This window comes from Podarcis gaigeae (assembly GCF_964106915.1).
Source record: "Podarcis gaigeae genome assembly, chromosome: 2".
Lineage (NCBI taxonomy): Eukaryota > Metazoa > Chordata > Lepidosauria > Squamata > Lacertidae > Podarcis > Podarcis gaigeae.
The window spans coordinates 28,215,111-28,791,826 of record NC_139679.1 but is presented as its reverse complement, the minus strand read 5'-3'; the positions used below and the strand labels follow the sequence as shown (position 1 = coordinate 28,791,826).

The 576,716-nt window shown below is 45.7% G+C and overlaps 6 protein-coding genes and 1 long non-coding RNA gene across 34 annotated transcripts; 3 read left to right on the top strand and 4 right to left on the bottom strand.

The window, feature by feature from the left end:
* Nucleotides 1-108,817: 108,817 nt before the first annotated feature.
* On the bottom strand, nt 108,818-111,234 carry LOC310839326. Its single transcript, XR_014561437.1, has 2 exons — nt 111,089-111,234; nt 108,818-109,288 (listed from the first exon to the last, which is right to left on the bottom strand). It is a non-coding gene; the product is annotated as an uncharacterized lncRNA (long non-coding RNA).
* Nucleotides 111,235-111,817: 583 nt separating this feature from the next.
* Nucleotides 111,818-443,470, top strand: SDK2 (sidekick cell adhesion molecule 2). 11 transcript variants are annotated; one of them, XM_083727349.1, is made up of 46 exons: nt 111,818-111,936; nt 295,556-295,715; nt 351,613-351,719; nt 359,201-359,348; nt 368,340-368,473; nt 374,488-374,599; nt 375,593-375,783; nt 377,183-377,266; nt 379,267-379,461; nt 380,448-380,564; nt 381,880-382,047; nt 383,220-383,322; nt 384,187-384,363; nt 385,741-385,877; nt 386,986-387,133; nt 388,305-388,445; nt 389,436-389,617; nt 390,613-390,728; nt 397,371-397,566; nt 397,948-398,046; nt 399,186-399,377; nt 401,992-402,113; nt 403,113-403,222; nt 403,810-403,960; nt 404,728-404,965; nt 405,141-405,256; nt 406,147-406,336; nt 407,173-407,271; nt 407,990-408,184; nt 411,185-411,386; nt 411,783-411,886; nt 413,017-413,087; nt 414,373-414,508; nt 415,285-415,341; nt 416,342-416,443; nt 418,177-418,292; nt 421,292-421,478; nt 426,947-427,084; nt 428,466-428,627; nt 429,021-429,146; nt 432,226-432,390; nt 432,528-432,668; nt 434,493-434,564; nt 434,991-435,129; nt 435,252-435,399; nt 441,005-443,470. In XM_083727349.1, exons 1-46 carry the CDS (start codon nt 111,855-111,857, stop codon nt 441,356-441,358), a joined length of 6,630 nt encoding a protein of 2,209 aa, XP_083583475.1. In that variant the 5' UTR covers nt 111,818-111,854; the 3' UTR covers nt 441,359-443,470. The 11 variants fall into 11 exon arrangements, with proteins under 11 accessions (XP_083583475.1, XP_083583476.1, XP_083583472.1 ...); XM_083727350.1 differs by having other exon boundaries at nt 380,448-380,570; nt 435,273-435,399; XM_083727346.1 differs by having other exon boundaries at nt 380,448-380,570.
* Nucleotides 443,471-446,428: 2,958 nt separating this feature from the next.
* Nucleotides 446,429-491,584, top strand: CDC42EP4 (CDC42 effector protein 4). 7 transcript variants are annotated; one of them, XM_083727736.1, is made up of 3 exons: nt 446,429-446,801; nt 458,078-458,212; nt 488,742-491,584. In XM_083727736.1, exon 3 carries the CDS (start codon nt 488,890-488,892, stop codon nt 489,913-489,915), a length of 1,026 nt encoding a protein of 341 aa, XP_083583862.1. In that variant the 5' UTR covers nt 446,429-446,801; nt 458,078-458,212; nt 488,742-488,889; the 3' UTR covers nt 489,916-491,584. The 7 variants fall into 7 exon arrangements, with proteins under 7 accessions (XP_083583862.1, XP_083583860.1, XP_083583858.1 ...); XM_083727734.1 differs by lacking the exons at nt 446,429-446,801; nt 458,078-458,212 and adding an exon at nt 463,441-463,561; XM_083727732.1 differs by lacking the exons at nt 446,429-446,801; nt 458,078-458,212 and adding an exon at nt 463,441-463,607.
* A 9,464-nt stretch (nt 491,585-501,048) lies between these two features.
* MTNAP1 (mitochondrial nucleoid associated protein 1) lies at nt 501,049-508,204 on the bottom strand. Of its 2 annotated transcripts, XM_083727613.1 has the most exons (4): nt 507,821-508,204; nt 507,540-507,657; nt 504,387-505,826; nt 501,049-502,167 (listed from the first exon to the last, which is right to left on the bottom strand). In XM_083727613.1, the coding sequence occupies exons 3-4, from the start codon at nt 505,816-505,818 to the stop codon at nt 502,025-502,027; spliced, it is 1,575 nt and encodes a 524-aa protein (XP_083583739.1). In that variant the 5' UTR covers nt 505,819-505,826; nt 507,540-507,657; nt 507,821-508,204; the 3' UTR covers nt 501,049-502,024. The 2 variants fall into 2 exon arrangements, with proteins under 2 accessions (XP_083583739.1, XP_083583738.1); XM_083727612.1 differs by having other exon boundaries at nt 507,540-508,204.
* Nucleotides 508,205-509,523: 1,319 nt separating this feature from the next.
* Nucleotides 509,524-517,584, top strand: VCF1 (VCP nuclear cofactor family member 1). Its single transcript, XM_083727876.1, has 3 exons — nt 509,524-509,760; nt 512,467-512,563; nt 516,916-517,584. Exons 1-3 carry the CDS (start codon nt 509,714-509,716, stop codon nt 517,156-517,158), a joined length of 387 nt encoding a protein of 128 aa, XP_083584002.1. The 5' UTR covers nt 509,524-509,713; the 3' UTR covers nt 517,159-517,584.
* A 333-nt stretch (nt 517,585-517,917) lies between these two features.
* Nucleotides 517,918-536,018, bottom strand: COG1 (component of oligomeric golgi complex 1). Of its 4 annotated transcripts, none has more exons than XM_083727450.1 (15): nt 535,475-535,990; nt 533,575-533,819; nt 531,378-531,559; nt 528,092-528,262; nt 527,836-527,992; nt 526,408-526,618; nt 524,958-525,746; nt 523,894-524,040; nt 523,028-523,189; nt 521,427-521,554; nt 520,392-520,500; nt 519,458-519,567; nt 519,289-519,367; nt 518,888-518,928; nt 517,918-518,079 (listed from the first exon to the last, which is right to left on the bottom strand). In XM_083727450.1, exons 1-15 carry the CDS (start codon nt 535,820-535,822, stop codon nt 518,058-518,060), a joined length of 2,901 nt encoding a protein of 966 aa, XP_083583576.1. In that variant the 5' UTR covers nt 535,823-535,990; the 3' UTR covers nt 517,918-518,057. The 4 variants fall into 4 exon arrangements, with proteins under 4 accessions (XP_083583576.1, XP_083583578.1, XP_083583575.1 ...); XM_083727452.1 differs by having other exon boundaries at nt 535,370-535,528; XM_083727449.1 differs by lacking the exon at nt 518,888-518,928 and having other exon boundaries at nt 535,475-536,018.
* A 6,949-nt stretch (nt 536,019-542,967) lies between these two features.
* SSTR2 (somatostatin receptor 2) lies at nt 542,968-576,515 on the bottom strand. 8 transcript variants are annotated; one of them, XM_083727706.1, is made up of 4 exons: nt 576,218-576,515; nt 573,763-573,918; nt 568,145-568,286; nt 542,968-557,199 (listed from the first exon to the last, which is right to left on the bottom strand). In XM_083727706.1, exon 4 carries the CDS (start codon nt 557,103-557,105, stop codon nt 555,987-555,989), a length of 1,119 nt encoding a protein of 372 aa, XP_083583832.1. In that variant the 5' UTR covers nt 557,106-557,199; nt 568,145-568,286; nt 573,763-573,918; nt 576,218-576,515; the 3' UTR covers nt 542,968-555,986. The 8 variants fall into 8 exon arrangements, with proteins under 8 accessions (XP_083583832.1, XP_083583834.1, XP_083583835.1 ...); XM_083727708.1 differs by having other exon boundaries at nt 568,145-568,210; XM_083727709.1 differs by lacking the exon at nt 576,218-576,515 and adding an exon at nt 574,263-574,397.
* Between the last annotated feature and the right edge of the window lie 201 nt (nt 576,516-576,716).

The following is a 576,716-nucleotide window of genomic DNA, read 5'->3' as shown; positions in this document are numbered from 1 at the left end:
TCAAGAGGCCGGGAGCCGGCGCCATCCGAAGACACTTCCGGATCACATGGCCAGCGTGACGAAGCTGCAACTGGCAAGCCAGCACCAGTGCCGCACATGGAAACGCCATTTACCTTCCCGCTATAAAGCGGTACCTATTTATCTACTTGCACGTAGGGGTGCTTTCGAACTGCTAGGTGGGCAGGAGCTGGGACCAAATGACGGGTGCTCACCCTGCCACAGGGATTCGAACCGCCGACCTCACAATCAGCAAGTCCTAGGCACTGAGGTTTTACCCACAGCGCCACCCGCGTCCCCACAATACTGAGCTAGATAGACCAATAATCTGAGTAAAAGGGCTGTCACGTGAAAGATAGAGATAGCTTGTTTTTGGCCTGCTCTGGAGGGTAAGACCTGAACCAATGGGTTCAAGTTACAAGAAAGGAGATTCCAACTAAGCATCAGGAAGAACTTTCTGGTGGTAAGAGTGTAGACATGCAGAGGGCTAGGAGGCCAGCTGATAAGCCCCAGCTGTGCCGTCTCCTTCCATCGGCCCATGCTCCGACGTAAATCAGTGGCCCGGACTTCAAAAGCCAGGGCACGCTATTAGCAGAGTGTACTGTGGGAGAAAAGCAATGACAAACCTAGACAGCATCCTAAAAAGCAGAGACATCACCTTGCCAACAAAGATCCGTAGAGTCAAAGCTATGGTTTTCCCAGTAGTGATGTATGGAAGTGAGAGCTGACCATAAATAAGGCTGATCACCGAAGAATTGATGCTTTTGAATTATGGTGCTGGAGGAGACTCTTGAGAGTCCCATGGACTGCAAGAAGATCAAACCATTCTTAAGGAAATCAGCCCTGAGTGCTCACTGGAAGGACAGATCGTGAAGCTGAGGCTCCAATACTTTGGCCACCTCATGAGAAGAGAAGACTCCCTGGAAAAGACCCTGATGTTGGGAAAGATGGAGGGCACAAAGAGAAGGGGACGACAGAAAACGAGATGGTTGGACAGTGTTCTCAAAGCTACCAGTATGAGTTTGACCAAACTGCAGGAGGCAGTGGAAGACAGGAGTGCCTGGCATGCTCTGGTCCATGAGGTTACAAAGAGTCGGACACGACTAAACGACTAAACAACAACAACTACACCATGCACACAAAATAGGCATGAGGCTTGTGAAGTCATACTATTAGTACAGATTTATTAAACATAAATCAGAACGAAGAAACAAGTTCACAGCATACTGTGCTGGAATGTAAACAGGCATGTGACATGCAACAGTTCCACATGCCTGTTTCTTAAGGTGGAATGGAAATGTCAACAAAGAGGTGTTCAGCAGTGGAATGGACTCCCTCAGGAGGCTTTAAGCAGAGGTTGGATGGCCACCTGTATGATCTAGTTGAGATTCCTGCACAGGAACCAACTTGACAAACCTTTCTTTCTTTCGTTCGTTCGTTCTTTCTTTCTTTCAAAAAATGTCTTGCTGTCACTTCAAGCGCAGCAATTGACTGCCCACAACAGCCTAGTCACATACCTGGGGAAAGAATGATGCTATATCATGACAGCATTTCCAAGGCAAAAAGATGCTTGCTCCAAAAGCTCAGGATCTCAAATGGCAACACCAGTGGGTTGCTGCAGGCAGCCAGGGCTCTATCGAACCTATAGGAAAGCCGCTGAGACTGAGGAGAGAAGGAAAACAAAGTACCTTGTCCCTGGGTCTCAGAGTCCCTGATTAGTCTCAAGTAGAGAGGATTCAGCATCACTGTTTCCATGCTGTGGAGCAGATTTCCAGCAGAGATCCAACAGGCACCCTCACTGCCATCCTTCAGACCTCTCTTGCATACTTTTCTTTGCTGACAGGCCTTCAGCAAAGGCCTTCAGCTGACAGGCCTACAGTTGTTCAATTGTCTTCTTGTAGTTTTAGCCCATTATTCTTTGAGTTACTTTGTACTTATATGACGTTTCACGTTATATATCTTGATAGCTTTATGTGGGTGGGCGGTTTATAAATACCTTTAGAGATATATAATTGAAAGTGACAACATCACCACCCTGGAAAATTCTTCCCCACTGTTTCAATATTTAGGAGATATTTCCACCTCACACACCCACAGCTCCAAAATAATGAAATGCTGAGGAGAGTGGAATGAAATACTTTGACCCAGGTTTGGTATAAGGCACCACCTCCCTATATTTCTAGGTCAGGGAGACAAGCACAGAGCAACGACTACAGAAGCGGTGGCAGCTCCCAGGTGATTCTCATGGTTAGATGTAGACCCTCCATGCTGAACTGCGATGACCCCTGATGCCAGCCCTGGAATTAACCTGCCAGAGAGCACAGCCTTGCTTAGCAATGAATTGTAAAATATCATTTAATACAAGAAAGACTCTGCAGGCAGTTCAAAGCTGGGGGGGGGGGGAATTAATAAGGAAGCTTAAAAGAAAATTATTGCAAACCTCTTACGCCAGGGATCAGCAAACTTTTTCAGCAGGGGGCCGGTCCACTGTTCCTCAGACCTTGGGGGGGGCGGGCTATATTCTGAAAAAGAAAGAAAGAAAGAACGAATTCCTATGGCCCACAAATAACCCAGAGACGCATTTTAAATAAAAGCACACATTCTACTCATGTAAAAACACCAGGCAGGCCCCACAAATAACCCAGAGATGCATTTTAAATAAAAGCACACATTCTACTCATGTAAAAACACGCTGATGGCTGGATTTAGAAGGCGATTGGGCTAGATCCGCCCCTCGGACCTTAGTTTGCCTATCCATGTATTACGCGTTTAACTTAAGGTGGATCTAGCGAAACAGATACCCAAATTTTCACTTGCAGGAAAATATTGTTGCACTCACCCCATTCTCTGAGTGTGCAAGAGATTCTGGTACTCGCCCAAGGTAGGGTTTCCTTGGACTGAAAGTCAATGAAGATGGCGGTATCTTTTGGCTATAGGGCTTTATTTACACATATATACTACTACAGCATCAGAGGGAAGGGCTGATAACATCAACACTCCAACAAATCTTTCTTTCATGTTAGCCTCCACCCCAAAGTCATAGCTTTGTGTTTCAGCCCACAGAGGAAAAAAGCTTCTCCATGTCTCCATTCAGCTCCCAGCATCAGCCAAAAACTCATCAGCCCCTATGCCCATTAGGATAGCATGGTATGCAGGCAGATTTGCCCGGGGGGGGGGGGTGCAGAATACCTTCTCCCTTCCTGGAGAACACCACCACTTAGTTGTCGCTATGGCAACATGGCCTACTTTTTAAAAAGGTTTTTTAGTTTTATTTTACAATTTAATCAGCATAATCTATAAACATAAATCACGTAAGAAAGTAAGCATACATCCCCTTTCTCCCCACCCCTCCCCCCCACCCATAGACTTCCCTCAACTTCCCCTTCCGGTTCTTTCTAGTATTTTCTCATTCTGCATATTCTCCTCTAATCTTAATACCATTCCTCTTTACCTAAAAACTCTATTTTCTTCCAAAATCTTTTATATCAAACTGTTTAAATCCCATATTCTACTTGTTTATTTCCACATCATTTTTCAACATCTACCACATCCTTTTTTGTTACCGTAATTATAAGTGTTTACTCAAAACCTGCTAGTGAGTCTAGTGCTTTACAATATTTCTGTATATATAAAATAAATACATTCCAATCTTTTTTAAAGTCTTTGTTGTCCTTCTCTTTTAATCTTGCTGTAAGTTTCACCACCTCTGCATATTCCATCAATTTGAGTTGCCAGTCTTCTTTCATTGGCATCTTGTCATCCTTCCATCTTAGGGCTAGCAGCCGTTGTAGCATACATAAATAAATTATTGAGTTCTTTTGGAATTTCTTGTCCTGTAATGCCTAATAAAAAAGCTTCTGGCTTTTTGTTAAATGTTAACTTAAACATTTTTTTCATCTCATTATAAATCTCCTCCCAGTACCTTTGATTATTTTACAATTCACAACATGGCCCTCGTTTTTAAGTGGAGCAAAATCCAGTGCTTAGCTGAGTGGCTAAGGCCATTCGCCTAACAAAGAAACTAGTCTGACCAGTTTTGTGGCTTCTTGTACTGTATTCTGACCTCACAGATGCAGAAACAGAGGCATGGAGGCAACCCATGGATATAATTCAGAATAACCCCCAATTCTTATAGCAATTTAGTTTAAAATTCGGGGGGGACGGGACAAAGAAGGTGAAATCCATATGATGTGCACACAAACATGTCTGCCTCTACCTTAACCTATGAAGACAGAGCAGAGTTTCAAAATGTGTGCTCGTTCCACCTCTCTTTCTAAAATGAATAGATTTCCTATTTCAGACCAGACAGAAACCTCCTGTCTCCATTGGTTGGGCAGAAAAGGCTTATCAGCAATGGGGGAAGATTGATAAACTGGACCAATAGGAACAAAAGACAAACCTTCTCCAATCATTGATGAGGAAATTACCACCTTCTGTGTTAGACCTATTGCCTCATTTTGTGTGCCTTTTCCAGACTTTTGGCAGGAAGCCTCTGATATTATAGCAAGTGTAACTCAGCAGGTCAGTGTGGAATCGGGACTTGGTTTGCTGTCCTTATTTCAGGAGCGGAGTAAATCACTGGTGCACAGGGATCTAATAACTCATCTCATAATGGCGGCTCGCATGGAAATTGCACATTACTGGGAAAGTGAGGAGGGTTTTGTATTGAAGAGATGGTATGATAGAGTACGGCAGTTAGCCTGGCCAATAAACTCACACAGCAATGCAGGCTTGCTAAGGGGAGATAGGGAGGGATATTTTCCTTGAAAACTGAGCTGCCTTTTCTTTCATTTATTAACGCTCCCCCTGGGGAGCCAAAGCTCCCTGCTTCTCAGAAATCATTTTGGAGAGATTAACTAACCAGAGCTTGGATCTACGCAGCTTATGGAAGGCATATGTATATATGCAGACAATGTGATATTGTAAGAACAGTTCAAGGAATGTACACACTCCGCGGCACAGATTACTGCATATCCGTTTGAACAATTATTATTTTTTATGTTGCTATTAAAAACTAATGATGATTCTCTTCAAAAGCAGAAGGAAGACCTCCTGTTAAGTAGTTTAGCCCATTCACACTTGTTGATGCAACAGAATGAAAGGACAGAAAGTGACAGACAACCACTTATACAGGGGGATTGCATTTCTGAAACATGCACAGAGTCCTAAGGTAGTGGCGTCTTTAGAATGGAGCATCTGAGACCTTCCAAAATGGAAGGCAGTTAACCAAGCTCTTAAAAACACATTATATGAGGTATAATGTCCAGTACCTACCTTATGGAATCTTTCACCTCTTTTCAATGTCCGATTAGGACTTTTTAATAATTTGGACAGTTTTGTTTTCCCCTCTAATGATGGGTATTTTAGATGGTTTTACACGGGTTCTGAGCACTGCTTGTATGATACTTCTTGTGCTAGTTAGAGTTTGATTTGGCTTTATTCTGTAATTACTATATGTTTTAATCATGGTTTTGTTTTAACATCACTTGGGATAATTCCCACCCACCCCCTCTAAAAATTGCCTGTAAGTACACATTTTTCCTGGTGTCCTCATTTGCTGAGAGGATGGGACAAAATGTAGTGATTGACCAAAATAGAATAAAGATATGTGTGGTTTATAGCAAAAATAGGATGATCAATTGTGATTACTACAATAGCGTTCAGCTTCTGCCAGCAATGTGGGGGTTAATTCTGTAGGTGTCCATAGCATTAGCAAAAACCATGATCCATACATTATACCTTATTGATCTTTGCCCAGGTTCTATATACCTCTGCTTCATTCCCCTTCCACCAAACAAAGTAGAGATTTGAGAGTGGAGGCACTTAGAGTGACATTTGAAATGGCAGCAAAGCTGATCTCTTCGTAGCAAATACAAGCAGAGAGTTTGAAAGGCATGTGATGGAGGCCAGCTATCAAAGTAGCAGCACTTTACCAGTGTGGTTTGGGCTTTCCTGAGGCCAAAATGTCTCATGAGACATTTCCATGCAATTGAATGCTAACAGTCCTGGCTAAGCCAAGGAACCAAGCCAATGATGGTGTGTAACAGGGCATCATGCACAGGGGCCAAAGCTCATAGCATCCATGTCATTACAGGCCTGTGAGCTTTTCGTAAGCGATAAGACTTAGACGGACTTTCACATGGCCATTTCCAAGCTGGGCAGGTACAGTTCTGAGTGCAGTTTGGAAGAATGCTGTCTTGCCCAAGGCAAGGTGGTTCTTTCAGAATGAGATCCAGAAGCAATACAAAATACACATGTGAGTAAGAAGATTAAAGATTTAATTTCAAAAGAGCAAGCAGTGTATACATACCAAGCAAGCACTTCCATCTGTCACTGGAAGCCCTCAAGAAGCGGCAGAGCGACTCCCCCAAGTAGCCTCGGTTTCCATGGCCCTGCGGTCAATCAGTCCATGCACAAGCATCAAAGAAACTCTGCCCAAACTGTCCAATTTTATAGATAGCTTGTGTGGCTTCCAAGCTGGCTATGTGCAGATCATCCATTAGACACCCCCCCCCAATTCCTCACTTTCTCAAAACAATGTCCAACATCAAAGAAAGTACCCAGCACTATCCTCCACAACTGATTAAAGCAGCTGCGTGTGGGACTTCACCTCCTCCCAACATTCCCAGGACATTAAAGACTGTTCTCACACCATCCAAAAACTTAAGAAGAGTGAGGGAGGGTCAAGGAACAGAGGCAGGAAAGGTAACCGTGTCAGATCACTAACTCCTTGATACACTTGGTCTTCCAGATGCATTTCCCATACAAATGTGCAAGCAAAGTAGCAACAGAGATGAGAATATGTTTCAGATTGGTAAAATGAGAGATGTCAGTGTTTGTGATTTTAAAGGTAAAAGTCCTAATTGATATTAGAGAACACTGGATGGATCAAGAAGGTGAAATGAAACCTAGCAGAAAAGGTATCTCTCTAATTCCAGAACAGTGGAGCCAGCTGAAGGAACAGCTTACTGATATTGATGAAGCAGTAAGAAAACTGTAAAGGTGAACCATGCAGAAACTCCACTGTTATAGGTTTAAGTAGTCTTTTTACACTGGCATTCATTTTCTAAACTATTTGTTTTCCAAGCTATTGTATATTTGGATTGCAAAACAATTTGTAAGATGAGTGCTTTTTAAAATGTGCATTAAAAGTGTATTCTGGGTGAAGTTACAAATGTGTATACTTTTATTAAACAGGCGTTATGTTCTCACATCATGGTGTAAAATAAAACACATTCAATTAAAATGAAAAAGAAAGTGCACCCCTCATCCCGAAAGCCAGCAAAAGGGCTAAAGAGATGCTTAAAGTTGTAGGCTAAGTGATGGGACGTGGGTGGCACTGTGGTCTAAATCACTGAGCCTCTTGGGGTTGCCGATCGGAAGATGGCGGTTCGAATCCCTTCGGTGGGGTGAGCTCCCGTTGCTCGGTCCCAGCTCCTGTGAACTTAGCAGTTTGAAAGCATGCCAAAAAGTGCAAGTAGATAAATAGGTACCACTCTGGCAGGAAGGTAAATGGTGTTTCCATGCACTGCTCTGGTTTTGGTGTTCCATTGCGCCAATAGCGGCTTAGTCATGCTGGCCACATGAACCAGAAAAACTGTCTGCGGACAAACGCCGGCTCCCTCGGCCTGTAAAGCGAGATGAGCCCTGCAACCCCAGAGTCATCTGCAACTGGACTTAACTGTCAGGGGTCCTTTACCTTTACCTTTAAGGGACGGGAGCTGGATGACCAGAGAGAGATGGGAGAATGCGAAGCAAGAAACGGCAGCGGCCACCCACTCCTTATTTTTATTTATTTGTTTTTCATCAGTTTAGTGAGAGCCAAACAATCAAAGCAGCAAAGAAGGGAACACGCAGCAGCCCCAACACAGGCCTTGCAGGGAGGGAGGGAGGGCACCCGCTAAACAAAGCTGGGGAGATGCATTTCCTATTTCCTTGGTGCGCTAATCGCTTTTGTTCAGCTTGGTGCGTTTGTGCTGTGGGAGGGAGAGGCGTGGAGTAATGTCGCTTGAGTCTTTAATCTTTTGACAATGGCTGTCACAAAGGAATGTGTAATTAGGACATGCTGTACCTTCCTAGGCTGCCTGGTCCCCCTCCGCCCACCTCCCCCTCAGTTTTTAAGGCGCGCAGTGCCTGCGTCTTGGAGAAATGCAGGGCTGGGCTCATCTGATGTTTCCCTATAATTGGTTTATTTGCTTTCCTTTGTAGCTTGTCTTGTCAGAACAAGGATTGCTTTACTACCAGGCATGGTGTATAATATCTTGGCACCATTTGCATTTGGCATTGATGGGGGAGTGGAACAAAACGGCAGTGGATATCTGAAGGCAATGAATGGAGGGTGGCACCTTTGGGTCGCCACAAGCGAAGAGATCTTTACTTATTGGGATGGATGGTGCCTCATGCTCCCAGTCCAGGATATTTTGGAGGAAACAATGTTCAATCTTCCATACTTCCAAATCGAGTGGTAACCTTTGTTCTCTGAATACTGCTGAATTACAACTCCCATCAGCCTTGGCAAGCATGGCCAATGGCTAGGAATAATGGGAGAACAGCAACAATTGGAGGGACAGAAGTTCCCCGTCCGTATTTTAAATAAATAGTTTGTGCACTTTATATATGGGCCAGATGCTGCCCCAACCCGCATATGCACACATACTCCATGGTGCTTCCAAAAGAATGACTGTAGAATAAGCTTTGGAGGTGAGGGCTATTTCTGAATGTCAGGTGACTCGTACTCAGGCACTTGAAGAAATGCATAGGCTCATTCACAAAATAAAACTACTACGTGCAGAATTTGTGCACAGAGAACCCCCATGTTCCAGCTGCCTGGCTGCAGAGGTTGCAAAACAGGCACCCCCTCAACCATCCTACCACCTAGTTGTGTTGGTAATGGTGTTTATGTGAAGGAGGCTATAGTGGTCTTGTACAATGTGGGTAAGATGGGGCAGGTGGGAAGCCTATGCACATGCATTAGAACATTTGTAAGGAGCCCACAGATTTGTGCATGTGGAGACCCTGTCTTTATGGACATTCTAATGAACATGCATTTGTCAGGGGGCAGAGCCTGTGCACACAAATCTCATGTGTTCTGTGCACCCATATTAAAAGTCTGAAAGGGTTGGTGTTGTGTTTGGGGAGAGCAAGAACAGTGGTACCTCAGGTTAAGTACTTAATTCGTTCCGGAGGTCCGTTCTTAACCTGAAACTGTTCTTAACCTGAAGCACCACTTTAGCTAATGGGGCCTCCTGTTGCTGCCACACCAATGGAGCACGATTTCTGTTCTCATCCTGAAGCAAAGTTCTTAACCTGAGGTAATATTTCTGGGTTAGCGGAGTCTGTAACCTGAAGCGTATGTAACCTGAAGCGTATGTAACCCGAGGTACCACTGTAAAGGCAAGCACATTTCCTCTGCTCTGATAGATGCAAGGTCACAAACCAGAGATCATTAATCAATTTGCAAAATATACATTAGCAGGGTTTTAAAATTACTTGTATTTTGTTATGAATGGATCATAGATAATACAAATAGGTTTTAAACTTAGCAACGGACATGTGGTACATTGAGAAATAATGGAACCAAGGAAGGGAGTCAATCTGTTCTGTTTTGTTTTGTTTTTGTATAGTTGTTGTTTTTATTTTTGTTATTTTTGGAAAATTAATAATATTATTTAAAAAAAAACAATTTGCAAAATATGGTGCTTGTTTGGTACTTGAGGCAAACATTGCCCAGCCACACCAGCTTTCATGCAACATATCTATGGCAGTGTGAACTAAGCTTCTCTAGTTACAAATGATAGTCAGAGGAGGAGAAGCTGGAGAACAGAAGGAAGATGGAGGATTGTGGAGAAGCAGAACCTGAATCTCTAAACAACATGTCAGAAGTGGGTACGACTGGAAGAGATGGGAGTCTAGGGAGAATAAGAGGAAAGAAAGAGTGCTGTGTGGCTGCGGTCTTTTGGCTACTATGTGGGTGGGGGTGGTGAATAAGTATTTCCCTTCTTTGGGAAGTACTGGAGAGGGGTTTGCTTTCCATACTGTGGCCAAAACAAAGCGACCCTGCTTAGCAGGTGATGGACAACTTCCAAGTCCCCACTGCTCTCCCATCTTGGGGTTCTTTTGTCTTTAAGACCTTCAGAATAGGAGACTACCGTAAAGTGAGGTCTGTCCTCTGAGAAGTTGGCTACATGGCCACCAAAGAACTCAGGTATCAAATTGCCCCTGTATTGGATTGTGTGGCCCACCCCCAGAGCTCACCAATGCAAAGCAACAGTCAATCTCATAAATAAATGAAGCAAAAGCAAACTGGCAGTTAATGGAATAATGACAAATGTGTAGAGAAACCGAAGGGAAAATGCAAGCAATTTAAGAAGCTTAATTATTTAGCGGGAGAAGCCTGTTCTTGTGTTTGTGCATGTAAAAGTGGGGAGGGGGTTGAATGCTGTCACACTGGATTACAGTGCCTGTCTCCAGAGAGAATGCCAGCTCTTCCTTCCATACCCAAGCAGGGTTTAAGGAGAGAATATGAAACCTGTTACTGAGAGAGGCACATAGTGGAGTTTAAGAGGATATTATTAGCTTGAGATCTATAAAGAGAGTCATTTTGAATTAAGAGAAATGAGCACGTCTAAAGCAATGATGGGAGCAATTTGGATCTAATGTTTGGTTTTGAAGGAGGGAGGCAAAGGCACAGGACAGAGAACAGCCCTCTCCCCTGACTCAAAGACCAAATGCCCAGCTCCAACAGAGGGGTGGTTTATACCTTGTGTCTGTTGATACCTGACTATGGAGTTCAGGCACTGTCAGCTCTTTCTATCTACGTAGTTCCATTCTCTGTAATGAATCTAGTTTTGTTGTTGTTGTTGTTGTTGTTGCTGCTGCTGCTGCTGCTACTTTATTGTTTATACCCTGCCCATCTGGCTGGATTTCCACAGCCACTCTGCGCGGCTTCCAGCAAAATATAAATAATAATACAATGTCAGACATTAAAAACTTCCCTGAACAGGGCTGCCTTCAGATGTTTTCTAAAAGTTGTGTACAGTGGTACCTCAGGTTACAGGCGCTTCATGTTACTGATGCTTCAGGTTACAGACTCCACTAATCCAGAAATAGTACCTCAGGTTAAGAACTTTGCTTCAGGATGAGAACAGAAATCGCGCAGCGGCAGCAGGAGGCCCCATTAGCTAAAGTGGTACTTCGGGTTAAGAACACCTCCAGAACGAATTAAGTTCTTAACCCAAGGTACTACTGTAATTATTTATCTCCATGACATCTGATGGGAGGGCATTCCACAGGGAGGGCACCATAGCGAAGAAGGTCCTCTGCCTCGGAAGTGGACCTCAGTATCTGGGCTGAAGGATGGAGGTGGAGACTCCTTCAGGTATTCTGGGCCAAGGCCATTTAGCGCTTTAAAGGTCAGCACCAACACTTTGACTTGTGCTCAGAAACATACTGGGAGCCAGTGAAGATCCTTTAGAACTGGTGTTATATGGTCTCGGTGGCCACTTCCAGTCCAGCTACCACATTCCGGATTAGTTGTAGTTTCTGAGTCACCTTCAAAGGTAGCCCTCTTTGCCGTCGCTTTGCAACTTGGTAGGCTCGACGTTGAGCTTTAACCCATGTTCAGTCCAATGCAGAATGAGTTTTCCACCACCGGCAATCTAGCCATTTCAGCAATTGTTTCAGCACCCTCAGCTCCGGGGAGAACCATGGGGCCGTCCAGGCTCCATGCAATCAGAGAGGGTGCTTCGGAGCCACAGTCAATAGCCCTGGGTTTCTAGAAGGGTTCATTCATAGTGCCTGAACAGAACACATTCTCTATGTGTTTCAGGAATGCAAAAATCCCTTACATCAGAAGGGGGGGGTGGACTTTTCAGCTTGAGAGCTGCATTCCCTCACAGGCTACCATCCAGAGGCTAGATGTGGCCAGAGACACACTTTGTGGGAGGCAAAAAGTGGGTGGAGCAATTAGCGTGACCCAGCACATTCCAGCTACAATAATGTCAGAGGTTTCTGCATACTACCATCTCTCCATCCTCCACACAGACAAGTCAGAGGTATTCTCACAGTTAAGGACACATTCCACCCAGGCAAAAGTGCTCAAGGAAGCAAGGCAGCTAGGGAAGAGGGTTGTGGCGGGGCCAGGGTCCGAAGGGCCAGATGGAGATACATGGAGGACTACATTCTGACCCTAGGCCTACGATTCTCTATCCTTACTTTGGTTCTGCTTTTTCTCTCCTGCATTTCTTCTTGCTGTGGGTGCCACAACAGAGAAGACCCTTTCTCTCATTCCCTAGAAGACACCTAGAAGGCATCTTCTACTGACCACAGTAGGTAGGAAAGATCATACTGGAAGAGATTGTCCTTTGGGTATACTAGTATTAAGTCAGATGGCCTGGGTAAAATAACAACAACAACAACCAACAACAACAACAACAACAACAATTGCAAACTTTATACCCAATAGCCTGCAATAGTGATGTTGTGAAATGAAGGACATAGCCTTAGAAATGAGATGTCACATTCAGAATAATATCCATCTGACTACCCTATGTTGTTTTTAAGTCAGCTATTCTTAAGAGTCAAGATTAGGTCTACTTCCCTGCAGGCTCATAAAAGTTCATCTGGGCTACATCGCATATGGGAAGGCAAACAAACATCAGTCAGTTACATGTTACAGGCCTTTGGAAAGATGCTAAGATTCAGTTCCTGGCTGGGAAGGCAACAAACAGCTTCTTCCAGTGTCTGAATTTGTGAAATATTTTAGGTAGTGATGAAGCGCATCAGATGGGCCTCCATGTGATGGACAGGCCAGAAGGAATTCATTTACACCTCCACTAGCATGCCAGCATGAAAGCAGCTTTGCGAGCAAGGTGCAAATGGCCTTGTCAAAAGTTTCACTGCCCTTTTGGAAATTTCCACTTCTTGCTAGGCTGATAGTTCAGAGTCTTATCCTGCACATGGCTGCCTGGGATGCAAATGCATTTTCAGGCTGAATGCACAGTAACTGAGGACCAAGTCCTCAGGATCTTGCAGGATAGGGTCATTACCAGGGAGCAGAGAACAACCTTTTCCACTTGCGGTTGCAATCTCTGCCAGACAGGCTCTCTCAGCAGTGGGCTACAGAAGGCAAATCAAATATTTCCAGTTGTGTGCCTCTGAAGTCGTGATGGTTAAGTATGGCAGGTGTTCACCTACTCTAAATTCAGTGTTGACCAGTGTTAAAATGCAAAGTGATTTGGATTGCTTAAGCCCACCCCAACCCACAACATTGTTTTGAGATAGTGCCTGAGTTATTTGTTTTTGTGACCTTCTTCTGGCTTCTGTATGCAATCCTCCTAAAATGTGGTGACTGGCTCAACTGCATGAGCGTTGACTCTTGGTTTTGCAGGGTCTTTGGACAATACACCTTCCATGGACTCATCTCCATCAATGAGATGACCTCCTCACTGCAGCAAGTCCAGGAGGCTGGGACCCCTCCTGGGGTGTGTGCCCATAGCAGATTCCTGATCATGTTGACAACTGGCATTGACTCTGATAACAAAAGAAAGACAACCTCATCAGGATGTCCCTGAATTTGGCCACCCTATGGCATAAAGCCCACCCTAATTTGCAAAGTGTAATGCATCTTACCCTGTATCTTGATGTCATTAAGAGCATCCCAATGTGGTGTAGTGGTTAAGAGTGGTGGACTCATAATCTGGTGAACTGGGTTTGATTCCCCGCTCCTCCGTATGCAGCTGCTGGGTGACTTTGGGCTAGTCACACTTCTCTGAAGTCTCTCAACCCCACTCACCTCACAGAGTGTTTATTGTGGGGGAGGAAGGGAAAGGAGAATGTTAGCCGCTTTGAGACTCCTTCGGGTAGTGATAAAGCGGGATATCAAATCCAAACTCTTCTTCTTGGGAAAGAGGGTGGGCAGATGCTGGCCATAATGATCTCAGTCCCCCTTTCTAGAGAGGGAGGTGAAAGCCTAACATGGGCATGCCATTTTCAACAGCAGCACTGCATTATAAAAAATATATAATTTGATCCACAGCGAGAAAAATCCGAACGTCAAAATAAATTGCCAACATTTTTAGGGGCTTTAAGAAACCTACTGAGAAGAAAATGGCAGAAGAGAAAATTACAACAGGCTCTGGCAGAACAGGCTTCTGCTAATGTACACACCACAGGTCTGTAACGCACACTTAGAAAGCCACTCCAGGGCAACAAGTCATGGGGAAGTGTGCTATCAAGGCACAGTTTATAATTTTTTGCTGGAAACAGAACTGTTGCATTAGTTCTGTCCTAATACAGAATTGTTTCTCTAACAACTGCCTGTCTTGCAGGCTCAGCCCTCATAGCAATTTCTGGAGAAACAGTTGCCTAAATTGGCCAGAACAAATCTTGACCTATACCAAGCTAGGACAGTGGCCTAAATAGTAGATAACGGTAAAAGTAAAGGTAAAGGACCTCTGGATGGTTAGGTCCAGTCGAATTCGACTATGGGGTGTGCTCACATGTCTGCTTTCAGGGCAAGGGAGCCGGCATTTGTCCACAGACAGCTTTGCTAGGTCATGTGGCCAGCATGACTAAACTGCTTCTGGTGCACAGAACACCGTGATGAATGTCGGAGCACACGGAAACACCATTTACCTTCCCGCTGCAGCAGTACTTATTTATCTACTTGCACTGGCGTGCTTTCAAACTGCTAGGTTGGCAGGAGCTGGGACAGAGCAACGGGAGCTCACTCCATTGCGAGGATTCGAACCACCGACCTTCTGATCGGCAAAACCAAGAGGCTCCGTGGTTTAGACCACAGTACCACCCATGTCCCTTATATAGTGGATGCCTAGAAGAAAAAGAATGTGTATAATCTCTGTGCTTCAGGTTCTGAGAATCATGTTGAATTCAGAATCTTGGTGTTCATTATAAAACAAATTCCTAGCCTTGTGGTGGGAAGAGACAGGAAATATGCAGAGGCCTGATGATGCACAGCTCTTAAGAAATATTATCAATAGCTCTCCTCAACATTAGACACGTTCCATTTTTACCATCCTCAAAGGTTCAGGAAGTTTGCATGCTTCCCATGTAAGGCTATGCCTTTGCATCAATTGGAAGTGGGAGCAATGGCCATACCACAAATGGTTCCTGCTTAAACCAGAAGCGGTGTAGCGCTTGGCTCTCCGCTGTCAACACACAGCTCTGCTCTCTGCTTCACCGAGTGCAGTGAGTGCAGCTCCCAGTGTTCTGATATGCTCTAAGGCACAATGGAAATGGTACCAACCTTCATGCCATAAAGGAAACGCTTAGCGGGGTCACGGTGCAGGAATTGTCAGTGCAGTGATCCTGTCATCTTTGTATTATCTTATCACTTGTTACAGCACCGTCCAAGACAGCTGCTCTGAAAGGTAGTGTTGCACATTCCTCTTGGAAGGTTGCAATCAGTCTAGCCACTTCGGTTTTCTTGATGTGTTGCTCCCAGCCATAACTTCTGTCTGTGCTCGTGGGCACTTGTGGAAGCCAGTTGCTTGGACACTGAATTGTGGAAGCCAGTGAAGGCACAGCGTGAGTTGTTAGGAGTTCAGCCTATACTCAAGTAGGACCCTGGCAGAGACACATGCCCGACTGGCATGTTCTCTCCCTCCTGGTCAATCGTTCGGGAGCTTCAAAAGTTTTCTTCTGCCCGAACATCACAGCAACCGATGCCAGCTTAGGGATCCGCAGAGTCTGCACAACTTGTGTGACAGACCTCAGCAACTCAGCATTTTTTCCTAATCTACTTTATTTACATATAAACACACATGGAGCATTGCAACATGGCTCCCTCTCTCTCTAGCATCAGACAGCAAAGAGAAAAAACAAAGGATAATAGTCCCACTTCATGGAACACAGTAAAACAAACAACCTGTCTTCATCACTTCACACTCTGTGGAGTCAAAACATATACTGTCATGTGAAAGATAACAATCCCATGACTGCAATCATGTCCAGGAATTCTAACATAAGTGTCTTGCCCAAGGCAAGGTGGTTCTTTTAAAATGAGTGAAACAAAATACACAAGTGAGTGAGAAGATTAAGGGTTTTATTCCAAAACAGCAAGCAAGGTATACATATCAAGCAAGCACTTCCATCTGCCACTTGGAAGCCCGCAAGAAGCGGCAAAGCGACTCCCCTAGGTAGCCTCAGTTTCCACGGCCCTGCGGCCAATCAGTCCATGCATGAGCTTCAAAGAAACTCTGCACAAACCTTCCAATTTTATAGATAGCCTGTGTGGCTTCCAAGACTGGCTACATGCAGATCATCCATTAGACACCCCCTCCCAGTGCCTCACTTTCTCAAAACAATATCCAACATCAAAGAAGGTACCCAGCACTATCCTCCACAACTGATTAAGGCAGCTGCGCATGGGACTTCACCTCCTCCCACGGTTCTCAGGATCTTAAAGACTGTTCTCACACCATCAAAAAATTAAGAAGAGTGAGGGAGGGGAAAGGAACAGAGGCAGGAAGGGTAACTGTGTCAGATCACTAACTCCTCGATACGTTTTTGTCTTCCACATGCATTTCCCATACAGTAAGTCAGCCAGGACTCCCTGGCATGGTAGCTCTTTTCTGGCTTAAGAATTGTACATTAAATAGCGTAGCCATATGTCCGGAATTTCCCGGACATATCTCCAGAATACTGCAGTCGGAAGCAGTGTCTGGGCAGAAATCAGTAAAAAAAATGTCTGGGAAATCTGGACGTATGGCAATCCATGTCGGCAGTGCCATCTTTTGGTGATTCTTCATTAAAAAAATCTAAAAAGCTTTTGTGAATTTGCCAAAAATGGCTCAACAACTTTTCTGTCCAGATTTCCACTGTTTTAAATTTGGCAACCCTATTTAAAATATATCCATTTCTTCAGCAGCCAGTCTGCCCCAAGCTCCAAGTTCTTTTCCCCCAGAAAGTGGGGTGGAGATCATTGCCGCCATGCTGCCATTGTTTGATTCACAACAAAACTGAACTATATAAGGACTTAATGCTACCCTATATCGTCACTTCTCCCATATCATCTAGATCAGAGCTTTCCAAACTGTGTGTCACGACACATTAATGTGTCGGCTGCAGTGTGTAGGTATGTCAAACGAACTCTCCCCGTGCTAGTAAAATTGAATTACTGTGTCACGAAATGATGTGTGTCTAAAAAGCATGTCACCAACATGAAAAGTTTGGAAAGCTCTGATCTAGATGTTTGGGCAAGCTGAGCTGAAGCACTAGAAGAAATACGCAGCATATTCCTTACTATTAACAAGATGATCACATCACTGCCATAACTCCTATTGGCCCCAGGCAACAAGAGGCTGATGAGAACTGTAGCTCAAAACACCTGGAAAGCACTAGGTTGGCAAAAGCTGGTACATGTACGCTTAACCTGTACCGTTCTCCATAGAATTTATTAGCCTTGCATTAGCATTCACAGTCAGGAGGAAAGAGACATCAATGTCTCTTTAAAAGTGAGGATTTCCAGTTAGGATAAGCAAGGATTCAGAGAGCTCCTGTGCAGGAATTCAAAGGCCACATGCGCACTGTATATTTAATGCTCTCTGACACCACTTTCAACATTTGGGGAGCTGTACTTTCTTAAAGGGTGGCGCTGTGGGTTAAACCACAGAGCCTAGGACTTGCCGATCAGAAGGTCAGCGGTTCGAATCCCCGCAATGGGGTGAGCTCCCGTTGCTCGGTCCCTGCTCATGCCAACCTAGCAGTTTGAAAGCACGTCAAAGTACAAGTAGACAAATAGGTATCACTCCGGTGGGAAGATAAACGGTGTTTCCGTGTGCTGCTCTGGTTCGCTAGAAGTGGCTTAGTCATGCTGGCCACATGACCCGGAAGTTGTACGCCGGCTCCCTCGGCCAATAAAGCAAGATGAGCGCCACAACCCCAGAGTCGGCCACGACTGGGCCTAATGGTCAGGGGTCCCTTTACCTTTACCTTACTTTCTTAAAAGTTCTGAGAGCTGTTAGGAGACCCCCATTCCCCACACAGAGCTACAGAGAGATTGAGGGTTAAACCACTCTGGGAAATGTAATGGCTCTAATGGAATAGGGTTTCTCTTCACAACTCTCAGCACCCTTAACAAACAACAGTTCCCAGAATTCTTTGGGGGACTGTTCTATGATTGTTTAAAGTGGTATCAAAGTGCTTTAAATGCATGGTGTGAATGTGGCTGAAGTGAATGCCTGACAAGGGCAGTATAGTCACAAGCCTCATCCACAACTGATGGAGGAATTTAGAGGGGTCACAAGGTAGGGGTCAGCTGTGGGCCCTGTCAGGGTAACTTGAACATAGACAACTTTTAAAGAATGCCAGTTACTGATGTCCTTCCCCCCCCCATACTTTTTTCTCCACTATGTCTCCACTAGGGGTGGATCTACATACAGTGGGGGAAAACACCATAAATAAGTCCTAAATTAAATTGTTATAACCAAAGAGGAAAAGACGCTATGTAAAATCACATAGAAAAGTTTTGTGCTCTACAGCACCATCTGGTGTTACGTGTTTATAACGCATTCAAAACGCTGCTTTTTGACTAATGTAGCTGAGTCCTGAGACACAGCTGAAATGTGTTTATGCATGGAAGTGGATATAGGCTGTAGGGTTAGAAGTAGAAGATAATGTATTTTAAAATAGTATTATATGTAAGGGATAAAATATGAAGTTTTTTATGGTAAAAGCAAGTGTGATAAAAAATGATTAAAAATTATGATATATGTAATCTGCTAAAGATGAGTTAAAATGAAAATCAGATAGGGGGACTTGGGGAAGCTCACCCAACAATGTTTAGAAAAAATAAGGATAAGAAAAGAATTGGTTTGTATTGTTTGTTTTTCTGTTTTTGTTGTTCATTTGTTTTACAAAATGAATAAAAAATTGGGGGGGGGATGAAATGTGTTTATGCATCTTATGCACACACTCTCTCACACGCACATGAAGACAAGCATGAACACACACACACACACACACACACAAGCCATAGCTCTTCGTGGTACACACATTACATTTCCATTCCCATCCAGGCAATGGCAGCATCTCATCTCACTGCCTATAATTCAGATGGGTTGACCTAGCTAGACTACATTATAAAGGAAGGAGCAGGCAGTGAGGAAGAAATCTGCCAAGCGCACAGAGTGCACACTGAAGCCACTGATATGTAGTCCCTGAGCCAAGTCAGCAAGACGAAAGCGTGGCAAAATCCCATATTTGCCAGCATGCCAACCTGAGACTCGAATTATCGGTGCCTCCGTGTGCCAGGCTTTCACTGGGCATGGATGGCTTCTCCTCGATGCCAGCTCAGTGCTCTTGGGGAATGTCAGTCAGGCTTAATGTGCCATTGTGTAACAATGAGGAATGAGCTGTTGCATAAATTAATTGTTACATTGTTTCAAGCAGATGAAGATCCACCGGGAAGGAGGTTTCTGTGCCAAGATTCTGTGATCTATGCCGTTGCTGGCTCAAAAGAAGATCTGGCAATTTGGCGGTCTCTCATCTTAGAGTGGTATTGATCAATGCAACATGGCTGCAGGACAGGCTGGTGGGTGATCCCTGGACCCAAACACACTTCTGGCCTTTTACTGCAGTCACAAGATCTCAGGCTAGTTCCATTCCCACAGCATCTTTCCAGCGGTTCCTTCTCCCAGCCTCTCAAGAACAGATGGGGAGCAGAACATTCCTCGGTTCCCACAATACTGGATGCTGTATTATGAGCTGGTCAGTGTGTGCTTGGTCTTTTGATGAGTCTCAAACTAAGACAGATTAGTGGAAAGGATGTAGCTCAGTGGTATAGCATACGCTTTGCATGCATGTAGAAGGTCGCAGGTGCAATTCCTGGTATCTCCAGGTACAACAATGAAAGACCCACGCCTGAAACCAGTCAGTGTAGACAGTCCTGGGCTAGATGAGCCAATGGTCTAAGTCAGTATAAGGCAGCTTCCTGTGTTCCTATGGGATGGTGGTCCCTAGTGGGTAGGACATAGGACAGAAGTGGAAAATCTGTGGCCCTCCAGATGTTGCTAGACTACAGCTCCTGTCATCCTCTACCATTGGCCATGCTGGCCAAGGCAGATAGGAGCCACAACACCGGAATGGTACCCCGGAATAAGACTTCTCCAGACACACAATTCATGTGCTGTTCATTCCTCTGAAAAGCAGGCAGGTAGGAAGTGGGAGATGCTTTTTTAAAAAATGCCTTCATCTAGTGGATTTAAGTTGCAACTGAAAAGCAGATTACATAGAGGATAAACAGTCATTCTTATGAGTAATTCAAAGAGGCCTCAGAGGCTGCCATTATTATGTCTTGGTTTGCCTGCGTCTTTCAGAGCACTGAGTATGGAGATGTAGGATGTAAATCGCAACCCTAATAAATATCCCCAGTCCCTATATATCTAAATAGTCCTGTTATCCCCAACACAATCATTAGGTATCTTCCAAAAAAGGAAAAGAAAAGTACTTATCTTTGTGTGCTTATTGGTCTGATCTAGGAGCAGCTGATTGAAGAAAGTGTCATTTAATTTCCATCAACTCCGCATCCTTTATCCTTTGTTTCAGGAACACATTGTCTACACTGAAATCCACATCTTGTCTACATTGAAATCTAAAGATAGATAGATGATAGATGATAACTACGGTAGATAGATAGAGATAGATAGATGATAGATAGATAGATGATAGATAGATAGATGATAGATGATAGATAGATAGATGATATAGATGATGTAGATGATGATAGATAGATGATAGATTAGATGATAGATAGATGATAGATAGATAGATGATAGATGATAGATAGATAGATAGATAGATAGATGATAGATAGATAGATAGATAGATAGATAGATAGATAGATAGATAGATAGATAGATGATAGATAGATAGATAGATAGATAGATGATAGATAGATAGATAGATAGATAGATAGATAGAGATAGATAGATAGATAGATAGATAGATAGATAGATAGATAGATACATAGATAGATAGATAGATAGATAGATAGATAGATAGATGATAGATAGATAGATAGATAGATATAGGTGATAGATAGAGAGATAGATAGATATAGGTGATAGATAGAGAGATAGATAGATGATAGATGATAGATAGATAGATAGATAGATGATAGATAGATAGATAGATGATAGATGATAGATAGATAGATAGATAGATAGATAGATAGATAGATAGATAGATATAGATAGATGATAGATATAGATGATAGATAGATAGATAGATAGATAGATAGATAGATAGATAGATAGATATAGATAGATGATAGATAGACAGACAGACAGACATGCTTGGCAACATTAGACAAAGGGAATAATAGATACCATAAATAAGTGTAGGTCCATGTCACTAAGGCAAAGAAATAACAAAGAAATGACACTTTGTGTCAAGAGGTCATCAGAGATCACTTCCCTTGATCTCCCGGAGATGTAACACAGATCCAGATTGTGAGATAACTAACCTCTTGGTCTGGGATTAACTTTATAGCCTCTTCAAACCCTTTTGGCTGGAGACAAGAAAGAGAAAAGTAGAATCAAGAAGCTGTATATCTAGGACAGGGCTTGTGTTTGGTCTTAAGTCACAGCTGCATAGGAAAATAAAAGAACATTGGGACCAGCACCCAAATATACTGTACTTTCACAGTCAACATATTTTGCAGGAGTTGGCACAGAAAGGAATTACAATTAGCCTCTGCTTACTTATGTGATCCTTCTTATCTGAGCACACGCCAAAGCATCCAGGGTCTTGGATAGCTTTAAAACAGGATCACACAAATTCATGGAGAAGAATATGGCTATCAATAGCTACTAGTCATGATGGCTAAGCTCTGCTTCCATGGCTGAAGGCAGCAATGCTTCTGAACACCAGGTGCTAGAAACTGTAGTAGGGGGGAGCGTTCTTGTGTTCAGGTCCTACAGGCATCCGTGAGAACAGGATGCTGGACTAGATGGATCTGTTAGAATTCCTGCTTCATGACTGCAGTCATGGGATTTTTGTCTTTCACATGACAGTATATGTTTTGACTCCACAGAGTGGGAAGTGACGGAGACAGGTTGTTTGTGTTACTGTGTTCTGTGAAGTGGGACTATTGTCCTTTGTTCTTTTTCTCTTTGCTGTCTGATGCTAGAGAGATAGGGAGCCATGTTGCAGTGCTCCATGTGTGTTTATATGTAAATAAAGTAGATTAGCCAAAATGCTGAGTTGCTGAGGTCTGTCATGCAAGTTGCGAAGACTCTGCAGATCCCTAAGTGTGCCGGTGTCAGTTGGCATCGGTCATTGTGATGTTCAGGCTGAAGAAAACTTTTGAAGCTCCCAAACGATTAACCAGGAGGGAGGGAACATGCCAGTCAAGCATGTGTCTCTACCAGGGTCCTACTTGAGTATAGGCTCAGCTCCTGACAGGATCATGGGGCTGATCCAGCAGGCTCTTTTTATGTTCTTATGTGATCACTGTAAGATTCCACAAGATCTAAAACCTATTGATACAGAATGCCCATGCAAATGAGCCTAGCATCTTACGATTCACCCTTACTTTGTACTCTCCTCTGATATTTTCCCAACTATCAGAGTTAGTCTCTGGAAGGCTACTTTATTCCACCCCTAACCCCAGCATGCAAAGTGCAATGGTACTGATTCGTTATGCTAGACCCACCCATTAATCTTAGGAAAGCCGAGCTTTGTTCCTCATTGTTGCCTTGCTTGTGTGGGCTGGGTCCTCTTTTGGAGGGACAAAAGAAAGAAAGAGCCCATAAGGCTACGCTGTCATGGCTCCAATCACAGGCGTTTAGCGCTAGCCGCCATCAGTATAATCGCTTCACACGCAGGCACAGCTTTCCCTGAATGGTGCTTATCTGTGAGAAAATGCAAAGCCAGCCACTGCCTAGGTAGGTAGAACCAGAACAATGTTTCTCTGAATCCTCCTGGCAGCTAAGCAGGACCAATTTGTGGGCCAATGATAGCGGTGAGGTTGCCTCAGCAGCTGGCTGTCAGAAACAAAAGGTTTCTGCTTCTGTGTGCAAAGGCTTGGCTCTTCTGACAGAGACCGTATGTTGCAATTCTTGGTTGATAGGAAAGTAGGAATCTGCCTTATACTGTGTCAGATTATTGGCGTACCTAGCCCAGTATTGTCTTTGTTGATTGGCAGGAGCTCTCCAGAGTTCCAGATGCTCTAGCACTGAGCTATGGGGCTTCCCTAGTTAAAAGCGGGAGAACAAAGAGAAAAAGAGGATGACAGAGACGGAGGAGGGCTGGTGATGTTGAAGTCGGGATAGTTACAAAGGCAGCATGAAAACAGCAGCCAAGCTGTCAGCAAAGTTGAATCAAGTCTGAGCTGGGGTTGCTAGGATAACTGAGCAAAACTAAATGCAGACGAAATGTATAAAAAAAATTGTCCAGTGGCACCTTAGAGACCAACTAAGTTTGTTCTTGATATAAGCTTTTGTGTGTATGCACACTTCTTCATATACACTGAAACAGAAGTCACCAGACCCTTATATATAGTGGGAAGGTGGGGTGGGATAAAAGCAAGGGATAATATGCAGATGATTAGCATATGTAATGAGACAGGAATCCTTCTTAATAGAGATATTGGATTCCTGTCTCATTACTTATGCTAATCATCTGCATACTATCCTTTGCTTTTTCCTGTAGGACTACCATATTTTTCACCCTATAGGATGCACCGGCCCATAGGACGCACCTAATTTTGGGGGGGGGGGGAATAAAGGGGGAAAAATTATTTTTCCCCCCCAGCTGCAGGGGAAGCCCGTTCTTTTAAAAACGCACCTAGCGTAGTTTTTAGAGGAGAAAAGGATATCTACCCGAAGCGCGGGGCGCTCTGCTTCAGAGCACCCTGCGCTCTGGGCAGCAGGCTGCTATCTGCAGCCTAGGGAGCCTTGCGGGAACTCCCGCAGGGCTCCCTAGGCTGCGGATATCTGCCCGAAGTGTGGGACGCTCTGCTTCAGCGCGCCCCGCGCTCCAGCGCACTCCCGCAGGCTCCCCAGGCTTGCTGATAGCTTCCTGAAGCCTGAAGAGTGAGAGGGATTGGTGCGCACCGCCCCCTCTTGCTCTCCAAGCTTCAGCGAAAGCCTGCATTCGCCCCATAGGATGCACACAGATTTCCCCTTCAATTTTGGAGGGGGGAAAGTGCGTCCTATAGGGCGAAAAATACGGTAATTGCAGTCGTTAACAGTTGTCAACAGGTTTACCATACCATTGAGTCAATCACCCATCTCCTGCTACCCTCCTGAGAAAACCCCTCTCCCACTATTTATAAGGGTCTGGTGACTTCTGTTTCAGTGAATCTGAAGAAGTGTGCATGCACACAAAGGCTTATACCAAGAACTTGCTGATCAGAAGGTCAGCTGTTCGACTCCCCGTGACGGGGTGAGCTCCCGTTGCTCAGTCCCTGCTCCTGCCAACCTAGCAGTTCGAAAGCACGTCAAAGTGCAAGTAGATAAATAGATATCTTCTCTGGCGGGAAGGTAAACAGCGTTTCCGTGAGCTGCTCTGGTTTGCCATAGGCAGCTTAGTCATGCTGGCCACATGACCCGGAAGCTGTACGCCGGCTCCCTTGACCAATAAAGCGAGATGAGCGCCACAACCTCAGAGTCGTCCACGACTGGACCTAGTGGTCAGGGGTCCCTTTACCTTTACCTTAAGGTACTACTGAACAATTTTTTATATTTTTATATATATTGACTGTGTCAGACCAACACGGCTACCTACCTGAATGGAGACAGAAATGGCGAGGCAGGCTGTGCATGTGTTGCAGACTCATGCTTGTGTAGTCTGCAGTACACATAGCCAATGATCAGCATACACAGGAAATACGTACTGTCTCAGACCCTCCAAGTGTCCCTATTTTCCAGGGATGTCCCTGATTTCGAGAAGCTGTCCCGGTTTCTAATTTGACTTGGAAATGACTGACTATTCTTTAGGATGTCCCTATTTTCATTGGAGAAATGTTGAAGGGTATGGAGTTATCCAACCCTTGAGCCATCTGAAGGCAATCCTGTATAGGGGAGGTTTTAAAAATGTTTAGTTATGTTTTTATATATGTTGGAAGCTTCCCAGAGTAGGTAGGGCAACCCAGTAAGATGTGAGGGGTATACATAGTAAAATTACCATTATGGAATGGGACATCCCTATTTTCATTGGAGAAATGTTGGAGGACATGCTGTCTGCAATCCTGCATGTGCTCACTTGGATCTTCACAGTGGGGCTTGCTCACCCTTGAGTGGCATAGGATTGCCGCTTGAGAGTTGTAACAAAGAAGGTTATGGGTGTTGCCAAAAGGCAAGAGGCAGGCTCCAGGCCTAAAATGAAAATTCTTTGTCAAGCAGATCTGGAAATTACCCTGAACAGTAATTTTCCTTTCCACTAATGTAGGGTTGGAGAACGTGTGGACGTTCAGATGTACCCATGAGCATAAGGGCTTTCCACTAATGCAAAGCATATTGGATAAAAACCCTTTTATTGTTTGGTCCCAATCCCACCTCCCATTTCAGTGCCCGTGGGTTCTGCCTCATTTGGAATTTCTTGAAAGAACTTCCAGAAATAGGAAGGACAAGCATGGAATGAAAGGGACATTTGGTGGATGGGAGTGGAAGAAAATGGAGTTGGGGCAGGGAATTCTGAGCTACTTAAAACTTCACTGTGTTGGCTATACAAAGGTCCCATCATTCTTATCCTACTGCAGAAATGCCCATCAGATTCCCCTCCCCTGCACTAAGAAAGACCAGGCGGGTGAGGAGGGAAGAACCACCCCACTAGATACAACATTATAATTGGAGGTTTTTCCAGATTCCACATTCTGCCTGTGTTCTGCTACAGTCCGCATTCAGGTGCACCAAACACACACAACCATCAAGCTAAATGGCAGAGCACTTTGACAAGCTGCAGACTAACCTGCTGAGACAGATTTGGGCAATGTTTTAAAATATTCATTTTATGCACACTGTGAAACTAAAACATTGGTGATGGAGTGCCGGTGTTTTGCCAAAATATAAAATAAAATCTGGCAGCTGGCACCGCTGTGCACTTCCCAGTTGGCCATTGCGCAGGTTGTTCCAGTTAATGCCACCCATAATGTTTATGGTAATCAGCATTGTTTAGGAAGGGGCACACCTGAGTGTGATCCCCCCTCACCTTCCCACCCCTCCTCCCTTGAGTGCCTGCGTCAGAACTGCAGGTGAAATACACAAACCGCTTTTGCTGCACAGCCGGGGCAGCTTTCCCTGCTCCACTTCTGCTGCACTTCAATCTTATTTAGTTCTCATTTGTAAATGGGCTGCAACCCAACACAAAGAATCAGGGAGAATATAAAGCTGCTCTCCCATCAGCTTTAATTGGTGCTGGGTTCTTCATTACCTGCACACCTGTTTCCCATGCACCATATGGTCAGAGGTAAATAGACTGTAATTGTTTATCCAGAGCTGAATTTCCTCCCTTCAGTTCAGTGCATCTTGCCACTTGGAGAGAGAGTCACCTTTTTGAAAAGATTCTGGTCTGAAGATCTCAAGGTCAGAGGCAAGGAGAGACTTGTTTGTGGCCTCCCCTGTTTCCCTCCAGGTCTAATCTCTTTGCTTTACCCCATTTCTGAAGCTCCCCTTAGTACCTTGAGCAACACACTCTTTGCCAAACTTTTACTTCTCTGCTTGGCATTGCCTGTGTCTCTCATACAGCAGCAAGTTTAACACAACAGTTTTCTGTTTTTAAGTCTTTTTTATTTTCTGGCGTTGGCAATGAGAGATGAGGGGCATGGCTCATTTTCCTTACCTGCAGCTGGAGGGCGAAGAGAGCGAACGCAAGTGGGGGACTTTTCTAATTAGAGAACCGCAGGAACAGGAGGCGTCTCAGAAAGCAATCTAGTCCATCACTGTGCCACGGTGACAGGAGTCTATATTGGTTTTAAAAAATAATCATAGTACTGAAGTGCAAAAAAAGGGACTTGAAGGTCATTGCCTGCGTCTCTGCATTGGGATAAGAATCCTCAGCCCTAGCATTCTCCTCTGGTTTATAATGTGCTATTTTTCAACCAGCCACTATTGCTTTGTCTTGAGCTGCAGGGCCATATGCAGATCTGAACGTGTGATATCTTCATGCTTCACCTGCTAATTTGTGTGCACTGAGCTCCTGTCAAAGAAGCAGAGCAGCCCAATCTTTGCTGGTTTACTGGCTATGAGCAAACTTGAGCCCGAGTCACCTTGCTGGTTGAGGGGTAGGTCAAGATGACACCTCCCTCCATTCCATGCATCGAAGGTAGCCAGTCTGGCAGCTGAACCATATTTTAAAACTGGTGGAGTTTTGTTTCTTATGCTTCAAATTTCAGTAGCCAATGTTTACTGTACACTCCAGCTGGGGAACTATGCTTTGTACGACTCGATATTGGTGTGTTATCATCTGGAGGGTAGGACTCAAACCAATGGCTTCAAGTTACGAAGGAAGGAGATTCTAACTAAACATCAGGAAGAACTTTCTGACAGTAAGAGCTGTTTGATGGTGGAACATCTCCCTCAGGAGGTTGTGGACTCGCCTTTCCTGGCGGTATTTAGCAGAGGTTGGGTGGCCTTCTGCCGTGGATGCTTTAGCTGAGATTCCTGCACTGCAGAAAGTTGAACTAGATGATCCGTGGGCTCCCTTCCAACTCTACAATTCTGTGATTCTATGACTTCTTCCACTTATTATTCCTTGTTTGACTGCTTTGTATATGGTATGTTGCAATACCCTACTACTGCATTTTTGGGTTATTAATAATGCATGTTGAGTTAAAATAAAAATTCAAAAAAACTGGGGGAAGAACAGTGCCTTCAGCCACCCTGAGCCTGGTCTTGGCTGGGGAGGGTGGGGTATAAATAAAAAATTATTGTTGTTGTTGTTGTTGTTGTTGCTCTGGAAGACAGTAAACTAGGGGGCATAGGCAGACTCCGCAGCATACATAGTTGAGTCCACTATCTGCCACTCAGCAGCTGCCACCTGAGGCAGCTGCCTAAGTCTGCCTAATGGAAGAGCTGGCCCTAAAAGTGACAGCATTCTTTTTGTCTGCATTTTATTTAGATATTAATATAATATAATATCTATTATATTTAAAATATTTTTAGGCTGCTCTTCAGCTGAACTATCAGGGTGGTGTACAATGAGGATGATAAAATGCTGGAGTAAATATGAAATCGCATATAAACAGAGCAGAGCAAAAGCATAAAAATTCAGCATAAAGCATCCACGCAGCGGATAAAAACATTGCACACCGAATAGATATTACCTCTGAAAAGCCTGCAAATAAAAATGTCTACCAGTGGCACAGGAATGACATTAAAGTTGGCTCCAGGCGAGCCTCCTGGGGCAGCAGGTATTCCATAGCCCATGGTCCTCTTTACAGTCGCCACTCATCTCCATTCTGATCTGGAGGACAGATGGCAAATGCAGGCTCCTGCGGTAAAAAGCAGCTCTTTGGGTACTTGGTACACACAGCTTAGCAGCCTGAATTGTGCTTGGAAATGGACAATGAGATCACATAAGAAATGTCGGGATTTGATACCTGTCCTGAGTTGTTTGGTACCTGTTGTTACTAAACACATGAAGAAGCTAACTAGCTGTCGGAACCCGCCTGGGGGCACACGCAGCCTCCAGAATGAGACAAAACTCTCCAGGCGTCTTCTTGATGCAGTGCAGCCTGGGACGTCCATTAAATACTAAGTCCTGGCATGCACCAGCGACACATATCAGAAGACTATGTGCACGCTCACTCAGCAGAGTATAGCAGAAACAAAGTGGAGCCTTGGTGTGTGCATTCTAAATATTTATTAGCAATATATACAGGACAAAGTAATCATGGCGTCCTCTCCCTTCTCCTCCAAGAGAGAGAGAGAATAAAATACGTTATGTACTGAAGTTCTCACCCTGGGCCAGCAGGGGGGTACTGTAGATAGTTTTCACTCAGGTCCACATATGCAAATAAGGGATTGAAAGTGAAGTTCAGTGATTGGATAGTTACAGAAAATGGTTACTGTTGCGTTCTAGTGGAGCTCTATATAAGCAGGCTGGCTGAACCCTTCAGTTCAGTTCTGTTCTTGCATGTGAATAAACAAGAGCTGTTTGAAGAATCGCTGTGTCGTCTGATATGTTCACCCACAACTTAACAAAATACAAAAGTACAGTAGAGCAGAAGAGATAAGACTGGCTTCCGTTCTCACACTTTCCAAGCCTGGTAAGTAAACACAAACATGTGATGTAACAATCACATATCCAGCAATGGAGGAGTGAAATGCTAACACTAGTCCTATCTTCTGGTCGCTAATGTGTGCAATGGGCACCACCACCATCCTGGCCAACACGCATTTGGCATCAGTCTGAAGGGCCCATATGCACTGCAGAGAGTTGGACTAGATGACCCCTGGGACCCTTCCAATTATACAATTGTATGATTCTGTGTCCTTATCTCCATGCATAGGCTTCAGCAATATGCTTTTCAATAGCCAAACAATGGTTGGGAACCATGATTGACCATCTGTCTGTTATTATTTATTTCATTTCTAAACCGCTTTATATTTTTAAGAAATGTGTTGGGTCCTGTTGCTGGTCACCCATTGGCCTAAGAATGTGGATGGCACATGCATTAGCAGCATCTAGTACATGGGTAGGCATACTAAGGCCCGGGGCCCAGATCTGGTCCAATCTCCTTCTCAATCCAGCCCGCGGACTGTCCGGGAATCAGCGTGTTTTTACATGAGTAAAATGTGCCCTTTTATTTAAAATGCATCTCTGGGTTATTTGTGGGGCATAGGAATTCATTCATTTTTATTTTTATTTTCAAAATATAGTCCGGCCCCCCAAAAGGCTGAGGGACAATGGACTGGCCCCCTGCTGAAAAAGTTTGCTGACCCCTGATCTAGGAAATGAGGCTAGCCAGCATGTTCTCAGAATCCCCTCCACACATTCATTCCTGAACACTCCTAGTAGAGTATTAACTCCACAGAATCAAGGCAAGAGAATCAAAGTAACCCATTCACTTAATACCACATGGGGCCATACGGGCTGTATACATACACCCCATAAAACCTGGTTCGTCCCAGCTCCACCCCTGCCCCCTTTGTCACTCCCTGTCCTACGACAGCCAGAACTCTGCTTTCTACAGTAGATCTGGCCTCATGTCAGCAGTAAAGGCTAAAAACAAGCCCAGTGCTTGTTGCAAAGTATCTCGCTTGATGTCACTAAACTCTTCCGGCCATTCAGTGAAAAGGAGCTGGACTGTTGTTAATTCACTCACCATTCAGGTTCTTGGGTAGTTCAAACAAGCTATTGTTTTCTTTCTTTCTTTCTTTCTTTCTTTCTTTCTTTCTTTCTTTCTTTCTTTCTTTCTTTCTTTCTTCTGTGTTGCTTTTGTAGCTGACTGTTGAGACGGTGGGTGGGTGGAAACTTCAGTTCCGTTTTTTGCACTTCTCAGGCTGTGGAGTGATTGAGCCAAATCCTGACAGGAGGAAACATTTCCTGTCACCTTAATCTGCAAGCAATTGGTCTTTAGTGTGACAGAAAGTCTCTGTTACTTTCAGAGATGATTAATCATCGGCCAAATAAAGGCATTAATTTTAGCCCAGAGTGTAGTGGGAAAAGATGAGAGCAACATGTAATACAATATGTATGATGTCTCCATGCTGTCATCATCATCTCTGTCTCTCTCACACACACTGCCCTGTGTTTCATACCTCTTCGCAGACATCCTCCGCATATGTCAATTTCTTTGTTGTTACTTTTTCTGTTAAAGTGCACTAATCCCTCCACCAGCACCAGAACCCCCCCTTCTCTGCCTCATCTATCCCCAGAGCCCTGGCACTTAGGTACCCAGGCGATCAGTGATTTACGGGAAGATGACATACGACCTGCTTGCTCATCGATGTTTGCAACTAATATTGGAGCTGAAATTTCTCTGCAGGAAAAATAAAACAGGGGGGGACTTTTCCTCACCACAATGCTGTCCTTTGATTGTCTGCTCTTCAAAAGGAAAGATGCAGTAATGATAAACTCTGGCTTGAAAGCCGGAGCGAGGCTTATATATATAAAAGAGGGGTTTTTACACAGGCTGGGAAACTGATCCCCAGCGGCCCAGCTTCCAGCTTCAGCCTCAGGTTGGCAGCAAACAAAAAGATTCCCTCATCTACCGTCAGACCCAAGGTTCTTCCCTTGGGCTGAAGTTAGAAGCTTGGGTAGAGAGGGCCCATGTTCCTGTTCCTGCATGCTGTCTGCTTATGGACCTCAGAGGCCTCACAGCAGCCTGCAGGGAGGCCCAAGACGCAGGCTCCAGCCGCCCCACCATCTGCTCCACCAACTCCCATGCCGTACTCAGTGTCCTTGAAGAAGTCAGGTCATCACATGTTTGGAGATATATGGTTGGTAGCATTATGTGCTGTTATTTCATATACCATCTGGGGAAGCAGCAATAACAAGCATGGGAGCACCGAGGATAAACAGCACCGAAGCACTGAGAGAAATAGCAAATGTTACAAGAACCTGCCCGTCAGTAAACTGGAGAGAATTGGCTCCTCTGCTTGGGTGAACGTCTAACAAGGCAGAACTCGGGGACACACAAAATACAATTGACATCACTTCCACTGACCTGTGTCCTCTCCTCCTGGGCCCAGCCCAGTGTTCTTTATTGCCTGAAGTGAAGAACAAAATGGTGCCCACACTGTTCAATGTACAGAAGCCAACAGGACTGCCAGTTGAATCTGATTTCAGTGTTGGCAAGAAGACAGTGTCTCACCACCACACCTAATAGCAGCAGGATAGTTATGGAGCTACAAGAAAAGTCACATGGCACACACTGCTCTGTCCTCCAATGGAAAGGTACAGTTGTTGTGCCTAATGATAGGGCCTGGCCTGCCTCCTTTTGCTACCTATAGTAAAGGTAAAGGGACCCCTGACCATTAGGTCCAGTCGTGGCCAACTCTGAGGTTGCGGCGCTCATCTCACTTTATTGGCCGAGGGAGCCGGCATACAGCTTCCGGGTCATGTGGCCAACATGACTAAGCTGCTTCTGGTGAACGAGAGCAGTGCATGGAAACGCTGTTTACCTTCCCGCTGGAGCGGTACCTATTTATCTACTTGCACTTTGACGTGCTTTCGAACTGCTAGGTTGGCAGGAGCAGGGACCGAGCAACGGGAGCTCACACCATCGTGGGGATTCAAACTGCCTAGGCTCTGTGGTTTAACCCACAGTGCCACCCGTGTCCCCATATGCATATATTATTATTATCATTGCTACTTTCCAGAAAAAGTGATGCCAGAACTCACCATGAACACCTACCTTGTTCTCTTATGGTGCCCACCTGAGAGGTGCCGGAACTGAGTTCTGGTGAGTTCCAGTTGATAAAAGTCATGATGGTGATGATGATGATGATGATGATGATGATGATGATGCATTTCTATCCTACCTTTTTCTCCAATGAGCTCAAGGTGGTGTACATGATTTTCCTCACCCAACTAATCCAAGCAACAATGCTGTGAGGTAAGTTAGACTGAGAGCTGGTGATTGGCCCAAGGTCACCCTGTGAGCTTCATGACTGAGTGGGCAATAGAACCCTGGCTTCCCCAAGTCCTGGTCCAACACTCTGACCACTACACCAGGCTTGATCTTTGATTTTTATCAACGTTTCTTGGATAAAGGAAACACAGGATGGTTCCCCCCCATCCCGTTCCATTTCACTGTCTGATGCTTGCAGGGGGAAGGGAGATGCTAAGCACGATCCCGTCTCATCAGACGCATTTCTTTTGCCAGGATGATGTATGAGGGAGTTGCATGTTGGTGGCAGCCACGAATCCCTCTTAATTAGTGAGGCCACCAGTCAAGGCAGCTCAGTGAAATAATGCAATATATGCACAAGAGCAAGAGTTATTGACTTTGGAAGAGTTCAGCCAACAGCCTAGGAAGTTAACAATGTTGCCGTTAGGAAGTGTGTACGCACATGCAGCATTCATGTTTGTAAATCAGTCAAATTTTGGGCTGTTGTAAAAAAAAATGTAGTAAAGGTGATAGATGCTTATGCTTGTAAGTGCTGCAGGTAGGCATAGTTTGGGCAGATATATATACAACCCTGGTTTGTAAATCGCCTTTCAGCTATGCTGAAAGGATAGTATATAAATCTTCTAAATAAGTAAACCACAGTGCCTAGAGAAAGTTAGTTCTACTTAAATCTCATTGAAATTAATGGGACTTTGAGTCAAGCAATTATTTGTCCCATTGATTTCAGTGGGGTTTCAGCATCACTTTTTCAAGATCAGGGCCCATGTTTACAAGTGTAATCACCGAAACAGTTCTTTATGCCTCCTTGGGCCTGTGAAATACTGGACACCAGGTGCAGATACAAGGACTAATGTGCACCAATAGACTGTTTATCTTTATGTTTGATTGATATGCGCATCTGATATCGTTCATGTATATGTGTGCATGTGTATGTATGGAATGACTCAAATAAAGAAGGCAATTGGATGTCAAACTGTATTTGAGTAAAGCATTTATACCCACCGGCTTTTATAGACTCCCCACTGATGGATTCCGAGCCCCATACAATTTCCCCCCAGCCGTGTGCATATCTTCCCACTCTTCTCCCTGTCTCCCAGGATGAACGCTCTATTGAATGTGAACTTGATTGACTCTTCGGTCTATAATGGAATTTTATCTGGGATTCCTGTTATGAGTAGCTTATTTTCGGCTTTCTGTCAGTGGCTCATTCCAGATAAAGAATGCAGAAGATGTGCTGGGGTGTCGGAAAATATATGCCGATCCCATCTATCATGCTGTCAAAGTATCAATCAGGACAGATGCTGCATAAAACAGACTCTGGTTGTTGGTATTCTGTGTTGTTTTTTCTCCCCTACCTGCAAGGTGATAGTATAAAGGCAAAACTTTTGGTCTGGAATCTTTCTTTCTTTGACCTGATTTGCCTCTGTCTGCAGATGAGAACATTGGATTCAGAGAACATAGGTACAAATCAAAGCCAGATACGTAAGCTCCTGCATCTCTTGACTGTTCAAGGTGTCTTAGGGTTTATTAGTAATATGTTGGGTACCACACTCCATCATACTGAAGCCACAGACTGTTGTACAATTTGGAAAGTCTGGTAATAAGAACGCTCAGGGGAGTTTTGACATTACCAGACACCTCTCTGTTTAATATTACAAACTTTTGCTAGTCACACTTTGGGCTCATCCACACTTTTGCTTGACCCATATATTGATTGCATTGTGTACCAATTAATTCTCCCAGGTCTGAGAGCTTTTCTCCTTGTTCCATGGCTATGCCTAGTGAAATTCCAATCTTTCCCACTGAATGGAAGCTCAGTTAAGCAAAATCCCACTTTGGGTTTTCTGCACATCTGATAACATCCAATTCAGCAGGTAAGATCAGATTTTCACAAGACACAGCCCCGGAACAATGAGAATAGCTCTCAGATATGTAGGAATTAATTGGTAAATGATGTGGTCAAAATACAAGTCAGGTGAAAGTATGGATGAGCCTTTTATTTTAGAATAAAATAACTTAGTGGCAATTGTTGCAATGCTTTTTAAATCCTACCCCATCCCCCCAATAATTTACTGGTGTGCCCTGTGCCAGCTTGTCTGCAAACCTATGAAAATACTGAGCAATGCTTGAGCTATGCTTGGCTGGAGTAGGGGTTCTCCAACATCAATCCACTGAGATCAGGACCCAGATAGAAGAGAGGTCACATTTTCAGGACCTGGGACACTTCCCAGTAAGAGCCATCAAGTGAGAGAGAAGTGGCTTCTGTATGGTTTATTTTTTTTTGTTTGATGTGTGCGGCATTTTAAAATTAAAAATGATAAATAAAACAGAGAGAGAGAAAGAGAAGTGGCTTCAATGGTAAATTGAACTATAAAGAGCCAAGCGTCACGATCCAGGACCTGCATTGGAAAAGGAGTCATGGGTTATGAAGCAGCTCAACAGCAAGGGATGTACTCTCCCTCAGCAATCTCAGGAAGAAGTCACTAAGGCAACTCCTTCTTGCAGAGATTAAACCTCACCAAAAAGGAAGAAGAATCCACAAGGGCTGGACTTTCTCTGTCCCCTGCTCCCAAGAGCATATTATTGCCAGCATCCTCATATATCAATCTTCTCCCAGGAAACTCCTGAGCTCTGGGTCAGAAAGCATGGATCAGAGAGGTTTTCCATTGCACGGGTCCGAGTAGTTTTGCCTTTGCCCCACTGCTTTCATCCAGAAAACCTGCTCTTTAGCACTAAATTGGAACAAACGGCGATCTGCAGAAAACCCGATTGCTGTATGTTCCGATTGATTCAGCACTAAAGATTCTGCAGGGGGAAGCAGCGGGGCGAAAAGAGGTGTGGATAAGCCTTCAGTTGCAACCTCGTTAGAGCGCACGCCTAATCAACAGAGCACTGCCCCTTTAACTAAGGCTTGTTCTCCCTGGGGGAGGAGGGACCTAGAATACACACAACCCTGCAGGAGCATTTCAGTCCTCAATAGGCTTTCATCATATCTGCTCCTGCCAATTAGCCATGCGTCACCTGTCCATGGTGCATTTGTCCTACTCTATATGGTATAAGCTAACTGGGAAGCCCAGTCTGGAAATGCTTCAGTGACAAACGCTAATATGGAACAGTAGCTAGATGAGACATGCACGACTTTTGACTCAAGGCCAACACAGTCCACCTGCCATGTATGGCGGTCTAACCTCCAGCTTTTCCTGCTTATCTAGAACTGGTGTGTGTGTTGCAAAGCTATTAACAGACTATGATAAGAAGCTGGACTATATTCAGCTTGGGAGAACTTGAGTTGCACAGCCCTGAGTTGAGGGTGTGATGATGTGGGAAACTCCAGGTCCAAATTCCTGCTAAAGTATGCAGCTCATTTGGTGGTCAGTGGCCACAGACAACTCGATGCACTTTTATCTAACCTACCTCACAGGATGGCTGCTAGACTAAAATAATGAGCTTCTTAGAGGAAGGACAGGATATAAGCGCCATTCAATAAATAAGACTCTCTCTCTCTCTCTCTCTCTCTCTCTCTCTCTCTCTCTCTCCCCCCCCCCCCCATCATCCTACCATCAAGGCCAACAAGAAGGAGGCCAGTGAAGCTATCACTGTGCAGTTTCGGCAACATGTCAGCCCTGATCACCTCAACTGTCACCCTCCAAAAGCTGTTTGGGAAAGGCATTAAATCTGCTCTTCAATGTGATTAATCATTGTCACTGGAGTTTGAGGCTGCCTCAAGTGAAGAATGGGTGCCACCTCCCATTGGAACAAAGGAAATGCATACGTGCCTTCACCACCATTTAATGTGAGGCATCTCTACAACTATTACCTGGGCCATCTCCACTGACCAGAAGGTAGCCATGGTTAGGGCAGAGCCCTAGTATGGAGAATTCCCATACACAGCACAGAAAACTTCAGTGTGTTGCTATAGCCAGGTTGGTAAGGAACAAGGCAATGCAACATTGGGACCACAAATTTTGGACATCCCACAAATGGGTCTATGTATGTGGTTGCAGGTGCACTGTTAGGTCATGACTGTGGGCATCTGTATGCAAACCTAGATCTGAAGTGTATATATTTCAATCCTGCAAAGTGGCAAAAGTCAGAGCCTGAAGGGCAGAACCTCCCAGCACTTGGCCTGGCCAACCCCAAGTTTCCATTTGGACAGTCAATCACAGAGACTGATTTTGTCTACCCCTATCCTCCATTGTGCTTGAAGAGGGCTCTGAGGTAACAGCAGCAGTTAGATCCCAACCTCAGGCTATGAACAGACATGCTAGCAAAGTTTCCCTAAGCCTTTCAAAAGACTGAGCTTGCATCAAAATGACAGTCCATTTTTCCAATTCTTCTCTGGCTTAGATTAACATCTGAGTCGGGGAAGAATTGCTCCACTCCAACTCCACCCTACTCATCTCCACCACCCTTCCCATCCCAAGACCTATCCCTGCCCCCCCAAAAAACCCAACATGTTCCCCCCACTTTCCTAAAATCATTGGCAGTGGCGGTGGGTACAATGAAGCTGCCTGGGGAGAACATAGGAAGGTGGACTTCTCTCTCTCTCTCTCTCTCTCTCTCTCTCTCTCTCTCTCTCTCTCTCTCTTTACTCTGTTGCCCGGTTGTGCAGCATAAAGGACTATGAGAGATGTAGTTCTTTCAAAAGCTTTGGTTGAGATACTGGAGCCACTGACTCGGTTGGCAGGAAGCTGAAGGGGTTGGCTCAAGAAGGCTAGTGCAGGGAGACAGGTTCTGAATTTCACATTCGATTAGAAATAACCAGCCAAGCCTTGGGCTGCTTATCTCCCATCTTTGCATTAGCAAGGAAATAAATCCATATTGAGAAAGTACTATTCAGATTAGTGTGGTTGTTGACAGCTGATGTGATATGGACAACATAGGTAATGACAGAGGGTCTCTCTCTCCCCCTCCACCTTCATTATTTAGCAAGTTAATTTTTCCCTACATCCAAAGGGTTCTGAACTCATTTTTGCCTGTTCCGACTCCTTTCTGCTCCATACAAACAACCCTATCACTCTTCTTGACTGTCAGCACCTCTGCTGAGAATGCAGGGAGAGGAAGCGATTCTTCTTCTTGTAAGGCTTATGCTCTCTGCCCACCCCCACCCCGCCTTGCCACCCCCACCTCCTATCTCCTGTGCAGCCCTGTTTCTCCCTCCTGCATCTGGCAGGATTAATATTTATAACTCAAGGTACCAGCTGTAGCACAGACTCCGACACAATCAGGCCACTTAAATTATTACACAGGGACTAATAGCGGTGGGCCCGGCACACCATGCCTGTCTCTCGATTGTGATGGCAAAGACAGAGCTGCTCGGTCAATCTAGAGAAGGCATAGGCAAACTCGGCCCTCCAGCTGTTTGGAGACTACAACTCCCATCATCCCTAGCTAACAGGACCAGTGGTCAGGGATGATGGGAATTGTAGTCTCAAAACATCTGGAGGGCCAAGTTTGCCTATGCCTGATCTAGAGGAAATGATGGAGTGGGAGGTGAGAGGCTGAGCCAGTAATGAAGGTATGAGGAATCAAATATTGTTGGGTTCCAGCTCCCACCATCCCCAACTAGCATGGGCAATGGTTGGAAATTATGGGAGTTGTAGCCTAGCAGCATTCAGAAGGCCCTAGGCTCCACATCCCTGCAATAACAGATACACTGACATCCATGCAGCTTGGTCACTCATGCCCTCTGCTTGTGGAACTCTGTTGGTTGGTTCACAAGGAAATCTGTTGGTGCTGGTTGGGTCCCACCATCGACAAGATCTGATAAGAAACCAGGAACTGAGAAGAAGCAGAGAATAGGACTATCTAAGGGGGAAAGGTGAGGCTAGACTGGTCCACTGAAGGCTTTGCTAAAGAAGTTGGTTGCAATGATGAAGATGAAAGCCAGTGAGGTGTAATAGTTAGAAGGTTGGACTAGGAAGACCTAGATTCAAATCCTTACTCAGATATAGGAAGCTGCCTTAGCAGTTGAGACCACTGGTTCACCTACCTCACCATTGTCTTTCTCAACTTCCAGATATTTTGGACTGCAACTCCCATCAGTCCTGTCTGTTGGCCATGTTGGCAGAGGTTGCTGGGAACTGTAGTCCAACAACGTTTGGAAGGCATCAGGTTGAAGAAGACTGGTCTGCTTTGATTGGGAGTGGCTTTCTAGTATTTCAGGCAAGGGTCTTTTCCAGTCTTACCTGAAGCTATCTGACATTTAAACCGCTGGTTTTTGCATGGAAGACATGTGCTCTGTGACTTGAGCTATGGCTGAAGCTCACAAGATGATCTTGAGCCAGGCATCATCTCTTACCCGAACCTAACATGCAGGTTTTGCTGTGAGGATAAAATTGGAGGTAAGTAACCCTGTACACGGGTGGCGCTGTGGGTTAAACCACAGAGCCTAGGACTTGCTGATCAGAAGGTTGGTGGTTCAAATCCCAGTAACGGGGTGAGCTCCCGTTTCTCGGTCCCTGCTCCTGCCAACCTAGCAGTTCAAAAGCACGTGAAAGTGCAAGTAGATAAATAGGTACCGCTCTGGCGGGAAGGTAAACGGCATTTCCGTGCACTGCTCTGGTTCGCCAGAAGCGGCTTAGTCATGCTGGCCACATGACCCGGAAGCTGCACGCAGGCTTCCTCGGCCAATAAAGCAAGATGAACTCCGCAACCCCAGAGTCGGCCATGACTGGACCTAATGATCAGGGGTCCCTTTACCTTTACTTTTAACCCAGTATACTTCCCTGACCTCTTTGGGGGAACAGTGGACTATAAATGCACTAGATGTAACAGAAAAGAGAGGTGAGATCTGGCAAATATAAACATTGCCCCCATAGCACCAGTGTGGTGTAGTGGTTAGAATGTCAGACTAGGACCAGGGAGACCAGGGTTTGAATCCCCACTAGGTCATGAAGATTACTGGGTGACCTTGGGCCAGTCACTGCCTCTCAGCCTAATCTACCCCACAGGATTAAATGTGGGAGAACCATGCAGAGCACCTTGAGCTCCTTGAGGGAAATGATGGGATATAAATGCACAACCGGACGCCTTCATCTGACCCAGCTGTAACAAAATTTGTCTCTCCCTGCCTCTCCACAGCAGACGCTGCAGCCTTCCCATAGCTTGACCTTACCCGCAAAGGCACACTTCTCCATTGTCTCCTGGTGCAGACGGATGCCAACCAACTTCAAAAACTGACTACTTATTTATATATATTTTCTGGGCCTGGCAGGAAAGGTGGATCAGAGGGAGGAAAGTGGCTGAGGGTAGCCTAAGTAAACAGCAGCTGAGGACCACTTGTAGAGCTGGCATATAGAACTAGGATGAGAGCAAGCTAATACTGAAAGCATCCAGAACATGGCAGCTCTCAACTTGTGCAGGATTCAAATATACCTTAGGACAGTGTTCCCCAACCTTGGGCCTCCAGCTGTTTTTGGACTACAACTCCCATCATCCCTTGCTAGCAAGACCAGTGGTCAAGGATGATGGGAATTGTAGTCCAAAAACAGCTGGAGGCCCAAGGTTGGGGAACACTGCCCTAGGACACCTGTGTAGAGGCTTGGCATGTGTGCTCAGACCTCCGCGTATAGGATGGTATCAGTGCCAGATTTACGTATAAGCTAAACAAGCTATAGCTTAGCACCCCACTCTCTTGGGGCCCCCCAAAAAAATTAAAGGGGGGGGAAAACCTGGATGTACATTTCCAAAATATAAGATAAAAAAAACAAATAAAATAAAAACCTACATACAGCAACAGTGTTTTGTGTTGTGTAGGCTCCTATGATGTAAGTAATGGGCCCCGCCTGCTAGCCTGCTCCCTAAAATATCTCTAGTTTGCTCATTTCTATATATATGGTGCCTACATTCTGCATGTGCAAATGGCTTTAGATACCTATTAGGTCCATAAATTACCATATAGCATATATTCAACACAAAAAACAGTGACAATTTGTTGTTGACAAAGGACAACTGGACATATAAAGGCCCCCATTACCTTCAGTAGCTTAGGGCCTCATCAAACCTAAATCCGGCCCTGGGCAGTATATAAATTCAATCATAATCATAATCTATGTGGGCAGTGGTGGCTCAGCATCTCTGGGAGCCTTTCTCAATCTTCAGGCCCAGTGAAATCATTTCAGATGTATCCCTATGGCTATGGTATATTGTTTCATACCACACCTAGCTTGCAGCTCAAGCCACACACATCACATTTCAGCGCAAACTCAACAGCTTTGTGATGAAGACGGTGCACACGCACGTTAAGTAGCAAGGTGGCATATGGTGAAGCAATCATCTTCACCACATGCTGAACACCGCATGGATCCACTCAGCCCACAATCTCAGCAAATCAGCTCTTCTCTAGAGTAAGTAGTCAGGATGGGGGGCAGGAGTCTCATTCTGAAATGAGGAGAAATCCTGGACACTTTCCTATCGTCTCGACCCATCTTGTCTGCTTTTTTTTTTGCATGAAACATACAGAAAACCAGACCCAGGAGCCCAGATTGGTCCTTTCTGCAATCGATTTTGCACTGTGTGAAATTGCTCAGAATCTCTGTGGAGTGAGAATGGGGTGCATACAGCTTCTCCACAAGCCATCACCACCCTGAGAGCAAATCGCCATTTCTTCCATAGGGAACTCCAATTTGAAGGGGGTTTAAAGGGGCAACATAAAGACAGGCAAAAGTGTTGTCATTTCAGGCACTTACTCACCATCATCTGTGGTGCCAGAGGAGCAACTTGCAAGAAATGGAACAGTGTCATTACACACAGCTTGGTGCCTGCCATTCATCCCCTGTCAGCAAAAGAAGACCACCCATACAGTCATTTCAATGCACACACACCATGGAGGAAGAAAATTTAAAAGATATTGGGCATGACCTGGCCTCTCCCACAGAAAACAATGGGACTTAAATGCATGCTTCACTTTGGCAGGATGGTACCATCTAAATAAGTCATGGCTTGAAAGCAGGATAGTTATTCCTGGTTAATGCTTATGTAATTTATCTTTTGAAATTCCCCACCAGGAAAATTTCAAATCTCTTCTTACAAGACATTTCTTTTCCGTAGTTAATTATAGTTTGTCTCTGATGATGTTAGCCCATCCCTCCCCCCACTGCCTTTCCTAGTCCCTAGAGCTCCTAGTTGAAGTTCTTCACACAATGCTTTCAAACCATCGATGGAATAGGCCTGTTTTATGCTGAGGGTTGAGTCATCGGTCTGGATGAGAGCAAAGGGTGCTTTCTTCAAACCATGCACAGCTCTCTAATTAGAGAGGGTGCAAAATTTCTCAGGTGTTGAATATTGAGGCTGATTCATTTCTCACCCAGAAATTGTTTTCCATTAAACATTCTTGCTTTTGAGGGCAGCCACAGATTATATGATGACGACGACGACGATGATGATGATGAAAACCAGCATCAACAGAAAACAAAGATGTATTCAGTGTAAATGTATGCTAATGGTATTGTTATTTAAGCAACAAAAACCACTCACACTTTTAATGCAATATCAGTGGTGTAGCATGGAGGGAGGCCCACGGGGTGGCTGCCTCAGGTGCAAAATTGTTAGGCGCACAAAAGACCTAGTGCTGCCTCAATACTCCATCAATTTCCCTCCCACCCCACTCCACACGGCCCTGGGCACCAGCAACCCATGGTACGCCACTGTGTTCTACTGCTGGGGAGCTCAGGAAGACTACATTTGAAATATGGGCACATGAGGTGGTAAGCACATCAGCAGCCCGACTCTCTTTGAAAATTTCAGCTGGGCAACTCTCGCTGCCAAAGAGGCAAGCTGCTCTTCGGTTCTTAAATGGAGACTTGTCTCTTCAGCAGTTCTGATGCTAGAGCAAAGATGTCAATGTAACTTTGGGCTGTTTGGTTGACTCCTTCCCACAAATGTGCATCGCATCTCCAGGTTGTAACCAAATACTAGTTTTTATAGCATCACTATCCCTTGTCGTCATAAAATCACTATTCTTCCCCTATCCTCCACTCTATATTTATGCATGTAGCGCTTGCAGTGTAGTTCACATTTATTTATTTTACCTTTATCATATATGTTTTATCCAAAAAGCCCTCCAAAGGGTTTAGATTTGTATATGGCAGGGACCAACTTCAGGCCCAGGGACCAAAAGCAACCCTCCGGCTCTCTCCAGGCCACACTCTTTGGCACTCTGGTTGCATTCCCCCCCCCCCAATCTGGCTGGGATGAGCCCTTGAACTCTGGCAATCTTTCTTGCTAGGATGGATGGAGGATAGAGAGAGGTGTGTGACATACCCTCCAACATCTCCTTGGCCCGGGGGTCTCCTGACTCCATGCCCTCCAACATTTCTCCAATGAAAACAGGGACATCCTAAGGAAAAGCGGGACATTCCAGAATCAAATCCAAAACCAGGACGGCTTCTGCAAATCTTTTCAACTGAAAGTGCTTCAGAAGGGCTGATGGACAGGTGATTAAGAAGAGTCCATTCTCGGGTCCATTTGGCAATGAAGGAGCTGCTTGTGGAGCCATTGTCACAAAGGTGGGTGTCTCTTCCACATTTGCTAATCTTGCCAAAGATTTGGAAATTGAAAAACATACTGTACTTTTCCGTGTATAAGACTAGGGCTTTTTACTTTAAAATAAGGTTAAAAATCTGGGGGCGTCTTATACGCGGATAGTGCATATGCCCATTTTCTAAATTTGAGGTCCCCAAAAGTACGGGTCATCTTATACATGGGGGCGTCTTATACATGGAAAAATATGATACGTTTGTTTTTTGTAAACCCACTGCTTCCTGTGTCAACTTTGAACTATATCAGACATGTTAATTGACTCAGGAACCATCAATGTGGAAAAATCTGTGAGGAAATTATAATTTCTAAAAAGGATTGTTTCGTAAAAAAAATAGCCATAACTTAATGAATGGATGCAATACCAGTCAAGCTTGACCATCTCAAGGGTATAATTAACTATTTCTATTCATAGGAATAGTGTTCTGTCACACACATAGAGAGAAAGCGCAGCCCGTTTATTTGTAAATATGGGTGAGTGGTGCGAGAGAAGGACCAGCCTATTTCCAATCCATATTAGATTCACATATGTTCAGTTGTAAGTCTGCTCTTTTCAGATTATTATTTCTTTAAGTGCAGAAAAGGTTACATTTTCCGCATCTTTCATGGACACATTTCCCACAAAGGTTCACTTTTTTAAAAAGCTGAGGACTTGCATTGTAAAACTCAGCTGCTGCATCAAGAAATGCCTGTATATATTAAAAGAATCCTGGTGAATATTCGCTAACAGAGCAATCCAAACTATAGGAAGGCAGCACAACTTTTGCTGGGTGTTACTTACCCTGTTCCAAACTCTATTCAGGAGTGCAGCTACTGCTACCTGAGGGCCTGGCAGAGGGAAAACAATCCTTTAAACTCCCCCAGAATGTGCATTGCGAGTGTAATTTACCACAAGTTTTGGCTGAGCTGGCTGAGTCAGGACATATGAATTTTGCAGGCATCTCATAGTCCTAACTGAGTCCAAGCTGAGCCAGCTCAGCCAAAATTCAGCCAATTCCAAACTCCCCTCATCCCAGGGAATCTTAGGTTTGAATTGCTTCCTGAACCTACAATTCTATACCCACTTACTTGGGAGTAAGCCCCATTGAACCGGGCTGCCTTCCAGGTATAGAATTGCAGAGGTGCATTTTCTTTCATGCAGGTAATTTTGAGCTATTTTTGTGGCAATTTTTGGTTCTGACTGAACATCGGTCAACTTTTTATGCAGCTGAATAAATAAACTGAGATTGTGAGAGGGTGGTGTTTGATAAGTAGGTGGAGATAAGTGATTGAGGGAAAGAGGGCAAATTTTGTCTCTCGTTTTTAACGCTTTTAATTGTAAATGTCTTTATGGGTTTTTTCCTCTGCTACTTTTATTGGTATAGTTTATGTATTTGGTTAATTTGTAAATGATTTACAGATTGAATAGGAGGAGAGCTATAATTGCTTTTTATTATCTATCTTTGATGACTTCTTTATGCTGAACATTCAGTCTTGTATAGTAGTAACATTTGTAGGGGGAGGGGAATATATATATATATATATATCCCCGGCTATGACATGTCATTAAATTCATTAAAACTTATCTGAAGATCCAGGATATATTAATTAAGGAAGATAAATTATTGCTAACGTAACACAGAAATGTTAAATGAAAGTCATCAAAGGAACCAGAATTTCCAGACAACTGAATATTTGTTATGGAAGATGGGATAACAGGTATGTATACGATGGCATTCCTATATTAAATGCAATAAATGAGGAAGGTCTTGTTGTAATGGTTTCAGGGAGCTTCCCCCCCCCTTTATTCTTCTTTTTTAAATACAAATTCATATCTGCTCTAAAAAAAAAAATAACAATCCCCAGACAGCTCATTAACAAGGCTTGAGCACAAGGAAGTCAGAGAAATCTGGCCTATTTCTTACAGAGGTAGGTGGTAAATATGTGTCTGGCTTTAGACTGCATGTGGAAACAAGGGATGTGTGCTGGCCGCAAGATTCAGTTCAGATTCAGCATTTCAGAAAACAGCTCAAGTTTTAATTGATTCAAAGACCATCCAATTCTGCTCAGGGTCCAATTCCAAAACCTTAGTTCCCATTCATTATTACAGAGAAACCAAAATAAAAATGGTGATATCTCCCGCACCCCCTTTTGACAGATATAGATGAAATTTGTAGGCATGGTAGATTATTTTGAGACTATAGATTATGCCAAATATCAGACAAATAGGACCAGGGGGTGTTGTTTGCTTGGTTGTTTTTTGTTGGGTTTTTTTGCTGGGTATAATGTTTTCTGAAGAAGAAGAAGAAGAAGAAGAAGAAACCATCTACAACTTTTGTTTGGCAGAATTGGATGGAATTTGCAGGTATGATACCCTGAGGGGATGAAGCATGTTAAGTTTTAGAAATTTTAGAATTAAATTTAGAATGCTGTGGCTCCCCCCCCCCCAAAAAAAAATAAGGACAGTATTTACAGTTTTAGGGTAGTTAGGAAAGGGATTGACTCAGTCTCTCCTATTGCTTTGTGGGGAATTTGTATGAAAACAGTGTGCATGAGAGATATACTCTGAGGTAAGAAGCCTGCCAAATTTCACAACAGGTGCAGGGAGGGGTTGTAGTAGGCACCTTTGCATTTGTGTTTTTGGGGAGGGAATTAGAGGGGATTCACTCCCCTCTCAGAAGTTTCGTGGCAATTTTTTTAATGTGAAAATGGCATGCACCAAGAGCTGCCACTAGGAAAAATGCCCTGCAGAAATTCAGAAGGATGGGCACAGTAGCTAAGGTGTTATGATTAATGGGGGTGGGACAGCTTCAGGCTTGTTTTCTGCTCAATTGACCCCCGAGGTCCCAAAAACTAAATGCAAAGCTAGTTTGACAGGAGTAGGTGTGTAAGTATGTGGTACAGAGATAGAAGCACTTGAGTGTCCAGTATTTGCAAGCACCACTAGCAGAACGAGACCAAAGTGCTACATTACTTCAGAATCCCTTCTCCTAAGCATTATGAGTAGAGATCCCTGATGCAATCATTTCTTCTTATTAGCAGTTTGACCTGTCAGTCAGAAAAGAGCTCTCCCTCCCCTTCATATTTTCCTTATGTGCCAAGTCTGAGGAGTAATCTTTCCTTCCTTCCTTCCTTCCTGCCTGCCTGCCTGCCTGCCTGCCTGCACTGTTTTTTCCTATGTGCACCGTTTTTTCCTATGTGCAGATCTCTGAAATACTCCAAATTGTTCCAGACGTTCCTCCTTCAGTTCAAGGTGCTTCAGAGAGATCCTACTTCAGTTAGCACAAGCCTCAAACCTTTCCAAACTGGCCCATTTCATCCAACGATTTAGGATTTATCTGAATTTGATGCATACCACAAAAGGAAATGCACATTATCAAATACTTCATAAATAGCACATTTAAAAAAAACTAGGTGTTAAGGAGAAAGTTAGGCAAAAGCCTTCTCCCTGACATCAACTGTCCTGTGTAGGTAATTTATTATTATTATTATTATTATTATTATTATTATTATTATTATTTTGAATGGAGAAATTTTTAATCATGTGAGGTGCCACTTACAGTGTAAAGCAAGGCTGGGCAGACATCAGGCTTGCAGGAAATATTTTTGTTCGCTTGTCTGTTTCCTGAAACCCTGAGATCTTCCAAACACCAACAGAGGCAAAAGACATACATTTAGAATTAAAGAATTCCAAGCCCAGGAACTGGTTTTGAAAACCAGAACCAAACTGAGCCCACTGTCCATTCCTGGTGACCACTTCCTAGCTTTCTTCATTTTGATAGTATACATTTGTAGAGGGGAGTCATTTTGTTATTGCCTGTCTTAAGCTTTCTGGGTCACATGGCCAGCAAGGACAAACCACTTCTGGCACAACGGGACACTGTGACAGAAACCAGAGTGCATGGAAACACTGTTTACCTTCCTGCCTTACCTATTTATCTACTTGCACTGGTGCACTTTCGAACTGCTAGGTTGACACTAACATGTACATCCACAGGAAAAAATATGAGCCATATTTTCCTCCTGTTGGGGGGGGAAACATTGTAAGGCATGCTTTTTAGCAGCAGAACAACAACTATTCATTGTTTGCATTTTGTGAAAAAAAGAAAACTTTTGACCATCATGTGAAGTTCTGGCCTCAGAATTAGGCCAAAGCAAGGGGAGGCAAGGGGTGCCCCTAGTTGCTGCTGAACTGCAATTCCCATTGTCTTCCATCATCAACCATGCTGGCTGGGGCTGATGGGATTTGTAGTTGCACAACATCCAGAGGATACCAGGTTGGCACTTGAGCTTTCCCTAAAACTTACTGAGCTGAAGAATTAACTTCATCAGCTAGTTCTATGCATCTTTAGCAGGCACCTAACATCTATGCAAAAAATTGGCAGAGACATGTGTCAGCTATCATCTTGCACTGAAATATTTAATTTGCTGAATGAAACTCTACATTTTAAACCATTAAAATGTCTACAGTCTAAGGCCTTTCACTAGAACTATATATATAGTTAAGTTCCTATACGCAAGAGTTTTGTGGTTGTTGTGGCCTAGAATCTATTAGATCTCCACTCAGGCCTGTCCCCTTTTCCTTGTGCCACCATTTATTTCTTTTTAGATTTATATCTCATTTCTCAGTTTAAAAAAAAATTAAGCCTGAAGGACGGCACACAATTACAGCAATAAACTTCTACAGATCAAAATCAATCAAAAGGAAAAACTGCAGACACATGAGGCAATGTGTACAGGCACATGGAGTCACTGTGTGGCCTTGGGCAAGTTGCTATCTGTCAGCCTCAATTCTTCATCTGTAAAAGGGGAATAATAGTTCTTAAAAGATAATCCCTTCTTAGAAAAGTTGAGAGACAGCCTTGAGCCAGATAGTGTGCACCCTGCTGTTCCTCAAGGAAAGGCTACAGTTTTTGTCCCTTTTCTGTTCTCTCCCATCTTCCCTATGAGGAAGAAGAAAACCTTTGGCTTCCCCTCACCTCAAAAATGCCCAGTGCATTGGTCTGCCTCTTGGGGCCCTCAGCTTCCAGCTATTATTGTCATAAGATTTTCTCTCTTCCTGGGAGTAGACTGAGACTGAGAATTATCATGCTTTGTGTCCTTCTAGAGTTTTCAGCTACCAGGTTTCACAGTCCTACATAAAGGATTCATGGATGCAATCACAAGAGCCAGTAAAAGTTGGTGGGGCAGCAGCATTTACCTGATCTCTGGCGGCTAACAGATTGGGGTTGAATCCTGACAAGACAGAAGTACTGTTTTGGGGGGCAGGAGGTGGGCAGGTGTGGAGGACTCTCTGGTCCTGAATGGGGTAACTGTGCCCCTGAAGGACCAGGTGCACAGCCTGGGAGTCATTTTGGACTCACTGCTGTCCATGGAGGCGCAGGTTAATTCTGTGGCCAGGGCAACTGTTTATCAGCTCCATCTGGTATGCAGGCTGAGACCCTACCTGCCCGCAGACTGTGGGCTGTGGGGGAGGAAGGGAAAGGAGAAGGTTAGCCGCTTTGAGACTCCTTCGGGTAGTGATAAATCAGGATATCAAATCCAAACTACTACTCCTACTACTACTCTTCTTCTTCTTCTTCTTCTTCTTCTTCTTCTTCTTCTTCTTCTTCTTCTTCCTGTTGTGACACTAGTTGCCCATGTTTCACATCTCTTTTGAAGGATAAAGCAGGTTGCTGGTGGAAAAGTGTGTGTGTGTGAGAGAGAGAGAGAGAGAGAGAGAGAGAGAGAGAGAGAGAGCGCGCTATGGAATCTGTTGCTAAAACTTAATTGTATGCACTTTTTTTGTTCCAGGCTGAACTTCTTCCGGGATGTGCCAGATTTCCGTATCCTGGTTTGCAGTGGTGATGACACAGTCAGATGGATCTTGGATGCCATTGGTAGGTCTTTGAGACACTTTAAAGGTTGCCGGCTACACAGAGAAGGGTGACAGAACTGGGCTCCTGAGCCTCACAGGTGTGCTGCAGAAAGAAGGTAATTGGTCAAGGGGACCCCAAGAGAGTGAAAACCTCTGATTTAAAGCATCTACAGAAACAGTGAAATGCAGGATAAAACTTCTCTCTCTCTCTCTCTCTCTCTCTGTGTGTGTGTGTGTGTGTGGTGGAGGGGAGAAACAAGATAAAACTCAGGTTATACAATGAGAGCTCGGGTTTCGTTTTTAAGGTCTCGGGTGTTGTTGTTTTTAGAAAGTCTGGGTAAATAACAAATTTCTTCACCTGACATTTGAGAAGCTATTGAGCAACAGCACCCTAGCCAGGAATCCCTACTGTATACTAGGGAATGGGAATGTGTGGGGCTATATCTTGCAACACCCCAGTCCATTGGCCAAGCTGGTCGTACAGAAGTCCCACACTATCTGGAGGGCAACAGGTTATCCACTCTTGCTGTATGTATACAATAACATCCATTTGCAGGGTACATACTTGGCCCACTGAAAAAGGAAGATGAAGTTGGAATTTGATGAGTCCAGTATCTTAGGCAGTGGAGGACAATTGCCTCAAAACCTTATTTTAAAGCAAGGATGTGGAAAAGAGGAGTTGCTTGAGTGTGACCCACACAGGCTGTAGAAGTCATGAACATTTTGGCTTCAGTGACAGAGGTAACCGATCACCTTGTTACTGTATTCTCTACACACACACACACACACACACACACAATGTTTTGTCCTTATATTGGTAGGGCATGGTGTTTTTTCCTCCAATGGCTTGTTTTTCCTTTTTTATTTCTGCTCTTGACAATGTCAAGAAAGAGGGCAGCATGGTATTGATTTAACATCCAGGGGTTTTTTTTTTGGTAGGTGTCCCAGACATCAGATCAATATGGCAGCTCCGCCTTCATTACAAGCCAACGCAAGTGCTAGGAATAATCCTAGCCTAGCACCCACAGGTCTGGAGGTCACTCTTCCAAAAAATGAACACAGCTATTACGCTGGGGTGGCGGTGGCAGAGGAGGAGGGCGTGTTGTCTTTTAAAGGTAGGAGGCTGTCAGGAAACGACAGAGTCAACAACCTCTTTCAAACCTCCAAGAAGATTGCAGCTTACCTCCAGAATGTGCAAAATCAGCTTTTCTTACCGAATGTGATTCCAATGGTAGAAGGAGCAGGGAGGTTGAACTGGCAACTCCCACTAGCCCCCTTCATTTCAGATTCTCCACTGAACCATGCCAAAATGTGCAGGGCTCCAGTGGAGCATGCTCCACTTCTTGACTTTCAATTTCAACAACAACAAAAATGGGGAAATGGGCAAGCGAGGCATGACACTTCAGGAATAAATGATGTGCCAGAAGGAGGTGTTGAGACCCGTGAACTGACCCAGCCCTGTGGCTGCAGAGATTAAAACCACAGTTCTGGAACAGCAGAGGTGCAAAGCATGTGCTCAGTTTTACCTGCTCAGTGGCCAGACCAACAGGGTTCATTTCACACAGAAGTAGAGCCACGAAAGGTTTCTAAATATATGCAGATAGCAGCACTGGGCATGTGACAGAAAATGTGATGCTATATCTACTTACACAGGGCAAAAGGGCATTCCAGGTAAAGAAATAATCGTAATTGTAATCTCTGGAACAGCTGACAGAATAGAAAGGGGAGTGGAATATATTAGGAGGAGTGTCGCTGAGCTAAATCCATGAAAGCTTCTGGGCACTGGTAAATACAGAAGTGGGATAGAGAATTCTTTATTCTTTGAGTCTCCACTAATTCTAAATTTATGCAAATACTTCTGGGGAGCTGGAGCTGCAGTTAGGCAGTATTTATGCTAAGCATTTTGCCACCATATGGAAAGAATGTGGAATCGCACATGTTGACATCACCATCACCATTGGTTTATTTATATGCCACTTTCCCACAACTGTGCCCAAAATGGCTCACACAAGAAGAAGAGTTTGGATTTGATATCCTGCTTTATCACTACCCAAAGGAGTCTCAAAGCGGCTAACATTCTCCTTTCCCTTCCTCCCCCACAACAAACACTCTGTGAGGTGAGTGGGGCTGAGAGACTTCAGAGAAGTGTGACTAACCCAAGGTCACCCAGCAGCTGCATGTGGAGGAGCGGAGACGCGAACACAGTTCCCCAGATTACGAGACTACCGCTCTTAACCACTACACCACAACACAAGTAAATGATAATGAAAACAACAGTAACCAAACATATTAAGACCAATTGAAAATAATCACAATGTCAATAAATACAGGAAACAAATTCATACATCATTATATTAACAATGCAAATAAGTTAATAGTTCAAAGCCTTTAAAGCCTTAAACGGCCTCAGCCCAGTATACCTGAAGGAGCGTCTCCAGCCCCATCGTTGAACCCGGACACTGAGATCCAACACCGAGGGCCTTCTGGAGGTTCCCTCACTGCAAAAAGTGAGGTTACAGGGAACCAGGCAGAGGGCCTTCTCAGTAGTGGCGCCTGCCCTGTGGAATGCCCTCCTATTAGATGTCAAAGTAATAAACAACTATCTGACGTTTAGAAGACACCTGAAGGCAGCCCTGCTTAGGGAAGTTTTTAATGACTGATGTTTTAATGTATTTTTAATCTTTTGTTGGAAGCCGCCCAGAGCGGCTGGGGAAACGCAGCCAGATGGGTGGGGTATAAATTATTATTATTATTATTATTATTATTATTATTATTATTACAGTTTAACAGTGAACAGGAGAGAGAATGATGTGCAACAAAGGAATAAAATGGCATACTCTCAACTGTCCCGATTAAATTGGGACATTCTGCTTTGGGGAGCCATGCTCTCACATGGCACCCAAAAAACACACATCTCATATGAGATTGCAGCACCCAAAAACCTAGAACCCTGATTGGGTATGTGTGCAGTAGTGGAGTTGGAGCCAGTATGTAGGGCCCTGCTGTCTGAAGCTGATTAGGTCTCTGTTCTGTAACATGGGGATAGCTGTTCTGTTGGTTCTCATTGAAAAACTTTCTGACTAAAACACTCAACCCTTAAGGTTATGAAGCCCCCTTACATGTTTGTGCTCTTTTGAATCTTCAAATGAATTCAGTCTTTGAAAACTAATGCCTTGCATCTTGAAGTGCTTTATGTTACATTGGGGAGAAGAAAAGAGTTTTGAGCAGTGTTTCTGGGAATGGCAGACTAGGTAACAATCATCACTAGCAATTTGCCTGCTGCAGTGTAAAACTAGACATGCCTGGTCAGGAATAAGTGCCACTGAATTCAGCGCAGCTTACTCATCCCAAGTGTGTGTGTGTGTGTGTGTGTGTGTGTGTGTAGGTTTGCAGCCTTGAACTACTATCTTAGAACATATAGGTTTGTGCATTATACTGTGTGACAATCAGTTTGCAAAAAGCACTAACTGGGCTTGGGTTCCATACAATAACAGGACAAACCAAATCAGCTTCTAGTCACATAGATCTCCCAAGCTTATTGGCACTCCAGCAAGTTTTCTACCCTAGAAACAGTTGAACTCAAAGGCAAGAAAGTCTTCTGGGGGAAGATTGAACCTCTACATGAAGGTAGTGGTTACTCAAAACTAATTGTTTTGTTCCTATGAAATGTGTTCAGTGGATTTGGTTGCATCTCCTGTGCTTTCTTTTTTAGAAGAGAACGTGTTTCAACAGTAAGCAAAGAGATTTGATATGATTAATTGCTCAGTTCTGATAGCCTTGGTCTGGCCAGCAAAAAAAGAAAATTATTCTTTTCTTATTTATAGGACATCCCTATTTTCACTGGAGAAATGTTGGAGGGTGTGCCATCTTAAAGTCTGAAGCAACAGCCACTCAAAATGGAGGGAAATAAATGGTTTCCAAGTGAGCTGCCTTCGAATAAAAGTTGAACATTGTGAAAACTACCTGGGTAGAGAAGATACAGTGGTACCTTGGGTTACATACACTTCAGGTTTCATACGCTTCAGGTTACAGACTCTGCTAACCCAGAAATATTACCTCGAGTTAAGAACATTCTTCAGAATGAGAACAGAAATCATGCTCTGGTGGCGCGGTGGCAGCAGGAGGCCCCATTAGCTAAAGTGGTGCTTCAGGTTAAGAACAGTTTCAGGTTAAGAATGGACCTCCAAAATGAATTAAGTTCTTAACCCGAGGTACCACTGTACAGGCAACTCTGCCACCTCAGGGATTGTCAGCCACTTTGTTTTTCTGTATGTGTTCGCCAGGCTGTGCTCAGGCTGCAGCTACCCAAAAAATTTAACAAGTTGTTGCTCTGTGCTGTGTCAAAGTCAGTCAGCTCACAAACTAATTTCTAGCATGCCCCAATTGCTTTTCCTATCCAGGAATCCAAGCTTTTTTGCCCTGTCCGGTCCTTTCTCCCTATCCCCCATTGGCCGAGTACTGTCTGTTCCTTCCCAAATGGCTAGGGTGGTGATTTACCACGTGTGGGACATTGTTTCTTCCTATCATATCTTCTAGCACAGCCCACCAGAAATATGGGTAAGGGTACACTTCACCTTACCCCATGTATGGATTGAAGATATACATTGCTTATCAAGTGGTTTTAGGCCAATGCTTTTATTTATTTATTTTGACATTTTATATGCCACTTAATTACAGTGATCTCTAAAAGGTGTGCAGGAAGCTCACCGTATACAATAAAGACCAAAATCAATTCAAAAGGATAAAATCTTATATATTTATATATTTATATACTGTGGTACCTCAGGTTACAGACGCTTCAGGTTACAGACTCTGCTAATCCAGAAATAGTACCTCAGGTTAAGAACTTTACCTCAGGATGAGAACAGAAATCATGCGGCAGCGGGAGGCCCCATTAGCTAAAATGGTACCTCAGGTTAAGAACAGTTTGAGGTGAAGAACGGACCTCCAGAACGAATTAAGTTCTTAACCCGAGGTACCACTGTATTTATATATACAGTGGTACCTCAGTTTTTTAACGTCTTGGAAGCCGAACGTTTCGATTTTCAAATGCTGAAAACCCAGAAGTAAATGCTTCCGTTTTCGAACATGCCTCAGAAGTTGAACAATTTCCACTGAGTCCCCCCCCCCCATTTTCTCCATTGAATTTGCAGACTGCCCTTTGCACCTCGGTTTTCAACGTTTTGGAAGTTGAACGGTCTTCCAGAACAGATTACATTCGAAAACCGAGGTACTGCTGTATTTGTTTGTTTTGTATACTGCTCTTCATCCACAGATCTCAGGGTGGTCAATAACATAACATTACAATATAAAAACCCATAAGAGTTCCAGCACCTCTCAGGTGGGCGCCATTGCCATTAGAAGAGAACAAGGGAGGCGTTCATGGTGAGTTCCGGCCCCTCTTTTTCTAGAAAAATGGCTTTGGGTACATGGTTGTATATGTTCTCAAAGCAGAGCTGATCCAAGCCAAAGCCATAGACTAGAATACCCAGCAAATCCTAAGCAGTGCTGCACAAAAGAAAATAAAATTCCATTAGTAAAGGGTTTTGGAAACCACTGGCTGAAGTGACTGAAGTAAGATCGTGTTTTTATGACCTTCTTCCCAGATTCCTTTTGACAAAGATGTTTTTGCCACCCACCCCCCTCTCTCTCTCACGTATTTATATAGTATATGGAAGCAACTTTCTGGTAATAAAGGATTTAATAACCCACTGTTCCATGTAGAAAGAAAGCTCATTTGTTTAATAGGCTGCTGTTTGGCTTTGTCATGTTCATTTAGTTTTTTAATGACGCGCAGTTGTGCCAATATTGATTTTAGCTTATAGGGAATTTACTATCTGGGATTATCTGAAATTTAACCATTTTATCTTCCGGGCAGGAAGATGGATTGCCTCCTGCTCATACTCTTGAGTTACAGGCTGTGCGCCATGCTTTATGATGGAGTCCGAATCACCCCCTTCCGCTGCTCGCCTAATTCGTTAAATATCACCCCATCAGGTACTGCTGAGGGTGGGGAGGGGTGGTAGTTGATGTGTTTTTCATCTGGCAAAGAATAATGGAATTCTGTCAAGAACAGAAGAAAGGAAAGTGAATTTCCTCTGTTCTCTCTCCTCCGCTGCGTGTGCTGTTTTAATCTCTCTCCCTATATATAATTCTCTTCACTTCTGTCTCTCAACGGGATGCTTCTTTCCCTTTATTGCTTTCTTGGTGGGTACACAGAACTCAGCTGCACCTGATGTTTTGGCTCTGAAGCCCCTAGCAACCCTCCGGCATGACTCAAAATCTCCATTCCATGTTAGGAGATACTCCTTTGAGTGGATGATCTGAAATATACATAGGAACTGGGAATAACCCTCAGGGCTATGCTGGCCTCTGATTCAGGCAGCGTAGCCAAAAAATATATATATATCTGCTAACAACAATAACCTTCACTCATCTTCCCCCCCCCCTTTCTTTCTTTTGTGTCAAAGTCCCACTGATAGAAAAGAAGACCGGTTCTGTCGGGCGTCGGAAGACACGGAATCACTTTTCCTGTTTTGTGTTGGAAGTAGCTGGACAAAACGGAGGCAAAACACGCACGTACACAGTGGAGCATCCTGATTCATAGCTGCAATCCAATTCTTGCACATGTTTGGTGCTAAAACAAGAGAGACGACTTCTTCAGAAGCTGGAAAGAGATGCCCTTTTTATTGTGCATCCTTGATGGTTTATGTTCACGACGGTATTGGGGCAGTGATACCTGTTCTTACTTTCAATACTATTTACGCCTGTGGACATACTGCATCATTTCCACTTGGTGCGTGTCCTATAGCTTCCTGCTGAAATCCTAAAACTTTTCATACTGCAAAAGTTCCTGTATAGGGAGCGGTGAGTGAGCGATCATCCTGCTTTTGTTATGCTTGGGGCGTTTTTTTGTTTTTGTGCCTGTACTCACAATGAAGTTGTTACAGTAAGTGCCACACTTTTAGCAGGTGTCCATGTGGTGCTGTGGTCTAAACCACTGAGCCTCTTAGGCTTGCTGATCAGAAGGTTGGTGGTTCGAATCCCTGCAATGGAGTGAGCTCCCGTTGCTCTGTCCCAGCTCCTGCCAACCTAGCAGCTTGAAAGTATACCAGTGCGAGTAGATAAATAGATATCAGCTAATCTTCCTCCTTGAGCTCAGTGGTGGCAGAAGCCGGGATGGCTTTTGTGATTCCAAGACTGTTCCTGGAAAATCGGGACCCTTGGAGGGTATGAGAGTGCAGAACGTGGCAACCGACTACAGATTCCTGGAACTCTATAAGGGCTCGGTCTCTTGTATGAACATACGAAGCAACTTTATGCTGAGTCATGGTAGTCCATATACCTTACCATTTCCTGCTTAAAATAGCTTGGTCTTCCCAGGCCTGCTACTACCCAAATCCCTTTCAAACAGGAGATGTGACTTCCTTATATATAAAGCATACATGGAGCCTTGGCCTCCCCTCTCTTTTACTCTGCAAGCTTTTCTTATTTTGCCCTTATAGCTTGCAAGCACATGCTGAAAAGTTGCATGTTGAACTGCAGACTGAAACCTCAGAATCCAGAGGCGTGATTTCTACCGGAGAGGAGGGAATTTGGTGCCCCATAGAGCTCCCCATGCCCTAGCAAAACACAAATAAATTATGCACAATAGTAAAAATTGCAGAATAACCTTTCAATCAATTTGCATAATTTATATAGGTCACAAAATCCAGCTTTTTTCTCTTCTCCATCTTTCCTCACTCTTAACGCAGTGTGCACACGCAACCAAGATTTACTGTGCGATCTGGCTGAATCTCACTGAGGTCTGTGCAATGCCTGACCAAATTGGTTCCAAATATTTCCGGTGCATTTGAGAGATGCACCAAAGAAAGCCCTATTCCTCCTCTAAGAAAGGAAATAAAGTCTGATTCAACAGTTGCAGCCCACAGGTGCTTAGCAGTCCTGACTGAATATTGCTCTCTGTTCTGAAATCTGTGTTGTTGTTTTTTTATAAAAGAGATACACAGATAATAAACAACATTACTTATATCATAACAAAATTTGATAACTTCTTTGGACTTCCTCACGTCTCCTGCTCCCACTTACATCGTTAAAAAGTTTTTTCAAACAAATTATCATCTTGTTTACAATCTTATATCCACTCATTTAAGTATAATCTAGCAATTCTCCAAAAGGTTTATGTTTTCCTTAATCTCACTTATCATCAAATTCCAGTCTAATTTGGTGGTGGCCAATTATTTATGATCAAGCATCCTTCTTAACATTCAACCAAATTACAATATTTTTGTAAATAAATCTTAAATTTCTTCCAATCTTCTTTAATCCTTTCTTCCCCCAGGTCTCGGATTCTGCCAGTCATCTCCGCCAATTGCATATAGTCCATCAGCTGCATCTGCCACTCTTCCAGTATGGGTAGATCTTGAGTTTTCCAGTTCTTAGCGATGAGTATCCTTGCTGCTCTGTTCTGAAATCTGAAGGGGGGTCATACTAAAATTCTCCTCATCTGAATTTCCACTTGGTTTTTAGACTTCCAAATTACAATCCTAATCTGAGATAGGGTGCAGAACTGCCGTTGACTAACACATGCCAGCCTTTTTGCTCATTCCATCAAAGTCAGAAGGTGTGTGTGTGTTGGGGGGTGTTGGTGATTTTTGCAGAAACAGCTCCAGGCTGACCCAGCTGAAGGGTCCAGCCTGGGACACTTCTGAGGGGGACACAGCAGATCTGGCTCCAGAAAATCTGCAGCTGACTCCTCTTTTCTCTGCTCTACCCCCATAGCACCGTGTTTTTGGACTTGCAACCTCTGATGGAAGCAGCTGCAGAAGTAGCTTCTCAACCACCCCAACTTTAAGCAAGCACAATGGGGCCTTTGCAGCTGCAGAGCCTCTCCCTATGCTAGCAGAGCCCAGTGGAATTTGGTCTGTAGACAACCTCTACCATACCTTTAGGCCATCCAGCAGTACAGATCAGGTGCTTAGGATTGCTCTGTTTGCCTTGTTCCTGAAAATGAGTCAATGCATTTGGGATTTCCCATTGTTCTGCTTTTTCAAATGTCTAAATTATAGCACAAACGCTTATCGCACCTTTCTGTTCCTTCACTACCGTTGCGCCTGTCTCTATACCATCCCATACATCACCAGTGTGTATGTTTGCACACACTGATATAACACTGCAGAAAGCAATCTCCATTGACAATAAAGCTGTCATGATGGGTATATCCTAATGAACCTCTTGGGCTTGCCGATTGGAAGATCAGAGGTTCAAATCCGCATGACGGGGTGAGCTCCCATTGCTCTGTTCCAGCTTCTGCCAAACCAGCAGTTCAAAAGCACTCTGGTGCAAGTAGATAAATAGGTACCGCTGCAGTGGGAAGGTAAATGGCATTTCTGTGAGCTCTGGTTTCATCACAGTGTTCCATTGTGCCAGAAACGGTTTAGTCATGCTGGCCACATGACCCAGAAAGCTCTCTGTGGACAAACACCGGCTCCCTCAGCCTGAAGTGATATGAGCACCGCACCCTATAGTCGCCTTTGTCTGGACTTAACCATCCAGGGATCCTCTACCTTTACCTTACCTATCAGAGGCAGTTGCTGGGGATCCTGAGCGGGGAAGTGTTGATGTTCCCATATCCTACTTGTGGGCTTCCCAAAGGAATCTAGTTGCCCACTGTGAGAACAGAACACTTAGTGGAAGAAACCTGGCAGGAATGGTAAGGTTTTACCTGTTGCTGGACAGATGTCAGCAGAGATGCCAGGCAGACCTCACTGGGGAGAGGCTTTCCACAAGTGGGGAGCCAAAAACTGAAAAAGGCCCTCTCCCTTGTCATCGTCCTCCTGGTGACAATAGCTTTCCTTCTTATTGAAGAAAATTGACCAATGCTGAGTGGTCCCCGTTTCCTACCACCCTGCTGGGTATTCCAGAGAATTAAACTAAAAGAAACAAAAGAGGCATTCAGCAAAATCATCAGGATGACAGGCTTGTTTGCAAACAGAATCTGTGATTCATACAAAGTGAGGTGGGCTCAATGCAAGAGACAATAGGGCCAGGATGATAGACATTGTGCCTGTTTCCCTGTTGAGGCGTTCAGAACATCCACAGCTTTGAAGGAGTTTAAGGATAAAGACTGACAAAACATGCTAAGAGTGGGGGAAGTGGCTTGATAGCATAATCACTGCTCACAATGCAATCATAAAATGTTCAGTTTGGTTGTGCAATTTCTCCATGTACTTCAGTCTGTACAGGAGAAAAACCTACCCAACTCCACATCTCAGAAGGTGGATTCAGCAGTTTTACATCTGCTCCCTGCAGACACCTATTGGCTCCATCCATTTTAATGGATAGATAGATGATAGATGATAAATAGATATAAATAGATGATAGATAGATAGATGATAGAATGATAGAAAGCCAACAAGGAGGTGAAAGATATCCAATGAAAGGAGGTGAAAATATTTCACACAATATGAATGACTTATTTGCCTTTGGGGCAGAAGTTGTAGGTGTGTGTTTGATGCAATGAGCTTCTGGATCTTAGGAGACAAACAATATTCCTTCACTCTAAGGCAGATTATCTGGATGAACTGAGAAAAGTAGAGAGAGATGTAGATTGCTAAGACCTTCAGGCAGTGAGGTCCCACTTGCATGTGGATGGTTCCTCAACTATTATTGCGAGAAAGAGCCTAAATTCTTGGGCTCTTATTCTTCAAGTAGGATGGTTTTATAATGAGGAATGGGAAATGATCCATTGAAAGGGCCCATTTGTCCTGTTCCCATCCAGCATATGCAGACCCTTACTTGTAAGGAAGAAGGTGATACTTATTCAGGCAAGTAATGGTACTGACTCAGCAGCAGACATAGAATAAGGCAAGAAGTTCAGCACTGGACAAAAATGATAAAGATGTTCCAATAAGTTTCCATACCCTACCCACCAAGGTTTTGAAGAAGAGGTGTTTCGTGCTCACTCCTGAGACTTGCTTGCCTTTCTGGGATTGCAAATGTGTGTCCTGTTGAGGTGGCTGGGTCTGTGCTCATCTGTGAAGGTGGTGCCTGTTTCTAGGCAACAAGACTATGTCCTCCTGTTCAGTCACTGCTGCCTCATGTGGTCTGCCTTCCTCCTTGGCTGCTCACAGCCCCATTACTGCAAATGAAATGTCAGAACAAACAAAAGAGGACACTTCTTCAATGGATAATTAACTTTTTCAATTCACTGCCATAATAAGATGTGATAGTGGATGCTGACTTAGATGATAGTAAAAGGACAAATTTATAGAGGAACCATCCGTCAATGGTTGATTGTCATGAAATTTATACAATATCTTTATGTTCAGAACCGTTATACCTCTGAATAATCGTTTTTGTTTTGTTTTTTATAAAATATTTATTAAGGTTTTTTTAGTTACAATATAAATAAGCAAACAAAGGTGTTACATGTCATAACATATTTTCTTATCTCCTTTGGACTTCCTCACATCTCCCGCTCCTGCGTTCCAAATTATGAAAATTAAACCAGCAATTTATCACCTTGTCTCCATCCTAACTGTCTATTTTTCCAATGTTATATCTCGAATTTTAGATACATTTATTTCACTCTTTAACAAATTAAACTTAGCCTAATAATTATCTAAAAAAAGATTGTTTTTTCTTAAATTTAACTTATCTTCATAATTCACTTCATCTGTTTTAATGGCGCCAAATTGTTTATAATCAAGCATCCTTCTTAACATTCATACAATTTACAATATTTTTGCAGGTAGATCTTGAATTTTTTCCAATCTTCTTCTACCGTCTCCTCTCCCAGATCTCGGACTGAATAATCGTTTTTGTTTGGGGGTGGGAGGGGGATGAAAAACAGTTTGCCTTCATACTTGTGGGCATCATTGAAGAATCTGGCCAGCCACTATTGTAAACAGGATACTGACCTAATTGGGACATTGGCATAATCCAGCAAGTTCTTCTTATGTTCTTCTCTTGTGATCTCACGAGAACCAAGTTCCTTTCCCATCACTGATGTAGCTTTGCAACTTTCAAAACACTTAAACATATTTTTAGTAAGGTGAAATATTAATATGTGGGGACATACATAATATTCAAATAATGCACAACAAGCTCTGCAAGGTTATCTACACAGCTATAATCAATACACACACACACCCTTAAATAACTAAAATTGTGAATTTTCATTTCCCAACATTAATGCTCACTTCTAATATTTACCAAAATGAACTTTAAAAAGAGCCAAACAGGTGTTTTCCTTCTGCAGAAACTCTACAACCTCCGTTCTCACCTCCTAAAATCTAGACTCACTCTCCTATATTCCCATTTATGGGTTATTCATCTTTTAAAGCCAGACTGAAGCTATGATAACAGTGCAGGAGAAATCACTCTAAATTGTTTTCTTTTGTACCTACCGTAAGTCACAGGTCTGTTACCCTATTCCTAACACAGTTGCACATGTTTTCTTAGGTCAAGTGGTACCTATAGTCAAATGCCTGGGGCTCCACTTGCCTCTTAAAGATCATTTAAAGACTGGCTTCTTTCCCTTCAGCATCTAACACAGAGGAGGACCCAGTGGCGCTGTAGCACAGTAGCCTTCAGGCTTTTCAACCTTTAATTCAAATATGCATTTCTTACATATTTCTACAGTGGTGGTGGTGCTGCTGCTGCTGCTTCAAACCCACCTTAGATCAGGTTGCAACCCAGTAGTGACTCCTCCTGACCCACCACCTGAAGACCAATGCAGTAGCTGTTGGTGGCATCAGTGCTGATGCATTCCCATCGTCTATCACTCTATTCCTATCCGCTAAATTCCTCATGTGCCCTTTTCCTCCATCTCTCCATCTCCTGCTGCATCAAAGAGGGTGATGCAAATGACTTAGAAAATGACCATGGTTAGGGAAGTTGTAGTAGGCTCTCCATCACTGAACATCTTTAAGAGTCGAAGCAGAACCCTGAGGGACAGGGAAGGCTTTTCGGTGTAGGATGTCTGGCCTCAAGGCAGACAACAGATTACATGTTTTGTTCAACTCTCTTTGTTATGGTGTTTGTTATCTACACTGGGTACACGTTTGGAAGATTACCTTTCCCCTTCTTTCCATCTTTATAATATTCTATAATGTTACTGAAGTTATCTATTATTCTTAGGAGTTTCTGCCTCTGTGGGCACGTCAAGAATGAAGCCGGATGACATCTTTTTCAGAATTCCACAGAATAAACTTTTCAGCAATGAACATGACAGAATGTGGGCCCTCCGGTGTTTTGCTTGCGACTTTGAACACTGGGACACATTCAAGTAGGGGTTATAAAACAAGGTGTAACTGCTCCTGCAGTAGATACACACATACTCAGATGCTTATACCCAGTCCTTTTTTTTTCCTGTAAAAAAATGTTTAGGGGTACTCTCATTTTGACTCACAAAAAAACACTATTTTATAGTTCAAATCGGGAAAAATAAATACAGTAAATGGGCAAAAGTATAAAGATTCACAAAATGTTTGGGGTATGTGTATCCCTCCATCCCCCCAGAGAAAAGCACTGCTTATACCATGATACTCTTCTACTTGTCAGCATCACTCCCACAGAAACATGCCCGATTACTAATAGCTATTAAGTCTTACATAACTACAGGACTGAAGTGGACCCCAAAATGGTGCCCTGCTCCCCATCAGGGAAGAAGAGGTGAGGGAAGACCTACATCAGGAACAAGGGGGGGGGCTGAGATTGATGTTGGGATCTGCTGCCCCAGTGAATCCTTCTACCTGTGTGGTGTAGTGGTTAATAGCGGTAGACTCGTAATCTGGTGAACCCGGTTCGCTTCCCCGCTCCTCCACATGCAGCTGCTGGGTGACCTTGGGCTAGTCACAACTTCTCTCAAGTCTCTCAGCCCCACTCACTTCACAGAGTGTTTGTTGTAGGGGAGGAAGGGAAAGGAGAATGTTAGCCGCTTTGAGACTCCTTCGAGTAGTGATAAAGCGGGATATCAAGTCCAAACTCTTCTTCTGTGTATGGAGGTTGCCTCACCTTGTAGGCCAAGGCATCGTGGTCCTCTGTCCCGAACTGTCCCCAACCCCCCAAGAGGATGAAGGATGACACAGACTGATTTTGGATTGAAACACGCCACAACTTTTTTGAATATAGATGAAAGAGGTTTGGCTTGAGCACGGGGCAATCAATTACCTCTGGCCTGTCTGCCGGAAGTGGCACCATAGGTCGATCTGGCAGTAGGAATTCCTAGGACTTACGTACATAAATAGGGTGACCCCTGTAGTGATCGCAATCTGGGGGAGTACCATCGGCCCTGGCCCCCAACTAGTCTTAAGGACATAGGCAACTCCCCCCCAGAACCCATTAATGGGATACCTCAACATTGGAGGGGCAGGTAGAGACTACAACCTCTCCTCCATCCAAAACTAAGATTCACCTTGCCTCATGTGCATGCTGGCCCTGTGTGACTGGCTCCAGAGTGTCAATGCAGGAAGCGTTGTGTCCAGTGCTTCCCCCCTCCCCCCCCAAAAAAACACATGTTTAAGGGTGCACTCATTTTCCTACTCGTATTGAAATACTGCCCCTCAATGCAGCCAAACTTAGATTCAGAAAATGTTTAGGTGTATGCGTACCCCTGCGTGTCCCCCCCCAAAAAAGCACTCTATATATTTTAATGTGCTTGCTTTGTCACGGGAATGCTTCCTGCACTTTTCCCTTATGAATGTAAAGATAGGAGAGCTGCCCTTCTGAAATGGAATGTAGATCGATATAGTCAGCATTCTGTTTTCAACAGTAGCCAATCAGATCCCCCCTGGGGTAGCCTACAAGTAGGGTGTGAAGCTAATAGCTGTCATAAGAATATCAGAGGAGCCCTGCTGAATCAGACCAAAGGCCTATCTAGTCTGGCATCTTGCTTCCCAGAGTGGCCAATCAGATGCCTGTGGGAAGCCCAAAAACAGGACATGAGGGCAATAACCTTCTCTTGCTGTTGTTCCTCAGCAGCTGGTATACTGATACTGGAGACGGTGCACAGTAGGGGTGGAGGGGAATTCATTCCCTTTGCGTTTTTAAATGAACTGACCTCATTCACAGCTCTTGGACTAACACACAGATTAGAATGTAACAATCCTTTGGATTTTACACTCTTCTGAATGTTGCAGTTCTTGGCCAAAAATGTACAAAAGTGCCCCAAAGTCCATATTTTAGGGTAAAATACATAAATAAATGTCCATTGAGATACAATGGTGGCTTGCCGGTTCCTGCTCCAGGTGGATCATGTTTGGTCAAAACTTTCCACTATGACCTGTCCATCTTGGGTGCCCTGCTCAGCATAGTTCATAGCTTCTCTGAGTTATTCAAGCTCCTTCACCACGGCAAGGCAGTGATCCATGAAGGGGATCCTGAAGGACAGATCGTGAAGCTGAGGCTCCAATACTTTGGCCACCTCATGAGAAGAGAAGACTCCCTGGAAAAGACCCTGATGTTGGGAAAGATGGAGGGCACAAGGAGAAGGGGACGACAGAGGATGAGATGGTTGGAGAGTGTTCTCGAAGCTACCAGCATGAGTTTGACCAAACTGCGGGAGACAGTGGAAGACAGGAGTGCCTGATGTGCAGATTCCAGTTTCCAGAGCAATTTGAACCAACAACTGAATCCACCTTTGCATCTGAAACCCTGCCAGCTCATGCCAGCCAGGGTGGAAGTTGGGGTGTGTTGCTTTTTGCTCTTTGGAGGATCCATGGGGCTTTGGATCCAGCAAGTTGGATCCACAGCGGGGACTTTCTGCTCTCTACTACCAGTGGGGGAACTGCCAGTAAGCACTTACCTCCTGTCTTGGCAAAGCTCAGCAGCTCCACCAGAGTGGAGCCCCCTCACCACCAATGATGTGCTTCTCCCCCAGTGTAGGCCAGCAGACAAGAATCTACACACCATTCTATTCTCCCCACCCAAGCCACCATTGACATGGGGAGAGGAAGCATTGTGCTCACTCTAAATTAACCACCATTGTCTACACTTTTTCAATGTTATTCTGCCATTCGTCACATAAAAAACATATACAGCGGTACCTCGATTTTCGAACATAATCTGTTCCGGAGGACTGTCTGAGTTCTGAAACATTCAAAAACCGAAGCATTTACTTCTGGAATCATTTATTGAAAACTCAATATGGAAGCTGTGTGGCATGTTCGAGTTCCGAAAAATGTTTACTTCCGGGTTTACAGCATTCGAAAACCGAAACGTTTGATAATGGACACATTCGAAAACCAAGGTACCACTGTATTGAAATACATTTTGAAAAGCATTTTTGAGAGAGAAAATCTATTTAGAAATGCATCTTTAAATACATATACAAATGTGATTGTGTGTGTGTGTGTGTGTGTGCACAGAGGTTGATTTATCTTTAAATGCAGATTAATGAGAATATATATGAGTGAACACAGGACAAAGCAACAAGGGGCTGGAAAGGGACTGATTCATCCATCACCAGCTGTAATTCTCTATGCACTGACTTGGGCGTAAGCCCTGTGGACACCAGTAAAATCAACTTCTGTGCATACATGAATAGGATTGGGCTATTAATGAAATGCTGGCTGTGCTACTGGAATATATCAAGAAATACTATGTGTGGAATTAACTACCGTGTTTTACAGATTGTAATATTTATCTTTTTGCACTTTTCCCTAATTAGCTGTATCCCTCTTCTGCATTATTGTTCCATTTGTAATCTGCACAGGTTTGTTGTGTAAAGGAATAACAGTATAAAAGGTAAGCAGGATTCAAAGGATACAAGATTCTAAGTTACACTTAATGGGAGAAGCCATAACTCTTTGGCAGAGTGAATGTGTTGTCTGCATAAAGTATAAAATTCAGTCCCTGCCATCTCCACTGAACATGAATCATAGGTAAGATAAAAAGGTAAAGGTAAAGGACATCTGGACGGTTAAGTCCAGTCAAAGGTGACTATGGGGTTGTGGTGCTCATCTCACTTTCAGGCTAAGGGAGCTGGCGTTTGTCCACAGACAGCTTTCCAGGTCACGTGGCCAGTATGACTAAACCCCTTCTGGCACAACAGGACACCGTGACGGAAACCAGAGCACATGGAAATGCTGTTTACCTTCCTGCCACAGTGGTACCTATTTATCTACTTGCATTGGCATGCTTTCGAACTGCTAGGTTGGCAGGAGCTGGGACAGAGCAACAGGAGCTCACTCCATCTCAGGGATTCGAACCACCAACCTTCCGATCAGCAAGCCCAAGAGGCTTAGTGGTTTAGACCACAGCACCACCCATGTGAATCATAGGTACAGTTCTAGAGTCAGGTGGAGTATACACAGTGCTATTTTTCTAGAAAAAGAGGTTCTGGAACTCACAATGAATGCCTCCTTTGATCTCTTATAACGGCAACGGAACCCACCCGAGAGGTAGCAGAACTGAATTTTGGTGAGTTCTGGCTGAAAAAAACAGTACTGCACATACAGCTCTGGGATAGACAGACTAACAGTGTCACTTGGGAACACACTAAAGAAATTGAAGGAGTACTATTTTATCTTAGGGTAAGTTGACCTAGGAAATGAGGTTTTTGTGCTCAGCTGAATATAGAATACTACTTAAGGTAAACAGAATTTCTCCTGTGATCTGTGTATCCAACCTACTGATGCTGAGTCCCAGTCAGCATGCTCTCAATCCCAGAGATTTGACAACTTCCCCAACTTGTGCCTTCATCATACACCATCATTCATTCATTCAATTTATATACCACCCTTTATCAGAAGATCCCAGGGTGGTGTGAAACATTAAAAACACATTACAGAACATTTCAGACTTTGTTGGGGAGTCAAGTTACACTGATGACTTTATATACCACAGAACTCAGTTTTCAACTGAGAGAATCTAAGTGCATTGGCAGTACATTTTTAAAAAATTAATATATTTATTGTGTTTTTAAAGAAAATGTGAAGAAAAACAATCTGTGCTATTACATGGCTATTTTAGGTTTGGGTTTTTTGTTTTGGAACCTGCTGTGTAACATTCAATTGAATTATGTTAAGCAGAACTTCCCAGAATCAAACTGGGTGATAAACAATTCTTGCGGTTCATTCTTTATCCTGCCCTTTCTTTCTGTGTATTTTTTTTAAAAAAATAAATCAGCAGTTTCCACATCAATCCATTCCCCACACCTGAACCTATTAGAGTTGATATTGTACAAAGTGACAGTTGACAGCAAATTCTATTGACAGAGTCTCATTGAACATAATTACTCAACAAGGACCATCCTGAATCCATTAGCCACAGTGTAAGTCAGCAGTAATTTTGTGACACCTTTGACGCTCAGACAATGAGCATAGGGTCATGGAACTGCAAACGCAGCCCCAACCCAAAAGGGCACTGGGTAAAAGTCACCTCAGTCCAATGGAATGGCCTATTTTGTGTGTCAGTTCATTGCCATTTAGGCCGAATTAATTTCACAGAGATGCATACACAGACACAGACACACTGTGTTAATCGTTGTTTTCCCCCTCTTGCCTTTGATACTGCCACATGCTGCTTTGGACATGAAGAAACAGAGGTTTAAAGCCCAGTATACCTGAAGGAGCGTCTCCACCTTTGTTGTTCAATCTAGATACTGAGGTCCAGTACTGAGGGCCTGCCCCTGCCCAATAGCTCAGAAGATATTGGAGAATTTTCCGTTCTGTACAAAAGAATCTATGGAAGTCCACAAAGAGAACAACAGCACTTTCCCAGAACTGATATTCAGAGACATACTATCCTTTTTTAAAAAAAATAATAATTTTTTATTAGATTTTCCACAGTGATAACACAAACCACAAAGCAAAATGATACACAAAAACAGAAAAAGAAAAAGAAAAAAGAAGAAAGAGGGGAAAAAAGAAAAAAGGAGGGAACAATAAACAGATAAACAATAACAACAAACTTAATTCTTCACCAATCCAACCTTTTAAACATCTTGGTTGACTTCCTCAAATCCCTCCCTTCTGAGTTTCCTTGTAATTAAAAGTAACAGCTTTCCAATATCATTATTAAACTAAAACAATTTCCAATTATAGTCCATCTTACGCACTTTTCTTAACATTCTAAATCCCATTTATTTAATTATAACTTAATTTAATCCTAGGCCTATTTGTTTCTTTCAAGTAATTTCTTATTTTTTATATTACAATATTTATTCAAATAGTCTGTGAATTTCCTCCAGTCCTCTTGAAACTCCTCTTCCTTCTGGTCACGGATTCTTCCAGTCAAGTCAGCTAGCTCCAAAAAGTCCATCATCTTCATCTGCCAATCTTCCACTGTTGGTAGTTCTTGTGTTTTCCAATTTTTAGCAAGTAATATTCAGGCGGCCGTTGTGGCATACTATCATGAAGTAGCACACAGCTATCAAGACTAGTACCATTGGGGGTCTTGCTTGCCATACATTTGTCTAATCCATTTTTACAGCCAGACGAGTTGGTCTCTATCACTGCATCCTTGGTGAACTACTGGCAAATGAGATTGTGCATCTCCAAATGGACTCCATGGCAGCTGTCAAACAGCCGTTGGGTTCCAAGCAATGAAATTACTACTGATAACATATGGCCTGGATTGAAAAGGGCACCTGGAGGGAAGGTTCTCCATTGCTGACAGCTATCCATTCTCATATAATATATTGTTTCACTTCACTTTGGACTATGTAGATTTTACTTCTCAGAAGATGTTGGAAAACTGAATGAAGTTTTGATAAGTGTTATGCAAGGAGAGGAGTTTCTGCAAATGAAGTGGGCATATTAATTCTGTTGAAAAAAGGACATTACGTTGCATGTAATCATTTTCAAATATTGAAGTGGTTCTAATAAAAAACCACCAGAGAACAGTTCATCTCCCTTGCCAGTGACAGAACATAATGGGGTTCAATTTGTGGAAATTTAATTTCAGTTGCAGGACCAACTCACTGGCAGGGGAATGAATTTTCCGGGGACACTAACTTGATCATTTTGAAACTAGTTTGAATGTTTTAACAGTTTGAATAAATGTCTCACAAATAATCAGTGTTTGAACAAATGATATATCCACTTTGAGGGACAGGCTGACTGAACTTTAGTCTGACCTGATGAGATGGTTCTTCTATGGGTAGATTTGAATGTTGTTAATTCTCCTCTTTCAGTAAGTATATTATTCTAGTAAATGTTGGCCTGGCAAAGGAAATTTAGCATTTGGAACAAAAAGAGGGGTGGGTGGGTGTATGGGTGTGTGTGTGTGTGTGTGTGTGTGTGAGAGAGAGAGAGAGAGAGAGAGAGAGAGAGAGAGAGAGTGTCAGAGTCCTGATGGGTGTCACACTGAATCAGTAAAATAGGTCTTGCTGATTACCTTCCTTCATTTCCTGGACAAATAACCATTTGAGACTGCTGAGAGCTGTTGGATGGAATAGCCGTCAGTGGTCATATCAGGGATTACTTAGAGCTCCTTCAGACAACCTGTTTCTTCTGCATTCATTCTAATTTGCTTGCTCAAAACTTAACGGTGGTTAAACGACGTCCTGTTTTTATTGAGCATTCATTCTAATTTGCTGACAGGGTGTTTACACATCTTCACATTAGCCATTCGCTCGTCCCACACTTTTCAATGACCTATCACTTTCCAAATTGCAAAATGTCTGGATTTTTTTAAAAAAAGAATGGATTTGTTGCACTAGGATAATAGAGCCCTTTCATCCACTTTAACAGTGAAATCTAAAGTTCCAGCATGTGATTGAGTCCCTTCCAGAAAATAGTGACTATCTGGAGGTTGCCCTGTGATGCTGCTGCTTGGTGAAATGGACATCAGTGGTCATATCAGGGATCACTCAAATTGTGGGAAATAAAACATGGCCTGGTCTTATGGTGCCATCAACCACAGAAACAGGTTACCCAAGGTAAACATGAAGCACTGATGAACATACATCCACTCTTTAGAAGGTAACACCTATAGGCCCCAACCTTTACTTTATCATTCCATCCTTGGGATCTTTGATCTTCACTCTTCCCAGTAGACAGCACCTGCTATCCCATCTCCACTCATGATCTGAAAGAGGTAGACCTTTAAAATTCTGCCTACATCCTCCCAGTGGCTATTAAATATTGTTGGAGGACAGAGCACTGGAGATATATAGCACCTTTATAATATTTTTTAATCTACTAATGTACAAATTGAGCAGATATTATATGGTGCAGAATGAAGCACACATGCAGCAGTAAATTTACAGCAACATTATTTATTTCTGTTTATTTATTTTTTAAAGATTTATATCCCATTTCTTGATGGCCAAATAGTTTTCCCAGTGAAGCTTTAATCCAGTTCCCTAAAATCTAAAATCCATCCTGTTGATTTCTAGCTCTCTTCGCAAAATACATCAGGTAACAGCAGTTACCTGCCACAGGCACATCAAGGTGACTCAAGGTGTGTTTCAATATTAAAGAGCTGCCCAACTGCCCTTTAATCAAGCTCTTATGATTCTCCATCAACTCCATTCCCTCCAACATTTCTCCGATGAAAATAGGGACATCCTAAGGAAAAGCGGGACATTCTAGGATCAAATCAGAAACCAGGATGGCTTCTGTAAATCTAGGACTGTCCCTGGAAAATAGAGACATTTGGAGGGTCTGCAACTATCAAACTAAATAGCAGAACAGCACAATTGTAGCAAAATTCAAGATCTGAGCTTCAGGTTCAAGGACTTTGGGGGAGAGAAAATCAGTTCTACCCTTCTAATATAATTTTTAACTTTACTTTTTACATTTGCTATGATGCTTCTATGTCTGAAGAGATATGTAAGCATAATATGACTGAACTAATTAGAAAAGCAATGACAAACCTAGACAGCATCTTAAAAAGCAGAGACATCACCTTGCCAATAAAGGTCCATATAGTTAAAGCTATGGTTTTCCCAGTAGTGATGTATGGAAGTGAGAGCCGGACCATAAAGAAGGCTGATCGCCGAAGAATTGATGCTTTTGAATTATGGTGCTGGAGGAGACTCTTGAGAATCCCATGGACTGCAAGAAGATCGAACCTATCCATTCTGAAGGAAATCAGCCCTGAGTGCTCACTGGAAGAACTGATCCTGAAGTTGAGGCTCCAATACTTTGGCCACCTCAAGAGAAGAGAAGACTCCCTGGAAAAGACCCTGAGGTTGGGAAAGATGGAGGGCACAAGGAGAAGGGGACGACAGAGGACGAGATGGTTGGATAGTGTTTTTGAAGCTACCAGCATGAGTTTGACCAAACTGCGAGAGGCAGTGGAAGACAGGAGTGCCTGGCGTGCTCTGGTCCATGGGGTCACGAAGAGTCGGACACGACTAAACGACTAAACAACAACAACACAAAGGTGTTGTTAACTCTGGAAAGAGCTCTAGATCTTTCCAGACTATTCATTTTTTAGTTCAGTAACTCGTGCACAATTCTTACACATTTGTTGCTCACAATCTAGATATCATCTGCTGCTGATTCACTTCTGTTGCCGGTATAGTTCATTTTCCCAGCACTGGGTGTGATTTATTTCGCACTTTACAAAATGGGATTCTTCTCCCAGATAGTGCAGTCATGGCTATTATTACCATGTTATGGGATGTGAAGCTGCCCAAAATTTACAGCAGACTATGGACGTTGCAAGAAGAAATGCAAGTGGCTCTGAGTCAAGCCCCACACAACTCATTCCCAGTGCTGTTTCTTTATGGAGAGTTTCTGCTCAAAAAAAACCCCTGGTTCTTGGAAGGTTGTACATTGGTCCACTCCAGTTCTTTATCTCCGGTCCAGTATTTGTTTTGTGTTTAACAGAACAGCCATTCTCCCTCCTATGTGAGATCCAGCTCCAAGGGCCTTCTGGTGGTTCCCTCACTGCAAAAAGTGAGGTTACGGGGAACCAGGCAGAGGGCCTTCTCGGTAGTGGTGCCCGCCCTGTGGAACGCCCTCCCATCAGATGTCAAGGAAATAAACAACTATCTGACTTTTAGAAGACATCTGAAGGAAGCCCTGCATTGGGAAATTTTTTATGTCTGATGGCTTGCATAGTTTTATATATGCTGTAAACCACCCAGAGTGGCTGGGGAAAACCAGCCAGATAAGCAGGGTATAAATAATAACATTATTATTATTATTATTATTATTATTATTATTATTATTATTGTGTGGCTTGGGTATTGTGCTACTGCCTTTGAGATTATGTAGTATTACTATCAAAAACTGGCTAAAACTAGAATCTATTTGGGGCATGTCTCCGCAGATAATCAAATAAGCCACTGGAGCTCATAGCTGGGCATGCTACAATTTTCACATGACGTGTGAAATATAGATATGAGTGCAATTCAAAAGCACGCCACCCCTTTTAAAAGGGAAAGATGAAAAGCACCAAAAAGAAGTGATCATAGACATTTTGCCATCCTTGCTAGGAAACGCCGACATTTTCGGCTCTTATAGGCCCTTCCTAGGGTCCATTCAGGCCTAAAAACAGATTAGGTACATCACAGTTTTGCAATGATAATTGTAATTCAGTTTGAATTGAATTGCCTGAACGCATGAAAGGTCTGCTCTCTTTTTATTAAGTCATGGCCACAGAAGACAAAGTAGGAAGCGCAAAGAGAGAAAGTGTGCAGCCAATGACTTTTAACATGAGTTTCCCTTTTTCGAAAAAAATACTATCTCAAGGTACAGAATGCTCCTGCTGCCACCACCCCATCTAGGCTGCCAACTTTACACTGCCCTCTGTTACTGTGCATTAAGCAAGAGCTTTTTCTGGCGGAAATGCCCATCCACATGCCAAGAAAAGCTTCTGGTTTTTTAATATATACCGGTATATATATAGTGTGGCACTATGTCAGCTTGCAAGGCAAGCTTGAGAAGTCTGACATGACCCCTTTGTGCTGTCAAACAAAGACTGCGATGAGCATGTCCAAAATGCTAAGGACAGCATGAACATCATGGGCAAGACAAGAAGAGCTGGGATATGGTGTGGCTGTCTTAGGATGCTGGAGAATGGCTGTGTGTTTAATGACTTGGTTAGCGTGAATAAATCTGGGAGATGGCATGGCTGTTCTGGGAGAGACATGGTGTTCCAGCCAAAACATGAGGATCCAAATGTCTCCAAGAACATTATTTCAAGGAAGACAGTGCTCACACTATTCTCTGAATTAACCTCCTCTTTCATACCATCCTCTAGGTACAGGAATTTGATAGGGCATGAGCTGAGCTCACCAGCTAAAATCCAGGAAAGGGTGTGAGGGATTTTCCATTTGCAACACTGGAAAATATTGCTTTATGTCCAGTTCCCTGAGAGTGTGCTAGTCCGTGTTCCACACCTGGGTGTGCCAACTCCTTGGCTGCCTCTCAGTTCCTTTCCTGCCTTACTCACTTAGCTAATGCCTACTGGAGGGGGCTGTTGCTAGAACAACCAAGTTATTATAAACAGCCAAGTCACTCCTGGAAAGAAAGTCTTTCCACTTCTGGCCCTGTGGGTTACTAAGTAGTCCATAGAAGTTGATGGGCCCTTGAAGGGTTTAACAGACGTGAACCACCGAGGTTCCAAACTCTGCTTCTCATATCAGGGTTTCCCATGGCTATCGCCACACACTCCTCCACCACTAACTATGGAGCATGAGACTCCAGTTCTCCACACCACAGATGTCTCAAGATGCTTTTCGGCTTCAGGTAACCTCTCTGCTTCTCTCTAATCTGTTTTGTTTTGTTTTGTTTTGTTTTGTTTTGAAGTACAGTGGTACCTCGGGTTACATACACTTCAGGTTACATACGCTTCAGGTTACAGACTCCGCTAACCCAGAAATAGTACCTCGGGTTTAGAACTTTGCTTCAGGATGAGAATAGAAATCGTGCTCCGGCGGTGTGGCGGCAGCGGGAGGCCCCATTAGCTAAAGTGGTGCTTTAGGTTAAGAACAGTTTCAGGTTAAGAACGGACCTCCAGAACGAATTAAGTACTTAACCCAAGGTACCACTGTAGTTACACGGTACCACTCCATGGAAAAGACCCTGATGTTGGGAAAGATGGAGGGCACAAGGAGAAGGGGACGACAGAGGACGAGATGGTTGGATAGTGTTTTTGAAGCTACCAGCATGAGTTTGACCAAACTGCGGGAGGCAGTGGAAGACAGGAGTGCCTGGCGTGCTCTGGTCCATGGGGTCACAAAGAGTCGGACATGACTAAACGACTAAACAACAACAACACTGTAGTTTCTCTTACACACGGACCTAAGTCCCCTCCCCTTAGTTGGGCATACATGTGAAGAAATGTGTCTCCTTCCCCAAGCTCTGATGGTTCTCTTCATTAAGAACCTTCTAGAAATCTCCTCCCTGCTTCTGAATCTCAGCTCCCACTGTAGGCCAAGAAGATTGAAGTCCCAAGCTCTGACCAGGTATTGCCTTCAGGCAAAACCATCAAGATTGTCTCACCCACAATAATTCGACAGTAGTCCCTAACTTTGTACTGGGAGTGAGGTATCTTGCTGTTACTCACACAAAAAGTAAATGTCTTTTGGAGATATAATAACTCTCACCACAAGAGAGAAGCTTTGCTTTCTTATGAAGCCTGGGTCCTGACCTTATTAGAGTCAATAAATTGCATTCCTAGCCCTATTCCCTAGCGAACAATCTTGGGCTACTTTCCCCTTTGCCCTCTGCCTTCCACCAGGGCTCGCTCATTTTTTGTTCTCCATCTTAGGGTCAGTTTCCATTTTTCAAAGCACACCTATAACAGGAAAACACACACACGCTTTTTAAAAAACAGTTCTCTTATGGATATGGCAACAGGAGTTTGACCTTTGTGTGTGTGGTTTCATGCTTTGCTCACCTACCTGGAAACAATTCATACCCTGAAATAAGCATCCGCCTTCCACTGTCTCCCATGCCGCTGAACAGGAATTATTGAAGGATCCCCCTGCTCAGCTTTCACAAAAACCAGTCAAATTCATGTAATATTCACAAAAATATTCACTCAACATTTTTGCTCAATATTCACAAAAGCCAGACAAATCTATGCAAAAAGGGTGTAACCAACTCAGAAAACACTTCCACCCATTGGAAACCCACAACAAAAACAATTAGGTCTCATTGCCTGCCAAAAGTCTGTCCATATCTCTTGCCTATTTCTTTAGGCCTTTGTGGACACTAAGGTCACATCACCGGCATATATTTTAAGCATGTGACTTTCCCCAAAGAATCCTTGGAACTGTTGCTTGAAAATAATTATTGAAATTGTAGCTCTTTGAGGGGTAAACTACAGTTCTTAGTGTAGGAAGTGGTTTGAACCACGGCAGTCGACTTAATTGAAATGTTTAGGCATCACCTGAGTGAGAAAGGATGGGAATGGCTGTTATTTTCACACACATTTCATTTATTCAGATCAGTGTGTGAGCAGGGGAAGAAAGTAGGGCTCCTTCCAGTAAGGAATTCTGGACTATCACCCACAAGGTTAATTTGTCCTTCCTGGACTGCAGTTCCCATCATCCCTCACCAGTGTCTATGCTGGCAGAGTCTAATAGGAACTGGGGTTCAACAACATCTGCAGGGCCATAGGTTCCCCCATGCTTTAGAGCAGGATTTCCCAGTTGTTTTTGGACCACAAGTCCCATCATCCCTAGCTAGCCAGGAGCAGTGGTCAGGGATGATGGGAATTGAGGTCCAAAACCGTCTGGAGACCCAAATTTGGGGAACGCTGATTTAGAGGAAGAGAAAGGATACAAATTTCAGTAGATAAAGAGTGGGGCAACTATTTGGGGCTAAAGAAGACCAAACTGCCATGCAAGAAGACAGTGTTTGAAAACTCCAGAGGCAACGCTGCATTTCCACAAAGCAAAAATTCCTTCTGTTTATAAATCTCCATGTCAGAACAAAATTCTATTTATCCTGTGTAATTGAGAAGGTGTTGAATTGGAGGCTCCCAGTTCTCAGGCTGGCATGGCAACTTTATGAGCAGTTGAAATAATTCGTCATTTTATTTATCTGGGTATGTGTTTTTAAGACTAATAAGAACTTGGCGTCAGATCTACAAAAGCACTTTCCTCCCCCTTAACTTTGCCGTGCTCTTTTAATCTTGCACAATTGTGGCTTTGGGCTTGTTTTTTTTTTTAATGATGACAACCCTTTTCTTCTCCCTCTATTTTGCAGGTGAACCTCTTAACAAGACGATAACAGCAGTTTGAAAGAAGGAGCTCTGGAAAAGGATTTCTGATGGGGAGAGCTTCCCCTAATTGTGGCGGGAGAATGACTGCACCAGCTGAAGGAAGTAATAGAATTTCATTTGAACGAATAATGCTTGCCTTGTCTCCAACACCTTTCATCCACCGTTCTCAAAGTGCCTCAAATGTGCTAATTCCCTGCATTGATGTACTGCTGTCATGCTAACTGTGGATTGCTGCAATGGCTCCCCACCTCCAATCTTCGCAGCCTGTAATAACATCTTGTGTGTACTTTTTTGAAATCTTCATGGGAGAGGCAAGCAAGCCCAGCCATTGACAAGAGGGATATTTCTGAGAGAGGAGGCAAAACACTTTTAGCCACCTTTTTGCAGTCCAGATTCTCCACCCACTCCAACTTTGCATGGCTAGACTCCACTCATAATAATGCCACTTCCAACCTTAGCTTGCCTTGACCATACTTGGTGTGAATGTGAATTTTTGTAGTGAATTTAAAGCACAGGGCAGAAGCCATTTGCTGAAAAGTGTGTGTGTGTGTGTGTGTGTGTGTGTGTGTGTGTGTGTAACAGCAGCTTGGGGAGGGACACATTTCATAAGACCCGGGTGTGGCTGCAGTACCAGTGCTGAATATCCCACCACCACCTATAACTAGGACTGGGCAATTTCTGCCTTTCAACATTGCAATATATCACCAACTAAACATCGTGATATACCAATATATCACAATGTCTGAAATAAGGATGGAGCTATACAGAGGCGTTGGCTGGCTTCACAGTTTTTCCCACATTGTGATTTTTGCATAGCGCACACACACCATGATTCTTGATATTTTGTCAAAATTATGAAATCCATAATATGGACTTCAAACCAGTTTTAAATAATACATCACCCAGCCCTACTTACAAACCATCTACCCCCAATAAACAGCTGCCTTTAAAAAATAAGGTAGACCCAATCAAAAAAATAAAATAAAAATACATTAATGTGTTGCCTAGGCTGGTGCTAAGTTTCTATATTGGGGCAGTGGGTACAACTGATGAATCAGCTGAAACTGGCCAAAGTACAGCATGCCGTGGCAGCTGTTGAGGACCCCAGAAGCAAAGCTGGGTCTAAGAGTGCCCCCCAACAGCAAACTGTCTCTTTCGGGGCAAATGTAATCCTAACCCAAAAGGTTGGGATTCAATCAGTTTGCTGAGTCTGCCACCATTAGCTTATCCAACTTGTCTGAATTTTGATTAAAATTATTCAGTTAGCTAGTTAGTTAATTAATAAGAGAAAAATATGCTAATACCAGGTAGTTAACGTTTAGTGCAGTGTTTCCCAAACTTGGGTCTCCAGCTGTTTTTGGACTATATTTCCCATCATCCCTGGCCACTGGTCCTGCTAACTATGGATGATGGGAGTTGTAGTCCAAAAAAAGCTGGAGACCCAAGTTTGGGAAACCCAGCTCTAGTAGAATCGCATAGGCTGGAATGTAGACTACTATGCGAAGGAAGGCTACATCTATTGCTCTGGCCAGGTTATTATTATGATTAAAGAACAAAGTAAACAAGTAAAAATATCACAGAACACATACATCATATAAAACTCCTTCCCCCAGATACTTATACTGTCCTCAGCAGTATATATGGTTGAATGTATTCCTGCTTCCTTTTCCACAAATAAATACCAAATAAACCCCATTTTTCACTATACAGCTTATTAAGTTGCCTCGTTCTCAATATATCAGCGAACTTGACCATGCATGCCAACTTCCTGGCCCTTAAAATGAAATTCTCTGAGGTACAGAGGCTCATTTCCACACACCCCTTGAGTTGTAGTCAATTTATATATTGGCTGCCCCCCCCCCCCGCTCTGTCCACTTCATTATTTATTTATTTATTTGTTTGTTTTATTTCATCTTACTATGAAGACCTATAAGAATCCACCCTTCACTATACAGTCCCAGGGTGGGGTTCATACCAAATAATCATAATAATCAGTACAGTGGTACCTCAGGTTACATACGCTTCAGGTTACAGACGCTTCAGGTTACAGACTCCGCTAACACAGAAATAGTGCTTCAGGTTAAGAACTTTGCTTCAGGATAAGAACAGAAATTGGGCTCCGGCGGCCCGGCGGCAGCAGGAGGCCCCATCAACTAAAGTGGTGCTTCAGGTTAAGAACAGTTTCAGGTTAAGAACAGACCTCCAGAACGAATTAAGTACTTAACCTGAAGTACCACTGTATAATAAATTTAAGCAGCATATAGCAATAACACTTCAATTAACTGTAAAACGGTAATGTAAGATCTCAACGTATTTGAAGCTCACTGGGTGACCTTGGGCCAGTCACTGCCTCTCAGCTTAACCTACCTCACAGGGCCGTTGTGGGAATTAGAGGAGGGTGGGGAGAACCACATACACAACCTTGAACTCCTTGGAGGTAAATGCAGTAAATGAATAAGTAAATAAATAAAATAAGAAATTTTCTGGACCATTTTATGAAATAAATGGATTTTGTTGTGTTGCATCTTGGAACAACATACCGTACTTTCAAGATACAACACTGCCATTTGGGTGTTATTTTCTTTATCGTGAAATATTGTGCGAGTTTCTTTGTTGGTTTGTTTGTTTTTAATCTAATTTGGAGAAATTGTTTTTTCATATTTGGTGGGTGCCTTGTTACTGCTGGATCGTTTAGCACTCTCAGTGTTTTGTAAAAATTATCTTGTTTTTTACATTTTCTAATTGCTGTTGTGTGTTGTTGTTTTTTTAACCCTTAGAAAGGCAACCTATATTTAAAATTAAAACGAATTAAGTTAAATTTAACTTTTTTTTAAAAAAAAAGAAATCAGCACTACATTAGGGGAGGGGAGACAATAATTTAATCTTTAACTTTCCACCCCCATAGTTTACATTTAAAATATTATAGGGGTGCAGCTAAACATGTAATGGGAGAAGAGGTTCTGTGACCCTTAAATTGCCTGACCTGTGAGAAACCCTTTTAAATCTGATTATTCTTTGTACCTAAGATGATTCTTCTCGCTGACTGCTAGCACACAGTCCTCAGTGTGTGTGTGTGTGTGTGTGCATGCAACTCTCTGTCTCTGGGGACTGAGTGCTGAATGCGCCGCAGGGAGTGTTTGTTGTGCTGCTAATACCCTTATTGTCTCCTGAATCCCCAGGGAAGAGATCACCATGCGACTTAATGCGTCTTCGCTCTCTCTTTCAATCAGCCGCTGCCTGAGCAATTTGCAGCCTGTTCTCCAGGAGTCTGGAATGCCATTTGCCTGTGTGTGGTCTGATTAAAGGTATTTCGCTTCTGGTGCATGGAGAATATCACCCATGTGAGGCATGATGTATATGCAGAGAGGATTAATTCCTGTCAAAACATTGGAATACATCCTAACATGGTAGTTCCCGGCACAGAATCTCCATCTCCTTTCTCCTCTAAGGCCTTGGCAAGAGAACACAGCTAGGCTATCCTGCCAGGAAGATTCCACTCAATGCAGACAGGATATCATTTTAGGGTCAAACTAGAAAAGGCACCAGGGATGCTAATGTTTTTATTATTATTCATTAGATATATAGACCGCCCTTCATCAGGAGATCTGAGGGTGGTTCACAAGATAAAAATACAAAGGAAAAACACAAATAAGTACAGTGGTACCTGGGGTTACATACGCTTCAGGTTACATACACTTCAGGTTACACCCTCCGCTAACCCAGAAATAGTGCTTCAGGTTAAGAACTTTGCTTCAGGATAAGAACAGAAATCGTGCTCCGGGGGCACGGCAGCAGGAGGAGGCCCCATTAGCTAAAGTGGTGCTTCAGGTTAAGAACAGTTTCAGGTTAAGAACGGACCTCTGGAACGAATTAAGTACTTAACCCAAGGTACCACTGTAGTTAAAACAAAAACAACAAAACAATAGCCCTCACACCAATCTATATCATATACAGTGGTATCTCAGGTTACATATGCTTCAGGTTACAGACGCTTCAGGTTACAGACTCCGCTAACCCAGAAATAGTGCTTCAGGTTAAGAACTTTGCTTCAGGATGAGAACAGAAATTGTGCTCCAGCGGTGCAGTGGCAGCAGGAGTCCCCATTAGCTAAAGTGGTGCTTCAGGTTAAGAACAGTTTCAGGTTAAGAACAGACCTCCGGAACAATTAAATACTTAACCCGAGGTATCACTGTATATCTATAGCTATAGCTCTCTCTCTTGGTTCCCCACTTTTTCCTCTGCCAAAGGCAGCTGTATTTAGGAACAGGGGTGGATCAGGACCTCAACACAGCGGAGTGAGACTTAACTCTTTCCCCCACGCTGCTTCTCTGATACAAATCCCACCAAGCTACTGTTACAGCAGAAGGGAAAACAGACAATCACCCATAATGTCACTTTATGTTTCCGCCTTTACAGCTGATAGCAGCCTGAGGGGGGGAAATGATTGGGGTCACAGCATGACAGAATGGTTGCAACACCCCTTCTTGAATTGTGGCCCTAATTGAAGTTGCCTCTGCCAACAGCCATTAGTATACATATAAAAAAGTCAAGAGACCAAGTCCTTTAAAGAAAGGTTGGAGGAGCTGAGTAGGCTGGAGAAGAGAGGATTAAGCCTCAATAGGAGAATGTCTTTAAATATCTGAAGGGCTGTCACACAGATGACGGAGCATATTTGGGTCCTGTTGCTGCAGAGAGAAGGACCCAGACCTGTGTGCTGAAATGAGAAGGGATTTTAGACTAAACTCTAGTTTCATTTTTAACGGAACAACCTCCTGTTGGTGCAACCTGTCTAGCAAAGCTGTATGAAGCGTCTGAAATATGCGTTGGCTAAGTCTGGCTGGAGAATACAGTATGTACTATACACAGGGATTTTTCTCAGGCGGAACTCACCGGAACTCAGTTCCGTCACCTCTCAGGTAGGCGCCATCGCCATTATAAGAGAACAAGGGAGTGAGTTCCAGCACCTCTTTTTCTAGAAAAACAGCGCTGCTCTAAAGCATTAAATCAATTAGCATTTTGAAACTTAAGTAATACAACTATGAGGTAAGAGAACCAAGTTTTATCATCAACACTGGGGGCGAATATCCAAAAAGGCGGCTGTTACTCTTGGAAAGACATGCCCAGGGATTGCAAGAAGAGCAGCAGTGATCTCTGGGGTATGAGGATTGCAGGTGCAAAAGCATATTACAGTGGTACCTCGGGTTAAGTACTTAATTCGTTCCGGAGGTCCGTTCTTAACCTGAAACTGTTCTTAACCTGAAACACCACTTTAGCTAATGGGGCTTCCTGCTGCTGCTGCTGCTGCTGCTGCACCGCCAGAGCCCGATTTCTGTTCTTATCCTGAAGCAAAGTTCTTAACCTGAAGCACTATTTCTGGGTTAGCGGAGTGTGTAACCTGAAGCGTATGTAACCCGAGGTACCACTGTACATATTATACCCCGAGCTAGGCAAATGCAATCTCCAACAGAGACACAATCCTGAGGGAAAACATCTATGGCAGAACCCAACAAACAGGTTGCAACTGAGGGGTTGTGGTGCAGAGAAACAAATAGTCTAGAAAGGCCCTAACTTTAAGCAGGAGGTCATTTTTTCCCCTCCGCTCCCCAATTCTTTCTAAATATACCCCGCCCTGCTTTTGGCTCATCCCTTGGCTATTTTTGGAGGAGGAAGCAGCAGTGAGGTCAGTAAGACATGCATTCCTGCAAATACGCTTGTCCTCTGAGAAGCCAATCAGGTTTCAGCAACAACACAGCCATCGATTTCCATTTTCAGCTCTTATCGAGATTTATTTATCATTCCCACAGGTAAAAATAGTGACCTTGGGCTGGCTTCATTTGATATTCACAGTGCGGGTCAGTGCATCTTCATACAGACCTCGGTGTTTGTCGATAACCAGCTTATTGTTGATCTCTCAAAGTCAATACGAGATCCTTCTGTGGTGGGGGAGGGGCCGGGGATGGAGAGAGATTGGAGGACGGAGGCCTATTTAGCGACACTAGATCTCCTTCTGCTGTGGAAAGAAAAGGCAATCCTTAACTCAAACAAAGCTTTAGCCTGAAAAACCACAGTTTAAAACCAACTAAGCTCCTAGCAAACAGAGAAAGATAACTGTATAACACAGCAAATTACACATAAAATGTAGCAGCTGGTTATTAAAGGGGGGGGTTGTAATGGAAGTTGTACACACACATACCTATGCTGAGCCAGTCTTTTAGAATATGTAGACTGCAAGAAGATCCAACCTCTCCATTCTGAAGGGAATCAGCCCTGAGTGCTCACTGGAAGGACAGATTGCGAAGCTGAGGCTCCAATACTTTGGCCACCTCATGAGAAGAAAAGACTCCCTGGAAAAGACCCTGATGCTGGGAAAGATGGAGGGCACAAGGAGAAGGGGATGACAGAGGACGAGATGTTTGGATAGTGTCTTCGAAGCTAGCAGCATGAGTTTGACCAAACTGCGGGAGGCAGTGGAAGACAGGAGTGCCTGGCGTGCTCTGGTCCATGGGGTCACAAAGAGTTGGACATGACTAAACAACTAAACAACAACAACAATTCTACAGCAGGTTGGCTTAGGTGCCTTTTCAGAACTCGCCTAGTAGGACAGACATTTCGACATTTTTGTTATATGTTGTGAGAGCTCTCCCTGGAAGATAGGGACACTTGGAGAGTCTGTGGGCTTTGCCTGTGCCACTCTAAGTGGGATTGGGTGCCTAGTTAGTCAGGGTCCTAAAAAGTGTTACCGGGCAGCAAGTGTTATGGGAAAAGGCAGAGAAAATTGGGGTTTTGTCTGAAATGGAGACTGGCTTGATTGCTGCTTTACACTTGCTTTTCAACCATGACCAGAATGTTTTCTGGTCAAAAGGGTGGTGGTCTTTTGAAGCAGTCTGTCTCAGCTACGACTTTGTTTCTTTATTCCAAAGAATCCTATGACATGGTGGATTTAACAACAGCGAGAGAGGCAAAGAACCATAAAGGGAGAATTAAGAATGCCAATAACTCTCCATATAAACTGTTCAGAAGAAGTCATTATCTATAATGGCACAGCCAACCAAATTGGAAAAGGACCCATTCACATCCACAGATGAGCAAAAATCCTAGACGCCCCTACATCCAGGAAAAAAAGCACAAAGGAGATGGAGATTACCTTGATGGCCATTTATTTATTTAAAGTTTCTGTATACTGTGCTCTTCAGCTGACAGAGGCACTTACGGAAGATCAATAAAAACAATAAGAATTCATTAAAGGGGCAAAAAAGTGTGTGTGGTGTTTTGAACAGCCTGTTCAAAAGGGGTAGAGACAATGACATTTCACTCCATGGGTGGTGGCTATTTCTCTACTTCACAAGGCCTAATCATCTCTGATTCTTCTAGCTTTTAGTGGGAATGGCTCATTCATCCATTTCATATTAGAACTTACTCATGAGCCAACAGCAGTTTCACTGGGGCAAGGATTGAGGTGGGGTGCGGGGAGAGAAGATTCATCATCCATTTCCCAAGTGTAACTTTAATCACACATTGTATGGTAAAATTTTATAGTGTTGATTTGCAGGTCACCGAGCTGTTACAATAAAATACCAAAAGCATACCAAAAGCTATTTCAAAAATAAATAGCAGTATGCAATGATGATAGGACTGTGTATAAACGTCCTTGCTAATGTCACCCAAATTTTGAATGACTGGATGCTGCTCCTTGTGTTAAGTTATGCAAATTGTACAAGATGGCGTGCTTTCTCTTTCTTCCCTTATTCTCTTCTGATTCTGCAACTCAAGGAAAGAGGTGAAGCTGTACAAGGAACCTTCTAATCCACTCCAAAATCTTATTTGGCAATTGCTCTCTGTCTTCCAAGGTTCCCTCAGCCGCTCTTCACAACCGTAAAGGTAGAAACCTTGCTATTTAAAATGGGAGCTGAGATTCAGGAGGCAGCAAATTCCGTGGACAGTGCCACATCCCACAAAACTGTGTCCTACACCCCGATGCAGCCTTGTTATAACACGGTGGCAAGATGTGACAGAGGACTAGACTTCTGACCAGATGTTTTCCCCACCCCTCATGTACAAGAAACTGTTTATACCTCGGGTTACATACGCTTCAGGTTACATAAGCTTCAGGTTACGTACGCTTCAGGTTACAGACTCCGCTAACCCAGAAATATTACCTTGGGTTAAGAACTTTGCTTCAGGATGAGAACATAAATCATGCTCCGGCAGCGTGGTGGCAGCAGGAGGCCCCATTAGCTAAAGTGGTGCTTCTGGTTAAGAACAGTTTCAGGGTAAGAACAGACCTCCAGAACGAATTAAGTTCTTAACCCAAGGTACCACTGTATGTACAAATTACACTTTCGGAAACCCAGTCTTCTTCTGCAAAATCACTGGAGGTCTAGGACCCTCCCCTGTCCTCTTTGTCAAAGGCAGAATTGATGTCCGGGGGGGGGGGGAGTCAACCGAAAAATCCTGGTTTTTACTTTTTGAAATACGGCAACCTACGCATGCTCCAAGATCCTACAGTTCTTTAAAGCGACGGCTGCCACTGTTGCTGTCATCACATTTCCCCCACACTGTTAGGTGAGACATATTAAACAGCCATCTGCCGAGTGCAGTAGGCTGCAGACTGGCCTTATTTCAGGGTTGAAGAGTAAAGCTTAATTGGCATAGAAGCTAGCAGGGATGAAGAGCTCTGATCTGGGTGGCAAAGAAAAAAGGCAGCTTCCAAGTGCTCCTGTTTATTTCACATGTCTTTTCAAACATGCTGCTGCCGCTGCCTTTTTTACCTTCCCCAACTCTCTCCACCCAACCCCCGCCTCCACCCCCACGGTCATATATTATTTTTTAAACGCCTTCAATTATTTAGCATAAGTGTCGGTTTTTGAAACAATTAGTTCAGTGGCTTGCCTTCAGGTGGAGTAAGGCTGCAGTCAAAGGCATTTCCTCATCTGATACAGCCATTTCCCCAGCTGGTTTTTATTCTCAATATCACACAACTGCAATTGCACTCTGTCTCATTAGTTACATTATCTTATGAGGATTCTCATATCCTGGGTATGTGTCAGGCACTGGCTGGATGCAGAGGAGTTGTGTGAGGCCCCAGGTGGGGGACCCCCAAGTGAACTCCCGGGGGAAGAAGGCTCAGAGCCAGGGGTGGGTGGTGGACGACGACGAATGGTCAGAGGAAGAAGAGGGAACAGACTGGGAGTTGTCAGAAGCTGAAGAGGCAACAGGGTTTAGTGAGCAGGAAGAGGCTGTGGCAGAGAGCAGTCCAGACTCAGAGACAGGAGTGGAGGGAGGACAGAAGACAGAGATGAGGCAGACTGCTGAAGAATCCTAGGAGCCTCCCTCTCTTTCTGCAACCAGCTTCCCTCTCCGCTGGTCTCCCAGAACATGCAGAGAAATGAAGAGAGTGGAGCAACGAGAGACAAGATGATGGAGTCTTAGGCTGCTGGGGAAGGATCCGGGGGAGGAGCCAAAGAGAGCAGTGGGAAGGTAGGTACCTTCATTCTTTGCAACTGCTTCATTGAGGCATGACCTACGGTGGCCACTAGCACCGAGCCATTTTGTTTCTTTGAATAAAGACTTAGCTTCACAGACACCAGGTGCTTTATTGTTTAATTGCTGGCATAGGCCTTGACCCCAGCTCCTGACGTGGTGAGAAGCCACACAAGATACAAATGTGAAGCAAAACAATGAAAGAGGCCTCCGTGAAGTGGCCTCAATGTGTTTATAAACTCTTCATTTTCCACAAGCTTATGAGGAGACTGACCATAGCTCAGTGGTCAGCTTTAAGCCCCAGCATTTCCAGGGGGAGGTGGGAGAGTCCTCTGGAGAGCTGCTGCCAGTCAATGTCAACAACAATGGGTTAGAATCAGGGGTCAGCAAAGTTTTTCAGCAAGGGGCCGGTCCACTGTCCCTCAGACCTTGTGGGGGGCCGGACTATATTTTTCTTTGGGGGGGGAATGAATTCCTATGCCCCACAAATAACCCAAGATGCATTTTAAATAAAAGTACATATTCTCCTCATGTAAAAACACCAGACAGACCCCACAAATAACCCAGAGATGCATTTTAAATAAAAGGACACAGTCTACTCATGTAAAAATATGCTGATTCCCAGATTGTCTGCGGGCCAGATTTAGAAGGCAGTTGGGCCAGATCTGGCCCCTAGTTTGCCTATCCATGGGTTAGATCAGTGTTTCTCAACCTGTGGGTCCCCAAATGTTGTTGGATTACAACTCCCATCATTCCTAGCCAGCATGACCAGTGGTCAGGGATGATGGGAGTTGTAGTCCAATAACATCTGGGGACCCACAGGTTGAGAATCCCTGGTTTAGATAAAGCAGCTTCCGGTGTTTCTATGACTTACTTCCAGTGAAGTGTTGGGGTGGAGAGCCTGTGGTCCTCCAGAAGTTGCCAGGCACCAACTCTCACCATCTCTGGCCACTGGCCAGGCTGGCTGGGGCTGTTGGGAGCTGGAGCCCAAACACCTCTTGGGGGCTGCCGATTCCCTATCCCTGTGGCCATCTTCTAAGATCTCATCTGTATCACTGCACCAGGTAGAGAGGCAGTGGTTCCTTATGATCTTGAGTCTCCTTTGGGAGCCATAAGTCATGCTGCGATTCACATGGCTTTGCTCCCAGTCTTGTTCGTTTGTGTGCCTTACCCTGTGCTCCAAATACAGAGAGAGGGCTGCCAGCTAAGCCATTTGCCTTTATTGCCAGGAAGGCCCTGATTTTGTTTTGTTTGATTTTACCTGGGAGTCTGGCTGGGAAGAAGCCTAAGCACCAATGTCTCAAAGCATTTAATTTATTAGAAGAGTAACTAAAAGAAGAGAAGACTTTATAACCTCCAATAACGTGGGTAATAATGCCTAATTATAGAAAGGAATTATTAACTTTGAGTTAGAAATAACTCAAAGTAATGTGAAGTGAAGTGAAATTCTTTACAAAGAGAGAGTGGTGATGAACATCAACTTTTAAAGCAATATTTGAGTGGTATATTAATGAGATTAATACTCTGAAGACTAAATGCTAGCCTCCTTTTGTCAGTTGTCTCAGATTGGCTTAGGTTTGAGAAGGAGTGATTGTGTATATGTGCATGCGTGCGCGACCATGTCCAAGGTGGGTCTAGAATGCTGGAGATGTTTTTATGCTTTTCTGGACCACGTATTGGTCCTCTCAGTGCTATTTTTCTAGAAAAAGAGGTGCCGGAACTCACCATGAATGCTGCCCTTGTTGTCTTATAATGGCAATGGCACTCAGCTGAGAAGTTCCGGAACTGAGTTCCGGTGAGTTGCGGCTGAAAAAAAGCCCTGGTCCTCTCCAACTGCATGGACTATCTTACCCTGAATCTGAGGAACCAAAAATCTCCTACATTGCCTCACCAGTTTGTGGAGCTATCCATGGTCCTGCAACTCCAGACCAGCCTTGCCACATGGGGTCCATCATCAGACCAGAACAGGACAGGGTGTTGCTTTTCCTCTGCCTCAAGCAGCAGCTTGTCTTGGGCTTGGTCCTGCTTCCTCAGCACAGCAAGAAGATGAGGATCACTTTGTCTCTAAGGCCCAAACACCAATATCAGGGACTAAAACCAGCTTGCTGAAGTCGTGGCCAATGAAAGAAGACGGAAGCACCAAACAGTGTAGAGCGAAAAGGGAGAGAGGTGAACCTCAAAACGATGCTCAAATACATCATGTAAGAAAAAATGTTGCCTGAAGCATTTCAGTAGGCAACTTCCTCAGGGACAGAAGAATATAATTCCTTAGAATACTCTAGCAAGGCAACATATCTCAAGACATTCTGCCCAATAAAGTCAGACACAGTCCACAGCCATGCCATGTGGCTTTTCAAGTGCTTGGCAGCCCTCTGGTTTCTTCAGCAAGGACAAAAGCTTCGCCAAGTCCCCAGTAGCTTGCATCCATTCCTATCTGGTGGCACTGTGTTTGACTGAGCGAGTTGCGCAGATCCCTGGAAGAAAGTGAGGTCACCAGAGGTCCTAGTTATCGGCTTCCTTCTGCTACAGTTATAGATGGTGTTTGCGCTCACTAAAATCTAGATATCACCCAAAGTAAGACAAGGGCACTGGTGGCATATGCTTGATTTATTCCATTGCTGCTTTTATTCTGATGTTGTGTTAACAGCTTTTGATTTTACGTTCGTGTTCTATTTTTATGCTTTGTGCCACAAACAAACAAATAAATAAAATCTGAGGGGTTTTTTGAGACACTGGAATGTGTTAGTTGTCACCTTCTTTATATGGCCAGGGCTGCAATCCCCACACTGCAAAAACTCTTACACACACACACACACACACACACACACACACTGTTATTTTATTGAACATACAGGAAGAGTTTTGTGAGCATCAAAGCTTGCATCCTGCATTTTAAAGATCAGTTGTTCTAAATAAAAGGTGTTCTCCCACTTACTTTGTTTTGTTTTGTTACATTTTGCTCTGTTCTGTGGGACTTTGATGAGCTGTGTGAAGGCCAGTAGAATTCTGAGAGTGTTGACTTTCATATATAAAACAAGCTTCCATCTGTCATGACTACAAAGAAAAGCTTAAGATGTGAAGATGTTGGTTGTAAATAACAGAAGCCAGTGGAGATCTGAGTGAGGTTTACAATGTCCATGATAAGCCTTTTTCATTGTCTGTCAGGTTATTTGTCCATCCCTATGAATTTTAGCCACTGCTCCAGGGTCATTTGCCCAGGAATACTCCACGAGCATCATTCTTCCTGTACTTTTCTTTATTTTCCGCTTGAGAACTTTCTTGAAATTCCGAAGAACATGCATAAAGTTTGTAACTCGACTAAAGCATTTAGAAAATGCATTTAAAGTGTGGGCTTTATGGCTGTAGAATGTGTAGATTTTGTAGGACAGAAATCTAGAGCCCTTGGGTTGATACAAGACAAATGAATGCCTATCAGCTATGTGAGTGTTGACTGTGACCATTGCCCCTTTTTGCCTGGGGGTAGGTCATTGTAGTGACCTGTCATGCAAGCACAACAGTTGCTACCACGGTTAATAACTACTGTGGTAGCTGGTCATGTAAACACTCCTGGCAGAAGTTAAGACCACAACTATTCTGGAAAAATGGGTGTGTACAGGGTGGGGAATGACTTTTGGCCAGAGGACCAGATCCAAAACAGGCAAAGGCCTGCACAGGCCACATTTGACAAGGTCATCTGCCTGTCGGTCATCTGAAAATGTATAATGTCAGATATGTCATATCAGGCATTTTCCATCAGACATGGAAGAAGAAGAAGAAGAAGAAGAAGAAGAAGAAGAAGAAGAAGAAGAAGAAGAAGAAGAAGAAGAGTTTGGATTTGATATCCTGCCTTTCACTCCCCTTCAGGAGTCTCAAAGCAGCTAACATTCTCCTTTCCCTTCCTCCCCCACAACAAACACTCTGTGAGGTGAGTGGGGCTGAGAGACTTCAAAGAAGTGTGACTGGTCCAAGGTCACCCAGCAGCTGCATGTGGAGGAGCGGAGATGCGAACCCGGTTCCCCAGATTACGAGACTACCGCTCTTAACCACTACACCACACTGGCTCCAACTTCAAGACATGGATGCACTGCAAAGTAAGACTTGGGAGCACATTCTATGCTATAGTATAGCTGTGGGAACCCTTGGCACTCCAGATGTTGCGGAACTACAATTCCTACCATCCTTAGCAATTGGCCAGGGTTGCAGGAGCTGATGGGAGTTGAAGTTCAGCAACATCTAGAGACTCAAAGGTTCCCCACATCTGCTGTTTCATATACAAGGTCTCACACCTTCTTGTGAATATACTGTAAATAATCAGATTTCTCTGTGTGGCCAATTTCCCCCATACCAATCCTAGTTCAGTTTAGCAACCTCTTCTACTACATGCTATACCTCTTGGAGCTAGGAAAATGTCAATCTTCTGGTTGCCAAGATTAGAAGTATGAGGTCATTGAGGGCACCTGAACTACTTCCTTTTCTCTAAGTTGGGCTGGCTGGCATCTAAAAATTTGATCCTCAGAAAAAATTGATCCCTCAGAAAAAAATAAATATTTTTTTTACTCATGCCTGGCTCCAGCCTACCTATTTCAGGCTACTTATACCAGCCCCTTTAGTGTTAAAAAAAAACAAAACAAAAAGGAAATGTAAAATGTCTTAGAACAAAGCCCAGACTTGTTACTGCAGAACCGTAGTCCCTGCTTTTGTCCCCTCATGATGCCAATATTAAGAGAGTGAATCAAAAAGTCTCCAATGTAACACAAATTCTCTCTCCCAAAGCAGTACTAACTGCACTGTGGCATGCTTACCTCTCTCTCTCTCTCTCTCTCTCTCTCTCTCTCTGTGTGTGTGTGTGTGTGTGTGTGACAAAGCCTCATTATTCCCCCACATCTCCCCAGCCATTTAATTTCATGCTGACTGCAAGAGAAGATTGAGCTCTGGAATGTTTTCTTTAAAAACAGAAAGAAAAAGTTGCACATGAGGGGGGGGGGAAACTAAGTGAGGGGAGATGGGAGGGTTGTTTGTGGGTTGATATACCCAAGTCCCCTGCCAAACTCATTTTCACCCTGATTTAACAAGTTGGAGATGTATCAAGTGGAGCTGTACCACTTGCTATCTGTACCACACAGCTAGACAGGCTTGCCAATTTTTATTTACAATTTCCTGGTGACTAGGTGGAGCCAAGGACAGGTCAAGGGCCGGGCTGCACAAGGATATGACTGTGAGAGTAATTGTCACAGCAGCCACAGCCACTATACCATGTTGCGCAGTTGTCACTCAACCACAAAGTTCAGTAGATGACCTTGGGACAGGCACTCCCTCATCCTTAAGTAGGGATGGGGGAGAAATTTGTTTCAATTCACATTTAAAGGCAAATCAGCTAATTTTTACTTTGCAAAGCCATGCCCAAACAAGAACACATCGATGCTTCCAAATTCGCAATACTCTGAATTTTGCAGAGCAGTTTTCCAGCCAAGCAAAAAAGTGCATATACTAGGGTAAAGTGTGCATATAAATGTGTATATTAGTAAAATACAAAAATTGCATCGTATTAAGGGAAATTGCTCTGCAAAATCTGTACATTAAGCAAAACTGCATATTAAAATGTTTTGTCACACAAAACTGCTGGCGAATTTTCATGAGGACTTTAAAATAAAAAAATTGCACGCTTATGTAGAAAGGCAGAGGGCTGGATTAAAGACTGGAGCAATGAGAACCTGGGGGGAACCAAAATGGACATTGCCCCCTAACTTTAAATTATGACAACAACCAGACAGAATTCCTGGCTTCTGAACAAATAAAAAAACTGGTAATTGCAGGCCCAGGTGGGGGGGAAATAGCTAGGCCACATCCCACCACCTTCATATTTGTTGGCAACCCAGACTTTCAAAAGCCAGATTTTTACATAACCAGGATTTACAGCCAGTATTCCTAATTTTTTTTTACCCTGAAAATAGCATTCCTTGTATGTGAGAACAGCATATCTCAGTGGGTTTTAGCCATACCTTCTCACCAAGTCCCCTCAGGTTGCAAGCTTTGAGGGCCTGCTGTGTTGCTCATGTTGTAAATAAAGCAATGACACCAAGGGCTGGATTTAAAGTGACTAAAAAAAATTGCACTTAGCAAAATGCTTCAGGTGGCTTCTTCTTTTTTTTTTTTTAAAAAAAAAGTATTTTAAATTTTTTATATGTTGGAAGCTGCTCATAGTGGCTAGGGCAACCCAGATGAGTGGGGTATTTTTTATTGTTGTTGTTGTTGTTGTTGTTGTTGTTATTGGATAGGTCATTCCTATTTTAATCGGAGAAATGTTGGGGGGTTTGCAGAATGGCATACATATGCTAAATTTGTGTAAAATCTCTTGTACCAGATGAAAATCAATCATTATTGGCTGAAAATAAAACAGGGATAAAAACGGGTTCAAACAATATAATAATGACAGATCTGGATAAATTCCAGCTTTATAGGGCTATACAACCAGTTCTGAAAAAGTCAGTGCTGCTTTGATGGACTGAGAGCTATGCCTTCTTTTCTATCCGTATGAACAGCAACTTCTATGGATGAAATCAGCAAAGTCGGGCCAGAGAACTTTGTACTACCAAGTTTGAGATTGTTTGTCATAGTTTTTCATACTACTCATGGTCTCGCTGTTTCGTCTTCTTTAAAATATCTAATTTAGGCTCCAAATTCCCACCTGTTAGATGTCCATGCATGTGTCACTTTGCATTTAAAATAATTCTCAGCAAAAATCTGTAGAGTTGAATTAGATCAGTGAGACTTCTTTCCGAGTACATATGTTCTAGGATTAGGAGGTTGCAATCTGTAAAACAGAGTGTTGGTTTATCAGGCGCTAGAGATCAAGAAAGAAAAAAAGAACAGTGTGCATTTTGTCCTATTACAATGTTTAAAATATTCTCACCTACTCTCAAGACTCTAGGGATAAAATGGGTTAATAACCTAAATAAATGCCTTTATTACAAAGGTGGTAAGATTTATGGGATAAGAAATTCAGGCTCACTCTTCCATTCCTTTATTTTAAAATGTGGATTGTTGGCTAAAGTAAATTGCTTGATAATTGCTGGATCTTACTCACTTCAATCCTTCACACTTATCTACAAGTCCCATTGTATTCTAAGGCATTTGATTTCTATGCATATTTTCTTGAAATGGGCTGCAGAAGTACATTTTGTCTTTAATGCTGTGGATGGTGGCCATGACACATGTCTTGTGAGTTGTCCAGTTGCTAAAGGGTGAGGGTGTGTCAGGAGTCTAGTCCCCAGCTTGATAACACAGTGAGTGCAGTTAATTAAAAAGGATGATTTGTTGTTAAAACAAACAGATAACTCCAGACGGCTTTAACACAGCCTCCGCCATCATCAATCAAGATGATCTTTCTGAAGCCTGCTTCCGGCGAGACCAGAAGCAACTGAACTTTTGCTTCATACGTCTTTGTTTTGCTTCCTCTCTTGCAGCCCTCCCATTCATCGAGACCTTGGAGTGAGTGGGTCAGCTCCCTCCTCTTCCCCATTCTCTGAGAGGCTGTCTCTTAACTCTTTTTTTTATATAGAATATTTATTAAGATTTTACAAAGACATAAATACAAAAATCCGTAAAAAAGAAAATTAAAAATACAAAATACAAAAGACGAAGAAATAAGAAAAAAAATTAAAAACAAATCCATTTTTTGTAACTTTAAACTCATTAGCTTGTTTCCTTGACCTCCTCACACCTCCCCTTTTTGTATTCCCATTTACATAATCAAGTCAGCAAATCCTTACCCTCTTTCATTTATCTTAACTCTTTATCTTAACATATTATAACTCTATATTTTCATCCATTATCAATTCATTTTTGCATATTCTTATTAACTTTGTTGCTAATGCCACTTATTTTCAATCCAACATCATTTTAACATTCATTAATTTTACAGTGTTTCTGCAGATAGTCTTTAACTTTCTTCCAATCTTCTTCCACCAACTCTTCTCCCAGGTCTCGGATTCTGCCAGTCATTTCCGCCAATTCCATATAGTCCATCACTTTCATCTGCCACTCTTCCAGGGTGGGTAGATCTTGTGTCTTCCAATACTTTGCAATAAGTATTCTTGCTGCTGTTGTTGCATACATGAAGAAAGCTCTATCCCTCTTTGACACCAATTGGCCGACTATGCCCAGGAGAAAGGCCTCTGGTTTCTTCAGAAAGGTATATTTAAATACCTTTTTCATTTCATTATAGATCATCTCCCAGGAAGCCTTAAAGGTGAAAGAATGTACCTTCATTTTCTTTACATTTCCAACATTTGTTATCGGGCAAATGATATATTTTTGCAAGCTTGACTGGTGTCATGTACTACCTGTATATCATTTTCATAATATTCTCTCTTAGGGCATTACATGCCGTAAATTTCATACCTGTGGTCCACAACTGCTCCCAGTCAGCAAACATTATGTTATGTCCATTATGTTAACTCTTTTCCACCAGTGGGTGCTTATGGTGAGCTTTGACTGTGTTCTCGCTTGCTCTCTGCCATTCCCTTATCAGCCGGCATTCCAAGGAGTGGGGGAGTTGGCACTAGCTGATGTTCATCCTGCATGGCAGTTAACCCTCTCTGTTCCTGACTGCTTTCTTCATTTGGCAGCAACCCTTCCCTGGGAGCTGGCTGCAAACCTTCCCTGGGCGCTGGTTCATTCATGACAGGGTGCAACTACTCTGGCTCCATCTATGGTTAGCTGCCTTGCCATCTGCTCCACCAGTTCCAATGGGCAACAGTCACCCATGGCGAACGGCCTCTCCCTCCCTAGTGAACCCCATCACTAACCTTGGCAGCCCCAACTGCAGGGGGTTATGACCCCAGACCAGAAGTCCAGTGATGACAGCACCTCTGAAAACAAGGTGGATCTGCTCCCTGGTACACTCCACATGGAGCTGCAAGCACCAGAGCTTGAATCTCCTCCACTGAACCCCAAGGAGATACCTCTGTCACTCCACTCCACGGATTCCTTGGAGAATTGGAGGAGCCATGGGGAGAAATCGCCACAGCTTGAAAAACCAGGGCCTACAATGTGCCAAGATCTGCAGAAGAAGCACTGGCCTTTTGACTGGCCAGATGCAGCAACCAAAAGTTGGGACCTATAACAACTAACCTGGGCTACAAAGATCTGATCCAGGACACTACTGAAACAACTTCTGTGCTCTGTCTCAGCTGCAGGATCACTAACCATGGCCATGAAATCCAGACCTCGACCCCTCTGCAAGGCACTGATCTTCCCTCACCTTCCTGTCTTCCAGAAACTGGATTTCCTCCTTGCTTGGGCCATCACCTCTCTAATGAAGCAATGATGCTGAACTGGACTCAAAGTTTCTCTTGGGTGTCTGTGGAGAGATGCATTTAAGGTTTCTGAGCAGACAAGAGTTAATCATCCACCTTACTATATTATCTGTTCTCCTTGGCTATTTCTAGTATGTGTGAAGTACTCCCTTTGTTCAAGGTGTCCTTGAACCAAACTCCCCACTTGCATGTTCCTAGTTCTTTAGAAATGGAAGCAAAGTGACATTGTCCCTTGCTCTGCATCTTCATATACGGTAGTTGATTTATATCCCTCCCTCCTTAGCCAAAGCTGGGCTCAGAGCAGCTAACAACAGTAAAAATAGCACAGTTTACCGGTACATAAAATCACAGTCAATTAATTGAAATACATTCTAAAATCAGTTCAAAATCAAATTAATGGCAACCATTGGGCTAGAGTTCTATGAGGTTTACAGAAGGAGGGGGTCAGACTGCGCCTTGGCCAAAGGCCTCGTGGAACAGCTTTGTCTTGCAGGCCCTGTGGAAAGATGTCAAGTCCTGCAGGGCCCTAGTCTCTTGTGACAGAGCATTCCACCAGATCGGGGCCATGGCCGAACAGATATTGCTGGTGTTATGACAGGGTTGATCCCTTAATTGATATTTTATTCTCCCATGGGGACTGAGGTGGGGTGGAAGCAGATAACCTCTCCTTTAATCCAACTGAAGTGTATTTACTTACAACTGTTTTGTTGTTGCAGATGGGCCTTCTGGCAGTTCCCTCATTGTGAGAAGCAAAGCTACAGGGAACCAGGCAGAGGGCCTTCTCGGTAGTGGCGCCCGCCCTGTGGAACGCCCTCCCATCAGATGGCAAAGAGATAAACAACTACCTGACATTTAGAAGGCATATGAAGGCAGCCCTGTTCAGGGAACTTTTTAATGTGTGACATTTTAACATATTTTTAATCTTTGTTGGAAGCCGCCCAGATGGGCTGGGTACAAATAAATTATTATTATTATTGTTGTTGTTATTATTATTATTATTATTATTATTATTATTATTATTATTATAATAATATCTGGTGGGAGATGTACCCCAGAGGAAGGGAAGATGTGCTAGCTCCTTCCCTGTTGCTCTCTCCAGTTCCAGCTCTCCCCTTCACATCTTTGTGCTTATGACAGCATAGTACTTATGCCAGGCGTGCGAAGCCTTTGATTCTTCCGTTGCTGTTGGGTCTCTAACACCCACCAGCCCCACCAGCATGACAAGTAGTCAGGGGTGATGGGAGTTGTAGTTCAACATGTTAAGAAGAAGAAGAAGAAGAGTTTGGATTTAATATCCCGCTTTATCACTACCCGAAGAAGTCTCAAAGCGGCTAACATTCTCCTTTCCCTTCCTCCCCCACAACAAACACTCTGTGAGGTGAGTGGGGCTGAGAGACTTCAGAGAAGTGTGACTGGCCCAAGGTCACCCAGCAGCTGCATGTGGAGGAGCAGAGACACGACCCCGGTTCCCCAGATTACGAGTCTACCGCTCTTAACCACTACACCACCTATGCTAACTAGGTTCCAATGACAACAGTGTAAGTTTATTGCACTGTCATAACTTGGGAGTTATGCTGGCATAGAAGATTGAGTCACAGTCTTGTCCTTGTCCAGCCAGTGTAAATAGAGGATAGGTTAGCTTTGCGCAACTCATAATGACAATATAGCATGTTTGGGCTTTTTAAAAGAATATTTTGTTGCTGGGTTTTATTTATTTTTTATTTGTTTTCCAAATTTTGTTGCTCCCCACTGCTTTTCCTTTTTCTTTTGGTCAAGAACTCAAATCTGATTTCTTTTTCTAATTGCTTGGTGGTCCCCCCCCCCCCATTTGTGCGTGTGTGTGTTTTAAGGCCTATGGTGAGAAGGAGCAAAGAAGTAAATTGTGATCTCCTTTGGTATTTGCTGCTTTGATCCACGAATGCTTTGTTGGAGTTGATAGTGAGTTTTCACAGAAACCTGACCATCGTTGGCTTTCTGGATTCTTATAGCTCTTGATCAGTGGAATGGGGGGCGGGGGTGGGAAGCAGAGACTTCTGTTGCTATTAGGCAGCTGAAATACACCTAGGATGTATAAAGGAATGAGGCTGGTAGTTGGCTGTGAAGATCACTAAACTGAAGGAATCTTTGCAAAATTCAAAAGCAGGTGACAGTCTTGGATATTAGAGAAGGGCTGCATTTGGGAGGTAAGAGTCATGGCACTAGTGAACATTCAAAGCCAGTGATTGTGCTGTAAAATATCCACTCTCTTTAGGTTTCTAGGAAACATTATGTTCTACTAAGTGAATTTCCAAAACTGACTTCAAACATTATAAATATAATGTTATATTATGTCTGCATTTTCACACTCACTAAACACCATTAATATTGCAGGACTTGAAACGGAAGCTATTTTTATCACAGTAAAGTTGATAATGCCTGCAGAGGTCTCCACTCTTATTTTAGACTTGAGGCTCCAAAAATAACAATAAAAGATGTCACTGTATTATCCAACTTAGTGTCTTCCAGAATTGCTGGACTAGAGTTCCCATCATTATTTCATTTTTTAACTTACAAAGTATATACCACCGATTCTCACAATATAACATGGCAGTACTGAATATTGGCCATGCTGGCTGGGGCTCGTGGAAGTTGAGGTTCAATAATAACACATGAAGGGAACCTGGCTGGGGAAGGCTGAATTGTGCATACACAAGAAATATATGATTAGGTAACCTTGTTATTAAGGGATGCAGGTGGTGCTGTGGATTAAATCACAGAGCCTAGGACTTGCCGATCAGGTCGGTGGTTTGAATCCCCGCAACGGAGTGAGCTCCTGTTGCTTGGTCCCTGCTCCTGCCAACTTAGCAGTTCAAAAGCATGTCAAAGTGCAAGTAGATAAATAGGTACCACTCTGGCGGGAAGGTAAACGGCGTTTCCGTGCGCTGCTCTGGTTCGCCAGAAGCGGCTTAGTCATGCTGGCCACATGACCCGGAAGCTGTATGCCGGCTCCCTCGGCCAATAAAGTGAGACGAGCGCCACAACCCCAGAGTCAGTCACAACTGGACCTAATGGTCAGGGGTCCCTTTACCTTTATCTTTAACCTTGTTATTGATTCAGTTACAGATAGGTAGCCGTGTTGGTCTGCCATAGTCAAAACATCTGAAGAAGTGTGCATGCACACGAAAGCTCATGCCAAGAACTGACTTAGTTGGTCTTTAAGGTGCTACTGGAAGGAATTTTCTTGTTATTGATTGAGTGATGGTGGTGAAGTTCTCCTGAGCCAGGCTCAGAATCAAAACGTGGAGGTTTGTGAAGCCTAATTAAAGGAAAGGTATTAGAAGCCCCCAGATTTTATTCTGTATTGGTTAAAAATCAGAACATGTATTATATAGTTCTCCTGCAACCTGCTGCCATTTTAGTTGGGGCACTGAAGAAAGCCCCTCTACACACCACTTTTGCTCCTGCTGCCTGCAAGTGAAGAGTTTGGGAAAATGTCTGGGCTAGTGGGGATAGAGAGTAGGGCTGTTTCTTGAACCTCCATTTTGAAGTTCTTCTTGGTGGGTGGGTGTTTTTTTTAAAAAAAATCTCTTTTCTGAAGCTCTTCGGTCAAGTCCAAATAAAAATTGGGAGTGCTCTGCAGAACTCATCCATGCCTACTTATTGCATGGGAGGTTTCTTGCATGGCCACAGGATTAGTGCAGGAGACCTTCCTTTACCACTTGTACATACAATGGTGCTTTTGCTCATCTGGGGTTGCCATGTGTCTTCTTTTTCTAGGACGTGTCCTCTTTTCCAGAGGTAAAACTTGAGACAAATCACATTTATTTGCTTTGAATGGCCGACATAGCGTCCTCTATTTTTGCTCTTCCTAATATGGCAACCCTAGCCTGAGACTCTGTTCTCCTGTCTTTCCCCTCATCAACTTCACAACTCTCTCTCTGCTTCTGCATGGATTAATCTTCCATCATAAGTTGCTTCCATGAATAGAACCTTTGGGGAACTGGCTAGGCTGTGCTCCTGACAATGACAGCTTTGCTCCTGTTTTCGATACAAAGCTACAATTACTCCTGTTGAGCCTTCCTGGTTATTTTTGCCTGTTTCTTTCCCACTGTGCTTTCTATAAAAAAACTTTCAGTGAGTTGAAAAAGAAGGAGAGGAGTAAACACAAACATATATTTATATAAAGATATAACAAAACCGGACTCACATTTTGGCATTCTATCTCTAGTACCCTTGGAGGGTCCAAAATAAAAGGGAACAGCATCTACTACAACAATAGAAAGTTCTTAATAACACTGCATTACACCACACTGCACCATCCCCGAAAAAAGGCTCTATAAACACGCATATAATTCATATACTTTATTAATAATGAGGTATCAATAAAATCCGTCTACAAACATTAAATCATTCCTGTATAGCTGGATGCATTTCAACTGTGCTGTCTTCCTCAGCAGTTTCTGCTTGCAAATAAATAATATGCCTGTATAACAACATTAAGAGCTTCATGGATCCTCTAGACACTTTGATTAATCTTCAAACTGTGACCATTAAGGTCAAAACAGGAAATGGATGATAATGATGATGATGATGATATTTATTTATACCCCAGCCACTCTGGGCGGCTCCCAACAGAATATTATAAACATGATAAAACATCAAACATTAACAACTTCCCTAAACAGGGCTGCCTTCAGATGTCTTCTGAAAGTCAGATAGTTGTTTATTTCCTTGACATCTGATGGGAGGGTGTTCCACAGGGTGAGTGCCACTACCAAGAAGGCCCTCTGCCTGGTTCCCTGTAGCTTCACTTCTCGCAGTGAGGGAACTGCCAGAAGGCCCTTGGCGCTGAACCTCAGTGTCCGGGCTGAATGATGCGGGTGGAGACACTCCTTCGGGGCTTTAAAGGTCAGCACCACCACTTTGAATTGTGCTCGGAAATGCACTGGGAGCCAATGTAGGTCTTTCAGGACCGGTGTTATATGGTCTCGGCGGCCGCTCCCAGTCACCAGTCTAGCTGCCACATTCAGGATTAGTTGTAGCTTCAGGGTCACCTTCAAAGGTAGCCCCACATAGAGGTCTGGGGACAGAGCTCCAGAATCCCCTGCCACAGAGGGAAAATGCTGTATGTCTGGGGCTGGTGGTTCCACCTACAATAAGACACTAGAGCAGAAGTTCATGCCCCCCCCCCCCCCGAGCAACATGGCCACCAAACACAGTGCAGCTGGCTATTTATATTTTGAAATAAATGAAGGAATATACATCACCATCTGCTGGAGTAGCAGATTGTAAATTTAAGTCAAGTTTAAAATTATCTAACTGCACCACATATCCAACATTTTTATAACAAAATAATAATAGGAACATCCTATTCAATAAATTGTTATTATCATCATCATCATTATTATTCCACCCTATACCACATGATTGTTTACAGAATAAAATCAAAATATAAAACCACAAAATCCATCATCAAAATAAAAACAACAACCCAATAACACCCCCAACCCCCCCCACTTTTTTGCTATTTATACCCCACTCATCCGACTGCACTCTGGGCAGCTTCCAACACATATAAAAACATAATAAAAATTAAACATTAAGAAACTTCCCTATACAGGGCTGCCTTCAGATGGCTTGGGGGCTGGATAACCCCATACCCTCCAACATTTCTCCAATGGAAATAGGGATGTCCTGAGGAAAAGCTGGACATTCTCGGATCAAATAAGAATCCAGGATGGCTTCTGCACATCTGGAACTGTCCCTGGAAAATAGGGACACTTGGAGGGTCTTGCGCCATGGCCTAAGGCAGGAATGGAAGATAATCGCCTCCCTGCACAATTAGGCCCAATTCCAGTATGATGCAACAGGTTAAATTAGATCGGTTTTTTAAGAGCAAAGCACAGATTCTCGTTTTAAGCAGAGCTTCCTGTACCTTCAGAGCATAGGGAGTCAGATGGGAAAGAGAAACGTTTGGACTGGAAAAGTCATAAAGTGGACACAGCGGATGCTAGCCGGCAATGCAGTTGCTTAATATACGGCACTACAGTGGTACCTTGGGTTACATACGCTTCAGGTTACGGTACATACGCTTCAGGTTACAGACTCCGCTAACCCAGAAATAGTGCTTCAGGTTAAGAACTTTGCTTCAGAATGAGAACAGAAATCGTGCTCCGGCGGCACGGAGGCAGTGGGAGGCCCCATTAGCTAAAGTGGTGCTTCAGGTTAAGAACAGTTTCAGGTTAAGAACGGACCTCCGGAACGAATTAAGTACTTAACCCGAGGCACCACTGTACTTAAAGAAGGGAAAGGAACCTCTAATTCATTATGTCCAGGAAGGGACTTGAGCAGCTTCCATGGCCAAATAATGGTTTTTGGAAATCTGCATTTTCACAAGAACAAAAATTCCTTCCAGTAGCACCTTAAAGACCAACTAAGTCAGTTCTTGGTATGAGCTTTCGTGTGCATGCACACTTCTTCAGATACCACTTCTTCAGTATCTTCAGTTGGTCTTTAAGGTGCTACTGGAAGGAATTTTTTTTGTTTTGACTATGACAGACCAACACGGCTACCTATCTGTAACAGCATTTTCACAGTTCTTGCATTATTTATTGCAAGAAAAATAGGCGATCTGAGGGGAAAGAGAGGGGAGGATATTTATTTATTTGTTTGTTTGTTTGTTTGTTTGTTTGTTTATTCATTCATTCATTTCAACTCTGACTTTCCTTCTTGCTAAGAGAAACAAATTATTAACAACATCAGAAGCAAAGTACGTCTCTGTCACAAGAGGGCATTACATCGGAGGACATTGATGAGTTTCACCAATAACTATTTCTGATCAGAATGACAGAAGTCGTTTTTCATCCCCACTCTCTCTTTAGCGCTGATTCTCCCAGGGGCTTCTTGGAACCTCCCAGGGTAATTAAATCAGATTTAACATGCAATTATCACTGGGGATGTGGCAGCTCCAGCTGCAATACAGTGGATGCTGGAAGGCGATTGCTAAAGCTGTTTCCTGAGCGAGGAGCTGGGGGGTTAATAGGGCAGCAGGAGGCTAGGGTGGGGAGGAGAATTCCTTGTTTGGAAATTCTCCTGCCTTCAAATACTCTCAAACTGCCAGGAGGACGAGTGTGTGGTTTTTGAGGAGAAGTGTCGCCTTTCCAAGTAAACTCTCTGTTCCCTTTCCTGTCCCTTGTATGTGGGTTTTGGGCAGAAATAAATGCAAACCCAAACCGAGTATTTTTGGGAGTAATTTGCGACACACCCTCAGAACAAAGATGCAAAATAACAGGCGAGGACATCTGCAAATAGCTCTGAATCAGCCCGTGCTCCACATGAGACAGAAGAGGGCTGTGGGTCAACGAAAAACCGAACTCTCATTATGAGTTTTCATGCTTTTCTCTTCTCATCTTTTCAAACAATTCCGCTCATTAACAGCTGGGTGCTAAAGAGAACTCTAACGAGGATCCAATGGAGCCACGTGTGTATATGTTCTGGAGCTACAGGGAGATCCCTTTTATATGCTGCTAATGTCCATGTCCGAGGATCACTTCAAACGTGAGGCAAAGATGTTCCTGGCATCACAGGGATAAAGGGATCCCTGACCATTAGGTCCAGGCGTGACTGACTCTGGGATTGTGGTCCTCATCTTGCTTTATTGGCCGAGGGAGCCGGCGTACAGCTTCCGGGTCATGTGGCCAGCGTGACTAAGCTGCTTCTGACAAACCAGAGCAGTGCATGGAAATGCTGTTTACCTTCCCGCCAGAGCGGTACCTATTTATCTACTTGCACTTTGATGTGCTTTCGAACTGCCAGGTTGGCAGGAGCAGGGACCGAGCAACAGGAGCTCACCCCATCACGGGGATTCGAACCGCGGACCTTCTGATCGTCAAGCCCAAGAGGCTCAGTGGTTTAACCCACAGCGCCACCCGCGTCCCTCATATCACCTGAAGCTTTTCCTTCTTCTTATCAGAGGGATAAGAAGAAGGAAAAGCTTCAGGTTGCTTGTAAAGGGAGAGAAGCAAGGCTATTGCAGGGGTGGGGGATAGATCCTGTCTCCTGATGTTTTCAGGTGCGGATTTGAAAGTGAAGCTGATTCAGTTTAATTGATATTGAATAATTACTTTGCACCTGATCACTCATTTGCTCCTGCATAATAAGTGGACATACCTCTATTCCACTATTGAACTGGCCTTCGTTGTGACATATCTCCACCCATCATTTGGCCACGTTCTCCTTCCTTTCCAAGGACTGAACAGTGTAAACTAGCAGGAATTTGCCAAACTTGTGACTGACAAAATAATAATAATGATCAAGACCTGGAAAATGCACAATTTCAGGCTTACCCTACACACAAAATACCTTTCAGTTTAAATCATCTTTGAAAAGATGATTATCGACCCCCCACCCACCCACCCAGCGAGAAGGTGCATTTGAAGCTGTTCGTCCCATGTATATCCTTTTCCAAGTGATTAAAGCTCAATCTCATCTGCCATTCTTCTTCCTAGTAACCCAGGAGAGATCTTTCTAAAGTTTTCTATGGTATGCTCCAGATTTTGTTGCCTTTAATGCTTCAATGCAGCAATGGTCCCTTGACCTGCTCTTTACACATGGTATGGGTCCTTTTTTAAAGCTAAGTGCATTTTCTTACGCTGCGGCCACCAGACGGGAAGGCTGCTTGAAAGGCTGTTTCAAATTAAAACTCATTTCCTTTTGCTCTCCTGTGCAGCTGTGCTGAAGGCATGGGATGGGGGAATAGAAATGGCTCCTAGTAGGCAAGTACTGTCGGTTGCTCAGAGACTACAGTGGTACCTCGGGTTACATACGCTTCAGGTTACAGACTCCACCAACCCAGAAATAGTGCTTCAGGATAAGAACAGAAATTGTGCTCCGGCGGCGCAGCAGCAGCAGGAGGCCCCATTAGCTAAAGTGGTGCTTCAGGTTAAGAACAGTTTCAGGTTAAGAACGGACCTCTGGAACGAATTAAGTACTTAACCCGAGGTACCACTGTATTTATGTTTCCAAGTGACCAATACATTGGAATAATACCAAGAATAATAATGCCTGTGTCGTGCACGTCACTGAGATATTCACAACTGCAGTGGTACCTCGGTTTACAGACGCTTCAGGTTGCAGATGCTTCAAGTTACAGACTCCGCTAACCCAGAAATAGTACCTCGGGTTAAGAACTTTGCTTCAGGATGAGAACAGAAATTGTGTGATGGTGGCGAGGCGGCAGCAGAAGGCCCCATTATAGCTAAAGTGGTGCTTCAGGTTAAGAACAGTTTCAGATTAAGAACGGACCTCCGGAACGAATTAAGTTCTTAACCCGAGGTACCACTGTACTGAATAAGCTTGATCCAAATGCACTAGGATGCAGAAGGAGCCAAGTCTGAATTCAGCCTTTGAAACCAACTTGTTCTACCAAATGCATCCATCCTCTTCTAAGGCACCCATTGTTGTCTCATAGCTTGATTCACAGAAGTGTCATGTTCGTTAACTGATTTTCGCAGCATGAAGTGATGAGCTGCAAGCTTGAGTGGATCATCGCAAATACAGAAGTTCCATCTCTGGTGCTTTTCAATAGACAGGTCATCGATTCAGCTGCCTGTTCCCATTGCAAAGGTTCTCGCTGTAAGGGTCGTAGGCGGATGTGTGAACGAGCCCTTTGAATAACTGCTATGCAGGCCCAACCCAATGAATATTGATTCAGAAGCCGAGTCCCAGTATGTGCAATGGAGTGGGGGAGTGGGGTGAGCTCGTATAGGATTGCAATGTACAAAGCCAGTCCTACGCATGTTTACTTGGAAGTTTGTCCCGCTTAGTTCAATGGAACTTACACTCAAGTACGGTAATTGTGTACACAGGGTGCAGCCTCATGTGTCATCTGCATGACTTGGCATTGCCACCAGAGGAAGATACAGTGGCACCTTGGGTTAAGTACTTAATTCGTTCTGGAGGTCCATTCTTAACCTGAAACTGTTCTTAACCTGAAGCACCACTTTAGCTAATGGGGCCTCCTGCTGCCACCATGCCGCCACCGTGCGATTTCTGTTCTCATCTTGAAGCAAAGTTCTTAACCTGAAGCACTATTTCTGGGTTAGCGGAGTCTGTAACCTGAAGCGTATGTAACCTGAAGTGTATGTAACCTGAGGTACCACTGTACGTTCAGAGAAACACATCTACAACACCTGTTCCTACTCAGATCCCTTTTTAGATCATGCATTACAATGCTGCACTGTGAAAACTGGTTCCTTTTGTTCTCCCCCTTTTGTTTCCTACATTTTTCCGCATTTACAATTCATAAAAAACACACACACCAAACTGTTCTCTTATCCTGCGATTACCAAGCTTATGTAGGGGGCTTTGAATAATTTTGAACATCCAAAGTAAGTTTTGTCCATCAGGTCATTCAAATCCATGCTCTTCTTGCCATCTGAGATATGTTTTGCTTTTACTTTTTACAGAAGTCACATGTTAACTTGGGGAGGGGGCATTCTAATTCCCTTGAGACCAGGGGTGCTAACTCCCAGGCTAAAGGACTACAGCCTTATTGTAACCATTCTAGCTTTGGCTGTTGCTCAGAGAGAACCCTACCTGTCATTTCTACTCACTTGAACACCCTATTATTCTGTTTGGATTGAGAGGAGGCCACCGGATATGAGAACAGCTTCCATCAAGTACAATTCTTCCATCAAGAAGAATTGGAACTGAGGAGGGAGTGCTGTTGCTCAATACTAAAAACACATTATCTGCATGCAGAAGGTCTTGGGTTCAATCCCTGTTTTCCATGCCTGAAATGTGGAGAGTTATTGCCAGTAAATAACAAGAAATAGACTCACCTATTCTTGTGCCTTCAGTCTTGTGTAAAAAGAAGGAGCTGAAGCTTTTCACAGCAAGGAAGGAAATGTTGTCACCTGGTAATCCTTGCACATCATCACTGCTGTTCAAACGAGGGCATTTTTTTCCAGGCAGAACTTGCTGGAACTCAGTTCCAGCCTTTCTCAGGTGGGTGCCATTGCCATTATAGGAGAAAAAGGGAGTTCCGGCACCTCTTTTTCTAGGAAAATAGCACTGGTTAAAACCCACAACTACTGTGGTTGGCTTAAAAGTTAGCAACCCTACAGAGGCTGGTTATTGCTTACAGAGATGTAAAGTGTAATGCAAGTCTTATGTGATAGATGGGTAATGCTACCCAAAATTTAGGAAGTGGAGTGAACCTGAATGGTATACAGACCCAGTGCTGGATTTACGTATAAGCTAAACAAGCTGTAGCTTAGGTGGGGCCCCCCAAAAAATTTAAAGGATAAAAACCCTGGATGTACATTCCCAAAATATAAGATAAAAACAAATCAAACAAAACCTACATACAGCAACAGTGTTTTGTGTTGTATAGGCTCCTATGATGTAAGTAATGGGCCCCGCCTGCTAGCCTGCTCCCTAAAATATCACTGGTTTGCTCATTTCTATATACAGTGGTACCTCGGGTTACATACGCTTCAGGTTACAAACGCTTCAGGTTACACACTCCGCTAACCCAGAAATAGTACCTTGGGTTAAGAACTTTGCTTCAGGATGAGAACAGAAATCGTGCTCCAGCGGCGCAGCAGCAGCAGGAGGCCCCATTAGCTAAAGTGGTGTTTCAGGTTAAGAACGGACCTCCGGAACGAATTTAGTACTTAACCCGAGGTACCACTGTATAGGGTGCCTACATTCTGGTTGCACGGCAACAAGTGCAAATGGCTTTAAGTCCATTTAAGTCCTATTAAGTCCATAAATTATCATATAGCATATATTCAACACAAAAAACAGCAACAATTTGTTGTTGACAAAGGACAGCTGGACATATAAAGAGCCCCATTACCTTCAGTTGGGACGCGGGTGGTGCTGTGGCCTAGGGCTTGCTAATCGGAAGGTCGGCAGTTCAAATCCCTGCAACGAGGTGAGCTCCCGTTGCTCAGTCCCTGCTCCTACCAACCTAGCAGTTCGAAAGCACATCAAAGTGCAAGTAGATAAATAGGTACTGCTCCGGCGGGAAGGTAAACGGTGTTTCCGTGTGCTGCTCTGGTTCGCCAGAAGCGGCTTAGTCATACTGGCCACATGACCTGGAAAAACTGTCTGCAGACAGACGTCGGCTCCCTTGGCCAGTAAAGCAAGATGAGTGCCGCAACCCCAGAGTCGTTCAAGACTGGACTTAACTGTCGGGGACCTTTACCTTTTAATGTTTGATTAATTACTATATTTTAATATTTTGTTGGAAGCTGCCCAGAGTGGCTGGGGAAGCCCAGTCAGATGGGTGGGGTATAAATAAATTATTTATTATTATTATTATTATTATTATTATTATTATTATTATTATTAACCTTTTACCTTCAGTAGCTTAGGGCCTCATCAAACCTAAATCCGGCCCTGCACAGACCTCTAGATTGCATAGGTGGAATAAAGCTTTATACTGGCTGCTCTTTTCATCACTTTTTTATGTTCCTTTAAAATGAACGGGGGACCCATGGCCCTCCAAGACATTGTTGGACTCCCGTAAGCATCAACCCCAGCCAGCATGGCCAATGGTCAAGGGTGATGGGAGCTGCGGAAGGTACCAGGCTGGCTGTCCCAGCTTTAAAACGATCTCAAATATGAAACAACAAATACAATGTTGATTTAAAATATCTTAGGAGTGCAATTAACATGGGATAATAATTCCCTGTTTCATTAGTCTTCCAGTGGGTTGGAATTCACAGTTAGGTTGCATCCCAATCTAGGGTGGGGTAACACAAACACACTGCTATCTTTTCCTGTCTCTTAAGTAAAACAGGCATAGCTGTCAACTTTTCCCTTTTCTTGCGAGGAATCCTATTTGGAATAAGGGAATTTCCCTTTTAAAAAAGGAAACGTTGACAGCTATGAAAACAGGAAGAAGAAGAGGAAGAGGGAGAGGAAGAAACAACCACTTGGGGAAGAGAAAGGAAGTGTAACCAGAAGTGTAAAAGAGGCCAGAGCTCTTTTATTTTTGATTATTGTATAATGGAAGAAACTGGTGGATCCATTTCTGTATCACAAAACACACCTGCCCAAACTCTCTCTCTTGGACCCGCCCCCCCCCCCCCTAAAAAGAGGAAAGAGTTGGAAACAACAAAAAGCAGGTCATATATTGCAGTTTTTGGTTAAAGTTGGAGGGGGTTTGAAAAGATTTCTGGTGTTTAAAAAAAGGAAGAAGAAAAGTGTTCAAAGACCTTACAGTCTTGTAGTATATGAGTAGATTTGATTAACTTATAATATATAACTTTGCTGTTTCCTATTCGAGTTAAGAACTTTCAGGGGAATGTGCCATCTGGCCCTGGCGATTTCTTACGATTTAGCTTGCAGATTAGTTCTAAAAATACTTTGTCATTTTTCTTTGACGCTGTTCTGATTTATTGCCTTTCCAAAAAAAAATAAGTTCAGGTGTAGATATCTCACCCAACATCTTCTGCAGTAAAGACAGATGTAAAGAATTCATTGACATGCCTTAGCAATTTCCCTGTCTTCCCTGAGTGCTCCTGTTACGTCTTTGTCATCTAGGAGCTCACTGCCTGTCTGGCTGGCTTCCTGCTCCTGATGTATTTAAAGAATTTTTGTATGATGAGGTGCAATACATATATATAGCAATTTGTTCTTCAAAAGCCTCCCTGATTGTAGCCTTGCATATAATTTATCCAAGTTTGCGCTATGCTCTTTACCTAGGCAAAACTTTCAGTTTTGAAAGGAATTCACTTTGACTTTATGACTCCCCCCCCCCCCATGTTGGCATTTTGGGGGCTACACTTGTTGGGTTTTTGAGCAATGATAGAGACAGGGCTATTTTCCCCAGCCAGAACTCACTGGAACTCAGTTCCAGCACCTCTCAGGTGGGCGACATTGCTATTATAAGAGAACAAGGGAGGCATTCATGGTGAGTTCTGGCACCTCTTTTCTCCAAAAAATAGAACTAGATAGAGAGAACGTGAAAAAATAGTCTATTTATACCATTATTTTTAATAACGTCCTTGCTGCCTTTAACTGCATTTTTCACTCTCAAGTAATTAAAAAAGCACACATAAGGGATGAGTAGATTTTCCATGTTCTGATTTAAGTAGGTTGACTCTGCAAATAGCTTTCCTTTGCGCCAGGGAAGGGAAGCCTGTAGCCTTGGGCTATAGCATTTGCTTGCATGCAGAAGATCCCAGATTGAATCTGCAGTCTCTTCAGATGTCCCTGAAACCTAAGAGACCTACGATTGGGATCTTGGTCTGACTTGGCATAAGGCTGGTTCCTATGCCCTTAAGGGCAGTCTCACTATCATTCAATCTGAAGGAAGGGCTGTAGCTCAGTTGTCTGACTCAATAGAAGTGCCCCATGCTCCTTTGACTACAACTCCCAAGATGGACAGAAAGCAGGGAAGCCAGTAGCTGGAGTCCAAGATAACTGGAGGACCACAGGTTCCTCTCCCTGCTGTAAAAAGATATGCAGACAATGAGGTTTGCTTTGCCGTTTCTGCTTCTTTTGAGGCCAGGCCAAGGTTCTAGGGGCTGAGGTTCCTTTAAAAAGGTAAAGGATCCCTGACTGTTAAGTAGAGTCGCAGATGACTCTGGGGTTGCGGCGCTCATCTCGCTTCAGGCCAAGGGAGCCGGCGTACAGCTTCCGAGTCATGTGGCCAGCATAACTAAGCCGCTTCTGGTGAACCAGAGCAGCGCACTGAAATGGCATTTACCTTCCCGACAGAGTGGTACCTATTTACCTACTTGCACTTTGACGTGCTTTCGAACTGCTAGGTTGGCAGGAGCAGGGACCGAACAACGGGAGCTCACCCCGTCACGGGGATTTGAACCGCCGACCTTCTGATCGTCAAGCCAAAGAGGCTCAGTGGTTTAGAGCACCACCCGCGTCCTTCACCCCCCAATGAAATATTTGATAAGGTTGCCCCCCCGCCAGGTGATGGGCATTGCCATTCAAATGATGTGTGTGTACCACATCTAACTTGGGACCCCCTATTTCAAGTTGTCACCCCTGTCTCCAGTTATGAGGGTTTGTGATTCCAGTACAATGGTCCCTCAGGTTGAGAACTTAATTTGTTCTGGAGGTCCGTTCTTAAGCTGAAACTGTTCTTAACCTGAAGCACCACTTTAGCTAATGGGGCCTCCCGCTGCCGCCGCGCCGCCACTGTGTGATTTCTGTTCTCATCCTGAAGCAAAGTTCTTGACCCGAGGTACTATTTCTGGGTTAGCGGAGTCTGTAACCTGAAGCATCTGTAACCTGAAGCGTATATAACCCGAAGTACCACTGTACTTAACTACATGCCCAAGGTCCATGTTGTAAAAGGCGTGTAAAACATTTGCAACAGCGTGTTCCCCTGAAAGAGTTTCTGGATCCATTTTGCGAAACTGAGGGAGGAGGGAGTGGGGTCAGGGAGAGACACAGACTGTCTACAAAAGACAGTAAATCCGGATTATTTTTTTGATCCGTGTTAAAACAAAACCAAAACAACACCTTAACCTACCCACCCCCGGAGGCAGGGATGCCGGCACAGCACATCTTCTGCGCGCATCCCTCTCAGGATCGCGCCCTTCCCGCGCACAGAAGTCGCGCCCGCGCCTGGGTCTTTTCAGAGGGGACGTCTCATATCCCCGAAGGCGGAGGAAAGGAAGGCTGTGGCCTCCGGTCCGCACAGAGCGGAGGCTTTTCGTGCCCAGCCTTCAACGCCGCCCTGTTGAGCTACGCTCAGCCAGCCGCCAGTCCTGCCTGGCTCGCACCGGGCGCTCTGGGAGCCGGCGTCGGTCACCAGGTGGCGCTGCCGGCCTCCCTCTTTCTCCGCCTACCCCGGGCTGAGACTGCCGCCGCCGCCGCCGCTACTGCTGGCGGCTCTACTGCTGCCAGATCTTTGGCTCACTCCGCTGCTGCCGAGCCGAGGAGCGGGAGGGCGGCAGCAGCAGCAGCAGAGCCGCTGGAGGAGCCGGCGTGCCCCCCGCAAGAGAGGCGCGTCGCGGCTGCCCTTGGGGACCCGTCGCCGCCAGCTCGCCTTCCGCCTTTCAGCCGGCGCTTGGGGTGGGTGCGGGTGCTGTGGGAGGAGGACACGTTCCGGAGAGAGAGACGCAAGCCGCTGCCTCCGGCCATGGAGAAGAAGACCGCTCGCCTGGAGAGCTGAGCGAGGGGAAAATCGGGGAGGAGAGAACCCCGGACCCCCACCCCGGTCCGGACCCTCCCCCTCCGCGAAACTTTTCCCCCCGTTTTGAAGCCCGCCGCAGTGCCTACCGAGAGAAAACTTCGCGCCGTCTGGGATTTGCGTGTCTGAGTCTAAGTCGATCCCTCCCCCTTTCTTCTCGTGACTCCACGAGTCGATCGTTGCCTTTGCAGGGATCGATCTCCGTAGCCTTGAAGTAATGTTTTGAGAAGCCCGGAGCTCGGAGCAGTTCCTGGAAACCTCCCCCCACCCCCATCTCTTCTCCCCCGTAAAGGTTTCCTCCTCCTTCCCCCCCCCCCACACCCTGTTGAGCTTCCACGAGATCCAGGGAGCCGAGCACCGTCCGCTCCTTCCGCGCTGCTGCTGCTGCGACCCCGGCGAAGAAGGGCAAGAATTTGCAACAGCTCCGAAGTCCGACGAGGCGCGCCAGTGGGCGCCTTGCCTGCCCAACTCTCTCTGTGCTTCCTCGCCCGCCGAACCCCCTGGAGGATGGAGGTGGTGGCTGCGTTGCAGCGGACTTCACAATTCCCCGTTCCCCCGTAGACTTTTTTTTAAAGAGTTGATCCTAGGGCGGGATGTTTCAAATGGATATAATTGCTGCCTCCCTGTTTGCTTTTTCAATGCGCCCTGGAGGACGAAGTGTCTTTCTCTAAGGTCTGGCTGAGAAGATCGTTATCAAAACGGAAGAAGAGCGGAGGGAATCCCCTCTCCCCTGCGCGGTTCTTCCTGGGAGGGATCCGGCAGCAGGCATAAGGGATATTAGATACAGTACAGAACAAACAAACAAAAACCCGCTCCAGCAGAAGTTCTCTTCCTTGCAAAGCTTCTCTGGTAACCATGGCTGGGATTGGCAAACGCTGGGAGATAATGTGCTGCGTGATCGTCGTGCTTCTGGGCAGCCCTGCAGCCACAGCCCAAGGTAAATCGAGGAGGGGGTTGCTTACGAAGCCCCCTGCCCGCCTTCAATGGCTTGTATGTGTGGTTTGGGCGGGGGCGCTGGACGGTGCAACGGAGATATAGGGGCGCGCGGCAAAATCTGGATATTTAGCTCCTAGTAGCTGCTGGATAGCAAGACCCGCACTTCGCGTTGAGGGTTGTGCATGACTTTTTGGGGCTGATGGAAGTTGAACAACTCAGCCGTAGGCTAAGGAGGGCCTGTTAAATGGAAAGAGGCGGCGGGGGGGGGGGTAAGAGATTGGCAGAGAGAAAGAGGGGGCGAAATCCTCTGCTTTTTTCTTCTTAGTTTCTTCAATTCGGTCCGATCTGTGCTTTGGTTAGTCAGGAGGAGGTTGACGGAGGGGGGGGGGGAGGTTGTTTTGTTGTGGATGCCGGGAGACACGGCTTTGGAGAAGTTTACGTCTGGTCGGTTTGCGGGACTGAAATGCCTGTTCAAAAGTAATCAAGAGATCAAAGCGGAGTGGGAAGGAGGGAGTCGGAGACGAGGAGAGGCAGGCAGGCGCTGGAGATTTGAGGGAGATAAAAAGAAAGGCTTTAAAGAGGAGGGGGGAAAGGAGGAGGGCCTCCTGTTGAAGGGCACTTTCTATATTCTCTGCTGGGGGCGGCGGCGGAATTAACAGCGCGATCCTAACTCGACCCTTCTCATTTAAGAAGTGGGGCTCGATCCCTAGCAAGTGGGAAAGAAACGAGCTTTCAGCCCCAAGACAAGTCCGGTGGGGCTTGCCTTCGAGCGCAGCCGTTTCTTTTAAAAACGCAAAGGATCGGAATGCGCGCCCGTCTGGGTTGCGCGCCCAGGAAGAAGCCTGCGGGGCGAGGTTTCCCCAAAGCACCGCCGGCCCCTCTCCAAGCGCGGACTGGCCGCCGGTGAAGCCGGCTTCTCCTTCGCGCGGCCAAAAGGCTTGAATGTTCCTTGGAGAGGGCTGCGTGTGTCTCCCTTTCTGCGTGCGTTTTGTGTGTGTGTGTGTCGTGCACAGCCCAGTGCAAAGCAGGCTGCCTGGGATACCCAGAGAACTTCCGGGGGAGAAGAATGCAACACGTGGGGCAGACCTAAAAGAAAAGAAAGAGAAGGAGAGAGAGAGAGCTCCCTCCTTCTCTCTCTGTCACCACAAAAGAAAATACTGCCTTGGGTGGTTTTTCCCCCCCAGAATAAACCTTCCCTCAAGCTGAGGGGGGGAAATGAATTGTGCGGCGACTCTGAGGAAATAATAACAATACGGCGACTTCTCCAGGCTCCCTCTCGCGCGCTAGCCTTTTATTTTTTAAAGGCTAGATGGAGAGGGTGACCTCTTTTCTTGCACAGCCTGTTGTCTCGCGATAAGGGCTTCTCTCTCCAAAGCTGCTTACAGGTGGGCAGGCTTTTCAAAGCGCGCAGAGGCGAAGCGGGGACCGTAGGGCAGCCGTCAAGTGTCGTCGGCGTCGTCCCGGCGCCAAAGCGCCTCATCCTCTCCTCTCAGCCCCCCCCCCCCGCGCCATTTTACGTCCAGCCTCGTTTGATGTGTGTGACTTCATTGGCCAGAGCAACCCGGCGTAGCGAAATTCCCGCGCGCCTGGCATTCCAACTGAGGCGGGGGGGGGGGGGAGAGAAGCGGGCAGAGTGAGGGACTGATTAAAGACAATGGCCGCCACATGCCATTCTTTTCCCATGCCTCAGGAAAGGGTTAATCCTCCTGCAACCCAGGAAAAGCTGGGTTGTCGTAGCAGCCGTTATTCTCGTTCTGCCTTGTTATAAAAGCACCAATTTGTCCAAAAAACTAAAACAAAATCCTTTAAACGCCCTGGTTCACAGATGGGGGGGGGGCGTTGATGAAAGAAAGCAGACGGTTTTTGGACGATTTGCAAAGAAGAAAAAAGCGAATGATGGGAGACCAACAGCAACAAGGAAAAGTTGCTGAGGGGATTAAAAACTAGGGTTGTTTGAGGAGGTGCTTTGTTGTGGTCTGGAGAATTCAATCAGTTGCCCTAGAATAGTGTTCCCACTTGGTCTACCTGTTGCCTGTAGCTGTGTGTTTTCTCTCCTTTCCTTCCCCCTCTTTTTTCTTTTTCTTTTACCACAGTCTCAGGACTCTTGAAAAAGTTTCAGAAGCTTCCCAAACTCCCCTTTCCCCTCCTCCATTCGTGGGCTGATCCAATATTTGGTTAGTTATCCAAACGGCAAATGACTGGCGCAGGTTTTACAGCCCGCCTGTATAATATCTCACCAGGCACCTTCTCCTCGCCTCCTTTTCTATCTCTTGACCTGTCAAGATAACAATACCAGCTAGGAGAGATTTATGGTCAAGAGGCAGGATGCAATGGCCGGCTGAACCCATGGAGGCTGGCGATAGCTCCTTGGGGCCGCCGAGGGAAATGAAGTGGGGGGGAGATGGGCGGCAGTTCCAGGGTCCAACTTGATTTATTTTCTCCCGAGGCTGGCAGTCGGGTGATGGCAAAGCCTTGCTCATAATGGAGAGCATCCACAGCAAAAGGATGTATTGTGGAAGCTAATGCAAAGGGCACATAACTGCTTCCCTGTGCTTCTGCTGAGCAAAAAAACCCCCCACACCTGGCTGTGTGGATCGGGGGGGGGGGGAGTGGCAGGAGTCTAAATGTGTATGATGAACTGGTGGGATTTGCAAATTGGATGCTGCGTAATCATCTCTGGGTGGAAGAGGCAAAACCCCCCACTGTATTTATTCCCTCAAACAGTACACTTAGATGTTTGCCCTCTTTGGGTTGAACTAGGGTATATCCTTCATCTAAACACACTTTTGACAGCTTCTGGGGCTTGGTTGGTTTGCTTCAGCCACCAGTTGCTAAAATCTTAACGTTCCCTCCCATCCACTGTTCTCAATTCCCTCCCGTCCAGTTTCCGCTCTCTGCAGAGCTGTTGGAACCTGGCTATGTAAAACCCACTTAGCGTGAATCAAATGAAAAGTTTGCCATTAGAAAAAAGGTTGTTGGCGAGTACCCTTTCATGACAGGCCATGGTCTGCGAGTGCCATAAGCCAGCACAGGACCATGCGATAAGCTAATTGCCTCCGGGATGCTTATGTGCTGTGCAGACTATTTTCAGCCACTTCTGTTATCTGAACGTGATACATAAATAGACTCCCTCTTTAGGCAGAGAGCATTGATCTGGATGCACCAGCCAATGTAGGCTCTAGGAAACTCTAAACTACCTGAAAGGGCAAGAGGAGGGATGTGTAATGATGCCAAGGAAGAGGGGAAAAGTGCTTTCTTTTTATAGTAGACTTTGGGGATGCAAAAGGGTTTCTTAATACCGCACATTAGGCTTGTGGTATTGGCATCTTCCATGATTACTGTGGGCTGAATGCAATATTTTTAAAAAATTACCCAAATTTATTAAACCGCTACTTGATACATTGTGCAAGCACAAGTACGGTGGGCAGGTTCTATATCTTCTGCATTTCTTCACCACCCCATTCCCTAGTGACCCTTAGGGATCATGTGCAGCTGTCAAAATGCATGGTGATGCTCGTCCAATCTTGCCTTTAAAAGTCTGGGGCACTTTGTGCTAAAGCAGGAACTAAAAGAATGTCAGTCTTAACAACTAACTTCAATGGGTGGATAACGCCACTGAAGCTCTATACGATGCTGTTATGTGACAATAGGGTTGCCAGCGTGTATACGTATATGTATATGTACTGAATATGTATATGTATGTGTGTGTGTGTGTGTGTGTGTGTGTGTGTGTCTTACTCCTATGAGCTGCAGTCATTGGCAGGTTGCAATGCTTATGTCATGGGAAGCTTGACTTGCTGACTCAACAGCCAGTTGACCTAAAGAAAAATCACAGGAGCACAACGTAAGTTTGCCCCATGTTTTTCTGGTCAGTTGGGAACCCTAAATCTCCAGTTTGTAAAGGACCAGGACGCAGATGATGGGAGAAGACCCTTTTCTGCCTGAGACCCTGGGGGAGCTGCTATCTGAGTAGACAGCATTGGGAAGATGGGAAATATAGTCTGACCTGATGTAAGGCAGCTTCTTATGTTCCCTGTTGCAAGGCCTAAACGAAATGCACATGTGGGTGTGGTCATTTGCACTACATTGCTTTCCGTGAAGTGCACACTGGCCTACTGTCAGGACTGGTTGGACGTAGAGGAATGGTAGGAGGAAGGAGTTGGGGAACCACTAAGGGAAGAGGGCTCAGAGCCTGGGGAGTGGTGGCGGGACAACGATGGGTGGTCAAGAGGGGGGAGAAGAAGAGAGAGAAGACTGGGAAGAGGATGTGTCAAAAGCTGAAGGGTTAACAGAGCTTAGTGAGCTGGGAAAGTGCTGCCAAGTGGGAGGAGGCAGAGATGAGTCAGGCTGATGAAGAGTTTTGAGTGTCTCTCTCTCCCCGGCTATGACAAGCTCCCCTCCCCTCTTTCTCCCAGAATCAAGAGAGGCATGAAGAGAGGTTGGAAATGCACAGACGCAGTCTCTGATTGCTTGGAAAAAGCCCTGGAGAGGAGGGGACTTAGATGGCTGTGGGGAGTCAGAGACTTCCAGTCTCACCAACTGGTTTTTCATGGAGCAAGACCACTAGGAATGAGCTGCTGTGCTCCTTAGGCTTGACTCTCTGTCAAGTATGTGGAGATCATGCTTTTGCTAATAAAGAGTTAACTCCAAGTTTGAACTATGTGATGACTGACCAGCAGGCTCTGTGACACCTACAGAGATAGAACGTAGGTTAGCGGTAGAGCATATTGTTTGCTTGCAAAAGGCGCTTGGGGACCAGGGCTGGGGAACTCTTTCTAGGTCTGAGGACGTGGAGTCACGTGATGATTAGCAAATGTCTAGTTGTGCTATTTAGGCACACGTAGCACCAGTTTGGTAGAAAGCTTAACAAAATCTTCAGGAGGCACACCAAATCTTCAAGAGGAGGAACAGTTCTTTGCCCAGTAGCTGTGTATGCTGCCCCCTTTGGGTTGCAGAGAAAGGCTATACAAGGGATATCTGTGTTCATAACGACAAAGAATTACAGCCACATTTAGTGACGCTGATGTTGAGGTCAAAACCTTTTTTGTCCCACATGTGTTTGCTGCACAGATGCACAGAGTGAAAGGCAGCCTTGCTTTGAAAGGGCTTGGCAGGCTAAGTGTGAGAGAGAGACTAGCTAGAGGTGAAAATAAAACTGCATCCACAGTTCAGTGGCAAATGTGGGAACCTAGTCCTGTTCCAGCGACATAGAATCGTAGAGGATCATCTAGTCAACAATGCAGGAACATGCAGCTTGTCCCACGTGGGGATTGAACCCGCAACCTTGGCATTATCAGCACCGTGGCCAATGAGTACCAGAAACCCTCTTAAAACATTGGGATGTCAGTAGGTCCATTCCAGGATGGGGAGTAAACCCCCCCCCCCCGGCATGGAGTAATGGTTCACATATTCCTGCATTCAAGTCAGGAAGGTTTCTAGCCTGACCCTTAACATCTGTCCCTTTGTAATAGGGGTGGCATTATGTCTTTGGAAACATTGCCCAGGCAGTGAGGCAGCATTTGTGACTGTGGAGGAGCCTGTGACTCTTTCCTTCAGGTACCTAATATCCAAGGTGCATATCACAATGTATTCTCTCTCTCTCTCTCCTCTGAATTTATAGCCATTGTTTCCAACAGCTGATGAAGCCAAAGCCTTCTCAGTGCCCCTGGCTCTTAATGCTGCCTCTTCTTTGCACCTAGCCTATAATTTCTCAGTAATTAAGTCCAGAACATAACAGATAAACTCGCAGTATATTATCCAGAAGGGCCCCTGTGTCAGAAACTGTGACGGTCTCTTTGATTGATTCACTTGCGCTCGCCGAGTTCCTCTTCTCCTTGTCTCCGAGTTTCTGTCTCCTGGGCTCCCTTGCATTGTGTTTGCTCTCAGGCATCAGAAGCTATTATGGCCTGCGTTATGAACTTTCCCCAATTTATTTCGTAAACTCCTGCCTCTGTTGTCTTTGTTTAAAAAACTGTAGTGTGTGTTTCACTGAAATACTGTGTGTGTGTCGGCCAAGGGAAGGAGAATTAGCACAAGGTTATCTACTTGAATTTCTTGTTGACTGATGAATGAATTGGGTTTCGTGACTATAATGCAGTACCATTTCATGGTATGTTTCCTGCAATTAAAAAAAACACACACTTAAAATATGCAGAAGAGATGGGCAAAAAAGGAGGCAGTAGTAAGGATAACCTAGTAAAAAAAAGCTGTGGTCTAAAATATTGTACTTTTACTATTAGATTCTTGAATTATTTGGAGACTTATGGTGCAATCTTATACACCAGCGATAGCCAACTTGGTACTACTTCGCTCATCTCTGATCATCGGATATTACTGGCTGGTGCTGAAGGAAGTTTGATGTCCAGTAATGTTTGGAGAGCACCACATTGGCTCACCCTGCTAGACACACTTACCTGGGAGAAAATTTCATTGAACTCATTGTACAGGATTGCAAACTAGACATTATGAGGCACCTCTGTCAACGTATGTCTTTCCCCATGGCCCATGCATTTAGCGAAACAGGTGACATAATATCAAGTCCAGTGTTTATTGGTTGCAAGGATAAAGGAAATACTGAATGCAAAGAAGTCACATTAATCATGCATTTCCTTTACTGGACCAGGGTTGTAAATAGCCAGTCGCCAGGCTATCAGCCAGGCTAGTTTCTCTGAACCAGAATAGAACTGAATTATCTGCCACCGCCTTGAACTTTAGTATGCCATCAATTGTGTTTCAGAAGGAGCAGTAAAATGCTTTTGGTTGGTAGTCTTTGTGGACTTCTATGCAAGGCTGCATTCGGCTTTCTTACCAGGAAACGAGGGAGATGCGAGCTGGCAGTAGCTAGGCATTTCTCATAATGTATTGTTAGGCTCTTATGTTCTCAAAGCAGATGTAAAAATTAGTGCTTTGGAAGCAATAGCCACTCCTTGTGTTATTGTCAATGTCCACACACCAGCCTGACTTCTGGATATAAGGGCGGCCATGCATTTCTGTAGTGCCCTCACTGGGGAGCTAGGACTGTAGCATCAAAAAAGCCACCCAAATCCAGCTAGTTAAGTTCTGCGCGCTTACCCATTCATGGTTGAGGAGCTATATATGCAAGCAGGTGTTCTGTTTGTGATTCCTGACTGAATCCAGCTGTATGGTTAGTCGGAAAACCTGCAACAGTGCTGATCAATTATTTCGGAGACACTCTCCCCTCCCCAAACAGCTAATTTGTGCAATGTGTGCACACCCAGATGGGGGTGATTAAATCTGGGATCATTTTGGAGTAAGTTGCTTGCTTCTCTGTTTCGTCTTCTTCCGGTTGCCACATGGAATTCTGCTGAACATTTTTGGATGGGCTGCAGGCAGAGGTGGTGACGCTGCTAGTTGTTTTATGTTTACATTTTGATTGTAACGAAGGAAGGTCATGTACTTTGTTCCTTGGGCAGAATAATTAAAGTCGATAACTTTTCCCGAAAGCTTGGTTTTGTTTTGTTTTTGTACATCCTGTTCTTCAAGAACGCATTTCTCCCTAACTATAATCTCAGGGTTTCACTGTAACAATTCCATTCATTTATGTGAGTTTAGGATCCTAGCCCACTGGTGGCCATGGAGACAGCTGCTCTTTATAATGGCCCTGTATGTAGTTGAGAAATGTTGCTATGCTTCCCATCCATCATCCCAAAGCTGAACGTGATCATTTCGTTCACATCTTGCTCAAGCCTTGCTTTGGACATTTTTATCTCTTCCTCTTCTCCATAAACTTGTTAATTCATCCACTTCACCACTGCATTCTTGGCCATGTGTCTGCTAGGTCTGTCAGTTTCCCAGGAAATATAAATTAAGTACCATGTTACACACTTTTGTGTGGGTGGGTGGGTGGGTGGTGGTGGCCTTTGACACGTGAGATATACCCACACAAATTTTGCATGTGAGAGAGGTACTTAATTAATTAATAATGATAATACATGTGGATGCAACAGACACGTATTTCATGAAGTGACACTTAACGGGGAGCTGCAATTGGCCACAGCTCCTTGTGGAGTGTGCACTTCGTGACAAACCCACATTTGCCTGTGTGTGGTGTAATGTGTAAAATAGCCCTCTGATGAACAGTTGGTAATACAAACTTAAACTGGCATTGATATTTAACATTGCCTCCCCCTTTTCTTAAATAACTTGAGAAATAAGGCAAATCTCCTATCTTGTGCCTGTAGTTCTGGGAACCTCAAATTATACTTGATAATTTGATTTGAGGGTAGCCGGTTCTTAAAACCACTTGTTTATCTAGGTAATGAAATGGCTAAGTTCAGAAGTTTGTATTTCTGAGTCAAACTCAGGCCACCTTTTAAACTCCCTGCACTTATCTCTTTTGTGTGGTCGCCTCTGCAATTGGAAGTCCACAAATACGCTGACTAGGAGCTCGAGGAAAATACAGCCAACGATGTGATCCAACCCATGTCTCTTTTTGATGGTGTGTTTGGGATGTGGAGGTAAGACGTTGGAAAGAATAGTCCATGGATGTGGTGCTTTATATAACCACTAATATCGACTAAATGTAAGCATGTTGTATTACAGGGTTTCCCAAACTTGGGTCTCCAGCTGTTTTTGGACTACAACTCCCATCATCCCTAGCTGGCAGGATCAGAGGTCGGGGATGATGGGAATTGTAGTCCAAAAAAACAGCTGGAGACCCAAGTTTGGGAAGCTCTGTTGTATAAGAATGTATAAACAGAAGAAGATGCTGCTGGATCAGGCCCCATCTTGCCCAGCAGCCCTGACAAATCAGATGCCTATAAGAAGCTTTCACATCGGGCATGAATGCAACATCTAATATATAAGGTAAAGGGACCCCTGACCATTAGGTCCAGTCGTGGCCGACTCTGGGGTTGCGGTGCTCATCTCGCTTTTTTGGCCGAGGGAGCCGGCGTTTGTCCGCAGACAGCTTCCGGGTCATATGGCCAGCATGACCAAGCCGCTTCTGGCGAACCAGAGCAGGGCACAGAAACGCTGTTTACCTTCCCGCTGGAGTGGTACCTATTTATCTACTTGCACTTTGTGCTTTCGAACTGCTAGGTTGGCAGGAGCAGGGACCGAGCAACGGGAGCTCACCCCGTCGCGGGGATTCAAACTGCTGACCTTCTGATTGGCAAGTCCTAGGCTCTGTGGTTTAACCCACAGCACCACTAGCATCCCTCACCAATATATACTGCTACTAATATATACTACTAATGTCGTAAAAGTATAGCTTTTTCTCATGATAAGAAAAAGTCGCATCAGGTCAATACACCACACTATCCTGTATAGCTGGTTCCGCTGTTTTCTCTTTGTCTGATTTGTATTGGCAGGTTCCAGTTGGGGGAGCTCTTTTCAGAAGCTTATGGGTCTGTGTTTTGGAAGCTGAGCGGGGGTACAATAGCTTGGCATCTTCCTACGAAGATCTGAGCTGACATCCGTCTTTTGTTGCATGATCGATTCAGCTAAAGAAAGGCTGGTCGATAAGAGCTTGAGAAGCAAAGGGGGGAGAAGAAGAATGAAAGAGAAACCAAACCAAAAAAATACTCAAAGCCAGAGAACCACTGCCCTAATGGCTCCACCTGTGTAGAAGTAAAAAAAAAAAAAAAAGTTTGATTACCCGCAGTTGTTATATACATGCCAGAATGCCAATCGTGGAAGGAACACCGAAAGTTTAATTATTGTCGAGGCAAGCCACGCCACGTAATTATTAATTACCTAGGGCAAAAATAACTTATTGATTAAAGCCGATTGCTAATTATCCACAGTGGAATGCAATGTTTATCAGGAGGATAATATGTCACGGAGCTGATGGCATTGCAGCTCAGAGGTGGGTCTCAGCTGGAGTGCCCTCAGTGGCTCAACCTCCACTGGGCGATTAAAGGCCACATTGTGATAGACTCCTCTTTTATTTCCTCCCACCAAATAAGTATTTCAAAGTATGGGATGAGCACAAACAGAATTTCCTGTTTCCGTCTCCCCTGCTTAAAAAAAGTCCTTGCATAGAAATCTGTCATGAGTATGTGCAGGAGCCAGGCCCTGTGACCAGTAGGGCTTTGCAGGACTGGGACTTTCCTAAGTTTGTTCTCAAGAGGCGAGGCAGCCAATTGGTAACTCACAGCACCTGGTAGCAAGAGCCGGGAAGGGATATAAGGTCAGCATTTCCCTTTGGCTCTTTGACACAGCAACACGCTTCTTGCCTTGCTGTGTTTGGCTTCTTGACTCCTTGCTTCCTGATCCTCAGACCCTTGGCTTCTTGACTTCCGACTCTCTGACCCTTGGCTTCCTGACTCCTGGCTTCCTGACTCTCGTTCCTGCTCCCACCCCTGGTCCCGACATCCTCCGCCAGGACTTCGCCGCTCATAAACCGGACCATGACAGAAATCGCTCTTACCCCCTCATCTTCCATTTTCCCAACACCAAATCCAGGACCCCATCCAAGGAAGTCGTGACTCAAGGAAGGAGCTGCTTAGTGCAGTTTTGGCCCTAGGAATGGCCACATCTCATTGGACGTCCTTCCCCAGCCTGGTGTCATCCACATATTGTTGGATTCCAGTACCCATCAGCCTCAGCCACTATGACCAGTGGTCATGGGAAATGGGAACTGTAGTTCATCTCGATGGCACCAAGTTGGAATAGACTTCCCTTAGGGATGCTAACCTACTTTGAGGACTGTGGTTTTGAGACAACCCTAACGTGGAATAAAGCTTCCTTGTTCAGCAGATGTTTCTTCTCTGGTGAAGCTTGATTGCTAATAATGCCCCACCTTAAAAATATTGTGATAGACAGAACTGGAAAAGGTGCAACGGATTAGAGCCTCTTGCCAGTGAGGAAAGTCTCAAGTTTAGAAGGGGGGGGGAGACAACCCAAGTGTTGATATGATAAGAGTTCTATCAATTTATTTGTGATGTTGAGAAGTAGCTTTCGTCTTACTTTCCACTACATTAGAACTTGGAGTCATGCAATGACATCAGTTGGCAACAGGATGACCAAGAGAAACAAATTCTTCACACAATTCACAGTTAACTTAATGGAATTTACTGTCACACCCTGTGTTAGAAACTCTCATATATATATATATATATATATATATATATATATATATATATATATAAAATGTGTGTGTGTGTGTGTATATATATATATATATATATATATATATATATATAATCATAATCTAATTGCCAAATGGCGCTTTAAGCCTGGCTTACAGCCGCCACAGTGGAATGTCTAGGCGCCATTTTTGTTTGTTCATGTTTTGCAGTGGACTTTATCATCATCATCATCATCATCATCATTATTTATTGTTGTCCATTTCATTTCTGTAGTGGTTTATAGTTTAAAGAACAAATCTCAATGTCGTTTACAACACATTAAAGCATCAAATAAAACAACAACAACAACAAAACAACTAATCATCATCATCATCATCATCATCATCATCTCCATGTGGTCACAGTTGGACCGGAGCCAGTCACGAAACGCACCTGGCGCCTGGCTAATTTTGAACGCTGCACATCACATAATGATGATCTCAGGCCAGATCCGTGGAGGAGGACTGGTCTTATCAATGGATCGGTCTGTTGACTATGATAGCTAAATGAAACTTCCATGTTCAGGGGCAGTGTATCTGTTGAGTTCCGGTTCCAGAGGTTGGGGAGAGAGACACGAACCCTACTAATTGGCCATCATACCCTGTTATGCATTTCATTCTGTTTGGCAGTATGTGATCTCCGCAACTCCTCTTCTACTTCCTGCATCTGGAGGTGAGGACTGCTTTGCTTCTTACTTAAGATTAGCCAGTGCATTAGTTACCAGCCTTATGTGAGCAGCTGAGGAAGGAGAGTCGTTTGTGGGTGAGCAGGTTGCCGAGGAGGAGGAGGAGGGAAGGAGGAGATTAAAATTTGATGCTTCTTAGGAAGCCATTAGTGGCCTGGTGCGGCCCTGAAATTTTGATGATACGATAATCGTAAAGGAAGGAAATATTATTTGCCGTAATGCGGGCTGTTAATGACTCTGCCGGGGAGCTGAGACCCGGCAACGCAGCTGGCCTCGGGGGCCGCTCATGTGTGTGGTAATGTACAACAATTGTCTGTGTAACCTTGAGAAGTAGCTCTGGGACCGGTGGCACTCTGATCTCTTTCTGTGTATTGGTTTGTGTTCTCCCAGCAGTAGCAGACACAAGAAAAAGAACATTAAACCTTTCTTTGGCTTGGAGCTGCTCTGAGTGGCAGCTCAGAGATTGCACTGGGCAAATAAGCAGACTTTGTTTACCCAAGCCTGCTTTTTACATCCAGGTCTCGAGAGGTAGGCAGAAGTCCGCAGGAAACCAGCGAGCCTGAGCACCTAGGTCAGGGATGGGGATGTCTTTCCCAGCTCGAGGGCTTCCAGGCAACTTCCCAAGGGCCACATACCAGTGCTGGACAGGGCCAGAGGCAAATGGGAAGCAATGATTTTGAACTTTGGCTTTGTACAGTACAGTGGTACCTCAGGTTACATACGCTTCAGGTTACAGACTCTGCTAACCCAGAAATAGTGCTTCAGGTTAAGAACTTTGCTTCAGGATGAGAACAGAAATTGTGGTGCGGCATTGCGGCGGCGGCAGGAGGCCCCATTAGCTAAAGTGGTGCTTCAGGTTAAGAACAGTTTCAGGTTAAGAACGGACCTCCGGAACGAATTAAGTACTTAACCTGAGGTACCACTGTAGACTAATTTCTGCACAGGCTCTCACATCTCTCTTTATCCTCTGTCCAGGCAAACTAGAAACATTATCAGTGTTCAAGGGCGCATTCCAAAGCAAAAACAATCCGGAAGGATGCAAAGGATAGCAAGTCTGTCAGGGGTGTGGCCCAGAGGGAGCAGGTGTGACCTGGAGACAGTCCTGAGGGGCCAGACAGAGAGGTCTGGGTCCCCACATTTGGCCCCTGGGCCTGGGTGGAACAGCAAGGGATTCAAAACAAAAACACCAAGGGAATGCATCTGTTAAATTCCATTTTCACTGCTGGCAGGGGAGGCTATTCCTAGGTTCAGTGTTTCTTGATGGGGAGGTTGCTTTTAGCTTTGATCTGCGTGGGGTTTTTCCCCTCTTCTTTCTTTCTTTTTTTTTTAATGGAAAGATGAAGGCGGCTGACACTGGAAACCCTTTGAAGAACTGAAGTGCCAGTTGAAAAGCGGAAAAAGTGCTTCTCGCTTTGCTTTTATTACCAGGATCCAACAGGAGAATCATGTCCTTTTCCAGAAGTCGTGCCGGCAAGCCGAGGGGTCGCCTGCTTCTTGCCGCCCCGCAAAGCATCACTCATTGCAGGCTCCAACAATCCTCTGATGGGTTTTGACCCACCTTGTCAAAACAGCTTTCCCCTCCTTGTTTCTTTTTTGTTTTTTTTACTGCCATATGAAATTTCGCTCCCGATTTTCCCCCCTCTCTTGCATCATAAAAACGGAATAGAGAAGAGTGAAGGAGGAATGCCAAAGTGGGGGGGGGGAGAAGCCAGAGAAACGACGTTTGAAATATTGGGCCCCCTCCTATGGTTGCAATCCTAGCAACAACCTTCTCTTATGATAGATTGACTTTCCATACACTGTTTGTTCAAATGGGGACAACGCGTTGGCTTCTGATGTTGGAAGTGTATGTGCTTCTGTCGAAATCTGCGACAACCTCAGCAAGTGACTGGTAGCAGGGTCAAAGCCAAACACTTCAACGTCTTTTGCTTTGACTCTGCCTGCACTCCATCCCTTGCAGCATGTACAGTGGTACCTCGGGTTAAGAACTTAATTTGTTCCGGAGGTCTGTTCTTAACCTGAAACTGTTCTTAACCTGAGATTAATTGTGTGGCGACAGCGCGGTGGTAACTTTAGCTAATGGGGCCTCCTGCTGCCATCACGCTGCCGCCACACAATTTCTGTTCTCATCCTGAAGCAAAGTTCTTAACCCAAGGTACTATTTCTGGGTTAGCGGAGTCTGTAACCTGAAGCGTCTGGAACCCGAGGTACCACTGTATATTGTCAGCAGAATCAAGTGGTAAAGCTTTTTCCTGGGCTGGCTTGTTTCATGTCCTATGATATATCTATCTCTAGTCACTGCTAACCACTAATGATGTCTGGGGCTGGGGACCAATGTGCTATTTCACCATCATTTCTAGCATCGCTCCCGCTTTGCAGTGGACTTGTTTGTTTGTTTATTATTTAAAACCTATAACCCACTCTTCCTCTGCAAAGGGAGCTCAGGGAAACTCATAACAATAAGATTACATTAAAAAATTTCATATAAACATGGCAGCACTTGCGTGGCGAGATCCCGCCTCCCACCAGTAGAAATAAAGACACAGGACACAGTAATTTAGGTTAATGGGCTAAAATTAGGCCACAACTTTATTGGTTACAGGTGATGAGCGGTATTGGCTTAGGCATTGGTCCTATCGACTATCCGGCTTCAGCCTGATTGCTTGAAGACCGGGAAGGGTTAACACCAGCAGGGGGAGCTCTGCTGATGCACCTCAACTAGGGACTCCCCCAGGGTCACCGCTCAGGGTGCGCTTTAGGTCCTGACCTCCATAGGCTTCGGACGAGGCAACGCCCCCTGGAATCCTTTACTGGACTACCCTTTAATATATTTGGGGGAGGTGATGGCGCTCCTCCCCCCCAATACATCTACATAACAATACCCATACCAATGCCTAACCGCCAAAGCTGAGAAAGTTGTGACGATTTGCTACGAGGTAGGCGAAAAACCAAATGGCTGGTGCCAGTTTGCCAAGTGGAAAAAAATCCTACCAGGCCAACCGGTGACCAACCGAGGTCCATAGCAAGGTCAAAAGAGGAACCTTGAAGGGCGGGTGGGTGGGAAACAAACGCAGCTGAGCGGCCAAAGAGGGAGATTCCTGGCCGCGCTTGCCTTAAATGAGGCAAGCCACACCCCCTGGGCCAGCCGATGACGCGGCTGAGGATTTCCCAGATTGCGCGGGGCTGGGAGCCAGCCTCCGTGCGCGTGTTGGGGCGTGATGCCCGCACCACACCTCCTCCCCGGGTCGGAAGTGGCTTTGGAACTAGCATAAAACTACCATCCGAAAGTCTGGATTAGACCCACCTCAGCTGGAGAATGTGCAGGAGGCCCAGGTACTTGCGGTTCCCTGGGCTCCTTGCTGCTTTGAAGCTGAGCTGGGGAACATGTGGTCTTCTAGAGGCTGGGCAGCAGTTCCCATCAGCCCCAACCAACATGGCAAATGATATGGGGTGAGGGGAGTTGTAGCCCAATAACATCTGGGGATCACAAGTTCTCCATCCCTGCCCTGAAGGGTTGCCATTTGGAATGTACAGCTCAGCTAGGAAACGAGGCTGATGAATGGTGTTCGAAATTCGCCAGGCGCATTTTGCACATGGCTATTGCCCACTTGCGACCAAGTGAAGATGCCCAGGCGCCAGGATGGCGCTTGACGTCTCCACCATCTGGAGGTGCATGCCTGGGGATTCTTGGATCTTGACTGTTTTCACACACTGGCAACACATCCGGTAGAATTCTGTCCGCCATTATTTTATCTGGACAGTCAGAGTTAATTCCAGGAACCAAAGTCGTATTGAAAAATATGATTTTCAAGCTGTCTGGCCCAAAAATGACAATTAGGTACAGTGGTACCTCAGGTTAAGTACTTAATTCATTCCGTTGGTCCATAGTTAACCTGAAACTGTTCTTAACCTGAAGCACCACTTTAGCTAATGGGGCCTCCTGCTGTTGCTGTGCCGCCGGAGCACAATTTCTGTTCTCATCCTGAAGCAAAGTTCTTAACCTGAAGCACTATTTTTGGGTTAGCGGAGTATGTAACCTGAAGCGTATGTAACCCGAGGTACCATTGTATTTTGTTTTGGTGACCCTGGTTTAAGAAGCCATTTGGCGCCTAGCTTAGATATCTGAGTTCCTGACACTGTTGGTAAAGTATCGGTCCTAGTGCTTTTCTCCAAGTCGCACTGACATTTGGTCTCACTCTCATGCTCCCACCCAATTGTGAAGACAGTGGTGGTGAATCTTAAGCAGCTGGAATGGATAGCTCAGGAAGAATGCAGCTGTAGTCAGAAGTGGTTCCTTTTACAGGGTGCCCCGAGACACCATTTTAAAGGGCGAAAAACACCCTAAAAATCAATGCACATTGATTTTACCAGGGATGGGGTTCAAATTAGCTGCTGGGTTGGCTTGGTGGAAAAGAGACTTGTAGAACATCTACTTACTGCAGCCCCAGCCATCACTAGCTGCATTGATTGTATTATTAGTTGCCCATTGATCCCCTGGGAGACAAGTTTAATCAGCTGGGTTTCCTGGGCAAACAAAATGGGACTTCATCAATGCCAGCTGTAGCCCTCGTGAGCTCAGCAACCCTGTAATTGATGTCCTGGCTGTGACATGTGCCTGCCTGCTAATGCCATCTGATTTCACTGCCCCAGATCACCCCTGGCAACAAATGGCTTCTCCCATTGTACACCAAGATTCTGTCTCATCTCAGCACAGCTGGAAAGGGCCTTTTAAAAGGGTCGGATATTTCCCCTTTAATTATAGGGATCAGGATGTTCTGGCAGCCTCTGCACAGCTGGAAGCAAGATGGTGCTGTTGTAGAAACTTGGTGGATTGGATACAGCAGAGGGACTACAAAGGGAAGGGTGCCCTTGCTTAGCAGATAGGCAGGAAAAGAGAGAGGTTTTTCAGTTCCTTTTGATCCTTAGAGGTGGAGAAAACTGAAAGCACCCTGTTCAAAATCGTAGAGGGAGTTTGGGAGAGAGGTGAGAACATAGCTCACATCTGGGTACAAGCTGCAAGGTCTGAACCCAATCTGAGTTTCGGAAGGGATATTGAGAGATCAGCCACTCAGCAAAGATGGCAATTTGATCCTATCAGCTGGCCTGGAGTCCCAGTAGTTTTTAGGACTCAGTGAGAACAATTGATTTTGCTCACCACAGATCTCTCTGACATTTCTAGCTCATGTCCCACTTCGTATATGTCTCACTATGCGTTAGAAATCAACGGTGATTTGTTTTGTTGAAGGAAAGAAGGAAGTATGAAAAATATTTGCCCGTGTTAACTGCTTCTATGAGAAGATACTGAAAGGCAAAAGAGGCATCGAGACCTTTTATGCCCATCCTAAGGTAAAGGTAAAGGTACCCCTGCCCGTACGGGCCAGTCTTGACAGACTCTGGGGTTGTGCGCCCATCTCACTTAAGAGGCCAGGGGCCAGCGCTGTCCGGAGACACTTCCGGGTCACGTGGCCAGCGTGACATCGCTGCTCTGGCGAGCCAGAGCCGCACATGGAAACACCGTTTACCTTCCCGCTAGTAAGCGGTCCCTATTTATCTACTTGCACCCGGAGGTGCTTTCGAACTGCTAGGTTGGCAGGCGCTGGGGCCGAGCAGCGGGAGCGCACCCCGCCGCAGGGATTCGAACCGCCAACCTTTCGATCGGCAAGTCCTAGGCGCTGAGGCTTTAACCCACAGCGCCACCTGCGTCTTTGTGTGCCATTTTGCATTTTTAACCATTTATTTGATATGTGTGTATCTTTCATCTGTCTGTCTGTCCGTCCATCCACCTATCATAGTGATGAAAATCATGTTCTTTCCCCCTCCACCCACCCACTTCTTCTTTTGCAATGTCTTACACCAGTCTTTGGATATATTCTTCTTCAAGTTCTCTGCAGCGTTCTCTGTTGTTTGCTTCTTTCATCCACATAAGACCTACTGCTAGTTTTACATCCTCCGCCCATCACACAGGTGGTTGTCCCATTAGTCTTTCGAAACTGTAGGGTCTCGATATGAACACTGTTTCAATTCCATCAACCTGAGTCGCCTCTTGCCCTACATACGTCCATTTTCACTTTGTGGCCTTTTCCACAACAGCCACAACTTTTCATCTTTGTCATATGGAATTATTAGGGTTTTTGTTTTTTTAATCTTTTAATGATATTCCTAGCATTGCACTTTCCATGGTATGTTGTGTTGTTTTTAAGCTGGTCAGACATAAACGCGCCGCCCCCCTCCCCCCCACGTTAGGGCTGAAACATTAGTTACAACCCATAAATACACTGATTGCAGATTACATGTATGCATCTCTCAGGATGCTGTCAGCAGCTCCTGGCTGGTTGCCCAGGAAAGTATAAAGATGAGGAAAAGTTTCTTACAGTCTTTTTTTATTTCAGTCTTTACAGAGAGAGGCTATAGAACCCAGCCTCTTGGATAATGGCATTGTCCCGAGTGAATCTCCACCCCAACTTTCTCACTTCCTCATTTTCATTGTCTCCTCTATGGGTGCTGCTACGTGCCCTCTGTCTTTGAGCTCTTTGCTCCTACTTTTAAGGCTCACTGGGTTCTAGGAGATGGAGGGTCTGGAATGCTCTCTAATGACAACGTGTCATCCGGGTGTTGCTCTGGCTCTCCCATGATTTCCCCGCTTTCCCCCTCATCTGCCCCTGAGCTTCTAACTCCCTCAAACCCCAGTTGTAAATCTACACTGCCTTCCTCTTCCCCATCCCTGGAAGGGTCAGGATGGGGAGGCGGTCTCCACCAGTCCTCTTCTTCCCAGTCCCTGACAGCACCTCTGGGACAGCTTCAGTCATAATCTGATTAAAAGGATGCTCTGCTAATAGTCCACGTGTATTCATACTTTGGCCTTGTCTAGAGAGCTGTGTATGCATGTGACCGCACCCCCCTGCTGATGGCTGTAGCTGATGGAGCTCTACAACAGCACTCTTTGCTCTTCCACAGCTAGCAATTGAGAAGCCTTGCTTTTGCAAAGGGGGCTGCATTGCAACCATGGCGTTAAGAGAGCTTTCAGACAAATAAAAAGAAGTTGTTTCCCAGTGTTTAGAGAGAAAAGGCACCATTAACTTGGTCAAAGGGTCTTTATATCAACTGGAATTAAATGTTATAGAATCTATTTCCATCTACTAATTAGTTAATTAGACTAATAGATGGCAATTCAATTAGATCAAGAGGTTGCCATTGAGACAGTCACATGACTAAATGGCTTTGGGCTGGCTGTGTGCCTCAAGTCCTAAGGAAATCTGACATTTTCAGGTATGACTGAAGGCTTATCCACAATTCCTCTTGTCCCCCAGGGAAAACTGCTCTTTAGCACTCAGTTGGAGCAAATGTTCTCTGGATCTGTGTTGGCTCTGATGTACAGCTACAGCAGGGGTCAGCAAACTTTTTCAGCAGAGGGCCAGTCCACTGTCCCTCAGACCTTGTGGGGGGGGGGCGGACTATATTTTTTTGGGGGGGGGGGGAATGAACGAATTCCTATGCCCCACAAATAACCCAGAGATGCATTTTAATTAAAAGCACACATTCTACTCATGTAAAAACATACTGATTCCTGGACCGCCCGCGGGCCGGATTTAGAAGGTGATTGGGCCAGATCCAGCCCCTGGGCCTTAGTTTGCCTACCTGTGAGCTAAAGGGGGGGGGGGTTCCTTGGGAAAGGAGCAGGGCAAAGGGAAAACTGAATGGACCCATGCCCAGGAAGTATGGCTCAAGCAAAATGCAACTCAGAGCTGTGATTTCTATGCATGGGAAAAGCATAAGTGTGGATGAGCCCTGACATAGTAACTTGGAGGAGGAGATTGCATGCTCATGTGCACATCCCCCCCCCCCCCTGTTTTTACAGTGCAAGCAGGGCAAAAAAAGAAACCTGGTCTCATTTTTCCGAGAATGTGTCTCGAAAACCCATTCCAGTTCAAGCAGCGGGGAGTGATGGCAGCCCCATCAGTGCTGGCGTGACCTCCTGAGTTAAGATTTAATAGGGGGTGCTGAGGGTTCTTTGGAGTGGAATTGTGTGGCTTTCAGCCATTTCCACCGCAGGCAGGGAGCCTTTTCAAGCTAAGTAGGGTCAGGCACAATCATGGCTTTTTGGACAGGGGACTTTTAAGGAAAACTCGGGAGTGCTGGAGGGGAAACAAGCGCCACTGACAGGCTGTGCTGTGTAGCTGGAGGGCAACGTCAGGCTTCAGATAAGAACAGAATCTAAACCTGGCACTCCTTCTCTGGCCAGTGGTAAGCTGGAGGTCAAACGAAATGTACGGTCTCTCTCTGTGTGTGTGATGTATTTAAAACTCCTTTGTCTTCCTTTGAAATGGTGCTTCCCATTCCGGCAGCAGGTGGCGGGAGACAGTGACAGAATTCTGGTACATTACACAGAAGCGGGAAGAATGGCTCGCACGGCTGATGGGTCTATGTGTTACCAGCTTTCAATTACCCAATTAAAACAAGCGTGGCATCCGGGAGCTTGTTCCTTCAGCCAGCTTTGGATGCTGTCCCTCCCGTATCCCAGCCCCTTTTCATTCTGCGTCATTCGCTGCGCGAGTGTTCTCTTTCTACCCATGTTTTGTGTCATGTTCGCTTTTTGTTGGGCACCGGCAAATGGCTCTCCAGAACACACGCTAATGCAGAGAGCAAGCTCTCTGTGCGTCTTAGTGCATGTGTGCTTGAGTAGCTTACTCCATCGCTAAAAGAAAGTCTGTGTGGTTCTGAAAGCACAAGGCAACTGAGGTCTCATCTACGCGGTTTCCGTTTGACAGTAGTTATAAGGCTGGCCATAACTTATAATCAACCTTTTTATACCTACTGCCCACTAATGCATCTTCAAAGGTAAAGGGACCCCTGATCATTAGGTCCAGTCGCAGACGACTCTGGGGTTGCGGCGCTCATCTCGCTTTATTGGCCGAGGGAGCCAGCGTACAGCTTCAGGGTCATGTGGCCAGCATGACAAAGCCACTTCTGGCGAACCAGAGCAGTGCACGGAAACACCGTTTACCTTCCTGCCGGAGTGGTACCTAATTATCTACTTGTACTTTGACGTGCTTTCGAACTGCTAGGTTGGCAGGAGCAGGGACCGAGCAACGGGAGCTCACCCGTCCACCAGTGCTCGATGGAAGTAGGATTCAGCTTGTGCCATAGAACCCCCTACCACCCACCTAGAATCCTGAAACGCCCTCTAGTGGGGGGTAGCGACCAGGTTGACAACTGCAACAATGACTAACGTCTGCAGAGCACAGGACAGAATAGATGTGGCCAATGTAGGAGAATGCCCCTGATGACCCTTTATTGCGTACAATGGGCAAGGGTTGCATTTCATAGTAACCTTCCATCAGCCTCAGCCGGTGGCCCAACCGGTCCCCTAACATCTGTTGTCTATGCTCTGGTAACCTCTAGGATGGATTACAATAATGTGTTATACGTGGGGCTGCCTCTGAGGATGGTTCACAAACTTCCGCTGGTCTGGTTGCTTACCGGGGCAAGATGGTTTGAGCGTGTAACACCAATCCTAGCCTGATCGTACTGGCTGCCAGTTGTTTTGTGGCATTTGGAAATATTCATATGGTCTGAAATCTGATTAATGTCCCAGATATAAGGCCATGCTGCCTGAGCAAGAGTCAGAATTCCTGGGTACCCCTCTTGTCTTTGACAGGACCACCTTAGCTCACTTGCAAGAAGTGCCCACTGGATCTAGAAGCATTTACTTTATTATTTTATTTATCTAGCAAAATTTATATACCACTTGATTGTAAGAGAACCTAAGTGGTTTACAAAAAGGAGTAGCCAGGGAAATTAGCCTTTCCTTTAAGCACTTCCTCCTTCCCAACTCGTTTTCCCCCCAGATCTGCTAAAATACAGAGTTTGTTTCAGTTTGCAATGGATTTTGCACGGCTAAAAGGAAAAAAAAAATACAGATTAATACAGATTGCTCAGTGGGAGCCTGTTTTTATATATATCCAGTGATGGGTAGGTGGTGACTGTTTATGATAGCACGAGGCACAGCATACACACTCCACAGATTGCGGAGCCAGAAATAATTGGAGAGAGCATGCAGTCTGACCTCCTGAATACTGGAGGCCTGCATGCCCTCCCCATTATTGCAACGACAAGACCAATAGCTCGTATATAGCTGGCATTTCGTAAAACAGTTTTTTTCCAGTAGTATTCTTTGGAAAGAATTCTTTAACCTTTGCAAGTCCATACCCCCCTTTAATTCACACTTCGTTTTCTAAGGCTTTAAAAAGAAATTGCCCCTATTTGATGTTCTTTCCTGCAACCAAAAGCACAAATCCTACTGCAGCATTATCACGTTCCGCAACAAAGCAGTGCAAAACTACATATTCCTCAGATCCCCTGCTTTGGGTTGGATAAACCTTCCTTTAACGCAAATGAACCTTGACCTGTGATGCTCCCTCTACACTATCAAACAAGAGGCTGGTGCAAAACCCTCAATAGGCGATAGTAAAAGTTTTGCTAGCTTCAGCCCCGGAGGGTGTTTTCATCCCACCTGATCCTTTCAATCCGGTGGATACTTGTGTTCTGGTGCCAGCTTCTCATTCAGATAAGTGGCTTTGGGAATGGAAGAAGTAAAACCTGCCATTAAGGTTGAGTAAGCCCAGCCAAGTTTGTTAATCGTCATGTTTGCCCAGATGGAACATGGGAGGAGGGAGGAAATAATCCCTCCTGATCGTTTGCCTCTTTCTCCTTGCATGGCTCCCCCAGCCAGGGAGGCAGGGAACTGGGGCGCAGAGGCACCGGAATGTGCCGCAAGAATAATGCCCTCCAACTCATTCCCAAGTTGCACAATCCTGGGTGAAAAATGGCCAGCGTTCGGTGCAGCCACGAATATGCCGCTGTCAGTCTTGATGTGATTGCGCTAATGACCAGAAACGAACTGCAAAACCCAGGCTGCTGAGCTGGTGCAAGTGTATACACGCTCTCCTCCAGCCTGCCTTCCCCCTGCTCCCCTCAAAAGTCACGTGAAGGGTGTGCAGCAAGAGCTGTGCTGGTGGTGATGGAGCAGGGCAAGAGGGCAGGGAGACAGAAGCCTGCACTTGACCCCCTGTGCTTTCTGCAGCTGATACAGACCGAGCTGTTGCTGGTACCCTCCCTGCTCTGTCGAGCAAGCTGCTAGAAGTGGCCCTACGGGCAAACACAGCTCAGCAGTGGTGCACTGAGCCGGGGCTGCGTGCTCTGCCTCGGGCGGTAGGATGTGCTGATCTGAGAAGAGTTGTAGGCCAGGGCAGCAGGGGTCAACGCTTGCTTTCCTCTCGGATTTCCGATTTTTAACGTGGGTGAGGTGGAGGCAGCAGAGGAAGCTGCAGTTGACTTCAGCATGGGGTGCTCCCCGCCTCACTTCCCCCAGCAAAGAATTCCCCACAAGGATAATTTGTCAGAAAAGTTGGGCTAAGACATTCTCTGCTGACATCCTTTGCCTCTCTGCTTCTGACCAGTGTCTGAAGGTTCACTCTGTGTCCTGAACTGACCTTGTGATCTCAGTAAGTCTTTCTTCATCATACATTACTACTTATGAGTAGTCCAAGGATAATTTTTTTTTTGCATTTTATTGAAAATGGCAGCAGAGTAGCAACCCTGGAGGTCACAGATTTGGCACACACACACAATCTTAATGGTTGAAGCCATTGGCTTTACTTGGCTATCCTCTGTTGAACCAAAATACACCTCCTGAATTACGGTATATGTCTTTCTTGCAAGAATTTACAATTAGTTCCACCCACCCCTGCATCACATACAACGTACCTCATATATAAATAGATAACTCTCTCTCTATAACTCTCTCTATATATAACAATATATAAACAATATAATTTGATCTATCTCTTTCTTAGTGTCCTTAGGCAACATTTTTGTTGGATCTGGCTGATGACTTCAATTTTCAACCCAGAACAAGAGTTTGGCACCAGGACAGCTCAGCCAAGCAGCAGTTGATGTCAGGAGCAAGTGTCAGGAATAAATAACACAGAGTAGGCGAAGTTAACGTTTTATTAGAAGAAACAAAGTCTGCTCAGGAGTGCCAGGCTTAATAAGCATAGCAACTCTTCCCTATGAGGCAATGGTGGAGGCCTTTCCACAGCTGCCTAAATATTCTCTTTCCCCAGGTGCTTCCCAAGCAATCTGAGACTATGCCATGTGTAGTCCTGCTCCTCCCTCTTCATGCCTCTTCTGATCTTGGGAGACCTACAGGGAGGGGAGCTTGTCGCAGCATGAATGGGAGACACCCTGGTTTCTTCACCAGCCTGCCTCATCACTGCCTCTTGGCTCCCGTCCTTTCCAGCCTCTGCTTCTGCCTCTGATTCTGGACTGCTCTCTGCCACAGCCCCTTCCTGCTCACTAAACCCTGTTACCTCTTCAGCTTCCGAGACCTTCTACTCCCAGTCTACTCCTTCTTCTCCCTCTGACCACTCATCATCATCCCACCACCAATCCCCTGGCTCTGAGCCTTCTTCCCTTGGGGGTTCCCCAGTTGATGCTTCCCACCATTCCTCTGTGTCTAGCCATTCCATGACATCTGAGTATCATGCATAGAGGATGTTAGATGAGGCTTACCAGTTTAATTTATATATTCTGCAACCTTTGGGCATCTCAGCTGAAGTTCAGTGATTAGAGCCTGCTCTGCACTTGACGGTTGCAGAACGAAGGAAATAATTCAAAACTAAGACTACCTCTGGCCTTTTCTGTAAACTGAGACTGTTGCTTCCAATGCTGATAGTCAAATCCAGGCACAGTAAGCTGAAGAGTAGGATGGAATATACTTTTTTATTTTCTGTTATCTGGTGTGTTGATAATCCTCTATACATCGAAGGAGAGGGATACTACTCCATCTGATATGTCCGTCTTTAGATAAGCAGTTTTAATCCAAACTTTAGCCAATATTGCTTTGGAAAACCAACCAACCAACCAACCAACCAAGGTAACAACCTGGGAACCCCATTCATGTAAAAACCAAAACTTGCAGGTAAAATTCTGAGCTCCCAACATAACTATAGTTTGCATGTCCAAAGTTGAAGAGCATTCGACTGCATAATAAAAGGTGGCAACACAAGCAAGCAGAGAGCGTTGGATTTAGCTTTTGAAATTCACCAGGCACATTTTGGACCTGGCTATCGGCCACTTGCGACCAAGTGAAGATGCTTGGGCGCCAGGGTGGTGCCTGACGTCTCCACCATCTGGAGGTGCATGCCTGCGGATCCTCAGATCTTGCCTGTCTTCACACACTAACAACACATCCTGTAGAATCCTTACCTCTCATATTTTATCTGCACAAACAGAAGGAATTTCAGGAACCCAAAAGCTGTTTCTAACCATGTTTGGATCGTCCATGGAGATTTCTCATTTCAGTCATGGGTTTACTGCAGATTATGTAAGCAAAGCATGACACTGAAGGAAGCTGGTGGCCCTGTCTCGTGGCTGTAGACCTCATTTGGATGGAAAAGAGCCTAGTACAGTCCATCATATCGGGACTCCTGATAGCAGAAGGGAAGTGAGGTGGGGAAGAGTTTGTCAGCTGGAGCCTGCCTTTCCAGGCAGAATGACTGATGACACCAGCGCACCTGCTTAGCTCCTGCTGACAGCCTGTCTGCAAAGGCCTCTAAGCAGGGAGGCGGTTTATTACTTAGCAGGTTTCTGTGAGCTGGTAATTAAGCTGTGCCCCCATGGAGCCTGCTCGCTGCCCTTTTATAGCCTTGTCTTCCATCACTGGGCGGGCATAGGGCTTTCATCAGCTGACTTTGTTGGCTAATTGGTCTCATCCTGTGGCTGCTGTTAGCCGGATAATTGTCAGCACGCACATGCACACACACACACACACACACACACTCTGCTTCTGGGTATTCAGCCCAGCCTGAACCGTGCCTTTCATTGGCCTCAGCCTACCTTGGTGTTTGAAAGGCACAGTGTCTTTCAGGACTGCCTGCGATGGCATCAGCCGAGAAAAGGCTTAGCCAGGAACTCGTGTTGATCTGCTACTGGCATGGGGATAGCAGAGCGTTCTGTGCTGCTTGGCCCCGTACTCTTTGGCAGAGATGGGTGTAATATTCTTGATTCTTTTAGCACTCTAGTTTTAAAGCAAATGAGAAAATCTTTTATGACGCAGCTTTACTGAGGCTCTCAAGGGCAGTCCAAGGACACAATTCATCCTGCTTTGTCAGGAAGACTGCATTGCCTCTCAGATGCTTGGGAAATGTTTCCTGATGTGCCCCCTTTAGCTCCTGCAGCTGCCAAAGGAATGCGGTTGGGGGAACATTCCCCCTCCTACAAGTTAAGCCAAGGCCTACTGGATTTTACCCCTTCCACCCCAGGGCCCTGTTGTGCTTGTGTCAGTGGAATGAAATTTTGTGATTTGATTGGGGGGGGGCATGTGAAATGGGATATCGAGACATATTTATCTTCTAACGCTGGCTGAGATGCCTGGGAGAATTGCTTATCTTCTCGGGAAATACTTCTGCGGCTTGATAAGAAACTACAATGTTATAGCTTTCACTTTGTCTTGATTGTGGATCTGAGAATACAATAAAAATTGATACCCCGTTGGTACCCCATAGTCGTGGTCTGTGCTTGTTTGTGATGGAGAAATGACTCACTTGAGATTTAGAGGAGGTCACTTAGTGTGGACAGATGGACATCCAGATCTCAGAGTTGGCCCCTGGTCCCAAGTTCCAGGATAATATAAAAGTATGTGGAGGTGAGCTGTGGTGCGTCTCCCCGCTCCCATTTGTCCAGAGATCTCCCCCTGTTCTCACTGCCACTTAACATATATAATATAGGCACTGGCTCATCCACTAAAATATGCTATCCCCCAAATGCCAGCACTCTCTGCCTGGCTTTCCCGCCTACCTCCCCACCCCTGGACCAGTGCAGACACATGAGACTTCTGCACTGCCCAGACAGCCCTTGGGAGGAGGACAGAGACCCTGTGTGTCCACCTCTCTAGTTTAGCTGCAGTCCAAACCACTTCAGCAGGCACCGTGGGAAACAGAAGAGTGGAGTCCCCATGATGCCTTGGACCAGAGAGAGATGCACTTTAGGCTGCTTTGGCCCTGCCCTGCTGCGGAATCATAGAATTGTAGAGTTGGAGGGCCTCGGTCCAGTATACCTGAGGTATACTTCAGTCTCCACCCCCGTCATTCTGCCTGGACACTGAGGTCCAGTTCTGAGGGCCTTCTGGCAGTTTCCTCACTGAAGGAAGCGAAGTTACAGGGAACCAGGCAGAGGGCCTTCTCGGTAGTGCACCTGCCCTGTGTAACGCCCTCCCACCAGATGTCAAGGAAATAAACAGCTCTATCTGACTTTTGGACGGCATCTGAAGGCAACCCTGTTTAGGGAAGTTTTTAATGTCTAATGTTTTATTGTATTTTTAATATTTTGTTGGAAGCCGCCCAGGGTGGCTGGGGAAACCCAGCCAGATGGGTGGGGAATGAATGAATGAATGAATGAATAACAATAATTTAGTCCACCCCCCCTGCAATGCATTTGTCCCATACCGGGGGGGGGGGGATTGAACCTTCAACTTTGGTATGAGCGACACCAATTGAGCTTGCATGACTGGTTGTCTCATCAGCTAGGGCAGGGTGACTGGAGCATGCAGAGCCCCAGATCTTAAGGAAGGAAGCAGCAGCAGCAGCTCACAGTGTTGGGTGGGATGGAAACAGACAGGCAGGGGATATAAGTGGCATCTAGGAAAACCCAACCTACCCACCCCTGCCATACTATTTCCAGCACAATCCAATAGCTGGCTCCTTTCCACCCTGTCAAATCCTTCTCCTGCCCTGCATTCCTTCCTGGGGTCTCTGTTTTCAGCCTCTGTTGTCTGCAACTTCCTGACACAGCCCACCTGTTCATCAGGAGGCGAGCATTCAGCCCCTTCCCTCCACCTGTTTCCCCCAGGAATGCTTTTGCCTGCAGTTCGGTTGCCTGGGAACACAGTAACCCGATGCTGAGAAGTGGGGTTTGCCTGTCAGGGAGGGGCCCATCTATGGTCACTGGTATGTTGCCCCCCTCCATCCACAACTTTGCCTTTTGTCTCCCACGAGCAAATAAAATTAGCCACAGGAGGCAGATAGGCTGCTTTCTGCTGACTTTGGGCACAATCCACGAGCTGTGTTCTTTTGTTCCAATATGGGGAAGGGGTGTGTGAGTATAGGAGGAAGAGGGAGGGATTGAAATTGCACAGTAAATGTTCCTTGATAGACTGGGTCTTCTGCTGGCTGGGATTTCTGTCAAGTTTATAGTGTGCTTCGAGGGAAGGAAACAAAGAAATATGCATGAACAAAACTTTGTGCATTCCACAGCACAGCATCCCTTCTCTGCCTTTGCAGCCCAGTGTTATATACTAAACCAGATGGCAGCCTGTCTTTGTTATATCAGGATCAGAGAGGCCTGGATTCAAATCTTCTCCACTTGTATTTTTAATCTTGGTTGGAAGCCGCCCAGAGTGGCTGGGGAAACCCAGCCAGATGGGCGGGGTACAAATAAATAATAATTATTATTATTATTATTATTATTATTATTATTATTATTATTATTATTATTATTATTATTATTATTATTATTATTATCCCTGAAGCTTCTTGGGTGACTGGGCAATCACTTTCTTAGCCTAACCTCCCTCACAGGATAAAATGGGCTCCGTGGGGGCAGCAGAGAGCTCTTTGGAGGAAGAAAGGGATGAAATTGTAATGGCTGAATGAATGCCAAATAAATCCATGCAGAGGTCACTTCCGCAAATCTCAGCAAGGCTGGACGTGTCTGTGTTCAGCTGCTGAACCCTTTTTGCCCCATCATAAACACCCTTAGATTACCCCAGCTCTGCCTCTTGGCGGTATCTTCATTCTCCCACCCCAACCTTCCTTAAACTTGTTGTTCCCCATCTGGATTTCCAGTTCCATCCATTCCATTCATATCCCTACTTCTGTGATGGAAAGAGAAACAGGAGGAGGAGGACTATGCATGGACTCCAGCAGATGCCATACCGGGCATGCCTCTTTGTACCTAATCATCAAAATCAAAAGCTGATCAACTTTTAATATAGCCGGAAATATCTCTCTCCAAAAAAAAAGAAAAAAGGAAAACCTTGTATGCTATGTAAAAATAGACACATGCATCAATTTCCCCATAACTGAATCATTGACAAGTTGTGACATTTACTATTTGGAACAACTCTCTGTCCATGAACAAACATTTCTCTGCTTCCTCCAGAACCAGCACTGAAAATAAATATTTGATCAGCATAAAACTATTTTCTTCCCACTTTTCAATGCATCTACTTGGTGGCAATTGTTGTGGATTTGAATGAAAGGTGCCCTTTAGATCTTGCGCTTTTACAGCAGCAGCAGTGTGGGAGCTGTTATTCCGGACCTTTCATCATGGAGCCCTGGCTACTCATGCCGTTCCTTGCCATGCAATTGTTGCCTGGCCGGGCTTTTAATGTTAACAGCATCACCATGGGGGGAGGCCGTAGAAAAGCATCTCCAAGCCCCACACCACTTTTGCAGTACCTGAAAGGCCCCTAAGTGCAACCCTGGACGCTTAAGAGCAGTTGTTTGAATATACCACATTTCACACAATAAAAAAAGACTTGTTATTTTGGAACTGATGACTGTGAACTTTAAATTGAAAGTTTGCAAGGGGATATTTGAATATTTGTACACCTGCGGCTGGTTGTCAGAGAGCTTGCTAAGCTAACTAAATCTGAACTTATTAAGCACCTGTGCTAGGTAGGACAAACTAAATCAAATAAGGATGGTTGAAAGCTTTGAATTTGACTAGCAGATTGGATAAACCTCATTCAGGTCAGCCTAAATTAAAAGTAAATGTAGTTAAACTTTATTCTGGTATCAGTCACCATGACTTCAGCAGGATTTTGACCATGCTTTAATTCCCATTGAATCATCAACAATCTACGGCCTATCCTACACAATGACAGGTAGGGCTGGGTGATCATTTGGTATTCAACATTGCAATATATCACTAGCTAAACACTGCGACCTACCGTTATAGCATGATGTTTGAAGGAAGGATGGAGCTATGTAGAGGCATTAGCTGGCTTCATGTTTCCCCCCGCATTGTGATTTTTGCATCTCTCTCTCTCTCTCTCTCTCTCTCTCTCTCTCTCTCTCTCTCTCACACACACACACACACACACCACAATTTTGCCAGGCCAAAAATTATGAAGCCAATATCATGATATGGACTTCAGACCAGTTTTGGACGATATATCGCCCAGCCCTAATGACAGGCCCATCTCACAGCAGTGACAGGACACCTGGCAGAGAGATGTGCACTCAGGGGACCAGACTCAGGTGCTAACTATGTCCCCATGTCTTCCCTGGCAGCCTCATTACAGGACCTAACAATTACATCCAGGATATCAAGGGTTTATTCGCTTCCTCCTCTTCCAGTGTCCTTTCCCCCATCAGCTGCCAGCAGTGCCCTCCTGCATTCTACACAGGACAAAACAAAGGCAGAAGGGTAAATTGACATAAATCTGAAATCAGAAATGGCAGCGCAGCGTAAGCCAGCGGGGGAACGCCACAACCTTCTAGGACACTGCAACTGACTTTAATGTGGCCATCCTGGAGCAAAGGGACTTTGAAGAGAGACGAACATGAAGCCACTGAATTTTGATGCTGTTGCTCTTGGATTGACCCAAGACCAAGGATATAATTTACACATCATATGTGTAAATTGACTTATACCATTGCAGGATAGTCTATGTCAGGCATGTCCAAAGTTTGTTTCGGGGGCAGTTTAGTTCCTGGGGTAAAATCCCAAGAAAACCTCAACAACTTCAATCCTAAAACTTTGGTTGGCCATTTGGTCGGCCCTCACGGCCCTTTACTTCATCAAATCTGGCCCTCTTTGAAAAAAGTTTGGGCAGCACTGCTATGCCATCAAGAACCGGTCTGTGAATTATTGGGCTAAGAACATCCTTATCACAGACTCTGCTTTTATTTCCCTTTGACCTTTTTACAACCCTCCCACTGCCCCCCCCCCACCTGCAGTTGTGTATAGATGTGCCTATAACTCAGGATAACACTTCAGGTGCCTGATGAAGTAGACTGTAGTCCACAAAAGCTTTATGACACAATAAATTTGTTAGTCTTTAAGGTATATCGAAGCTGTTGGTCTGTCACAGCTACTCCTCTGGGAATTGTTTAGGTGTGATTGCTTTAACCTCAATTTTCTACTCTGGAAAGGGGTTGTTTGTGAGGACGGCACTCTTGTGTGGCAGTGTGAGTTGTAATAGCAAGTTACACAGCTTTTCCGGAGACCCAAGAATCTCCTCTTTCAGGTTTCTAGTCCTTGTGACTGCGTAAGAAGAATGAAATTGAAAATTCTGCCACACAGTTTCTGTTCAAAGGTTAAACATCTGCTATGGACTGGAACGGTTTTGCAGTCAAGGAATAGGGTTGCTGTGCTCACTCTGCCTGTTTACTCCCCATTTTCAAGGCGCCTAGATGATGTTGTCTTGATGCGATACTGTCTTCCTTTTTTTGTCATCTCAGTCCCTCTGCAAACCCCTCAGAATTTTGCACTTCAAACGAAGCACTGAAATTAAAACAAATCTATGCAAATGTCTCTGTAATTGTTCATTTAAATGTGCTTTAAGATCTTTACCTCCTTCTGTGCAAACACTGAGAGACAGGCACTTACTACTTCTGTTTGATGGATGGAGCTACTGAAGCTGAAACGCATTGACTTTACCAGTTCTACTCAGTGTGCCAGCATTCGAACCCGAGGTTCCCAGCGCCTTTCTATTCACAGAGGCAGATTTTGCAGAATTGATTCCTGCTTACACGAATCTCAGGGCTTTTAAATATGTGATACTTACAGTCATCACTTCCTTGACAATTAAGCAATATATTACTGAGAACTTTTTTTTAAAAAAAAGTCTTCTGATCTAACCAACCCTTTTGAACTAAAGAAGCATTAGTTGTGTCACATTGATACTTTATAAATGGCTTTTAATGTCGCCATTAGGGTGATCACTGCAGCCTATATTTAAGCTCCTAAAAACCAAGGTGGGTGGGGGGAGATTTAATTCTCCTCACACCTTCCTCAGGCGAAAAGGCTTGGCAAGGCAGAGGCATGAGGACATTCTCATAAACTGAATTATGCCTTAATAGCATCAATAGAGCTTTTAAAGCGCTGAACGGGGCCAAAACTGTAGAGCAGCCTTTTGGCAGCAAGGCAAGAGACAGCATCAAGCATAAAGCTGCGGCTGGCTGAAGCTGCGAGGGGAGTAGCCAGAACAGAAGTAGGATGCTGGGTGGATCCTAGCCAGCCAATCTTTTTAAGTGCAGAAATACAGAGACATTTTCACAAGGCCTAAGGAGGGTTCTGAAGCCTCCTTGATGCTGAAGGTAGCCATGGGTTGCTTTCAGGTCATGCTGCGGGTTGAATTCTCTCATTCAAATAGAGAGCAGCAAATAATAATAATAATAATAATAATAATATGCTATTGTTTATACCCTGCCCATCTGGCTGGGTTGCCCTAGCCACTCTGGGTGTCTTCTGACACATATGAAAACATAATAAAATATCGAACGTTTAAAAACTTCCTGATACAAGGCTGCCTTCAGATGTCTTCCAAAAGTTGTATAGTTATTTATCTCCTTGACATCTGAAGGAGGCCCTCTTTCCTGGTTCTGTGTAACTTCAGTTCTCACAGTGAGGGACCTGCCAGAAGACCCTCGGAGCTGGACCTGAGTCTCTTATGCTGAACGACAGAGGTGGAGACGCTCCTTCAGGTATACTGGGCCGAGGCCGTTTAGAACTTTAAAAGTCAGCACCAACACTTTGAAATGTGCTCGGAAATGTACCGGGAGCCAGTGTAGATCCTTTAGGACCAGTGTTATATGGTCCTAGTGGCCACTCCCAGTCACCAGTCCAGCTGCCACATTTGGGATTAGTTGTTTCAGAGTCACCTTCAGAGGTAGCCCCACATAAGAAACATTGCAGTAGTCTAAGCGGGAGATAACCAGAGCATGTACCACTCTGGCAAGACGGTGATGTATTGGTGTCACTATTGGATGATCTTCCCTCAGTCCCAGTTTAATTTCTCCCAGTCTGTCCACTGTTCACAGTATCCTTGGCACCCCCCAGAACTTCAGCATTTAAATGTTTGGAGCGGTAAAATGTTGAATCCAAAAGGAAGTTGTGTATCCTGAACCAAGTAATGTGCATCAGGAAGCTAAAGCCCTCCACCATTCTTCACCAATGGCCCCTCACTTCAGGTCTCCAAACATTAAGGGGTGTGTAGTATACACAAAGCTGGGTATTAATTTTAGCCGGTGTACTAGGTAACCAATTAGCAGTCGTATTCAACTTAAGTTTCAATCAGAGTAGACCCACCAAAATCAACAGAGCCAAATTAGTCATTAGTTTCAATTGGTTTACTTGGAGTATGATTCATTTTGGACCTTACCCAAAGTCAATGGACGCTAAATTGGATAGCTTTGCCCAGCAGCTGAGGGTCTGTTTCCCTCAGAGTATTAAATGTCATCTTCTCCTTCTGGTTTAATGGCGCAGCAAGGGCAAGGAAAGGCCCTGCCGCCATCACCTACTGGCAACAGTATGCCAGGTGGTATAAGATTCCCCACCCCCCTACTTAGGATTCAGTTGTTGAATTCTTAAATTGACATTATTGTAAACATGGAGGAAGTCCTTCCATCTTGCCGCGGTGACCAAATGCAGACTCTATGGCTCCACCAGAACTCCCCTTTCTCCTCACCAACACCTGGTGAAGAGTTCTGGATAATTCAGCCCGGACATTGAGATCCAGTTCTGAGGGCTTTCTGAGAGAAGTGAGGTTACAGGGAACCAGGCAGAGGGCCTTCTTGGTAGTGGCACCCACCCTGTGGAATGCCTTCCCATTAGATGTCAAGGAAACAAACCAACTCTCTGACTTTTAGAAGATATCGAAGGCAGCCCCGTATAGGGAAGTATTTAATGTTTAATATGTTGGAAGCCACCCAGAGTGGCTGGGACAACCCAGTCAGATTAGCTTCTTATTCTTATTCTTGATTATGATTATGATTCACAGCAACAATAATGTGAAAGTTGCCACATTGACATTTTGGTTAGTCCAGTAAAGGTATTGTCCTAATATGTTTCTACCCCTTATGGACCAAATGGCTGCTTTAGCTTTTTGTATGAATTATGAAGCAACTCTTCCCTCAAGCCTAGGCTATCCCTACACACTGGTGTGTATGTGTGTTCATACATATTTTGTTCATCTTACACTATCCCTCGAATGAAAGAGCCTGTGCCTGCCCTCAGAGCCCTGGCGTGAGATGTCACCTTCGTGCTGTTCATAGAAGTAACGGGGGCTGAACAACACCACTCTGTTCTCTCATGCTCTCCTTTGTGCTTGTTCTCTGTCTGTTCCACAGGCTATAAACAACCTTACCTCTGCTTGACCCCTTCCTGCTTTAGTCTCTGCTGTCCTCCTTTTATTTGCTAAACCTCACACATCTCTCATAATCTCTCGCAGTAGAACTTAAAGGCGATGTGACTTTCAACAGACCACCTTAACTGTCATGGAGGCGAAGGCTCCCTTGGCATCCCTCTTGAGCTGAAAAAGAGAGCTAGCTCCATCACTTCAGCTACTCAGCAAGGACCCCTCGGAGCTTACAGGCCCAGAAAACTGCTTTCATTGCCAAGACATAGCTCTGGAACGTAGGGAGCCACCCTAATGAGGTGGCCCCTGCAGACCGCCTTTACCTCACCACAGAGTAAACACAAGTTGGAAACAACTTGCTAAGAAAGCCTAATATGCAGCCTTCAAATGCACTGGCTGTTGGATGGATGCTACGCGGGTGCTTTGAGAAAACAACAGCAATATGGATCTATTGCCCTAGATTGATTAAGCAGCAGTTCTGTGCTTGTCAGGGAGCTGCCTCTGAATGGCGGTGAGGCTACAGCCACTCACGGCAGGATGCTGGCTGATCTTGTCATGTGTAAAAACACCAGTCAACAGGCTTCTGAAAACGGGGCTGCCCAAATTCCCGACTCTCTATTCTGCCAGCTTCCTATCATCTGTTTGGTGTGCAGTGTTTGCTGACGGCAGACCTACTAGCTTTGTCTGTTTGGATGGTACCGCCCCCCAAAGAGCTAAAAATTAGTCTGTGTGTACGCCTTCACTTTCCCAAACAATGGAAAGAAAAACGAAAGTGTTACAAAACTTAGGACGTGAATCAAAACACAACTTCAGCTTCCCTAGAGACCAAGATAAATAAATTATATTAGATTTGCACAATGTATCCGGGTTCTGTTAACAAATTTAACAAATTGTGGGTTGTTGTTGTTTAAGTTTTGCCTTGAACATGCAATTAACACCAGTCATTTCTATGGTATTAGAAGGGGACAAATTATTTTAGAAACCTTCTATATCATTTCAGCAATGAGAGGCCACTATTGTTCCCATTTTGCAGTTCGTGAAACCCCATCTGAGCTGCTCATTATCCACCAGTCATCAAGGTGGGACTGTAGCTCAACGGTAGAGCATTTCTGTGTGCTCTGGTCATATGACTCAGAAAAGCTGTCTGTGGACAAATGCCAGCTCCCTTGGCCTGAAAGCAGAGATGAGTGCCACATCCCATAGTCAAATTTGACTGAATTTAACCATGCAGGGGTCCTTTACCTTTTACCTGGAGCACATGCTATATATACAGAAGATCTTGAGTTTGACCTCTGGTGTCCCCAGCTAAAAGGATCAAGTGGCAAAAGTTGTGTGTCCAAAACCCAGGAGAGCCAGTATGAGGCAGAGTTGCTAATGCTGGGCTTAGTGGACAACTTGGTATAAGGCATCTTCCTCCATTTGTAATAATAATAATAATAATAATAATAATAATAATAATAATAATAATATAATAATAATAATAATAATACCTTGCCCATCTGGCTGGGTTTCCCCAGCTACACTGGGCGGCTCCCAACAGAGTATTAAAAACACGATAAAACATCAAACATCAAAAACTTTCCTGAACAGGGTTGCCTTCAGATGTCTTCTAAAAGTCAGATAGTTGTGTATTTCCTTGACATCTGATGGGAAGGTGTTCCACAGGGCGGGCGACCTGCAGCCTCAGTTCTTGCAGTGAGGGAACCGCCACAAGGCCCTCGGAGCTGGACCTCAGTATCTGGGCTGAAGATGCGGGTGGAGACGCTTCTTCAGATATAATGGGCCGATGCCGTTTAGGGTGGAAATGGGATTTGATTCCAGTTCTCCTGCCTCCACGCCCACCATTTCATCAATTACTGTGTATCGCAGCGGGAACTAGTTGATGTAATCTTATAGGCTTGACATTCAGCATAGGTCAGAGGGAGAGCCATAAAGGTACCACTGGGATTTCTAGTGCGTTGACTGGTACGAGACAATGTTCTTCTGTAATCACAATGCAGATGTTTATGGAGGGTCTTCCGTAAGAAATGCCAGCTGGTTTTCGGTCTATGCTCCCCATAGCTTATTCTGCCTGTGCATGACACTTTTTGCCTCATAAATCATTGCCAGGCCTCGTGCGCAAGAATGCCAAGGTCCTCGCGGGGGGGGGGGGGTTGGGGGGAGGCGGCAGGGAAACGAAGCTGCGATGCTTTCGACCATTAACAGCAGGAAGTCATTGATCTAATTTTAGCTGCACTTGCTAATTGCCTTTTATGCAACCAGCTACCTGTAAAAACTCCCTCTGTCCTTTAACCTTGAATTCCTGCCTGGACTCGGGGGCTCAACACCCCAAAGTAGCCCAGGCAGTGATAGATTTTCATTATCAAAAAGTTTGCCGGTTTTCCCGCTCTCCGAGCCCGGGAGGCTCACGCGGAGAAAGGAGTTGAGTTGGTGACTGGAGATGAATGACTGCTTCCTACCCGTGGAGCAAAGGTGGCTAACATTGCAAATTGGTTCTGGAAAAAGCTTGGCTCTGGGATACACGGGAGGTCTTGGGGGGTTAAAAGCAAGCTGAGACAGCTGGCTGATGGTCCTTGCTGCAATTTGTTTACTCTGGATATTTGGCTACTTTCCTGAGTGTTTCCATCCAAATCAGGAGGCATCTTATGCAGCATCCCTCCTGAAATTGCCTGACATTTTAAGTACAGTCATCATCATTTCTCCATTATCACTTGTATATCAAGCCACTTCAGGAAAGCAGGGTCAGCCTAAGACATTTAACTGCCCAAATGGTGTCTCCTCCCATTCCGTATGGTGACCCGCTTTGCCCACTGTGCTGAGTCAAACCAGCAGATCCCTAGATAGGAATGTGCTGTTCCCCAGAGAGAAGCTCTGGTCCTCTTCCTGCTGCTGCTGCAAGCTAAGCCATGGCTTAGTGTGCCATCAGAACACAGGCTGATGGTTTATCTCACTCCAGGTATACCATGGTTGTAACCAAGGTTTGTTCTTGTGTTTGCTTTGATCAGTAAAGGCAAATGACAAGCCTGGGTTCCAACAACATGCTAAGTCAAACTATGGCTTAGCTTCTAGTAGCAGCAAGACTGGAGAAGGAGCAATATGGCCACAATCTCTCCCATGGGAACATGCATGCTCACACTTTTGTTGTTGTTAAGCCATGGGTTGGTTCAGTGTTAAATGCAAACTTAGCCCTAGAGTCTGCACTTGACTAACCCTGGTTTAGCGAGGGCATCCTCCACTACACCTGGGGAAAGCCAGCTACGTTAGAGACACAGGACAAACCAGTTTAGGAGAATCAGGAGGAAGAGTGGGAAGCTGCTCCCAGCATCTTTTGCCTGACATGACTGCCTCACTTTGCCTAATGGTAGGGCTGGCCGTGCAGGAAAGGACAATATGCACACACACTTCTATAGAATGTTCACTTCCAGCCATATCAGCCTTAATGTAAACTGTTGGCATCTTCTGCTGCAGTGATAACCCAACCATTCTCCATTTTCAGTATTGTGACAATTCTACCAAAAAATGTTGAATAGACAGGCATCAGACTTGTGACCTCCTCTGCCCATGAGGAAACTATCTATCTATCTATCTATCTATCTATCTATCTATCATCTATCTATCTATCATCTATCTTCTATCTATCATCTATCTATTTTCTATACCACTTTAGATTTTTAAGAAAAATCTCAAAGCGGTTTACAGCATATTAAATTAATAAAACATAAATAAAACAATCTGAAGAAAGTCAAATATAGAGTATACAGCCAAAGCAAATACTAAAATATTATCTTAAATATTTCAAAATAAAACATTACAAAGGAGGTCAACTACAGAATACATATTTGACATAGTAGGGCTGGGTGAGTTTGGGCCCCACCCCCTAGGCCAGGTGGAAAGGGCCTTGCAGGGAGCAGCCTTCATATATAGATGTGCAATGTGTAATTTATATGTGTGTAATATAATGCCATTGGGTGACTGTGATCTAAATCAGTCTTGCTGATCAGAAGGTCGACGGTTTGAATCCCCATGACGGGGTGAGCTCCCATTGCTTGGTCCCTGCTCCTGCCAACCTAGCAGTTCAAAAGCACATCAAAGTACAAGTAGATAAATAGGTACCGCTTCGGTGGGAAGGCAAACAGCGTTTCTGTGTGCAGCTCTGGTTCTCCAGAAGTGGCTTAGTCATGCTGGCCACATGACCTGGCAGCTGTACGCTGGCTCCCTCGGCCAGTAAAGCGAGATGAGCGCTACAACCCCAGAGTTGTCTGCGACTGGACCTAATGGTCAGGGGTCCCTTTACCTTTAATATAATGCTGCTTCTTCAGTACAGAAGGTTGTGGGTCCCTGCAGCCTGTTCTTTGTTAAGCAGTGAGGCAAACTGGTTGAGGAGCCTAGAGGACACCCCAGCACCATTGCTGTCTCTGCTCTTTGCAGGGTGGAAGCTGGTAGAGAGAGCTAGATTGCCGATGGTGCAAAGGCCTGGTTGCAAAACGTTGGCTCCCGTGTGTGCATCTATACATCTGACAGCTGCTGGTGCCGGTGTGGAGACATCCCATTTGACTGGCCAACTCGTTTGGCAAACGGCACACAAATATTATGAAGCCGCTGCCTTGTTGCGGCATTTTTCTGCCATAATCTTTTGAACGGGCCCGTAACAGCTTCAGCTACTATTTGCTCCGGCTTCCTGGCCCCAGCGGCTGCAGGTACTAATACCTGCAACACTAAACCATACTTGAAGCACAGTTAAGAGATGTCACTGTGTGGTTAAGAGATGCCACGTGATGTGCAAAAGGTATTTGATTTGTGAAGAGCTGGTGTTGGGGCTTTATAAATCCTAAGTATCTAGCTTCTGTGTAGTGGCAGCTGCACCAAGCTGGTGACCTGCAAATGTTTCGGACTACCACTCCCATCAGCCCAAGCCAGCGCTGGAGGGCACCAGGTGCATGAAAGTGGCTGTATTGAATAATAAAATCATAGATTTGTAGAGTTGGAAAGGACCCTGAGGATTATCTATGATGCAGGAATACGCAATGCAGGAATATACAGCTGCCCCATACGGGAATCAAACCTGCAACCTGGGCATTATCAGCACCAACTGAGCTATCAGGCCAGAGGCCTGTTAGAAATATTCCAAAGGTTGAATAAGGGATGCCTTTTTTGGATTACTTAAAGAAATTGTAGTATGATGAACCCGCCAGCGAGATTTGAGCTATGAGCAACAGAGAGCAACAGAAGTAAGTAGATTGGGGTATAGCGGTTATGATTTAGCAGACAGAAGATAGGGTGCAGCAGAAGGGGAGAAACAACTCCATGGGAAATGAGGCGGGAAGTCGACAAAATAAGAGAAGAAAATTCAAATGTGTATTGGATTGTATACGTTAAGAATGTTGAAACTCAATACAAATATAATTAAAAGAAAAAGAAATATGCCAGAGGCCAGGGCTAAAGTATTTAGACCTGTGCATTGCTGGTTTCCGGAAATCAATGCAGAGTCTTGAAACATGGGAATTATACAGTGGTACCTCGGGTTACAGACGCTTCAGGTTACAGACTCCGCTAACCCAGAAATAGTACCTCGGGTTAAGAACTTTGCTTCAGGATGAGAACACAAATCGTGTGGAGGCAGCGGGAGGCCCCATTAGCTAAAGTGGTACCTCAGGTTAAGAACAGTTTCAGGTTAAGAATGCACCTCCAGAACGAATTAAGTTCTTAACTCGAGGTACCACTGTACTAGCTTAGAGTATCAGACTAGGAGGACAAGGAAGACCCTAATTCAGATCCCCATTCTGTCAAGCTCATTGGGTGAATTTGGCACAGTTGCCACCATAGAGATGTTACAAGGGGAAACGAAAGGAGGAACAGGGCATGGCACCCAGAACATTTTGGTGCGATGAGCAAAACATTCCCAGCTCAAAGCCTTGATCCTGGCTTTTTTCAGATTATGAATATTTCTTTGACAGCTGTATGTTGTTTCCCAGCCTATGCAGTGTGTGTGGATTTGTGCTAGGCTGCCAGCAATAAGAATGTTGGCCACTTTTCTTCTCTATCGTTTCACAGGTATGTGGACTCCCACTGTAGAACCCACTTACACCTTGTTGGCAGAAGTAGAAATGCGGTTATGCATTCCTCTCTGTCTTTGGCCTGTCAGGCGCTTTGAGAAGAGGGAATCTTCTCTTTGTCCATACCAGAAGCAGAAGTGGTCTTCTTCACAGTGCAGTGAGTGATGCACAACAGACCATTCTAAACAACACCCACTGTTGTAGTAAAGAATGGGAAGTTGAAGGTCGATGTGCTGGGGAAACATGGAGATCTTTCTTTTGTTTTGGAACAGAAAAGTTTGGGAGCTACTGATGAAGAGAGCTACTCTTCCTATGTAATATTTCGCACCGTGCAGCACATCCCAAACAGTGTTAGAAACTCAGATATGTCAGCTAGGCACCAAATGGCTCATCCAGTTGCCAATACGGAATGCCATTTTGACGACTCAAAAGTCATATTTTCCAGTACTACGTTTTGGTTCCTGAATTTCATTCTGATTGTGCAGATAAAATATCACGGATGGAATTCTTCAGGGTGTGTTGCTGGTGTGAAAACAGTCAAGATCCAAGGATCCTCAGGCATGCATCTCCAGGTGGTGGGGATGTCAGGCCCCATCCTGCAGCCCGGGCATCTTCACTTGGTCACAAGTGAAGCAAAAGGCACCTTGTGCCTGGGGAATTTCAAATGCTGCTCCCAAGCCCAGGTTAACTGGCTGCAAGGCTGTCACCAGCCTGTATGGATGGTGGCAGTAGCAGTCCTTGGCAAGCTACATACCTCTGTTTGGGGACCATAGTCAACTACCCTCAGGGCAGTTTTGTTTGGCTGCAGGCTTCTTATTGAAATGAATGTTATTGTATGTGTGTGTACACCACGCTCCCACCCAAATTCCGCTGAAACAGTCTCAGCAACCTGAGGTTGGTATGCACATGCTGGATATAGGTGCCCTTTCGCAGGGGAGTGTTGAATCAATTGACCCCAACATTTGTCGGAAAGTCCTGAACGTCTCTGGAATATACGGATAAAATTGGGTGCTGCAAATGAAGTCCTTCGGTTGACATACACAACTCTCCAGAGAGCTCTGTGTTTGGGAGGAACGGCATTTTGAGACCAGATACGTACGTTGCTGTTAAATGGCAATTCCATGTTCAGAGGTAGTGCAAACGTTGCTGGTTATCAGATTCTGGAGGTAACCGTTTTTGTTGCATTGGGCTTCTTTTGCTAGCGGGCGCTGGATTCGGTCAGATTTCAATCTGATCCCGTAAAGTACCATATTTTTCGCTCCATAAGACGCAACCGACCATAAGACGCACCTAGTTTTTAGAGGAGGAAAGGGAGAAAGCCCTGTTTGGGGGGGGGATCACCTCACAGTTGTGCAGCTTCTTTTGCAAAAGGGAAGAGCCCCCTTTTTTGAGGATCAGCTCAAAGTTGTTGAGCTTACTTTGCAAATGGAAAAAATCCTGGTTTTATGGGGTTCAACTCACAGTTCTGCAGCTTCTTTAGGAAAGGAAAGGGAGCCATTTCTACAGTTTCCAGACAGATAATCTAATCAGCCAGTCACATGTCGCTGGGGAAACAAACAGCCTCCATCTGCAGAACCTTCAACAATGAAGGCCTGGCAAGGGGGCAGGGCCGGAAAGGGAGCCAGCGATTGACCACACATTCGCTCCATAAGACGCACAGACATTTCCCCTTACTTTTTAGGAGGAAAAAAGTGTGTCTTATGGAGCGAAAAATACGGTAGTTCTTGTGTCTTTATAGGGGATGTGGCACATGATTGGGGAGCTTGCAACCTCTGGTGGGCCACCATAAGACAAAGGTGAAGGTAGTGCTTTAAAAAAAAAAGTAGCAAGGAACATCAAGTCATGGCAGGCAGGATAAGAAAAGTACAGCGGCATCTATCTGTTCAGGTGAAACTTGCAATGCCCTCTGGGGACTTCTCTCCCTCCCTCTGCCCTCTACCACTCTGTATGTCCCACCTGCCCATTGTTGTGCAACATTAAATGTAAAGTGAGTCTTTGGAGATACCGCATTACTGTCAATAAGGGAGGCACGGAGTCGGAACTTGGGAATTGGAGAATGCGGGTGGTGATGGAATCTGCCTCGCCTGCTTTAGTTTGCTGTGTTTTGCACCACACACAAGAACATCTCCCATGCTAGCATAAGCTCTCCCTCCCAGCCTGGCTGAGGGCTTGAGGACAGAGAGGGCAGCTTCATGTAGACGAGCTATCCAGCCGTATTAGTTTATTCATGACTCATAATGAGTTGATGAAGTGCAGAGTTATTTTTAGAGCCTTTTAATTGATCACTTTTTTGTGCGCCTGTGTGTGCAAGTTTTCCTTTTAATGAGAGGGCATTTCCATGGGACGATTAGCTCAGGGGGAAAAAAGGAAACAGTTTTTAAAAAGACCAGGCACCGTTTTCTATGCTGCTCTCCCTAAATTTAGAAGCGGCTAATTGAGGCGCTTTGCAAAGCTGTTAGTCTTGTTTCCTCTTTCTTGGCTTCACAATTAGAAGCCCTGCTGTGAGCAAGATGGGTGAGAAAGGCCTTTTCCACAAGGAGAAATAAACTGCAGTAGCCCCACAAATGCAAGACTGGGGAACCTGTGGCCCTCCAGATGTTGTAGGACCACATCTTCCATCATCACTGGCTACTGGCCTCTGTGGCTGGGGATTGTGGGAATTGGAGTCCAGCAGCATCTTGGAGCATCAGTCTCTCATCCCTGCCATAGTGGAAGGTGTGTGGAGGAATAGTCGTGCAGATGTTTGAAGCTTATCTTTATTGTTCCCAGCAAGCATGCAAGTTAGTTAAAAATAAATCACGTGAATTATCTTGAAATGGTAAAACACAGGAAGGATGATCTTCCTACTTATCTACTACGTTGTTATTATTGTTTTGGATCTCGTGCTGGAAGAGGAGGTGCTGTAGTTGATTTTCATTGTGCCATGGCGACCTGATGAGCAAAACGTGATTGGACATTTATTTTTATTTTTTGTTTATGTTTTTCCTTTTCTTAAATAGGAAAACTGCCTGCAGTTCCCATTTGACCAAGGACCAGAACTTGTGCTGCATTTAGAAGTTTGATCGTTATTCATCCATGTATAATTTCTTTTCTTTTCTTTTGTAAAAGTTTTATTAAGTTTTAATTTTTCTACATATCAAATTAAACATTTTACAAACTTTGAAATATCTAATGACTTCCCTTCTTCTCCCTCCATGATTCATACTGCACATCATCGTTTCCTGCATATTTTACTATAACCATTCAAATCAATTTTCCACTGTTACATCAATCAAATATTATTTACTCTGTTGAATTTACTTTAATGCTGCCAGCGTTTTCAGCTGTGTACAATTATTTTTCATGTATTCGATAAATATTTTCAACTCTTCTTTAAATATACTTCTTGCTCTCTTATTCTGTGCACAAGTTCTGCATATTCTAGCATCTTAAAATGTCAGTCCTCTTTACAAGGAACCTCACTCACTTTCCATTTTTGGGCCAACAAAACATGGGCTGCTGTTGTTGCCTACATAAATAAACTTTTCTGGCACTTAGGAATTTCTGTCTGGGTTATTCCCAACAAAAAGGACTATGTTTTTTGGGGGGAGGGAAGGTAAATTTAAACATTTTTTCCCCAGCTCATTATAAATCATTTCCCAATATTCTTTCTACTAATTTCTGCTTGTTCCTGGTCCAGTGGCAGGGTTACTCAACAACAGGACCATCTATCTACCCCAGGGGTCAGCAAACGTTTTCAGCAAGGGGCTGGTCCACTGTCCCTCAGACCTTGTTGGGGGCCAGGCCAGACTATTTTTTTTGGGGGGGGTATGAACGAATTCCTATGCCCCACAAATAACCCAGAGATGCATTTTAAATAAAAGGACACATTCTTCTCATGTAAAAACACGCTGTCCGGATTTACAAGGCGATTGGGCCCGATCCGGTGCCTTAGTTTGCGTACCCATGATCTACCCCATCAATGACCTTTCTGTTGAATCAGACACAGTTTTGTCCTCAACTAATTTCTATGAGGAATTTCTGTTCAGTCCAAAATGGTTTGTTTGAAGGAGTTTTGTAATCCGATGAAGAGCAGTTCTTTTTGTGCTGTTTGCGAGCTTGCATTCGCCTTTGACGGAGACTCAGATCCACGTCCTTTGAAAAGTTCGGTTTTGGATATCCTTTTCATTTACCTGAAAAGCCTCGCTATCAGAAATCACTGCATTCTCCTTTCATAGGATAATAACCCTACACAACTAGTGCTTTGGACGAACCCAAAGCTTTGATGATCATTGCAAAGATGTGCAGGCAGATGACAGTAGACTGTGTTGCCCTCCTGTTAGGCTCGGGGTGGGGAATAAGGGCGGGCTGCAACAAACGCTCTAGTTCTGCAGAAGACTTTTAAGTGGCGTCAAAGGGCTGAAAGGAGAGGGAAAATGGAGTTGCTGCAGTAAGAACTTGTGTGGTGGAGTAAAGCTGCAGGCCGCTGGGGCCGTGGGGAGTCATATGACAGATGAATGTGTTGATATATATGTTTTAATTGTGTTTTATTGCTCTATTGCAGGCATGTCCAACTCCCAAGAGACTGTGATCTACTCCCTGTATTAAAAAAACTGGCAGTGATCTACCCAATGTCATTGGAGGGAGGAGGAACATGTGTGGGGTGGGTGGATTGCCCAGAGTTGTGGAGCTTTTATTAGGAGAGAAGTGCCCAGAGTGGTTGAGTTTTTTGGGGGAGGATTGCACAGAATTTTTAAGCTCCCCCCCCCGTAACTTTTTGTACACGATAAGGTTCCCAAAATCTACCAGGATCGCAATCTACTGGTTGGACATCCCTGCTCTATTGTACTTTATATTGTTGTGGCCTGGGATCGCTTGAGATGAGAAACCAGGTGTACAGTTAATACAGTGGTACCTTGGGTTAAGAACTTAATTCGTTCTGGAGGTCCGTTCTTAACCTGAAACTGTTCTTAACCTGAGGTACCACTTTAGCTTTTTTTTAAATATTTTTTTTATTAATTTCCACAAAAAGAATACATAACACATCACATTTTCAACTTTAACAAATTTTCCAATTTTGGACTTCCCTCAGCCTCTCTGACAATCATCCAAATTTGATTTTTAAATACACAGTTCTTAAATTCACTATTGCCTTTTGAAAACCATTTGAGATATTTTTCTTTTTTGCAATATTTCTTTAACTTTTACAGAGCTTCTTTAAATGCCACTAACGTTATTTCTCTATCACTTATACCTTCCCAATAGTCTACCAACTTTTTCCAGTCCTCGATAAACTTTTGGTCTCGTAGATATCTTATCTTCCCTGTCAATTTGTCCAGTTCTGCATAGTCCATCAACTTTATTCTCCACTCCTCTATTGTTGGTACTTGTTCTTGTTTCCAGTTCTGGGCCAGTAGTATTCTCGCCGCTGTTACTGCATATTGGAAAAGTTTACAATCCTTTCTATTTATTTCGTTTCCTATAATTCCTAAAAGAAAAGCCTCTGGTTTCTTGACAAATGTATATTTCAACATTTTCTTCAGTTCATTATAGATCAGTTCCCAGAAGCTCTTCACTTTTTTACATTCCCACCACATATGATAAAAAGTTCCATCCTTTTCTTTACATTTCCAACATTTCTGAGGAGCTATTTTAGCTAATGGAGCCTCCTCCTCCTGCTGCGCCGCCAGAGCACAATTTCTGTTCTCATCCTGAAGCAAAGTTCTTAACCCGGGGTACTATTTCTGGGTTAGTGGAGTCTGTAACCTGAAGCGCCTGTAACCTGAGGTACCACTGTAAATATTTAACCAAAAACCCATTACTTTGCTACCTTTAGTTTTCTGTTTTGTGTTGGCAGTGGCCAGGGTGGTGGGGCACAGCATGGAGGTACCCTCCCTACTGCAATGTTGCTGCAGCCTACCTGGGCATGGGGGGAGGGAGGACAAAGTGGTGGCAAGGCCAGGGTAGTGCAGATGCACCGGGGGGAGCACCCACTGGATTGGCTCTGCTGGGGCACCTTGACCTTGCCATCAACTTTCCTCGCCCCAAAGCATCCAGGTAAACAGGAGCAACATCAATGTTGAGAGAGAAGGCAGCTCTGCAGCACTGTCCCCAACCCATTGGTGGCTACCACATAGCAATGAAATAAAACTGGGCCAGAACACCTGACCCCCAAAGATACTGAATCTATGTGTCAACACCCATCTAAAGGGTGGCTCAGTAAATCAGTAATGAATAAAGTGGGTGGGGTAGGGTGGGAAAGTGGAATCTCTTAAGTGCAGGCCATTGTCTGGCAGTTTTATTGTTGTATTTATTCAACATCTTCCAGGAATATATGCCTCATTGATGCATAAGAATCAGCCGTTTGGGCCATATAGGGAACTAACCCTTTTCCTAGCAACTTATCCATTAATCATGAACTTTTACGGCAAGAATGGCCTAAGCAGCTATCGGAGGAGAAAAGAAAAAAAGAAAAACCCTGAGACGTTGATTTACTCCTTTATTAAGTCTGCCTGTAAGTTGCGACTGTGCTGCATGAAATTCATTTTTAACTCTGAATGTTTCGCTTGATGGAGAGAGGGGAAATTAATATATTGGAATTCAAAATTTTAAAAATTGAACTGAAACTGTCTCTCATGTTTAGCAGTGATAAGCAATTGATTTTTTCTTCTCTGGAGTTTCAAAGAGGGCTGGAGTGTGTTACCTTAGTTGGACCAAGACTCTGGACCAGGACACTGATGTTTTATGGAAGGGAAGAGATTCGGAGACGAGCGTCCTGTCATCCCTGGAGCCAAAACACTAGATTTGTTGAACACACTTATCTGACCTAAACCAGCATCAGAAATTCTGCAAAACATCTCTGCAGGTCTACAGAATAATTCATATTCAGCAAGCAAAGCACCACAGTCCCTTGGGAACATTGCGCCTCCACTGAAATGTCACAAGGTACCCGAAGTGGCTGGTTATTTTATGCACCTTTTCTACGCTTAAGCCATACCTTATTCATCTGGGGTACATAAATAGTGAAGTATTACACAGGATCCATTGTGCTCCCCCCTCACTTGCCACACCTGCTGGTAGTCAGGGTGCTTAGTATCATTTGTAGAAGCCGGGAGATGATAGATGATAGATGGATAGATAGATAGATAGATAGATAGATAGATAGATAGATAGATGATAGATAGATAGATAGATAGATAGATAGATAGATAGATAGATGATAGATGGATAGATAGATAGATAGATAGATAGATAGATAGATAGATGATAGATAGATAGATGATAGATAGATAGATAGATAGATAGATAGATAGATAGATAGATAGATGATAGATGCATTTTTGCACAGGGGTTCAAAAAATTGGACTGTCCTTTGTACCCAGACTCCACCAGAAGACACACTGACTTGCTCATGGTTCTGGGTGCTCTTCAGCCCACTGCAAAGAGAGTAGGCAGCTCTGGCTTTCCAGATGACTGTGAGAGAGCAAGGACCAGTTACTCCCCGCCAGGCTGGGAGATGGTTGCAAATGGCAAAAAAAAGAGAGGAAAGATGTTCTTACTATTTTGGAGATGCGTTCACACAGCATGGTGGGATCATCTTCTGATGCAGTGCATAGGGATCATTCGCTTCCATCAGCCTGCGGGGGGAGTCACAGAACTGGCAGGAAGAAACATTCCCACCGCTTCTGAGTCATTAATGCCTGTCACGACTGTCTACCACCTCCTATACTTCTCAAACTAGAAACAATATACCATACTTTTCTGTGTATAAGACTAGGTTTTTTTCTTTAAAAATCATGCTAAAAAATGGGGGTCGTCTTATGCATGAGCGGTGCATAGGGTGGACATTTGATTGGTTGCTGCCGCGGCTGTTAGCGGTTACTGTGTGTGTTATTGGTTGCTGCACCAACAGGTGGTGTTGATTGGCTGATAATGCGGCAATTGGGCGGGCGATTGGCAGCTTCTGCCATTGAGGGGACAGACGAGAGGCGGACTTCACGACGTGTGTGGTTGAGCAATTTTTGGCAATCCCCCCTCAACAACCCTGGCTAATCCCCACCAAAAGAAGCTCAAAAACTCTGTGCCATCTTCCCCCCTTTTTTAAAAAAATTGAGTCTTATACACGGAAAAATACGGTATGCTGGCTCTCACAAACTCTATGCTCACCCTGTTGTTACTGTTCTGCGCATGGCCATCTCTACAACTTCCTATGGTATACTGTTTAGGAGAGTTGACATGAGCTACAATGTAAGCAAAAGGCTCAGTGGATAGGATTTTCTTTGATGTTCACGCCATATTGAGTGGAGGCGATGAGTATTTCCAGGGTCCCTCCCTTCTGAATCTAGTGATCCAGAATTTTTGCTTGGCTTCATCATGGCATGATCTGTCTGGCCATTCTTTACTAAATGTGTTCCTTGGTTGTTGTTGTTTTTAGCAAAGTGAACCGCACTGCCATGGATCCCTTGGTTCTGTCAGGATCCGGCATAGTTTGGCATCCCCAGACGAAAGAAGAAGAGGAGGAGGAGAGACAAAGAACAGGGGGAAGCTAGAAGGTTGGCACCCAGGAAAGGAGGACAAAGTTTCTCCCGTCGCAAATCTAGATGCTAAAGAACGGGAAGCAGATCTGCAGACTCTCCTCACCACCCTACCTGTGGAGGGTACCTCCTTGGGGAGGTGGGAGGACCAGCCAGTGGGAGGAGTTGAGCAGGAGGAGATGGCAGCCAAGGTGGAGTCGGAGAACAAAGCATGGCTTTGTTGAAAAGAACCAGGCCCTGACCCCGTTGGTGGAATCGGGTGCACCAGCCCAGACAGAGCCCATGTTTGCCTGAAGAGCTGTCTTGTTAAGTGTGAGAGTCTCACCAGTAGGTTCACCCCACCTCTTGGGACATCTTTGTTCTGCATCTTTGGGCTTGTTCGTGCGCCTTAGAATCATGACTTTTGGACCCTGCACTTTCTGCTGAGCCTGTACTGCCTGAATAAATATCTCTCCCTTACTCTCAATTAAGACCTGCTGCTGTTGATTTTTGTGATGGGAGCGTGACACCTAGCTGTTTGGCCCTCGTGCTTGTGGCAGGCTCCGATAAGAGCTGACATGGACTTCTTGTTTGGGGTGGGGCATGTGTTTGCGGACAAAAGGCTAGATGTACTTTTCAGATCTGCCCAGCCCTTCTGTGATTTATTAATTCAGAGCCTGCTCTGCGCTCCTAGTATCTCAAGGTGTCTCCTCCAGCTGGGCTTGGCAGGATTTTGGCTTCCAGATCATGCAGGAAGAATGCCATAGGGGAGGGCAGGGGGGCACGCTGTTAGAAAGGACCATTCCCTGCTGGCATTGATGAATAGCCCACGGAATGACAGGGAGCTTCTCTGGGTGTGGGAAACAATAGATCCAATTTCACTTGGCCCTCCCCATCTCATTGCTGCCCAAATGCCTGAAAACAGCTGACAACCGTGAAAGGGGATGAAGTGAGATTAGCCCATCCCGGATGAAAGAAAGAATAGATAGCAGTGCATTACATTGTATCTGCTCCCCCAGTGGTTTCATGCTTCATGCTGCCAGGAGTGAGTCGGATCAGGATGTGCCCTGCTAGCAAGGGGGAAGGGTGCACATTATGGTCTACCCGAGAGACTCCTTAGCACAAACAGTTCCGTAACTCCAGAACCCAGAAAGGAATTCCCCATGCCTCGTTCTCCAATGACTTAACACCCAGCAGAACGACACAAACTAACATTGAAATCCTAGAGGTACAGTGGTACCTCGGGTTAAGTACTTAATTCGTTCCGGAGGTCCGTTCTTAACCTGAAACTGTTCTTAACCTGAAGCACCACTTTAGCTAATGGGGCCTCCTGCTGCCGCCGTGCCGCCGGAGCACGATTTCTGTTCTCATCCTGAAGCAAAGTTCTTAACCCGAGGTACTATTTCTGGGTTAGCGGAGTCTGTAACCTGAAGCGTATGTAACCAGAGGTACCACTGTATTTACTTGGAAGTAAGTCCTACAGTAGATGGAATTCAACAAAGCGTTAATTGTGGTATGTGTACATGGAAGAGGGACTTCTCCACCCCTCTCCCTGTCCCCTGAGCACCCCTAAACCTGTTCTGGATCCGTCCCCCCAGAGCAGACTTAGAGGACATAAGGGCAGGAAAGCTGGAAAGTCCTGTTGCACAAGTGGACCTCATTCTGTGCACACAACTTGGTTGAATCTTGCCCTGTGTGCACCATGCAGTGTTCCAAATTAGCCAGGCACATTTTCCACCTGGCTATCGGCCACTGGCGACCAAGTAACGGCCATCTGGAGGTACATGCCTAGGAATCATTGGATCGGCACTGTTTTCACACACTAATACCACATCCTGTAGAAATCTCTCTGTTATATTTTATCTGCACAATCAGCTTGAGCTGTGCAGTTTGAGCAGGATGAAGAATGTTAGAGTTAATTGTTGTAGCTTGTCTTCATTTACCCAGTCCCACTGCCCTGCCCACCGTTGCGAAGAATATTTCAACTTATGAATGGTCTGTGTCACAATTAAGAGAAAGAGGTAAGAGGCCAGTATCTATGTGGACTGTCATTGGATCAAGAGACTTTTCTTCTTTAAGTTCTCAAAGTTCTTAACCTAGCTCAAGGTTGTCATCTGAAGTAGCCAGATGCTTATCTGAGAATCAATCTCAGTCGTTCCTTCATTTGAAAAATAAGACTTGGGAGCCGTCTTGCCCCAAAATGGCCACCAAACATTCAGTTTAACCTTGGTTTAAGGAGCCATTTGGCGCCTAGCTTATATATTTTGAGTTTCTAACACTTACCTTTGTACACTAAATACCAGAGGATTCTATGTACATTGCACGCATCTCTCTTATCCCCATCTAAGCAATCACAGCTGGAGGACACATTCCAACCAAACAAAAGCATTCAAGGAAGGGGTGGAGCAGGGCTGGGGACAGGCGTTGTGGGGGTTCAGGGAGGGTATGTGGCTCAGATGACTAGATGAGAGTTCCAGAGGAATGATTGGAGCCCCATGGGTGCATAGCCAGGATTTTCACTGGGGCAGGACAGGCCTTTTGTCAAGGGGGAGGGCAGAACCTCAGTTTGCTATGTATTTTTATTAATTATTATTGACTTGGGGGAGGGCAGGGAGGCTGCCTTCCCCCTTCGTTACACCCACACCTAAGGTTCCCCATCCCTCATATAAAGGGGGAAGAAGACATGTACAGGGGGAGTACAGGATCAGGTTTAAGGTGCTGCTTTTAACCTTTAAAGCCCTATACAGCCTAGGACCCTTGTACCTACGGGACCATGTCTCCTGGTATGTCCCACAGAGGACCTTACGGTCTTCAATCGAAAACATCTTGGAGGTCCCGGGCCACAGAGAGGTTAGGCTGACCTCAACCAGAGCCAGGCTTTTTTGGCTGTGGCCCCGATCTGTCACAAGAGACTAGGGCACTGCAGGACTTGACATCTTTCCGCAGGGCCTGCAAGACAGAGCTTTTCCACCAGGCCTTTGGCCAAGGCACAGTCTGACCCCCTCCTTTGGTAATCCTCATAGAACCCTAGCCCAATGGTTGCCATTAATTTGATTTTGAATTGATTTTAGAATGAATTGATTTTAGAATGCTGTGTTACTTTTATTGTTGTTAGTTGCTCTGAGCCCGGCTTCAGATGGGGAGGGCAGGATATAAATAAAAATTTATTATTATTATTGTTGTTGTTGTTGTTGTTGTTATTATTATTATTATTATTATTATTGAAGCAGTAATGTTTCTGAATACCAGCCTCCGCAAACCACAGGAGAGGAGAGTGCTGCTGTGTTCAGGTCTTGATTCCTGGTTGCCCATAAGGCCACTTTGAGAGCAGGATGCTGAACTAGATTGGGACCACTGTCCTGGTTCAACAAGACTCTTTATTATGTTCTTATCAGAAGCTAGGCTAGATATCTCAGAAAGTTTGAAGCTGCCCATTCCACTCCCCTTTGTTTTTACCCCTATTTCCTTGCCCGGGCCAATGGGGCCGGCCGAGCTGGGAGAGCCCTTTCTGGGGCTGGATGGTGTGTCGAAGCCAGGAGTCCCAAGCATCCTTGAGCACTTGATTAATTCGACATAGGCCTTCTCCCTTGTGAGCAGCCGTTCTCTGCTTCAGAAAACACCATGTCTCCAAAAAGAGGAGAGGGGCGGAGCCTACCTTGCTGCTCCTTCGGGCCTCGGTTACTTTAGCAACACATTTGGCCAGCAGCTAAAATCCTCTGCGAAGAGAGGGCCGTGTTTTTGTCTCCTGTTGCCGCGTCATGCCTGACTCACTTTGCAGCTGTGATGCTGTTGGTATATCTGTGCCTGCCAGTGTGTGTGAGGGTGGGGGTGGGGGGGGGAGGGATCTTCAGCGGGCTAAGTGGATTGATGTTTATTTTGATAATGAGTTCTCGATGTGTTCACAAACTAATAAAATCAACTCATTAGGAGGAAGCATGTTTAATTCAGAACTTAGCTGCTAGGAGATTCCCCAGCAGTGGCTGATGGGTAATTTAAATTAGCACCCTCGCCAAAGAATATAGTGTCAATACAGACAGGCGGGCTGAGAATAATGGGGGCAGAAAATTCAATCTGAGCCCTTTGTCCGAATGCGAGAACTTCTGTCTCCAACTCTGGTCTCCTATGGGATAGTTCATGTGCGACGGAAGATGTCAGTGCCTTGCGTTTGCAACCTTTGTCTGACTTGCTTTATTGCAGGAGAGAATTCCAGACCAATTGAAGCTGAAATTGAGTGGTGAGACATTCATCCGAGCCTCATCTGGCCTGAAAGGGGGAAAAATCATATGGATGTTGTCAGCATTAAGGCATAACTTCTTTAACCCACTGTCTGGGATTCAAAGAAAAAGCAGAGACATCCCCACACTGGAGACTTCTCCCATTTGGAACTTAGCATAAAACTAGACCTACAGAAAATAGACTTCTACAGAGAGGATATTGTCAGAAGATGTGAAGCCAAGACTAGGAGCTTTTTGCTGCAAGGTTGGGGCTTGGTCCAATCAACCAGTGTTCGAAATTCCCATTGTTCCAAGCCCATTTTGCAACAGGGAATTTTATTCATGCAACAGGGAATTTCAACAAGCAGTTTTTGAGTTCTGGGCCCACTACTGCGCCCAAGATTTCAGATTAAAACTGCAGAGTGGAAGGAAAGGAGGACCTTTTTTCTGCCTCCCATTTCCGACTACTCTCTGAAGACCGGAGAAGATAATAATATTAGGGGGGTGGGCAGGGGAGGGACTAGACCATTTGAAAAATGAATGTAATATATTAGCTGCAGTTCATTCATTTTCAGCTTTGTATACTTGCTATAAAAAGTGCACCTAGACATTCCTTTGTTGCACCCATAACCTAGGATTAAGGTGTGCCATTTGCGTGTTCAGACTCAGAAACCTCCCCCCTAAATAAATTCACACAACTCAAAATTTTGGTTTGGTTTTTGGCAGAATTTACGCCACAACTTTACTGATTACAGAAAGTGACTGGTTGCACAGGCTCTGGTTCGACTAGCTCCCTGCCATGCAAGTAGCGCTGACCCAGGGTTCCAGCATAGGTCAGCCAAGGGTGAACACCTGGATAAGCGGAAAGCCGGGAATGGGCTAACTCCGTCACCCAAATGTCCCCCTGGACTCAGGCACGGGCACAACCCCCTCTCAGGGGTTGACCAAACCATCGAGTCCCTGGATTCCTTTAACAGAATACCCTTCACATAGGGATAGCGAGAGCGTTCTCCCAACCCTATCACCTGAACCAGAGCCTGTCCACAACCTTACAGGTTGTGACGATTTGCTACGTGGCAGGCAAACCCCAAATGGCAACAGCCAATCAGCCAAGTGGGGAAAATTCCTGCCATACCCCAATGACAGACGACACAGAACAGCATAGCAAGGTCAAGTGCAAAACCCTAAAAGTAGGGAGAGGTGGGCGGGTGTTCCGAATTCACACGCCTAGAGGAAGCTCTGGGTCATGTGCATGGGCATAAATAGGTCTCTTGAACCATTTAGATTGTGTCCCATTGGCCAGATTGCACCCAGTTTCGAGGGACCTACCAATCCGGTGTTGTGGCTGACCAATCGTACCCACCCACAACACAGGGTGTCGGTTTTCCAGGTCTCACCGCAATACATACCCTCTTTAAGGGAGGACCCAATTTAGCTCCTAGCTTTCATATCTCAATTTCTAACACTGCAATCAACTATACAGATAGATTTTATTGTCACCGTTGCAAGGGTTTGGGTGCATTAATCTGTACCCCGGAAACCTCATCCCCAGTATGGACCTGGTCTTAGCAATATTTCAACAGTACCGTTACAATAAAGTCATCAGTAGTGGCTAATAAATACAGTTTTGTTTGCGCATATGTATAACTAGTACTAAAGATACTAATCCAAAAGAGTCTGTGTGCAAGGCAAATCTGGCATAATATGGTTTCGCTTACCTGGGGCCAATAATGTCAAGGCTAATTCACCTGTTTAAAACTTGGCATTAGCACAGATGTGTCATAAAAATCAAGGCAGGCTTTGAAGAGAGTTGTAAGAAAAGCCACCAAGCTGTTATAGGCTAAGCCATCATCTTGTGTTCACTCAGAGCATGCAGCAGTCCCAGAGGTTACATAAGAGAGTTGTGATATGTGGCTTTCATTCCCCAGCAAACCGAGCTGAAAGCACTTGTTCCGTCTTCAGTAAAGTCTCATCATCCTTTTCTTCTCTTTTTTTTTTTGGGGGGGGGGCGCTGATGCGGTTATAAAATTTGACTTTCACGGTATCCCATGGCAACAAGTTCCAAAGAGCAATTGAGTGCCGTGCGAAACCCCCCCAAAAACTGCATTTTGTTTGCGCGGAACTCACCACTTCTTAATTTCTTCTAGGTGTCTGTTAATATTTGTATTGTAGGAAACGTTTTATCTTTAATTCACTTTCCTTTGCTCCTTTTGTGGTCTGAAAGCTTAATCAGCACAACTGCTACTTGGGGACGCGGAGGATAATAGCAGAAAGGGAAAAGACAGACATCTAGCGAAACAAAGATATTTCAAGGATGCAAATACTGAATATTGAATAATTGAGAAGGAAAGGGGATATAGCTGCCATGTGTTATGCATTTGTTCGAAAGCCAAGTGGAAATTGCTAAGTTACTCAACAGCTTAAGAGCAGTATTAACTTTGTGTACGGCAAGTAAATAAACTGCACAGTTGCTGTCACTTGCCTTACAAATTTCTGTCACTTTGCTGAGAGGGGTGGGTGGGTGCATTCATGGTTGAAAGCTGTTCTCCAGCAAGCTAATGGCATTTCAAAAGCCCAAGAACAGAAATCAAAAGTAAATTCCTACTCCTTTTGTTCCAATTTCAACTAAAAGGCTGAACCATGTGGCAGTAATGCTGACTGAAGCCACTAGTCAGCAGAGTAGGATCTTGGAGATTCAGCAGATCTCTTTGACTCCTAGTTCCTGAGTCGAGTAGCACCTCTCTAATGCACCTCCTTGCCTTTTTTGTAGCTAGAATGCCCCATTGTTTGTCCAAATGATGCAGAAAATCTGTGAAACCTCAAATACTGCATTAAATTTAAACAATGCAAGTTAACTCAACATACACGTCTGCGTATTTACCAAACCCGTGTAATAATATATTTTGAGTACAATTTTGTGCGTTAACACACCAAAACCTACCTAAGATCTGTCATAAGAGCAAAACAGTCGGGTTAGAATATCGAACACCCATTTTGTTGTTTTGATGCCCTCACTAGACTATTTGGAAATCACTCATTTATTCATGGGGGTGGGGAAACCCTGATATTGTTTAAGAGGCTAGACTAGAGGCTTAGCCACACTTGTCATGCTCCTTTCCCCTGGGGAAAGCCACTCTTTAGTGCTCAATTGGAGGAAATGGCAGTTCAGCTTTGGTCCCTGGGAAAGCAGGGGGGCAAGGGGAAAACTGCTCAGTGGGGACAAGCATAAGTCTGGGTGAACCCTAAGATGCTCAGTGCACTCCAAATTGCCACCACTGTTAGACACACGTGTGGCAGGATCATGTTTTGCAGTGTCATTTTAATTCATGCTTGAATATTGACTGTCACACTCCATTGTGGCTTTTTGTAGTCTTAAAGCTGCATAAAAATTCAGTTTCAGCTGTGCTTTTCTTTGAATGCCTGCTTAACTAACCTGTTTATACCTAGTCCTAAAGAAGACGCTTGAAACAGGAGATACAGTTGTGTGTGTGTGTGTGTGTGTGTGTGTGTGTGTGTGTGTGTGTTAGACCTATATCTGTTTCAGATGCTGGTATGCTGTGCTACATCTAAAGGAAAAGGGTGACTGATTTGGGGAAGTCTCCTGTCTACTAAAAGCTGGGAAATGGTTTGGAATCCCCCCCCCCCCCCAGCAATTCTCCTGTGGCAGAGCAATGCGATTCTTTCTCTTCATGTGGTTAAATATGTGGCAAAGAGGTACTATTTTTAGATGACGTGAAAATGGGTGAGCCTAATCCGCTTCTGAGCTGTGTGAAACATTGTCTAAGTGAAAAGAGATTGACTGTGTTTCTGTGGGCAGCCTACTCTGTGGAAATTGCTGTGTAGTTCAACGCTGAACTTGTTTGCTTGGATGTAAGGTTTTACTTCCATATTGCAGTCCTACAGGTTTACTCTACCTTTGTCATTTCTAGCAAAAAAAACTATTGCAAGATGTAGGGAAACTACATCTGAAGCTACAAGATGTAGTCAGACAATCAGTGACTAGCACTTCAGTGAAAGCAAATTATTGGTAGAAGATTGACAGTCATCATCACCACCACCACCACCATCATCATCATACAGTATTTACACCCTGACCAACTGGCTGGGTTTCCCCACTCTGGACGGCTCACAGCACATATAAAAACACAGTAAAACATCAAATATTAAAAACTTCTTGAAACAGGGCTGCTTTCAGATATCTTCTAAAAGTTGTGTAGTTCTTTATCTCCTTGACATCTGATGGGAGGGCGTTCCACAAGGAGGGTGCCACTGCCGGGAAGGCCCTCTCTGCCTGGTTCCCTGTAACTTCGCTTCTCGCAGTGAGGGAACTGCCAGAAGGCCTTTGAAGGCGGACCTCAGTGTCCGGACTGAGTGATGAGGGTGGAGACACTCTTTCGGGTATTCTGGGCTGAGGCCGTTTAGGGCTTTAAAGATCTGCACTAGCAATCTGAATCGTATTGCCAAACCTACAGCTTTGGCATCATTCACATAGCAGCACATTTACCAACACCTTATCATCCGGGCAATTGGACCCCTTGGTATCATATCCCATAGTTTGCAATCTGTGCGTAGCTATAGTGTGGCCCTTCCTCTATAACAGTTACCACTTGCAATCTTGCACACACCATACCTGTCAGCGGGAACAAAGGAAGCAGAGAGTGAAATAAAGCTTGAACAGGAAGCCTTTGTGTCTCTCCATTATTTTGACTTTCATTATTTTGAAAGTCTCTGTTGCAACCAAACCACAACAGAACTGCAGGGTACTGGCTCCTTGTTGCTGCAGTAGTTTATGGTCAAACAAGTATTTTATTGATTTGATGATGCACTTATTAGTCCCAACTAGAGTGAAGCCTTGAGGACATGAAACCAATATCACAGAAGACTTTACAGGTTTTGGTTCCTGCTTTCTGTATTCAACTGTCTTTGGGTGTTAGGGAGCAGAAAGTAAGGCAAAAATCTACTGTTTTGAAGCAGCACTGTAGAGCTCATTCTGGAGATTAACCACCTGGTGGAGGAAAGAGAGGAGGCCACAATCAATGTGTTTGTAGAATGACTGCCCCATGTTGTAGAATCCAGCCGGTCTTGACAATTGCGGTTGAAATCTTTTATTTCTAACCTTTTACTCGGGATTCGGCATGTACACTTAGCTGTTAAACATTGGTTCAGTTTTAATCAGGCACGGTGTTCCCAACCCTCTCTAAAGCATGTTTCCGAGGTCAGAAGTATGCTGCAAGTTGGTGCTCTCTGTCTTCTCCTCTGGTGCTTTGACTCCCTCGTCCCTTTCCTGGTTTGCAGCAACCATAGTATGCTATGAGTCCCCAAACTGGGCAAGCTATGATTACTGGCTGGGAAACCAAGTGTAAAGAATCAATTTCTGGGTTGCAGTAACAAGAGTTTGCGTGAGTAAGCCACCGGGCTTTGCATCGGTGCATCAGCTGGCGACGTGAACAGCCAGGTAACATACGCAGCTTGTTTAAGGTGCAATGTGGGCTTTCTCCCTCCATGGCTGGGCAGAGGACAATTTGCAATGGGAAATTATGGCCTGTGAGGAGGAGGAGGAGGAGAAGAAGAAGAGGAGGAGGAGGAGGAGAAGAAGAAGAGGAGGAGGAGTTTGGATTTGATGTCCTGTTTTATCACTACCCTAAGGAGTCTCAAAGCAGTTAACATTCTCCTTTCCCTTCCTCCCCCACAACAAACACTCTGTGAGGTGAGTGGGGCTGAGAGACGTCAGAGAAGTGTGACTGGCCCAAGGTCACCCAGCAGCTGCATGTGGAGGAGCAGACACGCGAACCCGGTTCACCAGATTACAAGTCTACTCCTCTTAACCACACCACTACACCACACTGGCCTAAAGTACGCCCCCCACCTCCCCATGACACAGCCCTTACCCAACGTCCACAGCTTATTCTTGGAGTGGTGGGAGTTTCAGACATAGAATTTCCTTATTACATCTAGTCTAGCATTGAGTAATGGGCAGGCTGCTTATGTTGCAGTTAGACCTGCAGAGTCCTAGTCAATGCAAAGGGCAGCTGCTCTGAAGCAGATAAATAGAATCAGAGAATCTGGTAAGCACGGGAGTGGATTGCTTCCAAGTAAGAATGGAAATGAATGTACTTTTATTTAAATTTTCAATGTCAAGTAATAAGCACAGACCAGCATAATGTTTACTCTAATTTCCCCTTCTTCTATTTTCCGTGCATATGATGAGCTATTCCGTTTAATGTTTCCCATCTACTGTTAAGATATGGATACCAGATCCAACCATTAACTGTCTCATCTTACATGCAATTCAGCAGTACTCCCTTCTTTCCCTGTGAACCAGAAGTGAACCTTCATTGTTCTAAACCAGGCTGAAATTGCAATAGCTACCGTTACAAGTGAAACAAAGCCAGAAAATGCAATGGGTTGCACCTTTTCATGCGAGATGCTGCGTTGCAATTTTTGCATAGGCCATAGAGTACACTTGAGCAGCAAGGAATGATATAGCCAGATCCCTCTAAATTCAATTTAACTGAAATATTATTCAGTCCCATATTACCCATGTTAATATGGATTAAGGAAAGGGTTGACCATTTCCTGCTCTGGTATCCTGGTTTTGGAACAGACTTCCAGAACGGATTAAGTTTGAGAACCAAGGTACCACTGTATAAAGCTAATATTAATATTAGTAATGAAATAGGGCGTCCCTATTTTTGTCAGAGAAATGTTGGAGGCTATAGCATGGCTATGGCTCATTGGCAGAACATTTGCTTTATGTGCAGGTTCATTCCTCAGCATCTCCAGGTAGAGCTTGGAGAGACCCCTGTCTGAAACCCTAGAGGACCACTGCTACTCAGGGAAGATGATACTGAGTTAAATGGACCAGTGATGTGATTCAATATAAGGCAATCTCCTATGTTCCTATTCCACTGCACTATGTGGCTTTCCTAAGCCGTTTTCCCTGCGCCCATTCTACCTTAAAAGGCAAGGGTCCTTTAAGATAAGAGACCAAGATGTGCAGCTTGCATGGAGGTGTGTTGTGTTTCCAGGTCTGTCCGTCTTGGTTATCTGAGGACAAGGGGTGCTCACCACTGGCAATCAGGTAACTGGCAAATGTCAAGGCTTCCCTCTGCGCATTTCACCACCGTCTTTCATTTGACCTTCTGTTCATCGGGATATTTTGATTCTCCCCCAGGCTATTAGGAGGCCCGACTCGTATTATTTTTAAAAATAAGGACATAAATATGGGGATACGGAGTCTGAATAAGAAGAGGAGATGGAAGCCCTTCCGTGGTTTCTTTCTGGGAGAAAAATATGCCTTTGATTTACATGTCAGAATGGATTCGCTCAGCATGAAGCAACATTTTCTTGTAATTTGGCAGCCAGGCAGAAATCATTTTTAGCTATAAAACAGGCTAATGTGAAAATGACAACTGGGCTGTTTTCAGTGCAAAATTTCAGCAAGCGTGTGGCGGAGACGAGTGGGAATCCCCTGCTTTAGGGATGGCTTGGGATGAAATGAAGAATGCAAAGACACATACTCTCACACTTCTCGACCCTATACGTCCAAACTTTTTACAGAGCTGAGTAGATAAGGGTCACCACCAGCCTATCCTTTTAGCTGTAGACTGAATAGCCTGCCAGATATCTCAGCACCTCTCTTGAGAGCGAGCAGTTAGGTAATTTTAGACCCTGGGCTTAATTGCCTTTACCATACTACCCCACCCGTCTCTGAAGATGAACTTTAATGTGTGACCCATCACTTCTTTCAGAATCTGGTAAGAAGCAAACCTTCCTGCTCATCCTGTGGAGCAAGACCCCAGACTTCTACCCCAGAGTCCTGCCTTGCTGGCATCATTGGCAAAGCCTTCTCTAGGCTCTGCACTGACCATCAGCCCATTATGCCTCAGTTTCTCAAATGGTACAGTGAAGTGGCATATCAACTTCAGAATCCTATGCCTATCTATCTCGTCTGTCTTACCGCTATTGTTGTTTTTATATGTTCAGTTGTACCTTGGGTTAAGTACTTAATTCGTTCCGGAGGTCCGTTCTTAACCTGAAACCGTTCTTAACCTGAAGCAGCACTTTAGCTAATGAGGTCCATTCTTAACCTGAAGAAAGTTCTTAACCTGAAGCACCACTTTAGCTAATGAGGTCCATTCTTAACCTGAAGAAAGTTCTTAACCTGAAGCACCACTTTAGCTAATGAGGCCTCCTGCTGCCACCATGATTTCTGTTCTCATCCTGAAGTAAAGTTCGTAACACGAGGTACTATTTCTGGGTTAGCGGAGTCTGTAACCTGAAGCGTCTGTAACCTGAGGTACCACTGTCTTTGTTAAATTTTGGCAGTTTGGGCAATTTTAATATTTCTTGTAAACTGCTTTTATTACAGTCAATGATGATGATGATGATGATGATGATGTAGTATTCCACCTTTCAACAAAAGCTACTCAAAGCAGTAAAGTGCAAAATGACAAATGGAAAATAAGAACAGGGAGGAAAAATATTACCGGCATAAGACAAGGGTCATAAAAAGGGTCCCTGCTCCCCAGCAGTTTGCAGCCTATGCACTGATGACATGGGGAGATGCATGGCCAAGAAAAAAATTGAATGGAAGAGGCAAGAGTAAAAATGTGTGGATAAGATTGAATGCAGTTACACACATGCAGACTTCGTTTCAGCCGAAGAGCTGGCCTGAAGCTTCATGATGGAGGCTTCGTGATGGTGGTGGGCTTTGAGAAGTGATCTGAATGATGAGAGTCTTCCTGGTGTAATCTCTAGGGCAACAGTCACTGCCATAAATACCCACTTCACTGTTGAGAAAGATAATTCTACGACCCCAATGAATCATGATTTAGAGAAGGGGACTTCAGTCTGTTTAGGACTTATGCAAGTTATAAGAAGCAGATCAGTGTATCAGAAGTTGCACGGTTAAACCCAGCTTACATGTGGGGCATCTCATCAAAGCGTGAATGTCCGTGGGACAAAAGCTCTTGGCAGGATTTGGAGTCTACAAATGACTGAAACCAGCCAAATATCTTCGTGCTATCAGGTCAGCTTTTGCCAAACTGGTTTCCTCTTGGGGTGGGGTATGCTGCTGATGGGAGTTGTAGTCAAAAACATTTAGATGGCAGCAGGTTGGCGAAGGCTGTGCTAAGTGAAGGGCATCGAAAGTTGCTCTTGTTCTTGGCCACTTTGGTCATTCCTGGGGAAGCTTATAGCTGTCGACATGACCTATCACTTTTAACAAGCATCACGTAGACTGTCACTCTTTTCTTACCCCTCTGGACAGGCAACAAAGAACTCAGACCAAGATAAATGGTAGCTCTTCTACTGAGGCCAAAGGCACCTTATCTCAGTTTGCCTGGATCTTTCCCAGGTGGGGCCTTGGGTATTTACACTTGTACTTTCTCTGTGGCATGGAGATGTGAGGAAGGGCCTAACCAACATACCACTCTCTAATGGGGATGTGTGATTCCCCCACAGCCTGGTAAAGTTGTGTCAGGATGCCACCAGCAGCTCCTGGCTGGTTGCCCAGGAAAGCATAAAGACAAGGAAAAGTTTCTTACAGTCCTTTTTTATTTCAATCTTTACAGAGACAGGCTATAGAACCCAGCCTCTTGGATAATGACGTTGTCCCGAGTGAATTTCCACCTCTGACTCTCCCACTTCCTCATTCATCATCATCATCATGGGTGCTGCTATGTGCCATCTGTCTTTGAGCTCTTTGGTCTCCTACTTTTAAGGCTCGCCGGGTTCTGGGAGATGTTGGGTCTGAAATGCTTTCTAATGACAGCTGGGTGTTGTTCTGGCTGTCCCATGACTTCCCAACTTTTTCCCTCATCTGCTTCTGAGCTGCTACCTCCCTCAACCCTCTGTGGGAAATTTATACTGTCTTCATCTTCCTCCTTCCTGGAAGGGGCAAGATGGCAAAACCTCCACTGGATGCTTATGAGGCTGTCTGTTAAAAAAATGCAAAATGGGAGCTGATCCAGGTGAGCACTTTCCTGCCCACCCTACAATTCACAGCTAATAATAATAATAATAATAATAATAATAATAATAATAATAATATTTATACCCCACCTATCTGGCTGGGCTTCCCCAGCTACAGGAAGAAGGGCTTGCTTAGCCAGTTTTGAAAAGTTGTGTTTGCAGTTTCCAATTGCAGTGGGGGGAAGTTCATCAGCGATCTTTGTCTGTCTATCGCATTTGTATCCCAACCTTCCTCCAAGTCTTTCAGGTTTGCATGTGTTTGGAGGGGGGTGGGATATCCTCAAAGCAACTCTTGAGAGGTAGGTTTAAGCTTAAAGTGGCTGATCCAAGGTTATCCAGTGGGCAGTGATTCTCACCAAAATTTCTCTGATCTTTCATACTATCCCTGCCACATTCTGACCACCACATCACACCTGCGGTTCCCATAATTCCTCTGCGCATCAGACGCGGAACATTGGTGCGGTATATGTTTTGCGACACACAAAAAATAGACTTCGTTATGAGCACATGGAAGCTAGGAATGCACAGTCCCTGTCTCCCTGCTACACTTGTTCATAATAATGCCTGATAGGAGCTTGACCTGTGCATCACACTTTGTATTTATATGAGTAGGTACCCAGACAAATTAACATAGCAGAGATGATTTCAGGTGACAAGACTGTTAACTCTGATTTCATGCCGAAAGGTGGCTGATCCTACAAAATGCAAGCCTGAGGGCTCGTCCACTTCCACTAGAAAAGTGCAGCTAAGTGGTTTTCTGTTTGTCCAGTGCTTTCTAATCACAGGTCCAAACAGTTTTCCCTTTGCCACGGAAAACCCACTGTGTAGTGCTAAATTGGAGCAAATGTCAATATGGAGAAAATCCGACTGATGTTTCCTCTGATCCAGTGGTAAACAACAGGTTTCCCCGGGAGAAAGCAGCAGGGCAAGTCGACCTGCAGATGAGCCCTTAATGTTCTGGAAAGGAATATATAATTTTGCCGAGAATCAGCTGATTTGAGATTGTGGGAAAGGTAGGTACACACACACACACACACAAACACACACACACACTTTTATATGTGAGTGGAGCTTACAAGCAAGGGTGTTACCTCTGTTGTAGATCATGGGTAGGCAAACTAAGGCCCCAGGGCTGGATTCGGCCCAATTGCCTTCTAAATCCGGCCCACAGACAGTCCGGGAATCAGCGTGTTTTTACATGAGTAGAATGTGTGCTTTTATTTAAAATACATCTCTGGGTTATTTGTGGGGCATAGGAATTCGTTCATATTTTTTCCCCAAAATATAGTCTGGCCCCCCACAAGTTCTGAGGGACAGTGGACCGGCCCCCTGCTGAAAAAGTTTGCTGACCACTGTTGTAGATCATCTACTTTAAAGGTAACGATAAAGGGACCCCTGACTGTTAGGTCCAGTCGCTGATGACTCTGGGGTTGCGGTGCTCATCTCGCTTTATTGGCTGAGGGATCCGGTGTACAGCTTCTGGATCATGTGGCCAGCATGACTACGCCGCGAACCAGAGCAGTGCACGGAAATACTGTTTACCTTCCTGCCGGAGCGGTTCCTATTTATCTACTTGCACTTTGACATGCTTTTGAACTGCTAGGTTCAGCGGCGTTTGATACCATCGACCATAACATCCTTCTGGACCGTCTTGAGGGGCTGGAAGCTGGGGGCACTGTCCTACAGTGGTTCCGCTCCTTCCTCCTGAGCCGTGTTCAGAAAGTGGTGATGGGGGATGAGTGTTCAGACCCCTGGGCTCTCACTTGTGGGGTGCCTCAGGGTTCTGTCCTCTCCCCCATGCTTTTCAACATTTACATGCAGCCGCTGGGAGAGATCATCAGGAGGTTTGGGCTGGGTGTTCATCAGTATGCGGATGATACCCAGCTCTACCTCTCTTTTAAATCAGAACCAGTGAGGGCAGTGAAGGTCCTGTGTGAGTGTCTGGAGGCGGTTGGAGGATGGATGGCGTCTAACAGATTGAGGTTGAATCCTGACAAGACAGAAGTACTGTTTCTGGGGGACAGGAGGCGGGCAGGTGTGGAGGATTCCCTGGTCCTGAATGGGGTAACTGTGCCCCTGAAGGACCAGGTGCGCAGCCTGGGAGTCATTTTGGACTCACAGCTGTCCATGGAGGCACAGGTCAAATCTGTGTCCAGGGCAGCTGTTTACCAGCTCCATCTGGTACGTAGGCTGAGACCCTATCTGCCTGCGGACTGTCTCGCCAGAGTGGTGCATGCTCTAGTTATCTCCCGCTTGGACTACTGCAATGCACTCTACGTGGGGCTACCTTTGAAGGTGACTCGGAAACTACAACTAATCCAGAATTCGGCAGCTAGACTGGTGACTGGGAGCGGCCGCCGAGACCATATAACACCGGTCTTGAAAGACCTACATTGGCTCCCAGTATGTTTCCGAGCACAATTCAAAGTGTTGGTGCTGACCTTTAAAGCCCTAAACGGCCTCGGTCCAGTATACCTGAAGGAGCGTCTCCACCCCCATCATTCTGCCCGGATGCTGAGGTCCAGCGCCGAGGGCCTTCTGGCGGTTCCCTCATTGCGAGAAGCAAAGCTACAGGGAACCAGGCAGAGGGCCTTCTCGGTAGTGGCGCCCGCCCTGTGGAACGCCCTTCCAGCAGATGTCAAAGCGATAAACAACTACCTGACATTCAGAAGACATCTTAAGGCAGCCCTGTTCAGGGAAGTTTTTAATGTGTGATATTTAACTGTATTTTTGGTTTTTATGGAAGCCGCCCAGAGTGGCTGGGGAGTCCCAGCCAGATGGGCGGGGTATAAATAATAAATTATTATTATTATTATTATTATTATTATTATTATTATTATTATTATTATAGGTTGGCAGGAGCAGGGACCGAGCAATGGGAGCTCACCCCGTCGCGGGGATTTGAACCACCGACCTTCTGATCGGCAAGCCCTAGTCTCTGTGCTTTAACCCACAGTGCCACCCGCATTCCCTATCATCTACTTTACAGATCCTCAATTTAGTCCCCACCATCTCCAGAATGAAATGTCCCTTCTAAAACCCTGGAGACCAGACATGGTCAACAATACTGGACTGGATGAACAAATGACCTGACTAGCAGCTTCTTCACTTCTTTTCCCAGTCTAATTCCTGTTTGCTCTCATATTTGTCCCCTGTTTTACTCTACACTACAGTAAAGCAAGACATGTTTAAAAAAAAAAAAAAAGGAGAAGGAGGAAGAGTAAGGAGACTTCAAGCCTCTCCCTGTCCCATGACTTCAAAGTCATGGCTTCAAAGATAACCACTAGATATCACGAGGCAAGATTGCAGACCCTCTGTCCCAGTTAGTCAGGCACAGTCCCGGATTTACAGAAGCCATCCCGGTTTCTGATTTGATCCCAGAATGTCCCTCTTTTCCTTAGGTCGGCCCTATTTTCATCGGATAAATGTTGGAGGGTGTGGAGACATGTGACCCACCGAGCCAAGGAGATAAGTAACTGTACAACCTTCAGAAGACATCTGAAGGCAGCCCTGTATAGGGAAGTTTTTAAGTGTTTAATGTTTTATTATGTTTCTATGTGTGTTGGAAGCCGCTCAGAGTGGCTGGGGCAACCCGGTCCAATCAGTGGGGTATAAATAATAAAATTATTATTAGGAAATAGGACGTCCCTGTTTTCGTCAGAGAAATATTTGGAGTGTATGAGATTATGTGCTCTGTTTCAGGCATGGAGGACTAGTCATAAGGGCTGTTTTGAGACTCACCTCTGGAATAGGAATAATGGCTATGAGAGAGTAGTTGAGACTACAGTGGTACCTCGGGTTACATATGCTTCAGGTTACATACGCTTCAGGTTACAGACTCCACTAAACCAGAAATAGTACCGCGGGTTAAGAACTTTGCTTCAGGATGAGAACAGAAATAGCATGGCAGTGGCATGGCAGCAGCGAGAGGCCCCATTAGCTAAAGTGGTACCTCAGGTTAAGAACAGTTTCAGGTTAAGAACGGACCTCTGGAACGAATTAAGTACTTAACCCGAGGTACCACTGCGTTAGGGACGCGGGTGGCGCTGTGGGTAAAACCTCAGCGCCTAGGACTTGCCGATCGTATGGTCGGCGGTTCGAATCCCCGCGGCGGGGTGCGCTTCCGTCGTTCGGTCCCAGTGCCTGCCAACCTAGCAGTTCGAAAGCACCCCCGGGTGCAAGTAGATAAATAGGGACCGCTTACTAGCGGGAAGGTAAACGGCGTTTCCGTGTGCTGCGCTGGCTCACCAGATGCAGCTTGTCACGCTGGCCACGTGACCCGGAAGTGTCTTCGGACAGCGCTGGCCCCCGGCCTCTTAAGTGAGATGGGTGCACAACCCCAGAGTCAGACACGACTGGCCCGTACGGGCAGGGGTACCTTTACCTTTACCTACCACTGCATTTAGCAGCGATGGGGAACCTGTGGCTCTCCCAGTGCTGTTGGACTACATCTCTCATCTCCCCTGACTGTGGCTGATGGGAGTTAGACTCCAGGAATATCTGGAGGACCATAGATTCTTCATCCCAGGTTAGAAGCAGTACCTGCCTCAGTACTGGAATGCTCAGAGCCATTCACTGCAACCCATATATTTGGGGGGGGGGGCATGTCAAAGCCATATGTCTTGTTGACGCATGCTGGAGTCCAGGACTTCTCTTTTTTTAGAAATCCGCTACTGACTAGGCAGCATTTGGAAATGCAGCAGCTGCCTTTTTGGCTTCTGCAGACCTCACCTGTTTGTGTGCACCTGGATCTCACCTTGGTCTCTCTTCTTACCTTGCAAGTCACCACCTAAAGTGCAATTCCTTCCCCTCGGGGTCCTTCCTTGCTGTTGGAACTGCTCCTGAAAGCTGTCTCCCTTCTGTCTCTCTCTCTCTCTGCTGGAGCGTTACTGACATTGAGTCACTCATCGGAGTGAGTCACAAGAGACCTAAGAGCGGCCCAGAGACCGAGGAGCCATAAGTATCTGTGTCTGGTCTGTCTGAGGGAATTTATAATCTTTTAAGAAGTTTAAGGCAGAAGGTGTCCAGGGCTGCTAGTTAGGACAATGTTATTGATTAATTGAGTGAGGTGTCCGTGTGCGTGCGAGCATGCATGGAAAGAGGTCAAGGATTAAACAAGGCCTGCAAGGGAGCAAAGTTTCTGAACACATTTTGACTGGCCAGGCTACTAATAGGTAGCAAAGGGCATTCATTAGAGGATGCTGGAATAACGTTGCAAGACAGTGTTAATTGCCGAGCTTGTGTGTCTTTTGAATAGCCGCTTCCTCGCTTCCCTGTGTTGTGGATATTTTATGTGGCAACATGAGTCTGTGTTGTCTGCATTTCCTCTGAGCATTTCCTGTGGCTGCATTTAGGTGTGCAGAGTATTTTTGTGTTTTATCAACAGCGTGTGTCATAATCTTGTGTGGGAGTCGAGGAATCATATGCCTTCTATTCTCAGTGTATCTTTGGCACTCTCTCTCTATGGCTCTGCCATGCAGCAGGGGCCAGCAGCTTCCCTAAAACTGCACCATTTATGGCTATCTTCTGAGTCCAGTGACAGAGGCAGTGTGTCTCTGAATACCAGTCCCAGGGCATCATAGGTGGGGAGAGCACTGATTTCTCGCGGGCTTCTGGTTGGCCACTGTGAGAACAGGATGTTGCTCAGGGGAACCCTTGGCCTGATCCAGAGGGTCTTTTCTTATGGTCTCTTCTGGAGGGAGCTGGGTATGTCTACCCTGAAGAAGAGAAGACCGAGAGGTGATATGATTGCCACCTTCAAATTTACGAAGGGCTGTCACATGCAAGATAGAACATGCTTGTTTTCTGCTGCTCTGGAGGGTACAACCCAAATCAATAAATTCAAATTAAAAGAAAGGAGATTCCTACTAAGCATTTGGGGAAAACTTTCTAATGGTAAGAGCTATTGTGACAGTGGAATAGACTACCGGTAGTTTAAGGATTTCTACTTACACAATGGAACTTCTCCTCCTCTCCTTACATGCCCTCTAAATCTGTTCTGGGGTTCCCCTAACCATCCAGAGCAGATTCGGGGTAAAGGTAAGGTGAAGGACCCCTGGATGGTTAAGTCCAGTAAAAGGCGACTATGGGGTGCCTCGCTTATCTCACTTTTCAGGCTGAGGGAGCCAGCATTTGTTCACAGACAGCTTTCCAGGTTATGTGGCCATAATGACTAGACTGCTTCTCGCGCAACGGGACACCGTGATGGAAGCCAGAGCGCATGGGGGAATAGGAGCACATGGACAGAGGCAAGGAAGTTCTATTGTACAAGCAGAAATCCCTGCAATATTGAATCTGTTCAGCTGGATACCACCCTCTGTGCTACTACAAAGGACTCCAAGATGAGTGTTTACATTGCAAGCTATCTCCTGCTTATTGCTGTTGTTGGCTTGGCTGATGGCACTTCCTTCATAGAGCTGAGGTGCTCACTTTGCCTTTACTTTGCATGGGGAATAAATACCTGCCAAGCCAAGTGTAGCCCACCAGACAGCTGGGCATCACCTCAAATTTAGTTAGATGCCCTGCTTGAAGTGAGCATGTTCTCTGGAGTCTGTTGCAACAGTGCAGGATCGCTCTGGGGCTCAAACTCACTTTGTAGAGTTTTCCTCCCTCTGAGCCCTAGGAACACGTGAACAGTTCTGCTGGAACAAGCCCAAATCCCATCTACTCCAGCATCCCTTTCCCAGGCTAACAACCAGATGCCTGTGGAAAACTCACCAACAGGACATAAGGCAATAGTCCTCTCCTGCACATGTTCCCCAGTGTGTGGTATTCAGAGGTGTCTCTGATCCTAGATGTAATATATCTCCATCATGACAAGTAGACATGGATAGCCTTATCCTTCATGAATTTGTCTCGCCACCCTTTAAAGCCATCTCAGCTGGCAGTCATCGCAATTCAAACTAGTGCAACTAACACAGAATGTGTGCATCCTTTTGACTTTCATCTTCCACCAGTCAATTTCAGCTGGTGACCCCAGGTTCTTACATTATGAAAAAAAGGAGAACTACACCTCCCTATTTGCTTTCTCCACTTGCTCTTTTTTCTTCCATAACCCAGTTGCTTCTTATAAATGGGGGAGAGCGAGCGTCTTAACGAGGAAAAAAACAAAACCATGAAGCAGGGCAGGGAGTCCAATGAATCCTTTTGAAGGGGGCGAGTTCAGCTCGCTTGCCAGTTGTTGTCAACATTGCACCTGGTACAAGAGCTGATTTGGGGCAGAGGGCAGCTGCCTGCTATCTTCTTTCCAAATAAATCCTCCCAGGGAGAATGTAAGGAGATAGCAGAAATCGGCCCGTGAGTAAGCCAAGCAACTTGCTGCTTTATCTTAACACACTGTGTTTGTGACACAGGGAACGATGCCAGGCAGCTGATGATGCTACCTCTTCTCTGAGTTTGTCAAGTCCTTCCCATAATTCAGCCCACTAGACTGTAACCTCCTGGAGCTCACTTTCCCATTATCCCTCCCACCCCCTGAAACCCAGTGGCAATTATAAATCTATTATTTATTGGCAGAGTCAGGCAGTAAGATATTTCCACTCTCGTTCCATTACTTCTTTCATTTCTGCGTTCGGTGGTGGTGGGGATTGCTGACATCCTGCTTGGGAGAGGAGACATTCCACCTGGGCTCCTTGGCTCTCACAGCAGAGGTGCCTTACCTTCTCTTTCAATGTGATTTGGCGGGGGGGGGAGATACAGACAGGTATGGGTAGGAACGGGAAGAGAAAATGTGAAGGTGTTGTTATTTTTGCTTCTGCTGAACTGGTCAGACCTGAGTGGGTTCACAGCCCTGATTGTAAACTCCTTGTAGCCCTCTGATTGTGCCTTTTAAATATGTGGAAATAGACTTTGCCGCACCTGGAGCCATGCAGGAGAGGCCTCCCGCAAACCTCCTGTTTTAAACTTTCATGATCCATCGGTTCTTCTGCTCCATCCTCCCCTCTCTCCCAGTCACCCCCAAGGTGCCTTATTAGCTCACTGAATATCCAAGATGACAACAGGTAAAGGGTGCTATTTTTAAACCGTCATCTTCTGGCAGGTGCGTTCACCACCGACCCGCTAACCTGAGCTGTGAATGCGTAGCTCCTGGCTCAGCAAGTGGGGAGGGGCAGCTCTAGGGCATTCAAAAACACTCCCTGAAACAGATCCACACACGGAGAATCAAGGTTAGGCTCCACACGTGGGTTGCACCAATCAACTGGCCAACCCACACCTCCGCCTCCCTCGCTACCCTCTGAACTCATTAATTCCAACAGTCTGGGTGTGAGGAGAGCTCCCAGAGCTCTCTGCCATATTCTTGCAGCAGCTGGCTTTCTCTCCTTGTATCAGCCAGGTGAATTTTAAAATCTAACTTTGCAGTTCTTCTGCTTTGGAGAGCACGGACTGTTTATGTCTCCAGGCAGCAAACTGTGATGCTCTTCCTAGGACTCTTCCCCACCTGCCCCCAGCACCACCACCTCTCCTTGTGACAGGTTTGACCGAGGGGTAGGTGAAAGGAGGTGTCTGCCGTAAAACACGTCTGCCCCATGGAGCTGCGAACACACAAACAGCAGCCTTGTTGCTTGTCTTTCCAAAAATGAGAGTAAGTCCAGCAGCTGGCAGGGGGGCTGGTTCAATACCCTTCGCACAGAGCTGGGAGCGCAAATGTTGTTGCTTATTACGCCAAGTAAGAAATGGTGAGTTCCCTTGGCCATGCTCATTTAGAGTTGCCATGCATCCCAAATGGAACCAGGCCTTCCTTGAATAGGCATGGCAGAGGGCATCATATAACCAAATTAGCATATGGTCGATAATACACACATATACACCTTTCCAACAAAATAAACCCTGTAATGAAATTCAAAATGTGTCATGAAAATGAGCATAATTTGCTCGTCTTGCCTCTTTTGTTCTTAAGAGTCCCCAGCTGCATGAGAAAATGGGTTGGGCATGTAACATTGAGTTCCCCACGCCTATCTCTCTGTGCAAGCCAACATCTGGGTAGTGTCCAGACCTTTTAGCTATCACCCCTGCATATCTCATCACCCTAGATTGTGTGTCCTGCTGTTTTTGTGACTCCAAATTCATAGTCCCGAGAGGAATTATTATTATTATTATTATTATTATTATTATTATTATTATTACTACTACTTATTTATTTATACCCCGGCCCCCCGCCCACCTGGCTGGGCTTCCCCAGCCACTCTGGGCAGCTTCCAACAAAATATTAAAATACAGTACAGTGGTGCCCCGCAAGACGAACGCCTCGCAAGACGAAAAACCCGCTAGACGAAAGGGTTTTTCTGTTTTGGAGGCACTTCGCAAAACGAATTTCCCTATGGGGTTGCTTCACAAGACGAAAAAATCTTGCCCCCCGGCGGTTTTTTTTTTTTGGTTTTTTTGCCCTTTTCCTAAGCCGCTAAGCCGCTTATCAGCTGTTCTGCTGATAAGCCGCTTAACAGCTGATCGCTGGAAGCCGCTTGACAGCTCTAGCACTAATCCGCTAAGTTGTCAATGGGCTTGCTTCGCAAGACGAAAAAACCGCTAGACGAAGAGAATCGCGGAACGGATTAATTTCGTCTAGCGAGGCACCACTGTAATGCATCAAACATTAAAAGCTTCAGATGTCCTCTAAAAGTCTGGTAGTTGTTGTTCTCTTTGACATCTAGAGGGAGGGCGTTCCACAGGGCAGGTGCCACTACCGAGAAGGCCCTCTGCCTGGTTCCCTGTAACTTCGCTTCTCGCAGTGAGGGAACCGCCTGAAGGCCCTTGGCGCTGGACCTCAGGGTATGATGGGGTCTTTGGCAACCTCAATGCACAGTACCATGAGTCAAATGTATTATTTGTATTAGGTACTGATTTCAGTACCCAGAGTTTGTTTTGGTATTTTGTCCTCTAATGGACCCAAAGCCTCTACGTTGCTTTTTAGTGCCAGCCTTTCAAGGACTTTTGTTCTGGTGGGGCTGATCCATGGAGTGTCTCATTCAACTCCCCCACTGGGCACCAGTTCTTCAGCACGCCTTACCACCAGCAAAGGGGTCACTCCTTTTTGGCAGCCCATGCTATGTGTTTTTTATAATCTCCTTTTCATGGCTACAGGGGGTGGGAATGGGGAATACCTGAATTCAGAAAGTCTGCACTGTGCTGAGGCTCCTCCCAGGATCATTCTCCATCATCCACTGCCCACCAGTGTCCTTCGCTTCTCTCAGTTTGGCTTCCACTCTGTCCTTCATTTGCTTCAAGAGAACTATTAACTGGAGACAAATGAGTTTGGAATGGCGTTATCCAGTGTACAGGCCTCCTATGATTATTATTTGTTTTATTATTATTACGAGAAGAGGAAAAGGGGTCATCTGGGCACTGAGATTAAGCATTCTGTCCAAAAGAAAGTGAAAGGTTCAGTGAAATTATACCCTGCTAAGTTCATAAGGACAGATCCTAAAGCTGAGGCTCCAATACTTTGGCCACCTCAAGAGAAGAGAAGACTCCCTGGAAAAGACCCTGATGTTGGGAAAGATGGAGGGCACAAGGAGAAGGGGACGACAGAGGATGAGATGGTTGGACAGTGTTCTTGAAGCTACAAACATGAGTTTGACCAAACTGCGGGAGGCAGTGGAAGACAGGAGTGCTTGGCGTGCTCTGGTCCATGGGCTCACGAAGAGTCGGACATGACTAAACGACTAAACAACAACAAGTTCATGTTTCCCAAAAAGGGAAGGGATGGTCAGTCTTGTAAGAACAACCTCAAATAACTCTCTCGTTCTCAAATGGACCATCCTGTTTATTAGAGAGAATTCTCTAATTCAAAAGAGGAAAAGTGGTTTTGCTCAGTGATACACCACTACTCTGCAGGGAAGTTGTACCTTTGCTCCAGTATGCTCCCATGTATTCTCCGAGAGGTGTTTAGTGGCTGCTTGGGTCTCAACTGCCTTGATTTCCTCCATGTGCAGCTGAGCATGAGACCCCTGCAGTTCTGGTTCCTATGGCTCTCCAATCCTTGCAGGAATACCTTTAACGAGCTCTTCTGGGAATCACCACCTGAAATGTTTTGTGGTGGACTTTGGGGGGGAAGGACTTGCGTCTGAAACCCTGGAGAGCTGCTGTCAGTCAGTACAGGGAATAATACTGAGCTAGATGGTCTGACTCTATATAAAGCAACTTCTTGTGAGGTGCTGCCTGACACGATTGTAGGGTCTGACAAGTATTTGCAAGATTGTGATTTCTTGCACTCCATCCTATTTTGAAGGACAGTCCTAATGTGATTTTCAGAGTGCTGTTTCTCTCTCCGTCCCCCCCCCCCCGCCCCACAAGACCTTTCTGTTTGGTATGATACATCATAGTGAGAGGTTGTTCCAATGTCAATGTTTTTCTAAATGGGTGCGCACACCTTAAATCTCCTGGGTACGGAAGGACACAGATTTAACCTGGACAAATAAAAATAGAGAATTTAGTCCATCCATCTCCCCAGTTGTCTGCCTTTGTGTTTGATTGTACCACTCCACTGTCCATCACTCCATGATGCCTGTGTGTGTGTGTTCAGAAAAGACCAGGCACACCAAACTTGAACACTGTGAGTTTTGAGAGATGCTGCCGCCCAACCTGCTAACCCCCTGTTTTCTGCAGTGACTGTGTTGACAAAGTGACTCTCCCTCTTCCTCCTCCCACCTCCCAACCCCAGTCGCCTTGTCCTCTTGTTTCGCTTCCACCTAGCTGCTGTTGGGACTGATTGATTAGGAAGGACGTCTGGTCGTGCTGAGGAACAGGCCAGTCCCCGTCATCCGTGTGCACTGATGTGGCCTGACAAGTGGGTTTGTGCTGAAAATGTGGATTTATAACATTGGCGGCATGCTGGGAGGTGGGGGGGGGGAGAGAGCACGGAGCGTTGGCGGGGGTGGCTGAGAAAAGACCACACGAGCTGACAAGCGGCAAATGAAGATGAAGCATCAGGCTGTGGCCTGCTGTCCCCTTGGGAACTTCTCATGTACACCTATCTACGGAGGGAAGCTACAAGGGAGCCAGCCCTCTTCAGACTAAGAGCTGGTACGTGCTCTGTAGTTTTGTTTTCCAAGGAAAGGTGGAAGAGGCACAACTTCCTGTGTCAAGCAAGAAGAAGAAGATGAGCCATGCTCATCCATCCATGCAGCTGTGTTTCTCTCTGGCAAATGACCCCTTTGCTCTTGGCTGCAAAGGCCCCAGAAAGCAGCTGTCAGCAGCTTCCCTTTACCTGATGGTAGTTCAAGGTATGACGATCCAAACCTTAGCTACAGAATCAGTCTTGCAGTGGGAGAATAGATGAATCGCTTTAAAGGAATGTTGTTGATAGGTTTGCCCCTCACCGAACGATGTTGGTGAACGAGCATGGAAGGTGCATGTTCCTAAGTTTCAGTGCTTTCTGAAATTTCAACTTGAAATGTTGTTTCTCACTTGTTCATTTTAAAAGTGTGGCTTGTGAAGCAGCTACTTTTTTTGTTTCGGACACAGCTTCATTACTTGTACGTGCATCTTCATTTGTTACCTGCTTGCTTGCTTGCTCGCCTGTGATTGGGTGATTGGCGCCGCACGATGCAGAGCATCGGGTTTGATTCGTAGGCGCTATTAAGCGCTGTTGACATTTTGAATAGTTCAGATGTCACTGCACACTAATCAGACACAAGCTACATACTTAATAAATAATTACGTGCGGGTTTTATATTTTTTAAAAAGGTGACTTCAAGTAGCATTTAATCAAGCTGAGGTTGGTATGATTTCAAACAGCTGGATCAGATGTGAAAAGATGTTATTAATGGAAATAAATCTTCAATGCAGTGTGTAAATCTCATAAACCGGGCTCATTTCAAAATTACCAGGAAGTCTTTACTGAGGAGCCTTGTCTTAATCCTTGGTTTGGAGTGCTAGCTGCCAAAAGTTAGTGAAATAACTGTTGTGGCTCAGAGAAGCTAGGTAGCTCTGAAGAGAGTGGCAAAACTGAAATAATACGATCTAAGGAATCGAAACTCTTCTCGCTCTGTTGGCACATGGTTATGTATGTGCATGAAGGTTTAGCTAGATGTGTTTGTGGATGTGGGCAGCACTGGTAGGGGTTGAATGAGCTGGCGGTGAAAGGACTGAAACTAGGAACATTATCCTCCTGTTCTTTTGGTATGTTTGTATTTAAATATGTTGATGGGGGAAAGGCTGAAAGTTTGTGATTCTTTTAAAAAATGCTTGGGCTGGCTCAAGACAATTTGCTGCCTTAGCCTAAGGACAACATGGCATCCCATCCCATTTCATATGCAGACTCCAACTGGACTGGCAGTCAAAGCTTACTTCAACACTAGCAATTTAGAAGGCGACTAGGCCGAATCCAGCCCCTGGGCCTTAGGTTGCCTACCCCTGATCTAGGATCATTATCTGTACATCCTTTCACTGGCTGTGGAAACAAAGGATCTATAAACTTCCCTTCTTATCATAATTTTAGGAATGTGTAGGCCAAGTTAACCTGACAGCAGAGCAGCAGTGGAACAATGATTGATTAGCTTTGTTGCTTCTGTTGTTCCTGTGTGTATACATGCACATTTAGAAGTTCTGGACTCTCTAGCCACACACACACACACACAAAGTCACAAAGCTGATTTAATATTTATAAAACAAAACAAAAAAACCTCCAGAGATATTCGAAGATAATCCGCATGAAGCTTATGAGGTGGTGAAAGCATGGGTTATTGCTATCCATAAGTATATGCAGGTAAAAAAAGGTAAAGGACCCATGGACAGTTAAGTCCAGTCAAAGGAGACCCTGGGCAGCTAACAACAACAACAACAACACATCAAGCATTCATCAAATCAGAAACCAGGATGTCTTCTGTAAATCCAGGACTATCCCTGGAAAATAGGGATACTTGGAGGGTCTGCAATCTAGGCAAAGCAGCTAGGAAAATGCCTTCACTACAAAGGCTTTTAAAGGTTTCCTTCTTTCTTCTTTAAAGCTTACGTCACAGTGGCAAATCATTGATGTCCCAGGCATTCCCCTGGCAGAAGGATGCCTTTGGCCCTTTCTCAGAGCTCAGGTGCCAGAGGTGGCGGAGAAACCACCAGCACTGCTGCTGCTATCTCAACAGCAAAGAAGGCCAGAGAGAGAGAGAGAGAGAGAGAGAGTGGGGGATTGTGAGGAAGGGAGGGGGGAGATGAGAATGTAGAAAAAGGTGTGGGTCCCAGTGGTGGTGGTGGAGCATGGTGAAGTTGGACGGCACTGTGCTAACATCCACAGAAGTCTGCTGCTGGTCCATTCGTTGTTATGAATTGGCAGGATGACGGGAAGAAGATACTGGCAAGGGGTGGAGCAGGGGACGGGAGAAGGAAGTACTCATAGGATGATATAGGATGACGAGGGGTAGGAACCAGAGCAGCAGGACCAGAGCCAGAGGGGCCCCGGTCTCCATGGATGGGCTCTGAGGCGTAGGGAGCTGCGGGAGTGACGCTCTAGGAGGCTGAGACAGGCAAGGGCCCACCGCCCAGCTCCCTAGCTGGCCATGTGGGGCTTACTAGCTCTGGGAAGAGATACACTCATACTGTACCTCATGTTATGTCCGCTTCATGTTATGTTCTTTTAGGTTACGTCCTGCGGCAACCCGGAAGTACCGGAAAGGGTTACTTCTGGGTTTCGCTGCATGCGCAGACGCACAAAATGACATCATGCGCAGAAGCGGCAAATCGCAACCCACACATGCGCAGATGCACCGCTGCGGGTTGCACTCTTCATGGTGCGAATGGGCCTCCGGAACAGATCCCGTTTGCAACCAGAGGTACCACTGTATGTGATTTCTCAGCTGGAGTCGACTCAGAACAGGTGAGGGTCACCTGCCTCATCAAGCCCAGAGGCTTCAATCAGCAGGCCAAGTACAAAAGGGAAGCAGAGCGGAGGTGCTGTGTCTGTTCAGCTGCCCAGGTTGATGGGCCTCAGCTTGGATGTTCCTGGACTTATATGGGCCTGTGCTTCGGGTTTGATTCTGGACTGTATCTTGACTGCTGGACTTCAGTACTTGGGCTGACCCTGGACTGTTGTTTCCTGACCTTTGGCTGCATAGATTGACCCCCCCAGTTTGAAGTGGGGTGCCCTCTGGAGTCTCTTGAGCTGTGCACCTGCCTGGCATGATTAAATGCAGGTCTCCCCCCCCCCCCTTGCATCCATCTTCGATTCTCGCTTCAACAGTCAGGTAAGGTCGAATTGGATTCCCGCCTTGTTTCTGAGGTAGAACTTCACTCTCTCTCCCTTGATCCCACTGTAGATCTTTGTCCCATCCTTGTTCCTGGTGTACATCTTCTCTCACTCCTCCTTCCCTGGAGGAGAGGGACGCCATTTTGTGGTCTGCCTCAGGTGTCAAAATGTCTTGGGCTGGCCCTGCATCCAGCCCTAGATAGATGAACACCAAAGAGGCCTGAATTCACCCCCTTGCTTAACCACAAAGCTTATTCATGTGACTTTGGGCCAGACACTTTTCTTTCAACCGAACTTCTCTCACACTGTTGTTGTATCGATAAAGAGGGGAAACCCTGTAGGCTACCCCTGAGCCCCTCAGAAGTAATCCGATATTTTTATTTTATTTTTTAAATCCAGTGCATCAAAAGACCCATTTTTAACATACCAAGTTGCCTGCGCTATCTGTAGTGACAGTGACTAGAAAGACTTGAAATGGAAGGTAAGGGGAATAAAAAAAAGTGATTTTCTGAGGCGATTTTCTGAAGAGGAAACCTTTCCTCTGCTTCCCTCAGCGGCTGGGTGAGAAGAAATGTTCTCCTCTCAGAGGGACAAGTTTGGCCGTTGGAACAGAACAAAAGTGCTGTGTGTTGGGGGGCTTCTTGAAAGGGGAAATATTGGCTTTTCCAATGTGGTGGGCTGGGCAAGGCTGGCATTTCTCTAGCAGAGCGAGGAGCTGCCTCAATAGGCTCTTCTATGCTTTCCCCAGCTCCTACAGACAGTGGCTCTTTCTCAGCTTGTGTCAACATCCCCAAGCGAGTGAATGGAACTCTGTTAGCAAGCTGGGATTAAGGCTGCTCCAGCAGCTATGGAGAAGATTGATTTGGGGCCAGGCCCAGAGATGTGAATGAACAAAATATGCCCGGGGGCCAAAGATTTTGCCGCCACAGAGGCTCCCTTTCCCTTTGACGTAGGAGGGCGGGGGGCTGGTGGAAGGAGATGGGAAGAGGCAGCTCTCAAGCTGGTGTTTGAAAGTCATCATCTGTTCTATGACCAACATGGCTTCATGCCAATCTCAAAAGCCATTCTGCGGTGAATCCCCTTGAAAACAATTATTTGCCTCATCCCCTTAGTCTCCCACAGAATGCTGTTGAAGGCCGGCAGAATCGCTGTCCTTCGAATGATTTTTTGTTTTTTGTTGTTGTTTTGAGAAGGGAGAAGGCTGGGTCATTGCAGACACTGTGTCACAGAGGCTCTAAAGGAATTGCCAATTTATTGGTTTTTAACTGGGCTTATTGCTTGGTTTTTGTCTTGGTGGTTGTTGCACCGTGTTGTTGTTTCACTGCTTCAGGACTTCCCAGAGGCATCTGGTCAGCCATGGTGGGAAACAGTATATTCGGGGGAAATACCCACAAGAAAAGATTGGCAAATTAAGTTAATGGAATATGCAGAAATGGCTAAACTAACAGAATTTAGAATTTAGAAACAGACCCAGAAATCAGGACAATAACAAATTTTAAAATGAATAGGAATTTTTTTATTGCAGATATATCAAAGCATTGTATACAAGTTGATACATCAGCAGGATTCTAAAAACATTTGCAGTATTATGATAACAGAATCAGATATGTATAGATGGAAAATAAGATACGGACATGTATGCATGAATAATAAATATAATGGAACCATGGAGAGGGTAGAGGAAAGTCAAGAGATTGGAGAAATCCCACATTGTGATATTGTATTGATGTTTATTTTATATTGTTTGTTATGAATAAAACCAATATTTATTTATTTTAAAGGAAACAGTATATTGAACAAAGATGGGTCTTTGGTCTGATCTAGTTGGGCTCTTCTTATCTTAGCCTTCTTATGACATACCAAACAAGAGAGGCAGTGTGGTGTAGTGGTTAGAGTGCTGGACTAGGACCTAGGAGACCAGGGTTCAATCTCCACTTGGCAGTGAACCCCACTGTGTGATCTTGAGCCAGTCACCATCTCTCAGTTGAAACCTACCTCACAGGGCTGTTGTGAGGACAAAATGGGGAGTAAATGAAGTGCATACAGTACCTTGAACTCCTTGGAGGAAATGTGGGAGATAAATGTAATAAATAATGGCGGGGTTTCCTTTCCCATCTTGTATTCAAGTTTCAACTTTCCTGTGGACTCTGCATGACTTTGCTGTATGGTCTGAGCATCATTTGGTGGGATATGTGCATTAATGATGACCAGATCCAGAGTACCACATCCAGGCAGCTAGTGCTGGAAGTGGAGAGGGCAACAAACAGTTGGGTTCATTTAGAGCTCCTTCAGACATTCCATAGTAGCAGCGAAAGGGAAAACGCTGCTGTCTCAGTGCTTCCTTTTCTCACACTTCTGGTTTCATCTTTTGTGGGGAGATCGCATTGCAGGAGCCTGGGATGTGGGGGGCACGTCTGCTTTGGACCTGAAAGGGAAAAGAGAGGATGCATAAGTCATTCATGCTTTGCTTCTCTTGCAAGCTGACTGTCTGAAGTTGCTTTCTGATGAAGCTGCATTTCCATGTCAGAAAACATGTAGAAAATGTAAGGCCTTCCTTACAAGCAGGATATGGAATAGCTGAGGAGGTGCTAGAATTAGAATTGTGCATCACCTGGCAGGAACCATCCTACACCTTTACTAGTAATAAACGCTCCTGAGCCTCAGCTGTTAAGAGAGATTTCAGGATCAGATTCTCTCTCCTTTGAAAAGGTCTTCAGCTCCTTTTTTGCTTCTCCAAACCCATCATGATCTTAACACGGTGGAGTGGGTGAGGAAAATGAGGCATAGCTCCAGTTGAATGAATAGAAGAGGTCTTAATGAATTGAGCACTGCATTGACTTTTTAGAGGATGTTAGAGACCAGAAAATAATGCACAGACGAGTGTAGTTCATGGGTGGAGTTTTGGCATCACTCTCCCCTTGGGACTTGGAAGGGAAGGACAAAGAAGAGCATGTCATTCAGACAACCTCTTTTGCATCTTCTGTTGGGTGTCCAAAGTGGCTTACCACCAAAACCATATATCCACCTTTCATTTACGCAAAGTGAAAAATTAAATTGCCTTACCTTGAGTTGCAGGCGCTCTCCCATTTACCTTGGGTTGCAATGCTAACAAATGGGCAGAACTTTCTTCCTTAAACTGGTTATGGTATTTCAACACTGTGTTGATCAGGTCCAGCTCTAGTCTGGTCTTAATGGAAGGTGAAATGTCTAAACCTCTGTGAGGTGCATGCGGGAATAAGTGAAAATGCATGTGATAAACAAAACAAAACAAAAAACAGCAATACCCTAATGCACTTTCACACCAACAGGGACTGTAACAGGTTGTTTTTACTTTTGGGGTATTTTATGTTTTAAAGGAAATCTGAATTAAATGCCTGAAAGAGCATAGGCTGGCCTTTTGATGTTGATGGCAGTGTTTGTCAGCTGCAAAAAACCATGTGTTTATAAACTCCTGTCTAGAAGCACCCCATGTTATAGGTAGTAGGCAAAATCCCCTCCCCCAAGTCTCTCAGCAGTAATAAATACTCAGGGATTGGCTGCTTGGTGTTCCCCACAGGCTCAGTACATGGGAGAGGAAATTCCCATCTGCTAAATGACCAGGACTGGCACTGGTGCAGAACCACCCAAGCTCCTATCTCTCCTGGATCTTAGCCAGGCTCCACTTTTGTTTGGACATAAATTTCATGCACCGCATGTTTGAAGGTATCTTGATTCCCTTCTTTCCATTGTGCCTCCTCCGAGAGGTGGGCTGTACTGCAGCAGCTTGCTACGAAGGCATCCTGCTTTTAATTAACAAATTAAAATCCTCGTTAACAATCCAGCCCCAGGGCTGTTGGGAGGCCTGCAGTAGCTGAGCATTTGTTCTGGAAACAGACATTAATTAGGGAAAATGTAATAAAATGGGTCCACAGACGTGCACACGTATATGTATGTGCATGGAGGACAAGGGAATGTGCCTGGTGCATCCAGCATCCCTTTGTAGCGAGCCAGGATCGAACCAGTGAGGAGAGTGAGGGCCATATCTCGCATGCTAGTAGGTGGGGACTTGGGGATGGCCAAGGCATCTAACCTCACACTGAGAATTTCCATAAATCAGGTATGGCAAACCCACAGCCCTCTTGGACTTCAGCTCCCATCATCCCTAAAAATTGGCTGGGCTGATGCAGTTGTACAACATCTGGAGGGCTGCAGCCTCCCTATCCTTGACCTAACCCTCTTATTGACACACATCATTGTGGGCTTTTCCCATTGTCTTATAAAGCAGTTAAGTGTTGACTAGCGGTTCCAAGGAGATGGGCTGCAGCACGGGCAGCCAACATGGTGTTCTCCAAACACTGTTGGACTCCAGATCCCATCAGCCTCAGCCAACATGGCCAGCAGGGACAGATGGTGGGAGTGGAGTCCACCAACGTCTGGAGGGAGCACCATGTTTGCTTCTCTTGAGCAATGCATTGTAACCCAAATTCTGAGTAGTGAATGCCCAAGCTGAGTCCGTGTGAGCCTCCAAGGTTACAAGCAAGGACCTGTTCTCTTTCCCCACCCCCCTCTTCTGGTGTTACATCCTCTGCTTCAGCCTTCTCCCGTCTGGTGCTTTTGGACTACAACACCCATAATCCCTGGCCATGCTGGTTGGAACTGATGGGAGTTGTAGTCCAAACTGATCTGGAAGGACACTCGATCAGGGAAGGCTGCTCTACCTGATAGCCTGTAGGTTGTGGAAGGGAGGACATACAGTGGCATATTCTACCTGGGTTTTGTAAACAATATGAGGATGTTCTAAGCTTAGGTAGATCAGAAAACCCTGTTTGACCTGTCCCTTGCTGTGAGTTGGGCTGGGTTGGCCTTCATCACTTGCAACTGAAATTGGGGTGGTTGTACTTGTTGCTTCCTAATGCAAGCAGGATGTGCCTCAGATCACCCATGGGAGCTGTCTAGGAATAAGAGCAAGGCAGTCAGGCTATGTTTTCCTTATCGTTATGGGTCCCTAACTCAGATCTAGATACCTATCTCATAGGAGATAGTTTGTTGTTTATAACCTGTCATTTACACTGTGGAGGCTGGTCTATCAGGGCAAGTGGGCACTGGCCCACCTACTTCAACCAGCCTCTACCTGCCTGCCTTCATAAATCCAAATGCAGCCCATCAGCTTCCTTCTCCTTAGTCTCCGTGTTGCCCATGTACAACTCGGCATGGAGGAGAATGGGAGCAAAAGGAGAATTAGTTGGCTCTGCCTATCATTGGCACTGGCTTCACCTCCTATTGGTCTCCTCACCTTCTGTCCTGCCAGTCTCAATTAGCTGCATTTTCAGGCTTTGGAATAAGGTGAGTTATTTATGTGCAAGACTTCTCCAGGAAGATGACCCCCCCCCCAAAAGAAGTCCCCCTTTGCAGACTGCACACGAGGCTTGTAATTGGCCAGCTGGAGAGTTGGAGAGCTCCTGGTGTTGTAAATGCCGCTGAGCCCCCATGGAACCTTGGGAAGGAGCAGAGGGAGCCAGCTTCACAATGGTATGGATTTTATCGGCTCATAAACAAGACCTGGGGATAAACAATTTAAAGCAGCTGACAAAGCATTGTGGGGCCCTGGAGTTGGCAGAAGGGAGGCATTCCATTACTGGGCAAGCTCTCTGCTCAGTGGCGGTGTATTTAAGGACAGGGGGTAAGCTGGGAAGCACTGGGAAGTACCTTATTGCGCTAAAACATGGCATAGGCTTTGCAAATTTATTTGTGAGGCTGGATTTCTATTCCTGCCTTATCCTGGAGGCTCAGAGCAGGTTACAGGAACTCCAAGATAAATTTTTGTGCACAGATGTTTTCGGTGCTGAGATGTATGTCAGAGGCTAGTTAGTTATGGAGTCTGCTTTGGTTTATTGTTTGTTTGTCACTAAAAGCACTGTGCTAAGAGCAACATGTGTTTGTGCTAATAGCACCGTGTAGGTGTATCCATCCCGTTAAGTGTGGGTTTCACTGGCAGTTGCCCAGAGCTGACAGCAGAGTGTTTATTTAAGGAACATCGGAAGCAAATTAACAGTAAACAGAAGTCTGGGATGAATGCAACTACTGGGATGATTGGAAACTACTAATCTCCTAACCAGGGGTAGGGAATTTGTTGGTCGCCAGACGTGGCCCTCCTACCCAGCACGGCCAGGGGTGGTCAAGGATGGGTGGAAGTTGTAGTCCAACAACATCTGGAGGGCCAGAGGTTAGCTACCACTCATCCCTACTCAGCCAATTTCTTCTACCTTCCACCTTCTTCCCTCTCTCAGCTGTCAACTGCTAAAATTCCCACAACTGTCAATCCATGCCCCTTTCAACTCCCACTTACTTTAATATTCCATACACCAAGTGATCCAAGTCACCCTCTGGAAACAAATCCCAAACATGGATTATTGCATACTGTGCCATTTATCCCATTTATGCTTAGCGATACTTCCCTTGCTTGGTTGCTGGTGTTCATGCAGAGCAGCCTTCTCCACTGTTCATTTTTCTTCTTATATATGTTAACCTATCTGAAAAATTAGGAACAGCATAAGAACGTTAGAAGGCCTCTCCTAGAACAGACCAAAGACCCTTCTAGTCCAGCATCCTGTTCACCAGATGCATATGGTGAAGCCCACGACCCGGACATGAGTACAACTGCACTCTCCCCACTTGCGATTTATAGAATTGTAGCTGGAAGGGACCCTGTGGATTATCTAGTCCAACCCCCTGCAATGCAGGAATATGCCATTGCCCCATATGGGGATTGAACCTGCAACCTCGGCATTATGGGCACCCATGCTCCAACCAGCTGAGCTATTCCCAGCAACAGATATTCAGAGGCAGTAGGCCTCTGATCACACATGATCATTGTGAATTTTCTTGTCACCGAGACAGGCAAGGGAGAATAGACATAAGCTGCAAGAAACAAGACTTACACTACTCAGACTTCGTAGGGCTGAAGGGGCAACCTTGGCAGTAGACCCACATGAACATGTTTCAGGAGCTACCCAAAATGGAAGGTGGGGTGGTGTGGTGTAGGCTAGTCAGACCTTCTGAGCATCCGAAGAAATAGACCATAGTCTACTTCAGCAAAAGCTTGCGCTATAATAAATCTGTTTGTCTTTAAGGTCCTTCTTTGCTGCTTTTGCCGCAGCAGACTAACATGGCTGCACTTCTGGAAGACACTTGCATCCTTCTGATTCTGTTGTTCAAGGCAAGAACTTGATGTGTGTGTGTGTGTTTACACAAGCACACACACTGTCTGCTCAGTAGATTGGACACCACCTCTGTAAAATTCCAGCACCATCCCTTAAAACCAGTTGAGGTCAATAGGACGAAAGTTGCCAGGGACCTTGTCAGTCTGCAGGTTGCCAAGTGCAAGGCAGTTGTAGAGCCGTGGTGGGAAGAGGCATCGAAACTTCTTGTCCTCCCTCCCGCGCCCCCACCACCCCTCATCCTCCATGACAAGGCTGTGGCGCTCTTTCCAAGCTCAGGCTGTCTCTGGACACTGTCAGGGGGCTCGTCAGTGCTGTAAAGCTGTCAGCATGTCTCGTTCCTGTCGTAAGTGCATATGCGAAGGGAGCAGACGGGCATTGCCCCCTCCCTCCATCACCGGCAGGGTCTTCTGGTGGCGGCGTGATCTTTGCACATAGTTATGCTGTGAGGGAGAGGCTGTCACGGTGCCAAATCTAACCAGTCGTGTGACTTGGCCAAACACTGAGGAGGTGCCGAGAGCAGAGTTATGTCAACTTCATTTCAGCTGCCTGGTCCTGAGCTGCTCTTTCACCTCGCAGCCCTATAGCTTACCCTTGTGGAGCCTCTACTCCACCCCTGCGAGGCAGTCTCCCCCTTTAAAATGCCCTCTCTTCTCTGCTGTCTTCGACACTGGCATATTTGCCATCCCGTTGCTGGATGTGACTCTCATTCTGAGAGACAATAGGTCTGTGACTACTAGGGCAAATGCAGCTTAGCTCAGAGCTAGAGTTAGCAACTTCGTCCACATTTTTGTCTTGCTTGTTTCTGGGCTGGAGCTAACATGTTCCTTATTTCCAGTTTGTCACATTGCGAAGCCCAGGCTAGAAGAAGTTTGGATTTGATATCCCGCTTTATCACTACCCTAAGGAGCCTCAAAGCGGCTAACATTCTCCTTTCCCTTCCTCCCCCACAACAAACACTCCGTGAGGTGAGTGGGGCTGAGAGACTTCAGAGAAGTGTGACTAGCCCAAGGTCACCCAGCAGCTGCATATGGAGGAGCAGGGAAGCGAACCCGGTTCACCAGATTATGAGTCCACCGCTCTTAACCACTACACCACACTGGCTACTTGAATATAGATTTACATAGATAATTATTCTTATCCCAAGAAGGGGGTAAAGTCCCAAATCTTTTGTGCTGGATCTCCTGTCCCTCCCTCCAATTATTATTATTATTATTATTATTATTATTATTATTATTATTATTATTTTCAGGGTGGCTGGGCATGCTGCAAAGCACTGTGCCCGTAACACCACAGATGCCTTCCGCCTTTTGTGTCATGGGCCCAAGCCCCAGAGTCCTCTTAAGTACCTAGCCGTACCCCTGGGATCATGAGCCCTGTTGCACTTTGAAGAAATGAAATGCGCTATAAGGGGAGACCGTGCAGCTCCTGCGACGGTCACGTGCAGTGGGCTTTACTATGTGCTGCTTAGCAGCTCCTCCCAAGCCTGCGCCTCTCTCACTTTGGAAACCTTCTGCCTAATCCAGTTACTGCCTTCGTGCAATCCGATTAGCCCATGTAAGAAATCCCAAATCTGATCAGGCACAGTCATATGAGTGCAAGCGAAGGGGTTTGTGGGTGGGAGGCATTTTGTGTAACCATATGTTCCTGCCAGGAGACCTGGCCACCATGTCTCACTGGGACAGGCTGCGCTTTTCAGCACACTCTTTTGTGCTTCTTCCCCCTCCCTCTTGTGTTTTCCTAGGGAGGTGAGAGGAGGTAAATTGGTCTAAGTCTAAGAGGCATAAAGTAGGGCCACATTCCTCCAAAGGTAGAAGTACCTGACACCTTCCTATTTCCAGGGAATGCATGAAAGTAGAGAAGCAGAAATAAGGGACGCGGGTGGCGCTGTGGGTTAAACCACAGAGCCTAGGACTTGCCGATCAGAAGGTCAGTGGTTCGAATCCCCGTGACGGGGTGAGCTCCCATTGCTCAGTCCCTGCTCCTGCCCACCTAGCAGTTCGAAAGCACGTCAAAGTGCAAGCAGATAAATAGGAACCGCTCTGGCAGGAAGGTAAAAGGCGTTTCCGTGCGCTGCTCTGGTTTGCCAGGAGCGGCATAGTCATGCTGGGCACATGACCCCGGAAGCTGTACACCAGCTCCCTTGGCCAATAAAGGGAGATGAGCACCGCAACCCCAGAGTCGGTCATGACTGGACCTAATGGTCAGGGATCCCTTTACCTTTACCTTAGAGAAGCAGAAAGGGAGGGGGGGAGAGACACTTCCCAGTGTAGAGAAGTGGCTAGAACAGGGATCAGCAAACTTTTCCAGCAGGGGGCCAGTCCACTGTCAGACCTTGTGGATGGCCGGACTATTATTTTTTTTGGTGGTGGGGGGGGGGGGAAATGAACGAATTCCTGTGCCCCACAAATAACCCAGAGATGCATTTTAAACAAAAGCACACATTCTGCTCATATAAAAACACGCTGATTCCAGGACCATCCGCGGGCCGGATTTAGAAGGCGATTGGGCCGGATCCGGCCCCCGGGCCTTAGTTTGCCTACCCATGGGCTAGAATGTCACTACATGCCCCTTAGGCCAATTGCAGTCCTTGGGACGGATCCACCTCACAGGGTTGTTGTGAAGAAAAGGAAAGGGAGATGGAGCATGTGTGCCACCTTGAGCTCCTTAGAGGAATTGCAGAATTCAGAAAAGGACAAAACATGTCCCTGCAGATACAGTACAGTACTCCGTTGAACAGGAGTGATCATAGAATTGTAGTTGGAAAGGGACCATGAGGGTTATTTAGTCCAGCCCTCAGCAATGCAGGAATCTTTTGCAAAACGTGGGGCTAGAATCCATGACCTTGAGATCAAGAGTCTCATGCTCTACAATAGAGCTGGGAATCCTAAAAGCTGCAGAGTCAAATGTTCACATGGCCCAAAGCGATCAGGCATCCTATATAGCTCTCTTTTCCTTCCTTCCTTCCTTCCTTCCTTCCTTCCTTCCTTCCTTCCTTCCTTCCTCAGAGTCTCTTGGTCAGGCACTGATGGGATCTGTAAGGAGCCAGTCCAGGGATTTGCCTGACAAGGTGCTCTCTGGAGGTCATTGGACTACAACTCCAAGCCATGCTGTCTTGGGTTGATTGCCACTGTAGTTCAGCAACATCTGGAGGACACCATGTTGACTGCACCTGAGCTAGTGCAGGGACACAAATGCTCTGTTCATAACATTACATATTGCTACTTATGCCTGTGGCCTCCACTCAAACAGATATGTTGTTGTTGTTTAGTCGTTTAGTGGTGTCCGACTCTTCGTGACCCCATGGACCAGAGCACGCCAGGCACTCCTGTCTTCCACTGCCTCCTGCAGTTTGGTCAAACTCATGCTGGTAGCTTCAAGAACAGTGTTCAACCATCTCGTCCTCTGAGATAGGCCTTGCCTTTTAACCACAGGTGCCAGAAACCCATGTATAGGTACCATGTACCACAACCACCCATTTTTTACATGGTAGCCATTGTCTTCCCTTATGTGCTCCCACATGAGTAGAGAGTTTGGCGAACCCATGGATGACCTATATCACCAGTTCTGATCCAAACAAACACCTAGCAATGGGGATGGAAGGGGAAGCGAAGCTGGGTGTCCTTGCTGCCAAATGAAGGCCTCAGCACTCGTAACCTTGACAGTGCATTGGACTTCCATACTGCGCTCTCCATTCGCTGCCTGATGGCTCTCAGCGTGAGCCTGTCAGCTTCTAGACGGATCCATTTCGGCAAGCAAGGTGAGCATGTTGTGCGCTGGGCCTAGCAGATGGCTGCACTGTGCATGGGGTCCTAGTGCCTAATGGCAGAATTTGCAGGAAGAAAATGCCGCGCAGGTTAGTTTGACGAGCGATAGCTTTCTAGCCAGACCCATCAATCACCTACGAATAGTATCTTGTGGAGGGATGGGTGACCTTGAGAGGAGGAGGATGCAGGAATGTCAAATAGAGATGTGGAATGCCATCTTAGCCGGTGTGTAAAATGTGATGCAAAGGCTGGGGACACTTCAGCCGCATAGCTACTTTGCTGGTGGCTGGACTACAACCTAAACTTTTGCCAACTTCTTACTCCTTCAGTTGTGTCCATATAAGGTGAGGACGGGGGTGAACAGCACAGGAGCGTCTATAGACCCTAGGGGGCTCAGCAAATGCAAATATCTTTTTAAACGAAGACATACATCAGATGGGTTTTCCAAAAACCATGGATGAGTTTGCTCATCTCAATTTTTTTTCATTTGCATTTAAGTTGAAAAGTTTTGGATTTTCTTTGAACCAAGTTTAAAGTTATTGATGTAATCATTGTAATGTTTTAATATAATTTACTCATGCCAATTAATATTACGTACAAAGATGGATCTGTAATTTTTATACAGTCTGAAGGTTCTTCATGTTTAATTGAATAACTTTTCATAATAATATTTCATCTCCAGTCAGGAGGAATATAATTGGAGACTTGCGTATAACCAAACTAAATTGGGAGGGAGCATCCAATAACCTATTTTGCACAAGGGCCCACAAAAAGAACATCCACTATTGCATTAATTGTATGTGATGCAAACATTAGACACAAACTTCCAGTGTACAGGGTGGTGAATTCAAACAGAGCCATCCCAGGCACAGGAAAGCACGAACCATGCTCGCACTTCTTCACTGCCTTGCATTTTGCAAACTCCATTTTTAAAAATATTTTGAAACTTCTTACTGAATTGCCAAGGTTTCAGCCATATGCTGCATGCTTTGGAGAGATTGAGCAAGAGCTTGGTTAGCTTCAATACCAAAATAACAGCTTGCAAATGGGCAAATTGCAAATCTATGAATTGCAAACAAAGCAAACCAGCTAACTGACTTTTGCCAATGTTCTGAAAAGGTGTGAAATCAAATTAAGAGGATAAGGAGACAAGACCATTCAACTGTGATTCAGGCACTGGAAACCTGTTTGTTGTCCTGGCGGTTTGCTGTTCTGGCAATTCTTTCAGCTCTGCTGCAGTCTGTCCAGTTACATTGCATCAGGCCCCTAAGTGTCCTTCGCTAAAATCCACCACCCAAACTCCCCACTGCTCCTCTGTTTTGCATTGTTATATAGGTACAGTGCAGGATTCCACCCCCACCCCCTTGTTCAGCCCTTGAAACAGCAATTCTTTGCTGCTAGAATTTTCTTTTTTCTTCCTAAAACTTAAAAAAAAAAAATTACAGTGCTGAATAATGTCTCTAATATAATAGCGATAACTGGCACAATTTTACTTTTTCCCTTCTCTATGCTCCATTTGTGGACTTCTTAATGGGGGGGGGGGGGGAATTTAGCTGGAGCTCGGCATCTACCACATGAAGCATTACAGCTTTTTAAATGGTCACGAGAGAGTGCTTTGTAGGCAACCCTGCTTGATATTAATAAGATTTACTTGGGACAAAGTCACGTTCATTTGAATGAGGACATACTTTCTTCAGTATGTTTGGAATTACAGCTACAGGAAGCAAGCCAAAGCTTGGTTCAGTTCATGTGGCAGAAGGGGTTCTGTCCAGGCTGTTTTTGCCCTTCCTATTACCACATATTGCCCACCTAGCAGTTCGAAAGCACGTCAAAATGCAAGTAGATAAATAGGTACCGCTCTGGCAGGAAGGTAAACAGCATTTCTGTGCACTGCTCTGGTTTGCCAAAAGCAGCTTAGTCATGCTGGCCACATGACCCGGAAGCTGTACGCCGGCTTCCTCGGCCAATAAAGCCAGATGAGCACCGCAACCCCAGAGTCGGCCACGACTGGACCTAATGGTCAGGGGTCCCTTTACCTTTTTATTACCACTTATGAAGTGAGGGTGTGTCTGTTCAGCACACTTTTGTAGCTGTACAAACTTGGACATGGTCAGCAATTATTTGTCCTTCAGAGAAGCATATCTGCCATTACTTTATTTCTGCATTGAGTGGCCCCTGATACAATCTCCCAGTTGACTGCAGCGATTGAAAGCCACAGCTTTATATTTATTGCTTTTGAAGGTACTCTAATTCTCGGCGCTATATGTTACTTTATAACTGCTTACCTTGGGGAACAGGTTGATAGCAGAAGATGCCCTGAGAATCTATCTGAAGTTGATTGGAACTTGATTTCATGCCCACCTTTCCATTGCGGTGGACTCAGAATGGTGATTTAATTTCTCATTCCCTTGTTTTCTCTTCTGCATAATGAGGCTCATATATTTCTTTCCCTGACTGTGGTATTTTCAATTAAGCTCTTCAGGGATGAAATGTATCCAAGTATAGGACACATTATGACCAGGCCCATTCCCATTTAAGGCAGTGCTTATTGAAGCAGCCCTGGTTTAAGTCAATGGAGTTCAGCCAATATCCATTGATAATAATAATAATAATAATAACAACAACGTTGATGCTGAGGAGTGAGAAAAATTATAATGCTTGAAGGGGCATCATCCATTCCAGTCCTGTGCGCGAGAAAAGAGATGTCAAACAGCCTGTGAGGTGTCAAGGTGTTTTGATAAATAATAGGCATAATTTCATAGGGCTGGACTGAAAGGTAGTCAGAGCTTTGGAGTCAGTGAATTCATCTGTTATGAAGGATGCAGGGTTGCAGCTGAAAGGTGACAACCTGTATTGAATTCCATGCAACTTACTCTGTGCCTCAAATGTCATGACACTGTATGGGTGGAACCCAACATAACACTATTGTGAATGTTTCATCAGTGCAAGAAATTTTGCTTATGCAACTGAACATTCTCCCCACTCCTCCTCTGTGCACCCACTATATCTGTTATAAGGGTTCCCCCAACCCTCCAGAGCAGATTTGGGGAGGGTGCAGGATTCAATAAGGGGGGAAAGTTCCTTTGCACAAATGGAAATCCTTTTGCTGATAGGACTAATGAGTGGAATGCCACCCAATGTGTGTGCCTCATCCCCATAGGAGCAACGAGCCATGGTTTGTGTACAAAGCATCTACCACCATTGTATATGAATATCACTACATGTACTTGCTTCATAGGCTAGAAAAATGCCAGAGCAGCAGCAGGATGGTTGTAAGAATCTGTGTGAAAGGGAGCGCTCTAAAATGCCAAAGTGACATGCCGTCTTTTGACAAGACATTGCATGCCTAGGGAGTGACCACTATTGGACAAGGCTGATGGGAAAGATGGCTATTCCAGAATAAGACTGAAACTTAAGTGTTCTAGAAGGAAACTGAGCCTACATTGGCCAGAGGCGACAGAGCTCAGAAGAAACTTTCATGGAATGAGAGAGTGACAAAGATGGTCCAAGGCCACATGTGTGGTTTTTGTGAGAGTGAGTTTGTGCGCTTGCATACGCGTATGTAGCAGAGGGATGCTAGTGTGCTCTGTCAAGTGGAGAGATTGCCACCTCTCCAGACTTCTGTGTAGCTTGATTTGTGATTGCACGCTTAGTGGCTTTGATTGCTTGTGGCAATACCAAAGGACTGGAATTTGCAGATTACACCTGTCAGCTGTGATTTTTGCCCCCATCTCGTTCTGCCTATGTTTCTCCTTTGTTATACTTCTCTTCAGTGGCTCCCATTTCCTTACCAGGAGAAAGAGAACTTTGAATTTGGTCTGTAAAAGAGGATGAACGAGCTCTGCAAGGAAATGACTTGTAGGAAGCTCTTGAGACCAGGGAACCTTCTGCAGCCCAAGAGCCGCATCCCCTTCCATGGCCTCATGATCTGGATAGCTCAGTTAGTGTGTGCTGCTGATAACACCAAGGCTGCAGGTTCAATCCCTGTATGGGACAATGGCATATCCCTGCATTACAGGGGTTGGTCAAGATGATCCTCAGGGTCCCTTCCAACTCTATGATCCTATGCCAGAGGCGGGTGGAGCCAGGGGCAGATGTGGGTGGAGCCATGGATGCAACACCTGCCTTTGTACAGTAGGCTGCATTCCAGCTGTGTGGAAGTCAGAGGTGCCTCCATCCAGGCAGACAAGAGTCACTGTTGCAGTTCAAGGGCACCTTCCAGCCAAGCAGAAACACTTGAGGGTGTGGAACAAGGCTGAGGAAGAATGTGGCTTGGAGAGAGGGGTGCATCGCCTAGGGCAGAGGTTTTCAACCTTTTTGAGTAGACGGCTCCCTTGAGCAACGACATTCTTTCTGTGGCTCCCCTGTGGAGAAACACGCTCCAAACCTCAGAAGCCCAGTTATGTCATGCCTTCAGAGCCGGCAGCCCCTCTCCTCTTTTTGAACCTTGTTTTGAACCTTTTTGAGCCTTGTGGAGTGTGCCCTCAGACTCGACTCCTCTCCCCTCTCCTTGGGAGTCCTCCAGGCAGCAGCTGCCACTGCCCCTGGTCTCTCAAGCACACACACCGCCACAAAGAGAGGTGCCTGCTCATGCCGCCCTACAGGGGCCTGATGGAAACTGGCGAACATGAGAGTCACCTTGGCCTACGTGGCAGAAAGGCTCCCCTTCAACAGACTGGCTGGCTGGGCTCCCTCACCCACTTACTTGCTTTCTCCGAGGCCGCCTCAGTTCCTGGCAGCTAGCACCCCTGGCCAGCCCCAGAGGCAACATTCACCTCAGGAGCTTGCAACAAACAGGTGCACAAGCTTTGGGAGGTGGAAACACGAGAGGGCATCAGAGGAGGGAGGGAAGGAAGGAAAGAAGGATGGGGGGGCATTTTTGCCTGCGGCACCCTTGAGCATTCAAGGCACCCCAGGGTGCCATGTCACACTGGTTGAAAACCACTGGCCTAGGGAGATTTCGGAGTGGACTGAAGGCTACCTACCCTTGCTCTAAGGACACGTGGTTGGTTTGGAAGGAACCGATTCTGCTCTAACAACTATCCCTGTCCATCTGGGTGGCTGCTTGCTTTCTCTTTGCCCATCTTGCAAATTCATAAATAGACAGACTCGGCACCAACGCAGTAAGTCTGCAGAGATTTCCGCAACAAGGGATGAACCTTACGAAAAGGGGTGCTCCTGTAACTTTTTTATCTCTCCTGGAAGCACATACGACAGTATATAGTATGTACAAATGTACATCACAAAGAGTAGGGCGCCTCTAGTGGTTCAGGCAGCTGTATGTTCAGTGGTTATCTGCTGTGTTCTCCTGACACTCGCATTTTCAGGGTTGTGTCTGTCCTACGCTGTCACACGCAGTCGCCTCTTGTCTGCTGCTGCTGCCACTTCACACCCACAGTTGTGGCAAAGCTTCTGTCGCTTGTCCCGACAGACAGCATGCAAGATGTGCTCTCACAATTATTATTGATTAGCCACTTTCCTGTCAGCGGGCAGCAGAGAGGCAGGCAGGCACAAATATTTAGTTCAGGGTCTCCTTGCTCATTCGTTTCCAAGCAGCCATCTGTACTGGGAGGGGATTGCAGAAGGAGATGGATGGTATGGGCCAGAATGAACTTGCTCACTTCCACAGCGAAGAGAAGAGGCAGGGGTTTTCAGATGGGATGCAAATGCACATTTCCTCATGGCCAGCACATGTTCCTCCCCACACATTCTCCCCCCACTCCCCATTCTGCTGTGTTTGAACTCTCTTCCGCACGGGTCTTCAGCAACTCAGATTCTTTCTCCCTCGCCTACCCATTTTACTTTCTTGGCCCCTTTCCTTCCCTGCCTTTGCTTGTGTTGTCCTGCTTCCGAAGAACACATGGTGCAGGCATTCCACCACTCTTGTTTTCTGCTGGGCAAGTCTATTTCACTACGTTTATTAAATCGCCTTCATCTCTCATTTCTCCACCTATCTTTTCATCCATGCCCCTCTTCTCATACCGTTCTTCAATCTATTTGCGGATAATGTTGCCGCTAATTATGCATGTTTCTTTAATTCTCTTCCTTCCTTTCCTACCTCGGATCACTGTCCTCTTTGCTATTCCCTCTCCCCTTTCCAGTTTTCTTCTCCATTTCTATTTATTTTGAAGGCCTTTCTTTATATTCCCCCGCCCTTCTAAAATGGGTGGAGAACTGGTGGTCCTCCACATGTGGCAATACTCCAACTCCCATCATCCCTGACCATTGGCCATGATGCCCGGGGCTGATGGGAGCTGCAGTCCAAGCACATCTGGGTATGGATGTGTCTCAGGTTTCCCACCTTTGTTCTAAACCAAGGACTCATGCACTTGATCCTTTTCTATCTCTTCTATGAAAATCTCTTGGGCTCACCATTCTTCCTTTACTATAGTTGTTTCATTTTTTTAACTCTCTTGTGGCATTTGCCCATCTTTCATGCTTTGGGTGGGGGGGAGCTTCTCTTGATCCTTCCTCCTCCTTTAATTATCATACTCCTTCTCTTTTGCCAATCACCTTGACAATTCTTAAGTGCTGCCTTTCTCAACTTCACCTCCTCTGTTCTCTTCTTAATTTTGCTGTCCATCTCCCCTGCCCTGTATCTCATTGTACTGGTGTTTCTGCTTTGTTACTCTCCCTTCGCTGGATCCTGTCTCCGCGTATAATCCAATATTAAGTTACTGCTTTTTATTTTGGTTTTTTGAATCTGTTCGCTCTTATCTATCAGCTCGATCTCTCATCTCTGTTTGTGTGCTTGTCACCTCTGCTCTCCTGATACTCTTCTCTTGTCTAAAGCTTGGGTTACTCTTTCTGTTTATGGTTTCACCCTTTCTCTCTCACTTCACCCCCTTCTTAAACTCTCTGCGCACCTCGCCTCCTGGCAGGAATTGAAAGCTAAAACAGCATCTGAAAAATGTATTTCTTGGAGCACTCAATGAATATGCTGTTTTGCTCTTAGGGACACAGGAAGGGCCATGTTGGAACATTTGCATATAAAAGGTGCCAAACTCAATCCCCAGCATCTCCAGGTAATCCTCAGAGACCCCGGGCTGAAAACCTGGAGAGCTGGTGCCAGTTTGTGTAGAAATGTAGATAGTATTGTGCTATGGACCAATGGGCTGATTTTGCTATAGGGCAGATTCTTGCTTTGCTTTTCTGAGCCCTCACTGGAACTAAGGGGATTCTGTTTTCAAAGGGCAGCAACAAAATAATAATAATTATAGAAATGTTCCTCTTCAGCCAGACCTTTGGCTGATTAATATTCTATCGGCTTTTGAATGCGTTTTTTGTTTAACTGTTTATTTTGTGTTTTCATCCTGTATTTTTATGCTGTGAACTGCCCTGAGATCTTCGGATGAAGGGCAGTATATAAATTTAATTACTACTACTACTACCACAGTGGTACCTCGGGTTACATACGCTTCAGGTTACATGCGCTTCAGGTTACAGACTCCGCTAACCCAGAAATAGTACCTTGGGTTAAGAACTTTGCTTCAGGATGAGAACATAAATCGTGCTCCGGCGGCGCAGCAGCAGCAGGAGGCCCCATTAGCTAAAGTGGTGCTTCAGGTTGAGAGCAGTTTCAGGTTAAGAACGGACCTCCGGAACGAATTAAGTACTTAACCCGAGGTACCACTGTACTACTACTAATATAAATAAAATAATTGCCTTACAGTGTGCAAAGCATATCACATATGTTACCTTAATAATCCTTACAACAACCATATGAACTAGATCAATATTATTTTACCCACATAGCAGAGAGAGACTTGAGGCTCATAGAATTTTAGAATTGGAAGGGACCCAAGGGTCATCTAGTCCAACCCCCTGCAATGCAAGAATCTCAGCTAAAGCATCCATGACAGATGGCCATCTCACCTCTGCTTAAAAACCTCCAAGGAAGGGAGAGTCCACAACCTCCTGAGGGAGACCGTTCCGATGTCGAACAGCTCTTACTGTCAGAAAGTTTTCCCTTCATGTTTAGTTGGAATCTCATTTTTTTTGTAACTCGAAGCCATTGGTTCAAGGCCTGCCCTCCAGAGCAGGAGAAAACAAGCTCTTCCATGTAATAGCCCTTGAGATTTGAAGATGGCATATCCTAAGATGGCTTAGACGGTGGCTTACCTGAGGCCACCTAATGATTTCAAACTGGAGGTGAGATTTATACCAGAAGCTTTCTGGCTCACAACTCGTGTCATGGGTCTCTATGCTACCTGAGAAGCCAAATATGCTGTAGCAGATGGGGACATGCACACTGAGGCTTAGAGATAGTGGCTTATTTAAGTCTAGCTATTGATTGCAGGTTTCCTTTGCACCAGGAACTTGCTGGCTCATAACTTCTGCTATCCAAGAAGTCAAATATGCAAAGCAGCAGAAGCCCATGGCAAGATCACAGTGGGGGTATGGGCAAATTGCCCTGTTTCCAGAGGTGAAGCCCATGGGTTTCTTGCAAGCGAGTGCATATGAACTCAGCATGCAGCAAGCACCGGTGATGTTAACATTCCCTTCTGCCCACAGAAGCTTACAGACCCGGGGGGCGGGGGTGAAGTTCTTGTAACTTACTGAAATCCACACGCAGGTTGGGAAATATAAACCCACTTGCTCGTTCTGTACTCTTTAAATAATGCAAAAATGTTAGGGCCGTCTGCCGAAGCTGTGTCTAAACGAGGTAAATGGCTGAGAAATGGAACACGTCTTTGGGGAGATGATTCTGGTGCTGTGTTTTGATCTTCTTTTTCTTCTTTCTTTTCCAAGGCTTTTGTCTGTGTCAGTTGAGTTCACATGAAACATAAACACAGTTGTCCAGATATGGGTTGGGATGTTTATTTCCTTCCTTCCTATTATCTGACCCAAATTGTGAGGAATTGGGGTAGGGGAAATTAAATTTCATGCCCTGGTGGACCAAGATACCAAACTCCCGCACCGTGCGTTCGGAGGAGATAAGATTTGATTAAGAAAGGCCGCTATTAATTTGTGGCAAGTACACTTACTATAACAGAGAGCTTGCTTTTAATTAATAGCCAGAAGGAATTTTAAACTCCTGGTCTCAGCGGGGGGACAGATAGAAGAAGGGGAAGACAAATGTGATCGGAACAAAGTGAGTTACAAAGATTAATAGACGTGCCCACAATTATCCGCTATAAACAAAAAATAAGGGAAGAGCACAAATTGGAACAGAAGGAGCAAGGGGGATGTTTGCCTATTGCTTTTTAATTGGCCTTTTTGTCCTGTTTTGCAGCGAGGTGGGGAGGATGAGTTGCTGATGGCAACTCCATCTGGGAGTGGATGTTGAGCCCATATGCTGCTGTGTCTTGGCCCATCCCTTTCCATGGGAAACTTCTGGTTGTGGGCAAGTCCTAACATCTGCGTGCAGTCCTTTTAAAACTGATGTTAGGCTGCTAAGTTTTCCAGGCAGCAGAGATCACCCAGGAGGCAAACGCTTTCGGTAAAGTTCTTCATTGCCTGTGCTAAATGTTAGGCTTCAGGGCTCCTTTAGTTACCTGGTTGTTGCTAAATATGTTGATATATAAATCTTAAGGCTGGAAGAATGCCAAACATTGAGGAGGCTCCGGCAGTCTAAATGCCACCCTGCTGTCAATTTCTTCTTCTCCTTCTCTGATCTTCGCAATTCCCAATTCTCTCTTTGGTCACCTCCTAGAAATCTTCCACAGCTACCATTCCAGCAGGCATATGTCCCAAGGTACTTCCTAGTCTTTAGGGAGTCTGTGTTCTTCATAGCTAATCCTTTTTTTTACTATGGGAGGTGGGTGGGGCTGTTGTTCCTTACCTACTCTCCACCCAAAGTTGTTCTTTGTTCTTTTTGCTGCCTTGCAATTTTATGTTTTGTTTTGTTTTTCATATGTGTGTAGGAGAGGGGGAGAGAGAGTGCAAATAAATAAAAAAAGGCCCCATTTTTAACTCTGCCTCTAGCTTTCACCAAACAATAAAATATGGCGGATGAACTGCCATCCTTCTTGCAGGGATGCGGGTGGCACGGTGGGTTAAACCACAGAGCCTAGGATTTGCCAGGTTGGCGGTACGAATCCCCGCGACGGGGTGAGCTCCCGTTGCTCAGTCCCAGCTCCTCCCAACCTAGCAGTTCAAAAGCATGCCAGTGCAAGTAGATAAATAGGTACCGCTCCGGCGGGAAGGTAAACGGCGTTTCCGTGCGCTGCTCTGGTTCGCCAGAAGCTGCTTAGTCATGCTGGCCACATGACCTGGAAGCTGTATGCCGGCTCCCTTGGCCAATAAAGCGAGATGAGCGTCGCAACCCCAGAGTCGACCACGACTGGACCTAATGGTCAGGGGTCCCTTTACCTTTACCTTTGACTAGCTTTCACCAAACAATAAAATATGGCAGATGAACTGCCATCCTTCTCACAGGCTATCTGTGTCTCCTCTCCTTTCTGTATGAGGAAAGGCTTTTAAAAAAAAAAAAAAAAACAACCAGGAAATTCAGGAGGAGATTCCTCTGTTAGGAGTGTAAGGACAAGAACTACTAGCCAGTTCTCAGCTGGTGACTAAATAGCCGCTATGTGGCAATCAGAACAGAAAGGTTAATTCACCAGCAGGCCCCTGTCTTGTAAATGCTTCTTTCTCCATTAGAGTCTCCCTGTTTTCCGATTTGTAGGCTTAATGGGATCATGTAGCTTTGGGCACCCTGACTGAACTGTAGATCTCGTGGATGTAGTACTCTTTCCTCCTCGTTATAAGCAGTAGAGGGCTTAAAGCTGCAGTCGTTGATATGATATGAGTGTTCATATCATATCTACCCAGCTGGGATTGTTGTGTTGAATTCCCTCACACACAAACACACATATAACGAGGGAGAAGTTTTTATATCTCAGCAATCGCAGAACACGTGCTTTGTGTTAACCACTGCATTTTGTGATTTATAGCTAAGGCTATGCATGTTTACTTAAGCAAATCCAGCTGTTTTCAGCAGCACTTACTCTCAAGGAATCGGGCAGCACAAGACTGCTTCCTCAGTCTATATTCTTGTGTTCTTTGCCACTGAATACCAGCTGATAGGGGCCCAAAGAGCAGGAGAGTGTTATTGTGCTTATGTCCTACTTGTGGGTTTACAGAGGCATCTCACAGGCTACTAGGAGCAGGATGCTTGACTCAATGGGCTTTTGATCAGGTTCAGCGTGGATCCTTTGTTGTTTTGTTTTGTTCTAATTATGTATGAAAAACCAGCTTAAAATGGGCCAGCCTGGGAATCATGCCCTTAAGCTTTCCCCCTGCTAATCCCAGGTTTGCGGGCAACAGATAAAGAATGCCATTAATGAAACACACTTTGCACATTCTAAGTATTCTGTGATTTGTGTGTGTGTGTGTAGACTGATGCCAGCACTGTAGAAGGCGGTTCTGGTTCTGCCTTGCCTGTTCCTCACACCCCAAAATCCTTTCCCCCCCCCCCCCCCGTATTTTGCAAACCCTTCAAGTGCCCCTATTTTCCAAGGACAGTCCTGGATTTACAGAAGCCATCCCAGTTTCTGATTTGATTGCAGAATGTCCTGCTTTTCCTTAGGACGCCCCTATTTTCATGGGAGAAATCTTGGCAGGTATGAATTTATGTGACACCCCCCCCCCCAAAGACAAGGAGATAAGTAACTATATAACCTTTAGAAGACACCTGAAGGCAGCCCTGAATAGGGAAGTTTTTTTTAATGTTTTATTATGTTTTTATACATGTTGAAAGCTTCTCAGAGTGGCTGGGGCAATCCAGTCAGATGGGTGGGGTATAAATAATACAATTAGTAGCAGCAGCAGCAGCAGCAGCAGCATTGAATAGAATGCCCCTGTTTTTGTTGGAGAAATGTTGGTGCTAATAGGTTAAACAGAACTTGTTTCTGTAGTAAAGTATGGGGCAGAGAGGGTTTTGTCCTTGAATGCTAATGGGCATTTGGCTATGAGATATACAGTAGGTGATGATGATGCCAGTGTCCTTCTTTTCAGAAAAATAGTAAGCAAAATAAGGCCTTGGAAGCATTTTTCAAAGCACAGCTAGGACCTTGTCCTCAAGCTGCCTCCTGCTACTACTGTCCAAGGTCAGTCATCTGTCTTCCCCTCCCTGCTAGTTATGGAGGTTTTTGGCACCTGCCTCCTAAGTCCTCCCAAGCCCTTGGAAGAGTGAGAGCCCATGGCCCCCTCCCAAAACTGCCTGTCATAAGTAGACCCTGACCTTTCTTCTGCCTTTCCCCCCATCACTGCTAGTAATTAGAGAGCTTTGTTCCCCTTAGTGCTTCAGGGAAAGTGTGTCACCTGATGAAAAGTCAAAATCTGCATCTCAATAGAGATTGCTTCCGAAGTGCTTCTGATAGCCACAAGTCTGTCATTGATTCCTGTGAGGAGGTCTAGTCTGAGAATGCAGCCATATCACCTTACAGGGAAAGAAAGATTCTTCATTGCTGCTCCATCCTAGCATTGGAAGGGAGGAAAGTGAGGAAATGATACCAAGATCTGCCCACACAATTCGCTTGACACAGTCTTGCTTCAAGGAAAACATAATTCCAAATATGAAAGGGTGTGCATTTGTGTGTTACAGGGTGAGGAAGGGAGAGCCTTTTTATTGTCATGCCATCACTGTACAGAGTGCTTTATGGAATGGCATAATCAAAACGAGGGTGGGTGTAGAAGGGGTAGAAAGCCCCATCGAGCTACCAGAATTCATTGTGCTGACTCTCAAGGGAGTTAGTTGAATCTGGCCGAGGTAATTGAGATCACTATTAGTATACTAAATCCAAGCTTTCACTGCTGGGCCATTGAATTCTTTCCCTTCCCTGAGAAAAAGATAAAACAGGGCGGCTCATGCCTTTGAACTCTTGTCCCAAGCTTTTTGCAGTTGACTTTAGGTAGCTCTCTCTGAGACTATCAGAAGGAATTAGCTGCCCCGCTGCATGGTAATCATCACTTGGGTAACTTTGAGTGGACAAGTTCATGAAGGTAAAGTCCATCAGCGACTCCTAGTTGTAAGGAACCAAACCCACCAATTTTCAGGCATCTGGTAGGCCACCGTCTCATTAGATGGTCTTGTTCAGCAATAATTCTACAGGTTACTGTTTCTTTTGCTAATATAAGCCAAGAGAATGGGCCCTCATTCTTGTGTATATGTTACAGCTACGCATTCCTATTGTCCATGGTGGAATTTCAGAAGCAGCTGAGAGAGGAAGGGAGGTCAATGACATGAAAGTAAAGCTGAGTTGGGGTGCAGGGTCTGCAAACATAAAGCATCTCCCATGCTTGTTACACCAGGGGTGGGTTTTGGTAATATTTCATAATATGGCACCCTGTGTGAGCCCAAAATTGGGCACCCCCCAAATGGATCATCTCAATTATGAATCTTCTCAATTTTTCACCCCCTTGGCTTGGTGCCCTGTGCAGAAGGAGCGCCCGCACTTCCCTGAATCCTGCGCTGGTTACACTCACCTCTTTTGTCCTCTCTCCCCATACCCTATTGCTCATACAGAAGAATGGAACTGGAATAAATTCAATAGGTTTTCACCCCAACCCCCCAACTTTGACAGGTGCTTGCATACCATCTCAGTACATTTGACTGCATGGATTTATTGAACGTGTTCATCTCCTAAATCAGAAGAGAACTACTACAGTGCATGTCAACCTGTTCATTTCAAGAAGATTTTTTCTTGTGTTGGTGACTTTCATCTTCACCTTTAGTGTATCTTCGACTCATGGCTCCCAATATATTTCAGGATTTAACTTCTTCACCCTTTCAGGCGCTATTCTTGTCCGGCACCAACCCAGAAACTCAGTGATTCCCCCTCTCCCAACCAGCAGAAAAAGGTCAGAAGGGAAAATTAGTTTGATAGCTAAAGAACTTGAACTGTAAGTACAAAACTGGGGTGGGTGTGGGGTGGAGAGTGGGTGTGTAACGGATCGGGGCTCTGGAAAACCTCATTTATTTACCTGGATAATTGATGACCTCATAATTCAGGAGTGTTGGAGTGGAGCGGTGCCCTGAGCAAGCTTTGAAAGGTCATCAATAATGTTGCAGCGATAAACGATGTCAGCCCCGTTGTGCCTTCCATTCTACGTAAGAGAGCAGGGTGATAAATGAGCTTTGCTGGGGAGGACAGGAAGGACGGGGCCAAGCCGGCCAAGATCAAAGTGAAGGGGAACGTTCTCACATGGCAGGCCTTAGTCTCTGTCTCCGGGGAAGGTCAGGGAACAGTTATTGGCTTGTAAAACATGCTGCTTTGGGCAGGAAAAGATAGGAAAATGTGAGCCGCAAAAGCAGGAGGCAGGAAGGGACCAGGAAGAACCTCCAACCAAAAGACAGCTTTGATCTGACTTGGCCAAAGGTGGAGCAACCAGGTCAAAGGCAGTATGGATTATCGTCTTCCAAGAGCAATGTGAGCAACTTTCTTCTTAAAGCTGCCATGCCGCTAGCCCTAACCTGCCACTACTAGCTTGATCAGCGTACAAATGTAACGGTGGTGGGTACAAAGGAAAGCTGTGGAGAGGAAAGCATGCTAATTCCTTTTCTCAGCCATTTGTTGTAGTCCCATAAAAGTACAGTGGTACCTTGGGTTACGTATGCTTCAGGTTACAGACTCCGCTAACCCAGAAATAGTGCTTCAGGTTAAGAACTTTGCTTCAGGATGAGAACAGAAATCGTGCTCCGGCGGCGCGGCAGCAGCAGGAGGCCCCATTAGCTAAAGTGGTGCTTCAGGTTAAGAACAGTTTCAGGTTAAGAACGGACCTCCAGAATGAATTAAGTACTTAACCCAAAGTACCACTGTAACCTGAAATCGATTGTGCCAGAATGCAGGGTGGTGGGGGGGCTCAGTGGGAAGGAAGAATGACCCTGGCACACAACACATAGCTAAGCCATAGAATCCAATTCCCCAAGGCATGAAGAAAGCCACCATCTTAAATAATTTTAAAATGAGGATTATTAGACTACTTCATAGAGGATAAGCCCACCAATGGCTACTAGTCATGATGGCTGTATATTACCTCCAGGACCAGTATGCCTCTGAATAACAGTGGCTGGGGAACAAGTCTGGGCATAGACTGTTGTCCACCTGCCCTGCTCATGGGCTACCACAGTGGAAAATAGAATGCTGGACCAAATAGGCTTGGGTTTGATCCAGCAGAGCTCTTACGTTCTCATGCAATGATATTTTCTCCCCCCCCCCCCCTTTTAAACAACCTCCTGTGGATAAATATTTGTTCTTTGTTTTTTTTAAGCTTTAAAATTTCTCTCGGCATTGCATGTTAGCACACACAACACGCACACTTGGAGATGTGGAAGCTCTCCATCTTGTTGGGCTATATAGCCTGTAGCTGCCAACGACAGTCAAAATACAAACAAATCTCTTGCAGGCAATACTGCATGTTTGGTTTGGCTGTGCTCAGGTACTGCTTTACCTCCCCTCCCCAAGCAAACTGAAAAATAGGTTTGGGCAGAGACCATGGAAATGACAGGCAAAAAGAAAGAGAGAAGGGAAAAATAATGTGTGTAAGGATCAGGCTGTAAGTGATGGTAAATACACTGGACTATATGGACAAATAGTCAAACATGATATAAACAGCAATGTGTAGCAGGATAGGCTATAACACTCCCAACAGCAGCTGTATCTGTAGGCCCCAGGAGTGAGTTTAGTAGACCTTCTGAATGTTTCAAATCTGAGGTGGCAAGCATATGGCCTGCAGGCTAAATCCAGCCCACGAAGCAACAGGAAATGGCCCCTGCAATTTCATCTCACAATCTGATTGGGAGATAAAATCTATTGTGAAATGGGTGATTTTGTTTTTATCTCTCATCACAGACCTAAAGCACCACAGCACTGAGATTGGAGATAAGCCCTCTGCCTGCTGCTTTAATCTTAAAGAGCAGGTAGAGGGCTTATCAGAGGTAAAATATCCCCCTATCTGCTTTTTAAAGATGGACAGTAAGAGATGGATAATTTATCTCCAGTTTTTAGCACTGTAAGATTAAAGATAAAGCTGTTTGCTGCTCTTTAAGACAAAAGGGTAGCATTTCCACCCCCAGCTCAGTGTTGCCTTTTAGCTCTTACTCTGGTTTTAGTGCTGTGGTGCTTGTGCTAAGATTGGTGATGAAATTCCTCTGCCTGTTCGTCAGGGCTCTTCTCTAAAGAGGAGGCAGAGGGTTTGGGTTTTTTAAAATCTTCAATCTCATTGCTGAGTTCCATGGGCCCACAGCACTACAATCAGAGAAACTGCCTGCAGTGCTGCCTTTTACTTTGCACAAAATATTTCCAGTCGTACCCCACTCCAGTACATGTTGGCGTATGTCGACATTTGCTTGTGTGTTTGTGTGCAACAGTGTATGGAATACTGTTGACTGCATTCAAGTGTTTGTGACAAAAAGGGAGCAAATCCCATACATCTGGGGAGTGGATATGCTATATGTATAATGAGTCTATGTGTGTGTGATCTCTAGGGGAGGTATGTGTACATGTGTTTGCATGCCTTCATGCCTGCATACATTGGCCTCCCCCATTGCTACACATGGCTCTTGGAGGAATGGCTATCAAGTGCAGCCCTCGGGGGGTGGCAAACATTAGCCACCCTTGATTTAAGGAGTCAGCCTTGCCCCACACAGTTGCAGCAGTTTCCTCCCCTAAAGTTTCAAGTCTCACCTGCGGGAAGCTACTTCCCTGTTCGAAATAATCAGAATCAGCTTGCTTCTTATCTCTAGCCACCAGTGAAGCACTTGCATACAATTCTATATTTAACTCTCTGGCACTATCCAAGCCATCCCTTTCAGTTTGCCACCAGAACCATTTGATAACTCCAGAACAGATTGGGGTGGGGAGAGAGAAATATCTTCTGAAAATTAGGAAGGAGACCTTTCTACCCTCTTAAACTGCTTGTGAAACTTCAGCAGCTTCTTGCTATTTTAGATTTGCTTCTTTGGACTCCCAGAGGCCTTTTTGCAATAGCAGATGCTGGCTCAGAAAACCAGCAAAACGAGGCCTGGTTGGCATCTGACCTGCGCTCTTACAGCTGTGCATGTGCACCATAGAATCAGCATTGTTTCTGATGTGGCACCACATTCCACTGGCTGATCGCTTTGAAAGACTTTCCCTCCATCTGTTCCTCAGATGGGAATAGAATGCCCTAGCGTATGTTGAGGGTCTGGCTGCCTCTCCCTGTTATGGTGGAGAGGGGATTCCCCTGACACTCAGAGAAGCTTCTAGCATTTCACCTAGCAATTCAAACGGATCTGGGGTGAGCCCTTGGCATCCTTGAGCAACTGCGAGACCCCAGAACCCTCCACCGTACTCAGCGATCCCTACACCAGGTGAAACTTAGGAAGCTGCCTTACATTGATTCAGACCATTGGCCAAGTTAACTCTGTATTGTCTATACCAGCCTTCACCAACCTGGTGCCCTCCAGATGCTTTAGATTGCAACTCCCATCATCCCTGCCAGGCTACTGCAGGTTCACCGTAGTTCTGCAGCCATCTCATGTCCTCCATGCTAGATGGACCAATGGGTCTGACTGCGTTTAAGACAAGCCTATGTTTGAGAAAGGGACGCAGGTGGCGCTGTGGGTTAAACCACAGAGCCTAGGGCTTGCCAGTCAGAAGGTCAGTGGTTCGAATCCCCGTGACGGGATGAGCTCCCGTTGCTCAGTCCCTACTCTTGCCAACCTAGCAGTTCGAAAGCACATCAAAAGTGCAAGTAGATAAATAGGTACCGCTCTGGCGGGAAGGTAAATGGCTTTTCCGTGCGCTGCTCTGGTTCGCCAGATGTGGCTTAGTCATGCTGGCCACATGACCCGGAAGCTGTACACCGGCTCCCTCGGCCAATAAAGCAAGATGAGCGTTGCAACCACAGAGTCGCTCACGACCGGACGTAATGGTCAGTGGTCCCTTTACCTTTATGTTTGAGAAACTGGGGAGGAGGGGAGAGGCTGAACTTCCACATTCCTCATGTCTACCATGCATTGGTTCTCTTCAGATTCTTTTTAAACCAACTTTTCCTCCGCCTCCTCCCTCCCATATTCTGCAACATAAGTACATTTCTGGTTTTCTTTCTTTTTATGCCATGTAAACTCAGTTTCCTTTAAGCAAATTCAATCTCACTCTTTTTAATTATAATCCTGTGCCTCGGGGCTATTCACACTCTGCCCACCCACGATTGCTCTTGCTATGCGCTACCCAAGTTTGACTAGACATTTCAAACTCTTTTATTTCCATTCTTAGAGGAGGGTTTGACTCAAGCATCTCTGGAGTCTAGGGCAGCCAGAGCAGAGGCATCTCTACTAAGGTTTTTATAAGTTGCGGCATCTCTGATGAACTGGGGAGACAACAACTAGAAGAGTGAGTTGTGAGTTCAGAATTAATTCTGTGCCCCCGACATCAGTGCTTCACTTTATGGTTAGACAAACCAAAACTTTTATGATACTTTAGTTGCTCCTAATAGAAGGTATTACACTACAGTGGTACCTTGGTACTCAAACGGCTTGGCTCCCGAACAAATCGGCTCCCGAATGCCACAAACCCAGAAGGAACTGTACGTTTGTGAACGTTTTTTGGAAGCCGAATGCCTGATGCTTCCGATTGAGTGCAGAAAGTTCCTGTCGCCAATCGGAGGCCGCGCCTTGGTTTTTGAGCAGTTCCGGGAGTCGAACAGACTCTTAAAATAGATTAAGTTCGACAGCCAAGTTACCACTGTACTGTCTCTCTTTGGTTTATAATAATTGTGTGGAGCCTTTGGCTCTCTAAATGTTGCTGAAATGCAGCTCCCATCAGCAAGCATGGACAATGGCCAGGGATCATGAGAGCTGTTGTTCAGCAACATCTGGAGGGTTCCCCACACCCAGATTACATATAATGTGATGATCACATGAATGCAAAACAAGAGGGTTTTTGATGGCAGAATGTTATGCTTTTTAGGCCTGAGGTATTGATTCCTCTATCTATGACCCCACACCAATGCTAGAATCCTTCCATGCCTCTCTAGTGCTTTGCCCTTTTCCAGTTGGCAGCAGCAGTCTTAAAAAAGCCTGCTTTCCATATCTGGCAACCTTTAGCCAGCAGAAAACAAATTTGCTTGATGAATATGAGTGGGGGACAAGAGATGAAGATGTGTCCTTCCTCCTTGATCAGCCCTTGTGCTTATATCCACTGAGTCACCTGTCATAGCATTCGGAGTCCATCCCCACTGCAAGCACCAGACTAAGAAGCTGGGCAAAGGGATGGAAGATAAGACGTTTTCTTCTTGTGAAAATTGCTTTCTGCAGCAGCTAGGCTCCCTGGTTCCAATGGGATCAATCAAGACAAAGTGAACTATGCTATGCAAATGCTTCCTGCGCGGTGTGATCTGAGCTGTAGGGAGCTGTGCGCTTGCTAGGAAGTGCTAATAAAGTCCCCTGGTGATGATGCTGGCAAGTGGAGGAGTTGATTATCTCCCATGGCAAAGAGGGAAAGCAGCCCAACCCAACCGGCGGGGGTGGTATTCCACCTCCTTTGGACATCCTCCTGGAGTGGAGATCACAGCGTTGCCAGCTACAACCAGCCAGGTTGGCGTTTATCCAGGAGGCGAGACCACTTCTATTAGGAGGCCTTTTCTGAGCAGTAGCTGCAGCGGCTGCTATTAAAGGTTTTATGGGCCACTTAAAATCTCCTCCCCAAACTGAGCTACGGTTTATGGGCTCTATGGATGACTTACTGGAACCACCCTCGCTGCAGAGAGAGAGAGAGGCCTTCTGAGGACTTTGTTTCCTGCTGGCAGCCTGATAGGAATACCTGGTAAAGCATCATCTGCCATTGCAGAGAGCAGCCTACCCACTCAATTCAATTTCTGAAGAAATCAGAGTGAATTCCCTGTCCAGCCGGCTGTAGGTTTTACATATATATAGTTATGAGTGGCAGCAGAAGGGTGACAAAATATTTGGGACTGTAAGAAGTTAGGAACATAGGAAGCTGCTTTGACAAACCTAGGATTTCCCAAATTTGGGTCTCCAACTGTTTTTGGACTATGGTTCCCACCATCCCTGACCACTGGTCCTGCTAGCTAGGGAGGATGGGAGTTGTAGTCCATAAACAGCTGGTCAAATCATTGGTCCCATCTTACTCAGTACTGCCTACAATGCCTTTCCTAGACAAACCTAGAGATACCTGAGATTGATCATGGGATCATCTGCACTGCTCTGAGACGTAGCCCTTCTTAATTCTGGCAAGACTTGCAGCAAGTGTGCTGTGGTCATTTATGGATTTCTACATTTCAGGACTTCTGGGCTGGAGAACACACATACGCTTCATGTCTGTGTCCAAGTGCAGATTCTCATAGTGTAAAATACTCGTTTCCTTATTAGAGCCAGGCAATATATTGATATATCATCCAAAACCAGTTTGAAGTCCATATTGTGATACCAGTTTCTTAGTTTTTGACCTGGCAATATATCGTGAATCATGATGTGTGTTAGGGCTGGGCGATATATCATCCAAAACCAGTTTCAAGTCCATATCATGATACTGATTTCATAATTTTTGTCCTTGTAATATATTGCAATTGATGTGTGTGCTTGCACGCTATTCAAAAATCACGATGTGGGGGAAACCGTGAAGCCAGCCAATGCCTCCACAATGTTTAGCTGGTGAAATATGCTGAAGTTGAAAACCAGATATCGCTCAGCCCTATTCCACACAAGCTGTCCTCTGTATTTAAAGGTAAAGGTACCCCTGCCCGTACGGGCCAGTCTTGACAGACTCTGGGGTTGTGCGCCCATCTCACTCAAGAGGCCAGGGGCCAGCGCTGTCCGGAGACACTTCCGGGTCACGTGGCCAGCGTGACATCGCTGCTCTGGCGAGCCAGAGCTGCACACGGAAACGCCGTTTACCTTCCCGCTGGTAAGCGGTCCCTATTTATCTACTTGCACCCAGAGGTGCTTTCGAACTGCTAGGTTGGCAGGCGCTGGGACCGAGCAGCGGGAGCGCACCCCGCCGCAGGGATTCGAACCGCCGACCTTTCGATCGGCAAGTCCTAGGCGCTGAGGCTTTAACCCACAGCGCCACCTGCGTCCCTCCTCTGTATTTAGTTAGGCACAAATTCATCACAGGAATATGTAACCCTTTTCACTGTATGCCAAAATGACAAGTAATATAAAGCACACGTGTTCCACTGCCCACCCATCCCTGCTTATAAAATGGAAGTTCCCTGCATAGTTCTTGCACTCCGCTCATTCCTGTTCCTGCCTGCCCATACTCTCTTGAGCCCAGTCTGCTGAAAAGGCAAAGGTGTATCACAGCTCTTCTGGGTGGCCTTGACTTAGTTGCTCTGATACCACTGAGCTTGGCAGCCTGGGGTTGTTCGGATTGCTCAGGTTGCATTACTGAAAGCCACTATTGCATGTGGTGTCAGGCTAGGACTTGGGAGACCAGGGTTCAAATCCCTAGTCAGCTATACAGTGGTACCTCGGGTTACATACCTCAGGTTAAGAACTTTGCTTCAGGATGAGAACAGAAATCGTGCTCTGTTGGCGCAGCGGCAGCAGGAGGCGCCATTAGCTAAAGTGGTGCTTCAGGTTAAGAACAGTTCCAGGTTAAAAACGGATCTCCGGAACGAATTAAGTACTTAACCTGAGGTACCACTGTGTAATAAAACTTATGTACAGTACTATATTACACTTGACAACGGTGGCTTATTCTAGGATTGTTTTGACTTGAGTGGTAATGAAACACAGCTAGGGTTTTATTAGGAGCATTCCTTGCTGATTTAAAGCTCCTGTTGGTTGTTTAGTATAGTATTGGTGTATGTCCACATTTGCAGGCCAGGCCAGGCTACTTTGACTAATCTTTGCTGCTGTTGCGGAGAAGCTGAGGCAATACAGCGGGGTAGGGAACCTGTGGTCCACCAGATGTGGTCAGAGCCCAATTCCCACCAGCCCTAAGGCCAGTGATATTTTTCTAGGAAAACAGGTGCCAGAACTCACCATGAATGCCCCCCTTGTTCTGTTATAATGGCAATGGCGCCCACCTGAGAGGTGCCAGAACTGAGTTCCAGTGAGTTCCGCCTGAACAATGCCTTCGTTTGAACAGCAGTGTGATGTGCAGACATTACCAGGCAACAGCATTTTCCTCCCCAAGAGGTGTTCTCTTATAATGGCAGTGGCACCACCTGAGAGCTGCCAGAACTGAGTTTTCAGTTCTGGCTGGGGAAAAATGCCCTGCCTAAAGCCAATAGGAATGATGGGAATTGGATTCTGACTACATCCTGAGGACCACAGGGCCAATAGGTATGATGGAAGTTGTGGTCCATGTACGTGCACATAAGAGGGGCAGAGGAGCCTCTGTTACTTTGACACCCCCCATGCTAACAGCATAATCCAGTTTTATTAGGCGGAAGACAGAGGAGCCAACTTGTTGTCCTTGCACAAAACTCGGCAGAAATCACCTCTAATTACCATTTCTTTTCAGCCAAACATATTTACATCTAAATATGTCACCTAATCAATGCAAAATGCAAATGATCAGATAATGTGTTTTATGGCAATCTAGTAGCTAGTTGCAATTGATTTTCTATTTCTGAAGAGCCAACTGTGTTCAGTTAAAAAGATACCCATGTATCACATGCCTGAGGTTACAGGGAAAACACTGGGTTGCTGGTGCCTTGGAGCTGACTATCCTTTTGTACCTCCTGCAATTGTAACTTATAATCGGACTGCTGTTGCTCAGGCTGCCACTTTGAAATCGCTTGCATTCCTTTTGCAGCTTCCTAAATCAAATGCATTTCTCTTTAGCAACAAATTAGCAGCTACTAGACGGAGTTTACAATCCCTGTGTCTACACAAGGACCATTCTGTGCCACTGAACTAGCTATGAGGGAAGAGTTTTCGATTCCCTCCTTCCAAAGTAAAAAAAGGGGGGGGGAGTGTTGCAAAGTACTTAAAAATATGAAGTGCTATGAGGGGGCCCAGCACTGCCACTTCTTGTGACATCATGCAGATCCCAGCAGTTCAGCTGGGGTGGGTTGCAGCAGTGCAGATGATACGCCTCATTGTACCCAGGTTGCATTCAGTGTGCGCTCCCCACAGGTTGCTCTGTGCACTAAAACATTGATGATAAACCGTATTATTGCAATTCATAGAATTGTTTGGCAATCATAAATATATAAGTGAGGCTTTCAGAGACAATGAAACCAAACGGCAACCTTCCATAATCCACTCCAGTCTTCCGTGTAATGAAACCATTGTTCTAATAGAAAATAATTGAAGAAGATATTAATGCCTTAAACTGGGACTAATTAATTGTTTCCCTGGGTGGTAAAAAAACCACTCAGGTAAATACAACGCTGCTGGCACTGAGCAATGTTGATCGGCTTACTGTTTTTCTAGGGTTGCAGTTGGGAGTGAATGGGGTGGGGAGAGAGATCACCCACTTTGCCTTTCCTCTCCCCTTTCTTGAAAGGGGGCACAGGAACATAAAAGTGCCTTGTGTTTTGTTGTTTGTGCGCAAGTCAGAATGGCCTGCAAGTGCCTGTGGTCCCTTTAATTGGCTCTCCTAACAGCTCTGTGTGGAGCGATATCTGTGTTAATGGCCTTGCCGGAGAGCACCCGTGAGGCATGTGCAGTGCTGCTCATCAGGTTGGAGTTTAAGGTCATGTGGAGGGTTTCTTAGCTCAACACTTAAAACCCAGTTCTGGGGAATCCTTCTCTATACAAGCCATTAAAACAGGGCAGCTTGCAGAGACAGCCCCCACTGGGCTGGGCCAGGAGACATCTCCACCCAACCCAACCCCCTGGCCCAGCATAAAGAGGTTGGGGTTGTGCCCTAAATTAGGAGGGGTGCGTTGGCAATATTTCAGGATGACAAATTTCCAACACGGCTCCAGTGTCGGAACTATTGTTTTGTTTGGGAGAGGGAAGCAGGATACAGTGGTACCTCAGGTTAAGTACTTACCGCTGCTGCTGCGCTGCCGGAGCACGATTTTTGTTCTCATCCTGAAGCAAAGTTCTTAACCTGAAGCACTATTTCTGGGTTAGTGGAGTCTGTAACCTGAAGCGTATGTAACCTGAGGTACCACTGTAAAAGTATTCTAAGAAGAATGAGGCACACACGCCTGTTTTCTAGGGAAGATGTGCATTCTCCAGAATGGGTGCTGGGGCCAGCTTTTTTCCACCATCCTTGATTATTTTTCTCATTAAAATATTTGAAGCAGCTTGCAGCAATACAACAAGCAACTAAAGTAAAATCGAAACCTGCCTTTCTAAGTCAAATTTGGCAAAAGGCACTTCAAAACCAAGGCCAAACTAGCACCATTGTGGGATGGCGATCCTGCCTCCCCTGGAGGTGAGGGATTTTCCTGGGCTTAGATGAACCCTTGTTGGATTCACCCAAGTCCAGGAAGTGGATCGCAGCTTGCCTGGCCATTTGCCTGCTTCTTTCTGTTTGTTTGCTTAAAGAAGGTAGATTTCCAGGGGAGCGCTGAGCAATGGGTTGTTGTTGTTGTTGTTGTTTTCTGAAAAGGGGGCAGTAAGCCAAATAAGTTTGGGTTAGAGCAAGTCACTGCGTCTCCAATACAGTGGTACCTCAGGTTACAGAAGCTTCCGGTTACACATGCTTCAGGTTACAGACTCCGCTAAACCAGAAATAGTATCTCGGGTTAAGAACTTTGCTTCAGGATGAGAACAGAAATCGCGCAGCAGCAGCAGGAGGCCCCATTAGCTAAAGTGGAGCTTCATGTTAAGAACAGTTTCAGGTTAAGAACGGACCTCCAGAACGAATTAAGTACTTAACCCGAGGTACCACTGTACGTGCATCATAAGATGTGCATTGTAAGTGCCTGCCCACATGGCCTTCTGTGGCATGGCCAGCGGAGGTTTCCCCACTTGTCACAGAGTTATATAAACTATGTCTGGACTGGATTTGAAAATTTAGTATAGAGTCTAAACCCATTTCTGAGAAAGAAACATCTTTCAGAACTGGACATGTGCAGTATCCTGCCTTACCCGCCGCCCCCCCGTATATTCATTCATTGATATCTCACAGGCATATATATGCCTTCAAAAAGGGCAGTTAACTAGAGCTGAAAAGTAGTATTCAAAGTGAATAGGAAATGAAAGGAATTTTATAAATGCCAATTGGAAAGAAAAAGAAGAGGATGTGTACACCAGCTTTTGCAGCAAGATTGGCAGGCATGTGTGGCTGTTAGGGTTAGTGCCCCTTTCATTGCTTCCTCGCATGTGTTTGTGACATAGTCATTTATCATTAACACATTGGCATTTCAATAGCAGAGATTTAATTTGAATATAGACAGGCAGACAGGCAGGCAGTGTAAATCCCTATCTGCTTTCACCCAACCTGCTACAAACAGCTGGCCAAGCAAAGGGACTATAGGCTTAACCTAACTGGTATTCAATTGCTTTTTACAGGTTGACTTGTTTTAAACTGTTTGGGTGGCTCTGATTTATGCAAGCTAGATGCATTAATTAAACAACGATTGATTCTGTGCGGACAGACCTTAGCAGTAAGAATTCAGAAGCTTGTGAGTGTTTATCTGCTTTTGATTCCTAAATGTTCATCACATCAGTGCATGCTGACAAGATTGACAGCTGTAATGACTCACGCATGGAGCTATCCTTGAAGATAACTTGGGAGCATCAGCCAGTTAAAAATTCAGGAGCAGCCAGGCTGCCAAATGTCACAGGTTATATGGATCGCATCTCAACGGTGTTGAAACAGGTGCCTTTAACCTTGTAATGACTTAGGAACACAAGAAACTGCCTTATACGAAGTTGTTCCATTAGTCCATCTGGTTCAAGCAGGAGTCTTTCCCAGCCTTTGTCAAGAGATGCTAGGAATTGAACAGAGGACCTTCCATGAAGTTCTGCATGACAATAAAATGCTCAACCACTCAGCTACTACACTGCTTGGCCAAGACCCCAGGGTATTTGAAGAGCTACCTGCTCCAAATTGAATCTTCCTCAGATCATCTAGTGAGGCTTAGGTTCCCCTGTCTATTCAGGTCAGGCGAATGGTGCCCCTTTTGCAGAATACCCTCCTTATTTCCACACCTCTGGTACCTAACCGTGCAACTTTTCAGCAGTGGGAAAATTATATTTTTTTATTAACCCAAGCACTTTAACACAGGATCTTGAGCTTTATCTGCTGCTGTTTCCAATGTTGTTTTGTTTTAGTTCTAATTTGTGAATTGTGTTAGTTTTGCATGGTGGTTTCTTGCTACTTGATGTTTGTTTGTTTTAACTGAAGAGGGCGAACAATCTGAAATGTAATTTGCACAATTCAGGGGTACTGGACACGGGGGAAACAGCTGATACGGATCAGGGAAGTCAGCTGTTGCTGAACAGGATTGCAGTCTCCCCCACCTTAAGAACTGTGTTCATATATTGAGAGGCCTTCTGGAAGTCGCTGGGAGCGCTTTTTTCCATCTTGTTTCAGTATGGTAGCTGTGATCGAATCTAGGAAGAGCAGACCTAGTCAGTTTTGTATGTAACAATTACATCAAGACTAGATGAAATGTGTGCTCCTTGGGGCTGCATTTGAAGATGACTCAGAAACTTCAGCTGGTACAGAATGATATTTTTTAAGTCTTTGTTGGGGATAGATGGTTAGATCATATCCCATTGTACTTTTTGCCGTTGTGTTTCTGGGTCCAATTCAAGGTGCCGGTTTTGACCTTTCAATGCAGCCCAGGTTCTCTGAAGGACTACCTGCACCCATATGAGGCTACCTTCAGAGATAGGGCCTCCCCTATCTTGTCCATTCTGAAGGCTATACAGACTTTTCTGCTTTCCCTGGCTTTTATTTGAAGGCTAATTACTTTACCACTAGAGTTTTTAATGGCATTTTAAAATGTATTATGCTCAATTTGGTTTCCTTTCATTTTCTTATTCCATTTTCTTATTCTGGCTGTATACCACCTTGATATCTTTTTATGAAGGTCCTTACCAAAATATTTTAAATAAATTTGTTTCAGCTTGTAAGTGACCTTGAACATTTGTAGAGAGGTGGAGGTAGATATTAAGTGCGTTAGGTTTTCTCCTCCCCTCATCTTGCCCCTGAGACAGCAGGGATATTGAACACATTTGGGGCGCATGCTGCCTTTCCTTGTGTGCTTTAAGCATAGGTCAAAAGCTCATTTTTGCTGTTACCTTGACTCTCTTTCATGCAACTGAGCTTCACCAATGGCTGGGGAGGGAAGCTAGTGGCAGCCTTCCCTATTATACTTATCCCCCTGGATAGAGAGAGGCATGTCTGATCTCAGGGGTTCTTGATGTTCCAGCCGCAGGAAATTCATTCCCAATTTCCTTTTGCAAATACAGAGAGTTAAACATGGGGGGGCTTCAGCTGCTGTCTTCTCTCATCCCAATTACTGAGCTGTCAGTCCATCTCGGTGTGCGGAGTTGCTTAGAGATCTGAGCCTGGCTGGGCTGGGATGTAGAGGCAGCATTTGATTGGCAGTGAAGACACTGTCTGTGACAAATCCTCTTTAGCATGTGCATTGGCCAGAGTAGTGACTGCTAGCCTGGGACTGAGGGAGCCCTGTTTGCTTGCTTGTCACCCTTGCGCCACAAAAGTGAGTGGCAGCCTGTGACAAAGACTGGAAAACAGCTTCTTCACTCTGTAGGGGTCAAGACTCCGATTGGCACAAAGGAAGTCAAAGAAGCAAGTGGGTTGCAGCATGCAGGGAGTTCAGAGGGAAGTGGAGACTTGGAAAGAATACTCCGTTTTGGGAGGGGAGTTGGCGCTGCAGAGTCAATACTGCTTTTGTCTCCTACAAGAAATGGACATTGGAGAGGTCAATGGCTGCACTGAACTCCCTTGGCGGGGTATAAATAAATTATTATTATTATTATTATTATTATTATTATTATTATTATTAGGGTGCTTTATACATTCACAGAATCAAAAGATCTACCGCTGTTGTCTCACATCTAGCTCTTCTTCAACAGGGTGAAGTTTGAGAAGCAAAAGCCTCTTACTCTTCCCTGCTATTGTAGCGGAAGAGAACCCTTTTCTCTGCTGTTTCCTTCCAACCAAGTTCTCAGTGGAAACCATCACAGGGCAAGGACATCAGTGGCAAATCACATGCTTAAATGCCAGGTTCAGTCCCCAACATCTCCATGCTCCTGGCACCTTATATTCTTTATGGTAACCATATGGCGGAGCCAGTAGACTTTTTGGGTCTTCCCCACAGATGTCCCCACATCATCACACCAGCTTTGCCTTAATGCTTGCAACCTAATCTATGCACCAACCTAGATGGGATTCAAGCCCGATGCCAGGTTGAATTCTGCAGCGTTGCTCCTGGAAATGAAGGTGGAAATGCATACAGGTTGCAGAATGCATGTGGAAGATTGGAGGTTCCTCATTTGGAATCTAAGGGACGGATGAGAAGTGTTGTCTGTGAGAGGTGGGTTTGCTGTCTGCTGGGAGGATGAATAGTGAGGGGAACTGCATGATCCTGGGATTCAGGAGAACCATGTCCAACTCCATCGCATAGTCTTTTCTAGTGGAGCCATTTTGATTCCATAACATAAAATGGGGGTCAGAGACTTGTCTCCTGGGTTTCTGCACTGCTGTAGTTGTGTAATGCGTGACAGAGATGCTCAGCCAGCATTCGCTTCTTCCTCTGGGCTGCGGCTGTAGGCCTGTGCGTTGGAAGTGCTGCCTGGTCCCTTGCCTCCTTCCCTTGCAAAGCGTCGGCTCTTGTATTTAATTACGCTAGCATGTAGTTATTGTTCCTGGGTAATTGTTTCCAGGCTGCCTTGGGACGAGGGGATGAGCTGAGCGATTAAAGCACAGGTGCCTGCGAACAGGAGAGAGAGAGCACAGATTTCGGTGCCTCTGAGGAGGAGCACAGTAGCCTACTTCTCAACATCTCAGCCTAGACACACACTCAATGTCTCCGTCCTCAAGCCCTTTACTCTGTGTGTGTGTACGCGCTCTCTCTCTCTCTCTCTCTCTCTCTCTCTCTCTCGTTCACAGATTGAATGGCACTCAGAATCCCAAATTGCCTCATCCAAAAACGCCCCTTTTTAGCCATTCGCAGATCCGGCCTCTTGGTCCCTAACCATTGCTTACCTGCTGGACTGGGCATGTCTGGCTTTGCATGTGTCAACAGATGTTTTCCATCCTGGGGCTTCCATGCCCCAACCCATAAAGGTAAAGGTACCCCTGCCCGTACGGGCCAGTCTTGACAGACTCTGGGGTTGTGCGCCCATCTCACTTAAGAGGCCAGGGGCCAGCGCTGTCCAGAGACACTTCCGGGTCACGTGGCCAGCGTGACATCGCTGCTCTGGCGAGCCAGAGCCGCACACGGAAACGCCGTTTACCTTCCTGCTGGTAAGCGGTCCCTATTTATCTACTTGCACCCGGAGGTGCTTTCGAACTGCTAGGTTGGCAGGCGCTGGGACCGAGCAGCGGGAGCGCACCCCGCCGCAGGGATTCGAACCGCCGACCTTTCGATCGGCAAGTCCTAGGCGCTGAGGCTTTAACCCACAGCACCACCTGCGTCCCATAAAGGAAGCTGCAATCACAGGGCGGAGTGATGTGTTCAGTTCCTTCCCCAATAAGCCTCAGATGGAGAGTTGCTTGCTTGAATTGCTTGCTTTGTTCATTTGCATGTCTGTGAAAGTGAAGACCTTGCTCAATGGTGCTTTATTGCCAAGACCCTTCTACCAGTGTTAGAAACCAGATATATAAGCTAATTGCCAAATGGCTCCTTAAACCTAGGTTAGGGAATGTCTAGGCATCTCCAGCACCAAGAGCCTTCTGGTGGTTTCCTCACTATGAGAAGCGAAGTTACAGGGAACCAAGCAGAGGGCCTTCTTGATAGTGGTGCCCGCCCTGTGGAATGCCCTCCCACCAGATGTCAAAGAAATAAACAACTATTTGATGAATTATTGTATTTTAATATTTTGCAGGAAGTCGCCCAGAGTGGCTGGGAAAACCCAGCCAAATGGGTGGGATAACAACAACAACAACAACAACCAAAATTGTTGTTGTTGTTCATTTCATTTATATACAGCTTTATATTTTAAAGAAAAAATATCAAAGTGGTTTTCAACGCTTTAAAACATCAAATCAAACAGTCCAGAATACTAATTCAAGCATTTGTATACAGCTTTATATTTTAAAGAAAAAATATCAAAGCGGTTTTAAACTCATTAAAACATCAAACCAAACAGTCTAGAATAATGCTAATTCAAGCTTCAAGGAAAATATTTCAGATCCTTTTCTAAGCGACATTTTGCTTTCCTCATATTTATTTACCTACTTAATTTATATAGGTGCCCCATAACAGAAGAACTCTAGGAAACCAGTGTAGTGTGGTGGAGTGAGTGTGTTGGACCTGGACCTGGGAGATCAGGGTTCAAATCTCCACTCAGTCATGAAGCTCACTGGGTGACCTTGGGCCAGTGATAGCCTCTTAACCTACCTCACAGCGTCATCGTAGGGATTAATTGAGAAGAGGGCTATACTCCTTGGAGAAAAAGGTGGGATATAAATGTAGTGAATTAGGTCTTCTGCTTCCCTCCTTAAGAAAGCTGGAGGGGCCAACCAGATGGAGATGTCAGTCGCTAACCTGGCATCCAGAGATCTCCACTTGGTCGCAGTTGTACCCATGTCAGTCGCAAAATGTGCCTGGCACCTGGTTAATTTCTAACACTGCCTTCTACCTATGCAAGCTGGGGTCTTTCTATGAGAGGGAGCTGGGATTACTTTGCATGAACAAGGTACTTTGGAAGGGTCATTTTTACATACCTGCCAACTTGGCCTCTTTGGGTCATTGACTTCTGAAATAATAATAATAATAATAATAATAATAATAATAATAATAATAATAATGCGTTCTTGTTTATGTTCCTTCTGCTGGTATGCCTCCTCTCAAGGTTCACTTATCTTGTTAATCTTTCCAATACAGTGGTACCCCGAGTTAAGTACTTAATTCGTTCCGGAGGTCCGTTCTTAACCTGAAACTGTTCTTAACCTGAAGCACCACTTTAGCTAATGGGACCTCCTGCTGCCGCCGCACCTCCAGAGCACGATTTCTGTTCTCATCCTGAAGCAAAGTACTTAACCTGAAGCACTATTTCTGGGTTAGCGGAGTCTGTAACCTGAAACGTATGTAACCTGAAGCGTATGTAACCCGAGGTACCACTGTACCTCTAAGCATGTGTTCTTGTGCATTGAGCCTTCTAGTGTTATTTAACAACTAAGCTTCTCAAGGTCTGGAATTGCTCCCATCAAGGCGGAGAGTCCCGGTCCAAGCTAAGCTTTGCAAGACACCAGCTGCAGGTCAACATTTGCAATTGTAGGAGTATTGCAAGAAGGCCCTATAAAGTAACTTTAGTGTGACATACATGATGCAGGTGGATTAGTCACTACACTGAACACACTTTACTTCCTTAAAGAGCTCAGAACAGCTTACACACAGTTCTCAGGCAGCTTATTATACAGTCAGACTGCTTAGCTTCAGCAGCAAGAATTGCACCGCATTGCTTCAGGCAATTTCCTGGTGTTATCTGAGTGAATGCAAACATCAAGATACTGAGCCCAGTTTTATTCTGATTGCTTTTGAAACGGGCCGGGTGGGGGGGGGTGATGAAAGTGGCAAGGCATGGTCAAGGCCATGAGCCCAGATTGGGGCTCGTGGAGATTTTTTTTCTCCAGATTCTAGTAGATTACTGCAACCCTAGGATCACTAGAAACAGGAACAGCTCTCTTCTTTGAACAGTTGTTAGGGATGCTTGAACAATTCCGTCTCTTCCAATTCTGATATGAGCTGACCTAATAGCTGGGATAGCTCAGATGGCAGAGCATGAGACTCTTAATTTGTCTCTGTCTTGGACTAGCATATGGGTGGGAACTTCTTCTTCTTCGTCTTCTTCTTCTTCTTCTTCTTCTTCTTCTTCTTCTTCTTCTTCTTCTTCTTATTATTATTATTAAATTTTATTTATACCCCACCCTCCCCAGCCAAGACCGGGCTCAGGGCGGCTAACACAGGTATAAAAACAATTGATTGAAATACAACTTAAAAACAAGATTAAAATGCAACATTAAAATGTAGCCTCGTTTCAGTAGGAACTCAAATCAACTTAAATATCCTCACTTATCCAGATGTTGTAAAACAGTTCTTAAAAGTTTTAAACCAATGAAAATTCTTTAAATAAATGTGGTGAGAGAAATTTATTCAGTAATGCATATATGCATTTAAACACATAATGCAGTGTGTGTGTGTGTGTGTGTGTGTGTGTGTGTGTGTGTGTTTTAAAAATGCAGTTTAATGCAGAGAGGTGTTCGGAATGGGCTTGCAAAAGTGAAAATGAGCAAATTGCCCACCCTTAGTAGTCTTCCTAGAGCTGGCCTTGGCAAGTGGCAAGTTCATCTGGGGCTATATCATGAGGGGAACAACAGTAACTAGGTAAGAGTGGAGCTTTTTCGACAATCTCAACTTTGAGCTGCAAGGGCCAGCAAGCATTCTGGATGACATATATCACCCAGCCCGCCCTGTTTTTTGTTGTGTTTTTTACGGCTCTAAAGTCACTCTTTTGGATTCATAAGCTTGGGTGACATGTCAGCCATCAAAGTATGGAAATGTGGTGTTTTTCGGTAGCCGTTCCGCTGTGGATTTACAGCAGCCGTTGGGTGTGGAGCAAAAAAGCACTTTATTTGCTGGGTGAGTTGTGGCTTGTGGGTGGCTTAGAAGCCTGGCAGCTTGTTATTCCGAGAGAAACAGGGTTGCAAGTACTTCTCGCAAGCCGCTTCCCAGCCCGTGACATTTAGTCTGCATTAAGTGGGCCCTGCTTGTCACATATATATATACATGGCTCTGGCTGTCCCTCCAAGGGTCAGGGAGGGGTGTTGAAGTGGTTTGAGTTGTGCATTTTTGTAAGGCCACTTTTGCATTAATTTAACTTCAAGAGGGCCATACTGCTCACATTAACGGCGAGAAAGTATTTTTGCCGCATGCTTAATCCAGTGTTTTCTTTTTAACCTATGATCCGCTCACCTCGTCCCTTTCTCTAGGCCCCTCCAGGCTGGTTGTGGGGCATATTCAGCACAATGTTCTTGACATGGTAGTAGTACGTTAGTGGTGGTTTTATTCTGCCTTTTCGGCTGTTCTGTGATGCTTCCCCGTTCAATCGCATTATTGCTGTCTGGAGGAGCTATAGTGCAATCAGAGCACACACACACGTATGAAAATTACACAAGTTCAGCAGGAAATCATAGGATATGTACTGTTTGAAAATGAAGCAGTATGACCACTGCAAAACTATTGGAGGTTCAAATAACACCAAGTGCAGGATTGCACAACTACTGCAGTAGCATGGTGAGCATAAATCGCCATGAATGCGCAATAGAAAGGTTATCTGGAGAGGCCCTCTCTCAAGCACATACATGTCCTTTCTTTGCTCAGCACTGCCCAGGGCTTCCTGTATCACTCTTTACTCACTGAAACCTTTAGCAAGCCTGTCAGGTGGTGAGGTGTTTGCTCACGAGTAACCAGGCAGGACTCCAACCTGTCTTTTGCAGGTTTTTATTTGTGCAAACTATTTACAGTGCAGAACCACAAACCTTCAGGTTTCTCCCCCAGCATAAGAACTTAGACACCCCAAATCTCCTCCTCCCCTCCTTACGTTTCACCTCCCTGCGTAAACTGGGCAACGGAAATGGCGTGTCTGTCTCCTGGCCAGCCGGGCTAGATGAGGTGCTTGGGCTCTCAGTAGCATCTTCAAGCCCTCCCCTCGCCTGGCTACCCCCTTCCTCCTCTGCTCCACTGGAGGCGATGGCAGTCCTCTGACAATGCCTCCCCATCTCCCCATTGCAAATATCTTTGCATCCTCATGTATATCATGTTGTTTTGCTCTGGTTTTCCCATCCAGTGGTGTTGTCCCCCCCCCCTTCCTGTGGTAAGAGCATACAAGGCTTTCACTCTCCCAGCAATTCACACGTCAAGGAAATCTCAGAGGGAGGCAGAGGAAAACAGGCCAGAACAATGACATCCACTCCACCTTTGCACCTCTGAAACCAGGAGGAGGACCGCCCACAGTACCCCAATCCCAGCTGTTGAAAAGCACTTGGGGCTACATAGGTGCTCACAAAGAGGAGAAAATGGGCCATGTAACAGCCGGAGGAGAGGTTGGGATTTCCCCCCGGGCCACAAGTAGTCAGGACAATGGTGCAATTGGCTTATGGGCGTAATATTGCATTGGCTTGAGCAGTGGGGTATCAGAGATGTCCCAAGCGTTATGCAGAATGAGGTAGTACACTGAGGTGGCAGAGTAGGGTGTGTGTCCGTGCGCACACGCACGCTCTCTCCAGATGTTCCCATCATCCCTGGGCATTCACAGATTTTCGCTGGGACTGATGGGATTTGGAGTACAACAACATCTGGGGAGTCGCAGGCTTCCCCATCCGTGTGTCAGAATGCTAGACTCTACTATTGTTTCTGTTCCCCCTATGTTTAGACCAGCCCTGTGCTCCACCCAATGTAAAAATATACAGTGGTACCTCTGGTTACGTACTTAATTCGTTCCGGAGGTCCGTTCTTAACCTGAAACTGTTCTTAACCTGAAGCTAATGGGGCCTCCCGCACGATTTCTGTTCTCATCCTGAAGCAAAGTTTTTAACCCGAGGTACTATTTCTGGGTTAGCGGAGTATGTAACCTGAAGCATATGTAACCTGAAGCGTATGTAACCTGAGGTACCACTGTACAGGGAGGTTTGTTTGTTTTAACAACAGCAGCAGCAGCAACATTCAGTATTCATTCAAAATTATCACACCCCTGTGGTCCACAATTCTGCTGCCGTTGTCTACCTCTTCATTCTGCATAATGTGTCGAACAGCTCTTGGACAGCAAGTGGGTCTGGTGGAGTGAATCATCATCATCTCTGCCCTCTCTCCCTGAGTCCTCATGAATCATGAGATGAACAGAAGGAGGGGAATTTGAACCAGTGACCTTGAAGACAAAGGTTTCCTAATTCATCGCCAGCAGAATAATTGTGAAGTTCAAATGTTGGAGGCATGCTTCCCACCTCCCGAATTCAAGGTCGCTGTGCCACCTGGCTGTGTTCTGGTGTTCGGCTTTGAATGTCAATATGCTGGCTAGTGTTTAGCCTGGGAAACGTGCATACATTTGATTTACTGACACCTGTACTATTCATTCTCTGTGGGTTGGGGAGAGGAGGGGGGAATTAAAACACCCAGCATAGTCATTTAATCCCTGGCACCTACCAAATCAATTGCCTCTTACTACCTCTCAGGGGCAGCCCATCCCATTTCACCACCTGAGATGAAACAGAAAGGTGCTAGCCTGCCGATGAAGCCTCCCTTATTTGGGCTGTGCAGCAATGCCTGCAAAATAGCAGTGGCAGGTTCCCACGAAGCCACTACTTCTCCACGAGCGGCAGAGGTGGGCAAGGTACCCACAGGGGCAACTACCTCTTGGGGTTCTCAGGCCCCTTCGCAGGCCAGACTGATGGACCGTGTGTTCTTAGAGAGCCACAGTTTGCCCAACTTTCTGTGCTGTATAGTTACTATGTTGGGTGTGCAGTAGGGGGAGATTTAACAGTAGAGGGAACATTTCTGGCTGTCTACCAGCTTTGGAGAGTGCTAATTGGGCCACAAGGGCTCTGATGTCCTCCTTACATAGACACCCCCTCAGGCTGTGAAATGAACTCAGGTGGCTGTTCGTTAGCTTGAGCAAGGGCTACCAGAACGCTAGCACTGCTGGAGATGGAGGAGGAGCGGAGCTGCCCATCTGGGTGACTTATCCAGGCAGGCAGTTCAAAGCATGCCCCTGCTGCACTTTAACCTTTGTGTAGGGCATGGGGAGGGAATAACCTTGCAATTCCTGTTTCAAAGGCAGCTTTACAAAATACAATCTATACATAATTGGGGGGGGGGGATAGCCTGGATGCATGTGGAAGGGAGAGTTGTGTAGTTGCCCCCTCCCCTTAAAAAAAAAGTTCCCTGTCCGCTTGAGTTTCTAAAAGGCAAAGTGCGCAGCCTGAGAAACTTGCATGAGAATTGAAACGATTGTTTTTCAAAGGGGAACTAGATGTGAAGTGCACTGCTATAACTTGCATAAATAAATAGCACGTGCAAGGGACATGCGTGCACGCGCACACACACAATTCTGATCAGGGTTACAGCAAGGTCATGGGTAACTCAGTTATGGCCATGATTGGAAGAGGAGGAGGATGGAGATGAAGTGGAAGTAGGGCTTGAAGACTAGAACCCAAGGATGTAGGATGACAGTTCTTCCATTGCAACTCCAGATGTCAGAGAAGGAGAGGCAGAGCCTCATTACAGTAGGGTAGGACTTTGACCAACTAGTGGAGGGAGGGGCTGAGCAAGCAGACGGTGCTGGAGCTGGTGTGAAAGTGGCAGGATGCAGTGTTGCCAAGAACCAGGTGCCACCTTCATAGGTGGTACCAGATGTGTCAGGCACGATGCAGCACACATATGCACGCATGGCAATCTCCTAAGGTGAGGCAGTCTTGCAACTGATACTAGGAGGCAAAATACTCCCTCTTCTTGTCCTTTTAGAGAACTTCACAAAAGGGGGGGGGGGGTTCTTCTGCTGCTGATAACAGTGCTAAGCACCACAGCACTGAGATGGGAGATAAAGCTCTCTGCCTGCTCCTTAAGAGTAAAAAAGATAGCATTTCTCCCCACCTATGTTCTAGTGTTCCTGTGTGCTTCATGTGTGGTAAATGTATGGGTCTGTGGTCTGTGTGGATATACGTGTGTGGATAAATGCTACTCCCATTGGTGGCATGTGGTTGCTGACAGTGAAGCTCTTGATTTGATAAAGGTTAGCCACACCTGGATTAGGTAAAGCAACATCTTGGTTGCAGGCTTGCCAGGGGCAAGATGGGATGGATGAGAAGAGAGGTCAATCTGCTGGCTCTTCACTTATTGGAGGAGCTGCCAGAGAATAAAGGACATGGGGCAGAGTTCAGCTAAGTTGTTGCATGCACAGAATGAGGCCTTCTTGGGCAATAGGGCTTCCCCCACTCCTATATGCTTCCCATGGCCCCTAAAACTGCTCTGGAGAGTTGAGGGGAAACCCAGAACAGGACTAGGGGAGCATGGGGGAGGAGAAAGGGGGAAGTCACATTTGACAGTAGATATTATTCTGTGCACACACTTAGTGTTATGTTGAATTCTACCCACAGTGGGTGGGCCAAGTGGGTGATGCAGATGGTATAGAGACCTGAAAGGCCTGTGGTGGTGGTGGTTGTTTAGTTGTGTCCAACGCTTCGTGACCCCATGGACCAGAGCACACCAGGCACTCCTGTCTTCTACTGCCTCCCGCAGTTTGGTCAAACTCATGCTGGTAGCTTCGAGAACACTGTCCAACCATCTCGTCCTCTGTCATCCCCTTCTCCTTGTGCCCTCAATCTTTCCCAACATCAGGGTCTTTTCAAAGAAGTCTTCTCTTCTCATGAAGAGAAGTGGTAGTGTAGCTATTTTGTCCTGTATCTGGACATCTGATTGGAAGCGGGGCTTGGTGCGAAAAGCATATCTTGCCCACAGAGTTTGGCCCAGGGGTTTGTGCAAGGCACACCGAAAGTTGCTGCATGCGGTACAGCTGCCACACGGAAGCTGCGCTGTTACAGCACTCCATGTGACAGCTGTCACCATGCGCTAAGCCATTCATGTGAAGTAGCTCGCCACACCATTTGCCTGCTTTTCCTCCGCAGCATCGCAGGCTTCTTCTTTGCTCCATTTTGGGTGGCGTCTGTCGAAATGGGAAGCTCTTTCATACAAAGAGATCAATCCGTGGCGGCAGCTGCCAGGTAGAAGTACTTAGAGTTGCAGTGCGTAGCTGAAGTAATAGGTTCAGCCAGCTCCAAGGGCCAGGTTAGTAGGAGAGATTCAGGCAAGCGCTCATTTCTGATCTGCCCTCTTTTGCTTCCGTCTCCCATGTCCACTTTAATGTCTTCTGCCATGGCACCTAGGTCATCTACCTGCCACCTACTTGCTCCCTCTTTGTAAAGCCACTTCCCTCATGCCCACTTCTTTAACAAATCATTTCATGGATGCTTTTAACCCATGCCTAACCAGCTGGCATCCACGCTCGCTCTTGCTCTCGCTCTCACACACGTGCATACCAGTTCATTTCCTTGACCCTACTTCGCTGCTTTGTCCGCCTGCAATGTATTAATGAGCCTTCCAGCCAGGAACTCTATTGTTTGTGCATTCTGTACAGCATCTCAAGCTCTGCAAATGTTCACTCATAACAGTGGGTTGGGGGCACACTAGAGTGACTGATGGTCAGGACTGGGATGTCTTGCTAACTCATTTGGGAAAACTTGCGCTGTGCCTCTTGCTTTAAATTCAACACACACACCCATTTTTCTCTGTGATAAAATGGGGCACACACACATGCACACACTTAAAAAAAGAACCTTAAAGAAATTTGCCTCTAAATAAAACCTTTCCCTGAAGCTGATCACCGGCTCTGGCTCTGTATGAAAAGCTCTTTCCCCAACGCCAACCGCTGCATCTGTGAGCCGCCCCACGCTTCTCCCTTTAATGTTCTCACTTTTAACAAATGCATAAAAATTAAACAACTTACTCCCCTCCGGCTTCTATTCCTGCTTTAGCAAATATTTACTGAGGTTATATTTTGCCTGTGGCGTTTGTGTGAGTGAGGGAGATTAGAGCGGTGAAAAAGGAGTGCTCTCTTTCCCCCCCACTTTTGCAATTTTTCCACTTTCCAACAAAGGAGCTGAGGGAAGGAACCCCTTTTGAAACGCTGAACCCCTCAGAAGCCTTTGTGTCCCTGCCAAGGCCAGCCTCTCCTACCACAGATGCGTGGCTGCAATTCAGTTTGAGTGCCTGGAATACCCTGTCCGCACAGGGGCAGGCACAAATGCAATAACAAAGCATGTACAGTATTTTTTAAATGAAAGGCAGCCTTGCCCAGAGAGAGGCAGGGAAGAGGGGGATGTGAAGGAAAGGGACTCCTTAACTCTTTCCCCATTTCCACGCAAAATCTCTCCTCTGCGTGCTGTCCTCCATGCAGAGTTCCATATCTTTGTTTACAATGCTAAACAGGGGTGTGTCAAAACACCCAACCCTGTTGCACCACCCTGTTCATGGGCTGCATGGTTGGCTTCCCCTTATAATGATTTTTTGAGGGGTGGGGGAGTGGGATGTCTGGACAGGGGCAAAGTACGTGTCCCACTTCTGGTGGCAATTGTCCTTCTGTGTTACCATTTCAGAGGATCCGAGGAAATTGCCTCATACCACGACAGACCAACAGTCCATTTAGCTCAGTATTCCCGGTTTTCAGACTGGGAGTCTTTTCCAGCTGTATCTGAATACACCATGGATTGAATCTGCATGCAAAGCAGATGCTCTACCACTGAGGTGTTCCCTTCCCCTTCCCCAATATTGTTACTTAGCTGATTCTCAGGGTCTCACTGATTATGAAACACCATCGGACTGTATGGGTGTGTGTGTGTGTGTGTGTGTGTGTGTGTGTGTGTGTGTGTGATTTGGCTTGGTGCTGATACCATGCAGGAAGTGCAGTTGGGCTACATGTTTCTTATCATTTATTAAATTTTTATACTGTATTTATGGCTGAAGTCAAATAAGCACAACTCTTTACAATGAGTTATCCCATACCTTGTTTTATTTCCTTTACTTAGAAGTTTGGGTGCTTGCTCTAAGTTGCTTACAATAAATCCATAAGAAAGAAATGTACTAATACATTCATCTGTCAGAGAAGGGACTAGACCTAGCAGTCAAAAAACCCCAGTGGGAAATGGGTGCCATTTGTGTAATTTCTGGTGGGGCTTAGGGGACTTCCAGTCTCATTCACTTCCCAGCAGAGAAACAAGCTTTGTGAGGCCGCTGGACCACCTATCGCCATTGTCTGCTTCCTTCCCTTAACTCGATTAAAGTAACTGAGCCTTTGAGGCAAGGGGCTTGGAGCAGCAGTACCTGGTGTCATCACCCATGACCTCAGTACCCCAAGTTATAATCAGAAGAGCTTGAAGTGCTGGCTGCTTCATCCAGGCAAGAGCTTTCAGTGCCTTCTCTCATTTGCTCCCTGTCAGAGGATGTGGCCTTACCTACATCCTTGGATGCCACCTTCCCAACCTCACAGAAAGCAATGGGTGCAAAAACAAACAAAGGCTCTTTAAAAAATACAATTAGGTCTTCCAGACAGGCAGGGCCAACTAGAGTGCATGCCTTATCGGCCTACAGAAGGCTTCAGCTTTCTGCTGAGACAACATACTTTGGTAGCTGCAATAGGAAGGGGAGCTCCAGCCTGCTGGTGCACTGGGAGCTGTCCATGGTTATGACTTCCCTGATTAGCCAAGTCCAGAAGAAACTCTGCCTGACTGTGTCTACTTTCACTGTGAGGCTCGGTAGCCATTGGATGGGATTCCTGCATATTTATGATATATAGAAAGGTGCCCTCTTAAATATCCCACACAATGTAAGGCTTTAAGAGTTAAAACTGGGAACATTACAAATGTGTAGCTAGTTTGTATGATTCTATGTGAAAGCTGATAGAGAATGGAGAGTAGAGCATCAGAGAAGATATAGGCTGCCATGAAATGCTCAGCATTGTCTATGTACTCTATACAGACAGATAGAAGCTTAGGCAGAGTTCTCTCTCAGCCTTACCTGGAGATGCTCCAACACTAAGCCATGACCCGTCAAAACTCAGTCTCTTGGCCATTACACTCTGGTGGCTGTGATGCGGTGATGGACTATCAGACCAGCCTCTGCAGTGACTACGTGACAGTGGCTCCTGTAACATGGCTCCCTGGTCCCAGAAGTATTTAAAGAAGTGTAAAAGGTAAAGGTAAAGGTACCCCTGCCCGTACGGGCCAGTCTTGACAGACTCTGGGGTTGTGCGCCCATCTCACTCAAGAGGCCAGGGGCCAGCGCTGTCCGGAGACACTTCCGGGTCACGTGGCCAGCGTGACATCGCTGCATCTGGCGAGCCAGAGCTGCACACGGAAACGCCGTTTACCTTCCCGCTGGTAAGCGGTCCCTATTTATCTACTTGCACCCGGAGGTGCTTTCGAACTGCTAGGTTGGCAGGCGCTGGGACCGAGCAGCGGGAGCGCGACCGAGCAGCGGGAAAAGTGTACTAAAGAAGTGTACTATCTTCAAATTGAGAGTTGGGAACCTTATCTATAAGGCAGAATGGCAAAGTGTAACCTGATGATCCATGTGGTGCACTAGGGAGCAACCGAACATAGGAGATGCCGTTTTGAATGTTACTGGGGAAATCAAAATTTAAGTAAATTTTGGAGGTACCTTTTTGCAAATGCCCTCATTTGGATATGAGATTCCTCCAGGAAGCACGGTAATGCGGATCCTCTAGGAAGCACATTAACAAGCTCCTCCACAATTCACATCAGCTGCACAGAATTCCTTGATAGTCTGGGAAAGGCAATTTGTATTTGGATCCTTGGGGCAAGGACCTGCTTTTGGTTTTGGTTTTTTATTGTTGCTCTTGCTGCTCTTTAAATTGGCCTTGTATATTAGCAGAGCTGTATTTAATAATAAATTTAAATATTGTAGGTGGCGGCGGCTTGTAATGTGTATTTGAACTTAAGGATGTGGTGCATGCATGTGAACTGCACATGAACCTTTTACAGGACAAAGCCAGTTTCTGAACGTGAATGGCATGTTTGGGCAACCGTGCCTCAATTCTTAGACCAGCCTATTTGCCCCTTCTTTTAATGTTGTATTTTAATATTGTTTTTTAAGTTGTATTTCAATCAATTGTTTTATATCTGGTGTTAGCCGCCCTAGGCCTGGTCTTGGCTGGGGAGGGCAGGGTATAAATAAAATTTATTATTATTATTACCGTATTTTTCGCCCTATAGGGCGCACCGGCCCATAGGGCGCACCTAGTTTTTTTGGGGGGGGAATAAAGGGGGGAAATATCCCCCCCAGCCACGGGGCTGGGGCGGGGGAAGCCCGAGCTTCCCCAGCCCCCAGAACAGGCTGCTATCCGCAAGCCTTCGTAGCCTGGCGGGAACTCCTGCCGGGCTCAGAAGGCTTGCAGATAGTTGCCCGAAGCCCAGCTCTGCGCTGCGGAGCGCTCCCCGGGTTTTGGGCTGCAGGCTGCTGTCCGCAAGCCTTGGGAGCCCGGCGGGAACTCCCACTGGGCTCCGAAGGCTTGTGGAGAGCTTCCTGAAGCCTGGAGAGCGAGAGGGGTCGGTGCACACCGACCCCTCTCGCTCTCCAGGCTTCAGCGAAAGCCTGCATTCGCCCCATAGGACGCACACACATTTCCCCTTCACTTTTTTTTGGGGGGGAGTGTGTCCTATAGGGCAAAAAATACGGTATTATTATTATTATTATTATTATTATTATTATTATTATTATTCTCAAAATGGTGGAGCCACCCCACCATTGAAGGAAGTTTTCCATGGTAACAAGGAAACCATGGCCTGCAACTCCTCTCTGCAAACAAGAACGATGGGATGCAATTTTGCCATTGCGCTGCTACCCATTCACGTAAGTGCATTCACACAATCGCATTATCTTGCACAGTGTGGAGTGTTGCACACCAATTGCATATTCACTATCAAACACACACGCACCTGCGTAGCCTCTTCTGTTTATGAATGGTCATGCAAAACGAACCCTCCTGTGCATGCTGTTTTGCATCTTTCTCGCACACGCACACAATCTCTGCCATTTAATCAGCACAACTACCTTCCCAACAGCTGATGAAACATTCATGTCTCCTAACCACATGCTGACATTTTACAAGCAGAAAATGTAGCGTACACAATACAAAGCTGCTCCAGCCCCAGAGTGAAGACAAGGCACAGCACGATCCCATCCTTGGCTTTTGTGTCCCAGCTTTGTCTCCTCACCTGGCTTTTCCTCTTGCAGAGCCTGAGCATCCGCTTGTTAAAGAGGAACCGTGGCCTGGTGTGCCTTTGTATTGGAGCACTGATCGGCGTGCCATGGAACAGAGGGCTAGTTAGACAGCAGAAGGGGGCGGCAGCCAACAGTGACTGTTTGGTGCTTCAGGTCTTTAACCCTGAAGCGTGTGAGATGGAGAATAAGGTCTGGAACATCTGGGGCTTTAGAAAGTCCAGAATTCACAGCTCACCTTCAATCAAAGTCCTAGTTTGCTTCCTTTTTTCCTTCCTTTTTGCCTCGTTATATTTTTCTCTCTTTTTTGCGGCTGTGTTGACTTCCAAAGTCATCCATTGTTATCCACAGTATTCTTTGACAGTGTGTTCCAAAATACAAAACTCTATTATTGATCAGAAGTTGCCCATAGCCAAGAGTGGGGCCAGTTCAGACACTTGAACATGGGGAAATCGTTCCCTCTCTCACTACATGCTAGAGATGCTGCTGAAGATGTCCTGATTAGTCTGGTCTTACTTGTTTTGTCACTTTTAGTCGTTTGGACCCAAACTGATTCTTTTGGAATGCATGTGCACACAATACTATATTTGTGCAAAGGAGGAAGTGGGAACCCCCTTTTTTGAATGGGTATGTGCATACGGTGATAAGAAATGAGCCTTGGGGTAGAAAGTAGGACCTTGTGCTTATGTGCCTTCATATGCATATTTGTTTTAAACATTTCTATTCTGCATGTCTGTCTGAAATGGGAAACTTGGCAGCTTACATTGTGTCCAAACTCGTGATCGCCCGCATCTGGTATTCAGTGGCATGCCACCTTCGATGCTGGAGATATGGGAGCCATCACAACTAGTAGCAATTAATACCCTGATCCTTATCCTCTGCGAGTGCATTGGATAGATTTTAAAGTTGCACAACGGGGCATGTTTATGCAGCCATGTGCTATCCACACTGATCCTCACCAGTACTGTTTCAGCAGTACAATCTGCCTCCCGGCCTCACATGTAGAATCATAGAATTGTAGAGTTGGAAGAAACCCTGAGGATCGTTTAGTCCAACCGCCTGCAATGCAGGAATATGCAGCTGTCCCATTCAAGGATCAAGCCTGCAACCTTGGCATGATGAGCACCATGCTTTAACCAGCTGAGCTATTCAGCTTGTCCACCTCCCCTCCCTGCAGCATTCTGTGATTCCTTCTCCAGTGTTCAACAAAGGACATGGCTTGGGCCTAGTTGATGAAAGCAGTGGGGAGGGTTTTTGGCAGCTTTGTGGGGGCCAGGGGTGTGTGTGTAGCTGTAAAGCTGGGAGCCTGGCCAAAGGAGGTTGTGTCTGGGAAGCCGGGCTCACACTTGCTCCAGCCAAATGAGCTATATTTAGCAGAGGGAAAATCTTGCTTCATCAGGCAAGATGAACGGCAGGCCAAGGAAGCAAATTCTGCAAGGGCTTGACAGCAAAGGCAGGGCTTTTGTGTGGCTGGTTTGAATGGCTGCTATCAACCGAACAACTTCTCAGGTTAAAAAAAAAAAAGTCTTTCAGATAATGGGATTGCTTCAACTATCAGTGCTGCCATTTCTGACTGCTGAAAATCTGGATTTCCCCCCATCATTGTGGCTGAGGGCCAAGAGGACAACAGGATTCTAGGTCTCAGAGTGATACTTGGTTGGAGGGTGGGGGGAACCTGTGAATATTTAGGCAGGAAGGAATTTAAGCGGTTGGGATTATCCTATAAAGTGATGGAATTTATGGAACGGAACACGCACGGACCTCTTTGTTCTCTTTTCCCACCCCTTCCCTGTCACAGAGTTTTTCACGTAATATACATAATGATTATATTAGCAACCCAATGCTTACTAGCCACCTGAAGTTACTCTACTGATCTCCACTACTCTGACCAGGAGAGAAAGGAGGGCCAGAACAGACAATTCACTTCATGCCGCCAAATGTCCCGGGTATAAGGAGACATTTGGCACCTATCTTATATGTTTGAGTTTCTAACACCATTTCCAGGAGCACTGGCACTCCGGGCAACTCACTGTTTCTTCACACGCACAGAGCACAGCTTTAAATATTTAATAACAACGCAAGCCACCCAGAATCTGGGCTCTGCATCTGAGGCCGTTCTCCGCTCCCTCTTGCTGTCAGAAACCAGGAAGGGGGCAAATAGGAAGTGGGATCCTGGTATACGTTACCCTGGGCTGCAGAAGCGATGATTAGGTTGTGGGAGAAACAGGGGAGGGAGAGGCAGCTTCACCCCTTTCTCCCTCCTGCCTTTTATCCATTTCAGATCACCCCCCTGCAAGCAGCTTTTAGCCTTGGAAGGCAAGGAGATCACCTGGGTGTGTATGGGGGCGGGGGGGGGGGGACAGGGAAGGATAAATTGAGTACAGAGAAAGGGTTAAGAGCCCCTCTCTGCCTGCCACTGTGCTCTAAATTCCTCCCCATCCCTCCCAATGCAACTTTTCATGTTTGGTTTTGTGTGCTTGTGTTAGCGTGAAGTGTCCACCAGGTCTGCTAAGAGCTGCAAGCTTGAAATAGACCTGCCTGGTTGGTCCAAGAATATATGAAGCCTCCTTCCCTCCCTCCCTCCCTCCCTCCCTCCCTTTGCTAGCCTATGCCCATGTTTCATCTAGATTAGCTGAAAGGCAGCGTCTGTTATACAAAGAGTGTGAAGTACATGCATATGGTTTTTTCCAGGACCACATGATATTTTGGCATCCATATACTGTACGCCTCTCTGCTCTGGTCTCCTCTGATGAATTTTAAGTACAGTGGTCCCTTGGTTCCCAAATGGCTTGGCTCCCAAACAAATCGGCTCCTGAATGCTGCAAACCCGGAAGGAAGTGTTCTGGTTTGCAAACGTTTTTCAGAAGCCGAATGTCTGACGCGGCTTCTGCTTGAGTACAGGAAGTTCCTGCAGCCAATCCAAAGCTGCACCTTGTTTTTTGAACGGTTTTGGGAGTTGAATGGACTTCCGGAACAGATTAAGTTCGAGAACCAAGGTACCACTGTACCTATATTGAATCTGCATTTTATCCCATTGAACTATAAAAAAGAAGAAGTAAATAATAGCTTTAGGGGGATTTATACTGGGGAATGGCTTTAAGAAGCTTTCTGTTGCTACCGCTGTTCCAATCAAAATCAGAGGCCACAGGCAAGAAACAAAACAAAGTTTGGCATCTATTTGTTCCTCCCTGGTCAGGATCTGCCATGTCCACTTTTGGTGTGGTTCTGAGTGCCAAGTCACACCCACCGATGAGATAGGGCAAGTTGCCTGCCTTGAGTGGCAGAAGCAGACAGAGAACTCACACCTTTCAGCAGCACCTGTTTCTGGTGAGATCTCGCAAGGTTTCACTGAAATCTCACGAGATCTCATGGAGCGCACAAGATCTCACCAGAAGTTGACATTGCAGGCAGCACCGCTGTGCAATTCAGGTGAGAGAGGCATGGTGGAGGCACAGCAATGGGGGGGGGGGGGAGAAGGCATATTTGTTTCATCTCGAGCAGTGAAATGAGCCGTGCTGCCCCTACTGAGTGCCCTGAAAGATGTAGCACTTGAAACATAGGCAATTCATTCAGCCCTTTGAAAGAAGTGAAGACCTACAAGGTGAAGATTCCCCACCAAAACTCCCAAGCTGCAGCAGCGCCTGGCTGTTTCCCCCTCTGATTTACTGAGGTTTTCGCTCTCAACACTCTAGTGCTGCAGGACACACCTCCCTTGCTGAAAGAATTCAGAAAGAAACTAACCCTTTGCAGCACAACTCTCCCCCACTTCCATCAAGCTGTAGGGACGCAGGTGGCGCTGTGGTCTAAACCACTGAGCCTCTTGGGCTTGCCAATCACTAGGTCAGCAGTTTGAATCCCTGGGACTGAGTGAGCTGCTGTTGCTCTGTCCCAGCTCCTGCCAACCTAGCAGTTCGAAAGCATACCAGTGCAAGTAGATAAATAGGTATCACTGTGGTAGGAAGGTAAACAGTGTTTCTGTGCACTCTGGTTTCTGTCACAGTGTTCCGTTACGCCAGAAGCGGTTTAATCGTGCTGGCCACGTGACCTGGAAAGCTGTCTGCGGACAAATGCCGGCTCCCTTGGCCTGAAAGCAGAGATGAACACCACACCCCATAGTCGAATTCAACTGGACTTAACCATCCAGAGGTCCTTTACCTTCACCTTACCAGCAAGTTGTCCCCCCTCTTTCTAACACTTGCTTAAGACAGAATATGATTGGGATATGGCTGGTGCTAGTGGTGGTAGCTTTCTGTTTCCCAAAAGGCATCTGGTTGGCCCCTGGGAGAACATGAGGACTGGATGGGTCATTGGCTAGCTCTAGTAGGCTCTTCCTTTGTTCTTTATACAACAGTATTACCCCCCAAGGCTTTTTTTCAGCCAGAACTTGCCAGAACTCAGTTCTAGAAAAATAGCACTGATTAGCCCCCCTGCCCAAAGATCCACAGTTTTGGGAACCACATTTATTTTTAAGTCATGTTCATATTACAACCTCCCACTCCCATGTTTCCCGCTATTGATTCCCGTAGCATGAATGGGAAAGTTCCTCTAATATACTTCCATAATTATGTGAATTATAATCTGCAAAGAACTCTGCAGTCGTCACTTTTTGCGGGGGTGGGGAAATTGCAGGAGGGGACGGGGTGATAAGCTGTGCACATACACACACAAAGCGCGAGAGGCAGTCCCAGCGTTCTCTTCCCAGGTCTTCACACTCTTAACTTCAGGCTGGTCTTACTTTCAGCCTGGCAGTACAGTCCCGTAGCTACACAGATCCCAATGTGTGCCGCACAGGTCAGAGGTCCTTTCCGAATTGGCAGGACCTCATAGCAAGCAGTCTTTGAAGCTGGGCTGTAAAATTTTAGGAGCTCCGATATGCCCAACGGGTGTGAAACTGTCAGAAATTTGGGGGCTCAACACTCAAACACGTACGTCTCTCTCCCTCTCTCTCGCTCTCTCTCTCTCTCCACACACACACACACACACACACAGAGAGAGAGAGAGAGAGAGAGAGAGAGAGAGAGAGAGAGAGAGAGAGAGCCTGTTTACCCAGATGTACAACCTCTTCCCTTCAGGGCTGGAGAATTATGCCTCAAATATGTTGCACAAATGAATAATAAAAACAAAAGAAAATGACCCTCTTTATGGAAACTCATTTTATGAATAAAACAATTATTCTGGTAATTGAAAAAATGTGTCGTTAAATTAAATGCAGTGGTTCCTATTAAAATTTTAGTGGGTTTCTTTTCTTTCTTCCCCACCCACCCCTACTCTCTCTCTCCCCCCCCCTTCCCTTTCTTTCCCCTCCCTGCCACTGCTGGCGGTGAAGGGTTGGCAATTAGAGCGGAGGGTTTCGTTTTTCTCTTTATTGTTTTTTAATCTCGCTTCGTGCCGTGCAGCTCCAATGATATTTTGATGTCAATGAGATTTAGAACAATATCCCTGGTGTTGGGAGGGGGAAGAGGCAAAGATGGGGAGGGAATGAGAAGAAAAACAGCTGCTCTTTTCCTGGGCCTGAGCATGCAGGGGCAATGCGTGACCATTGCCGCTTCTGCTCCTGGGCAGTAAGGCAGTCATATTCACATGGTCTGAACAAGCTCTGAGCCAAAGAAAACCCGTCTTGATTCAGTGGGTGAAGCGTATCACTCTGCCCCTTAGAAACCAAAGGGGCTCTGCAAAACATCTCCACTGCTGGCTGGAGAGCGTCCTTGGTTTCCCATTTCCATTTCAAAACAGGAAGTGCAGGAAGGGGCAGCACGAGTCTGCAAGCCCAATGGCTTTGACGTGGCAGGGCTGCCCGCTGCCATAGGGTAGCTCTCACTTTCTGATGGAAACCATATCTGAGTAGATGCAATAACGGAGGAGGATGGGAGATGGAGAGGTATGTTTATGAGGAATCACTGAGAGAAGAAGAAAGAATAGGGCAGACCCCTGTTTTGAGGGGCTGGCCATGCCAGACATTGGGAGGTTGGAAGAGTGGGAAGAACTGAGGTTAAAGGAACATAGGAAGCTGCCTTATACATTTGCCCATCTAGGTCAGTATTATGTATGTACAGACTGGCAAAGGCTCTCCAGGGTGTCTGACTGGTGACTTTCCCAGGCTTTACCTGGAGATGCTGAGTATCCAACCTGCGACCTTCTGCATGCAAAGCAGATGCTTCACCACTGAGCCGCAGCCCTTCCCCATGATAATGTGTTGGAGCATAAGAACATAAGAAGAGCTTGCTGGATCAGGCTAGTGGCCCACCAACATTTGGCTCTCACAGTGGCCAGCCAGATGTCTATAAGCAGGACCTGAGTGCTAAAGCACTCTCCCCTTCTGTGGTTTCAAGCAGCTTGTACACAGAAGCATTGCTGTCTCCCAACAGTCGAGGTAACCATCATAGCTAGTTGCCACCTTATCCTCCAGTCCTCTTTTGAAGCCATCCAAGTTGGCAACCACCAGCGCTTCTTGTGAGTCTGAATTCCATAGTTTAACTATGAGCTATGTGAATACATACTTTTCTTTGCAGAGTTGAAAGAGACCCTTAGGACTATCTAGTCCAACTCCCTGAAATGCAGGAATATGCCGCTGTCCCAGATCCCAGGGTCCCTGGCGTCATCAGCACCACGCTCTAACCAACTGAGCTATATTCCAACTCTCAGCTTCAGTGGATGTCCCAAAGTTTGTACTGTTAGGACTGAGCCCCTAAATTCAGCCCACCCATAAAAAAATAAAAAAATCTGAAGCAGCCACTGCATCTCATCCCATCTGTGTAGTACACAAGATTCTGATTTTACTTCCTTGCATGTCGATGACAAGGATGGGCAGAGCAGGAGAAGGGAGTGTTGAGGATGGAAGACACATCAGTAGTATCCTCTCCTGCTGCTTCAGGAATTTTAAAGCAGAGGGAGTGGGGGCCTCCAGGTGCTGTTGAGCTACAACTCCCATCATCCCCATCCAGCATAGCCAGTGCTTAAATATGCTATGAGTTCAGCAACATTGGGAAGGACAGAGGTTACTTGCCTGTGGTCTTTGTGCACGTTCACTAGACTGCATGTTTGCAAAGACCAAGGTGCCTGTCCCTTAACCCTGTCCGTGAGTACAATGGGCAGTAACTCAGTGTAGCTTTTGCAAAAGCTTGTGAACATCTTATTTTGCCAAGGAAGAAAAAGAATGCATGGTTCTTTGGAAGACGATTCCATGTCTACATGAGCCTCCAGATTCCATGACTACACTAGTCTCACAAAAGTGCCAACACAATCATTTCTTTAGGAGCATCTTTCCCCACAAGGCTTGGACACATACTTGACACTGGATATGTGTGGCTGCCGTGTCTTACATGTCAAGTTAAATGCTGGTGTTCCAGGGGCTGGAGTTGCAAATTGCTCAGGCACCTCGAAAAGCACCAAGGCACTTTGCCAAGCATTCAGAGCTGTGCAGGAGGCATGAGCATCAGCAAAAGTGCTCAAGGATATGTACAGAGGAGGTACCCAGGGGCTCCAAATGAATGGATTTCCCTTCCTTGGCTCCTAAAGCAAATTACGTGGCCTCCTTCCACCCCCCCATCGCACCCCTCACCATGTAGAATTGCAAACAAAATGTTCTGCTTAAGTGGGAGGCATCTCAGCTTTTAGCTGGTTCCTTGTGTGTGTGTTTAATGGTGTATAAATAGCACATAGGCTTTTAGGCAAGCACCAGGCCAGCTCTTCCTTTGGGGATCAACTTTTTAATCATAGCTGTTTGAGTTAGTTTTTTTCTTAATTCTTCTCCTCTCTCTCGATGCCCCTGGAATGCTCTCAGCTGATGGGAACTGGATTGACAATCCACCTGGTTCAGCATTGCTGGTGCATTTTTATTACAAATACTCAGGGTTTATGGCATGTGGACTCAGTCCAAAGGCAGCTTTTGTGTTTAAAACCAACTGCTCTGTCCACATACAGAAGGGCGCTTCAATAAGGAACTGTTGAGCATCTTCTTCTTATTCTGCAGTATGTCTCAAATGCTCTGCAGTGTGACTGGTTGTTGTCTTCAATGGAAAGCCCATTTGCACCTGCCATGGGAAAATTCAGTGGCCCTCCTTTTCTGCTGAATTGTATGCACAGTCTAATCATCCTTGGAGCAGGAGTAGTCTACGTCTTGGAGTCCTGGGGAGGAGTAGAGATACTGGATCTCTTTGTGGAAGGATCAATAGGATCTTCCCCTGGAAGCAATGGCCCAGTGAGAGGGGATCAAGAAACATTTTGCTCCGCCTAAAAAAAAACCCCATTCACATCAGAAAAAAACACCCTCAAAAATACAGCATAGCATTAATAGTAGCCCTTGGATTGGTATTTCTGGGTTAGAAATTGTGAAAAATAATGAGTGTGGAGATCTTCTAAGTTCATCCATGGGCTGTGGGGGGAAAGAGATGAATGTGGACATTTAGTCCTTCCCAAGTCATTGCTCTAGAGGATGGTTGGGGAGCCCTTTGAAGTCCATGGACCAGATCCATATAGGAACCTAGCTTCACAAGTTGAGTTTGACAACAGGGTGGGGCCACCCACCTGTCAATCACCTGGCATCACAATGACATCAGGTTATTGAGTGCTTTGATGTCCCAAAGTTCCGACCTTGGCCTGTCAAAGCACCACCCAGGGCTTGCAAAGACTTCACTGCCCAGCAGCTGAGGGATGGAAGAGACAAGGCCTAATAATGAAAGGTGCAGGGTTTCTTTAACTCAGTCAGTAGGGCATGAGACTAAATCTCAGGGTTGTAGGTTCAAGTCCCATGTTGGGCAAAATATTCCTGCATTGCAGGGGGCTGGACTATATTGTTTTCATGGTCCCTTCCAACTCTACAGTTCTGTGATTCTGTGATGTCACACATGACATAAAGTGAGTGCAGTTTGGAGGAAGGAGCCTCATGGACCAAATTTGAATCCTTAGTGGGCTGAGATTGGCCCACAGGCTGGAGGTTTGCCTCCGCCGTTCTAGAATGTTAAAGCCGCGCATGAGAATTGCTGTACAGGGCCAGATCAGTAGTCAAACAAGCCAGTGCTCTGTCCTTTCTGATGGGCAACTGTGTACAATACAGGAGAAACCAACATACAAAATTGTGCAGTAATCTGATCATGCAGAGAGGCTCTGGATATACCTTTAAAAAGGTGCATGCTCAGGAACATGCTGAAACACGTTGGTGAGATTACACCAATCTTTCTGAGGAACGGCTGCTCCCTGGCTCCCCTACATGTCTGCAGTTGAGCTCCCAGGAGGTCTGTGAATTAGGCACCACTGCAGCCTATTAATGTGTTTTTGGCGGGGAAGAGCTGGAGACTTTCCATGGGTCTTTAGCATCATTTTCCACTGTAATGTTTCCCAGCTGTTGCATTGCACTGCTTGGTTAAAGAGGTTTCAGGCCCGTGGCTCCAGTGCGCGGGCGGATGTTTTACAAGCTTTGCGCCACGCTCACCGAGAGCTGCTGGTCTAGTTGGCTGGCTGGGGACCCCCATCCTTTCCCCCACACCATGTGCATGGCGCACCGGCCCTTCTACGCACAGCATCTACTTGGATAGAGAGCTAATAGAGAAGGGAGCGAATCCAGGGCATCCCCCAGTTGGACCATTACTGGAAAGATGTCTGTTTAAAATAACCTAGTCTTGGCTGGCTGTGGGCCGGAACATAAATGAGAAATGCTGGAGGCAGCTTTGCAGGAAACAGAGTGTGTCTTGCGTGCCTGCGGCTGTGTTGGAGACACGAGCTTGGCTACACTGAGCCAGGACCTTGGCCTTTCCCCGCTCTCATGGAACAGAACAGTCCCCTGCTGCTACAAGCCGTATGCTCTTGCCTTGTTCTCCAGCAGAAGGTCTCCTGGTTTGCACTTAACTCTGATACACACAAACACACACACAAAACTTTCTTGCCAAGACTCTGTGCAGACTGCAGAGTTCTGCTCTGCCTCTGGGCTTTGCTTAGTTTTTCTTCGCTGCAACTCATTCCAAAGCCGGGATTTAAACCCCTTTCAGACAACTCTTTTGCACCTGGCGCATTGGGGAGCTCCCGTGCATTGCAGATGCTCCTGGGGCACATTTCTACGGTGCAAAGTGAGCAAGGGGTGCTGCGGGCCAGACCTGTCGGATCTCATTATTGCTCTGCGTGAGCAGAGACAGCGCTGTTGAACATGCGCAGCCAATTCTACCCCCATGGTTGTGCATCGCAGGGGACAGTCGTTAGTGCTGGGCAAGCTGTCTTTCAGCATGTGTGCTGCTGCTGGTTTTCCCGCTGATGAATGCCCCGTAAGGTTTAAGGATCCCCAGGGTTTCCTGGGAAACAGACTGAAAGCCACCGTTGTAGGAGAAACCAGGTTAAGTATGTTGCAATCGCAGAAAAACGGCTTCAGCACTTGGGGCAAGTGGAATTGTGGGCGCGCTGCTGAGCAACGTCTGATTCTGAAGAAAATTGAATGCAAACAATAAATCTGACTGCTCACATCTCTAAGGATTTATCTAAACTGCAGAATTCTGGACCTTCGTGTCTTAGAATCCTGTATCTCTGGGACATTTGTGCTTTTAGTAAATTTGGATCAGGTTTTCAATATTTATTTTCTATGACTTTCAAGGCTAGAAACTTGCTTTTTTAAAAAAGGAACCAAATCCCAGTGGGCACGGCACAGAGCCTTATTCATCTCTCTCACACTCCCACAGCTATGACCTGCCACTGTAACTTTGTTACTCTTTTGAAAGTGGTTTTTTAAGATCTTATTTTAGGACTTAAACAAGAAAAAACCTACAAGCTCTATTGGATTAAATCAATATCTCAAATATCTTAATGCACCTCTCTGAAGCATAGAGTGTCCACTGCATTAGACAATGAAGCAGGGGAAGTCTCGACCACATTTTGCTTCTTTTTAAAGGTGGTGTCTTACTTGTTAGAAACAGGGTAGTGGCTCTGGGAAGTGCAGCTGTGTGTATTAGAGAAAGTTCAGAAGAAGTGATGTTCTGAGCCTGCATCCAGCGTTGATTAACTTTATACCAGTCTCAAGAAATGCCCTTGTGGATAGCTTTCTCTTTTGCCACCCAGCATATAAGCAAATATGGAAAGCTCCCAAACCGAGTAGAAACCCAGAGTACATATATTCAGAGATGGGCAGTTCGAAAGCCTTTCCTGCTAGTAAGCCGTTTTTGGAAAGGACTGTGTGTGCCAGTTCTCCCCTGGTTTACCTGGAGAATGAAGACAGATGGCCGCTCATCTTGCCAAATTAGCACCTGACCTTTAAACTGCTTACTCGCCATTTTCATTCATCGCTTGTGCACCTGTGCCAGAGGTGGAGAAACTGGATTCCAACCCCTGATGGTCAGGAATGATGCAAGTTGTAGTCGCAACATCATCAAGAGGGCCACAGGTTCCCCATCCTTGGCCTCATTCCATACTGTTGCTCAGCTGTATGGCTCAGCTATTCTCTCCCACAACTGAGGCAGATAACATCTCCTCCTGAATATGAACAGTTTGCCAGACTCACTCTTGTGGCATATAGGTGTGTGCAGACTGGCAGCTTCTTTGTGTGTGCTGGATGGGGGGTGGTAAAGTATTTTATTTTATTTATTTATTTATTTATTTCCATATTATTATTTTTTGCACTTGTACATTTTCATCACAATCTTACAGATGTTTACTAAGAATCCAGTTCCGCTGTGTTCAGCAACATTTACTCTTTAGTAAGTGTGTCTCGGATTGCAGCCTGAATAGCTCACTAGGCTAGAGCTTGGTGCTGATAACTCCAAAGTTGCAGGTTCAATCCCTGTCTGGGACAGCTGCACATTCCTGCGTTGCAGGGGGTTGGTCTAGATGATCCTCAGGGCCCCTTCTAGTTATATGATTCTGTGTAATCTGACTGTGTATGCCTAAAAGGATAGTTTACAAGGTAGACTACAGGCAACAGGCAGCGTCACTGCCCTACTAATCTGCATTATGTCTGTATTTATTCATTTGTACTTCTGTTTGAAATATGTAGACCATAACTTTCCACCCTATTTAAAGGGCCTTCATTGTGACTACCATGTAATAAAAATCACAATTTGAAGTAATCTAGTAATGAAAGCAAAGCAGAAGTCATTGATTTTGATATTCCCATTCCGCTCCGCTTCAAAATAATGCAGGAAGCCACCGCAGCTTCTAGGTAGGTATACATAAAACTCTCTTTATACTGACGAGCATGTTTGCTGCAATCTCCAAGGTTATTGCTATTATTATATCATAATATCTTATTATATATTATTATATTTCCAAAAAAAAAGAGACTCAATGTGCTGACTGACAGCAGCTCTCCAGGGTTACCGATGAAGAGTCTCTCTACCTGGAGATATCAGGGAGTCAACCTGGAATCTGCAGTAAATCAGACAATTGTAGACTTGGAAGGGACCTTGAGGGTCATCTAGTCCAATCCCCTGCAATGCAGGGATGCATACAAGGCAGATACTGAGCTATGGCCCTTCTACCTATTATACATAATACCCAGTAAGGTAGCAGGATGCTGGACTGCAACACTTTAGAAGCTAAGTTACAGGGAACCAGGCAAAGGGCCTTCTCGGTAGTGGCACCCACCCTGTGCAACGCCCTCCCACCAGATGTCAAGGAGAAAAATAATTACCAAACTTTTAGAAGACATCTGAAGGCAGCCCTGTATCAGGAAGCTTTTAATGTTTAATAGGTTATTGTATTTTAGTGTTTTGTTGGAAACCGCCCAGAGTGGCTGGGGAAACCCAGCCAGATGGGCGGGGTAATAATGTAGCCGACCTTAAACCTTTCCCCTAGGTGTACTAGTTTACTCCATGCAGGCATCTTTTTACAGGTGGGTGATATCTTCTCCCTTATGACAACTAGAGTCCTCCTGCCTCCTTCTCAAAGCCTAGTTAGTACTTGAAAAGAAGGTGGGAGAGCTCTAGGACCCTGCCAGAGCCTTGTGCCTCCTTCCCAAAGCCTGGAGCCTCACTTACCCGCCTTTGGGAATGCAGCACAAGGGCTGGGGAGGGACGTCAAATTCTGGCCTCGCTCCCCACCCCACCCTGTGCATGACAAGGCTGTGTGCAGCCCCGGGTTCTGTGTCAAAGTAGCCTTGTGGCTCACTTGGCGTGAAAAGTTGAACCTCCCTGCTCTAGGGAATTGGATGACGAACTCTAAAACCTGTTAGCTGAAGGCAGACCATGCAGTTTGCTACATGGATCTTTAGGCTTGTGATGGAGTAAAAGGTAAAGGGACCCCTGACCATTAGGTCCAGTCGTGGCCAACTCTGGGGTTGCAGTGCTCATCTCGCTTTACTGGCCGAGGGAGCCGGCGTACAGCTTCCGGGTCATGTGGCCAGCATGAGTAAGCTGCTTCTGGCGAACCAGAGCAGCGCACGGAAACGCTGTTTACCTTCCCGCCGGAGCGTTACCTATTTATCTACTTGCACTTTGACGTGCTTTCGAACTGCTAGGTGGGCAGGAGTTGGGACCGAACAATGGGTGCTCAACCCCGTCACGGGGATTCGAACCACGACCTTCTGATTGGCAAGTCCTAGGCTCTGTGGTTTAACCCACAGCGCCACCAGTGTCCTGTGTGATGGAGATGGCATGCAAAAAAGGAGCAAACGAGAGCTGAACCATCAGCTCCTATGCACAATGTGGCCTGGACGCCCTTGGATAATAACAACTGCCGTGTGTGGAGTGCTGGGGGCGGGGAGTCCTGATTGTAAGGTCAGCTCTGCCAGAGATTAGATCTCAACTCTTCTTGCTGCTTTGATGGGTTCTCCCCACCCACCCATAGGACTTAAGCAGAGCAGAACTTTTTTGTAGGCAGCCACCAGAGGGTGCCTCGTTACCTAGTCCATGTCCAGAGAGAGTTCTGTGCAAAGCTTAGGTTCCCTCTGGGGGTTCATGAGACACCTGCAGGGGATTCATAAATGCTGAGGCCTTGGGAGTGATTCAGTGTTTCTGGAAAACAAGCAGCAGCTCCACCCTCTGCCTTTCCCAATTCACTGAAGGAGGAGGGTTCACATATTACATATTACATTGAATGGCTTCAAAAGAGGATTAGACAAATTCATGGAGGATAAAGCTATCAGGGGCTACCCACTATCAGTAATTTCCAGCAACAAATGCAGACACTTTTCTTTTGTTCCGCTGGGTATTTCCAGCTGGATTAATGGGGTCTCTGCCATGAGTGCCCTATTTATTGATTTACTTAACATCCCACCTTTCTCCCAGTGCTGAGATACAACTAAAAACATACAAATAAAAATATCAAATATTAGCTTTGTATTGTTTTTAAATGCCTCCACTGGTTTTTATGGTTTTTAACTGCTTTTGTTGTTGCCATGTTTATTGTACATTGCCTGGAGGCAGTTGTATTGGAAGCAATTCATAAAACAACCACCACACAACAACACACCGCACAACAACAATTTCTCCACTGTCAGAGGCAGTACAGTTGTACATTGGATCCCAAACGCCCTGGAACTCGGACGTTTTGGCTCCCGAACGCCGCAAACCCAGAAGTGATTGTTCCGGTTTCTGGCGTTCTTTTCGAACCCGAACATCCGACGGTGCTTCTGCGACTTCTGGTTGGCTGCAGGCGCTTCCTGCAGCCAATCAGAAGCTGCAATTTGGTTTTCAAATGTTTTGGAAGTTGAACGGACTTCCGAAGCGGATTCCGTTCGACTTCTAAGGTACGACTTGTATACCACTTGCTGGGGATCAGAACTGTTGCCCTGCAACGTTCAATGAGTGTGCAGTCCACGCACACAATGGTTGAGCCGAATGGTTAAACGAGTGTATCCTCTTTTACAATGAAACTTGGATATGTGCAGAGACAGCGTGCCCCTATGCTCAGTTTAATGTGCGAACAAGCGACGAGTGGAAGCTCTATGTGCAGCAGGAAGAGGGAAGAGCTTGGTTCATGCCTGGGATAACTCATTGATGGGCTATTGGGTGGGGATGGGGGTGTTGCAAGGTGAGGAGAAGTGAGTGGCATTCTTACTACAGCAATCTTCAGTATTTTAATATTCTGTTGGAAGCCGCCCAGAGTGGCTGGGGAAACCCAGCCAGATGGGTGGGGTATAAATAAATTATTATTATTATTATTATTATTATTATTATTATTATTATTATCATCATCATCTTTACAGTCTACAATTTCGTACTACAGGATGATGTGTGATGTAGGATACCAGACTGGTGCAGGTGAGGGCAAGGAACCTGAAGAGAGAGTAAAAACCCTTATAGTCCCTCTAAGCACTGTGAAGGTTTGTGTGAGCTCTTCTGCACCTGAGCAAACCTGCTTCTTGCACGCACATCCACGCAGAGACTCAAGCTAATGGATTCTGAACATATGAGAGCAGCTCTCCAGTTCCCTAGCACCAGCCCTGATTTAGTGTGGAAGCATGGCTTGTGTTTGCTCGGCAGCCCTGGGGTGGTCCCTTTGGCTGCCAGAGGATCCCTCAATTATCTCAAGCATATGGCACCCTAGTCCCTCAAATCTCCTCCAGCAAACAGTGCCTTGATGGATTTGCATTTGCAGCCAATGCACTCAGAGCAGCTTTAAATTCCCCTACTCCCTCCCTGGTCTCTGTCTTACCACGTGCCAGCTTGTGTTGAGTAGAGAGATTAATATTGAATGGGATGGGTGGCGGAGGGGATGCAGGGTCTGCTTGCTGCGTGAGGTCGAAGGGCACGGGCAGAGCTGTGTAAGCGGGGGAGGGGGTGTGTGAAAGCAAAGGTAAGAGCCTGAAAATGCATCACGACTCCCAAGGCTGGGCTAATGGGAGGCTGGTGCGGAGAACTTCAAGGGCGCCTTCATACCTTTGGACAAAGAGGCCTGAGGCAGGGGCAGTGAGACTACGGGCAGAAGGAGAGCTGCTGGAAAGCAGAGACTGCAAGAGTGTTGTGGGGTGTAAGGACAGTTGGGGGGCACCAGGGCAGAGGAAACAGGGAAGCTGCAATTGAAGCAAAGTAAACAGGGGCCAGGGCAGGAGTTCAGCCCCAGCTGCGTGCATTCAGGTATGCAGGCCTCAGTGTAAGTATTAGACACATATTTTCAAATTCACATTGAAATCAACCCCAATTTAATACTCACCAGGTTTGACCGAGTTGAACTTCCTTGCCACATTCGTGTTCAACCTGCTTTCCACGATTTCTCGAGGCCCATCAAGTTGCAATCTGGATAGTTGTCTAAATGGGAATAAGGCCAGTGTTTGTGGGTGGCATAATGAATAAATCTTGTCTGTGTGGTAGGGGGCACTCAGTGTGAGGTCAACGTGCAAGTAGTGGTTGAGTTGTCATCGTACCTTAAACCAGCTTTCCCCAACCTGCTGCAGTCCAGATGTTTCGTACTCCTGCTCCCCTTTCTCCTGACCACGCTGGCTGGGGATGATGGGAGTTAGAGTCCAACTGCAACCTGGGATGGCACCATGTTGGAGAAGGCTGATGTACACAATATTTCAGTGCACTGGGTTCTCAGTTTTGCATGCTGCCTTTTGACTTTCTCTCTGTGTATGCTCGTGTACACACACACACACACACACACACACACACATATGCATTGCTGTCGCAGGGCTTTGCCACTGTCTCCCACGAATTGTCCATTTGGCTCCCCATCTTTTGCCCACATTGCCCTATCATGTCCTTCTTTGGCCTCGCATCCATTCCTGATGTTGTTGGAGGTTTGCTCTTGCCAAGTTGTGGAAACTTTCCCCTTGGGTGTCTGTCTTGCCTCTTTTGAAAGGTAGCTGAGCTATGAGGACCCTTGCCATTGCAACAGGGTTGAACTACGTCAACCTTAAGGTCCTCCATAGTTCTTATACTCTTGGCTTTCAGCCCAGTACAGGCAGCTCGTGATGTTTCCTAGCAGCTGCTGTGAGGTGCCACCAGCTCAGTCAGCCAGCGAGGGATTGCTGCACACAGCTGTCAGCCACTGGAGCTACCCAGCTAACTTTCTCACCCAACAGCTGTGATGGGATTAAACAAACCACAGAGATATTGATACGGATTTAGCATATGTGGCAAAGGGAAGGAGTGGGAAGGGAGGGGCAAGTTCGTTTATGAAAATGTAGGGAGGGGCTGACTTGAAGAACAGAGAAGCCAAACTTCCCAAGTCTCCTAAGTTTTAACCTTTTATTTCGTTTCATTTTTAATTTCTTACAATTGCACCCCACCTTTCCATTCTGAACATGGAGCTATCGAGAGGGCTAATAACAAAGTAACAGCAGTCTAAAATAATAACCGAAACAGCAAAAGCAAGAAACAGAGATAGAGCAGTTTGAACCACCACAACAGGAAAGCAGCAGCAATTTTTAATAAAATACTCCAGAGGGGATAAAAGTCAAGACAAGGTCTTTTGGAAACATCATCTGATACTGGAAGACCAATAAACAATTGACAAGATGGAACTCCCAGGACCCAGGAATTCCACACCCTGACTTCCCATTCCCACCACCAGCACTTAAGGAGGGGATCAGAACACATGAAACAGCCTCTCCCACTGAGTGCAGTAGATGAGCAAAATTATTTGGGAGGAGATGGTTCTGCAAACTCCAGGGCTTGAAGGCTTTAAATATAATAACCAGTTCTTTGAGTTGTGCCTGGAAACAGAGTGACAGCCAGTGAAGCTGAGAGAAAACCTTTCTTTCCCCCAGTTTGCCTATTATTTGGCTGTTTTGTTCAATACAGTGCTTTTCAAAATATGCAACATTATTCACAGTTCTCACCTTGCTAATTTAATACATATGACACCTTGGCAAACAAACATGACTGTCTGTAATTATTATACCCCGGGGAAATAATCAGCGCAGCGGTAGCGACGGGGCATTTCCCGCAATTCAGCTGCTTGGTTTTTTCGTTTGGTTTGGTTTGCAGGAAAGGACCATCTAAGCTAGCTTTTGTCAACCTGGTTCCCTCCAGATATTTCGGACTATAGCTCCCATCAATGTCAGGCAGAATCCTAACCCCAAATGACCTTGACCACTTATTTGCCATGCACTGAGCCCAGGCTTGTATGCCACACTGCCTCCCCATCTTCCCTCTACCTCCTCACATTCTGTAAGCAGGCACCAGAAATGCTGAATCAATTTACACCAGAATCCATACAGTGTCCTGCATGGTTTGCACAGACGGCTTGCCTGCTAATGGATCTTTCTCTTTCTCTCCCTCCCTCCCTCTGCCTGCCGCCTTCCAACACACAGGAGGCGGCTGGAAATTATCCACCACTAACAAATCACCCCAAGGGTGTCTTTTTAAGGGTACACACAGCCAGATCGATACTCTTTGACATAAGCAAGAAGGGTAGCGTGAAACTGCATCAGGGTACATTAGTTGTGATTCACAGCAGAGAGGCTAGACCTAGTTGGATCAGGGCCAGTGATGGCTGCGGGATTGAATGGCGGAGGCACCGGTGTTGAGATAACACTTTAAAATGCACACACATGGAGCTCAGTGTAGTTCCAGCGCTGCTGTGCTGAAAATCACATCCGTCTGAATAGGAGTAAATTGCCTCGCTTCCATCTTATCCCTCCACAAACATACGAGCAGATGAAAAAGAATTCGTGTAACATCACAGCTGCCATTTGTAGGCAGAGCCTGTCATGCCCTTCTCTTCCTTTTGACTTTCCCCAGCTCAAAGATGAGATGTTAGCTGCAGGGGCGGGTACTGGTGGTGACCACGATTACTTGCAAGCAGGTTCGGGAGAAGATAGGAATGAGTTGGGCGAAGCGATTCTTAAAACGAATCAGAAACAAAGTGTTGCTGATGGGAGACCAAACCACAGTGCTGTCTGTATCTAGGGGAAAGCAACCTAGGAAAATCCCAACGTATGCAGCTTTTAGTACAGAAACACAGGAAGGATCGGGCGCAAATGGTGCCATGAGTCATGCCAGCCCCCTCCCCATTCAGTAGAAACAAGGAAGCTAAACGGTGGAAGTCTTCCTTCAAGCAGAAAGGAGGTAAGCAATGGCCACCAACCTCCATGGCTTTAAAAGAGGATTAGACAAATTCATGGAAGCAGAGGGCTATCGATGACTACTAGCCCTGATGGCTGTGCTCTGCTTCTACAGTTAGAGGCAATAATGCTTCCCGGTACCAGTTGCTGGAAACCACAGGAGGGGAGAGGGCTCTTGTGCTCAAATCCTGCTTAAGGGTATCCATCTGGCTGGCCACTGGGAGAACAGGATTCTGAACCACATGGGCCATTGGCATGGTCCAGCAGTCTCTTCTTAGGTTCTTATGTAACATAGAGTGCAGAAATATCCCATGTGTTAGGAGCCCAGGTTCCCAGCTTGATAACACAGTAAGGAGGATTTATTGCAAAAACAAACAGATAGCTCCGGCCAGCTCTGACAAAGCCTCCGGCATCATTATTCAAGATGACCCTTCTGAAGACTTCTTCCAGCATTGCCAGAAGATACTGAACTTTCGCCCCTTACATCTCTTGTTTTGCTTCTTATCTAGCAACCCTCTCATTCGTCGATTCCTTGGACTGATTGGATTAGTTCCCGCCTCTTCTTGCTCTGACGAACTGTCTCCCTTCCTGTTCGTGCCTGTCTGAACTTCCTGAGAGCTTTGGCTGGGTTCCAGCCCGCTCTCAGTCGTTTCCTCGGCAGCCAGCATTCCAAGGGGCGGGGGAGTTGCCCTGTGTACTGACTGCTGTTCCGCCTCTGTCAGATCTAACTCTCTCTTTTCCGCAGCAGGCTGTTGAGTTACACTAGGAGCAGGCTTATTCCTGACACCATGAGAGAGTTACCCATCTATCTGGCGTCCCTGTTTCTTAAGAGTTTCCTCCTCCCTCCAATCATTTCTTCCCTGAGATTCCATATAGGGGAAAGGGACGCAGCTGGGTGGTAGATAATCTGGCTTTGTGCACAGGAACTCTGCTGCATCTCCAGGCAGGAGCTCCCTGCCCAAACCCTCTGCTGTCATTTTGGACAATGCTGAGCCTGTGGTGTGACTTGGTGTAAGGAAACCTCCTGGGTTCCTCTATATCTGGTGTTCTCCTTCCACCATCTTTCTCTTACCCATTGTCTCATTCCTTCCGTGTCCAAACCGCTGCGAAACCCAAAGTTTCAGCAGCACTCATTCTCATTGGCCTCTCCTCCGTCCCACTGGCACGAATAGGGCCTAGCTTTAAATGTGACATCTTTCTAACATTGAGGCAGTTTTTTTTGGGGGGGGGAAAGGTATGTGACTGATGGGTATGTTTGGAACACGGTGGAACGTACGGATTTCTAATCCCCTTTTGATGGACTCCTGCATTATCTGCCTTGTTAGCAGCCTTGTCCATTTGGCTGCCTGGCGGGGAATCCGCGTCAATTTTGCAGGCTTAAGAAAAACCACTGTCCCTCTGTACAAAGGGATTTATTGGGAGCGGTGGAGACAGTCGCTCATGCTCGCTCGCTCCCTCCCCTGACTCATTATAGGTGGCATTAGGTTCCATTTACCCATTATAAGAGTCATCCTTGGGCTATCCCAATGCTCTCCTGCCCTATATAATGATTCACCGCCTGCCCCCTTTCCCTAATGCATGGGGCCTCACGCTGAATGTCCGTTATGTAAATAAAGTGGCAAAGAGTTTGATCCCATTAGGAGGGATTAGCCCCTTCTAGTATTAAAAGGCCAGCAGGGACAAGATAGGAGGGAGGTGATTATCTCAATTCTTCCTCCCCACCCACCACATTCTGTTTCCCCCACAATGCTCACCCACATCCAGTCCAAAATCCTCTTAGCATCTTCATGTCTCAGACAGTTTGATCTGGAGACGGCCTTCAAGCAGGGGAGTCTCGTCAAGGGTGGGGTTTTGTTTTGAACAGCATCCCCAGCAATGAACAAGCTGTCGGGGGGGGGGACGACAAGGGCAGAGAATGTTTTTCATACACCCGTCCTTTTGCAAACATGTGGACAGAGTTGAGACCAGAGTTTTGAAATGGGTGCATTCATCTTAAGTATTTCTAGCCTGCCCTCTTCTTGAAATCAGGGTAGTTTCCTGCAATTAAACAATAAGCATTTTTATTATGTTTTTTAAAAATCGTAATAAATGCTTGTAAACAGCCTCTTGCCTGACCCACAGGAAGACACATCTTATAAATCGGAAGGGAGCTGGTTTGCTTTGTCTTGTGAGTTATCAGTGTGCAAGAAGTGTTTTAAGTGGGCAGGTAGGCTATTAAACGTTTTTCTGGACTAGTGATTCCCATGGATTTATTTGCAGGGTTGACATCATAAATAAGCATAATGCCCAATAATAAATGGAATGTCATTCAGTCTTGTTGAGGACAGGCGGTGGCTACATTCATCGTTGGCCAATCCTTCAGTGTTCGCTTGTGTGTGGCCAAAAGTGATTGTGGCTCATTCTTGGATGCATGCAAATAGGCAGAAAGACAACGCCCCCACTTTTCCATGAAAATCTGCTGAAGATGGGCATTATTGACCCCTCTCCACTCAAATGATTGATACAGTGCTGGGGCCCCCCAGCACTGTGGCTACTTAAAAAAAAATCCTACTAATGTATTCCATCAGTACTGGACTTTCCATTTGTGCAATGGGACTTCTCCTCCGCCTGCTGTTCTCCCCAGATCTGCTCCAGGGGGTTGGGGGAACCCTAGAACAGATTCTGGGTGGGGGGCACAGTGGAAGGAAGTCCAGTTGCTCAAGCAGAAATCCTTGTGTTAATAAGATGGATTATTCAGCGCTACTTTGGATACACCCCGATAACTTTTTCTGCTGCTCTCAAAATTGGTGTGGTCCAAAAATGGTTATTTGTGTAAATGTGTGTTTATATGTATGTGTGTGTAACTGGTTATACCTGCTACAGTTCTGGACATACAAAGGGACTTACCCATAAATCTGAATTTTGTTGGGCCTCGGTGCTTTATTATAGTGGAAAAGTCAGCTTGGCTTTTCCGCCACAAGAAGGTTTGCGAGACACTTGAGGGGTTCTAGCTTGCCAAAGAAGATTTGGGCAGATTGAAGGATTGGGTTGAAGAGCCCAAGGTGTCTTGTTGGCAAAGAGCAGTCATCTTCCTGCAGCGTGTGAACTTCCTGTATGAATCATAAAAAATAAGGGTTCTGAATGGCGGCAGAAGGGTTGGGGAGCTTGGGTTGTAATACCAGGAGGGCTGTTGGACATGAGACTGAAAGGTGTCAAGGAAGCAACAGGACAGATAGGATTTAGGTGAATTAATGCGGAGTGGAATTCAAACCCAAGGCTGTGCAATCGGAGTTGTGTGGTGGTTGTGATCTGCATCACAGTTGTAGGTGAGTTGGAGTGGGAGGGAAATACTGGCAAATGTACCTAATTCACATTTCCTGAAACAATACATGCGCCAAAATGCATTTATCCTTTGAAACTCACACTACTCTGAATTTTTCAGTCAGTTCTCCACCAAGTAATGTGTACAGAAATGCCTATACGAGGCAAAGTGCACATAAAGATGCATTTATTAGATGAAACAGCATACGAAATATAGGGGAATTCCTTGCAAAAATGTGTGTATTGGGCAGCATATACAAAAAAAGAAAGAAAGAAAAGAAATTCACACCACAACACTTGATGAATTTTCATGAGGGCCTCTTTCAAAACACACACACACAAAAAAAAACAGAATTGGTGAATGGATGTTGGAGAAATGAACTTCATATCTGGAAAGAGTAGAAACCAAAATCGAGATATTTGCCCATCCCTAGTGACGAGTGCCCTTGAATGTTCGCTGTGCCTGGCCAAAAAAACTGGACACCGGCCTATCCTGGACGCATTTGCTGGACCACCCTGGCTGTAAGCTGCAGAACAGATGTTGCTGGCATTGCCGCTGGCTTCTCCCCACCACTATGTGTGTTTGGAAAGTGATGAATTTCTGCACTCACTAATTAGTCTCTAATTAGCAAGCAGAGTGTAAACAGCCACAGCAGATGGGCAAAGAAAGGATTTAGAATGAGCAACCTTTGATGGTGGGGGCCAGTCTGAGTCACCACCAATTGGAAAGCGTGGCAGAGATAGCGAGCTCCTGACACAGATGCATGCAGTGGTGAGAGCTGGGGTTCAGGCTTGGGTATAGACCCATGTGGGATGTGCCGGTGAGGGCAGGTGTATATTCCTGCTTGTGTTTGTGTTGTGCAAGGTAGAACACTTATTGAACTATGCTTGGATGCAGAGAGAATAATACAGAGGTGTGTATATCTGAATTTTTGTCGACACTGTGCTCACTTACAAGGCATGCTTGGTAGATCAGCGAGCATTTCAGGCAAAGGCACGAACACTAGGATGTGCGTGTCTGCACACTTGCATGCATTTCTGTCTCTGTGAGTTCCCTATGCTTTTTTTCATACACCGCATATTTTTTCTTCATTCTGGCATCTCGGTCCAACTTGGCACTGGCCATATACTTGGCATGAGCGGGTACAGTCCTTGCACAATCTGCTCCCAAGAGCAGCAGCCAAAGAATATTCAGGTCCTGGGAGAATTTGGAAAGATGAGGCTGACACATTTAGGGCACAACAAGACAAGTGTTCACATTCTGCAATAGGAAGGCACAAGTCAAATACAGTTGTATCTCAGGTTAAGAACTTAATTTGTTCTGGAGGTCCATTCCTAACCCGAAACTCTTCTTAACCTGAGGTACCACTTTAGCTAGTGGGGCCTCCCGCGCCGCCGCTGCACGATTTCTGTTCTCACCCTGAAGCAAAGTTTTTAACCCAAGGTACTATTTCTGGGTTAGTGGAGTCTGTAACTTGAAGCGTCTGTAACCCAAGGTACCACTGTACCAGGAATGTATGTGGACAATGAACACACAGTGTTGTTTTCAAGGATCCATATAAAAGCAAGATCAGCCTCCCACAACATAAAGCAATCATCAGACAATCCTGACATTAAATGGCTTGCAGCTACTTCCTATACTACAGAAAACCTTACTTTTGCTTCTGAGTCTGGGGAGTTCCTTTGGCGCATATAGAAAAGGTCTATGCCGAAGAAGAATAGCCAATGTAGTGTCCTCTTCCTACAGCTCCCACAACCCCATCCAGCAGGGCAAATGGTCATGGATGATGGGAGGTATGGTCCATCAAGATCCAAAGGGCACCACAATGGTCACCCTGATCTAAGACTTGGGTTGAACTCCAGCCAGCTGCATTTAACAATAACAAAAAGGGAAGTGTATCCCACCTATTGAGCAGAGAAGCAGGTGGTCAGTGGATTGTTTACTGCTCCATCACACCCTTCCTTACTGTAAACCACACATTGATGTGCCTTCACCTTGCTTTCAGCTTTGGCCAAGCTTCTGTTGATGTTTCAGCAACCAAGGAGTCCTTTCCTTTGTGAAAGGCATGGGATAGATAGCCTTTGCTGTTCATGCCGCCCTCCATTCTACGGTTTTGTGAATGGATTTGGAATGAGAAGGAGCCGAGGTTGGTGAGGTGGTGGCGGCGACAATGAATTGCAAAGTGGGAGGCCTGTGTGGCTGCTGCCACCCACAGGAAATGGAGGGATTGAACAGGCAGGTAGGTAGAGAAAAGCAGGAGATGTTGTGAAAACCTGGTGGTTAAATGGAATGATAGGTCAGGTTGTGAAGGGACAGGAGACTGGGGGTGGGAGAAGGAAGTTTCAAAAGGGAGTGGTGCTAGTTGAAGGGTAGGATGAGAGTTGGAGAGTAAAAGAAGAGAAGGAGAAAGGTTTGAAGGTTGGGCAAAATGCCATGGGAACGCATTTATTCCGCTCCACAACAAATTCAGGTTAGCGTATGTGAGTTAACAGACACACTGTATTTTGTCCTCCATAACCACCTTGTAGTGACGTGTGACTTGCCAGGGGCTATTCAGTGAGTTTTTTGGCTGAGCAGGGATTTGAATGTAGGTTCGCCATGTCCAAACCCAACACTTTGACCACAGCCTTAAACTGGTGGGGGGCGTGTCCTGCAGCTTGACCCAAAGATCACTTCCTGTACCTCCAGTTTGATACTGAAGTGCATGGCTGGGAAGGTAGGAAGCACCTTTTCACCTGGATGGCCACAATAGTCAGTCATGAGGACCATGAAGACCCTTCTGTGCCCATGACTGATCCCCATCACTTGCCAGACCAGGCTTGAAGCACTCCTCTGGTCTGAACAGAGTGTGGGTCTTCAGGAATTCTGTCTCCCCCAGTGAAAAGCATCTGAATGAGTTTTGGCTTGGACCTCAGGGCTGCCCTTTTGTGCCTGGACTTGAAGATGGAGTGTCTGTGCCTGGCATCCTAAGAGCATTTCCCCCAAAATGTGCTCTCAGGTGACTCCAATGCTCCAAGTGCCTATGGGAGCAACAGCATTCCGATCAACATTTCTACCCTCTCCGATGTGTGAGCCAGGAATGATTTGTAGGCGACAGTGTCTGTGTCACTTGGATATTTTCTGATGCTGGAAGGGAAGCGGCAGATTGTTGGGGAGGGGAGGGGGGGTTAGAGGGGAATGAATTACTCTTCTCCTGGGCAGCCGTTGATTGCAAGAAGTGAATTGGAAATGGCCTGTTGATACACCCAGCCCATCAATCACGGCCGAGTCACCCAAGTTCCCTCCTGACAAAATGTCAATCATCCTCCATCCCTTGCTCCAACTGAATAATGACATCGTCAGTTACCATTAAGGCTGCCAGCGAGGTGGACCCCATTCTGTACTCCACATGCAGTATCGCTGACCACTCAGATGTCTGGAGGACTTATTGGCTGGGGTGATAAGGGAACAGGCAGGTAAGCCTAGCACCAAATGTGAGCCTCTCGTGGACCTAATGTCCAGAAGGAGTCCAGAGCCAGAAGAGCTGGATGGGGACAAATGTGGCTAATAAGGAAACTGACTATTTTCCTTACCCCGACTACACCTCACTATTGTGTCTGCTTAACACCGAGGAGGGAGGAGCGCTTTTTATGTATGTAGCACTGTCAGTGAGAGGGGAAACGGGGGCTCTGCCCTGAAGAGAATGCAATCTGTAGGTTTTTGACAGAAGGGGGCAAAAGGAGAAGAGTTGGAAAGGCGACACAAGAAACTGATGTGCAACATGAGCATCCCTCTTAGCAGTGAGCACATGCCTGGGAGTGTGTGAGTTAGGCAACCTGTGCTTCCATAATAATAATATTTATTATTTGTACCCCGCTCATCTGCCTGAGTTTCCCCAGCCACTCTGGGCGGCTTCCAATCGAGTGTTAAAAACATTACAGCATTAAATATTAAAAACTTCCCTAAACAGGGCTGCCTTCAGATGTCTTTTAAAGATAAGGTAGCTGCTTATTTCCTTCACATTTGAAGGGAGGGCGTTCCACAGGGCGGGCGCCACCACCAAGGAGGCCCTCTGTCTGGTTCCCTGTAAGCTCACTTCTCACAGTGAGGGAACCGCCAGAAGGCCCTCTGCGCTGGATCTCAGTATTTGGGCTGGATGATGGGGGTGGAGGCGCTCCTTCAGGTATACAGGACCGAGGCCGTTTAGGGCTTTAAAGGTCAGCACCAATACTTTGAATTGTGCTCGGAAACGTAATGGAAATCATTCATTGTTTCACTTGTTTATTCAGCATGTCTCAGTCTGTTTCCCCTCTCTCAGGGCCAAACTGCACTTTTATTCATGCTTTTTAAAAAAAGTGTGCTTAAATTATGGTCAAGAAGCAGCTGTTAGTTCCCAATTTGGAACACAGGTACATACACATCTGGCTTCTGATCTGGATCAAGGGCCCCTGTGTCCTTTTGCTGCTGGAAAACAAATTCCCCTCTCTGGTTGCTGTCTTGCTTCTCTGTTGCAAGCAGCATCTGTGGAGGCAAAAAGCAGGTGTGGGCGAGTGGTTTTTGGTAGGAAGCTACAGTGATTTTTAGTGGCCCCAATCTGGATTGGGAGCACAATCCATCAGGCAGAATCCTTTAAATGCACGCAGTGGGATTTCTGCAAGCAGAAAAACGGGGCAAGCACGGGCTTGCATGGAAATGACCTATTGACAAATATAGTAGTACCTCAGGTTACAGACGCTTCAGGTTACAGTTGCTTCAGGTTACAGACTCCACTAACCCAGAAATAGTACCTCGGGTTAAGAACTTTGCTTCAGGATAAGAACAGAAATTGCACCGCCACAGTGTGGCAGCAGCAGGAATCCCCATTAGCTAAAGTGGTGCTTCAGGTTAAGAACAGTTTCAGGTTAAGAACGGACCTCCGGAATGAATTAAGTTCTTAACCAGAGGTACCACTGTACCACATTAATAGGGCTTCCATTTCCATCTATTACTTCAGTTCATCTTACATATCTTTCATACCTTGCATGCAAGTTTCCTTCTCTCCCAAACTGCCCCTGTTTTAAAACCCTCTATACCTTCTTCTCTAGTTGCTTTCTTCCCTGCCACTGTAGCTTTTGCCCTTTAAGACTATGCTCTTGCCCCCGCCCCCCAGCTGAAATGCAACCTGCCCAGGTTACATCTTCTACCTAGAAAACTCCCCCCCCCCCTTTCCACTCTCTCCTTAGCAGATTTTCTGGTTTGGTTTTCCCAAGCATGAGCAGAGTGGCTGCCTCCGGCAGCAGCCCTTGTTGTGCAAGTGAAGGGAACAGCTGTGAAGGGATAATGAGCCTTTACCGTTTAGCCTGTGTCTGTGCACTCAGCAGCGTGGCTGAAATGCAGCCAGTTCTGGGCTGGAGAGTGGCAGCTGACCATGCGAGGCATGCTGAGGTCACAGCTTCTGGCACCAACAAAGGTCGTCTGAATGATAGCCCGGCCTGTGCGTGTAGCAAAGGCCAGAATGCAGCTGGCCTTTCAAGAGTGTTTCCCAAAGGTAGCTGCCTGTCACTTCCCGGTGAGCCCTCATGTGTAAATAAAAAACTGTCACCTTGGTTGCGTTGTTGCATTGTCAAGAGACTGTGGCTGTCGGGAATTGCTGGGTCTACGTGTGGCTGCCCTGTGTGGTGAATCACTGAACTGCAGGTGGCAGCTTCTCAGTGAAGTACCTTCAGGTCCTAGACTGACTCCACCAACCCATAATGGTTGTTGGATTCCTCTGGGCAGGCAGAAGTATAGGGGGCTCTCTGTCTCAAGATAACATGGGTTATCTTGCTCCTGCTTCCCAGCTTGCCTTTCAGTTGTGACTTCTGGCTTGCTGCTTGCCTGTGCTTTGGTCCTGATTCCATACCTTAATAATGATAAGAATAATTTTATTATTTGTATGTCGGCCATCTGACTGGGCAGCTCCCAACAGAATACAGTGGTACCTCAGGTTAAGTACTTAATTCGTTCCGGAGGTCCGTACTTAACCTGAAACTGTTCTTAACCTGAAGCACCACTTTAGCTAATGGGGCCTCCTGCTGCCGCCGCACTGCCAGAACACGATTTCTCTTCTCATCCTGAAGCAAACCTGAGGTAATATTTCTGGGTTAGCAGAGTCTGTAACCTGAAGTGTATGTAACCTGAAGCGTATGTAACCCAAGGTACCACTGTATTAGAAACACGATAAAACGTCAAACATTAAAAACTTCCCTAAACAGGGCTGCCTCCACATGTCAGATAGATGTTTATTTCCTTGACATCTGATGGAGGGTGTTCCAAAGGGTGGGTACCACTACCGAGAAGACCTTTAAAGCACTATTACGTATACTCCTTTAACAGCAATGGCTTTCTCCAAAGAACCCTGGGAACTGTTAATTTGTAAGGGGTGCTGAAAGTTGTTAGGCAACCCCTATTCCCAGAATTCCCTGGGAAGAGGAGTTGACTGTAAAACCACTCTCAGAATCGTAGCTCTGTAAGGCATATCTGGGGAACTTGTGGCCTTCCAGAAGTTGTGGGATTACATCTCCCATCAGCCCCAGTCATCAGGGTCAATAGTTAGGGATAATAATAATAATAATAATAATAATAATAATAATAATAATAATAATTTATTTATACCCCGCCCTTCTTCCTGGTTCAGAAAACCGGGCTCAGGGCGGCTAACAACAAATTTCAAACACTTAATTGTAGAAGCAGTATAAAATACATTATATAAACATGAATAACAATAAAATTCAAAGTTCACAAATCAATTTGGGGGAAATCCATCTAATAAGCATTAGATAGTCACCAGGGCTAGCTGGCTGAATCATTCTTACTTGGGCTAGTGTGGAGGCCAGGGGATAATTAGTTGTGGGGTCTCAGAGTGGGTAATCTTCATAAAAGGGGAGGAGGAAGAAAGAGAAGCGAAATAAAAGATCAGGCTGAATTCAAATTAAAGGCCAGGCGGAATAGCTCTGTCTTACAGGCCCGACGGAAGGAGGCTAAATCCTGTAGGGCCCTAGTCTCATGGGACAGAGCATTCCACCAGGTGAGAGCCATCACTGAAAAGGCCCTGGCCTTGGTGGAGGATAGTCTGACTTCCTTAGGGCCCAGGACATCTAAACTATGGTTATTTATGGACCTAAAGGTCCTCTGCGGTGCGGTCCCATAAATACGAGGGCCCTAAGCCACAAGGGCTTTAAAGGTCAAAACCAGCACCTTGAACCTGACCCTATACTCCACCGGGTGACAGTGCAACTGGTAAAGCACTGGGTGAATATGCTCCCATGGCAGGCACCCTGTGAGGAGCCTCGCTGCAGCATTCTGCACCCACTGGAGTTTGTGGGACAGTTTCAAGGGCAGCCCCGCATAGAGCAAATTACAGTAGTTAAGCCTGGAGGTGACCGTCGCATGGATCACTGTGGCCAGATCAGGGTGGGAAAGGTAAGGGACCAACTGCTTAATGCGGCGAAGATGCAAAAATGTTGCCTTAGCTGTTGCTGTAACCTGTGCCTCCGTGGAAAGGGAGGCATCAAGGATTACACCCAAACTCTTAATGGATGCCACTGCCACTAATTGGGCCCCTGCAAGAGAAAGGAGTTGTAGTCCAGCAACAGCTGGAAAACCACCAGTTTCCTGCTGCTGTTGTGAGGAGAAGAAAGTCTCAGTGTGCAGGAGAGGTTTTCCAAACATTACAGAGGTCTCTGGCCTGAGGTTTGTTTTCTGGGATATAGCAGATGGCACTGAGGAGCAGGGAGCATTGAAACAGCTAACTCCAAAGGCTCTGCCGTGGCCTAACAATTGCATGATCAATAGAGAAATTAAGGAACACTTTTCTCCTACATCTGTGCTTCTTCTCTACCTTGAACACAGAGCAGATGGCACTGGCACTTCACAGAGACAAGAATAACCTTAGCTGTTCTAAAATCAAATTAGAAGTTGCACAAACCACATTACAAGCCATTTGGGAAGGTTCATACCATGGCAGCTCCTTCCCACCCCAGCTGGATCTCTCCCCACCAGGGATCAGAGCTCACACTGATGGAGCACAGCAGCACTAAATGCATCTGATGGGTCTTTCATCCTCTCAAGACGTTGTTTGTTCTGAACCAGTCCTAGCCACTGCTGATTGGAAAGCATCTTCATGAACCAATGCACCATGGAATTGTACCTATTATACCTTACCATCTGTGTGGGGGTTGATGGGACAAACCAAATGTGTTCCTAGTCATTCAACAAAGTCCGTAATCGCAGCCCCAACTAACTGAAATGCCTTTATTCATGCCTGCTGTGTCTTTTGAAGCATAACGTTGCCAGACTAGTATATAATTTGATCACTGAAGGGGAGCTACTTACTTATCCCAGTTAGTCACTTCTAAACCAAGAAGGAGAACCGTAGCCCAGTGGTTAGAACATCTGCTTTGTATGAAGAAGGTCCCAGGTTCAATGCCCAGCGGGGTGGGAATGCCTGAAACCCTGGTGAGTCATTGTTAATCAGAGTAAATATTGTGCTAGATGGACCAATGGTCAAGCCCATTTTAAGGCTGCTTCCTATATTCCTAAACTGCAAGGGATTAATAATCATGGCAGAATGGGGAACCTCTAAGTGTTGTGTAACCCCAACCATCATGACCAACAGTCAAGGATGATGGAAGCTAGAGGCCAGCAACACCTTAAGGGCTGCAGGTTCCCCATACCTGTTCTAAAAGTGCATGATGTGCTGAAGCAAATACCCTCCAATCCAACATTTCTCCAATGAAAATAGGGACATCCTGTTCTATTATTAGTATCATCATCACCATCATCCTGCCCATCTGACTGGGTCGCCCCAGCCACTCTGGTTGGCTTCCAACATATATAAAAACAAAATAAAGCATTAAAAAACTTCCGTATACAGGGCTGCCTTCAGATGTCTTCTAAAAGTTGCATAGTTACTTATCTCCTTGGCTCAGGGGGCACATAAGTGCATACCGTCCGATGAAAATAGAGACATCCTACCATACCCTCCAAAATTACGCTGATGAAAATAGGGACATTCTAATGAAAAATGGAACATTCTGGGAACAAATCAGAAAACTGGGGTGGCTTCTGTAAATCTGGGACTGTCCCTGGAGACACTTGGAGTCTGGCCCTGGCCCTGCAATACATCTGGGTGGGAGACTGCCAGGAGACCAGTCTGACCCACTTGAGCAGATCAGAGTATATAAACGTAGTAACTAAGTAAAATGTTCAGGTGGCAACCAGCGGGAGGGTTTGACATTGCCATTCCATGTTTGTAAACATGATGGTTTCTTGTCGGGCTGCTTACTTTCTCTTTGGACTTGTTGCTTTTCACCAGCCCAGATTCTAACATATCCGGTGGCCCAACAGTTACAGGAGCACTCTGTCCTGGGGACAATTTGAGCCAAAAAATAAACCTGCCTGAATAGGAAAGAAGTAACCAGCCAGTCAGACATATGCCCAAGGCATACATGAAGCTGTCTTCCCACTTTTTCACCATTTCCCTGTGCGGCTAACCCTGGTTGCTTATGTGTTTAAACATCTCCCACAACGTACCCAAGAAGTGACTCTATTTCATCACGTAGTGACTGTCTGGTACTCAAGTCAGTGTTGCTATGTATGTGTGTCGGAGAGTAGGTCGTGCCTCACTGAGAAGTGGCTCCATTACAGTGCTGGCTGCACCGCTAATTGGTGCATGTTTTATTTGCTCCCTTAATTACAGTGGGTTACTGCTGACAGAAATGATAGAAATTGCAGACTTAGCCAAAGAGAAAATATTGGGTAGGGGAAGAAAACAGAAAGAGTTATACTCTATCCCTCCCTCTTCTCCTACTGTCTTCGTGTTTCCATTTTTCAGGAACCACACACACACACACGCCCCCCAAAATTGGCTTAGATACCCCTCCATCATTTGAGCCCTTGCCTTTCGGCTCCAGATGCACCGCATGCTCTTTCTAGCGAGCCATCGCATTGAGTCAGAAGCCATTTGCCCTCTCTGCGGCCTTCATTTCATCCCTGCCCGGGGTTAATTAAAGGACCATGAAATCTGACTTCTCCTTTGCCAATTTTTCTGGGAGAAGCTAATGGAATCACTCTGGTGTGTCATTTGCAGCAACGAGGGCAGCAGTGTATGAGGGAGGAGGGGAGTGGTGGGTGGCACTGACAAACAGAGGCTGGAGCTCCCTAACAGGCTGAAGCGTAAGCCATGCCAGGCCTCAGAAACCCAGTGTGATGGCCTGGGAATTGGATACGGACGCTGAACCTGAGGAATCCCAGCCTGCACAGGATTCCCTGCCTCCAGAACCAGCTGAGCCGGGGCTGGGGCATGAGCCTGAAGGGTCCTCACTTGTGCTGGATCCTCAGGTGCAGGCACCAGCTGGGTCTGCTCTGGCTCCTGAGGTGATGGAGGACCCGTTGCCTGCAGGTGCTCCACTCTCAGCCCCGTCAGAGGAAGCTGAGGTTGCCTCTGGGTCCGGTAACCCTCCAGCCTTTCCTGAGCTGCAGAGGCTCAGGACAGAGAAGCGTAGGGAACTAAGTTCCTGCAGGAGGAGTGCTCGCCTCCAGGCCAGGAGAAGTGAATCACCTGAGGATCGGTGCTGCCCTATGCCTTGGGGGAAATAAAAGCCAGACTTCGGACTGGACTCAGACCTCACCTCTTGGTTAGCCCCCGGAACCAGCACACCAAGGTGGAGGGGCAGCGGATGCAAGTCATATCAACCAATGGCTAGAAGCAGGGAGGGAGCAGTGAGTTTGAGGCTGGAAACCAAGGCACAGTGTAGACAGGGGGAGGGAGGTGTGGTCCACATTTATCATCTGTACCAAGAATGTGAAATCGGATAACAGTTAGAGCAGCCAAGGGAATAGTTCAGCGGTCCCAGGACTTTATTGAGAAATAGAATTTGAACTCCACCAGACAATTGCTCTCCTTGAAAAAAGTGGGGATCTCTGCTGAATCCGGGGTTGGAGACCCTCAAGCATGGGGGCTAAATGTCTAGTTAAAAAAGCAGAGACATCACCTTGCCAACAAAGGCCCGTATAGTTAAAGCTGTGGTTTTCCCAGTAGTGATGTATGGAAGTGAGAGCTGGACCATAAAGAAGGCTGATTGCCGAAGAATTGATGCTTTTGAATTATGGTGCTGAAGGAGACTCTTGAGAGTCCCATGGACTGCAAGAAGATCAAACCGATCCATTCTTAAGGGTATCAGCCCTGAGTGCTCACTGGAAGGACAGATCCTGAAGCTGAGGCTCCAATACTCTGGCCACCTCGTGAGAAGAGAAGACTCCCTGGAAAAGACCCTGATGCTGGGAAAGATGGAGGGCACAAGGAGAAGGGGACGACAGAGGACGAGATGGTTGGATAGTGTTCTCGAAGCTACCAGCATGAGTTTGACCAAACTGCGGGAGGCAGTGGAAGACAGGAGTGCCTGGCATGCTCTGGTCCATGGGGTCACGAAGAGTCGGACATGACTAAACAACAACAAGGGAGAGACGTATTTTGTTGCAGCTGGGGCGGATGAAGGTGTCTGGTTGTGCTGCTGCAGATGCACCATGGTGTTTCTTCTCTCTTTGCACCTCCCAGTGGTCCTTCCTCCCACGGTCACTGTCGTGGATGCATGACCTGACTGATTGTTGCCAAGCGCTGCGGTCGTCTACAAGCATTCCCACATGGCGGGGTTAACACTGCCACCCTACATGTCACATTTCCAGATGTCTTTGCAGCTTCTCTGTATAGAAACACCCCCTCCTTCTCTCTTTTTTTGGTCAGGAATTGATGAGTTTATTTGCTATTGTTTACCATCTCTGGGATAGCAGAGATCTGGGGGCAGCACCAACCTACCGGTATGTTTGATCCTGTCTAGCTGACAAGTAGTTTTCCTCCCCAGTCCTGGTCCTAGGACTGCTACATTCAGATTAGCATTAATACAGATAAATTGGCAAGCTGCTCCGCTGGGATGGGTAGCTCGTGCTGTTGCCACATGGCAATTGATTATACCGTGCTTGCAGAATCGACCTTAAATGACAACACACATCCCACCGAAGGTGAAGGCCAAAGAGGTAAAATGGTGGAGGAGCTGATGAATCTTTACTAGCATAATGAAACAACTTGTGTGCTTGTGTCCACCTGTAACAGCTGGGAAGAGTCGCCTGCCACGTTGCTGCGCGCAGGGGGAGGGGAAGGGAGGACCGGGGCTGACATAAACCAGGACACAAGGAGGAATTCAGACATAAATTAGCAGGTCATCCTTGTGAGCACAACATAACCAGGGAAAGAGACGGGAGGGTAAGCCAGGAAGGCCCAAGGCCAGACCAGAATAATAATAATAAAAAGGGAAGTGTAACAATTGCTTTTGGGTTGTTGTTTTTTAGTAAAGCTGGCCTGAATCACATTGCACCCTGTAGAAAAACTCTAGGAGCTGGCTCCAGGATTGATTGATTTTTAAGTACAGTTGTACCTCGGGTTACAGGCGCTTCAGGTTACAGATGCTGCAGGTTACAGACTCCACTAACCCAGAAATAGTACCTCGGGTTAAGAACTTTGCAGCGGGAGGCCCCATTAGCTAAAGTGGTGCTTCGGGTTAAGAACAGTTTCAGGTTAAGAACGGACCTCCAGAATGAATTAAGTTCTTAACCTGAGGTACCACTGTATGAAGTCTCCTTAGATTTGGGAGAGTTGCTTGCTGAAGGCTTTCAACAGTAGTGCAGTTAGGTCGATGATCCTCAGGATTCCTTCCAATTCTGCGATTCTATGATCTTCTGTCCTGTGGACCATTGGGGCTCCAAACCAAGAAGCAAGGTTTTACAGTTTGGGGTATAAACAATAAAGCATGCCAGGCAGTCTGAAGCAGGGTGTTCTATTGTTGAACAAGGAGGCTGTTCATTATAATGCCCTGCTTGCATGAATTTTAGCTCTTTTAACCTTATTGGCACTGTCAGTTGTTCCAGGAGGGCAGAGAATCCTTTTCTGCCATCCACTAGCCATGGAGCTGCCAAAATAACCTGAACCTAAGAACTTCATTCTCAGTATTAATCTCCTTCCACTCCAAATCTCTGTCGTCCAGGATTGGGAAACCTGTGGCTCTCCAGATGCGGTTGGACTACACCTCCCCTCATCCCTGACCATTGGCTGTGCTGGCGGAGGCTGATGGGAGTTGTAGTCCAACCAAGTGCCTGATTCCCACCCAGATCTCTCTTTACCAGGGAATGCCTTTGTTCCCTCCTGTGCTCTTGGACTGTGGCTTTGCATGTTGACGCTCTGTGAACCAGGCATCTGTAGTTGCCACCCTTCTTTGTTTCCTCTACCTCTTCCTTCTGCTAGCGCTCTTGGTTGCAGCTTTTGCCACTGATACAGAAATGAAAGTGATGAATGACACGGGTCGTTTTCTTTCAAACCACCCTAAAGTTTCAAATTGTTCTTCAGCCATAGTTCAACTGCTCGAGCAGTTGAAACAAACAAAATCTCTGCATGGCATGTTCTCTCTGGTTCCCACACTGCCAAACAAGCAAGAACTAGAGAGGGTGATCTGCTCCCTTTTCCCCATTAGTGAGAAAAGCAATCCAAATATGCAGCATACCCTCTTTAGGGAGACACCCCGCCCCCCAAGCTTAAGAAGAAGAATTCTGACTTATGTCTAGTTCCGAGGCTTGAGATGCACTCTTGAGTCCTGAGAGCCTCTTACTGCATTTCGCAAGCAAGCAAACAAGGCAGCGAGGTTGTTTTATCCTGGGCAGCAGAGGTATAAAAACCCAGAAGCCTTTTGCCAGTGCAACTTTCCAAGGTGGAAAATTGAAGCTGGATGTGTTCCAGTCAGGAATGTTGAAGCAGAATGTTTACAACCATGGGACCTTGTCCAGACATTATGGATATTATGCGAACAAGTGTTGAGAGTAGTACACCAGTGGAAGTCTGAGAGGGGTGGGTTGGATTTCCAGTAATGTACATTTTTTCAAATAAAGACATGGTTAGATCGTAAGGCTGCAAACACACACCATACAATTTAAAGCACATGACTTTCCCCCAAGGAATCCTGGGAACTGTCATGACCCCCTCACCAACCTATAATTACTAGCACCCTTAACAAACAATAGTTCCCATAATTATTTGGGAAAAGTCATGTACTTTAAATGCATAATGTGTACACAGCCAACAAGTGTGATACAGGCATATTGTATTATTATTATTATTATTATTATTATTATTATTATTATTATTATTATTTTATTATTGCTTGTTAGCCGCCCTGAGCCCGGCCTTGGCTGGGGAGGGTGGGGTATAAATAAAAATTATTATTATTATTATTATTATTATTATTATTATTATTATTATTTTGTCCTCATCATGTGTGCGCACACTTCTTGTGTGTCGCTGTCAAGATTTTTTGAGAAAATCCAAAAACCTGCAAAACCTTTTTTCATGAGACATATTAGCGGGATGAGAGTACACACCAGAGGCAATGATGCCTCTATTATCATATCACTTTCGACTGTCTCCTGTCTGAATTTCTAAAACGCATGCTTTAGGCAAATTAAGATGAGGTCGGCTACACACAATACCTGCAAAATAGGTTAGTGGTTTACAGGTATTGTGCGTAATGGACCTCATCTTAATTAACCTGAAGCATGCATTTTAGAAATTAAACGAGAGACAGTTGAAATTGGTATGATAATAGAGGCATCCATTGCCTCCGATGTCATTTTATGTGGTTCTTGGGTTGCAGGTACAATTCTAAAACTCAGATTTATTTTTAAACATATGACAGTTTCTGGCCTTCATTGTACGAGATACCTATATAAAAATATAAAAATGCAGAAAAAATTCTAAGTGAGCAGAAAGAGAGTAGTAAGTAAAAACAACAAAAGGTCCATTTTCCATTTCCCTCCCTTTCTTTCTCTTGCTCCCAACTCTCATCTTCTCCAACTCATTATATGCTAAGAATTTTTAAGAGCTGAACTGCATCCTTCACATGAGAATATTGTACAATAAACAGAAGACTGCAGTTTAGCATATGCTCCGTTCATCTAAATGCTATGCAAATTCCGGCTAATTACATGGCAGGAAAGATGTAAATTAACTGCCGCCTTAACACTTATTACATATTTGCATACTTTAATTTATTTAAATGTATACAAATTTCAGAAGTCTCATTACCTAACACTGAGGATGAGAATCACACACACATATGGGGTGGGTGGGATAGATCATTTTAAAGCCAAGTATATGTAGTTCATGAAAGAACTTCCTATGGCCCTCCCACTCTGGGAAGGGATGGTCCCAGTTCTGTTGAATCAACTTTCAGTTAGCTCCTGAAGTTGCTCTTCACAGCCTTCCTGTTTGTACCCCATCCTTCCTCCTCTCTGCCACTAATTTTTAGCCAATCCATTTTCGCCTTGTTTATTTCCAGAGCCCACTCCCTTTCTTCTCTCTCCCCCCCCCCCAAATAATCTGCTAAACAGGCTTTCCCCAGCTGAAGAGCTGTTCCAATCTTCCTCCCTCTGATCTCACAATTACCCGACAGTTGTGCCCGGGAGGCTGGCAGCCATGGCTTTCTTCACTAATGGGGCCTGTGAATTGGCTTTGATTATCTGCTCAAGCTGCATGGCATAGCACAAGAAACAACATGGACATTCCGCTCACTCACACTAACTGCTTTCTAAAACAGGAGAAATCCTAATTGGGTGCTACTAAGTTTAGAAAGAAAGAAAAAATAGTAGTAGAAGAAAGAAGCCCAGAGGTCCCCTCCCTAGAAATCATGTGCTTCTCAGAATCTCTCTTACCCATGGGTTCTCTTCCAGAGTTGCAAGAGGACACACTTGCAAATTCTGTTCCTTGAACAGTAATAATGAGCCTCATAGTGCAGTCTTGCACATGTTTAACTCAGAAATAAATCCCACTGTGATCAATGGGCCCTGCTCCCTAGTAAGCACTTTAGCATTGCAGCCACAGAAATGCACCCAGTCGCTGCTGTAGCTAATCTGAAACTAGACAGCAATAATAATAATAATAATAATTTATTATTTATACCCCGTCCATCTGGCTGAGTTTCCCCAGCCACTCTGGGCGGCTCCCAATCAGTGTTAAAAACAGCACAGCATTACATATTAAAAACTTCCCTGAACATAAACAATGGATGCAAAATTCTGGACCAAATGAGAGCCAAAGGGCATCTCCCATGCCTTATCCTGAACATATACCTGGGTGGGGTTGCAACTTTTCTCCAAAAAAATGAGGGGTCAACAAGAGAGCAGTTTTCAGGAAAAGGAGGGGAAATTTTAAAGTAGTGGATTAAAGAGAAGCAGGTCAGTTTGAAACTATCCAGGTAGCAACTTTGTATGTATGCTTTGCACTTGGCTTCCTTATTATGTCAACAGGGTATCATTGTGTATGTTTCCTGCAGTCACAAAATGAGCCCCCCACTCGGTACGTGGAACTGTGTTGCACGTGATGTCTTAGAGCAGGGGTCTGCAACCTGAGGCTCCGGAGCCGCATGTGGCTCTTTTACACCTTTGCTGCGGCTCCGGGGCAGATACTAGCGAAGGGAGGAGGCGCATTGTGCGCCCCGACACTCCCCACTGTGGCGGGCGCTGTACTGGCTGTGACGTCGCATGTGGGCGGTGTGTGTGTTAGTTTTGCGGCTCCCAGGTTTTTTTTTCTTCGGAAACGGGTCCAAGTGGCTCTTTTTGTCTTAAAGGTTGCAGACCCCTGTCTTAGAGCATTTCCTATTTATTGCAATTCAGTTAATCCTGGGCATCTCTTCCGTATGTATACTTTCCCCCATAATTGTCCTGAGACCCTCAAGCAGCTTCATCCTGTATACAAAGAGCCAATTCAATCCAATTACTTTATCTATATCAGCTTTGACACATATCCTTTCATAGGAATCAATAAAATATAAAACACAGCCCTGCTATGAATGGCAATGAATAAAATATTTTTTTTTAAAAAAAAGAACACTACAATGTGGTAGAAATGTCTAGAACATCCTTTTTTTTTTAATGTCTTATGCCGTAATTTCTGTTGGCAGGTAACATTAACTAAATGAGCATATGTAGCAAATGAACTAATCTTATTTAAAAATCAGTAAAAAGGAAGCTTTTATGGCATGGATAAGTGATGAAAGCTTGGCTAAGAGCTGCTGAAAGGTGGGAGGGCTTGGGTGATTCTGCTCAAATGTTCATAGCACAGGCAACTCTCTTTGGCATGTCCCTAGCGATTCCTGTAAGGTAGCTCTCTGTGGAATGGGAGGAGTTGTTTTCATCACTAATTGCACCACAAACAATATTCAACAGGGACATCCCCACAACTGTTCCACATAGCACATGCATTGCTCTTGTGATTGCTGTCTCAGGAAAGTCAATTATTTCCCCCATCACTAAATGCTTGCATTGAAGTGCTTGGGAAACATGACATAGAAATACCACCTTCAGAATGTTGTGCACAATAAATGAGACATTTTGATTTTGTGAGATGTGCAAAACATCCTTCACATGCCCTAAACTTTCAGAATTGACAAATTGTTGGGGGGGGGGGAAGAATTGGGAGTATATATTTGAAAACTTTGCCTTGAATTGCATGCTGTTGCGTTTGGTGAAACAATGATCTTGGGAAAGCTCTTAAAAGTTTTGCTTTAAGAAACCCAGGTTCTACCACACATCTGCATTTAGAGTTCATCCACACTTCTGTTTTTTCTGTACCTAGAAAGCACAGGTCCGAGCGGGTTTTCAATTTTCCTCGCCATTTTCCTTGGGAAAACCCACTCTTTAGTGCTGAATCGGATTGAAACGTCAATCCATGGAAAACCCAGTGGACGTTTGCTCCGATTCAGCGGTAAAGATTGAGTTTTCCCAGGGGAAAGTGGCAGGTCAAATGAAAGTCTGGATAAGCTCTTAATATGGAGGGTGAACTTTCTTACCACTTGGCAGGATGATGCAGATGATTGAGCTGTGCTGGCATGAGAAAGAGCTCTTGCCATGTTAGCTTGATGGTCTGCATGGGTACAGAGTAGATGAAATGGCTGCCTTTAGAGCAACCTTCCCCAAGCTTGACTCGTCCTTTGTTGTTGGACTACAGCCTCCATTGTCTCCCCAGCCAGCCATCATAGCCAATGGTCAAGGATGATTGGGACTGTAGCCCAGCAATACCTGGAGACATAAATTTGGAGATGGATGCTTGAGACCGTGTGAAGTGAAAGTCAAGCTGAAAACCTTTCTAAGCAGGAGAACTATAACTGGAAAGCCCTTGAATCTTCAAGGAGGCCTTCCTGTTCTCTTTGCATTCCTCTCCCCAACAAAAAGTAACTAAATTTGGTGTTGATAATGGTTTTGCCTAGATTCCTTTCTCTTTCTTTCACTTTCTTCTCCTCCATCCCTGAATGGTATCCTGTGCCTCTTTCCAACAAGGAAGTGACTGCAAGTGATGTCACTTCAACTTTACTGGTTTCTGTGTTGCTCCAAGACTGCTGTCACCTCCCAGCCAATTGCTGATAATGACAGTGATAGGCAGCTTGCCCTGCCACACAAGTCACAGCCCTGTCTATCCTGAAGGCTGCCTCTTCTTGCTTGTTCTGCCACGGCCCTTCAGATCAGCTGGAGATGCCCTCCTGGAGGAATCTTTTGTGTGCCAAAGTCAGAACATCAAGGGCAGGCAAGGAGGCAATCTCAGCTGATGGAACTCCATTCTCCTTGGAGGCTAGTTGGAGCTCCAGAATGTCAGAGGCAATGCAAGACCTTTTAATACAGACTTGATTTTTTAGCAGCCTGCAATATGGTGAAGGCTGATTTTGTTGCCTCTTTTTATTAGTTTTGGGAAGTTGTATACTGATTTTATTGTGATATTTTATGGTGGTGTCTGCATAGAGTGCTTCCCACCCCACCTCCTTGTACACTGCTAAGTCATTGAACTGGTGGTATATAAAAAACAACAACGATCTCTCTGTAGTTGGTGTGTATGTGTAGCAGAATGAGGCAGAGAGAAATAAAGAGAAAAAAGATGACTCAAATTCTTTCTCAGTGCAGTATAAAGACTACGTACAGTGGAATAATGATGCAGATTTTCAGTTTTTGAATTGTGGGAGGATGAGTACTTAGTAACATATTTAGGTCTACCAAGTCGGTCACTGGTGTTTATAGACTGCAAAACCTTACTTACACACAGCCAAATTAATGTCACTTTCTCAATAAAGGAACTGATAGGATCAAGCCGTGAAGTACCTACTGAACTGGCACTGTCCCTTACAATCGGTAGCAGCTTAAGATTCCTCCCAACTATGCCTTCCTCCTGAACGGGAGCAAGTGCCAGGTTTAATCCCAGGCCACCGCTGTTGCCGTGCACAGGCTATGTTCCCTGCATGCGCTGAGAGCGATTGCTGCTGCTACTCTCCCATGAACAGGCCAGTGGGTGGACTTCCTTCCTTACCCTCACTCTTCCAGAGGTGATAGTCTCAAAACTTAGATTAAGGTCTCAGCCACACTTAGTGCTCTTTCTAGTCGCAAGTCTGCACTTAAAAGCTCAGTGTCCGAGTGAGTTTTTGGCTTTGCACCAGAGCTTTCCCCGCGAAAACCCTCTCCTTGGCGCTCAGTTGGAACAAATGTTTTCTGCAGTTTGCCATTTGGTCTGATTGAGATTTAAAGAACAGGTTTGTGGACCATAACTGGGAAAAGTGCAGAAAGGGTCAGTGTGCATAAGCCCCAAGGAGAGAGAAGTCTGTTCCTTTTTCAGTTGCGCATCAGCTGCTTTGTCCACCTTCTCTTCCCCCGTCCTCTTGTAGCTACCATTTTGGAAAAGGAACTAGAGCCTAGAGGCAGCTTGTGTATGTCTTGAGGAAAGAGGGAGCGATCCTTTTCTTGAGGCTTGCATTCACCAAAATGCCTCTGCAGAAAAGGGGCTAATTCATGGGCCAGGCTAGACTGGTGGCTGGTGGGAAATGACCTCTTTTCAGTTTTGACAGCATTATCATCATTCCGTGCTTCTCCAGCCAAGGGAGCAATATGAACGGACAATAGGTCTCTCCATTATGTTCATTTCCACTGCAGGAATGCATCAAGATGGGGGCGGCTCACACAGAAGACCTTTGTCCTGATTGGCATCACTTGTCCTTTCTTCTGACCTTCTTAAGACTTCAGAAGTTTTCTCAGTCTAAAGTGGCCGACTTTGTTCAGGGAACAAAGAGTTAAAGGGGGCGGCAGATATCCTCTCTTTGTCCCATCCCCCTCCCAATCCGTCCATTAAAAATGGAGAAAGAAAAGGGAGAGGAGGAAATGCAGTTCAGCGCTGCCATCATGGGGACCATTTTAGAGGCTGAATCTTTGGAGTCTGAAACGGATAAAATATGTGTTTAGTGGGTGAATTTTCAAGCCACAAGGGACGGCAGTCGGACAGAATGTGACAGAGATCAAAAGCTTGTGCTGCTACATGAGTGACTGGAAAGAGTCAAAAAAATGCCTTTAATTATTTTCCTTGGTTCTTCTGTGGTTTTTCTGCTGTGATAAAACTAGAAAGTTTAAGGCAGGAAAAAACCTCTACTGTAGATCTTCCCCATATAGACTTCTCCCTTGCTGGGGCTCCTTTCTTTTCTAAAAAGCAGTCTATGGTATCTTTTTCCTGCAGTCCTTGCCTTCTGGCCTCTTTTAATCACCCTCCTGCCTGCAAGCCAGGGAGGGCAAAAAGGATGCGACTCCCCTGACTGGTCATTTACATTAGATTTATTTGTATCAGTGCAGCTCCATAGGCAATGAGGCTTAATTGGAATGTCTGCGAGAGCTTTGACTTCATTTAGTTGGCGAAGATCACAAATTCCAAAATTATTCACAGGTTCAGTTAGGTTAACCTGCACAAACAATTTAATTGGCTTCTGTTTCATGTGGTGGTGGCTTGCAGCACTTTCCAGTACATTTGTGCTTGCTGATAATGTGCGTTGTGCTGTTCCCATAACAGAAGCTACATCTCATGTTCCTTTCAGCTGAGCTGGGCTGTGGCAACTGGGTTTCTTTCCTCCCGGACATCAGGAATTTCCCAAGATTTGAACAAGAACTCTGGCAAGCTTAGGTGGAATTAGGCTAGCAAATAACCCTAATTTCGCATATACATCACTAGGGCCTTTGAAATATACTCTGAGTCCTGTAGTGATTTCATGCTCTTTATTGCAGCTCGTAAAACAGTGATTAAATTGTCCCCCCAAACCTCAGGCTTTTATATACATTATTTACACAATGAGTCCTGTCTGATTGGCTGATTCTGCTTCCCTCCTGGAGCCTGATTGGTCTTTTCCTGCAGGCCAATCGGTTGTTGCATTCTACAATCCTACCAGCCTAATAGGCTGATTAACTTCCTCCTGGAGCCTGATTGGTCTTTTCCTGCAAGCCAATCAGTTGTTGCATTCTAGGATCCTACTTCCCTATTGTTCTAGGATCCATAACAGCCATAATTAGTGGTGAATGACCAGAAACGAGGTTGATGAAAATGTTGATCCAGTGAGCATTTCCACTTTGGGGATTCTGAGGGAAGGGTCACATGGGTCACATGGAGAAGCTTTTTTTCAGTGGAGCCCAGAGACGGAAGCATGCAGCTGTATTGAGGCAGTACTAGGTGTTGAAATTTTGCACCCCTAACAATTTTGAGCCTGGGGCAACTTGTGCCCCCCCCCAACTCTACACCACTGGTTAGGTCACCTGTGGGGGCAAGTTACCTCCAACAAAAAACACCTTGCTTGCAGGAGCTGCACTGACTGCCAATCTGATACAAGGCCAAGTACTAACAAACAAGGTCCTATGGAGCTCAGGGCCAGGTTACTTGAGAGACCTACTTATCCCTTATAAAACCAGTAGATTCCTGTGGTTTGTGGGGAAATTTCTCCTGCAAGTTCCAAAGACTTAGAAGGCTGCTCCACAGTAATTCAGAACAGGGCTTTTAGTGTGGCTGACTCTGCTCTGTGGCATGCCTGTGAAGATAAAACAGGAACCCACTACCAGCACTTTCTGGAAACAATAGAATACATTTTTTGTTCTGACAGACTTTCTCAGCTGGATAAACGAGTCTTTGCCACAAGTGCCTGCTTGGTTAGGGTTCTCGTTTTGTTTTAAATGGATTTGCTGTTTTTGTTTTTAACCGTTTTTAATAACCTTTTGTCTAAATCGCATCGGAACAGATGTTTAGAAGGTGACTACTTTATCAGCGATGACGAAATAAGTCACACAAAATTTTGTCTTTTATGTTTGCGACACAGAGTTTAGACAGGGCCTCTGACAGGGAGAGTTCTCACATGCATATGCCAGCTTCTGTGTTTTAAAATAATTTGATGACCATCAGCTGAACCTTTCCTCCTGGCACGGTGATGAAATTGTGGGAGCTTTGAATGCTGGTTTTCTGTGGGTCACGTAAAGGAACAGGAAAATGGAAGAAGAAAAAAAGCTCTATAGCCGTTAACAAAATGGTGGGTTGTAAGAACTTCATGGTTGTTAGCCCCATAACTTGCCAACACTATTAGGTGAGTTGACAAGGTGTGCCAAGGACAATTCAGCACAAAAGTCCAGCATTTATGTAGCCTCAATTCATACTGTGGTATGAAGTTATAAGAGACTTCTCTGTAAATTCTCCTTGTACTTCCCCTTAGAATACTGCCTTCTGCAGGAGCCTAGCAACGTATCGGCAAATGAAGATTACTCTGGCTCTATTTTATTTTCAGAAGATTGTCAGATCCCTAACCCTTGCATGAAACTGCGATACCTTTGGAGTAAAGTGTGTACTTCAAGCGTTTTACTGCCTTGAAGTTGACACTCTTTAGTTTGTTCAGCTCCCAAAAAGCCCCAGAGGACAAGAGAAGCAATAAAATATAAATGCATACCTCACAGCAGATTGCCCTGCGTGGGGGCCTGAAAAGCTTAAACCCTTTTAACATTGTGCTTTCTGCATGTGTGTGTGCTGTTTGTTGGTTGAAGTGGCTCTCCACTCCACCCCCCTCCATTTTTGAATTGGTCCCACATGAAAAGAGGAATTTAATCATACAGGTCCTGGAATGTTATTGTTTTATAACAAATTGATACCAGGAACTAAAGCTGAGGAGGGTGTTTGGATTTTTTTTCTCCCTTCTCTTTCTCTTTCTCTTTTCTTTTTTGTATGTGAAAAAAAATAAATGTGATTCAAAGTACACTTGAAAGCTGTTGGGAAATATGAATGTGCTTTTGAAGTAAAAAAGAATTCCATTTGTTAAACAGAAAATGAAGCTGTGCACTTCAGCTTTCAGTTTTACACCGCAAATAAAATGGCAGACTTTTGCTTTCTTGTTTCCCCTCTTCCTCAGACTCCCCCCAACCCCGTTCCGCCCTCTATCTTAAAAGCCCAGCATGGTGTTTAAAATGCTAAGAAGCCAGCTGGGAATAAAGGAAGCTAAAGCAGCTTAGAGAAATCCTAGATGGACTTTAAGCTCTTGTTGATATGGTTACTAAATGGCTCAGGTAGGAGCAGGGACGGCAGAGCGGTCAGAACTGTGTCACTGTGGACAATATGGCACAGAATGCCAGGTGTGGAAAGGAGCAAGGCCGGGTCAGCCTGGGAAATGTGAATTCAGCTCCCTGGTTCATGGGTGTGCACTCTGCACAGCCTCGAAATAATCTCCATTCCCTTCATACATAAAGAATCCAAAGGGAATATAGCATGAGGAACAGGTCACACAGTCGCTGGCATGTTCTTTGGTCTTGGAGGGATTGGGGACAGACTTTCGGTTTGCTTGTGGTAAACTGCTCTTGACCAATCTGAGGCTGTGCTGCAGGTTGGGCCCACCTCTGAAGAGTTGGAGTGCAACTTCTTGTTTTAATCTAAGTCCGTGATTAGGTGCCCTTGTGTTCTCCCCCCTCCCCCATGAAATGAATGAGTAACTGTGGACTCATTCAGCCTTCCTTTTTCTGCTGTACCTTCCAAGCACAGGCCTGCACTTTAAACCTCTTTGTCCAAGAGAGGTTGTGGTGTTGGTGTTTGTTTTGTCCCCCCTAGGAAAACCCACAATCCACAGAAAACCTGATTGCCATTTACTCCAGTTCAGCAGCAAAACTCTGGTTTTCCTGGAGAAAGCGCTGGGCCAAAAAAAAAGACCACTTGGACATTGGGCTTTAAAGCCCAGACCTGTACCTAGAAATATGGCACAAAAAGGCTGAGTGAGCCCTATGTTATTGGTGGCATTTTTGAAACAAACAAACAAAAAAGTGATAATATACTCCTTGTTATTTGCATTCGCCCTGACAATATTAACCTAGTTTGCTTATCAGGTTGTTGCAGTGCATGTAAATACCAGTAAGTTCCTAAAAATATGTACAAATGTGACATTTCGTTATCTGCATGTGCAGAATCTTCAGTTTCCAACATGGAACCTGGCAAAGGAATTGGATATTTAGGTTTTCTTGGTTTAGCAAAAATATTAGGAATATACAGTATTTGAAAACATGCATTCAAATGAATATGTTTGGGGGCAGCGGAGCAGTGAGAGGGGAAGCTTCCGGGTGTAGATAGCAATGTGTCTGGTTGCCTATGGTGAATAGAACCACCTCTAGGGGATCAGGCATGGGAAATGCATTTTGTGGAAGAGGATGAACGTGAGTTAGAAAGCCAACAGGTGGAGTTTTCAAAATATTGTGCACTGGTAGCTTTCAAGGACTTATTAATCGAGATTGGGGAAATATTTGTTGTTGTTTAGTCGTTTAGTCGTGTCCAACTCTTCGTGACCCCACGGACCAGAGCACGCCAGGCACTCCTGTCTTCCACTGCCTCCCGCAGTTTGGTCAGACTCATGCTGGTAGCTTCAAGAACACTGTCCAACCATCTCGTCCTCTGTCGTCCCCTTCTCCTTGTGCCCTCCATCTTTCCCAGCATCAGGGTCTTTTCCAGGGAGTCTTCTCTTCTCATGAGGTGGCCAAAGTATTGGAGCCTCAGCTTCACGATCTGTTCTTCCAGTGAGCACTCAGGGCTGATTTCCTTCAGAATGGAGAGGTTTGATCTTCTTGCAGTCCATGGGACTCTCAAGAGTCTCCTCCAGCACCAGAATTCAAAAGCATCAATTCTTAGCCGATCAGCCTTCTTTATGGTCCAGCTCTCACTTCCATACATCACTACTGGAAAAACCATAGCTTTACTCCTTGCCAAAATTTGGGGTGGCACATTCGTGTTCCTCCCCCTGCTGACATGTTTCACTTTGCTGCCATTGCTCTTTGAAACTGTGCCCCTTGCACTTTTGCAAAACATTGTGAAGCGTAACAGCTTGTGCAATAGGGGAAGGGTTGTAGCTCAGTGTTGGAGCACTGGCTTTGCATGCAAGAAGGTACCTGGTTCAATCCCCAGCCTCTCCAGGTAGAGCTGGGAGAGGTCCCTGCCTGAAACCATGGAGAGCAGCTGCCAGTCAGTGCAGACAGTACTGAGCTAGATGGACCAACGGCGTGGCTCTGAATAAGGCTGCTTCATCCTCTGTTACTAATAGTTCCATTTATTGGCTGTCCACCTTGTATTCAGAGCTTCTTTGTCCACAGCTGCTTACATTCACGGGAATGGTTGGCTTGAAATTCCTTCCGAAAACCATCAGGGAGAGTCAGCTGCTTGCTAACTACTGTATTTAACGCAATATGGTTTGTGCAGCCGAGCCAACTAGACAAAATAATAAAAGGCACCCAGCCCATTACTGCATCGCCCAGACCACAAACCAAGGAGTCGCCAGCTCACTTTCGCATTCCCAGGCCCTAAAATGTGTGCTAAAAATAGAGGACGGCTTTTCTGGTTAGGCTGCTCCTCCGTTCTCAGCTATTTCGGTGGAGAGAAGGATACAATGTGCTTGCCAGGGGGAGAGAGGGAAGCATTTCTGTGAAGCATTTATTGAGAGGAAATGTAAGTTTGGGGCAATGCCTGGTAGATTATGGGCACAAAGCTAATAATGGCAGAGGTGAATAACAGGAAGTGAGAAGGGGAATAAGAGAGGAAAGACTGCTTCCAGACAACAAGAAGACAGATAGGAAGTTGCTTTATGCAGAGACAGACTATTGCACCACCTCATGCCCCTCAACTGTCCCGGGAAAACCAGAGCATCCTGTATTTTCATGCAAGAGCACAGTGGCCATTTTTGGGTGCCATGAATCTCGCACCACAATCTCACCCCCCCCAAAAAAAGCGCTTTTTGGAGGGCTGCAATCTCACACAGGTCACGTGACACACGCAGGAGTGTGCCCCTGGAATATGGCGCCCCAGTTTTCCCCAGTATTATCTACACCAGAAGTAGCTAACCTTGTGCCAGCTGGACTACAATTCCCATCAGCATCAGCCCGCTAATGGATGATGGGAATTGGAGTCCAGCAACTACTGGAGGGCCACCACTTTGGCTATTCCTGGTCTACATTGACTTGCAGCCATTTTCCAGGATTTCAGACAGGGCGTCTTTTCTCAGCCTTACCTGGAGATGTCGGGTTGAACCTGATGCCTTCTGCATACAACACTCGTGGTCTACCCCTGAGCTTCAACCCTCCCTTCCAATGGTTTATCAGACATTTTAAAACCCTCCATACATTTGAATAAATATCCCCTCCTCTTGGGCAAAAGTAACCATCCTACTTCCCCCAACCACCTCCCCAGCTGGCTGCCTTTCTGCCCTAATTCCTGGACTTCCTTTTCGTCTCTCTCCACCAATCTTTTTCTTATCTGTATCTCTTCCCTGCTCTGTAGTTAAAGGGATGTGTTTTCCCTTCCTCCTACAGCAGGAGATTTGCCACCATGGCCAGATAGTGGTTTTGGCATTCTACCTTTGATTCGATGCTAGTAAATACGGCTTTTAAAAGTCTGCATGCACACAAATGAATTAATGTGTCTGAACTTTGCAGTCGCGCACCCCCCCCACCCCCCCAAAAAAGGTGGCAGCACTTTTCATGGCAGGTTGGGTACAAAGTTATCGGTTGTCTTTGCTCCCTCTGCTGGCAGGAAGTGAAACTTGTGACAATCCGAATGGTGCTCTTTCTGTAGGTATTGTGTTCATAGAAACCCTAGTTTCGAGCTCTTGGAAGTCTGAAATCAGGGGCAAAAGCTAGTAAGAAATACAGTAGATGTATGTTGGAACAGAAGGCGCAGCTGGACTCAAATGAGGGAGGTATTCAGCATTGTTCAGTTACCCCAACCCATCTCTCTACCCAGTTGGTGTTTGCTTTGTTGGTTTTTTTGCAAGCATCTCCTGTTTCTCATCCCCAGTGTGGGCAAGAGACCTCTGGACCAACTGGCTACGGACTTTGAGGCTAACGTTGTTTGATTTCGGAGTGATATTTTCTTAAAAGACAAAACAAAAAAACTATTTTTATTAAAGCTTGAGAGAGAGAGAGAGAGAGAGAGAGAGAGAGAGAGAGAAAGAGAGAGAGAAAGAAAGAAAGAAAGAAAGAAAGAGAAATATCAAGCTTTTTTTTTTTAAAGCAAGAAAACCAAAAGAAGAATTTTTTTTTAATAAGGAAAGACTTCCAATTCTCCATCTATCAGCTGTAAAAACGTATGGAAAACTTATTCCATAACATCCAATTCTTCTGCTTTCCATAAGGTATCCATCTCTGGCCTGTGAAAGTGTGGGGAGGTAGACTGTTATGATGATGATCATTTTACTACAGTGGTACCTTGGTTTAAGAACAGCTTAGTTTGTGAACAACTTGGATTAAGAACGCTGCAAACCCGGAAGTAGGTGTTTTGGTTTGTGAACTTTGCCTTGGAATAAGAACATGTTTCGCTTCCTGTTGAGTGCGTTCCATTTGTAAATTGAGTCCCCCACTGCTATGGGAAAGCACACCTTGGTTTAAGAATGCTTTGGTTTAAGAACAGACTTCTGGAACGGATGAAGTTCATAAACCAAGGCACCACTGTATTAGCTTCCTTCCATTATGTTTTTATCATTGGTGTTCCATAATGTGTTTCTAATGTTGTGCACTGCTCTGGGATCTTCAGATTAAGGGCGGTATATAAATTGAAATAATACCAATACATTACTACTAATAATAAGCCAGCCTTTTTTTTCAGTCTTCAGACCTAGATATCTAGAGCTCATTTTTCTTTTCGTGCAAAAAGTCCATAAGGGGTGGCTTTGGAGCAATCTTGACTCTGCACTGATTTCAGCTCCTCTTGTTTTTATGGACTGACTCCACATTCCTCCACAGCTACTGGCCTCATTAAATAATGTTTATGAATCTCCTATGTGTCATCTAGTGTGGACCTGCCCACATTAGGATTTTTTTTAATGTTGCATGCCATTCTGTATTCACTACCCTGGAAATCTTATAGTAAGTCAATGACCCAAGAGGGTCAGTGTCAGCAGCTACACTAAGGACTCATTCACACATCTGTTTGTCCCCCGAGGCATGGGCCTGGGAGGATTTCCTTTTGTCCTGCCACTTTCCCCAGGAAAACCCACGGTTTACTGCTGAATTGAAACCAATGTCCATCGGGATTCAGCACTAAACCACGGGTTCTCCCAGGGGGGAGTGGTGTGACAAAAGGGAAAACCAAAACAAAAACTCTTGGACCCGTGCCTAAAATCATGGGACAAGCAGAAGACATTGCAAGACACGTGGGTGGCGCTGTGGTCTAAACCACTGAGCCTCTTGGGCTTGCCGATCAGAAGGTTGGCGGTTCGAATCCCCGCAGCTGAGTGAGCTGCCATTGCTCTGTCCCAGCTCCTGCCAACCGAGCAGTTTAAAAGCACACCAGTGCAAATAGATAAATAAGTGCTGCTGTGGCAGGAAGGTAAACAGCGTTTCCGTGTGCTCTGGCTTCTGTCATGGTGTTCCGTTGCGCCAGAAGCGGTTTAGTCATGCTGGCCACATGACCCGGAAAGCTGTCTGCGGACAAATGCCAGCTCCCTCGGCCTGAAAGCGAGATGAGCGCCGCAACCCCATAGTCGCCTTTGACTAGATTTAACTGTCCAGGGGTCCTGTACCTTATTGCGAAACAAAGAGAAGGGTGGATGAGCCCTTACAGAAAATGCTGTTAGGAGGGAATGGTGATGAAAAACTTACAGGGGTTCCGGTTAAGAGAACTGCACTGCCATGCTTAATTTATAACCTTTTTGCTTATTGGTTTTTGCTCACCCAGTCAGAGCAATAGAAACCATTTATATAGGATGATCCAGAGACCTGGTATCAGGTTTGATATTTCTCTAAATTTCTGCCGTGAAGTAGGAGACAGGGAATGGCACAATAAAGGATAGATACACCCAGAATTGCCCTGTAGCAGCCTTAACCAGCCTGGTGTCGTCCGTCCCCCCCATATTTTGTACCATGGAACCCATCATCCCTGGGTGGCACAGTACATCCCTGAGATTTGCAGTACAAAACAACCCTGGAAAGCACCAAATTCATGAAGGCTTCTTTATTGCTTTCCATTCATTTATGTAGCTCAGAAGGACCCAATACCACAGCCAAAGATACTTTGGCTGGCTTGGGCTCTTGTGCCCTTTAAATTTGGCAGGATGCTTAGAAAGAACATACAGCTTGACCCTCTCTCTTTCCCCTCTTCTGTGTCCTTTGCAGATGACGTTTCTCCCTATTTCAAGACGGAGCCGGTGCGTACACAGGTTCACCTGGAGGGAAACCGCTTGGTCCTGACCTGCATGGCAGAAGGCAGCTGGCCTCTGGAGTTCAAATGGCTGCACGACAACAGGGAGCTGACCAAATTCTCTCTAGAGTACAGGTACGTCGCAGGTGGCCTTTCGCTCTTCGGGGCTCTGTGAAGTGGCAGCGAGCGTTCCTCCCTCCACCTGGAGCCTTGTCCCTGCAGGCTGCTTCCTGTCATTATCCCCATGGTAGCAGAAGCCCCTGGGGCATGTGTCATCTGCAGCTCTCAGCTGGTGCACAGGAACCATTCCGGTTCTTTAATCAATTTATTTTCTTTTATAGCAGCTTAAAAAAAAAATAGTGACTTTGGGGAGGGGGGTGGAGAGCGTTCAGTTGTTTGACGCATGCAAAAGGTCACACATGAAACGCTAGAAGTGTGAGATTTTCTATGAAGTTTGGCAAAGCTAGAAAGGTGGAGGGGGGGTGGCAGTGCCCAGAGCAAACAGGAACGCCATGAGGCAGGGCTTGTCCACACTTCCACTAGTGCGGTGCCTATAAAGTAGCCTTTCTCAACCTGTGGGTCCCCAGATGTTGTTGAACTACAACTCCCATCACCCCTAGCTAGCAAGGCCAGAGCTCAGGGATGATGGGAGTTGTAGTCCAACAACATCTGGGGACCCACAGGTTGAGAACCGCTGCAAGGATGGGTGCTAGTGGTTTTCTGCTTGACCCAGGCCTTTGCCCTCATCCTTTCCAAGGGAAAACCCGCTCTTTGCCAACAGATAGTAACAAATGGCTATCCAGGGGAAAGCTGAACTGTTTGCTTTGGTTGAGTGCTAAAGAATTGTTTTCCCTGGGGGGAAAGTAGCTAAAGTGTGGACTTAAGCAGTCAGTTAACTCTAACCAGAGTGTGATGGATCCCCCAGCTCATGAATCCTTAAAGCCAAAAACAGAAGGAACGTTTTCAGGGAAACTATATTTCGTCCTTATCTAAAAGGTAAAGGTAAAGGTACCCCTGCCCGTACGGGCCAGTCTTGACAGACTCTGGGGTTGTGCGCCCATCTCACTTAAGAGGCCAGGGGCCAGCGCTGTCCGGAGACACTTCCGGGTCACGTGGCCAGCGTGACAAAGCTGCATCTGGCGAGCCAGAGCCGCACACGGAAACGCCGTTTACCTTCCCGCTGCTAAGCGGTCCCTATTTATCTACTTGCACCTGGAGGTGCTTTCGAACTGCTAGGTTGGCAGGCGCTGGGACCGAGCAGCGGGAGCGCACCCCGCCGCAGGGATTCGAACCACCGACCTTTTGATCGGCAAGTCCTAGGCGCTGAGGCTTTAACCCACAGCGCCACCTGCGTCCTTATCTAACATCTCCTTAAAAAGACAAAACTGAAAAGAATTTGTCCACCAGTTGTCAGTCAAGCACCCCTCTCCCCGCAGGGCTGGCCGTTCCCAAATAATTCAAAACAAACTCCCTTGAAGATGCAAGCAGATGTAGCAGTTGCAACATCATGTTTATTGGGCCAGGTTTGCCCCACTGAAAAAAGTAGATTCCTTCTCTCTAGTGTCTCCTTTCTTATTACTGATTTGCAAACTAGCGCCCCAAATTCTGCCTCTGCCCAAGATGGAAACTTGCTGCTTAGATCAGGAGTAGGCACAGTACACATTTGCGGAATCTACTTTTGTTTGTACTAGAACTCCCAAGATCCGCCAACCAGAGCAAGTTTTTCTTGATTTTAATATTCTATCTTTTTTGTGGACATGGGTAGCGCTGTGGGTTAAACGAAAGAGCCTAGGACTTGCCGATCAGAAGGTTGGCTGTTCGAATCCCCGCGATAGGTTGAGCTCCCGTTGCTTGGTCCCCGCTCCTGCCAACCTAGCAGTTCGAAAGCACGTCAGAGTGCAAGTAGATAAATAGGTACGGCTCCGGCAGGAAGGTAAATGGTGTTTCCGTGCACTGCTCTGGTTTGCCCGAAGCAGCTTAGTCATGCTGGCCACATGACCTGTATGTAGGGAGCTGTATGCTGGCTCCCTCGGCCAATAAAGCGAGATGAGCGCCGCAACCCCAGAGTCGGCCATGACTGGACCTAATGGTCAGGGGTCCCTTTACCTTTACCTTTTTATAATAATAATAATAATAATAATAATAATAATAATAATAATAATAAAGCAGTGTGGTTTTTTAAATGAAATAAATAAATGGAGAGAGTTCAAAAGATGGGCTCCCTCTGCCCGAAACATCTGGCCCCTTGGTGAGCCAGTTCCAAACCCCCTTGAACTGGGTCAGATGTGAAAGGGGTTCCAACACACTACCCAGTTCACCCTGCTATTGCCCTGCCCCCATTCACCAGGGAAACAAAGAACATAAGAAGACCCTTATAAGATGAGACCAGGGGCCTATCAGTTCCAGCCTTCGCAGTGGACAACAATGCCTCTGCGTAACCCACAAGCAGGAGTGCAGCATCCCTCTCCTGCCCAAGCCTTGCCTTGGGAAAGCGGGAGGGTGCACCTATTGGGAGATGTTTGTAAGGAGGAAACTGGCAAGGAAGGCTGGAATGTTTCTTGCATTTGGGCATTTTGAGAGTTCCTACGGAACGCTCCAAAGGGGAGGGGGTTGGTGCATCGCTGCAAGCTACTAAGTGCCGATCAATGTAAAATTCGCTTCCCTAGAGTATGGCCTCGTTGGCCATATAACAAATTTCCTGGCTTTCATATCCCTCAGTTTCAGGAAGACCTATAAAAAAAAAAATCCTTGCTGACATGATGTCCTGCAAGCTTCAGATATGAGACTCGCCCTAGCCGAATTAATCCACCCCTAATAGGAAGACATCCTCTCTTGATTTAAAGACTTCAAGTGATTTGGGAGCTCTTCTCAGCCTCCTCTGGTGAGCAATTCCTGTGTTTTAATTACTGTCACAGCTAGGAAATGCACTTATTTTAAGCTTGTCCAATTACTTCTCCCAGGTACGGGAACATGTTAGCCCTCTGACTGCAAGATTGAACAGCGTGCTACGAAGCTGTGGCTTACCCGTGTTCAAATATTTATATACATTGATCACATCTCCCCTTCAGCCCTTCTCATGGTTAAGCCAGACAGATAAGGTTCTCAGTGAGAGAAAAATGGGGACGGGGTGTTCGTTCCAGCCATTTGGAAGTGTTAGCCTTTCCACAATGTATATATATATTCCCCCCCCCTTTTCTTGTATACAATTCATGCTTGCATAAAACCAGATAACTTGCTAAGCTGTCAGATGGCAAAGGTGGTTGCTCACGAGTAACCAGGCAGGACTCCGACCTGTCCTTTTCAGGGGTTTTTTAGGTGTAAAGCTATTTACAGTGCAGAACCTCAAAATTCATCTCTGCCTCAATCGCTAGCAGAATCTGGGAGTGCTTGTTTCCTGGACCTCCCCCAGCATAAAAGTCTCGTTACGCCCAGCCTTTTCCTTCCTTCCCTCTTTGCGCTTTAGACTTTTGTGCAGGGTGGGCGACAGAATGGGTGTGCTTCCCTCCTGGCCAGCTTTGGCAGGAGTGGTGTTGAGGCTCCTACTAGCATCCTCTGGTCTTTTCACCTCTTCCTCACTGGAGGTGGGGTTTTCCTCATCACCGGAAGAAGAACTGCTTCGCAAGATTTTCGGAGGCTCCCTGTAACACAACTGCTCCTCTGTTTCCCGCCCCTGTTTTGATGGCAGTTCCCTGACATAAGCGCTTCACTTTTCTGAGTTCAGAGCCATCTATAGTACCTGACGCACATTTGTTGACTACTGACAAGCCCAGTAGAACAGACCTTTGCTTATCATTGACTTCTGAGACTGTAACAGTGCAAATCTGTACTAGGAGGTAAGTTCCATTGTGTCCAATGGGATTTTTCTCTCATCTAAGTATGCATAGGGTTGCAGACTAATTCATGTTGCGGGTCCATGTTATATGCAGCTGCAGTGCTGCAGCTGCTGGGGCAGAGATGAGGAGGGGCAGTCAAGAGATTGGGGGAGCTTCGTGTTGGTAATGGCAGCATCCTGCAGGGATGCAAGATGTTGATGCCACCAACCCAAAGCTCCCCTTCCTGATGCTTCCATTTTGAGTTACTCAGCCTGAGCGCACATTGAACTGTTCATAGACTGAGTTGCACCTGATTATCTAGTGGCAGAAAAGCTCATGGCAAGAGGAGGAGGAGACAGCAAAAGTAAATTGTGATAGTCATTTCCGGCAGTGGTTGGTTCCTGGGCTTTAGACTTTAGCCGTCTTACGGTAACCTTGCATAATATAAATAGAATACACTGATGAGCATTGAGTGACTAATTCTAGATCACATCTTTTTATATATATAAAAAGTTAAAAGAAAAAAAATATTACAAACTGAACCTTAAGGCATAGTCCTGATGTAAAAATAATAATAATAGTAAAGTTTGCACAAGGACTGAAGTGGAGAGAGACTGCAAGTTGGTAGTATAAAAGTCTTTCATGGTTTTTTCCCTAGCCACACCAAATTTTTGCAATAGTTTCTCAGAAAGTGTGATGTCCCAACCCAAATTACGTTACACCGTTTCCCTACATTTAAACCCTTTCCTTCTTTCCAATTTCTAGCTGTCAATATTCCTGCTGCCATCACTTCTTAACATTGCCCCTTTGAATATTTATACTTCTGAGATTCTTACTTTATTTGCATTTTCAAACGGGAGACCTAAAACTGATAATAATAGCTGAGCTTTGTGTCTGAGCTAGCCTGTCTCTCAAGCAGATAGCACCTTGTGCATTGGCAAAATATACATCAGATATACCAGGTGCCGAAGAACAATTGTCAATCTGGCTTTCGCTGCTTATTAATTTGTGTAATACTTGTCCTTCTCTGTTAATTTGTTGCCATTTTGTCTGAGCACACGGAAGATGAAAAGCACCTCTAGTTGCTTTTGACGCTTTTGTAGAGTTGTTCCTTCTTCAAATAGCTTGTTAATTACCCTCCATTCTGATTGCTATCGTTTATCTGCCGTTTGCTGGTAACTCTGTGCCTCCTGGTTTTCAGCAGTCTCTCTCCATCCTGCCTTAGAAAACTGACAAAAATAATAATAATAATGAAAAGCTTCCTTCCATCTCTTTTGCTCACACTTGGGCCCTGCCGGTAATTTGAAAAGAAAGCGAGTGTCATGGAGTCACAGCCACTTGAGGCTTGTTTTTAAATCAAGCCTATGCTTCTCTGCATCTCCTCTGTGTATGAATGTGTGTGTCATCCTCCCCATTTTAATCAATAATTCAGCCCGAGACAAGCTATTTCCCCATTTAAAGGCATCAAACTTGAAGGCATCTTGCTGCCATGGCAACACCTCCTCACTCTAGGACCCCAGGAAGAAAGGCAGTTTCGCCAAGTGTGCAGTCCCTTCACTGACAGATGCTCAAAAAAGCTGCCTTCGATGCCAGGCCTACATCACACGCTGTGGACAGCAGCTTCAAGTCTTACCTCAGAGGAACAGAGGAAAAACTTCCTTTTTCAATGCAGCATCACACAGCTATGTCTTAACTGAGCTGAGGATCTGAGTATTTCTGTCATGTGAAACCACTTTGAATTGGGTTGTGGGTAGGAAAGCCAGTATTTGTTGCCAAGGTGAGCAGCTCAGACCAGGGACTGTGTGCATACCAGCCCTGGTCAGCCACAGCCAGCATGGTAAAATGAGATAATGGGACTTGTAGTCAGTCGTCACATTGGCGCCACATCGACTATCCCGGCTTCACAATCTCAGTAGCGTCCTGGTGGTTCCCTGCCTCACGAATAATTTGCTTGGCTAACACATCATGATCTGCTGTTAACCTTATTCCATTTGCATCAGGTCGTACACAGGAGCTGGTCACTCCAGAGTTAACTTCAGTTGCTGTTTCATACTCAGAATTGTAAGCATAAATTAAGCTAATTGAAAGGTTTATCCAGTGGCACAACTGTAGCTGCAAAAGTCGCTCCCTTGTGGTTCCGGGAACCACAGTTGTGGGGACATATTTATTCCAGTTCCTTTCAGTTGTATAAGGAAATGTTCACATTGAGGCCGCAGGTCTGGCGTAGGCACTTCTTCTGGGATCTAGCAAAGCCACGCGGGGAAGTGGATTCAAACATTTTCGCAGCCCTGCAGAGCCACACTGCTGAGCAAAGGATTTGCCTCAGGCCTGCCTGTGTCTCACCCCACTGACAGACATGCCTGAAAGAACAGGGGAAAGCCACTCTTTAGCTCACCTCTTAACAGGTTTTGAGGGTGTCAAAGTTTGCTGCAGGTTGCTCAAGTGCTGACGGGATCAAAGCTCCGGGGGTCCAGAGGGAGAAAGCCATCACCCAAAGGCAGCCGGAGTGGTGCAAGTCAGGAACCCAAAGTGGTGGCTTGGCCAGAGGCAGGTATTATATTTCCAAATCAGGTTCTCAGGGCAGCACCAACTGCAATGGAAACTGACCACCAGGAGGCCAGCTTGCCTTCTCTGCAAGAGACAAGTTTGCTCAAGCTTTGAGGCTTTATCAGTCCAGGTGGATCTTCCTTGGTCCCCTGGGTTATCTGACGAGGTGCCAAGTCAGCTGATGGGGCTTCTGATGCTGCATAAGTGATGCTTCTGTTCCTTGGTAACAGAGGTCAGCCTAAAATTTGGCTAGCAGCCATACTGCTTCAGTGGGGTAGTAGGTGACGTACTGGAGCCTGGCTACCAGGAGCGCAGGTTGAGACTACTGGTTCATTGCATTAGATTGAATTAGGTGGAATATTTGAGGCCCTCAATATGCTTTTGGGCTCCTCAGACCCAGCTGGCATGACCCCCTGTCAGGGATAGTGGGAATCCAGCATGATCTGGGGAGCCACAGCTAGAGTGGTATAGCAGTGAGAGCAGTGTTCCTCAAACATGGGTCCCCAGCTGTTGTTGGACTACACCTCCACACATCCCTAGCTAGCAAGACCAGGGGTCAAAGATGATGTGAGTTGTAGTTTCAACAGTAGCAAGTTCAAGTAACCCAAGTTCAAGAAACACTGAGTGTGTTGGACTAGGACCTGGGAGACCAGGGCTCAACCTCCCACTCAGCCAGGAAGCTCACTGGGTGACCTTGGGCCAGTCACTGCCTCTTAGCCTAACCTCCTTGAAAGGGTGGCTGTGGTGGTTCAGTGAGGAAGGGGAGAACGGCATAGGCCACTTTGGGCCCTCTGCAGAAGAAAGTGGGATACAATACATTCAATAAATATATAAGCCTGGATAGCTCAGTTGGACAGAGCATGGTGCTGATCATGCCAAGGTTGCAAGTTCAATCCCTGTATGGGACAGCTGCATATTCCTGCATTGCAGGGGGTTAGACGTGATGATCCTCAGGGTCCCTTCCAACTCTACAGATCTATGATTCTATGAAATACAGTGGTACTTTGGGTTACATACGCTTCAGGTTACAGACTCTGCTAACCCCGAAATAGTACCTCGCAAAGAACTTTGCTTCAGGATGAGAATAGAAATCGTGCTCCAGCGGCATGGCGGCAACAGGAGGCCCCATTAGCTAAAGTGGTACTTCAGGTTAAGGACAGTTTCAGGTTAAGAACGGACCTCCAGAACAAATTAAGTACGTAACCAGAGGTATCACTATACCTCAGTTAGGGCTAAACTACCCATGACGCTCAGGTTGGTTGGCTTCCACCCAAAGCAACTACAGTGAAAGCTGCCATTTCAAAAAGAAATTTGCATGTGGAATAGTAGGTGCTTATTCCATTGCCGCTAAGCTTTCATGTCCAATTCTGCATTATACCAACCCTTGAAAACTATATATGAGCACAGGGAACATTATGCATTACAAGAGCCTAGAGATATGTTCTCCCAGCCCTCACCCCATTCAGCCTTTGATCATTCATCCCAGACAGTGATAATACATCAAAGTTGATTGTTTGCTGGTAGAAGAGAGGAGAATATTCCTTTTTACTTTATTTGTTTTTCATTTGTTGTGGCACAATATAATCATGTGCCACTACAAATGAAGTGCAGTGACCTTAATGTTAAATAGCAAATGGCTGTGTAAACCAGTTTTGCTCAGCAGATGTTCCTAGACTATTTCTAACATGCACGGAGTGCCTGAAAAACAGCAGATGCATAAGACAAAATATTCAATCACTGTTGGGAGCTTCTGTGCTTTTTTGTTTTTTGCCATTGTTAAGATTAAAACCATTTTGTGCAATTTCACTAAGTGGTGTCATCATGGTGTTATAGGAATACACACAACCCACTTGACTTGTTGAATTTGCCATGCTGAAGTTATTTTTGACACTTTCTTTGACTGCAATTATGTATTAGAAAGTGGCAGACCGAATTTGGAAGTGTCCTTGGAAATTGTGGAAACCTGTGGCATTCCAGATGTTGGACTCACATTCCTATCAGCCCTAGCTAGCATGGTCAGTTATCACAGATGATGGGAGTTGTAGTTCAGTAACATCTGGAAGGCCACACTTTCCCTGTTCCTGTAGCAAACGTACAGAGGCACCAATATACTCCTTTCATGTGTACCATCCAACAGGATAGGATGTTGCAAACTTTTGCGATACCAAAATTAAACTCTACGAGAACTGTTTCCTGCTCAAATCTTCATTGTTGCCCGGTACCACTAGCAACAGTGACCAGTCTGGTTAATTGCCTTTGAAAACCTGAGCGAACCATTAGATGTAAACCCAAACTTATTTGAAATGCACATTTAATTGAATCATTTCTCCCATAGCTATTCCTTGTTAAGTAGATTCAAATGCTGAACTCAGATCTGCACATGTGGCAAACCATGCCCAGCCCACCCCCCTTGGCCATCTATGTACAGTGGTACCTTGGGTTACATACGCTTCAGGTTACATATGCTTCAGGTTACAGATTCCACTAACCCAGAAATAGTACCTCGGGTTAAGAACTTGTGCTCTGGCGGCGCGGCAGCAGTGGGAGGCCCCATTAGCTAAAGTGGTACCTCAGGTTAAGAACAGTTTCAGGTTAAGAACAGACCTCCGGAATGAATTAAGTACTTTACCCGAGGTACCACTGTATTTGTAGACTGGATGTTGTAAAACGGAACACCGGTCAGTGGTAGAATAACGAAGAGGGCGGCGGTGTATTAGCAGTCCTTGAAAACCTCACCTAGCTGTTGAGAGTTAAGAGTCCAAGCCTCCATTTCAGACAGCTCTGCCCACTGTGAAAGTTACCAGGGTTACACCTGTGTTCCTCACAGCAATCCCATAACATACATGCAACTTTTGAGCACCAGTGAGCATGGGCTATGCTGGGAAGGTAAGATACCTCCTTGTCTCACCAGAGTGGACTGTCTCGCCAGAGTGGTGCATGCTCTAGTTATCTCCTGCTTGGGCTACTGCAATCCACTCTACATGGGGCTACCTTTGAAGGTGACCCAGAAACTACAACTAATCCAGAATGTAGCAGCTAGGCTGGTGACTGGGAGCGGCCACCGAGACCACATAACACCGGTCTTGAAAGACCTACATTGGCTCCCAGTACGTTTCCAAGCACAATTCAAAGTGTTGGTGCTGACTTTTAAAGCTCTAAACAGCCTCAGTCCAGTATACCTGAAGGAGCGTCTCTTCCCCCACCGTTCAGCCCAGACACTGAAGTTTAGTGCCGAGGGCCTTCTGGCAGTTCCCTCACTGCGAGAAGCCACGTTACAGGGAAGCAGGCAGAGGGCCTTCTCAGTAGTGGCACCCGCCCTGTGGAACGCCCTCCCACCAGATATCAAAGAGAAGAACAACTACCAAACTTTTAGAAGACATCTGAAGGCAGCTTTAGGGAAGCTTTTAATGCTTAACAGACTACTGTATTTTAATACTTTGTTGGAAGCCATCCAGAGTGGCTGTGGAAACCTAGCCAGAAGGGCGGGGTATAAATAATAAAGCAGCAGCAGCAGCAGTAGTAGTAGTAGTAGTAGTAGTAGTAGTAGTAGTAGTAGTATTGTGTCAGGTTCCCCAGATACTTGTATACTAGTATTTAAAGATACAAATATAGGCATGTGTTATCTGCACATGTTGATGCTCTCGCTACAGCAATATGTAGAGCTGCCCTTTACAGCAGCAAAAGTGAGAATAAGTAAAACCTCTGTAGGGCAGACCGTCTCGAAATGGACCGGTCATCTCCATGAAGCTGATGAAGCCACAAGGACTCTGTGCAAACCACTCTCAAACCACCCATTTCTTCTCCTCCCGCTCAAAGTGCCACCTGCTGCCGTCTCCTTCATTCAGCCCTACAGATGAGAGAGAGAGAGAGAGAGAGATCCTCTCTTTGGAGATTTAATGCAGTGAGACGAGGTTTCGGACATCTTGTCTGGCAATTGAAGGCTGCGGGTGAGGAAGCTAGGGCGGCAGAATTAGTTATGATGGGCATAAATTGAATTTTAATAGAGATGTAGATGGCACTCAGCCAGCTTGCTCAGGCGGTAATTAAAAGTTAACGGGTTTAGAAACATATTAATCCTTTGGGGAAAGAGAGGGCTGTCTTTGATCGCAGGGGAGGGCCCTTTTCTGCACGGGGCAACGTGTCCTGAATTTGCCACTCATCTGGGCTATTTCAGGAACTATCTTGGTGATTGGGAGGCTGCTGCTAGGTTACTCAAATAAGGGATAGTGGACCAAGGATAATTCACAAGCGATTGTAAGAAGACTTTTACTGCCTAATTCACGGCTTCTGAAACTTGCTAATATGATACAGAATATGAAAGAAACCATTTTTCTGTAATTGCTCGAATGTGATAATCAACTTGGCTCTATTTTGACACAGGTTACAGATGCAGGAAATTCTAATACCATTCTAAGTCTACATTCAAACATGGGGTTTCTTGGGGTAGCTTTCTTGGTTATAATGTTGGCGCCTCTGTCCCAGTTTCTAATGTTCCTTTTATCCTGCAATTCCTGCTCCATTAGGGAGCCGTGGCTTTTGGGTCAATATATTGACATGTCATGCTACACTTTAAAAATCAAGAAAGAACTGCACGCCAGGATACCGCCACAAATTCCATCCCATGAAATTACAATGCAAAACTCCTAGAGTTTCAACAACTGGCATGGAACGATTGTTAAAGAAAAGGATGGAGAGGAAGCTGTAGAAGTAGAAGTTAGAAAAGAGGTAATACATTCTTGAGGTCTTCTAGGTATTTGCGAAGAAAGACACGGCTGATGCTTTTGCTTTATAATTTATTGTTAGCCAAACTCGGACATCTTTGGATGGAAACGCAAGGTAGAAAATGCTAACTTAAAGAAAATAAATGCTAGCGTTAAGTAGCAGGAGTCTCCCTTCCTTCAGAAATACCCCACTTGCCAGACCATTGGCTAGACAAGCTAGGGCCATATCCAAATCCTTGAGCACCTTGCAAGTCTCTCCACCACCACCACCCCGCCCCACCCATCACTCTCTGGGTGTGCAGTGCCTAATACTGTGCTGGGTGTGTGCAGGACTTGGTGTTGTACAAATTTGTGCTGCTTTGCAGCCCCGCATTCCCCAAAGGTCTCCTTGCAAGATGCAAGAACGTGACCTGAAATCCAACATGCCAGCCTCTCCTTTTCGTCCGAGCCAAGGCAGGTCTTGCTGCTGACTCTCTCTTCCTAGCGTTTTGCAATTCTTGCATTTATGAGGCACTTTGTGCAAATAAAGACAATCACTTGGGGTTGGGTTTAGGAAAAAAAATAAGGGGCGGGGAACTAGGATTTCCCCCCCCCACACACTTTTTTTTAAAACGGTGAAAGAGGGAATAACTGCACAAGTCAAAAATGTTTAGTGCTCCCGTTCTCCTGATTGTTCTGCACTCTGCAAAATTGCTCTGTAGTTGTCCCTTAGCAAAGGCACATTGCAATTAGCAGTGAATGGTGCTGCCGACGGCGAGATTCTTTTCACCTCGCACGTGCGTCAGACAGATGTAATTGCATTATAGATTTTCTTGGGCTATGGGTAAGGATGGGGAGGGGGATTGTTGGTTGTAGGTGCTGGGGGTTGGTTGCTATCTGAGCAAGGTCTTCTCATCTCTTTGTCCCCATGAGGCTGTCCACCTGTTAAGGACCCATTTGCAGCCCAGGGTGATGGCAGTATCTAAGGTGTGAGGAACAAACTGCGGTAGACAAGACAAGGATCTGGGATAAAATTGGCCACCACTTTATTGATTACAGATGTAGGTGAAATTTGGCTCAGGCTTTGGGTGTATGTCCATCTCGGATTCAGTGGCACAGAGATGACTTGATAACAGGAATAGCTTTCCAGATGTTGTCCAGCTCCCATCAAACCCAGCAAACATGGTCAGTGGTGATGGGATAGCAATTGGAGGGCCACAGGTCCCCCACCCCTGTTAGGACTGATTATCAGTTGTCTGACCGACTGATAGAAACAGATCTAAGGATGGTATTGAAGCTAAATGATGACTCAGATCAAAGACGATCCACTAGGACATTCCCAAGGTAGAAAGATGTGATTAGTGTAGCCAAGGAATCTAAAGCAGTGTTGGAATTGGAAGAAACATTAATCTCTATGGCAAAAGGGCAAGAGAGCCAAGGTTTCCCACAGGCATCAGGTTGGCTTCTGTGACAACAGGATACTGGACTAGATGGGCCATTGGCCTGATCCAGCAGGCACTTTTTATGTTCTGAACAGGCAGGAAAACACCAAAGCCCAGCAAGCAGTAAGTCACCAGAACGAAAACTTGGCATGGGATTTCCTAGAGGTACTAATTTATATAGTTACCCTTAGCCAGTGAGGCATCTAGACTGGAAACAAATCAGGATCCAAGGACTGCATGGTGAAAAGATGGAATATGGCGAGATATTATTTCTTCCCAGGCCTTACTAAGATGACTGAGAGATTGTGTAGTCTACACATTTGGTGGGGACGGGACGGAGGGGGTGAACTGTATTGCCATGGAACGCCAGCAATAATTTTGTGTCTAAATCCTGGCCCATATCAAAACTCTTCTCCCTGAAATGCTAGCTTCCACTAGGCAGTGAGATTTTGAAATCTCCCACCTGCATTTTGAAATGGTACAATCCCAGGATAGTTGTACCACATGCTTCCCCCCCCCCCGCCCTGAATTTGTAGATCAATCCTGATTCCTGAGTAGTAGAATTCCCCCGAGGAGTAATAATAACAATAACAACAACAACAACAACAACAACAACAACAACAACAACAATAATAATAATAATAATAATAATAATAATACCCCACCCTGCCCAGCCAAGAACGGGCTCAGGGCAGCTAACACCCGATATAAAACAAATTGATTGAAATGCAACTTAAAAAGAAGATTAAAATACAACATTAAAACATTAAAATACAGCCTCGTTTCAATGGAAACTCAAATCAAAAACTTTTGGGGGGATAAAAACGTCAAGTCTTCACCAAGGCTAACTTTCCAAACTGGTCCTACATGGGCCAGAAAAAAGCCAGGGAAGTCCCCAATAGGAGTTCTATCACAGGAGGTGAAAGGAGAAAAGAAGAGGGGGAGGGAATCGAATTGATTCCAAGCCGAAGGCCAGGCGGAACAACTTGGGTTGTGTTAAAAGAGGAGTAGAAAAGATGATAAAGTTATCATTGGCTACCAGCCACAATGGCTATGTTCTGCCTCCACGGTCAGAGGCAGTATGCTTCTGAATACCAGTTGCTGGAACTGCAGGTGGAGAGAGTGATGTTCTGCTTAGGTCCCGCTCGTGTGCTTCCTCTGGGCCAATGGGGAATGAGAAACAGTGTGGTGTAGTGGTTAAGAGTGGTAGTCTCGTAATCTGGTGAACTGGGTTCGCGCCTCCGCGCCTCCACATGCAGCTGCTGGGTGACCTTGGGCTAGTCACACTTCTCTGAAGTCTCTCAGCCCCACTCACCCCACAGAGTGTTTGTTGTGGGGGAGGAAGGGAAAGGAGAATGTTGGCCACTTTGAGACTCCTTCGGGTAGTGATAAAGCAGGATATCAAATCCAAACTCTTCTTCTTCTTCAATGGAGGCTGATCCATTTGTGCCAATGGGACACTGGCCCACCAATCTCAGCCTGTCCTCAGTCAGCCTCTATCTGCCTGCCTTCTTGACACTTATATCATCTTCCTCCTCCTTAGTCCCACCGTTGCCCATATACAACTCCTGAGGGAAAGGATGGGAACAAGCTAGAATTTAGTTGGTTCTGCCTACCACTGACTGTAGCTCTGGTTCTGCCTGCTGGGGGCTCTGGTCCCACCTACTTATGGTCTCCCTGCTTCACACCCTGCCAGTCCTAGTGGACATCACTGCCCTGGGCACCTGGTTGCCACTCTGAGAACAGGATGCTGGACTAGAAGGTCCACTGGCAAGATCCAGCGAGACTCTTCTTATGTTCTTATGTAATGCTATGCATGAATTGTCTTATCCTGGCATGCGATTCAGTGAAGCCGTTTCAAAGAGAGTGCTCTTGCATCCTCCCATAAAGTTTGGGACATTTTGTAACACAGGTGAAAAACATTACTGTTTTCCAATTCCGTGTGGATTTCAATTGTGAAAAATAACTGTTCGCATCAAGAGTGGAAGGCTTGGCGTGTGTGATTGCAGTGGCTTGCGTAGGCGTGCTTAACAAACAATTCCATGGAGTCTTGGGTTTGTTTTCTTTGCCCCCACAGTCGTTGGCCAAAACTCATTCAGCGCACTAATTATGGGCCTCAGGCAAACTCACAAACAGCTGTAACCTATGCCATTAATTCCAGCATAGTGCTGGATTCAGCACAAGGCTTCAGAAGGTGAGATTGTTTGAGTATTATGTCAGGATAGGGCAGTACACTTCCATCAGCTGTTTTTAGCTGTGGCAACCACAAATTGTTGGTTTGGAGCCGGTGCCCACTCTGGTCCCTCAACCCACCTTTTACTGGCGTCCCTCTTCCTACCTAACCCAGTACCCACACACCTTCCCAAGAATGCTGTGTGACCTCAATGCTGTGTGTGAACGAGCATGTAACCTGCAACCAATTATGTCACCATAATGGCTTTCCAAGCCACAACTGAGCAGTTTTCTTCACTTGGGGAATGTATGAGATGTATGGAAATTTTACTGCTAACTTTTTTCAGTGTAACTCTTTTCTTCCCTCCAAATTTGTCAGACGTTTTACTCAAGCAGGGGTTTGTTTGTTTGTTTGTTTGTTTGTTTGTTTGTTTGTTTGTGTTATACCACCCTTCCTCTGCAGATCCCAGGGCAGTTAACAACATAAAATTGCAATGTAAAAACCACAAAATACATAGTTAAAATAAGAACAAGCAATAATCTCCCCGCCCCCTCCACAACACATTTAAAAGGGCATCGGATGTCAATCAGCCCAAGGCTGAAGAGGAATGTTTTCCCCTGTCACCTAAAGGTGTATAATGAAGGTGCCAGCCAAACCTGGCTGGGGAGAGCATTCCACAAAAGGGGAGCGACTGCAGAAAAGGCCCGTTCTCGTGTTGCCACCCTTTGGACCTTGTGGAGGAGGCACATGATCTCAGGGTGTAGGTGATTCATATGGAGAGAGGCTGTCCTTGAGGTATTGTGGTCCTGAGCCATGTAAGGCTTTATAGGCCAAAACCAGCACTTTGAATTAGGCCCAGAAACTAATTGGCAGCCAGTGTAGTCAGGCCAGGACTTGTGTAATAGGCTCAAACTGTTTTGCCCCACCTGGCTGCTGAATTCTACACCAGCTGAAGTTTCCAAATAGTCTTCATAACATGTTGCAGTAGTTAACCAGAGAGCATGGAGAACAGTAGACTGTCCCTGCCCAGATAGGGGCACAGCTGGGCCACCAGCTGAACCTGATGGAAGGCACTCCATGCCACTGAGGCCTCCTGAGCCTCAAGTGACAGCAGTGGATCCGGAAGTATCAAGAGCAGGCAACCTCCCAGCTACCCGGTCTAGGGAACGACGCACTAACAGTGCCTCAGGTCTTATCTGGACTAAGATTCAGTTTGTTGCCTCTGATTCAGTCCATTACCAAGGCAAGACAACAGTTCAAGACTTCCACTGCTTCACCTGCAGATGTAAAGGAGAAGTAGAGCTGTGTGTCATCAGCATATTGTTGACAACATAACTCCATAGCTCCGGATAACCCCACAAGGTGGAGATGTGTAGATGAAATTCAGTGGTGATTCTCATCCAGATTGATTTAGGAGCGCAACACCACTATCTGCTGATGGATAGATAAATAGATGATAGATAGAACCTACTACTAAGAATTATCTTCTTGCCTCACACACACCCTACCCAGACTCACCCTTAGCTAGGTAATGTGATATATATTGACTGAGCTGAAGTTTTATAATCCAAAGATTATTACTTTACACAAGGAAAGGCTGCATATATGAATAGCAATGACTGCCAACGGTTCCCATTATTCAGTTCCATGGATGACCAGCATGAGGAAAAGAGGTGCATAGGTGATAAATGATGCAGTTGTATTACACTGAGGAAGGATTCCTTGGGGGTTGGGTGCTTCCAGGTCATTCTACCCCTTTGAGTAGGGAACCCCTCTGGGCAACACTTCCAGTTTCCACATGCCTCTGGCAGGTAGGCCCAGAGCCAAAATTTTGCTTTTGTACAATAGGACGTTTTCTGTCCTCCACCCAGACTGTCCGTAAATCTGGGGCTGTCCGTAGAAAATAGGGACACTTGGAGGGTCTGGAAGAGGCATTGTCGGATTTTGGTGTGTAGAGCTTTTGGCAGCCCTGTGTTTGTTCCTCTTTTGCTGGCACCCCAAAAGTTGCATGATAGACCAGTGTAGGCATTAAAGGGTCCTGCTGGGAAACAGGAAGCAGATTTTTGGCATAGGCTATTCATGGGTCCTTGTTCTTTACCTCTGTTCTGCCACCTCTTGGTTTGTCCTGCCATGATAAATCATTGTCTGCCAGCACAATTGTTCCGTGTCTGAATGAAACCCAGTTTGATGTCCCTGCTTTCAGTCGAAATCCTCAAATGAGTCCAGTTCTTGTTTTGATTCTTATCCTGTCTGCAGAAAGCTGTTCAAGATGGCGTGGTGGCAGTGGTCAAGTTGTGCTGCCAAATGCAGGAAGTTAGAGGTTGTATGTATGTATATAATTAAATTTAGACCCCACCCACCCTCCCAAAGGAGCCCAGAGCAGCAAGCACACAACTCGTAAAACAATTAAAACATCTAAAAACAATTCCAATACAGTAGTAGAATGGGAAATAGCTCCACTTTAAAGGTTTGTCAGAAGAGAGAGGTCTATAGTAGGCACTGAAAAAGCAACAGAGTCTGATATTTAACAGGAGAAAATTCAAAGAGGAATTTCACAACACCAAAGGCCCAATTTCTATATTGTGTGGGACAGACCTCCTGATAAGATGGTATCTGCAGAAAGCCATCTCTTGAAAAGTATGTGGGGTGAGACCATCTTTTAGGTTTCATTTCAATTACACTGACCCTTGTGGGATCGAAAGTGGGGTGTCTCAGAAAGAGAGTGGCCTGTGTTTCTTCCCAGCAGCCTACTAAATCCCACAATGCATATATCTCTGCTGCTGTCTCTTCAACCCAGATGAGATATTTGGCATCCCCTGTGTCAGTGCGGTATCTTCAATAATAGGGTATTTATTTGTATGTTGGTGGCAGTGCCAACCCCTAGATTGGCTAATAAAAATAAAAAAAAAGGTTAGAAAAGAAGCCAGCCCCATTTGGAGCATGGTGCAACATGAACCCTGTTGTCCCCCTGGATGTGGTCCCACCAGCCATCAGCAGCGTTCACCATCCTTTGATTCCATCTCTCCTTCGCCGTGGTGCTTTGGTTGCTGCTTGTTATTAAACAGCTGCCTCCTTTCACTCAACAGGTGGTTGCATCTCAGCGGTGGGAGCAGCTATTCTCATCCACCGTTTAATTCCGCAAAGCACGTAGGAACCCTTTGGGACAAAAGAGACGAGGCGAGATCTTTAACCCACGCTTTGCCACGTAAACTCAGATCTTTCGCATGCTAGATGTGTGCATAGTCCTTAAACCGGGGGGGGGGGGGGGCGGTGTGTGAATATCACAGCTTCCATTCATTAATCTAATGCCAGGGTGATGCTGGATTGCTGCCAAATATAATCTGGGAAGGTCTCCCCTAACCCCAGTGTGCTCTGTTTTTCTCCCTTGCTGCTTCCTCTTCCATATGCTACCTCTCCACCCCTGCAGGGAGGAGAGACAAAGGGAGGGAGGGCCAGGCAAAAAATTGTTGCATGGGAGGGAGACATACGGACAGATGAGGCCAGTAACACCCCTGCCATTCTTCTAACCAGTCAGGACGCGATGGGGTGAGCTCCCGTTGCTCTGTCCCAGCTCCTGCCAACCTAGCAGTTCGAAAGCATACCAGTGCAAGTAGATAAATAGGTACTGCTATGGCGGGAAGGTGCGCTCTGGCTTCCGTCATGGTGTTCTGTTGTAGAAGAAGTGGTTTAGTCATGCTGGCCCCATGGCCTGGAAATATGTCTGTGGACAAATGCTGGCTCACTCAGCCTGAAGCAAGGTGAGTGCCACACCTGGACTTAACCACCTAAGGGTCCTTTACCTTTACCCTTTTTTACACGACAGGGACAAAACTGACCTTCCTTGCCCCCTTAATGCTTCAAAAGAGGATATTTAGTTTGTCCGAGACTTAAACATTGGACTGTATTGAATGTAGAATAAGCTCTCACAATGATTAGCTGCTATCATGATTAGGTGGTCACTCATTCATCCAGGCATTGACCGGACTTAGCTTCAGCAAGGTGGTAGCCTCAGTGCGCCTTAATGCTGTACACTAGGATCCCTTGCACATGTAGCCAGGGCCCCCCGCTCACTCCAGAGTCCCTCCGCTGCAATAACGACAAGAAACAGAAGAAAGAGTCTTCAAGGCAGTCCCCCCAGGACTGAAGGATTCACTGTTAAGTAAGATAGATCCACTGGTGCCATCCCCTCAAAACTATCAGGAAGTAAAGCTCATTTATTATTATTGGGGAAACTAAAACACCACAGGCCATTTTGTGATGAAACTCTGCTTCTGGCAGTCGCATCTGTATTTTCAAATTTATGGTATTGCTTTTATTATATTTCTGCAATATAATAAATATATCCCCATATTGTGCAAGGTGCCTTGAGTGTAAGCAGTAGGTGAGGGAGAGATTTATATATAAATAAAATGTTTATGGGAAGATTCTCGCACAGTTATATTAATCTGTTGTTTTGCTCTAGATTAGTAACCAGGGACATTCTCCTGTCACCAAAACAGATTATGCTTGGGTCCTTTAAATGCGCTTTGGAAAAAAATGGGAAATATCCACAAGCATTCCCTACAGGGAATGGAGAGGTGATTAGAATATGCTTGCTCTGCTCCATCTTTCATCAATTCAGCCAGACATGTGTAATAAATAGCGGCCCTGACTAGGCATACACATCCTCATCCACATCAAAAGAGGCATGCAGCCAGTTCAATGAGGCTTGAATGAGCACTGCAGCATATAACATCTGCATCAGCTGTGGGTGCAGAAACCCTGCATGCTTGGACTGGGGTGACTCTGAAGCCTCCCATTCTTAAAAAGCATCTGAGGATGTGTGGAAGCAGTCCAGTTCGTCCTTCCCAGCTGTAAGGCTGCAACTGTCCAAGAAACAGACAAATGTTTTTTTTCCAAAGCTGCCTCTTTATATGTACTGAATTGGGGGGGGGGGGTTCTGTTATATCTAATGGGTTTTTGTGATGTACGGAAGTGAGAGCTGGACCATAAAGAAGGCTGATCGCCAAAGAATTGATGCTTTTGAATTATGGTGTTGGAGGAGACTCTTGAGAGTCCCATGGACTGCAAGAAGATCCAACCTCTCCATTCTGAAGGAAATCAGCCCTGAGTTCTCACTGGAAGGACAGATCCTGAAGCTGAGACTCCAGTACTTTGGCCACCTCATGAGAAGAGAAGACTCCTTGGAAAAGACCCTGATGTTGGGAAAGATGGAGGGCACAAGGAGAAGGGGACGACAGAGGATGAGATGGTTGGACAGTGTTCTCGAAGCTACCAGCATGAGTTTGACTAAACTGCGGGAGGCAGTGGAAGACAGAAGTGCCTGGCATGCTTTGGTCCATGGGGTCATGAAGAGTCGGACACAACTAAATGACTAAACAACAACAACAACATGGTTGCTGCCCACCTTGAGGTTCATTAGAAGAAAGGCTACATAAAATTATTTCCCTGTTTCCAAATGTAATGTGTGGAGTATACACCTATTTGCGGGGCTGACCACATGACATTGTTAACCCACCAGTAACCTCCAATAATGCCACTTAGGTCCTCTCCTCCAATTTGGTTTTATTTTGCCTGGCTGGTTTTTGGCTCTCAGGAAAGAAATGTTTTGTCATTTTGTAACACACACACACATACACATACACACACACACACACACACAGCATTGCATGCGTGAGATGAGCCAGCCTCTGCATTCTGCTTGACTTCTGCTGCTCTCCTGAACTGCAACGATGCCAAGGAGAAACCTGAGTGGTTTGTGCCTGGGCTGGAGTTGGAGATTATGCTCCCCCAACTCCCAGGCTCGCTAGCAGATGGAAAGGGATTGGAGTAAGGGATCAACTGGACCAAATCTGGGTTTGTAACTGGTTTTAGGACCAAATCAGTTTTGGTCCACTAATGAATGGCCTTTATCAGGAGCAGGAGACAGGTGCGTGAGAGACCCTGGTGTTCCTCCACCTGGATCTCTTCATGGCTTTTGGTACCATCTACCACAGCATCTTGCTGGATTGGTTCCATGGGTTAGGAATGGGAAGCACAGTGATACATGGTTCTGCGCCGAATTGCAGGGCTGTTTCCAGAAGGTGGCATTGAGAGAACCGCACCTCAGTCCCTTGCCCATTCGTTCTGCGGATTCCACGGGGATCCATTGTGTACCAGGGGCTATTCAACAGCTGCATCAAGTCCCTGAGAGCAGTCATTAGGGTATTTGAAGCAAAGTGTCACCAGTGTGCAGATGATATCCAGTTCTGCAGAACTCTTCAAATCCTGGATCAGGGTTTAGGTGCAGTGATGGTCTGAACAAGAGCCAATACATTGAGACTGAATCCTGACAAGTGATGGCTTATGAGTGGGTGGTTCCTAGGTTTAGGGATCAGACTGGCTACCTTATCTCGAAGGCGTTGCACTCCCTTTGAAGGAACAAATATTGGGGGGGGGCACAAATGGCCTCCACAACTAGGAGTACCTTTAGCTAGCTTTGACTGGTGTGCCAGCTATAGCTATTCCTGGACAGGGATAGCCAGGACTCTGTGAACCAAGTGTTCATAACCTTAGAGTAGGACTGCTGTTGTATGTTCTATGTGGGGCCATCCTTATAACTGGCTTAGAAGCTGCAGCTAGTGCAAAATGCTGCAGCCAGGTTGCTAAGTGGGGTATCCTGCCGTGTTTACAAAACACCCTTTGTGAAAGGATTTTGTATGTGGATGTATTGCTGGGTGGCTGGAAAAAATTAAGCACATTTGATAAACAGGTTTTTCTGGCTTAGTGCATTGTTTCCACCATTGCTCCCTGTTCTTGGACCTCAACAAGGTACTAGAAATTTGTATTTCAAGAGCTTGCAAGACGAGTGCAGCCCAATCCTATGCGTATTTGTCTGAAAGCAAGTCTCACTTACAAGAAAGTGTACACTGGATTCCCTCAGTCAATTGTGTTTCTTTCTGAAAAGTTTATAAAATATTGACAAAAGAAAGAAAGAAAGAAAGAAAGAAAGAAAGAAAGAAAGAAAGAAAGAAAAGGAGAATGTTTCTGACCTGAGAGAGTGGCATGCAGCTTTCAAAGACTTAACATCTTTTTAGAAATTTGGTGGTAGGGGGTGGAATCTTGAAATTCCCTCAGACTATTTCTTTTTTCTTTCTCAAGGCTATATGATAAAATTGTGGATGCACCCACACTCAAAACAAGTGGATATACAGTGGTACCTCGGGTTACATACGCTTCAGGTTACATACGCCTCAGGTTACAGACTCTGCTAACCCAGAAATAGTGCTTCAGGTTAAGAACTTTGCTTCAGGATGAGAACAGAAATCGTGCTCCGGAGGCGCAGCAGCAGCAGGAGGCCCCATTAGGTAAAGTGGTGCTTCAGGTTAAGAACAGTTTCAAGTTAAGTACGAACCTCCAGAACAAATTAAGTACTTAACCCGAGGTACCACTGTACGAACTTGTTTAGCTGTCCTTTAATGTGCACGCTCCCCCAAATAGACAAAACTTTTGAGAACTGGTCTAGGCAGTGGGAGAAATGTGAAATGTGACGCTTGGCGCCAATGATATCAAAGGCACTGTCCAATAGATATCAACGTCAATCACAAACCCACCTATATCAGAAGTTCTGGTGACACTGCCGGCAGCTGGTTTCAGCTCCCTACCCACCCCAATGTTTCATTATTATTTCATTTCGTTTAGCCATAGTCTCTGCCACAAACAGCACTCAGAGGAGACGTTACTACCAATATTGCTCAAAGTGCTTTGGAAACAGCACAGGCTTAAACACCAGATACCACGATGGCATAGAAAAATGAGAATATCTGCTGTGGGGAAACCATATCTTTTCTGTCGTACTCCACATCTTTGAAATTTGTCTTCTACCCAGGGTTGCAGCATCACCAGAAGAATCGCCATGTGACTGGTGGCTTCTTGTTTTTGAGTGTCAAGCCTTCGAAGTTTGCCATGCACCTCCTGCTTGCCAACATCCAATTTCCCCATGGCCACTTGTCCTTGTTGTTCCTTTACACCAGTATTTCCAAACTTTTTGGGTGGGGGCATGGCCCCTTATTTCCATCAACTCATCCCCAATGCTCCCTATCCTATGAACAAGCATTATTCAGAGTAGTGGTTTGTACAACTCTCTAAGGAATATAAGAACACCGTAAGATTCAAAATGCATTTGTTCAAAATGTAATTGAAACTATTTAGTTTTGATCAGTTCAGCAAAACTGATGAACTGTCATCTTCAAAGTCTGGTAGTCATTTAGACCTTCAGTCCCTCCTGCCCCCCATTTCCTTAGAGCATCCCCCTAGGTAACCCTCTCTCTTGGGTGGTGCCACCCATTTTAGATACCACTGCTTGACAGCATTTCAGTAGCACCTTCAGTGAGTTCCAGGTGTTGTATAAGGACCGGCTGTGTAGGGTTTTTTTAACGGGCAGTGAAGTAAAGAGGGTGAAAAAAGCAGAGCATCTTTGCGAGTTGATTAGCACAGCGTGAAGGCCAGCAGCCTCTGTGCAGAGCCACATTTTACTCATTATGTCATCCGAAGGCTAATAAGTTGGTTTCGTTCCCTTATTATTTCTTATTCTTCTTTTCTTTCAAGAAAGGAGCCCGTCTTCCAACATTTGCGTTGTTTCCATAGCAACTGCATCTTTCCTCTTCCTTTCATAACTTGTCTCCTGGACTACAAGAGAGGGGAGAGATGTGCTGAAAGCGGGGGGGGGGGGGCGTGTGGGCCAGCGGTGCTGTTCAGAAGTGTGTGTTGACTGTGAGAATAGATTTTCGGGCAGCTAGGCATTCAGGGAAGGCTTTGTATCTGTAGGGTTCCCTTCCTGCGGCCCACCTTCCCTTGCAAAGCAGCGCCTTTTGCCTTGTGGGAAAAGGAGACAAAAAAGGGACCCTGGTGAGGTTCCCTGGCGATACAATACGTGGGATGCTGCCAGGCTCTGCTCCTCGCAGGGGTTCTAATAAGCAGACTTGCTGGGATTTGTCAAGGTTAGGGTCTAACAAGGAACACTTTGATCTAATTTCGTATCCCACCTGTTGTGTTTGGCTGAGCTGTCCTCTGAAACAACACCCCTTTCCCTGGCTTATTCTTCCCCACCCCCTTGCCCAGTGCAGAGAGACTCATAGATTTCTGAGGTCAGGAGACTGTTGAGATGATCCAAGCTAAGCCACGATGAGACAGATCGCTTTGCTGCAGAGCGGGAGTTTCCTTCCCATCAAAGCCTGTGATGTTCCTCAAGGTCGGCAGAGTTTAAGCCCCTCCTCCCCTCTCGCTTCCCCTCCCTGTAGTCTTGCCTGGAGCTGCACTTTGCATCCTCATTTATGCTACCCACCTCTTTTCTTTTCTTCCAACATGCGCTTCGCCATCCCTAGGCTAATATAATTTCCAAGCTTTAATCTCTCCAGTGCATGGATCTCTTGTGGGTTTGGGGGGGGGGGTGTTCTTCTCTCCTGTGAGGAATCATGAGATGCAAATCAGGCCGTTTTTGATGTCTTTAATGAAATCCTCCCGATCCAGAGGAGATTCTCTAGCGATTTGAACATATTTACTTCTTGCACGAGGAATTTAACATGCAGATTGGTTAGGGCTGATAATTTATCACATGAGATTGTCCTATTAGGGGCCTGGAGCTTGAAATTACTGGAGGCGTGCATTACCGCGGCTTATATGGGCTTAGGGCCTAGAGATGAATGGGGCAGGTAAAGCAGTATTTCAATGCACATCTGTCCCTTCCAGAATGTTCCCTCCCTGCCTCCACATTTTGGCTCCACATCGCATCTGGTTCGAGAATCCAGAAGTCACCTAAAGGATTTCCCATTTCCCCCCAAGAGCCTCTGTCAGAGGCAAACTTAATTAGGTCTTTGACTCTCATATTAGCTCCAGCAGACACGCAGCTTACCCAGGAAAATAGAAATCCTTACATGAATAATTCTTCCCAAATGCTCTAGCTTGGGTTTCTAAAGATGCTGCTGCTGCTGCTGCTGCCACACCAGCCCAGAAGCCCCCTGCTTTTCTTAAAAAATAAAAATAAAATAAAGGAATGCTGCTTTCCATTATGATGTACTGTTATTTCCACCCCACCCCTCTCACTTGCACAAGGCTTGGTGTGATTTTTAGTGCTTTGAAATGATGTTTTTAAAAGGGTTGGGGAGGAACAGTGCTTTTCTGAGCAGGGAATATAGCAAACTGACTCTTGTGGTGCGCTTATTTAGCGAAACCCTCACCCCCATCAGCGGTACACTCAGAGCACGCAATGCAAGCTATGCAACACTCACATTTGTTTTTCTGTGTATACTTGGAACGCTGAAGTCACGCCCATGTGTTGCTGGTTTGAATTTTACAAAATGTGTCATTTATTTGCCATTTATTGAATTTATACCCCACCCTTCCTCTCCAAGGAGCCTGCACACTGTATTTTCTTTTCACCACACTTCAGTGACACATTTCACTTCGTCTTAATCATGCCAGTCAGAAATACAGTTCTGACGCGGCAAATTTTATGTGGCTCTCACACTTCCCAGGGAAGGGAAATTGGAAGCCTATGCAAACACATTTGTTGAAACATCTTTTTTTATTATCAATGAGGGAAGGAATAACTTTTCAACAATATATAATACCCCTACGACGGTACGTCTGTCCTTGTACAGTAAGCTAACGCTGCTACCTATTCCCCCAGCGGAGTCTCTTACGGTGCCATTGTTGCCCAGGGGTTCCCATGAGACAACGTTCTCATGGTCTTCCTTGATGTTGCTGTCCTGTTCCATCTGTTTCCACCACAGTCACTCCCAGAACTTGATCATAGTCTCCCCTTCCTTCTTTTCTCTCTCTCTCTGGCCTAACTACCCTAGTGGTCACTTGCCTCACTCTCCGAGTCCCTTGGGAACAGTTGCCAAGACAGCCCAGAACTGTCTCACCTGCCTCCCAACTAGTTACGATCTTATTTACCCCTCTTTTTATCAGGCAACCAGCTTTGTGAAATATACCAAAGCAGAAACATTAAACACACATTTCATCCCCTAAGCCCTGTGAATATACATACATCATCTGTCACATTGGATCACTGCCGGGTAGAGACCATATAAAACATTTTTTAAAAAAACAAAAACATACGACAGCGATAGCATTGACTTACTGCTCATACAGAGATGCCTGTATCTTAAATGTAGTGTATATATTTCCTTTTAAAAACTATGTGCGTATACCCAACCAGGAAGGACAGAGGCTACATGCAAATTTTCTCAGCCAATGCAAAATCAAAATGGAGACACATAATGATGTATAGAACATTCACAAATCCCTCAGGAAAGCCATATTTTACGCATTGGCAAAGCGATGGCATCCTGGAGGCTATTTGTATCCTGAAAGTAATGTGTTTATTTACAAAACCAATGTGGCAGAATTGTGGGAGTTGGCGGCTTTAATCTGATCTCCTTCAGCTCTATCGCTTCCAAGACAGTCTTGCAGAGCGTGGCCCATTTCTTGGTAGAGGTGGTTCCCCATCACTCCTGGTGCCTGGCTCACAGCCATAGCAGCATAGCAAGCACCTGCAGAGAGAGGAAGTGGCTTCCTTTCCATGCATTGCTGCTACAGGAGCAACAAACAAGCTGCACAAGTGAATGGGAAGGACGTTTGGAAGTGGGCTGGAAGGTCAGGGGGAGAGCATGAATTCTACGGCTTAGATTTTAAACCTAAGCTACAGAAGAACTTATGAAGGCCACGTCACATGGCTTGTATTTGAAGTTATAGATTCATATTTACAAATCAGGAAATAAGGAATTTTGTGACATCGACAAAGTTCTCGTTCTGATCGTAGTCATGATTCTGTCTGGTCAGAGCTCCCTCTCCCTATGCTTTCATAGGTCGCATCTGCTTAAAGCACATCCCCCCCCCCCCCGAATATTGGGAACTGTGGTTTGTCAATGGTGCTGGGAGTTGTTGCTGGGGGGAGGGCTAAACTACAGTGGTACCTCGGGTTAAGAACTTAATGCGTTCCGGAGGTCCATTCTTAAGCTGAAACTCTTCTTAACCTGAGGTACCACTTTAGCTAATGGGGCCTCCCGCTGCCACTGCGCCGCTGCCACGCGATTTCTGTTCTCATCCTGAGGTAAAGTTCTTAACCCAAGGTACTATTTCTGGGTTAGCGGAGTCTGTAACCTGAAGCATTTGTAACCCGAAGCTTCTGTAACCCGAGGTGCCACTGTATAGCTCCCAGGATTCCTTGGGTGGAAGCCATATGCTATATGGAAGCCATATGCTATATGGTGCAGATGTGGCCCATCCCATGATCCCCTCTGGCCTTTTCTTATTACAATGCTTCATTGCCAATCTGTCTGGTCTCCTGCAGTTCCCTCCTTTGGCCAAAACTGAATGGTTGTGAGCTGGAACTCACAGAAACTCAGTTCCGGCACCTCTCAGGTAGGCACCATGGCCATTATGAGAGATCAAGGAAGGTGTTCACTGTGAGTTTCTGGCATCTCCTTTTCTAGAAGAATATCACAGGTGGTGTATCAGCAGATCCCCACCTGACATCCCTCAGGTCCCAGGATCAGTTGCTGCCACAAGCTTAAGCTCTGACAGCTGGGCTGTGCATTTCACAGGACCGTATGATCCCAGCCTCAAGAGATCTTGGCGATCAGACGCACATAAGACACTTTTAAATGGGGATTTGGTACAACAGAGCATCTGGCTGCCAAGTTGTGTTCACGGCAATTTTTCTTAACTAAGTAAACTAATGCTCAGTCGTCTGTGTGTAGGACCCTCGGCCAGTAACTCTTCAATCTGTTATGATTCAGAAAGTTTGCGGCAGCCCTTTGTTTCTTTCTGGGCTTCCGTATAATTAAATTATGCCACACTTTCTTCTGCCATTGCATCATTAGCCCAGGAGCGGTAATATCCATGCAAGAGGCTTTGTGGTGTGCACAAAGGATGGGCCCTCAGCCCTTGACCTTGGCGGTGTTGTCTTTCAGCTCTGAAATGTGCGTCGCCGCTGCCTTGCCTTTGCCTCTCTCCTCCTCTTCCTGCTACTTCCCGCTTTCTGTTAATGTGCAAGCATAAATTATTAAATGGCTTGTTGTAGCGGGGCCAGTTGAGCCGGCGATTTACAAGGGCCTGGGATTCTTCCGGCCACTGCGGGAAGGAGGGGAAAGGGAAACGGTTTGATGGAAGCTCGGAGGCAGCAGCAACAGTTCTACCCGCATGTGTCAAAAAAAAGGGAGGGCAGCCTCCTGGAATCAGGATTCAATAATACAGTTAGCATGCACTGATTAAATACCAGGGGGATTGTTAAAAACATATTGATTGAAATTCCTGCTGTTGCATGCCAAGGACAGCTCTCCGTGTTTGAAGGTGTTGTGTATGAGGCTCAGGGAGCTGTTTAAGAACATACTTAGCAAAGGCTTAGGACTCACTTGACATTTCATTATTCTACAATAACTATTCAAATGCATGCCCCCCCCTAGAATTAATTAGTCCTTCCGCAGCATGTTAATGAGAGGGGCTGTGCCCAGGATTCTTCAGCCAAACCTGCTCCAACTCCTCATTGGCTTCCGTAAAGATAGCTTGGCAATATTTTATTTGAAGCACTCGCATGTGTGCAAGGAAAAAGCTTTTTATTTGTCTCTCCCTTCCCTTGAAAATAACGAATGAAGGTTGGGGCAAGCTAGGCTTTTTTATGGTTTGCAGGCTGAATTTCTATTAAAGGTTCAGTGTGGTGTAGTGGTTAAGAGCGGGAGACTCGTAATCTGGTGAACTGGGTTCGCGTCTCCGCTCCTCCACATGCAGCTGCTGGGTGACCTTGGGCTAGTCACACTTCTCTGAAGTCTCTCAGCCCCACTCACCTCACAGAGTGTTTGTTGTGGGGGAGGAAGGGAAAGGAGAATGTTAGCCGCTTTGAGACTCCTTAGGGTAGTGATAAAGCAGGATATCAAATCCAAACTCCTCCTCCTCCTCTCCTTCTTCTTCTTCTTCCTCCTCCTCCTCCTCCTCCTCCTCCTCCATTGAGTGAAGCTTACAGTCTCTTGTATTGGAATTGTGCAGGACATACCCCAAACCAGTCAGGTAAATAAATGAGGGGGAATTAATAATAATAATAATAATAATAATAATAATAATAATAATAATAATAAAATTTATATACCGCCTATACCTGGGGGTCTCAGGACGGTTCACAGAATAAAGTCATATCAAACGACAAAATACATAATAAAAAACAACAACCCAATAGCCCCCCCCAACCCAATTATGGTGGGAACATGAAATGAGTTTGATTACCCTCTGGTTCAAAACACAATATGAGTTATATTTACCCGAGACCAAACTTCCTGAATCCATTAGATTTTGTTCACCCAAATAATTTTACTTTAAACTACATGTAAAAAGAACAGACCAGCCAATACCTGGCCACCAACAGAGATTCAAGGAATGTTAAAAAAACTGACAGACATAAAGTCTTCAGAAAACAAGTCCACTGTTGCAGAAGTGGGTGGTGGTTATATTTATACACCTCATGATTTCTAACCCTAGAACCAAAATCTGAAGGCGTGGCTCATCATTTTGAATTTTGGGGCTCAACAGAAATAGACTTTTGGTCCACCTACCTCTTCTTTCCCTTAGGATTCCTGACAGCCCAGTTCTGTCCCCCTTTCCTGAAGTTATAACTTTTTTTAAGAAAAGAAAAGAAATCCACTGTAGGGGAAAGCTTCCCGCTTCCATTTTATTAAGCCCCAAGAGTGGAAGGTCAAAGTTTGACAACAGGAGCTGGGTTACGACGCTAATATTAGCTTCTCATATTCCCACCCAGCCTGCTCATGCCAGTTGTACATGCAGTAACTTTGTAAAGTTACCACTGCCTCTTGAGGAATTCTGCACTCGAGTTCGCAGCAGGATGTCGTCTTCCAGTGGAAAGGAAGTTGCAGCTCAGAACTTTGCAGGGGAGGTGACGGTTACTTCCCCGACGATGCTGCCTTAGAATGGAGGCAGGGACTTGCCTGTATCTCCTGACCTTCTTTTGAAGTGGTTGGCAGCTCAAAGGAAGACCCCTTTGCTTTAGCTTTCCTCCTTGCTCGCCTGGCTTGACGTTCTTCTCTCTGGCTTCAAAGGGAAGGCCCACCAGCCTGTGTCACTCCCGATTTACTGTTCAGCAAGTGAGATTGAAAACATGTCATTGAGCCCTGGGAACTAATGTGTCGTGGCAGTGCAGGGAGCTTCGAACGGCCCTGACCTTTTGGGCCGCTTAGTTTCCTCCCATGGGCCCAGGAGGGGAGCTTAATTAAGCTGTTACTCGTCAGGATGCCAATTAGCGTAGGATTTTGCCCAGTCATATATAAACTACAGGAGAGGGTTCACTGAAACACTGAGAGGGGAGGGTGTCTCAAAGCACCTCTGAAGCAAAGGGGTTTCACCAAGATGTCGCCATCCTGCATCGCCACAGCTTCCCCATCTCCTCTCTGCTCCGTTTTCGAGAAACCCATTTTGTGGTGTGGCGGAAAGGTGACGGAACACACAGCTACTGTACTTCACACATAGAAATACAGTTCTTGACTTGTTTGTAGCTTCCCTCAAGCACTGTGCTTTCTTCTTCTTCTTTTTTAATTGTCTCAGCCGCTGTATAGCCTAAACTGGAAGCAGAAAGTGGGGAGATATCTAGACTATTGTGTCCTTTCTTTCTCCCACTAACGTGAGCTTTTGACCCCTTTCTGCATAGTTATTGTCCTGTCACAGTACATCAGCAGAGCCCAATGTAATTGACATTTCAAAACTGGCCATCAGGCTGTAGGCCTGCGTGCAATATTAAATCACTCTTTGTTCGATTTCCCCCCCTCCTGATCCTCTCACACAGGCATATCCCGTCCCTCAAGCATGGCATTTCTTTGCCTACATAGCCCCTATAAACTGTTCGTCTTTATTTCTCTATAAATGCCCTCGCACCTCCCACTCCATTGCTTTGTTGTAGAGTCATAAATTCATGTAAATACAAACCTAGGGCAACTATTCTACAAGAAAACATAGCTCTGGGTGCAACACCACAACCTTTGTTCAGAGATTCAGTAACATAATATGGGCCCAGAGTTTGATCTGGTGTGAATCAGACCCCTGTCCCTGCCACACTTTCCCGTGCTCTAGGTTACCTAGACCATTCACAGTAGCAACTAGAGCCAACAAGAACCACAAACATGGAGATTCAAGCCCTCTCCATATCATCTGGAAGCAGCTAGGAAAACCTGGGGACTCACAGCCCTCCTGAATATAATAGTTTGGTAGTGTATATTAGGAAACACAAAGGCACATGCTGATATCCTCAGTATTTCTGATCTGGTCAGTGGCAGAGCCAAAAACAGAACACTCCATTGAAATGCAATTTCTTCCATGGATGGAAAAGCATTGCATCGGGACTGTATGATATAATTGTCTTGTCCCAAGGAGGAAACAGGACCCTATATGCCAATAGTATTGGCATATATGTACAGTGGTACCTCTAGGTTAAGTACTTAATTTGTTCTGGAGGTCTATTCTTAACCTGAAACTGTTCTTAACCTGAAGCACCACTTTAGCTAACGGGGCCTCCTGCTGCTGCCATGCTGCCGGAGCACGATTTCTGTTCTCATCCTGAAGCAAAGTTCTTAACCCAAGGTACTATTTCTGGGTTAGCGGAGTCTGTAACCTGAAGTGTATGTAACCCGAGGTACCACTGTATATAGTTTGACTTCCAAAATATTCGAAAACCAAGGAGCAATGGGCAGTTGACAAAATCCATTGAGAAAAAAAGAAAAACATGCAGCAGAAGCCATTCGACTTCCGAGGCACGTTTGAAAATGGAAGCAACTACTTCCGGGTTTTTGGTGCTCAGCTTCTGAAACATTCAGCTTCTGAAAAACTCGAAAACTGAGTTTCCACTGTGTGTGTGTGTGTGTGTACATGTCTATATTTTGTTGAGGAAGAGCAGAGACCTGAATTGCTTTGAGTGTCTTACAGATACGTACAATAGAAATACTAAAATTACAATGCAGCAGCAAAATAAAATGAGTGGTGCAGTAGTGCAAAACAAAATCTTAAGATTAGCCTCCCCAACTCACCCCAAACCTCAGTGAAATGTTTCAGCTGAGCTGATATTCTGAGCAAGATTCCAGATATTTATTACACCAGTAGTTAAAACGTCAAGCACTTTGATTCCAAATAAACAAGTTTGCAAAAATTAAAATGAAATAAAGTGTGATTCCATTTCTTCGATCCCACATCAGGACTGTGAATTAATACAACATGGGGAGGTTTATCACACTAGTTTGGCTTTTTTAAAGGGAAGTTTGCACTCGGTACTCAGGCCTAGTCACACACACACCCAAAAATGGGCTTGGTTTTATGTGAAAGAACGCCACACTTTCCCTGGGTGTTCCGGGCATTTTCTGAGAGATTGGCTCTTTCGTTATGAGAGTGACATGCTTAACCACAACACTGTGCTTCCCTCTCAGGATTAGAACTTAGAACACCTAGAGACGAAAGTCACGTGGGAAGGGCCACTTTTTATGCCCCAGGGTTCTCTAGAGGCATAGCCTCATTGGTGCAATACAGTGGTGAGGAACCTGTCATTCTCCAGAGGTTGCTCCCATCAGCCCTCAGCCAGTACTACCAATGGTCAGGAGCCACCGGAGTTTGGGGCTCCTCTATACATCCTTTTGCTCTGTGGCCACAGGTCTATCTGTCTGTCTGTCTCCACACAAATATATTGGCATAGTAACCTTTCGGGCCATGTCTCACATATTTCCATCCCCAATTAATTTCTCCCCATGCAGAAGGAGCTCTGGTACTGCCTTTTGTCAGGAATCATTGAAAAGCCTTTCGCTGAGGAAGATCAGAGAGAAAACAGGATTATACTTAACTTGACAAAGGCTTGCACGTACAACAAAGTCTTCTCACTCTTTATTTTGTTAATGACAGAAAAGGCGCACAATGCTGGGTAATTTCTTTTCTAAAAGCTATTTTCATGTATTGAGGTGTGCAGAGATGAGGGGGAGAAAAATACCACCCCTCTTTAATGGTCTCTTAACTTCTGGTGGTGAAGTGAAGAAGTCCATTAATTGGGCCTGCTGGGGTGGTTCACATCACAGACCTGGTGGGGGGGGTTAGGGGGGGAGCCTCATAATTCTCGCGTCAGAGGCCAAGGGAGATTTCACAGTATTGTCTGAAGCACTCTAGAGAGGCGAAGAATGAAAAGAAAGGCCAGCGGCCGAAGAGACCAAACAGTTTGACAGAATGCATGGAATAATCATTAGTGAAAAGTTGGATCCCACTGAATTTTGAGCCTTGTGCTGGCAGCATTTCCAAGGGATCTGGAAATGCCTGAATTGAGCAAGGGTGTGTAAGAGACGAGAGGTGGGTCTCACTCCAACGCAACACAAACACCTATATACTAAATACATTGATGTTCTAGGAAGGTATCTATATGCATGTGTTTGTGTGTGTGTTGCTTCCTACATTGTCCAAATTCCCTCTCATTGATTCCAGCAGGAGGGAATTAATGCAAGCTTCAGGGCTGATGTAGTTTAGATCCATTTAGCAACATGGTTAACATTGGGAATGGGTTTTTCTAATCTTGTTTTTAGTTGTGGCATCATAGCACTATAGGGAACAGGTGGCACTGTGGTCTAAACCACTGAGCCTCTTGGGCTTGCCAATCAGAAGGTCGGCAGTTCGAATCTGCATGATGGGGTGAGCTCCCGTTGCTCTGTCCCAGCTACTGCCAGCCTAGCAGTTCGAAAGCACACCAGTGCAAGTAGATAAATAGGTACCACTCCGACGGGAAGGTAAACAGCGTTTCCGCGCGCTCTGGCTTCTGTCATGGTGTTTCGTTGTGCCATAAGTGGTTTAGTGTCGTGCTTGCCACATGACCCAGAAAGCTGTCTGTGGACAAACGCTGAAAGTGGAGATGAGCGCCACACCCCACAGTCGCCTTTGACTGTACTTAGCTATCCAGGGGTCCTTTATCTTTTACCTTTACCTATAACACTATACTTCTATTTCAGATTGATGGTAGGTAGATACAGCCAAGAAAGTGTTTTAGTGATACAGTGGTACCTCGGTTTAAGAACTTACAGTGGTGCCCTGCAAGACGAATGCCTCGCAAAACGAAAAACGCGCAAATCGAAAGGGTTTTTCGGTTTTTGTGTCGCTTCGCTAGACGATTTTCCCTATGGGCTTGCTTCGCAAGACGAAACATCTTGCGAGATCTTGAGAGTTTGTTTCCTTTTTCTTTAAGCCGCTAAACTGCTAAGCCGTTAATAGCCCCTAAGCTGCTAAGCCGTTAATAGCCGCTAATAGCCACGAAAAACCGCAAGACGAAGAGACTCGCGGAACGGATTAATTTCGTCTTGCGAGGCACCACTGTAATTCATTCTGGAGGTCCATTCTTAACCTGAAACTGTTCTTAACCTGAAGCACCACTTTAGCTAATGGGGCCTCCCGCTGTGCCGCCACCATGCGATTTCTGTTCTCATCCTGAAGCAAAGTTCTTAACCCGAGGCACTATTTCTGGGTTAGCGGAGTCTGTTACCTGAAGTGTCTGTAACCCGAGGTACCACTATTTAAAATATCATTATTATTTTTTAAGACAGCTCATAAAATGGCACACACCATAAAGGTTATAATGAACGTGTGCTGAGCTACGATTGATCACTTAGCCAAAAGCTATGGAGAGGAGTACTGAAGGCATCTACATCTTTTTTTTTGGGGGGGGGGGGAATCAGTATTTCTGTCCTGTGACCCTCTGTTGGAAGAACCACAGGGAAAACGCAGCATGACGATAGCTGGATGACAGCGTCATGTGGCATCCCTGTAAAAAGTGAGTGAATGAAGCATGACAATTCTGCACTAAACACTTAGTGCGGAAGCACCTCTAGATTGAGTGTCCTTTGTAACCCTCATCCCCAAACCGGTTTTCTGTCATCCTTTTTGTGTGCAGCCGCCATGCTTATAAAGTCAGCCCAAACTGACTCCTGTCTGCAAGAGCTATGCGCTCAACAGTGTCTGTGAATGCTTGTGCTTTCTACAGGAGTGGACATTGGGGTCTTGGTGCACCATATCAAATACTCAAAAATCAGCATTGGCATACTGAAAACTGATTTGCACTGACTTCTGCATGGACCACCGGCATCCACACGACGACAGTGCACAGCGGCTGTGGCAGCCAAGTCGCCACAGATTGCCTGGAAATAGAGCCTGCCATAAACTGGGAGCCCTGTAGGAATAAGCCTATTCAAATAGCACTCATATTGATCCAGACTTCCTATTATACAAATGTTTTGAATGCGTACCACCCTCCTTGTGCTATTCAAGAGGCATTACTGTCTTTGTCTGACATGTCTCTCTAGTTATTTGTCTATCGATTGTGTGTATTACTGGCTTATGGGGGGGACACCATAAATAGTACCCAGAAGATGAACAAGGCACTATGACTCAGCACTTCTCATAATCCCAGAGCCGCCTAATTAAATTTGCAGGCTGAATCTTTTAAAAATAAAACAACAATAGATGACAATGAGAAATGGGTTTTGCCTTATTGCCCTTTGGAACTCCATGCTCCAAGACATTTGCATGGCCACTGCTGTTATAAATACAGTGGTACCTCTGGTTAAGAACTTAATTCATTCTGGAGGTCCATTCTTAACCTGAAACTGTTCTTACCCTGAGGCACAACTTTAGCTAATGAGGCCTCCCGCTGCCACCGCACGATTTCTGTTCTCATCCTGAAGCAAAGTTCTTAACCCGAGGTACTATTTCTGGGTTAGCAGAGTCTGTAACCTGAAGCGTCTGTAACCTGAGATACCACTGTATTGGGTTCAAAGAGATCTACACTGCAAGAGCACTACGCTTCCAGAGATGGCTGCCAGCCCAGGGATAAGAGTACATCTCTAGCTGTACAGCCTGAAGGCTAATGGAACCTAGACCTGGCAGGGTCCCTAGGAGGTCATGTGGGTGATGCCTAGGTCTCCATCCTCCTCCCTTGGAAAGGAAACAGTGGGCACTTCAGCAGTACAGTTGTAGCAAGTACTTAGCCCCGAATGTGAGTTACCTTGCTTCAGAAAGTGTCCCTGCTGTCAATTACTTTTCTGCTGGGATGGGCCGTGCTTGGCCCCAGCCTCTTCTGTTCATCTCCCTATCCCCCTCCCTTGGAGAGCCAGTGTGATGTAGTGGTTAAGAGCGGTAGACTCATAATCTGGGGAACCAGGTTCGCGTCTCTGCTCCTCCACATGCAGCTGCTGGGTGACCTTGGGCTAGTCACACTTCTCTGAAGTCTCTCAGCCCCACTCACCCCACAGAGTGTTTGTTGTGGGGGAGGAAGGGAAAGGAGAATGTTAGCTGCTTTGAGACTCCTTAGGGTAATGATAAAGCAGGATATCAAAATCCAAACCCTTCTTCTTCTTGTGAAGAATTGGAGGAGACCATTAAGCGGTGCAGTAGGACAACTGCTTGCCATCGGAAGCGACTGAAAAGTGCCTTAACTTAGGTTCAGAAGGGATCCTGCTGTCACAGCTGCTCCTCTGCTGGAGGAAACAGTGTGTGGTCCTCCCCATCTCTCCTTACAGCCACTCCTTCCCTCACTTATTTGATGCATTGGTTCAGAATGTGTACAGGCGATCATACTTGGTTATTTATCTATCTATCTATCTATCTATCTATCTATCTATCTATCTATATCTAATCTATCATATTTATATACTGATTAAGTGGTATATGAAATAACAGATGCAGCATATATAACAACTAAACTCAGAAACCACAATATGGGCTCCTTCGGGAGGAAGGGCAGGATATAAATCAACCAAATAATAACTATGCAATAAAATATTAAACAAAACTACACTAACACCCCCCAAAAAAACCCCCATAGCATATTTAGAAAAAGTGTGTGGCCTCCATCACCTCCTACAGCAAATCCATCCTTCCATTTCTTCAGCTGCCTTCTCATGGTGTCATCTTTTATACAGTGGTACCTCGGTTTACAAACTTAATCCGTTCTTAAACCAAAACCGTTGTTAAACCGTTGCGCTTTCCCTAATGAGGCCTCCTGCCGCTTGTGCCCTTCCACTGTTCGGATTCCGTTCTTAGACCAAGGTAAAGTTCAGAAACCGGGACACTACTTCCGGTTTTGCAGAGTTCGTAAACCAAATCATTCGTAAACAGGACTGTTCTTAAACTGAGGTACCACTGTATAAAGTTTACACAATGCTCTTTCTGTGTCGCAAAAATAGTTCAGTGGTCTTTATGACTGAAGTCCGGTGTTTCATTGATCATTCATTTCTTAGTTGACAGCATTGCCAGAGACTTGAGTTTCTCATCTCAAAACATGAAAGTTTAAATCCTCTTCAGAGCTGAGAACGTTCTCTCTGCCTCTGCTGTTGTCATAGGTGCAGTGACGAGGAGTCTGAGCATTTTCAGCATTTTGCTCTAATTGTTTTCGGAGATTCTTTCTCCAAAAGAATCCTGGGAATTGTTGTTTGTTATCCGTGGTGGCTTAGAGGTGGATGGGGACTACCAGGCTCAGGGATCAAATTCAGCCCTCCAGGCCTCTCTGTTGGGGCTCAGGCCACCCTCTCTCCAGTCCTCTGAGTATTTTTGACTAACTGAAAAAATATCTTTGGATGGAAAGTAAGTAAGAGAGCTCTCATCTCACCAGCCTTTTCTTACCCCACCAAAAAAAACCCCCCACAACTCTTTCTATGTGGCCGATCTAACTCTCTAGCAACTTTTCACTATGCCTTACTTGCTGGAGAGTTAAGATGCTCTCTTGCAAAGCTGGGTATTTCTTGTAAAGTGCGGTATTTGAGTGGGACTGTGGGCTAGTGGTTTGATAGAGGTAAGGGAAAGAAGAGCATATCTACACTTAAATTTCCTCTGCTTTTTCCAGGCAAGGTCCATGCTTTAAAGCTCTGTGTTCAAACACTTCTTTTCTTTTCTTTGCCCCAGAGCTTTTCTCGCAAAAACCCGCTCTTTAAAGCTCAACTGCAGCAAACAGCAATTTGCAGAAAACCCATATTGACATTTGCTGTGACTGAGCAATAAGGAGCAGGTTTTCATGGGGAAAGGGTGGGAGCTTTTAAGCACAGACCTGTTCCTGGAGAGGTTGGGTCAAAAGTTAAGTGTGGGTAAGCTCTAAGGTGTTGTGGAATGGGGAGGAGAAATGCTGTGGTGAAGCAAGGAGGGAGTGAAATGGAGAAGGATTATTATTATTATTATTATTATTATTATTATTATTATTATTGGATAAGAATTGGATGAAATTTGCATGCAAACTTATCTCTTCTAAGGACATGAGTCCTGCCAAGTTTGGGAAGGTGAGAGGCAGTTGTTTTCATGCTAGGGCAGCCTTTGCAGTTTTGAGGTGAGTAAAAAAAGGAATCGCTTAATCTTCCTTAGTGTTTTGTTGGCAATCGGTCTGAAAATTGGAAAGTTGAGAAAGGTTACTGCGCTTAAGAAACCTGCCAAATTGCAAACAAATAGACTTTTGTGTCAGGCACTTTTAAAGGTGATTTGGGGGGCGGGGAGACAACGGAAAGGGATTTGCTTTCCAGGTTATAGTATTCTCTCTGATGGCACATTTCACCTGTCAGCCACAACACAGCTCTCCTTCTGCCCTCTCTCAACTCTGGTGTTTGCTTCTCTTCTCCCATCACCTCACCTCGGTGATGTCTTTTATAGGATCAGGTTACAGATGCTTTTACTTTTAGCAGACACTTATCTGCAGCATTTTTTTTAGATGCCTGGCTCACTGAGGTGTCATGAACTGCTTCAGGGGTCCCTCACTTCAATTAATGGTGCCTCATACAGGCCCCACTTTGCTTCTGGCAAGCGCAAGATCCCTCCAAGGTACTGTGCCTGTGCTTGGGATCCTTTCAAATTAGATGCTGTTAGAATCACAGACCAGTAGAGTTGGAAGTGACCACAAAGGCCACCTAGTTCAACCCCCTGCAATGCAGGAATTCTTCTGCCCAAGACTGAGATTTCTGGGGTGGCAACAATTAGCCCTAACAAACCAGACACCACTGCATGTACCTGTAAAGGAATCTGGTCAGCCTGAACGCTGACTATGGGTATATAGAAGCTTTTCTTTCACTCTGAGGTAAAAGTACAAATTGCATTCGATTTGCAACCCATCTGATTTTTTCGAGCTTTGCAAATCCATTCTAAGCCAAGCAAAACCACGAATTTCTGCAAAAACGTAAGCAAAGGCCTGTTTGTTCAGTAACGGCACCTCAGTCACAAGGATGTTGCTTACATATACATATGAGTAAGTTCACCTGTTTTTTGTGATGCCTGCCAGGGTGTCACAAAGCTTGCACAGGCTACAGAGAGTGGAGTGTTTTGCAGATGAAAGGTACTAGAATTCCACATTAAGCGCACTTACTTGCCTCTTTATGTGGAAAGGTCTTTACCTTCAAGCTGTACATATCACAAATATTAGTCATCGGCACACAGAAGGGGAGATGACTCAGTCTGGAGAACAAAGGTGATGCACATAAGTTCTGAACAACCAGTTGCATGGCTTACATCAGCACAGTAGTGATTTGCAGCATAGGGTGGGGGTGCTCAGCTGTCCTCCTGTCACCCACATTTCTGCTGCTTACCAGGAAGTAGAGAGGGAGGTGGTAGCAAGGTTAAGTGTGGCGGCAGAACCAGTCCACTGCTTCCACCAGGGGAGTTTGCACCTCAACCCACAACACCACCATCTTGCGCCTCTTGTTCTCAGGAAGTAGCTGCAACATAGGCAATGGCAGTGACATAGCATGGGTTGCCAGTGCCCAGGGCTGGACAATACACATTCAGTTGCCCAATGGCGTCTGCATCACCCAGCCACAGAGATAAGAAAAGAAGAGCCTTTCCGTTGTCTGGAGAGATCACTTCCTGGTTGGCATGGAGAATCTGTTTTCAGAGGAGCCCAGCGACGGAAGCGTGCAGCTGAATTGAGGCAGCACCAGGTATTGAAATTTTGCGCCCCTAATCATTTTGTGCTTGGGGCAAGCGCCCCTGTGGCCCCCCACCCCTCATACTACGCCACTGAGCAATGGGAAAGCAGGTGAACCCACCACCGACTGTTTACTAGATCAGTTAGTAATTCTGACTCCCAATTGTTTAACAACGTCAGCAACAAAATGACAACCTTAAAAAAAATGCATACTGCCGAAAAGAAGGAAGTTTTTTTGGGGGGGCAGGGTAGAGATGAGGAGTTTCTGTGTGACAGGACTGTGAACTCAGTTCAGTTCTGGTACCCTGCACAAATTCCTGAGATCTTTTCTTCTACATGTATAGCATTTGCGCTTGGCTCTGGTTGGTGGATCTCAGGGTAAGAATAATAGTAGCAGTAGTAATTTGATGGTAAATCCTACATGCGTCAATTCTTCCTACCCTTAGTTTAACAGACCCAAGCTCTACAATCGCTACATCAGCACCCCAACCTTGAAGTGCATTCCATGCATGCAGTCTTGTGCTTGCATGATCAGGGCAGAGGAATTTCTGCATCAGCAACCCAAAGAAGTAACATCTTGGAGAGCTGTGACCTAAGCCAAATTCACACACTGTATCTCAGCGCTCAAGGGCTGGCGGAGGCAGGCTCTATCAGCCTGCCTGGAATGGTTGCTGTGCCCCAGTGATCATTGCTTTCTGGCTGACGGCGGAGGAAGTTTCTGAATGGCTGATCAATCCCATATGGACAATGTTCACTCACAAAACAGAGCTCGATGGGGAGACGAGGGTGGGAGTCTGTGCGCAATGGAAAGCACCATGTTTTGTTGGCTGCCGCTCAGGCATGGGGTGAACAGAAGCATAGATTCTGGGGGGGAATCCTTTGCATTATTTGAAATAAGGATTGCTGGGTGGCACAAACATGCGGTCCACTGTTTACATACAATTGTGAGTGCCTAGAAAGGATGCCGGATCAGGGGGTAGCAGGTGTGGTCCTATAAAGCTGTGCTCTGCTGGCAGTACATGTGATCTGTGCTTTGCTATGAATTGTATAGATTGGAGTGGGTCTGCAGTAGATCTTCCAGGATTTTTAACTCCCAGAATTTGAGCAATAGTAACTTACGTACTATGATAGAATACAAGTCTCTGGGATGGCTGACCTTTAGTTAATCACTTACCGGTACTTCTCTGCCTAGTGTTCCTCACCTGTAAAACAGGGGTATTAATTGGGACATTTGGACCCAGACTTGGAGCAGCTCTGCTGGGGATTTTGGGTTGTTTTTTTTAGAGTTTTATGTTAGAATTCCTGGTCCGTAATAACTCAAATGTAGATATGTACTTATCCCAATGTGTGGCTTAAGAAGTGCAGGAGGTAAGTCCCCCTTCCAACAGCATCATTTACATCAGGATCCAACCCCCATGGCCACTGTTTTGTGCCTGGCAAATAAAGTAGAACTTAAACAAGTATGTGAAGTCTGGCCGGATAGGCTGATGATTCTTCTCCAGTTGATGTTTTTAATCCGAGCAGGAGAAGAATTTTGAAGTTTGTAAACCTTGCCTTTTCTTTTGAAGAAAGGCCTTTACAATCCCCCAAAGCTCATATCTGAGCCTTAGCTTGGAGAGCTTCACTGGCATCTCTAGTAATTTTCTGAATTCTGAGAAATAACTCAGATACTATAAAAACCCCTGGGTTGTAAAAATAGCAGGGCTGTAATCCAATGTTTGATTTCTGTTCATAGCGCACAAGTGAGATGCTTTAAGACCTTTTCAAAATGAGGAGTTGGAAGGGAAACCTCCAGTATATGACTGGATGAGCAGAGAGTGGTTGTTCTTCACTGTTGAGGGCCGGCCCCTGAAACTGGCAGAGAGCCATTACAAATAATCTTCCCTCGGGACAAACTGCAGTTGTGACCTAGAAGCAGGGAGCTGCGCGTACGTCATATTTTATTGAACACCCAGACTTTGATTCTGACCTGGATTTACACATCTACATTGCAACCAGAGTCATCTGCTCTCGATGTCCTCTCCGAATCCACACTTAGTCTCACTGTCCCAACCTCCATGGGATAGTTGCCAAGGGGGAAGGTTAGGCCTAGCCCACATAGGCAGAAGCGGCCCAAGCCTTGTGCTTGACTGCTTTGACTAAGAGTTGTTTCACGCCAGCATTTCCTGTGGACGCTCGGGTTGCGAACGTGATCTGTGTGGGTTGCATGTTCGCAACCCGCAGCTGCACGCCTGCGCACGTGCGGGTTGCGATTCAGCGCTCATGCGCAAAGCGCGATTTAGCGCTTTTGCACATGTGCGACCGCCGGAAGTAACCCGTTCCGGTACTTCTGGGTTTCTGCGGTCCGTAACCCAAAAAAATGCAACCTAAAGCGTCTGTAACCCGAGTTATGACTGTACTAATGAGCTGTGTTTGCATCTTGCTCTTAGGAATAGAAGGGAGATGGATGGTGGTATTCCTGTTGGAATGGGAAAGGGAGAGGTTAAGTGGGTGCCTCTGTTGTCACCCTCAGCTTGCCTAGGTATGTGGGGATGGTACCCTGTGCTTCGTCCTTGTTAGAGTCTAAAATTATGTTTCTAGGTCGGTGTGCATTTCAGGATTTGTGTTACTGTTTGCATCTCTGAATGGTTGGTGTGCCTGTTTGAGGGGGTGAGAGGGAGAGAAAGATTCTATCCCTGCCTTTGTCTGCGTTCGTGTTGTGGCTGATTTATTAACTAGGACAATACAAGGAGACTCTGCCCATTATTCCCAGTGTCCGCCTCAGCTCCTGACAGCTTGGTGGAATTGAAATATCTTATTTAAAGCAAGTGAGGATCATTTTGAATATCAGCAGTGACACTCAAGGACTCACAGCTGAAAGGGTGCAAAACAACAGCTGGGAGGGGGGTGTAGATGTTCCCACCACCTTTGCCACTGCTTTCCATTGGGCTGTTTTGCTCCCTTAATGCCTTTGCCTTTAGAATCCAGGCAGTCTGCCTCATCACTGCTCACATTTCTGTCAAGCCAGCTGCCAGAAATATTTTGCCCCGGTCCTTCAAGCAGGTGGCACAAGGAGTCTTGACGCTGGTTATCTGAGACAGCACACAGTGTCAGGTATATGGGGAAGTGGCACATCTCGAAACTGAGACTCTGGTAGAAGGACAGTAGCTCAGAGCATCTGCTCTGCATGCAGAAGGTCCCAGGTTTGATCCCCAGTATCTCCAGGGACATGGGCAGAGACACCTGCCTGAGACCCTGGAGAGTCATTGGCAGCCAGAGTAGACAATACTAGACAAGATGGACTAAGCGTCTCTCACCCAATGGTTCCTTCAGTCTCCATACTTTTGTACTAGGAGGGAGCTATTTGCTTGAGAGTTGCTCGCCTGCTTCCTGTCGGCCAACCCATTTGAATTCTCAGATGGCCCATCCTTGCAAATTCAGGTGCCTGCTTCCTTGCTTGCTTCTAGACTGCCAATGCTGGCATGTGTGCGCACTGTTAGCCAGTGGATGCTAAACGTTTGGATTCAGTTCAGAGGCAGATGGCGGGATCCTTGTGAGCTTTTGGCATTTTGTATTCAGGGGAAACACAGAGCTAACAGTTGAGGACGTAGTGAGGTTTGAGGTTGGGATGGTACTCACAGGTAGGTCTTGAGTGCAGCCTAGATATTTATTTAGATAATCAACCCACCATTTCTCACAGGTCCCAAGAACTCAAGGCAGCCACTGGAATCACGCACACACACACACGTAGCTATTAAATCTAAAATGGTTGCCCCCACAGAGCCACATTTTCCAGAATTCCCTGGGAATTAGAATCAAATGTTAAATCACCTAGCATTGTAGATCTGAGGAATACATAAGGTTCTCCTAACAGCATCCGTAACAAACTGCAGTCCCCGGGTTTCTTTGGGAGACTGTTCAAAGTGGTATGATGATGCTTTCAATGTATAGTGCATGTGGGGCCGTAGTTGGAGGGCTGTGAAAGAGCCACTGAGAATGCCTCTCGTTCTACACTTATAATGTACACTTGTCATATGGCTGGTATTGTGCATGTAGAGAACCATCTTGGTTGATCTTCGAGAGCAGAAGTCTGTAAGATGCACCAAGGCTTTGTTTTAAGGGAGCAAGCCATAGGTCGTCTTAGTGTGGTGTGAGTAGGTCATCACAGCTTGAAATTTGAGAGTCACCAATATAAAGCAAATCCTATCAATTTTAGTAGCTGAGCTTCTACCCACAGCTTCTTAGACAATATTTTGTGTTGAGCCAATATTCACAGCACCCCACATTTTGCTGTCCCTTTCTCTGTGGCAGTTAGGTGTGTGTGTGTGTGTGTGTGTGTGTTTGGTGATTGAAGAATAATTTGGGGGTGGGGGAGCCCCAACCCATTGCTGCTGCTGTCATTCTCGGTCATCATCAGCTGGCGGCCACCCTTCTGCCACCAACCTACACCCCCTGGAGCAGTTATATGATGAGATGGTGCTGCTCTGATGAAGGAAATGACAATCTCTGCTTGTGGCTGACACATTTTACATCAGAGCAACCACTATATCATAATGTAATGTCAATCCAGGCAGCTTTTGGGACCCCCCCCCCGCAAAAAAAGAAGGCTGGTAGTCACTGGGGGGAGCTCTGATGGTAGCAAGGCCCCCCTCCCAATTTTAATCCATCCTTTGAATTTCCTGGATCTTGCCCCTGTTCCTTCTCCAACTATCGCCAAAAATCTGAGGAAGAACTTTTTTCTGACTACTGTATCCGACCTTGCATTTCCATATTTTAAAATGCATCCTGCAAGGAAGTGGAGGTTGTTGATTTTGCCATCTGTTAAAAGTACAGGATTTTGATTTAATGACTAAGCTAACACACTTTATTTGATTCAGTGAAAGAAAGAAAAAAGGACATGATACTTTGTAAAATGGATTAATTTTATTCAATACAGCAAAAGGGGGGATTTATTGTCAAATAAAGGTTATGAATTCACTTAGTTAATAGTAACTTAGATTTAAAAAAAAACAAAAACAACCAAGCTGATAGTTACATCTGGACATTACACAGAGAGACAGAATGCTATTAGTTATAAATGTGACACCCATTAGCATACTTCTATAGAATTATAAATATTTATGCCCTTGTATTTTCATTCTATGTGCTGGTGCTTTGCGTTTTTTGTTGAATGAGGTATTATATTCTACGTCTGGTTGTACTGACAAAGTCCTGTTAGTCCAAGCACTTCTTCCTGCGCAGCACAACTTCCTCTCCCTTTCCTCTTACGTTCAGAAGGTCCCAGGAGAAACCCTGGAGAACCACCGACTAGCAGTATAGACAATACGGTGTTGATAAGGGAGTGCGTGGCGCTGTGGTCTAAACCACTGAGCCTCTTGGGCTTGCTGATCGGATGGTCAGCAGTTCAAATCCGTGTAACAGAGCGAGCTCCCGTTGCTCTGTCCCAGCTCCTGCCAACCTAGCAGTTTGAAAGCACACCAGTATAGGTAGATAAATAGGTACCACTGCGGCAGGAAGCTTAACAGCATTTCCATGCGCTCTGCCTTCCGTCACGGTGTCCTGTTGCGCCAGAAGTGGTTAAGTTATGCTGGCCACATGACCTGGAAAGTTGTCTTTGTACAAACGCTGGCTCCCTCGGCCTGAAGCGAGATGAGCGCCGCACCCCTTAGTCGCCTTTGACTGGACTTAACCATCCAGGGGTAAGGACCTTTACTTTACTTTACTTTACTTTACTTTACTTTACTTTACTTTACTTTACTTTACTTTACTTTACTTTACTTTACCTTACCTTACCTTACCTTACCTTACCTTACCTTACTTTACCTTACCTTACTGTGTTGACAAACCAGTACAGTGTAACTGAACCAATAGTTTGACTCTTTCTCTTGATTTAGTACTTCCTAGTGTGGTCCACTTCCTTCCTAGTGTGGTCCACTTCCTTCCTTGACCATTTGCCCACTTTCCTGCATACAAACATGACTCTGGGACTAGCAAGACATGCCTTAGTTCCTGCTCCTTGCAGTGCGACAACATAGTCCCTTGTCCCTTGGACTGTTGTTCCAGAGACAGCCCTGGCTTACACCATGCCTGTGTGGCAGTAGCAAACAGCAGGGTAGGGCAGCAGGATTCACCTGATCTCCAGTCACCAGCGTGTCAAGGGTGCTCCCCAGCCAAACCAATGCACACAGTGGATAGTTAATTGCTTCTCGGCCTTTTGGCTAAGATCAAGTGTGTAGTGGATAGTTAACTCTTCATTGTCAGAGCTGACACTTACAGTAGTTTCCACAGCTCCGAATACCCACACACACAAGCCTAGCATATAGGCAGCTATTCCCAGGTCTGCTCTCTATGGAGCAGCTGCAGCGAGAGGGGGCCACACGCCCTCCTCCATCCTACGTAAATTCCCCCAACGAGCAGCACACATGCAGTCAGAGACTATGCCTACCTGGAAGCCGTCTCTGCTCTTCTCACTTCAGTTCTCTGCTGGTTCTGGGAGACAGTGGTGCAGGAGTGGGTGGGGAAGCACCTTCGCTTGCCTGACCTGCCTTTTTTCCCTCTTCTTCCCACCCATCTTTTGCTCTATTCTGCAGCTCTGAAGCTTCCCCTGTTTCTGGCACTTGCCTTCCGGCTGTTACAGGTCCCCACAAACCACGAGAGTCAGATACTAGCCCCATCTTCCCCCGATGCACCTTTATCAGCGTCCTGCCAGTCCCTGACACTGTGCCACTTCTAAATACCAGGACAGAAAAGGGGATGGGGGAGGTTGCTGTGGTGCAAAAGCACCAGCGAAGCCTATCTGGTGCCTCCTGCCAGTGCCTCTGAACCACACTCACCTGCCGCTGCCTTGCCTTTCCCCTTCTCCCTCCCAGTATGCAGCAACAACACAGGTGACTTCAGATCAAGTGTTTTAATGACTGAGCTAACACTCTTTCTTAGATTCAAGGAAGGAAAACAAAGGCACAGTACTTGACGATAAGATAGATGAATGTTATTGAATGCAGCAAAGAAAAAGGGGAGAGAGAAACCAGCCACTATCTGCTAGTGCTGTGTGGTCTTCTTTGTCTAGATTGCCTGCTGGCTTGGATTCAGGAGTGTTTAAAGTGTCTTTCTGAATGGCTGAGTTCCAGCAGTTGTACCCAGCATGTAAAAATGTTTTCTCTATATATATCTTGTGAAAACAACAGCTTCAATTGCTTAACCTAAAAAGGTAGACTAGGTGATTGAAGCAGTTAAGAGCAGGGCAGGCGTCAGCACTCAGCATTCGTAGGCCCCAGAATGCTGGCGAAGCCCACCATTTAAATTTCCTACAATGCCCCCGATGATGTGTCACACTTTGGTATTGTGGGTTAAAATGGCAGCCCTGGAAAAGGATGAAGGTGATGTTGGAGGGGACCCACCAATGGAGGAAGGATTGCACCAAAGGGACTTTCCCCAGTGCTCTCTCAGATCTAGAGCCCTCCTGTGTAAGATGTCCTTGTAGACTCCTTGGGCGCAGAAGGGGACCATGTTTAGGGAAGCTTTTAATGTTTAATGCTGTATTGTGGTTTTAATATTCGATTGGGAGCTACCCAGATTGGCTGGGGAAACCCAGCCAGATGGGCTGGGTATAAATTATTATTATTATTATTATTATTATTATTATTATTATTATTACTCCCAGTTCATGTAGTTAAAACCTACAACAGGGCTAAAACATAGGAACCACTGCGGGGCAGGCAGCAGGGAGCACACATGGGGGCATTGTATAACAGTGATTTCTCTCTTATGGAGGCTACTTTGGATGAAGACAGACAGAACCTTTTTAAGAATGGCAGAGGAAGTCTGATAGTGCCTCCATTGATGTGTAGACAAATGTACTTTCTCTCCCAAAGAAAACTTGAGGGGGATGGGGATGGACTATTGCAGGCTTTCAGATTGGTTCAAATTGAATGGGATGCCGATTGGCTAGCACCTGTGACATCATTTGTACATTCAGATTCATCTTAAAACATCAAGAAACATTTAAAAAGTAGTAATAAATACTCCAGGATTTGGGGAGTGTCTGCTTTTAGAACATTTCATTTAAAAAAATAAAAAGGGTATTAATGTCTATATGCCATTAAGTAAAGTAAAATGTTAAAAAGGCAGGAAATTCACCTGATGCACAAGAAGAGGAGAAAGACCCGAGGGCTGGTATACATTTTCGTAATGCAGTCTGTACAGCCAGTGAGCAAAGGGTCAATTCTGCCTACCATTGAAATCCACATTTGTCTTTATCCAATGATGCCATGGAGCCTTGTTCATTTTATTTATATATTTAACAACTTCTTTTACTTATCAAAACGTTTATACCTCTTGACAGCAGTTTACAAAACCTTCGCCTTTTGTTGCAAGGAAGACCCCCAATATTAAAATGTCACAGCAGTACCAAAGGACCCTAATGCAATATGCACACCTCAATTCCTTCTGTCCATGCCTTTTATGGTTCATTTCAATCCTTCCTTTTCTTCCACTTTATTTGTGTTTGAGCCAAGAGATATGAGAGACAAGAGGGAGCACGCACTGAGAGGGAGCAGTAGCAACCAAGCTTGCAGGCTGTATTTTTAATTATTTCTCTTTTCCTTTTTTTCATAGCCTAGGGACGCGGGTGGTGCTGTGGGTAAAAGCCTCAGCACCTAGGACTTGCCGATCGAAAGGTCGGCGGTTCGAATCCCTGCAGCGGGGTGCGCTCCCGTTGCTTGGTCCCAGCGCCTGCCAACCTAGCAGTTCGAAAGCACACTAGTGCAAGTAGATAAATAGGGACCGCTTACTAGCGGGAAGGTAAACGGCGTTCCGTGTGCTGCGCTGGCTCGCCAGATGCAGCTTGTCACGCTGGCCACATGACCCGGAAGTGTCTGCGGACAGCGCTGGCTCCCGGCCTCTTGAGTGAGATGAGCGCACAACCCTAGAGTCTGTCAAGACTGGCCCGTACGGGCAGGGGTACCTTTACCTTTTAAAGGAGTTCCCTAGAACAACATTTGGAGGGAAAACCCCCCACTTTTCATAGAGATTGGATTTCCCCTCATTAAAAGCCATCAAGCTCAGTCCCATTTCTAAGCATCACTAACACCTTTTGGGGAATCTGCCTGTTGACATAGTGCCCAAAGGTGACCCAAAGTGATGGTCCCTGCCAGTTTATATCCCGGCTCATTTCTGCTAATCACAGATGAATTCCACAATGTCCCCCGTTGGTGTAAAAGGAAGGATTGCTGATAGTATATGGCATGCCTTCCTCAAGCTCATCCAGTGCCCTTTCACTCCTCCAATAAGGCACCAACATCAAGGCCTTGAGAAAAGAGGTTGGGTAATGCAAACTCCCTAAGAAAACTCCTATGGACATCAACCTCATTTAACCTGATTGGTGGTTTCCAAGTAGGGCGTCCTATGCTGCCACCTACGGGCTCAATCGAGATATTCACCTTTTCAGTAGTATAGCCAAACTCTTGAGTCCCAGTACAGGGTTGAATAGAGCAGTGTGTTGAACTGGAGCAAACCCAATTCCCATTTCACCTGTCAGGCCTTTAATGCAGGAGATGGTAAATATGAGGCGTTTGTGATGACCACAAACACTGCTGTCTTCATGGCCTAATGAGTCTGTCCGCATTATACACAGGATGCTGAAAGTTGCACGTGGTACTTGCCCTTGGATAAAATGCAGGTTGGCATTCCAGCCAGTTGGCAAAGGACTTCATAGCTATAAGAAGCAAAGAGGCAGAGAGAGAGAGAGAGAGAGAGAGGGGACAGGAGCTGGCAAACAGCCCTGTCAAGCCCAGATAGCCCTCAGGTCCTTGTTTAGCCTGCCAACATCCCAGAGCTTTGGCATGGAGTTTTGTCCAAACATCACATGGAGTCTTTGGACAGCTGTGCTGGAATTTGTAGCCTTCCCTTGCACGAAACGTGGGTTTGGAGCACCACCGCTAGGAATTAACAACTCCCTCCAATAGGCTGGCAGAATTAAGAAGTTTGGAGCTAGCCTGTCAAAAGGAGAGAAAGGTGGATTGAAGAATGAGTTGAGGATTATGGTCAGAGCTCTTGTGTGATAAGCTAAGTCAAGTCCTGAAACAGCAGAGATAGAGGCAGTTACTGCTGAAAGGTTGGTGAGCCATTGGAGAGGGGATTAAGACTGACGGAGCAATCCGCTGCGTGCTTACTTAGAAGTAAGCCCCGCTGTATAAAATGGATTTTACTCCCGTGCAAGTGGGGGGGGGGTTGCTGCCTAAGAACTGGTATGCAGGCCAACTGAGGCCAAAAGACTCATCAGTGGATTAAACCAGGCCTGTGTTTACACCCCCAATACCATCCTTCGCAAATCTTCCCCCTCAGCACAGCATTTTGCAGTGTTGAACACTTTTGGTGTAGGTGTGGGGTTTTTGTTGTTGTTTTTCCAGGACCACATTAATACAGGAATGAAAGAGGGTGTGAAAATCGAAGGGCACATCACTGTTGAAAGAAATGAAAAAACCAAGAAGAAGCCAGGCGATGCTCAAGGGTTCTCAGGAGCCTGTGTCAGCATGCAGACTGGTGATTAATTCGCAGCAGCCTGCTAGGATGAAGATCTTAACATTCATTGGGGCATTTTATTATTTACTTATTTGTCTCGCCAATTTGTATAATGCTTACTTAAATTTTGTCTCTAAGGGGTGTACAGGTAACTCAATACAACAAAGCTAAAAATCAGTTAAAACAATTAAATCAGAATTCAGTTAAATGCCTGGTGGAATAGGAAGGGGGGGTGGAGAGAGCCTGCTGCAGAATTTCAGCAGAGAGAGGGGGGCTGTGTGCCCTTAACTGGAAGGGATTCCATAAAACTGAGTCCACAATATTGAACACACTGCTGCTGGTGGATGAGAGTTCTGCATCTGAGCCATGGGATATAATGAATCAGGCATTGCCTGAGTTATCCTGGACCCAAGCTGTTAAATATCTTGTAAATTAATACAGTGGTACCTCGGGTTAAGTACTTAATTTGTTCCAGAGGTCTGTTCTTAACCTGAAACTGGTCTTAACCTGAGGTACCACTTTAGCTAATGGGGCCTCCCGCTGCCTCCGTGCCACCGGAGCGCAATTTCTGTTCTCATCCTGAAGCAAAGTTCTTAACCTGAAGCACTATTTCTGGGTTAGCGGAGTCTGTAACCTGAAGCGTATGTAACCTGAAGTGTATGTAACCCGAGGTACCAATGTACAAGAACCTTTAACCTGGCCTGGTAGCATATGGAAGCTTTTGAACACAAGAGTGGTAGCAATAATATGACCCCTATCAACAGTCTAGCCGGCATGTTTTGCACCAAGGATAGCCACACAAAGAGCTTGCTGCAATAATTGAGGCTTGGCTCAGTGCAGCAGAACAACCGTGGAGAAGCAAGTGGGGCTGCAATCTCCTCTCCAAGAGCCTTGCCCTTTGCTCATTGACCTGCCAATCAGGACAGTGGATGAAGAATTGTGAAGGACTCTTGTGTTTATGCATATGGTAGGCCCAGGGCTGCTAGAATGGGGAACTTGCATGGAAGATAAGTTGCTTTTTCTGTTAAGTAATCTCCATATATCCCTGGACTGGCCATATCATAATAAGGGTGATAGCAATGGTGATAAGCAGCCAGAGACTTTAAATGAACCATTGTCCTCTAATTCTAATGGATTCAGAGGCTTTCCCTGACATTTCAAGTATTCTGGAAAAGCACAGTAGCTGTCTATTCCTCCCATGCCCTATTGGCCTTAGCACTTAGGTCTCCTTGTTGTCTTGAAACATCCTCTGTACTTCAAAGCCTTCCGCCTTGTAACTACTACATGGGCAGCCACTCCGCCAACATCAGGAGGGCAGGCACTCAGCTCTCCTGCTCTGTCTGATGGGGGTCTCTTGCCCTCTTTATCCACAGGTAGAGATGAATTTTTCTGCACGCCGCAGGCAAACAGCAGTGTGTCTGCACTGGGGGAGAAGTGTCTCCAGACTTCAAGGCAACCATTAGATGATCACCTCTCATTATTAAAGTTTAATTTAAACTGTGTATCGAAAAGAAAAATACAAACAAACTCGTATCAAAGGAGCCTCCGGCACTTTTAATACTTGATTAAATTTTAGGATGTGGGGGCTGGAAGCAGTCTGAATTCCTTCACTTATTTCCTTTGAGTTTCCATCCTCTGGTTTCTTTCATTGCTGCAGAGAAACTACATAAATGAATGCCTGAGATTAATTCACTCTTTCCAGGTTTTCTGCAGCCTAAAGGGAAAGCTTTTCCTGCTAGCCCCATAACATGTTCCTCTTCAGTTTTTCCATGATCTTTTCCTCCTTCATTTCCCAGGCTTTCACACTCCCATGTCCTCAAACTCGTTTCACCATAGCATCCCCATCCGGCTGCCATGCTTAGAAAAACCCACATATTTCAGCAAGTCCCCCTAGTTTTCACAGTCTCTCGAAGTTACCATCAGTGGTAAGGATGCTTCAAACCTGTTTGAACATAGATCCATTTCCCCCCCTCCAATGACATGTAATTACAGCTGCATTGATGATGACACATAGCAAAGTTCCATGCGCATTTTATGGGGTGGGGTGGGGTGGAGCAATGCTATACTGCACAGTGCTGACGAAATAATCTGTGTACATAAAAAAATAAGAAGAGCTTGTTGGATGAAACCAGTGTCCCATCTGGTCCAGCATTTTGTTCTCATGGCGGCCAAACAGATGCCTGTGGTTTCCAGCAACTGACATTCAGAAGGATTACTGTTTCCAACTGCGAAAGCAGAGCATTGCCACCATGCCTAGAAACCATTGGTAGTCTTTATCCTCCATGAATTGGTGTAATCCTCTTTAAAGCCACCCAGTTTGCTGGCCACCACTGCCTCCTATGGGAAGAAGTGTCATAGTTTACGTGCCCATAGTTTAGCTGTCCCAAATCTTCCAACATTCAGCTTCATAGCTTCATCAGATGACTGGGAGTGGCCACCGAGAACATATAGTCCTGAAAGACCTACATTGGCTCCCATTACATTTCCAAGCACAATTCAAAGTGCTGGTACTGACCTTTGAAGCCCTAAACGGCCTCAGCCCAGTACAGTGGTACCTCTGATTGCGAACGGGATCCATTTCAGAGGCCCGTTCGCAACATGACAAGAGTGTAACCCGCAGAGATGCGTCTGCGCACACGTGGGTTGCGATTTGCCGCTTCTGCGCATGCGCCTTGATGTGATTTTGCGCTTCTGTGCATGCACGAGCGGCAAAACCCGGAAGTAACCCTTTCCGGTACTTCCAGGTCGCCGCGGGACATAACCTGAAAGAACGTAACATGAAGCAAATGTAACATGAGGTATGACTGTATACCCGAAGGAGTGTCTCCACCCACATCGTTCAACCCGGACACTGAGGTCCAGCTCCGAGGGCCTTCTGGCAGTTCCCTCACTGAGAGAACTGAGGTTGCAGGGAACCAGGCAGAGGGCCTTCTCGGTAGTGGTGCCCGCCCTGTGGAACGCCTTCCCATCAGATGTCAAGGAAATAAACAACTATCTGACTTTTAGAAGACATCTGAAAGGAACCCTGTTTAAGGAAGTTTTTAATGTTTGATGTTTTATCATGTTTTTAATATTCTATTGGGAGCTGCCCAGAGTGGCTGCCCAGCCTATTATCATCATTATCATCAGATGTCCATGAATTCTTGAGTTGTGGCAGAGGGAGAAAAACTTTTCTCCAGCCCCCTTTCCCATGCCATGCATGAAGTTATATACTTCTGTCATGTCACCTCTTAGTCACCTTTTCTCTAAATGAAAAAAAAAGTCCCAAATGCTGCTACCTTTCCTCGCTTGATCATTTTGGTTTTGCCCTTTTCTGAACTTCTTCCAGCTCTAGAATATCCACATTGGGGATTGCTGGAAATGGAGAGAGAATGGGCAGAAAAGATGATAACAGAGGCTTTCATTTTCACAAGCTATGGGGTAGCCCACATTCCCTCTTTCATTTAAAAAAAAAAAATTCTAAGCAGGACCAAGGAATATGAATACCTCTGAACCTGAAATAGTGGAAGCTCAAGAACTCTGGCCTTTTCTCTTATTTGCTTCATTTTCACGTTTTGTGATGTTCATTTGAAGCCCAGAGTCTGAAAGAAGAAGTCAGGAGTTCAGACGCCCAACAACTTTCAGAAAAATCACATGTTGGATATTACTTACTGTTCTTTTTTATAGGTCAGCTTTGTCCTTTATATACCGTATTTTTCGCTCTATAACACGCACCCGACCATAACACGCATGTAGTTTTTAGAGGAGGAAAATCCGTAAGCATGCCACCCGTAGGCATTCCCTCCATAACACGCACCGACATTTCCCCTTACTTTTTAGGAGGAAAAAAGTGAGTGTTATGGTGCAAAAAATACGGTAATTTCCCAGTTTTTATTTCAACCTATCTGTTGTACTGAGAAATACATAATCTTGCACCAATCAACAAGCAAGTTTAATCAAGCAAACCTATCCAAACCTGTAGAAAGTTACATGTGTTTTGTCTCTTTTTAGCTACTGTTGGTTTTAAGCATCATTTGAATGTTTTAATTGTTTCTTAATGAGAATTTTAATGTTCTGTTTTATATTTTTGTCAATGGCTTAGAGGGTTGTTGTTTTTACAATCGGTTTATAAACGTTAAGGGAAAAATAGAAGCAAATGCTGCCTATGACCTCCGCTATTTTTAAGCAACATTTGAACACGGTTTGGCATGGAGTCTACTAGTTTTGAACAGTCACTGTTGATTTTCGGATCCCTTGAGTGAGCTTCTCCATAGTTGTACAGTCTACAGCACAGAGGTGACTTTTGCATAAAGCCCACAAATTCTCAATGGGATTTACGTCCGAAGAATTCCCTGGCCAATCAAGTACCTGTATTTGCTGCTCTGTCGTGAATTTCTTCAGCACTTTCAATGTGTGACAGGGGGTTAGGTCCTGCTGCAATATCCCAGTACTGTCAAGATACCTCTTTTCCAGCTCTGGAATAACTCTCTTTTGTAGAACCTCAATATATTGTGGCGAGCGCATCATTCCTTCTATTTGCTGCAGGCTTCCGACACCATAATGATCAACTCACTTTTCGTGTTTGTTTTGAGTACAGGATTACGAGTAAGATAGAAAACATGCTTTGTTTCAATTACTTTGCACAAGGATGTACCATAAGGGCACAGGATGTACCAGCACTGACATACTTGATCTTTGCAGAGCAAGAGAGTGTGACCACACAATCAACTGGCCAAGGTAGTTATATGGCTTCTCAGATTCAGAGATGCAGCAGCATGCAAATTCCATGCTCATATTTTGCCATGAAACTACTTCTCCAAGATGCACCAGTGCATGTATGCTTTAAAAAGCAGTACAGCAATACCATGCAGAGTTCAAGGCAGCAACCAAAGGAACGCCATATTCCCAACAGGAAATTTTGCGGCTCCCATACTTAGTGGTCCTGATACCAAACCTGAATTTATGGCTCTCTAGCTCTGTGATGCGGGTGGCTCTGTGGTCTAAACCACTGAGCCTAGGGCTTGCCAATAGGAAGGTTGGCGGTTTGAATCCCCACAACGGGGTGAGCTCCGGTTGTTCGGTCCCAGCTCCTGCCAACCTAGCAGTTCAAAAGCACGTCAAAGTGCAAGTAGATAAATAGGTACCACTCCAGCGGGAAGGTAAACAGCGTTTCCGTACGCTGCTCTAGTTCGCCAGAAGCAGCTTAGTCATGCTGGCCACATGACCCGGAAGCTCCCTCGGCCAGTAAAGCGAGATGAGCGCCGCAACCCCAGAGTCGTCCGCAACTGGACCTAATGGTCAGGGGTCCCTTTACCTTTACCTTTAGCTCTGCTTAGCCTGCTTAGTTTAGTCAGGCAGCCATCCTTGGGAGCAATGATTCTCAGCTTCCTTCCCTCCCCACCCAAATATGAGCACTGCACGTTCATTTAATCCAAAACAATGTGGTCAGTTTCCCATATAGGTTTAAAATATTTTTTTAAAACCACAAAATTGTAGGGCTAGAACAGAAGGGACATCTTCCGGTCCAAGCAGATACCTAACCAAACTGGAGTGTGCCTGTGGGAATGAATCCCGAATAAAAAATGCTTGTTTTCCAAAAGTTCAGCATCATGTAAGACCAGTTGCTTTCTTCAACCCTTCTCTCCTAGTTTTATTCCAACAACAGATTTAAAATTTTTTTTTGCTTTTATTTACTTTTTCTTTTTTCATTTTTTTGTCCACGAAAATGGAGTGTAAAGTCCACCACATAATCAATCGGCAAGTAAATAATGAAAGTTTGTGTTGATATAGGCCATGTCGCCACAGTGTACACAACAGTAATTCACTTTAGCCTATCAGGAGATGTATGGGATTACAGTTGCCCTTACTATCTACCTCATTGATTGTGTATTGCATTGATCTGTTTAGTCATCTCCCCCTCCTTTCTCTCTCTTTTTTTCAAGGTACATGATCACCTCCCTGGACCGTACGCATGCTGGCTTCTACCGCTGCATTGTGCGCAATCGCATGGGAGCCCTTCTGCAAAGGCAGACTGAAGTGCAGGTGGCATGTAAGTGGTGGCGCAAGTCGTGCTCGAAAAGTTTATAAATATATATATACAGGGAAATAATCTATGAAGTGAGCTACAGAGCAAGAGGGCAAAGGATGATGGCAAAAGAGGTTGACCATTCCCACCACCTCTGGAGTGCTGGGGAGGCCCCAAGACCCCATGAGATTCCAGGGCCACCTGGAGGAACAAGAGCAACAACCTGGGGAATAATTTCCTTGAGTAGGAGCTGTTCCCCTGCTCTGCCAGGATGCCCCAGGCATGCCCATGCTCCCTACTCCGAATGAAGGGACTTGCCTGTTGGATGATAGGGCTTTAACAAAATGACTGGAGGACCAATAAACTATTTGAATATGTGTCCTTCCTGAACAATGATAGGTCTACACTCTAAACCAATAGCAGTTTAATGCCAGTTTTACTGTCATGCCTTTGCCCCAAAGAAACCTGGTGATGGTAGGTTGGCAAAGCCATGACAGTAAAACGGGCATTAAACTGCTATTGGTTTAGAGTGTAGACCTATCATGTGCCTTCTCACAGAATCCCAGTCATGTCATATTCCTTCATTCAAACATTTTCACAATAACCTTCATATCGAACACATTGTTTCATAAGTTGACTCAGACCTTTTCTACTGCATTATATCTTTAGCTATTACAAAACGTTTCTCTATTACTAGTATTTTCTCATTTTTCTTTCACTGCTTTTATCTCAAATCCTGCCCTGAATTTCGTTTGACTGTAATATTGTTTTTTAATAGTCCACAAAAGGCCTCCATTCTTATATGAAAAGTTTGTCATTTCGGTATCTTAATTTTGCTGCCAGCTTTGCCATTTCTGCATAGTCCCCATTACTTTCAAAAGCTACTCCTCCCTCGTTGGAACCTTCTCTTCTTTCCATTTCTGTGCATATAATATTCTAGCTGCTGCTGTTGACACTTACATTAATAATTCGGTCATCATCTTTGGAACATCCTTCCCTATTATACCTATAAGAAAAGCTTCTGGTCTTTTGGGAATAGCCATTTTAAACATTTTCTTCATTTCATTATATATCATTTCCCAAAACCCTAAAAGACTGTCTGAAAGAATTCATGGGAAGAGGGAATGACTGTAATGCTAGTTCATTTCTAATGCTGATGTGCCCTTCAACTCCCCTTCCTGCTCTGAGCACCTCCTGTCCTACTTTTCTAAACTTGTCTGAAATACCCCTTTCCCCATCACAATCAGGAAATGCTCTTTTCAGAGGTTTGTTAGTTGTGGCCTTATTATCACGTGTGATTTCTCTTTCACACGCACAGAGAGAGAAATGTTTCAGTTGCAGCATATCTTTATGACAAGTAGTCAAGGTCATCAGGCAGCAAGATCTGGGCTGCTCTTGGTGAGCAAAATGTTAGGTGAGAAATTATTGGGTGCTAAAGGGCTCTTCAGTTGAGCAGTGCAAAGTGGATTTGGAATCAACAGCTGGAAGGTGGAGGTGGAGGAATGCAAATTAAAAGAAAGGCACAGTCTCTTTACAGGGTGAGTGATGAACCGCAGGGACAGAACACCAAACCAGGGCCTCTTTCACCTTCTTCTGATCAAGATTAGAGGACTTTGTAAAGGACACCACTCAGACGGCTGCAGAATTTTTGATACAGCAATAATGAAAGGGTATTCTGTAGCCATGTTCTGTCCATGAGAGGTCACCTTCCAATTTTATCACACTTTATTAATCCTCTGACAACAATGAAGTGACCTTTTGTAGCAGTGCCAAATGGCAGAACCTCCAAAGCGATGCCCCTTTCCTCCAAGCTGACAGATCTTAAAAGGTCTCTTTTTTCTTTCTTTGTTGGTCTATTTGCTTTCTTCTTTTTTTAAAAAAAAGGGGGGAAACCTTTCTGATTTCTCCCACTCCCTGTCATCCCTATTTGCAAATCTCCTATGGCAAGCGGAGCTGGGAACTTGTGAAAGCTTTATCTTCAGTCCCTTGTAATGGAGCTGCAGGAAGAAAACAGAGCAGGACTGAGGGGCATTGGGAGATTGGGAGGCAGGTTGCAAGGGGACCGTGCGTGCCCCCCCCCCCAATGCTAACAGAGCCATGAGGAAACAGGAGAGTAGAAGTGGCAAATAAGCATGGAGGGACATTAACGGGACTGCATGTGATTCTCACCCCAAGGAAGAGGAGGAGTCTGTTTGCCTGAAGTGTTAAATCCCTAAGATGGCTTATAACAAAAGCAAGCAGTTCTTCTCAGCAGCACCCTCTGGAAGGCAGGGAAAGCAAACAACGTTTATAACAATTACAGCACCATTGCCTGACGCAGGGACAAGCCGCCCATATAAATCAGCCCTGGTCTCTCCGACGTGCGGGGAGGTGGGGTGGAAGAGGCCGGGGTGTAGATGACAAATCTTCTGCTGGTGACTGGAGATTGTGGCTCAGTTGGCTGCCTCCTGCGGCACTTAGCTAGAGAGCTTCACGCTTCAGCACAGCTGGTGGGCGGGTGGGTGTCTGGGAAGGGGCTTTTCTGTGGGGATGAATCAGACATTTTACAGTTAGGAAAGTGATGGGGAAATGCATTTGCAGTGGAGCCCTTTGAAGAAGAAGAAGAAGAAGAAGAAGAAGAAGAAGAAGAAGAGGAGTTTGGATTTGATATCCCGCCTTTCACTCCCTTTTAAGGAGTCTCAAAGCGGCTAACATTCTCCTTTCCCTTCCTCCCCCACAACAAACACTCTGTGGGGTGAGTGAGGCTGAGAGACTTCAGAGAAGTGTGACTGGCCCAAGGTCACCCAGCAGCTGCATGTGGAGGAGCGGAGATGTGAATCCGGTTCCCCAGATTACGAGTCCACCACTCTTAACCACTACACCACACTGGCTCTCACTTGATCAACTTTAACTGCACAAACGTAAATGGAATCAATGAACTACTAATGGGAAGGTGTATAAACATCCCACAAGCAAATCAGGATGAATGCAGGACAAACGCACATTTTCATATAGCCACGCTGCAGACAACTGCATGATAAAGACCGAGTATAATCCGACCTCCATAGAAGCTTTGTGAAACAAAATCTGGATGAATGCTCAGCCCTCAAGTCATCTGGAGCAGCTGGAAATGGCAAGCAGGCCTTGATTTTTCTCATTTTTCTAATTTGTTTCTCTTCTGAGATTTGCTAGGTTCTTCCAGGTTAGCATCCGGCTGCACGGGCAGCAGATCCCAAACACCAAAAGGCTAGGTCTGACAACGGATTCTGCATGCCAGATCAGTGCATGCTGTGAGGACTTCAAAAGCCCGGAGAGGAAGAGAAATAACTTGCCGAGCCAAGAGCTGGAGAAGAAAGCAGAGAAAAGCGCCGTGACCACCAACCAGAGGAAAGGAGCAGCAGGAGCAGGGTGTGTGTGTTAATTCAGGCCTCAGGCAAGGTTGACAAGGTCCCTGCAAGGCTTCCTGTGCTGTCACTACACAGACTATAGAAGCACCGCCTGGGAAAGGGAGATGCCATTTAATTAATCCTAATAAAAGAGATGCTTTGGAGGAGCGTCGTCTACAAGCGTGGAGGGGTGGGTGGGTATCAGATGCAAGAGAGCATCTCAGCTGGTGAAAGAACAACTCAGAAAGTCCCGGCATTGGTCTCAGCACTGGACCACAATAGTTGATTGCACTCTTCCAAGCCTTTATTCCCTCTTCTCTTCCTTTGATGTTGCTCTTCCGTATCCTTTGCCCACAACTGCGGGAGCCACCATTTTTAAAAATTCACAACCTGCAGTCAGGCTTCAAATAATGCACAAGCACCTTCAAAGATACTTTGAGGTTTCTGGGTTTGTTGGGTTGTGTGTTGTTGTTTTTTTTAATTAAGAAAAAAGAAATACATAGGGACACCCATTAAGCGGCTCCACTATCCAGAAGCTGAAGAACTAAAACCCACCCTTTTCTAATTGTGTATTCCTTCACCGCTGCGCATTGCTGCTACAAAGTTAATGCTGCAAAGACTGTGCCAGAACCAATTTCTGTATTGTGGCAGTTACTCTCCGTTGTGCACTTAGCTATCTCCCCGCACTTAAGAGAACCAGGAATCGCTTGAAGAAAAACCGAAAACGTTCACGACTCTTGCAGCTTTCGTTTTTTTAAGGGATCTTCCTCCACGGTTACAAGATTCATGATGAAATTACAGGTGCAGGAAGCCCTGAGGCCAACATCTCCAACGATGGGGGCTTAACCTGCCTCTGACGCTCCTTGTTAGAAGCACTTTCCATCAGGAATAATCTTAAGTGGACTTGGTGCCTCATCAGCATTCTCGGGAATGAAGATCTACGAGCCGAAGCAGGGAAAGAAAATTAAAATCCAGACAGCCACTCGAACGTCTTGGCGAGGGGTAGGGAGGGAAGGAGCACCTTGTTGCTTGCAGCCTACAGGAGTGCTGTGGGGAGGGGACACCCCCCAAGATTTAGTACGCTGAGTTTCACGGCTCTCTGCCAGGAAGAAAAATAACCACTGAAAATTGGGGAAAGAAAATAATCACCATCAAAAATGGGGGAAAGGAGAGATCTGTGAACATCTCCTAACTTTGAATTTGTAAATCATATTGCATCTACAGGATGAAAACCTCCTGGTCACAGCCATGCCATATATTTAAAGCACTTTAAACATCATGGCTCTCACTCCCCGAAGAATCCTGAAAGCTGTAGTTCGTTAAGGGTTTCCTAATGACTCTCAACAAAAGACAGTTCCCAGGATTCTTTGGGGTGGTGGGGAGCCATGGCGGTTAGAGTGACATAGTAGTTCTTTAAATAAGGTAAAGTAAAAGTAAAGGACCCCCGACCGGTTAAGTCCAGTCAAATGTGACTATGGGGTTGTGGCGCTCATCTTGCTTTCAGGCCGAGGGAGCCGGTGTTTGTCCACAGACAGCTTTCCGGGTCATGTGGCCAGCATGACTAAATCTCTTCTGGTGCAACGGAACACAGTGATGGAAGCCAGAGTGCATGGAAACACTGTTTACTTTCCTGCCACAGCAGTACCTATTTATCTACTTGCACTGGTGTGCTTTCAAACTGCTGGGTTGGCAGGAACTGGGACGGGACAGAGCAACGGGAGCTCACTCCATTGCACAGATTCGAACCGCCAACCTTCTGATCGGCAAACCCAAGAGGCTCAGAGATTTAGACCACATTGCCACCCATGCCCCTTTAAATGTATATTGTGGGTGAAAGTAGCTAAGAGAACTGGAAGAGGGTGTCTGCTTTCCCCCTTGGTGAGCAGGGCTCTCAGGGGCAGCTCTTTATCCCATAAAAAGTGAGTAAATATTGACATAGTAGAAGGGGAGGGTGGTGTACCTGTTGAAATGTGGAAAGTTGTATAGCCTACACAGGAGAACAATGAGCGGACAGTGCTTTTAAAAAGAAAAACCACACACCCCTCTGCCTGGAAGCACCCAAAGACAGAGATGGGGTGCAACAGGTACTCCTGAAAGAAGCATGAAGCAGCTGCCCCAAACTCTGAGGGGTTTCGGCCCCCTGAAGGTGTGGCACATTCCAAATGCGACAGACACCGTCCACCGTTTTCAAGTAGCACTTCCAGGTGTGCAGTTTACCTCAGCATTTAACCAGTATAAGGCCTATGTTATTACCCAAGCCCTACAGATCACACCTAAGAGATCTGAACACCCCTAATTCACTCCATCATCACCTTCTCCCCCCCCCCCCACTTTCCCCAAAGCAGCCCCCCCTCTAAAGGTTGGTGGCAAATCAGGCAGCTAATGGGAAATTAATCAGGCAGCTGTGCTAACGCTAATGGCCAAGTCATTAAAAAGAGATTCTTTACACGTTTTTAATTACAGCAATTAAAGCAAGTCAATAAAATGTCTCCCCACACCCCCCCCCCAATTTTGTCATTAGTACTATTATTATTAAAGGTTCTATAAATTTTCAAGCACACAAGCAGCTGTGCTGCACGAGGAGGCACTGACCTCCATCCCAGCAGCATCAAGGTAACTGTTGATCAAATGGTGTGAGGAGGGGAAAGGGGAAAGGCACCTCTGAATGTAGATTATATGAGTGTTGGAGGGGGGGGGCAGGCCTGGGAACTGTAAGTGGAGGGTTGTGAGTGTGGGCGTTTGGAAGGGGAGGTGCACAGATGAACGTGCATAGGCAGAGTGTATAAGCAGAGGAGATTGCATCGAGCGTGGGAGAACAAGACATTTGCTTTTTAGCATGGGTCATTGCCAATTTAAAGCACATGAAACATTAATTTAATGCCGTCTATGTTCTAAAGAAACCTGCACGGGCTCAATAATGCCTCGCTGAAAAGCCATACCTGTTTGCAGAAGAGCCACGCTTCTCCACTGCAACTTGTGCCCACTTCTGGTGATTTGCTTGTGCTCGGGGAACCGATTTGCAAGTACAAAACGCGTATCGTATCATGTCAGCCGAGAAGGGTGCTCACTCACACGATATAAATTGCCACCTTTCGAAGTGCACATGGGCGGTGACTGAGAATGGGCCAGGTACTCTTTCCCATCTATTTTTGCAAGGAAAAACCAGCGATTTATACATAAAGATAGCAGCATTTCATGAATAGCATGATATAAGTGTGTGTTTTGCACTTAGCAATTCATGCCCAAAACAAAACTAGCACCGCATGAGAGCTGACTTGCTGCGTAGCCAAGTAAAGGTTGAGGAAATCTATCAAATTTCCAGGTGTCAAGATGACAGCTGCGAACCAACACAGGAATCCTGTAATGAAGTTAGATTATGGCATTTTGATGACACTGGGCTGGATTGCACTGCACTGCTGGCTTGTTCAACTGGGACCCATGGATACAAATGCAGCCCATGAGCACTGCATTGTGGCATGCAGCATACTTGATAGCCACTGCCTCCACCACCACCACCGCGTGTTTATAGTTATAGGCAGAGAACAAGCACAGGAGGGTTATCAGGCCCATACCATGCATATCTGGCAAGCTGTGTTCAGATTGGTGACCCATAAGTTGCATACATTCCAAGTGCCCCAGAAAAAAAGGGACATCCCATTTTGTCTCACGAGATCTTGGCGGCCATTATGTGTCCCGCCATCTCGCATACTCTTTCCCTGAAAAAAAAATGCTTTTTCAGGGTGAGAGCGAGGCGTGAGTCATGTGACTTGCTCAGGAGTATGTCCTGGAAGACATATATCCTGGTTTTGCATCAGAAAAAGTTGGAAGGTATGAAGGAGCCTAGCTGCCTTTTCTAATAAACTCTGCCTTAACATGTGGCATCTTAAGTTTTTATTGGGACTCCCCTACCACCCTGGTCTCATAATCTTCTTCATCCACTTGCATAGGACCTCCATGTATAAATTGGGGATTAGAAAAACTCTGGGTTCTTGGGAACATGTTTAAACATAGTGGTAGTGGAGGACATAGGAGCCTACAACTTACCTGCTGTACAGCCAGGCTCTAAGAATGCCAGGTATTTGGTTTCTCTGCCCTTGCACCTAACCTGTTTGCTGCTCTTTCTTCCTTTCTCCTCCCTAGATATGGGAAGCTTTGAGGAGACTGAGAAGCAACAGAGTGTGTCTCACGGGGAAGCCGCCGTCATCCGCGCTCCCCGCATCGCCAGCTTCCCTCGCCCGCAGGTCACATGGTTCCGTGACGGACGCAAGATCCCTCCCAGCAGCCGCATGTGAGTACAACTGGCCTTTAGAAGAACCACCGGAGTTTAAAAGAATGCTGGAAGGTGTTTGGGAAAAGCAGCACCCACACACTTTGGATAATGGAACCATGTGCCTTCTTATTATCCTCCTCAAAGGCCTGCTATTTCACCTGCATGTTTGGCTTGATAAACATAGAGGGGAGGACTGCAAGTTCACATTTGGATGAGCTGGAGAAGCACGAGGGACAAAAAGCACAATTACCGTATTTTTCGCTCTATGAGATGCACTTTTCCCCTCCTAAAAAGTAAGGGGAAATGTGTGTGCATCTTATGGGGTGAACACAGGCTCCATGGCTTCGCATTGCTTTCGCTGAAGCCAGGAGAACAAGAGGGGTCGGTGCGCACTGACCCCTCTTGCTCTCCTGGCTTTGCTTCACTGCAGAGGTGCTGCGCAGCTTTCCCTCTCTGCGCAGCGCCCCTTCAGCGAAGTGGGAGGAGAAATGGAAGGGGCTCCGTTTCTCCTGCCGCTTCGCTGAAGGGGCGCTGCGCAGAGAGGGAGAGAACTGTTTTCCCCTTGTTCTCCCCCTCTAAAACTTGGTGCATCTTAAGGTCGGGTGTGTTACTATAAAGAAGCAATGCGGCAGCAAGAAGCAGCTAAGTCAGCTGCTGCTGGCTGGAAAGCTAGACAGGATGTTTGTGACTGTTGCCATGGAAACAAAGGGGCAGTCCATTCTCCTTATTGAGCACCGGATGTGAGCTCAGTGTGAGTCATATGACCTGTACAGGATGTACATGGGTGGAGTGAGATTCTCTCTGTTGTTCAAAGAGTGCAGACATCTTTATCTGTATGGCTGCGAAAGACAGAAATAAAGACATGTAGATACGTTTCTGTCTGAGTCTGATTCCCCTCCCTGGGGAGCAGGGAGGAGGAGAAGCAGTGGTGTGTTTTTCTCACAGCCTGGGAAAAATCGCCAGAACGGACCTTTCTGTTTTCCTGCCGGGAGTCGCAGGAGGGAGGTCAGAAAGGAATTCAGCCAGTGCCTGGAAGACTGGCACATCCCTCTGACCGAGGCAGAATTTCAACAGGGTGCGTCTTACAGAGCGAAAAATATGGTAGGTTGTGTTCCCTCTCCTTTCCATCGTGATGGCGGCATCCAAAGCAGCCCACTCACAGATTAACTGGGGCACTAACCCCTAGAGCAGTGGTTTTCAACCAGTGTGCCGTGACACCCTGGGGTGCCTTGAATGATGGCAACACTGGCCTCTGTCCCTTTTTCCTTCCCTCCATCATCTAATGCCCTCTCGTGTCTCTGCCTCCCAAGGGCTTGCCCAGTTGTTGCAGCAGCCCTGGCTACAAGCTCCCCAGGCGAGTGGTGGCTCTGGGGCTGGCCAGGGGGTGCTGGTTGCCAGGAGTTCAGGCCGTCTCAGAGTACGCAAGCAAGTCTGCCACCCCTTGCTGTTGGGAATGGACAGACAGGTTCCAGGCCCCTGTGGTGCCCCACATGAAGAGGCACCTCTTTTTGGGGCATGGAACAGCATCTCAGAGACCTGGGGCAGCAGCAATGGCTGCTAAGAGGACTCCCAAGGAGAGGGGAGAGGAGAGGAGAGAAGGCTGAGGGAACACTCCAGAAGGGAGGGTGTTTGAAAAAGGGTGAGGGGCTGCCAGCTGTGCAGGCAAGGGTGACACAACTGGGCTCCTGAGCCCCACAGGGGTGCCACAGAAAGATTGCAGTTGGTCAAGGGAGCCGTGGACTCAGAAAGGTTGAAAACCTCTGCCCTAGAGCAAAACCCACAAACCCACATTAGGTTCTTTACCATTACTCTCCACATACATAAAAGCACTATCAAAGCAACGAGATTGTCCATGCATCCAGACACATAAACCTTTCCTCTGTTTTAAGCAAAAAAATATGACCAATAGTGGAAATTGCTTTCATTCTCTCAGAAATCCCTGCTTTGTCTCCCTGTTCATCTCAAGGGGTATGTGCCAGCTTTTTTCAGCGTTCACGTGACATTGGCATCAAAATGCCAGCCCTTTTGCCAACCCCAATTTAATCATTTCCAGGGAAAATTTGATAAGTTTTTTTAAAATGCCTATTGCCAGTTACTTGCTTGCAATACCTTAACAACCAATTTACAGTTTTAAGCCCCCCCCCCCCATATTAGAAGCACCCAGAGAAGCTTTCCCGCTCCCCTGACAGGAGGCATGCCATTCCCATCTAAGGTGGCCAGCATTTCATCACACTTTGCCAGCTAAGTGTCCCCTCGGGAGCCACTTGCGTAACGGCCCGTATTCCCACCCTGCCTCAGTGACACCGCAGAGTAATGCTTGCATGCCAATTGCCTTCCATTCTGGCTCCATCAACCATATCACAGCAATTACAGCTGATTAATATTCATAAGAGAGTTCAAGGAGGTCCTTCCTTGAAAAGTGGATCCAGCAGTGGCATCTCGTGAGCGAGAAATCCCCAGCCGGTGAATGCTGTTGGCTTGGCAGACGGAGCTGTGGATTCCTGCTGTCTTCGAACAAACTGGATGCTCATCAAACATTTACCTTTGCTCCCATTTCTAGACACAGGTCCGGGCTTTCCAAGTCTGCGTCCAGGAAAGCGTGGCTTAACTGTGCCTAGAAAGCGTGGGGCAAAAGGTCGGTTTGGATGAGCGCTCCTTAGTTTGTACTCCCTGTTTTTTGTTGGCGATAAGCAACAGTTCCTTTCTACGCATCCCATTGAGCTGAATTGTGGCCTGGAGCCAGGACTGTGTTATTCAGTTTGTTAATGGGCTCACTCTGCTCCATCATTAGCACTTGACTTCAGGTCCCGAGTTCCTGGTGCATCCCTCCCTCCCCCCCCCCCAAAAAAAAAAAGAATAAAGCAAATGAATCTTTACAGAGCGGCAAATGTGAACATTCGCAGATGCGTTAGAAAGAAAGAGCAGAGGTTCTTACACGCACATACACACATTCTTTTTTTAACCTTAACTCAGACATCAATCGCCATATTATCTTCAGTACCCTTGCTTTGATGATCTGGGAGGTGGGGTTTCTCTGTGTCTTTCCCTTCTCTCCTTGACGGCAATGCTCTCAGCTGTTGTCTACTTCCAAGAGTCATCATGGATGCTGAAGAGGCGTAACAACTTTCCCAACACCTACAGGGATGTGGGAATTGTTGCAGTCAGCTTGTTACATGGCATGCCAGGGTAGGCGTCTGAGTAGGTTGCCTATAGATAAAAATATGGTTTGGCAACATGCACAGCATTATGAATATTGATAGGCCAGGATGCTTTCTACTCTGAGAGAGGGAGAGATGCACCCTGGAAGAGGCACAAAGCACATCCTGCAAGAAAACCCGCCACAACCTCCTCTCCTCAACCTTCTCCCCCATTGGAAAGGCACGAGGCAGACACATTAGCCTGGCTGTTTGTCAGAGAGAACCCTGCCACGTTCCCCTCTTAATGGGAGAAAGTGTGAGGGAATGCGGCAGAATGTGTCCTTGTTAAACTAACATTAAGGATGTTTAACAGATGTCTCAGGCGCATCACATTAAAATCCGGAGATAGACTTGATAAACTAATGGCTTTGTTTATCATGGAGAAAATGAATTTGGGAGAGAAGGGGGCGGAGAGGGAGAGAGACGTAAGGAAGGGCGTTCGCTCTTTCTTAAGGGTTGTAATACTCTGTTCAGGAAAGAGGGCGAAAAATTGCCATGTCTCCTCATACAGACAGACACATTCATAGTGCGATACAGCATTTCCCCTCTGGCAAAGGGTAATTTTTCACGAGCCGAAGCTTTCCTAGCAGCCAACTCTCTGCTTGTTTGCTCCCAGGCACAGCTCACTCAAAAGGGTACAAAGTTGGGGGCTGTGGAGCCCGGCGCACAGAATTAGCATATAGAAAGTGTGTGAAGTCCGACAAATGTTGCATACGTGTGTTCATGCGGTAGTGCATGTGGGGCCCACAATCCAATGAATGGGGCAGCTAGCCCCAGAGTCCCCATAAGGACTTTGCACTTATGCTCCTTAAGCAGCATTCTTCACTCTTCATCTCCTACTGTGTGTTCCTGAGTCTGCCTGTTAACTCTTGCTTCATTCATTTCTCCAGTGTGGTGTAGTGGTTAAGAGCGGTGGACTCGTAATCTGGTGAACTGGGTTCGCTTCCCCGCTCCTCCACATGCAGCTGCTGGGTGACCTTGGGCTAGTCACACTTCTCTGAAGTCTCTCAGCCTCACTCACCTCACAGAGTGTTTGGTGTGGGGGAGGAAAGGAAAGGAGATTATTAGCCACTTTGAGATGCCTTAAAAAGGTAAAGGGACCCCTAACCATTAGGTCCAGTTGTGACCGACTCTGGGGTTGCAGCGCTCATCTTGCTTTATTGGCCGAGGGAGCCGGCATACAGCTTCCAAGTCATGTGGTCAGCATGACAAAGCCACTTCTGGCGAACCAGAGCAGTGCACGGAAACGCTGTTTACCTTCCCGCCAGAGCGGTACCTATTTATCTACTTGCACTTTGATGTGCTTTCGAACTGCTAGGTTGGCAGGAGCAGGGACCGAGCAACGGGAGCTCACCCAGTAGCGGGGATTCAAACCACCGACCTTCTGATCGGCAAGTCCTAAGCTCTGTGGTTTAACCCACAGTGCCACCCGTGTCCCTTTTGAGACTCCTTAGGGTAGTGATAAAGCAGGATATCAAATCCAAACTACAACTCTTCTTCTTCTTCTTCTTCTTCTTCTTCTTCTTCTTCTTCTTCTTCTTCTTCTTCTTCTTCTTCTTTGCTGTTTCTGGCCTTGTTTTCTACTCCTAGGTTCCCTCCTTTGTGCTTATCCGTGTGCCTCTCTTCCGACCCATCCTGCTTCCCTTAGGCACAAGGCTATTAAAATGTAGCCTCCCAGTGCCTGATATAAGTAATGCCACTCCTGTTCTGCTTTCAGTTGTGTGCCCTCTGCTAACACCAAGGGTAATAAGAGCTACTTAGGGGTTTATCCACACTAACGTTTCCTCTGCACTTTCCAGCACAAGTCCGTGTTTTAAAGCTCCTGTGTCTGAGCACTCTCTTTTTTGCACCCCAGAACTTTCCCTGTGTGAAGTTGCAGGCCCTCCAAGTGCCCCTATTTTCAAGGGACAGTCCTGAATTTACAGAAGCTGTCCTGATTTCTTATTTGATCTCAGAATGTCCTGCTTTCCCCTAGGACGTCCCTATTTTCATTGGAGAAATATTGGAGTGTATGAAAGCTGTTCTTTACTGCCAAACCAGAGCAAATGTTTGTTAGCAAATCAGTGGAAAGCGGACCTGCAGTAGCCAGATCTATTTTTTAAGGGAGATTCAACGTTGCGAGCTGGTTGACCAATGCAGGCCCCTCTAGAAGAAGCCAGGTAGAAAGGAGGTGACATTTTCCTGCAACTAAAGGAGGAAGGGAGAAGAGGGGTCACCCGAAGAAGCAGCCAGCCTGCCTTCCATCCTAGCAGGGAAATACTGTTTTCTAAGCTGTGTACAACGGTGCTGGAGGGCGAGACTGAAGCTGCTTTGGAAAAAGGATCAGATTAAAGGAGGAATGGATGCCTCGATGCCTAAGAAAACAATGCAGTGTGGACCATGGACACGAGTTCCGGGCAGAATAGGGTCAGACATCTCATACTGTGCTGAAGCACCAGTTTTTCTCGCAGGAGACAAGCTGGATGGGCTCCTTCCCCAATGTTCCTAAAAAAGCCACAGAAAGGCTGTTGTTCTTCAGCTTTAAAGAGTGGGTTTTTGCAAGGAAGGCTGGGCGGGGGGGAGCGCTTGGACACAGCTTCAAAGCACAAACGTGTGCCTGGAAAGCATGGGGCCAAAGGTCAATGTGGATAAGCCCTAAGTTAGGTAATATAACTCAAATACTAGCACTAAAGCAATGGTCTACCAGCCTCAGAGGTTGGCCTACCAGGCTGTTTTGGGTGAACCACACCCACCTTTCCCCAGCCTGGTAAATGACATCAAGCATGGGAAAGTTGGCACCATGACTTGGGAGTCCAAAGGCACCTCTATTCTTTCCTTCGCATTTCAGGTTTAAATTCATGCGCTCTTGATTCTTTCATTTGAAGCTGGGTCACCAAATGCCATGGTGATGCCTGGTGATTGACAGGGGGGTGGCTCTGCCATCGAGATGCTGTTCCGCACCCCTATACCAAGAGATGTTATAAGGCTCTTCTACACCCCTATCACATGTTTAGACAGACTCCTGGAGATGACACAGCTCAGCTCAGTCCGCTGCGTTAGCTAATGTCTAACGTCAGTGCATAGATAACAGTGAACCATGGTCAAACTAGACAAAGGAAATCTGTGCCTAGATGGAGATGACATCTGTCATTTTCTGGGCTGTGTGATCCTGTAACCTTTTCTCAGTCCCCTAACTCTGATTAAGGCTGATGTCTGCAAAGGCCTGTTGAGTTGACTACACAAAGCACCTTAACAGGGAAGCCAGCCAAGTTGTTCTCACCTTCCCGAATCAACTCCACCTCCAATTTGGAATGCAGCCGAGGAGCCCAAATTTGATTGGAAAAACAGCCCAAAGGCTAGAGGAATCACCCACTGCTCTCAAGTTCAATTTGCAGCACCGCCTCCCCAAAGCTGTGTTTCAGTGTTTGTGTGTGTATATATATGTGTGTGTTTCAGTGTGTGTGTGTGTGTATTCCAGGGGGGCTGATCATGCATCTCCCGAGTATCTCATCTAATTTGACCCCTCGAGACACATTTACCCCTTATTACGTGATGTTTTATTACACACGTTGTGCACCCGTATAACACACTTCTGCCAAAACCTCCTTCGATTAGTAAGCACACAAAAAAACACACACGCGTTCTTTAAAGAATAAAAGTACACATGGCGTCCTAGATTCAACACCGAACGGCTATGTTTCTCTCCCGTATACAGACATTGTGGTGCAATTGAATATGTAACCTCCATTATGCGGGAAGTGAACTGGTTGCCTTTCCATTTGTGAAGGCGGTTTGAGAAGATAAAGCTCCTTTATCACAAATTTGATGGTAAAATATAGTTCCCCTCCCCCAGCCATTTTATGTCTCCAGCAGATTAGATCATTCTGTAAAAAGGAAAACTATTAATCTAGGAACATCCAACTTGTTCTCCCTCCTGAGCAATTCGTCACTGGGGTAATTTAAAGGCCGGCACCAGGAGATGGGGAAGAATTTTATTTTATTTTTTGCCTTTTGTTTGAGGTGAAAGTAGCTTCAACATGTTTGGCTGAGGATTGCAGCTGGCTTGTCTTCTGGAGTCACCTGCATGTATTACATGTGTGTATGCAGAATTGCACACACTCCCAAATTTTCTAGACATACCTGGAATACTGCAGCCGAAAGCTGTTCAGATTTTCACTTTTTTAAATACAGCAACCCTAGTTTATGTACATTAATGCATATATAGATCTATGTGAAAAACACCATATACACAACTACCTAAACCTAACATGCACCCCCCCCCCATTGCCACCAGTCAAGGAGCACACATGCAGGTACTGGTTGTGGTTCCATTTTTAAAGGAAAGCAGGTGAAGCCTTGGCCAGAACCTGGATAGAAAACTACCTGGAAATCCCATGTTGACTGCTTTGAGCTCCTTGAAGGAAAGGCAGTATGCTTTTTTAGCTGCCAAAAGAAAAGATACTTGCACACAAGGCATCCAGGAAATGAGAGGGTGGTAGGTTTGCATTTATGTGCTTTTACATGCATTCTGTGTTTAAATATACACTTGGCAATTAGATTATGTGTGCTCAGTCTGCATACCTGCCAGTGCCCAATCCCAGGCATACACCAAATGAAATCATGACCACACTGATGGTCTTTTCCCAAAAAGGCAGCACTAAAAATACCTGAGTGGAAGCATGCACTTTCAGATGTTTATGCAAGTAGGTGTAGAGTGTGTTTATTATTTGTCTGTATATCTCTCTCTGTCCTGGGAGCTCAGGCCAAACAGCAGTCCTGCGTGATAGAAAAAGACTTGCTGCTGTGCAAGTGGTGTGGCTTAGTTTCAGAAGTGCCCCCTTGTCCATTTTTTTCAGGCAAGAACCCAACACACTCCCCTAAACATTGCTCTAATACATCTACGGTAACTGCAGACATGACAGGGCTCCTGAACCTTTAAGCAGAAGTGGGCCTTTCAGCAACAAGCTACACCTGCTGAAATTCCCGTTTCTACACAACTATTAAAGGTGCAAGAAAACCCAACCGTGTCCTCTTTTGCAGCTGGCTACCCTAAGTCTAAGGGACACAGGTGGCGCTGTGGGTTAAACCACAGAGCCTAGGGCTTGCCGATCAGAAGGTCGGCGGTTCGAATCCCCACGACGGGGTGAGCTCCCGTTGCTTGGTCCCTGCTCCTGCCAACCTAGCAGTTCGGAAGCACGTCAGAGTGCAAGTAGATAAATAGGTACCACTCCAGTGGGAAGGCAAATGGCATTTCTATGCACTAATCTGGTTTGCCAGAAGCGGCTTAGTCATGCTGGCCACATGACCCGGAAGCTGTATGCCGGCTCCCTCGGCCAATAAAGCGAGATGAGCGCTGCAACCCCAGAGTCGTCCGCGACTGGACCTAATGGTCAGGGGTCCCTTTACCTTTACCTTACCCTAAGTATGTAAAAAAAGAGAGAGGTAAAAAACATTCGGTTTTTACAGCTCTGACCCAGACAATACGCTTCCTCCGCACTGTCAACCCAAAAAAGTTTTTGGCTGCCTATACTTGATTTGTCCCAGATGCCAGAGTTAAGGAATCATTTCCTGGGGGGGGGATGGTGAAAGACTGTAGACATACAGCCCATAGTGTGTGTGTTTGAAGTGTGGAATGCCAAAAGCCTCCTTGGGGAACACAGTGTTCCATATCGGTCCCCACAAAGCAAGAGAGCTCATAATCCATGCTGGATTATTTGTGGCAAAGTTTGGGTGGAGTCAGCGAGCTAGCTAGCAAAGCTTGTGCACCTCTCCTATCAACCTCTTTTAAAGTGAGACACTCTTCTCTAAAGCCATTTCCTCCCTTTTCCTTCAGAGCCATCACGCTGGAGAACACCCTGGTCATCCTATCGACAGTGGCACCTGATGCTGGAAGGTACTATGTGCAGGCCGTGAATGACAAGAACGGAGACAATAAAACCAGCCAGCCCATCACCCTCACTGTGGAGAGTAAGTGACCCATGGGGCCGAGGTGGGAGAGACCTCTGAGTGGGAGTTCACAGCTTTTGTAGCAAGGCATCTATACCTTTAGCGTGGTAGGCAAAATCCTGCGGGAACCAGGAGAAGGATGAAGCACCCGGTTCTGCTTGCCATTTCTTGCTCGCAACAGCAACGGGGTGGAGCGCTAGGAAACTAAGCTGCTTGCCAGGAACTTTTGGAAGTAACCATTGGATGGGATGTCCACATATTTAGCACTGTGTGTGCATATGCATGCTTTTTATGTACACATGTGCATGCTTCTCCATGTCTGGACTTTTCATTGCTATGACTGCAATTCTAAAGACACTGACTTGGGAATAGCTCCAACTGAACTCAGTGGGATTTGCTTTCGAGTAAACTTGCATGCGCTGGGGGATGCCTGTCACATTTCTTCTCCTATTTATTATAGTCTAGACGCGGGTGGTGCTGTGGGTTAAACCACAGAGCCTAGGACTTGTCGATAAGAAGGTCGGCGGTTCGAATCCCCGCTACGGGGTGAGCTCTCCTTGCTCTGTCCCTGCTCCTGCCAACCTAGCAGTTCGAAAGCATGTCAAAGTGCAAGTAAATAAATAGGTGCCGCTCGGGCGGGAAGGTAAACGGCGTTTCCGTGCGCTGCTCTGGTTCCTCAGAAGTGCCTTGGTCATGCTGGCCACATGACTCGGAAGCTGTACACCGACTCCCTCGGCCAGTAAAGCAAGATGAGCACCACAACCCCAGTGTCGGCTACGACTGGACCTAATGGTCAGGGGTCCCGTTACCTTTACCTTTAGGGGCTGACAATCCTGGCTTACTTTACTCACCAAGCCCACTACACCCACCAACCTGCTCTCCTCTTCCCCTTACTCCCTCCTTGAGCCCCCCTCCCTTACTTCCTCATCTCAGTGAGAACCTTGTCACTTCCAAAGCCAAGGGACAGCTAGGTGGGCAAGGCCTGTGCTCATTCTAAAGTAAGTTGGCTAACCTGTGCCACATTGGATGTTGTTGGACTACAACTTCCATCATCCCTGACAATTGCCCATGCCAGCCATGTTGTTTGGGGAGTTGCAGTCCAACAACACCTAGAGAGCCACAGCTCCCTTGCCCTGTTCTAGATGGTTTGAACCACTGCCTGTTTGTATGACTTGGGCAAATCACTTGCGGCGTGTTGACCCACACACTCCATCCCGTGGGGCTTGGCCCCAAGTAAGCCTCGCTGGCCCATTCTTGAGGACAACAGCCGCATATAGTCTAGTTGGTGAGGACTATGCAAATAAATAAGGCACAGGCCACAAGGTTCTGAAATGCTGATATAATAAATAATGTTAGCCCAAAGAGCCACAACCAAGTGCGAGAGGGGCTGAGGATGTAGTTTATGTCTTGCCTGTTGTTTTTTCCCCCCTGCAGACCAACAGGTCCCTAAAGCGCAGCCTGTCGCCCGCATCTCTTTGCATCTGGCTTCTCCGTCGCTTCTGCTGGCTCGGGCCCAAATTTAATTTGCAGTAAATCTCTGGCGAAGCTCCGGCTGGTGCTGACTAAACATTTCTGCCGGCTCCAAATTTATTTAGACACTTTGGGCCTCAGCTACAAAAGCTAGGAGGCTCTAATTACATCATGGGCTTAGGCCCCCCATCCCTGCTCCCTGCACCACCCAGACAATATCCCTGCTTTACCAAGATGCCTGTAGCACAGAGAACAGAAAGCTATATGGATGTCACATCAGTGATATGCTGTTCTTCACTCCAAGGCAGCCTTAGCCAACCTGGTGCCCTCCACATGTTATGACACTCACCTTTGAGTCACAAGCCCCTGTTGTTGTTACCTATGTATACCTTCAGTATACCTGAAGGAGCGTCTCCACCTCCATCATTCTGCCTGGACACTGAGGTCCAGTGCCGAGGGCCTTCTGGTGGTTCCCCTGCTGCGAGAAGCAAAGCTACAGGGAACCAGGCAGAGGGCCTTCTCAGTAGTGGCACCCACCCTGTGGAACACCCTCCCACCAGATGTCAAAGAGAAAAATAACTATCAAACTTTTAGAAGACATTTGAAGGCAGCCCTGTTTAGGGAAGCTTTTAATGTTTGATGCACTGTTGTATTTTAATATTCTGTTGGAAGCCGCCCAGAGTGGCTGGGGAAACCCAGCCAGATGGGCGGGGTATCAATAATTTTATTATTATTATTATTATTATTACTACTACTACTACTACTACTACTACTACTACTATGTATTCTGCCTTTCCTCCAAGTAGCTCAAGATCCTGTGCAGGGTTGTTCCCTCTCCATTTTATCCTCAAAACAACCCTGTGAGGTAGGTTGTGCTGAAATGTGGACAATGACTGCCTCAAGGTCACCCAGTGAGCTTCATGGCTGAGTGAGGATCTAATCATAGAATTAAGGAACAAAGCTGATACTGGGGATACCATAGAATCGTAGAGTTGGAAGGGACCCCGAGGATCATCTAGTCCAGCCTTTTTCAATGTGTGTGTCCCCAGATGTTGTTGAACTACAACTCCCAGCACCCCTAGCTAGCAAGGCCAGAGCTCAGGGATGATGGGAGTTGTAGTCTAACAACATCTGGGGACCCACAGGTTGAGAACCGCTGATCTAGTCCAACTCCCTGCAATGCAGGAATATGCAGCTATCCCATGCAGGGATCGAACCTGCAGCCTTAGCGTAATCAGCACCACACTGATTATCCAGGCGCTAAGAATGAACCACCCCTCCCCACATTAGCATTATCAAAGTCTATCAAGCACAACACATAAGTGCCTACTCCTTCCCCCCGTTCTTTGCTGCCCCCATATCTATCACTCCCCTTGAATCCTGGTGGGAAGCTGCATCTTGCAAAAATCTCAGCTTCACCTGACATTCATCCTTTTCCCACACCTGTTATGGGATCGCCTCCCCCTTCTCCAAAGTTTTGTCAGTTCACCCGCAGAGAGGTAGACCTGAAGCACAAAATCCAAATGCCATCCTTCCCAGCAGTAAAAGATAATACAGTCATACCTCATGTTGCACCTACTTCAGGTTACGTGTTTTCGTGTTGCATCCCGCAGACGCGGCACTTTGGCTTGCGTCAGTTCTGTGTTACGGACGGGCCTCTGGAACGGATCCCGTCCATAACACGAGGTTCCACTGTAATAAACTAAATAATGGTTATCCCCAAAATCTGTGGCCTGAGGCATGCATCCTCACCCTCCCGAACGGCAGGCCCAGCCCTGATTCTAACACAATCTTAATCCCACAATCTTCCTCTCTGCCCCTGGTTTGAGATTGATAAAAGACTTGTCCAAATCCCTCCATCTGGGCCCTGTAGCTGTTAACCTTTCTCTTTCATTAAGCATTGCCAACTTTGCTTTCCCCCATAACTCCCAGCACTTTGGGAATGGCCTTGATTTCTGCCTCCCGGCAAAGCTGTGAAATCCACGTGAATCGGCCTTACGATTCCTCCATCCCTCCAGATGATGTTTACTTCGCAGCTGTTTTATGTCTCCCGGACTTGGCTTTATGTCCCCCCCTCCCCTTCCTTTGCCTCATTAATCTGGAGTGCTGTACCTCAGTGTGTAATAAACACCATAGCACCCGCCTTTATGGATTCCGCTATATCAGCAACCTTGCGATCCCAACCAACACGTCAGGGGAAGGGGGGTTTATCATAGCCATTATTTTGCTTTATGCGCTTATCCTGTTGCTTGCTGCTGCTCCCGCTTTTCCTTTCCTCTCTGAAGCCCACCTGGTCCAGAATCCTTTCCCCCTCCAGTGGCCAACCTAGAGCCTTTGAAAAGCCCATATATGATCTTCAGCCCATGTCCCTCACCAACTGGTATTTGGAGGCCTACTGACTTCAACACTGGAGGGAATATAAAGCCACCGTTATTAGTAGCTTTTCATATGGCCTTATCTTCTAACGAATACTGCCTGCTGCTACCCAGCTAGGGGCCAGGAGAGCACGTGGCAGAGCTCGGCGAAATCTAATGATTGAAGGGGATCTTAAACCTTAATAATAGTGATCTCGGTTCTACAAATGCCAGTCCTTAGGCAATCAAACTGGCACCATTGAAACGTAAGCGGGAGGTATCAGAAGGTGCAGGGAGATTCCCAAGGCAAACTTAAATATCTATCATCTATCATCTATCTATCTATCTATCTATCATCTATCTATCTATCTATCTATCTATCTATCTATCTATCTATCTATCTGTCTATCTATCTATCATCTATATCTATCTATCTATCTGTCTATCTATCTATCATCGATCGATCTAGGCAGGACTCTATGGCGGGGGAAATTCCCCAAACTGTCCAGGGGGGACTGAGGGTCCCTCTAGACTTAAGGGGTTTATTGCAAGTACAGTGGTACCTCGGGTTACAGGCGCTTCAGGTTACAGACTCCACTAACCCAGAAACAGTACCTCAGGTTAAGAACTTTGCTTCAGGATGAGAACAGAAATCGTGCTCCGGCGGCAGCGGGAGGCCCCATTAGCTAAAGTGGTACCTCAGGTTAAGAACAGTTTCAGGTTAAGAACGGACCTCCAGAACGAATTAAGTTCTTAACCCGAGGTACCACTGTATATTATTCTGCAACATGCCATAATAACAGAGTAGCACGCAACCCCCAAACATTTGACATTAATGGTAGGAAGGGCCCCTCTGGACATATTTTCTGTTGTACATTCACAATCATTTGTGCTCGTGACAGTATCAGGGCAGTTAGTCACGGTAATGCTTTCACTATATTTTGCACCTGAAGAAGTTTCGGGGGGGGGAGGCAGGGGTAGGAAGCAGTGGTGTAGTGTGGGTTGCTGGAGGCCCGGGGCAAGCCCACCTCCTGACAGGCCCCTTGCCCGCTGCCTCCATCAACCTGCCCACTAGACCAACCTGCCTGCTGCCACGCCTCAGCTGCCAGGGCTCTGTAAATGTCTTGGGAGCACCTGATTGCACTCCCTCAAAAATGTGCTCCCATAGCTATGGCTCCCCTGCCCCCCCCCCAAGCTAGAACTCTGGAAGGGAGGATCTCCCAGGGTGGGAGACCGGGAGAATAAAGGGGAGCTTCCAGGTAAGAACTGGGAGGGTTCACCTCTTTCTGTGTGGGACAAGAGTTAAGATCGAGCTGTGAGAGAGGACTTTGTATTCTTCTTTTTTCTTTCTTTTTAGATTTTTGTTTAGATTAGTTTGTTTTTTTATTGTAATGTATTATGAAAAAATCTAAATAAAACCTTATTTTAAAGAAGACGTTGTTTCAGGGTGGACATACTGCTTCTAATCAGTGTGTGTCCCATAGCTTTCTGCTGAACTCCTGGAACTTTTCACGCCACAAATTTTCTAAAGGTTTTGTCTTAGTTTTCATTTCGCTTTGTTACAGGATTTCTGCAGGAAGCTACGGGACAAGGGAATTCATTAGATGTACTTATAGAGTTAAAAGAAATTGTTTGATCAGGGAGTGAAAGGCATTTTTAATTTTCTAGTATCTGGGAAAAGGACTGATAAATAATTTGGGGGTTTTTAAAGCATCCGCTTACTATTTATTTATATGTGCATCATATGAATAATTATTTCTATATTTGCTTCATCAACATACGAAACTGTACCAGTTAGTCCTAAATGGTAATTTTGTATGCTATGTTTTTCAATTTTTATTATGATATATTTATAACGTGTAGGGTATTAATTTGCATGTTTGTTTGTTTTAAAAAAAGATGTTCAGGGATTTGTAAGACTTAATAACACCATGGCACTGATTCTAGAAGGTTGTGGGAGGAGAGGTTTGATTTTGTGTGCTGGGACTGCTCAGGATAAATATTGAGACTTGGCAAAATATGCTTATTGAGCAGTCTGCTGCTTGCTCCAGGTGCCATCCCATTGTTAAGGGCAGCCTGTGGCTTCTCGATAGTCCTTTGCTTGCATTCTGAAAGTGCCAGTGCGCTGTCTTTGTGCGTTAGAGCCTGTGAGTGTTTCTGTCTGGTGCATGAACCCGTGTTTGCTGTCAACACCACTTCATCCCTCCTCAGATGTAGGCGGCCCAGCTGACCCCATTGCACCAACCATCATAATTCCGCCACGCAACACCAGCGTCGTCTCTGGCACCTCAGAAGTGACCCTGGAGTGTGTGGCCAATGCCAGGTAAGTCTCCACTAGGCTGCAAGGCTCCGCAAACGGTGTCTTGTGTATGTGAAGCATAGTTGTCCCGGTTGCTGGGATGTTGAAGGTGATGGTATGAGCCCATCTTTCACATGGAGCCTCAGACGCCCGACTTGTGCAGGCCTGACCCCCCCAGCTGAAGTTCTGGTTCATAGGTGCAAAGCTGGGAAGTGGCCTTTTTTTTTGTCCACCTGATGGTCTCTGCTGACAACTGGGCCGCTGCCTTCACCCAGTGCAATCTACCTGCGAAGCGGAAACCCACCCACGTATGTGAGAAATACTTTTCTTCAGCAGAGCTCTTCTCCAGGATCCCCTCGTTCCTGGCAGTTTGCATCCGTAAAAGCAGCCCAATCTCCCTGAACGCATGTTTACACTCATACCTGCAAACCTGAACCAGAATGCTAGGCAGGGCCGGATTTAGGTTTGATGAGGCCCTAAGCTACTGAAGGTAATGGGGCCCTTTATATGTCCAGCTGTCCCTTGTCAACAACAATTGTTGCTGTTTTTTGCGTTGAATATCTGCTATATGGTGATTTATGGACCTAATAGGTATCTAAAGCCGTTTGCACATAACAAAATATCCAGAATGTAGGCTATATATAGAAATGATCAAACCAGTGATATTTTAGGGAGCAGGCTAGCAGGCGGGCCCCATTACTTACATCATAGCAGCCTACACAACACAAAACACTGTTGTTGTATGTAGGTTTTATATTATTTGTTTTTTATCTTATATTTTGGAAATGTACATCCAGGTTTTTTTCCCTTTTATTTTTGGGGGGCCTCCAAAGAGAGTGGGGCCCTAAGCTATGGCTTGTTTAGCTTATACATAAATCTGGCACTGACGCTATGTGTGCGTTTCCTTGGACTGCAGAGATACTTGGGGTCCTGGGTTTGTTTGTTGGTTTGTTTTTAATCTGGTGACACTGGCCCCATTAGAAGGGGTCCCCCCTCACAGGCTTCTCTGCTAACCAGGCCACTCATCAAGCTGCACATCATCTGGAAGAAGGGCGGGGTGCCAGTGTCCGGCGGCATCAGCGACTATAACCGGCGCCTGACCATACTCAACCCCTCACTGAGCGACAGCGGCTACTACGAGTGTGAAGCTGTTCTGCGAAGTAGCAGTGTACCCTCCGTGGTCCGGGGAGCCTATCTCTCTGTGCTGGGTAAGGATGGGTGGAGGAAAGTGGAGAGTGGATGGAACAGGGCTGCCAACAAGTCTGGGAATGTTTGCTCAAGTTCTGGGGGCTATTATATGCCCAGGAGCAAAGTTAGTTTTTAAACTTGAGAAGTATCAGCCAACTCCACATGTAAATAGGGATGCGGGTGGTGCTGTGGGTTAAACCACAGATCCTAGGACTTGCTGATCAGAAGGTCGGCAGTTCGAATCCCCGCAACAGGGTGAGCTCCCGTTGCTCAGTCCCTGCTCCTGCCAACCTAGCAGTTGGAAAGCACATCAAAGTGCAAGTAGGTAAATAGGTACCGCTCCGGCAGGAAGGGAAACGGCGTTTCCATGCGCTGCTCTGGTTCATCAGAAGCGGCTTAGTCATGCTGGCCACATGACCCGGAAGCTATACGCCGGCTCCCTCGGCCAATAAAGCGAGATGAGCGGCGCAACCCCAGAGTCGGTCACAACTGGACCTAATGGTCAGGGGTCCCTTTACCTTTACACATGTAAATGTTTGGGGTTTTCTTTCTTTCTTTCTTAATATTTATACTCAGCCCTTCGTTGTAAGACCTCAGGGCGGTTCACAGAGTAAAAATTCAGGATAAAATGAGGGTGGTGAATACAGCACAAGATATTATGGGCTGTCCCGTGAATCTGCCAGATGAAATAGCGGAAGAACGTTGCCTCAGGAGAGTGAGGAAAATTCTCAGGGATGATTCACACCCTGACCGACACTTTCTTGATCTCCTGCCCTCAGGCAGAAGATATAGAAGCATGATTAGTCGCACCAACAGGGTAAAGAACAGCTTCTATCCATGGGCTGTTAGGCTACTGAATGAAAAGATAACAACAGGGCAACTGACTTTTGGGTTTGGTGGGTGTGCGTCAGTAAACAAGGGGAATTAAGACTAAGAGAGCTGAGTGGGGGGGCGCTTGTGTAATCTCACTGTATACAAGTTGTACAAGTGACAATAAAGTATTTCAATTTCAATAAAAACATGAAAATAGGTAAAACGAAACAGCAAAACAATAACCTCCCCCTTACCACAGACACATTTAAAAGGCTGTGGAGTATTAATCAGCCCAAGGCCTGGTTGCAGAGGAACATTTTCTACTGGCGTCATTTTTCTCCGGACCTCAGGTAGAGGAGGCACGTGAGAAAGGGCCTCGGGTGATGAACGCAGAGTCCAGGACCATTTATATGGGGATGTTTAGTGCTGTCAGTAAAAACACTGAGCTGTGGGTCCATCTAGCCCAGTATTGTCTACTGTGATAGACAGCAGGGGTAATTTCACAACGCCTGGCTGGACATGCCTAGGACTGAACCTTAAACATTGATCACCTTCCCATACAAGTGAGAATTCCGGCCAGTCCCATGTCCATGTTCTGTCTTGCAGAGCCACCTCAGTTCACCAAGGAACCAGAGAGGCACATCACAGCTGAGATGGAGAAGGTGGTTCAGATTCCATGCCAGGCCAAAGGTAATTTTCTTCTGGCTCTTTGGTATTCTTCCTAACCAGTTTGGAAGCTTTGGAACTTGGTTAGAAACTTGGGTATTCAAACAAGCCGTCTCCCAGAAAGAACTAAATTTGGAAGATTTCCCACACGGAGGTGGGGGTTAGGGAGAGATTATAGAGCGCCCACCATTCTTATGCTGCTTTCCCTTCTTCTACATTTTTAAAACTTTTAAATAAAGAGAAGCACATTTTCTATGCATCGCGTCAAGCTGCAGGGATAACCTTGAAAAGACGATCTGAACAAAACAAGGGTGACACAGTGACATCTGCCTGAGCCTTCAGACAGCCTAAGACAGGAACCCAGTGCTAGATGGCAACTTCATTCGCAGATGATATGATGTCAGTGTCTATGCTCTCTCCATGAAAGGAGCGGAGAGTATCTCAAGACAGTTCCAAAGACGGTGAAGAGGCAGCCGCAAACTTAAATTGCAAGATGCACGCCTGAGCTTAAAACCTAGCAGACGTTGCTTAAGAATAGTCTGTCCAAGTTTGTTGAGTTCCCAGAGGATATAGCGGAGGCGCTGAATTTATTTATTTATTTACATACATACATACATACATACATACATACATACATACACTGACCTTCAGTGGTTGTGATTTGCAGGGTGGTTCACAATAGAAAAAGATCATAAAAGTACAGTGGAAGAAGAACGGTTAATCAAAACAGCAGGGTAAAAGAAGCAATAAAAGAGATATTAAGAGAAAGCTCCCTAAATGTTAAAAGCCTGGGGAAATGAAAAGGTACTCCCTTAGCACCAAAGTGGCATAAAAATAAATGTTGAATGAGCTGCTTTGGGGTGGGGTGGGGGACAGTTCCTTAAGCAGGGGCGGTTCAACAGAGAGGGACCTTTCCCCAGTTTGCCACTTGCCTAACCTCCAATAGCAGAGTCTTCTGGAGATGGGCCTCTGAAGATGATCTTATTAATGCATGGGCAAGTTCATTCAGAAACAGATGTTCAGTAATAGCAGTGCAATCCTATACATGTCTACTCAGAAAATGAAGTCTCTTTGAGTTCAGTGGGGCTTGCTCCCAAGGGTACAGTACAGCATAGGTGAGGAACCTGTGATCATCCAGACACTCTGCTGGACTACAAGTCCCATTGACCCTGACAGCTGGCCAAGTTGGCTGAAACTTATGGGAGTTTTAATCCAGCAACACCTGAAGAGTCACAGTTTCCCCACCCCTGGCTTAAGTGATCTTAAAAAATAGGATGCTAAACAGCTCTAAGGGGGTAGCTTTGGTGCAACTGTTCCTTTTATACTGGAACATAGGTCAGGATATTCTGGTTTTACCATTGATTCATTACAAGATTCTCATTTCACTTGGCATTGTCAAATAAAAGTTGTTGTGTCATTTGGAAGAAATATGAAATCTTCTTATAACATTAACCAGAGACTTAGAGGAGGAGGAAGCAGAGGATAATCTTCCACGTGGTTTGATCACCCACAGATATCCGTTGCCCCTTGGCTTTTCGGATGTTAGTGCCGTACCACTGGGATTTGCAATAAATGCCAGGATATGTGTCTTCTGAGAGTTACTCTTGGTCTAAGAAGTTGGGGGTGGGGGATAATAGGCTTGGAAGGGAAGCATTATGGGTTGGGCGTTAAGGAACTAAGGCCAATGTAAAAAGAAAAATCTACTAGGAAGATACATTGAGGAAGGAGGGCAATGGATGAAAAAGTTTGTTTTCATTTCCTCATCCCTGTCTAAAGTAGAGTTTCCCAAACTTGGGTCTCCAGTTGTTTATGGACCACAACTCCCACCATCCCTAGCTAGCAGGAACAGTGGTCAGGGATGATGGGAACTGTAGTCCAAAAATAGCTAGAGACCCAAGTTTGGGAAACTGGTCTAATGGCACTGTCTGTGGCCAGGTTCTTCTCTTCTCTTTGAACTATTTGAAGAAATTCAAATCAATTCACACCCTGAAAAAATACCGCCGTGGGCATGTTTTGTTTTACAGGTGTGCCTACACCCAGTATGTTCTGGTACAAGGATGCCGTGCTGCTCGGAGTGGAGAAGCTTGCTCGTTTCCAGCTCCTCGCCAACGGGAGCCTGCAGATCAGCGGGCTGATGCCAGATGACACGGGCATGTTCCAGTGCTTTGCCCGCAATGCCGCTGGCGAGGTGCAGACCTCCACGTACCTGGCCGTCACCAGTAGGTGTCAGCAAGTGCTTTTCTTGCCAGTTGCTTCAAAGGTGCTCTTTGTGGGGCAGGGCTGAGAGAAGCAGGACTTTTAGTAGCTCTGCTGCAGGAAGCACAGACAGGTTCATGGGGAGATGGGTGGTAGTGCAGAAATACAGGACGAGCTTCCGCAAGGTCCTGTAGGAAGTGGGTGTTGTTTGGATAGAGGAACTCCAGAATAGGAAGAGGACCATGTCAATCTTTCGGGAGCACAGTAGGGAAAGCTGGCCCACCCATGAAACAGGGTGAAGCAGCCACCTCCAGTGACGCCCCAGCCACCCTCTGCCAGCAGAGGAGAAGTGGCACCAGCATCAATTCCGGTTGCCGGCAAGAATTCGCAAAACCTTGAGAGATCTCATGAGATTTTTGCAGGCTCTCATGGGACCTTGCTGCGAACCGGCGCCAATGCCAGCATTGCTTCTCCACCAGTGACAGAGGTGGGTGGTGTGGCAGCAGGTCGAGCGTCACAGCAGAGTAGGGCTCCCCTTCCTGTTTCGCCTCAGGCGGCAAAACGGGATGCGCTGGTCCTGACAGTGGGTGTTCCCTAGACAGTAGGTTGTTCCTGTTTCAGGCACCAACAGGGGTTGTCCTAAGAGATGGTTTTCCTCCAGACTCAGTTGAGATTTGCGTGGAGGTGGCTTGTGTGATGGAAAGTCAATGCACATAAAAAATACCCATCATAAGCAGAGAATCAGATGAGAGTTTAAGGGGTCCTTCCTAATGATTCCTTTTATCATCTATTCAGCAATGCGGGTTCAGACAGTTGGGGAAGGATAATAATAATAATAATATTTGTATCCCACCCATCTGACTGGGTTGCCACAGCCACTCTGGGTGGCTTCCAACGTATATAAAGCATAATAAAACATTACACATTAAAGTAACATTGTATTTGTGCTGACAGCTTGGCAATCTGTAACCCTTCCCATCTTCTTCCCTGTCCTCCATCTTCACCTCAGGCATTGCTCCCAACATAACCAAAGGGCCCCTGGACAGCACAGTAATTGATGGGATGGCTGTGGTACTCAGTTGTGAGACTTCAGGGGCTCCCAGGCCAGCTATCACGTGGCAGAAAGGTAATGGTGAGTTGAGAAACTTTTCACTTCTTTTACAAAACTGTTCATTGGATCCAGGCATGGAAGTGAAATATCTTCAAAGAGGGGGGGCATAGCTCAGAGGTGGGACACATGCTTTGCTTCCAGAAGGCCCAAGGTTCTACTCCCAGCATCTCCTGGATTTTGGAGGTGGTTTTTTTTTTTTTTTTTTTTAAGAAAATGGCTCAGGTGGCAGCTGGTGGGAAGGAAAATTGCCCTGCCAGACAGAGTAGTCAGTAGTGGACTGAAAGGACCAATTTCATATGCTTCCTTGTACCTTTGAAGCTGTGGATTTGAGCCACTTACTATGGAACTCATATTAATATGCTTAATCAGGCACACTATGGACAAGCCCAGTGTTTGGAATGAACTAGTTCAGCTTAATGAATTAGTTCAAAAATATCTGAAATGAAGCTGAAAGCAGTTCCCCTAACTGCCAGGTGAGCGAATAAATTAAACAATTCATATTCCACTATGTTTGTGTTTTGATGTTTTCAAAAGTATATTTGACACAGCAGCTTGTGACATTTTGAAGGCTAGAAGAAGAAAAAATCCAAGGATAATTTGGGTGAACTTGAATTGAACTGTGACGTGAACATGGGCTCTCTAAATCCCTAAAAATCATGGTCCACAGCTGCATTCACAAACAAGTCATATAAAGAAAGAAGCTTTTCTTACACCTGCAGTTCCTTTCTCTTTTTGACTGGGAAAAGCTGAGGCAAAGCCATTGGAAGCAAGTAATCAGGGGTGGAGTTTGGTACTATGGCACCCTAAGCTAGGCCAGAATTTGGCGCACACACACCCCAACCAGGCCTTGCAGGTCCTGGGCTGTGGGAAGGAGGCATGAAGGCTCTGGTGGGGTCCTAGAGCTTTCCCATCTCCTCCCCCAAACTGGGCAGGTGCTAAATAGGCTTTAGGAAGGAGGTGGGAGGACTCTAAGACCCTGTCAGAGCCCTAACACCTCCTACCCTGTAACTGGGCAAGTGCTTACTGGGTGCCTTGTCCTCTTGGTGCTCAGTGCCCTAAACCACCTCTGCAAGTAATTGCAAGACGTACTCAAAGTATGGTGGCCAAACCACTTTATTTAGAACAAACGCATGCATTCGGTATTAGAAAAGCCCACCAGAAATCTTATCTCCTCAGCAGCCTCAGGTTATATTATCTCTGGATTTCCTGAACTGGAACTGCTCCATAATCCAATGAATTGGATCTCATAACACATGGACGGGATTATCTTAACATTATGGTTAACCTGCTGTTGTGGACCAGACAACAAACTCCGCTCTTTCCCATGCAGGCGAACGAATCCTGGCCAGCGGCTCCGTGCAACTTCCTCGTTTCACTCTGCTGGAGTCAGGAAGCCTCTTGATCAGTCCTACACGGATCTCAGATGCTGGGAACTACATTTGCCTGGCCACCAACTCCCGGGGAGTCGATGAAGCATCAGCTGAGCTCGTCGTCTGGGGTAAGGTGCCTGCTGCCTCCGTCAGCCTCCTGGCACGGGACCAGTCCGTGATCTTTCACATTGTGTGCAGTTTACATCTCGGTCGCATGTATTTGGGGTCTGTTGGTGCAATCAGACAAGTGTTTCATTTTGTTAAGAAATGAAAAGGGGGGGGTGAAGCTTCATCTCACAATCCGAGGCACATGGACATGCATGGAAAACATATAGACTTTATTTTCCAGGGCAGTCTGCAGTGCAGCCAGGCAAGAGACTGGTGCAGTCTAAAATCAGTGGCATATGTGGCCTGTGGGCGTCAAATTGGTTTTGAGCACATATCCATCCCCCTTTAAAGCAGCTCTAACTTTGTGGAATAGAGAGATAGAAATAACGTCCACCGTGCTCCAGGTTGAAGTGAATCAGCGCCCCCTGCTGGCCCTATAGTAAATAATACCCTGTCAGCGTCCAAACGCGTACGCTCTGGGAATCTTTGAGTGGGTATATTTATCTATGTGTATGTGTGAGTGGGTGTTTATTTTTATCCTGCCTCCTGACCTAAAAATAGACCTTTATATGAAAGACGGTTTTACCTAGGCTGGTTCTCATGGTGATTGTCACATGAATTCTGCCATATATTAGCCTCTCCGCACTTCCTCTTTGCAGGTTCCCTAAATGTACACAGATAGTCAGGTATGTAGCTTGTGTCTGATGAAAAGGCCCTCTCTGTGGTAACTGACTAGCAATGGAGGTTTCGGACTGACCCTGGACGGGGGAGCGAATATGCATGGGAACCAGCAATCTCTCCAGCGTGGGAGTGGGAGGAGGGGAACACTTGAATTTGGAGCTGCAAAACACCGCTTCTTCTAGTTTTACTCACCAAAGTCTGGTCTGTACCACATGATATATGAGGAGCAGGAAGTGGGGTCTCCTGCCATACAGCAAAGGGGTTGAACTAGATGGCATTTAGCCCCCTTTCAAATCCGTCATGTTTTGAGTCCGTTATTAGATGATCTCACACTCTTATGATAATTGCAGTTGACGCACGTGATTCTGCGGCTTCCTGCTGGTCTCATGAACAAGGAAGCTTTTATCTGTTGAAGTTAGCAGGCCCAAGCGTTGACCTCTGGCATGGTACAGCAATGGCTGGTTCAGTTTCTGATTATGTCTGAGTGCCTCCTGTCTCTCTGCATCTACAGCCCGGACTCGCATCACCAGTCCTCCTCAGGATCAAAGTGTCATCAAAGGCACCAAGGCTTCCATGACTTGTGGAGTGACCCATGACCCCAGAGTGGTAGTCAGGTATGTGGCGGCACCTATCCAATCTAGGGTGAAACAAATGGGAGAGCTAACCATCTTTGGAGTACAACTTGGGGAAGTAGAGCTGGAGAGGGAAAGTCAAGGCAGTCCGGTTAGAGATGGGTCGCATGGACTAAAAATGCCTTTGTTGGAGTATTTCCTGCTAGAGATGAATAATCTGCTAAGCATGGATTTGCACAAGTTTCAGCCGCTTTGTATGTTTTAAACTCTTAGGAAGTGGCCAGCATCATTGTAACCTGAGAGCACCCAGGTTTTCATTCAACTGAAAAGCATGTCTGAAATGCACGCTCGAGTATGACAGTGTTGCAAAGCCAGCAGTCTTCCAGCCACTTCCGTCTATGTGTCTCAAAAACACTTACAGGGAAAGGTAATGCGAGGAAAACCTGTGCAAAATCGTGGGCCCACATTGCCACCTGGTGCCTGGCTTAGTGACGGTGCTGAGATTAAAACTGCTGTGATCCCTCTTTGGTGTGAAGGAAGACAGCCGTGGCAAACATTTGTCTTGGACTCCAACCGTGTTATAATGGCAGAGGTGTTGGTGCTGAAAAAGCCAGCTGTCCGTAAGGCAGGACCTTGTGTGTGCCCTGCATCATTAAAAAGTAATAGCTATTCTGTGCTGAGGAAAACTGAATTCTGCAACCAGTATCCATGATGCACATATTTGCTTTAGAAGCAAGAAATAACTGTTTCAGTTCCAGTCAGCTCTGAAGCAGAAGTGGCTTATAGTCCTGCGGTGTGTAGCTTCGGTGAGCTGGGACTCATGGGTACTATTACCAGTCTTGGGTATTGGTTTTTGGTGAGAGGTAGAATAACCTGGGTCACCCTGGCCCTGCCTTTTCTCCCTAGATACATGTGGGAAAAGGATGGTGCAGCACTGAACGTGGAGAACGTAGCACGCATGAGGCTGGACAGCACAGGCACCCTCCATATTGCCCAGACCTGGTCAGGTGACATTGGCACCTACACTTGCCGCGTGGTTTCTGCTGGGGGCAACGATTCTCGGAGTGCTCACCTGCGAGTCCGGTAAGGGTCAACCGTTGAAGGCAGGCATTGGGAACTACTTAAGACCAGGGAGGACGGACCGCATAGCATGGTGCATGAATAAGAAGGAGGGTGTGAAGTGTCACCCAACAGGTGACAACAGGTTCTCACAAGACCACAGTGAATGATGCACTCGTAGTGATCTAAATGTTACAGGAATCCTCCATGCACAAACTGAGCACAGGTGAACTGTTCTCCCAACTTCTTGGGCTCTCCAGAAGGTCTCTTTTACTCTCTCTCTTGCTTAGGATCCACTCTATTAAACCCCAGGTAAACCCAAACTCCAAGTTCCTCCCAAGCCCTGAAAACCATTTGTACATTCAAGTATCCCTCACTTGAATGCCCAGCAACACAGGAGTAGCTTTAGTGTAGCGTAGTCCCTTACCGCAGGCATGCACGTGCAAATAACTTGATTGTGCGAGTCTTTACAGCCATGGGACCACCTATTCCCATGCACCCTTGAAGTGTGGGATCACACACAACATTGAAGCAGATCCCACACAACTTGGTGTGCATGTGTGTATCAAAGAGGAAGTGAATGTGTGAGTGTGACCTGGAAACTGGGATATTACTCCCCCCCCCCCCAGGTGCTATTATGGAAAAAACATGGCACTATGGCTGAAATTCCCAACTTACTTCCCACAATGCCACTTTGAACCACTGGATTATTTTGTGTGTGTATCTGCTGTCCATCCACACCATAGCAAGATGCCTGCAACCGGCTCCTAGGGAGTCCTGAGCTGCTGCCTGCAATATGCAGAAATTAGTCACAGGGCCCAGCACGGTTAATGCACAAAGCGGCTTGGTGTCCCTGGGACGACGTGGTGCACCACCATGCCATCCTCTTGGCTGCAGCAGCCCTGCTGCTTGCCAGAATGAGGTGTTGCTGTGAGGCAACAAGGATGGGAGAGCACAGCATTGGGGGTGACCAGGCATATGCATGCTTATGGCCATCATCAACGCAGTGCCAACTAAGGGCTCGTCCGCAGTATGGGTCCAAGAGCTTTTCCACATGCCCTGTGCTTTCTAGGCACGGATCCAAGTGGATTTTTGTTTGTCCCGCCGCTTTCCCCAGGAAAACTTGCTGTTTATCTGCGGAAAAGCCAACTGGCATTTATTCCGATTCAGCTGTAAACAGCAGGCTTTCCCAGGGGAAAGCGGCAGGATGAGCCACCACTGTTTCTCTTACCCATCCTAGCGAGCAGGGTGGGTGGCAGGGGACAGCCCATGCCATGCCCTGTGACTGCCTGAGACTCTCTCCAAACAGCTTCTCTTTCTGAAGGGGTGACATTCTGTCCTTGGGTCTCTCCGGTTGTGACAGCATCTAAAATAGGCTTCTTCTGTCATTATCCTCATCAGACAGCTCCCGCACGCACCAGAAAACCCCATTGCCATGCTGAGCACTGCAGAGAAGCGAGCGATCAACCTGACATGGACCAAACCCTTTGATGGGAACAGCCCGCTGCTTCGTTACATTCTCGAGGTCTCCGAGAACAGTAAGGCACTGCATATTCCTAACTATATTGAGATCTTGGGGGCAGCCAGAGAAGCCAGCCCCAAGGCCTTGGGGCTGAGGCTGATGTACATTCACAAAAAGGGATGCAGGTGGCGCTGTGGTCTAAACCACTAAGCCTCTTGGGCTTGCCAATCAGAAGTTCAGTGGTTTGAATCCCCACGACGGGGTGAGCTCCCATTGCTCTGTTCCAGCTCTGCCAACCTAGCAGTTCGAAAGCACACCAGTGCAAGTAGATAAACAGGTACTTCTGCGGCGGGAAGGTAAACTGCGTTTCCGTGTGCTCTGGTTTCTGTCATGGTGTTCCGTTGCGCCAGAAGCGGTTTAGTCATGCTGGCCACGTGACCTGGAAAGTCCTCTGTGGACAAACACCGTCTCCTTCTGCCTGAAAGCGAGATGGGCGCCGCACCCCATAGTTACCTTTGTCTGGACTTAATCGGCCAGGGGTCCTTTACCTGAACCTTTTTTACATTCACAATGTGGTCTGAGGGAGACTGGATGGAGCGGGAGGCAAATGCAGTAGGAGATGCAGAGCATCGTTGTTCTGCGGTGGCTCTTATGAAGACTTAATTCCAAGGACTTTCCCACAATGCAATTTATCACACCTCATCTATTTGTGGCGTTACGTTGTCAGGGCTTATATACCGCATTTGTTTCAGATTGCTGCTGAATTGCAAGTGAGCTTGTGTATCCTCAGCAGTAGGGGTTGATCCAGTGCCTTTCCTTCATCCTGCCCCATTGCTGCCAAACTCTGACAATGCCATTTCATTCCTCGACAAACCAAAACTGCCTAGTTTTGTAAATCATTTTGAGGTTGTTGGGTGGTGGGTTGTTGCAGCAATGTCCTTTGGGAGCAGCTGGAAGCAGAATAGGTTCCTGGCTTCCAATTTAGTGGGACATCAGGTTTGGGGTCTTCCTCCTCAAATTCTGTGTTGCTCTGGGCAAAACCCAGGCCATGAGACTCCTTCCTGCATAGAGGAACTTGCATAGAGACGAGGAAGTGAATAGTAAGAATAGGTAGACTCCAACCCTCATCACTTTCTCCCGTATTGCTCCTTTACCTCCCTGCTGCTTTCCTCTGTGCCTGGCAGATGCTCCCTGGACAGTGCTCATGGCCAGCGTGGACCCTGAAGTGACCTCAGTGCTGGTGAGAGGGTTGGTCCCTGCCCGCTCATACCAGTTCCGGCTATGCGCTGTCAATGATGTGGGCAAAGGCCAGTTCAGCAAGGACACCGAGAGGTGAGGTGGGCACATCTTAGATGGGGGACGGACCGACCAGGGTTTGGTTTAATTGCAGGGGTTGGGTGATGGTGGGGTTGGGAAGGGGAATGGAGCTGAAGATGATCTGGTGTGTCTGTGCTGAGCCTTAGTTTTTGGAGAGAGCCAAACATAATTTGGGTAGGTGGGCATTGGGGGGTAGTGTCCTGTTTCCCGCCACCACAAACCTGGGTCTATCATCTTGGGGTCAAGAGGTCACCACCATTCCTCCTCATTTAGCCAGTCCTTGACAGGTGGGGAGAGAGATTATTGGGTCGTAATTTTTTTTATTAAGCATTTTAAGTTTTATTGTGCATTTTGAGTTTTATTATATTGTGATATTATGTTGTCAACCACCCTGAGATGTCCAGGTATAGGGTGGTATAATAATCATAATAATCATAATAATCATAATAATATGTTTCAGCTGTGGGTTAAACCACAGAGCCTAGGGCTTGCCGATCAGAAGGTCGGCGGTTCAAATCCCTGCAACAGGGTGAGCTCCGGTTGCTCGGTCCCAGCTCCTGCCAACCTAGCAGTTCGAAAGCACGTCAAAGTGCAAGTAGATAAATAGGTACCGCTCCGGCGGGAAGGTAAACGGCGTTTCCGTGCTCTGCTCTGGTTTGCCAGAAGCGGCTTAGTCATGCTGACCACATGACCTGGAAGCTGTACGCCAGCTCCCTCGGCCAATAAAGCGATATGAGCGCCACAACCCGAGAGTTGGCCACAACTGGACCTAATGGTCAGGGGTCCCCTTACCTTTACCTTATGTAGCGAATGGGTAAATGTGGCTGGAAAAGGGACCATCTGAGTAAAGTGTGGCCTCAGAGCTTGGTGGTTTGTGCACAAAGGAGTGGTCTGGCAAGATGGTGGAACTTAGCTTGTAATCATCTATTCATCCAGTATACAAAGAGCTTAGCATGACCGATTATCTGCTTTCTTCGGTGTTTAAAAGAGGGTTTGATGCAAACCAATGTGCACATAGTGAGAAGTGGCTATTTGAGAAGCGGCACCAGGCATTGTCTTGGCACATGCCGTGGCATGGCTGGGTTGGGCATTGTTTGGCAAGGACAAGCTGACATAGCTTTGAGAGTCTTGCCTACCTTCCAACCATCCCTGAAACATGCCTCCGTTGTTACCTTTGCTTTGCCAGGGTTTCCCTCCCAGAGGAACCACCCACCGCTCCCCCTCAGAACGTCATTGCCAGTGGCCGAACCAACCAGTCCATCATGATCCAGTGGCAGCCGCCGCCTGAAAACCACCAAAATGGCATTCTCAAGGGCTACATCATCAGGTGGGTGAGCACAGCATCCAGGTTTCCACCCTACATCTCTAGGTGGATAGACCTCGGACAATGGAATTGCTGGTGATCCTATTGGAATGTGTCAGACTTCAGGGAACTGGCTTCCTCACCCTCTGGCAGTAGATAAACAGAACAAAGGAAAAGAAGTCTTCTTACCAGTTAGAAACTTTAATAATCACAGCGAGAGAACAAAGGAAAAGAAGTCTTCTTACCAGTTAGAAACTTTAATAATCACAGCGAGAGAACAAAGAACCCATCTCCTAGAAATGGCAGTGCTCCCACAGTTAAGAATCCCACCCCCTTACGTCCCTATTAATCCATGTCACTTCTACCTCTTGTAATCTGTGCTTGTCCCCTCTGTGCTTTGTGTGCTTTCTGTTCTGCCACTTTCTCAGCTCTTCTTGACCTTGGGCTGAGTGGATGAATTCTTTCGAGACAGTGAATCTGTTAACCCTCTCTTTCCCAGTGTTTCTTCTCCTAGCTGTTCCCCATCCAGTATTTCCCAGCTTCTGCCTTCTGAACTATGTCCCTCTGCAAACCACTGTTCCAAATCTATACTGTCCTCCTGCTCCTGGGAAGATGCAGGAGCAGGAGGAGGGGGAGGTTTCCACCATTCCTCCTCAGGAATGGTTTTTAACACAGTGTAAGGTTTTAAACGCAGTGTAAGGAGTCTCTGTGGGAGTTTATAGTATTTAAAAATGGGGTATCAGAGTTTTTAGGGGGCTAACCAGGTTGGGATAGCTGGGATAGCAGGCTTGTTGGGTTTTGAATGTTTTATGTAGATTTTTCAATTTCATTGTTCTGTATGGGACAATGACAATAAAGATTATCGTATCGTATCGTCAGTTCAGCACAGTCCCCGACAGAATGTTTCACTGCCAGGTCTGATACTGGAAAAGCAGGAAGTTTTTGCCATATGGTTTGAAAGATCTCTGATGATGACGTTGTTGGTTCTGACCTGACCTCTTGTCCCTTCCTCAGATTTTGCCTGGCTGGCCTGCCCGTCGGCTATCAGTTCAGAAACATCACCAACGCTGACGTCAACAACCTGCTGCTTGAGGACCTGATCATTTGGACCAACTATGAGATTGAGGTGGCTGCATACAACAGCGCTGGGCTGGGTGTCTACAGTGCCAAAGTCACAGAGTGGACCCTCCAGGGTGGTAAGTTGCAGTACTAGGAAATGGGAGGCGGGGCAGGGAAGATGAGAACACAGATTAATGTGGCCCCAGAGTGGCTCCATAGACCCAAGATGATTAGAAAGGGAGGTATACTGGACCTAAATATATATATACTCCCATTGTAGGGGCTGAATCTTAGTATGTTTTTAAGAGTTCAGGACACCGCTGGTAGCAGGCTCAACCAAGAGTTCAGGTTATTTTTATTTATTGACTCTGGGTGGGATTCACCTTACAAGCTTGTGCAATAGGGTTCCCCCCTCTCTTCCTACCCCATACCCCTCCAAATTGGCTCTGGGGGTGGCCAGGAGAACCCACAGAAGAACATGGAGAGGGAGGGGTGAAAAATTCCATCTGGCAAGCTGATATCCTTGCACAGACGGAAAGCTTGTCATAGAATGACATTGAATTCCACCATATATTTTATCCTGATTTCCCCCAACTCTTGTCTCCCCAAAAGGATCACATCAGTAAGAGAGGGGGTGGGGAGGCAGAGTCCTTGCCATCAAATTGGAAAGACAAGATGCAGAAAGGAAGGGGAGTAGACAATGAAGGGTTGGGGGGGTCAGTTCTCTTAAAGCCAGGGGAAATTGCTGAGAAGCCACCAATTTTTTATTATTATTATTATTATTATTATTATTATTAGTTTATACCCCACCTTTTTCCCTGATGGGACCCAAGGCAGCTTACAGATTTTTTAAAAAAATCACTAAAAACACAAAAACAATCATTTATTATTATTATTAAACATGGATGGGTTTAAAACCTATATAAAATCTACTGAAACCACACAAATAATTCCAATAAAACCACCAGGGCACCATTCCTTTGGCCAGCGGATGGGGCCAGAGCATCCCTTCCCCTTCCTTCTCCATTAGATTAGCATCACAGGTAGAACGAGGGCAGGTGGTGTCAGCAGCGCTTTCCATGCTTCCACCTGTTCATACTGAGGCACCTCCTTTGAACTTGCCCTCCCACAGTGCCCACCGTATCCCCGGGCAACGTGCAGGCCGAAGCCACCAATTCCACCACCATCCGCTTCACCTGGAACCCACCCAGTCCCCAGTTCGTCAACGGCATCAACCAAGGCTACAAGGTAAGAAGGGTTGGGAGGAGTAGGAGAAGCCGCTTCTCCTCTAAGCCTAGGGCTGTAGCAAGCTGCCCAAATGCTCCTTAGGTGCTTAGGAAGCAGAGGTGTGGCTGTTTTATCCGTAGGTCCTTTGATTAAGCAATGTATGGAGGTAAGTGGCGATGTGGACGAGCTGTGTGCCCTTTCCAACATCAGCAAGCAGGTAGTTCTTTTGTCTCAGCGAGGCTAAATAGGTCCAAATTGGTGTGAGACGTTACAGGCATCGCCATCGCGGGCCCCATGTGGCTCTCTTCCCTCCACAAGCAGCATTTAAACAAGAAAGGAATCTGTACTCCTCATTCCCTCTTTGCCTTGAAGCTCTGTAGTTCCACGGCCTCCCATCAGGAAGGGCTGAGTGCTCCCGCTGTTTCCTGTCTGCACTTCGCTTTGCCTCTTTTCATTACCTAGTTTGGGGCCGTTAATCATTGCACGGGGTTGTTCCTGGGCCAGCCAATTACTGTGGCCATGTCCGTAAATCTCCCATGCAGAGGCCTTCCGAGGCTTTCCTACCTTGCTTGTCACGGCACAGATTAACAGGGGGTACGGGACTTGGCTAACACAAAGTATGAAATCACGTAGCCCCTCCTCTCCCTAAACAACCATATCTGTATCAGGTCCAGTCCCCCGCAAGCAGCCAGGAAGCAGGCCTGCAAAAAACGTATAGTTGCTCCCACTCTGTTTTCTGTCATCGCTTAGCTGGCTGTAAAACACCAATTAAATGATGTAATTCCATAGTTAGCAGCTATAATGAACTGGTATCCTTTATATGAACCAATTATCTGTGGGGCCGCCGTTTCAGCGTTAATGCATTGCAGGAAGCTACTGCACCCAAGTGCTCCAAACTGAAATGGCAACTTGATTTGCAAAGCAAGAGAGTTTATGCCACTGCCTTCCTTGATGAAGCATCGCTATATTTGATTTGATCAGTGCAGTCAATTGTATTTAAGCCCCCAGTTCCATATTTCCATGCATTTTGGATGATCCTCTTAGCTCACTGTTATTTCATAATCAGTCCATTTAAAACAAGATTCTACTTAATTCTTTTTCTATTAGAATGGTTATTATCATTGCTTCAAGCTTGTCTATTAAAATATATTTACTAAGATATTATACTTATAAGGGAGCCTCGCCTTGTTCGCTCAGTTCCGAATTGTAATTAATTCAAATTTGCATTAATTAAATTGAATTAAAACTTGTTTCTTAATCCACTCCAAAGAAGTTCGGGAATTTAATTGCTGCCAAACGAGATAACCAACGTTAAGAAGGATACTTAACATACTTATTAAATGCCACTTAGTATTTTTGATTAGTATTTTTGGAGGCCTAATTAGTATCTAATTAACTTGCTATAGGCTATCTCGCACTGTGCCAATTAAACACCCAAACATCCTTGAATGTAACACCACGACAAAGTAGCTGATTATGCATTGTTATCAGTGTCAGTTAATCAGCCAGCTTGTGTTGAATATTGTTTTGGATGCATAAGTACATACACTTATTAAAACTCAGCTATTCCTTTCTCCTCCCCCCCCCCACCCCCCATTAACTGATACTTAATCAACACCAAATAAAAGAGGGTATGAATGGAGCAATTTAAGCACTAGCTGTTACACCTAAACGCTCTCAGATTTATTTATTTTTCACAAATTGGTCTTACCTTTAACCCTTTATAGAGTAGCCCTCTTATCAGCCCTGTGCTTGATAGTCTTTATGTCATCCATCTGAGACAAAGGCCGCTGTTTTCATTTTAAAAATTAGCAACCACTTCTGGGCTGTGTAGTAAGGTTACCAGATTTTTTTCCAATTTATCCGGGGACACTTCAACTTCCTACTAAACAGGGGACTTATTTGTAAATAAGGAAACGGGGACGTCTGGTAACCTTACTGTGTAGGGCTCCCTTTAACGTCAAAGGAGAACACTCTAATTTCTTGATGGTCAAGGAGCTGTAGGACCCAAGCTGCTCTTGGACAGGGCGAAAGGTAGGGATGCAAATCTCAGCCCTGCCTTCAGAATGCCCCATATCTTGACATCCCACAAGCTGCCACATCCTTCAGGCTGCAATTTGACTTGGCCACTGTTTTGACAGGTGAAACAGGCAGGGCTGGCTGAAGACTTTTTGGCAGCTGAGGTGAACCACAAAATGGTGCCAACTCCTTTAAGGGAAGAAGGAGTGACTGAAGATCTACATCAGGAGCAGGGAGAATAAAGATCTACATTGGGATCTTTTCACCCCATGGATCGTGCCACCCAAGGCAGGCACCGCATCTTGCCTCCTGGGTGGGCCGGCCCAGGAACAGCGAGTGTTGCACCAGCAGACTGACTCCTCACAGGCAAACAGGTGCAGGGACACCTCCACCCAGTGCAACCCTCCCGCAGCAAAGTGTAAAAGGGGTTCAGATTGCAGCCTCAGCTTTACAAACAGTGGCTGCATTTTCCTGAGAAAGGGAAGGTAAAGCACACGCCTCAGTATCGGTTTATTCTTCGAGTATTTTGTTGTCCTGAGCAATTTGGAGGAAGATGGATATATGCAATGAAAAGAAAGTGCAGCACATGGTTTTTCTCTCACAGCCTCTCACTTTTGTGAGAGAGAAAACAGGTTCTGCTTCCAAACACCAAAAGTGAAAAATGACTGCTGGCAGAACTGGACAGCGTTTAAGCTGCTTTTTAAAAATCCTGGCTCCTTCCTCTTCTCCTTTAATTGGTTACCCACGTAGGCCAGCCTTTCAAATTCAGTCCCTTCCAGGTCTCCGAGGAAAGAAATCACTCTCTGTGCATGGCCGACCCCCTAACCCTTCAGCACACACCTGTGCTTCAGAGAAACAATCAGCTGCCTTTAATCCCAGCAAGTTTCCCCCTTTATGTCTTTGAAGCAGCACAGCCAAAGGCAAAAAAAAGATCAGAGGAGCTGAAAGCCATAGAAGAGGATGGTTAAAACCCCATGTGGCTCCCATGCTGCCCTTTTGAGTAATAGTGCAGTAGGGATTAAGGTCAGGATTGTTAAACATGCGTAGACAACTCTAGGTCCAGCCAAAGCCACATGGGCACTACATGTATGTTCTTCCGTCACCTGCCAGGGTGCTAATGTCTGTCAGGGATGAAGGGAGATGTCTTGGCCTCAAGAACCAAGTGCTTTCAGCCTACAAATCCTCCATTTACAATATAGTGGAATGGAGCTAATCAGACCTTGGTCAGCTATAAGGCCATACGTTTACAGGTGCCCATACATTTTCACCTCACTGTTTCAGCTTCAGTCAGGATCACCCCAAGATGCTACTTAGAAGAACCTACTTTTTTGGCAGCGCCTACTCTGCCCGGTGAACAACAGAGGAGTGAAGGGAGGCAGACAGGTCTGGTATGCCCTGCCTGCTGCAGCTGGGCACCCTCTCTGGTGGGTGCCATTACAGGCTGGCATTACCCAGAGGTGGGAAGTCCCAGGGACTGTTTCCCAGGCAGAAAAGGAAGCCTCTGGGCGGAGCTTGCTGCCTGGGCAATTGGTCCCACCCACTCGCTTCATCAGCGAATCACAAGTGGACATGGGCTCCCCACGCCTCCAGTATAGGCACTGTGGCTTGCTCTGCAAACACTTTTTGTTGGATCTTTGCCTTTTGCTTTGCAGCATGTGGCTCACCATGTAACCAAGCCCAGAATACTTGCTGTAGGGGGAAAGTAGGGAGGCTGAGCAAGACCATCCGTGCCTCGGAGGTGCGAATAGGTCCCTTAAGTTATACAGTGGTACCTCGGGTTACAGACGCTTCAGGTTACAGGTGCTTTAGGTTACAGACTCCGCTAACCCAGAAATAGTACCTCGGGTTAAGAACTTTGCTTCAGGATGAGAACAAAAATTGCGTGGCGGCAGCAGCAGGAGGCCCCATTAGCTAAAGTGGTACCTCAGGTTAAGAACCATTTCAGGTTAAGAACGGACCTCCAGAACGAATTAAGTTCTTAACCCAAGGTACCACTGTATTAAGAATGGTGTGTCCTCAAAATCCTTACTCTGCACTGCATCCCACAAAAAAATAAAAATGAAAAGCATGGCATAGCAGGTGACTGGAAGGACTTTAGTTGTTTAAAATATCTGTTCAGGACTAGAGACTAACATGGTTTTAGCGCTCGTTTTGCTGTTGGGCTATGCCGTACTGCTGGTACTAGACAACAAAATTATTGTCGGCAAATGAAAAGCAGCAGCTATTATGTACACAATTTATTAAACGCCTCGACAATGACACTGATTGTTGAGATGAATGCACCAACACTTGTGTTTACACCTTAGGGCTGCAGCACCAAGAAGAGCAACTTGGATTACTGAACGCAAAACGTCTATAAGAATCAATAGCTTCTTTCTTTCTTACTTGCACCCGCACCCCCAACCTATAATTTTATTTTATTTTGGTTTTTTATCCCTGAACTCGGGTAAAAAGAATGAGTGGGTCAGTTTCGCTTGGCAATTTCTTCCAAGCATTTGCTATAATGAGTATGTTGCTGGGGACATTTCAAAAACAAAGGATATAATAGCTCTTTGTCTTTCTTCCTTCAAGGGGAAAAAAGGAACCAACCAAAAGAAGAAAAAAACCACCTTGCAGAAATAATATTTCTGTTTACAGAACTTGCAATTTCATCCACATACCCTGTAGTTTTGCCTACCAGATACTACCCAGGGCAGAGCAATTCTGTACCCTGGTTGTGCAGGGGACGAGAATATGCCACTCGGGGGGAAATCCCAAAATGGTGGAAAAGAGCAAATACATCTCCCACCTAGAAGGGGGGGGGGTGTCAGTGATGACACCCACACCCAGAAGGTGCAAGTGAACACAGAGCACCCACATGTCTCTGCATCACCACATGCACAAAACAAAGCAACGGCATCCTAACACCAGAGGCATAGGCAGCAACAATTCCACTACTCCGGTCCCTGGGCAGTCGACCACACCGTTCCTTTCTGCCCAGTTTGCAAAAGGGAAGAAGCAGAGTCTATGCAACACAGCACCCCTATGGCTTCCCGTGCAGAATGTTTGCAGGCAGCACATAGAGTCCTCTGCAGTTATGGGTGCTTCCAGACTGTCACTGCTTTGGGGTGGGATTCAGTCTCATCACGGCAAGTTCCGGCTGCATGGTTAAAGGATGTGAGGTGGTGGTGAATTGGCTCTCCTCTTGGGGAGGAAGGAAAGGTGGTTTCACCAGTATAATTGAGACGGTTTTCACATAAAGCAGTGGGAGAGGGAATATGAGAGACGGCTGCAGCAGTTGCACCTTGTGGCATGGTTAGGGTTGCCACATTTTGAAGAGCAAAAAAGAGGACACATTTTCAGACTTCTACTTTTAATTGTGGATAGCTATGACGACACTTATTTTACATACCCGTGAAAAAGAGGACATGTCCGGGTAAAAGAGGACATATGGCAACCCTAGATTGGCCTCTTTTCTTGCTTTCCTGTTTGAAGTGCTCTGTCCCAGACCAGAATGGAGTGGGGTTGGGGGAGTCCTGTATGTTTATGTCTGGAGTCCTGAGGCCAGAGTACCCCTTAGGATTCTAGAAAGAGAAGTGTTAGCAGTGTGCCCAAGTTCTGCCCTGCTTGTGCAAAGTGCCCTTTCTCCCCCTCCCCGTTCACCAGAGCTCCCCTTGTTTTTGAGCACCCATCCATCCTAATTTGGTTGCACAAAATTTGCAGGGAAATTACTCACTTTTTATCAAGCACCCCCTTTGATTGGTTTGCGTAGATTTTACACAGCATCTCCCAATGTTGCTATTACCCCACACTTTCCAGTGCGTTTTCTCGATACTTTTCTTAACTCAAAAATTCCTCCCCCCACCCACCCCTACTACTTTCTCCACCCCTCTCACCCATTTTTTGGAAGCAGGTTTGTTGTATAAGAGAATGCCAAATTGTGGAGATCACACAGAGTCCCCGGACGTTTAACGGTCTATTGATCCCTGTGCCCCCACTGTACTTGCTGCCCCGCTGCCACCAACCCGTTACTCTCTGGTAAAACACTGAGTCCAGACAGTTGTTAAAATTGAACCAAAAAAACCAAGTTTATTTTACAAACATTAACAAGTTTATGGTTTCTCAGATAATATTCCTGCCAGGTTCTTAGCTTTAGTTTCTTTACCGGCCTATACCTTCCTAATACCTTCTGACTGATTATCTCAACTGTTTGACTGACTCCTCTTAACAAATTCTCTCACTCTCTCATACCAGACTAGCCCAGCCCACAGACTTATCTTCTCTGTCTCTTCTAACTCCAGACTGTCTTCTCAACCACCCTAACTCTAACTCTGTCAAAAAAAAATCTCTGTGCTTAATCCTTATACACAGTTAACTCTGCCTCTTGGGTTCCCATTGGTTAGTAATTTTACAATTAGTTAACCCTTTCCTTATGAACCCAGTATGATGTCACATACCTAGGAGGGCAAACACCACACAAATCTACTTTTAATTGCGCAACATAAATTTGCTGTTGCCCAAGTGAATCACACCAGCAAAAGAGTGCTAATCTGGAGCTGGCCCCTGTGCACAATATGGGGCCAGAATGATAAAGCCCCATGCTGTGTGGTCTGCCTTCACTTCCTCCTTTCTGAGCAACCATAATGTCGTTCATTTATTCCTCAGCTGATTGCCTGGGAACCAGGACAGGAAGAAGATATGACTGTAGTGACAGTGCGCCCTAACTTCCAAGACAATATCCATGTGGGATATATCCCAGGCCTCAAGAAGTTTACAGAGTATTTCACCTCGGTGCTGTGTTTCACCACACCAGGCGACGGACCCCGCAGCCCCCCGCAGCTGCTGCGCACCCATGAGGACGGTACGGCCTTTCCCTTTGGAGCTGGGCACAGGCACAGCTCTTGGGTTCCTGTATGCACATGACTATGGGTCCACACACCCCTAACCTTCCGGTCAACATGAGTTTAGAACGTCACCTTCCACTGTGGAAGTCTTGAGTATGACACTGCCCTCAGTTGTAGAGCCCGACACTTCGTTGCTGAGACTGCAGTGACACCCTTGAAGGCCCCGGGCTCCATCTTGACTGTGTCCACTGCAGTTATCCTTTCACCCAAACCCCAGAGGGCCTTGGGAAGAGTCAAGTGACCAGCAGCTTCCCTTTTTTGATTTCCTTGAGGAATTCCTATATGAAGCGTTTGTCCTGTTGTAACTTTCTGGGTGGTGGGGTTGTTTGTTTGGCTAGTTCCGGGTCCAGTGGGACACCTCAGCTTCAACGAGATCCTCGACACATCCCTGAAGGTCAGCTGGCAAGAGCCCCTGGAAAAGAATGGCATTCTGACAGGTAATAAATCTCTCCAGGTGGGGAGGAGATGGCTGAGGGAGGGGAAGGGTGATTAACTGGACCAGGAAATCGGGAGCCCATTTCTTCCTTGGTGCCAATGGAAAGAAAACAGGGCTTATACAAAATTCCTCTTGTCCCACTGCTTTGCCCTGGGGGAAATTCAGGTTTTCTCTGGAATGACGTTTGATCCAGTTTAGAGCTATAGAGTGAGTTTTCCCTGGGAAGGAGTGGGGCAAGGGGGGAAACCACTTCATATCTCTAAACTGGAGCAAACATCAATCCGGAGAAAACCCGAATTGCCTAGAAATTGTGGATCAAGTGGAAAACCACTCAGACCCATTCTTTCTACTACCTAAGAAACCTTCTGTAGAGGAGATATGTATCTTGATAGTCCGTGCTATCATATCCACTAGCCCTGTGAACTAACAGCCTGGAAGCCATCTTGATTTCAGCACGAGGAATAGTTTGGGAATTGGAACCAAGCATCACATCTGTTTGCTTCAGGCCCCATGGAGCTTCCCTGGTGATAGATTTCGAAAAGATTTTGAAGGATCCAACTCCATGTTAAGCATAAGACATAGGGAGCAGGTTATCCTGATAACAGTGCATTGGGAATTTAGGTTCATATCTTCCATTTCCAAACATGATCGGGATGGAAATCACATCCTGATTGCTCTCCTCTTTCCACCCACCCCCCACACCCGAATGTGCCCATGAAGCTTAGGTAAACCTCATTTTAGCATTAGTGAGAACTTTTCCTTTTTACTGAGCCCTGTTGCCACATGGGCATGTATGTATGATTTCAACCTTGACTGGCTGGGGAGAGAAGGCATCGTGCTCTCTTATGCTGTGATCAGAACAACAGTTCCCTCTCCACCTGATGCCTCTAATTAAGAAAGAAGAGAAGACAGAATAGCATGTTATGCGTTAGCCATAATGTGTCATTCAGCCTCAGGAAGCTTAATGAACTAGTGGAAGCACTAAAGCAATATAAATTAGAATCCCCAAAGAACTGTTGGTGAGGCCTAAGTCTCCGGCTTAAGGCCACCAGATTTATTGGACATGTTCTGTTTGTGCCTTGGGTTTTAAATGAACGTTGTGCAGTTCTACACATCTGTGTGTGTTTTGGGCTCCTTCAGGCTACCGGATCTCCTGGGAAGAATACAACCGCACCAACACCCGTGTAACGCACTACCTGCCCAACGTCACACTGGAATACCGCGTCACTGGCCTCACGGCCCTCACGACATACACCATTGAAGTGGCAGCCATGACCTCGAAAGGCCAGGGACAAGTTTCTTCCTCCACCATCTCCTCAGGAGTTCCTCCAGGTAAGTTTGATTTATGGACCCTGCCTTCAGCAGAGCACAAGGGTGGCAAGAACCACCACAGCCTTGGTCCCTGCAGAATGCTTCAGTTAGTAGTGGAAGCCCCAGATACAGATGATTTTTCTTTCTTTTTTTACATCAGATGTACTGATACCCAGCTGAACCCTCTTTGAGACACTGATAAAGTGAAAATAGGTTATCTGGGCAGAGAGCGCTATATAGTTGGACGTATGCATGATCATATTGCAAGCCCACTAATAATAAGAACAGACAGGAATCTATTGAATAACCCAGTGTCTTCCCAGCTTTAGAAACACTACATCAAAGGGCAACTGGATTCACATAATAATGTTTCATATTCAGAAATGCAGTGGCACACACTTTCCTGTGATTATGTGAATATTTGTGGGGAAGAGAGGTTGATTTATTGATCTGTTGTTGTTGTTGTTGTTGTTGTTGTTGTTGTTTTCTCGGCATGAATGCCTCCCTTGTTCTGTTATAATGGCAATGGTGCCCACCTGAGAGGTGCCAGAATGCTGGAACTGAGTTCCGGCAAGTTCCAGCTGCAAAAATGCACTGCAAGATTATTCTTGTGCTTTCCATAAACTGCGGCTGGAATGTACTTCTTGTGCAGAAAGACTTGTCCTAAATCAGTACTCCTGTCTTTGCTTTGTTTACCTGTGCTGCGAACCCCGGCATCTCACAGCCACATTTCATGTTTCATTGGCTAGCAGCACCTGCTATGTGGGGGGCGGGAAGTCTCTCTGAGATTTTGACATCTTGCAAGGCCAATTTGCCCCTTAAACATGGAATCAGACTTGAAGGATGAAGCAACAGAAGGAGCTGTTGACTTGGGATAAGTGACCATTATGCCTGTTTTCATGAAGAATTTCCATCTATACCCCATGTAAGCTCTTAGCCCGGCCTTTGAGGGACTGCAGGTTGAGACACTGAGCAACAGACCGTTCGCTGCGGTGATCCTTCAAGACTGAGGATGCAACTACAGGCACCAGCCCAAACCTTATAATTCTGTCTCTGTATATTTCTGCCGCTTTCCTAACCTTCAGGCAGCAAGCCATATCTAAGGTATTAGGAGCATTTATAGAGAGGGACTGCCTTTTACTAAGGATGAATCTACATCTAGTTGTTTCAAGCCCTCATGAGCAGAATTTTAAAAACGCGCTTCCGTGAAGAGATAAGTTGTCCGTATTTGATTTAATTCAGTTTGTCTGTGCGAACTTTGACTTTGCCAATCCCAATTAGCTTCAATATTTGTTCTTTTGAGTAATTCAATTAATTCAAGTGTGGGCCTCCTTCATGCGGGCAGATAGCATGGCCCCCACAATCTGACAACAACCAACCACTCACAAGCTTCAGAGTTATTAAATTAACAAACATCGGAGTAATGAATATGAAATTACAGAAAGCGCTGACAGCTCCCCTTGTGACCTTCATGAGATGGGAGTTTTAAATTTGATGAATATTTGAATCACTTCAAATATTTGTTTGAGGCCTGCACTTTTGTCAGACCTAATCCAAGGATGCCACAGTCTTTTAATGCATCATAATAAGGCACCATGTTGGCCACCAATGAGCCTCTTCTTCTTCAGTTCCTTTTCTTTAATGTGAATTTTGGATGGGCATGGCATTATTTAGTTTATCCCATGTAACAATTAGTTGTCATTTAGACCTTTGTGCCTAGGAAAGAAGAACAATACCTTTAGAAGCACACAGTGTAACAAAACCACAATGGTTGCTTCTGCCAGTGCAAAGCATTTTCAGCAATACAGGCTGGAAAGAGAAAGATTCTTAGCCTTGACCTTCCCCTCTCCTCCTGGTTGGATTGCCACACTTGACGTTGTTGAGGGTAAACGCTCCTGGGGAGACGGCAGACCCCCGGTACCTCCGAGTGTCTCCCAGTAGGCACATCTCTGGAATATCATGTCCCTTCACTCCAGAGTGCCCCTCTGTGACACTTCTCACATGAAAAGTGGGCACAAGTCTTCTGGCATCACACAGCAAGAAGATAGAAACATCCGTAGATCTAAACTACGTTTTATTCACAATATATACAGAGAATCCATAATCATGTCTGTGCCCTCCAAACTCTGGCAGGAAAAAAAGCATACAGCAAAAGCGAAAGTACAGTCCAATAACACTCTCAGACAGAAGAGATAAGACAGTCTTCCGTTCCCACACTCTTCTCAGACATCTCATGTGACTTATACTAATCACACTAGCCAGCATTGGCTTACGTAAAATCCTAACAGACGTTGATGGATATTTGCCCTTCAACTATAGTGTTTGGCACATGTAGCTTCTTTAATCTGTATTGGCTGCCTTTTTTCCATCCTAAAGACCTTTTTGGTTCACTGCATCTCAGTGCCCATCACCACTGCCACCAGCAGCTCATAGCATACTACAGTTTCGACTTTGCATAATCAAGTGGTGCTTTCTCCTGCTCTGGCTTGTTAGATGGAGAGTTCTTCTTCAGTGCAGGATTTGGCCACTGTGTGCTGCCGTCATCCTGAGAAGGACAAAGAATGGCTGAGCCAATGCCTCTAATCCATGGGCTGTAGATATTCAAGTTCCATCTTTGCTTTCTCTTTGCCTGCAGAGCTCCCTGGAGCCCCATCGAACCTGGGCATCTCCAACATTGGTCCCCGCTCAGTCACACTTCAGTTCCGTCCTGGTTACGATGGCAAGACATCCATTTCCAGGTGGCAAGTGGAGGCTCAGGTATGCCATTGGAAAGGGACACATCTGATGGTAGGAGAAGCCAGCAGCAGAGGAAGCTCTCTCATTCCTTTTCTTCTTCTTTTTAGCACTTAGGATAGCAACTGTCGTATTAAAGTTAAAGAAGCATCTCTGCCATCAGGAGACACGTAAACTCAGTGGCAGGGAGCCAACATCCTCCACTGAGAATACAATTAAAATTTTAATTTTGCATGCATTGACTTTGCTTAATTTCAGGCATCTGTGGGGCAGGCGGAATTGCAGTAGCAGAAGGCAAGGAGGAAGGGAGGAACCTGGCAGTTTGGATATAGAGAGAACAGTGTGTCGAATAACAGGAAATATGAGCTATAAGCAGGACTGTGTATTGTGCGTAATTCACAATCTTATTTGAGAAGCACATCATTTGATACTTAAATATATTTGATATCCTGAAAATTTCTCCTGTTTTCTTTAAATAGTTTATAATCCTTGCTGCAAAAAGAGCTTTGCAGCAAGTATATGAGCAATGTCTAGTGAAATCTCACAAACTAAGAGAAGGCAGAGGTTCAGGGCCGGCCCATCCATGAAGTAGACTGAGGCAACCACCTCAGGTGGCAAAATCCAAGAGGCATCTCTATGTGCACCCCCTCTACTGCCATCAGAGAAGTGGCTGCATCGACTTCTGGGTTCTGGCAAGATCTTGCGAGAGCCTCGCATGATCTTCCCGAGACCCTGGTAAACAAGGCTTCAGCAGGTGTGGGTGATGAGCTGGCTGGGCAGCCCCTTCCCATTTCACCTCAGATGGCAAAATAGGATGGGCTGCCCCTGTGGAGGTTATTTTTACTAATGGTGTAAACACATCAGGCAAAAAGTGTCCTGCTCTTCGGTCTCTGACAACACAAACCAAACTCTACAGCTTTAGCTAATACATTTTACACTGTCAGGGAGCAGAGAAACTGGCCGTACTATATGCAACTGATGCTGGCCCAGTCCTGCTCATTATCTTGTTTGCCCTTTCCCTAGGTGGGTCAGATTGGTGAGAGTGAGGAGTGGACCCTCATCCACCAGCTGTCTAATGAGCCAGATGCCCGCTCCATGGAGGTGCCCAACCTCAATCCCTACACATACTACAGGTGAGTGCTGCTTTTTGGGGAGATTGAAAGGATGGTGTTGGGTTGAGCATGCATAAAAACATAAGGGCCCTGCTGGAACAGAGTAAAGATCCATCTAGTTCGGCATCCTCCTTTCCGTAATGTCCAACCAAGTGCTTCCAGGAAGCCCAGAAAAGGGTCTGGGCAAAGGGGAACCAGGCCCTAAATCTCTTGTGACACTCTCATCTCCTAGTATTAGAAAGCTACAGCCAGGAGGGTTGTGGTCTGGCTAAAACTGGGGAATGAGAAGGGATGAGGCTTGTGGGTGTCATTAAGGACCTTCTACCGTTTCCCTCAAAATTAATGCATTAGCTAATAGGATAAAGGAATGGTGTGTAATGCCGGCCTAATTAAGCCATGTTTGCATGTCAACAGAGATTGTGACAACACACCCAGTAGCTCTCCTGTTGGCAGTGCAAGGAAGGGAAAGGAGCCAATGGAGGCCTCTCAGGGCATGCAAATGGGGGTGTTCAAAGTCCTATTTGTGTGTGTGTATTAGGCAGGGTGGGTGATTCCTATGCCACCTTGCAGTTCCTTCCAACACTAATCCATTTCCCCTCTCCTCCCAGCTTCCGCATGCGACAAGTGAACATAGTTGGCACCAGCCCACCCAGCCTGCCTTCCCGCAGGATCCAGACATTGCAGGCCCCACCTGATGTATCTCCTGCCAATATTACACTTCGGACAGCCAGTGAAACCAGTCTCTGGCTGAGATGGATGGTGAGCAGTAGCTCAGAAAGGCACTAGGCCTCATCATTGTTTCGGGGGGGGGGGGGGACAGGGTTAATGAACCAGCACTGGGGCTGCTCATTGTTTACTAGGCAAGTCAAAATTATGTAGGACAGATCTGAAATTAACTGGAAGATAGATGGGGTGAACAACTCCAGTTGAGGCTGGATTCGATGGTGGCAGGTATAAAACGACTAGGCCAGGGATGTACCTATCCATCTTTAACGATAAAGACCTACAGGTCAATTCTACCTCTAACTGCCCTACTGGAAATAAGAAGACCTATGTAACACCAATTGTCTCATGGTGGGCACCATTTTGAATCAATACAGTCTACTCAGTACTTGTTTCCTTAACGCAAATGACAACTGTCTTTTGCCCAGCAGCAACAGAAGAATCCCTAAGTACTTGTCCCAGATAGAGATGCCACCAAATTCTGTGCTAAGCCAAACTTTAGTGGTGGAATTCTGCTCCAATCTGTGGTGCAATCACCTCAAATCAGAACTGAAGTTTGCTTTAAAAGAGTTTTCAGGAGTTCTAGCCCATGCCTTTTAGATGCATGTTATTTGTGCACAGAGGGCAAGGAGATAGGAATTGGGTGTTGGGAGGGTACCACCTACAAGGTCCAGTATGGTCTCTGTCCCATATCCATTGAGGCGAAGAAATTCACTCAAACAGTATGGGATTTGTTTTTTTCATGCGAGGATTCTGGAAAGGACTCAGCTGCAGGCCAACAACGAGGCTCCCTTTCTTTCCAGCCTCTGCCAGAGACGGAGTACAACGGCAGCCCTGAGTCAGTGGGCTACCGGTTGCGCTACTCACGCCTAGACGGGCGTGGCCGCACACTGGCCAACACCATCCATGACCGTGTAGAGCGTGAGTTCACCATTGAAGACCTGGAAGAATGGACGGAGTACCGTGTGCAGGTGCAGGCTTTCAATGCCATCGGGCCCGGGCCATGGAGCCAGACCGTGGTGGGAAGAACCCGAGAGTCAGGTATCTTCTCCACCAGGCCCTTGAGACAGTCTGGGCAGGCCTCCCGTGGTCGGCCTGGAACTCTGAACATGAGGCTCGAGTCTCTGCTGAGGTGACCTACCTCTCACAGAGCCATCTCAGAGAAACTCATTGGTGAAGCGCTGACTCCCCTCGGTTCTTCTCTTTGTGCACGCAGTGCCTTCGTCTGGACCCACCAACATATCAGCTTTGGCAACCACCTCTACCTCTATGTTGGTGCGATGGAATGACATCCCAGAGGCTGACCGAAACGGGCTGGTTCTGGGCTACAAGGTGGGTGTGGGGAATGCAGTGAAATGCTGACTTTTCTCTTGCCCCACCTTCCCGCTCCCTAAAATCTGCCGGTCCCTCATCAGCCCCAGCCTGAAGCCCCCTTATCATTCCAGAGCTATTCTCCTTGTCTTCCTCAGCGGCCTGGCCCATTGGTCAGGCCCCCACTGTCACAGGCCTCAGCTAGGCCCTTCTGTCCCAGCCCACAGCTTACTATGATCCTGTGAACCTGTTCACCAACTGCCTCTACCATTGTAACTCAGTCTCTCGACTGGTGTTGGGCTGAGGTATTTGGCCCAGATTTTCTCAACATTTTGAGGGTGGGGCAAGCTTCTTTGGGGAGGGAGCTACCTGTGTTAACTGCCATGCCAAGCAATATCTGGTACTTCTAATATAGGTAAAGGTAAAGGGACCCCTGACCGTTAGGTCCAGTCACGGACGACTCTGGGGTTGCGGCTCTCATCTCGCTTTATTGGCCAAGGGAGCCGGCATACAGCTTCCGGGTCATGTGACCAACATGACTAAGCCGCTTCCGACAAACCAGAGCAGCGCACGGAAACACCGTTTACCTTCCTGCAGGAGCAGTACTTATTTATCTATTTGCACTTTGACGTGCATTCGAACTGCTAGGTTGGCAGGAGCAGGGACCGAGCAACAGGAGCTCACCCCGTCGCGGGGATTCGAACCGCTGACCTTCTGATTGGCAAGCCCTAGACTCTGTGGCTTCTAATATACAGCAGCCCAATGCTGGTCATCCAAGCTACGTGCTCTGTGTATATATGTCTGCAACATGGCAGCACAATGCAACTTTTTTCCGCTCGTTGAAGGCCGCAGTGTTAATTTGAGCCGCTGTCTCTTCCTTCCCTCCACGGTTTGTCCCTGTTCTCTTCTAGGTCATGTATAAAGAGAAGGACTCGGACACAAGGGCTCAGTTCTGGTTGGTGGAGGGCAACGCTTCACGGAGTGCCCAGCTCACAGCTTTGGGCAAGTATGTTCTGTATGAGATCCGAGTGCTGGCTTTCACCCGCATCGGTGATGGTGTGCCCAGCAATCCGCCCATCCTGGAACGGACACTCGATGACGGTAGGTGTCCCAACAGCGGAAGGAAAGCTTAACTCTGGGAGAGAAGGGATGGGGGGAAAAGGGTGGTCTGTGAGATATCCAGAGTCCTTGGAAAGCAAATGAAAAAGAAAGGCTAAGCCTTATAGCACATACCATTTGAGGACAAACTCAATCCCATACATCATGAAAAGCCAGTGGCACAATGGGTCAGTGCGTCTGGCTGTTAACCAGAACGTTGGTGGTTTGAGCCCACCCAGGGATGGCTGTGGGCAGAATTCCTGCATTGGTGGGGGGTTGGTCTAGTTGACCCTCAGGGTCCCTTCCAGCTGTATGATTCTATGATTGTATGGAGTTCTAATAGCAGTTGCTGAAATAATAATAATACTTGGCATTTGTAGACTGCTTTCAGGTGCTTAGAGTACGTTGTGTACTTAATTTTTGTTTCAGTCATTACAATGAACTTGTACATTAGATTAGCATTACTGCCCTCATATTGCAGGGAGGGTGTTGAGGCTTCATGGAAAAGGCAAGATTTGAACCAATGACTTCCTCAATCGGTAGTGCTATGTTTTAGCCATGATGCTAGATATGTACACCGCAGTGGTTATTGCTTTAAAGTCATGACATTGCAAGATTAGCAGCTCCATGTCCCTAAACACAGTCCCAGGCTTCAAAAAATAGACCAGGGAGTGTCACCTTAAGCGTAGCATATTTTTTTTTTGTGTGTGTGTGTGTTTGCACCCTGTGGCTATGTATGTATTTGCATTAAAAGTCTGTTCTCTAGCTAGGTGCACAGAAATGTATGTGTTTCTTCTAAACTTCATCTGTGCACCCCTCTCTGTCTTCCTGTGTTCCAGTACCTGGGCCTCCAGTGGGCATTCTCTTCCCTGAAGTAAGAACAACTTCTGTACGGCTAATCTGGCAGCCACCTGCTGCTCCCAATGGCATCATTCTGGGTAAGCAGGCAACCCCTACGTACCATGGAGATTGTAGACCAGAGTGGCTCCCCACCCAACTTTTGTCTACAATTCTCAATGTCAGTTCAGTGCCACAAGAGCAAGCATGGCCAAACTTGGCCCTCCAGATGTTTTGGGACTACAACTCCCATCATCCCTAGCTAAAAGGACCAGTGGTCAGGGATGATGGAAATTGTAGTCCCAAAACATATGGAAGGCCAAGTTTGGCCATGCCTGCACTAGAGGAATTATGGGAGGCAGAGCCGGTCCACCCATTAGGCGGGATGAAGCAGCTGCCTCAGCTGACAGAAACACAGGAGAGAGACCCTTAAGCAGAAGCCCTTGCAAAGCCTCGCCGCTGAGTGGGAAGGGACATTTGGCAAGAGGAGAGGCCCTTGCCAAATCTCCCACAGATACCCAGCAGGGTGGTGAGGCTTTGCAAGGGCTTTTCCTTGGAGGGAAGCCCTTGCAGAGCCTAGCACACGCCCTGTTATTGGGGCAACTACAGGACCTTTTTGCCTCCAGTGCTTGAAACATCTTGGGCCAACCTTGAACGGAGGATAAAGGAAACCAGCCCACCTCACAAGCCATGTTTAACCTCTCCTAAAACCACTTCCATGGTTCTGATCTACTTCCTCCTGGACTAAAGTCGGGATATGAGGATTGTGTCCTCTCCCCAATCATTTCCTGTTTGGGTTTGTCTTCCTCTTGCATGCAGCCTACCAGATCACTCACCGCCTCAACACCACCACCGCCAATTCTGCCAGCGTGGAAGTTCTCAACCCCAGCGCGAGGCAGTTTACTGCTACTGGTCTCAGACCCGAGTCGACCTACCTTTTCCGTATCACAGCACAGACCCGGAAGGGCTGGGGTGAGGCAGCAGAAGCGTTGGTGGTGACTACAGAGAAGAGAGGTAATTTTTTTCCAGGAAGGGACACAATGCCTGGAATTGGGAGGAAAGCTCTAAAATGCATGCTATGCATCAAAGCCAGTGTGGTTGAGCACACAAAATTGCAGACACTGAATGCCGATAGAAAAAGTAGAATTCTATACGGCCTATATGGCCTAGGACCCTCGTACCTACACGACCGCCTCTCCTGTTATGTCCCACAGAGGACCTTACGGTCTTCAGATAAAAACATCTTGGAGATCCCAGGCCACAGGGAGGTTAGGCTGGCCTCAACCAGAGCCAGGGCTTTTTCAGCCGTGGCCCCGATCTGGTGGAACGCTCTGTCACAAGAGACTAGGACCCTGCAGGACTTAACATCTTTCTGCAGGGTCTGCAAGACAGAGCTGTTCCACCAGGCCTTTGGCCAAGGCACAGTCTGACCCCCTCCTTCGGTAATCCACACAGAACTCTAGCCCAAAGGTTGCCATTAATTTGATTTTGAATTGATTTTAGAATGCATTTCAATTAATTGATTGTGATTTTATGTAAACTGTGTTACTTTTATTGTTGTTAGCCGCTCTGAGCCCGGCTTTGGTTGGGGAGAGCGGGATATAAATAAATTAAACAAAATAATAATAATAATAATAATTCTGGACTCTTCCACTTCACATGTTAGGTGGCGGTGCCATATTTTTAGTACTTATCCATATGACTTTTAAAAAAAGCTTCCTGCATGGTTACCTAGCACACCACACTGATGCACTAGTTTTCTAGATGCAGAGCAGTTATTTTATGATGGAGCATAAAAAATATGGCACGCGCACTCATAGTATGAAGTAGTTCTGTCAGAATTGTACCCCCTCAGGCCTTTACTGTTTGCGATATGCAGTCATGTGCGTCTTTCCTCTAGTTGGTTTTTTTTTGGGGGGGAGGGGGAGTCTTAATCTTTTGATGCTGCCAGTTTTGAGTAGAGGAATGGCAGATATCACCTCCTTTCGGCCAGTTTCCACTCAAAATTGCTCTGCCCCCACCCCACAGCTCCTTTTCTTCCCGAGATAAAGCTACATTCACCACCACCGCCCCTGCACCTCAGTGAGTGGGAAGATAAGTTGCGGGGGGGGGGATTTTGAATGAAAGAACAGCTGGACAGAAATAGTTAAGCAAACAGCTGTTCATCTGCTTCGACTTGCAGACTTCCGAAGCTGCTTTTAGATTAAATAAGTCCCGTGTCACACCTGGTTTGGGCCTCAGGCTTCTAACTCATTCGGCGAAATATGTTGGCCTTAAGCTAATGCACTGATATAAAAAGGAGGTTGGTCTGTAGTGAATCTACATGGATTTTAAATTCTCAAGCTACAGCTGGATGGTAAAGCCTTTTTGTTTGCTGCAGACTTGGATTTCACAAAACTGGAAAAGCAATGTTCTGTAGGTTCACCAGAGATCCACAATGCACATCATCTGGTGTTTGTTTGTTTTTAATTGGAAGTGTCATTTGTGTATAAATAATTGAATGGTTCATTAGGGCATTCCTGACAATTTTTTATAATATAGAGAAAATAGGGAGGCTCCTCCCAGAGGCGCCAACTTGCGCTGAAGATTGAGGGGGGGTCGTGTTTCAGGAGGAGGAGGGGCGGAGCTAAATACAGTGACTGTGGCTCCTCCTCTCTTGTGCTCGGCCCCCTTCCATGGCAGCAGGAGGAGAAACAGGCCACTGAAGCAGTTCTCAGCTCTGCACTCTGCCTCCTCCGTCCCCTGACGATAAGGAACATTGGGGAGCCAAAAGAGCTTGGCCCTCTGGAGTTAGTGCCCATCACTCTCCCTTTGCACTCATCTAGTATGATTATGAGTGCTGCATAGAATGTGATGGTTCATGTGTCAAAAAGGCACCCATTGGCTAGAGTCCATAATACAACCCTCCACCAACCCCATGCTGTTTGGTGATTTTTTAAAAAAGTTTTTTATTTTATTTTATACACCTCTGCTTTTTACTACTTGAGTCACTATATCTCTCAGGCACAGGATTTTAAGGCCTCTGTTAAAAACACTATTTAAAGGCAATGGTACCCATGACCGTTAGGTTCAGTCACGGACAACTCTGGGGTTGCGCACTCATATCGCTCTATAGGCCGAGGGAGCTGGCGTTTGTCTGCAGACAGCTTCCGGGTCATGTGGCCAGCATGACTAAGCCGCTTCTGGCAAACCAGAGCAGCGCACGGAAACGCCATTTACCTTCCCGCCGGAGTGGTACCTATTTATTTGCTTGCACTTTGACGTGCTTTTGAACTGCTAGGTGGGCAGGAGCTTGGACCGAACAACACGCACTCACCCTGTTGCGGGGATTCGAACTGCCGACCTTCCAATCGGCAAGCCCTAGGCTCTGTGGTTTAGACCACAGCACCACCCACAAAAACACTGTACCAAATACCAAAAAGAGGTCTCTCATCATCACCCCATGAATGAACTCCACCACCCCCCAATCTTATGCTTCTATGGGGCTATTTGAAGCTTATGTACTTCTCCAGGAGCAAATTGCCCCCCCCACTGCCTCCCAAAGAATCAGAAAACAGGACTCAGGAGTGGTTATGTAGCCCTGTCGCTTTCATTGAATTGAAATATCACATTATTTTTCTGTTTAAAGAAGCCCATGAGAGCATCACATTAAAATACAGATGGTTTCTCCTTTTTGATCATGGGGGTCGGGGGGAGGGAGCACTTTTAAAAAGCAGAAGAGAATATGATTCTTGGGAACCCAATGAACACTCTGGGTCTCATGCTGGAGCTCAGCTTCTCTGGTTTGTAAACTAACAAGTATTGTGTTCACTCGATCTAGGTTAGAGTCAGATAGGGAAGGTATCGCCTAGATCTGATGTGCAAATCAGGTTTCTTTCAAGCTGATATTAAACTCTCTTCAAGGTGATGGATGGGGGATTCTCATATTTGTCCTTAAACCTATACTGTCACTGCCATGTCTATTTTCACCCCATGTTTCGTGCCTTCAGTGATCTGTACCCCTCTTGCCCCCAGACCGTCCCCAACCTCCCAGCAAGCCAGTTGTGTTGCAGGAAGATGTCAAGTCAAGAAGTGTACTATTGTCCTGGGAGCCGGGCAGTGATGGGCTCTCACCTGTCCGGTATTACACTGTACAAACACGGGAACTTCCTGATGGGAAATGGGTGCTGCATTCTGCCTCTGTGAACCACAACACCACATCCTTCATAGTCAACAGGTAAGACATCAATGGGTGGAATGAAAGGAGATGTTTATTTGGAAAAGAAGGTGGCATTGACAAGGACGACTGTTATGTGACTGGATCTGGAGCAAATCTTCCAGTCACAGAGCTGTCCTCAGATTCACACCGGTCCAAACTGAAATTTCCTGCCTGAGTGGTATTGAGTCTGGAATCAAGGCTAGCCATTAGAATCAAGGCTAGCTACTGAGTCTGGAATCAAGGCTAGCCATTAGTATTAAGATAGCTTTTTTGGGAATGAGCTTGTTAGTCTCAAGGTAGAACGTGTTAAAAATCAGTGGCTTGGCAGGCAGAATACAGCAAGACCTGTACATCTGTTTGCATCTTGTGGTTTTCTTCCAAAAACAAGCCAAGTACCATGTGCTCCCTTTGCAGGCTGAAACCCTTCACTACCTACAAATTCCGGGTCAAGGCAACCAATGATATTGGTGACAGCGAATACAGTGAAGAGTCAGAGTCACTCACCACACTACAGGCTGGTATGTGAATGCATTAAATCATGAGTTACTTTAGAACGAGACACTTTCCTCTTCCAGTTATAGGAGCAGAAGTTCTCGTGCAAGTGAAACCATTGCAGCGTACGTGGTTAGAGTGGTTACCTCTTCCAGTCTACCTGGAGCAGTGCTGTTTCAGCCGTTCACTCCTGCATCCAGATCACAAAAACAGAACCAGGAAAGAGTTTGAACCTAGTCATACCTCTGCAGTCACCTGTCTTCATCCTCAACCACCTCCCTCCCTCTTCCACATCTAACTTTGCATATCCTTTCGTTATGGGCCAATCTCTTCCATGCATTGCACATTGCCTGAAGTGGCCCTGATGCTGTTAGAACAGAGGAGGAGAGTAGGGGCTGCAGCTGAGGCTGGCTGCTGTGGACTGCAAAACCAGTGTTGCGACGGACACCTTGGGGTTAAGGAAACCGGTAGATGGGAAAAGTTGAGGATAATTTTGAAGAGCGGTAATAGGGACATGAAAGCATCATAGAGCGGTATCTGTAGAGAAACCGGGAGTCGATGAAAGAATACAGTGGTACCTTGGTAGTCGAATGGCTTGGCTCCTGAACACCGCGAACCCAGAATTAAGTGTTCCGGTTTGCAAACATTTTTCGGAAGCCGAACATCCAATGCAGCTTACGCAGCCTCCGATTGAGTGCAGGAAGCTCCTGCAGCCAATTGGAAGCTGCGCCTTGGTTTTTGAATGCTTTTGGGAGTCAAACAGACTCCCAGAACATCTTAAGTTCAAGAACCAAGGTACCACTGTAATTCGAGGAAACAAATGGTCCTAAAGGGGATAGGGAGGGGGCAATGATGAGCAGAGCAGATTGTACAGAGGGCAAGGGACACCCATTACCAACTGGACCCAAGATATTCCACACCGTGGAAATGTTCCGTCATCAAAAACCATTGTCTCCCTGCTTTCGAATTGCAAAATCCACCAATATTCTGTAAAATGGTAACCAGTTTGGGCCTTTACCACCAACAGCAAGTTGTCAACTGAGTGCAACAAGTAGCCTGCCATTTCTCAGGGCTCTGTGTCTCATGAAGACAAGCAAGAACAGCTTGGATCTTCTTGCATTTGACTCATATATATATATTTTTCCTTTTCCCTCAGCCCCAGAGGAAGCTCCCACTATCTTGTCAGTGACCCCACACACCACCACATCTGTACTGATCCGCTGGCAGGTAGGGTGATGTACCTTTTCTTTCTCCCCCATTGGAACTCGATGAGTAGAAGAGCTGGAATGTTCAAGAGTTCTCGCTGTCTTGGGGAAAAACTTCCGACCAATGAAACATGACTGTGCTGCACAGTGGTTCTGGTTGGCATTCTAAGCTTATTTCTGATGGCCAGCAAATCTGGTAGTGTCTCTGTCTTGAGCAGGCATAGGCAAACCCAGCCCTCCAAATGCTTTGGGACTACAACTCCCAACATCCCTGACCACTGGTCCTGTTAGCTAGGGATGATGGGAGTTGTAGTCCCAAAACATCTGGAGGGCCGAGTTGGCCTATACCAGGTCTTGAGCATGGTCTTAGAAAGTTGAGTTTGAAAACGGTCATGAGATTTGCAACCATGTCTATTATGCACAGATATATACCTAGTTTCCGCACTTTAGCCCCAGCTCAGCATTCTTTATTCCACCCACAAAAGAAGGTTTTGCTGTCAAAATGGGGCAGGTGACTTTGGTGATGAAACTGTGGACTCTGTTGAGTTTGCATGCATGTTTCAGCAAGGGGGTGGTGGAAGGCTATGGAGGATCTGAAAAGTGGGAAACAGAAATGTTTAACCAAACCAGTGTTAAATATTGGCTTGAGGTAAAGGTAAACGGACCCCTGGCCATTAGGTCCAGTCGTGGCCGACTCTGGGGTTGCGGCACTCATCTCACTTTATTGGCCGAGGGAGCCGGCATACAGCTTCCGGGTCATGTGGCCAGCAGCACCAGAGCAGCACACAGAAACGCAGTTTACCTTCCCGCCGGAGCGGTTCCTATTTATCTACTTGCACTTTGACGTGCTTTCGAACTGCTAGGTTGGCAGGAGCAGGTACCGAGCAACAGGAGCTCACCCCGTCACAGGGATTCGAACCGCCGACTTTCTGATCGGCAAGTCCTAGGCTCTGTGGTTTAACCCACAGCGCCACCCGCGTGTTGCTTGAGGTAGGCATCAGTAGTTTGGCTAGTACACCCAACCCATCCATTCCTCAAGGCAAAGAGCATATAAAGATGCTGAGGCGCCTTTTGCGGGTCTCCAGTGATGCTTCCCTCCTGGCAATGACAGGGAAGGGAAGCCCTGGCATTTCAGCACCACTTCCAGCTTTTGACTGGGCAATGGGAGGTGACAGTATTAGAAAGCAGGTATAATATGGGACAGAATCCTTTTGTTGGAAGCCGGTCTCACAAGTGTCAGCTGTGCAAGGGGAAGCAAATGAGAGTTTGTGAGTCCCTCGTTGATTTATCTGTTTCTCCTTCCATAGGCTCCATCTGAGGACAGAATCAATGGCATCTTGCTAGGTTTTCGCATCCGCTACCGGGAGCTGGCATACGAAGGGGTGCGAGGATTCACTGCACGCAGTATCGGCAATCCCAGTGCAAAATGGGCAGAACTGACCTGTGAGTATGCTTGGAGCAGCGAGGGTTCTGGGAACTGGAGACAGCGAGAATTTAGCCAAGGTCTGCCCCTGCCCACTGCCTTCAACTTACGCTGCAGCAAAAAAACCAAAACAAAACAAAACAAGCCAACAAACACCAGCATGGGAACCATCATTCCAGAGCAAGCCACCCATAACAAGCACTGGTCCTAAGTACTGCCCAAGATTTAGCACTAATTTTACTTAGTGCTTTCTCCAGTAACAAAAGTGACTTGACAAGCATTTTCCCCTGCAGTCATAAGTCAGCGTGGCAAGCATTCAGAAGCTGCTCTAGAATAATACATTGTTGTTCCCAGTGCGTTTGAAGTGGAAAACATTGATCTTAGCAAGTGGTTGGTATATTCAGCCCTATCAGCTTGGTCTTTTTAGTGCTAGGGTGTCTCTTTCTGAGAGAGACTTTTCCTTCTGGTGGAATTGCTGGATCCAGTGACAATGGGCTCTTGAGTCATTTGTGAAGATCTATCACTCAGGCTATCCTGATGCCCATAAACTCTTTCTGGTCAGGTTTGTCCATCTTTGGTAGCTACAACCCCTCTCTGGGATATTTCCCCCCTTTCCCAATACTTCGTTGGAGACTTCTCAGTGTTCTTTGATGTGGCTGTGAGTTTCTCTCCTAGCTGCTTCTCCCTCACTCCCAATTGATGTCTGTTAGTCCTGCTTGCATTGTCGGGATGTTTATTTACATGTGGCTAACCTGCATTGACTGCTTCTCCCTTCTGACCACCTGCCACCCCACAGCAACGTATGCCATGCGGAACCTGACTGAGGCCTCCCTCACACAATACGAGCTGGACAGTAAGTGGGTGCTTCTTCTCTTGTCTGTGCAATCATTTCTGCTTGTGTTTCTGGTCTCTCTTGAATCTGGTTCCTATCTAGATTTTAGCACCGTCACCTACGGAAGGTGACTGGCAGCAGGGAGAACAGCAGCTCTTTCCTGTTTTTGTTGTTGTTGTTAGCTCATCACTTTCTAGAACCCAGGATGTCACCTTTGCCCAAGGATAGCTTCTTTCACTTCCAATTAAAACCCCTAATCTGGCAAAAAAGAAAGTGCAAATTCCCCATGAGTAGATTTCCAAGTTTTAACACATAGGCACTTTCCTATCTTCTAGAGTGGAATAATAGAGAGCAAATTTGTGATAAATTTAGGGGCTTTATGTAGGGGCAGGGAAGTAAGGACCGAGATTCATGAAGAAGAATTTTGCTTACATGAAATATCTCCCTTTCAATACTGTAAGGCCTGCTAAGGCTGTGTACACACTATATGTTTTTAAAACACATTTGAAGCACATTCTTTCCCTCAAATAATTCTGGGCACTATCACATGCCTGGGTTGCTGGGAAGCAGTAGTAGTAAATTACAGTGCCTGAAATATTTGAGGCATTTTGAACATGGTATAAACGTATAGCGTGTATGCAGCCTAAGACTCGTTTTACAACAAAGTTTACTTCAGCTTGCTTAGCTTTGGTTAGAACCACGAAGGCTTTCTAAAGTGCTGGTTCACATACTGGAAGCCAGACGTCACAATTATTTTTTTCTGGTGCCCTTGCTCTGTCCTCTTACCTTCTCGAGAAATATCCTGGCACCATCTGCCAGCTTTGCAAAGGGTTGTGAAGGAATCAGTACCGTTGTGGGAGTGGTGTCATGTAGGAGCACACAAAAAGGAGGGAAATGTGAGACCAGATCATAGCCAGGAATGTATACGCTACTACTTTTAAAGGCAACGCCAGAATTAAGAAACAAACTCTGCCTCTGCCTCCATGTATAACAATCTCCTTTCTGCCTCTCACCTCTGCAGACCTAAACAAGCACCGCCGCTATGAGATCCGAATGAGTGTCTACAATGCCGTGGGTGAGGGCCCCACCAGCTCACCACAGGAGGTCTTTGTGGGCGAGGCTGGTAAGCCAGGCATCTTTTTTTTCCTCTAGGAGCCGTTTTCTCTCTCAGGTTTCCCTATATCCTTATGCTTCCTGAGAGCTTAGAGCAAAAGCCTGAGGAGGGAGCAGGCTGGCAGGCTGAAAGAGCAACAAATTGTATTGCCTGCAGCTCTAGTGCAAGCCTACAAGTAAGGGCCATAGTTCAGTGGTACAGCATCTGCTTTGCATGCAGAAGGTCCCAGGTGCAAATCTCAGCATCTCCAGGTAGGGTTGGGAAGGACTCCCTGGACTGAAACCCCGAAGAGCTGTTGCCTGTCAGTGCAGACAGTAGAGCTAGGTGGACCCAGTGGCCTGACTCTGTATAAGGCAGCTGCCTATTTCTCATGCCCATTAGCTACCAGTCCCACACAACAAGCCAGCAGATCCATTCCTTAATCAATACAGAGGCAGCTGCCAACAAGAGGTCATTAGGAGTCGATCCCAAGAGCAGACAGGTCTGTGGCCAAGCCCGGAAGCTCATGTAGGGTAAACAAACATCCATTTCAAACCAAAAAAAACAGTCCCTGCTTCTCTGTGGACTTGTCAGAGCATCAATTAACTCAGGCACCACACCTGCTCGGCCCCAGACACACTGACCCGATGCTTGGAGGCTGTGGCTGGATGGTTTCGTGGGAGCCAATTGAAACTAAATCCTTCAAAGACAGAGGTCCTCTGGCTGGGTCGGGATGGCATGGGGATGAGGAATCAACTCCCTTCTCTTGCGGGGGCCCAATTAGTGCCAGTGCCTTCCGTTAAGAGTTTGGGTGTAACCTGGAGGCGCAGGTTACAGCAACAGCTAAGGCAACATTTTTCCATCTTCGCCTCAGTAAGCAGTTGGTCCCTTGCCTTTTCCGCCCTGATCTGGCCACAGTGATCCATGCGACGCTCACCTCCAGGCTTGACTACTGTAATTCGCTCTACGCAGGACTGCCCTTGAAACTGTCCCACAAACTCCAGCGGTGCAGAATGCTGCAGCGAGGCTCCTCATGGGGTCCCTGCCATGGGAGCATATTCACCCAGTTGCACTGGCTCCCGGTGGAGTATACGGTCAGGTTCAAGGTGCTGGTCTTGACCTTTAAAGCCCTTTGTGGCTTAGGGCCCTCGTATCTACAGGACCACCTCTCCTGGTATGCCCCGCAGCGGACCTTAAGGTCCATGAATAACCATAGTTTAGAGGTCCTGGGCCCCAAGGAAGTCAGACTATCCTCCACCAGGGCCAGGGCCTTTTCAGTGATGGCTCCGACCTGGTGGAATGCTCTGTCCCATGAGGGCCCTTCAGGATTTAACCTCCTTCCGTCGGGCCTGTAAGACAGAGCTATTCCGCCTGGCCTTTAATTTGAATTCAGCCTGATCTTTTATTTCCCTTCCCTTCTCTTCCCTCCCCCTCCCCTTTTGTGAAGATCACCCGCTCTGAGACCCCACAACTAATTCTCCCCTGGCCTCCTCACTGGCCCAAGTAGGACCAATTCAGCCAGCTAGCCCTGGGGGTTATCTAATGGATTTTTGAATTTTGAATTTTATTGTTATTCATGTATTTTATGCTGCTTTTATAATTAAGTGTTTTAAAGTGTTTTAAATTTGTTGTTAGCCGCCCTGAGCCTGGTTTTTGAACCGGGAAGGGCGGGGTATAAATAAACAATTATTATTATTATTATTATTATTATTATTATTATTATTATTATTATTCTCGCTGACATCCGGTTCTGCTCTCTTCAGTCCCTGCAGCTGCACCACAGAATGTGGCCATCCAAAGTGCCACGGCCACCCAGCTCGACATCACATGGGAGCCGCCACCCCCCGAGGCACAGAACGGAGACATCCAAGGCTACAAGGTACCAGGCCATAGGAGGGAGGGATCTGGGCCACAGGTGAAGAAGGCTGGTGCACTTGTCACCCTGGGGGATGTTTGTGGATAGGAGGCGAAACCTTTTGCACTGCAGAGTTTGTAAAGGGAGTTGCCGTTGTTGCTGCTGCTGCTTCTGCCACATAAACGTCTCGCGGCGTCTTCTTGCATATTCCTCTACAGCCTAATATGTTAGAAACTCTTGCAGTAATGGGGAATGGTGTTCCAGTGCATGATGTCAGGCTAGATTGGGGGTAGCCCATGTGATTCCCTTCTGATGTTGTAAGCCTCCCACTCATATCAGCCCCAGCCAGCATGAGTAGTAGTCAGGGATTGTGGGAGTTGTAGTCCATATCATCAGGAGGGTGCCACATTGGCCTACGAGTGCCTTTCAGCAGTTCAGAATCTACTTTAAAACCAGCAGATATTCTGGCTGGATCCATTTAAAGGGTGGGACTGTGACTGCAGCAGCCCTATATCTGTTGGAAAATGGAAATGAAACAAGCAAGAATTTTTCTTGGGAGGGGGGATGTGTTTCTACATTTCCCCTGCAAGTGATGCTGTTGAGCTTCAAATAAAACACTGGAGTTTCACATGCTGTGCCTTCTCAGGATTGCTTTTGTCCCTGGGGAACTAAGGGCTGCTCTGCGCCTTACGTTTTTTATGGGTGCGTTCAAAATGCACAAGCACAGCACCTTTTAAAACTGTAAAGTGTGCCTGTGTCAGGTGCAAATTTACAACAAATGCATTCCTCCAGGAGACTGAGATTTGCCATTTCAATATACGCTTGAGATAATAATAATAATAAATATTATTTATACCCCACCCTCCCCAGCCAAGACCAGGCTCAGGGCGGCTAACACCAAATATAAAAACAATTGATTGAAATACAACTTAATAAACAAGACTAAAATACAACATAAAACATTAAAATGCAGCCTCATTTCATTGGAAACTCAAATCAAAAACTTTTTTGGGGATGAAAATGTCAAGTCTTCACCAAGGCTAACTATCCAGATGGCAAATGTTTGTGGCATGTGAAATTACCTTAGTTCTGGGCTGTTCATGTGATTTGTTCAAGCCTAGCATAGACTCTCTTTTTTTGCAAAGTGCTTGGAAGCCTGTCCCCTGGATTGTGGCAGATGACATTGCACCCAGCCACCATATTGTGGAACTGGAACTAGTCTCTTGCCAATCCCTGCGCAGCCATTCTTCATTCTGTCTTCAAGCATCCCATCCGTGATCTACTGGCATTTTACAAGCCAGTAGAACTGCAGTTTTGGAAAGTTGCTTGCTTGTTTCCTAAGAAACCTCCATGGGTGCCGCCGGGAAGTGTTGCCATGGAGCCTGCTTGCTGCCGTCTCTCCGGCGCCTTGACTTCATGGCTTGGTGGGATGGTCCGGCTTCTCTGTGGAAGTGTGGATATCACCCAAGAGTGACTTCAGGGGTGCACTGTTAACTACCCCATTCTTAGTCCATCCCCATGAGCCAAGGCTGCAAAATGGATTGCCTGTGCTGTCTTGCCTAGTTCAGGGGCCAACATGTCCTAATTGTTATGTGCCCATTTAACGGAAGAAGCTCACCTTCCCCGTTGATAATCCTCAGGGGAAAATCTTTTGAGGTGCTTAATTCATTTCATAGCCTTTGGAAATGTGTTTTCACAGGCCAGCTTAAAAATTTCTGGAATATAGTGGCATGAGCTAGGTATAAGAAAATTTCTCTGCGTGTGTAACAAGGAGATTTAGGTCCTGTGCTTTGAATAAATGAAAGAAACTTTTGCACACACATTTATTGGGCATTAGGACTTGTATCCTGAATTTTTTTATTTATGTATGCCATTACGGTGGCCCATGTTTTGTTAGTCCCAAAATGGAAAATAAACGAGGTCCCAACTAAAGAAGAATGGCAACTTAAACTGATGGAGTATACGCAGCTTGCGGATCTAACTTACAGAATAAGAGAACAAGAAGAATGCTTGATTAAAGAAGATTGGGAAATGTTTATTGAATATATGGGGGGAAATTGTATACACTTGAAACCATTGGAATTAATTTAAGTTAGCCGAGCATATTGATTTCATTGGGCCTCTTCTGAATAATAATAATAATAGCCCCAAGCTTTCCCTCTGAAACGCCACTCTTTAAAGCTGAACTGGAGCAAACATCAATACGAGGTTTCCCATGGATTGACGTTTGCTCTGATTGAGCTTTAAAGAGCAGGTTTTCACTGGGAAAGATCCAGAGCCCAAAAAGGGCTCTTGGACATGGAACTTTAAATTGAGGACCCTGCCTGGAAAGAGCAGAGAAAAGGTAAAGTGTGGATAAGCCCTGAGTTGGAAAGAACCCAGTGTTTTTGGCTTTAGCTGCATCTGAACTTACGGCAAGGGGCTGGGGTAGCAGAGAGCAGCAAAATAATGGACAGTGGCCAGAGAGCCAAGAGTAAAATATATTTTAGCATTGTACCTGGGTATCTGCTGTTCCCCAGGATAGTAGGGCACAGTCATAGTTAGTAGGCTCATCATGCTGGTGGACTCCCTCTTTCCACCTGTCCCTTCCTCCATCTCTGGATTTCCTCTTTAAATCTCCCTCCCTCTGCAGCCCTGCTCGCTGTGGCAAACTTGCTATATGCCTCCATCATCCGGTTCTCACCAGGTGAGCATCCCTTATCCACGCCGGCTGGGGCTGATGGCAGCTGGAATGCAGCCACACTTGCAAGGCCACAGGTTTCCTTTCCTCTGTTCTAGATGGTTGAGCTACTGCCTGACTTGTATGACTTGAGGAAATTATTATGCTGATAAAGGCGGTAGCGATTCCAAGGAACAAACAATATTAATTAAATATATATATTTATATATGACACTCCACATTTTTGGAGTGGAAGAGCAGCATTGTTGGAAACGCATTGGTGACCACAAAGAGAGAAATGGGTGCTACTCCTCCCCCCCCCCCCAATTTTCCTCACTACGCCCCACTTCCTTCTTCCCTACAGATCTGTTTCTGGGAGGCCCAGCGGCAGAACGAAACAGAACGGGTGAAAACGCTCTTCCTGCCGGAGAACGGCGTCAAACTCAAGAATCTGACCGGCTACACCGCCTACCTTGTCACCATCCTGGCCTTCAATGCTGCAGGCGATGGGCCCCGCAGCGCCCCCATCAAAGGCAGGACGCAGCAAGCAGGTGGGAAAGGAGGGAGGAGAGGCAGCGGCGACTTGGCTGTGTATAGCAGTTTGCAGGTCCTGTGCTGATGTCCTGAGTTGGGCCGGGGATGGGAAGGCATGAGCACGACCACGATGGGAAGTGTTCGTTCTCATTCAGTCTCACAGATGAGGTTGTTTTTTTAACGTGTGTGGCCAAAAGACTTCTCTCTGTATAAGCAGCAAATCTTTTTTGGTCCAACTACAGTGGTACCTTGGTTTAAGAACAGCCTAGTTTATGAACAACTTGTTGCAAACCCGGAAGCAGGTGTTTTGGTTTGTGAACTTTGCCTCGGAATAAGAACATGTTTCTCTTCCTATTGAGTGTGTTCCATTTGTAAATTGAGTCCCCCGCTGCTATGGGAAAGCATGCCTGGGTTTAAGAACACTTTGGTTTAAGAACGGAATTCCGGAACGGATTAAGTTCGTAAACCAAGGTACCACTGTATAGGTCATCACCTTCCTTTTGCATCCTCTTAACTGCGGTCTTAAGCTCCCATCCGCATTCTCCTTTTCCTCTTATTTTTTTAAAATAATTTTTATTAAGGTTTATAGAGGAAAATGCAAAGCTTAATACCTTTCGCCCACCCCGCTTCTTCTTAACCAAACCAAGACTTTTATTTTGATACAATAAAAACACAAAAAGGGGAGGGGGATAATAGTGAAAGAAAAAAGAAAGAAAGAAAGAAAGAAAGAAAGAAAGAAAGAAAGAAAGAAAGAAGAATAGAAAAGACGTTAAAAGAGATAGCTAGAAAAATAAGATCCAGAGAGTGAAGAACTTCTGATTCTTCATTTGTCCACTATATAAAACATTCACTTCGTCCAGTCCTCTTAATTTTGCATGAGCATCCACAGCATCCCAGCATGTCTCTGCCACCACCAGCTGAATCATTGGCTTGCAGGTCCTGAGCCCCCACCTCCCCAAGTTCCTGCTTCTCCTGAATGTTCAAGCCCCTCTCTGACTAGGAGCCTGGCTCTTGAGCTGGGACGTTGCTGCTCTGTGTGCATTGCAGTGCATCAGGCTGAGATTCAGCAGAACCGTTGAACTGTTGACCTTGGGCTGCATTTGATGCCCAACAAAAGACACATGCGCCTCTGTAGCCTGAACCCTTGTGCTCCATCCTCAACAGGCACCTGCTTTGTTCCTTTGCGTCACCTGCTCCCCTCCTCTTCCTTCCAGCTATGAGCTTCAAAACATCCTCAGGTTACAAGTTTGGAGATCAAAGCCAACCAGAAAGGAAAGAAGGAGAGGCTTATGGGCCATGTCCACCGCCAGCAGCTTTGGCTGGTGAAAACTTCTTTAAGCCAAGGGCACTGCTGAGTGAGGATCTGGGCTTGTATCTGTATTTCCCGCTATGCAGAGAGGAAGTTGGGGCTGTCTCGGACTGCGCTTCGCTGGCTTCCCATTCCTTGGATCTTCGGGGTTGTTGTTGGCACAGCATAAAGGAGCTTGAAAAGAATTGCAGCGATGACTTTGGCCAGAGCAGTTTAGGACAGCTTCTCCCGTTTCCCCTCTTTGCAGGCCCCCTGCTCGGCTCTAAAAATGACTGCGCCAAAGGTTCAAGTCGCTGACTTTGAATGGACTCGGCTAAAATACAAAACAAAAAACAAAAGAAAACAAAAAAAACTGCATTCTGCCTAATGCCCTGAGACAATGATCTCTCTGTTAGAAGTTCCCAGTGCCTTGGTGAGAAAAGAGGTTTGAGATACTGTGCATCTGCAAACAGTTTTTATTCCAGGAGATGCTACTTTAGGAGTTTCTGGTTTTAGGAATACTAATCTGTCGCCAGTGCTTTGCAGAGTATGAGAGATAGCAAGTAAATAAAGCTAGATTTAGCTTTTCATTAAAGGCGGGGGGGGTCTTCATTTTGAGAATGTTTTTGGGCTGGATGTTTGTGGTTTATTTTTATTAGCTTTTAATCATTTAATTGCTATAAGTTTATTCTACCTGTCCATCTCCTTGGAGCCCCCTCTCCCTTAAAGGCAGTATAAACACATTTAAAATGAATAAAAATAAGTGCCTAACTAGATGAGCTGCTATTTACTCCAGGAAAGGAAATATACAAATATCTTAGAGTAGTCTTCCCCAACCAGGGGCCCTCCAGGGCTTGATCTAGACACATCAAAGAAGCGTTTCAGTTGTAAACTTTGGATGAGAAATCAGGTTGGCAAAAACCGAACTCCACAGTGCCATCTGGTGTCACAGTGTTGTAATGCATATAAAAAGGTAAAGGGACCCCTGACCATTAGGTCCAGTCGTGACCGACTCTGGGGTTGCGGCGCTCATCTCACTTTATTGGCCAAGGGAGCCAGCGTACAGCTTCCGGGTCATGTGGCCAGCATGACTAAGCCGCTTCTGGTGAACCAGAGCAGCGCACGGAAATGCCGCTTACCTTCCCACCGGAGCGGTACCTTATTTATCTACTTGCACTTTGACATGCTTTCGAACTGCTAGGTTGGCAGGAGCAGGGACAGAGCAACGGGAGCTCACCCCATCGCGGGGATTCGAACCGCCGACCTTCTGATCAGCAAGTCCTAGGCTCTGTGATTAACCCACAGCGCCACCCGCCTCCCGATTGTAATGCATATACAATGTAGCTAAAGTGCTTTTTCTTTGCCAATGTAGCTGAGTCCCAGAAGTTGTGGGATTACAACTCCCCTTTTCCCAGACCATTGACTATGCTACCTGGGGCTGATGTGAATTAAAGTCTAAAACTTCTGCTGAGGAAAAGGTTGAGGAAGACTGCTTTACAAGTCTAGGTAGATTTCCCCCCAGGAATAAATAATAGCTTGGGGTGTGTGATCTTAAGAAAAGGAAGAAGTTAGAATATACGGTTGGGAATCATTTTGTTTAGGTCTAATAATATATTTGAGAAGATATGGAGGATACAGACCAGGATGTCTGTTTTGCTAGAAGAGCTAGTTGGCCCCAGTAACAACGGGATGCTGGACAAGAAGATTCCTTTACCATCCCCAGGTCCGGCCACGCTTCCAATGAAAACCGTGGCTTGGCTTACTTGCTTAATCCACCTGGATCATTTAACCCAGCTTTATTCTTTTCACGGTTTTTATAAAACTCCTCCTCCTTCTTCTTGACAAGGTTGTTGTCAGTTCCAGCTAAGATACAGAAAACTGAAAATGAAGAGCAGTTGCTTGTTCAGTACAAAGGAGTGAACTGCTGTTAAGCAGTCTAGGGAATCCCACAAGCATAATAATAGCATTAACTATATATATATATATTAAACCCTTTTAAAAAATAATTTGATTTTCTGAGGATCTGGCTCATGAGCTGCTCTCTAAACTAGCATTATGAGATGTTTTCTTATTTATTTCATTCATGCTTTCACACCAGTGCCACAGTGTTACTGCCAAAGTAGTAACCATTTCCCAAAATAATCCAGACATGTGAGATGCTTTGGTTGTCAAGGAAACAAGCAGCAGAGCATGGGGTCGGGAAACAATAGCCCTAGCCCAATTCCACCTGCATAGATTTGTTATCTTTATTTCTTTCTACAAACGTTTATTAGATATAGACCATCTTAAAACATCCATATTCCACTCCCCCCAAAAATCAAAATATATACAAAGAAACAGCCATCTAAGATGTATAGCAACATAAATTTTCATTGGGAGTGTCTTCCCGCAATATTATGTGATGTTGTGGAAGAAGCTTTATTATCAAACAATTTAGACATGCTATAGAGCCCTGTCCCTACTACATTTTCAGAGTCGGCTTGTGGGAATTGTTCGGCCCCGGACAGATTAAAACCGTGAGCATGGTTTCAAAAGTAGTTAACAACTTCCTAGAAAATTAGAAATCTGAGAATATCAGCTTCCTTCCTGGGATTTCTTGGTTTTCTGCCTGCTTGCTTCCTTCTGTGACTTACGGCTATGGAAAACTCTATTAATAGGCTTGCTGGGGGAGTTTTGTGGAGTCTCACTGCTGCTAGAGCTGGCCTAGAAGGCAGCCCCTTGCTGCTTTGTAAGGCAATGCACATGCAATTTCTACACATGTGGGCTTCCCCTTCTCATATGTTCCCAACCTGTGGTGGTGAGGTGAACGCAGTGATTTCAGGAGTGGGTCCAGCAAGGTGGCACCACGATCCCTTTAGTTTTTTGAAACTTTGGCCTAGTTAAACATTATTTCAGCCTTCTTCACTTTCCTTTGCCCACCTTTGGTTTCCCAATCCACAGTCTCCTCCGTTTTTAGTCTGCCTCAGGCTCCACTTTTCCCTTTTTTGGTCTCCACAGCTCCCTTGATCACATCGTCCATTCTCCCCTCCTACATTCTATACTTTACCACCTTAAAACTAAATTTTAACCGTTCTATGGGGTGGCCAGTCCATAGGTTGCATTCTCATCACCACCGTGAACCTGAAAGAGAGATTCTGCCCTGATGTGGTTGCCTTTTAAAACTATGAGATATCCAGAGGTTGAGGTGATTTTCCTCCCTAGGATTCACAAAGGGGAGGCAGCATTTGGCTGGGAGTCTTAAATGGGGAGAGTTCTCTCGCTCTCAGGAAGTGCTTGCAGCCTTCCCATAAGCACCTGATTGGCCATTGTGAGGGCAGGATACTGCACTATAGATGGGCCTTTGGTCTGATCCATCAAGAGTCTTCTTGTGTTCTTGAGGGATAGTTGGGTATACATTCCTTTTTAATCTGTTCTATAAACAGTGGTTATGCAAAGTGTTTTGCAATCATTGGCATCATTGCTAAATTCTAGTGTGCAAAGTTCTTCCCAGTCCTTCCTGCAACCATTTTCACAATAGTTACACACACGATTCTAACTTCTGCTATTGAAGCCGGGCTGGAAGAAGTTAAAATCAGCTAGTGGATAGTATTTGTAAGGGACAGTCTATGGGTAAGAAAGGCTTAAACACCCGAGACCTGAAGGTATAGGGTGGTATACAATTTTAAATTATTATTGTTGTTGTTGTTGTTGTTGTTGTTGTTGTTGTTGTTGGTTCTCCCTAGTAAATGTCCCATCCCCGGCCCATGTATTGCCATTGTGAGGGAAACACAATGTTGGGCTCTCCGTGTTTCCCTTTCAACATCTGTTTTGGCCCTGGTATATTCCCGTTTGACAGACGTGATGAAGAGCCACCGTCACTGGCCCATGGCCCTCCAGTAAATTCTTGGTTGAGTGGGGGTTACCGTCTCCTCTTCTGGGTTTTTAAGTACTTAACCCATGTTGTCCCCTTCCCCAGCTGCTCTTAGACCAGATATCTCTGCTTCCCATCCTGCCATTGTTCTGTCTTGTTTTCCTTCACTGGCTGTGCAAAAGGTCACCGGTATTCAAGGACTGATAGAATTTCTTTCAATGGATTGTACTTCCTTCTGGAGATTAGTGGTGGGTAGCTAGACCACCTCCATCCACGAGGCCATGTTGTTGACAGGAAAGCCTAACGTCGCCCATAACTTCTAACTCCTTCCTTTTCTTTCCTCGCAGCCCCCAGCTCACCAGGCTCCATCAAATTTAGTGAGCTCACCACCACCTCTGTGAACGTCTCCTGGGAGCCACCAATTTTCCCTAATGGAATCCTGGAGGGCTACCGACTCATCTATGAACCTTGCATGCCTGTGGATGGTGAGGGGCTTTGAGAACAGTGTGTGTGTGCATGTGAAGGTTTATGAATGTGCATGAATTAGTGAGTCAGTTGTGGGTTTGAAGTAGTGAATCAATTAAAACAAGCAAGACTGATAAAACAAGTCTGTCTCGTGTTTCGAATCATGTGACATTTTTTATCTGGGAATATGTGAAAAGTCCAGTGTCTCAAGGTATTTGAATTTAATAGCAATCTTCTTGTGAACCCTTTCCCAATACAAAGTAACTCATATGTCATTTATTCTAGGGCTTTTGTTGGCATTGCTTCAAACGGAGCAGTTAGTGGCATGTAGCCATAGAATAAATAAAAAACTGCCATGTTTAGCCTAGACATCTATTCACAGCTCAAGACCATTTTTATTTTTGGGTTTCCACAGCAGTATAGGGGGGAAGTGTTTTTTTTATTTTGTGGACAGACAGTACAACGAATCATGACCATTAGAACTTAATTTCCAAAAACTAACTGTAAGCCCAGACCCGTTTTATCTTCAAATTCTGTTTCCTAATCTGAGACGTGTAGGTCAGCTGTGCATACTCAGTAGTAATGGAAAGGCATTCTGCACATGCTCGAATTCCTTTTTGTAATTCTCAGATGGCCAGCGCTAAAAAACAGTTTCCGGAATGTGTGTTTATCAAGCACTGTATTCAATATTCCAGTGTGAAATTCAGTGATAATACTCAAGCATATGTTCTATCCCCCTCTTGCTTAAAAATGAGCTTTCTGGTATCACCATTTTTATACTACTTCCCTTTCCTGGAAAAAAAAGCTTTATTTAAAATAAAAATAATAATTAGAAAAATAGGTCCCAGGCTGAAATGGCCATACTGTCTTGTACTGCCCCATGAGGTCATATGCCGTTCCATATATATAATTTTCTGATCAACAAAAACAAATGAATAACTAGGCCACAAGTTTTTGCAAAGAATATCCAACTAATATAAAGGAATGGTTGGTTTCACACTCCCACACACTACTAATGTCAGAACATAATCACAGTTAATGCTGAAACATTATTAACTGACCAAATTCCACATCCATCCATGCATCTGAAGTGCCTCTAACATAAGGATCTAGCATTAATAAATGCAATGAAACCATTCCATGGTATTAGGTGCCATTCCTTATCCTGTAAAAACAGCAACATAGACCCATATAAAATACCCAACATATTAAGGTACCGTATTTATCTGTGCTGGAAGGAATAAGCAATAATGTAAGCTGTAAGAAACTAGGAACTAAGCCTAAGAGAGTTTGGATTTGATAAATTGCAGCAATTTAGCTGCAGGGAAAGTTCTGTGGCTGCAGGTGGCCATTGATGGAGTTGCGTGCCTAATCCCTAAATTCTGCCTCTCTCCCCTGCAGGTGTGAGCAAGATTGTAACAGTGGATGTGAAGGGAAACAGTCCGCTATGGTTGAAAGTCAAAGATCTAGCAGAAGGAGTCACTTACCGGTTCCGAATCCGAGCCAAGACTTTTACCTATGGACCGGAAGTAGAAGCCAACATCACCACTGGGCCAGGAGAAGGTACACTAAGAGCAGGGTGGGGGGGGGGCAGGGAAAACCTTCTTTATCTGCCACTTCATATACTTATATATAGATCTTGCACAGTATTGTGAATTGAACTCTTGAGTTTCTCTAGGGAGCAACTGTCCTGGTTGATTGGTGACGTACTAATGATGTCCCCCCCAAAAAGTGATGTACTATTTAAAGCCACATGGAATCAACAAACTGGACCTCTGTTGAAAGCATCTACAAACCCACCCTTTGAGGAACAGACATGGTTAGATGTGATTAGCAGTTTTTCTTGCCTAGGGCTTGTATTTAGCAGGAAAAAAGGAAAGAAATGATTCCTTGGTTACTTGCTCCACAGTCTCGCAGCCCATTTTGTGTACTGAAAATGTCTTTCTTGGTTCCCAGGTGCTCCAGGTCCTCCAGGTGAGCCCTTCATCTCCAGGTACGGCTCGGCTATCACAATCCACTGGTCAAGCGGTGACCCTGGGAAAGGTCCTATCACCAGATACGTGATTGAGGCGCGTCCTTCAGGTACCAGCTCTGCGCTCAGTCCACATCCCCCTTGGCTGACTCAGCCATTAGCAGTCCTAAAGTTGGAACTTTAAGAGCAGTTCCTGATATGGCTGCTTCTGTCCTGTGGGCCTTTTGGGATCATGATCCCAAAAGACGAGGCTTCGTTTCCAAACCAAGATGTGCCCAAAGCATCAGCCTGCCCGAAAGTCAGCGCTTCTGTTATGCAAGTTCTCTCTCCTGGTCCCAGATAACCAAGAGATTGTGCATACTCACTGGTAACTGCGCTCTGCAAATGTTCAGAGGCATCAGGTGGTATCCAACTAAGTCTTATTCAGTGCAGACCCATTGAAACTAATGACCGTGACTAAGTTAGGTCCATTGATTTCACTGGTTGAATGCCACCCATTATCTCTTTATTATTCTGGCATATATTGAAGGCTGATCCCATAGCTGTCAACTTTTCCCTTTTCTTGCGAGGAATCCTATTTGGAATAAGGAAATTTCCCTTTAAAAATGGGAAACGTTGACAGCTATGGCTGATCCAGTTGTAGCTTGGAAAGGGAAGGGAGGTGCCGTGGTGCAGAGGGAAAAGGGTTGCACTGGGGGACTGCGAGAGTAAGAACCGCCTGCCTTCAGAGACCATAGCTGGTGTTTCCTGCATGAGTACAGCCAAGAAATGCAGGGTACCTGCCTGCCAGTTGATTTAGCACCCATAAGACATTCACCTGTCCTGGCCGCATCTGATGGTGCCTGGAATGGATGTCACCTAGCGAGGTAGAACTCAAAGAGCACTGCAGGGTAGGAGCAGGAGTCTTTCAGCACGAGCCTTCGTGGCAATTAACAGGCCCCGTGCCACGCCATCTGCTCTTCCCTGTCCTCTCTCCCTTTTACTCACAGCAGCCTCATTAAAAAGCAAGCCAGAGTCCATTTCAAAGCACTGGAGTGATTTATCCCCTTGCATCTGCCCTGCTCTTGGGCTGCAGGTCCATCAATCATCCTCTCCATTCCCCAGAGGGAGACGGGAGCAGGCAGAATGTTTCACGAGCCACAAGCTTCCGCTTGGGGAGACTCTCCCCCTTGAGTCAATCCCTAAAGGAGCTTACATGTTAGAAGCAAGCAATCTGCCTGCATTGAGTGAAGCAGGTTGTAATCCGCCATCATAAACGACCTCTTGGACACGTGAGGAAATGGACACATACAAGTTGGGAGATCCGACTCGCCTGAGGTTTGCACACTGGGATGCGAGAGCTTGGCTATCCAGTCCCTTGTAGCTATTAGGCTACATCCAACGGTGTTAGGACCCAGAGATGTCCTAATTAAGTAATTGCCAAACTGCATGCTGAGTACAGTATGCTAATGTGGCACAAAAGAGCTGTTAAATGTGCTGTGAGAAATAAATGTTCTGCGAACCCAAAGTACCCACCCACTGAGGAGGCCGCCCATTGTCTCTTTAGATGAATTACCAACCTGACCTAGTCTCCTCCAAGTCACCCTCTGCCTTTAGGAAAGACCATTCTGCACCATCTCTGCAGTGAGTGTTAACAGTCAATCAAGCTACTCCTGCTTCAGACAGTGCAGGAGCAGAATCTCCTGCCTTGAGGAGGCAGGCAGTGACTCACAATGGCATTTTCGGGGCAGGGATGGTGGGTCAGGTTGAGAGTGTCTGTAGTAATTCAAATCAACCCAAGGAGCCCACAGTCGTGTGAAGCAAGTAAGGACATTTTATTTGGCCACAGTGTGCACAGAAAAACCTCATAACCCCTCTGTTAGCCTTCCTGTGGGCTTCTCCCATTGTTCTTCTGAGAGTCATGGGGCACGTAGAGATTGCTTTGTCTTCACCTGTTCTTTGCCAGCTTGGATGCTGGCAATAGAGCCTTGGTCTACATGTTATTTTGATGCCTATTTCTGCCTGATTACCATGATGTGCCACAAATGCAAGGTATTTTGTGACACACCCCTACATTAAAGGTTCCAAAAATATTTTAGCTCATTCAATGATGTTAATCCTATTACTGACAAGGCTGGTCTTTCCTTTAGGACTACACGGGCTTCAGGTCTACCCACCACTGTGACCTGCTGTTGTCTTGAGCATACTGTTCAGCAATATGTCCTTGCCACTCCTCTGAATCAGAGAGCCTTAGGGATTATAATGTCTCAGGAGTCAATTTAGCCCACCTTCTGGGTTGGCTCCATCATCAGATATGTAGAACCAATTAAAGCCGAAGCTTCCTGGACAGTTATGTAGCCAGCATACCTTTTAAAGAACAAGGACATTTTCAAAACCCCTTGTTCCATCAGTCAGCGTCTCTTCAGAGCTGGAGTTTCTTTTGCGTTATTTAATAACCTTATACATGCAGTCAGATGTCTGCAAATACATTTTGTATGAGCAGCTTGAGCTTCATTTGACCATGCTTTATTCAAACGTATAAAAAATTAAGGATCACTGGCATGTACATCATGCTAACATAGCAAATAATTATGTGAACTTTGCAAATGTCTGAAAATAGGTTGTATCAATTATTGTCATTTTTAGGGTGAGGAAACAAGGGTTTTCCGTATATATTCAGCATTATGGGTCCCCTCATTCTGGATATGAAATTATTTCCCCATGCTGTGTGTGTGTGTGTGTGTGTGTGTGCGTGTGTGTTTGCAATGAATTTATAGGTGTATATACACACACGAGCATGGGACGCGGGTGGCGCTGTGGGTAAAACCTCAGTGCCTAGGACTTGCTGATCGCATGTTCGGCGGTTCGAATCCCCGCGGCGGGGTGAGCTCCCGTCGTTCAGTCCCAGCTCCTGCCCACCTAGCAGTTCGAAAGCACCCTTAAGGGCAAGTAGATAAATATGTACCGCTTTATAGCGGGAAGGTAAACATGTGCTGCGCTGGTGCTGGCTCGCCAGCTGCAGCTTCGTCACGCTGGCCACGTGACCCAGAAGTGTCTTCAGATGGCGCCGGCTCACGGCCTCTTGAGCGAGATGAGCACGCAACCCTAAGACACGACTGGCAGGTACGGGCAGGGGTACCTTTACCTTTATACACACACAAATACATTTCATGTTGCAAATTCACTTGGTTTTTTTGCTCTCTCTTCTAGATGAGGGGCTCTGGGACATTCTCATCAAGGACATCCCCAAGGAAGTGACCTCATACACCTTCAGCATGGACATATTGAAGCAAGGTGTCAGCTACGACTTCCGGGTCATTGCTGTCAATGACTACGGTTATGGGACACCCAGCTCTCCCTCCCCATCGGTTTCAGGTAACAGAGTTGAAAGTCTAACACTCCCTCAGGTCAGGGTCACTAAGCCCTGAGCAGAGGCTATAGGAAACAATGTGTGTGGGTGGCCTTTCAGGGAAAGGGTGTCTGATTGCTCCGTGCTGCCTACTGTCTTGCAGCCCAGAAAGCCAATCCTTTCTATGAGGAGTGGTGGTTCCTGGTGGTCATTGCTCTGGTGGGACTCATCTTCATCCTCCTGCTGGTCTTTGTCCTCATCATCCGAGGGCAGAGCAAGAAGTATGCCAAGAAGTCAGACTCAGGTGGGTACTGACAACATCGTATTGAGGCATCCTTTCCCCCTAATTGGGGCTCCTTCCTTTGAGAGTGTTGAATATGAACATGGTGGAGAGATTTCAGTAGCAGCTCTGTATCCCATGTGGAGCACAGTGGTGAGTAGGTAGCAGGAAGCGACACCCTACATTCCACTGGTCCAACAGCCTTAGATTTGCTCCTTGTGGCCTTCTTAGCTCCAACCAGGAGATGATACTCCTGCCTGCAGCATCCTAGCTACAAACCTCTTCCCCAAGCCAATAGCCCACCCATGAGAATTTCCACCCACCTCTTCTTGGATGTTATATTCTTTTGTTCTCCTTCCACGCCCTGGTCACTATCCCACGTAGCATGACCAAAGCCCAGGGATTATGAGAACTAGATTCCAACAACATCTGAAGGGCATCACAACATCAACTACCCCAATCTAAGCTAAGACTCCTGAATTCCAATTACCCAATTAAAATTGAACCAGCTCTCTCAGTCACTTGAGCAGGGTGAGGGAATCTTAAATGCAAAACCTAGCTTTAACTGTTCTTCAGCTGTCTGGGACTTACCCTAAGAATCCCCCTCTCTAGTGCCTCCATGTGGTATGTTGGGGGTGGGGTGGGGTGTGGAGTCAGTGACCTTGTTGACGCCACTCCAAGCTGACACTTAAAATAAATGGCTTCGTGTCCCAGCCACCGTCACAGGCAACTGCAGAGGTCACCAAGGCAAGAGAACGCGACTGTGTTTGCTTTGCTCTAATTGTGAGGAAAATCTGAGCTTTCCTCTTAAATAAGCGAAATGGATGGGAAGTGGAGTTTGTGTGAGGTGGCATCTTTGGGAACAACGGCTTGCAACGATTGTTTGCAAGTCACTTTCCTTGTATGGGTCACACAGCTGCAGGGAAAGAAGCTTCTGTGTCATCACGTGTGTAGCAGTTTTCAAACACATCTGCATATGGCAAAAACCATTTTCATGCAATATGGTGCTCACAAGGGGTCCCCCGCTCCCCCCCCCCACAACCTTGAAGAACTATGTAGAAAAACTGATGTTTTGAATTGGCCCTTAATCTACAGCCTTAGAGATATACGAAGTCATTTTTAACACGCTGGGCCATGTGTCCAAAATATCATCTACTCTTGACTGGCAGGGACTCTCTGAGGTCACAGGCTGGAGGCATTTTAGCCCTTGTTGTCAGGAGTTGCCAGGAATTGAACCTGGGAAGTTATGCATGCAAAGCATAAGCTTTTCCACTGAGCTATTATCTCTGCCCACCTATGGTCCCACCCCAGAGGCCTTCAGAGAGGACTGGGAGGGTATGTGGCAAAGGCAGAAAGTGACTTTTGCTCTTTTGCTTGGGTGGGAAGAATGCATTTATTTCTTTATTTTAACCCTGCTCTTCAGCTGAAAAAGGCTGTCACATCAGCTTACAGTAAGATGCTCCCTGCACTGAAGCTCAGGAAAGGAAAGGCGATTGAGGAGGGAGGAGGGGTAAAACAAACACAGGCACAAGTTCTTGGCTACAAAGTTCTTACATGTGTTCATTTTGGCAGGGAGGGATGCAGCAAGCTCTTGCTAGAGGCTCCTTCTCTGGCTGGTGGATGGAGCCATGGATTCCTGTTTCCATGATGTTCTTCCAGGAAGGCGGGGGGGGGGGGAGCCACCCAGCAGCCCTTGGTCTCCTGGCCAAAGCCCCAGGCCCAGAGGATGCTTCCCCTCTGCTCTGCAGCCTCTCTGCAACTAACCTCTTAGAAAGCTCTTCTCAGTGCTTGAAACCAAGAGCATATGAACTGCTTCTTCAGTTCAAGCAAATTCTTAACTCACTTTAGCTCCTGTACTGTTCCCACGGAAGATCTCAAAGAGGAAGATAGTCAAGGAACAGTATGTGGATTTTCCCAGAGGTACAGTACAAGATGTGCTTAAAGTGTGTGTGTGTGTGTGTGTGTGTGTGTGTGTGTGTGTGTGTGTACACAATGTGGGAGAGTAAGCTTTGCTCCCCTAAAATTACCCTTACAGGAACACCTAATAACCTGTGCCTTTGATGTACTTGGCATAGCCTCAAAAGGCTGTACCTAGCAGTTTATAGAGGTGGAAGCTGGGCACTCCACACCACTTACTCATCCAAAGGATTTTTGTGCCCCCTTTTCGTTTCCACGCCATCATTTTTAAATCCTCGAATGGCACCCCCTAAATAAAGTCAGGAAGCTTGAAACAAGCCATTGAGCTTTGTTCTCTCTGGGGCGAGAATTTGGCCGCTGTCTCTTAGCCGCTAAGGAATCCTAAGATGATGACGTCTTCTGTCCCCTTGGCTTCCCCCTCACCCCTAGGAAGCAACTCCAAGTCAAATGCCCTTGGCCACGGTGAGATGGTTAGCCTGGACGAGAGCAGCTTTCCTGCTCTGGAGCTGAACAACCGGCGTCTGTCCGTGAAAAATTCCTTCTGCAGAAAGAACGGAATCTACACAAGGTACCAGAGGCTGTGCCCGTACAGTCGCTGAAAGGATTTGGTGCGGGGAGAGGGACCGAATTTGGGGAGGGCAGTTCTGCTCTCCTGCGCTAAACACTTTCCCTTTTTGAACGGAATCTCAGAGCTTCCATGTCTCTCCCGAGGTCCCCGCCAAGACCCAGCCCCGGCTCCCTGCACTACTCGGATGAGGATGTCACCAAATACAACGACCTCATCCCAGCGGAGAGCAGCAGCCTCACGGAGAAGCCCTCGGAAATCTCTGACTCGCAGGTGAGCCAAACGGAAAGGCTGGCAGTGGAGACATTTTTGGTTGAACTAGATTGAGGAGTACTAAGGTTGTTGAGGGACTGCAGCTGCAGAGAGAATAATAACAATAATAATAACAATAATAATAATTTATACCCCGCCCATCTGGCTGGGTTTCCCCAGCACTCTGGGCAGCTTCCAACCGAATATTAAAAACAATACAGTGTCAGACAGGTATGGAGCCCCTCCAGCATAGACCAAGACTTACTGGAATGGTGAGAGGTTTAGAAGGGCTCCAGCTTCCTGTATGTGTATGCCATACATTTAAAGCACATGGCCTACCCCAAAGAATCCTATGAAAATGTAGCTAACCCCCTCAGAGATCTACAGTTCCCCAGCCTCCTTAATAAACTACAGCTCCCAGGATTATTTTGGGAAATCGTATGCTTAGAATGCACTTTAAATATATGGTGAACACAGAGCCAGAATCACTGAGAAAACATGGGCTTTGCAAGAAGTGCGCACAGCACAAGAGATGCTGCCATGTGACAAAACGACATTGTCAGGTCGCTTTGTCCACAGGAGGCCTCTGTACAAGATCTTTCACTTCACAGAGCTGTCAGAAATGGCAATATTCTGATTACGTTTGCTGCTAGAAATACCACAGGGTCCAGGATCAGAAACAGTTTCTCAGAAAAATGGGGGGAAAGAGGCTGGGGGTGGGAGAGAAACGAGTTCTCAGAAAGCTAGATGGCAGAAGGTGGTGGATATCTATCTAAAATGAAAGAACACAGAAAATTTGCTAGAGTGGGGCCCATACACACTAGGAATTACAATGGACCAACAAAAAACAGCCTTTTCTTTTTCTGGTGCCAATCATCGGAAAAACAAGCGGCAAGGATGGTTTTCTTCTCCTTCCTTGTTTTTGCAAACTTGATAGCTGTTGGGCTGGGATCCACCACAGTTATTTCCAACCACAGGGCTCTACCCCAGGCCTTGAAAAGATATTAGAGTTTCCCATTTCAAGAGCTGGCAGCTGCCACACTTGTGTGCGTGGTAGTGATACCAAATCCAAATTAAAAGATGCAATTTATTTCTCTATGACAGTGACACAGGTGGGTGGGAAGGGGACATTGCGGGGGGGGGGGTCAGAGAGGGCAGTTAAAAGAATTTATGGGCCACAAACAAATGCAAGTCAGGCTCCTATCTTGAGATTTAAATGGTGGGGGGTTGTTGTCCTGTCAGTGGGGTGAAGTAGGAGCACCCTAATAAAAAGGTTTTGCTTGTTTTTTAAAGCCTGCTGTTTCCACAATGCCCAGGCCTTTACCAGTGTGCTCTGCTTACCCTCTTCTCTTCAAGTTTGTGACTGTGAGTACTGGAGGAGTTTTGCAAAGCAGGAAGGAAAATACAGTGGTACCTCGGGTTACATACGCTTCAGGTTACAGACTCCGCTAACCCAGAAATACAGTGGTACCTCGGGTTAAGTACTTAATTCGGAGCACGATTTCTGTTCTCATCCTGAAGCAAAGTTCTTAACCTGAAGCACTATTTCTGGGTTATCGGAGTCTGTAACCTGAAGCGTATGTAACCTGAAGCGTATGTAACCTGAGGTAGCACTGTAGTACCTCAGGTTAAGAACTTTGCTTCAGGATGAGAACAGAAATTGTGCTCTGGTGGCGCAGTGGCAGCAGGAGGCCCCATTAGCTAAAGTGGTGCTTCAGGTTAATAACAGTTTTAGGTTAAGAATGGACCTCCAGAACGAATTAAGTACATAACCAGAGGTACCACTGTATGCCCCCCCCCCCTTGACAAAGTGCAGAGTGAATTCTCTGAGCAAAGAAACTACCCATGTCCTCAGTCCTGGTTGATTCAACTTACTAGACAGCCAACCTGCCTGAGGCAAATCTGGTGTCTGATCCCTCTACCTCCTTCTGGAGAATGAGGTGGTGATCAGAGGCACCAGCTGGGTACTAGTAAGGGAGAAGCAGGCAGACATCTGCCCCCCAAAAGTCAGGACTGGGACACATTCAGCTTGTTTCAGCCAGGCCTTTCTTCCCCTTGCCCTGTTGCCAATAGCAACAGGCACTAGCAGTTCTGAGGCTGACAGGAGTTGGCAACCCTGCCAGGCTATAACAAAATGGCTCCTTTGTCCTCTCCTTAGAAACAGAAGCCTGGCCAAGTGGCCGGGGCACCCTTGGTGCAATTAGGCAGGCGGAGGAATTGCTGCCATGGCGATGTGTCCACGCCGCTAATACAGCTAGGTGCAAATTTCTCCAGGACTGATCATAGGCCCCTGACATAAGAGGGCATGAGGCATGGTTTGTACCCAGCCAGTGCCCAACAGAAGGCTGCAGAACAGCTGGGTGTTCTGTAGCTCTGTCAGCGGCCACTGCAAACGGTTGCTCCTCAGAGCTGTCATGCCAAGCACTCAGATTTCCACAATGCTGCCACGTACCATATGTCCAGCTCAGCAAAAGATTTCATTAATATCCAAGATTTGTAGCTGGACTCGCAGGCAGCTCTTCCAGCAGTCGTAACGAAAGATTCAGGGGTGCCTGGAGGAGCTGCTTTAAAATCGGGTTGTTTCCCAGCAAACAAGAGTCGCCTCTTAACCCAGAGTAAATGTGTTGATGTGAATGAAGATCCTGGCATTCTGTGGTATTGCAGATGCTGCATGATGTTGGAAGGGGTAGTCAATGAGGCCATGGGATATCTGGGTTTCCCAGAGCATCCCACTGTATCACAGGTGGCAAACCTTCCAGATGTTGGTACTCTACTTCCCATCCGCCCCAGCTGGCATGTGAATAATGAGATTATGGGAGTTGTAGGCCAGGAACATCTGGAATTCACCATCCCTGCCTGATATACAAGGTGACTGTGAATTGGAATTCACCTATTTTGTCCAAGTGTGATCCTTAAGTTAAGCATATATGAAACTTGGGTTTCCAGAACATGTAAAAGAGTAGAGAGGGGGGCACCTGAGGCCTAGATGTGCTCAGAGACCTAGTTTTCATCCTTTCTGTGTATGCATCTGGCCTTGCTGTTTTATATTGTACCCTTCCTGTCTCTGAAACAATGACCCATCATACTTCTCCTGCCGTCCCCCCACTTTGGAGATCCATAACGCACAGCTTTCATTTCCCTCACATGGGCCTAGTGGAGCCCCCTTCTTTCTCTCAGCAACTTCCTCCACCTCGTGGGTCCCCCCTTCCTCCACCATCATCCCTTGAACCGGTGGAATGAGTACTTCTGAGGAACGGCTAAGAGCTGAACTGAGCTGAAAGCTGCCACTTGATCTCTTCCCTGGCTAGGCTGTGGATTCTCATGAATGGTCTCTATTGTGCTTCTGCAAATGGAGAAGCTGAATTCAATTAGGGAGAGCAGAGGGAGAGTTGAAGGGAGGAAAATGAGCCAAGTCTGCCCTGTCCTGGCCAGTTCCCCCCCCCCCCCATCTCCTTCCCTCTGCAATTTTTTTTTAACCAGATGTTCCCATAGATGGAATACTTGGTTACTGGCCGATTACTTTTGGAAGTAGAAAAAGAACGTGTTGCCATAGTGGCTTGAGTTGCTGCACTAGGGATTTTAAAGCCCACCATAATTTCAGGAGTTCCTGAAATCTTAAATTGTCAAGCAAAGGGCATGTAAACCTCTCATTTATTTATTTTTAATGATGAAACGTTCCCATTATATTGAGTGATGTGAGCTGTAAATGCTATGTAAAGGAAGTCTTAAAAGTGGAGCATGAGGATGAAGAAAGAACCAAGAAACTAACTGCAGGTTATCCTCGTGATTTGGCTCATTTCAGCCTCTAAGACTGGCAGTAGAGTTACCGTATGTATCACAGGTGGCAAACCTTCCAGATGTTGGCATCACCAAACTCAGCCCTCCAGCTGTTTTGGAACTACAACTCCCATCATCCCTAGCCAACAGGACCAGTGGTCAGGGATGATGGGAATTGTAGTCCCAAAGGGCTGAGTTTGGGGGTGCCTGCTGTAAAGAATTTGGCTGCCATGATGCTCTCCTAAATTGATTTGCATCATTACTTATCTCCTGTTAAAAGAAATAAGCTACAGATTCCCCTTTTTGCTGGGCCAGTTCTTCCTTACTGTTCCTGCTTCTGTCATCTCTTCTACTCCTCCCCACTTTTTCCGCTGTCCTCACATTGATCCACAGCCTGTTTATATTGCAGATAATCCTAAAACATGAAACAATGATTATATCCCCCTCATTTCTGGGAAAGAGAATGCAGAAAGCAAAAAAAGCAGTTCCCTCCTAGTACTGTAACCAAATGACAGAACGCAATGTGTTCATTTAGGATAGTCAGCTTAATCAAAATTGTTTGCAAATTAATCGCACGCAGCCCTATAATCAGTTAAAACAAGATGAATTTCATCTTTCCTAAATTTAATTGTCAATAACTTTTAGATATGTTGAGGGAAGTATACTGGCAATCTAATTTAAAAGGAGCTGCCCCTCATTAGAAGGAAAGTCTGTCTCTCATATTTCCCTTTTCATTCCCCATTAAGGTAACGTTGCAGCTAATATAACAAAAAAGGAAACAACTGTGCCTTTCATGCACAGCACCGGGTATAGGGTGGCATACTGCTACTAATGATAATAATATTAGTAATAATCATAGTGTTGATGAATCCCTGCTGTTTGAGACCCAAAAAATGCTGAGGAGAGAGAGTGGATTGCATCAGGTAACCATCTTCTCTGGCTGTGTTTGCTTATGAAACTAGAAATCTTCCATATATATATCATAATCCACTAAAATACTGTGAGGCTTCCCACTGGGAAAACAAGTTGCTAGTCTATGTAGATGGGCCCTTGGGTAGGGTTACCAGATGTCCCCGGATTTGCAAATCTGTCCCCAGACAAATTCCGTCTCCAGAATGTCCCCAGATTTGCAAATCTGTCCCCTGGAAACGTGGCAACGGCAGCCTCAGCAGCCCGGAGCCAGCCTGGTACTGCAGTTGCCTCTGGCTGGCTTCAGGAGCTGCTCGCTGCTGTGGCATCCGCCATTTTTCCTCACTGGAAGTCCCCATATGATGTGGTTTGTTCCACTGCCAAAGGGGAACGGGGGACGTCTGGCACTACAGATCTCCTGCCCCCTTCCTCCTTTGTTTTGACTGATTGAGGGAGGCTCGGGAGTTGAGGGCGGCCGGCCGTTGCCCAGTTTTTAAAAAACTCAACGCATTTATGTTTCACAAGAAAGAAGGGTTTTGCACCTTGCCTGGCAGAGAAACCGTGCGCCTTGCGTCCCTCATGGGCAATGGCCACCCACGGCTCCCAAGCCTCCCCCAGTCTGTCAAAACAAAAGGGAAAGGGGGCAGGAGATCAGGGAAGGATTGGGAGTTTTGCCCAGATTTTTAAAAACTCTGCACATTTATGTTTCACAGGGTGCGAAAGAAGGGCTTTGCACCTTTATACAATATGCATGTGTGCTTGGGCCCAGGGTCTTTTGCCTCACCATCCCCACTACTGACTCCCTGTTGCTACCCAGCTTCAAAAAATAAATAAAAAAGTGTCCCCGGATTCATTGAAAAAAATCTGGTAACCATACCCTTGGGTCTAATCCGGCGGATCTCTTCTAATGCTCCTCTTCTCTTTCCCTTTCCCTCCACAGGGAAGTGACAGTGAGTACGAAGTGGATCAGAACCAACAGAAAGCCCATTCTTTCGTCAACCATTATATCAGCGACCCAACTTATTACAACTCATGGAGGCGCCAGCAAAAGGGCATCTCCCGGGCTCAGGCCTACAGTTATACAGAGAGTGACTCCGGAGACCCTGACCACTGCCCAATGTCCAACAGCACCAGCACCCAACAGGGCAGCCTCTTCCGACCCAAACCCAGTAGGACTCCAACCCCACAAACCCCAGTCAACCCTCCCAGCCAGCAGAGCACCCTTTACCGACCCCCCAGTAGCCTTGCCCCAGGGTCCAGAGCCCCTATTGCTGGGTTTTCTTCTTTTGTTTGACATTTCTAAAAGAGAGAAGAAAAAAGAGAAGAAAATATGGATAAAGAAGAACAAAATAATGGATATAATAATAATAATAATAACAATAATGAAGAACATTTCGGGTCCAGAATTATTATTATTTTCAGAGGCAATGAGAAGATCATGTGGGAGACAATCAGTCATAGTTGAGTTTGGAATCATTGACTGCTGCTGCTTCTAGTATTGCACAGTGCTCTTCAAAGGAACTACCTGTTTGCAAACATACACCTGGAGCAGGACAGGAGATGTGCCTGTTTTCAGGCCTAGAGTTGAAGGAAGGAAGAAAGGCAACAGGGTAAAAGATTGGGAGCCCCAAAGCTAAGACAATGTTTGGTGTTGCAGACCACCTTCTTGCAGATCAACGTTCTAGGCAGGCAAAGAAGTAGGGAATTGATGTTTTTCAGAATAGTCTCTCTGGGTTTGATTTTGATTTTTGATTTTTGTTCACCAACCAAAGCTCGGAGGGGAACGGGTTAGGGCTCCACAAGCTGTAAATATGAGCCACTTGGACTGCTGCAGCCAGTGCTCCAAGGAGCTCAATGGCAGCACCTAGTGGCGTGCTGTCCATAGGAACATGTTCTCAGTAACTAGCAACTGGCCAATGAGAGAGAGGCAGACTCAAGAAGACCCTCCCACTGCGATGTCATGATGGTTCTTTGGGGGAGCGGCAACAAATGCCGAAGAGGAATCCCAGTCTCTGAAGCTACCTTGAATGGACTATAGAGGATTAGGCTGGGCAACCACCACCTATGTTCAGACCAGATTTGCCTCCACTTTGCTCTTCCACTCACCTCTGGAGCAGAAGTTAGCCAAGCTGAAAAGCGCTGACCAGAGACAGTGTGGTTTCTTTTTATGCATTTTGGTTTGAGGATAGGAGAGTACGTTTGAGAATCCTTGGGTGGAAGTTGTAGAATTCAAAGGAATCAATGCATTGTCACTTGGCAGGAAAGAGATGCTGTCCGTATCAGCTCAGTGGAAAGCGCTCTCCCCCCGGCTTTGTCGGAGAGCTGAGCACCTGCAGCCAAACCAAGCCACGAGGCAGAATCCATCCCACATGGTTGGATAGTCTCTCAGCGCCCTGATTTCTTCTCAGTTCCCCTTTTTCCCCATTCACTTCATTGGACAGGGAGAGGGCAAGGGGGAAGTCCCCATCCAATCTAAGTGCAATTTGAGGGGGCGTTCAGGGAAAAGGAGATAAACTTGATATAATATAAATGCTGCACAGCCCCTTGGTACTGGCTTTAGAACGGACAACCACAAGAGGCTGAACTGATGCCTCATTGCAGCGTTTTCTCTCCTCCTGGTATCAAAACTAAACTTTCTCCTTAGTTCCATAGAAAAGGAGAGTTTGTCCCCAATTCCCCTTTTATATAGGTTTTTTTATTATTATCATTCACAGCACACAAACATTTAAGGTGGGGAGAGGGAATGGGAAGAGAGTGGAGGGTATTGAGGAAGTGATGCATTGAAAGTGATTGTCTATCCCTCTCCCTGTCTCTCTTTGTTTTGCTATCTTTTCGAATTCTGTTTTAGCACAAGGGTTATGGGAGAGGCAGGTGGGAAATTATGTTTGTTTCTTTTTGGCCTAGCAGAATACACACATGCACACACACACACACACACACACACACACACGAGTGCCTACTGAGCCCCAAGATCTGCGGTGGCCATCTCCCCCAACCCCCACAACAGTTGTGGGCTAGAGCAGGGCTGGGGGTCCTGTTGCCCTCCAAATGTTGTTGGTCTACAGCTCCCCTTCAGCCTCAGGCAATATGGCCCAGTGATCGGGGATGATGGGAGTTTGAGTAGTCCATCAACATTGGAGTGCTACAGGTTCCCACTCGCCAGGATAGAGCAGACAGCAAGCTCAGGAACAGTGGCTGACCAGGTGGGGGAGAGAGGAAAAAGAAAATATGAGCATTATTCTCTAGCTGGGTTACCTTCTTTCCTGGAAGTACTAGGGATATAGCTATTTCCATTATAACCCCTTCACCCCATGCCTTTATTTGCACATTGTTTTCAAAGCCTGGTTTACAAAGAATTGAACCTGGCACATAGGGTCCTTTTAATAAAGAATCAAAATGCAAATCATACAGTTTGTGGGGTTGTTTTGTTTGCTCGTTGTTTCTACTCTCCTTCTTACAAGAGTGATCTTGTCGTGATTTAACAGTTGATTTGTGGAGTACACTCTCTTCAACAGGAATGGTTGCAAACCATTGGAGCTGTCAGCCCAAAGGAGCAAGCCATGAAGTTGTTTGATGATTACGGTAGAAGCATCTTTGGGCTGTCGTTTGATGCCATAGGAGTCGGCGGCCTAACTTAATTCAAAAGAAGGTCGAACAAGCTCATGACAGTATACTTATACCACTAATAGTATTAATGACAGGCAGATCTGCCATTCCCTCAACTCATGTCTGTCCACCCCTGAACCTCTCTATGCTTTCTCAAAGCTTTGATTGAACAGAGCTGTACCACTTGCCATGTCCTTCCTTAGCGCATCTACCAGAGACATTGGGCTAGATTAATTTAATTTTGAACTAATTTCAATACTTGCACAGTCTCTTTCAGGACTGTGGAAACACTAATAAAAATACAGCCTTGAGTTTTAAGCAAACCAAGGCAGTTGTCTGCTGGGAATATGAAGCAATAGCTTGGAGAGGTCTGGGATATGCATGGCTTGCAACAAGCCATATATCCATATTGATCATTATTTAATTTCCCATTACATCTAGCAAAACAGGACCTTAAATCTGTTCTGTTTTCATGCAAGCAAATGTGTGCTTTGTTTCTGTGGACTGGTTTATTTAGAGAAGGCACCAGAACCAACGCATCTCAATTCCCTGCACAATTAAAAATCTAAAAGAGCTGAGAGATGACGACAGCCACCAACTTTATTATCACTCACGCTTAGTATCTTGATGTTTTAATGAGATAATTTCCAGGTGGATTTCCAATATACCATAAAGAGTGTAAAGTTATTGCATGGAATCAAAGGTATCTTTCTTCAAGGTTACAACTTCTGTTGTGGAGAAATCTCAGCAAACTCATTCACTATCTGTATTTTTTCATGGATGATTTCCTAGTACCACTCTTCTGTTATCAGTCCTGTGAATATCCGTTTCCCTCACAATTAAAAGGGGTAGAGAGCATTTGTCAAGTACCGAAAGGGAAGGAGCAATGCCGATGGTGTAAGGACCTATGCCATTCAGGTGACCCAACATGGTCACATAAGGATCAAGGCTAATGGAATTCAAAATTGAGAGACAAGGTCAAAATATTGTAGCATGGCTCACTGCATATTGTAGCTCAGCAGTGGAGAATCTTCAGTCTGTGGGCCCAATTAGGCCATGCCCACTTGCCCTACACCTGACATCATACATAATGTCAGGTGTGGGGCCGGTAAAGACTTAGCTGGACCAAAATAGCTCAGGCGGTAGAGCAGCAAACTCTTGATCTCAGTGTTGTGGGTTCAAGCCCCACATTGGGCAAAAGATTCATGCATTGCGGGGGGGGGGGCCTGTCTAGATTACCCTTCTATGAAAAGGGGCATTACAAGTGTGATAGTACAGTGGTTCCCTGCTCCAGTATGTTCCTGTGAAGACAGGAACGTATTGACCAAACAATGTACAAAACTCCTTATCAAAGTGTGTGAGAGCATCCTTCAGTCTGCATCTTAGCCACAAAATGTGCATACCACTGAGAGTCTTCTTTTAGAGATTGGTGGTTAACTACAGGGCCGGATGAGTACATCCATTTGGTCCACTGCCAAAGAGAAGTGAGCTGGAGTTGTTGCTGAGAGTGCCCTGACTACTAAGCAACTGTAACTGTGTGTCAATATCAGCTTGTAGTGCAGAATCACTTGAGCGTGGGAAAACCTTCTTTTTAATGTCTTTGTAGTTAAGTTTTTAGTGGCTGGAGATAAAGGAAAAATGATGTCAGGCAACTTCTGAAGGGTCAAATGCCTCCAGTTCAAGCCTGGGATCTTGGCAGCTGTGAAATCAGAGAGTAACTACACTGACAGTCATGACTGTGGTCAAACAGGCCATTATATTTTGGAGAAAAATGGAGGAAAAGTCATAGAGAGCAGGGATGGGGCACCTGTGGCCCTCCAGATGCCATTGGACATAAACTCCGATCACAATAAGAACGCAAGTAGACATGCTGGATGAGACCAAAGGCCTATCTTGCTAAGTATTCTGTTCTCACAGTGGCCATAGTCAACCAGGGGCCACATTGGCTTGGGCTGATGAGAGCTGGAAACCAATGGCATCTGGAGTGTGGCAGGTCCCCCCCCCCCCTCCGCTACAGATGATGCTGCACTTCTGCGTGTGAGAACAGACACAAGTGTGCATGGGCATAACCGCTACCCCACCCTTAAATCAAGTAAGTAAATAAAAATACTTAACAAAAAGTAGAAATAATCAGAATATTTGAAATTGAAATGCTCAGTGAGGTCACTTGTACCATGGAGCAGTCATTCAGTACCTAAGGCAATGGTGGCCAAACTCGGCCCTCTGATGTTTTTGGACTACAACTCCCATCATCCCTAGCTAACAGGACCAGTGGTCAAGGATGATGGGAATTGTAGTCCCGAAACAGCTGGAGGGCCAAGTTTGGCCACCACTGCCTAGAAACTTGCTATAACATAAGTTTGAGAACCAAAGTACCACTGTATATAGAAATGAGCAAACCAGTGATATTTTAGGGAGCACGCGGGGCCCATTACTTACATCAAAGGAGCCTACACAACACAAAACACTGTTGCTGTATGTAGGTTTTATTTTATTTGTTTTTAATCTTATATTTTGGAAATGTACATACAGGGTTTCTATAGCTTGTTTAGCTTAAACGTAAATCTGGCACTGCGAGTCATGGCTTGATCTCTACAGCAGAGCTTCCCCAATTCCTTGGACCACCGGTGGTCGTCCACGAGCTTTCTGCTGCTGTTGGTCCTCCAAAGAGCAGCAGCAACAGCTCCCTCCTAAGAAGCCTGGACTTCGTTGAGGCGGGAGAGGGGAGCTCCTCGTCCGGCCTCCCTCCTCAGCTCCTACCAGTGCAACCCCCCTTGGCTCCTTCGGGGCCTTTCAGCTGCAATAGCCACAAGAGGCAGGGAGCTAGCGAGCTCGTCGAGGAGGACGCCACTTTCTGGCGGCCTTTCCCGCGCTTTCTCCTCCATGTTTGCGCCTGCGTGCCAAGGGTCTTTTCCAGTCACGGCGCGCCAGGCGAGCGCTTGCTTGGTCCAGGCTGCTTTTCCTTTCCCACCCTCCCTCAACTGCTGCCGAGCCCCTCTTAATGCCTTCCAAGTTTCCTTTGCCCCCCACCCCTCCATTTAAATACTTCCGCGCCCTCCCCGTTTGAAGCAGGAGTCTCCTGTTTTCCTTCAACAGCCATCCTGGACGGCTGGCATCGTCGAGGCCACCAGGTAAGGTCAAAGCCAGGCTGCGGATCCGCGAGGTTTGCTTGCCGAGCTGCCGAGCCGAGGCTGCAACTTTCTGCACCTCTACCATTAGTTTTGGCGGGCGGGGGGGGGGGGATTGCTTGTGAGTAAATAGGCAGGGGGAGGTTTGGAGAGAAAGGGTGAAGGGGCAGAACAGGAAATGAGGGATTTGGGTCGATAACGGGGCATCTGTGGAAAGCTTTGAGCACAAGCCTTGTCAGCCTATTCCCTCCCAACCCTCCTTAAAGAGATGACTTGCCTTTTGCAACCAATCCTACCTACACACACAAATCCCTCAGTAAATTCCCTCAATTTCTTGTTCCATGCATCCAGTGCCCGATTTATGTATAAGCTAAACAAGCTATAGCTTAGGGCCCCACTCTCTTGGGGCCCCCCAAAAAACTTAAAGGAAAAAAAACTTTATGTACATTTCCAAAATAAAAGATAAGACCTACCTACAGCAACAGTGTTTTGTGTTGTGTAGGTTCCTATGATGTAAGTAATGGGCCCTGCCTGCTAGCCTGCTCCCTAAAATATTCAACACAAAAAACAGCGACAATTTGTTGTTGACAAAGGACAGCTGGACATATAAAGCATTACCTTCAGTAGCTTAGGGCCTCATCAAACCTAAATCCGGCCCTGCATGTATCCATTACATAATATGTGTGTGTGTATTTTGTTGCATCTTTTATTTTTTATCTATTGTATTACAATTTGAATTCAGATTTAATTCAAAATGTAATAAAAGGCAATTGAAAATCATACAGCATCTAGCACAGTGCATTGAAATTTTCTACAAAAAGCAGAAAAACCATTAAGTGGTCCTTCCAGAGTCCCAGCAATTTTCAAGTGATCCATTAGGTGGTTTTGTGGAGTAGTTTAGGAACCCCTGTTCTAGAAGGTTAATGGATGGCTTTCATGTGTGAACAAGCCATCAAATACTGAACAGGTAGAACATTCATGTTTCGTTAGACACAGGGGGTTTCAATGGAATCAATCCATACATTCATACACAGAAATCATGTGCATGTGTGAACCAGCCCATATGAGAGTATTGTTTGATTATACTTTGTGAGCAGCAGAAGTTTCCCTCTTGATAATTCCACACACACTCAGATGGGAAACTCAGGAAATAAGTTCCCAGAAATAGAAGTTAAAACTCATCTGCTTACTCAAGCAATGGGTGGAGAAAGCCCAACTCAGCTGGCTGTCTTGTATTTTCACTTGTGTAGCCCTGCATCTTCTTCCTAATGGTATAAAAAAGGGCTATATTAATAAAGCTAATTCCATACATTATAGGGCACAGCCCTCTATTCTAATATCTGCCCCATCATTAAGCACCAGCATTATTAGCAAGAGGTTATTGAGGGGAAAGTGGCCAGCTGGCACCCTGCAGACTAGGATTTAATTAACCATTTATGTGAGGATGGGGCCTCTTGCTTGGATAATGTGGCTGCTCACTTGAAAGGGATTAACTCAGAGCCAGGGAATAGGTAATAAAGGCTTCTCTTGAGCAGCTGCCTTGGTGACTGGTAATTTAATTGGCGAGTCTGAAACCCATTAAAGAGAGGAGCATTGAAAAGCAGGGCGGAAGGATCAGGGACACTCTGTCCTTGGGAAAGGGTCAAAGCCAAGGGAAGACCTTGACCTGCTCTAAGGGAGGAAGTTCCCAGAGCTAGAAATGTAGATTTAAGAAGGGTGTGTGTGCCTGTAGGTGAAGAAACAGCATGGAAGTTGTCGGCAGTGGAGTCAAGAAGATGCTTGCAGGCAGTGGTAACTGGTGCCTATTGGGACTTGTAGGGTGAAAGCTGGAGATGTCCAGAGTAGTTAGAGCCAGAGCCAAAAACAGGCACAGCCAACTAATTCTATTTTTGCCCCCACCACCCTCCTTGCTGAGTTCTACAGCAGCAACATTGAGACTGAGAAGCAAAAGGTGCCGGTTAGTGCAGACTGCTTGTAGCACCTAGTTTAGGCAATCCTATCCAGCTGTGTTGATGTGATTCAATCTTAGTGTTTTTTATATTTATTATAAACTGCTTAGTTTATAATCGAGCAATATGTAAATTGTGCTACGTAAGCAAGTAAATTTTGCCTTAATAGAGAGCAGCCTCCCCTGCTTTTGCAGGTACTGCAGGTTTTGGTGGAAGGGCCTTAGCTCTCCTCTACTTAACCCCACCCACTTAACATCATTCCTCTCCCACCTGTGGCTCAGCTCCTGTGTTAAAGTGGCCCCTTTCTTTCCTGGTTGCCTTAGTTAAGCCCTGTTACATGGAAGCCAAAGCAGATGCAAAACACAAGTGAGCAGCTGCTGTTCTTAATAAAGGGAGAGTGCTGGTTGAGCATCTGTTGATGTTCACAGTGGGGAGCAGAGATTTCTCAAAGCCTTTTTGCCTGTGTCTTGGTCATACTGGGCATTATAGGAGAAGTGGAGAACACTCTTCCCTCCAGTTTTTGTTGGACTCGACCTTCCATCAGCCCCAGCTCCAATAGTCAGGGTCAGGATGATGGAGAAATGTTGTGCAAAAACTTATGGAGGGCCACAGGTTTCCCAGCCCTGTGGGTGTTGTCAATTGTCTTCTTCCCTCAAGTATTTTTCTTACAATGTTTCTCCAGTGTTTCTCCTTATTGCTTTTAAACTGCTTGAAACCATTTTCCTGCCAGCTGCCATTTTATTACCTTTTTAGTATTGTTTTGTAGCATTTTAAATAGAAATTCAGTATGCCCAAAGACTTCAGTGTATATTGGGGTGGGGGGACTATGTACATATGTGAACACATGCAAAACAGTAGTTCAGCTATAATTTCTGGTGTATTAATACCATATGACGCGCACACACCCACACACATACACACGGCTTGCTTGTGAAGGAGTGGCCCTTTTGCGTTTCAAAACCCCACAGACATTTGCATGGTGGATAAACATGCACATCTACCCCAGTTTGCATTTCACAGAATCACAGAGTCGGAAGGGAAACTGAGGATCATCTAGTCCAGGGGTAGTCAACCTTTTTATACCTACTGCCTACTAATGCCTCTTTCTTGATGGTAAAATTTCCTTACCGCCCATCAGTGCTCAATGGAAGGAAGGTTCAGCTTGTGCCGTAGAACCCCCTACCACCCACCTAGAATCCTAAAACGCCCACTAGTGGGCGGTAGGGACAAGGTTGACAGCCCCATATCTATTCCAACCCCCTGCAATGCAGGAATAGGCAGCTGTCCCAAATGGGGATTGAACCTGCAACCTTGGCATTATCAGCACCATGCTCTAACCAACTGAGCTATCCACATGTCCCACTTCATTTCTAGACCATCATAAAGGAATTGTATTCTTAAGTGATCCCCCCCCCCCAATGTAGGAGGTATCTGTGAGAATGAAACGGGAGACCAGCTTTTGAAACAAAAAGTCATACATGTGCCACAGACCATGCCTTACTGTGGCTGGGAAGCAGGGCTGTGGAGGAATGCTAATGCCCACAGCTCTCTGATTCATGCCATAAATAGTAAATGTGTCAGACAGAGTCATAGGTATTGATGCTTCAGTTTTTCTTGTGTTACGGAGCTTAGCAAATGGAATTAGATTGCGGGGCCTTTCTTCCTGATCCTGCTAGGAAGCGCGCGCACACACACACACACACACACACACACACACCCTTTCCTTCAACATACACACATCCCAGATGCTGGGTGGAAGATTTTGTTGCCTGCTGCTGCTGCTCCAACCTCAAGGATTAACCTCCATAGGAAGAGCTTGGAATGGGGGAGGGGGAAAGGATGGAGGAGGAAAGGCAATTCTGAGCCCACCAGGAGGCCATGCAAAGCCTTCCCCTCCCCCCCCCCCACAGCAGCAGTGCTAAGCATCTTCTGTCTCCATGGCAACATATCTGTGGCTAGCTGCCCATTAGGTTACTTGGCTGTGGGCTTATTTTACAATATATATATATTTTATCCCTCCTCCATTTGCTTGGAGATTTATGCTCTTTCCCAGCTTTTAGAAACAGGATTTCAGTTCTCCCCTCTCCAACCCCCCCTTTTTTTTAGCCCACATTTTTTGTACTGACACATATGGAGAGCACATGTTTTCCCAAAGCCACAGCTCTGTTTGAGATGGGAAGGCCGATAGAACAAACCTCCCAGCCTTCATGGGGAAAAGTTGCTGATGCGGTGGCAAATGTTTGAGAGTCAGCTCTCTCTCACACACACATAACCATGCTGTTGGGAATATGGCATTCAAAATGGAGGCCACAAGAATGTGAGGAAGAGCTCAAGGGGTAACGTGCTAAATTAGAGAGATGAAGCAACAGAGAAATTGAAAACTGTTGGAGAAAGGCAAGGCAAGCTTGAGTACATCAGCAGAGGGGGCAAGAGCACATTTCTACAAGGTATGCTAAATGACCACTGCTTTAATTGATTCACAGCCATGAACCACCAAGGGCTCCTTCAGTGTCTTTTTTCTCTCGATGACTTGTATTCATGAAAGCATTGCTTTGCTTATATGCAATGCCAATTGCAGTCCAAAACGGTCTGTACCTGCAACTGTTTTGGGACAGACATTCTGCTATGTTTCAAAGCAGTGCATGGTCCATAAAGGTAAAGGTAAAGGACCCCTGACAGTTAAGTCCAGTCGTGAACGACTCTGGGGTTGCAGCGCTCATCTCGCTTTACTGGCCGAGGGAGCCAGCATTGGTCCGCAGACAGGTTTTCCGGGTCATGTGGCCAGCATGACTAAGCCGCTTCTGGTGAAACCAGAGCAGCGCACGGAAACACTGGGAGCCAGTGTGGTGTAGTGGTTGACTCGTAATCTGGTGAACCGGGTTCGCATCCCCACTCCTCCACATGCAGCTGCTGGGTGACCTTGGGCTAGTCACACTTCTCTGAGGTCTCTCAGCCTCAATCACCTCACAGAATGTTTGTTGTGGGGGAGGAAGGGAAAGGAGAATGTTAGCTGCTTTGAGACTCCTTAGGGTGGTAATAAAGCGGGATATCAAATCCAAACTCTTCTTCCACCTTCCCGCCGGAGTGGTACCTATTTATCTACTTGCACTTTGACATGCTCTCAAACTGCTAGGTTGGCAGGAGGCATGGCCCATAGCTTCCTACTTAAACCCTGTAGTTTTTCATACCACAAATGTTCTGTGGGGGGCTGTCCTGCTTTTGTTGCCCTATATAGCACAAGAATGTCCCTCCAGATGGCGATAATGCCGTACCATTTGGGAAGTGTTGCCGAACAACTAAAAAGAAGCAGAAAGATGTGCGGGCAGTCCAGTACAACTAAATAATTATCATTATTATTGTGTTAATAACTTGTTGCTGAATACACCCACAAAAAAAGTCCTAAGGGGCCCTGATAAAGTTGTGAAAATAAACAGAAGCCAATCACATTTTCAAAGCCTCTGCACTTTACAGATTACACCACTTCCCCTACACAGCAATTGAGTTCCATTTAGCAATGTTATAACGTGTCCCTTAGCTCTGCTTGGCAGAATACATTTCTCCAAGTTAAGCATAAGAGTGGAAATGGGATGGGATCCCAGAATGCAACAGACACATTTTTTGTATCGCTTTAGAGAGGACAAGCAAGGACACACGGACACACTCAGAGGGGAAGCCATGGACCTATGGAATAATTAATAAGCACGCTTTGGCTCTGTGCATATGCTTGTTATTATGAGAGGTGGAATGTTTTCCAAGCATGATTGTGAGCAACTGCAGCGAAGAAGCAATACATTACATGTTCCATGGACTCTCCAACAAAGCCCTGCACTCTAGCCTCTTCACTATGATGAAGCAGCATCAAATTCATCAGACATGTCACATAATTTCCATTGTCACCAGCTAGAGGAAACTGGTCTGCACCTAGGGCTGTTGAGAAACATCAAGCCCAAGCTTAGACAGTGAACAGGTATAGCCAGTGGGCTACATGTGAATGGGCCTCTCTTTTTCTTAGTGGGAATGTGGTGGTGAACGGGGAAATAAATGCCTTTGAGTTACAATGTGGCCTGTTTCAACAATCAATGATTACATTAGGTTATGCATTTCATAGTGCTGTAAGTAGAAACCCAAATTCCTTGGTTGTATCACACATGCCACGCAGACACGGCTCTTTGCCACCATTTTCTGTCGTAACAGCATTCCTGAAGGACTTGTTCCAGAGCAAAGAGCATCCTTACTTCTCAATTCTATTCCATGTATAAGGTAAAGGTAAAGGGACCCCTGACCGTTAGGGTACAGTCGTGGCCGACTCTGGGGTTGCGGCGCTCATCTCGCTTTATTGGCCAAGGGAGCCGGCGTACAGCTTCCGGGTCATGTGGCCAGCATGACTAAGCTGCTTCTGGCGAACCAGAGCAGCGCACGGAAACGCCGTTTACCTTCCCGCTGGAGCGGTACCTATTTATCTACTTGCACTTTGACGTGCTTTCAAACTGGTAGGTTGGCAGGAGCAGGGACCGAGCAATGGGAGCTCACCCCGTCGTGGGGATTTGAACTGCCAACCTTCTGATCAGCAAGTCCTAGGCTCTGTGGTTTAATTCACAGCACCACCCATGTCCCTATTCCATGTATACTTAGAAGTAATTCCCACAGTGTTCAATGAGGCTTGCTTCCAGGAGTGTGTGCTTGCATTGCAGTCTTAGTGACACTTGTGGAAAAATAGCTGAAGTCATGCAGACACATTTTCTCATATGCAGAGGAAGCTGCCATTAGTCCACCTAGCTCATTCCTCTTCTCCAAGTGGCAGGGGCCCTCCAAACATTTCAGGCAGAGAGGCCTCCCCGCCTTGCTATCTGTGATCCTTTTAATTAGTGATGCAATGGACTGAATCTGGAGCCATCTGCATCTATGCCTGCCCCTATCAGCATGGCAAAGCCTTCCAAGTTATAAAGGTAGAAATTAAAGGGTATTTGAGGTGAGTCAGGGTGTTGTGAAATCAGAATATTACTATCCTTCATACCTATGAAAAGCTATTGTCCAGTTACAAAATTATAATTGCAAATTGAACTTCCACAGAATTTAGTGCTTGCTTTCTTAATTTTTGCTGTGCTTTTTCTATTGCTGGGGGGGGGGGGGAGTGGTATGTAAGGAGAAGAGATGGTTGGCATCTCAGCTTCACGGAGCTAACTTGTCAATGGCTTTAGCAGGCACCCAGCTGCCGGTGCTTACAAGGGGAATGGGATGAGCTAGTTGTCTTTGAGGATCAGACTGCTGGGAGTCAATCAGCCTTGACAGCGCTGCTGAGTTTTGCACTGTGATGGCTTGAGCATCTCCCAAGGGCAAAAGGCAGCCACTTATCAGCACTTTGCCAAGCATGGAAGGAGGCAGCAAATAGCTCACAAATAGCAGGGGGAGAAAAAGCCCCGTGATCAAAGCTATGGGGAGTGCAAATCTGCTTCCTTAACCCCTCCCACCGTTGCCCATCACTGCTTGTTCTCATAAGTACATTTAGTTGCTGGTTTAATAATGGGAAATGATAAGTGAAGCCTAAGGAGCTAAGGATTTAGGATATTGTGCACTGGAGCAAATGTACAGGTTGGACTTACACTGGATGCATGCTAGCAATGCACAGTAATGTGTGACCCACATTCCGGAAATTCATGAGCTGTCTGCCTCCTCCTATCTCTTTCTCTGAGCAATAGCCAGAGGACCACAGACAATTATGGTGACTACCGCTCACAAATCCCCTGAATGCCCAGCAGAAAGTGAGAAATGTTCTTCCTTCTCTAAGTTCTCTACACGTTGCAGAGAATTCACTGCGGTGCAATCCTACACATAGGATGGTATCCAATTAACTCACTCTGTTAGCACATGGGTTTCCATTTGCACAATGGAACTTCTCCTTCTTCTCTCCCCAGGGTTGGGTGCAGGGTTTTGAAGGAACCACCATAACAGATTTAGGGGGCAAGTGGTGAAAGGAAGGCGAGAGAAAGTTCTGTTACACAGCCCAAAGTTCTTCTGCTAACAGAACTGCTTTGCTGGCCACCACCCCCAGTTTCCTGGGAGTAAGCTCCAGATGAACTCATTGATGTTTACGTCCAGACTGCTTAGGTTCAAAACACATTGAGATTTAGCAAAAGATCCACATCCACATGAATTCCAGCCTTCAGCTTTTAATAAGAAATGCAAACAAGGATCTTGCAAACAAGTGTTACGGTTTAAACTGTTAGTGTGAAGTAGGAACCCCATTAAAGAAAAGGAAATACGCATTAGCCTCTGCTTCATTATTTCTCTCCATCTGTTCCTCTCTGCTAATCTGCCACAAACAACCCCGGAAAGCCTTATTCACTTGCCAGAACAAGTGAATTTACTGTGGCAGAAGATGATGTCCTGCTTGGCGAAAAAAGTCCTGAAGTTTCACTCGCCTGCATTCTCTTTCCACTGCACAACTGACTTGAAGTATGAGGCAACTTTTGCTTCACACGGGACCTTCCCGCAGAACTTGAACTAAGTGACCCTTTTACTTTGCACCCTGTGTGGAGAGTTTATTAGAAGCAGAGCTAGCGAGGGGGAATTGTGTTGCTTCTGAATAGTCCAAAGCCCAGATCAAAGTGAGAGATAAGATACAGTGCTGCCTGTTGCTCTGCAGAGTAGAAGGCATAGAGACCAAAAGGAGGTGGAACCAAAGCCAATAGCAGGCAGAGCCAATTCACTCTAATTTTGCCCCTAAATGCCTCCCTGCTAAATTCTACAACACTGAGATTAAGGGAAAGGAAGCAGACAGGCAGTGCCCTCTGCCTGGACTGGTTGCAAGTAAAAAGGCAACAATGCCACTTGAAAAATCCACCCTGAACCAAGTGGGGAGGGCAAGTAGGTGGAGCACTCCCACTTTTAGAGGAGAATACAGTGGTAGCAGAGACATCACCTTGCCAACAAAGGTCCGTATAGTTAAAGCCATGATTTTCCCAGCAGTGATGTATGGAAGTGAAAGCTGGACCATAAAGAAGGCTGATCCCCAAAGAATTGATGCTTTTGAATTATGGTGTTGGAGGAGACTCTTGAGAGTCCCATGGACGGCAAGAAGATCAAACCTCTCCATTCTTAAGGAAATCAGCCCTGAGTTCTCACTGGAAGGACAGATCGTGAAGCTGAGGCTCCAATACTTTGGCCACCTCATGAGAAGAGAAGACTCCCTGGAAAAGACCCTGATGTTGGGGAAGATGGAGGGCACAAGGAGAAGGGGACAACAGAGGACGAGATGGTTGGACAGTGTTCTTGAAGCTACCAGCATGAGTTTGACCAAACTGCGGGAGGCAGTGGAAGACAGGAGTGCCTGGCGTGCTCTGGTCCATGGGGTCACAAAGAGTCGGACACGACTAAACGACTAAACAACAACACAGTAGTACCTCAGTTTACGAACATAATCCGTTCCGGAAGTCCGTTCTTAAACCAAAACCATTCTTAAACCAAGGCACGCTTTCCCTAATGAGGTCCGTTCTTAGACAGAGGTAAAGTTCGCAAACCGGAACACTACTTCCTGTTTTGCAGAGTTCGTAAGCCAAATAGTTCGTAAACTGGGCTGTTCTTAAACCAAGGTACCACTGTAACCACTTTTTAAAAATTCCACTATTTAAAAAAAAAATGCTCTAATTCTTTAAATGGGAGCTGTCACAGCTTAAATACACTTTAAAAAAATTATTAGGTGGGGCAATGCAGTTCCTAGCTCCAGTCCTTTGAAGGCAAGACTCTGCTGTTATACCGAGCCCAAACCAGATAAAGAGTGAGTACAGAGGGGATTCATTTATTCATCTGTTGTCGTCTTTCCTCCAGAGCAACATTCTATCTTCACAACAACAACCGTGGGAGGTAAAATGGGCTGAGAGATAGCAATTGACCAAAGTCGCCCGGTGAGATTCACAGCTGAATGGGGATTAGAACCTGGATTTCAAATTGAAGAAAAAGAAATAAGGTCACACACACACACACACACACACACACACACACACACAATGTTCATAAATGTACCAAGCAAACACGTACATAAATATAAACCACATGTCTGAAGCAGCACAGGAAAACGGCCATGAAACCATTTTGAGTCCCAAACTGACCAAATGTTTTCTCTGGAAAAGCCTCCCCATTGTCTTTTCCTTCACAAATCCTCTCTTAAGGGTATGTCTGTGTATGAATAGGGTGAGCCTCTGACCTGGCTCAGGAACTAAGTATTTATCATTACAAAAGACTGGCCAGGCTCCCCAGGGTATCCAATCAAGTAAGCATTAACAGGTAACCTGCCAGACAGGAGGTAAAAAACGCACTCAGATTTCTGTTGTAGACCACCCCTTTCTGTGATGTAGGTATGATGTGTCTGGGGGTTGGTCTTGAGTACACCCCTTCTGTGATGTATGTACAATGGTACCTTGGGTTACATACGCTTCAGGTTACATACACTTCAGGTTACAGACTCCGCTAACCCAGAAATATTACCTCGGGTTAAGAACTTTGCTTCAGGATGAGAACAGAAATTGTGCGGCGGTGGTGCGGCGGCAGCAGGAGGCCCCATTAGCTAAAGTGGTGCTTCAGGTTAAGAACAGTTTCAGGTTAAAAACAGACCTCCAGAATGAATTAAGTTCTTAATCCGAGGTACCACTGTATGATGTTTCTGGGGGTGCTCTTGGACTCCAGGGCGGACAATTTAAAGTGTCTATATAAGGCGCTGGCACGCCTTTGTTCGGGGTCCTCCCCCTTCTGTGAAGGGGGCACCCTGTTGCAACAGTTCAATAAAGATCAGGCTTACTAGCTGCTTTGCTTCTCAATATTCTCTGGTTGGTCTCTGTTCTTTTCTCCGACCGATGGAGAACCTACAAAGGACTCTATAAGGGCTCTTGTGTCCGCCATAAGGGAATAAGGGCAGATTTTCGTTTATTACAGAAGCATTCCAATACCGGCTTTGAAAAGGAAGATGCAACCTCCCCTCAGTTGCAAGCAGAATGAGGAAGGGATGTCTAGGCTTTGGGAGAGGGGCAGTAAGTGGGCAACTGAAGGGTCTGGGGGTGTGGTGTAGTGGCTGGAGTATTGGATCAGGACCAAGAAACCTAGTTGCTGAATACAGATATGGATTCAATTAAAGCAACCTTGGCCAACCACTGTCTTCTTTGCCTAACCTACTTCATAGGGCTGTTGTATGCTGCAATAAGTTCCTTGGAGGAAGGGTTGGATACAAATATGATAAGCTGGGTAGGGATCCTTCAGAACTTTGCAGTGTATGCAGATTCACATGTGAGATAAAGGCACTCTTGCAATCCTAATTACCATTCCTGGTCCTCTCCTCCACAGGAAAGTTGGATTTACGTGACAGGACATTCTCCAAGCAGGAGGAGGCTGACAGTGAGGCAAAGCCATCTTGTTTGTCCATTGTAAACCAGCAGAGAACCCATGAGCATGGCTGGGATTTAGAGTGCTGCTAATGAGGTAGGAAAAACAGGTTTTTCTAACGGTCCTCACATTTTGTTAGGGTGTGTGTGGAAACAGCCGGCAGTTCTCTCGCAGCATAATCAGGGTTTTCCTTGGGCAGTAGTGACCAAGCCATGGTTGGCAACAGAAATAGCTGTTCCTTTCAGTCCCTTGAAGCATCACATCACATATCCTCAGATGGAATCTGATCTGACCAGCCAGAGAGCTCCCTTCACCTGCACCAGAGTCCTTCTCATCAAGATGCCACAACAACCTTTATACCCTGACAAGACTCTCTAGTAAACCTGGAAGATAATTAAATGAGTCTCTGGGACCGCTGCTCTTACCGGAGGCGATGGTTGGAATTTTGAGACATCATCAATTTCCAAAGAAAGAAGAGGCACTGAGGTTTGTGTGTGTGTGTTTTTTAGTGCATCTGAATAATTAAAATGCCTTGAGCCATCAAAATACAATTGGGAGCTGCCCAGAAGGCTCACCTGAAATCACCTACTCAGAAGAGCAAGGTGAATGATTCAGGAACCTGACTGCCTTGGGCTTGCATATAAGCTGGAGATAAGTGAAAGCATAGTTTAATCATTAGGATAATTCCTCTGTAGGCCAGGGCTTCTCACCAATCAGTTACAAGGAGCAATCCGGTGTGGTGCATTTGCTAGAACTGTTTCTTGGTCTAAAAAACGGTAAAGGGACCCCTGACCATTAGGTCCAGTTGTGGCCGACTCGGGGGTTGCGGTGCTCATCTCGCTTTATTGGCCGAGGGAGCCGGCGTACAGCTTCCGGGTCATGTGGCTAGCATGACTAAGCCGCTTCTGGCAAACCAGAGCAGCGTACCGAAATGCCGTTTACCTTCCCACCAGAGTGGTACCTATTTATCTACTTGCACTTTGACGTGCTTTCAAACTGCTAGGTTGGCAGGAGCAGGGACCGAGCAACAGGAGCTCACCCCATTGCGGGGATTCGAGCTGCTGACCTTCTGATCGGCAAGTCCTAGGCTCTGTGGTTTAACCCACAGCACCACCTGTGTCCCGTTTTGGTCTAGGTACCTTAAAAAACCCTCTTTTGCTGAAAATCACAGAAACTGATACATTATCACATGACAGGGGAACAGCAGCCATCCTGTCCAGTGTGGAGAAATTAAAAATGCCTGAAACTAGATACGTGGTCATGATCTGCAGATGGTGACAGATGTCACAGGATAGGCTGTAACAGTGGGATGATTTCTGCAATTGTGTGCAGTCACATTCTGACAAACAAAAGTGGCTTCTGAGATGCTTAGGGCCCCAAAATGGGGGGGGGGCACACACAATCTTGGAAATGTTAAGAATCAGCTCCCACCACATGCAAAAGAGCACAGGTGTTTACCAAGTCCTTTATCTTTCTCTCACTAATCTAAAACTCCAGATTATTTGAATCCAACATAAATTCTTCACATGCAGAGTCTCTGTAAATAACAGCTCCTTGTTGTATTTGCTCAAACTGTTTCAAGCCTCTCTCTCTGTCTCTGTCTCTCTCTCGGCACTTAATTAAATGAATAATGTTAAAATGTACCAGTTTGAAATTTAGTAACACATTTATTAGAGGAACAATAAAACAGAGGACAACTAGCACTGCTTCTTTCACTGTTTGATACATTTTGGAAGATAATGGAGCCAGGAGAGAAAACCCACATTTATTAGGTTGTGTCATTCCAAAAAGGGTTCCCCTGGCTACCAGTGCATTTAATTAGATAAGGCCATTGTGCAATTGTTTCACGTGTCTAATTACTGTTCAGAGGAATCCAGAGGTCTGGCTTGTTTTATCTGCTTAGAAAAAGAAGAAAATAGCATCAATCAATGGTTTTCCTCCCCAGTTCTTTTCCATTGTGTCCTTTGGAGTGGCTAAAATAAAATACCTAATCTGAGCAAAAGGATGTCAAATGGGTTTTTCAAAGCTCTTCTCTTGAAGGAGCAGCTGAGAGGTTGGCAGCAGCAGACAAACATCTCCATTGGGCTGGTATCCTAAAATGGGGTCCTAAAATGGTTCCGTGCCCTCAGGCCTCTGTGCCAACCACTGCCAAGCCCAAGTGGCTGAGTATCAAGACATGCTGCTGCCCAATGGGCAGCTTTTCAACTCCACCACATGCTTGTTCTGCCAAGTTCCCTTTAGGTATCTAAACACCCAGCATTTCCAGCCCAGCTCAAGAGATTGATTTTAATCTCTCCTGACTGCTGTGTCTCATACAGACATGCAGTACACCAGCACTGACTTAGGTGCTCTCCAAACTGTGTGCACTTTTGGTTAAAATTAGCTGGAGTTACAAATCAAGAAATGTTACTCTCCAGAGAAAAAGAAGAGTGGTGTGTTGGGCAGCAGATTGGGAGAACTGTGCCTGTCTCCTGCTCCAGCAGAACACCTGGGGGAACTCATGGTTCGTGCCTCAGATTTCTCATGATTAAAAATGTGGATCATAAACCACTCACCGTCACCGGTTCCACCTATGGAGGTTGTGATATTCAACAGAGTATTGGAAACTATTCAGATGGAAACACAAGGGCTTACCTAGCATGAAATATATGAACCTAGACAGCCCATCTGACAACAAGTGGCGCTCCTACATCAGAACTATAATGGACATAAGAACAAGGTGCTTGAAAAGGACCAGGGCATGATGTGTCAGTGGAGCTATAAATACGACTCTGTTCTTTGCCATTTAATCTGGTTAAAGGAAGAAAATTGCCTGCTCGAAAGCTAGTCCTATTTATTTACATTTTTTAAAAATGCTTAATTGTTTTCAAGCAATGTACAAAATGAGTCCCATAAATGTCAACAGAACCTGTCTCCAAGTTACAGTATTAATGCATACAGGAGTGCAATCTATATCACAGGACTAACCTTGACCATTTTCTTCAAGCAACATGAATAATTCATGGTATTGACTATGAAGAGATCCACTCCCTGAGACTTCTTTAGAAAGGATTAGGCCAGGGCTCGTATAATCTGTGTTTCTCCAGATGTTGTTGGACCCAAATTCCCATCAGCCCCTGTCAGCATAGCCAATGCTCAGTAAAGATGGGAGTTGTAGTCCAGCAGCACATGGGGGGCAATAGCCCACTCCACCCCTGGAACAGGCAAATCCATGGTGGCTCTCTCAACAGCTGTGTCAGTTTCCTAGAATTTCCAGGTTCATATGTTAATAACAAACAACAAGCAAAGGCCAACAGCTTCACTTCCCTACTTTCAAGTTCCTCAGAGGCATCTGTCGATCTGTGGTTGGAAATAAAATGCTGGACTAATTTGATCTTGTTCCAATTCACTATACCATTCTTTTACTTTCTTTCTGTCTCAGCTTTCGATACCCTGCCCAACTGACTCCATGTAGTTCTGTACTGCAAACCTCAAGTCAAGTATGTTTTCTGTGGGCCAACAGAACTGTTATCTGCAAACATATCGTTTGCGTGAGACATCCCTCCAGAATCAATGTTGGTGTTAAAATTGCAGGCGGCTCAATTTCTTTCTGCTGGAAGTACATATGGGAGCAATAAAAGCTGTCTCCATCAGATGACACATCAGACTGGGATTCCCTTTTAACCATCACCAGTGGGCTGCTGTCCAAGTGGAGATGGAAGAACAGGGAGCAGTTTTGGCAAAATGCCACAAGGCTAGCGCTAAAGCACAGAGGAAGTGTTGGATGAGTAGTAAGCAGGAGCTCCTCCTGTCTGTATCATGCTTTGCCAGTGGCTTGTTCCATAAACCCGACAGCGTAGCAAATGTTAATTTCCACAGTGAATAAATAATTGACCCAGTCTTGTTCTCAGTACATCCTGTTGTGTGGCTATAGAGTAGTAGTGAGGAATCAGTGGCCCTCCTGACATTATTGGACTACAACTTCCATCATCCCTGGGCCATTGGCCATGATAGGAGTCTGGAATTTTAAAGATCTGTCATTTACTGTACATTGCTTGCTAATAAATTGTAGTGAAAAGGAAATCCACATATCTCGCTACTATTTATATGGATTACATTTTCCATGCTCATTTGTCTATATCTTTTTTGCGTATATCTATTTTTGAATTTGATATTTTTCTGGTCTCTTTTAAATTGCTAATTACCTTGGCCCTGATTCATTGAAAGGTGAGATATTTATTGTGAATACATAAAACTTAATAGTTATGAATAAATTCCCATGAGGCATCCCAAAGCAATGTATAATTGTAAATTATAATTCTTAAAGGGTAAAAGAAAGAAATGGGCTTTGTCTTAGCCTTCTAATGCAGAATCTTGGATTCTGGTCACATACTTCTGGACCTCTTGTTTCATTTTCTAAAAAGCAGCTTGCTAGCGCTTGTGGGTTAAACCACAGAGCCTAGGACTTGCCAATCTGAAGGTCGGTGGTTCGAATCCCCACAACGGGGTGAGCTCCTGTTGCTCGATCCCTGCTGCTGCCAACCTAGCAGTTCGAAAGCACGTCAAAGTGCAAGTAGATCAATAGGTGCTGCTCCGGCGGGAAGGTAAACGGCGTTTCCATGTGCTGCTCTGGTTTGCCAGAAGTGGCTTAGTCATGCTGGCCACATGACCCGGAAGCTGTACGCCGGCTCCCTCGGCCAATAAAGCGAGATGAGCGCCGCAAGCCCAGAGTTGGTCACGACTGGACCTAAAGGTCGGGGGTCCCTTTACCTTTACCATTAATCCTTACAGTTAAAAGAGCCAAGTAGGGGTGTGGGCGCGCTATAATTGCCTGACTGCCAAAAATCGAGAAAGGTAGACTGGAAAGCAATGCTTTGAAACAGCGCAGAGATGAGCATCTGCCCTAACCCCGCCTGATTTTGTTGCTGGCCTTTTGGTTCAAGGACTCCCTATGCGGGGGGGGGGGGATAATAATAACAAGTATGCCTTTCTCTGAGACAATGACTAGCTAATTCCGTCGCCGCCGAGTTTGCAGAGGGCTTCGGGTAACGTGGGCTCGCCTGCTTGACAACACAAATCCCACAAAAGCCTTGAACTTTCAGGAAACCCCATTAGCGAGGTTGAGCGATGTGTCAATCCCTTTCTGGCTCTTCCCCCCCCCCCCCGGCCCTTGCCCTGCCTTCCTCCTCCACCTCTGCAAGGCACCGGGAAGAGCCGGAGCGAGGCATTTAGATTTTGAATGGAGGAGACCCGGACTAGCCTGATGACGTCGCCTTCGCCTATTGGCCTTTGGGTGGCGCGACGTCACAGACGGGTCAGTGACTTGGACGGCGGGGCGGGGAAGCGGGGAGGAGGGAGGGAGCTTGAGCAGTCTGAAGCCGGAGAGGAACGCGCCGGCGGGGAGCCCTGGGCAAGCGCAGGCATGGGGTGGAAATGCGGGGACGCAGCAACGAAGCAGCTGAGCCGGTAACATATAGCAAGCTCTCCCGTCGAGCCAAGGGGTCCCGAGTAGGTACGGGTGAGAAGGGGCGGGGTGCCTGTCTTGCTGGCCTGGGGGGGGGGGGGGACGGGAACGCGCCAAGGGAGGCGCCAGGTGTCCTCCGAGGGTTTGGTGGGTGTGTACGGGAAAAGGACGGCGTGGGGTAAAGGGTGCCCGTCGGAAGAAGGGGAAACCCTGCCTTGCCAGAAGGATCCTTGTCTACTTAACCTTGCTGCCGCCGCTTTCTCAACTTCCCTTTGCAGGGAGATTTTGCGGGAAGAGAGTGCCTTGCCCTTTTCTTCTTGGAAAAGAAAGCGCCTCCCTTTCATCTGCCTTTCCCTTGGTTAGCTCAGAGATTCTTGTTTGCTTTTGCAACCCCTTTCCGTTGCTTCCTTGCTATTTACAGGTGACGTCCTGGAGGTTTGTGTTTTTTTAAAGAAAGGCAATAAAAAAGGTGCGTGTGGAGAATTCTCTGTAAATTAAGAACAAGGGGATTTTTTTATCAAGAGCTCCTCCCTCGGACAAAATCCCCTCTCAAAACGCCGCGTTGCAAAACTGGACTTTCTAAAATAAGGAGCGGCTTTTTGCAGAACTGCGAGTGTTTGTAAGGCTGGGAGGCAACGAGCCGCCGTTGTTTTCTGGGCTAATGCATCTGCAACCCATTGATTGGCCGCCGCCCCCCTTCCTCCCATCTCTACCCTTTCCCATCAATGCCTTTTCCCAAGGGAGAAAAAAGGGAGCGAGGGCGGGGAGGGAGAGCATGGGAAAGAATCGACTGGAATCGCTATTTGGTTTTGATCATCCTAGCTGGGCAAAGAGGAGGCTAATTGGGTTGGCATTTGGAGAGTGCGTACACTCGCCGAGGTGATGCAGTTAAGCTAGCATCTTGTTTTATTCTTGTCGGAGGGAGGCTTTCCCATTGTCTCGACAAAAAGCGAGCGTGTCTCTTTAAAATTCCGTGAATGAACGCTACGGCTCGGGGATGAGTACTGCAGCTCCGTGTGTGTGTTGTGCGTTTGTGCGCAGAGACCAAAACGCGAGCCAGAGAGAGATAGAGTTGCGGGAAGCCTGGAGTTTGCTTAGGTATAAACGCGCTTGGAAGGAGCGAGTAGCAGTTCTGGCAAGTGCTAAATCCTAAAGCAAAGGGGAAGCCCAAACAAACCAGTTCTCCTCTGGCCTCTGCGTGGGAAATTCTTCCCCAAATGGGTAGTCGAAAACTTCTGCTGGCAGGCGCGCTTGCAAGGCTTTGAAGCATTTGTTTTAGCTTGTGCGGATCCAAAGGGAGGGAGGTCACTTCGGAAAGGAGGCGTTTGAAAAGGAGAAGGTAGCCCTGTAGGGTGTCTCTGCTTTTGCAGGAAGGAGGTTTGTGAGTGTGGCTCTGAAATCTTCTGTGCTTTTCTGTCTCCACTGCAGAGAGTCGTGGGTGACTTGGAATATTAGATTTCTGCACCCGCTCAAAAAGTTAAAAGTTCCTTTGAAGTATGAAGGCAGTGGCTGTGTATTTATGTACTACCCCCACAAAAAAAGCCCACTTTGTAACCAGTCTGTTATCCCAAAGTGACAGCTGCAGAGTATGCTTTCTTGCCTATCGATCATTTCCAGCCTTAGAAGATTCTCTCACCTCCCCTTTTTTGAGGAGGGGGGTATTCCTTTTCCCTTTACCATGGAGGGGATGATGTGCTCTGCAGTCCCTTGTGACTGTTTCAATGGTGAGAGAGAGGGTTGCTGCCTCCCACCCAATGGGACTGATTGAAATTCAGCTTCACAAAGAGCTCTGAACTAGAGTTCCAGACAAAGGAAACTGCTAGGGTTACGCTTCTCTTCCCTCTGCTTGCTTGAATTTCATGCTGCCTTGCCAAGTTCTCTATAAGCGGCTCTGTTGTGCAGCTTCTAGTTCCCCTCCTGCAATAGACAAGGATAAACTTGTCCTGTTAACTGTAGTTTTAACTTCTTTTTTTCTGGGCTGATTCCAAGGTGGCCTTCTTCACGCTTACTTGAATAAGTCTGTGTGCCTGACTTGTGAGCCTGAACAGAGATGCTCCTTTCTATGCTTGTGGTAAGATGTGGCAAATGTTTAGGCCAGCAGTCCCCAGATGTTATGAATTATTTAGCAAACGCACATGCACAGGCATCTTTTGTGTGTGCAAGTAGGGAGCAATAAACAATATAAACCGTGGTGATTTCTGTTTGTTGACCTGTTCAGTCAAGTGACAGTGATGCCTTAACTCCATCAAGGTCTCTGTGATTTTGACCTATTTTTTTTGGGGGGGGGGGAGGTTGGGATGGCTGTTGAGTTCTACAATATATATTGTTGTTGTTTAGTCATTTAGTTGTGTCCGACTCTTCGTGACCCTATGGACCAGAGCACGCCAGGCACTTCTGTCTTCCACTGCCTCCCGCAGTTTAGTCAAACTCATGCTGGTATCTTCGAGAACACTGTCCAACCATCTCGTCCTCTGTCGTCCCCTTCTCCTTGTGCCCTCAATCTTTCCCAGCATCAGGGTCTTTTCCAGGGAGTCTTCTCTTCTCATGAGGTGGCCAAAGTATTGGAGTCTCAGCTTCAGGATCTGTCCTTCCAGTGAGCACTCAGGGCTGATTTCCTTTCCATGTAAGGAAATAAGGAAATCTACAATGTATAGTGTACCACATAATTTAAACTGAGGTCTGGCCCAAGATGTTTTGCTGCCTGAGGCAAAGAAGTTTGCCCTCCCCATAAGGTAACTGAACTGAACAGGCAGTTTTGAATTAGCACTGATTTGACAGTTTGGGTGGGACATGCTATGCCATGTAATATTCACAACTCTCCAAGAGAGGGAATGGGGGCTTAGGAGGAATAGCATAGGAGCTGCTATAGCATCTGCTTGAGGCAAGTTGCCTTACTTTGCCTAATAAGGCCATCCCTGCTTAAGTTTCCCAAAGTGATTTTGCTCTGCAGCCTAATTGTAGAAGTGTTTTAAAGTTTCATTGAGTTCAGTGGGAAAGTGTTCGATGAGCGTGCCATCTTAGTGATAGCTTTGGCTATGGTTGGAGAGTCTTGAATTCTGCATTCCATCCAGCACTTTAAGGATCAGAAGAAAAGTTAAAGCATCTAGCAAGGCATCAGTTTTTTATATATAAAAAACCGTAGTACTGTATAGTTATATCTTATTTGCAATCTAGAACAACCATTTACGTCATAACATTTACTGAGCTAACACTGGCCTGACCCTCATTCCAGTAGTGGTACAGCTATGTGAAGCAGTTGGGAGTGGACACTTCCAGGATATAGACAGCAGAAGAAATGGGTCCTTCAACTTTGTAATGCATGCTTGTGAAGTCTCTTCTGCTTGGTGGTGTGTGATGCTGGAAAGTGTAAATGGTTGGAGGCAAGTTCCGAGCCTGAAAGAGCATAGCCTCTAGTGTCTAGATGTTAAATAGCAAATGGGCTTGACCTGCTTGTGGCTTGACCTTTCCATTCTTGGTAAGAAGTAGAAACACCTGGTTGACAAGAAGTTGGTTAAGAGAATAAATCAATCTTGAGTGCAACACTATGACATAATAGCGCAGAGATCCAGCTAGCCATGGTGTGCGGTGCTCCATAAGAGACCCTGTGATACATACAATACACCCCTTTATTGTAGCCTTGAAATGCCGCTTGCAAAGAGTGTGTAGTAGCTGTTGAGCAGTGCTGTTTGTGAACTTTCTCAATGGTCCTCTTTGCATAGGTTGCTGAAGAGAGCTGCACAAGCTGGGGTGGAACAGGTGCTGACATCTTTGCTTCCACCTTTCCAAAATGCTTGTGGCCTTATCAGCAATGGATGCGTTTCCCCTCTCTGTTAAGAAAATAGTAGTGGTTTTGAGCATAACTGCTTCTTAAATTGACCAGAGTCTCAGCTGGACTGCCAGTCTGTGTTCTACCGCAGGGGTAGTCAATGTTGGGTCCTCCAGATATTGTTGAATTGCAACTCCCATCAGCTCCAGCCAGCATGCTCAGCTCAAGGAGGATGGGAGTTGTGATCCAGAACATCTGGAAGGTTTCATGTTTGCCACCAAATCAACCCAGCTGCAATGTGTGAACGATACAGATATCTGTATGTCTGTTGTGTAATAATAATAATAATAATAATAATAATTTATTATTTATACCCCGCCCATCTGGCTGGGCCTCCCCAGCCACTCTGGGTGGCTTCCATAGAAACCAAAAATACAGTAAAATATCACACGTTAAAAACTTCCCTGAACAGGGCTGCCTTAAGATGTCTTCTGAATGTCAGGTAGTTGTTTATCGCTTTGACATCGTGTTAGTGAGTAGTCAACACTGCTGCTACACAGATCATTGTTAAAGTTTGCTCATGGCAGATGTAGACCAGAAATGTGTAGACTTCCTTTGGGATAGCTGAGTAACTAGGAGTCTCATTCTGTCTAGTACAAAGATTTGGATGCTGATAAAACTTAAGTTAGGAATATGGATGTTTTTTGCTTCAGGTCATATGATGCAGCAAGTAGGTTTCTTGAGTATCTCAAATCCATGCTTATGTTAAATACATCTTGCACCACTACTGTGCCACTGTTCAGCAATGGCTTCTGCCTCTTCTTCATCTAATTCCTTATGGAAATATGTTCACTGCTGTTTGCATACATGCCAGTGGCTGGATCAGGCCAATATAATAACACATCCTGAAATAACTTCATTTGGTTTGGAACCAGAAAACCCCAATCTCTGCCTTCCTTGGAAAAAACATCATCAAAAAAATCAAGGAGTAATGATTTGCCTTAATTGGCTGGCTGCATTGTCTGCTGATTGAGCAAGCCATTCTGCAGCTGAGCTGCCTGGAGAGTGATTGACTAATTGTTAGTTGTTGGTCAGTTCTTCAAATCAATGCATGTTTGGAACCCAAAATACCCCATGTGAGTGAACAGTGGCCAGGTTTAATCTCTAGAAGAGGTAGTAAATCCTAGGCTGTACATTGTGACCAGAGTAGAGAGTGTTGCTGCAATGATTTTCCTGCCTGTTCCGACCACAGGTTATTATGCCTTGGGGGGATGGTCATTTAAAATGGTTCTGGCTCTGCTGACACGATTGGGCTTCTGCTGAGCAGTGCATTCTGAGGATCATTGTCTGGCATGCTTGTTCAGAGCCGAAACAGTAATAAACAATGTCCTGAGCTGCTTGCTATCTTAAGCAGATTGCCTGCTATCTACAGACAGTAGACTTTGGCTTCACCTGGATTTGAGAAGCTTGATTGTAGCTCTCATGGGCCTAACCAGGTCAGGTGGAGCAAAGCTAGACTGGGGGCAAAAGATACTTGGATATTTCAGAACAAACAAACACAGATGCCTTTCATAGTTGTATGTGGAGGTTGCTGTAAAATCTGCCATGTGACCAGAGAGTTTATTAGGATTCATTAACATCTTATAGTAGTGAATTCTAAGGATGCACATTTAATAGTTTCACTGCATTTATTGCAAGAGAGTTAATTAACAATTGCTTCCTGATTATTTGGCGAGGTTAACAAGATTTAGTGACTATGAGCTCAAACACCTTTGTGCTGAAAGAATAATTCATTTCTGTGTCAGATTGTTTTTATAAAGTCAATGCAACTTGCCTCTCTTGCAACTTGCCTCTCTCTGTGTCAGATTGTTTTTATAAAGTCAATGCAACTTGCCTCTTGTTTTTAATTGACAAATTAATTGTTTTGATCTAATCAGTGTGTGGCTTTGACCTTCAGAGCCTTGGTCTTGCAACAAGTGCCTCGCAGCCAGACTTCAGGTGAACTACAATAGCAGTCCTGCCACCTTACAAATAAACAAGTAAATAAATTGGTCCCCAAATGAATGTAGTGCTAAAGGCAGGTTCTAAGGTCTGAAAAGGTGTAAACTCCTGGGTAGCTTGAAGGGAAGAAAGAAAAACAATTTGGAGAGCATCTAAGTACAATATTTCATGGCAGGGCAGAGACCCATTTGCTCAGTATAGGGTTTCATGCTTCAGCAGTAGTGATCCTATATGAAGTATAATATAAAGTCTCCCTAATGTAAGATCAATAAGCTTTTTTCTTGTGTTTGTGTTGTGGCAGCATTCTAACAAGAACCTGCAGGCCACTGAAATGGACAGTTTGTGTTTTGAAATTGAAGTTGGTACACCTTTTAAACCTGCATCTCTAGCAAAACTAGTGGGTCTTGGTTTTCGTTTTTTTAAAAAATGCTTTGGATCTGCTATATTTTAACTGGCATATTTAAAAACTGAACAAGAGAGCAAATCAAGAACTACCGGTACCTTCTTTCTTTTTTAGGAAAAGTGCAAGGTTTTCTCATATGCCAACACATTTACTCGAGGGGGGGGGGGGTTTAAATAAAAAAACCACAAACATGGGAGTTGTAATTAAGCCTTCTGTAATCAATTTGTTAGGTTCTAGTTCATTTTAGGATCACCAGTCATTCTTTTTCTTACTGCGTTGCAAAACCTTCTGGAAAGGGCCGGTTTACTTTCACTGCTGGTCAGTTGATTCACCTCCTCTGCAGAGTGGCAGTTTCTTCTGATCAATAATCTGAAGTGTTTGTTTGCATAGCTTTTGTGTGTTTGAAATGGAAACCTCCAATGCCTCTCTCTGTAGCAATCGTTGCCCAACCCACAACAGCCTGCCAGGGCAACTTTTTTCACACCCATTCTGCCCTTTGGTCTCTTTTGCCATATGTGGATCCCTGTCTGCAGGTCAGAATTGAGGTCAGGCCGGTTAAAATCCCAGTGCAGGATTGGAAACTCAAGGTAACCGTTTCACTCTTTTTGCTAGCAGGAATTCTGATAAAAAGGCCTTGATAATGCAATTTAAATTTGGTGGGGTGGCGGCAGCTGGGGTTATGAGTGTAGCAGAACCAGCCCCCAACCCCAAACCAAATCTTTCAAGGAGCCATTAAAACAGAACCAGTCTTCAAAAGCTGGATAGTGTTGTTATTAGTGCTGTGACTTACCTAAAAGGTAGTCTGTACCTGACTTTCCTGGTTGTAGGCATTTGTGGGAGGAGAGAGATCTCCTGCACTGCCAGCAAAGGTTATTTTAAAGACAACAATATAAAACCAAGTAAATAAAGAGGACTTTGTTTGCTTACCCTGCCCCCTCCTTTCTCTCGTGTTAGATGAAACTCTTAATCTATCTGAAGGGTTGTGGGCAGTAGTGAAGGTTCTGTCTTTTGCTCTGGTGACTCTGATCAAAGCTCAGCTCCTGTGACCTTTTCCTCCCACAAAGTGCTGCCTTGTGAACCAAAATGTACTGTAGGCCCTTAATTCCAGGCCTAGCCAGGCGTTCAGTTGCTGACGAGGGAAAGTTCAGGATGTTGTTCTGAGGCAAGTGCAGAATGGGGCCTGTTTTTGACTGGGAAAGTCTGGCGTGAAAGAGAGGTAGACCCTTTCTGGGATTATGTACCTGAGCACAGTGGAACAGATGTGTGTCCTTACTTGCGACCAGGAGGGGGCAAGTACCGTATTTTTTCGTGTATAAGATGTCCCCATGTATGACGACCCCTTTTTTTGAACCTCAAATTAAGAAGTCAGTACAGTAGTACCTCAGGTTACATACACTTCAGGTTACAGACTCCGCTAACCCAGAAATATTACCTCGGGTTAAGAACTTTGCTTCAGGATGAGAACAGAAATCGTGCTCCAGCGGCGCAGTGGCAGCGGAAGACCCCATTAGCTAAAGTGGTGCTTCAGGTTAAGAACAGACCTCCAGAATGAGTTAAGTTCTTAACCCGAGGTACCACCGTATTTTAAAATAGTTAGGGTTGCCATATTTCAAGAGCCTGAGCCCAAACCCGACCTTGGCCGTCCTCGCCAAAGCTGTTGCTACTAACCACTTAACTTTCTTGTTGGGCCCACTCTGTATCTCCTCTCAGAAAGGTAGGAGAAGAGGTATGTTTATATATTACATGTATATATACCTTTCCTCTAAGCAGCTCAAGGTAATGTGCAAAGTTCCCTCTCCACCTGTTCATTTTATTATCACATTATGAGGCTGAGAGTTGGGTCACCCAGTGCGGATTTGAACCTGGACCTCCTTGGTTCTAGTCCATCCCTCTGACCGCTACACTACACTGTCTCATTACAGTTGCTGCTCTTACTGCTCGCTAGACAAGGGCAGGTGAACAAGAAGCACCAGTCAGGAGGATTCAAGGATTGGCAGTTGGCCCCTAGTGGGGCATGGTCCTCAGCGGATACCTGGCAGTGCCAATCCCCTGGGTGCTTGTCCTGGTGCAAGTACATTTTGTGTTTCGCTTCTAAGTGGGCCTCTCTGTAGCCAGAACAAACACAGGGCATGTTAATACAAATGGTTTAGTCTGTTGAACAAACTTTGCTCTGACGGAGGAGTTTAAAGTGAGGAAAGAATAAGCATATGGCCTTCTCATTAAAGAAGAGTTTGTGTACCCTTAGCTTTGCAAATTATGTAATGGGGCTCACTTTTCCCTTTGCAGCGGATGCCTTTGTCACCCGCAGTTTGTTATTGTCACTTGTCTTCCAGAATTCTAGAACATTGTCATACGATTTTACTGAGTCTGATGGAGATTTAAATGTGTGTGTGACCAGAGCACAATGCAAGATACATTCTCCTGAATATGAAAACCACAAATGCCTTACAAATATAGGAGGCAGTGTTCTATTGAACCAGACAAGTCCATCTCACCATATTTACTTGCTCTGGCAGTGTAAATCCTAGACTTGGGAAAAGACCTCTGCTTAGATCTTGAGGTGCCTTAACTGGAGATGCATTCAAGACTGGTGCTGTGCCCCTGAGCTTCAGGTGGGATTCACTTGTGTGCATGTAATACAGGAATGCTGGGCTTCTGGGTGTTGCCAGGCATTCCTTAGGTAAAGAGGCACCCTGAATTCAGGGATAATAACCAGTATGCTGCCCTTGCAGACGCTGTTGGACTAAAGCTCTCATCGGCCCCATGCAGCATTGTCAATGATTAGGGTTGTTGGGAGTTGCGGTCTAACAGCATGTGATAGGCACCGCATTGGCTACCTCCGATTCACCTCCATGGAGTGGGCAAGTAGTTTTGGCTATAAATGGCTATAAATTTGTGGCCATTTAGACTATTAGATCTCAGAATACAGAAAAGTGCAATGTCTTCCCGAACTCCTGTTTCCTTGGGATATCCCTTTTCTTGCAGGCTCCTGCTCTTCCTTTTTTGTTGTACCTGGCTCAACATATCTGATCCTTGCAAGGTAAACACTGGGGCAGCAGCAAGCTAGCACAGGTAACCCACACAGTGGCAAGCCAGCAAGATTGGGAGTGTATGCTGTATAAAACCCCCATGCAAATTGGTACCTATTTTTAGGTGCCACTTTTCAGCTCCGAAGTGCTGTTCTGGCAACATGGGAAGATGCTTTTGTGCAACTCTTAATTGCCCCAGGGAAATCTCCTCCCCATTAAGAACTACATTATCACAATGAAACCCTTTCGAAAGCAATTGGTAGAGAGCAGATCTTTGGTACAGTCATGCTTTTGACAAGGGACATAGCAGGCCAAATGGTTCCGACCCCCTCTTTCACACACCTTTTATGATATTTGCCTTGGCTTCCTTCTGTTGATAGCGCTGCTACAAATCACTCTCCCCATGGCAAACTATCTCTATCCTGGCAGTTGCATTTGCAAGTCCTAGCCATGTGACACTCTCTCATCCACATCTAGTTTTCCCTGTCCAGGTTCTTAGAGACTACTGTGGGGAGCATGGAGAATGGCTGTGTACCGTATTGGCCCAAATATAAGCCACATCCACAAATAAGCACACCCTAAAAATTGAAGGGGGGGGAGAGAAAGAAAAAATACCAGGCCTGCTTCCAGAGGGAACAAGGGGGGAGGCCACCAGCAAAGCAGCTTTACCCCCCCTTTCATTCTGATGGCTCGAGGGAGGTTTTGGAGCAGCGTGTGGCTGCACTCCTGAGCTGCTGGGGGGGGGGAGCCACCCCGCTTTGACAGTGGCGTAAGTTCCTGGATATAAGCCTTACTTTTAACTTTTCCCGATCAGAATTTGGGGGGTGGGGTGGCTTATATTCGGGCCAATGCAGTAATTGGGGGCAAATTGCATGGAGAGTCCTTGCAAATGCTGGATAATAATAATCATCATAATTTATTATTTATACCCCGCCCATCTGGCTGGGTTTCCCCAGCCACTCTGGGTGGCTTCCAACAAAATATTAAAATACAATAGTCACTTAAACATTAAAAGCTTCCCATAACAGAGCTGCCTTCAGATGTCTTCTAAAAGTCTGGTAGTTGTTTTTCTTTTTGACATCTGGTGGGAGGGTGTTCCACAGAATGGGTGCCACTACCGAGAAGGCCCTCTGCCTGGTTCCCTGTAACTTGGCTTCTTGCAGCGAGGGAACCGCCAGAAGGCCCTCGGAGCTGGACCTCAGTGTCCGGGTTGAACGATGTGGGTGGAGACGCTAGATATGGGGAGTCCATTTTCAGAGACCTCCCACATGGTGACATGCTCAGTTCTCTGACTCTAAAGCAGGTCTGCACAGCCCATCACCTGTGGCTTGTGGCTTGCTCGAAAACCCTCCTGTTTCTGTTTCTGCAGCCCCAGGCAGGCACAGCAACAGCAAATACTTGACACTTACTGAATCCTCGAGAGCTTCTGTGCGTGGTTGGCAGGTTGCATTCAGCTTGGTACATCACAAGTTATGTGTGCATTTGCTCTAAGAGTCAGCCGAGCTGCTATACTTGCCATGGGGACCAATATCCTTGTAGGGAGCATGTAGCTATTTCATGTAGTGGAACACATCACGTGACTCAACCCATTGTCATGGATATACGGGGAAACCAGTACATGTAGGATGTCATGTGCAACATTCATGTGTTCAGTTCCACTAAATTCACCCTGGGAATTGGTAGTGGGGCTGTCTAGATGGCCCCAATACCAAGAATAGTAGAACTTTCCCCTAATGCCAGGCTTAAAGTATTAGTACAGTATTGCGGTCTGGCATATCTTCTTAGGAAAACTGAACTGCTATCTTGTGTAGAATAAGTAAGATTGTTCCTTTTAGTCAGTTCAACCAATTCAGCTTTTTAAAAAAATATTGTATGTCGTGATACATATATGAAATGTTTACATAGTATTACATATACATTATATTTGTAAATTCACATTTCATTATGTACCAACATTTAGTCATTTCTTATTTGCTTCTTATTTATTGCCCTATGTGTTTCTTCCCCCGTGCATGATTTTCTTGTTTTTATTTTATAACTTTATTATTGCGATTGTATTTTTGTATCTTGATAATTAAACATACATTCTTGTATATCTGTTTAACTTAACTTTGTGAAATCACCAATTCAGCTTTTTTTTACACCAACAAATGTTGTGTTCTGGGAGCACCGTCCCCATGCTATCCTTTTTAAATTCAAAGCATAATCTGGTGCTTCTCCCCTCCTCTCCCTCTTTCCCTGTATCTGAGCCATGTTTGTGGCTTTCTTATGGCTGGTCCAGCCAGAAGAACGCAATGCTTGACTGCATATAGTGAAGTGCCGCTTATGTGAGATGTGTTCCTAGAAAGAAAGGGAAGCAGCTGAGTTGTGAAATTATGTTTGTAGGATTCCCAGATCCTACTTCCCCAAACTCTTCAGTCAGCTCCTCTAAACTTCAGTGGACTTTGGGAGCAAAGTTTGCTCTACATACATTACATGAGCGGGAGTCTAGGAGTCCATTGTTAATATCTTGAGTGGGGTGGGGGCGAGCAGGCTGATGCTCTAGTAGGGTGAAGAGACAATGAGATGGCAAAAAGGGGAAAGAGTTGTCCTGGCTCTGTGATGACTGCCTGACTACTCTTGAAGGGTCTTCAGTGAAGAAGATCCAAAACACCACGAGGAGACTTGAGGGAGGAGCAGACAGACTTAATGACAGTGCAGTGCTGAGAATAAGGGATGCCTCTTGCATTCTATGGGATGCTTATATTCTGCTTTAAGCAAATTTTGTCAGTCCTTTGGGGGCACATACTCACAGTTTCTTTACTGGCCAATGTGGCTTCCATGTGTCTCCCTCTCTCCCACTGACTAGATCAAGCTTTCCAAACATCATAATTTGGGTTAACACAATATTATAGACTGTCTGACCTCAAAACTGGCCACCAGCCGGGCTGCCTGTTTAAATTTTTTCATAATGTCTTGGCGTTCAATGGAGCTTTTCTTGGCAGATTCTAATATTAGGGGATGGTTTATTAAGCTTCACTTACCCTCTAGCTTTCTCCAAGTAGCAGCGTGATTGTCACAGGATCCTGTCTCAGTTGTTGCTCAACTGCAGATGGAGACAAGAGGCTCCATTCTTTTCTCCGTCAACCGCCCCAAATAAAGAGGTAGAAGGGGGGAGTTGCCTTTCTCTTGCTTTACTTCTAGATCATGAGACTGGGCAGTAAAGGAAGTGTACAACACAACAACCTCCAGGTATGTCTTTTTCTTTGGATCATTGTGGAACATTAAACTCCAGCTAAGGAGAATAACATCTTTCACGGTTGAATTTTCTGCGAGTGAGAGGTCTCATACAAAAGGCAAAGGGTGCTGTAGTTGAGTAGGAAACTTCTTCATCCATCAGGGTAAGGAGGCTTTGGTGCAAGACTGTTGAGCTGTCCCCTAGCCATAAGTGCACAGGGCAATGAGTCCAGAATGCTTTCACATTGTCCCTAATGGTATTACAGTATAATACTCTCTTAGAATAAAGTCTTTATTAGATGGCTCCAGAACGTGAGATCTGTGCATTTCATTATGAACGATTCGACTTTCCTCTTCTGATAAGTGTGAGCATATATGTTAGAATTGGACTAAATGTGGCTAGAAATGCGCACACTTCATTAGATTTATTACCTGTCCATCGCCACAAGTTTCCAGAGTTGGGCTTGCAGCAGTCCCAAAGGTTTGATTATTGCATTCATTTAAAATGACAGCTTTAAACAGCTTTGCAAACATTGCATCTTGCAGGCTCTTTCGGTTCTGTAAGCAAGGTAAATGTTGACGAACCGGTGTTGAGACCTAGAACTCACAACAGAGTCATGATCTGCATTATTCTGTAAGCTTGCACTGTGTGTACCAGTCTTGTTGAGAAGTGCTGTGATGCATCAGAACCTTTTAGCTTTCCCGTTCCACTTTCTGCCCTTCCCTAGCAATGAGTGATAGGTGAGCAGGGAGACCCCTGGGGGAAAGAGGAGAATGCAAGGGGATGCAGCTCCACAAAACAGGCTGAGCATAGAGCTGGGAGCAACAATCAGGCAACTGGAAGACGACTATGGGAGAAATCCCTGTGGCTCTGCTACTGTAGAGTGGAGAATGTCAGTTCTCATTTGCCCACATCTGAAATCCTCCCATGTCTTGATGGCAGATGAAAGGGTATGAGAGTGGACCATTACAGACAAGTAACTCTTTCTGCTTCATGGAGTTGAGCACTAATTTGATTCACTTGCTGTAACTCAGATTGCCATAAAGGTGAGAGATTTGCATGGCATGCAGACCTGAGTTCAAATCCTATAGCCTTGCCTTGTGCCATTTTTCTGTGAAATGGGGCCACTAAGGCCTAGCTCAGTAGCTTTTAAAGATAAATGTAGGCAACAATTGTTAAAGTAAAAATGTATGCAAATAATAAATTTTTGCTTCTTCTACTAGACAGGTTTTTATTGATATATATATAGCTAAAAAACAAATACAGAATTGTAAACAAACATGACGTGGTGTATCCCACTCCCCATCCCTCTTATAACATATCAGTTGTTGTTGTTGTTGTTGTTGTTGTTTAGTCTTTTAGTCGTGTCCGACTTTTCGTGACCCCATGGACCAGAGCACGCCAGGCACTCCTGTCTTCCACTGTCTCCCGCAGTTTGGTCAAACTAATGTTGGTAGCTTTGAGAACACTGTCCAACCATCTTGTCCTCTGTCGTCCCCTTCTCTTTGTGCCCTCAATCTTTCCCAACATCAGGGTCTTTTCTGGGGAGTCTTCTCTTCTCATGCGGTGGCCAAAGTACTGGAGCCTCAGCTTCAGGATCTTTCCTTCCAGTGGTGCAGCTTATTAATATGTTTCTACTTCCCCTTACAATATTCCTCAAGACTTAATTTGATCTAGTCCATTTCTGCTTTTGAAGAAGGCAAAACTGTTTGGTCTCTTCATTGGAAGCTTCTGTGAAATCAACCAGCTTGCTTCATATGATCTGCTGGGCAATGACTGCATTGTAAATGCATTATATTGAAAAGGAGCCTTGAAGCAAATGTCTGGCTCCAAATCCCTCTCAATGTTGACTCTTCATACTTAACCATAAACACTGACACCCCCTGAGTCACAATGTTTGCAGGGCCATTCCTAAGGTTATCACTGGGCCAGATTTTTTCTATTTACCTAGCCTAACTGGTTCTTCCCCTCCACCCGGTCACCCATTATGTATCTGGCGATGGGTGTTCTGTTTTGTTTCTGTAATTCTGCAGTAGACAGATGGAGCTTTCCTGTCTGGGAGAGACTGCAATGCTAGACTCCCTAGTTTTCATCATTTGCTCTGAGTAACTAATTATTTTGTCCGTACTTGCTTATAATGGGTTATGTCACTAGGAGAGGCTCCCCTTGAGGCGTTTTTTTCAAGGAAGTTGCATGCAATTGTTGAAACTCTAGGGAAGTAATATTTAAACATAGGAGGTGTCTTTGAAAAGATGGGGGTTCCTTTCCCACCTGATGAACGCTCCAATGGTTACAATACAAAAATAGATGTGTAGCCTACGTGGATTGCTGTGGTTATGCACTCTTTCTCCTGTTAGCTGGCAGGACTGCAAAGGATCTGGTCTTTGCTGGAGCCTCCCATGAGTATTACTTGCAAGAGCTGAATGTGCGCTATTGAGTGCATGCCTTCCTTGAAACAGCCTAAGTCCAGGCATGCCATTGCATCAAGAGTTCTTCGAACTTTCTGTCCATGAGCACAAGCAGGATTTTGAGAGTGTTGTGGGCGCCATCGCAAAATAGCTGGGATGGGGGAGGTGTGCCCATTCATAAAATGGTGACTGCGGTGTGCATGGCCAGCCGCACAATGCTTGTTTCAGGGAAAGCACATTGGCAAGGCAGAATACAGTGGTACCTCAGGTTACAGACGCTTCAGGTTACAGACTCCGCTAACCCGAGAAATAGTACCTCGGGTTAAGAACTTAGCTTCAGGATGAGAACAGAAATCGTGCTCTGGCAGTTCGGCGGCAGCAGGAGGCTCCATTAGCTAAAGTGCTGCTTCAGGTTAAGAACAGACCTCCGGAATGGATTAAGTACTTAACCTGAGGTACCACCGTACAAGGAACTGAGCGCAAGGTTAGGGGTGTACGGTTTTGAGCCTCGAAATGCAAAACCACTCCAGTGCTCATTTTATAAAACACTTTAAAAAAAAAAAGTCTGTCAGGCAAACCACACATTCCACAGAATGCAAACTTACTTCCTTTCTTACACACACACACAATCTGTTTTTCTCCTCAATCACTCACACACACCGGGACACACTTTTTCTGCTAAACACCCATGGCCTGCTCCATTTTTCTCCCTTCGTCCATTAACACTGTGGGGGTTTGGGGAAGGGGGGCAAGGCTTGCAGTCAGGCATAGATGCTCACTTGAAATCTCAGACTGGACATGTCTGTTGGCAGCATCCCATTATAACTGTTCCCTCTGCCGGCGGTGTCCGATTAGAAATGTTCTTCTGCTGGCAGCTGGGTGAAGAGAACATGGCTCTAATTGGACACCCTCAACAGAGAGAACCGATGGTTCTCTACCCCCTCATTTCCATGCCTGCTGGCCAATCGAAATGGAAGGAGTATCTAAGCAGCTGACACTGGGATGAGTGAAAAGAAATTCAAGGTTGTTGACCATTGTAGCCCATGATATGACCTAGAAGGGGTTCAAGAGCCTGGTAGGTCTCTGTGGTCTTGTTGGTACCTATGGGCACCATGTTGCTGTTCAGGACATTAATAATAATAATCACCCGCCATTCGCCAGCAGATCCCTTCCAGTTTAAAATTAAAAACAGTTAAAACAAGCACAGCAATAGGATGGGTCCTGGAAGCAAACATCTTGGTAAAGAGGTTTGTGTTCAGCATTCACTGAAATGCAGGTTGTCCCTGGCTTGTATATTAAATAGGTAATTCCTTCGTTAACAAATCTTTATACGGAGCCGAGAATATGCTGAACTGCCACCTTAAAGGTAAAGGGACCCCTGACCATTAAGTCCAGTCGTGGCTAACTCTGGGGTTGCGGCGCTCATCTCCCTTATTGGCCAAGGGAGCCGGCGTACAGCATGTGGCCGGCGTACAGCATGTGGCCAGCATGACTAAGCCGCTTCTGGCGAACCAGAGCAGCGCATGGAAACGCCGTTTACCTTCCTGCCGGAGTGGTACCTATTTATCTACTTGTACTTTTACATGCTTCCAAACTGCTAGGTTGGCAGGAGCAGGGACCGAGCAACGGGAGCTCACCCCATCGCGGGGATTCGAACAGCCAACCTTCCGATCAGCAGGTCCTAGTCTCTGGTTTAACCCACAGCGTCACCCACGTCCCTTGCCCTTAAGGGTAGAGGATTGGTATTAGCCAGTCGCAATTGTCTGTATTTTTCTTGTCTTTAAGGCGATTATTTGGGGTTTAATTCTTAGCAGAGATGTGTAAAAAGTGGAGGGGTGGCGGAGCTATGCCCCTACAGTAGTAGCCTGGGTGCCACCCCTTGTACCACTTGTACCACTGGGTGCGGACGCATGAGGTGGCTGCTGATTGGAGAGCAGCTGCCTGTTTCAGATCTCATGCTTGGAACCCTGTGCATATATATAGCCTGGGGCTGTGGAACACAGAATTAGGCTACTATTCAGACCAAGCTACAAGGAGAACTCTGTGTGCCTTGAAGCACTTCTTGGAACAGTCAGAAGCCTCTGCTATTCATTGGTAATCAAGATTATCACAGAAGGAGAAGCCTGCGTATTCTGTGATGCAGGTCTTCCAAAGCCCACTGTGGTCTCTTGAGGACAGAGCTTTCCAAACTGTGTTGCACAAATGCTCCCCGCACTCCTTCTGGGGCTGGTAAGGGGTTAGTTTAACCTCCAGTTTGCTACGAAACTGAATTACTGTGCCGCGAAACGATGCATGTCCAAACGGTTCACCCGCTGCCTCTCCCCCGCCCCCCCCCAGCTTTAGGGTGGCAGAGTGGGAGGAGGCAGGCAGACTCCAGGGGCCCGAGGGGCTTCCTTCACCGCTGAGCTCAGTTGGTTAGTGTGTGGTGCTGATAACATCAAGGTTGCAGATTCGATCCCCATATGGGGCAGCTCCCTATTCCTGCATTCCTGGGGATTGGACTACACAGGATCCTCCACGTCCCTTCCAACTCTACAATTCTATGGTTCTAGGAATCATTTCCCCTGCTTTACTCTCCACCTGACCATTCCCCACCCGACCACTATATAATGCCCCTAGTGAACCAGCTTTTAGTGAAAAATGCATCTAGGGGAAGCATAAGCTGGTTTGTTAGGTTGCTCTTTTCCTAGAGTTTTGCCCAGGGGCAACTTTGTTCCTTGGTTCGAACAGAAAAAGGTGTTGCGTCAGCAAAAAGCCCAGTTCAGCCATGATTTTTGTTTAATTTTGCCCCTGCTCCCAGCAGTCAGCTATATAGTCCTCTCTCAGTCTCTCGCTATAACAGTATAAAAATACAAGATTAAAAATCATTGGTGACATCAAATATGCCTTTTAAATCTGACACAAAAGGCACCCAAGGACCCCCCACTGCTTTAAGAGGCTTTATTTTAAAAGAAGCTTCAAGCGGGCAAGGCAGGAAGAGAAAGGTGCATGGAAGAAAACACAACCATTCCAGTCGATCCAGTTGTAGCTACTTACAAAGAGGTTTCTGACCTGCCCATGTGTAGCATAGCAGCTCTGAAGGTCAGCAGGCTCAGGTGGTCTCTGATTGACAGAAGGGCACTTGCCACATTGGGGAGATGGACCATCGAAGTGCTATTAACAAAAATATCCCCCCCGCCCCGTTTCTGCTAGACAGAAATCTTTTATTGTGTAATTACCTCTCTGCCTTGACGTGATGGCGGGCAGGCTGGCGGGTGTAGGACACGACTGTGTGGTACTCAAATCCTTCAAAAACAGGAGCTGAGTGGTGAGCCTCTTCGTTCTCCGGCCCTCTGGCTGCCTACTCCAATACGGTACTGGGGTTGAGTGGCAGAGTTTGAGCTGTGTTCTCAAAAGCTTTAAGTCTCTATTAAAAATAGATTTTTTTTTATTTGTAACCATAGGAAACCATGAAATGTTTGCCAAGATACCATAAGCAGAAAATTCAGTACCTCTATCCAAGTTAATCTGCAGGAAATTTTCAGGTAGGACCTGTGCCTAGCTTTTTAAGCAGGCTCCGTGTAGTTCTTACCCCCATTATAATACATAAGCCTCATGAAAATGATTAAGGCTGCCATCAACATGGTTTTAAACTAAAGTGGTACCTCGGGTTAAGAACTTAATTCGTTCTGGAGGCCCGTTCTTAACCTGAAATTGTTCTTAACCTGAGGTACGACTTTAGCTAATGGGGCCTCCAGCTGCCGCTGCTGCCGTGTGATTTCTGTTCTCATCCTGAAGCAAAGTTCTTAACCCGAGGTACTATTTCTGGGTTAGCGTCTGTAACCTGAAGTGTCTGTAACCTGAGGTACCACAGTATAGTGGCAAAACTAACTTTGTATATACTCTTAAGGGGTTTTTGTGGGCAGGGGACGTGTAATGAGAGCTGAGATCCTCAAAAAGCTCAACTCTGCCAGTATCCATTTTGTATTTTTGTGTATACAGTGGTACCTTAGGTTACATACGCTTCAGGTTACATACGCTTCAGGTTACAGACTCCACTAACCCAGAAATAGTGCTTCAGGTTAAGAACTTTGCTTCAGGATGAGAACAGAAATCGTGCTCCGGCGACACAGCAGTAGCAGGAGGCCCCATTAGCTAAAGTGGTGCTTCAGGTTAAGAACAGTTTCAGGTTAAGTACGAACCTCCGGAACGAATTAAGTACTTAACCCGAGGTACCACTGTAGTTGCACAGAATAACCCTCCCAGCCCCCCCCCCCCCAAAAGCTCTGCCAGTTGCCTACATGTAGCTCATTCTGCAGAGGTTTTGCAGCCTGATCTAGATTGTTGCAGTGGGACTTCTTGGCTTTCACAGCTGGGAATGGGAGCTACAGCTGAAGCGAGCCCTTTTGAGGCTGGCAGAGTGAGCCTCCCATATTTGTTTTCATGCATCCTCTGATTTGAACTTCTCTTCCGCCTCCTGAAAGCGTCGGTTTCAGCTGGCTTTTGTAACTTCAGTTGAAATGAAAGTGTGCTTTGATTTGCACCTACCCACTGCTAGAGTTTGCAGACCACAAATTGCTTACCCCCCGAATTGTAAAATGCAGAACTTGCGGGTTTTGAAATTGGCACATTTCACACAGGGGCTTGACAGCGTGGTTGAATGGAGAGTGGTGATCCTCAGCCACATTCTTTCCTATAGGCAGACTCCTTTGCTCTCAACCATTGCCAGCATCATTGCTTTTCTGTGAGAATTTGGCAAAACTGCAGCTGCATCAAATCTTCACTCTCTCACCCTCCCCCCTCCCCACTTTCTGTTACTGCTCCAGTATCTTTGGGGGGGGAGTGGGGCAGGCTTTCTTCTCCCCCGATGACATCACAAAGGACAAATTAAGCCAATAATAATACAGTGGTACCTCGGGTTAAGTACTTAATTCATTCCAGAGGTCCGTTCTTAACCTGAAACTGTTCTTAACCTGAAGCACCACTTTAGCTAATGGGGCCTCCCGCTGCTGCCACGCCGCCAGGGCACAATTTCTGTTCTCATCCTGAAGCAAAGTTCTTAACCTGAGGTACTATTTCTGGGTTAGCAGAGTCTGTAACCTGAAGCATATGTAACCCGAGGTACCACTGTAATAATTAATTTTATTATTTAAACCCTGCCTATCTGGCTGGGTTTCCCCCAGCCAATGGTTTGCCCTCTGTTTAAATGGGGGGGGGGGGAGTGAATACTCCCACTGCTGATGTTGTGTGCTTGCTTTGACCATGAAGATGCACAGAACCATAGCTGCAAGCTCAGGGGTAGAACATTTGCCTTGGATACAGGAGGTCTCAAGTCCCTGTCTCAGCATCTCCAGGGTAGGCCACCTGGGAAAGAAACCAGGAGAGCTGCTTTGCCGGTCCATGGAGACGAGACTGAGCAAGATAAAGGGTAGTTCTGACTCAATATAAAGCAGCTTCCCTACGCTGCTTCGGTTTCAATGGAGTTGGCAAAACGACGATAAGTGGAGAAAGTCTGAGCGTACTCCCCCATTTTGTGAGTGGCGAGCTCTTTGTCCTCCTGTATCAGCGATGCAAGCATGTGTTCTTTTAAAAGTTTGTGTGTCCGCTGTTGGCTTGTTCCGGATCTGGCTGGCTTTGCTCTCTCTCTCTCTTTTGTAGTCCCCTTTCATGGCCTGCTCTGATGTCTGTTTTCAATTCCTTCAGCATCTGTGTGTCTGCTTTCTATTCTCTTCAAAATCCCAAGAGTCTTCGCTCCCCTTCCCCCATGTAGCTTAAAAAAAAACCACAGACACACAAACTTGAGGATGCCTTAGCCAGCCTTGTGAACTGCGCTTTTTCTTTTTTTAAAAAGAAAATGCAGAAATATGTGAGTCACAGCTTAAAATCTTATACCTTTTTTGGCAGTACTCCTGTGTTCTTTTTGGATGTCTTCCCCCCTTAACTTTAGTCTTCTTCAAAGCCTCTGGTGAACTGTTAGTTCAAAATGACAAGGGTATTTCTTTGTTCTGGTATTCTGGTATATGTTATAGTTCTCCTGTGCACTGTCAAACTATTCAGCTCATGGTAGGGCAGCTGTTTGTAGCGGAATGAGACTTGCTACCCCCCCTCCCCCCCTTTTCTTTTTTTTTGTTCCAGGTTGGGTACACTCACTGCCATTCTGGGTATTTTCTTCTAATCTTCATGACTTAAGGGTAACTACAAAGGCATGTTAATAATTGATACAACTCTGTCAATGGTGCAGAAGCTTGCTTTGGATCTGCAGCAGCACAATTATGCTTTACAAAACCAGGGGGTGGGGACTTTTGTGATATCTACTGTTGTTGTGCTGGGACGCGGGTGGCGCTGTGGGTTAAAACCACAGAGCCTAGGACTTGCCGATCAGAAGGTCAGTGGTTCGAATCCCCGTGACGGGGTGAGCTCCCGTTGCTCGGTCCCTGCTCCTGCCAACCTAGCAGTTCGAAAGCACGTCAGTGTGCAAGTAGATAAATAGGTACCGCTCCAGCGGGAAGGTAAACTGTGTTTCTGTGTGCTGCTCTGGTTTGCCAGAAGCGGCTTAGTCATGCTGGCCACATGACCCGGAAGCTGTACGCCGGCTCCCTCGGCCAATAAAGCAAGATGAGCGCCGCAACCCCAGAGTTGGCCACGACCGGACCTAATGGTCAGGGGTCCCTTTACCTTTACATTATTGTTGTTGTGATAACTCTTAGGTCAGAAATGGTTGGACCATGTGCAGAGGCCCCATAGAATTAATTTTTAACCCAGGGAAGAGTTTTAATTTGACAGTGACTGAGAACCATGGCTTGTGGTGCAATCCTGTACCCATTTACCTGAGAGTAAATGCCATTGAAATCAATAGGACTTCCTTCTGAGTGGATATGTATAGGATTGCTATCATTGTAGCACAATTGAAGGAAATTAGCCATGGGCTAGTCATTGGACAAGTTGCCTAATGGAGCTGCTTCTTGGCTAATGATTATCCAGCTTATTTCATAATTTGTCTTGTATAACTAGATCAGGTCATAGTATCTCAGCTTCAGAATGTTGCACTAGCTTGTGAAATGAGGAAGCCGGGCTGATTTGGGTGGTGTGATCTCTTGTTCATATATCCATACAGGTTGCTCATTTACTTTTGTTTTCCTCTATGTACGTACACACACACAAACAAAAAGTATTCAGATTATTTTTGGGTCTAAAAACTTTGATACTAACCAGTTTAGCATTATCAGGCTATTTTTCTTTTCTTTTACTATCTGAATGTGCACCCCACCACCTTTTGAAAAGATGGCTTTTTTAATATGCTGGCTTTTCATTGATACCTGCAGCTGCATGTAGATCACTTTTGTTGAACAAGTGGGCCGATTTCTTGCTAGTGGGGTACCGACGCTTCTCCAGTATCAGTAGCATGCTGTCAATACATTGAGCTGGCGTGGGGGACACCTGCAAGGAGAAAAGCCTTTCTTAATTATAGCTGCTTTCCCTACACGTCAAAGGGTCCATATAATCAGTGCTAGAATTTCCCTTCTAGTCTGTTTCATTGCCAAAGGGAACTTTCTACTACCTTACAAACACACACGCACCTCCCCCCCTCACCACAAGAAGGAAGAGAATATTTGAGTTGCAGGAGTGCACACGTTTCAAAGAAATTAAAAATTAATCAAACAAGAAATCATTGTTCAGTTGGTGAAGTAACTCTATGTGGCAATAGGAAGCCAGTGTGGATTTGCTTCCCTTTAACGACCGCACACAAAAAGTGAATAGTTCAACATTCACATGGCACACTGATATAACCTTTTTTAAAAAACAACAACAACACAACAAACCCTTACAGTGGTACCTCGGTTAAGAACTTAATCCGTTCCGGAGGTCCATTCTTAACCTGAAACTGTTCTTAACCTGAAGCACCAGTTTAGCTAATGGGGCCTCCTGCTGCCACTCGCCGCTGCTGCACGATTTCTGTTTTCATCCTGAAGCAAAGTTCTTAACCTGAAGCACTATTTCTGGGTTAGCGGAGTCTGTCACCTGAAGCATATGTAACCTGAAGCGTATGTAACCTGAGGTACCACTGTACATTGCTCTAGGCATGGTGCACAGAGAACATTTTACTAGGTACAAGGCATTGGCACTGACCAGTAGGTGCCCAGAGCAACCAGCTGATCGGCATCAATTGCGGCAGTGTTGGTTGTGTTGCTGGCAACCATTTCAGCTCTCTCCCCTCCTCCCCGGGCACTGCTTAAAGGTAACCTGTAGAAACCAGTTTGACCACAGAGCAGGACAGAAACAAAACATGGGGAGGAATGTGTGTATTTGTGGGCAACAATAGTTCTGCTTTGCTCAAGGTCCCCAAGAAGTTAGCATCTATACTATGGGTAGGCAAACTAAGGCCCGGGGGCCGGATCAGGCCCAATCGCCTTCTAAATCCGGCCTGTAGACGGTCCAGGGAATCAGCATGTTTTTACATGAGTAGAATGTATCCTTTTATTTAAAATGCATCTCTGCATTATTTTTGGGGCCTGCCTGGTGTTTTTACATGAGTAGAACGTGTGCTTTTATTTAAAATGCATCTCTGGGTTATTTGTGGGGCATAGGAATTTGTTCATTTCCCCCAAAATATAGTCCGCCCCCCCCCCAAGGTCTGAGGGACAGTGGACCGGCCCCCTGCTGAAAAAGTTTGCTGACCCCTGATCTATACTAATGCCAAATCTCCTGATGTGAGGAACACATCTAAGGGGTCACTGACCTCTGTTTCAGGTATATATCTGTCAGGAGGCTCTGCAGCCGAATGAGCAGGGCTTTATCTGGAGTGAAGAACAGCACTCCACCTCGTGTAAGCTATGCTTCTGAGAGAGGAGGGGTTGGGGGTGCCTGTCTCAAATATTCCTTAGTTTATTGCAAACATGCGCCTCAGCTATGTTCTCTAGGAGCAGACAGGCATTCATTACTGCCTCATTCCTTTCCCTGCCTATGATGGCTGCTCCACTGAGCATGCAAAACTGCCTCAGAGCAGTAAATCAAAAGTGAAGGGAGATTTCTGCAAGCGTGGGGGGAAGGGGAGAGTCAATCTTCTGATGCCCCTGTTTTGAACCATGCTTTCCTACCCCACTGAGCTATTTTCACGTAACTCCCTCCCCTAGAGCTTCCAGCACAACTGCCCTTTTCTGGTTTGCACCAGCGGAGCAGCCCTCAGTGCGGCTGCTTTTTTTGTGTGAAATTATAAGTGCTCATCTCATGGTTGTCCCCCCGAAATAAAGCGACCATGCAGGGCAGTGAATAGTCTTGTAGAAGCAATTACCCTGTGCCTCCCATAGGACAGGGAACACAGCAGCACATAGCACTGTACTTGAATATTTAACCCCTGGTGTATGTTGAAGGGGAAGGCGGAGCTGGGGAGCATTTTCCAAGGGCCACATTCCCTTGTGAGTAACCTCCCAGGGCTACGTGCCAGGGATGGGCAGGGCTATAGGCAAAGGCGGGTGGAGCAACAGAGGTGGTTCTTACCTTCAGCGTTTGAAATTAGCCAGACGCATTTTGCACCTGGCTATCAGCCACTTGCGACCGAGTGAAGATGCCTGGGCGCCAGGATGGCTGGCGCATGACATCTTCACCATCTGGAGGTGCATGCCTGGGGATCATTGGATCATGACTAATACCACACCCTGTCATTCTATCAGTTACGTCTTATCTGCACAATCAGATTTAATTTCAGGAAACAAAATGCTTTGTCTGTGTAGCCTGAGCAGGAGCAGCGTACAATGTTATAGTTAATTGTTGTAGCTTGTCTTCCCACTGCCCTGCTTATAGTTGTGAAGAATATATATAATGTTATGAATGGTCCATGCCACCATTAAGAAAAAGAGGTCGGAATGGGCCAATATATATGTGGGCTGTCCCTGGATCAAATGACTTCCCTTCTTTTAAGTTCTCAAAGTTCTTAATCTATCTCCAGGTTGTCCTCTGAACGAGCCAGATGTTTAGCTGAGAATCAAATCACAGTCAGTCCATCATTTGAAAAATAAAGACTTGAGAACCTCTTGCCCCAAAATGGCAACCAGACATTCCATTTTGGCAACTGTAACCTTGGTTTAAGGAGCCATTTGGCACCTAACACTGCTTACCTTTGTGCAGTACATTACATTCCAGCCACTCCAAAGTCAGAGGTTTCTATACAAACGCACCAACTCAATAAAAGTACTTGAGGAGGGAACAGAACAAGGTTGGAGAGGGGTTTAGGCATTACCTGAGGGAGAGTTTTGCAGGTTGGATGGAGAGCCCCACCGTAGATGGTGCCCTCTCATGCCCCCATTAAAGGAACAGAGCAAACAGCACCTCTGTTGTCTTGAGGAGACCTAACCCTCTCTTCCTTTCTTATGTCTGTGTTTTAGGCTTCGACTCTTTGAAGGCCATCAAGAGGCTTGAGGCCTACCTGTGAGGCTGCAGGAGTACAACCTGCTCCACCCACAACTGAACCTGACCTCTCCAGTTCCACCACCCTGACTCCTGTGCAAAAGAGCTCTCACACTTGTTGCCAAAATGCCTATTTTGAAGCAGCTGGTGACAAATTCTGCCAACTCCAAACGCCGCTCTCGGGCCGACCTGACGGCAGAGATGATCAGCGCTCCTCTTGGCGACTTCCGCCACACCATGCACGTGGGACGGGCTGGTGATGCTTTTGGGGACACCTCCTTCCTCAACAGCAAGGCTGGGGAGGGGGAACAGGAAGCCACTGAGGAGACAAGTTCCTCATCCAAACCAGGCCTGCTCTCACGCAAGTTCCGCAGCAGCAAGCGGTCTCAGTCCGTCACCCGGGGCGACCGGCGGGATATGCTGGGCTCTCTGAGGGACTCTGCCATTTTTGTGAAGAATGCCGTCTCCCTCCCTCAACTAACTGAGAAGGAGACGGACAGGAGTGGTGGGAAGCAACTGCCCAAGAGCCTTTCCTCCAGCCCTGTCAAGAAAGCCCCTGAGGAGAAGACCCCTGAAGAGAAGCACATGAACGGTGCGGCAGCCACTCTTAGCTCTGGGCCCCATAGTCCTGGCTTGGAAGAGCGGGCCTTTGGTGACATAACGGACCTGCCCTTGGTAGTGCCCAAGGGCAGCTACGGCATGAAGCACGCAGAGTCCATCATGTCTTTCCATATTGATCTGGGGCCCTCCATGTTGGGGGATGTCTTGAGCATCATGGATAAGGACCCATGGGAGCAAGAGGATTCTGGTTATCATGGTGCAGAAGACCCCCAGAGGGAGGCAGGCCCTGCGGAGGCATTGACAGGCCACTGGCTTGGCCAGGAAAGCAAGCTCCCCCAGGATTCCTTGGTTCAGTCGGATGACAACAGAGCAGCAACCTACAGCCCTGGATCTGCCCGCAGCATTACCAGTCGCCTGACAATGGACAGCAGCTCCATCTCGAGTGGCACCTCTGTGGGAGAGGAACAGCGTACTTTAGTCTCCAGGGGACACAACCAGGGCGTTCCAGAGCATACGAGGCAGGACGCTGCTAAACAGCCGGAAAAGGAATTCTCCTTCATGGATGAGGAAGACGATGAGATAAGAGTATAAGAAAGGTGACTGGAGCCTTTACACTTGGCTTGGCTCAAGAAGGAAAAAAATTCAACAGATTATGGAATAAATTGTGGTGCAGAAAAAGTTGAATGCTCTTGACCCCCTTTCTAAATCTTCAGTTTTCAACACCATCATTCCGTTAAACAGACTGTTGAAGAAATATGGTGTTTTCTTTTGCTTAGTTTTCCCTGTTTTTTGGGGGGGGGGTCTGAGACAAGGAGCAGGTGGGGGGAAATTCACATTTAAATGGCCTCTTTAAAATATTTTGGGTGATTCCAGACTCAAAGGAATAAAAGACAACACTTGAGCATATTTGAAGAAACATTCTTCCCAGGAGACAACTCGGAGTGTAATGAAACAGGTTAAACAAAAACAAAAGCACGCCAAGAGTTATTTACTGGCTTTTCAAAGCAATATAGAGCTGAATACTAGAGCAAAGCTCAAAAGAACTAGTTTCCCTATTAATATATATATTTTTCCTTTACATTTTTACTAGTACTTATTATTATTATTTTCTAATTGCCCAGGAGAATACCATTCTGGACCTAGCACAACATTGAAGGATGCAGTATATTTGTACAGAGCAAGAAAAGACGAAATAACCAGACCCTCCAAATCTTACATGTTTCGGAAGCTAAGCGTTCTCTCCCTGTGGGCAGGCCTCTGGGAAGATCTACAAATGTTGGAATTTACGCTAGAGATTTCGTTCTTGTTTTTTTTTTCAGATCAGAGCTAGAGGAACTCTTTGGGAATACAGATTGTGTGGGGGGGGGGGGTGATGGGACAAGCACAGCTATTTTACCTTTTGCCTTTACGTTGGGTCCTTCTTTTGGTCTTGTTTTGGGCACACAAGTTGATGCTAGCAATTCTTGGAAGAGCATGACTTAAACCCTCCCTGCTCCTGAATGTTGCCACCTTTGATGGTGGTTATGTGAAACTCTCCCTATAGTGGAATGTTTTCATTTAGCTCCCAAGGACTGTTTAGAATTCCCCAGTGCGAGGTGAATTTCAAGTGTGGTGGTCAGTCTAGCTGTCCCATTGATAAAGAGAAATATCCCCCCCCCTTTCTGTTTCCAGGCTCTTCCTCCTTTTATAACACGGACAAGATGTTTGTGTTGCTAGGGAAACTAATGGGGGAATGTGGCTTACCTGCACGCCTACAGGTGTAAACGGAAAGTCCCACAAGCAGCCTAACCTGATACAACTTCATCCTTTCTTAGTTGAGACTCTAGAATATCACCAAGGCTAACCGAAGAACAATGATCTTGGCACTCCCCATTCCAGGAACAATGGAGACTCTACCCTGCTCAGTTCCTCCCCATTGAAATGGCTTTTAGGGCCCTTCCTCCCAGGTTATTTGGGAGCTGCTGCTGACATTCCTGCCTCCTAGAGTTTCAATTTTTCTTTTTTTTCTTTTTGCCTTCATTTTGCAGGGCATTAAACACTTAACTCCTGCCTTAATTTTTATTTTTTGACTTTTTGTTCATACTGTATATTAGATTTGCCCATCCCTTTGGGAGTAGGTTTATCTCCCTTCTTCGGATTGTGAATTTGTTGCTTGTGTACAGGTGTTTCGTTGGTGCATTGGATGGAGGACTTTTTAACATGGAAGTATGTTTTTGTTTTAAAATTCAAAGAAATTAAACTATAGTGAAAAAAAACAAAACGACAGACCTTAAATCTATTGGGAATGTTTTGTTTTACTTGTGGGAAGGCTGGATGCAAAAAAGGAAGAACTGGTTAGATGGTTGAACTCACATTATTAAATCAGGAGGAGTTACAAACCAACGAATGGCAGAGATACCACTCTAATCTTAGGCCTCATTTAAGTGTGGTGCATTTTTTGACACTGTGTCCATTAGGCCAACACAGAAACCACACTTGTAATCTTTCTCTTTCCTTGAATTACACTCCTCCCCCTCCAAAAAAAGTCTATGCGGTGGGCTTTGTCTTTTCTTTTGAGTGTTTTTGTGTGCAGAATTGTCTCCTCCCTCCTTCACCTTTTTCCTGTTCCGATCAAGTTGGCAGATTTCTCCCCCTTTAACCTGAACAATGATTTCTACTATGGCCAAGAGGGGCAGGGGGCATGTGGTAAATAATTTTTATGTTGTAGTCCCTGTCAAAAGTGTTTTGTTTGTTTACTAAATTATTTATAGGCTGCCTTTTGGGGCATAGCCCACCCAAGCCTGCTCTCAACCTCTTGAAAGCACAATAAATAATCAAAAGAAAATCACTGGGGGTTTTTTAAAACAAAAACAACAACAAAACAGTTAAAACTGTTACAAAGCCTAACAAAACAGCTAAACTTACTTCTTTAGGGAAAAAAGAGGCAGTTTGGAAAAGATGTTCTGTTTTAACAACAAAGTGGGATTGTGGGGACACATGGATTTAGCCCCTCCATTCTCAACTATAAAGTGTTGTGAAGGTCTGAAGGCCAATTCAAAGTATTTACAGCTGAATGCACTTGGAAACCCCCCTTCAAATCCTCCTGCTCAAAAGGGGGAAGGTTAAGAGTGGCCACTGATACTAGACACTAGACTGCCACATATATATATAGTTTATAAACCCATGCACTGTTGTGAATGACTAATTAGGGCTTACGGTCCATGCAAAATTGGGGCTTGCCTCCTGCCTTAGTGTGTATAGGTTCGGGTTTCACTTGTCACAGGAGTAGGGTGGGAAAGATCAGCAGCATCACGCAGCGTAAGGTTGCTATGTTGGCTGGAACTTTAGGGACACCTTGACCCACATACATGCTGTTAGCCCCACACAAAGAGTAGACTCCAGGTTTGCACTGTTGACCTACCATAGCAAACACAAGTGACTTTAACCCTGTAGCAAGGCTTTCCAGGAGGAGTCCCCACCTCCACCACCGTGTTCACAGTCAAAAACAGATTTATTGAGCCTGGGGAGGGGGGCACCCTATATAGGTCATGTGTTATGCAGAGCTGGTGTAATCTAATGATGTCACAGTAAAATGAAACTTGGGACAGCAGCATTCTTTTCGGAGATGTAGAAATACTTGTTGCCTGGAAACCCTTTTATGATGCCCAGGAGCTGAGTTTGAACTGTACTTCCTCTTCCTTTTAAAAGAGTTTCTCAAAAGCACCTCTCCAGTCATAAGCTTGCATCTCCTTGGGGTGGGAGAATCCAGCTCCTTTCTAGCACCGCATTTAGCCGTCTCACTTGTGAGTTGCATCCATCCGTCTGAAGAGCGTGGCGTCCCAGCCATGCGCAGCTGCTTTCGCTCAAGGCGTGACCTTATCTGCCTCACCCACAAGCCCCCAGTTCCCACACGGCCTGCTTGCCTCCTTCCATAAAGAGCCTTTTCAGCAATGCCCCAGGCACTGCACTGTACAACACACAGTGTGCGGAACCTACGCACTGCTGGTTTCATAACTTTCTGTCGCCCTGGGAATATTTATCGGATCTTTGTGTCCCCCTCTCAGCACTTAACGGCCTACTGTCAAACCAACAATAGTGCAAGTTTGTTTTCAGCAGATGGATCTTGCAGGGAGTTGGCTTGCCTCGGGTTCCCCTTGTGCTATGGCAGCCTGCTTACAGGTCTAGCTTCCTCAGCTCACTGCAGCCTCAAATGTTTGTAAGAACAGGCTCTGAAGAAAACCCAAGCAAGGGGATATTTCGAATGCAAGCAGCTAGCAGCCATAGTGTTACTGTAAGAGGAAAGGAGGGGGCGGCGTGGAACGATTAGCACAGAGCAATGCCAAAGGATATCGGTGCCCTACATCCAATTTTCCAGCATGTTACGAGAGTCAAGTCCCTGTTTTGCAGGCAAATGCAAGAGCAGACAATGCAGGATCTATCTGAAACCCAGCACTCAATACAATGGAAATGCTAGCCTGGGACACTGATCCATTGTTCTGTGAAAGAAACAACAACAGCGGCAGCTGGTTGGGGGAGGCCCTTGTTCTCAGCTGGGCAGGTTCAGCCTTCTGTTTACTAAGCAGCCAATGCAGTGGTTTGGGGAGCATGATCAGAGAAAGGGGAAAGCCCTCTGCTCTACGTGACAGGCTTTCCAGAGAAGAGGCAATGCAGGGTTGGAAGTACGGTTTGGAGATGTGAAACAAACACGTGCACTGGAAGTTTTAGATTTGATGCCATGCCGCAGGCCCCTCTAACTCCAGGGGACAACAGATTGTGCCCCCCATTTAGGATAAATTAATGCAGATTATGCTCTGTTCAGCTTTGACTCTGTACAGCCAGTTTGCAGGAAGTCAGTATACCTCCTCAACGGCATTAATTTTGTGGTTAGGAGAAAAGTCAAGCTTATTTCCAAGTTATTTCCAGTACCTTGCCAGCAGATGTTTTCACACATTCTTTCAAAGAATGGAGGAGCGATATCCTTCCATCATCTTCATGCACATTATTTTAAAGGTTGGCACAAAGGTTACAGGTGGATAACTGTGGAAAAGGCTCTCTGCATACCCACCCACGTTCACCTGTTGCCAACTTGGGAATACGATTGCAGAGTGGAAAAAAACACATCATCGTCTTCCATTGACTTAGTGATCTGGTCCTTGATTATGGAGCTGTCACCCAGGGTAGTATACCTGTGTATATGAAGACAGCACAGAGTCCTTCCAAAATGCATGTTCTATGAGTTACCAGATTATATCCCCCCCAAACCAACGTTCCTGCAATGAAGGTACTTGAAAACTTTGCCAAGGAGCTAAATTAAACCTCTTTCCACTACTGCAATTTTGTCTCTTAGTTTGGAAGATGAGCCCTTTTCCATTTTTTGTCTCCCAGCCAGACAGCTGTGGAAACTAGGTTGTTGTTTTTCCCCAGAGCCAAAATAACCAAAGGAGATGCTGAAGTTGAAACCTTGGTTGTTTTGGGGTAGGTGGGGTTGGCTTTGGGAGCAAAGTAGTGTCGTAGTTCAAAGTGGGTTGTTGTTTTTTCTTGCTCAGCTGTGTGTTTGGATTAGAATATTTTTACATATGCAGAGACTGAGGCTGCAGACTTGAAATTTTGACCATGCCACTTTCTCCCAGAGGCTCACTTGATACCTTAGAGGCATCTTCAAGTCAGAAGGCTATGCCCATAATCCCTTGGGTGCTGTGCTGGGTGGAGCATGTACAACTAATGGCCTACTTTGGGGATTGAGAGTTCACTTGGAAGTGGAGCCTCTTGACCACATCTGAGCATCTAGCTACCTTTAAGAGGCGTGAGGCTAGGCCCTCAATGAGCCATGGTTTGCAATACAGTGGTAAAAGTAAAGGGACCATTAGGTCCAGTCGTGGCAGACTCTGGGTTTGCGGCGCTCATCTCACTTTATTGGTCGTGGGAGCCGGCGTACAGCTTCCAGGTCATGTGGCCAGCATGACTAAGCCGCTTCTGGCGAACCAGAGCAGCGTGCGGAAATGCCATTTACCTTCCTGCCGGAATGGTACCTATTTATCTACTTGCACTTTGACATGCTTTTGAACTGCTAGGTTGGCAGGAGCAGGGACTGAGCAACGGGAGCTCACCCCATTGCAGGGATTCAAATCACCAACCTTCTGATCAGCAATTCCTAGGCTCTGTGGTTTAACGCACAGCGCTACCCGCATCCCTAATACAGTGGTACCTCAGCTTAAGAACTTCATTCATTCTGGAGGTCCGTCGTTAACCTGAAACTGTTCTTAACCTGAAGCACCACTTTAGCTAATGGGGTCTCCCACTGCAGCTGCCCTGCGATTTCTGTTCTCATCTTGAAGCAAAGTTCTTAACCCGAGGTACTATTTCTGGGTTAGCGGAGTCTGTAACCTGAAGCATCCGTAACCCGAGGAACCACTGTAGATGAAAAGTGGAGCTCAGGACTCCCAGCTCCCCCACTTCTCTATTCTCTGACAGTGTTTTGGCCTTTCCAGGGAGGGTGGACCATGCAGAGCCTTCAAAGAAATGGGAGCAGGGGGGAGGGGGAGTACAAACATCATCCATTGTCTTCAGCATTTGCTTTGCAGCAGAAGGGTCAATGAATAAGAAGAGCAACGCCCCATGTATTCTCCAGCATCACAGGCAGGATGCCATTGAATACCAGCTGCAGGGGGGTGGAATGCTTGCATCCTGCTTATCAGTTCCCCATAGGCACCTGTGAAAACAGAACTCTGGACTAGCCTGATCCCGCAGGTTCAGATCTTGCGACAGCAGCATCACTGAACAAGAAACTCAGGACTCTGGGCTCAGAACTCCCCGGAGTAGCCATGTTTTATTTGAGCGATCACATAGACATACCTGGAAAGGTGGAGCATGGGCAAAAGTAGCGAGAGCGGATTGTCAGAGAAGGGAATCACCGCCATCATCTTCTGAGACACCTGTCGTCTTTAAGACTCTCATTTGGCAGCACGAACTTGCTGCAGGCTGACAGAGCAGAAAGCTTGCCATGGGTTGCTGAGCAGGCAGTTTACAAGAGCACTGCTGTGCTCTCATCTAAACAGAAAGGGAGGGGGCGACAGCTGTACCCAAAAAGGCTACAGGCAACCACCAGCGCTGAATGCTTGGTAATTAGGTGACATCCTTTTTGGAAAACTAGGAATGCCACGTCAACTTTACAGTAACACTGTCCTCTCAGGAACCCTTGTTGTCTTTTGCACAACCCCCACAACTGCAACACATTTCTTGTCTTAAGCCCCCTAACCGTTACAGTCTCAGTCCTGCCAAAGTTAAGCATTGCTAAGTCGCACTGGTTTCAAAAGGAGATTTTGGCCCATCTTAATATCTATCCCATTGAGATCAGTTGCACTTTGCTGCCAATAAATATAGATATAGGACACAATTGAATAGCTTTCCTCTTTTTGTTCTCAGCCCTACTGTAACAACGTTGAATCCAACAACGCTCATGTTCCTGATGTCTTTGCAAGGACTGGGGCTTCCAGAGCTGGAAGCAGATGCGAGTTTACTGCCTGAAGCTCTAGCCAAGCTCCCCTTTCGACACAAGAGATAGATGCAATGCATATTAATATTTCCACACTTTTCAAGGGAAGAGGTTGCAGTAGGAAGGTTGACCCTCCAGCTGTTACTTCCGTGACAGAGAATTGCCCTGAAAACAGCTCATCAATAACATTTGATCTTGTGTTCCTGACATAGCCTCTACCTTTTTAGCACCCAATTAGCCAGTGACCTATATTTTTTGATGCCTATTGAGTCCAAGCGAAAATGCAAAAGCCGTGTCATTTGTTGTCTATGTCATGAGCCGCAGAGACCATTCCCTGGGTTGATGGGTTCAGAGAAGCCAATTCTGTCAAAGAAAATGACCTCATTCTTCAGGGTTATAAAATCTCTCTGCCAAATCAGTTCTTTCCTTTCTGCATCCTGTGATGGAGAACACAATACTATGCAAAGCAGCAAAACTGGTCACTTATCTGGAAAACACTTTTTTTTTTTTAATAGGCCACCATTTGCCTCTTATCAAATTCTGGACTAGTTATGAATGATCTATTACACAGTATGCGTCCCGGAGGCGGCAGATGGAAATCCAACTGGGAATTTAATTTACTTTGTATAACTTGTTTTGGGGCAGACACAGAAGACGCTACCTTTAATCAAAGTTGGTTTTTGCTGAAGAATTGGTTTGCATTTGAGCATCACTGAGCCTTTCCTGCAGTATGAAAAATGTTGTAAGGTGATTTAGGGATGCAATTTCCACTTACAGTGGGGCTTCCAAGTAAACATATACAGGGATACATTGTCAGTTAAACTAAAATATCCCAGGCATAGTAGCCAAGAGTTGCTTGCAACTACAGCCCTCATAAATCCTCAGGCGGGGAACTGTAATAACACAGTTTTCATTATATATTTTTAAAGTACACATGGAGGCCACTTGGTTTTTCAAAAAATCTTCAGTATCAGCAATACATACTCTCAGATATCCATTTTTAAAATCAAATTAAAACCTCCCCAGCTGTTTGTCACAGTGCAGCAGTTGTGATCCAAGAATTTACACCTGGAACAGTGATACTTTACTTATTTCATAAAAGGATCTGGAGTCCAGAGAGTACCATTTAATGGAGAAGTCAAGACCATGGGTAGGCAAACTAAGGCCTGGGGGCCGGATCCGGCCCAATCGCCTTCTAAATCGTGTTTTTACATGAGTAGAATGTGTCCTTTTATTTAAAATGCATGTCTGGGAAATTTGTGGGGCATAGAAATTCATTCATATATTTTTTTCCAAAATATAGTCCGGTCCCCCACAAGGTCTGAAGGACAGTGGGCCAGCCCCCTGCTGAAAAAGTTTGCTGACCCCTGGTCAAGATGCAGACATCATCATATGGATAATGGGAATTTCCCACCAAACCATGCAAGTTCCCACAAAGGGTCTTGTCTTCAAGTTTGTGGTGACTAGGCAACAGTGAGAATAGCAGATGAGAGACTATGTGCATGCCTTCTAGAGCTCCACTGTGGACTGAAGGAAATGAAACACACCAGGCCTGGTTTCCATGATGTAAGAACCATGTTCAGTCGCCCATTTGCACATCCCCAGCAGCAACCTGTGACTGTGTGTGTATCTAGAAAGCTTGAGCAAGCTGCACAGGAATAAGAACGTAAAAGCAGTCAGCCCTTCTTGGCATGTTTGCAGTAGAGCAACCCGGCATGCCACAGAAGTCCCAAACCCACTTCCCTCATCCTCTGTGGCTCCTAAAAGATTGGTGGAATCACTGTACTGGGAGCCCAACAGACAGGATAGAGAGGTGTGAATGCAGGACTTGGGAGGGCCCAAGAACATTTGCAGGATGCATGCTGAGAGCAGCAGCAACCCTGTAGCTCAGGATGGTGGAAGGCGTAGACCTCTGAATAGGTTTTGATTGCATGAACAGAGTTCACAACCGCACCAAAACCTTGGGGACTGCAGTTTGTTAAGGATGCTGGGGATTGTCACTCTGTGAGGGGGTCTCCTAACATGATGAGATTGTGGGGTTTATCTGGGCCCCCGTTTCTGAAAGACAAGCTTTGCAAAAACATTTGGGAACCTCAGGCACAGTAAATCAACAGCAAGCAGCCACACGAGGATATTACTGGGAAAGGCGGAGAAACCTTCCTAGCAGCTAGGATGTTCTCCCCATAAATTCCCTTCTTGCCGTGATAGACAAGTCCAGATGGCACATACCTGTCAAGCAAAGCATCTCATCAACACTTACATGTCATCACCATGCGCACGCTTGTCTTCTATACTGACACTTGATCACCATCTGCAGGCTATTGTAATGTACTGCAAGAGGCATGTTCATTCCCACAAAACATTCAGATTCTGAACTGGAATCTTTCCCCTGGCTTGTGTTATATCCCCACATGGTACAGAAACTATTTCAAAGATTAAGATGGCACCTCGACAACGGCAGTTAGGATTTACCAAGCACCTGTTCCCTTCACTTTTCCAGCCGAGAGAGCTACAAATCATTTAAAAGCAACAGTTGGCAAAGGTGTACTGCACGCCTAGCAGCAAAAAAAAAGGACGACCAGTTGTGTTCTTATAAAAGAAATGCAGCCCCAAGCCAAAAAGCTAGGAAAATCTTCAGGATTTATATTGCAAGCAGTCAAATTAAGTTTCACAGGAACGTGTAAAATGTGGCAATAATATACTTCCTGCTGTTCATCAAGTGCTGGAAGTGAAATGTTTGCAATAAAGACCCAGCAATTAATTGCAGGTGTGGGGTTTCCACAACTACAGAATTATAAATCCATTGTGACTTGAGTACAAAAGAGTCAGCCCTGATTTAAATCGGCGTCTCGCTTTTGTCTGGCGAGCTTCTACTCAAAAGGGCATCTTAGCTAGTTATTGGTATGGATTTCTTCCTCCAGAAATGGAACAGTACATTATTGATGTTACTCCTGCTCAGCTTTAGTATGCTCTAAAATCCATTATTACTGTAGCACTATTGGCTGCTTTGGGACACTTGGTCAACATGGACTAGTTGAAACCATTCCATCTTCGCTGGTGCTAGAATGCTCTTAAGCCCGAGACTGTATACTCATTATTCACTGAAAGCACTTTCTCCTACCCAAATAATCCTGTCCTCAGGTTCTGCTTGTGAGCTTCCCATGGCCATCTGGTTGACCATCGTGAGAACAGGGTGCTCCAGCAGTGCTCTTCTTATGTTCTTCCATTTGAACAGTCACTCAGAGACACAAATGGCATAGCAGGCTGGAAGTAGATCCAAGTATGTCAATGGAAAGGTGTTGCACAAGTGGAAATGGATGAGGCTTGTTAGGTGAAACCCAACCACAATCTAGGATGGTGCTAGCCTTCATCCTACAATATAATTATGGAAGGGGCCCGTTTACTCCTACAAATAAGCCACTAGATCTTCATGGCCCGTCGAAGGAAAATGGATAAATAAGTAATAATAATGCAAGACACTCAGGGCTGATCAGCTCTGAGTGCTCACTGGAAGGACAGATCCTGAAGCTGAGGCTCCAATACTTTGACCACCTCATGAGAAGAGAAGACTCCCTGGAAAAGACCCTGATGCTGGGAAAGATGGAGGGCACAAGGAGAAGGGGACGACAGAGGACGAGATGGTTGGATAGTGTTCTTGAGGCTACCAGCATGAGTTTGACCAAACTGCGGGAGGCAGTGGAAGACAGGAGTGCCTGGTGTGCTCTGGTCCATGGGGTCACAAAGGGTCGGACACAACTAAGTGACTAAACAACAACAATGCAAGACAGGCTATTGTTATGAAGAAGCAGCCTTGCACTGATGTTCTTTTCAAAGGTTTACGTGAGTGTTATAAAGTGGGGAAGTTTTTGCCCTTAACTAAACTAAATATATTTTTTTAAACTCCCGTGAAGACAGCTCAAGTGTGCAGGCACAGGAAATACGTCTCATCATTAGCAATGTCATGAGTCTGTGTCTAATAACAACCTAAAATAAAGAATGCATTCACCTGCCACAGTACCAAAGGCTGTGTGTATGCAAAATACATTTTAATACCCAGGATAAAAGCATATTAAAACTGGGCTTGGCTAACCAGATCCACAGTTCTTCTCAAAAAATGGGGTATGAAAGGTCCAATCATCCCTAAAGAAAAACAGCTGCATTTTAATTCCACTCAGATTCCCACATGAGACTAATACCATCTTCTTTTATGCAACCTGAGCAGACTTCATATATTCAGAAAAGTAGAAGATAAATAGTTATTTGCTTGTTTAATAGTAGTCAACAACTCTGAGTTCATACTCTTGTCAACTATCACAAGACATTGCAGTTGTTGCTAGTCTGTCTAGAACAGGGATGGGGAATCTGCAGCTCTCCAGATGTTTTTGGATCACAGCTTCCTTCATGTCTGACAGGAGCTACTTAACTTCTGGAGGACACCACACTGAGGAAGGCTGCTCTAGGCCAAGACTGATGACTATCTCTCAAGGCCCTCCAGATGGAAGCCCTTATGTAGATGTTGCTCCTAAGTAACAAAGACAAAAGTACTTCTAGCGTCTTCTGCATAAATTTTCAGCTTGTTTTTTTCCTCCCGGAACAAACCTGTGGAACAGGGTCCAAACTTTTTGCATGCCAACTCCTTCCACCACATCCTCTCGCATCCTCGCCAGCAGTATTTCTGTCAGCGGTATTTCTGTTCTATCGTTGGGAGAGAACAAAACCCCAAAATTAAAACTATAAAAACATGGAGGTTTATACTTCTGCTGCCATTTCATCAATATGTATAATTGAAAACAACAGGACTTATTTTCAAATAAGCTTCTATACGATTGTGCAGTGAGAGAGCCTTTCGTAAAACAGCAGCAACATATTTCTCAGCTATGCTCCACAGACGTCTTGTAAGAACTTTCCCTTTCTATTGGGTGCAAAGAGCAGAGACTAAACATCAGTTGCCAACTCAGGGATGGAGAGCACCCCTGGTCTACCACCCTCCATCCACTCCTCAAAGTAGTCTTCTTGTACAAGTAGTTACTGATTAGGGGTATAGCTACTTTCTGATTAAAGGGCATTCTTGGAAAAGTTTTTGAACCTTCAGTCGCTTAAGCATAGTGGAAAAAAAAGTTATCAAGTCTTTAATCCAAAGGCATTGTATATGAGTTTACATGGTTGCTTTCTTGAACAGCAGGAACCCCACATACCAAAGATCAAGAAATCAAGCAACAGTGACCTTGTCTACGATAAATGCAGATAAAAGGCCTTACTAATGTGTGGATAGCTCCAAGCATAGCTGAGGACACAGCCCAGAAGCAGGATGGAGATACCAGCCACTCCGTTCTTTTTCACGTTGATGCATCTGTTGTAGTATCCATTCCAGGCTGTTTAGGAAGAAAGACAGGAGCAGTTTGATTGTTCTTGTCAGTAGTTTTAAGGGTACAGATCAAGCCTTTCCTTTTTCATGCATAATAACAAGGGCTGTGCAGCCATCCTCAACTCCCCTGCCAGCCAACTGACTATTCCAAAGCAGCACAGAAAGACACAGTGCATGATTTGCTCTCGCACCTCTGCGTTGCTCCAAGCATCCCCTGCAGAGACAAGTCACGGGTGGCTAGCCAAGCAGGCAAATCTTGGAATTTTACACCCATCAGACGCCTTTCTGCCAGTGGAACTAGGAAGGAAAACAGCTAGATCCTTTCCCCTGCCTCCCCGGCAATAATAAACTCCTCTCTTTGCAAGTTTCCATCAGGGTCCCATCCCCAGATTAAGTATTTAGACTAGCCAGTAAAGCTCATACTGGTTGAATCACTGACCAGTGAGGTTTGTAGGTCAGTGTATTCAGAGTAACTTGCTTCCCTGTGATGTTCTGCATGATGGCCCAAGCAGACATTGTGAGAAATGTTAGACGTGGAATCTGGAAAGAGCTCTAGTTCCAAAACAGCAGGCTGAAATCTCTTCCTTGCCCCTTTGTACCACAGCAAATCAATTGGCTGACTCACAAGCAAGCTGCAAGCATGGGTGCTTCTTCACAAGTAGACCTAAAGGCAGTAGAAAGGGCTCCAGGCTGCCTATGGAAGACTCTGGGGTTGCGGCATTCATCTTGCTTTACTGGCCGAGGGAGCCGGCGTACAGCTTCTGCGTCATGTGGCCAGCATGACTAAACCGCTTCTGGCGAACCAGAGCAGCGCACGGAAACACCGTTTACCTTCCCACCGGAGCGGTACCTATTTATCTACTTGCACTTTGACATGCTTTTGAACTGCTAGGTTGGCAGGAGCAGGGACCGAGCAATGGGAGCTCACCCCATCGCGGGGATTTGAACCGCCAACCTTCTGATCGGCAAGTCCTAGGCTCTGTGGTTTAACCCACAGCGCCACCCGTGTCCGTGTTCCCTGGAGAAGGATGGATTTATGCAAACCAGCTTCATGGTAAAATCTAAGGTGTTCTGGTTCCCAGCTTAGCCTATAGAGCCTGAACTTGAATGTGTACTCAATCTATAGTAACATTCAGAGCTTATTTTCAGCTGGAACTTCTCACATGGGCGCCATTGCCATTATAAGAGAACAAGGGAGGAGTTCGTGGTGAGTTCCGGTACCTCTTTTTCTAGAAAATAACACTGGTAACAATATCTAGAAGTGTAGCCATGTTATTCTATAGTGTTACCCTACCTATAGATTACTTGAGGAATTACTTCCCTATTATATACACTTCTGAAACCGAAACAAAAAAACACCCATTGAAATAATAGACAGAAGTTGATTCCCTGGAATAAATTTTTAGCTCTTCGTTGTAGGTTTCTTGCACCAGGGAACCAAGATACATTCCCAATACTAAGGTTATGTTGTTCACACAGCTCCCCGCAGCCTATCCCAAACTACCACCACCTTTTCTAAACATCTGAAATGATTTTTAGAACCTTTGGAATAAAAAAAGCCAGCATGACCACATATCCAAAGCAACCTGAGACTATGCCGGCACCCTCAGGCATCCGGCTATAAATTAACTGGAGGACATGTGTGAGGGCAAAACTACAGCTTGCAAGACACAACTTTCTACATTATATAAAAATTGGCTTAATAGCCATTTCCTTTCTGCAGGGGGTCCCAGAAGCCATAGCTCTCTGAAAGGGTGTAGGAACATCTAACATTCTCAGAAGAAGCCTCAGGAAACCACAGCTCCCAGGTATTCTTCAGGGAAGGTGTAACTGTTAAACCTGTATGAAACTGATATAGGGTACTTCTGTACAGTGGTACCTCGGGTTAAGAACTTAATTTGTTCTGGAGGTCCGTTCTTAACCTGAAACTGTTCTTAACCTGAAGCACCACTTTAGCTAATGGGGCTTTCTGCTGCCACCACACTACTGCTGTGCAATTTCTGTTCTCATTCTTAACCCGAGGTACTATTTCTGAGTTAGCGGAGTCTGTAACCTGAAGCGTCTGTAACCTGAAGCATCTGTAACCTGAGGTACCACTGTAGTGTATACAGCCTGAGAGTAGCCTGCAGACAGTGACACAATCACCACTTCAACAAACCAGCCCACTGGGTAGCAGCGTGAACTGTTCTCTCTTAGAAATCAATAGTGAAAAACTTCCCCTTTTACCTTGCTGGCCTTGCCAAGGGAGACTGAGTACTTTAGCTTCCGGGATGATTTTAGCCCACTGAGATGGCCTCTTTGAAAATAAACCTAGCCCACGATAATTAGGATACAGTTCTGGAAACCACTCCAGTCCCAAAGGACTTGGGCGTACGCTTCTATCAGGGGGTGTGGGCCAATAGGCAGTAGGCATTTCTAACGTTTGGAGTGATGATTGATTCACATATATCCCTGTGCCTTTGTCTCCTATAGTCACAATAGAACGCAAAGCAATCTCTTTTCCCAGACTAGTTAAGTAGTAGTTAGAGGTTTCATTATATCTTTCTCTGAGGGCTTCTGTTAATGAGGGGTAGATCTTTGAGTTGAAACTGATGTAAACTGGAGATTCTTTCCAATAGCCCTCCCCTTTGAAACATACAGGATTTTCTTCAATCGTGCTTTTTATTCCTGCAGTCAGCTGAACAGGAGTGTTGGAGACTTGTCTGCAGTTGTCTATAAAACGGCCATCGGAAGTGTGTGCTTTAATTGTAGTCACATTCTTTTTTGTCTCTCCGCTCCCAATATTCCCTGAAAGTTCAAGACCTGAAGCGCTCTTTCCACCCACAGGTTCTGTAATACTTTGCTGCACATCAGCCAAGGCAATCTCTGCATCTCCAGATGGTGGTTTCGCAGGCCAGCACCCTGCCTTCTGGTTGCCCACAACACCTTTATTTAAAGGGATATTCTGAACAGATGACTCACACTTGTTCCTCAATATCCTCACACGATGGTTTTCTATCACGAGTTCTACAGTATCAATAAATCTCTGAGGAATAGGTTGTAAATTATCAGTGAAAGAATCTGGCTTTGCAGATGCTTCTTTCCTTTGCCTTTGCTTCATAGAAGGATTAGTTGTCTGGCTAGCTCCACTAGGAGATTCTGAAGTTGATTTTCCATTCTGATTCAGTTGCTTTAAAGTGAGACTGGATGCAGATTCCGCCTCGTTAGGGGTAGGTTTACTTCTGTTTTTCTGTTCTGTGGGTGACTTTTTTGCAAGCTTCGTTGCTGAAAACACCTTTTCAGCTGATTGTGTTCGGACATCTTCTGAGGCTCCTTGATTTGTGCCTTCAGTTTTGTGTGCTTTTTCAGCAGCGCACTTGATTTGCTTTTGTGCATCCTCAACTGAATGCTGATGGCTGCATCTTGCTGATCCAGGTATTTCCGGTGGTTGCAAGGAATGTGTTGTTGCTTTTGCTCTGTTTTTCTTATTTTCTTTTTTGGAGGTAGTTTCTGTACTTTTGATCTGCTCTTTCTTATTCCCAGCTTTCTTGCTGGGAGGCAAAACATTCCTTAAGTCTGTATCTCCCGCCATCTTACAGTGAGGCAGGTGAGACTTGAGCCGTTTAAATGGCTTTTTGCAGAAGGGGCAAGTTTCTACTCCTGAAGTGATACCTGACATTTTTCTGCCTGCAGAGAAAAATAAGACAGCATGGATTGGTAAACTTTCCTACATCCCTTCATGAGGAAAGGAGTGAGTGTAGGAACAATTCTAATGAAACTTATACCAGGTGCATAGTAAAGTGATGCCTGTATTTTGTGTGTCCCGTCTGCTACCAGTTTCATTTCTGTATTTTTAATAGATCTTCTTATATTGTTTTAATTCGATAAGGGTTTAAATACTTTTTAATGACTATGTTTTTGGTTTTTCTATTTTATCTGTAAGTCACCTTGAGTCCTGATCTGGAAAAATTGTGAGTTGTAATTATTATTATTATTTCCATTGTACATGGAAATAAAATTAGTTTTGACTTATTAGTTGTGATTTCTTAAAGAGTCATGTTTATAGTTTTAAGATACATTTCTTCCATAAAAAATACTCCAAGGAACACAATTCTTCCTATTACCGTGGTACAGTGGTTGCGGATGGGATCCGTTCCGGAGCTCCGGTCAGATCCCGAGGCACGGTAGTGCTCACGCGCATGCGGAGAAACACTTTCGGGTTTGCCGCTTTTGCAACCCGAAGTTTACGTTACCCGAGGGTAACGTAAGCAAAGGTTCTACTGTACGAGTGAAAAGGCACATGCAGTCCAACTACAGTTTAGCAAAGCCAGTGGGGGGTCCGGGCTACGGAGAGCAGGCAGGGGCGGGGCTGGCGTGTGTCCCGGAGGCACGATGCGCCGCCCATAGGGGCGTGGCGTGCTGCCCGTGGCACCCAGCGCAGGCAGGGGGCCAGCCACGATGGCATCCCGCCAGGATCGCACTGCCAGGGGCAGTGCGCTCGCCCCCCACACCTCTTCCTCCACCAGTGAATAGATAAAGGTAAAGGGACCCCTGACCATTAGGTCCAGTCGTGACCGACTCTGGGGTTGCAGCACTCATCTCGCTTTATTGGCCGAGGGAGCCGGCGTACAGCTTCCGGGTCATGTGGCCAGCGTGACTAAGCCACTTCTGGAGAACCAGAGCAGCACACGGAAATGCCGTTTACCTTCCCACCAGAGCGGTACCTATTTATCTACTTGCACTTTGACGTGCTTTCGAACTGCTAGGTTGGCAGGAGCAGGGACCAAGCTATGGGAGCCCCCTCCCCCCTCTCGCAGGGATTCGAACTGCAGATCTTCTGATCGGCAAGTCTTAGGCTCTGTGGTTTAACCCACAGCGCCACCTGCGTCCCGCCAGTGAATAAAGCCAGGGTTTAATCAATCGGTACAATAGAGCTGAAACAGGGATGTTGTTTTCATGAACAGAGAGTTGTAGTTCCATTTAAATTAATGGATTGGAATGAGTTGATTATCTAACTGTAAAACATAGAAAAATCAAGCCTTTGCTGGTAGGAAGATGTAGTGGAAGGGAAGCTTCCTTTGTTCAATACCGTCATTGTCTCCTTTCATATAAAAGTATTATTCCTAGACTTAAATGATGGGAATTTTAAGCTTCTAGCAAGAAGGAGCTGTTCTTTCAACGTGCAAAGCAGAAAGAAAACACCCCACGCCTCGCAATCACGAAACGAAAGTTTGCGACGCTTTCATTCATTTGCCAGTGGCGAAAAGGAAAGCAAGTTTAGCTTCTTAATTCCCAGGTTGCCTTATAGCCGAGATCAGAGACAGAACTGCTTAGTTTAAATCTGTTTAAATCAGATCTCACTACATCAGGGCTTGTGTAAACTCCACCCCCCCCCCGTACCTCGATCAATGAAGGTCTAATCCTGCAGCTCCACAAACCGGTGATGAGCTGTGTCAAATGTTCTCGGCATCGCTCTTCCCAGATGCTGCTAGCAGACTTTCCATAGAAACCATTGAAACTGAAAGTGGGGTTAAATAAAGCTGCTCTTGTTGAAACAGCTGCGCATTGGCCTGGCCATTAGTCACATGAGTCGCATCATGCCATGATAAGAGATCGCAAGGCAGCAAAGTGCTTCTTAAAATGGCAAGGGAAATGCTTATGCAAAACCGGATTTTCTTTACCTTAGTTTGATATCAGGAGCTTTATTTTGCAGCAGACTATAAATGTGTATTTTTCTATTTCCAGCCAAACCAAAATTCAAGCTAAAAGAATAAAAACACGAAATAAGAAAACGATAATAAGCTTGGAATAGAATGAGTGACGTAAAATATATTCCATAGGTGCATATTTGTACCAAACATAGCAAGTAATCATGAAAGTTGCCAAATAAACTCATACTTAATGGGGATTTGCTTTTGCTTCTGCATGGGGGCGCTGTTTGTGATGTATATGATCGCACAATCTCATGATCGGCACATTCCCAGAAAGTGGTATTTTAAAGTAAATACGGCGTTATAAAGCCACACACTGACTGTGGTTCATGACAACAATGCAATGTAGTCTGGCGTAATATTTTTTGGGAAGCCGCCCAGAGTGGCTGGGGAAGCCCAGCCAGATGGACGGGGTATAAATAATATATTATTATTATTATTATTATTATTATTATTATTATTATTATTATTATTATTACCCCACATTGCAGCGGGGTAGAGTGCATTTGTAAGACCCTAGGATGTAATGTAGCCTGTTGTTAACATCTCCACCTTGCAGCCTTTGGTGGAGTTTATAACCCATCTCCGCTCGATCACGTTTCAAATGGAGGTTCAGGCTGAGAGTGACATACACAAACTCTAATTAAGTGTCACCTACTCAAGTCTTTATTAGCAAAACACGACGTCGAAAATCTCCGCGGCAAACCTGGCACAGCCACTATCCAAATTTCAGGAACAAGGCTCTCCAGCTGTTTGGGGTTTTTTTGGACTACAACTCCCATCATCCCTAGCTAATAGGATGAACGATGGGGGGAGGCGATGGGAATTGTAGTCCAAAAACAGCTGGAGACCCCCCGAGTTTGGGAAGCACTGACCAGTCTGTGACATGTACCGTATTTCAAACGGACTTCGTTTGTTAACATAACCTGTGAATGGGTGTAGCTGAAACTACAGCAAAATGAGAATCCGCACAGAAATACCATGGGAGTGAGGCGAAGTTAAATTGTTTCCTAGCCCAAAGCTCCATCAAAAGCAGACATGTTGGCCCAAGTAAAAAAGGTGTATATGTGCGTATGTATGTGTGTGTGTATGTATGTATATATATATATATGTGTGTGTGTGTGTGTGTGTGTGTGTGTGTGTATAGGAAATGTTGCTGAATTGTATTTTGTGGCTTTAAAACACTGCCGTGGCTCGATCCCGTGTTTCCTGCCTCCTCGGTCTTATTCCACACGCATCTGCAGTGGAATCCCATACATGTCTACTCAGAGGTAAATTCCATTTTGCTCAGTGGGTCCTTACTCCCAGGTAAGCGGGCACTGGATTGAAGCCCCGCGGTCAAATCCTACGCCATTTCCCCTTAGAAGCAGGATCCACTGAGCTCAGGGGCATTTACACCTGAGCGGGCAAGTACAACGCTGAGCTCTACGATTATGAGGAAGGCTATTTATTACTGCGACGTATCCCTCTGACGGAACTGAAACGCTTGACCTCCGCACATGCGCAGGGCGAAAGAAAAGAGTTTTGTGAAAGCGCATGCGCCCGCCGCATACTGTGCAATCACACTAGGCGCATGCGGGGACGGCCTCGGCGTCGCCAGCCAATCCGGTTACGGGGCTGAGGAGTCTCGGAGGCTGGGGAGGGTGGGGGTAAGGGAGCGCTCTCCCTGTGCTGCCAGTGCGCTTGCGCGGGAGGCGTGCACACCGGAAGCGGCGGCTTGTGGTGGAGGAGGAGAAGAAGAAGGAGGCGGAGGGCGGAGAGCTGAGGGAGGGAGCTGCTGAGGAGAGATTGTTTGGGAGCGTCACAGCGGGGCCTGCTGGCCTTTTCGGCTTTCGGCTCTGCGAGAAGCGGCTCGGCCCGGCCATGAGCTGCCGGGGGGCGCTGCCAAGCGAGCGGGGAGCTCGGCAGAGGTGAGGGAGGCCGCGGGAGAGAGAAAGAAATGGGCGGCGGTGGGGGTGGGGGGAGGCCCTCGGCTTAAGGGGGGGGGACAAGAACGTACGGTGGCCGGAGGGGGGAAACTTCGAACGGCAGGGTGGGGGAGGGGCGGCGGCGTCTGCAGCTGAGGGAGGGGAGGCTCCCTTGGCTTAGGCGCATAGGCGGGGGGAGGCTTCCCGTCGGGGAATTGATGGACGGCGACTACGGGAAGGGCGACTTTGGCGGCGGGGTGGGGGATGGGAGGACCCAAGAAACCACCTGGCAACGTTAATTGTGATCATGGTTGGTCTCGAAAGCGCCCCTCTGCGAAGGAAGGGGGTTCTGGGTCACTTGAAGGAGAGCCGCCTTCGGTCTCGACGCGAAGCAGGCCCGGCAGTGGCCATTTTAAGCGAAGCTTTTTGACAGGGCAAAAGAAAATAAACAAATGGGCATCTTTATCCTACCCCACCCCTACGCGTACACGATTTCCCCTTACATGTACACGCGCCCCCTCCCCCCGCCGCCGAAATTTAGGTTGCTGACCCTGCAATCCTGATCACCTTTACTCAAAAATATGTCAGTATGGGAAGGAGGGGGGTATTAGTCGCTTCCGAATTCTTTTTGGAAGGGTCGCAGCATAGATTCCGTGCGTTAGAATGGCTCCAACGTTTATAGCCCACCCTTCATCAGCAGGGGTGCCAAACGTGGATAAAATATTGGGGAAGAGAGGTAAGCCCCGCCCCACATAACTGATCACAAGATGTGGCATATGCACACTATTTAAATGGAAATACTGTACCCATAAACTTGGGGGGGTTGGTCCCCTCTCAAATATTTTTTTGGGGGGTCAAAGGGACCTCAGCCCCTAGGAATTGGCTGCTATGTTCCTCAGTCTTGTTTAGGATGGGATATGTCGTTTTCCTGCCCCAACCCTCTTTTTACATTTGCAACTACCTTGCGAGGTGGGTTAAGGCTGAGAGAAACACAACTGGCACAAGTGGCCCAGTGAGCTGAGTGGGGGGTTTTGAATCTGCATTTCCTTGAGACTAGTTGTATGCTTTTCCGACCATGTAAAGCAGGTTTTGTATTAGCCCTGTATTGCAAATGAGGGGCTGAGATTAAAAGGCTAGTGTTAGCCAAAGGCCACCTAAGTAAGTTCATGGCTGAGGTGAGATTTAAACAGGGCACATGATTTACACTTGTGCAATGCAATCCTGATTGTGTTTAGCCACTTTGCTACTCAAACTTTATGTTCCAGGGTTAGTTAGGGTTTGAATTCTGTAACTGTATACCCTACACAGTTGTCAGCACAGTTCTGTTATATAGAGTGTTAGGCTTCTCATAAAAAATGCAGAAGTCTATTTCCAACTGCCATGTATTTTTGTGCCTTGCCATCCTGCATAGATGCTATTAGCAGTTAGGAAAAACAGCTGCCTGAGGTCTTGTGTCATCACTGGTGTGTGGTTAGAAAATTCAGTGGGATAAAAAGAATGAGGACTTGAGTCTAATCAATAGATTAGTTTTGTGATAGTGTCAATAATAGGTAAAGGTTTGTAAATTGTTAATATGCTTTCCCTCTATTTAGCAAAGTGGTACCATGTAATGCTATAACCTAATCTCATGGGATAATGCCATAAGAGCATGGATAAATAATATCCAAAACTGAATGTCTAGCCAGATGGAATGTATGTTTAATGATCCTTGGACATTTCTACCCATCAAGGTACCCACGTTGACTTTTGAACCATTTGCTTTGCATTTCGTCAAAGAGCATAAAGCTACAGTTTTGGCCCAAAATGTCACTGTACTCTGGATTCCACAAAATGGACAAAACAGGGCTTTTGTTGACGATTAAGTCAAGCCCTTCAGGCAAAGTGAACATACCCATGAATGAATGAATGAAAATGCTTCCTTTTAGTCTTATTACAATGTTTCCTACAACCTGACTTGATTTTAACTGCTGACATATATATATGTGTATATATATATATAGAGAGAGAGAGATACTGATGTCTAGTTGAAGGCCATAAACCTGAAGAACATAACCGTTTTTTAATATAGCCGGATGTCATTCAGAATACTCCATGGCTAATTTTTAGAAATGGCTGTTGCTTGGAGAAATCTTGAATATTGTACAGTCATACCTCGGGTTACAGATGCTTCAGGTTGTGTGTTTTCAGGTTGCACACCACACAGACCCCCGGAAGTACTGGAATGAGTTACTTCCGGGTTTTGGCACTATGCGCAGAAGCGCCAAATCACGACCCATGCGCACGGACACGGCACTGCAGGTTGCGAACACTGTAGGTTCCGAACGTGCCTCCTGCACGGATCACGTTCACAACCCGAGCATCCAGTGTACTGAAATCCTCAGTCTGGGAAGGACCAGGATGGTAATTTCAAGAGGTGATTAATTGTTAAAGGTATTTCCTTCCAAGGTTTCACAGAGTAGTAAGGTGAGTGGTGAAAAAACATTCTTCAGTTAATTCAGGTTGAACTACATCCTTTGATACTGATCTCTTCTGGGTTTAATGTCTGACTCCTTACTCAAATGGGCAGCTGAAGAAAAATGTAAACACTGCAAAGCAGTTAAACTAGTTGTTGGTAATTAGTGCAGGAGCTGTAACATTTTTTTTTATGAAAGTGTGCTAGGTACAAGGAATGAAACTTAATCGCTGATGTTCTTGCATTGTTTGTTTCAGGAAGAGGAGACGAAATGGCATAGAGGAGGATGTCCACATCCCACAAACAAAACGCAGTAGCCAAAATGCTGTTTTTCATGACTCCTGGGATACAGAGGTAAGATGTGCTCCACTTCATTGCTGAGCTGGTATTGCTTTGGGAATGTGTGTCTAATCAACTGATGGGGAGTGTTTAAGCAATAGATATATGTCCAGATGATCAGTTCCGATTTGGTTACTGTGAGGAAGACCTTGATCCTGCCTTTGAAGTTGGTTCAGAAACCATGAGTGTTTAAATAAGAGATGTGAGCTACCGTATTTTTCGCCCTATAAGACGCACTTTTCCAGCTCCAAAAATGAAGGGGAAATGTGTGTGCGTCTTATGGGGCGAATGCAGGCTCCTTGGCTTCAGCGATAGCAACGCGAAGCCTCCGAAGCCTGCGCTCCAGAGGCTTCGCGTTGCTTCTGCTGAAGCCAGGAGAGTCTGCTCTTTGAAGCTGGCGGTGGGGGAAAGCAGCGCTTCCCCCATGCCAGCCCCAGAGGATGGGGGGCAGTGGGAAGGCGCGCGAAGCCTTCCTGCTACTCTCCAACCCGGCTTGGAGGCTGGCGGTGGGGAAAGCAGCGCTTCCCCCATCGCCAGCCCCAGAGGATGGGGGGCAGTGGGAAGGGGCGCGAAGCCTTCCTGCTACTCTCCAACCCGGCTTGGAGGCTGGCGGTGGGGAAAGCAGCGCTTCCCCCATCGCCAGCCCCAGAGGATGGGGGGCAGTGGGAAGGTGCGAGAAGCCTTCCTGCTACTCTCCAACCCGGCTTGGAGGCTGGCGGTGGGGAAAGCAGCGCTTCCCACATCGCCAGCCCCAGAGGATGGGGGGCAGTGGGAAGGCGCGCAAAGCCTTCCTGCTACTCTCCAACCCGGCTTGGAGGCTGGCGGTGGGGAAAGCAGCGCTTCCCCCATCGCCAGCCCCAGAGGATGGGGGGCAGTGGGAAGGCGCGCGAAGCCTTCCTGCTACTCTTCAACCCGGCTTGGAGGCTGGCGGTGGGGAAAGCAGCGCTTCCCCCATCGCCAGCCCCAGAGGATGGGGGGCAGTGGGAAGGGGCGCGAAGCCTTCCTGCTACTCTCCAACCCGGCTTGGAGGCTGGCGGTGGGGAAAGCAGCGCTTCCCCCATCGCCAGCCCCAGAGGATGGGGGGCAGTGGGAAGGGGCGCGAAGCCTTCCTGCTAGTCTCCAACCCAGGTTGGAGGCTGGCGGTGGTAGAAAGCAGGCTTTTCCCCAAGGAGGGAGAAGGGACGGACTGGCGGAGTCCGTCCCTTCTCCCTCCTGTGGGCTTTTGTGGGAGATGGGGGAATTCCCCCACCTCCCGCAAAAGCAGGCAAAAGCCCTGCGCTCTTTAAAGGGGCTGCGAGGCTTTGCTGGCTTTTGCGGGAGGTGGGGGAATTCCCCCACCTCGCAGAAAAGCCGGCAAGAGCCGCGCAGCCTTTAAATAGCGCGCAGCTCTTGGGGGCTTTTCCCCAAGGAGGGAGAAGGGACAGACTGGCGGAGTCCGTCCCTTCTCCCTCCTGTGGGCTTTTGCGGGAGATGGGGGAATTCCCCCACCTCCCGCAAAAGCAGGCAAAAGCCCTGCGCTCTTTAAAGCGGCTGTGTAGCTTCTGCTGGCTTTTCTAGGAGAAAAGCCCGTAGGAGCCGTGCAGCCTTTTAAGAGCGTGCCGCTCTTGGGGGCTTTTCCCCAAGGAGGGAGAAGGGACTGACTGGCCGTTTCAGTCCCTTCTCCCTCCTGGTCGAAATGCCCACAGGAGTCACGCGCGGCTCCTGGGGGCTTTTGCGGGAGGTGGGGGAATTCCGCCACCTCCCACAAAAGCAGGAAGAAGGTCTTGGAGTAGCGCGCAGGCTGCGTGCAGCCTGTCTGCTGCTCCCAGAGCTGCGGGGGGGAAATCATATTTTTTTCCTTGATTTCCCCCCCTGAAAACTAGGTGCGTCCTATGGGCCGGTGCGTCCTATAGGGCGAAAAATACGGTATATATTCATTAATTGATTTAGAATACTTACATCCTGCTTTCAAGCTCTAAGAAGCTCTCATAGTGACTTATAAAAGATTCTTACAATGTGATCACATTCAAGTGTATCATCAGGAACAGAAACAACATGATGTCTATTTAGTGCCAAGATTGTTCAAACATTTCTGATTTTGTCCTTGGTGGTCTTCTTTGGTTTCACCCTTTAGCTATTTCCTACTAGGCAGTAGAATTCAATGAGATAATCCTGAAGTAAGGGTAGAGCAGCTTAAACATTCAACTTACGATGGAACCAGGGGTTCCCCTTGCTGGCAGTTACATATATGCAGAACTAGTACTTCATATTTTAAATATAATTAACACAATTCAGAAATCTGTAATTCGAAGTGCAGTTGGTAATGTTATCATTTTCCAAATGCTGCTCATTTTTGTACGGCACCACTAGTTTTTGTGTTCAGCTATGCTCCTGAATTCAGTGTAAAAAATCTTGTGGTTGTATTCAGGCTTCTATTCAGAAATAACACTATGAGACAAGCTTATACCAAGTTATCATAATGACTCAGGGTTTAATATGCTGGAACTTACCTTCTGATCCAGGACGCGGGTGGCGCTGTGGGTAAAAGCCTCAGCGCCTAGAGCTTGCCGATCGAAAGGTCGGCGGTTCGAATCCCTGCAGCGGGGTGCGCTCCCGTTGTTCGGTCCCAGCGCCTGCCAACCTAGCAGTTCGAAAGCACCCCCGGGTGCAAGTAGATAAATAGGGACCGCTTACTAGCGGGAAGGTAAACGGTCTTTCCGTGTGCGGCTCTGGCTCGCCAGAGCAGCGATGTCATGCTGGCCACGTGACCCGGAAGTGTCTCCGGACAGCGCTGGCCCCTGGCCTCTTGAGTGAGATGGGCGCACAACCCCAGAGTCTGGCAAGACTGGCCCGTACAGGCAGGGGTACCTTTACCTTTACTTTACCTTCTGATCCCAGGCCCGTAGAGCCTAAATTAAGCAGGTTTTGTGTATTTATGTTTGGGTGTGTGTAATTCTTCAATCACTTGAAATGTGTGTGCCTTGTTTGGTAGAATTGGCCATGGAGCTATATGATGTAGAAACATTGGTCTGCTTTTAGATACAGGTGCACATGCACATCATTTGCATTGTATTATACAGAACTGTATACAGCTATAAATGAACTTACAAGTTGCCTAGCAATTGCTTTCTACTGTACAGTATGCCTGCAACTTATGCGGGGATTATGTTCTGGGGGTTGCGCCTAAAGCCAAAATTGTGTATAGTCAAAACCCAGTGGGTTCAATGGCAGGTAGGATTGCCAAAGTCATTTTCCCCAGAACTCTGTCCACTTTTTAAATTTTTTTTGCCACATGTGAAAGCTGAATGTGCACAATTTAAATTCATGTAAGTTGCAGGTTTACCATTCAGTACTTGGTTCAACTGTTCAGTACTTGTTTCAAAGGTACTGTAAAAACACTGAGATTGGCAATTAGTTGTCTAGTGTAGGAAGCATAGAAGTATGATACTGCAGAAATAAATAGGGCAATTGAATTATTGAGCTGCAGTAGGCCAGAATTTGCTAAACTTGTGCATGAAGTAGGCTGAAAAGATAATAGGTGTGTGTATACACCAGCAGTGGGGAAGCTCTGATCTACCAGGCTTCCTTATTTAGTGCATGAAGCCTCTGTATATGAGGTTGGGGGCAGCTAAAAATGCAGCTAAGCCAAAAGGAGTTCTGTGGGCACCACTGTGCACAGGGCTTTGCAAGCACTGATGGTCAACTGATTGGCCAATTTCAGACAGTGTAGCAGGAAGAACAGGTCACCTGACATCAGGTGGGTAGCTCTGCTGGGGTAGGGGGAAGAAAATGATCTGGCTAGTTGGCCAGATCCAATTTCTCACCCTGGTATGGACTCAGTGTCTGTCCATGTTATGCACGACTAACTTGTAGTGAAATGGGCATTTCCTTCCTCCAACAGCAAGCCTTGTTTATACAAGAAACATAATGCAGATTGATTTGTGCATAAAGTGATGGAAAGATCTGAACACTACTTGGGAGACTTGAGGCTACATTGTGGGTTTTTTGCATTTCCTGTAGAATGGGTTAATGCACAAATTCAAGCAAGATGGTTATTTCAGAGTGAGCAAAATTGAAATGCCTATAAATGATCTTTGGAACAGGCAATAGGGTAATATTTGGGGTATGTGAAGATGCAGCCTTTTGTGCCCTTTTTAGTGAATAGGGGAATTCGCAAAGGAATGTTAGATTATTTAAATGTGTTTATGGCTATTAGCACAGCTGAATATGCAATTTGTCAGCTACGGAGTTCACTGAGAACAGGATGATCAGGTTACTTAGCTAATAGAAGGGAGCGCTATCCAGAAAAAATACCTACTTGAGATGTGTAAATAACAATGGCTTAAAAGTAAGATGACTTTTATTCTTGTCAATCTTCTGTTCCATAGTCCTCCAGCAGCGAGAGCGGGAGCACCAGTAGTTGCAGCAGTAGCAGCATCAGCAGCCCTGACAGAGCTAGTGGGCCGGAAAGCAGCCTACACCACATAATGCCAGGATCAAGTCCTGTGACCCCTCCTCAGTCTTTCCATGAGCAGTCTGCACTATGCCAAGGTCCTTACTTCCACATCAACCAGATCCTGAAGGAGGCGCACTTCCATAGCTTACACAGCAGGGGCCGTCCTCCCACATGATGAGCCTAGCAGTTCCCTGCCTTCTGTGAAGGGGGACGGCACTGTGTGATGGGGATATTTCAACTTAAAAGTTTGTTAAAATTGCACAAAATGCCTGTTGCCTTTTCAGTCTGTATTTGGAATAACAGGTTAACAGGCAATTGTTTACTTGTGGTTTGCTGCACTATTGCAATGCAAAAGGGGCTTTGGAGCAATTTTTATAGGATTCTTTTGGGGGAGGGATGGAGGGTGGATATCTTTTGACATGTTATGATGGGTCTGAGAATCCACTTCTGTATAATAGGAGTGCATAATAAGTCCAGTCTGACTTCTTACTCTGTTCATTTAGTAACTGATGCTTTATGTAAAATCCTTTCAAACATTTGCGTTCAGTTTTATAAGTCTTTTTTTAATTTCAATAAATAGTGAATATGTTTTTATGGTAAATTAATATTTCCTAAGGTTGAATGTTCATGTGCATTAAGGTTATTTGAAAATACTGCTAGTAAGGTTTCTCAGTGTAAATGTACTAAGTGGAAGACGGCTTTACTCAAGTACAAACAGAAGTGTGAACTTTTGTTTTCTTACTGTACTCAAAACCAATAGTAACCATTTCATTGCTTATGTTTCTTAATACCTAACAGCTATAAAATAGATGTTTTCTGTTAATAGCTTCAAGTTACCTAAGCAAGGGTCCAGTCTCTTTGGCAGCAAGTACCAAAACTTAAATTCCACTCCCTTAAGTTATGCTTAAGTAGATGCTTTTTACAATGCCAAAAGTACAATCATTCACATTTTATTGAATCATTTGGTCATGCTAGAGAGCCAGCCAAGTTTAAATAAAGATGGTGCTGCTGTGTCCTCCTCCTCAGCTGCAAGCTGCCTGAACAGGGAGCCAGGGCGGAACGTCTCTTCTGCTCTTAGAAGGGCAGCAGCTGGGATCTGTTAAATTAGCAAAAGAAAGTCAGTAAACTCCTAGGCTTTCTTCTTTTTAAGCTGGCTTGCATTCAGAGCAGGCTCATTAGTAGCTACATAAAACCAGACCGGGGTGGGGGTGGGGGGTTAATATGTGCAGTTCTCTGTGTAGCAGAGAGAACTGTAGAAACGATCATCCTTGCCTTGAAGCCTTTTGGCGTGTTCAGGAAATTTTACACTTCCCTTGTAGGCTTTTGAGACACAAACACAGTCTGCTGCTCAAAGTGCCTCCTACTCCCAGCTCCACTTACGGCAACCATCAATAACTTCCTAGGTAAGCAGGCAGACATTTTAAGTCCATTTTCTTACCTACAGTAGCTTTCCCTTATTTTGAAAGGCTTACTCTATTACTACAGGGAAGGAGCATCATAATGGCAAGCAGAAAGGGAGGCAGTTTTGCTTATGTAGTAGTGCCTTACATTACCAGTCGGTTCATTTTAGTCTAAAATTAGGTTCATTAAAATGTATGTGCAACATACGTCCAAACATAACCCTGCCATAGCAACAGATGCTTCTGATATTTAACATGTGAATTTCTTTACATACTGAGAACTTTAGACCTCTTTGTCCACCCTTCCCTGCAGCACCTTCTAGGGTGTAGTTGCATGGCAATACAGAAGGAAACCCATGCCAGCTGCTAGTATGCATTCAATTTCTCATATGTAAACTTGGTAAGTTTGACAGCAGCTATCAAGTTCTATGGCTACATAAGCAAGCCTTAGCACAGAAGCCTACAAAGGAGAGGAAGCCACTCAATTCACACATGCATTAATACCCCAGCAAGATTTCTTCAGGGGTTACTTGGTCAGCATCATACTAGAATGAAGGGTACAAGACAGTTAGATTAATCACTCCTTTAACATACCTTGTTATTATTAGAGATAAGCTGTCAATGTGTAAGTCTGTACTAACAACATACGCTAATGTTGCTATCGACTCCTATACACAATTTGACAAACTATTTAACTAATTCATCTTCAAACCTAGAAAAGTATATGCTACTCCTGAAGTGTCCAAAGGAAATTGTGGCATGAGTTTCTGATTTACTTTTTTTTAAAAAAAACCCCAACAACAACACCCTGGGCTCCCTAGGAAAATATTAGCATTAACATTACCAGTGCAACTAAACAGTTGGCAAGAGTGGAGAAAACCATAAGCTAGAATAAAGGAACAAACCTGAGCCTTCTGTTCAGTGTTTCTCATAGCTGATTTAGTCTTGCGTGAGCTTGACATGCTGAGTGGCAACAGCCCAAATCTGAAAAAAAGAAAAAAGTGGTAAGATATTTTGCACCCCCACATGCTTTGTTTCATGGACTTCCTATTGCCTATAGTGTGAGTCACTTACCTGATTTGACTAGATGCTAGAGGTAGGATGTTATGTAATTCTTGAGAAGTTAAATTACTGCTTCGGCTGGTGTACTGATTCTCTGCCCCTGTTAATAAGCCAAACAGGACCTAGAGGAGCACAGAAAAAGGTAATTGCTTGGTTGTGGCGGCAGTACAGTGGTACCTTGGGTTACAGACACTTCAGGTTACAGACTCTGCTAACCCAGAAATAGTACCTCGGGTTAAGAACTTTGCTTCAGGATGCGAATAGAAATCGTGTGGCGGCGGTAGCGGGAGGCCCCATTAGCTAAAGTGGTGTCTCGGGTTAAGAACAGTTTCAGGTTAAGAACGGACCTCTGGAACGAATTAAGTTCTTAACCCAAGGTACCACTGTAGATGCAACTGCCAAGTGCTCAGTGAACCAGAAATAGGATTTATTAGATTGGAAAGCAGCAAAGGAAGTACCCTTAAACAAACACAAGGCAAACTCTTAACGGTCAACCTGGCCATGTGTGTTTAAAACAAACATCCCCCCCCCCCCCCCCCGGATTTCAGGTTCACTTTTATATCACTTGGTGTTAGGTGTTTGTCTACTATGAGGCATGAACTTCCAAGGGTAAAATCCATACAATCTCATGGCATATTTTTGGTTTTGGCTATTCAGGAGACAAACGATGCTTTGATTCTGAATGCTGCAAATAACTGAGAACTATTGGACTGCATGATCAAAGTGTACCCTAAAATGTGCTTACATGCTTATACCACTATCCAACTGTATGCATACACAACCCTTTCCCCCTTGGTTTTCATTATTGTACTGGTTCTACTGTTGCTAAGGAACAAAGTGCAAAAGACCATTTCTATGTGTACAATTTTACCAAGTAAAGCACCCTATCTTTAAGTACAGTAGCCAAACAAAATTGCAACAGTTATGTTCTTTTGCCTGAACTTACAGAGGTCCGCTGCACCAGACGATTAAGGTTGCTGTTTAAGTGTGGTGTAAAGACATCCAAGTCGAAGGGATCTATATAACTTTCCAGAAAGTCTATCTCTTTCTCAATCCTGAAACAGAGGGAGTAAAGCTGATATCGGACAGAGATACATTTTTGACAGTCAACAAGAAAAGATTGATGTGAAAACAAAAAAAGCAGGCATTCAATCACTTTCCAACCATAGTAATGGAATGATTAACAGGATCCTGTGCTGAGCTATTTAAAAGTCCCTTAATTCAGTGAGAACAGAGTTTAACATTTTTAAAGCTACATTCTGGTTTCCAGTTACAGTTGAACCAATGCCTTACAAGCCAGAGGAATAACTTAAAATGTTCCAAATACATTTTATATAGCAAGATGCCCTGTTTCTAATAAGCTGCCTTAATGTAACCTCTCCTTGAAACTACTGAGACTGGAATCACTACTGTGCCCCTGCTAATCTCCTGGTGTGTGTACAGATCTGCAAGATTTCTGACAAGGATTTCTGTTAAATGGCTCCTTATTTAAGAATTGTTCTGTTACAAAACTTTATGCACAGATTACAGATTTCGGGGAGCATCTTGCTACTCATGATTGCTGTTGTGGGCCCTCTTCTAGTGCTCCTTCTTTCTGCAAATGGAAAGAGTGAGATACAGGTTTGCTTGGTTTGTCTCCAGCCAGCCTCATCTGATCTGCATCCAAGTATATACCCTACCCGCTTCAGCGTAATTTATTATCAATCAATGAACAGCACTGAATTTTAGTAAGTAGTGGTTACATTCAGAGCTGGTAGGAAAATATTAAATTACCTAGATTCCGCTCTGCACAGGTGAGAGAAAATAGCTGAGATATCTAGGCAAGCAAGTCTGAGCCTACTAGCCCTGCGTGTAGCCTCACATACACACTGATAATGCAAGGTGACGAGCACAAAGGGTGCAGTAACATTTTGAGGTTTGCAAAGGGAGTAAAAAATAAACCCACTGTTGAAAACACTCAACTCCTGACAGAGCACTGTACCTGGAATCCTGCTTGTTTCTGCTGCCTTTCATATCTTCACTCTTAGTTGTCAGGACTATATTCAGATACCGAAGATCATACAAGAGTTGCAAAGCCCTGTTCTGAGTGATGGGTAACTTCCCTTCTTTCTAGAAACAGGTAGCGGAAGGAAAAATAAGGTTGATTCTTAAGCAAATGCCTAGGCCAGCAGTCCTCACATATATTTAAAGTTTAATCAACAATCACTTTAAGCATCTAGATCATGTGGTCCTGTGCCCAAAATACTAAAAGTAGTCCCCTGATAATCACACTAGTCTGTGAAAATGTTTATTAGGCCCCTGTGAACCTGGATTTTTGTTTTTTTGTTTTCAATCTCATAGCAGAGATAGCCAAAGAATCGCAGCACTTACATACAGAAGGTAGAGCACGGACAGTTGTAGAACATCTCAATTTATTCAGTGTCCCGTATTTTAGAGTTACCTGTAACTGCTTGTGTGCAAGCATGCAAAGTGATCTCACACTGTTACAAACATACAGGTTTTCCCCATGGAATCATACCCTCCCCCATTAAGAACTTCAACTCTATAAGAAATACCCACGTAATCAGACCTGCTCCTGTGGTTGCATCATTCAGATGCTTCCCCATAAAATGTCAGATCATTGCATGGAGAAGGGTCTCCACACAGGGTTCAATTCAACATGTTACTCTTCCAATCATTTCCTCTGTGCAAGTATTTCCGCTTGCCAGACAGAACGCTACCCCTCCCCTCTCCATGCTTGCTTTTTTGAGGGTTCTCCCAACCCGAGCCAATTGGAGGTGGCAGGGGAGCCCTGTTACGTAGGGCTTCTACTGACTGGACTGGTTAGGTGAATCCTGCCCTATGTTAACTGAGCTGCTCTGAGATTGGCTGCCTTCTCTAGAAAAGAGGAAAGCAAGATTAATGCCACAGTCAAACACATACATATTTGTAAGTAGCACCAATTCCAATCAGATTTATTCATGGGCAAAGATGCTATCAGGTTTCTAGTATACTTTTTTAGTACTGACCTGGGAGTTCAAGTGCTGCTATGAACATGTGCAAGGACTAATGGTTTGCTGTGAGCCAACATTATTGATTCTCAGAGTAGGTCCACTGAAATTAACGGACATGACCAATTTAGGCCTATTTTTTTATTATTTACTTGAACATAATAGTTTATTGCTACACAAAAAGGTCTCCAAGCAACGTAACAAAACATTCAGTGGTCTGTTCTGAGTACAACTTGGTTAGTGACAAAACAGTGCAATTAAAGTCCCAAAAGATACACCCTTCGCTTTTTCAACTAGTGAGATGGTCTGAAGGGACAGAATGTGTCACCCTACAAATGTTGTTGAACAACCACTGGCTACACTGACTAGGGCTGATGGGCACTGAGCTCAGCAACATCTATGGGCACCACATTGGCTGCTCCTGCGTTAGAACTTTCCCCATGAGCGAGCCTTGCAAAGCGGGAGCCGATCAATAGTTTTGCTCTTGACAATTAACATTTTTCATTTCCTGGGTTTTCGAATACACACTTGGAGCAGGATTATCAATCTAGTCAAACACTGTGCAGTGGTCCACAGACCCCCAACAACGCACCTTTTCCTGGCTCGTTCCTGACAGTTTTTCATAGCCAGCTAATACTTCAGTCATACAAGTCTTCAGTAGTTCCTGCAAGGTGACCTTGGGAAGGGTATGGCCTCCAACTCGATTGACTTCTTGGCACAAACTGAAGAGGAGGGACTGGACGCACCATGATGGCTGTGAAGAATACCAGTGGTAAAAACATTATGTTTTCTTGAAAGGACAAGTGTTTGTTTTTTACTTTGGCAGCTCCACACTCCTTTTGACAGTGACACTTATCCTGAACTGCATAAAGTGGTATTACAAATCAAGGGTGGCAACTTGTGGCCCTCCAGATGCTGGACTTCAAATCCTATCAGCCCTTGCCAGCATGCTCAGTAGTTAGGGAAGATGGCAGCTATAGTCTAACAACTTCTGGAAGACCACAGGTTAGCCACTCTTGCTATAAATCAACCCCCCATCAGGTTAAGTCTACATACAAAGCTTCTAAACTGTGTTATCAAAATCTATACATTTCTAAGACTCAGCAACACAAGCTGCTACTAAATGTGCCTTCTTAGTATGAATAAATATTACTTAGGGACAAGAAACTGGAAACTTGAAACTGGAGGCAGGTGCTGGATCCTAATGACTGTCATTCCTCTTCTCTAGAGGTATGATCAGGGAAAAAAGAAAATCAAACCAAGTGGCTATCACCCCACTGCACTTTTGTAACATTCCACCATCTTCTCAGAAAAGGCACTGAGGAGATTTGGGCTTCAGTCTCAGCTCTGCTGCTGGGTTATTGGGCACATTTGAGAATCGGTTCCCCTTTCCCTTATGTAAACTGAGAACACTGTACAGACTAACCGTTGGTGTGTATCTTACTGCTTTTTACCCACCTGCACAGGGAGCCGTATCTTGGACTTTACACTGCTTCCAGTCTCAGTCTCTTCTTCAATTTCAATCTCTTCCCAGTTGGTGGCTGTTGCCAGAATGGATCCAGCTTGACCCTTTAACAACGACTGTGTGTACCCCTGAACCAGGACCTAGTGTAAAATACAAATAACAGCAGCAGGAGAGCATCAGAACCAATCTTTTTATGCCCAAGTGAGATTTGGGGCCCATAGGTTGTCAGCATGCAACTATCACAGCATCATTTTTCACATACGAAATTTCTGAAAACTGCCATTTGGCATTCTGGCACCATAAGTGTCCTACCAAATTCCATTCCTTCATTTCAAATCCTTTATTTTATTTTAGTACTATTTCTAACAAAAAATAATCTGTGAAGCAATTTGTTTGGCCTTAGCATGTTGAGAGGCAGACACGGATATGGAGGGAAGCATGGGAAAACAGGCATAATCAGCCTTGATTTTAGCCAAATTCTGCTTTGCTATCTGAGCTAAATGTCATGTCACAGCTCTGGTGAGGAAACATGGAAAAGTCAAGGTTCTTCATTGCATCTAGTAGGATTCAAGACATTTCTGCACACAAGAGAATACTGCTCAGACATTTTCCTGCCTTTTTACAATCTGTTGCAGATTTCAAACATCTAGTAACAGGGTCCCCACAAACCAAGGGATGGCAAGGTTTACCTTGCTTGGACCTGATCGGTCCCACAGAGATCCGTCTGTGGGCCGGATCGCACACACTCCTGCAATTTCTGGCATCTGTGCATGCGCAGACATGATTTCCAGCACCGCTGAAGCGAGTCGCTGTGCCAGTTTAGTGCAGTGAGCCGGGACTCGCTGAGCAGGTGGCTCGGTTCTGCGGCAGCTCATGGGCCAGTTAAATGGCCTCCATGGACCGCTTCCGGCCCAGGGGCCGCACGTTGCTGACCCCTGCCACAAACGAAGAAAGCATTTGTTCTTATGGTAAGGTGGGAAGCATTGGATGCAGTAAAAAAACAAACCAAAGCACAAGAGGAAAGGGATATTCCACCACCTTCAAGACAGAAACTCACTTTAGCAACAGCTGTGCTCCAAATCCGATAGGCAGACAGGCTATCCTTCAGCAGCCGTTCTTTTAATTCTTGCCATTTAGTCTTTATGGGATTCACCTCTTGAGTTTTCCCTTTCCCAACCTTTTTCAAAGGCCAAGGCTCCCTCAGAACACTTTCTGTGTAACCTGATTTACCCAGAATGCACTGCTTCAAATGCGGGCATAACTCCCCCAACGATCGGCAGAGCCGTGCCATGAAGAGAACGGTGTTGATTTTGGGGTTGTGCAAAGCGTCTGCACATCCTTGAAGTACGTCCTGAGCCTGATGCAGCTCTTCCCTAACACAACCCAGCACATAATCCACACAGCCGATGCAGTGGCTGCGCAACAGTTCTTCTACTGTGCCTGCATCAGCAAACCTGTCAAAGGCAGAGTTCCTGGGTTGCACACGCAGAGCATCCTTAGGCAGAGAGGAGTCAGAGGGCAAGTAGGACAGAAGGTCCTCCAACTTGGCCTTCAGCTTGGAATCCAGAGCGCTGCAGAAGCTTTGAACTCGTGGGCTGTGGGCCTGGGCCTTCATGGATAACCCACTCTTGGTGAACGGACTGCGGTTTGCCACACTGATCCAGGCTGCATCGGGTGGCAAGTCATTTGGATTCTCTGACCATAAGAAAGAGGCCATGTTATGTTCAAATAGCATATGTTTGTTGTGGGCAGATGCATCAACCTTAGCTTCAAGCTCCTGTACAGACACAACAAGGAGCTCCTTGGAGCTGCTGGAGATGTCATCAAATCCTTCCTTTGTCAGCGTCTGGAAAAGAAAAACTCATTACACAGAGACAAAAGCTGGTGCATCACCACAGACCCAACCAGAAGCATGGGAATGCTTTTAAGATATAGCAGGAAATGGCAGGGTACACACAAACTCCAACATTCAGGTTTTGAGGAATGTCCTTGAGATCTGCCCCCCCCCTTAACCCCCAAGGTTCTTCCCAAAGTTCCACTCAAAATTGATGTCAAAGGAACCAATGCAGTTAAACCAAGTTGGAAAAGTGGTAAGCATAAAAAGTATATTGCTACCAAATATGCAGTCAAATGGGTTTCTGATCTCTAGAAAGTAAAGATGAAGATGTATCCAGGTACAAAGGATACATATATTGTAATTATATCCAATTGTTATAAGAATAATTTCATCCAGCGTGGGTTAGGAGGAAACAGGAGCTTATGGGTGCTTTAGTATTTTGCTACAAATGATAAGAATCAGATGATAGTTCTATTCTGAACAAAGTTCCCTTTACACATAAAGAAAACCAGAGTGGAAATTTCCTAATACATCACAAACATCTCTGAACTAGTCCTACACAGGAGTAGCTATTGTCCAAAACCAAAAAGCTCAATTACCATGGCAAATAATATTTTTGCTTAGTTTGTTAACCTTTAAGCTACCTAGCCCAACTGTGACAATATTTTACCTGTAATCTGTCCAAGAAAAGCTGTTGTAACAAATCTTCCCAAAAAAAGATGGGTTTGTCAAGGAGTCGGTGACATACTGTCTCCCAGTTCTGACTCATGGACTCACTGGTGAGCAGTTCCCACACAGCATCACGAATTCCAGCCAGACCTTTAAGGCTCTTCACATAAACCAGCAAATTTGTGATCCCAGATCTGATGTCATCATTGCACCTGAAAGAAATGCTAAATGAGTCGCTGCCTGAAGGACTCTCTTGGGAGTTACTTTTCCCTGCACAATAATTGCAGAGCCACTACTTCTTCCTGCATAGTAATTAAAAGCTGCATTGAAAAATACTCATCTGCTTACGTGAATTGTGGCCTTTACTGAATCATGTAAAACAGGGGTCAAAGAGCGCAGCTAGGAGCCAATGTGATGGCAAAGAGTAAGAATAAACTCACACTCTCCCTGAACAAAGGATGATGGGTAGGTGAAGTGTCACAATCTTGTAAATACAGATAAAATTATGAAGAACTCAAAATAGGCACTTATCTTTCACTAGTGTTTTAACACAGCAGTGTTCTCAGGAAGAGAGTTCAAATATATTGAGCCTCCACTTTTGTGGTGACTGGAGCATAAGAGGAAGAGTACCCTTTTAAATTATCACGACAAAGAGTATAAATAAGAGTTCAAATGTCCACCTTGCAGTGACAGAAAACTAAAGCACAATATTTGGGTGGTAGGGTGGAGCAACTAAAATGACTTTCCATTGCTGCACCTTACCCAGAACTGAAATTGGGCAGGACAAAGACAAGGATGGGACTGTGCAGGTGCACTGACGGGAATGCCGGATTGGCTTCACCTGTAAACCTGTGGACCCCAATCTGACCAAGGTAAGGTACAATGATGCTGAGAAGGCAGCACTACCTGGCTAGTTAGGGCTGTCAGATGGACCAGAATTATCCCAGAGTGAACCCAGAGGCAGCAGGAAGCAAATGAGACCAGCAGAAGGCCATACTCCACAATAGTTAGGGTGCTACGAAATATCTAGGTACACTTTTGAAAGCTGCATCTTTTTCTTAATTTGTTCAATCTATGAAATTCAGGTAATCAGTACCAACCACCAGTGCTTTTTTTCTGGGGGGATGCAGGGGTATGCATACCCCTAAACATTTTGTGAATCTAATGGGAGAAGAAACTGAAAATTTTAATTTTTTTAGTTTCTTCTGTAGCACAGTTCCGCTGCTACCCCCGATGGCGACCTCATTTCCTGCCATGATGTTTCCTGAGTCTCAGGCGGAATGAGAGTACACCTAAACATTTTTTTTAGGAAAAAAGCACTGCCAACCACAATGATTTTCACACAAAGAGTTTTACCCAAGTCTACAATGGACCAGGCAATGTGCTTTTCAAGTGGATCATGATGGCAAAGCTAGTTCCTCAGACTCACATATTGATCCATTTCTGAAGTGTATCTCTAAGGTAATCCTGGCTAATAGGATGTGCCAGAGTTCTGAGTGTTGGCTGGAATTCTGCGATGGAAGATGGCAAATATTTGAATGAGCTGCTCAGCTTGGTTTCTTCCTTCAAAGTTGTGATGCCCTTACCTAGGGGAGAAGAGAGGTCAGGCTACTGAGGATTAAACTAGGCCCTGACCAACGATAACATGGTAATTTTGCATAGTCCCTACCAGTTTTGCTGCTCACCTGCTGGATGCTGGCTTGTGATGGTCTCCAGGGTTGAGAAGAGCAAGCCACAGGGAAGAGATGGGTCTGAAGGCATTCCCTCTGGCAGGGAATAGAAGAGGGCATGTGCTTGATACAGGGTTGTGGCTAGCAGCTCCACCAAGGAACAAACTTGTGCTTTAATGCCAGCATCTGGTTAAAAAAAAAAAAGCCAGTGAATAATAGCAGCCATTTTGCAAGGTAGAAGTATTGTGCTCATAGACAAGCACTTTCTTCTGCATTGCAACTGCTGCCCTGGGTTGTAAAGACAAAAAGTATCATTTGATGGTTAACATATTTCCATATCCTCAAAATTCAACTGGGGGGGGGGAGAGGAGAAACAGCAGTTTTAAAATGTTATCCAAACAACCACCACAATTTAAGAAGGATGTTGACAAGCTAGAACATGTGCAGAAGAGGGCAACCAAGATGATCAAGGGTTTGGAAACTAATCCTTATGAGGAGCGCTTGAAGCAGCTGGGTATGTTTAGCCTGGAAAAGAGGAGACTGAGAGGAGATATGATAGCCATTTTCAAATATCTTAAGGGCTGTGACATAGAAGAGGGAGCATGCTTGTTTTCTCCTGGAGGGCAGGACTCGAGGCAATGGCTTCAAGTGACAAGAAAGTAGATTTATGACTAAACAAGTGGAAAAACCTTCTGAAAGTAAGAGCTGTTGGGCAGTGGAGCAGACTCCCATGAGAGGTAGTCAACTATCCTTCCTTGGAGGTTTTTTAGCAGTGATTGGATGGCCATCAGTCATGGATGCTTTAGCTGAGATTCCTGCATTGCAGGGAGTTGGACTAGATGACCCTTGTGTCCCTTCCAACTCTTAAGATTCTAACTTTAACAATTCTCCCCCCCCAAAAAAAACTCAATTTATCTCTAATGCAAACTTAGGTGTTCCTGCAGGCAACAGAATTAAGTGGACACCAGTACTCAATCTAGCGCTGACTCACCTTCATGCAGATGACTTAAGGACTAATCATACTGCTATTATCTCAGCTACCTCTGCTGCTGAGGCTATGAATTTACCGTATTTCTCGCACCATAGGATGCACTTTTTCCCTCCTAAAAAGCAAGGGAAAATGTGTATGCGTCCTATGGAGCGAATGCAGGGGGGAGGCAGGCGGGAAAAGCCCCCAAAAGCCGCACACAAGCTTCATGCGCTCTTTTCTCCAGGAGGGAGAAGGGACTGACTGGCCGCATCAGTCCCTTCTCCCTCCTCGGGGAAAAGCCCCCAAGAGCGGCGCCCTCTTTAAAGGCTGTGCGGCTCCTGCGGGCTTTTCTACGAGGTGGGGGAATCCCGCCACTTCCCAGAAAAGCCAGGAGAAGCCGCGCAGCCCCTTTAAAGAGCGTGCGGCTTCTGCGGGAGGTGGGGGAAGCTGCAGCAGATTCCCTCCTCCCGGGCTCCCTTTGAAGCGGCAATGTGGGAGGGGAACAGCTTACACTCGTGTAAGCAGCTCCTCTCCCACTTTCCTCCTTCAAAGCAACTACGGAGGAGGGAAGGAAGGGGACCATGGATCCTCCGCTGCTCGAGGCTGCAGTGGATTCCATCCTCCCGGGCTCCCTTTGAAGCAGGAAAGTGGGAGGGGAGCAGCTTACACTCATGTAAGCAGCTCCTCTCCCACTTTCCTGCTTCAAAGTGGAGGGAATCCACTGCAGTTGCGAGCAGAGGATCCATGGCTCCACTTCCTTCCCTCGAAGCAGGGTGCGGGGGTGCAGGGGGAAAAGAGGGCAGGAAATAGATGCTGGGCAGAAAGACACAACCACACTTTGACCACTGGAAAGTCCACCTCAGCCTCCCCAGATTTCCACTGAGACGGCCAGGCTAATCTTGATGGCCATAAGTCAGGCTCAGCATTATTAACTGGACTTAGATAAGCCATGGTTCCCCTTCCTACCCTCCTCTGAGGCTTGATTTAAAGCAGAAAAGCAGACAGGAGCTGCCCGCTTTGCTGCTTTAAATAGTTTAGTGCAACATTTGATTCAGAATATTTTTTTCCGTATTTTCCTCCTCTAAAAACTAGGTGCGCCCTATGTTCAGGTGCGCCCTATGGAGCGAAAAATACGGGTATTTAAGATTTTGACTGAAAGGTTGCAAGACCACTTGAAAACTGAGATCAAGAACAGTGGCTCAAGAAGCTTGATCAGATCTTCCAGCTGGTTCGACAAAGAGTGCAAGCAGGCTAAAAGCCAGCTGAAGAGAGATTACCATAAATATAGGAGCTCTAATTTACCCCTCTTAATTAATGAATATGTCACCCTCAGACAGAAGTATAAACTGCTGCTAAGATGGGAAAAAAACAGGAAGTAGAAAAACACGCTTGGCATATCTTAATAAAGGCCCCTCATGATAAGGACATCTGCCTCTTCTGGCATACAATATCAGGCCTGCTGGAGAATACTTGTAATGTTCCAGTGTGTACTATCAGATGCAATATTATCACTCTATCATGGGCAGGATGATGAGGTCAACCAAAAACCAGAATCTTTGGAAAACTTACCAGACTGGCCTCCAGTATCTATGACTGAGGCTAAGAACCTTAATTTCACAGTTTATAAATAATAAAGCACCAGGCATAGACTATTTGCCCCCAGAACTGCTGAAATCTAACATCAATTGATGGGCCTCCCTGCTGGCAGTAATATTTTCACTTATTGATTCATCTGGGTTATTTCCTGAAGTTTGGGCCACAGTGGTAGTCATCCCTACATTCAAAAAAGGCCTTACATCCGATCCGGCTAGTTAATAGACCCTTCTAGATATTACTTCTACTTTAGGATTAGAAATACATGAATATTGCTGTGAAATAATCCCAAAATCTCAAGTGAACTACTGTTAGTGACTTCTCCAAAGACAAGGCAGATATATAGCCATTACTTTATTAATGGGGTGGGGAAACACTGACATCTCTGAAACCAATAAATTGCCACTGACATTTATTCAGTGTAGGAATAAGTCTGCTTAGTGTCCATCTGATGGAAGAAACAAAGGTTCAGGGAAGTGGCCTGAAATGGTACAGTGATACCTCTGGATATGGTTTTAATTCATTCTGGGGTCCGTGCGCACCCCAAAACATTTGTAACCAGAAGTGCCTGTTCTGCACAGGTGCACGTGGTGGTAGCCTGCTTCTGCGCAGGGGTCAAAATCCTTCCCATTATTTCTGGGTTTGCCGCGTGCGTATCCTGTAGGATACGCAACAAGGGCAGTACGTAACCTGAGGTTACTGCACACTGATTTAGATGAAAATTTCACTTGCACTCACCATGATGGGGCTGATCCAGAAGCTGCTGAATTGCAGATTTCCTGGCCAGCAGGAAGTCAGCAAGAGCCTGGCGTGGAGAACTCCCCTCAAGAAGCATGGCTGAACACAATGCCTCTGCTACGGCTTGGTCCAAAACGGTCTGGCATTTCAGTAGCAACTTGCTCTCATGTAGGATTGTTGACCTAATTGGTAGACAAAGGAGGCACCGTCAAGAGGTGTGCTGTGCAACACTCAATGAAGAAATGTAAAGTTCAAAACAAGAATCAGTGGTGGGAAATGATAGCTTAGAGCTATTTTACTTCTCTTGCCTAACTGAAGGGAGCTTTGGGTGAATAATAACTCGGATCTATGTTAATAGACTAAAATGTGATATTAAAGCTATTATGCTGTGGATGCAAACCCCTTTCATCAGCGTGGCTAGGAACAATTCCAGTTTGCTCCTCTCTTCCTAGAATTGCCTTCAGCAGCAGCCATTCCAATTGGCCACATATTAGAAAAGGGCAAGTTAGTAAAAGCGTCATACACCATCAGCTCAGCTGGTCCCTCTTCCCAAAACTGTTTCCTGCAGTGACCATACTGCCAGGTAATTATGTAACTCCATTATGTACAGTATGAAAGAGATGGCACTCAACTGCACAATCCTGTTCAGAAGTAAGTCCTACTTAATTCTTGGAGCTTACTCAAAGGCAAATGGGTACAGAACTGCAGCAGGTATATGCTTATCTTCCTTTTCACTCTATTTTTTATTTTCTTTTAAAAAATATGTCTGTTAGATTTTTTTAAACCATCACTATATCCAACATTTTTAGTGCTTTGGCAGGAAAGTGGCATATGTGGAGTACACATTTCATAAAGCCAACAGCAATAAGGGTCAGAGATAGACCTAAATATAATGTACAGTCCCAAAGGTTCCTGATCTTCTTCCTTCTCCCAAAAGTATTAGATAAAAAAACCTAAACAAAGAACACCAATCTAGATGGACAACCAAATCTAACACAGCATACTAATTTTAGGCTTATCATCAATCCTCCGAGGGAACGCATTACAACCAGCAGAATGACCTGAAGCAAGTGTCTAGAGTGGATGCAATCCATTTAGAAGATTGTGTGTGTATGTGTTGTGTGTGTGTGTGTGTGTGTGTGTGTGTGTGTGTGTGTGTGTAAAGTAAGCAATCAATATTCATGTGAAATGTCCAACTCAAACATCAGGGAAGTTTTAATAAATGGCTCTGGTGCAACCAAAACAAACTTCTCCCAGATTCTACAGTAATTTGCATGCATAACATAATCCAAAAGCTAGGGCTAAGCAATACATAGCTCCAGATAGTCTCCGCAATGGAGTCAACCATATTTTCGACTTAGCCATAAGGCAGAGGAGCTGTTGCAGAAACTGACTGGAGCTGCAGCTTCTAAACCAGAAATGTGTATGTACCCATTTACTCACACACCTGCTTCTGTTGCAATGTCAGAACTTTTGCCAGCCCTCAGGAGCCTATCCAATCACCAACACACACTTGGTTCAGTTTTCCATAAGGAAAGCAAGAGATAAAACTGAACACATCCAAGAGACTAATTTTTCAGGGGCAACTCGGGAAACAATTTGAATATTGTTTGTTTAATTTTTTTGAACTCTCTACTTCCTTGTAGAGGTTCAACAGCCAAGCTATGCAGCTTAAGCATACACTCACCTTAAGCATACACTCATCGCCGCTGGGTTTTAAAGTTTTAAGAACTGCACCCATTTATTGCTTGTCATAAATCCTTCACAACAATGGGTGGTAGAAATCAGATAGTAGAGATTCTCAGAATATTATGGAAACTGACAGATTTGCAGTTAAAATACCTTATTCTGTGCTTAGTGACAAAACTGCAGGACTATAGTTCTCTAAGCTACTTAGCAGCATCTTTTGTGTCTCTGATACCATTTCTAAGTCCAAGTTCTTGGGAGAGAAAGGCCTACTGTTCAAAAAAAGCCTTTTAAAATTAATATTAAATTTTTTATCTCACTTTCCACAAAGGCACGCAAAGCAGCTAACAGCATTTGCGGTAACATTTCACAGCAACTAAAACATTCTAGTTGTTTTCGAGGGCAGCCCTGTAGTTAAGTGTGTTACTGTAATCCAATCATGATGCAGCTAATGCATCACAGCAACAAGATGAGCAAAGCTAGAAAAAGAAGAAATTGGCTGGCTACTTACCGGAAATGGCTAGCTGCAGCTACTTGTCGTGCAAGGATAGGAAAACGTGCCAGAATTGGGCTGTAGCTGCTGCCAGAAGAATCCAGCTGCAGGAGGCGCTGGAGGTGGCAGCATAGCAGGTACAACTGGGTGGCATATAAGTACTGAGAGGATTCCATAGCACTCCAGATTTTCTCAGGAATCTGCAGTAGTAGTTGGATCTGTGCTGCCAAACAGTAGAACTTCTCCTGTGACTGGCGTACTGCCTAGGTAGGGAAAAATACGTGCACCCTATGAAATAAATTGATGCACATACAGAAACTACTGGAGCATGGATTGAAAGCGTTTTGAAAAAGAGGAGATGTTGCTAGCATATATTCAGAATTATAGTTCATCTAACTATATGCCACAGGGTTTGTTATATTAAGTGCACAGTATACCCATGTTTACTAACTCAAAAAGGACAAAAGATTCCCGCAGGAGCTGTACTAATAGATAAGCAACATGGGTAGCTAGCTACTTATAAGAAAGTTTATAATACGATCATGGAGGTTAAGGTATAAGTTAACATAATACATATCAGTTCTCTTTGCTACAGGGGCAAAAGTAGGCTTTATTTCACCGGGAACCAAGACCCAGTTTGGCACACAAACACCACATATTTGCAAATGCACAAACACAGGCTGGAAGCCTCAATGGTGCCCTTCTGGAGGCTTCACCCAGGGCAAAAACCCCAGCTAGTTCCCACCTCTGTTTTGCTTTCTTGGCTCTGCTTTGCTTTATTAATCTTTTACTTTGGAACGCTTACCCAGGAGCTCACCCATCAAAACACTGATCAAACTAACTCACTTTTCAAGTTTTAAATGATGTAACAGCTTCGCATTTACCCAGATCATTTTCTGAATGATTCCAGTGCTATTTTCCTAGAAAAAAAGGTGCCAGAACCCACCATGAACACCTCCCTTGTTCTCTTAAGAATGGCAATGGCGCCCACCTGAGAGGTGACAGAACTGAGTTCTGGCTGAAAAAATAAAACCCTGCCTGAACCTGTAGTGCGCTTACGTCTTCTCCTGCTTCCTCATACATTTTGATGGGTAGAATGTCTCTAACTAGCAAAGTTAACTGTTAATTAACGGGGGGGGGGGGGGAGAGAGAGAGAGACAAAGGAAACCCCAAGCAGACACAAGTTTGGGAAACACTGCTTTAAACAACGTAACAGCTTCACATTGCCCCAGATAATTTCCTGAACCGCCTACAATGCACTTACAGCTTATCCTGCTTCCTCAATAGGGTAGGAAGCTTCTAATGAACAAAGGCGATTGTTAATGAATTGGGGGACCCCCCCCCCAGCGGGTAGTCTAGTGCTTCTCAAACCTGAGTCCCCAGCAGTTGTTGAGACTGCAACTCCCATCCTCCCTAGCCAGCAGGTCAGGGGTAGTAGGAGTTGTAGTCCAAAAACAGCAAGGTGTAGCCATGTCCTCCTTGTGGGGTGTGTATGTGTGTATATATGCATATATGTGTGTGCGCGCGCGTGTGTATGTATGTATGTATACACACACACACAAACATACATATAAACTATAAACACACACACACGTGTTTATATATATATATTATAACCGTGACACCCCCATTCAACAACTTTGGTGTATCCCCTTTATAAAAACAAAAAAAGCTCAGCAACTTTGCCTGCAAACCCCCCACCCACCCCGAACCAAAAAATAAATAAATCCATGAGATTGGGAAGCAGTGTATTAAACGACGTAATGGCTTCCCAATCACCTCAGACCATTTCCTGAACCTGTGATGCACTTACGGGAGTTGTAGTCCACCCACAGCAGCTGGCGGGAGCCAGGTTTAAGACACCCCCCCCCCACACACACACGCCCTCCCCCCACCGCGCCCCTCAGCAAGTCCCCACCTCAACCGCCGGCCTCCGCGCGGCGGGCTGGCCGTTATGAGGGGCGCCGCCCCCTCCGGCGCGTCCCTTGGCCCGCCGCTGCTGCAGCCCCCGCACGGCCTCCACGAGGTGCTCGGCGCTGAGCCGCATCTCGGCGATGGTGTCGGCGGCCTCGATGAGGTCCCGGTAGCGCTCGCCGACCATCTGCCGGAGCTCCTCCCGCTTGCCCTCGATGCCCGCGCGGACCTGCCGCTCCACGGCCCTCAGCTCCGCCACCGCGTGCGCCTCGAAGAGCGACTCGGCCGCCCCCGGGCCGCCCCGCTTCAGGGCGTCCAGCGCCGCCGCCTCGGCAGACGCCGTCGCCGCCATCGCCGTCGTCCCGCCGCCGCCTTTCCCTCAACCGGAACGGGCCGCGTCGCCTCCCGCCTCCCACTTCTGACGTGTCAGCGTCTGCCATCTTTGACAGGGGCAAGGGCGCTTCTCGGCCCGGAAGGGCAGGCGAGATTTCCACTAGTTCAGCCTCGCGGGCGCCATCTTTGTGTAGGGCAGAGTCGTTGTCTCTCGGCTCTTAAAGGGAACCGAGCGTCTTCCGAACTCAATATTATTTCGTTTGTAGATGAAACTGTAGACGAGGCACAGATTAAAATCTGCAAAACAAGATATATATAGATATAGATATAGATATAGATATAGATATAGATATAGATTAGATATAGATATAGATATTATTTCATAAATGTTTAAAAAATCCTAAAATTTATGCACCACTTAAAAGGACCCCAAAGCGGTTTACAGAAAAGATAAAGCAGTGAAATCAAGAAAGAGTCACAACCATGCTTTAAAACATACAATAAGGTAAAATACTAAAACAAATCGAGTCACCTTTCTAAGCATCTAGGTAAGGCCTGTCAAAACAGGAATGTTTTAGTAGTGTTCAGCTTTGTCTTGTATCTGAAGACAATAAACACTTTGTTACTTAGAACTGTGTGGGAGAGGTTTGCCTTAACTGGAGAAGAAACTTTCTGCTGGGAGCAGGAAACATCTGAAGACTTTCCCAGGGCTCTTTATACTCTGCTGATGCATCAATGCACTACCTGAGGTGACTTATGGACTCACTGTTAAGTTACTGTTCATGGAAGACAATCATACTCCTATACAAGCGATTGCCAAAGAAGAAGAGAAAAATGAACTACCAGCCGACATCTACAAGCACCCAGCGGTGACATAGCATGCAAAGAGCCCATTAAATACTGACAAGGTGCAATGGAAGCAGGATAGCTAGAACCCTGAACACAAGCATTCCATGCTTCAACCTTTTGTTGCAGTTTCCACTTGTAACCTAAATTGACCAGACCAGAGGTTGGCATCCTAAGGCCCATGGGCTGCTTCTGTCCCATGAGCTTCCTGGAACTGGCCCACGGCCATTCCGTGGATCGGCATGGGGATTCTGTGCTTTTTTCCCCACGGCACCATTTTTTCCCTCGCTGCAGGGAACGACTTCCAGGTCGGAAGAGCGCCGATGGAGGAGCCGGAAATAGCTTTAGCGCATGCACGGGCACACACGCTCCAGCCCACTGAGAGGTCTGCTGGGGAGTGGACCAGATCGGCCTCAAAAAACGTTGCCGCCCCCTCGACCACACCCTTCTACAGTGGTACCTCGGGTTAAGAACTTAATTCATTCTGGAGGTCCGTTCTTAACCTGAAACTGTTCTTAACCTGAAGCACCACTTTAGCTAATGGGGCCTCCCGCTGCTGCTGCGCGATTTCTGTTCTCATCCTGAAGCAAAGTTCTTAACCCGAGGTACTATTTCTGGGTTAGCAGAGTGTGTAACCTGAAGCGTCTATAACTAAAGGTAAAGGTACCCCTGACCATTAGGTCCAGTCGTGGCCGACTCTCGCTTTATTGGCCGTGGGACCGGTGTACAGCTTCCGGGTCATGTGGCCAGCATGACTAAGCCGCTTCTGGCGAAGCAGAGCAGCACACAGAAACACCGTTTACCTTCCCACCGGAGCGGTACCTATTTATCTACTTGCACTTGATGTGCTTTCGAACTGCTAGGTTGGCAGGAGCAGGGACCGAACAATGGGAGCTCACCCTGTCACAGGGATTCAAACCGCCGACCTTCTGATCGGCAAGTGCTAGGCTTTGTGGTTTAACCCACAGCGCCAACCGCTGTACCACTGTATTAAAAGCTGCTCTCTTTATAGAGTGAAAAGTAAAGAAAGGTTATGAGTGAGCATATACCGTAGGACCTACCACGGTCATACAACCTCTAGCACAGGCCAAAGAACCATTTAACACAACAGCATCCTGCTTCCCTCAGTTGCTAAGCAGATCCCAGCAAGAAGCCCACAAGCAATGCTTAAAGTTAATAGCACTCTCCACAGCTGAAGCCAAGCAACTCAATATTCAGAGGCAAAATGCCTCCCTATAAAGCTGATAGCTATTGATAGTCCCACCCCACCCCCTCAGTATGGATCTGGCTGGTCTCCTTTTACAGCTGATGGTCCACAGCACTTCTTGTGACAGTGAATTCCACAAACTACATTGTGTGCAGAAAAGCATTGCTTCCAACTGAAGCAACATGCAATACTTAGCTAAGCCATTAGATGGAGATACGTTCACAGGCGTTTAACCAGCCTGCAAAATGCATCATGTATTTTAGATTGGTTTATTTTATTATTTTTATTATTTTTTATTGTAATTTTACTGGTGTTAGCCGCCCTGAGCCCGGCTCTGGCCGGGGAGGGCGGGGTATAAATAAATAAAAATTATTATTATTTATTATTATTATTATTATTATTATTATTATTATTATTACTACTACTATTATTTATCATGTCCTCCAAAAGTATTTAAAAAAAGAAAGAAAAATATTTAGATCTCTCCTCCTCCTCCTCCACCACCACCCCATCAATTGGCAGATAATGTTCCACCAGGCCTTTGGTCAGGGCGCAGCCTGACCCCCTCCTCTGGCAATCTACACAGAATTTTGCTTGATGGTTGCCATTAATTTGATTTTAATTTGATTTTAATTAATTTTATAATGAATGTTTTTAGAATGTTGAACTATTTTGATTGTTGTTAGCCGCCCTGAGCCCAGCTTTGGCTGGGGAGGGCGGGATATAAATAAAAATTATTATTATTATTATTATTATTATTATTATTATTATTAATAGCTTTGCTTTTCCCTGAAGATGTTATGTTGTATACCGAAACAATGAGGTTGAATGTATAAAAGTTTCACGACAATATCAAAAGGCAGAGGAAATTTTACAGACGGCTGAAACATAAAAGATAGGCGGGTAAGGAAGAGGTTAGGAAATTTAAACGAGATTAAAAACATATATACAAAACTGTTCAACAACTTTTTATTGAGTGACATGCATGAACACAGTAAAATGTAAATAGCGTTGTATGCTCAAAACAATCTGGATCGAAAGCTGCAGGACTTAAAATGTGGAGGCATCCCCTTCAGTTTGCACAAACACATTTCTGACTATGAACGAAAGGTCAATGCTCACCCGCCTTCAAATGAAGGCTTCTCACAGGGCTATTGTTAAGGCAACTGCTTTGCACCAATCTCTCGCTGTTAGGTTATTTAGAATCACATTGCGAAAGCAAAAAAGCATTTCTACATCCTTTCCCGTGGCTTGCAAAGAACAAGCATCCATTATGCTTAATGAATCTCACCCATGAAGGGGGTATGCATTAATAGACTGAAAGCTATTCTGCTTTCTGCAAACAGCGAAGCAACTAGCAGTGTCAGGGTGTGTTTTTGGAGCCCTTGCTGCATTCTGCACAGGCAGCTGCAGAGGGACGGTGAGGATGAGCAAGCACCCCTCTCCCAGACCAGTAGCTTGCCCTCAGTCGTCCCTCCCAGTTCTTGGACCCTTATATTTCCTTGAAGAAAATACCCTTTTACGTATTAGAAGTGCTTTTCTTTATTGGGTCAAGGACCTGTAGCCCCTTAGACATTGCTGGACTCCAGTTCCCAGCAGCCTCAGCCAACATGGCCTATGGTCAGTGATGATGAGAGCTGAAGTCCAACAACTGATGGAGGGCAACAGGTTCCACAACCTTGATCTGTTCATGCAAACAGAGACCCTCTGGAACTTATTTCCCGGTCACATCCACACCACTTGGAGGGTATGCACTTTGAATTGTGCTTGGAAACGTACTGGGAGCCAGTGAAGATCCTTTAGGACCAGTGTTGTATGGTCCTGGCAGCTGCCCCCCGTCGCCAATCTAGCAGCTGGATTCTGGATTAATTGCAGTTTTTGAGTCACCTTCAAAGGTAGCCCCACGTAGAATGTGCTGCAGTAGTCCAAGCAGGAGAAAACCAGAGCATGTACCACCCTGGTGAGACAGTGGGCAGGAAGGCAGGGTCTCCTGGCTTCTTCTCACTCCAAGGCTGTATTCCTGGCCTCCTTTGCAAGAAGTAGTTGTGTTTTCTAAAGAAATACATCCATGCTGTGTCTGCTTAATTTGAGCCTCAAGGAGATGTTTGTTTATGGGGTCTCTTTTGGCTGAAAGGCCTTTTCCTTATTGTGATTTCAATCTGGGTGGTTAATATTTAAAACATAAAAAGTATATAATCGGCCTATGTCAATTAGACTTATTTCAGGGAGAAGTGTGCATAAGATAAGTGTATTAATGTTAAATAATATCTCTTTTTGAAATTGAACATGCGAGACACAACCCACCCACCAAGAAATGTTCTTTACTTTTCCTGGATATCCCTTTTTCTCTCTCCCTGTTGCCATCATGAGCATTATATGAAGGGTTAAAATGTATTGATTCAGCAAAGAAGTGCCTCTCCTATCAGGTTTTATTTTCATCCATGAGATTTCCTGGAAGGAACCTCTTGAATTAGGGCACAGATGTTCTAGTTAGACACTTGTGTTAATGCAATGATTGATCCCTGCCTCAGACAGCGAGAGCGAGAGCAATGTAACAAGTGTTCAGTGAATTTCCCCAATGTGTGGCTTAACAAGTTCCTGCTTCTGGTTACATGATGCCTGACAGAGACTGGAAGTTTTCGTATGCCCCCCCCCCCCCGAAACACAAAGATTCCAATACAAATGTCTCATTTTATCAGCAGAAAGAACAGTATCCTTACATTTCCGTGGTTGTAAGTCTTACTGTGTTCAATGAGGTTTCGGTTTAGGCTGCAAAACTCTCAAGCAAAATTCCCACATGGTTGTTGTTGTTTTTTTTAAAAAAAAACACACATTTTGGTGCACATTCTAAAAGGGAAAATCGCTTTTTTAAAATTGGGCACAGATGCTACTCATGGGTATTACTGGATGACAGCCAATATATAAAGTGCCAGGGATTTTCTGGTTCAGGCAAGACAACTCCTAGGGATTGAGGAAGTTTCGGTCCCCCTCAAGTATTTCTTTTTCTTTTGAGAGGGCAGAGCGGCGTCAATATTCAGGGGGCATTCGACTCCACCCCCTGGACCTTCACAGCGTGTGCACATCATGTCATGACGTCACACGGTGTGACACGCATGATGTCATGACATCGTGCGGCATCACACACAGGCTCCCTCAAACCTCTTTAAGAAGATGGCGTCTCTGTTCCGGTTGCAGATTAATACCCTTTCATTATATATTTTCTGGGCTTTTTTCCACTCCAAACAATGGTTCAGAGTATAGTTCTTTGTTTTTCTCCACAAATAAATCCTATGGATAGATTCAGTGCATAAAGAGTAAGCTGTAAGACAGTGATAATAAGAAACAGAGAAATTATTGTTTCCTTCCTTCTTCCTTCCTTCCTCTTGACATGAGGTGAAACAATGCATATATCAGCATCTCTGCATATTTAACTAAAACCCAGTGATCTTTGAAGCTACCAGGAGTAACCAGTTTGTTTATTTTCTTCCATTTGATATATCTTACCTTGCCTCCATTGTGGAAACCAAGATGGCATACATGGGATTCCCAGGTGGTCACCCACTCAAGGCCTTCATATTATTGTCATGTGTATTTATACCATACTGTGAGTTTGTTGGTTCCCCCTGACATTTAGTTTTAAAAAGCCAGTTACACAAATGTTAATTGTGTGATGTGCGTTTCATCTAGTTTGGTCCTCAGTAAGATACTGTAAGTGAGACACTACGTATTTCCATCGGTGCATGGAGAATGGCATTCTCCAAGCTCAGCATTTTGGATACTGCCTGTGTTTGAAACCCCCATTGTTTCATTAGCGCAAGCGGTTTCTGAGCTCTGGGTGCAGTACTATGCCTAAGATTTCACATTAAAACTGCAGAGTGGAAGGAAGAGAGGAGCTTTTCTCTGCCTCCCCACTTCCAACTACTATCTGAAGACTGGAAGAGAGACCCTCTTAAGAATATTAGGGGGGTGGGCAGGGGAAGGACTAGACCATGTGAAAAATGAACATAATATTTTAGCTGCAGTTCATTCATCACATGGTCCCAAGTGACTTCCTTTTCACTGGATGAAATTTTTAGCTTTGTATTCTTGTTATAAAAAAACACACCTAGACATTCTGTTGTGGCACCCATAACCTAGGTTTAAGGTGTCATTTAGCTCCTAGCTTTATCTGTTTCTAACACTGGAGACTACAGAGATTTCTCTTTCCAGCTTTTTTTCCACAGAACATTAACCTTCAAAAAGCCCCCAGGATGGAAAGCTTAGAAAGAATTCCCACAAAACATTGTTCTCGTGACCCTTGCCCCCAAACTTTTAGGAAACCATCCCTCCAGTGTGCAACTGTAAATATTATTAACATTTCTGTTACATTATTAAAGACAAATCACTATCATTCATGGGTTTCTGGACTACAAAAAAGCCAGAACCAGCACAATTGCACGCTCTATTCCCCAAAGGATTGGAGGGGCGGGAGAGCAGAGTGCTGTGGCTGTTCAAAGATTGACTAGCATACTGCAATATAAGTGCACAGACTTACATCAGGTGGATGAGGCACACTACAAAATAGGCTGCTACCTATGAACGTTTCTGCAACAATTACCAGTTAAACTCTAATGTACCAGTCATTTGGGTTATTACAGACTTTGCATGACAAGCAATCTTCTAAACATTTCTTCATACCAAAAGGGTTAGACCATGCTAGGGGAGAATATACTTTTCTGAGAATGTCTGCAACTTACCACAATGTTTTTGGGTGCTTCCAGATAGGTGTTTAGTGTGGGATGTGTGCTCCTCATGGATGCAATTTTCCCCCCACAAGTGCACACATGGTGTTGTTGGCATTAACATTTCCCCCCCCATTTAATCCAGATTTATCCTTTCCAAGGGAAACCCAGCATGTTTGTGGGGGTGGGGGACAACAACAACCCAACCTACTGCTAGTTCCCTATTTGCAATATCTAAATTACCTGCACTATTAAGCCCTCACCCAGGAAGCACAGTAGTTGCTGTGGTCCCAAGTAACTTTCTTTTCACTGGATGTAATCAAGTCCATAGGATTTTGAAAGAAAATTCAAGCATTCTTGTTAAAGATCCTTAAAATGGAGGAAAATGACTCTGATTCACACCACTTTATTAGAAAAAAAACCCCACAGGATCTTTTTGTAAAACAGACATAGATCATTCACAATTTTATTTCCAGCCAGCTTTGATCTTCCATTGTCTACAGAAAAGTTTACATAAAGGAGGGCCCCCTTGCAGAAGCGAGGTTTCACCCCCCAGGACATCTTATAAAAGTACATATCCAAAGAGAACAAATTGAAATCAAGCAGGTGTAGGAAAGTCATGTGTAACTCTGGTGTCACAGTTTTAGAGGTTATAGCATATAATACAGCAAGCACACATACAATACACATGAGAAACATAAATATTTATACATGTCGTGTGGGTTACATGACTGGGTACAACTTCAATACTGAGTGAATCAGTGTTCAGTATGCATCAGAGGCTAGTACCTTAATCCTAAATATATAATCCTATTTCTCTCAGCGGTGCTTCGTTCCAAGAAACAAGTGTTTTGCGGGCCAGAGTGAAAGTGTACTCTTAGACATCATTAATCCAGTCCTTGTGTTAGCCTGAAACTCTATATTACAAAAAGATAGATTCTGCATAATGGTTAAGGGAAACTACAAGCCGTTCAGCTATGGCAGGCGTTCCCAAACTGTGGTCTGTGGACCATCTCTGGTCTGTGAGCTTCACTCATGTGGTCCAAATCATATCTGTGGATTTGTGGTTGAAGGCAGGAGACTGCGCATCCATCGCATTTAATGTATTGATTTTTGATTGTATTTGTATTGTTTTGTTCCTATATTGCATTTCATTCCATGGAATGCAAATTGTAATGAAATTTAAAATTGATAAGAAATAAAGGAAGCAATAAAAATACAATTAAAAATCATGTAGCATCTAGTAGAGCTCATTACAAGTGCTACAACAAGTAGAAGGATTACCAAGTGGCTCACCAAGACCCTTCGCGATTTCCAAGTGGTGCTTGGAGGCGAAAAACCGTAGGGGAACCACTGAGCTATGCAATAAGGTAAGTCCAGTCAAAGGTGAGCATGAGAGATGTGGCACTCATCTTGTTTTGCTATGGAATAAATGCCAACAAGGTGTGATGAAATTATGTCTGATCAGATTATGTTTGGATGCTTTAAACTGATGGCGTGGGAGGGAGAAGTTGACTCTGCATTTCCTTTCAAGCATGTTTCTTACTTGCTTAAGGTGCATGTCAAAAACCATGACCAAGACCCATTAAGACACATTGTAAAGTTACTCCAGTTCCCTTCATAAGGCCTTCTCAGCATTAAGATTTCAAACGATGCCCATTCAGTTTGCCAAGAGGGGCTGCTGCCGCCAGCCACCATAAGGTTCCATCACATCAGCAATTATGCATATATGAATCACAGACCTCAGAAAATTATGCTATTCAATTACTTTGCTCCACCAGTGCTGTGCTTGGAAGGAAATTTATATCTGAACTGTTGATCTGTATGCCGATTTTGTGTGTGTTATCCATCTAGAGCAGAACCACTATTTCACAACCAAGAGAAATGGAGAGTTTAAAAAATAATAATGCAGCACTAAAGCAAAAAGGAGAAAGCCGGAAGGAACAAACGCCACGAATTGACAAGAAATCCATTTGTATTAATATGTATTGCTAAAGCCCCCCTGAAGGAAATTACTTGAGTTTTATTGTTGTTTTGTGACTTTGTAATGGCTTGTTGATTAAACAATCAATCATCTGATGGCAATGATAAAGAAGCTGTTTGCTGTTCTATAGTCTGGGAGTTATATATAACCTTTAGACTAACGTCTTGATTCATGTATGCAAGTCCTGATGAACCAAATAGCTATGTGTCCCTGTGGAAGTTTGGTTCTGAATGGAGACCAAACCCAGCACACAGTATTATGGATCTCAACATATCTCTTAAACTGTCCATTTCCAAGGCGGGGCTGGACTTGCACCCTACCATGAGGTCAAAATAAATTATCTCCAGGTTATTAGTATGTTCCCCTACATGACAAACAAAACAACAGAAAGCCCAATCTAAATTTGCACTGTACATTTATTTAATCATCTCTCATTTCGGACTATTGTACAGCCAATCGCAGCATGGTGGGGGGAGATCATGATGTTTCTCCTTCCAGAGTGAGGAGGTGGGCTTAATGAACAGGAATGGAACAACCCCAACTATTCTGGGATTCTCAGTGGGGTGTAAGTTGTTTTCCCTGTCTCTTCATCCTTTGCAAGCTATTACTGTGCAGGTGGCATTTCATATGGTGGCATATCATAGATCTGTACAAAAAGCTTCCCCTCTGAAGTGGCCAGAACTGCTGGTCAGATAAAGGCTTAAGACTTTAACCCAACAGCTCACATTATAATAGGAAGGAACTGAGATAGCCAGACCAAGTTGCCCAGAGGACAGCTACGGCCTGTTGTCCATTGATTATCCAGTTCCTAAAACCAGTTTGCCCCAATGCCAAAGGCTTGAGTGGAGGAGTGCAATGCATTATGCCAAAGGCTTGAGTGGAGGAGTGCAATGCAGGAGCCTTGCTTACGATCACTTCTATCCAAAGTGCACTTACAGGGTCTTTCCTACTACAACTCCTGCTCTGTGGAACCAGAGTCCCACTGGGCCAGCATTCATACCAGTTCACTTGCACTGACGCTTGCTAAGACATTTGAATGTGTTGCTTAAAGACCATTGTTGTTGACATCCATCTGTCTCAAGAAACAATGGAGTGCACCTCCAGGGGTGAAGTCAAACTGCTGTGTTAGCAGCACTCAACTGACCTCCCTGGGGTGCAAGCCTGGGGCAGTGTGTATGGAAGTCCTGGGCTGGCCAGATGACAAGACCCTCTTCTCAGCCCCACTGATGTGGTCCAAAGGAAAGCTGAGCAATATGTTTGGCACCAACGTGGCTGCAGGAGTTGCTGGAAGGAAGCGTACTAGGCGCCATCCAGCTGTCTTAGGGACTTTACTCCGGATTTGTGCAGGGTTTGTTTCTTAGCCTTCTTATACTGAGGGCCCTATATTGGGTGGGGAGGAGAGAATACAGCTATGGCTAGAGATAGATGGATCTGTCAGTTTTGGTTTCTCTCAGTTTCATGTATTATTTTCCTAATCTTCAGTTCTCCATGTTTCCACATCAGTTTGTGATTATTATTTTTTAGCCTTCATGAAAACTCACCAGCATTTTAGTGTCAATTTCTCCTAATATACACTATCAAGTTTGCTTAATGGGCACACTTTTGCAAAGCGCGTCTCCCTAATACAGTGCAATTCCATACGCTGCGTTCACTGATATACAATTTTTTAATTTATACGGTAGTATGTGCATTTATCTAATTTTTAAAATCAGATTAGTTGGCTGGAGAACTGCAGACAAGTGTGAATTTCAAAGGCTGGCTGGCTGTGCTTTGGTTCACACGTTGCTTCAGAAAGTGTGAATTAGAAGGTTCATCCTTGAACTGAATCAAGCTTCCCTCCCATCCCTAGCAACTTCCACTACTAATTGACAATCATAGATATGCTGCCAACAGTGTGTTTGTTAGGTGTTGCGCTACAATGACATGGGACCAGCCAGAGGCTTACAACAGGGGCCAGCAAACTTTTTCAGCAGGGGGCCAGTCCACTGTCCCTCAGACCTTGTGGGGGGCCGGACTATATTTTGAAGGGGAAAAAATGAACGAATTCCTATGCCCCACAAATAACCCAGAGATGCATTTTAAATAAAACCACACATTCTACTTGGGTAAAAACACACTGATTCCCGGACTGTCCGTGGGCTGGATTTAGAAGGTGATTGGGCCGGATTACAGTCTGAGCTATGCAGGTGAGACAGGAGAGGTCAGGGGCTGAAAAGGAAGCTGTGGGGTGGGTTACAAATCAGATAGCAGCGAAGAAGAAGAAAGCAGGGTTCAGAAGCATGAAATGGCAGGTAGCAGCGTTTGAACATCCCTACAGGAGCAGAGAATAAAACTATTCACTGAGGAGCAGAAAGAGACCAGATGTTACCTATCTTGCCCCTTTGCCCTGCAATGTGCCTGGAGCCAGATGCAGATCACAAAAGCAAAGGAACTGGTTCCCCACCCCCCAGTGATATGTGTATGCATCTTTAGGTAATACATGGTGTTGCCATGGATACACATTCCTCTGATCAGACCATATAGTTACGCACCCCCTTTACATGCAGCATGTGACGAGAAGCACAATATAAAAAGCACAGGTCTAACAATGCTGGTTGAGACTACAGATCTGCAATCTAAAAAAATAAATAAATAAAACAAAATAATATCTGTGGCGGCGTGCTGAGTCTTGAGGCTCTTTCTGCAGCACTTTGAAATAGACAGTCATTTCATTCTGCCCAAGCACAGAACCCTTACCTTAGCTGCAGCAAAGTGGTAGATCATCTGCTTTTGTTTGCAGGAGGTTGAAGGTTCAACTCCTGGCATGGCATCTTCAGATAAGAGATGGGAGGGAGCCCTGTCTGAAACCTTGGGAGAGCTGTTGCTGGAGAAAGGATGGATAATACTGAGCCAGATGCACCACTGGCCTGACTCTGCGTAAGGCATTTCTATACCCCAAGGTATAAGCCTACGCTTTCCAGGAGACAAGTCTACAATGAAGAGAAGAAGAAGAGTTTGGATTTGATATCCTGCTTTATCACTACCCTAAGGAGTCTCGAAGCGGCTAACAATCTCCTTTCCCTTCCTCCTCCACAACAAACACTCTGTGAGGTGAGTGGGGCTGAGAGATTTCAGAGAAGTGTGACTAGTCCAAGGTCACCAAGCAGCTGCATGTGGAGGAGCGGGGAAGCAAACCCAGTTCACCAGATTACGAGTCTACCGCTCTTAATCACTACACCACACTAGCTCAAGAAAAGAGGTGCACTGGCTCAAGGTGAGAAGAGGCAACCGAGAAAGCCAAGCAAAAACTCAGAACAGGTATGGTTAGTCAGCAAGAAAGAGGACTGCTGTCCTGAGATGATCAACGTTTTAGCTTGTGCAACATATTAAGTTGAAAGCTGCAGGGCAGCCTGGGCATCTTTCACTGGGAGAGAGCATGCAGAATGACACAGGTTCAAACCTTTCCGTCTCTCTTTGTGTGGGGTTTTTTAATGGATCAGGCAAACAGGTGGCATGAGAGCCCTGGCTCTGAGCTCTGCTACCTCTCAGAATAGACTATCCTGGACCAGATGGTCAAATAGCCTGGACTGGCACAGCTTCCTTTGCTCAGCTTGGCGTGCCCTGGGAAAACAGGAAGAAACCCATTCAGCGCCATCTTTTCCTCTCACCTCCCTCTCCCTCCAGATCACAGAAAAGTTTGCAAAAGCTTTCCAGGGAGAAGGGAGGGTTTTTAAACTAATGCCATGGCCAAAGATAGGCAGTGTGTTGCTGCACTAAAACTCTCATCAGCTTCCTTCAGCATGGCCAATGATGGAAATTATATTCCAATGACATCTAGAGGGGGGCACGTCGCCTACCTTTGTAACAGCCAATAAGAGCCAGTCACAGCTTCCCCCTACTAAAGCTATTCTGAAAGCCTGCTGAACTTTTGGGTTTTTGCCACAGCTTACTACAACAGAGCATAATGTGCACTTGTTTACGGTGCACCAGAGGCATTGTCAAACTGTCTCTGCTGCACTTAACTTCACCCTGATAGCTCTGCAGAAGAGGGCTTTGGCTGGCAGCTGGGAGGAATGATGCAGCTAAGGTTAATCACTCTTAAAACCTATTGGTTTTAGTTGAAGAGAGATAAACTTGCACTTAGCACTGAAATCACTTTGTTTTAAAGCAGTCATTTGCGAATGGATAAACTGAAATTATTATCTGGGGACATCTAAGTAGCCAGGTGTCTAGCAGGACACTGGGAGGTGTCACACAAATCAGATTGTTCTTCTTTCAGTTTTGAACTTTGAAAGAGGAAAAGAGAGAAAAGTAAGCTGGAACCAAGCAAATGTTCCAATGTGTCTCTTTCAGGCTTATCTGGATGCATTGACCGCTAAGTTATCTTTCTAGTCTAGAAAACAAATTCGGTGAGAACAAGCTAAAATCAGCTAGCAGTTTTCAGATGTTTAAAAGGATCTTAGAAAAGGAGATGGAAATCAGCTGCTCACTTATCCACCAAGGATAGGATTAGAACCATTGGTTTTCAACTACACGAAGAGAGATTCAAACCCAACAACTGAGGTTCCATTAGATCCAGGAATGCTGAACTTCTTCCAAGGTGCCCTGGTAAAAGCTGCAGGATTCCTTTCTTTCAGGTTTCCAAGAAAAAGTTGGCCAAGAATCTGATAGAGACGCTTTATAAATATATTCTTAAATAGACTATAAATATATAGAATAAATATATTTCCCTTAAATACACTCTATGCAGAATATAAATATGTAAAACGAATATATCCATGTCCTGTTTGAACTACATATTGGATGAGAAGATCCATGGGGTCTGTTAACACTCTATTATCTGAAAATTATATAAAGGTTTAGTTTAAACTTTAACAGGTGGCCAGGTGCAATTTAGAGGACTGGGTTCCTGTACCAGTGGAACTGATGGGGACATCAGGGCAGCTTCTGCAGCCTGTTGCATCTCTCTGGTCCAAAACTGAGAAAAGATGCACCTGCTATTTTTTTCTTATATATAGAAAAATTGGCTAAAGATGCAGCAGCCTTGCTGTCTAGTGCATATGTCACACTTTCAGTCCTAAATCAAAGATGTGCATACCTTTCATCATTCCCACTACATAAGAACAAGAGCTTTGCACAATGACCCTTCATCTACAAACTTGAAACAAAACCCAGTGAGATGCAACCCGATATTGCACAATGAAGGGGAAAATGGCTTGTCCACCACTCCCTATCTTCTAGAGAAGCAAGCCCACTATTACTGATCTTCTAATTCAGGAACCTGCAGAAAATCCCAAAGTTCCCTGCAATACCATTTGGAAAACACTGCCCTAAAGGAATCATAGATAGGACTAATACATCGGTAAGGACTCTTCTTTCTCGTTCAGATCCTTTAAATTCTCAAAGGAGAATGGATGGGGGGGGGAGAGGCAGGGCAGTGAATATTTCATTAGGTGACCACCTAAATAAACATCTAAAGCTGGCCTCCTTTTCCTGATACTTCTCAAAAGATGTGAACACGTATGCTTTCCTCTTTGGATGTTTCCTGACTGTTGCTATTTTGGGGTGGGATTCAATCCCATATGGGCAAATTCAGGTTGCACCATTAAAGCTGACTTGCAATGGTTGTGCAACAAACCCACTCCCCCCCCCCCCGAAGAACAGCCTTATTTACAATAAGGAAAGGGTAGGATATTACATATTATTCTTTTGATGCAACTGCATCTATGCCCTCTCTGCAAATAAATCGGAAAGAATGCTCAATAAAACAGCCAGCGTTATCTGATCTCCTTGCAAACAAATCTCAGTTAGGGTTAGGGTTACCTGGAATGGCCCTTATAGTGAAAAGCAATGGAGTGGCAAGGTGAACATGCTATTAAAGGAAACAAGGATGCTATTCTCTCCACACAGCTAGAGGATGCTAGAGATCTAAAAGTACTGAATGTTCTTTGGACAAACTTTTCTTGGCGGTTACAGAGGGAGGACTCTATTGGGAGCAATTCAGCTGTGAGGTCCAAGTGAAATAAGTTGTGATATATAAAAGTGATAGCCACTAAGGAATCCCTCACAGCAGGAAATGGGTGGGCTGTGAAACCACTATCTTTAATTCCCCAAGCAATTAAAAATGCCACCAAGGACAAAAGAGCTTTGTGGGCATTTGGGGAATATTTGGCAGATAAACTCTATATGGATATGCCATGAACACTGAGTGCTAGTACTTGATCTCGCCAGATTGGAGATCAAAATAATATTATCGTTAAGACTGCCATAAGGAAATTGCGTGGGAGAAGCAGCTCCTAGGTTCCCACTATTTCAACTGCCGGAGATTAACAACAGATTAAAATGCTTTGAACCTGGTTGACTTGAAAACTTTCAATGGAAGTCTTCTGAGTACGGAATCACAGAAATGACCGCAGTCTAGTGAGATCCTCCAAAGTCAAGTGTGGTTTACAGAACAGACAAACATCATTGATATTATTGTGTTGCAGAAGGATGCATGAAGTGAAATGTGCCCAGACTAGCCAACTGAACAATCCACATAGAGCTCACCGGTTTTTCAAAAGGGCTACAGTGCTTTACAGAGTTGTATAGAAGATCAGCATTTACCATGCATAAGCACCTGATTAAAATATTAGCAGGTTCTTTTGCTGAATGATTAAACTGGCATCCTTTTCTGACCTCTGAGCCTAACAACTCTTCCATCCATTCTGGCTTGCCAGAGCCTCTTTCCCCTTCTGACTGAGAAACAAGCCAACTGTACTTGCAAGGTTCTATCACTCCCAGCTCTGCTGTGCGCCTGCCACTGAATTCCGCCTTCCCCTCGGACAGGGGTCATCTAAGCTGTTGCTTATTCATCCCTGAACCAACACCCCATCTTTCTGTTGCTGCCAGTATACTCCACATACTACAACACGAGGTCTTCCATCTTTCTCGCCTTCTGGGTAGCCACACCAGGCCATTCGATTGTTGTATGCAACATAAAACGAGGTGTGCAAATTTTTGAATAGGAGAACATGGCTGTATTTTAGTAGTCAGGCCAATGGTGGAGCAAAACTCCTCCTCTCTCTCTGCAAATACGCTCCCGTGTTACCCACTTCATACTAAAGTACTAAAGCCACTCTGACGCAATGTTGTGGCCACAACATTAAGCCATCATCTAATAAAAAGAAAGCGCCTTTATCAGCACCTAGCAGCCACAAGGCGATTTTTTCATCTTAATGTAATGTGCTGAGCTCCCATTTAATCCTCACTGGCATATTCTACACAGTCGCCACAAAGCCTCAGTTAATATTTACTTCTCTTAATAAAGAAGATCTAAGAATGCACATCCTCCGAGACCAAAAGAGATAATAAAATAATTCCACCGCATGAGGCACCAAATGTGGTAAGACGTTGTACGCTGGATGGAGGCGAAACCCCTCTGCTTTGCCTGTTTGCAAGAGGAAGCTGCAGTGATAGCATTGTAACTGTAAGGAATACTCCTGCAGCCTTGCTTAAGACTTCCAACACCAAGCTAAGCCAAGCCCCTTAGGAGTAACAAGAGACAACCTGGACATGAGGTGTGGGTGGAGAAGGAGTGGTGGCTGGGGCAACTGGGCTTGTTGGAAGGTTGGCTTGGGGCTGAAGGACAGAGCTCTGGTGGGGAACCTGGTGCTCTCCAGATGTGGCAGCACTACAATTCCCATCACCCTGTCTGGCTGCAGTGGATGCCCAACAGCACCAGGTTTCTTACCCCTGTGGCAGAACAACACTTTCTGCCAAAGGAGTTTAATCAAACCACATTGTTTCCTAGGCTCTAAAGTGTCATTTACATTTTCAACAAGAACAGGGAGAGTTTTACATGTAAGGCTAAAGTCACAACCCAGCCTTTCTTAAGCTGCTTATCTATATCTTGCTATCCACCCAGAAGAGAAAATGGTGGGGAGGAATTTGTAATGCAAACAAATGCCTGAATGAAGACATTTGTGGGGTTTTCCATTTCTGCTAGGGCACGCAGGATCTGACTTCAAAAGCTTTCTGTTTGTTGTTTTTTTTTTTTTAAAAAAAAGTCATCTAAAAATGGGATATGATTATTTATTATTTCTCATGTTATATTTAAGAAACAATGCATGCCTGGGAAGTCAAAACCTTCCCATATGTCATATTGGGGGTGAAAATAAATACCAAAACAAGGCTTACATCGGTGCCTGTGGCTGATGCAAACTGGCTGGGGTACGCATTTTATTTTAAATGTCTCTCTTCTCCTGTCTACCCCGCTTGCATTAACTACAGTCAACAGGTGCCCAAATAACAGTGCGAGAGCTTCAGAGGAAATTCAGAGCAATTCCTCCTGTGCACTTCTACGCAGGAATAAGTACCACTGAGTTCAATGGGGTTTGCTCCCAGGGATGCAGGCGTGAACAGGAGCAGAAGCTTCTTTGCTTGAAGGATCCATAAATCATGAGCCTACTTACATTTACTCAAAAGTAAGTACCACTATGTTCAGTGGGAGGAGGGGCTACTTTCCAAGTAAGTATGAACAGCATTGCAGCCGAAGAGCTGGACACATCAATTTCAACCCCAGCTGCTGTCTGGGGTGTCTTCAAGGAGTGGAGCTATGGAGCCACATCCACAGCCCAAGCAAGCATGCTGGCTGAGGCTGAAAGTGGTTGAAATCTTTCCGCTGGCTGCCACCAGTAGAGTGCTCATCAGTGGCAGTTCAGCAGGCAAAAGGAAGAGCTCTGTGCCAGCAGACTGGTGCTGGCATGACTCTGCAGGCAGAGGGTGGCAGGGCTGTGTAAAAAAAGCCATCTCTGCTCAATCCAAACTGCCTCATCTCAGCCTGGTGCAAGAGGCATTTGGACTGCTCTGTAAACAACTAAGAAATTGTGGCAAGAATGTATTTTAGAGTTGGTGGCTTCATTTTGGTTGCCTTTCTTCAGTGTGTCTGCTGATGCATTTTTAAAACCCTGATTTTCCAGGGGTCTCAAGCGTTGCTGTTGAAAAGGTTTTCCATTGCAGAAGTTCACCTTCCACAAGTTTCAGGACAGTGAGAACCGAAAAGGAGGCTAGGGTGGCAGAGCCAGCATGCTCTTCCTGTTGTTCTAATAGCCTGATGGTGTGGGCTCTTCCTTCTGTTTCTTTTTAATCAATCAGAGATTTGTGATAAATGAAACAATTTACTGTAAAGCAGGGAATACTCAGCTCCTGCCAGCTCCTTCATCAGGATCCTCTAGTCGTGGCTCTGCTTGCCTATACTCAATAGTAAAAATCACAGCCCAAGACAGAAGTTGTGGGAGTCGCTTGCCATCTGGAACCCTGTCATAATGTCCTTCCCTGGGCAGAGCTCTTTAAACCTCCCAGGTCATAAAACTTAATAGTCTACACTCAAAACTCCCCGAAACATACTGACAACAGTGCAAATAGCCCCGCAGACAAACTTTTCTGCTGAGGACAGGTAGCGGGAGAACCAAAACTACTCTTCATCAAACAAGTCGGCTTCTGCAGCCAGGAAACCTTGAACTAGGAGAACAGAAACTCTATAGAAACTGGACATTTATGCACATGTGGGCTCAATTTGCATACTTTGCTCTGCATGTAAACCTTGGTGAAATTGTGTGGGGATGTGGGATTCATGGGTCAAGCATTTGAATGGAGGAGCAAAAGGAGGCATCATAGAATCATAGGCCAGGGCACTGTGGAAATGGGACAATGAGAGGGAAATCAACAGGATGATGGAATTGGCTCCTAGTTGCTTACTGAAGCAATCCACCCAACACTTCTCTTTCTCCACCCCCACCACCATCTCAAGCTTTTATTAAATGTGACCACTCTGTTTTTAAGTAGGCTTAAAGGCTCATTCTTTCTTCTCTCAGCAAGTGCAAGTTAAGCTCTCGAGCAATCTCCACAAGGTTATAGATTCTGAAATGGAAGCCATGCTCAGGCTTTTCCCACCCACAGTGTCCTTAGTACATTAAAGTCCTCTGTCAGTGGCAAACTCAAGACACCTTCTTGGTATGTACGGGGCAGGGAGGACTTATAAAGGCTCCTTCCTTAATTGACCTGAAGTTGCAACCTAGCTGGTTGCTTGGTTGGTTTTGGAGAGTTGTTGTTTTGTTTTCAGTGTCCAGGCCAGTTTTTATTTATTTTTTTACTGGTTAAAGAAAAGGTGGCAAGCAGAAATTATGTTAAAGCCTTGCCTCTGTTGTTTGATCTGTGATGGCTATTTCACTTATGCAAGACCAAGGAGGTATGCATTCTCACCCGTCTCCAATCATGGTTTTGACAAAAATTGTACGCAGCCATGTTGATGCACTGGGGGGGGGGAGGATCCAAAATCCACAATACATTAATACCTCTATTAGGACCAACCAAAATGTCACAAAATTGTGAGCAAGATCCAGTCTGATGAAGAGTTCTGGTGAACTCAAAAGCTCAATGATGACTTCGTAACGTTTGCGTGGCAAAGTTAACATATTGTGGCTTTTGGACTCAGATGCTGGAGAACTGCTCTCAGACTCTGATAACATCATTCCTATCCACAAAAAAGATTGTTTATTGGGGAAACCATTATGTAGGAGGCAAAGGGATGGAGGGATGACAACATATTTGCCATGTCTTTGAAGTCATGGAAAGGGGCTCTCGTTACAGTTAGAGACAAGTCTCTCTGTCACCCTATTAGCATACTATATACTTATTTAATTCAAGCTATGAAGATTTCTGATCCCATCTCTGAAGACCTCATTTCATTAGCTGTTCCATAAACAAGAGCAATATAATGCAATTACTCATTTACCACCTCACCCTCCTTCCCTCCCTCCCAATATCTCATGACAGTTTTTGATTTTTATATAAAACATATGAGCTTAATGTTTTGCCTACTTGAAAAGCACATAGAGCTAAACTTTCAAAGTACCTATCATTTAGAAGGGGTGGTGATGGCTGCAAAGAGGCTAGCTTGATAAAAAATATATATAATTCAGTATGTGAACTTGTGGAATACTTATCACCTTCGTCCTTATTCCGGTGTCTTTGTGTGTCAGCCATGTTCTTCTTTTAATAATTTAACTCAAATTATTGGAGATGGAGCTTTTGAAATTCTAGACCCTGTTTGGAAAATCTGACCCGTGAAGGGTTGTTTTTTTTTTTTTTAAAAAAGTTCAAATTAATTCAAATGGATTTAGCACAGGGATACGATCAATGCTGCATCATCCCTTGTATTCAAACACGCATGTACAAGTGTGTACACATTTATGACTATTTCTAGTCAGTCACTCCCACAATATACTTCTCCTTTCGATTAATATCCTTAAAACCAGCCTGCTGTTGGCCGAGAAGCAAGTCTGTCCCCTGAACCAATCCTTCGCATGCATTACCATTCCCTTGAAAGAAGGACCAAAGGCTGTTATGCTGACTTGCTGCGGGCTTCTGTGAAGAAGCAGGAAGGAGATGAGTGGGCAGAGATCTTTCAGATGCTTGTCTGAAGGTCACCATTGAGCAATGTCCTCTGGGTTTCTGTGGCCTCGTTTAGCCTAGACTTGTCCTGCTTGCTGTCACTCCTGTCGGCTTCATCCATGCCACTGACTTTCATAAGGCAGAGGACATTTTGGAAGCTCTTCTTAAAGTTGTCGGACAAGAAGGCATAAAGGATGGGGTTGGCACAGCTGTTGGCGTACGTGAGGACCACTACAAAATCGAACATCCCCTTGAGGACAGGTGTTGGCTCAATCAAAACAGAGACTGACGAGACGTTGAAGATATAGAAGGGAAGCCAGCAAAAGATGAAGACGGCAACGACAATGGAGACCATCCTGGTGACCTTCTTCTCTGACTTTTTCCTCTTGGAGGAGCCCACTCTGATGCCAGAGGACTTGACCTTGATGATGATAAACAGGTAGCAAAGGCAGATGATGGTGAGGGGCACCAAGAAGCCCAAGATGAAGGTATAGATGATGAAGCCAACATACCAAGCAACAGACTCATCTGGCCAGATCATGGTACAGCTACTACTCCCGTGGTTATTGCTCACTCCAGCATATATCATGATGGGTAGTATGACCAGAAGGGAGATGCCCCAGACAGCTACATTGACCATCTTTGCTGTTCTTGGCCTCCTCCACTTGGCAGATTTTATAGGATGGACCACAGCAAGGTACCTATCAATGCTCATGACTGTGAGGCAGAAGATGCTGGTGAACTGATTGATCCCGTCTACTGTCATGACAACCCGGCAGATGGCTTTCCCAAAGGGCCAGTGAACCAGAGCTACCTGCATAGCCAGGAAAGGTAACCCCAACATGAACAGTTCATCCGCTATAGCCAAGTTGAGTATGTAGATGTTGGTGATCGTCTTCATTTTGGCGTAACGGAGGATGACATAGATGACCAGAGTGTTGCCACAGAGGCCCACAATGCACACCACAAAGTAGATGAAGGTGAGGATGGCATTGCTAGTCAAGTCATAGTGGGGGCTTGTGATGTTGATGGAGGTGTTGGCGGCAGGAGTCTCTGGGGGGAAGCTGTCAAACTGAGACGGCGAGGGGAACCAGAAGGCTGTGGTGTTGGGCAAATCATTCTCAAGGCCCATGGTGGAGCTGTTGTCACGGGCAAAGGGTACTCTTCAGGCAAGAAACCCTCTCATGTTGATTGGGTCAGGGTGGTCCAAGGCAATGTGGGAGGATCTGGAACCCAAAGAAGGAAGAAACGCTGTTATACCAACTTCATATGGCTTACTGCATCAGACCAATTTTCTGTTATCAGAGACAGAGCAGACTCATCGGCTGCTACCTTTCCCAAAGGCTCTTGGGCTTTCTTTTGAACAGAAGTGCCACTGTGGGTGGGGTGCAGTGTTAGAAAATTCAGATATATAAGCTAGGTGCCAAATGACACCTTAAACCACCAAAACAGAATGTCTAGTTGCCATTTGGGGACCCAAAAGTCACATTTTTCAATATGACTTTTGGTTCCGATTGCACAGATAAAGTATCACGGGTAGAATTCTGCAGGATGTGTTGTTAGAGTTTAAAAACAGACAAGATCCAACAATCCCCAGGCAGGCACCTCAAGATGGTGGAGATATTAGGTACCTAGGCATCTGCACTTGATCAGATATGGCCAGGTGCAAAATGCGCCTGGTGCCTGGCAAATTTCAAATGCTGGTGGGGTGTTAACGATCCATCTCTTCCAATGTACACTGACTGGGAGAGAATGAAAGTGTCAGGGGTACAGGAGATGTCACAGGGCAATACATGGGTTGCTCTTTCCCTGTGTTAATCACTCTTGTCTTAATGACTAGCCAAGAGACTAATAGCTGTGTCCTGTGACTGCTCATGCAGACTGAAAAACAATACCTAGCTTAGGTTCAAGTAGATAATGTGGCCCACTGAGTTGGCCTTAAGAGACTCCTGACCAAAACTCTGGAGAGCTGCTTGCTGTTAGTGTGGACAACATCGAGGTATCTGGATCAATGATCTGACACAATATCCAAGCTGCCTATGTTCCTACGACGCAGCCAAGGGGCCCCAGTCCTCCACAGTCTTTAACCACACCATCACTTAACATCTCCTATAGTGCTTTATGTGTATTCCAAACATTTCACACACAGTATCCCAGTCATCTTTGCAGCAGTCCTGTAAGGTAAGGTAAAAGGTAAAGGGACCCCTGACCGTTACGTCCAGTTGCGGATGACTCTGAGGTGGCGCGCTCATCTCACTTTACTGGCCGAGGGAGCCGGCGTACAGCTTCCAGGTCATGTGGCCAGAATGGCTAAGCCACTTCTAACGAACCAGAGCAGCACACAGAAACGCCGTTTACCTTCCTGCCAGAGCGGTACCTATTTATCTACTTGCACTCTGATGTGCTTTTGAACTGCTAGGTTGGCAGGAGCAGGGACCGAGCAACGGGAGCTCACCCCGTCATGGGGATTCAAACCACCGACAAACCCTGATTGGCAAGCCCTAGGCTCTGTGGTTTAACCCACAGCGCCACCCGCGTCCCTTCCTGTAAGGTAGGCCAATATTATTATTAATCACATTTATAGCGAGCTCTTCCTCCAGGAACTGTATGCTTGATGTGGTATATGTGGAGTTGTTCTGCTTGGCTTTTCTTTTTCTAAATTGTCGTAACGATCCCTTGGGGTAGCTTAGGTTGAAAGTGACTGGCCAAAGACCACTCAGTGATATTCCTGGCTCAGTGGGTCTCCCCAATCCAAGCCTCACTCTCTCGCTAATACAACACATCGGCTCTCGGATACTTTCCATTTGGTAGATCGTGGGGGTGTTGGGAGATACTAAGTGACTGCAGCATGTGCAAGGCCACTAAGTAAATATATAGCTTAGGTGGAATTTGAACCTAGACCTCCCCAACACACACTGCCAGCATTGCAACATTGCAACAATGGTGTGCAAGGTTGAGAGCACCACTCTGATCAATACGGGGAGGGGCAGAGCATTCCTGTCCCCTCCTGCCCTCTTGCATGGCATGAGATAGAAATTATGCTGAGGCAGAACTGCCCAAAGAAGGGAAATGAAGGGGAGGTAGTAATATTCAGCTACACCAACAAAACTTTATCAGAGCCACTACTTCCAACTCTACGTTCCTCAGCCGAGCCACGGGATCTGAATATTGCCCTTTCTCCCACAAACTCTTCTCCACTGCGTTTAAAAACTAAAATAAAAATGCACATCCTCATATTTTATTCCTCAAAGTTGTGTGTGATTTTATGTGCACCTGTACTGCATATGCATGCAAGTGGCCATTCGCTGGAGCAGACCGCAAATGGTGACTAAAACACGATGCAGGTTGCAATTGTGCACCCACTGAACTCAGTGTTATTTATTTCTGATTAGACATGCCTAGGATTGCACTGTCAAATGTAGTTCTTCTCCCATCCGCGTCTTAGTTACACTGGACTAGCGGTTTACAGTTACAGTGGACTAGAGGGGATTAAGCTAGTCCCCTAAATGTTCCCGGTAAAATAGAGAATTGAAGTATTAAAGGCTGGCGCCTCCTTCCCAAAGCCCAGTAGATTCTGTGCAGCTTAGGGAGGGAGGCCCGATGATGGCAACTACCTCCACATCCTCATCCCCCTTCCAGAGAAGAGGAAGACAGCATAGATTCACAACAGGGGTTTGCAGAAGGTCACAACTCATGGCCCAGAGATAGAAGAGGGGCAAAGCTGGGAAATCATGGGGGAAGAGGAGGAGGGAGAAGCAGGCTGCAACATTATCACTAGAAAACATTCCAGACCCCCTTCTCCCAGAACCCGGCGAGGAGTGAAAGTAGTAGAGCAGAGAGCGAAGAGGCAAATGGCCTTAAGCAGCCACCGTAAGGTGGGCGGTGCTGTTGACGACTGAGAAGAGGAGAAGGGGTGGAGATTACTCGGAGCAATGGCATTACCGTACTCCAAGAGGCAGTATTTCTAAGCCTCTCTCTGTGAATATTGAATAAAAGACTTGGTAAGAGCTTTTCTTGTCTATCTATCCCTGGCAGCCTGCCGTGGGAGGGGGGAATCAGATTCCCTGACACCTGACTTATGGGGTCCAAGAGCCCTCCCTCCACCTTCCCAATTCCTGCCCAGCTTTGGGAAGAAGACAGGAGGGCTCCAGCATCTTGTCAGAGGCTTGATACCTCCTTCCCAAAGCTCAGGAAGCTTTTGCCTGGCTTAGGGTGGGAAGCATGACACTCATGGGTGAGACGTCACAACATTCCCACCCCACCACCACCACCACCCATTGCCCTCACAAGCCGGTACCTCTGGCCTTAACTGCTCCCCTACAAAAAAATTTCACTGGGTACCACCACACTGGACAACATTACTGTAGTTCAAATCTTTGTGTTCTATAGTTGAGGAGCAGATATCACCTTTTGCTGCCCCTGTTTTATACAGAAAGTACTAACCCGTTTAGGATGCAATCCCACACATTAAAAAATAAAACCACACACACCTTGGGTATAAGCCCACTGAACTCAATGGGGCTTACTTCTGAGCAGACATGTTTTCAATTGCCCAGTTTAATTGCCCAATTCCTTTTAATTAAAGGAAGCATTTTAGAAACTCTCAGCACTTCTAATTATCCTAGATGATTTTGAGGAGGGATGACCAGAGCACTCATCTGCATAAAGGAATAAATGTCAGCAGGTGTAGGAAATTCCATCTTCTACAAAACTATTGAAAGGGACGGAAGCAATTTTGGGGGAGGATCTGACTACCCTAATTTTCCAGTTATCCCACACACTCCATTGTTGTGGTTTAAAAAATATACAGCCGTTATATATAAATATTTAACTGTGCAGTCTTCAGAGATCTGGACCATCTCTTTATTGGAGCTCAGAATATAACTGGATATGCTGAAGTCAATTGTTTCCTCTTTGATTTGTTTCTTTCCACCCCCTTTCGGCTCATCAATGAACAGCCAGTCCCTTAGGGACACAATCCAATGGACTTAAACACATTGAAGCTCACTGAAATAAACAGCCTCAAGTGTGATGAACTCAGTGTTATAGCATAACCTAAAGCTTTTAGGTCCCAGCTCAGACATACTCCTGGTGGATGATGGTCAAACAATCATATCTGAATCTGTGCCTTTTGCTTATTGAATACAGTTGTTTGCCCTTACACATAAACCACAAGCTATCGCGGTCTGCCGCAGATTGCAGGAAATGTCATTCCAAACCACACAGTGTTAAGTCTGGGAAGTGGGGTGTGGGTGTGTGTATGAGAGAGAGAGAGAGAGAGAGAGAGAGAGAACCTCAACAACAAATTGGTTTCCTTTGATTTCTTTCCACCTTCATTTGAACGTCATTCCCCCTCTTGCAACTTCAACAGTTCCTCTGAACTGCCATGTCTCACGCCAGATTTCCTAAGCCTGCATACACTATTGAAACCCTAGCATCTTATTCATCCCTCTCTTTCCTTTATGTTTACTGTGAGCTCCACGGTTGAGCTGCTGTTACCGGTTGGAGTTTGAGGTCTTAATTAGAGGAGAAGCTACCAGTCCAAACCAGCCCTCCTAGTGTGGAAGCCCCCAATTTCCCCCTCCTTTCATTTCTTTGGTGGACCTCATGAAATTAAATGTTGAAAGAGGAAAATAAAATAATGGTGCAGGCAGGAGGATGCTGAGGTGGGGAGGGTAAGCGTGGGAGGGTCACTTGGTCTTTTGCAGGAACGAGGCTGTTCTCTGCCTCCAGTTACACACATAATTCCTTCTGTTCTCAGCAGAGTCAGTAGGCAGCTCCGGGAGCTGGCAGAAGAGAGACAACCAAGGAATGGATGAATAGCTCAGTTGGTTAGAGAGTGGCGCTTCTAACACCAAAGTTGCAGATTCAATCCCTGCAATAACTTGGATTATTGAAGTGAAGATTATGGATTAATATTAAGGATGGTGTTGTGGGTTAAACCACAGAGCCTAGGGCTTGCCGATCAGAAGGTCGGTGGTTCGAATCCCCGCAACGGGGGTAAGCTACCGTTGCTCGGTCCCTGCTCCTGCCAACCTAGCAGTTCAAAAGCACGTCAAAGTGCAAGTAGATAAATAGGTACCACTCCGGCAGGAAGGTAAACAGCGTTTCCGTGCACTGCTCTGGTTCGCCAGAAGCGGTTTAGTCATGCTGGCCACATGACCCGGAAGCTGTACGCCGGCTCCCTCGGCCAATAAAGTGAGATGAGCGCCGCAACCCCAGAGTCAGCCATGACTGGACCTAATGGTCAGGGGTCCCTGTACCTTTACCTTACTCAGAACAGACCTATTGAAGTTAATGGACATGGCTAACATCTGTTCATTTCAATGGTTCTGTTCTGAGTAGGACCAGCATTGGAGACAACTCTTAAACATTATTATTTTTTAATGGTTAAATCTATATATCAGTTTTCCTTCAAAAACCTATGGGGATGTACTTGCTACCCATCCCCTGCCATGCCAATTTATCATCACAACAGCCCTGTGAGGTAGGCTAGGCTGAAACCTAGTGACTGGCAGAAGGTGCAATCCTGACTCCATTTAACCTGGGAGTAAACCCTATCGAATTCAGAAGGAGCTGCTTCTGAGTAGACAGGGTCCCACACTCTGTCCTAGTTTGACACCCTAACCACTACGCTAGCTGTCCCTGTGACACTCACACCCTCTCTGTGGAGCTAATACGATGCAGGGAGAGAATTATGGACCCGGGAGACATTCAGGGTGTTCAGAATGCTCTACATAATATTACACCAATACAACAACCCTGCAAGATTGCTCCATATCCCCTCCACTGCACATGAGAGAGTAAGGCAGAGATCCAGCCAGCTTTAACCTCTGATCACTCAGAGGCAGAATTTGAACTACGGGTTTTCTGGCTCGCTGCACAACCTCGCTGCAGGGGGTGAAACTGGGAAAGATGGAAGTGGGTTGGGAAGCAGATGGAGAAGACAACGTGCTGAAGGAGGAGGTAGTGGGTGACACAATCCTAGAAATAAAATTTAGATTTGAAAGAGCCGCTTTCATTGTTCCGCGGATCAAGTGTCAGAAATGCCGATTTAGGTACCACAGCAAAATCTCCACGGACTTTTAAGGCAGATGTTCGCAGGGAAGGGATTTCCTTCCTCTGTGGAGTCTTCAGAAAACAGACAGACAGCAGGAGCCCACCCCAAGGTTGCTGCTGAGGATTCTGCACTGGATTCTCAGGCAGAGAGAAAGAAGCACGCAAGTGAATCCTGTACCTATTTACTGGGTTTGCTTGCTCCCGAGCAGAAGGCGCCTACAATCGCAAGCCGGATCCCTGACCCAGAAACTATGCCCACGGAGTTCGAGGAAATGGATGCCTCTCGGGGTTCGCCCACGTCTGAAGCCCAAGGTCCCCAAGCAAAGCTAGCTGCCACCTCAAATCCCACTGAGGAGGAGGAGACGAGCAACCCCAGGATCTCCAAGCGCTGCCCCCCCCCCCAGCTGCAGCCTGCAAGTTGTCCGGGAGCTCCCTTGACAGCTTATCCGGACAGCCTTCGAGGGTTTCCCCTTCCATCCAAGTTTTCACCTGTAGCCTTTCCTCCGAAGACTTCTTCCCCCGGCCGCGCACCGGCAATCCCCACCCCCTCCACCGCTTTCCCAAAGCGAAGCACTCACAATTTCGGCGTCTTTCTGCGAATTCTTCCCTCGCCCTCGACGCACGCTCCCGCTTGCTTGCATGTGTGTGCATGTATAATAGATATATATATATATGCAGATCGCCGGTAAAAAAGGAAAGCCAACGACTTCTTGCAAGCAGAGCGGAGATCGGCTCCGAGTGCAGGGGGCGCCAGACCTGCGCTTGGCGGCGGCGGCTGGCTGGCGGCTGCTTCGGGACTAGCCCCTCGTCGAGGGAAACGCGAGTGCCAAGGAAGCGCCGGCGGCGGCAGCAGCGGCAGCAGCGGCTCGCAAGCTGGCGCGCAGATGCAGCTCACGCGGCGCAAGAAGGCTGCCGGCTGCACCTCCGACGTGCCAAGTGGCCAGCCGAGCCGGGGAGGCGCTCTCGTCGTCGCCCACCCGCGGCCACTCCCCCCAAGCCCGGGCAATCAATGGGCAAAGGCGCGCCACCTCCGACGCGCAACGGTGGGAAGCCGGAGTCCACCTTTAGGGGCTTTGCCGGAGGCGAGGAGGCGTCAGGCTTTCGTTGGAGATGGGTAGTGGGCGGGGAGGTGAAGCTCCCCGTAAACGAGGGGCAGGATTTCAGCTCCTAAGATGCTTCCCAACCCCTTCCTAAAAAGATATACCCTGGCAGCGACTGAGACCCCCGTTGCCATTTCCTGCAATAATCAGTAAAGGGAGTGCGCTTTGGTTTGTAGATGCAGCGTGTGGCTTTCAAAACGCGTTCACACGGCCCTGATCCAGGGGTCTCCCTAGGGAAGAAGAGACTCGGAGGAAGGGCGTGCTCAGGAACGAGAGGTATCGCCACTCCACCCGCGGGGCTCGGTCAACTTCCTTCCAGCAGACCAGTGTTTCTCATAAAGGGGGCTATATGGTCCCCTACCCCCCCCCCCGGATATTCCAAGAGGGCTACAGGTGAAATTATATAATTTATATGATTATAAAAATTATAAATGGAACATGTCCTGTTTACAAACAAAATAGCTACCAGTTGAGAAACAATGCAGTAGGCCACCCATCTTCACCAGGGGTGCCAACTTGAATAAAATACTGGGGCGGGGGCAGGCAAGCCCCACCCGGCATAATTGATCACATGATACGGTGTGCACACACCATTTGATGCCCATCACTTTGGGGGAGCCCACCCCCCCATATTTTATTGGGGGGGGAGGTCAAAGGGACCTCAGCCTCCAGGAGTTGGCTCCTATGGTCTCCACCACCACTCCCAAAACAAGAGTGAAAGAGGAATTGGTAGTCGTCTTATATGGAGACTGCTGCTGTAACAGCCGTGGCAGTCATGGAGGTGCCAGTGGTCTTGGGGTGGGGAGTTGCTTATTCTGTTTCCAGTAAGGTGGTCCCCTAGCAAGACTAGCTGACCGACTGAAAGGCAAAGGCAACAACTCAGCTTGGTAAGAGGAAGAGAGAACCACACTTTAAATGGTATCCTTAGAAGACTGTCTTGATCTCCTTCCATATCCCAGGAAGGTGGGAAATAAGACATTCCCAGCATGCACACCATACATTTCAAGCACATGGTTTCCTCCCCGAGAATCCAGGAAGCTGCAATTTACCCTCACATCAAAGGAATGGTAAGCTTACCCATCACAGCGCTACAGTTCCCAGCAGCCTTAACAAACTACGGTCCCCAGGATTCTTTATGCAATGTACAAAGCTATGGCTTCAAGTCACAGACCACAACCAGTTTCCCTTTAGGGAAAACAGTTTTCTCTGAAGAGGCAGGCTGCCAAGTGGATTCCTGACCTAGAACCCATTCTAGGTTCTAGAGACTTCCTCTCTTGTATCTTGAACCCTCTGCAGTCAGCTTGGTGGATTAGCCCACACTCCCAGAATTCCCCTTAAAATGTTTTCTCCTGTCAAAGATGTTAATCGCACCATTTATCAGCTGAAAAGGCAGAGGAAACAATGAGCAAATTAATTTTTTGCCCAATGTGGGGCTCAAGTCTACAACCCTGAGATTAAAAGTCCCATGCTCTGCCGACTGAGTTATAGAGACTACCTGTGCAGGGTAAATATTTTGCTCTAAACAAGAAGCCAAGCCAGGAAACTGGGTTGGCCATTTTGCTTTTGCACAAGAGCAATACCAGAAAAGTGGCAGGGATTATAAAGTCTCTTCACCAACAGTATCGCAGAAGTTGGCGTAGAGACCAATAGATCAATTGGGGGGGGGGAATGTGGGCACAGCAAGGAGATGGTTAAGGACAACTGTTAAGGTTGGCACAGTAGTTTTTCAGCAAGACGCCTGTGGATTTCAAAATTCCAACCATTAAACAGATAGAGATGGAGAGATATTTGGCTTGCCTGTCCCGCAGCTGTGGCAAAACACCACAGAAATAAGGTGGCAGCCCTAATAATTGATCAGTGAGTTGAGCAGAGTGTGTCTGGTTGTGACTGTTGGGGGTCAGAATTGGGATGATTATGTATAGGCACCGAAGTGTGTTCCTGTCAGCAGGATCGTGCTGAACCTAGACTTTAAAGCACATTTATCATGTTGGCAGCTGCAGCTTCCTCCAACACATGTTTAATGCAAGCATGCTCATATTGCATCAGTTCCAACTGTACCAGCCGTTTTGGAATGGGAGACAGAGGTACGGAGTTGGGCAGAACTTTCTTTCAGTACCTACGCAAGTTTGCTGCCGGAGCCCTTGGTGAATCCTTCAGGTCTAAAGGCAAAAGACTCAGCCAGCTATTCTCTTGATTTTCAGCAACCTGTTTGCTCCCAACATCAATTGACTGGGAGCCCTATAAAACCTGCTCCAGCTCACATCTAATCTTCTCTAATTTGCAAATGCCTATGGCTACAAGCAATAAATATTTATTGGACCGGAGGAGTTGCTCTCTAGGTGGCCTGCTTGCCAAGGAGTCAGGGTCCCTTTTATGTTGCTCTGTGTTTGTCTGGCCCTGCTGATCTGGCTTTTTGCGACATATTTGCCTTCTTTCTCTCTGCCAAAGACTACAGCTTCATTGCTAAACACAGCAATTGCTAAACCTCAGAAATGGTACGCTTGGCTTTGTGACCGAGGCCCCCCTTTTGAGCACGTTTCCAAAGTGACTGACAGGAAAAATGGAATAAAATGAAAGCACATTGAAAATAGCAAATAAAAAACGAGAAGCGCTAAAAATTAATTATATAATAAAGCGCAGCAGCATTAAACCAGCGGATTGGAAATTAATTATAAATAAAATACAAAGCACAGCAGCATTAAACCAGCGAACTCATTATCCAAGTGCAAATCCTTACGAGGCCAAAGTGGTGCCATACATATATATGAGGGAGGTATTGGCAGGCTTGGGATAAACCCCCAAAAGTAGAATAAATATTTAGCAGACACAAACCTCAGGAAGAAGGAAACTTCAAGAGAAGCCAGTGAAGATTGAGCATGCTCATGGAATGCTGTTTGTTTGGGGTGTATATCCCCCATGAATACCCTAGAAGGAGGTATGGCTGGCTGGCTGACCCTCTGCACTACACCAGGGCAGGCTGGCTTATTAGAACAAATGGGGCACAGTGCACAGCCCCACCAATCTGTCTGCTCTCAGACAGCTCCCATTTTTCTCACAATACATCCAAGTCCAGGGGTAGGTAAAAAGGTAAAGGACCCCTGGACGGTTAAGTCCAGTCAAACTTGACTATGGGTGCTCATCTCACTTTTCAGGCTGAGGGAGCAAGTGTTTGTCCACAGACAGCTTTCCAGGTCATGTGGCCAGTGTGACTAAACCACCACTGGCACATGGAGGACCATGATGAGTGCCAGAGCGCACAGAAACGCCTTTACCTTCTCGCCGCAGTGGTACCTATTTATCTACTTGCGCTGATGTGCTTTCATACTGCTAGGTTGGCAGGAGCTGGGACAGAGCAATGGGAGCTCACCCTGTCGTGCGGATTCGAACTGCCGACCTTCTAATCGGCAAGCCCAAGAGCCTCGGCGGTTTAGACCACAGCGCTACCTGTGTCCCTGAATGCCAGCTTCCCCCTCCTCCTTAGCCTCAGTGTCACCCTTGTAGAACTCAGCAAGGAGAAAGACGGAGACAAACCTAGACTTGTGCTTGGTGCAAGGATTAGCTGAGCAGTGCTTATACCAGACCCATAACTGATGTCACAAATGGCAGCCATCTGGTGTGGGGCAAGTGGGCATGGCTTGGGGAAAAAGTAATTGCAGGCCAAATTGGGACCCAAATATAGGCACACATTGCAGGGAACCTCAGAGGGATTTCCACAGCTCCTACCAGGTATAGGTATTTAACAGAAGTTTTAAACCGTGTTTTTTAAAAGCACATTATATTTGTAGCATATACACATTACGAATTTGGGGCACTTCCACGTCCTGCTTCACCCCATCGGAATGGTGATTTGAGGGTCCGTCCTTGCGAAACAAGTCCTTGTCACCATGAAATGTACAGAAACACACCTTAATTGAGGCTAAGGCTTTAAAATTTAATGCACACTATAAAAATCCATCCACAGCCTTAACTATCGCAAAGTAGTAACTAAGACTGCAGTCCTCTGCATATTTACCTGGTGGTAGCAAGTCATCCTGACCTCAGATTGATGGATTTCCAAGTAGACAGGCATAAAACCAGGCTGTAGATTAGGGAAGGACTTCGTATCAGTGGTTTTACAGTGCAATCAAATGCTCGTCTAATCAGAAGCAAGTCCCCTTGAGATAAATGAGACATCACCGGGTAAGTGTATAACAGGATTGCAACCTTTGCTAATATTGGTGTCCAGAGCCAATATACAGTGCTACCTCGGGTTAAGAACTTAATTCATTCTGGAGGTTTGTTCTTAACCTGAAACTGTTCTTAACCTGAAGCACTACTTTAGCTAATGGGGCCTCCTGCTGCCGCTGCGCCACCGCTGCATGATTTCTGTTCTCATCCTGAAGCAAAGTTCTTAACCCAAGGTAATATTTCTGGGTTAGCAGAGTCTGTAACCTGAAGCGTATGTAACCCAAGGTACCACTGTACATACAATGAACAACACAGGCATTAACTGGCAGGTAAGTCCCCAGAGCAGCAGGCTAGATAGAAAGACTCTAACACAGTGTGTCCCAAACTTTGATCTCCAGCTGTTTTTGGACTACAGTTTCTATCATCCCTGACCACTGGTTCTGCTAGCTAGGGATGATGGGAGTTGTAGTCCAAAAACGGCTGGAAACCCAAATTTGGGAAACACTGCTCTAAAATAATTCAGCAGAAGTCAGCTTACTCAGCGAGGAAGTGCAAAGAAGGGAGAAAGAGCCTGACTTCCCTCAATAAAGCCCAGCTGAGCAATTGGCTTCTCCCAGGCCATGACTTTAAGAAGGAGAAGCAGCTAGGAAGGGAAAATAGGAGTTTAGGGTTTTTTTTGTTTTTTGTTTTTTTTGTTTTTTAAAAAAACTTTTATAAATTGTGTGTCTTTGTTTCTCAGTTTGATCTTTTTACATGGTTTTGTGTGGTAGTATTTTATGCACTGCGTCTTGCAGTTACTTTTATCGGATCGTAGTTTGGTAATTATTCATTGTAATTGTTAAGAGTGAATTTCTGTTTAATGTTTGCTGGTGTTTTGAGAGTTAATTTTATTGCGTGCTACTATATTCTAGTAGATTATTGAATATTCCTTTTTTTGATAACATGTTCCATTTTAAAGTTACGTTTTCTTATTGGATCAGATTATTTATTATAAGGTGTGCATTATTTGTTGTGTGTTTTGTTGCTGTAAACTGCCTTGTGTACAGCAAAATGGAAAGGTGGTACCTTGGGTTAAGTACTTAATTCATTCTGGAGGTCTGTTCTTAACCTGAAACTGTTCTTAATCTGAAGCACCACTTTAGCTAATGGGGCCTCCTGCTGCCGCTGCGCCACCGCTGCATGATTTCTGTTCTCATCCTGAAGCAAAGTTCTTAACCCAAGGTAATATTTCTGGGTTAGCAGAGTCTGTAACCTGAAGCGTATGTAACCCAAGGTACCACTGTACATACAATGAACAACACAGGCATTAACTGGCAGGTAAGTCCCCAGAGCAGCAGGCTAGATAGAATGACTCTAACACGATTTCTGTTCTCATCCTGAAGCAAAGTTCTTAACCTGAGGTAATGTTTCTGGGTTAGTGGAGTCTGTAACCTGAAGGTTACAAGGAACTGGTTCTTGGAGAAGCAGCCTTCGACTCTTGCAAGGAAGACAGAAGAAGCAGAACCGGATGCAATGCTTTCGCTGCATGCGATAACTGTGTCAAGAGTTAACACTGCCTACACACCCTGTCTATCAAGCAAGAGTCAGTTAACAAGCAGCAGTTCAGACAGGAGGGGTGGTTTAGGTTAGAAAGGTAGACTCTTCACTGGGTTCCCGTGAGATTTCAGGTGGCAGTTCAGTTCTAGCTTTCCTTTTCCACCTCCCTCGCCACCTATCAAGGAGGCAAAATCATGCTGGGAATTAAGGGAATTAAGATGAAAGGCGGCGTATTGATACCCAGGAGAGAAGGATAAGGTTCAATTGGCATACTACAAATCCATACGATATTAAGAGAGCAGGATTTCAGGAGCTCAGGGGAATAATCACTAGCATAATAAATAACCCATAAGGCAGGGAAATGACCTTTCCCAAAGAAACAGATGAGAAATAAATATCCAAATAAGCTTCATTTTTTTCAATAAAAAGAAAGCCCATGATATCAGCACGACAGAAGAGCAGATGGTGTTGCCACGAGTGTCCTAGTGAATGGGATACTAGATTTGCAGAGGTGGATGTTACAGATTTTAAAACGTTCTCCTTGGATTCAAACAACGCCTCTGTGGAAAAGCCAAGGCCAATCTCCAGTTAAAATGCAAGGACTCACCAACACCTTTGTCACACAGACTTCATTTGAAATGGAGTCTAGGCCTCATGAAGGCCACTAGAAGACACTGGATTAAATGTCATGAACAGGAGGAATCATGAGGCTTAGAAGCTGAGATATACGGTATATGCACATTTTAGCCCACCAAAGTAGCAGAAATATAAAGATCACAATATAATGGCAAGTAAAAAATATGGATATGTGTGTGTGTGTGTGTTTAAAACTATCCCCTTCAATGCAAATAATTTTAATGTGCATACATTAAAATTATTTTCGTACTAATAATTTGTGGGTTTTTCCCATGAAGTAAGTTACATTTGCTGCTCAACAGTTATATTCCAAGCAGGACGAGGGAGCCGGCATTTGTCCACAGACAGCTTTCCAGGTCATGGTTAAACCGCTTCTGGCACAATGGAACACTATGATGGAAACCAGAGCGCACAGAAACACTGTTTCCTTTCCTGCCACAGTGGTACCTATTTATCTACTTGCACTGGTGTGCTTTTGAACTGCTAGGTTGGCAGGAGCTGGGACAGAGCAATGGGAGCTCACCCATCGTGGGGATTCGAACTACCGACCTTCTGATCACCAAGCCCAAGAGGCTCAGTGGTTTAGAGTACAGTACCACCCACATCCCTTAGGTGGCTGTCAGAGGCAGTGCCCACAGAGAAAGGAGTTGGTAAAAGGGTCCTGCTCTTGCTCCTTCCACATTAAGCCCCAATATGGGTGTTAAAGGTTTATTGATTTCTTCTTCTTCTTCTTCTTTTACAAACACGAAGACTAGAAATTGTGCCTCTCTTTTAAAATTTGAAACTAAGCCTTGATAAATGCATCAGTTTTCTTTTTTAAGCTCGGAAGCATGCTAATAATAAACACAGATCTGTCAAGCGCAAGTGAATTGCAATAGCAACAGTTGTATGTATGACTGGTCATATGGTTTCTGTAAACCAATTTGAGGGTTTTTGGTTTTGGGGTTAGATTTTTTTACAATCACATAGTGTGTAAATTTTACGAAATAAATAAATATCAACCAACTTTGGCGGAAGTCCTTCTCTAAAATGGATGGTAAAACTTAGAAGATTTGTGTTAAGTTGTGGGTGAACATATCAGATGACACAGCGATTCTTCAATCAGCTCTTGTTTATTCACAGGCCAGAACAGAACTGAACTGAAGGGTTCAGCCAGCCTGCTTATATAGAACTCCACTAGAACGCAACAGTAACCATTTTCTGTAACTATCCAAAACTGAACATAATGTAAATTGTACCTTTGGAAAGTGTGCCATTTTCTACACACATTCACACATCCTTCTCTATCCTCCAACCAGACAAGCAAGAGGCATTATCGGAAATCAAGGACATATGGCGGATGGGCAAAAACACTCAAGTGCGAAGCCTGGGGAGAGTACCCACTACACCAGCGTGGCATAACGGGTAGTATCTGAGAGTAGGAACTGGGAGACCAGGATTCAAATCCCCATTCAGCCATGACCTATGGCCAGTCACCTGTTTTTGCAGCATAAAATACTTCACAGGGTTTTGGTGGAGATTAAATAGCGGGGGTGGGGGGGAGAAGCAGGTACACTACTTGAGCTCCTTATAGGGATGCGGGTGGTGCTGTGGGTTAAACCACAGAGCCTAGGACTTGCTGATCAGAAGGTCAGTGGTTCGAATCCCCACAACGGGGTGAGCTCCCGTTGCTCTGGTTCGCCAGAAGCAGCTTAGTCATGCTGGCCACATGACCTGGCAGCTGTACGCCGGCTCCCTCGGCTAAAAAAGCAAGATGAGTGCCACAACCCCAGAGAGCACCACGACTGGACCTAATGGTCAGGGGTCCCTTTACCTTTAAATGGCGGGGGTGGGGGGGGTGAGGAGAAGCAGGTATAATACTTGAGCTCCTTAGAGAAAAGGCGGGATAGAAATACTTACATACTGTGGAACTAACAGAAGCCTTAATATACATCTTACCATGTAAATTGCATCAGTCATATATAAGTGCCCCAATCTCGCTTGAGTCGTACTTTTAAAAGTGTATGATTTGTTTAAGCAGAACAGGGATACACAGGCTAACTGGCTAGCCACATCTTTTTGCACATTTTACACTCACGGTTGCTATTCCAGTGAGTGATACATCCGAAAAAGTCTGTCTAGGTGTGCAGCCAAGGTGAGTGTGGTAAGAACTGAACCAAAGCTCCCCCGCCATAAATCATACATCTATTGCTATCTATTGCTACTGCCTATTTATAAGCTGTGGAATGATGAAGAAGAGGAGTTCTGGGAACATGACAAGTCGCTTTATTTATCATGTGGTGGAAACACTTCTGTGCTTTGCCTGTTCCTTCACATCTAGAATAAGATAGATATATGAGCCTGCATTTGATGGGATTATGTAAGAGTATTACAATTCCAAGCTGGGGATGAATGGCTCATCATCTGTTATTTCATTTTTTTCCTCCACCCCTGGTCACTATTTATTGTTGCCTTTTCTTTTAAAAATATATCTAGAACTGTGGACCAAGCTGATGTGGAAATGTGTCTGTTACAAAGCAAAGAGAATACATTCACAGGAAAATTCTCTTAAGATTTTAACAATGGCAGCAAATTTTTTCATAGGGGAACAGTTAAGGCCAGAGGCACCAGCTCACGAGGGGAATCGGCGGGTGCTTACATTGTGAGGTCCTGCATTTGAGCATTGCACTCCCGCTTCCTGAGCTGGGCAGAAGCTTTCCGGGCTTTGGGAAGGAGGTTTTAATGTTTTAATACTCTAATTTATCAGGAACAAGCCTAGTCCCCCTCATCCACTCGCCACACACCACTGAACCTTAATGTCTGTTATGCCTTCACCACCTCATGACCAAGGCAGCAGTAGCCTTGTGGCAAAATGGAAAGATCCCAGAGAGCCCTGTTTCTTTCTCCACAATTCCAAATGCAGATCAGAATCACAACTTAACCTATAAGCATCCACATTTAGTTTCTGAGAGCATGTGCAAAGAGCCAGACTTCTTGTACGTGCCTGAACTTTCCAGTATATTCTCACAGGAAAAAACTGCTGCGTTCTGCTTCTTATATTATAACTGGATGCAACTTGGCATACACGGCCAGGTCTTCCAGACATAAGGAACGCCTGAGGTTCAGCTTTATACTAGATACCGCTTTTATTCATGTGCCTGGCCCAATAAGCATTCAGGCTCTTAAAACCGTCTGTTGCAATGTGTATTTTCAGTTTCCCTCACAGCGAGCTCCGAGCTAGGCAAGCATCCCTGATGCCTCGGGCAAAAGCAAACATTGTTCCCTGAGCAAACCGAAAAGAAATTCACTTACCAAGTGGAAGCAGAAAACGTTTCCTTTTATCAACACTATTAGTGCTTTGGATAAACTGCTGCCGAACTGTATCCTTTGCTCATTCTCTGGCACACACAGGGAGACGGAGAGGCCATTGGAACACCTTGTTTTCTGACAGAGGCATGTTGTCAACAGCTGAAAGGGTGACAAGCAAAGAGTGTGTCGAAACCTACTCGTGAAAGGACTCTGGGTCGGCTCCTCCAAATGTGCCCTTGACCTAGGCTTTCTGGCCCTGTTCCCGAGCAAGTATTTCCCCTTATCTCCGTCTGTGGTGCTCTGTAGAAGAACAGCTCAGTGGGGACAAAATCCGAAACAATTACCAGACTAGAATCATAGAATCATAGAATCATAGAGTTGGAAGAGACCACAAGGGCCATCGAGTCCAACCCCCTGACTAGGCCTGATTCATTTAAAACCAGCTGGATGGTAGCCACTGGAAAACCACTTCCTCACAGTTTACCCTCACATCACCTCAGTACCTTGTACAGATTTTATCCCGTGGCCACACACTGCTCATGTTGTTCCCCCAGCAATGTGTCCTTTCCAATACAGCCATTGTTGATGGTTTGGGAAAAAAGTACCATGTTCTGCACAGCCTCACATCATCAACTGCTATGGAAGCAATGTGGGACCAAAGCATGGGGAAGCGGGTTATATGACTGAATATATGAATTGTGCCTTTGTTTATAGCAGTAAAAAAAAGGGGGGGAGTGAGTTGACACTCTTTATGGGGCCAACTGGTTTGATGCAGTATAAGGCCTTGTAGGTCACACACACCCCCTCAAGGGCATTAGCCATTATGTTCAAATCCCCATATCGCAATTAACCTATTAGGGCCTTTCTGCATGATTTAACTGAAGTTGTTGCAGCACCTTGCAAGCCCTGAAGCAAACCCAGCAAAGCATTCTTGCTGAGGGAGAAAAGCTGTTTACCACCAACTCAGATCATCGAATGAAGTTGCTGGTAGATTAGAGGGAACTGTTGGACCCAGAAAGCACCGTTTTCACGAACGTTTTTCCTTGCAATAGTGACACGGGCACTTACTGGATATTGCCCATGACAGAACTGCCAAGTATCTTTGCCTTCTTGTAACAGTTGGAGCCCCTGGTTCTTGTTTTTTGTTTTTGTTTAATATAATTTTGTCCCCTTTTGGAAGTTGAGAACCCTGAACAGTTCTCAAGTGTACATAAAAGGCGGCAGGGAGAACTATCCCACACCACAGTACAGTGGTACCTCGGGTCAAGAACTTAATTCGTTCTTAACCTGGTCTGTTCTGTTAACCTGGTGGTCTGTTCTTAACCTGAAACTGTTCTTAACCTGAGGTACCACTTTAGCTAATGGGGCCTCCCGCTGCCGCCACGCCACCATCACATGATTTCTGTTCTCACCCTGAAGCAAAGTTCTTAACCTGAGGTACTATTTCTGGGTAAGCGGAGTCTGTAACCTGAAGCGTCTGTAACCTGAAGCATCTGTAACCCGAGGTACCACTGTAATGCTAGACTTCTCCATTCCAGTTTTCTGTTGTTGGTTAGCACAGCAATTTCGCTTAATTTGGCTAGTGCAAGGAAAGTGCTAACAACCAGAACACTGTTATCTCCAGTATTCTTATTCTTATTATTTGTATACTGTTCTTTACCAGCAGGTCACAGGGCAGTTCACAGCATAAAATCACAATATAAAAACTCAAAATACATAATAAGAACAAGAACAACGCAATAATCCCCCCTTCCACAACACATTTTAAAAGGTCACTGGATGTCAATCAGCCCAAGGCCTGGTTAAAGAGGAACATTTTTGCCAGGAGCCTGTTGTTGTTGTTGTTTAGTCATTTAGTCGTGTCCGACTCTTCGTGACCCCATGGACCAGAGCACGCTAGGCACTTCCACTGCCTCCCGCAGTTTGGTCAGACTCATGTTTGTAGCTTCGAAGACACTCTCCAACCATCTCGTCCTCTGTCGTCCCCTTCTCCTTGTGCCCTCCATCTTTCCCAACATCAGGGTCTTTTCCAGGGAGTCTTCTCTTCTCATGAGGTGGCCAAAGTATTGGAGCCTCAGCTTCACAATCTGTCCTTCCAGTGAGCACTCAGGGCTGATTTCCTTAAGAATGGATCGGTTTGTTCTTCTTGCAGTCCATGGGACTCTCAAGAGTCTCCTCCAGCACCAGCCAGGAGCCTAACGGTGTATAATGAAAGGTTTCATCTGAAAAGACCTTTGTCTTTTAGGATGCCACACCATTTTCTCTTGCTTTCACAGATCCACAGGTAGCCGCAGCTACCCTGAGAGGATCCCAATGCAATTAACCTGTACTAAATGCGTAACACAAACGTGTTCCCTCTGATGTGACCACTCAGGCCACTATTGTTCTTTTAAAACATGATAAGAAAGGAGAGTAGGTGCGGAAGTGGAAATCTAAACCTAGAAAGAGAGGGTCTTACCTGGGGGGCACTTGCATCCTTAAACGACAAGATTCCAGCCCTTTTTCTGACGCCAGTGGTCTCCTGATACCCAGAGAGTGTGCCCTCTGTCCAGCTCAGTCCATTCTGTCAATCCGTACCCTTTTAGTCTTGTTAATTATTTACAGCAGAATTTCCCATGGCAGCTTGTTGATCCTGAACTGCTACAATTTTGAGGCTCTGTATAGTTTTAACCGCAGAACATACCATGCTGAGTTAACCCATGCCCCAAACAAGGATCCATCTGCGGTGTGAGGAATGCTTTTAAGTCTTGGAGAAGGTGCTCTGAGAGCAAGTGAGATTAATAGCGTGCCACAGAGCAAGCTGCCTTTCTTGTTGAGTGATCAGGTGGTGAGGCAGTTTGCTAAAGTCCACCCCCCCCAAAAAAGGAGGGGGCAGGAAATTCTCCAACCACCAATACTGGGACCCTATTTACACCATATCGTGTAGATAACAAAAAGCGATAGCTGATCGGCGCAGA

What these genes read in the sequence shown, in the direction of transcription:
- CDC42EP4 (XM_083727736.1), top strand. Translation starts at nt 488,890, where the DNA reads ATGCCTATTTTGAAGCAGCTGGTGACAAATTCTGCCAACTCCAAACGC.
- SSTR2 (XM_083727706.1), bottom strand. Translation starts at nt 557,105, where the DNA reads ATGGGCCTTGAGAATGATTTGCCCAACACCACAGCCTTCTGGTTCCCC.
- COG1 (XM_083727449.1), bottom strand. Translation starts at nt 535,822, where the DNA reads ATGGCGGCGACGGCGTCTGCCGAGGCGGCGGCGCTGGACGCCCTGAAG. An exon ending in GCTGCAGCTAGCCATTTCCG is followed by an intron (nt 531,560 to 533,574) that starts GTAAGTAGCCAG and finishes TCTACCAATTAG; the next exon opens with GTCAACAATCCTACATGAGA. An exon ending in CTAGCATCTAGTCAAATCAG is followed by an intron (nt 519,368 to 519,457) that starts GTAAGTGACTCA and finishes TCTTTTTTTCAG; the next exon opens with ATTTGGGCTGTTGCCACTCA.
- VCF1 (XM_083727876.1), top strand. Translation starts at nt 509,714, where the DNA reads ATGAGCTGCCGGGGGGCGCTGCCAAGCGAGCGGGGAGCTCGGCAGAG. An exon ending in GAGCGGGGAGCTCGGCAGAG is followed by an intron (nt 509,761 to 512,466) that starts GTGAGGGAGGCC and finishes TGTTTGTTTCAG; the next exon opens with GAAGAGGAGACGAAATGGCA. An exon ending in ATGACTCCTGGGATACAGAG is followed by an intron (nt 512,564 to 516,915) that starts GTAAGATGTGCT and finishes TCTGTTCCATAG; the next exon opens with TCCTCCAGCAGCGAGAGCGG.
- MTNAP1 (XM_083727612.1), bottom strand. Translation starts at nt 505,818, where the DNA reads ATGTCAGGTATCACTTCAGGAGTAGAAACTTGCCCCTTCTGCAAAAAG. An exon ending in CCCTTGGCAAGGCCAGCAAG is followed by an intron (nt 502,168 to 504,386) that starts GTAAAAGGGGAA and finishes CTTCCTAAACAG; the next exon opens with CCTGGAATGGATACTACAAC.
- SDK2 (XM_083727346.1), top strand. Translation starts at nt 111,855, where the DNA reads ATGGCTGGGATTGGCAAACGCTGGGAGATAATGTGCTGCGTGATCGTC. An exon ending in GACTGAAGTGCAGGTGGCAT is followed by an intron (nt 351,720 to 359,200) that starts GTAAGTGGTGGC and finishes TCTCCTCCCTAG; the next exon opens with ATATGGGAAGCTTTGAGGAG. An exon ending in CTGTACTGATCCGCTGGCAG is followed by an intron (nt 413,088 to 414,372) that starts GTAGGGTGATGT and finishes CTCCTTCCATAG; the next exon opens with GCTCCATCTGAGGACAGAAT.